This window comes from Diabrotica virgifera, chromosome 8 (assembly GCF_917563875.1).
Source record: "Diabrotica virgifera virgifera chromosome 8, PGI_DIABVI_V3a".
NCBI classification, from domain to species: Eukaryota; Metazoa; Arthropoda; class Insecta; order Coleoptera; family Chrysomelidae; genus Diabrotica; species Diabrotica virgifera.
Window position 1 is genome coordinate 215,356,698 of NC_065450.1, and position 524,610 is coordinate 215,881,307.

At 32.6% G+C, this 524,610-nt stretch overlaps 7 protein-coding genes and 1 non-coding gene across 17 annotated transcripts; 6 read left to right on the forward strand and 2 right to left on the reverse strand.

The window, feature by feature from the left end:
* Window positions 1-76,108: 76,108 nt before the first annotated feature.
* Window positions 76,109-309,551, forward strand: LOC126889501 (bone morphogenetic protein receptor type-1B). 4 transcript variants are annotated; one of them, XM_050657839.1, is made up of 7 exons: window positions 76,109-76,462; window positions 261,973-262,151; window positions 293,736-294,035; window positions 297,479-297,761; window positions 298,020-298,303; window positions 300,034-300,210; window positions 300,320-309,551. In XM_050657839.1, exons 1-7 carry the CDS (start codon window positions 76,411-76,413, stop codon window positions 300,575-300,577), a joined length of 1,533 nt encoding a protein of 510 aa, XP_050513796.1. In that variant the 5' UTR covers window positions 76,109-76,410; the 3' UTR covers window positions 300,578-309,551. The 4 variants fall into 4 exon arrangements, with proteins under 4 accessions (XP_050513796.1, XP_050513795.1, XP_050513797.1 ...); XM_050657838.1 differs by lacking the exon at window positions 76,109-76,462 and adding an exon at window positions 79,787-79,859; XM_050657840.1 differs by lacking the exon at window positions 76,109-76,462 and adding an exon at window positions 217,126-217,165.
* Window positions 179,197-181,410, forward strand: LOC126889502 (uncharacterized). Its single transcript, XM_050657842.1, has 2 exons — window positions 179,197-179,593; window positions 180,558-181,410. Exons 1-2 carry the CDS (start codon window positions 179,461-179,463, stop codon window positions 181,307-181,309), a joined length of 885 nt encoding a protein of 294 aa, XP_050513799.1. The 5' UTR covers window positions 179,197-179,460; the 3' UTR covers window positions 181,310-181,410.
* Window positions 309,552-312,372: 2,821 nt separating the features above from the next.
* LOC126890820 (U2 spliceosomal RNA) lies at window positions 312,373-312,564 on the forward strand. Its single transcript, XR_007700473.1, has one exon. It is a non-coding gene; the product is annotated as a U2 spliceosomal RNA (small nuclear RNA).
* A 6,663-nt stretch (window positions 312,565-319,227) lies between these two features.
* LOC126889503 (RNA-binding protein lark) lies at window positions 319,228-347,619 on the reverse strand. 2 transcript variants are annotated; one of them, XM_050657844.1, is made up of 5 exons: window positions 347,445-347,619; window positions 336,426-336,942; window positions 329,335-329,582; window positions 322,067-322,419; window positions 319,228-319,916 (listed from the first exon to the last, which is right to left on the reverse strand). In XM_050657844.1, exons 2-5 carry the CDS (start codon window positions 336,844-336,846, stop codon window positions 319,868-319,870), a joined length of 1,071 nt encoding a protein of 356 aa, XP_050513801.1. In that variant the 5' UTR covers window positions 336,847-336,942; window positions 347,445-347,619; the 3' UTR covers window positions 319,228-319,867. The 2 variants fall into 2 exon arrangements, with proteins under 2 accessions (XP_050513801.1, XP_050513800.1); XM_050657843.1 differs by having other exon boundaries at window positions 329,335-329,600.
* Window positions 347,620-348,077: 458 nt separating this feature from the next.
* Window positions 348,078-349,098, forward strand: LOC126889504 (uncharacterized). Its single transcript, XM_050657845.1, has 2 exons — window positions 348,078-348,241; window positions 348,298-349,098. Exons 1-2 carry the CDS (start codon window positions 348,176-348,178, stop codon window positions 348,994-348,996), a joined length of 765 nt encoding a protein of 254 aa, XP_050513802.1. The 5' UTR covers window positions 348,078-348,175; the 3' UTR covers window positions 348,997-349,098.
* Window positions 349,099-351,384: 2,286 nt separating this feature from the next.
* LOC126889505 (uncharacterized) lies at window positions 351,385-354,390 on the reverse strand. Its single transcript, XM_050657846.1, has 4 exons — window positions 353,779-354,390; window positions 353,455-353,689; window positions 353,027-353,358; window positions 351,385-351,846 (listed from the first exon to the last, which is right to left on the reverse strand). Exons 1-4 carry the CDS (start codon window positions 354,144-354,146, stop codon window positions 351,465-351,467), a joined length of 1,317 nt encoding a protein of 438 aa, XP_050513803.1. The 5' UTR covers window positions 354,147-354,390; the 3' UTR covers window positions 351,385-351,464.
* Window positions 354,391-357,133: 2,743 nt separating this feature from the next.
* LOC126890761 (mitochondrial cardiolipin hydrolase-like) lies at window positions 357,134-369,642 on the forward strand. Of its 2 annotated transcripts, XM_050659938.1 has the most exons (3): window positions 357,134-357,325; window positions 357,574-357,963; window positions 365,726-369,642. In XM_050659938.1, exons 2-3 carry the CDS (start codon window positions 357,693-357,695, stop codon window positions 365,944-365,946), a joined length of 492 nt encoding a protein of 163 aa, XP_050515895.1. In that variant the 5' UTR covers window positions 357,134-357,325; window positions 357,574-357,692; the 3' UTR covers window positions 365,947-369,642. The 2 variants fall into 2 exon arrangements, with proteins under 2 accessions (XP_050515895.1, XP_050515894.1); XM_050659937.1 differs by lacking the exon at window positions 357,134-357,325 and having other exon boundaries at window positions 357,360-357,963.
* Window positions 369,643-386,727: 17,085 nt separating this feature from the next.
* Window positions 386,728-518,797, forward strand: LOC114329424 (uncharacterized). 5 transcript variants are annotated; one of them, XM_050658823.1, is made up of 10 exons: window positions 411,224-411,304; window positions 460,499-460,805; window positions 465,531-465,806; window positions 470,393-470,537; window positions 471,392-471,529; window positions 474,469-474,686; window positions 487,607-487,827; window positions 493,481-493,719; window positions 501,814-501,961; window positions 513,607-518,797. In XM_050658823.1, the coding sequence occupies exons 2-10, from the start codon at window positions 460,551-460,553 to the stop codon at window positions 513,917-513,919; spliced, it is 1,953 nt and encodes a 650-aa protein (XP_050514780.1). In that variant the 5' UTR covers window positions 411,224-411,304; window positions 460,499-460,550; the 3' UTR covers window positions 513,920-518,797. The 5 variants fall into 5 exon arrangements, with proteins under 5 accessions (XP_028134319.1, XP_050514780.1, XP_050514778.1 ...); XM_050658821.1 differs by lacking the exon at window positions 411,224-411,304 and adding an exon at window positions 423,751-423,930; XM_050658820.1 differs by lacking the exon at window positions 411,224-411,304 and adding an exon at window positions 423,815-424,069.
* The last annotated feature ends 5,813 nt before the right edge of the window (window positions 518,798-524,610 follow it).

Here is a 524,610-nt window from a genome sequence, read left to right on the forward strand (position 1 = left end):
GGGACACATTAATGCAGATAATGCCGGATATACATACCGTGTAAACAAAATAACGAAATATTTAATAACGATATACTGTCTACCGAGGCATTGAACAAAGAAATATTTACAGTGAAATGTATGCAAGACATTTATGCATGCACATATGCATGCACATTTATAGCAGTTTTTTCTGTAGTTAAATTAAATTGGTCATTTGTTTTATCAATCGACTGTTCTTTTGTTACTCTTTGTGTTTGGTGACATACACTACTCCAAGAAATTAACGCACCACCCTAAAAACGGGTCATTTTTGATGTCTTGAATTTCCTAAACCTGTTGTCCGATTGAAGTGATTTTGTTAATACATATGTTATAGCCTTATTCTTTAACAATATCGCTGTAATAAGACTATTACTAGGCAGGTAAATTGTCATTGTATACCGGGTGTACCAATCAAACTGTGTTTTTTTTTCTCAAAGTTCGCATCACCTTATGGAATATTCTAGCTTATAAAATATTAAAATTAAAACCCAACTATAGCCTCATATTTTCTTAACATTTTGTTTTTTGATTTATTCGCTTATGTTGGATAATAAAAAGTTAAGGTACTTTTTTAGCTAGCCATGTTTTTCATCAATACAGGTTGTTATCCAACATAAGCGAATAAATAAATAAACAGAATGTTAAGAAAATATCAGACTGTAGTAGGGTTTTAATTTCAGTATTTTATAAAGGCTAGAATATTCCACAGGATGATGCGAACTTTAAGAAAAAAACACAGTTTGATTGGTACACTCATTGGTACCGGTACAGTATCCGGTACCTATAGTTACAACGATAATTTACCTTCTAGCAACAATATTATTACAGCGATTATGTTAACTAATAAATAATTCAAGCTTACAATTTATCTACTCTGTTACGTTGTTCTAAGATATGTAATAGGCTAATGGGCAACTGCGAGACTTGCAAGACTCTCGCTGCAAGACCAAGACCAAGACCTGGAGCGCAATACCAATACCAAGACCAAGACCAGGTGAGCTATTGCAAGACCAAGACCAAGACTGTATAAGTCTCGTCTTGGTCTATATTTGGACGGCATTTGTACAACACTATACTGAGTCCTCTGTCTAACTCGTTGTCCTTGTATTTCCCGTTTTAACGTGTATTTCCAGAAGGTATTTAGGAAGACTGTAAAAGATTTAAAACGAATTATCTTTAAAGTTTTTTGTTGCTGAGCTCTTCTTTCAACATTATTAGTCAACTTACTCTATGATGGGTTTTCTTATTCTTATAACAGCATATTGTCCACAGTTTTTTCTTCAATTTATAGTTGGATATATTATTATGTAATATTTTTGTTTTCAATTTTGCCAGCGTACCAGAAATAATTGATACTTCAGTCGGCTCCATCTTCCATGACTATTAACCTTTATCCACGTTCTTTTCTTTCTTCATACTCATGTCTATTCTTGAAGTTTCAGATTTATCTTGTTATATACCTATTTTTCTGTTGAAATCACCAACTAGCATGGTATAATGGGTAATTCTCAACTTCTCAACTTTCTGCTATACTGCGCAATACTGCTATCAATACTAATGCACCATTATATGTGTACTTTTAAAAGACAATCAAACGTTAGGTGCTAATGTTAATTAATTGTTAATTTATTTATTTCTTTTTCAGGTAAGTCGCAAAATGAAGTACTTCTGTAACCTTCAATTAAAAACGCCAGTAAGTATTATGGAATTCTGCAATACACGTTCCTTTCTCTAACATTAATCATATATGTACCAACTAATTCCCATCCTTTTTTATAAAAATCCAATTCCATTATACAATAAAAGTCAATAAAATGTTCTATGACAATAAACTACACTCCTTCGTCTCTTCTCTGCTTATAACACCTATGATCTTTCTTTCTTTCAAACGTATAAATTACCACGACATGCACTTTTGCTCATATAATTATGAGACTATGGGGGACCTTCTAAAAATCCTCTAAAACTATTTTAATGGTTCATTTTTTTTTATTATTAATTTTTTATTTAAATCAAAGGTCTCGGCAACTATTAATTGGCCATTGACACTGGTATAAAATGTTTACATGGAATAATTACAATTTGTTTGTAAACAAGTTAGGATACAAGTTACATCTTAAGAGGAAAGGAACATTTTGACGCCTGTCAAAATTTTCAATGTATTTTAAATGTTATCATTTTTTTCGAATCCTGAGAAAACTAATAAGTATTTTGGAAAAATTTAAACGCAGAATGAAAGATTACTTTATTACCGAGGGCCGAAAGTCTCTTAGAATGAATAAAAAGTTTCTTTTGAATGAGATGTTTGAAATTAAAAATCACACTAAATTTTCCTTCAGTTTTTCACCCCTGTAACTTATTAAAATAAACATTATAGAAGTTTTCAGGGACTTTCGACCCTCGGTAATAACGTAATCTTTCATTCTGCGTTTAAATTTTTCAAAAATAGTTAGTTTTGTCAAGATTCGAAAAAAACGAATCCTATTTAAATAGCATTGAAGCCGAAAGTTCGTACCCATCCCCTTAATATAATTACACTAAGTAGTAAAGGTGACAGTCTTTTAAGAAACAAATTAGGGCACTGTAGATATATTAGGTAGAACCGAGTAGGTCACTTAAATTGTTTTGGAAGATGTAGTAGTCTCTTTGAACTCTGTAGTGGACACATTTTAGTAATAAAATATGTGCTGGACTGTTAATGGGGCATCACAATGTTCACAGCGAGAACGGTTTTCAGAGGACATTAGATATCTATGATTAAGATGAGTGTGACCTATTCTGAGCCTTCTGATAATAATACTGTCTTTTCTGCTCATTTGGGGCGTGATGATGGAGGTAACAGTTGGTTGAATTGTGCGTAATTTTGTATTTTGCATGTTCCAGTGTGTTTGTCAAGTGCTTAATATGTTGTTCTTGATACTAGCCTTTAGATCTTGATGAAGTTGTATGTTTTCCAGATTTTCTAGGGAGCAGGCCTGTTTTGCTGCTTGATCAGCGTTCTCATTTCCATGGGACGGTATCCAGATGATGGTTACTGAAATACCATTGTTTGACTATTGTTGGCAGATACTGTGGATGCACTGTACAATGGGATGTATGGAGTATATATTTTTGATTGAACCAATCACAGCGAGAGAATCGGTACATATCGCTAATGATTTCTCGTTAGTAATGGGCAACTCTAATTTCTAATGCCTTAAGTATTCCGTATAGTTCAGCTGTGTGTATACTACATTTGGGAGAAAGATATGATGCTACTGTTGTATTTGAGGTGGTGACGGCACAACCGACAGCCTGTTCTTCTTTGGAGGCATCTGTGTAAATAATTTTGTCATAGTTCTGTCATTGATTAAAAACACCATAGATAGCTCACCTCTTGGTAACCGAAAGACGTATCAAAAACTAGATGGCGCTACTCGAAAACCGTATCGAGATTTCTCATTCTCTCTCTGACTTGCGAGGAGGTAGGAGTAGTGTCAGGGCCGAACTTACCCTATAGGTGTATTATCTGTGACAGGCAGGTGTTGTGACAAATTAGAGCGGAATTTTATAAAAAGAAAGGACTCATATTTTAGACAAAATGGCCTCTGTAACTCATAAGTGTGTTTACGCGGGATGTTTTGAAAGAAACGATGGAACAAATAATAATATATCTTTCTTTAAATTTCCACTGAAAGACGTAGAGCGTACAAAAATTTGGCAAAAAAACTGCGGGAACATTGATATTTTATTGATGGATATCACTGACCTTAAACAGAGGGTAATTTGCCAGCATCATTTTGCAGTGGAATATATTTACCAAAGTGGCCAAAGAAAGTTATTAAGGAAAAATGCTGTTCCTCTAAAATTTACACAGTTAACAACTGATTTAGGTGAGTACTCAATTTTATAAATATTTTTATGTTTGCCTAATGCGCTTTGTCAATGAGAATACTACTATTAAAATATATTTTATATAAAATCAGTGGATATTGAATGATTTAAATATTTTTATACGATTAAATCAAAAGAGATTTTTTTTAAATATGAATGCGTTGTTACTATCACTCCAGAGATAATGATGATGCTTGTTTTGCTTTAATTAAAATTACACATACATTTCAATGATTACACCTATTTTAGGTGATATCCCACCAGTATGCTCTACATACGTTTATTGCAGTACGAAACGTAAAAGATCTACAAGTGACGATTGTATGGTTAGGTCAACTCCATCGCCTAAGAGATCAAGTAGTAGTCTCAGTGATATTTCCAGTTTTGAAATTAATTTGCCCACAAAACTTGAAACTGAATTGACGGAGAAGGTAAAAAAATTGGAGTATCAAGTAAGTGCTTTAAAGAAGAAGTGCCGTCAGAAGAACAGTCGGCGTTGTAGAAGAACAACAAAAAACAAAAAATCGGCAACCAAATTCATGTTACAGGTACTGTTAGAAAATAAAAGCAAATACGTGCACACATTTGTTAATATGCAGTTTTCACACAAAACTCGTTCACAATGGAGTCACAATGAAAAGGATTTAGCTCTGGCCATTTATTATAAGTCTCCTAGTTGTTACAAATTTTTAATTAGATCTCTTAACTTTATATTACCTTCAGTAAAAACAATTCAAACTTGGTTGCGTGTCATAAAATTAAGAACTGGTTTAAACACTTCCTTAATTGACAAGTTGAAGAAAAAAGCAGAGACAATGGATGAGTTGGAAAAAATTTGTGTGTTAATGTTTGATGAAATTTCTTTGAAAAAAAAATTGGAGTACAATAAATTAGATGACATTATAGAAGGGTTTCAAGATTTAGGTGCTTTAGGAAGAACAAACAAACTTGCCAACACAGGTCTGGTTTTCATGATGCGCGGCTTGCTACATAACTGGAAGATTCCGATTTGCTATTTTGTTACAGGTGGTCCAATACATAGCGACAACTTAAAAAACATTGTAGTTGAAGTTGTTTCAAAATTACAAAATATTGGGTATATACCAAAAGTGTTAGTGTGTGATCAAGCATCTAATAATAGAGCTTTATTTAAGCTGTTAGGCGCATGTAAGGATCAGCCTGCAATAGAAATAGGAAATCAGAGGATTTTCACTGTTTTTGATACACCCCACTTATTAAAAAGTCTAATAAATAATTTTCTTAACAAAAAGTTGACGTTTTTTGCCGATTCTAACCAGATATCGTGGCAAGATATTGAATACACATACAACATCGATAGAACCAATGTGAGAGCACGATGCATGGTGAAAATAACAGACGTTCACATAAACCCTAATAATTTCCAAAAAATGCGTGTAAAATTAGCAGCCCAAATTTTTTCCAACTCAGTTGCCTCAGCAATATCAACAGCAAAATCTGTAGGCCAGTTACACACCAAAACGGCTCCTCATACTGCCGAATTTTTAAAAATTATAAATAATATTTTTGATGGTCTTAACAGCAAATATTGTAGTGATAGTAACCCAAACAGAAAGCCAATGTCAACTTTAAGCAAGTCAACTGAAAACTTAAAAGCAGGTTTAGAATATTTTTAAAAAATTAAAGTTTTTGAAAATCAGAAAGAGAGAAATAATATTCACTGTCTACACGGCTTTCAGTGGACAATTTTGTCAGTTTTATGTTTGTGGGAGGAACTTCAAAAATATAATGTGTCATATCTTTTAACATCTTTTCTGAACCAAGATCCTCTAGAAAATTTTTTCTCTATTGTGCGCAATCGGGGTGGTTACAATCCAACACCTAGTGTTAGTCAGTTAAGAATTGCCATTAAGCATAACACAAATATTAAACTAAAAATTGCTTTAGACAATGGAAATTGTGAAATAGCACAAACTAATAATTTAGATTTAACCCACGAAGTAACCAGCGTCGAAATATCTGACGAGTCCATTGAAACCCAAACAGTTCATGTAGAACAATCTTTAGACATGCAAAAGGAAAATAATGACAACCAAATTTTAAGCACGGCACATTCCAGCAAATGTAGCATAACAAATTTAGAAACGTGTGCTGTTACATATGTCGCTGGTTATATTTACTATAAGATTATAAAGAACTTGAATTGTAGTAAATGCCAGGAAGACTTGCTAAAAGACAACAAAATTCTATTACAGAAACACGAATTAATGTTACTTTTCAGAGATTATGGCGCAAATGAAGAAATAAAGTTTCTTCAGAGACCATCAGATTTGTTTGTTACTATTACTACAATATTGTTAGAAAAGTTTCACGAGGCTTTTAATTTATTTAAAGTAGATAATGCAGTTTTCGAAAAAATTGAAACCTATGTGACTAACCATATTTTATTAACTACTAATTGGCTTAAAAGCTGCGAAGACCATAAAAGGAAAATTATAAAATTTTTGGTAAAAATCAAACTTTTTAAAACTTGTCAGTGGTATAACGTTAATGAAAGCAAACAGAAAACTAAAAGGGAAAAGATTCACAGAAAATTACTTATTTTCGATAAAAGTAAAGGTAAACAAACATCAAAATGCAAAAATTCGACAAGTAAACAGCAAAAAATTCAACAGACTGACAGCCACAAAAGTAAACAAACCAGAAACGTCACAAATTGTATTTAAAATATGAAAACGTCTTTTTTTCTACCTAGATCTTTTCAATGTACTGAGTTTAGTGCGTTCATAAAAATAACATGTGTTTTTACTTAATAACAGGCGGTAGCTGGTTTGTCTTTAGTTTCATGCGTGGAAGAGAATGATGCTAGATAAAAAGTATATGTTTTATCTCGCCGGGTATGAATGACGCACGGGTAAATAACCGTGGACTTAACTGTATGTTAAACTACACTATTAGCTTTAGTCTCTGTATACAGTAGATATTAACAAGTATTTTATAATATCAGGAAAACAATATCAGTATGTCTTAAAACCTTGGAATCATATAGAAAACTTTTTTATTAAGTTTAGGGAAAAATGTATTATTGATAAAAACTTGCATGTCTCAAAACTAAAAATAAAAGAATCAGATGTCAGATATTATGAGTCGTATACCAAGTTTGTTAAAAAATATTAATTCTTTTCACGAGTCATATACCTTCATTTTTAAAGCACTTTCATATAAATATTAACGTGGTTTTTAATTGTTCTCGACTTTTAATAATAATAAAATGTTTCAATATTGTCAACAATGAAAGTACTTCTTCAGAAAAAGAAAAAATAAATATATATCTTTTTTTCCCAATATTTTAATTTTACAATCTTATCACAGTATATAGAGGTTCCCTCTTTATACTGTGATCTTAGTTTGAAAAGAATTAACATTCAAATATACTTATTTACTTTGTTTTTAAATATGATCTCATTAGTGATGTTTTAAACTTTCTAATCCTGTCTGTTTAATCCAGCTTTTACCTATTGTTCCTAGGCAAATGGCCTTCAACTATTTATATGTTGGAAATTCCCTGTCACTTTATCAAGATATGTATGTACTTACATTAGGTATTCATTTTGAACGTTGGGAATTTGTGGTATTTTTTCAAAGAAAGATAATAATCTATTGTATTTGGTACTCACCACTACTTTTTTTTAAAACATCGATGTCTTAATTCTAGAAATTCCTTAGATAATTTTTAAATGTAAAAAGTATGCGATCGAACAGTAAATCATATTGATTTTAGTTCACCTCAGTACAATTTCTTATTTTGCACAGACTTCTATATTGCCTTTTCTAGATAAATTGTCAATTTTTTGTAGTACAATGTTACTATCAAAACAACATTTATATCCTCTTCTTCTTGTCGAAGTTCCTTCTCATATCGAAGGTTGGCCATCACAACAGCTATCCGTACCTTATTGGCGCCTGCTTTGAAAATATCTATTGAGCTGCATCTATACCACTCTCTTAAGTCTCTCAGTCAGGAAATTCTTCTTCTACCTATGGATCTTTTACCCTTAATTTTACCTTGCATTATGAGCCTAATATCTCATATTTCGCTCCTCTGGTAATTTGGCCTAAATCCAGCTTTCTTGTATTGATGTTCTTTATCACCTCGCAATCCTTTTGTAACATTGTAACCTTCTTAATACTTTTGCATTTGTAACTCGTTAGATCTAGGTATTTTCAAAATCCCTCTATAGCACTACATCTCAAATGCTTCCAACTTATTTATATTGTCTACTTTTAGTGTCTAGCTTTCCATTCTTAATACTTTTGCATTTGTAACTCGTTAGATCTAGGTATTTTCAAAATCCCTCTATAGCACTACATCTCAAATGCTTCCAACTTATTTATATTGTCTACTTTTAGTGTCTAGCTTTCCATTCCATGTAACAAAGTCGAGAACACGTAGCATCTTAAGGCTCTTATCCTCAGCTACAGAGGAAGATCTCGATTAACAAACATTTTTTTCATTTTTATAAATGCTTGTCTTGCAATTTCAATGCGTGTCCTGATTTCTCTAATAGATACATTGGTCATCGTTTTTATTTACCCAGGTTCCTAGATATTTGCAGTTATTTTGTAAAAATTTATAGCTATATATTAGGTTTTATTTTCGGTAAATTAATAATGTAGATATTTGAATACTTCAACTATTGCGGTTAATTTAGCTGTAGTTATAGTAGTATTATTGTCTAGTTTTATAACATTTTTATTTATTTATTTAATTGGCATTGGTAAATGCCATACAGCCAGTCACAACATGATACAATTTTCTAAATATAATCTTAACTATTATAAAACTATAGCTAAAACTATTTTATAAAACTACAGTAGAAAACTATAATAGAAACCAATAATACCATTGAATCACGGTTTTTACTCCAAATTTTAAATAACCGCTTGGGTTGACACGAAATTTTGGAATACATATAGGAAAGAAGAAAAGTAATTCTAAGCAAGTTAATACTTTTCGAGGTATTTGCGAGTAAATATGTTCATTTTTCAACAAAAAGAAACACTTTTTTGGTGGGTTTTTGCAAATAACTCAAAAAGTAAATATGTATTTTACCGAAAAAAAGGTTTCCAGTAAAAATATAGCTTCTAAAAAGAGAAAAAAATGGTGTATGTATGAACTCTCTAGACCCAGTAGAAGCAAAGTTGTAACTAATGAAAAATAGTTTCATATCTGTCAAATTTCAAAGCAAATATTTCAACGTGAAATAACCAAAAAAGTTTACACTTTTTGGGGAAAACTCAGTACGACTTTTTTAAAGTGTTCAAAAAAATATTCATTTTTGTTTTTTAATAAGTTTCTAGCATAAAAAGTAAGTTACGCTCAAAATAAAGTTGGTCAAAAAAACTCGGGAAAATCAGCCCCCACTTAGCATTTTAAATCAAATTAATCGTTACCGCTTCCCAAGTTACTTTACTTATGTATTATTTATACTGATCTGTAAGTTTCATTTGTTCAAAGGGCTTATTTTTTAACAATTTTTTTTTATTTTGAAAAAAATGTTTTTTTCAAAATAACTTAAAATTTATTAGTGACACCAAAAATCACAAAGAGTAAAAAAAATGTAGGTTTTGCTTTTCTGAATATTTTGGATTTTTTGTTTTTCTGTAAGGCAAAAATTGGTTAAGATGTGGCTGTTCAAAATTTGCATACACTCGTGATTTTTGACTAGTTCAAGCCCTTTCAACTAGAGCTCCTTCAAAAATTTCCACTTTGAACCGATGAAACAATACATACACGAGTAAAGCAAGTTGTGATCTTGTGAAGTTGTAACGATTAATTTCATTTAGGATGCTAATTAGAGGGTGATTTTCACGATTTTTTAACAAAAAAATAGGAACCAAATATATTTTGATCATAACTTGCTTACTTTTGACGCTAGAAACTTAACAAAAATAATATAAATAAACCTTTTTTAAACACTTTAAAAAAAGTTGTAATGAGTTTTCGTCGAAAAGTGCTTCATTTTTTTTATTATTTCACGTTGAAATATTCAACATGGAATTTGACGAAAAAGAACTTATTTTTCAATAACTCGAAATAAGTATTGACGTAGTGAAAAAACTCTATAGAACAAAAGTTGCTTAGAATTAGTGATTTTAGGCACTTCTGAACTTATCTTGAACATATATTTTTTCACTCCCGAGAAGGGGTGATACTGAACCATAGGGCCAAAGCACACATCGGTACATCATTTGTTTTTCTTTGACATCTTAGCTAGGCGTAAGCCAAATTTCATGTCAATCCAAGCGATTCTCTAAAATTAGGAGGTTTTTTGCAATATTTTACCGTGAGTGAATGGACTAAATCTGGAAATAAATTATGTATCTTAGCTTGAAATATTTTAGTTTGCATCAATTCTGGAAATTAATTTGTTTGAAAAGTTACAAAAAAGTAATTTACATGACATGTAATTTATCACTGCTAATTTTATTATGTATTTTATATTTTGTTATTCCTTTGTAGTGTATTGATAAATAAATAATTTTTAAAAATCCTCTACTGTTTTCATTAATCAATTTTTAGCGTTTTTTCTGAAGTAAAATCGGAATTCCATAATATAGATTACAAGCACGTTAAAATTATTTGTGAAAATGCTGAATGCCACCCTTATATTGTCGTCTATTGCACTGGACAATGGCTGGAGCAGGTAACTCAAATTTATTTTTCAATCTTGGCAAAGATTTCAATTAATGTCGCCACCATACAGTCAGGTAGTACTTAGGCTTGAGGGGTAAAGAGGTGTAAGTAGGCGGAGTTTAACACTGAATTCGTTTTTACCTTAGAGTGAGGTATCTATGTGTGTGTTTATAATCAATGGTTCTGTGTATGTATAAGTTCTTGAAATTTCGGTACCAAGAGAGTTCTGGGTGTTTCTTCTTTTTTGTATCGATTTAAGCTGGTAACGACAGTAGGTAGCTTTTGGTCCACGGAGAAATACAACAGGTGTTGTGAGTGTTAGATCTGTATCTTTTAGCTTTTTTAGCTGAGTTTTGAAAATTTGTGAGAAAGAAATGCTCCAAGGCTAATGCGTAAGAAAGTATTGTGAATTGAATTCAGGCTTTTAAACTGAGTGTCGGACGCTGATATGTAGAGAATGCTTCCGTAATCCAACATAGAGCGGATCAAGGTTCTGTAAATTCTTAAGAGGACTTCCTCTTCTGCACTCCAATGATGGTGAGCCAGAGTTTTTAAGATATTGATTCTATTTAGGCAGCTTGTTCTTATGTTCTGTATCTGATCTCTCCATGCAAGTCATTTATCGAATATTACTCCTAATAATTTGTGATTATCAATAATGGTTAACTTAACCCAACGGAAACCATTTTATTTAAAAATACAGACCAATATCTTTGTGGTATTGAGTTTGTTTATTTTTATTATTAATGTTGAGTTTGTAAAAAGCTGTTACATAAAAAATCATCATCATCATCACCGCACCGGCTCATCTTTTTGGGTCTTAACCTGTTCCAGTATTTCTTTCCATTCTGATCTATTTCGTGCTTTTTTCTGACCTGTTTCATACTGATTTGTTTTCGTGCAATTTTTTATTGTTAAGGTTTTTATATCATTTTCTATTTGTTCTAGTATCTCAGCTTTGGCTTCCTCTTGTTCCTTTTCCTACTGGCACATGTTTACTTATTTTGTTTGGTATTTTTTACCGTGTGGTGTAAGCCTTCCATAAATGACGTTGGATATTATTTTATATTATACGTTCAAGAGCGTGATTCCACGGTAGTTTCCACATTCTTTCTAGTCTCCACTCTACTAATAAGCAATTACCAGCGGAGTGAGTGGAGTAATGCGTCTCCTCCTTCCTTCAATGGTTTCGATGTTATTTGATCTCATCCCGCTGATTTATGGTTCTTTAATTTGTCTACTGCTGTTCTAATTTCGACAGGTGTTAGTGGATTATTTTTTCTCTGTTATGTGCTTGATTTAATGGTACATCAGGGTTTGCCTCTTCCGTATCTGTCACAGGCTTTCTGTCCATCTTCTTAGTATTTCTTGCTATTCTGTCAATATATTAACATTAACCTCCTTTCTCTACACAGTCATCTTTGTTCTCGATTTGAATTCTATTCTGCTTTTATTTAATTTATTGTAAAACTATCTTGTTTAGAGAAAATGGTCCAATTTCAATCAGAACAATTTCAGAAAATATTATTGTGAGTATAGGACATAGGATCTATCCATAGAATCGTACACTGACTAAGTTAGAGCAAAGTTTGAGCGCAGTGGGTTTCTTGTCTTTTGTCAGAGGACCAAAAAGCTTGTGAATGGGTTTATCTTTGCAACATCTCAGGGAATATAGGCAAATCCGTAATAACTTTCATTCGACAATAACTGCTGGCGACAAATCTTGCATCTTGCTTGGCATGATTTTGAACCATCCAGTACACTGGATGGTTACACGCAAATGTGGGATGTGGGATGGAAACAAGCAAATTATCCTCCATCAAAGAAGTTTAAAGTTCAACCTTCTGCAGGCAAGGTAATATTAACATTTTTTTACCATGGAGGACCCTTGCTTGTAGAGTTTACAGAACTTTAAACAAGCACCATCAAGCAATTACACGAAAACGTCTAGGAAAACTCTCACCTGGAGCCATTCTTCTGCACGACAATGCTCGATCTCATGTTGCCAAAACAGTGAAAGAAAATCTACAACGAACGAGATGGAGAATATTAGAGAATCCACCTATTAGTCCCGATTTATCTCCTTGTGATATCCACATCTTTGAGCCACTGAAAAATACGTTAAAAGGTAATCGTTTTCAGTCGAACGAAGAAGTACAAAATGGCGTAAGAGAATTCTGCAAGCAACAGCCACAAGAATTCTTGGACATCTTTGATATTAAAGCACCCTAATATGTCTGTGTAGATATTGGCATTGAATCCGACTCGGTCCGACCGTCACATGTAACACCGTTGCCGTATCCTCTATTTTTTCATACTATCACGTTACAATTTTTTTGATATTATATTTGTGTGTGAAATGTATCATTTTTGTGTATTTTAGGTATGTTCTAATATGTTATGTATATATAGGTTTTTACTTGATTATTTTAAATCATTGTGACGTTTAACTTGCTACAAACCTTGTAATATTGTGTACCTAATGTGTTAAAAGTAAGTAGTTTTGAAACACCAATTAAGTAAAGTTTATTATGTTGTTGTTTTCACCAATTTTGAAAAAATGTCCGTCCGTCCGTCTTGTCTGTCTGTTTGCAAACTCAACTCCTCCGTCATTATACCAGGTAGAATGACAAATGAGGTGTCAAATGAAAGCTTATCCAAGGATGGTACTAAAGGTGAGAAATTTAACCTAGGCTGTCTGTCCGTCTGTCTGTCCGACCGCGTATATGATTCCTTCATCACTGTACCAGGTAGAATGACAAATGAGGTGTCAAATGAAAGCTTATAATCCAAGGATGGTACTAAAGATGAGAAGTTTCACATAGGCTGTCTGTCCGCCTGTCCGTCCGACTTGGTATAGTGACGGAGGAGTTATATTCACGGACAGACAGACAGACGGACAGACAACCTAGGTCTAATTTCTCACCTTTACTACTATCGTTGGATTATAAACTTTCAGTTGACACCTCATTTGTCATTCTACCTGGTATAGTGACGGATGAGTTATACTCGCGGTCGGACGGACAGACGGACGGACAGACGGACGGACAGCCTATGTCAAATTTCTCACCTTTAGTACGATCCTTGTATTATAAGCTTTCATTTGACACCTCATTTGTCATTCTACCTGCTATAGTGACGGATGAGTTATATTTGTGGTTGGACGGACAGGCGGACAGACAGCCTATGTCAAATTTCTCACCTTTAGTACCATCCTTGTATTATAAGCTTTCATTTGACACCTCATTTGTTATTCTACCTGGTATAGTGACGAAGGAGTTATATTCGCGGTCGGACGGACAGGCGGACAGACAACCTATGTCAAATTTCTCACCTTCAGTACCATCCTTGGATTATAAGCTTTCATTTGACACCTCATTTGTCATTCTACCTGGTATAGTAACGGAGGAGTTATATTCGCGGTCAGACAGACAGACGGACAGACAACCTAGGTCTAATTTCTTACCTTTAGTACTATCCTTGGATTATAAGCTTTAATTTGACACCTCATTTGTCATTATACCTAGTATAATGACGGAGAAGTAAATGTTATTATTCTATTATTCTTGTAGGTACATTTAACATTGATTGAAATTATGAAAGAAATATATAGAAAACAGCATGGCAACACTGTGATGCACAAACATAAAAATTCAACCACATTCAGCTGTGCCGGCTGTGCGTTACATAGGGTGCTTTAAAATCCAAGATGTCCGAATTCTTTAAGCAGAGTATACCTCGGTTGGTGAAACAATCGAATATTTGTCTTGTAGTAATTATTATTTGTTGATATATTTACCAATAATTTTTCCCGGATAATTCATATGTTTCAATTTCAATAGAATAAGCCTCGTAATTTGTAAACTGTTACAATATAATCATTTTATCAGTTGATTCTGACAAAGAAATGTTACTGATTTTAAAAGAAATTATAATGTAAGTATATCTAGTTTTGTATCTAGTTCACTTCATAATAACATTTTCTTGGAAGCCAGTTTGATAAATTAATGTTCATTGAATATTTGTGGAATGCCAAGTAATATTTTTATATAAAAAACTGGCACTAAACTGGTTTGTGTTCCTAGAATTCCCAAAAATATTCTCGTACACCTCGTAAGATTATCACAAAGAGGCATTGAAAAAAAAACAGAAAGGACGAGAATAATAAGAAAACGAATCTGACAAACGGACCATCTGGACATCCCACATCACACCTCACAATGACGCCTCTGCTGCACGCAACTTTGGATCTAAAATCACGTTTCTATAAGCTCAAAGCTCGCTGTGAATCGAAAAAGATTTGTTCCAGCAAACAGTGCCGATGCAGGGAAGGATTCTGTATTCTGTTATGATTTCGAAGGACAGGTTGGTCAGTGGACGCAGGTAGTTTGGTCCGGGTGCAAATTATGCTCGGATTCACTGAGAGAGTATTTACAATTCAATGAATTTTTGGGATTTAAATTTAAAATGGTGTATTTATTTTGGTGTTTATAAAAAGACAGGATGTCTACCGAGGACGTGCTCAGAATTTAACCGACCAAATGTTGACGACAATACACTTAAAATTCTTTGAAAACGAAACAGATTCGGTTAAAAATTGGTATATTTAACAAAACTTCTAACTGTATTAAAAAGACGTGGGTAAAATAGCAAAAAACGTTTTTAAAGTTTGCTTAATAGTAACAAAAACTTCCACAACTTTTCTAAATAAAATGTTTTGATTAAATCTTTCCAAAAAACTGCTTAACATATTAGATTTTAATGTAGAATTGGTTAAAAAAGCAGATTCAAAAATTTGTAATACAAATTTTTAATTATTATAGAAAAAACTTTCTACAACCTACATCTTTCTTCTTTGTTCTGTCTAATGATCGGAGGTTGGATATCATGATCACTAGAGTTCGGATTTAAAAGCATAAAGAAACGCAAAAAAAAAGCGCTTAAAAAGCATAACGATTTTATGAAAAAAAGCATATTGTTTAAAAAAAAAGCATGAAAATAAGCATATAAATTTTGACAAACCATTTTTTTACGAAGATTACTCTAAAATATGTATAATTATTTCTAAGCTTAGCTTAAGAACTACGAAGCTTTCAAAATTTTCGAAATATTTGACGTAGTGCTGAATCTAACCATGTACCCCACTGAGTTAACACTGGTTAACGGTGGTAATGGAGTGTTAGGGAATCTTTCTCTAAAAAGTTGCACCCTTAAAAGGAGCTTCAATGAAATTTTTTATCGACTCATTAACAAGTGGAAATTGAGCCGGATAGTCTTAGCAACGCGATTCAAGCCATGTGCTAGACACGTACAGTGAATATTAGATTTCGTGGCGCCTTTTGCTTTGCCTCCATTCTATTGCCATAAGCTGAAATTAAGGTAGTATTTTTAAGTTCCTAACCATGTATTCAAAGAAAGAAAAAATACAAATTGTAAAATGGTATTTTAGAGGCCATTCGTATCGTGACATTAAACTTCAATTTACTTGTGCTAATCCAGATAAGCCAGCTCCAACACAATCAACGATTAGTCGTATTGTTAAAAAATTTGAATTGTTTGGTTGTGTACAAAATTGTACACGAGAGAAAAAAGTCAATAAAGTTCGGCAAAATAGGGAAATCGATGTTTGTAGTTTTGCTCAAACTAATAGTGGTCCTTATCCACAATATGACATATCGCGACGTTATCTTGAAATTTACACTGTTTAATTGCAAATCAAGGATTCTCCTTATTAAATTGAAAGTTCTACATTCCGAGAAATTATTTCCATACCTGTATTTAAACAACCTACAGTCTCAACGGTGTTTTACCTACAGACGAAACGACGCGGACGGGGAAGTCCCGGAAGTGCCTAAATGTAGGTGCATAGATATTATTAGCGAAAATATTGACAAATAAATATTAGCAAAAATTTCGATATTATTAATATTTTTTGACAGGCTTTTATAGACTATGTTTTGAAGAATGGAATCATATAAAAATTATGTCAACTGCAAAAATAATAATAATAATAATATATAAAACAGCACCAAATAAGCACAATAAATTCAAAAAAGGCATAAAAATTTAAAAAAAAAGCAAAAAAGCATAAAAGAAGTGGTGTCAAAATGAATTATTTTTGAATATTTCGTTCATATTTAAAAAGAAAATAGTCCTGCTTGTATTATTTATCATAATCATTATGCTTAGAAATCCGGACTCTAATGATCACTATCTTTACTCTATCTACCTCTGATCTGAAGAGTTAGAACTGCATTTAAACCAGTTCCTTAAATTCTTCAACCAAGACACTCTCCTTCTTCCTATACTCCTTCTGCCTCTTATATTTCCCTGTATTGTCAGTCTTAGCAGTTTATATTAGTCCAGGGTAATAAGGATTTTTTCGGGACACTCAAAGATCCAGGTAGCCAGTGGCGGCCCGTGAGGTAGTGCCATAGAGCCATGGCACTACCTTGCTAACTATGCAGAAACATATTTTTTATCTTAAAAACATTTTAATGCCTGTTTATTTTTTTTGTGAATATTTCTCTTTATTTTTATAAATTATATCAAATCTGGCAACTGTGTAGCGCAATGCAAATCTACCGACTCTGGCCACCCACAGCTGACCGGATAAAGGATGAAAATCATAAAAATCCCAGTGCCGAATGGCATAGTGGCTCGTGAGAAAAGAGAAAGATTGTATGAGCATCCTGTGTAAGTGACAGAGAGAGAGCGGTATTGCACTTTTAACATACGTTTAAATTGGAGTCTCCGTGCCAGGCTCGAAATCTCGAAAAGGAAGTTAGTGGATCTTAAGATACAATGTTTTAGATCTACATATTTCTAGTTTCTTTACGCGTTCGCTTGACGCTATTGTGTTTATTGTCTACTACTGTATTGTATATTTGTGTTTATACTCTACTATATTTTTTAATTTGTAATTATTAGTTAGTGCGTTGTGATCGTGGGTGTCGTAGGTATAAAAATAATATTTTGATTATTTTCTACGTTTAATTTATTTATTGACAATGAATCAAATTAGTATATTAAAAAACTCTTTTGGTGGTTTTTCGTTAGAAAAAAAACTACAAATTAAAGAACTAGGTCGGCCTTTACCCGATTTAAAAATTGAAAAACAAAGTGGAAATGGACAAAAACTTCGCTGTCGTAAGTTTAATAAAATTATTTATGATAAAAATAGCTGGTTGTGTGGTTGCGAACAAACTAATAAACTCTTCTGTTTTGTATGCGTTTTGTTTGGAGGTGACGAGACTTGGTCAAACAAAGGCACCGATGATCTTGTACATATATGGGAGAAATTGAAATCCCATGAAAAATCTAAAGTGCACATGAATAACGTTTTTAGCTTTTCAACGCTTGGTAAGTTAAATATAAAAACCCAATTAAATTCAGCTTATCGTGATACTCTAATTAAACATAATGAACAGGTAGATAAGAATCGATATTTTTTTTTATTTATATTTTATATCCTTTTTGACCATATCGTAAAACCGCCACAAAAAATTTAGGCAGCTGCCCGGATTCTGGCACTACCTTCCTAAAGTTATACGAGCCGCCACTGCAGGTAGCTGACTACTTTTTTAGTTATTGCAAACCTATAGGAAGAAAACCTACATGTTTCCTGCCTAGAGTTCGCGTCCGTTTTTTAATTATTAACAATTTAGTGCAAACATCGCGATTCTTTCGATTTTTTGCACTCCATTCAAAAGCTAAATAGTTGACATAAAATTACAAAATTCAGATTTTTAGATCATTAAAAACCTTCAAAATGCCGATTTTTGAAAGTACAAAAGTTAATTTGTTGCTCCGCAAACTGCAAAATAAGTGAAAATCGTTATTTGTTAATAACTTTTACTAAAACTACCTTAGAACTTTAGTGTTTCACCCAAAGTTGGGTATTGGGGTACTTAACAAAACCCTCAAAATTTGAGACCGATCCATTAATTAGTTTAAGAGTTATTCTAATTGTTTATTCCAGAGACCTTTATTTTGCAATAACATAAGACAGAAAATAATGCTAGAACTCACCCTAATTCACCCTGTGCCTAGGGACTAATTCACGCCTTTCTCAAAAACGCACCCATTTAGATGGTAGCACTCCGCCTTTTTTCAAATTTAGAGGTCCATTGACCATATGAGACAATAAAATCCCGTTAACGTTGTAGTTCCTTTTATCACTCTTATTTTGAACATAATCAATAGCCTATAATGAGATTATACATATGTAGTATATTCGTATTTATCAATCAACGCTATTATGTAATGCTTTCCAATTGTTCGTAAAATTCTTCCTTTTTTTATTGCTGGTCTTTTTTTACAGGTTATATAAATTGTTGTACTTAATGATTTTTTAAACGGATTCGAAGTTAAAACGTCCAAAATAACAAAAAAAAACCACATAAAATGTGAATGCTATTCGAGAATAATTTTCCCCATTTTTGGTATTGAAAAGTTGACTTTCTCTCTTTTGAAAGAAGATAAACTCACTTTACAGACAAATTTTGATACTGTCGTAATCCTCATAAAAAACCGGCATATCATTATTAATACCAGTTTCGTTATACTCATCCCCATTTCATCTGGGCTATAAGCTCCTAAGGATAGCCCACACTTTAGTAACTAACCCAATATACGTCAACCACGGCCATAAACCGTCCAACTTTACTTCCATACCTTAACCCGTCTCTGTTTAACCGCGGATACCAAGTCTTACCCACTGAGAAAACTCATAAGTTATCATTTTGTGATCAGACAGTTGGTGCTTTGTGGTATTCTAATCGGATTTGGAGATTTTTATTTATTTCTACGTTTTGTATTGTGGAGCAGTCTCATCTTGTAATTTATAAGGTATTATTCGTGATATTGGATTCCGAGGCTGGGCATATTGCTTATTATTGTCATGAAAAATTCCAAAAAAAAAGGTTAGAGTGTTGGTTTAATCTGTCTGGGTATGTTTGGTGTTGATTCTTCATTTAGATTTGAAAATAAATTTGGTTTTAGCAGATATCTACAGTCCTCATAGTGAGTGGGTTTTTGAGTCTATTGTGAACATAATTATCAATTATTATGATACTGAATAATCGAAAAGATGTGCATTAGAAAAAGTCAATCATTTGAATTTGTATTCCGAAGACAACCTGGTATTGACCATTTTTGTGTATTTTTTATAAAATAATTAAAAAAGAAGAATATCAAAGAGAAGAATTGGGTTGACGAAGAGTGCCATAAAATAACAGAGGAAAAAAAGAGATTAAAACAATTGGCATTAACAAGAAATAATAATAATAATGGTATGAACTATGAACCAGAGTTACAAAGATCAAAGAAAAATAATGAGAATGGTATGCAGAGGAAAGAAAAGAGAATATAACGAAAAAGTAATACAGGAATAAGAGGACAGATTTCGAAAACAAGAAATGAGTGATTCCATTTCAAATCACTCAATTTTGGATCAAACAAATTTTTGGATCTCCGATTTGTCTGAAAATTGGTATATAGCATCTGCGGGATGTTAGACCAGGGCGCATCTGTAAAAATATTAGTACATTTGGACGTTGAGAGGTGACTCAAATTTTTTTGCAGAAATTGCTTGAAAATAACTCAATTAATAATATTTGAGTTATCCTCCCTCTCAAAAAGGTCCGGAACATTGTTTAAATAATCAAAATGTCAAAAAATGAAGAAAAATTCGATTTTTTTCTTGGTTTTTTGATTATAACTTTAAAAGTATTTATTTCCGAGAAAAGTTGTATTGACATAAAAGTTGTGTAATTAAATTTCCTACAAAATAGAGTTGGTTGAAAATTTAAAAAATAGTCACTCTTGTTGCAAAATAGCAATAATTGGGAAAAAACTATACAAAAAGAAGTATTCGCATTTTACGTTTTTCAACCATTTATGCTAAACTTAGGACCTTCAAATTTCACCCAGAAAAACTATATGATACAGTTAAACAATACTGTAAATTTCATTAAGATCGGTTCAATAGATTTTGCAAAATAAATTTTGCAATCCAGCTTTCGCAAAAAAAAATCATTTTTTCAAACTGGTACAGGACTGAAAATAAAGCAGATAGCAAGTTGAAATTTTTTTTGCTTATAGAAGTGCACTGTAGCTTTATTTTCAATTTGCAAAACTAAAATCGATTAACCACCACGGCGTCAGGAATTGTTTTTAAATAAACATTAATTATTGGTGTTGCGCGCAGGACACCGGATAGTTTGCTCTGATTGGGCATTCCAATGACCTTTAATAATTATTGATACATTTTAATTTTTATTACATTTCGATATAAATAAATAAATTTGTTTATTGCAAAATAAAAACACATACTCTATCCTTTGAAATAACACTTTTTTTAGCAAAAACTTTCTTTGTTCATATATTTTAACTTGAGAATAAATGTTTATTATTTTTAAACATATACAATTGTTTAAACAATATTTCACAAACAGTAATAAAATTAGTTTGATTTTTGTGGAATTAAAATATTAAAATACAACAAAATATAGAGTAAGAAAATAATATAGTAGATGAAGATTGGAAGAAATTTTGGTGGAAACCAACTTCATGTGAATCGAACACCGCTGTCCTGCGCGTAGCACCAATAATTAATGTTTATTTAAAAAAATTCCTGACGCCGTGGTAGTTAATCGATGTTAATTTTGCGAATTGAAAATGAAAGGTACAGTGCACTTCTATAAGCAAAAAAAATTTCAACTTGCTGTCTGCTTTATTTTCAGTCCTGTAACATTTTGAAAAAATGAATTGTTTTTGCGAAAGCTGGATTGCAAAATTTATTTTGCAAAATCTATTGAACCGATCTTAATGAAATTTACAGTATTGTTTTACTGTATCATAAAGTTTTTCTGGGTAAAATATGAAGGTCATAAGTGTAGCATAAATGGTTGAAAAACGTAAAATGCGAATACTTGTTTTTGTATGTTTTTTTTTGGAAAATATTGCTATTTTGCAACAAGGGTGACTATTTTTTCAACTTTTAACTAATTCTATATTGTAGGAAATTTAATTACGCAACTTTTATGTCACTACATCTTTTCTGGGAAATGAATACTTTTAAAGTTATAATCAAAAAACGAAGAAAAAAATCGAACTTTTCCTTCATTTTTTGACATTTTAATTATTTAAACAATGTTCCGGACCTTTTTGGGAGGGAGGATAACTCAAATATTATTATTTGAGTTATTTTCAAGCAATTTCTGCAAAAAAATTTGAGTCACCTCTTAACGTCCATCTCAAAACAGATGGGCCCTGGACTATGTAGAAATAAAACAAAGGTCGAATTGTCTTCTTCTTCGACTTCTTCTTTTTTTCTGAAAATGTTATTTTAAGCGATTTTACAGTGATTTGGTATTTATTTAAACAAATTTGCATTTTCTGTCGTAAAGTATCAATCATCATCATTCTCTTTGCCTTATCCCTATGCGGGGTCGGCTTCCCTAATTGCATTTCTCCACACAATTCTATCTTGGGTCATATCAATGTTAATCCCCTTTACCAACATGTCCTGCCTTATTGTCTCCCCCCAGGTCTTCTTTGGTCTTCCTCTCCTACTCCTTCCAGGAATCTGCACTTCAGCTATTCTTCGTATTGGGTGATTAACGTCTCGACGTTGAACATGACCAAACCATCTTAACCTATGCTCTCTCATTTTGGCATCAATTGGTGCCACACCTAGACTTCCCCTAATATACTCATTTCTAATTTTATCCTTCTTTGTCACTCCACTCATCCATCTAAGCATTCTCATTTCCGCCACATGCATTCGTTGTTCCTCTTTCTTTTTCACTGCCCAACATTCAGGTCCGTGCATCATAGCCGGTCTTATGGCTATTTTATAGAATTTTCCCTTCAGCTTCATTGCAATTTTTCTGTCACACAACACATTACTCGCTTCTTTCCACTTCATCCATCCAGCCCTAATTCTACTGCATGCATCTCCCTATATTTCTCCATTACTCTGTAATACCGATCCTAGTTACTTAAAACTATTGCTTTTCACAATCATTTCACCATCCAAAGATACCATTTTATTTGTAGTAAGTCCATCTTTAAATGAACATTTCAAATACTGTTTTTGTCCTACTAAGTTTTAAACCTTTTTCCTCCAGAGCTTGTCTCCACTGTTCCAGTTTTTGTTCTAAGTCTCTTTCACTATTTCCTATTAACACTACATCATCAGCATACATTAGGCACCATGGAATACTACCCTGTAGTTTCGCTTTTATCTGGTCCAAAACTAATGAGAATAAATAAGGACTAAGCACCGAGCCTTGGTGCAATCCTACTTTCACCTGAAATTTATCAGTCTCTCCCACACCTGTTCTAACACTAGTCGTTACTCCCTCATACATATCTCTCACAATCTTTACATATTCGCCAGGGACTCCTTTCTTATTGAGTGCCCACCACAGAATCTCTCGAGGAACTCTATCATATGCTTTCTCAAGATCAATGAATACCATATGAGCGTTGGTCTCTTTATTCCTGTATTTTTCTATCAGTTGCCTTACAATGAAAATTGCATCTGTTGTTGATCTGCCCTGCATAAAGCCAAATTGATTATCGGATATATCGGTTTCTTCACGTATCCGTCTATCAATTACTCTCTCCCATATGTTCATGGTGTGGCTAAGTAGTTTTATAGCCCTGTAGTTTGTGCATTGTTGTATGTCTCCCTTGTTTTTGTAGACAGGTACTAATATACTGCTTCTCCATTCGTCTGGCATTTGTCCAACTTCCATAATTCTATTAAATAGACCTGATAGCCAACTTATTCCTGTCTTTTCCAATGATCTCCATACTTCCCCAGGAATATCATCTGGTCCGACTGCTTTTCCTTTCTTTATTTTTTGAAGCGCTTGAGCCACTTCCTCGTTTGTTATTCTGGTAACCATTGCTGTTACTGTCTCCGTTAACTCCACAGGCTGTCTGTCAAATTCTTCATTTAATAAACTGTCAAAATACTTTCTCCATCTCTTTTTGACGTATCGTAAATACGTATCTTTTTGACGTATCTCATAAAGTATCAATGGAAAACATAATATTTTAATAGAAGGGACTCAAAAATGTCATTATATGGCATTGTAACAAGTTATTTTGATTCAAAACAAGTTTTTGATCAAATTTTATAGTGTAGAAAACGTTAAAATACCCTTTTTACATTTTCCTCCATTCCCAAAATACATCATAATCGATTTTGCTGAAAATTTGCCCAAAGATAGACAAAACATAGGACTTTGGTTAGAAGGATTTGAATTATATTACAATACCAAAAAAGTTACATGCAAATTGAGAGAAAAACAAAGTTAAGAATATATAAAACGGAAATAAGTCCCACGGTGACGTATGGTAGCGAATTATAGGCAATGAAAATACCTATAGTCCAGGGCGCATGTGTTTTGAGATGGACGTTGAGAGGTGACTCAAACTTTTTTGCAGAAATTGCTTGAAAATAACTCAAATAATAATATTTAAGTTATCCTCCCACTCAAAATGGTCCGGAACATTGTTTAAATAATCAAAATGTCAAAATATGAAGGAAAAATTCGATTTTTTATTGGTTTTTTGATTATAACTATAAAACTATTCATTTCTGAGATAAGTTGTACTGACATAAAAGTTGCGTAATTAAATTTTCTACAATATAGAATTTGTTAAAAATTTAAAAAATAGTCACCCTTGTTGCAAAGTAGCAATAATTGCGAAAAAACCATACAAAAACAAGTATTCGCATTTTACGTTTTTTAACCATTTATGCTATACTTAGGACCTTCATATTTTACACAGAAAAACTTTATGATATAGTAAAATAACACCCTAAATTTTATTAAGATCGGTTTAATAGATTTTGCAAAATAAATTTTGCAATCCAGCTTTCGCAAAAAAATCATTTTTTTTAAATATTTCAGGACTGAAAATAAAGCAGATAGCAAGTTGATTTTTTTTTACTTATAGAAGTGTACTGTACTTTTTATTTGCAATTTGCAAAATTAAAATCGATTAATTACCACGGCGTCAGGAAATTTTTTAAATAAACATTAATTTTTGGTGCTACGCGCAGGACAGCGGTGTTCGATTCACACAAGTTGATTTCTACCAAAATTTCTTCCAATCTTTATCTAATATATTATTTTCTTAATCTATATTTTGTTGTATTTTAATATTTTAATTCCACAAAAATCAAACTTATTTTATTATTGTTTGTGAAATATTGTTTAAACAATTGCATATGTTTAAAAATACTAAACTTTTATTCTCTGAGTTCAAATATATGAACAAAGAAAGTTTTTGCTAAAACAAGTGTTATTTCAAAGGATAGAGTATGTGTTTTTATTTTGCAATGAACAAATTTATTTATTTATATCGAAATGTAATAAAAATTATGTATCAATTATTATCAAAGGTCATTGGAATGCCCAATCAGAGCAAACTATCCGCTGTCCTGCGCGTAGCACCAATAATATATGTTTATTTAAAAAATTCCTGACGCCGTGGTAGTTAATCGATTTTAGTTTTGCAAATTGCAAATGAAAGGTACAGTACACTTGTATAAGCAAAAAAAAATCAACTTGCTATATGCTTTATTTTCAGCCCTGTAACATTTTGAAAAAATGAATTTTCTTTGCGAAAGCTGGATTGCAAAATTTATTTTGCAAAATCTATTGAACCGATCTTAATGAAATTTACAGTATTGTTTTAATGTATCGACAAGTTTTTTTTGGTGAAATATGAAGGTCCTAAGTGTAGCCATGTTGAAAAACGTAAAATGCGAATACTTGTTTTTGTATGGTTTTTTCGCAATTATTGCTATTTTTCAACAAGGGTGACTATTTTTTAAATTGTTTACAAATTCTGTATTGTAGGAAATTTAATTACGCAACTTTTATGTCAGCACAACTTTTCTCGGAAATGAATACTTTTAAAGTTATAATCAAAAAACGAAGAGAAAAATCGAATTTTTCCTTCATTTTTTGACATTTTGATTACTTAAACAATGTTCCGGACCTTTTTGAGAGGGAGGATAACTGAAATATTATTATTTGAGTTATTTTCAAGCAATTTCTGTAAAAAAATTTGAGTCACCTCTCAACGTCCAAATGTACTAATATTTTTACAGATGCGCCCTGGTCTACTAAGCATCAGTCGCTTTATAAAGGCACAGAGAATTAGATGGATGGGGCACATGATGAGAATGGAGTGGAAGAGGATGACAAAGATGATCCTAAAACAAGGCCCAAACACGAAAAGAAGGAAAGGACGACCCAGGCAAAGATGGTTTGATAGTGTACAGGAATATCTCATAAAAGAGTGAATTGATGGTTGGGAAGAAAAAGCAATAAACAGGGATGAATGGAGGAGAACAGTAAGTCAATGCATTATTGGACAAGAAGCCACTAATTTGATACAAATTTTGTATATATTAGTATTATATTAACTGTATTTTAGCCCTAGGCCGCCTGATAAGATCAAAGAGATCAAAATTTACATGTATGGTCCTTTTCATGAGCATTTTTCAGTGCGTCACAAATGATAGGAAAAAGGGTAAGTCCGTGATAATACACATTTATGACATTTATTCTAACATGACATTTTAGTTAAATCTGACAGTTGTCAGAAAAAGTTGTCAGTTTATAAAATGGTATTTTCTTTGATTTGTATAGTCTTATAAATTGTACAGATTATATTCGTAGATATATTATACAGGGTGTTTCATTGGGAAACGGAAATACTTTAATGGTGAATAGAGGTCACCGAGGCCGTTCTAGGTATACTAAATTTTTTGCCCTACCGACTTGTATATCCGAGTTACAGGGTGTTTTATCGATTTTGCTCATTTCTTTCCTAAGCCATAACTTTAGATTTATAATATTAGATATTTTAGATATTATAACACTGTAGATTTTTTAATATTTGGTACACATATGTCTCATTCAAAACCCAAACGATAAACATGTTAAATTATGTAAATACAAGTTGTAAACGTAATATAATAGGCATAATTTGTTAATGTGGTTTGAAAAAATTTAAAAAAAAATATATAAAAAAAACACATAATAAAATAATAACAAAAAAATAATAAATAAAAAAAGAAACAAAAATAGAAACAAAAATAAAAAAAGAATAAAAAAAGAAGTAAAAAAAAGTGTTTCGCACAAATTAAAATATATATTAAAAAAACAGTAAAATAATTAAAAAAAATAATGTGTGTGTACTTTGTACGCACGTAAGAAGTTATACTTCTATTATATGATTATATGATTATAAACGAAATTAATATACTTTTTATTTATATTTTATTTAAATATTAAATTAATTTATACTTAATACTTCTCAAACATTTTTATTAAAACAGTGCCAAAAATTAAAATAATAAAAAAATAAAACACACACAAACACATTAAAAATGCCACAAATGATTTCTGAACATTAATTGTCGGAAAATTTTTTAACTAAATACGTATTTTCTGAAAATAAAATTATATAATAAATATACTTACAATCATAAAATGTATAAAAAAAAATAAAAAAATAAAAGTTTCTATTGGGATTCGAACCAACTTACCACGCGGCTGGTATTTGCGTTGTATTGGGATTCACCCGCATTAAAACTGCACCACAGAGGCAGCTTGTCATTATATGCGAAGATCGTCTAACTAAACAGATTAACCTTTTGACATTTTTAACTTATGTAAATCAAATTATTTTGATTTTGAATTGAAATGATTTAGAATTGAAAAAATACAACAAAACATAGGGTAAGAAGACAATATATTAGGTGAATATTGATATAAATTTTGATGGTAATCAAATTATGTAAAAAAAAGTATTACATACTACTTATGTATTTTGGTAGGTTTAAGGTAGGTATCGGAGCCCGTATAACGACTAATACATTTCGCAATCACTTGCGTCGTGCAAAGTGGCTATGTTCAAATATCATAACAAAATTTGATCAACTATTTATAAAACACTTACCAGTGAAAGATTCTTTAGCTTTGAATAAGCGAGATCTGCGGCACTCATACTAGGCACAGTTTGATGAGCTTTCACATTGGCATGCAACAATCATCTCTTCTATGTAAATAAGTCCAAAAATATAATATGAAAACTATTTAAAAAGGTAGTATAACCATTAACTAACTTTTTGTTTGTTGTTTCTCTTCCTACAAATTTTAAAACGCAACAAGCATACATTATAACCAAACACAGTCCCACAGCTGTGCCACAGCTGCCATATTGGATAATTTTTGTCATGTCATTTGAACATCCAATCAGAACAAAGTTATAATGCGCATGCGCCCGGTCGCTAGGTTTTCCCATATAAAATTTCACCGTCATTACGCCCGTAAAGAAGTATAACTTCAAAAAAAACAAAATAAAAAAGCTACACAATGTACCAATGTATCTATAAAAATAATATTGTAGAATGTACTTATGTTTATAAGAAAATTATGACTATGAATCTGCAATCAATCACAAACAAGTCTGGCTAATTGGCTCTGCCAAAGCCATTTTTCAAAAAAAAAACCCCAAACGATCAACATACTAATCACAAGAAAAATCCAGGTCCGGATTGACAAAAAATTATAAAGTAATTGAGACCTTAAAACAACACCCTGTATATTGAAATTTTGAAAATCTGTTTGCATATTTGAAAAGAGAACAAAAAACTAAGTCTAATGGTTCGCTTCGATTTTTCGGCCAGACAATTTTTTGACTTTAATTTTGAAGTTATATTGAATTTTTTAAGAACTCAACATTAAAAAGCAGGTATTATTAACTTTTAATTATAAATTATTAAAGTTATTGAATAAATACTCCTTTTAAAATGAATTATTACTTATTTACTACATTGGAAAGACCCAAGTGTTAATCACAAGAAAAATACAGGTCCGGATTAACAAAAAACATAAAGTAATTGTGACCTTGAAACAACACTCTGTATATTAACATTTTCAAAATTTCTTTGCACATTTGAAAAGCCATAAAAATCCGAGTTTTTCGGTTCACTTTGATGTTTTGTGCAAAAATGTACTTTAATTTTGAAATTAAATGTATTCAAATTTTTAAGAACTCTGAAATTAATAAGCAGGTTTTTAAAGCACTTTTAATAATAAATCATTTAAGTTATTGAATAAATACCTACTAATTTTAAAAATAATCAGTTATTATTAACTGCGTTACAAGGACTCACTTACTAATCACAAGAAAAATCCAGGTCCGTATTAACAACAAAATACAAAGTAAGTGTGACCTTGAAAAAACACCCTGTATATTGAAATTTTTAAAATACGTTTGCAGACCTGAAGAGAGCACGAAAGACTAAGTTTAATGTCCAGCTTTAATATTTTGTGCAGACAATTTAATGACATTACTTTTGAAATAATACCGAAATTTTTATTATGAGTTCCCGCATAGTTCTTAAAAATTTCGACATAATTTCAAAATTAAATTCATTAAATTATCTGGCCAAAAATTGAAGCGAACGATTAAACCTAATTTTTTGTACTCTTTTCATACCTATGTGCAAACGGATTTTGAAAATTTCAATATACAGGGTGTTGTTTCAAGGTTACAATTACTTTACATTGTTTTGTTAATCCGGGCCTGGATTTTTGTTGTGATTTGTAAGTGGGTGGTTCGAATGTCGTAAATAAGTATTGATTATTTTTAAAATGGGTATTTATTTAATAACTTTAATAATTTATTGTTAAAAGTGCTTTAAAAATCTGCTTTTTAATTTCAGTGTTCTTAAAAGTATCAACATATTTAATTTCAAAATTAAAGTCATTAAATTTCCTTCACAACAAATTAAAGCAAACCGATAAACTCAGATTTTTATGGTCTTTTCAAGTGTTCAAACAAATTTTGAAAATTACAATATACAGGGTATTGTTTCAAGACCATAATTACTATATATTTTTTTTAATCCGGACCTGGATTTTTCTTGTGATTAATAATTGGGTCGTTCCAATTTGGTAAATAAGTATTGATTAATTTTTAAATGAATGTTTATTCAATAGCTTTAATAATTTATAATTAAAAGTTAATAATACCTCCTTTTTAATGTCCAGAGTTCTTAAAAAATTCAATGTAATTTCAAGATTAAAGTCATAAAATTGTCTGGTCGAAAAATTGAAGCGAACGATTAGACTTAGTTTTTTGTGCTCTTTTCAAATATGCAAACAGATTTTTAGAATTTCAATATACAGGGTGTTGTTTTAAGGTCACATTTACTTTATAATTTTTTGTTAATCCGGACCTGGATTTTTCTTGTGATAAGTATGTCGGTCGTTTGGCTTTTGGATGATACACATGTGTACCAAATATTAAAAAAATATACAGGGTGGTTCTAAAGTTATGGCTTAGGAAAGAAATTGGCAAAATTGATAAAACACCCTGTAACTCGGTTATAAAAGTCGATAGGGCAAAAAATGTAGTATACCTAGAACCACCTCGGTGACCTCTATTCACAATTAAAGTATTTCCGTTTCCCAATGAAACACTCTGTATAATTCGTAAATTTTTTTTTTCGATTATAGCGCCATCTATCGACAACTAGAATAAATGATATAAATGTCTGTAATCACCGACGTGCCTTTTTTCTGTCACATGCAATTTAATGCGTTAGAAAGAAATCGAAAAACTGTGACGCACTGAAAGATGCTCATGAGAAAAAGAATAACTGTTATAGATCTGAATCTGAAGTAGTCTGAAGAAATCTGATTTCGTACTTTAGAGATAAGAAATGAAGAAATTATAGATAGCCAAATTACTTTGGCCAAAACATTCTTCGTATGATTCTTCAAGTATATCATAAAATGTTTGTTTTACAGTGGCATCTGTCAATGAGTGTAAGGATATATTGTAATTTTTTATAAAAAAAGAATATTTGAAATTCTTTACAGCAAAATTTAGTATCTCTGGAGATCATAAATCTAAATAATAATAAATCTCATCTTTCCTTCTATGTTTGATTATCTACTTCCTGCCCACTGTACAACTTTGTATTTATATTGCAGTCGTATTGTTTTATACATTGCTATTAAATTTTAATATGTTATAATATCCAAACCTTATTTATGTATTACTAAAAAATTAATGTAGCTCTTAGACTTCATCATTATTATGGTTACGAGTTGTTAAAATAAGATTACATGTATTATATTACGCCATAACAAATATTTTGTACAAGACCAACAATAGTTGAAGATATTAAGCAATACCGACATGTAGCAGTCAACTAAGAAGGCCGGAATAAAGGTGAGCGGAGTTCCCATTAATAACATTAGATATGCGGATGACACTGCCGTCTTAGCCGAAAATATTGAAGATCTTCAGTGACTGGTTAACAGAATAGCGATATATAGCCAAGAATACAGTCTAACAATGAACATCTTCTTCTTCTTTCTCGAAACTCCTTATGCCCCTCAGGGGCGTCGGAGACAATGAACATCAAGAAGACAAAATTTATGAGAATATCTAAAACTCAAAGAAATAACGAGAATCTCCTCATAAACGGAACCAATGTCGAACGAGTAGACCAATATGCATATCTTGGAACAATGATCAACTCCACAAATGATTACTTCCAGGAGATTAGAATTAAAATAGAAAAAGCTAGAACGAATTTTAACAAAATGAGAAAAGTGCTCTGCACAAGAGATCTAAGGTTAGAGCTAAGAGTAAGGTTGGCTAGGTGCTACGTTTTCTCGACTGTGTTTTACGGAATTAAAACTTGGACCTTGAATGCGGCGTCAATGAAAAAACTGGAGTCATTCGGGATGTGGGTATATAGAAGAATTCTAAAAATATCATATACAGAACACGTCACAAACAAAGAGGTTCTGAGAAAGATGAATAAAGAAATGGAAGTCTTAAATACAATCAAAACCAGAAAATTGGAATATCTCGGACATATTACACGTGGAAAGAGATACAACTTACCCCAACTCATTATGCAGGGAAAAATTCAAGGAAAAAGAAGCATAGGGAGACACAGAATATCGTGGCTGCGCAACCTGAGAGAATGGTATGGATGTACATCAAACGAACTTTTCAGAGCAGCCGTCTCCAAAGTCCGAATAGCTATGATGATTGCCGACCTCTGTCGCGGATATGGCACTTGAAGAAGAAGAAGAAGAAGAAGGCCGGATAATGTTAAATAAATAAACGTTGCGCGATGTTTACCATTTTTACAAAATATGCCTAAAAAATGCTAAATTTAAACTTTCACATTAGCAATGATCTCAGTTCTCTGGAAATGCTTTCATGAAGACGTCATAGTGGAATTTTGAGTAATTGAACGGTTCAATCTACACAAAAAGTGCTAATAAAAATTTTTGTTAAAAATTATGTCGGCTACATTTCTTGGCACAAAATCTTGGTAAATCGATGTTTTCAGTCCCCCACACCTACGAGGGGGTTTTAGGTCCGGAGGTAGGAGTTGCAAACTTTTTTGCATCTTTTTCAAATCCCAAAATTGACATTGTTAGCAAAATTCAGCTTGTTTTTACGATTTTTAAAGGTTCAGTGTCATTTTCAGTGCCTCTGACGACTGGACTATCATAGTTTATCCTGTTTTTGAGGCAATAGGGAACTTGCACATTTTTTTATTACATAATAATGTTCAGTTTTGTTTAAAAATGAGATTTCCAAAATTTCACGCTTTAAAAACTCATAATAACTTAGAAATACAAATTTAAACTCTTCCGTAAAATAAAATAGTTCAAACGACCCGTGACGTCACATAGTGTTATTATATAGTTATGTTTAAGGTTATATTTAGGTATATTCTTCTTCTTCTTTAATTTATTGGCCTCCTCCTACTTGGGTATTTGGCCAGCTCATCGTCGCCGAATAAGGGAAAAATATTTATATATTCTAATGACATTTATCGTATGTCATTGTAATAATATATACCAGTTTGTTGAGATTGGAGTTTTATACAGTTTTTGAAGGAAAAGAAAGAAGGTTTACAACGGAAAATAAAACCATTTTGTAAAAATACAAGTTTTTTTATGAATAGTTCAAACGATCAAAAACACTTGGACGTCACATAACTGTATTTTCTACTGACGTTTATAATGTCTAATTTAAAATTATATACAATTTTGTTTACTTTGGTAAACGTATTTTGGTGCAAAATGTAAACATATAATCATTTGATGTCACAACGCGTTTTGGGCTGCTGCTTAAATTTGAATTTAGAATCGTCTTTAGGGGCCAAACGGAACACAAAAACAACTTTTTTTATCTTTGGTACATGTTTTAAATTATGTTCTGTTGTGATTTATAACATTTTTTTCGAATTTAAAATTTTAGGCAAGTTCCCTATTATTGTCAGCTCTAATTTGCCAATGGTTGGAATGTATAGGCAAACGTGATCTGTGTTTAATAACGGATAAATTAGTTTTTTAAATGTTACTCAATTAGTTAAATAGATAAATTAGATAAATGGACATTCGCGACCAAATCGAAATTAGACTAATTGCGGAAGTAGCCGTACCTGTCTGTATTATCATCCACGGAACATTTCGCACGGAAAGATGTCGGACGTAGGACATCTACCAGTATATTTCTGACGCTTCCGTCTATTAAAATTAAAATGGTCTATTAGGAGCCGTGGAAAAATGCCGTACTAACCAGCACCGCCTGGACGCGACAGACGCTAAGTCAGTCTCAAATTTTCATCGAACGCCGCGAAGAAAAATTAATCGAAAGAAAACCGTAGACACCAGTTACGCCATAGTCGTTCTGGTACTGTCTTGTCTGATAGAAGACTGTTCGACAGAGGCGGAGGATGAAAAGGAACTGAGTGGGACAAATACATTGGGGAAGCTATACTGTAATAATATATTTTTTAAATTTATTGTTTTATTTGTTATAGAGGCACTACTCTGGTCTGATCTTTTTACTTTATCGGCCTTTCTTACCCTCTATCCTAATCCTTCGTTGTCGTACTAGTTGCTGAAAAATGTATCATTCTCCTCGTAATATGTGCCCTTGCAGTCTTCTTACTTTTTATTTAATCAAAAAGTTTTCTGTCCTCGCTCCTTCTCGATACTTGCTGAGAAGCTCGCTCTTCTCAATACATACATACTTCCATGTTTCTGACTCTGTCCGTCCATGTCTATGATATTCTAGCGACATTTCAAAGACCTCTAGTTTGTTAATGGAGCTGACCTTTAACGTATATGCTTCCATTTCGTACAAGAGAACAGGCCAATCGTAACATTTTAGCATCTTTTATCTCAGGTTGAAATCCAACTTGTGATCAGTCAGAAATTTACAAAGCCTCAAAAAAGCATTTCTGGCTTGTTCTACTCTGGGTCCCAACATTAATTTAAACTGCCTAACTTGTTTTTAACCTTAAAACCTTAAAACCTTACTTCGTTTTTAATTGAGAAAACTGTTGTAGTTATTGTATTATTAGTACGTGTTTTATATTATCGAATGCTTTCCAATAATCGACGAAACAGATTAAAACATCCTTTAAAAAACTCTCAACATGAAGTAAAAACCACTTCTATGTAATAGGTATATTTATTAAAAATTTTAAAAATCCCAATGGGTTGAATAAAATATGTCTAATTCAGAACGTTTTCGGACCTATCAGTCCATCATCAGTGAATTCAAATACTTGCTAAATAGTCCCAGAACCAAGCAATGGTTGAAATTAGAATTCAATCTACATTATGTTGAAGTATTATTGATCAGGCTAAACGGCGATGTTAAAAGATATAACCTCCGGGAACATGGTGAAACTCTATCAAGAAACTTAATCAACCATCCCAGGCCAACGTTGACTACCAAGTCAACGTTGTCTTGGTAGTCAACGTTGGCCTGGGATGGTTGATTAAGTTTCTTGATAGAGCTTCACTATGTTCCCTGAGGTTATTTAGCAAGTATTTGAATTCACTGATGATGGACTGATAGGTCCGAAAACGTTCTGAATTGGACATAAAGTCCATTTTTGAAATCAAACTTACTCCAGTCACTGACCTCTTCACATTTCTTAAATAATTTATGAATAGTGTGTAGTATTCTCAAAAAAAGTTTAAAAAGTGACTCATTAGACTTATTGGTCATTGGTCCTTGCAGAAGTTCGCACGTGGTGTTAAAAGATAGTGTACCGCAGATAAGGTAAGGTTGTAACCAGTCTTCAATGGTCATGCTAATTAATTGTAGGTACTTTTCACTGATTTTATTTAACTCTTGATGTTTTATATTATATTGATAGCTGTGACACCGTGTGCTTTGTTATCTGAATATTTTGTAGTGAACTATGTATTTTAGAATTTTAATGTAATTTTTCTCTTTTAGATGAGCTTCTGGTACAAGCATAACATCAATTTTCTTCTCGTCGAGAAAAATTTTTATTTCTTGGATATGCTGCGTTAGGCCATTTGAGTTTCGGACTTTCGGTTAGTTTAAGTGTGTTGAATTGGTGTGTTTTGGAAATGATAATGGTAAGGAGATTAAGCATAGTGTCTAGATTTGGCTTGAGTTGGTTCTCGTCATGATAGTGCCTTCTTTATCATATCAAGCTGATCAAGCCTTTTTTATATATTTGCACATATGGGTATCTTATCTCCCTTTTACAATTTCGACAAAGCTGTCCCAGTACCTTGGTTCTGCAACAATATTAACGAACTCCTTATCCAGTCAGCTCTGGAATTTCTCCCAAGCTGCTTTTTGGAAGTTGAAGTTGTATCTTTGTCAAAATTGTACTTCCTGTTGCTGTAGGGCGTACCTAATCAAGCATATGAGTGCTGATGAGGCTCTTTTGAGCACTGACGTGTTATAGGTACGTTATCTGAGGAAGTGAAGGTCAGAGTTTATCCTCTGTGCTATCTTCTACTATTAAAAAAGGCAGGTAGATTATTATCATGGATGAACTCTAACTTCGTTATCACCCATGTTCAGCTCACCCAATGACAGCTTTTCCATTTTAGTCGCCTTAGAGATAGTCCCACAGGATATTGCGGCTATTAAAGTCTCCGATATGAAGAATTCTAAAAATTCGATATGATTATATCGTAGAGTTCATCTATATAACATATTAAACCGGGTTTATAGCGTTCTACGCCTTTCCTTTTGTAATCGCCATTCCTTTCTATTGTGGCAGTCTTCCTCTCTTAAGTTTTTTTCCGACATCGCTGTGGAGATACCCTTTATCCATGTAGTTGCTGGTTTTCCTCGTTTTCGTTTTTCTGTGGGGCTCCATTGTAACACTTTTTTGGGATTATTCTTTCCTCAATTCATCTTACGTGTCCGTACCATACTAGCTGTTGTTGTTCGATGCCATCTGATTGTTCTTTATATTTTCATTTGTTGTCTAATGTCGCCCTTTCTTATGTGTCCTAGTCTAGATCTTTTTCTTCTGACTTTTTCCAAAAATCCATCTCAGTGACTAGTAATTTATTTTTGTGTAGAAGTCATCTTATTTTTATAAATTCTTGTTTGTATGTATTTGGCTTTATCTTATTTCATGACTTTTGCAGACCAACAATCACTACGCCTATGTGTATCTAACTGGCAACCGAAAAATCACTTTGGTACTTTATTAGTGTGTACCGTTTCATATTAATTTTCTATTAGATGTATTAATCTTGACTACTCGTAACTCATTTTTCTATTAATGAGATTTGTACATTTAAAAAGGCATTTAATGATACCCTTATGATTAGTTAGCGGTAAAAATTAGCAGCAGGTTAATAAGTTAAAACACGATTTTGTTAAATAATGTAATTAACTAAAGAACTTTTTTAACTATATTATCTTAATTAAGGTTTTATTACTGGCGCTTTAGTTTTTTTATGAGAAATGTTTTACTTATTAAACGGTTTGTACAATAGGGAACTTACATAAAATTTTAAATTCGAAAATAATACTGCAAATTGCAACAGAAAATAATTTAAAATATTAAAAATAAACTTGCTTCTCTCTTTCGTTTACCCCTAACAACGATTAAAATCAATAGGGTGCATATAGATTTTCACTTCGGAAAAAATCAAACAAGATAGAACTTTTTGTAATTTCATTAAGAAATGTTTAATAAACAACATATCAAAAAGTTCTACTCGAGAAGTGGGTGCTTCATTTTTTATTAAACAATAAATGAACTACGAAGTTTGATGTTTTTTTAAATAACTCCGAAAATATAAATTTTAGAACAAAACTGACTTGACCATTGAAAAAATCAGAAAATTTTACAAAAAAAACCTTATATAGAGAATTTTCTAAAATTAAATCTGTATCTTCTATAATTTTTTATTTATAATGCTAAAGTCACCCTTCTCGCAAACATTGGCGCACTGTAAACTAGCGTACGGCGAAGTGCACGGTTGAGTTATTTTAATGTAATTCTTTAACTAATGGATCAAATGAAATTTTACAAATTGAACCTAAAAGAAGAATAATTAAGCTATCTTATGGTTATAATAAAAAGAAATAAAATATATAGGCATAAGTACGGTGGGGGCGGAAAGTGACATGAATTTTGTTTAAAAATGATTTAAAAATGTGTAACTAGTACAATTTTTCCTATAAAACCTTCAATTTTGCACAACACCTTTCAAGCATCGTAATAAATGATGTTTCATTCAAAAAAAATCTCAAAAATTTAATTCAAATGATATGACGTCTTAAAAAATGTAATTTTTGAAATCTTCGTAGTTTAAAGAATTACCACCATTTTAAGACGGTATTACTCAAGTTTGAACAGATCTATTACAGTTTTATAAGTGCTTTTTTAAAGCTTAGGATGTAATCTTTAAAATACACTAAATTATTTTACTTTAGAAATGAAATAGACTATTTCTTTTTGAGAAAATTAAGAAAGATAACAAAAATGTAATACAAAAACCGAAAATTACCAGCTAAAAAAATGTTTATATAAAGTGATAAAAACTTTTTTCTGTAAAACTTACCTAAAATACATTTAACAATAAACTTCAACAATAATAAATGTTCAGCAAAAAATTTTTTTTAGCTCTTATACAGTATGTATGCGTAACTTGGAACCTATTGATAACTTTTTTATTATCAGTTTTACGAAAAAAAGTTATTCTTTATAAAAATTTTTTTCATCGTATATAATCTAAGATGCAATCATCAAATATCAAATTTAATGAATTTTATACGAAGTATGTCAAAAAATGTGAATTTCACTCAAGAGTAAAGTATCGTTAAATTTCACAATATCGAAAATTGTTATTAAGATAAGTTGTTTGGAATTAAAAAATTTGTTTTAGTGTTCAATTACATCCTTCTAATTGAAATATTGTGAATAATAAAGGCACTTAACTTTTAAGAAAAATTCATATTTTTTACATACCTCGTATAAAATTAAAAAGTTTAATATCTGATGGTTGTATCTTAGATTTTTAGACATTTTATGAAGAATAACTTTTTTTCGTAAAAGTGATAATAAAATAGTTATCATAATTGTAATAAAATGATGATTAGTATCCGTAATTTGAGAAAAAATTGAAAAAATTTTTTCGATTAGAATAATGTAATTGTATATTTAAACATAGTTTTTAATTTCAAACAACTTTTCATAATAGCATTTTTGATATTCTCTTTAACGAAATTCATATTTTTGACATAACTCGTATAAAATTGATAAAAGTTGATATCTGATGGTTGAATTTTAGATTTTTGACTATCCAGAGCATTTTATGAAGAATAACTTTTTTTCGTAAAATTGATAATAAAAAAGTTTTCCATGTGGTTCCTAGCTTCGTAGACATACTGTATAAGAATTTTCAAATTGCAATGCCATATTCCGATTCAGTATAATCAAAAACAAAATACAAACATATTTGATCAAAGTAAAATGATGAATTTAACGATATTTTTAAAATTATTAATACAAAACAATTGTTATTGTTTAAACAATTAACAAACAATTAGCGGTAAAATCCGCGAGTAGAACTTTTTACTTTAACATGTATATAAACAAACAAAAAAATTTTTAGAAAAATATAAGCTTGTTTGAATTTTTCCGAAACAATGCATGTTTTCGTTCGAATTGCACTGTCCCACAAGAGAAAATTCAAATTATAGCAGCCAGTCCAAAACGCGCCCTCATTGGACCTGACGTCATAAAGTTAAAAATGTACAAGTTCCGTGCCATTAATTCATTAAGTTTGATTTTTGTTTACTTGTTGTCAATTTATGGTGTATCTCATTTTTTATAAATCTAGATACTTAATTGCTGTGAACTATATTTTCGTATTCCTTACTGATAATCAAATAGGTACAGTGGAACCCCGATAAGTCGGCCCCCGATAACCCGGAAGTCCGGCTAACCCGGACCGATTTTCATCAGATAAACATTTTGATTTTCAGTACATTTGTATTTTGACAACGACACCCGATTTGGGCGTCAAAACGTTAATAAAATTATTTTTCTATTTAATTGTGGCTTGTTTTCCATCAAAATAGTTATTATCAGATAAACATTCCAACAATAAAAACGTATGTAATATAATATTTGAGAGATAATGTGTATTTGTGTAATTTGAACTATACGATAGTAAAAATGACTCATGGCACACGCCGGCACAAAACAACAGGCACCTGTCTATAGTATTCCTTTACATATTTATTTCAAACTGTCTTAGCATTGTTTAAAAAAGACTAAAAGACTATTAAAAAAATTCTTTTTTAAACAGCGGTCTTTAGTTTTCACTGTTCTTAAATAACATAACATCGTTCCGATTGTGGTGACTGTATTGTGTGTAGTACAGTCTTGTATTGTTCGCTTCCGTTTATGTTTGCGTGTTTTTAGTAATTTAGATGTGTAGTGTAGAGGTACTGTGCATATTTATATATATTTCATGTTATTTCAATTCATGGTATTTGCGTATTTTATTAATTTTTACCATATTCTCCGGCTGACTCGGATTTTCGATAACCCGGATCGGCCGCCGTCCCGATTAATCCGAGTTATCGAGGTTCCACTGTATTGTGAAAATTACTTTCTTTTCTTTGCTTTAGGAAGAACTTAAAAAGTTGTGACTGGCTGAATGGCAAAAGCCTGTGCCAAAAAAAAAACTATATTTTCATAATGTGAATAATTTCATAAAGTGAATAGTTGCGATTAAAATCAAAATTGCCGAATTGATATCAAAGCTCTGACGGAAAAATGGAACCTGAAGAAGAAAATAATTTAGCACTTTGAATTTTGAAATTATATTTTGAAGAAAAATTTGTATAATAAAGAAGTTAATGAAAAAACAAAAGATGTAGATCTTTGAAACACACTCAGTGATCAAAAGATCCACAGGTACTGGTTTAACGACCACTCGTACGAAATCAAACAAATGAAATAGAGAATGTGGAAAAGGCGAAGGTTGAAGAGGGCGAAACACATTTCTAAGAACTGGTGTTTGGATCTTTGATTCTATTCGAAAAATTTTTCCCAGCCAGAAATAGGGGATGTGTGAGTTATTCGTAAGGGGATTTTTCCACATTCTCTATTTCAAAGAAGTTAAAACGTTAAACGTAAAACTGCTCTGTAAGTAACTATAGATTCATTGTATCACATTGTATAACTTGATGATAAAACAATTTTCTACAACAACAGTTGAGTATGTACTCGTATTAGCAAGCATTATTTCAGCTGATATATGGTTTCTTCAGTTTCATAACCTGGTAGTTCAAAGAATAAGAATTGAAATCATACGTGCACTTTGACAAAATATATATATAATATGTGCACAAGAAGCATATAATATGTCAATAGCCCTATTGCAAGTGTTTTAGCTTGTATTATACTTATACTGCAATTTAAACACAAAGCTCTAGAAACATAATAGGTAGAAAAATAACCTGATGAGCTGTTTGAAAAACTGAGGTAATACATAAATAGTTTAGGAAAAAAGTAAATAAATAAACTACAATATAATTACAATACTTATACAATATTGCGGTTACGTTTATGGATATGTTACCGGCCGCATATTTACAAATGCTCCTATACTACGGCACCAGAGTGCTGAAATCGGTTAGCCTTTGAAATACACTATTACGCTACAAACCCTCATTAATTTAGGCACCTATTAAATTATAAGACATCTATTAAATTATGGTGTCTTAGTTTTTATTGCAATGAATAGTATTGTAAGTATTGTATATTTATATTTCAATTTATAGTCATATTATTATAGTTTCAATTTCAATTTATAGAAAGAAACAAATATAGTCATTTGAGTCAGATAGGTGGGAATATAACAAAACTAATAAATTGAGGTAAAAATAAAATAAAAATCTGTGGCTAACGGACCCGCATCCAAGCCATTTTTTCACACACACACACACACACACACAACATTCGCTTATAAGCATTTCATCCTTTTGAAATCATCAGAGCGACCTGTAGTAGGCTCTCTAAACTCTAAAGAGTTTGCTATGGAATAAACTTAAAAACAACTTGCTAGTTTTCACAATCATAAACTTGTCAGGATGACACGTTCCATAATTAAAACTTCAGATAAATAAAGACATCTGTCCCAGTGTTCCCACACATCAAAATTTGTCCGACTAGACACCGTTAAGCTATTAACAAATTTTCAGCTTGCTATTCTTCTTCTTTTAGTGCCTATTTCTTTCGAATATTGGCGATCATTCTGGCTTGCTATTACTAAACTTTTTTTGGTACGCGGAATTCAGGATCCAGGCCTAATACCTTTAACTGTATAAAATACGAAAAACTTCATAATAAGTTAATAGGCCAGCAACTGTAGGCCTTGGAGGCGTATGATCTATAATCGAACCATCAGTTGGCAGATGTCAATTTTCGAATCGTTTTAATAACTAACTAGTATATTTATGTAAACAAGCATCATCCAAACTCAAAGTATTTGATTTATTCAGTTCGTAGAAAAAGAACCACAACAGAATCTTGTTTGATTAACTGTCAATCCAAAATGTGCGTAAATATTTGTCGGAGACACACAGTGTTTTTCTTTATTACTCCGAAATAACAAAATCCATAAATTCATTGAATTAATCTTTGAGTCGGGACACTTTGACCTAGACTGTCAATCAAAAACTGTTTTGAATGTGAGTTTCGTAACTTGTGTGCATCAATAAGCGATGATTTTGCAAACTGCGAACTATGGAATGACTTCTAGTTTTTAGTTTTTTGTATAAACACTGAACTAGACACACAGCTACTAAACGATGAAACTCAGAGAAAGGCAATATAGCCGTTGTCCACCAGATCCAATTTACCTGCTTTATTCCTAAAGTACTAAAAGTTAGTCGTCGTCTCTGTGTTTATATACTGTAAAAACCTGAGATACAGGATGCAGCCAGAAAGCAGTTTATTAGCGAAAAGTCTTAGATTTAAAATATTGTTTATTATATTTTTAATTTCAATTATTCTAATTGTTTAAAAAGTAGTAAACTTTGTATCTGGGGCTTTTCGTTGTTTTCCTCGTATTGCGAGAGATGTCGCTGGATTGCGTCTCAAAAGGTGGAATCATTGCATCGCGATGGTTCGCCTTAAATAGGCAGGGTTGTTAATGTTTGTTTCAGAGTTGTGACTGCATAGCTCCACCGAGGACGCATGGGATGCAGAAATAGCTATCTGGAGATGGTGGTCCAACTCTGAATCAAATTAAAACAAAACTGCCGTTATCTCTCGTTATCTCTTTTACTAAAAGTTACTCTTGCTTTACGTCGGTAAAATACACCGTTTTTTTTAACTCTTTTCAAATTTTATTCAAATTCAAAAAACGAAATATTTTCAAATCGATTTTTCTAGAAAACGGTGTATCCTACCGACTTAAAGGAAGAGTAATTTTTAGTTCTAGAATACCTGACAATTTAATAATCCAGTGTCAAAAATGTTTAAAAGTTAAAGACAAACAAGTTATGCGATAAAATAACCGTTGCCCTACCCAAAAGGGACGCCTATGACCGGTACTAGAAATTCGCAATTTATGGAATCGATTTATCTCTGGAAGGTAAAAGGATTTACAAGTTTTCGTTTTTCTAAATAGAAGGGTTCTTGAGGTATTTAAAAAAAAACTAATTAAAAACTTCAAAGAACTCTAGTTCCCTTCGGAAGCATTTTCGGACTAGGTGATTTGGGTTAAACCGTAATACTTTGAGCCCAGGAAATCTAGAGGTAAAATATTTCCAATTATTAATGAAACACCCTATATATAAACCTCTAAAACCTTAACTTTTGCTGCAGTAAATTAATTGGTAATTTTTAATTATTCACAAGTAAAGGTCGAAAACATTTTTGGTCTTATCGGACTATTATTAGTGATACCTACTTGTTGACGCATTTGCAAAAAGCCACTTAAAAAACGGTATAAAGACCTTTAATTTACATTTAAAACATTAAATTAACTTATGATTAAACGACATAATGTTGATGATTATGGATTTTTAACTAAAAGGGAACATAATAAGCTTCTTCTTCTTCTTCCTTTTTGTGTTCGTTCCACTCCTGTTTCCGTTTTGTCACCCATCCATTTATGTCTTCTACATTGCATACTCTTCTTAATTTAATATGTTTTCGCTTCTCTCCCTATCCAACAGACTTTTCCCTGATATTCGTCGAAGTATTTTCAACTCTGTTGTTTCTAGTAGTTGTCTCGTTTTAGATGTGTCAGGCCTTGTCTCCGCCGTGTATGTCAATAATATAGGTCTAATTGTTGCTTTATAGATTCTTGATTTTGTATCTTGTCTTAGGTGTTTGTTCTTCCAGATTGTGTCATTAAGAGATCCCGCCGCTTTACTTGCTTTTAAGCTTTGTTGTAGTACTTCTTCTTCAACATCTCCGTACCTAGTTATATCTATTCTGAGATATCTAAACCTTGCTTCCTGCTTTATTATTTTCCCATCAATTTCGATTTTACATCGTAGTGGGTATTTAGATGTTGTCATACATTTGGTTTTTTCTGCTGATATTATCATATTGTATTTCTTGGCTGTTGTATTGAAGATGTGTGTTAATCTTTGGACATCGTCTTCTGTCTCAGCGATTAATGCGGCGTCGTCTGCATAACATAATATTTTGATTTCTTTGTTCCCTATTCTGTTACCATGATCTTTACGTGTTGCTTCTATTATTTCGTCCATTATTATATTAAATAGCAGTGGGCTTAACGAGTCACCTTGTCTGACTCCGCTTTGTACTGGTATAAACTGCGTTAGTTTTTCATTTATCTTTGCCTGTATTCGATTATGAAAGTAGATGTTTTCGATGGTTTATATAATATTGATTGGTATGTTTCTTCTATATAATAGGTGTAAGACGTCTTCGACGTGGATGCGATCGAATGCCTTTGTCAGGTCTATAAAACATAGATATGTTGGTTTATTGTACTTGATGGCCTTTTCTGTGATTTGTCTTAGTACAAATACGGCGTCTATCTTGTTGCGAATCCTTGTTGTTCATCTGATAAAGTTATTAGTTTATTGATTTTGTAGGTTATGACTTTTGCGGTTAGCTTAAGTGCGGTGTTCAATAGATGTTGATGACCTCTATAATTGTTGGGCTCTTCTATATCTCCTTTCTTGAACATTGGTATCATTATGCTGTTTTTCCATGCGTCTGGTATCTTGCAGTGCAATTTTAGTTTTTGTATAAGTTTTGTCATCTCTAGGGTTATACTTTCTCCTCCGTGTTTTAGAAGCTCGTGGTTTATTCCGTCTGGTCCTGGTGACTTTCTATTTTTGAGTGAATTTATGGCTATCTCTACTTCCTGAAAACTAATTTCTATTTCGTGTCTTATTCAGGTACGTTATTGTGTTGATTATTGTCAAGTATGTATCTTTCCCATTCGTTTGCTGGTATGTTATTGTATTCCTTCAATTCTGCAATTTCTTTCCGTTGGTTTCTTATGAATCTCCATATTTGTTTTTGTGTACCGTAGAAGTCGCTTTCCATCCTTTTTGTAAACAGTTCCCAGTGTTATTTTTTTTTGGTCTTCTTACCAATTGCTTTGTTTCATTTCGAATTCTTGTATAGGTGTCTCTGGATTCTAGAGTACTTTAATGTTTTATACTTCGTGTAAGCCTCTTGTTTGTCTTTACATTTTTCTTTTATTTCTTTTCTGAACCATGGTGTATTGTTGTTGTTTCTTTTGTTCAGTATGACTTTGCGTTTTCCTAGAGCTTCTGTTGCTGCCTCTTCAATGTTGTTTTTAATTTTCTCCCAGCTCGCGTTTATATCCTCGTTGTCGTCTATTTGTTTCAGCTGTATCTTCTGTGCTAGCCTCCTTTGGTACATTTTTCTTATAGAGTCGTTCCACAGTTATTCTACATTGAATTTTTCCTCGGTGATTTCCTGTAGAAATGTTTTGGTGTTATTTTCATTTTTATTTTTGCTAGGACTAGTTTGTGTTCACTCCCTGCGTCTGCTGAGTTTAAAGTTCGGATATCTAGAATCTGCTTTGGGTGGATTTTTCTATTAGGGACTATAAAATCAATCATAGATTTGTCCCTCCTCTGCCTTGGGGACACTTGGGGTTATGAGCGCGAAGACTGGGTGGATTGAGTAGCTCAGAAGCCGCGTTCACGCTCACAGCCGGTCCCAAGCCCGGATGAAAGAGGAAAGTTGATGGGCCAGGTTAGCATCCTAGCCATTGTAATGAAAACAAGGCTCAAAGAATGGATATAAAGCCTCAGAACCGAACATAATAAGCCCTAGTCGAAAAAGGCGACCACGATATTGCAATGGTAACTTTGGCTTAACGCAGAAAAGACTAGTTTTAATGTTTTATTTAGGAAATAATACCTCCAAGAGATAATACGTACTTATACTTAAAAATATACTTTTTAGATATCAAAACTTATCTATGTTTAAAATAAGGTCACTTAAAACCTTTTTATTACATTAATATGATTGATTCCAATAATCAATAAGTGAAATCCTCAAAATATATTTTAGTTGTAGAGAGATATAATATATTACTTAGAATCAATCGTATAGGTTCTAGATAAGATAGGACCTAACAATATCTTTATCTGGCATTTCCATAAATTTTAAAGTAAACGTTTTCGATAACTTTTGTGTGTTTACATTTTTGAGGGTTGCCCGAGTAGACTAAAAGGGGCCTGCATTGGGTTTCTGATAAAATATAGAATGTCCCAACGAAACGTAACCTGCATGTTATTTTAACCTTATTAATGTAATGATAATTACATAATAAGATAGATGCACAATTAGTGTGTATATCAAACGTCTTTATTTACGTAAAGAGTGCAAAATATATGGTGTTTTTTAAGCATAAACTTTACCTAGATGCATTGTCGGAATAAAAGATTATTATTAACATTGATCAGTACTCGATCCGGCAAGGAACGGGTGGCCTTTGCTCAATACCCAAGGGCCAGTGGGGTTTTTATTCAGATCAGTACTCTGGGGGAACTCGGTTCTCTATTGCCGCGAACGTTGTTTTATATAGTTGCCGGTGATATATCTCCAGCACGCATCGAATGGAAGTGGTAGGTAACGGTAACACTTCGTAAACTGGTCTTGGATTACGCCATGAAGATGCTCCCCTCTATAGATCTTGGTGAGTACTTGGTGATCTCTACAACCCCTGGTGAGTCTTGGCCTGTTCTAAAATCAGCTTCCATTCCTTCCTATCCTTCGCCTTGATTTTCCAATTTCGTACACTTAATACTCGTAAGCCGTCTTTTACCTGGTCCTGCCTCTTCTCCCCACTCCGTACTGTCTTTGGTTATAGTCTTATAGTGTCTATAGGTCTTTGGTCCGGTCCAGGTCGCAGTGGCTAGCCCACTTAGAAAGAATTAATGACATAAAGCCGTCGAAACACATCTATAACCAAAGATCTTAGGCATAATCCCACCAAATCAATTGAGATAGTGTGCCAAGGCTTTTCTACAGTGGATGGTTACATTTTTCCTGCTGGTTCAATCTGAGATATTTTACGCTGAAGGCATTTTCTTACAGTTTCTAACATAATGTGCTATTATTTCTTTGAACATAGTCAGACCACTAGTATTTTTCTGCTATTGGGTAAACGGTTGTCGCAATTCTTAAATGGCCTGCTGCTATGCGGTTCCTATTCGGTTTATATTCGGGTTAGATTTCTATTCGGTTCATATTCTGTTTCTATTCGGATTCGGTTCCTTTTCGGTTCTCCGCGATCATAGAAAAAATCGAAGTACGCTAATACTGGAACTGATGTAATTTATCTTTGGATGGGGAATATCTATCCACGACGTACCTGTCGTGGCACCGGTTACTGATTCTGTGCCTGTCGTTGCTGGATGAAGCGGCATTCTATTTGTGCTCTGGTGCCAAATTGTAACGGATAGCTCTGTTAAACACCAGATAAGACATGTCAGATACTAGGGTCTCTTTGTTTTGGTTCTTCCAGCATGATAAGAAAAAAATATATGGACAGATGTCCTGAGGAATATAATGCGGCAGTTTCCTACTTACTTTCCGCATGGCAGTATCGTAGCCCTCTGACTGTTTGAGTGTCATCTACGATATTCTAGTAAAAAGCCGGTTTAGGATCATTTTCCTTGCGTCTAATCCTGGTACTGGTGATCGCTGCTACCAACTGCAATCACTGCCATCTCTGCAATCACCAGGTTATTACTATACTATCCCTGGAAACAGGGTTGCCACTTGTTACGGAACTGAGTCCTTATCTGAATTTAGCCATCTACTAGCTTCGGCCTGAAGTAAGATATGTCCACCCCCGCGACTTGGATCCACCAGACAGGAATTACTCATATGAGCGACAGAGCGGCTGTCCCATGACAAAACACAGTAATTGCATTTTTACAACAATGGAGAAAATTCAATTTTTCTAAAATGTATAAGCCGTAAGAAATTATTAAATAAATTCAAACAAAAACTTGACGGTGTATTAGACAACCCTTATTCGCATTTTTTAAAATATCATTGAAGGGAATAATCCGCCATAGAAGTAGAGATCGCCAGTGAAAACTAAATTTGCGTAGAATTAAAAAAAATTAATATCCATTTTTCCATTACAAAACACAGTAACTGTAATAAAATAAATTAAAACTATATGATATGAAAATTTTTACTATAATAAAATGTAGAATTTAAATATGTACAAACATACCTAATGAAACAACTGTGATAAAAATGAGGAACTAACAAAACAGACAAAATAAACAATCTGTACTTAAAAAAAACAAATAATATTACTCAAATGACAAACGGAAAGAACAATATAGACAAATACATCGGTTTGGAAACAGCAGAAAACTAAACTATAGAAACGAAATAAGCAAACGTACCGATATATTTTATTTAAATATTGGAATCTATGACATCCATTTGTTCATGACCCACCAAGTCTAAAGATTTTTCTGAGTCTGGTAGGCTTTGCCAAAATAACTGTCTGTTTTCCGCCAATAATGGTACTAGGTTTTCCAAAATAAGTGCCTTTTTGTCGCATGAGATTCCAATATTTAAAGTTTTGGGCGTAAACGTGCTTGGACAGTATTTTTTTTTTGTAAAAAATCTAATTCCTTATAATCGTCCTCAAAATTTGTTTTATATTTTATAAAATTACTTCCTCGTGAAAAAAGAACTTCTACCAAATTTTGTAATAGAAGACCATTTAAAGGATCCTTTAGTTTCTTAGTTGTTGTTCTTTTTTTATTTTGCCACAAGTAAAACTCTTTTAGTTCAAGTACTTCTACATTTTTTCTAGAATTCTTTACAAGTTCAGTCAGTTCCTGAAAATCATAGATATTTCTGTTCCTTGGTATTTTTTGTTCGATATTGCTATAAATTCATCAGCAGACATGTGCGTATGGCCCTTTGTAAGATATCTTACAACGATTTCATGGAGTCGATATCTTGTAACGATGTGTTTACAGTTACATGGTTACAGAGTAAAAGGGATTGGAATTTCCGCATAAATTGAAGACGATATCTCAAATCGAAACACAGTAACTACAAAAACCATTACAAAACCCAGCAACTACTTAGCAGTTACTTGGTTTTGATATGGGTTTTGTTAGTTACTGTGTTTTGCACTGGGAGAAGCCTCGATAGACTGTCAGTTACTGTGTTTGGCGTATGCCGTATCTTTCTTATTTATGGTCCGATGTTAGTTTTAAAACTATCAGAAGGTAGAGCAAAACCCAGCAACTTCAAATTTATAAAAAACTCGATTTTGACAAAAATACTATGGTTACTATGTTTTGTAATGGGACAGCCGAGAGAAGGTGAACCTGTGCCCTAAGGCCCAAAGGCTTCCATTCCATAAAATTCGATAGGCGAATATTTTTTAATCATTTTATTAAAAAAAGATGTGAGCAACTACATACTAATGACATATTCCTATATTAACGATATTTAGGGAAAACCGTGTTGAATGTTGAATATACAGGGTGTAACGAAAATACAGGTCATAAATTAAATAACATATTCTGAGACTAAAAATAGTTCGAATGAACCTAATTTACCTTAGTACAAATATGCACATAAAAAAAGTTACAGCCCTTTGAAGTTACAAAATGAAAATCGATTTTTTCGAATATATCGAAAACTATTAGAGATTTTTTATTGAAAGTGGACATGCGGCATTCTTATGGCAGGAACATCTTAAAAAAGAATTATAGTGAAATTTGTGCACTTCATAAAAATTTTATGGGGGTTTTGTTCCCTTAAACTCCCCCAAACTTTTGTGTACGTTACAATTAAATTATTATTGTGGTACCATTAGTTAAATTCAATATTTCTAAAACTTTTTTGCCTCTTAGTATTTTTTCGATAAGGCAGTTTTTATCGAGTTGCGGCTTCTTTTTCAATATGTTTACATAAAAATTTTATGGGGGTTTTGTTCCTTTAAACCCCCCAAATGTTTGTGTATGTTCCAATTAAACTTTTACTGCCATGGTACCATTAGTTAAAGACAGTGTTTTTAAAACTTTTTTGCCTCTTTGTATTTTTTCGAGAAGGCACTTTATATCGAGATATTACTTCTTTTTTAATATGGTTCAAAATATACCAAAAAATGTAAATCATAAATACTTACTTACTTACTTAGTCCTAAGCCTTTCTACCTTTAGGTGTAAGGCTGGTGGAGTTGAGTTTGGCATTGTAGTCTCCATGCTTTCCGATCTTGCGCTAGGTTTCTTGCACTTTCCAATGTCAATCCCTTCTTCTCGACTTCTTTCCTGATTTCATCTACCCACATAACTCTTGGTCTCCCTCTTTTGTTTTTCCCCTGCACTCTCGTTTCGAACACTCGTTTTGTTAGCCTCTCGTTCGACATTCTACACACGTGCCCGAACCATCTAAGTTGTCCTTCTACTATTTTTTCATTGATTGGTTCTAGTTTTAGGTTTTGTCTAATTGTTTCGTTTCGTATTTTGTCTGTCCTTTTTCTGTTTGCTATTTTCCTCAGGAACCTCATTTCCATAGCATTGACTCTGGATTTTTGTCTCCCCGTCAATGTCCATGTCTCGCTGCTATACATGATTGTTGGTCTAACTACTGATTTAACGACTGCCGTTTTTACTTTTTCCGGTATCCCTTTTTTCCCAAAAAATGTTGTTTTCATAGTGTTAAATAAGCTTCCTGTTCGTCCCATTCTCTCGTTTATTTCCATGTCTTGTTTACCATTTGATTCGATTATTACTCCTAGGTATTTAAAATATTCCACTTGCTCTAGTTGTTTCCCGTCTAATTCTATTGCGTGTGTCTTCCTCGTATTTGAAATTATCATTGTTTTTGTTTTCTCTGTATTAATTTTCATATTTATGTTTGATAGTTCTTCTTCTAGGATTTCAAGATTGTTCTGTAAGTCTTCTCTGTTTTCTGCTATCAATACCATGTCGTCTGCAAATAGTAGCTCCGATAGTTGAGTCTATTTCATTTGCCAGTATCCTAATGTTAGTTTTCTCATTCTTCTCTTGGCTTTCTTTATCGCTTCATCCAGTACCACTGAGAATAGCAGTGGACTCAGCACGCATCCCTGTTTGACGCCTTGACTTGTAGAAAATTCTCTGGATTCCTCGTTATTGGTTCTTACTGTATTTGTATTATTTTTGTACATATCCTTTATTACTTCTATTATGTGTCTGTCGACTCCCCTTTCTGTTAGTGTCTTCCAAACGTCCTTTCTTCGGATTCTGTCAAACGCCTTTTCCAGGTCAATGAAGCACATATGTATCTCTCTATTTTTCTTGATTACCTTCTCACTTACTTGTCTTAATGTGAATATTAGGTCTTGCGTGCTTCTGTCCTTCCTGAATCCACACTGTGTGTCTTCCATAGTTGTTTCTATTTGTGTTTTTATTCTTGTCTCTAGTATTCTTGCTAATACCTTCCCAGGGATACTTGATATGGTGATACCTCGGTAATTATTACAGTTTCTCTTGTCTCCCTTTTTGTGTATTGGTAATATAATGTCTTTCTTCCAGTCCTTTGGTAATTCTGCTCTATTTATGATATCATTCATTAGTTCTTTCATGCTATCCATTCCCTCTGTCCCCATGAATTTTATCATTTCCGGGGTGATATGATCCTTGCCTGGTGCTTTGCCCAGTTTTACTCTTTCTATTGCTTTCTCTAATTCCTCTCTTGTTATGGATTCCACTTGTTGTTCTTCATTCCTTTCTTGTATCTCCCCTATGTTGTCCTTGTCTACATGAGTTAGCTCTTTGAAATGTTCTCTCCATCTTTCCATTATTTGTTTTTCTTCTGTTAGTACGTTTCCATTCTTGTCTTTTATATTCGGCATCGTGTGCTCTTTCTTTTGTCTGAGTTGTTTTAATGCGCCGTAGAAGATTTTTTGGTTTTCCCTATAATTTTTTGTCATTTTTTGTCCAAATATCTCCCATGACCTTTCCTTTCCTGCTTTCACCGCTATTTTAACCTCTTTCCTTTTTTCTTTATATGCTTCGTAATCTTCCGGGTGTTTTGTGCTTAGGTATCTTTTCCATTTGTCTTTTTTGTTCTTTATTTTCTCTCGTATTTCTTCCGTCCACCATTCTGTTCTCCTCATGTTAGTGTTTGCTATTTTTGCTTTCCCGCAAGTTTCCTCAGCTGCTTTGATTATGCTGGTTTTTAGATATTCCCATTTTTTTTCTATATTTGTATTTTTTGCCCTACCTTTCAAAGTATTATCTAATTTTTCTTGGAATTTCTTCTTATATATTTCCTCTTTTAATTTGTAACTTTTTATTTTTTCATTTACTACCTTTCTTCTCTTTTCTTCTTTTTCCTCTGTTGTTCTCATTCTCATTATTACTAGATGGTGGTCACTGCCAATCTCCGAGCCTCTTTTCACTTTCGTATCCTGTACTCTTTTCCATTTGTTGCTGCTTACCAAAAAGTAATCTATGATTGATTTTTCGTTTCTGCTGTCTTGTACTCTCGTGTATTTGTGTACTTCTTTATGTTTAAATTTTGTATTTGTTATAACTAGTTTATTCTCCATACATATTTCTATTATTCTTTCACCATTTCTGTTTAGCATTTCTTCTCCTTCTTTTCCCATGCACTCCTCTATTCCGCTGTTGTTGTTTCCGACTCTACCGTTTAGATCTCCCATTACAATTATGTTTTCTTCCCCATTATCAATTTGCATTTGGAGCTCCTCAAAAAATTTATCTTTCTCTTCCTTTCTTGCATCTTCATTTACTCCGTAGGCTGTTATTATTGTCCATATTTCTTCGTCCATCAGTTTAATTTTCACCGATAATATTCTCTGGTTAACATATGTTTCTTCTATAACGTGTTGTAGTCTATTCGGTGCAATTATTATCCCGACTCCTTCTTTTGCTCTCTCTTTTGTATCCGCTCCTACCCAAAGTAACCAATATCCTTTGTGTATTTTCTTAAGACCTTTTCCTTTCATCTTCGTTTCTGTTATTCCTAGTATTTCTATTTTTTGTCTTATCATATCTTCTACCAGTTCTTCCTCTTTTCCATTGATGCTTCTCACATTCCATGTTCCCATTTTTATCTCTCCTTTTTTCTGCAATCTAGCTTTCCCCTTTTTCCTATTTTCATCCTTGTTTACCTTTGCATCATCTTTTTCCCTATCGCTTTTCCCATTCATTGCCTTGGTTGTCATTGTTGTGGGTCCGGTCTCATTATTTTCTTTTAGTTTTTTGAAGTCCCTTCCCCGATATTTCTGTGAGTTAGTATAAGTTTCTCTTTATTATGGTCCCATTTCCACTCCTTTCCATTAATCTCCAGTTTCATATATCCTATCTTCGTAGTATTACCTTTGTCTTTTTCTTCTTTTGCCATTTTCCTAATTTTTGCTTGTATTTCCCTTTCCTTTCTTGTTAAATCTGATTCTATATACACCTTTTGTCCCTGTAGATTTTTCAGTTTTCCTTTGTTTTTTAGTACACTCATCTTATCCGTTAGGTTTTCCATTTCTGCTACAAAGATTTGGTCGCCGATCTTCACCGCTCCTCTCAGTCTGACCTCTAATTTCAGATTTCTTCCTATGAAGTGTTCTACTGACTCCTTTACAGGCTTTCCGTCGGTAGCATCTAGTGTTAGGCCTTTTAATACTATATTATTTCTCCGTCTATCTTTTTCCAATTGTTCTATTCTATTGTTTGCCATTTTTAAACCTTCTTCCAATTTTTCGTTTTTTTCTTTCAGCTCCTTAATATATTCCATCGTTTCTTTTTGGTCTTTCCGTATGGTTCTTATTTCTGCCATCATTTCATCATTTTTCCACATAACTTCCCGCATCATTTTTATCATCTCTTCATTTGTGTCGTTGCTTTTATTCGGTGTTCGTCTCGTCAGGTTACTCTTTTCAAAATATAATTTATCTTCTTTATATTTTTTCTTCTTAGATTCTTCGTCGCCACTATCAGATATTTCTTCATTCTTTCTATAGGTTTCCTTTCGGATTGTTCCTGTTCCGCCACTGGCCATTTTAAATTAAATGTTAACCTCAGCACTAATATAAATATTATTATTATACACTTAGAAGTTTATTTTTATTTCGCACAAGAACGCTTTTTAAGTTTAACGATTATCGATAACGATAGGTCTTTTAAAAAACCGGTGTTTTTATTGTGATAGGTTTCGAATTCGAAATTACCTTATCGCCAATACACCTGCCACACGACCTCTCGCCTCGCTTGCCAAACTCGAACTCCAAATCATAAATAAATTTTCATATTATTACCAAGTCTCCATATTCGTACTTAACCATATACAAATAATATGTGGTGGATTTGTCAAATATTCAAAATATCTCGATAAAAACTGACTTTTCGAAAAAGTACTAAGAGGCAAAAAAGTTTTTAAAATATTGTATTTAACTAATGGTACTACAATAATAATTAAATTGGAACGTACACAAAAGTTGGGGGGGTTTAAAGGAACAAAACCCCCATAAAATCTTTATGGGGTGTCCAAATTTCACTATAATTTTTTCTTAAGATACTACTACCATAAGAATGCCACATGTCTATTTTCAATAAAAGATCTCTAATAGTTTTCGATATATTGGAAAAAATCGATTTTCATTTTGTAACTTCAAAGGGCTGTAACTTTTTTTATGTGCACATTTGTACTAAGGTAAGTTAGGTTCAATCGAATTGGTCCCAGAATATGTGATTAAATTTATGACCTGTATTTTTGTTACACCCTGTATAAAGAGTAAAGACCATGATAGAAATGTATGAATATTTAACTATGTATATTAAATCATCTGCTCCTTCCTGCGATTCATAAAAACGGATCCTTTCCGTTTATTACCACCGTTGATATGCATAATATACGTTTTCGTCAAGCCTCAAAATTCGTGCGATGTTTTTTACACTTGTGGAATAAGCGTGGCTCTGTATGATATGAATACAAATGATATGCAAGGTTAAAAATTTTGGAAGTATTTTTATTACTCAGAATATTTAATTCAAATTTGTTTTCAATCCTGACAGTAAATAATATGTTAATATTGAGGATTTAAAGAATTTCATATTCAGCACAAGACTTTTTGTGATTGATGTTAAAAGCAGTTAGTAGGTAACAAATAACGATCAAATAATATACTGGGAGGGGGGGGGAGCAATGATGCTCAATTGAACACGTATTTTTTTTTAATATTGAACACGTTTAGGTTTTTGATATGCCGTTCATTTCGAGAAATATTCTCTTTTTTTTTGTGAAACTTTGTGAATCGCCCATATTTTCACGTCCCGCTCAAATCGTCAGATTTTTGTAAAATACACTATTTTATATGTAGAGAGACGAAGCAAGTTTTCAATCCTAATAGCAAATAATTAATATTGAAAAATATCAAAAATTACTAAAAGATTTTTAAATTGAAAACTTACTGGTACATCCCCATGTAAACGCCTCCAAGACTTCTACAATTTGCAAGTCATATGGATGCTGCAGTAAAGACGATAGGGAAGGAATTCTAAACTTTGCAATTCAAATCCCCCGTCTGCAGCTGGCTAGGAACTGAAAGATGCACCATAGTTACTCTACTGAGTAATAAGAAAATAAAATAAAAATGTGTGTGTACCATTTTTATTTATTCGGCTGCAATACGAAGGAAAAACAATCTTACTTTTTAATTAGAATAAGGAGTGCAGCCAGTCCCTTTAACTGCAGTTTTCTGCTCTTATTGGAGCGTCATCAGAAGGAACGGAGGAACGGAAGGAATGTACGGCCAGATGGCGCTAGCCACCTATTACCATTATTTTGGCTGCAATATTTGGGAAAACATTTCGATGCATTTTAATTGGATTAAGGAGAACAGTGCCTACGTTCCTTCTGATGACGCTCCAATAAGAGCAGAAAACTGCAGTTAAAGGGACTGGCTGCACTCCTTATTCTAATTAAAAAGTAAGATTGTTTTTCCTTCGTATTGCAGCCGAATAAATAAAAATGGTACACACACATTTTTATTTTATTTTCTTATTACTCAGTAGAGTAACTATGGTGCATCTTTCAGTTCCTAGCCAGCTGCAGACGGGGGATTTGAATTGCAAAGTTTAGAATTCCTTCCCTATCGTCTTTACTGCAGCATCCATATGACTTGCAAATTGTAGAAGTCTTGGAGGCGTTTACATGGGGATGTACCAGTAAGTTTTCAATTTAAAAATCTTTTAGTAATTTTTGATATTTTTCAATATTAATTATTTGCTATTAGGATTGAAAACTTGCTTCGTCTTTGTACGGCCAGATGGCGCTAGCCACCTATTACCATTATTTTGGCTGCAATATTTGGGAAAACATTTCGATGCATTTTAATTGGATTAAGGAGAACAGTGCCTACGTTCCTTCTGATGACGCTCCAATAAGAGCAGAAAACTGCAGTTAAAGGGACTGGCTGCACTCCTTATTCTAATTAAAAAGTAAGATTGTTTTTCCTTCGTATTGCAGCCGAATAAATAAAAATGGTACACACACATTTTTATTTTATTTTCTTATTACTCAGTAGAGTAACTATGGTGCATCTTTCAGTTCCTAGCCAGCTGCAGACGGGGGATTTGAATTGCAAAGTTTAGAATTCCTTCCCTATCGTCTTTACTGCAGCATCCATATGACTTGCAAATTGTAGAAGTCTTGGAGGCGTTTACATGGGGATGTACCAGTAAGTTTTCAATTTAAAAATCTTTTAGTAATTTTTGATATTTTTCAATATTAATTATTTGCTATTAGGATTGAAAACTTGCTTCGTCTTTGTACGGCCAGATGGCGCTAGCCACCTATTACCATTATTTTGGCTGCAATATTTGGGAAAACATTTCGATGCATTTTAATTGGATTAAGGAGAACAGTGCCTACGTTCCTTCTGATGACGCTCCAATAAGAGCAGAAAACTGCAGTTAAAGGGACTGGCTGCACTCCTTATTCTAATTAAAAAGTAAGATTGTTTTTCCTTCGTATTGCAGCCGAATAAATAAAAATGGTACACACACATTTTTATTTTATTTTCTTATTACTCAGTAGAGTAACTATGGTGCATCTTTCAGTTCCTAGCCAGCTGCAGACGGGGGATTTGAATTGCAAAGTTTAGAATTCCTTCCCTATCGTCTTTACTGCAGCATCCATATGACTTGCAAATTGTAGAAGTCTTGGAGGCGTTTACATGGGGATGTACCAGTAAGTTTTCAATTTAAAAATCTTTTAGTAATTTTTGATATTTTTCAATATTAATTATTTGCTATTAGGATTGAAAACTTGCTTCGTCTTTGTACGGCCAGATGGCGCTAGCCACCTATTACCATTATTTTGGCTGCAATATTTGGGAAAACATTTCGATGCATTTTAATTGGATTAAGGAGAACAGTGCCTACGTTCCTTCTGATGACGCTCCAATAAGAGCAGAAAACTGCAGTTAAAGGGACTGGCTGCACTCCTTATTCTAATTAAAAAGTAAGATTGTTTTTCCTTCGTATTGCAGCCGAATAAATAAAAATGGTACACACACATTTTTATTTTATTTTCTTATTACTCAGTAGAGTAACTATGGTGCATCTTTCAGTTCCTAGCCAGCTGCAGACGGGGGATTTGAATTGCAAAGTTTAGAATTCCTTCCCTATCGTCTTTACTGCAGCATCCATATGACTTGCAAATTGTAGAAGTCTTGGAGGCGTTTACATGGGGATGTACCAGTAAGTTTTCAATTTAAAAATCTTTTAGTAATTTTTGATATTTTTCAATATTAATTATTTGCTATTAGGATTGAAAACTTGCTTCGTCTTTGTACGGCCAGATGGCGCTAGCCACCTATTACCATTATTTTGGCTGCAATATTTGGGAAAACATTTCGATGCATTTTAATTGGATTAAGGAGAACAGTGCCTACGTTCCTTCTGATGACGCTCCAATAAGAGCAGAAAACTGCAGTTAAAGGGACTGGCTGCACTCCTTATTCTAATTAAAAAGTAAGATTGTTTTTCCTTCGTATTGCAGCCGAATAAATAAAAATGGTACACACACATTTTTATTTTATTTTCTTATTACTCAGTAGAGTAACTATGGTGCATCTTTCAGTTCCTAGCCAGCTGCAGACGGGGGATTTGAATTGCAAAGTTTAGAATTCCTTCCCTATCGTCTTTACTGCAGCATCCATATGACTTGCAAATTGTAGAAGTCTTGGAGGCGTTTACATGGGGATGTACCAGTAAGTTTTCAATTTAAAAATCTTTTAGTAATTTTTGATATTTTTCAATATTAATTATTTGCTATTAGGATTGAAAACTTGCTTCGTCTTTGTACGGCCAGATGGCGCTAGCCACCTATTACCATTATTTTGGCTGCAATATTTGGGAAAACATTTCGATGCATTTTAATTGGATTAAGGAGAACAGTGCCTACGTTCCTTCTGATGACGCTCCAATAAGAGCAGAAAACTGCAGTTAAAGGGACTGGCTGCACTCCTTATTCTAATTAAAAAGTAAGATTGTTTTTCCTTCGTATTGCAGCCGAATAAATAAAAATGGTACACACACATTTTTATTTTATTTTCTTATTACTCAGTAGAGTAACTATGGTGCATCTTTCAGTTCCTAGCCAGCTGCAGACGGGGGATTTGAATTGCAAAGTTTAGAATTCCTTCCCTATCGTCTTTACTGCAGCATCCATATGACTTGCAAATTGTAGAAGTCTTGGAGGCGTTTACATGGGGATGTACCAGTAAGTTTTCAATTTAAAAATCTTTTAGTAATTTTTGATATTTTTCAATATTAATTATTTGCTATTAGGATTGAAAACTTGCTTCGTCTTTGTACGGCCAGATGGCGCTAGCCACCTATTACCATTATTTTGGCTGCAATATTTGGGAAAACATTTCGATGCATTTTAATTGGATTAAGGAGAACAGTGCCTACGTTCCTTCTGATGACGCTCCAATAAGAGCAGAAAACTGCAGTTAAAGGGACTGGCTGCACTCCTTATTCTAATTAAAAAGTAAGATTGTTTTTCCTTCGTATTGCAGCCGAATAAATAAAAATGGTACACACACATTTTTATTTTATTTTCTTATTACTCAGTAGAGTAACTATGGTGCATCTTTCAGTTCCTAGCCAGCTGCAGACGGGGGATTTGAATTGCAAAGTTTAGAATTCCTTCCCTATCGTCTTTACTGCAGCATCCATATGACTTGCAAATTGTAGAAGTCTTGGAGGCGTTTACATGGGGATGTACCAGTAAGTTTTCAATTTAAAAATCTTTTAGTAATTTTTGATATTTTTCAATATTAATTATTTGCTATTAGGATTGAAAACTTGCTTCGTCTTTGTACGGCCAGATGGCGCTAGCCACCTATTACCATTATTTTGGCTGCAATATTTGGGAAAACATTTCGATGCATTTTAATTGGATTAAGGAGAACAGTGCCTACGTTCCTTCTGATGACGCTCCAATAAGAGCAGAAAACTGCAGTTAAAGGGACTGGCTGCACTCCTTATTCTAATTAAAAAGTAAGATTGTTTTTCCTTCGTATTGCAGCCGAATAAATAAAAATGGTACACACACATTTTTATTTTATTTTCTTATTACTCAGTAGAGTAACTATGGTGCATCTTTCAGTTCCTAGCCAGCTGCAGACGGGGGATTTGAATTGCAAAGTTTAGAATTCCTTCCCTATCGTCTTTACTGCAGCATCCATATGACTTGCAAATTGTAGAAGTCTTGGAGGCGTTTACATGGGGATGTACCAGTAAGTTTTCAATTTAAAAATCTTTTAGTAATTTTTGATATTTTTCAATATTAATTATTTGCTATTAGGATTGAAAACTTGCTTCGTCTTTGTACGGCCAGATGGCGCTAGCCACCTATTACCATTATTTTGGCTGCAATATTTGGGAAAACATTTCGATACATTTTAATTGGATTAAGGAGAACAGTGCCTACGTTCCTTCTGATGACGCTCCAATAAGAGCAGAAAACTGCAGTTAAAGGGACTGGCTGCACTCCTTATTCTAATTAAAAAGTAAGATTGTTTTTCCTTCGTATTGCAGCCGAATAAATAAAAATGGTACACACACATTTTTATTTTATTTTATATGTACTTAACTTTTTCTAACCTGTCGATTTTTTTTTTCGGACCCCCCTTAACGAACTCTCCTGTATTAGAAGTCCATAATATTTGGTAGGGGTACATTTACAGGGTACAATGTTTCTTCCCATGTGATTTTCTGACGCGCTCGAGTAACTGCAAAAATCCCCGCTTGGGCTCCCCTACCAATACACGAGGCAATGGAGCAATAAATGTACCATTTTATTGCAATTGGATAGATCTCAAGCGTCAAGCACTTCAAAAAATAAAGTAAGGAAAAAACAGTCGGACCATATGATATTCCTGGGATCCTGGGGAATGGGGGGAAGTATGGAGAGCATTAGGAAAGACAAGAACAAGTTGGCAAGCAGGTTTATTAATAGAAATATGGAAGTTGGACAAATGCCAAAGGAATGGAGAGGCAGTGTATTAGGTACTACAGGGCTATAAAACTACTTAGTCACACCATCAAAATATGGGAGAGAGTAATTATTGATAGACTGTACAATTGATGGAAAAATGCAGGTATAAAGAAACAAACGCTCATATTATGCCATATTATGGTATTCAGAGCTGCAGACAACAAAGTTAAGATTGCTGTGATGGTACTACTGAGGAGACGGTACTGCAAGAAGAAGATCTTGAGAAAGCATATGATAGAGTTCCTCGAGAGGTTCTGTGATGGGCACTCAATAAGAAAGGAGTCCCTGGTGAATATGTAAAGCTTGTGAGAGATATATACGAAGGAGTAACGACTACGACTAGTGTTATGAGAGGTGTGAGAAGACTGATAAATTTCATGTGAAAATAGGATTGCACCAGGGCTCGGTGCTTAGTCCTTATTTATTCTCATTAGTTTTGGACCAGATAACAGCGAAATGTATGCTGATGATGTAGTGTTAATAGGAAATAGTGAAAGAGACTTAGAACAAAAACTGGAACAGTGGAGACAAGCTCTGGAGGAAAAAGGTTTAAAACTTAATAGGACAAAAACAGAGTATTTGGAATGTTCATTTAAAGATGGAGTTACTACAAATAAAATGGTATCTTTGGATGGTGAAATGATTGTGAAAAGCAATAGTTTTAAGTACCTAGGATCGGTATTACAGAGTAATGGAGAAATAGATGGAGATGCGTTCAGTAGAATTAGGGATGGATAGATGAAGTGAAAGGCAGCGAGTGATGTATTGTTTGACAGAAAAATTCAAATGAAGCTGAAGGGAAATTTCATGGAGATTTTTCAAGTACTTTTTCGGCTACCTTTCCTGGGGTAATATACTTCTTCCACTCTAACTTTTGCCATGCGTCACGATTCATTTTCAAACAAGTTAAATCAAAAAATAAAATGAAACGTCCGATGCATAGATCATTGATACGTACTATCAGAGTGTCAGTGGTAATAATTAGGAAATGGCTATTATCCCGTGAACGTATTTTATAAAGTTATTTTATTGAAGTGTTTAATCTGTTTTCACTATTGAGGAGATTGATGTGTAATAATTGTATTTAAGTGTGGTTATATTATTATGTATAGATTGATGTGATAATATGTGGTAATAATTAAGAAATGGCTATTGTCCCGTGAGCGTATTTTATAAAGTTATTTTATTGAAGTGTTTAATCTTTTTTTGCTATTGAGGAGATTGATGGACTCAACATTAAACATAAACATAAGACCTATAAAGCTAAATATAGAACGGTAAAAAATAAGTTAAAAAACAGTCACAACAAAAAAGTTAATATTATTAAAAATATTTAATATTACCTGAGGTTGAGAAATACAAAACTGCCAAGTGAATTACATAAATAAATTATTAATATTTTTAATATAGCGTACCTTTGGGAAAACAGTGATACAAGTACAAATTTTTCACAAATTGAGTTATCAACATTACGATATTACTAATATGTACTCGTCTTTGGCTGGCTACCCAAAAGTCAGTAGGTATTGCAACTTCCTTTATTTAACTGAAATATTAAATTCTTTTTTTTTTAATTGAACAAAAACTTTATTGATGAAAAATAAAACTTTATTGATTTATAAAACCAAATAAACAACAAATGCAAATAAATCAATGAACTGTCACTGTCATTGAAAATTATAAACGTCAAAATTCATAAGCTATCAAAGACATTCTGTATTGTTTATCCTTGTTTAACTTATTGTGATTGCAATGGAAAAGCGGCTTAAGAGGAAACAGTAGCGATCAACAGGTAGCTAAAACGCGTTCCAAGATTGCGGCTGTAATTTTGAATATTTTTTCGAGATATTTGGCACACGTATTCGTAATATAATAAAGAATGGCGGTACAGAGCCCAATTTTAAAAATATATTAATATGTGGAAATTACTCTGTAATTAAATACAATATTAAAAAAACGAGCCTGTACCGCCATAAGGAAGAACAAAAAAATACACTTTCTTCAACTAAACTTTTTTATCCGATGCCTAGATTTTATGTCATTTTGGAACTACTAAAATTTTTTATTTCATTAGTAGTTTCAAAATGGCACAAAATCTAGGCATCGGATAAAAAAGTTTATTTGAAGAAAGTGTATTTTTTTGTTCATCTTAATGGTGGTACAGGCTCGTTTTTTTAATATTGTATTTAATTACAGAGTAATTTCCACATATTAATATATTTTTCAAATTGGGCTCTGTACCGCCATTCTTTATTATATTACGAATATGTGTGCCAAATATCTCGAAAAAATATTCAAAATTACAGCCGCAATCTTGGAACGCGTTTTGGCTACCTGTTGATCGCTACTGTATCACCTTAATTTTGCGATACTAGTTTCTGTGAGACCTAATATAAAACCTAAAGAGACCTAATATAAAACGTCATTCGTGAATAATTTCATACATGGGAAAAGTTAGAGTGGTAGTACTATACCATACCTAATATCTTATACGCTGAATATATTTTTTTACGACCGGCATCTTACATTTTTTAGTTTTTTTAATTTGACGAGAAAAGTAATTAGACTCATTCGTTAAGCAATTTCAGTAACAATGTATTTACACCTCGTTCATTTCCCTTGCGCCAATTCTCTCTTAATTCCATTAAGTCTTAATGAATTCCCGTTGGTGTCCGTCGGTTCGAGCACTATCTCGCCTGCGGTGTGTCCGAATTAAATGCCCCCATGTCGGACAAGTCGATAAAACCTGCTGGAGATACCACCGCCTTCGCTTCTTCTTCTTTTTCTCTTTTATTTTATTCGTCTTGTTGGTTGTCTCAAAGGAATTCGAGCGACGAACGCTTTGTGCTTGTGGAATACGAAGTGTGACCCGCCGAGTTTTGGTTGGATTCGAATATCGAATATTATTCAACATTTTATTTTTTACCAGTGGCGAAGCGTCCATGTAACCACTGTTACCATTGGTAACAGTTACAAATCTTACAAATAAATATTTTATGACTACTACGAAATAATTCCATTTATATGTTTTACCAACAGAAATACTTGTTAATAGTACCTAATTCAGTAAATAGCCAACTAGACGCACGAAAATATTGGCGAGATATGTGAATCCATGACACGTTATCATAATATATTATTATGCTGTTACCAATACTTGCACTGGTAAACGGTACGCAGGAGAAACCCTCGCTATCGATCGGGACTAGCTCTGAAAATTTTGAAGGAGCGACGGGTCTAGAGACGGCGCGCGGGCACGCTGTGCATATCAGTAGTGTCACCATTTTGAAGATTGGTAACGTTGGTTTAGTACCTATTACAGATTACAGTGTGCGTGCATTTAAACATGGAAGAGTGTTGCTACGTATTGCGTAATTGATCAACTACTTGAAAAGTCATTCTACTTGTATATTTTTTTATATATTATTTTAAAGAAAAAAAATGATATTATTTAAAATGGAAGAATTAAAATATAAACAATAGTTTTCAAAATCTGTTCTTTTTCCTACTTGTTCATTTTTTTATGTTAATTTTATGGTAGAATAATATGTTTAGTTTGTTTATTATTTATTGTTATACCTGTTACATATACATAATTACATACATATAATTTGGGAATAGTGATTTGTTTAATTTTATCCCACAGGATTAAAAACAAAAACTTAAATTTGGGCGGTTCAAAATATTTTTTTAAATAAGATTTTTTTACATCTGGTTTTGGTAACACTTTAGAAAAACTCACGCGTCGCCACTGTTTTTTACCCAATTTTTGGGTATTCGCGATTAAACCTGAAATAGAGGGCAGGTCGAATGCAGGAAAATGGCCGATATAAATGGTATAAACAAACATTGAATTGAGGAACCGATCTGATTTAAAATATTTTAATGTACTCATAATGCTGAAATTTACTAAAAATGTCTTCTTCTTCATGTGCCGTGCTCGATTATCGAACGGTGGCTATCAAATTGACTATAGCAATTTTGTTAACGGCAGCTCGGAAATCAGGATCTGTCATACCATTCTCTCAGGTTTTTAAGCCATGACGTTCTTCTTCGACCTGACCCTCTTCTTCCGTCTACCTTGCCTTGTATTATTAAATGGAGTACATATATTATATCTCTCTGGGTGTCGCATAACATGGCCAAAATATTCAAGTTTTCGATTTTTAACTGTTCTGACGACTTCGGTGACTTTTCCCATCCCGGTGCAAAACAACTTCGTTACGAACTCTATCCACCCAACTTATTCGTAGGATTCTTCGGTATACCCAAATTTCAAAGGTTTCCAATTTCTTGAGAAGAATATCTGTTAAAGTCCAAGCTTCGACACCGTACAAAAGAGTAGAGAACACATATAACATCTCACTAATCTAATTTTAAGATTCAAAGTAATGTTTTTTCCACATAAAATTTTCTTTATCTTAAAGAATGCAGCTCTGGCCTTCTCTATACATATTCTAATTACTTTGCTCATGTCCCAGTTCTCATTTAGATTACAACCAAGGTAGGTGATACTGTTAGTTCTCTCTAATTGTTCACCATAAGCTGTTCACCTTGGTCTTTGCGGTGTTTAGCTTGAGTCCATATTCATCACACGTTGTGGTAATCCTATTAATCAGATGTTGAAGTTTTTCATAATTGCTCGCAATTAACACCGTGTCATCCGCATATCTCAAATTATTAATATTGACGCCATTCATTTTGATACCACATTGAGCATTATCCACTGCTTTATTGAAAACAAACTCATAATAGATGTTAAATATTAGTGGGGACAAAATGCAGCCCTGCCTTACTCCTCTTCGTATTTGAAGTTCTTCAGACGTGTCCCGGCCAATCCTGATGTTTGTACGTTGATGCCAGTAAAGATTTTTGATAATGCGTAGGTCTTTATCATCAATACCCACTTTCTGAAGAATAGCAATCATTTCAGTATGTTTTACCCGATCAAAGGCCTTCTCAAAGTCAATGAAACACATATAAACCGGATGTCCGACATCTCTGCATCTCTGTACCATAACCTGAATACTAAACAGTGCTTCTCTGGTCCGAAGGTTATTGCGGAATCCAAACTGTGTATCACCAAGCTGTTCTTCTATTTTTTGGTACATCCTAGAGTGCAAAATTCGTAGAAATACATATCTTTAAAACATGACTCATCAAGCTAATGGTTCGGTAGTCACTACATCTTTTCGCGTTTGGCTTTTTTGGTATCGTCACAAAAGTCGACAGCAGCCAATCCGTTGGCCAAAAATTTCTTAATAGTGACCAAATTCCAGTGATCAAATCAACAATTTTCTGGTTTGTTTATATCACTTATAGTAGTTTAAAATTCCACCAGAGGTTAGATACTTTATTTTTCATCGCGAATCTACATTCACCGGCACAAAATTCCACCACTAAAAATTTTTGATTAAGTTCGACCATTTATAACTTTATTATTTTTGTAGTCTGATTTCCAAGATTTTGCATCAATTTGTTGGTAAATGTATTGACATCGTTTGTTATTATTCCGATAATAAAAAGAATTGCTTAGATGGCATTATACGGGGGTGAATGTAAGCGTTGTATTTTCTCCTAACTTTAAAACATTCTGTGGAAAAATTGAAGGGCTGATTTTGTTTCATACTCCTTTCGTATTATCTCGGAGGCATCCCTAAGTTTTTGTTTTTTGAATTATCCGAATATCCCTTTTCTTGTAAAAGCTGTAAATAAAAACACTGCTTTGAAGGTTTGCTTAATTAAAAATATCAAACGCACTAAAGTTAACAACACAAAACAAAATTAACAACAAAACAAAAGAATTCAATAGCGGGTATGTCCACCTCTCGCGGCAACGACTGCTCGCAATCTGTTTAGCATCAAATAAAGATGTGTTATCCTTGCCTGGAAAATAGCCCGATATTCCTCTACCAAGGCCATACCTGTAAAAAAATTTCTGGAGGCCTAGGATGATGGCGAATAGCTATTTTCAATTCATCCCATAAATGCTCGATAGGATTGAGATCTGGGCTGCGTGTGGGCCATTCTAATCTTATCAATCCAACCTCTATTTAAGATATTTATGTTTATGAGTCAATCAGTGTTTTTATTTACAAAAAATTGTGCAGCTCTTACAAGAAATAGATATTCGGATAATTCCAAAAACAAAATCTTAGTGATGTCTCCAGGATAATACGAAAGCATACGAAAGGGCTATGAAACAAAATATAATAAAGTTATAAATTATCAAACTTAATCAATTCATTTTTAGTGGCGGAATTTTGTGTCGTTGAGTGTATATGTATATAGCCACAGTAAACGAAAGATTTTTATTAAGTATTTATATTTACTTAATATTGTTCTGAAGCCATTTTCTTGGGGCATCTATGCAATTTGTTTGTTGGGAATAAGCCACAATTTTAATTTGAAATTAAGTTTATTTGAAGTTTATTGAAACCGTCAAATAAATTTTATTTATTAGATCCGGAAGACATAGTAAACAGCGACGCACAAGCCCTTTTAGGAGTCCATGTATGGAGAAGAGCAGCCACAGACAAGCAAGGGTGGATGCAAAAAATAAAGGAGGACAAATATGATAGGAATTTGGAATATCTGGTCTCCTTTATAAATTCTACAAAGATCTGTTAGAGCAGAAAAAGTTCTTATAGCTTTTAAATTGAGAATACTTGTAAATCAAATCGAATATAATGTTTTACAATGTTTACTTAAATTGCTTCAATACACTTGAAGAAAGGCTAATATTGCAAGATGTATTTATTTATAAATTAATACGAGGAAGAAGTGATTCTAATGTGCAATTTTTGCATTTTGACCCGAGTTTCTATAAAACCGTTAACTAAATAAACGTTGCCCGATTTGTGCCATTTTGTACGATCCTCATGAGATCAATAAAATAAAATATGTGTTTCCGTTGCTAGACCCTAATCTTCAAAACTTATAACATGTGGACAATTCAATTATAATATAATTTTCGAATTGATTTGAATGACCTTTCTTCTCGATCGACGTTAATAAATAAATGTTGAAGTCGTGGAGCAAAAGAGATGATTTTATTGACAGCTACTGATAATTATTACACTACAGTTGTTGGTTAAGTAAAATTAAAATATAGACTGTACTAAAAAGAGTCCCAATTTCCTAATTTATAAGTTCACCAATAATGTACACCTCAGCACAAAGGTTAATGTTTCTAGCATAGTATCAAAAACTTTGTATGTGCTTTGTAAGCTGAGAAATATGATTTAAACGAGGACATTATTGCAACAATATTTGGCAATTCATTCAATTTGCAGGAAGTTGAATGTTGAATAAACTGGTAATTAAACTATTAACATATATGTTTCTCAATTATTATTATTAATATTAATAAAAGTCATTAATATTAAATCAGAAGATAGTATCACACAGTGCGTCGCTCGATTTGCTCGTAATATCAGACTCGTTCGATAAAGGGCCACTTTACTGACTTGGTACCTACATAAATATTTAACTAATATTTGCATAAATAAATATTTTCATATTGTACAAAAGTACAGTAGGGTATCAAATGTTATGTATTTTTATTAAAATAACAAACTCTTTTTCCATAAGTACTGTATTAAAATGTAAAATCGCTCATTGATTTACCACAACTCCCTCGATATCTATATTCAGTTAAATCGATCATAACCCCATTTGGACCAATTTCCGATAACAACCACATAATTTCGTGACCATTTGCTACTCCTACTACTGAATTGCATCTCCATCGATCTCAAAGAACTCCGAACCCCCACCCCTCCCGCCTCAACCAAAATGCATGTGCCGCCAACAAGACATTTTCACACTTCCTCGTATACGACGAGTCCCGAGATCCCAGCATCCCGCCGCGCTATAGCATGCCGTTCTGTAACAATAGAAGATCGACGTCCCCACCCTTGCCGAAGAACCAGTGAATCGGACACCGATGGTGCGGTGTTGCCAAGTGGATGATAGGAAATCTGAGCACGGTTTGTGAGTTTCAACGGAATATAAAAACAAAATAAATGATTGTTTTGAGTGGATGTTTAATTTTAATTGTTCGCATAACTATGTACGATTATTAACGTAGAAACAATAATATTGAGCCTTTGAAAATCGTTTTTTAATAGGAGTGCAATCAAAAATAAAAACGTCGACTTCGACACACAATAATGCAAACAAGCACAAATTACATAAATATCCTTGTTTATTACCATTATTTTAGTCCAGGAAATAAGCAAAAATGTACTAGACCAGAGCGCATATGTAAAAATATTAGTACATTTGGATGTTGAGAGGTGACTCATATTTTTTTGCTGAAATTGCTTGAAAATAACTCATAATAGGACGTCAAACTAACGTCAGAACGTGTATGTATCGATCTGTAAATTGGTGCCGAAATTTGAAATTATTACTGTAAATACTAGTTATCAAAATTAGTTTTCGCTCAAATAGTGACTAATAACAATTGTGTTACGTGTTAATCATCAAGAACAAGCTGTAACTTCGGTCAGTAAGAGATGTTTTACTCATAAAGTTATATATTACTATAGAGAGAGTCATTCAGAGCGAAGTGACGACACCATCTTTTTTATTTGGATTAGTGCTTTTTCACTCTTACGCATAGTAAAGCTGCGACAGTTGTCCGCCCCTTCCGTACCTATACTCACACTTAATGTCATCTTAGTTTCTCGATACAATGTGTTAGAAAGAGATGCCGCAAACCAATCCATGAGATCTTGTCGTCAGAAAGCGCGGAAGGTAGGCTCACTCTATGTTAATAATAAACCTCTATGGTTTTACTTAATAATCTTCCAACTTAAACACATACAATGTCAAACTGTCAATAGTTTTTCACTGTTGCTATCCCGTCCCAACGGACGCCAACGGTTAGGCAACCAGTATTGCAGTGATGTATCCAAGGTTATCACTTATTTCCAGACATCCAAAGCGTTAATATAAACAAATTCAAGTTACTTTTGACTACATGAGTAACAATTTAAATTAATGTTCCCCCACTGTTAGCAACACCATGTCTGGATCCAATTCTTCCAGTAATCTTACTAGTTCATATGCAACTGCTACTATGAATAAAGAGTAAATTCAAGTTACTTTTGACTACATGAGTAACAATTTAAATCAATGTTCCCCCACTGTTAGCAACACCATGTCTGGATCCAATTCTTCCAGTAATCTTACTAGTTCATATGCAACTGCTACTATGACTAAACAACGTCCGAAGTATCCCAAGAAGACCGAAGCAATTTTATAATTAGTTGTACGTCTCTACAGTATCCAATGATTGTATATCCAATTTTTTTTCTTCATAATTTTTACCTAATGTTATTTAAGATTTAGAAATTAACTGTTATAATATTTAGTTTTAAGTCCTTATTGTAATTAATTATTGTATAACCAATATTGTTTGTGTCAATGGCCATTGCTGCCGAGATACATAAATTTAAATAAAAAAAACTCATATAATAATAATTGAGTTATCCAAAAAGGTCCGGATCATTGTATAAATAATCAAAATGTCAAAAAATTAAGGAAAAAATCAATTTTTTTCTTCGTTTTTTGATTATAACTTTAAAAGTATTCATTTCCGAGAAATGTTGCACCGTTGTTGCAAAATAGCAATAATTTCGAAAAAAACATAAAAAACAAGTATTCGCATTTTACGTTTTTCAACCATTTATGCTGCATCTAGGACCTTCATAATTTACCCAGAAAAACTTTGTGATATAATAAAACAATACTGTAAATTTCATTATAATCGGTTTAATAAATTTTGCAATCCAGCTTTCTCAAAAAAAATTCATTTTTTCAAAATGTTGCAGGACTGAAAATAAAGCAGACAGCAAGTTGAATTTTTTTCACACATAGAAGAATACTATACCTTTCATTTGCAATTTGCAAAATTAAAATAGGTTAACTACCACGGAGTCAGGAATTTTTTTAAATAAACATTAATTTTTGGTGCTACGCGCAGGACAGCGGATACGTTTGCTCTGATTGGGCATTCCAATCACCTTTGATAATGATTGATACATTTTAATTTTTAGTACTTTTCGATATAAATAAATAAATTTGTTTATTGCAAAATAAAAACACATACTTTGTCCCTTGAAATTACACTTTTTTTAGCAAAAACTTTCTTTGTTAATATATTTTAACTTAGAGAATAACAGTTTATTATTTTTAAACATGAAATTGTTTAAACAATATTTCACAAACAATACCTAATCAAATTAGTTTGATTTTTGTGGAATTAAAATATTAAAATACAACAAAATATAGAGTAAGAAAATAATATATTAGATAAAGATTAGAAGAAATTTTGGTGGAAATCAACTTGTAAGAATCAAACTCCGCTATCCAAAAATTAATGTTTATTTAAAAAAATTCCTGACTCCGGGGTAGTTAACCGATTTTAATTTTGCAAATTGAAAATGAAAGGTACAGTGTTCTTCTATAAATAAAAATAATTTCAATCTGCTATCTGCTTTATTTTCAGTCCTGCAACATTTTGAAAAAATGAATTTTTTTTTTGCGAAAGCTGGATTGCAAAATTTATTTTGCAAAATCTATTGAACCGATCTTAATTAAATTTACAGTGCCTTTTTATTATATCATAGAGTTTTTCTGGGTACAATATGAACGTCCTTCCTAAGTGTAGCATAAATGGTTGAAAAACGTAAAATGCGAATACTTGTTTTTTTTATGTTTTTTTTGCAATTATTGCTATTTTGCAACAAGGGTGACAATTTTTAAAATTATTTAATGAATCCTATAATTCCGCAACTTTTTTGTCAGTGCCAATTTTTTCGAAAGTGAATACTTTGAAAGTTATAATCAAAAAAACAAGAAAAAACTAGAATTTTTCCTTAATTTTTTGACATTTTGATTATTTAAAGAATGTTCCGGACCTTTTTGAGTGGGAGAATAACTCAATTATTATTATATGAGTTAATTCCAAGCAATTTCTCTAAAAAAATATGAGTCACCTCTCAACGTCCATCTTAAAACAGATGCGCCCTGGACTATACCCCATTTGTGACACAGACACGTCCAGGCAAACGACAGTTTGTTGTTTTGAGTAGTATGGACCTCTAAGCACTTATAGTGCCATGGTGGATATAACGTATCCACCATTTTCAAGAAAAAAACAATATCGCCACTGACTATAAATGCATATGAAGAGGTTTATAAAGCATATACAAACAAGTTAGTAAAGTTGGTTTCTGTGTTGCACACAATGACAAGTCCCTACAAATGGCCAAACTTTTTTTCAATAAAACAAATAGATATTCAAATTTTTTATTTAGAATGAAAAAAGTAATGCGGCAATAAGTGCCTAAAACTAGTTTGTAGAAACAAAATTATGTTTTAGAAAAAAACAGTCAAAGTAAAAATATACCTCGTAGGACTGGCACCGATATTTTTTTTGTGTTATATTCTTCGCTGACTTTTCATGACCATAACTGCAACATTTTCTTTGTAGCAATTTGCACAAATTTGCCATTGTCACACACTCAAATAGTCTGAAATCATTGGTGGATACCGCTTGTCCACCATGACCATGGCTCCACAGTAAACATTTATCAGTTTTGGCCATTGTGGATACCCGTTATACCAACAAAAAAAATTAATATGTATTGTCAAGGAGACATACTTTTTTCAACAAAGGTTGAAGTTGAAACCTATACATGTTCATAGACGTTATAAAAAACAACATTTAGGAAAGAAAAAATGTACTCCTGGGGCCTAATTTTCCCCCCTGGGTCGATTTATAAAATAATCATAGTATACTATAGCATCAATGTTTCGAACTTTACGCGATCCCTCTTCAGGTGACAGCCATAACTTTGATTTTTTTAAATGGGAAAGTACATCATGTGACACATCATTTAAAAGCTTTTGAAATACTGATTACAAAAATGTATAATACTTGGGCAAAATGTTTATCAAATGCTTTTTAAATGCATTCATTTTTTTTTCGAATCCTGAGAAAACTAAAAAACTTATTCGAGTGATTTTTTTAGTATGTTACAGCCTTATTATTTAAGAAAATCGATGTAATATTATTATTGCTAGACAGGTAAAGGGACATAGGGTGTTTTCTTTTCTTAAACGTACCTAACTTTTTTATTATCCAACATAAGCAAATGAGTCAAAAAAGAAAATGTTAATAAAGCCTAAGCCTACAATTGAATTTTAATTGAAATATTTTTTATATGCTAGAATACTCCACAGGGTGTTCCGAACTTTAAGAAAAAACACAGTACGATTGTTACACCCGGTATAAAATGACCTTTACCTGTATAGCAACAATAATATTACATCGATTTTCTTAAATAATAAGGCTTTAACATACTAAAAAAATCACTCAAATCGGACAACAGGTTTAGGAAATTCCACGTGTACAATTATTCAGCAAGTGAGTCGATTATTTTGCTCTCAAGTGTAGTTTGTAGAAACAAAATTATGTTTTAGAAAAAAACAGTCAAAGAAAAATATGCCTCGCAGGACTGGCAGCGATATTTTTTTGTGTTATATTCTTCGCTAACTTTTCATGACCATAACTGCAACATTTTCTTTGTAACAATTTGCACAAATTTACCATTGTCACGTATTCAAATAGTCTGAAATCATTGGTGGATACCGCTTGTCCACCATGGCTCCACAGTAAACATTTATCAGTTTTGGCCAATTTTATATCAACAAAGAAAAATTAATATTATAGAGACATACTTTTTTCAACAAAGGTTGAAGTTGATACATGTTCATAGACGTTATAAAAAACAACATTTAGGAAAGAAAAAATGTACCCCTGGGGCCTGATTTTTCCCCCCTGGGTCGATTTATAAAATAATCATAGTATACTATAGCATCAATGTTTCGAACTTTACGGGAGCCCTCTTCAGGCGACAGGCATAACTTTGATGTTTTTAAATGGGAAAGTACATCATGTGACACCTCATTTAAAAGCTTTTGAAATACTGATTACAAAAATGTATAATACTTGGGCAAAATGTCTGTCAAATGCTTTTTAAATGCATTCATTTTTTATTCGAATCCTGAGAAAACTAATGAGTATTTTTGAAAAATTGAAACGCAGAATGAAAGATTACATCGATGGTATAGTGCACAAATGTGGTAAGTACAACTTTTTTAGAAAATTGATAAGTACACATAGTACATTATTTTGACCCAAAGTTTATTGTGCACAAATGTGGTAAGCAAATAATGAAACGTGTAAGAAATACAAGTTGACATAATGTGGTAACTGCTAAATATAAGAAAAATTAAATAAGCCAAATGTTGTATGTGCCCTTACCACAAATGGTTTCTCTTCACTGTTGTAATATTATGATACTTCTGATGATGAATAAATATTTGTATTCATTCTTTTTGCGAACTAAACAATTTTTCCTTGATATTTGTTATTTAATTTCATTTAGAAGCTTGTAGTATATACCTCTCAAATGGGGTATGTAAAATATAAGAAACTCCACATGTGGTAAGTGCATACCTATAACTTTCAAATGGCTGTACTGTAAAATGTTAGTTTTTGCACTTACCACAATTGTGTACTATGCCATCGACATTATTACCTTAGAATAAACAAAAAGGTTTTTTTAATGATACATTTGAAATTAAAAAAAATCATACTGAATTTTCTCTTCGTTTTCACCCTGTAACTTATTAAAATAAACATTATAGAAGTTTTTAGGACTTTCGGCCCTCAGTATAATGTAATCTTTCATCCTGCGTTTAAATTTTTCAAGAATTCTCATTAGTTTTCTCATGATTAAAAAAATTGAATGCATTTAAAAAGGATTGGGCCGAAATTTTGCGCAAGTATTATACATTTTTGTAATCAGTATTTCAATAGCTTTTAAATGAGGTGTCACATGATGTACTTTCCCATTTAAAAAAATCAAAGTTATGACTGTCACCTGAAGAGGGATCGCGTAAAGTTCGGAACATTGATGCTATAATATACTGTGTATTTTTTAAAAGTCGACATGTCTTAGCATTTTGCTTATGTCCTATATGGGGGGGAGGGTAACACTTTTTCCAGCGCACTGTATGTATAACTTTTCAGTAATTGCTTTTCCATATAATATTATTCCCATGTATTTTCTTATACCTTTCTTACTGTTTTTTATCAATCGTATCTGCCTATTATGGTCTTCTTCTAGCCTACTTTCGAAATATGTTTACCATGCCTTTTTTATTCTTTACTTCTTTCATTTCATTATTCCTCCACCTTGTTTTTTTAAATTATTTATTACATCTTTAGACACCATGTACTTTTGTCACTGTATTTTTTAACACTTTCTTGAAGCTATTCCATCTTTGTTCCAGTACCTATACTTTGTTTTTGGTCCTCTATTTGTGTTATTTACCTAAATCTTTTGCTAGTTTTTTTTTGTAAAGTTCTGACACCCTTTGTATTCTGAGCATTTATCTTAATTATTTTTGAGTAATCTTCTGTTTTCAGCTTCCTAGTTTTTTTGTATTGTAGACCAGGGCGCATCTGTAAAAATATTAGTACATTTGGACGTTGAGAGGTGACTCAATTTTTTTTGCAGAAATTGCTTGAAAATAACTCAAATAATAATATTTGAGTTATCCTCCCACTCAAAAAGGTCCGGAACATTGTTTAAATAATTAAAATGTCAAAAAATGAAGGAAAAATTCGATTTTTTTCTTCGTTTTTTGATTATAACTTTAAAAGTATTCATTTCCGAGAAAAGTGGTACTGACATAAAAGTTGCGTAATTAAATTTCCTACAAAATATAATGGGTTAATAATTTAAAAAATAGTCACCCTTGTTGCAAAATAGCAATAATTTCGAAAAAACCATACAAAAACAAGTATTTGCATTTTACGTTTTTCAACCATTTATGCTACAATTAGGACCTTCATATTTCACCCAGAAAAACTTTATGATACAGTAAAATAATACTGTAAATTTAATTAAGATCGGTTCAATAGAGTTTGCAAAATAAATTTTGCAATCCAGCTTTCACAGAAAAAATTCATTTTTTCAAAATGTTACAGGACTGAAAATAAAGTAGATAACAAGTTGAATTTTTTTTTACGTATAGAAGTGTACTGTAACTTCCATTTGCAATTTGCAAAATTAAAATCGATTATCTACCACGACGTCAGGAATTTTTTTAAATAAACATTAATTATTGGTGCTACGCGCAGGACAGCGGATAATTTGCTCTGATTGCAAACCGCTGTCCTGCGCGTAGCACCAAAAATTAATGTTTATTTAAAAAATTTCCTGACGCCGTGGTAATTAATCGATTTTAATTTTGCAAAATGAAAATGAAAGGTACAGTACACTTCTATAAGCAAAAAAAAAATTAAATTTGTGATCTGCTTTATTTTCAGTCCTGCAACATTTTAAAAAAATGATTTTTTTTGCGAAAGCTGGATTGCAAAATTTATTTTGCAAAATCTATTAAACCGATCTTGATGAAATTTACAGTGTTGTTTTACTATATCATAAAGTTTTTCTGAGTAAATATGAAGGTCCTACGTGTAGCGTAAATGGTTGAAAAACGTAAAATGCGAATACTTGTTTTTGTATGTTTTTTCTCAATTATTGCGATTTTGCAACAAGGGTGACTATTTTTTTAAATTTCAACCAATTCTGTATTGTAGGAAATTTAATTACGCAACTTTTGTGTCAGAACAACTTTTCTCAGAAATGAATAGTTTTAAAGTTATAATCAAAAAACCAATAAAAAATCGAATTTTTCCTTAATTTTTTGACATTTTAATTATTTAAACAATGTTCCGGACCTTTTTCAGAGGGAGGATAACTCAAATATTATTATTTGAGTTATTTTAAAGCAATTTCTGCAAAAAAAAATTGAGTCACCTCTCAACGTCCATCTCAAAACAGATGCGTCCTGGACTAATTGATCCTTCTGTGCTTTCTAATAGTGTTTTACCTAAATTCCTTGTCCGAATCTACCATTCTGGCAACACCGCGATCGTGCTTGCCCGTTTTTTCACAGCACGCCTGATATAACAACCTGTAATCTGCTTACGGGCGAGCAGTACTCTACGAGCTGCGTTCAAAGTGAAACTCCACGTTGTTCGTGCGCGACGATTTCGCACCGATCTCGTAAAACAAATGAATGACAACGGACTTGAGCGAACCGTTCGCGAAGCTGGCTTCGGCTGATAGTATTTTGTTTGGAAAGTGCTCGCACATGTTTTTAGAATCCTAGCGAAAAATATCTAAACTGTGAGTTATTATGAAGTTGTGTACGAATCTTTCGACGATCTGTGATAGCTAATAAATAAGTGACAGTTACTTTTTTCTGTATTGTGATATTTGTTGCTGTTAATATGATGCCGCCTGCCAAGAAAAACGGCAAAAAACGGGTCAAGAAAACAAACGGTAAGTAGTGATTTCTGTTTATTTCTTTAGCTTAGTGGTGAAGTATGAAAGAGCTAATTAGTCTGCAAAAAAAAACAATCAGGTAATATTATAACACAGACAAGACAAGAGTTTACAGACACAAAGTAGTTTTGATTATTTTGGTATTATAGAAGTTGTTCAAAACAAGGTATTGATGAGTTCAGTTTTAGTACTTTGTCTTGGTATGATAATTTTCCAACAAGCATTATATTAATCTGTTACCGTGAATCGTGATGCACTTAAAACACAGATATGTAGATCTTTTTTTCTGTTTAAAACAGCAAAATCGTCGGAAAATACAGGCAACACAATTTTTGAGAAAAGTTTGTCTTTCTCATTAGGTATAGCAATTACCTATGTAGGTATTTCCACATCGTTCTGCCGGCTGCTTAAACTGTTTACAGTCACAAAAATCGATATGAGAAGACTAAAAAGTAACGAAGCAAAAGAGACGACATTGGATTCTTTCAGAGAAGCTAAGTAATAACGTGTAGCAAGCAAGCATAGATTAACATCTAATATAAAAGAAAGAGAAGAGAAAAAGTTAGATGAATGACAAAACATACTACAACTTAGGAAGAACGAAGACAATCACAGAAAAGTATACAACAATATAAAGACAAATAAGATCCGTAATACGAAAGGGCAAAAAAATTGGTTAAAATCACAAAGTGAAGAGATAGGAAAAAGAACAAAATGAAGAGATGGGAACAAACAAAAAAAAACAAAAGTAAAATATTATGTTTAATATGTATAAAAAAAGTTTGCTGCGCAAGCTGCTGGTCTTCAAAAATGAAACATAACTAGCAAACTAGGAGGAACTAATATTACGAGATCAACAGGAGATTATCACAGATGAAAATCAAGAAATTTGAATACGGGCCAAATACATACAACTCTTTGATGATAATAGGTCCGAACAATCTCAATCCTACATTATGTAATGACCACTTACCAATCACATCAGATAGAATAGAATAGAATAGAAATATGCTTTATTGTCATGAAAAATTTAACAATTTTATAGACAAAGCTTACAAGAATCATAAATAAGAACAATAACAAATACAATTTACTAAAATGATATAAATCGTCTAAGTATATAAATAAAAATAATGAAGAGAAACAAAAAAAACAGTAACAATCTATTGCAAAATTTAAAAAAAAATTTGCAAATTGCATATTCTACCTTAAGAAATTTAATAAGTTAAGTTAAGCTGCTGCATATGACACTCAAATATAGATTAAGATTATACTTATAAATAAGAATACTGTACTTTCTTAGTTATTGGTTAAGAAACTCTGCTGTTGAATAATATGGTCTTTCAGATAAATAGGCTTTAGTCATTTTACGGAACTTGGGGAAAGATGTTGCAGATTTAAGTTGTAGAGGGAGATGGTTGTAAAGTTTTTTTGCAGAATATAATATATATTTCTTTACTAACTCACTGGACGGGATCGGTAAATAGATGTCAAAGGTAGAATTTCTGGTGGAATAGTCATGTCTAGGTCTTGCTGGAAAGACATGTAGATGTTTACGAATTAAGCAAACAGTTTCTAAAATATATAAAGAAGGTAGTGTTAGAATCCTGTGATCTTTGAAGTAGCTTCTGCAATGTGTTGTTCTTCTGAGGCCAAACAGATATCTTATTGCTCTTTTTTGTAATTTAAAAATAACATCAGTTTGGGCAGCCGTACCAGAACCCCAAAAAGGGAGACCATATCGAAGATGTGACTCGAACAAAGAAAAATATGTTATTTTGGAAGAGGCTAAATTCATTTCCTTCGAAACAGATCTTATTGCAAAGCAAGCTGAGGATAGGATAGTTTCTTGCTTAACACATCAATATGAAGGGACCATTTCAGATTGCTATCTAAAAAAATACCAAGAAACTTTACAGAATCAACGATACTGATCTGGCTGTTATGAAGAGGTAAGGGTTGAAGAGCTCCTTTATAGAACAATGCTACTGTTTTATCTACGTTAAAAGAGAGTAAATTTGAATCGGACCAAGATTTTATTGTATAAGTAGATCAGAAGTTATAGTAGCATGAAGAGTTGCGATATTTGAGTTGCTCCAAGTGATACTGGTATCATCAGCAAAAAGAAAAACTTTTCCATCGATTTTTAAGCTAGTGATGTCATTAATAAAGATAAGGAAAAGTAGAGGACCCAATACTGAACCTTGTGGTACCCCACATACAACATTTTTGAGACTAGAGTCTGTATCATTTGCTCTAACCAGTTGTTTCCTATTATCCAAGTAAGATTGAAACCAATTCGAAGAAATACCTCGAATTCCGTAGAAATCTAGTTTTTTTATCAAAATGTCGTGATTCACACAATCAAAAGCTTTGGCATAATCACAAAAAACAATGGCAGTGTGCAGATTATTGTTTAATGCTTGATAAACCTCATGTAGTACAGAAAACATGGCATCTGTGGTACATTTACTATTTAAAAAGCCGAACTGATTTTGTGATAAAATATTGTTATCAACGAGAAAGGACATAAGTCGGGCTTTTATGAGTCTCTCAATAATTTTGGAGAGTACCGGTAGTAATGCAATAGGTCTATAATTGCAGGCATTTGATTTTTCACCACCCTTTTGAAGAGGAATAATGATGGCCGTCTTTAGGCCATTAGGCAGGCTTTAGATGAAGTGGAAAAAGGAATATTACAACTAAAAGACTGCAGCAAAGCTCCTGGACCTGACAATGCATATTATGCAGAACTCTTAAAACTATTTAACACCGACGGCACTCAAGCCTAACAAAAATATATTTAATAACATATTATAGTTATATGTCATATATGTACATTTAAGCGGAGTAATACCTACCAGAGACGCCCAACTACTTATCAATTATACACCAATGGACCGAGTAAAACAATATATCTGTTGTTCTGAAGGTATTTCCTTGTGGCATTTTTATAATCAACTATTTTCAATGGGAAATAAGCCACAATTTGACCAAAAAAATGATTTTATTAACGTTTCGAAGCCCAAATCGGGTTTCGTTGTCAAAATACAAAAAAAAAACAAAAAGTATAACTGTCTTGGAACAATAGTAAACGAACAATGGGATCACTCACAAGAAATAAAATGTAGAATAGAGAAGGCTAGGAGTGCATTCAATAACATGGCCAAACTCTTTAAAAGCCACAACCTTAATCTGGAGATAAAATAAGGCTCCTACGATGTTATATCTTCTCAATATTGTATTACAGAGTTGAATCCTGGACACTCACTGAAGCAATGGAGAAAAAATTGAAGCCTTCGAGACGTGGCGATACAGGCGAATCCTAAGGATATCATGGACGGACAAGATAACCAACGAGACCGTATTACGAAGAGTGGGCAAAGAAAGAGAGGTAATGTATACCATTAAAAGGAGAAAGTTATAATATCTCGGAATAATTTGCGATACTTATGCATGCTTCACTGATTATGTACCATAAAACGTTCGATAAAGCACAAGCTGATTGAGATATGTATGTATTACAAAAAATATTGGAATAAACACTTGTGATCTAAGAATTATTATAACAGGGATGGCCAAGCTCCTTGATATTCCGAGCCATTTTTCAAAATTTAAAATTTTTCGCGAGCCGCAATTAACCAATCATCTAAAATGTGTAAAACAGGTAGGTAGTAAATTTTTCTCTCACTGTTTAGATTAAAGTGAAATAGAATGGTTCACATCCTTGTTTCAAATATGCAAATAATTCTACAAGCAACTTTTACTAATTCAGGATAATTTGATTCTTCATCATCCTTCAATCTTTTTCTGGAACGGCCTACTGATCTTCTATCATCTCTCAAAAAACTCTCTTTAACACTCTGTCTTCTTCTGTTCTACCACATGACCTGCCCATATTATCTTAGCTTTTATAATATTTCTGACGATGTTTTCAGTAACAACAGTCACCAATTCAGCTTTGCGGCACCTTCTCCACTCTCCTGTCAATTCATCTCTTTGAAAGCCAAATATCATTCTATCAACTTTGCTTTCAAATACCAGCAGCTTATTTATTTCCCGATTTCCCGCTCATTTAGAGTCCATGTTTCACTTCCATATGTAACAATTGGGCGAATAATTAGCTCACAGTCTTAATTTAGATTGTCTTTTTCGCATCTTAATAATGATGATAGAGAGTATAATCCTCTATTCCACGCAGCTATCCTTGCTGAGACCTCTTTTTATTTGTGGTTGTCATCTGCGAGTACTGTACTGCCCCTAGATATTTAAACTCTTTTACTGCTTCGAAGTTGTCATTAATAGTTATATTCTGCCTAACTCTTGGAACAAGAGTCTTGGAGTTTTGGTTACTATCATGTATTTCGTCTTCTCTTCATTTATTCGAAGGCCCAGACTACCTGTTTCTTCCTCGAGTTGTGAAAACACCCCTCTCACGTCTCTTGTAGAATGAGCGACTGTACCTATATCATAAGCAAAGGACAACAATAATTTTGATCCTCGATTCGCAAAAAATACTCCTGTCAGCTCAGATGATATTTTACTTATTCTAAGGCCGAATTGAATAGCAACGGGATAGCAATGATACGGGGTCTTCTTGTCCAAGTCCTGATGTTACACTTGGTCTTTTATATTTTTGTTGTCAGTAATTTAAAACAATTTGAAACACAAAAATTACAAGTAATTCAGATACATTTATTGAGAGCCAGAAATAATCCTTCAAAGAGCCACCCCTGTATTATAACAATCTTTACTGGAATCATATACATCGTCTATAGTTACGGTGACCATATGTACTCATTTAAGTAGGACAGTACTTATTTTTAAATATTGTCCTAATGTACTTTAAAACCTTTCTAAGGACACTCGAATGTGCTTATTTTTTCTAAAAAATGAATATTTTTATCTTTTACTACTTTTAAACAAATTTCTTTGTATACTGTTCCAGGTATTGCAGCTTTTGTGTCTTGATGGTTTCCAATATTTCCATTCTTTTGTTGACTCTTCTCATGACTTCGTTGTTTGTTACAGGCTCGGTCCATTCTATCTTCAGGTACCTTCACCCACAGTTCAAATGCTTCCAACTTTTTAGTAGTCGACACGTTAATTGACCATGCTTCTATCCCGTAAAGCAGAGTCGAAAAAATATAACACCTTGCCAGCCTAACTCTCAAGTCTTAATTATTTCAGTTCTGTTGCACAAACTTCCTTCTCATTTTATTGAAGTTGGTTCTTGCCTTCTCTATTCGAACTTTGATTTCTTTGGAGTAATCGTTTGTGTGATTAATTATTGTGCCAAGAGAGTTGTAGTTTTCAACTTGTTCTAAAGTTTTACCTTTAATTGTCAGGCTTTTATCAATATTTTGGGTTTTTGATATCCTCATAAATTTAGTTTTCTTGATGTTTACTGATAATCCATATTGTTCTCCATACTCAACTATCTTGTTCATTAGCTTTTGGAGGTCTTGGAGGTTGTCCGCTATTATGATAGTTCGTCCGCATGCCTAATGCTGTTAATTGGTGTTCCATTTAGGTACCATTATTCCTGCTGTTTCTCCCTCACGAACTTTTTTCATAATTTCTTCAGAGTATGCATTTAATAGTAGTAGTGACAATACACACCCCTGTCGCACTCCTCTTTTAATTTCGAACCCTTCTGATGTGTGATCGTTAATGCTTATGTGTGCCTGCTGTTTATAATATAGATTTGTTATAATTCAAAGGTCATTGTATTGTAATTGTTTTGCTTTGAGGACGTCCATTAGCTCTTTGTGGCGGACTTTATCGAAAGCCTTGTTGTAATCTATGAAACAGACGTACATATCCTGGTTCACATTCAAGCATCTCTGGATTAGTAGTATAAATCCAAAGTGGGTTTCTTCAATATCAAGTTTTTGGTAAATGCGTTTATGAATGATCCTTAAAAACATTTTAAGTGTGTGAGACATCAGGCTTATGGTGCGGTGGTCGTACACAAAACTTCACTGCACAAGTGAAACATTTTTACACAAAATGGAGACCTTTTTTTTACCTACCTAGAAAACTGGAGTACAAATTTTCATGAATTTAAACTATTCAAAAGCATAGATCTAAAGCGGGCTCCACACTCTCGGCGAAGTTACTTCGCCAAAGTTGTCCGAAGTACCCTCTCTACACACTCGTTCTACTTCGCGAGGAAGTGCGATACCGACAAAGAGCGGTGCGATACCGACAAAGATCCCTTTGACCAGACCGACAGAGAATGGAAGTAGAACGAAGTGAGGCAAAGTTACACAAGGTGGCCGTCTACACTCTCGTACTTGTTGAACCTCGATCGACTTCTGCTCGCATTAGAAGTGAAATAACATGGAACGATGTTTGTTATTCTCTCGAAGCTTTTAAATTGTATATCAAGGCAACCATGTTAAACGAAGATCAACTCTTTGACGAACTGGGAATTTTGAAAGACGTGGCTACAAGTGAAAAAATTGCTGAGTGGAACAGAGAAGAAAAGAATAGTCAGGATCGATGGCTTAAAGTTTTTAAGTGTGTAGATCAATTCAAACTGAAAAACTTACAAATATTATGCGAATTTATTTTTTGTCTTCCGGGTACTAGTGCGGCTATCGAGCAATTAAATTCTGTAATAAATAATTATTATTGGACGTCGGAAAAGTCACAAATGTCCATTTCCTCTCTCAAGGCAGCGATGCTGGTATACGCAAATTTTGATGAGACTTGTATGAAATGTTTCATTTACTTCAGTCAAAGCCGGACCTTCTTAAATTAAGTTGAGAAAAATATGAATGATGCAAAAAACCGGAAGAAGATGAGGCTATTCCAGGTCCCTCATCTAAAAACTCTTAATTACAGGCTTGTGACTTTTTCAAAGTTAATTTAATGTGTTATGTTTCGCTACATAGTTTATTTATTTTTAATACCAAAAAGTTATATTTGTCCAATAACAAGATACATTTTGCGTTTTTAATACATTTTTGTTTTTTGTACTTTTTTTTCTTTAAAAAGATATGGTCACCGTATCTATAGTTCAAAATTTGAGTCATATTTTTGCTAAGAACATGCCAATCAAGTATTTTTTATGAGCACAAAGACCCTGTAGTTGTCCATAAAACATTTGACAATGTGTGGAAGATAAAATATGGGCGTGATCTTAATCCTTCTCTGTCTGAACAAAATCATCAATAATTATTAATAGTCGTAAAATCCAAAATTAATCTCCTTTGTTAAAAAATTTGCAAAGGCAAATGTTTGGGTTTTCCATCGCCTCCAACAATTTGCATCTTTTATTGGTATTTGCAACTCACCAGAACAATAGATATTATATACAGGTAGCTGATAGATAGAAACATCTGTTCACAACCTTTTGGGATTATGAATGTTTCCTAGAAAGACACTAAGTTCTATTATTCCTTTATATTCTGTAAATAATTATGTATAGATATAGTGTAGTCACTGAAGGTTTTCACCTCCGATTTCGTTGAACCTCCATCGATTTTCATGAAAATTGGTGAGTAGTTAGAAGATACTTCAAGGAACAAAGGTGACATGATGCCAACTTGCGCTTTTACCCTGGGGGTGGATGCCACCCCTTCTCGGGGGTGAAATTTTTTTATTAAAAATAATACCAGAAATCGATAGAGGGGCAACTTTTAAGCAAAATTTGTTATATAAAGTTATTAACATAAACCAATACTTTTTGAGTTATTAAATATCAAAGATTTTATTTTTTCGTAAAAAATGCATGTTTTAAAGCTGTTTTTCACGTATTACTTAAAAACTATAAGCTTTTGTAAAAAAGTTATTATTATCAAAATTAAAGATAATAGAAAATTTAATACACTCCCCACTTAAAGAACTAAACTGATGTTATTTCAAAGTGAGTTATGGGTAAATGAATGTATATTTTTTTCGACGAGTACTTAAATCTAAGTATTCAAGCTTACATAACGGGAAAACGATGCATTTGATAGAATATACTTGTTAAACACTTGTCAAAGTACTTCGGATTACCTATCAAATGAGCTCCAGTAGAAGTTAATAGCATCAAAATTAAGCAAATTATGATGAAAATAAGAGAACCCTTTTGTTTTTTTTAGGAAAAAGTGAAAAATAAAACATACGCCATTTCCACAAAAATTAAAATTTGTAGTAATCCTCCCAAGAATTTCTTTAGGTTAATATATTTAATGATGTCAAAAATTTTGACCGGTTTAGAATGCATATTTTTGAAAAAAAAATATAATTTAAAAAATCAGAATTCTTAAAATTATCGTACTTTTCATTTTCTTTTGATAATAACTCCAAAAATGCTCAATATATGTAAAAAATAATATATAACTAAATTTTAGTTTTTTCTGTTCCAAATAATTTACCCATTTTACTATTTCCGTATAGTAAAAAATAACCGAGATAGAAACGTTTAAAATTTCAATTTTGCTGCGGGAACCATGTAACCGGGGCCATTTAACCTTTTATTTTTTAAAAAGTAAGAGGTTTAAAAGACTAAATTCGACGTTTTTTAATAGCTCTTTGAATCAACTTTTCACTAGTTTTTAGGTGAACCTGATATCTTAAAAATTAACGGAGTTATTTACAAAAAAACAATAACATTTTTTGGAAAAATTTTTAAAAGATAAATTTTAAAACATTTTTGTGAATAAATTTTAATGCTATCAACTTGTTCGATGGCTTATTTGATAGATATTTCTATGAACTTTGACAAATGTTTAATAAGTTTATGTTATAAAATGCATCATTTTCCCGGTATTTAAGCTTGAATACTTAGATGTGTGTACTCGACGAAAAAAATATACATTCAATTACCTATAACTCACTTTTAGTTAACATTGAAAGGTTTTTCTAGTAAGGAGTTTGTTTGATTTTTTATTAGCCTTAATTTTGATAATAGTAACTTTTTTGTAAAAACTTATAGTTTTTGAGTTATTTATGAAAAATCGGTTAAAAACATGCATTTTTCTCACGAAAAATTAAAATCTTTGATCTTTAATAATTCAAAAAGTTTTGATTTATTTTAATAACTTTATATAACAAATTTTGCTTATAATTTGTCCCTTTATCGAATTCTGGGGTTATTTTTAATAAAATAATTTTCACCCCCGAGGAGGGGTGGCATCCACCCCCAGGGTAAAAGCGCAAGTTAGCACCATGTCACCTTTGTTCCTTGAGATATCCTCGAACCACTCACCAATTTTCATGCAAATCGATGGAGGTTCAACGAAATCGGAGGTATAGTCTGTTCGCTAAACTCAGACTCAACTGGCTACATAATATTTTAGTCGATAATTTTTTTGTTTTTTGCCAACTTTGCAAAAATTGGCGAAATTACTAACTATTTAGTGATTATTAACTATTTAGTAATTATTTTTTGCCAATTTTACTAAAATTGGCAAAATTACGGACTAAAATATCTAGAAAGTTGCGTCTGAGTTTAGCGAACAGACTATAATAGCTCATATCCACCTTCAGTGACTGCACTAATAATTTTAAACAGACACAGACACCTGATAAATGTTGATTCTCTTGTTTTTTATACAGTAAAGCAAAAAACTAAAAGGCGCTTTTGTAAAATGACTGTAGTTTACTTACTTATGTGTTCTTGAGTTCTTGCTTTAATGTCCAGCTTTCAAGTCGATTATTGTAGTATCGAAAGCACGTATAATAGTCAAAACGAACAAAGTGGCGGTATCAATGTTAAAAGAAATTTGAGAAGCCGCTTTCTTTTAACATCCCATTAATCCTTATAAATTAGTCAATCCTTGTATTCTGCCCAGCGCAATCTTTGTATTTCTGCATAATTTGCTATACTATCGATAGAGGGTTCTTTGTAATATTGGTAAAACACGTGGTTGAACCTTATTCTCCATATACCATCGTCGCTAATGGATCCCAATATCCTCCTTAATATCTTTCTTTCAAAAGTATTAATAAGGTTTATTGTCTTTTCTGTCATGATCCATGTTTCTACTCCATATGTTGCTATTGGTCGTAGGATGGTTTTATATATTTTAAACTTTACTTCCCTATGGAACTTGCAAGTAAACTGTCGCAACTCTTTAAAAAAATCTTAAACGAAACAGAAACACCAGAGGAATGGCATAAGAGCATCACAATCCCCATATTTAAAAAAGGACATGCCAGCGTTATATTTGCTTCATTGATCTGACGAAGGCGTTTGACAGAGTTCGCCTGGGAGACATTCTAAATATATTAATAGAAAATAAAACACCGACCAGCATAACAAAGGTAGTCCATAACCTAAATTACAACAACGTAACCAAAGTTAGAGCAGAAGACCAGTTCACTGAAAATATTCCAACACCGGGAGGAATTAGACAAGGAGACAGTTTAAGCCCCTTCTTGTTTAACCTACTCATGGGCAAAATTATAAACAAAGTAACATATCTTAATCCCCTAATGGGCAACAAAATAATTGGTATGGTGTGTTACGCAAATGATGCAGCAATTATTGCTGAATCAGAAGATGATCTTCAGAGACAGCTCTTTCAATTCTTTCAATTAAGCCGCCAACTAAATATGAACATTTCTACCAACAAAACTAACTAAATGTATGCTTTATGCTTTTTGAGAATCTTGTTTTATTTGAAACAATGTTTTATTTGAAACAATGTTTTTTAGGTTTTGTTTGGTAATTTAGTTTTCTATTAGTTTAGGAAAAAATGTATTTTCAACTTGAAAAATCAGTTCTTTTTCTTTAAAATCCCTGTTGTTTGTGCGAGAAGTCGCAGAAGTCTTTGACAAAACAAAAACAATAAAACGGCCCCATCGTCGGCGTATCTGGACTATAAATAGCGAATGGCGAATCACAGGTGCTTCAGATTATTTTTGTCCAAAGCGTACGACGTGAGACTGTTATGTCATCTTTTTGGTGTCTCTCTTAACCAGCCGCAGGCAAAAGCAGCTAGACAGACAGACGTTCCGTTACAGAAATAATAGTTTGAGACTCAAATCTATTTTCGAAATTATACGTCCAGACGATATAGAGAGTGTCGCAGAAGAGTCTGGACATTTACGAGTTCATTTATGTTTTTGTTATTATCTACAGTTAATTTTATACTTTTATAGCCATTTTTGTAAATACATAGTTTCATACCAGACCGAAAATAATCAGATATGCTGTTGAATCCGGCGTTATCGAAATGCCTCCCACTTTTTCAGGTAAATATTTTCATACATGAAATGCCTCCCAGGTACAATCGAAATGCCTCCGTTTCGTTAATCATTTAGGCTGATATTTTGTCTATTTAATCTCTGTATAATGACAGAATGTTGCCAAATCATAATTTAAATAGGTAGTATCTATTTATTTTGATTTTTCTAATTCTTATTGCAGTGTACCTACATAAAATTTGTTTCACATAAATATTTCACAGTACGACATACACATTTCTTTTTAGAAAAGAAATATCCAGCTTTTCTGGGTAATTCCAATTCCGAATTCTAATCTCTTCCATATTTATAATTCCATTTTATAATTCCATAAATAGGTACTTTTACCTTAATCTTTTTGTTTGTTTATATTCTCTGGGTATCTTCTGGGTAATTCCAATTGCTATTCTAATCTCTTCTTAACGATTCCATGAATAGGTACTTTTACCTTAATCTTTTTAAATGTTTGCCAAAGATACAGTAAAACGGTGGACATGTACTAAAAAAACCTGCAAAGCATTTTTGTGAAAACACAGGGATGTGAAAATACGATAATTGAATCAATATTAGATCATAACCACGAGAAGTTATCTGCCGAAGTTTACAATAGAAAAGCCGTAAGCAATTCAATAAAAGGAGCAGCCGTGGAAGATCTCAGCGAAAAACCAATGAAGCTCATCTGTAAAGAACATAAGAAGACAAATATAGAGACATTTACTATCAATGATATCAATAGGGTGAGACAAAATTTATATTATGCTAGAACCACAAATTCTTAATTAACTTCCCAAAAATATATCTGAATTTCATAAAGCTCTCGATTCATCTTCTATTATTACAGATAGAAATGAAAATTTTATAATTAAAAATGTCCTCGTTTTTTCACTCAATTGTTTAGTATACATGGCTTGAAAAATGGACATTATATTCCTCTTGTCTTTTGTTTACTTCAAGATAAAAAGTCATCTTCATATTATCTCGCCTTTAAATATATCATAGAAGAATGTTTTAAAATTAATTGTCCTGTATCTCCTAAAGTAATAACTTCAGACTTTGAAATTTCCATTCATAATGGTATTCGTATGGCATTTCCTGAAGCCTTCATGGATGTCGTTTTCATTTGGGTCAGGCATGGTATAGAAAGGTTCAAGCACTGGGATTAGCTCCAGAATACCAGAAAGAAGGTGTTGACTCAACCGAAATTACGCATTTTCTTATTTATATTTTTGGTCTTTCATTCTTACATCCTAAAGATGGTAGCGATTTTTTTGATATAGATTTGGCAGAAATTAAACCAGTCGATGAAAGAGTCACCTAGTTTTGTGATTACCTTGTTGATAATTACATAGGTATATGAAAATTCGACATTTCCTCCACATCTTTGGGCCGAGCACTCTTCATCCTTACAAAGAACCACAAACCCATGCGAAAGTTTTCATTCCAAGTATAATAATTCTTCTTTCTACTGCCCTCATCCTAACATTAATAATTTTATTGATGTAATTTTACAATTTCAAATAAATACCTACATTAAAATGAATTCTGTTTCGACACCAAAAAAAAAATTGTTGCGGAAAGTACATCAAAAATAAATTTTCTAAATGAAAAAATTTTAGAATTAAGAGAATGTAAAATAATTAGATTAGAATTTGTCAAAGTAGTATCATATAAATTTAGGAAAAATATTTTGTAATTTTATATTTCTATACACATTTTGTATTATTTTCCAAAGTTTTTTTGTTATATTATTTTTAATAATTCTATAAAATACTTAATGTGTTTTTGTATTTTTTGTTAAATTATTAATTATAAAAAATAATGGTTATAATAAGGGAGCGATCAAGTATTACGTAACGCGATTTTTGAAGATTTTTGACCCCCCTCCCCCCTGCGTAACGCACTCTAATGGCCGTTTAACTATTCCGTAACGCAATTTTTGAAGATTTTTGACCCCCCCACCTGCGTTACCTAATACTTGAACGGTCCCTAAAATATATATTATAATGGTTATAAAACTACACACACCGGCAAAATTAGCCGAACACGTTAAAAATGGGACATTTTTGATGTCTCGTATTTCATAAACCAGTGGTCCGATTTGAGTGATTCTTTTAGTATGTTATAGCCTCATTATTTAAGAATATCGATGTAATAATATTGTTGCTAGACAGGTAAATGTCATTTTATACCGGGTGGAACAAGCATACTGTGTTTTTTTCTTAAAGTTCGGAACACCCTGTGGAATATTCCAGCATATACAAAATATTAAAATTAAAACTCGATTGTAGAATTATGCTTTCTTAACATTTTCTTTTTTGATTCATTTGCTTATGTTGGAAAATAAAAAAGTTATGTGCTTTAACAACTAACCATGTTTTTTATCAATAAATCCTCATAGTAGGGGAGAAAAGTATGCTAAATTTGCAATTACTCGAGCGTTCTTGTGACCTGGAGTGGATTGTGAAGAGTGGGTGCTACAACCAAAAAAAGTTAAGTTAAGTTTTCCATAAAGTGTGGGACTCTCCATTTTTCAATTTAATTTTCCATTTCCACCAATCGTTTTTTCCGATTATAGCGCCATTTATCCATAATAGGAAAAAATGTTGCGAATAAAAGTTGCTCATTTTTACGTCAAGGATCCAAATCTGCAATAAAAATTGGGGCTCCTATTTAATATTTTAATGTAACCCCCCACCCCACCTCCGTGGGGGGTCGTGTTTGGTGCCATTCGGTAGCTTTTTGAAAAATATTGAATAGGTGTATTTTGCAGTTTTACGATCTGATGTTCATTTCGCAAAATATGGCAGGGTTCGTATTTATAATTTTTAATTTACCCCCCACCCCTCTCCGTGGGGTGTCACGAGCCCCCACGGAGGTGGGGTGGGGGATTTAATTTAAAATCTTAAATAGGAGCCCCTAATTTTTATTGCAGATTTGGATTCTTTACGTAAAAATAAGCAAATTTTATTCGACATATTTTTTCGAATTATGGATAGATAGCGCTATAATCGGAGTAAAATGATTGTTTCAAATAAAAAATTAAATTAAAAAATAAAAAGTCCCCCACTTTATGGAAAACTTAACTTAACCCTTTTCTGATTTTAGCACATACTCTTCACAATCCAATAGGTCCCCATAACGCTCGAGTAACTGCAAATTTAGTATACTTTCCTCCCCTACTATGAGGATTTATTGATGAAAAACATGGATAGTTGTTAACGAACATACCTTTTTTATCATCTCACATAAGTAAATGAATCGAAAAGGAAAATGTTAAGCAAGCCTAAGTCTACAATCGAGTATTAATTCTAATATTTTACATATGCTAGAATATTCCACAGGGTGTTCCAAACTTTAAGAAAAAAACACAGTAGGCTTGGTACACCCGGTATAAAATGGTATTTACCTGTCTAGCATCAATATTATTACAACGATATTCTTAAATAATAAGGCTATAACATACTAAAAGAATCACTCAAATCGGACCACTGGTTTATGAAATACGAGACATCAAACATGTCCCATTTTTAACGTGTTCGGCTAATTTTGCCGGTGTGTGTAGTTATATATGTATAAGTTAGTTAAAATGTATAAATACCGCCTAGTGTCAATAATGTTTAATACATAAAGGTTGAAAATAAAATAAATTAAATAACAAATTACCAATTTTGACAAAAATTTACAAAGGGACGAAGATGCGGCAACGTCTCACCTTCACATAAAGATTAGAAGCATGTAATTTATTTAAACCTTGGGAGGCAATTCGTATGTGACCATTTTAGCGACAGGTAAGAAATCCTATTTCGGGAGGCATTTCATCTGCGGCCGTTGAATCAGCGGTATAATTTAGAGAAACGAATATCTCCCCAAAATAAAAATCCTGGATAGACATCAACAATTAGATGAATGAACAACTATTTTCAATGGGAAATAAGCCAGAATTTTACCAAAAACTGATTTTATTAACGTTTCGACGCCCAAGTCGGGTGTTGTTGTCAAAATACAAAATAATAACAGTATTATTTTGTATTTTGACAACGACACCCGATTTGGACGTCGAAACGTTAATAAAATAATTTTTTTGGTAAAATTGTGGTTTATTTCCCATTGAAAATAATTGATTATAAAAATGCCACGAGTCTATAGCTTCAGAACAACTAGCCCAGTCGGGATAGCATTTGACCTTGCATTAGGAGCTGCCCCAAATTTTATTTTTCTAATCTTTGGGAAGGTCAATATTAGTATAAATTTAAAATCTCGACTGAATTCCGCCGTTGCGTTAGCCGCCATCTTGATTTTAAACGAGAACCGTTTTTGCTCAATATCTCCGCCATTTTTAATTTAAAATTAAGTGAACTTAATGCATATAATGTCTTTTTATGTCTTTTATATACTTAGTTTGGTTGATATTTCATTGGAAGTTTCAAAAATTGTATAAAATATAATTCTCTTTATTTTTGTTTATGTACAATTATGTCGTAAAGTTAATAATAAATGAGACAATTCAATAATTATGCTTCCCCTCCGCTTCCATTATTTTCCCCCTTAACTCGGAGAATATTGATCGTATAAAAAAGTTGTGCCAAAGAAATTGTAGGAAATTGCATTTCCAACAATTTTCTTTCCCACCATTTAGGTTGAAAAGTTGAAAATGGCGGAGATATTATTATATATACAGTTCTCATTTAAAATCAATATGGCGGCTAATGCAACCGCGGAATTCAGTCGAGATTTTAAATTTACACTACTATTGATCTCTGCTAAAGGATAGAATTATAAAATTTGGGGCAGCAAGGAAACAAAATTCAATTCAATAATTATGCTTCCCCCACCACCTTTTACTATTCTCCCATGTAACTCGGAAAATATCAACCGCATGAAAAAAATTGTTAAAAAGAAATTGTAGGAAATTTTATTTTGAACAATTTTAGTTGAAAATGGCGTAGATATTGAACAAAAACAATTGCTATAAAATCAATCCGGTCTTACGCTCGCGCCATTACCGCATACGTACTACCTTAAATATTAATTTTAGCAAAAAAATGAAAGAGATCAAAATTGTGTAGAATTTAATTCTCTTCATTTTTGTATAGGTACATATTTGTTGTAAAACTAATAATAAACGAGATAATTCAATAATTATGCTCCAACTCTCACTATTTTCCCCTCATAACTCGGAAAATATCGACCGCACAAAAAAAAATATAATTAATGAAATTATAGAAAATCGCATTTTCAACAATTTCAGTTTCTACACTTTTTGTCAAAAAATTGAAAATGGCGGAGATATTGAGCAAAAACAGTTCTCGTTTAAAATCAAGATGGCGGCTAACGCAACGGTGGAATTCAGTCGAGATTTTAAATTTATACTAATATTGACCCTCCCTAAAGATTAGAAAAATAAAATTTGGGGCAGCTCCTAATGCAAGGTTAGGCCTGTTATTCGTCTAACCCGACTGGACTAAACATACATGAATGAAATGAGAACAACCGAAAATGTTGAGAAAACATGGAAATTGTTTCTTGGACATATATGGCTAAGATACTGGAAAAATATAGTCTAACGTCTTACTAGTCGATTCAAGAAACAACGGATGACAGAAGAAATGCTGGACCTTATGGAACAAAAAAAACAATAACAAGAATAAGGCAGACGAACAACGAATACAGAAGAAAACAAAGTGAAATAAAACAAACAATACGTGCGGCTAAAGAAAAGTGGATGGCGGACGACATTATAAAACCCAAATAGTCAAATGTTTCCTTCCTTTTATGGAGAATTCTCACGACGAGGTCGAGGCGCGTGTTGAAGCGAGATTCAAGTGGGTCCTAATTTAAACGTCGGCAAAGAGAGATATAATATATAATAATGGTGGAAAAGAAAGAGAACGCAGATACCCTACAAGACGGTAAAATTAGTAATATTTACACTTTGTGATAAAATGTCCCGAATATGTCCCGAAGAATACAGGCAACCAAAAAGTTGACCGCTCTCAGTGGTGGAGATAAAAATATTAGTTGTTTTTTTTAATTCTCACAATGATAAAAATTAGAACAAAACGTAGTTTGACCATAAAATTACCACGCCACTGATCATACCCTCGGCTGACGAGACATCCACACTATCCACAGGCTAATAAATTTTAGCATTTGGTGTTATTTTAAGGGTCATAAATACCAAATTTTGACAGAAATTTCTCTATCTCTTCTTACGTTTAATCTTTTTCACGTTGGGTTGAATTCCGTTTTCAGTTTTTATCTTTTTCTGTTACATTTTTTTATTTCACTCATAATGTCGCAACACGCTCTGTCAGTTTTCCTCTTTATATCTCCCTGATCTTGAGTTATCACCACCTTTTCGTCTGTGAAACACAATGTGTAGAGATAATCGTCCCTTATCGGTATTCCCATACCCCTATATTTTGACTTCCAACCTGTTAATAGTACGTGTTCTAAAAATATTTTAAATAGAGTTGGTGACGTTGGGCATCCCTGTAGTAGTCCTTTTGTTGTTTTGAAGTTGTCTACTAATCTTGTTTTCGACTTTTATATATAATTCATGTCCGCTATACAGGGTGTCCAGAAACTCTACCGACAAATGAAGACCTCAGATAATTTTAAGACAATTTAACCCAATTCACCTAGTCGGAACATGCTTCCTAATAGTCACTTTACACGATGCAAGTAATTGCGAAATTTATTGCACAAGTTCTTGCAGCAAGAACTTCTGCAATAAGTTGCAACTTATTAATAAAGTGATTACACAGTGCAAGTAATTGCATAAACTGACATGAAATGGACAGAAACTTTGACATACCATAAATTTTGGGTTATGTTGTTTTTATAAATTAAAAATGTAATTTTTTGAGTAGAGGTATTAGATATATTAGATTAAAATGTTAAATTATAATTTGAGAAAAGTATAATATGTATTATGTATAACAAAATCAATTAATACCTAATGCAAGTATACCTATAATACATTATTCATTTACAAAAGGAAACAAGTTGTTAAATACAAAAGAAATAAAAATAGAATATAGTTTCTTTAATCCCTATGTTGCATAATTAAAGTTATCCACCAGAATAATGTTATCTGTGAAGCGTGAAATTGGTAAAAAGTTCCTCTAGTTTTGTCAAAAATTGTTTAGTTTGAAATTTAGGATAACAGAATGTTAAAACAAACAGTGTAGCCTTAAAAGTTACTAAAAATATACCCAAATTGCAGAAAAAATTGCATGAAAAATAGGACATGTTCTATCTAGCTGCAACTTCTTGCAGCAAGAAATTGCTGCAAGAAGTTGCAGCTTTTATGTGCAATTCGCGTATGACACGATGCAATTTCTATTGCTGCAAGAAATTGTGCAATTAATTGCGCAATTAGTTGCATGGTGTAAAGTGGCTATAAGGGAGCTAGAGTTCTTTGAAGATGGCGTCTTGTAATTAGTTTTTCTTAAATACCTACATAACTGTTCTAGTTAGAAAAACGAAAATTGGTACACATATTTGTCTTTCAGAGGTAAATCGATCTCATTCATTACAAATTTCTAGTACCGGTCATAGGCGTCCGTTTTGGGTAGGGCAACGGATATTTTATCGCATAATTTTTTTGTCTTTAACTTTTAAGCATTTTTGACTCTAGATTATTAAATTCTGAGGTATACTAGTACATACTAAAAGGTACTCTTTTAAGTCGGCAAGACACACCGTTTTCTAGAAAAATCGATTTGAAAATTTTTCGTTTTTTATATTTGAAAAATTTTTTCAAAAAAAAACTGTGTATTTCTCCAACTTCAAGCAAGAATAACTTTTAGTACTACAATACCTCATAATTTAATAATCAAGTGTCAAAAATGTTTATCTGACAATTAAAGACAAAAAATTATGCGATAAAATATCCGTTCACATACCCCAAACGTACGCATATGGCCGGTACTAAAAATTCTTAATTAAATAAATCGATTCATCTCTGGAATATAAATACACGTACCAGTTTTCGTTTTTCGAAATAGTTTTTTTTTTAATTTCTTTTTCAAATTCACAAAACGAAAAATGTTTATCGATTTTTCTAGAAAACGGTATATCCTATCGACTTAAAGCAAGATTACCTTTTAGTACTAGAATACCTTACAGATTAATAATTCAGAGTCAAAAATGCTTAAAAATTATATAAAAAAAGTTATGCTATAAAATAACCGTTGCCCTACCCAAAACGGACGCCTATGACCGGTACTAGAAATTCGCAATGGATGGAATCGATTTATCTCTGGAAGACAAATATGCGTACGCGTACCAGTTTTCGTTTTTAACGAAAACATTTCGTTTATAAATTCGCAAAAGTGTGTGTGTTATTGCGTTGCCGCTCCTGCAATACTCAGATCAGATTTATCGATGGATTCTTATGTAGTTTTTTCTTCTGAATCCAAATCTGAAAACGGCATTTCGATATTTCTAACCGTCTTCGAGATAATCGACCTCAAAGTCTAAAATGTGACGTCACAATCGTTTTATTTTCTGCCGACACACTACACGTCCAGCTGAAATCGTTGCTATTAAGTAGGCTAGTTTTTTAATCTCGATTTGTTAAGCAAAGCATAGGTTATTTACATTTGAGTTTGACACTTCGTGAATGTCAAACTAAATTTTAAATTAAGTTCTGAAGCTATTTCCTTGTGGCATTTTTATGATTAATTATTTATATGGGAAATAAGCCACAATTAAAATGAAAAAAATAATTTTATTAACGTTTCGACGCCCAAATCGGGTGCCGTTGTCAAAATATTTTGTAATATTTTGTATTTTGACAACGGCACCCGATTTGGGCGTCGAAACGTTAATAAAATTATTTTTTTCATTTTAATTGTGGCTTATTTCCCATATAAATAATTAATTTTAAATTAAGTATTAATAAAACATCAATGACATTTTGATAGTGAATTTAATTATTATATAAAATAAATAAGATGTTCAAAAATACAATTTGAGTATATTTTAAAAGCAATAATTTATTAACAGCTTTAAAAAGGTTTATACGAGTATACGGCCTCCCCTTTATGATAAATGGACTGTTCCATTTGCTATGAAATTAAAATATAGTCGGTTCGCTAAACTCGACACAACTGACTAGTGATTTTAGTAGGTAATTTTTTTGTTTTTTTTTTAATTTTGCCAAAATTGGCAAAATTACTAATTATTTAGTAATTATTAACTAATTAGTAATCATTTTTTTTTCAATTGGCAAAATTATTGACTAAAATCACTAGCCAGTTGTGTCTGAGTTTAGCGAACCGACAGTGTATGAAGTAATATTATTTGGTATAAAAAGTTATGGTCTGATATGTGCAATTACATCCTTCTAATGGAAAAAAATATTTGAAGATTTTTCTCAAATTATGGATACCAACAACATTTTCATTTATAACTCTTTTATTTTTAATTTGACCAAGAAAAGTTATTCTTCATAAAAAGCTCTTCATGTTCTAAGATTTATGATGCAACCATCATATATAAAATTTTATTAATTTTATACGAGGTATATAAAAAATATGAATTTCGATCAAGAGTAAACTACCTTTATAGTTCATAACATTTAAATTAGAACGATATAATTGTACATTAGTGTAGGAAACAGAGGTTGAACCTTGCAAAATGGACACAAGTCCGGTTTTATTTTTTTTCTGGCATATCAAGGGGTGCTTATTATAAGACTAACTTTTTCTGAAAAAATTTCGCCCCGGAACCCCCCTTTTCACCCCTTTAAAGGGGGTAATTTATGGTTTTTGCAGAACGTAGCCCTTCCTGTACCTTTTACAAAAAATTTCTTTTATAGAAATATGAAGAGGACTATATTTTCTACGATTTATTTCCAACAGTATCTCTCTATCATCCACCGTTTAGCAAGGGTGGCGCCCCAAATTTGACAAGTTTTTAAAAAAGATGTTTTTAGAAAAAATACATTTTTCGCTAACTGTAACGGAAATTAAAAAGAAATGCTACGGAGATTATTTACAAATATATGATTGATTTTTTCGTATAGGTTTCACTGAAGGGTAATTGCCCTTTTTTTAATTACAGGGTGTTACATTTTAAAAAACCCCTTTTTATACCATCTGAACCGTTTATGCTAGAGTAAAAAGACTTTCAGCGATTACCCATGTACTGGTGTTATTTACAAATTTGTATAATGCACCCCCATTTTTTCCCCGGAACCACCCAAAAAAGAAGAAGAATTAATAAATAAAGTGATTTTCTTGGAATCCTTAACACACAATGCCCTTCATTAATATGCTTCATATATCATTTTGTGCAAGTTATTATTACCCATGCATGGACACTAAACGCGATTTCCTAGTGCAACCCTTGTAGCCAAAAACAATAAATAAAATGGGGGGTTAAAATTTTTTTTTTGTTTTTTGCTTTTTGATCCATATGGGCATATGCTTCATCAATAGTGCTTTTCAAAAATATATATGGTTATTGCAACATCCCTGCGCAAACCACCCCTATCCTTGAAAATATACTGCAGAAACTACCCCTATACCTTATCCAGCATGTTTTTACGATTTTCTCATTACCTATTCATTTTTTTTAAACAGAACTTATACAAGGTTAAAGACCACTATTTACTCTAAAAATTAGGTCCTATTCATTTTTTTCGTTTAAGCAACCGTTACGGCACAGTGGCGCCGTAAACCTCATATATGCTTTGACGGGCTCCAGTTTTTGTTTATTTTTTCGTCATCTGTTTGTTTTATTGATAAAGTACTTATGTAAAATAAAACAACACAGTGTAACCTACAAATCATGACCTATGCACATTTTACATTCTTTGCTCCCCAAAGCTACAGTGGTGGCCCAAAATAAATTTTTTCATATTTTCGCCACCTACACGCATTTTATTGCGTTAATGCTACCTTAATAGCACAATATTCACCCCTAAGTGGTCGCTAAGCAGTGGCGTATCCAGGGAGGTGTGATGGGGGCGATCACCCCCACCCCTCTCAAACCAAGTGATATTATATTTGAAGATTATAAAAATATTCATTTATTTTTATAGAAATACTTATATAATATTAATATTATTTTTATAAGAATGACTTTTTATGCTTTAGCGACAGTGGCGGATCCAGCATCGTTAAGAGGGGGGTGCCAATTGGTTAAATTTCTATAAAAATAAATGAATATTTTTATAATCTTTGAATATAATATGACTTGGTTTGAGAGGGGGGGGGGAGATGTTCACCCCCATCACCCCTCCCTGGATCCGCCACTGCGTAGCGACCACCTAAGGGTAAATATTGTGCTGTTAAGGTAGCATTAATGCAATAAAATGCATGTAGGTGGCGAAAATATGCAAAAATTTATTTTGGGCCACCACTGTGGCTTTGGGGAGCAAAGAATGTAAAATGTCCATAAGTCATAATTTGAAGGTTACACTGTGTTGTTTTATTTTGCATAAGTACTTTATCAATAAAACGAACAGATGACGAAAAAAAAAAAACAAAAACTGGAGCCCGCCAAAGCATATATGAGGTTTACGGCGCCACTGTGCCGTAACCGTTGCTAATACGAAAAAATGAATGGGACATAATTTTTGGAGTAAATAGTGGTCTTTAACCTTGTATAAGTTTTGTTTAAAAATAATACATAGGTAATGAGAAAATCGTAAAAACATGCTCGCCAAGGGATAGGGGTAGTTTCTGCAGTACATTTTCAAGGATAGGGGTGGTTTTCGCAGAGATGTTGCAATAACCATATATATTTTTGAAAAGCACTATTGATGAAGCATATGCCCATATGGATCAAAAAGCAAAAAACAAAAAAAAATTTTCAACCCCCCATTTTATTTATTTTTTTTTGCTTAAGGGGTTGCACTAGGAAATTGCTTTTGGTATCCATGCATGGGTAATAATAACGTACACAAAATGATGTATGAAGCATATTAATAAAGGGCATTGTGTGTGAAGGATTCCAAGAAAATCAATTTATTTATTAATTCTTCTTTTTTTTTGGGGTGGTTCCGGGGAAAAAATGGGGGTGCATTATACAAATTTGTAAATAGCACCAGTACATGAGTAATTGCTGAAAGTATTTTTACTCTAGCATAAACGGTTCAGATGGTATAAAAAGAGGTTTTTTAAAATGTAACACCCTGTAATTAAAAAAAGGGCAATTATTCTTAAGTAAAACCTATACCAAAAAATCAGTCAATTATTTGTGAATAATTGCCGCAGGATTTCTTCTTAATTTCCGTTACAGTTAGGGAAAAATATATATTTTTTAAAAACATCTTTTTTAAAAACTTGTCAACTTTAGGGCGCCACCCCCGCTAAACGGTGGATGATAGAGAGATGATGTTGGAAATAAATCGTAGAAAATATAGTCCTCTTCATATTTCTATAAAGGAAATTTTTTGTAAAAGTTACAGGAAGGGCTACGTTCCGCAAAAACCACAAATTACCCCCTTTAAAGGGGTGAAAAGGGAGGTTCCGGGGCGAAATTTTTTCAGAAAAAGTTAGGCTTATAATAAACACCCCTTGATATACCGGAAAAAAAATAAAACCGGACTTGTGTCCATTTTGCAAGGTTCAACCTTTGTTTCCTACACTACATTAAAACAATTATTAATTCTAAACTACTTTTCATAATAGCAATTTTCCATATTATGAATTAAATACGTAAATAAACAAAGTTTTCGTTATGATAATGCTCGCATTTTCAGCTTGTTCTAAATAGAATCGTTCTGGAGGTATTTAAGAAAAACTAGGCGTCAAATAGCTTTAGCTCCCTTAGGAAGCATTTTCGGACTAAGTGAATTGGGTTAAATTGTCTGAGGAATCTCCTGTCTTCTTCTGGACACCCTGTATATCTTCTTGATTGCTTGTGTTAGGTTAGCTGGTATCCTTACTTTTGTCATTGCTTTGTATAGTTCTTTCCAAGTCCTCCAGAAGAAGGAGGACATAATTGCTATTTATAGATTTTTTTCTATGCCTTGGATTAGATAAAATGTCATTTAATCACTCCTTTGTAAGTGGTTTTTGCATAGCATCATATAATATAAACAGATAATACACTACGAGTATTATACATACAAACCGTGTAAAAAGCACAACTGCATACTCCAATTAATAAAACAAAACGCAACTATCACGTTTGTTCGAGTGAAAGCCTAAATTATAAACTAATCTTATCCTCGCATAGATTGACCGACGTGCATATTTAGAAAATCTTACATCATTTCGTTGGGAAAAAGAAAATAACCTATAATTTCGAGATAAATTCATGTAATGAGGTCAAGCGAGTCGCTGTTTGAACGAGAATTTGCAAAAAATCTAGTGGAACAGGAAAGATTTCGATGATGGTTTTGTAAACAGCTATTAACTGATCGAAAAAATGCAGGAAGACAACTTGTTTACTGATAATGTAGCCCAGTCATTTTGAGCAACAACATATGGGAAAATTTGATTTAATTCGGTTATAATTGCACGATGAGGTTCTATGTAAACATCAAAATAACATTTTAACTTATACGTTCAAAATAACACGTAATCCAATAGTTTTGTTATGTTTTATTTATCATTTTATAGCAAAAATATCAAATATGAGGAACTTTCCACTGATCCGTGGTACATTATGTTCTTAACGGTTTGAGAATGCAAACTAAAAGATTTCTTTACCTACAAAAATAGTACATGTGGTGAGACCGCTCCCGTCTGAAAAAATTTCTGATTCGGTTTCTTTGTGGATTCCTATTCAAAAATGTCCCCTTTAAACAAATCTGAAGGGTGTCGGGCGGAATTTTTAGACAGAAATTGTTTAAACAATTTTTTAAACAAATACAAAATATCGCCTTTTTTGACTCGAAAAATATTTTTTTAGGTTTTCTGGGTCAATTTCAACAACAAAGATATCTTGTGATTTTTCTCAAAAATTGACAGTTTTCGAGTTATAGGCAATTTAAAATTTGAAAAATGCGAAATTCGCATTTGTAAGACTTAAAAAGAAGTTGCCAAGTACTTAAATTGTAGTTTAAACATTCATTTTCAAGATTCTTTAGACTGATCGGGTCTGACTTCAATTTACACCGTTGTTATTTAATTTTTAATTATGCGTGTTCATCCGATTGACACAATGAAAAATTATTTTCTCGTATCAACTGAACCTTGTTTGTAATTACTTCCTCGGTCAATTTCTTTTTTAGTTCTCCTAGACATTTTTGATATACAGACTTCTTCAGGGTATAATAGTTACTTAATGGAGGATGTACAAACCAATTACCTGTGCGTTCCGGTTCCGACCTGAAGCCCGTAGATACGACGCGACGCCTTGTATTTCTTTTGTCCATTCTACATGCCTGATTTGTTCCGGTTGAATATTTTCCCAAAATCATATAGAATTTTCCTAACGAAGAAATCCACATATGTGGATAATGCGGATATAATATATCATACCTAAATAGAAATATTTGCTATATTCCTCGGAATGTAGCTAATCATTGCTCAATGATAAATAAAAAAACTGCTTATCAGCTTGTCTATATGTAAATTTAACAACCGTGATGACTTTACATACCCTGGTTTGACCTCTTTGCGAAATCTGCTGTTGAATGCACTATTTAAAAATTGTTTAGCAGTGTTTACACAATATTATTTCTTGGTAAGCAACAAAACTGATATAATATCGAATCTACCGAAATTTAATCCCTAAACATAATTCGGCCAATAGTGTTTGTTTGGCTTGAATTTTGTTGAACAACTGTTTTGTTTGTTAAAATTATTGGGCAATCAGATACCTATTGTTTCAGAATTCACATTACTGAATAAAACATGATAATGACTATGTCAGTGGGTTTTAGTAAATCGGGTGATATTATTTGTCTTTTGAGTTCTTGTAGCGGTTGCTATATTTAGGACGCTATTTTTTCCTCACAAACTCTTCTTTTTTCTTGTTATTTTCCATAGTTTCTGTCTTGGTACTTTATCGAAGGCTTTTTCTGGTCAAGAAATGCTAACCTATACAATGCCTAATATGTATTTTCTTTTCCTCTTGCCGCGCTTTTTGTGTTATCTGTTTTTAAAGTAAATATCTCGCTCATCAGCAAGAAAAGTGACATAACCCAAAAAATGCTTAAATCGAGTTATCTCGTTAAATTGACTCGAAATATCCTATACTTTTATCAGGAAAAATGTCACATATATGTTTACTTCTAATTTCGAAAGATGGCGGTAGTGTTATTATTCTTTTGATGGTAAAATTAATACCTTTATTCCGGAAAAATGACACTTTTCAGTTATGCTCTGACATTCGACGTGATTAACGTTATTTAATACAAAAACCGTTGTATTTCGAGAAGTGTCCTAGGTATTTTTCGGTAATTTTAAAAAAAGTGGCCAATATTTTAAAAGAAAAGTGACATAACTCAAAAATTCTGATTTTTTTTCTTTGTTAAATCAGATATAGTTTTTTTGTTTTGCCTCTTACACAATTTGAAACATTCACTTATCCACATTCTTTGTGTTTAATTTATAAAGTTTAGCAGTTACCGTTTAAAACTTATAGTTTAATTAAGATCTGAAAAATATATTTTTGTCTCCCCTGAAAAATTTGGTTTTTTGAGTTGGGACATTGTTCTTCCGGATGAGCGACCTATAGGATTCTGTATTCTACCACTTCTAAATCCACTTTTTGCTTCGTCTAGTGTGTGTTCTGTCATTATTTTTAATCGTTTGTTTATTACTTTTTCGAAGAGTTTCATACATGTACAGGGTGTCCCAATAAGAATGGCTCTCGGCCATATCTCAGGAACCGTTTATAGTAGAGCTTTGAAATAAAAATTTTTAAACAAAAGTCGCCTCAGGAAAAGCCTGGAAATTATTTTCATAATTGTGGGTCCACCGCTAGAGGGCGTAATTGAATATCAAAAATAGAAAAATCTAAATTTTACAAAATTTTCCTAATGAAGGGGCACTGGAAATCCGATTATTGTATTCTTCATCAAATTCTGCGCATATTTGATTTAACAAGTTTAACTCTACCTTTGCAAATAAGAGGTGGGGGTGAGTGGGAACCTTGTTATGAAAAAATGGCTGTAAGTCCGGTTCTGCTAAATCAAATTTTGAAAACTGGGTCTTGTTGAAGACAGATCTTTTTCTTCAATGTAAGCGTGATAATTTTGAACCATCCTAATAAGTAATAAGCCAGCTGGGAGGCGTTATTTAATTTTTTTCAGAAATCTAGTTTTCTTTGGAAAATATTATACACAAACATGCATTTTTAATACCATATTACAAAATTAGACAAAATTAGCAACAGAATAGCGAAAACCGCATGTTAATACCTTTTTTCTATCTCGAGATATCTTACAAAACGTGTAAATTTAAAAACATAACTGTTACTGTCACCGGTAAACGAAATTCATTAAAAGTAGTGTGCTATAGAAACAACAAAGAAACATTTTCCAGCTGTCAAAGTATATTAGGTCTTTTCAACGCTTCTCATTTGTTTCGAGCCTCGTTCATATCTCGTATATTAATATTATACACGGATTATACGGCATATGACAGAGGCTCGAAACAAATGAGAAGCGTTGAAAAGCCCTATTGCAAAGAAATTAAAACAACTATTTAGTGATGACATAAACGTTCAAATTTTTGCCCATCATTTTCGTTGCAAACATTTACTCTTTCAAGAGTAGATTGAACAGCAGTCTCAATTTCTGCTCTCGATATGCTTTGAATGGCGTTTAGTATTCTCTGGATAATGTATTCTAGAGTAGTGTATGATGGGCAACAATTTGAATATTTAGGTCGTCACTAAGTAGTTCTTTTTGTTCTGTGTTATATTTAATTTTAATAGTATTGTTTCTCTTTATATTGTTGTTTTAATTAATTATATTTTTATACGTTGACATCTGGAAAATGTTATTTTGTTTTTTTCCACAGCACACTACTTTTCATTAACTTAGTTTACCGGTGATAGTAACAGTTATGTATAAAATTTACACGTTTCTCGAGATATCTTGAGATAGAAAAAAGATATCGACATGCGGTTTTCGCTATTCTATTGCTAATTTAATCTAATTTTATAAAGTATGATTAAAAATGCATACTTATATTTAATATTTTCCAAAGTAAACTAGATTTCTGAAAAAAAATAAATAACGCCTCCCAGCTGGCTTATTACTTATTAGGATGGTTCACAATTATCACGTTTACACTGAAGAAAAAGATCTGTCTTCAATAAGACCCAGTTTTCAAAATTTGATTTAGCAGAACCGGACTTACAGCCATTTTTTCATAACAAGGTTCCCACTCCCCCCACCTCTTATTTGCAAAGGTAGAGTTAAACTTGTTAAATCAAATATGCGCAGAATTTGATGAAGAATACAATAATCGGATTTCCAGTGCCCCTTCATTAGGAAAATTTTGTAAAATTTAGATTTTTTAATTTTTGATATTCAATTACGCCCTCTAGCGGTCGACCCACAATTATGAAAATAATTTCCAGGCTTTTCCTGAGGCAACTTTTGTTATAAAATTTTTTATTTCAAAGCTCTACTATAAACGGTTCCTGAGATATGGCCGACAGCCATTCTTATTGGGACACCCGGTACATAGCAACGTCGTCGTCAATCCTCGGTAGTTATTAAATTCTCTCCTATCTTCTTTTTTAAAACGTTTTTATATACATACTTCACTTGTTTTTTGTCTCTTTGTCACTTTGTCATTGTCACATTGAGTTTTATTATCCCAAAAAATCATAGTTATTTTAATATTGTTCCACTATAACTTACACTTATGTCCACGATTCTTTACCCGTGCGCCATTAATTAATACCTGGCGAGGTAAAACATACTTTTTATCTAGCATCATTCTCTTACACGCATGAAACTAATGACAAACCAGCTACCGCCTGTTATTAAGTAAAAACACATATTTTTATAAACGCTCTAGCTAGACTCAGTAAAACTCTCTAGCTAGACACGGGTAAAGAACTCTGGACTCAACTGTATATGCAAAGTATTTATCACCATTACATCCAATATGGCCTAGTGGCTAGGATACCTTTCTCCCAGGAGGCCCGGATTCGATTCCTGGTATCGGAAATCCTTTTTGTTTTTAAAATTGACATTTTAATTTGAAGAATAATTGTTTTTATAATACTTTTTATATTGCGTCCTCTTCTTCTTTCAGTACCCTGTCCGATTATCGAACATTGGCGATCATATTGGCCAGTAGAATTTTCCTCTGGGAGGCGGGAGGGGTGGCTTGGGCACCGAAATTTTTTTGTATTATTTGTGAAAGACAAGTTACATTTTTCTACTATTCTTTACATATTTTTATATGCCCTAGGAGGGGTTTTAACCCCCAAAACCCACCTGGGTACGCCACTGATATTGGCAATAATAACTTTGTTTACGGCAGCTCTAAACAGATTAGCGGTGGTCTCTAGAGCCAGGATGTTCTTCTTCCAGGATTGTGTCCTATACACAGTGGCGGCGCCTGGTGTAAAATATTGGGGTGCACACATATTGTTAACATATAAAAAGACCTTGAGACCCTATTTCCGTAGGTAAAGGGTTTTGAGTGTCTTCAAATTGTAAAATCAAAGGACCTTATTAAAAATTACAATAAATAATGTATTTTATTGACTTAAAATTATAATTTAGTGTTTAAATGTTACAAGCAAGTTTTGTAACGAAAGTCAGTCGCCTGTTATTTTTTAGATAAATTATTCACAAAGAAATTCAGTAAAATTTGGAATTTCTTGAATCATTTTTTTTTTATTGAAAACATTGCGAGTGCAGTTAATCGATCCTGGCCCATAGCTATTCTAAGGAAAGTTTTGATACTTTCAATGCAGAGAGACATCGTTCTGTTTCTGCAGTTGTCACTGGCATCGTAACAAGTACATAATTGGAGAATTCCAATCTGGAATTCCAACTGGATAGTTAAAATCGTATCTTCTATTTTATTCATTATGCTTCCTCTTCTCCAAATATGTGCTTCACACCTACACAATTTGTAAGTTTTTACACAAATCTCCATTTTAAATAATCATTTATAATCCCGACGTTTGCACTTTGGTATATTCTTAATTAACAAATTTGGTTTCGGCATTTTAATTTTTCTTCTAAATATAATGAAGAAAATTTAATTGATTTTAAATATTCCACGCTAACATTTACGTCCACAAATCCTTCATTCTTAATATAGTTCCGAAATTCGAACTTCATGAAAGCATAATTTAAACATACGTGTGCCGTGCACGTTAAAAACACCAAAGATCATGCCATAAGATCACATCCAACTTGTGATCCTGTGGCCATCTAAACTTGCTGGCTATAGCGGGTAGCGGGGTGGGTGGTGAGTTATATTTTGTCATATGAAAAGTCATTGGTATAGGAACCACTGTGAGAGCGGTGAACGCGGGGTTCTGTCTAAGGCCTCGCATCCGTGAACTTTCTCCTTTGAAATAGAATAAAAATAATTAAATGTTACCTATTAGATACTTATAAACTCCTTGGATCTGTTATTTCGAATTTCAATTACTGTATAGTTAGATTAAAATGTTATTTTTAGAATGATAAATATTACATACCTATATGAATGTTGGTGTGAAAATAATTTTGGGGGTTCACGTGCACATGTGCACTTATGGAGAAACCGCCACTGCCTATACATAATAAAAAAGCTCTTTTTTATAAAAGTTTGATTATGTATATGGGTACTATTAGTGACACTTTACAATCTTCCGGGATATCGTCATTTTTCTATATTTTGTTCATTATTTTTAGTAGGTAATATTTTTTGTTCTCCATTTTCTTTCATGTTTTATATTAATTTGTGCTGTTATTATAATATTATCCATTCCAGGTGCTATATTTATTAAGTTAGTTGATATTTATTTATAAATAATGCAATAAACAGTCTTGAATAATTTGATAAAAAATTGGCAAACGAGTTCTTAAAAGTGTTGAGATCTATTAATAGATCGGTAATGTCACGCAAATAACATCAGTAGGTCGGTATCTATTGCTACGATCTGTTTTGTTTTGTTGACAATGTTTTTAAAGAGAACAGCGGTGCTAACACTAGGGAAATAATCATTAACAATATGATAATTACTGTTTTGACGCAAGGAAATCACTAATTCTGTATGAACTGACAAATAGTGTGTATACAACCGATATTTGCGTGTTAAGAAATTACAACTGAGGTGTTTAAATTCATAGCTTTGGCGATTTGGCTGTCAGCTATACTTCCTTTTTTTTCGATTTTGTCTTTTTTTATTAATTGTTATTCAACATATTCATGTTTTTTACCTTCATAATTTTCTTCTTTTCCGGCTTCCTCCTCTTTCTATTACTTACTTCTTTCTCTTCTGCTCCTTCCTTATCTTCCGCCTGTACATATTTTGATCCATTCGAGCCGGATAACTCCTTAATTTTGTCTCTCTCATTATCTCTTTCTGTTTATGTCTATATATCTCTCTATTGCAATAAGGCACTTCGTCTTAATATATATTTTCCTTTGTTGGTATATCGGGACAGGGACCACTTATGAGCCCTTTAGACACTTATACCTTTAAGGCGGGTCAATTCTATTCTTACCAGTCCAGGGACGTGAATTATAAATTGTAAAATTCCCTCATCTATGCACATCTGCTCAGCAGATGGGACGTGAATTATAAATTGTAAAATTCTCTCATCTTCCTTAGTCTCAGCATCCGTTATGGCTTGCAAATTGTAGAAGCCTCGGAGATGTTACCAGAGAAAGTTCCCATTGTTTTCAATCTGGTAGGATGTAGAGCAACATTTTTTGATGTTGTTTTATGTGCTATTAGATTGAAAACTTAGCCTTTTGCTATCAGTTGCCGCTAGGACATCCCTGCCATTTCGTTCGTTTCAATCCGTGACTGCACACCGGGGTTTGTCCAGGTTGGGTCAGAGAGAGCAGCATATGTGCCTCCTGATGAGAGACTAATAAGTTTCGAAACCGGTAGAGGTGCTTGCTGCACTCTCTGATTAGACTGGAATGATGATGCGCGGCTGTAGTTTCGTGTTGCAACGATATTAAAAATGGTTATTCATTTTTGATTTACATCTTTACTCTGATTGGAGTACGAAGGGAATCATTCTCCTCGTTGGAACTTTACCGCGCTGAGCAGATGGGACGTGAATTATAAATTGTAAAATCCCTTCATCTTCCTTAGTCTCAGCATCCGTTATGGCTAGTGTTGCCAGGTCCGATTTGTTTTTAAGCGGTACATATGCAAAAACAAATCGGGATTTAGAGTTGTAGATCGGGACAAATAAACAACAATAGCCCAGTAAATGACCGTTCTGGAGTGTAATTTTCATAAGTCAACTCCGAATTGCATGAAAATCTAGTTTTAGGTTCTATTTACTGTCTACTTCAAAGTTGAACTTGTACCATTGGTTGCTTTTACTTGGGGGGTGACAGTTACAGTTAACCCGTCTCGGGGATAAAAAACCGCGCGTTTAAAGTAAGTCCCAAAATAGATCAACTGACTAACTATAAACAACAAGTCGATACTTTTGAAGTAATTTTATCGAAAAAAAAAATATTCTTAGCAAAAATGTAGCTTTTAAAAAAGCAAAAAAAAAATTGATTTTCAGAAAGTCTATAAAACCAGTAAAAGCAAAGTTGTAGCTCATCAAAAATACGTTAGTATTCGTCAAATTCCAAATCGAATTTTTCAACTTGAAATAATCAAAAAATTAAGCAATTTTCCGGCAAAACCAATTAAAATTTTTTAAATTTTGTTTTATATAAAAGTCTCTAGCATTAAAACTAGAGTTGCTCTCAAAATAAAGATGGCTTCTTTAAACAAAATCGTGAAAATCTCCCTCTATTTAGCACAATAAATAAAATTAATCGTTACCGCTTTACCATTTACTTTATTTATGTATTGTTTATACGATCTGTAAGATTTACCGGATGGGAGTGCTTAGTTTTGAAAAAAATTAGTTTTATAGTAAAACGAATTTTCCCAAAATATTGGAAACTGCCCTTTTTTTAAAATAACTTAAAAAGTATTAGGGATACTAAAAATCTCAAGGAGTAAAAAGAAGGTAGGTTTTGCTTTTATAAATATGATAGATTAATTTTGTTTTTCTGTAAGACAAAAATTGGTTAAAATATGGCTGTTCATATTTTGCATACACTCGTGATTAGTGACTCGTTCAGGCCCTTTCAATCGTGTAAAAAATACATAAGTAAAGTAAATTGTTTGTAAAGCGGTAAGGATTAATTTCATTTGGGGTGCTAAGTAGGGGGAAATTTTCACGAATATTTTACCACAAAAAAAGAGGTCAACTTGATCTTGAGCATAACTCGCTTAGTTTTGATGCTAGAAACTTTTTTAAAACATAAAATAAAGCTTTACTAAAAAGTTTTAATTGGTTTTTCCCGAAAAGTGCTTAAATTCTTGGTTATTTCACGTTGAAATATTTGATTTGGAATTTGACGAATAAGAACGTATTTTTCATGAGCTACAACTTTGCTTTTGCTGGGTCTATAGACTTGACGAGTTCACATTTTTTTTCATTTTTCTATAATATGCTCCATTTTTGCTAAGAATATTTTTTTCGATCAAATACTTTTTGAGTTATTTGTGAAAATCGCCTGAAAAAGTAATTTTTTTTGTCGAAAAATAAACATTTTCAATCGTAAATAATTCGAATTAAAAGTATTCGAGTATTAACTAAGTTACAATTCTATAGAACTAAAATTGCTTAGAATTAGTCAATTTATCCATCTCCGGACTTATTTTAAACACGCGGTTTTTTACCCCCAACTAGGGGTGGCTGTCACCCCCGAGTAAAAGCAACCGACGGTACAAGCCGACCAAATTTTCATGCAATTCGGAGTTGATCCTGAAAATTACACAGTATCGCCGTATTTCCCGTTCATATACTGGACTACAAGATGTTTCTATAATCTGTATTTAATCCTACATAATAATAATCAGACGAAATTACAAAAAAAAATCGTAGATTAAGTAAACTATTTTGCCGCTTTTAGGAGTGCCTTGTTTTTATAACATAGTTATAAAATTTACTGCAAGTCCACCTGAAATTGGTTTTCGTGGGTGAAAATCGGGACATTTAGTGTCCCGATCAGGTACAAATCGGTACGCGTCCCCAGACCCTTGAAAATCGGGACGTCCCGCGCAAATCGGGACACCTGGTAACGCTAGTTATGGCTTGCAAATTGTAGAAGCCTCGGAAGTGTTACCAGAGAAGGTTCCCATTGTTTTCAATCTGGTAGGATGTAGAGTAACATTTTTGGATGTTGTTTTATGTGCTATCAGATTGAAAACTTAGTCTCTATTTACTAACAGTTTTATTATAACATTGTATATCGATAATTTAGTTTCACATAATCAATCAATTTATAATTTGCACCATGATGTTCTTTCTATTAACACAATTATGCAGATGTTTATTTGCGTAAGAACGCAATACCGGAATCAATTAACCTTGCGTTCGGTTCCGTGGTACCGATAAAAAAATGAATAATTGTATTTAAAATGTGCTGATCTATACTAGCAGTTATCATATATATGCAAATAGTGCCATAGGTTTTGGATTTGTGTGTGCGTAGGCGAAATAATTTTATTATCTACACTGTAGGTTTTGTTCCTAATGTAATATTCACAGACTTGCCGCTGATATCAATAATTTTTGTTTATCCGACATGCCGCTGATATCGACAGTTTCAAGTTTCAGTAATAGCCAAATAAGCGGCGACATTTGTGTTCTCTTCTTGTTGACATTCGACCGAATACCTAAGTAAAAAATTAATTATTTAATTTACCAGAATAAATCCAGACGCAGACGCAGAAACCAGAATTTCCAGAGCCTTAAAGCATAACTGTCGAAACCTACAAATCTGATCATTCTATAATTTCTATGTTTCTTACTTCAGAGACTAAAGGTCGCCTCATATTATAATGCACGTCGCGTTTTCGTCACGTAGCGTTTCGTTTGCGAAAAATATAATTTAATGGTTTTTAAATTGAACCATTCATATTGTGCGTATAAGACACGTAACGTAGCGTATAAGACACGTTACGTCTGCGTTCGGTTCATTCGAAAACAATATTTTTCGGATGTTGACAGATACGGGTCGTTTTCCCCTTGTTGTTTATGTAGGTATTTCTTTGAATTTGATACCGAGTATTTAGACCGGTCAGTATCGTCGCCCTCGCTAGCGAAATTATTCCGATTCGATTTTTTGCACAAATTTACTCAAAGAAAGGTTCTTATAACATAATATCCACAGGGTGCCAGGCGGTGCCGTGGTCGAAAAATTGTTTAAACAATCTTTTTTAAACAAATTCACAAAAATATTTTTTCATTCGAGCAATATTTTTTTTAGATAATTTGGGTAATTCTGAGCAAAAAAGGTTTCTTGTCATTTTTCTCTAAAATTGCGAAAAATCAAGGCTTAATAACTCGATTAAAAATTATTATTATGAATTTCAATAAGTGACCAAATCAAGTTTCAAACAACTTCTTCAAGGTCCTGAAGAGATTTTTGTCATTATTTTATTACAAAGCTGTTATTTTTAACTATTAACAATTACCGCTATAGTCCAACTGTATCGTCGCCCCCGTTAGCGAAATTAGATTTTTTTGCACAAACTTACTCAAAAAGAGGTCCTTATAACACATCAACAGGGTTCCGGGCGGTGCCGTGGTCTAAAAATTGTTTAAACAATTTTTGTTAAACATATTCACAAAAATAATTTTTTATTAATAATTTAGTTAAACCCAAATTAATAATAATTTGAGTTATTCTGGGCAAAAATGGTCTCTTGTGATTTTTCTCTAAAATTGATTGTTGTCGAGTTGTATGGCCATTTCCGCATTTTTGCAAGATATGTTTTTTGCTAAGAATAACCCAAATTATCTAAAAAAAAATCGTTCGTAATGAAAAAATTATTTTTGTGAATTTGTTTAATAAGAATTGTTAAAACAATTTTTTGACAACGGCACCGCCCGGCACCCTGTGGATGTGTTTGTTAAAGGACTCTTTTTGAGTAAGTTTGTGCAAAAACATCTAATCGAAATAGTTTCGCTAACGGGGGCGACGATACAGTTGGACTATAACGCTAATTGTTAATAACTAAAAATAACAGCTTTGTAGTAAAATAATGACAAAAATCTCTTTGGGACCTTGAAGAAGGGGTTTGAAACTTGATTTGGTCACTCATTGAAATTCATAATAATACTTTTAATCGAGTTATTAAGCCTTGAAAATGGCCTTTTCGCATTTTTCAAATTTTTAATCGCATGTAACTCGACAACAATCAATTTTAGAGAAAAATGACAAGAGACCTTTTTTGCCCAGAATGACCCAGTTTATCTAAAAAAAATATTGCTCGAAATGAAAAAAATATTTTTGTGAATTTGTTTAAAAAAAAATGTTTAAACAATTTTTCGACCACGGTACCGCCCGGCACCCTGTGGATATGTTATAAGGACTTCTTTTTGAGTAAGTTTGTTTAAAAATATCGAATCGGAATAATTTCGCTAGCCGGGGCGACGATACTGCCCGGTCTAATTTAAAAAGTAGTTTTCGAGGCAATTTGTCATGTAAACATGTGTTGTGACAATAAACACATCTGCACCGCACCAAGCTGAAACCAACGTAAACGTTCTATGTATGATAATGTAAATGGGCAGTCCGATTGCCGGTCTGCAAACGCTACGTGCCGAAAACGCGACGTGCATTATAATATGACGCGACCTTTACTTCAACTAGTTCAGCTATGATCGCTGTGTCATCTGAATTTCTGATGTTGTTAATAGTTTCTCCCCCAATTCGAACTCCACATTGCTTTTCCAAGGCTTCATTAAATATTATTTCCGAGTACACGTTAAACAAAGTTGAGGATAACAACACACAACCTTGTCTGACAGTCTGTTTCTTTGCCGTCTACCAGAATAGAAGCTTCTTGATTTTAATATAGATGTTATATAAAAGTCTCACATCTTTATTATCTATTCCAATCTTTTCTAGATACTCAAACAGCCCCTCATGTTGGCGCCTATCAAACGCCTCTTTAACATCTAATATAAAGCAGACATAAATTGCTTTCTGTGACAGTTTTCCATATTCCCAATCCTTCTCTGAAACCGAATTGTTTGTTTTTCATTGTTTCGTCTTAATTTCTGATTTCTGCTTAATTCTATTAAGAATTATCTAAAGAAGCAGTTTGAGAGAGTGACTCATTAGACTGATTAGTCTAAAGTTTTTACATGGTAATGTATTAGATGTTTTTGGGATTGGGATAAATGTAGACTTCAACCATGTTTGTGGCATTATTCCAGCTTCGTATGTATGTAGTTATAAATGTTTGTTAGATCTGACTGATCTGAGACATTGTCGTCAAATAGAAGTTTGAGCCAGTCTGACGGTAAAGCCGGAAGATTTCCCATTTTTTCTTTGTTTTAAGGCTTTCCCTACTTCCGTTTTTAAATGCTAGGACTAGAGTATTCGTATACCTTGCGGTGTTAAGTGGTGAACTCGTATCCAGGAAGAGCTCCTGTATGTAATGAGTCCATTTTTCCTTTTTTTTTTCGTTTAAGTCGAAAATTATTGTACCTTTGGAGTTTCTCATGAAGTGAGAAGTTCTTTTTCTCTGGGTGTAGGTAATTTCTTTAAATTTTTTTTGTGTATGTTTTCTTTGTAGTTCTTCCATTTCACGACATCTTTATTCCATCCAGGCCTCTTTCTCTATATCGAGTGTGGTCTTTATTTTTTACACTTGTTTCTTTGTTGAATAATGTCTAATATTTTATTGGTTATCCAATCTTTTTCTTTATTGGGTCTTTTTCTGGTCTCAAAACCTTGTTTGCTATGGTGACCATGGCGGAGTACTAAGTACTAATACAGTTCTAAGATTATCCATTTTCTTTTTATTCAGTGTTAGTTAATTTAAATTGAGAATTTAAAAAAGCTATGCTTCCCCACCTTGGTCACTCCCGGAGTTTTTTATTTGAAAATTGCAGTAAAATTGATCAGCCTAACATTGCTAGACTATTTTTGTTTCAATATTCCATCATAGTATTTATGGAAAAGTACCAGCTGTGACACTGCAATCATATTTCAAATAATCGAGTCCATCGCCGTCGTACCTAAGCACGTAAAAAATAAAAGAAACATTTGAAGCAATCAATTGCACAAATGAATAATGACAGTTGCATACGATTGTTGACAAGCTTTTTCTATTTTTTCCAAATCATAACACGATTCTGATATTAGTGTAATTACCGACAGGTGTCCTTAATGTCGCACAGTGAAGGCGACGAGGGATCAGGGATCATCAGAATTTGCGGCAAGTAGTTTTACACCGCGAAATTGTTGTAATTAATTAAATGAAATAAACTTTTAACATCGCAGTAAAAACTCCTTTTGTTGTTCTTCTTTTTCTTTCTTGTAGGTAGGCCTTAAAGCCTGTTTCTTCTTCAATATTAGCCTCCTAAATTGTTTAAATTGTCGCACCATATTTTTCTTGGTCTGCCAATACTTCTTCGTCCATTTGGTGACTTTATTATCTCGTGCTATTCATACTATCCTATCCTCTGCCATTCAACTAATGTGTTCGTTCCACTCCTGTTTCCGTTTTGTCACCCATCTATTTATGTCTTCTACATTGCACACTCCATCTATGCCCTCCAGTGGGCTTAACGGGTCATCTTGTCTGACTCCTCTTTGTACTGGTATAAACTGTGTTAGTTTTCCATGCATTTTTGCCTGTATTCGATTATGGAAGGAGATGTTTTCAATGGTGTGTATAAAATTGATTGGATGTTTCTTCTATACAGTAGGTGTAAGACGTCTTCGATTTGGATGCGATCGAAAGCCTTTGCCAGGTCTATAGAACATAGATATGTTGATTTATTGTACTCGATGGCCTTTTCTGTGATTTGTCTTTTACAGCGTCTACGAAGGATCTTCCGGATCTGAATCCTTGTTGTATATAAGTTTTGTCAGCTCTAGGGTTATACCTTCTCCTCCGTGTTTTAGAAGCTCTTGGTTATTCCGTCTGATCCTGGTGACTTTCTATTTTTGAGTTTATGGCTATCTCTACTTCCTGAAAACTGATTTCTATTTCGTGTCTTATTCAGGTACGTTATTGTGTTGATTGTTATTTTCCTTTCTTTTAAACAGTTTCGTCAAGTATCTTTCCCATTCGTCTGCTGGTATGTTATTGTATTCCTTCAATTCTGCCATTTCTTCCGTTGGTTTCTTATGAATCTCCATATTTGTTTTTGTGTACCATAGAAGTCGCTTTCCATCCTTTTTGTAAACTGTTCCCAGTGTTCATTTCATTTTTTGTTCTTCTTACCAACTGCTTTGTTTCATGTCGTATTCTTCTATAGGTGTCTCTGGATTGTGGAGTATTTGATGTTTTATACTTCGTGTAGGCCTCTTTACTTTTCTCTTTTATTTCTTTTCTGAACCATAGTGTATTGTTGTTTCTTTTGTTCAGTATGACTTTGCGATTTCCTAGAGCTTCTATTGCTGCCTCTTCAATGTTGTTTTAATTTTCTCCCAGCTCTCGTTTATATCTTCGATGTCGTCTATTTGTTTCAGCTCTATCTTCTGTGCTAGCTTCCTTTGGTACATTTCTCTTGTAGAATCGTTCCACACTGATTCTACATTGAATTTTTCCTCGGTGATTTCCTGTAGAAAATGTTTTGGCTCCTAGTTTTTTTGGAAGTGCAATAAGCTCAGACTTCAGCCATTCTATTGGTATTTCTCCAGAGCTGTGCCTATATATTGTTAAATATATTTGTGACGTATCTTTGGTTTGTTATTAGTAACGTATAATAGCTATAACAGTACTTTTGTCAGGTGAATTATTTTTGAGTCTATTTTCTGCCTACGACAATCTAATGAGGCGCAATTACTGTTGGATGCCTGGAGTGCATACTTCATTGTGCTTTTTAATAAATGCTTATTACGTTGTTGAAATAAATCATCTTCTGTAACATTTTCTTCATTTTTCTCAAATTTTAGAATATTAAACATACAAAGTATGTAGTTCATTTCCTATTTATATTATTTTGTTTGAATTACTTTTGTAGTTCTGCCACTGTTGTTAGGTCAAAAAATCAGCCCAGAGGCTCTCGATTTTATCACAGTTGTTGTTTCTGGTGTTCGCAACAACAACTCTTTATTACCTGTTATTACGATTCAATTTAAATGAGTTTTAGTGATTTCTAATAAACGACTACGAAGACGTTTAATTGTATGGAAAGATGGTCGGGCGTACCCACGCATTTACGCGAGAAGGAGAGAGAAAGAACGCAGATATTTAATTTCCTGGTGAAATTTTCGCAATTCAATTACAAAACTGTTGTAATGCGAGGTTGCGATTCGCTCGCGGAAAGAATTTTAATAATTCGGAGTTGATCGTTTTATGTTGTGTTTCAGTAAATAACTGCGAGATATTGACCTGATTGTTAATTTGCCTTCTCTCTGTAGATTAATTACAAATTGTACCTACGGAAATTTCCTATTTTATTGAAGAAATTGAATATGTAATAAAGAAATGTGTTTCATTAATGTTGGTATTTGATTCGATTACTTGAACTGACGAGTTATGTCTTCAGATGGTGGATATCAAGGATTTCTTTAAGCTTTGCTAGAATTTGGTTAAAACGAAATATTACCGCGACGAAACTACATTCATCAACATTTACTAAGTATGCTGTAGTAGATGGAATAGAAAAAGAACGTGTAATTACGGTGTTACGATTACCACTTACCACCTTGTCATTGCGAACTTAACCCCATTGATTTAAGCTGCGCTCAATTGGAGGAATATATCGCGAGAAACAATAATACATACGTTTAAAAAGATACTTGTCTACTAATTTCTTTTTTTGGCTCTACACTTCAAATGAGTCTTGGCTGCGTTTATTATTTCCCTCCACTCTTGCCGGTCTTGGGCAATAATCTCCCATTGTTGTACCCCCATCTTACGTAGATCGCTCGTTACTGCATCCTTCCATCTTTTTCTTGAGTGATCATCTGACCTTCTGTCATCGAGCCTTTCCCAGAAGGTTAATATTTAGTAGTCTTTCATTATTCGATCTCAGTAAATGTCCTGCCCATCTAGGATTTGTCTTGATGTATCGTACTAGGTTTTTGTCTCTATAGAGTGCTTGGAGGTCTTGGTTATGTCTTCGTCTCCACTTTCCTGTTATCTCGTCTCTACAAAGCCCTAAAGACTCAAGAGAAAATCCACAGTACGGGCTGAAAGTAAATGAGGAGAAGACAAAGTATGTGGAGATGAGGAGAAATAATGGAACTGTTACGACAGTTTGGGAAAGTATCTGCCCCAGAGAAGGAATATAACTTTGAGACAGTTCGATTATATGAAGAGACTCAAGAAATCGAAAGAAGAATGGCTAAAGGTAGTAGGTATCAGTGTTATAGGTATCAGGTCCATATATGTATACAACGGTTATCCGATCAACGCAATGGTGCTTTAAGCTAACGCGACCTGGATCTTAAGCAAAACCATAGAACTGAAGCTGAAGCTACATAGATGGGAGCGGAAGATACTCAGAAGAATATAATTATGAGGGTATAAAAGATGAGCATATCTGGAGAAGAAGAACAAATATAATGAAATAATGCAGATGTACGGACAACAAAAAATTTCAAATATTGCGAAAGTTCAAAGACTAAAATGGCTCGGACACGTAGCTAGAATGCAGGAAGAAAAAGTCCCTAAAGAATTAATAAATGCTGTAGCTGTCACAAAAAGGAAAAGAGAAAATGGGTGGAATCGGTAAAAGAACACTTAGAATTATTAGGAGTACAAAACTGGAAAAATCTAGCACAAGATAGGCAGAAATGGAAGAAAACCTTGAGCTTCTAGAGCCTGTTTGAGCTGATTTATTTATATATGTATAATATATACAAGGTCCAAAGATCGTCCGGAGGATCTTCCGTTCTAATACTAATAATTTTGCTGTTTGAAATGTTAAATTTTCGTCTTTTCTGGATTTTTTATATTGAAATTCTTATCTACTATTTTTACTATTAGATATCTATAGGTTGTAGATGGATCTTTAACAGCTCACTTTTAGAATTTTGGATTGTTTGCTTAAAATAATTTCTGAATTTAGTGAATTACCAAATAAACAAGAAGGGTAACAGGCATTAGAAACCAGTGTCTTATGGCAGAAATGCTGATGATGAGTTTACTAGTCTCCAAAAGATGCCGGTGATCAGTTTGCTATATCTCGGGGGATCTTATAATTTTATGATGTTAGTTGTTAAGTGTGTTAGTTGTTAAATATATATTAATAATTAAAATTTAACCTGGAAGTGTTGATTTTTTTATGGTTTCCAATTATTATTACAGCAACTTTTTGTGATATCGATGCTATTGAATACAAAGAGTGATTTTTCGTTTCGATACAGATATAATGCAGTTACGAGCGAACCATTAATGGTTTAATAGATTGATTAAGCGAATGTAGGACGGTAATGAGGATGCAATTATGCGCAAAAGTGGTAGAATTTATAGCAAACTTACAGAATGTAATAGTATCAATAGGCAGTGAACGGTCGTGAGAATATTCAAGTTATATATTTTTATTAAGAATATATTATTAAGAATAAACAAGCACATAATCGTTTTCATATAAATTAGTTTTTCTACAACCGTGTTAAAAATGCAATTTTTAGCACTCGATACGAGTGTTAAAAATGCAACTTTAAAGCACTAGTGCTTTAAAAAAAATTTAAGGCACTGCAGTTCGTATTGACCGTATAGGCAATTTTAATGTAATGTCAAAAAATATAAAAATGGAATGTCAGTCAAGTTCAAGTAAAAGTTTTTGTAGATATTGTCCTGTAATTACGTTTGTAGAAAAATATTGTATATATGCGTGTTAAAAAGTTCATTTTTACGGCACTCATGTGAATTGCAGAACTCGCTATCGCTCATTCTGCAAACTTTCACATGCGTGCCTTAAACGTGTACTTTTAACACTTACATTACACAGGCCTACAGAAAAAAAAATTTGTTTAGGTGCCGTGAATCTTTAAGCTGATTTTTACTATATTAGGGGCGATAAATCGAAATATGGATTTCGTATTTTTGTATCAGCTCTAGTTTTATGGATATGACAAAATCAGAAATTAGAGTTTTAATATTTGAGATAATGAAGAATATGCTATTCAAAGGAACGTACATTGTTAATTAAACTTATTCCTCAGTATATATCTGTTGTTCTCACTGTATTATGCCTTATTTGTGCAATAAATAATACTTTAATGTCGTTACATTACTATTTATAAGGAAATAAAACAGCTTGGAGAGTATTTTTAAACTTTTAAAATGATACATTTACCACTTGTAAACCCATTCTGCCTCCACCTAATAATGGCCCATAGCCCATGGACCATGCTTTGCCTACATAGGAAGGAAGCTTCCCCAGATAAGTATGAAAAAACTTAAAGCTGGAATCTTTGATGGACCACAGATCGGACTTCTTACAAAGGATCCGGTTTTGTGGGGTTAATGAATGAGGAAGAGAAAAAGCTCGGCTTTCATTTGTGGATATTATGAAAAATTTTCTGGGAAATCACAAAAGTGAAAACTATGCTGAGCTGGTAAACCGTTTGCTGAATAACTTCCAATTACTTGGATAGAATATGAGCATTAAAGTCAACTATCTTCACAGCCACCTGGACCGTTTTCCTGAAAACTTAGGTGACACAAGTGAGGTCTCAAGGTGAGAGACTTCACCAAGAGATAAAGACCATTGACGATCACTACCAAGGAAGATGAGACACCTATATGATGGCAGATTTTTGCTGGGGTTTGAAGAGAGACTATTCAAATGTTCATTCCAGGATATCACGCAAGCGAAGCTTTCGATACGTCAAGTAATTTTTTTTTTCTATTTTGTTAGTTTTTTTCTCAAAACTAATTGTATATCTGTTTCATTGTACAAAGGGGTTTATTGTAGTTAAATGGCTTAATTCGCAGACGACATAGTTTTGTTCTCTGACAACCTCAAGGAGATATTATGTGCAATGCTACATGAACTTCAGTTACTGTGTGCCAGTGTAGGTCTTAAAAGAAACATCTCCAAAACAAAATTCATAACAAACCTATTACCTAGCGGAAATATCAATATTGGAGATAACGAAATAGAGCTAGTGGAAAAATATATAAACCTTGGACACGAAATAAAGAGCACAAGAGACAACCCAACATGCGAACTACGAACAAGAATAAACCTAGCATGGGCAGCCTATGGAAAACTCAAAGACATCTTTAAAAGCGATATACCAATTTCTTTAAAGCGTAAAATATGTGACCAATGTGTGATAGCTACAACTTCTAAAACGCTGCAAATAGCTCAGAGGAAAATGGAAAGGTCAATGCTGAGTACATCTCTTCGTGACCGAGTTGGAAATTAAGAATTAGACTAAGAACATGAGTTACCGATGTAATATCTCGAATTGCCACCCTGAAATGGAACTGGGCCGGACACGTCGCCCGAATCAGTGATGGGAGGTGGACGAAGAGATTACTTGAGTGGAGGCTGAGATTAGACAAACGAAGTAGAGGAAGACACTCGTTGGACTGACGTTCTCAAGAAAATGTCAAGAAATTAGATGCAAAGTGCTCAAAATCAATGGACAAAAATGAGGGAGGCCTATGTCCAGCAGTGGACGCAAAGGGCTGGATGATGATGATCCAATGGCTTAAAATAAACGTATTTTTTAATTGTGTGGTTTTTATTTCAATTTAGTATATCCATATCAGCATATTCATATTTTAATGCATAAAAGCTGGCATGAACTAAGTTGTCTTGAAAACTAGAGCTGATAGCGCAAAACTAAAGCCATATTCGGAATCAGCACCCCAAATATACCTAAAATCAGCTCTAAACACTTTGGCACCAAAAACACTGTAGGCCTGTGTTATAAATAACTATTATTAAAAATACATTAATTTAACAACTGTAATCTTTGTTTACATGCACTGCTTGTCTTATTTGAATTTAGTGTAGAGAAGTATTTTTTGCATTGGATGTTTTGCTATGGAAATCTCAAGATCAACGTAAAAAATCTTTGTGATTATTTCAGTACATCATGACAAGTTAATTAAAATATGACAAGTAAAAATTAATGGAAATCTGATACATCAAATACGCAAATGACATAGTTATATTGAGCGATAAGTCCATTAACACGCTGGGACGACAGATGGTACTAAAAATTAATTGTTCTAATACAAAACATATAGGTAGGTAGTATTTAGCTAGTTACCTTATCAAAATATACAATTACATACACAAATAGATGGACAACAAATACAAACACTAAATATCCATTTGTTAAATTGTTTTATATACATAATATTATGTTTTGTTATATTGTTTCCCTTCTGACATTGTTCTAATTCTTCTTCTCTTTTTTTTTCTTTAAGTGCCTTATCATTCAGGTACATTGGCGACCAGCTATGTACATGATTTATTTTGTCTTCAATGTATAACCTAATCCACGAGGAAACATTTCCTGTAGTTGGCTGTATACCATTACAAAAAGTATATAAAGGATTTTATGTATAACCTAATGTCATGAGTACTTTATGATTGTATTTTATTTTTCTCTATAATTAGATAGATAATGAATTAATTATGTTCTTTTTTATTTCCAGGTAAGTTCTGTGCTTGGTACCTTCCACTGAAGGAACTGTAAGTAAGAATAATTAATTTAAACATATAATAGACAGACACGATACAGCCAAAATATAAGAATATATTACCTCTTATCATCTCTACTTTATTTGATTCAACACTTGTATACGTTTGTAATGTGAAAGTTTAAATTCAGCGTTTTTTAGGCATCTTTCAAATAATGCCTCAATATTTGTTACCAAAACTCAAAATTGAAATTTTGCTATATAGTTTTTGAATCTTAGGCAACAACAATGGTAATTCCACAACGACAGGTCAATCGAAGTGATAAATTTTATTGATCTCATAAAAATCTCAAAAAATGGCAAAAATCGCGCAACGTTTATTTATTTAACAGCTTTCTAGAAACTGACTTCATTTTCGGCAAAATGCGAAGATTGTATACGAAAGCTTCCCTCTTCAGCTTTAAAACATATTTTGATTTTTGTTGATAGAGCACTCTGATCAAAAGATATTGAATTTTTAGGAGTTGATACAAATTTTATTTAAAACATTTATTTCGGTCGTGTAAGTCATTCAAATATTCAAAACCGCCGGTCGCTTCAAGCGTTGTTATATTTTTTTATATTTTTTACGGCTTATAGATTCTTGATCCCTACGAGGTGTTTTAGAGGAAAATCTGGGAGTAGGAGGGGCAAACTTATTGCAGCTTATTTGGGGTTACAAAATTAACATTCTCGGCCAAGTTCAGCTTGTTCATCTCGTTTTTAGAGATCAAATCTCTGACAACCAGACTGCAGTTGAGTCCAGTGTTCGTTACTCGTGCGTCATCATTTAAAGTTTTAAAGCATGCGAAATAAGTCGGAAATTTACTAAACGCAACAGCAAGTGATAGGAAGTTTCTACTGCTCCGATCACGGGTTGTATTATAAAATTTGACGTTATCAAATAAATAGAATCTCAAATGTAAGTTTTGCTTTAAAATTTTGGTGCAGAATTACGGCTACATTTGAAGTAGCTTAATAAATTATTTTAATATCATTAGTGATTAATAGATAAATAAACAATGTATAAAAAAATTCAATAAAATATTTAATTTTCGTCATTTTATTCACTTTGAAAATAAATAAATAAAATAAATGAAGTTTATTAGCTTTTTATGTTGTAAAAATTAATTGCAAAATAAAATACACTTACCATAATATTTCAAACGCCAATATAAAATTAGTTGTGAAAACAACTGTTTGTATAATATAAACAACTTCAAAATGCAAAAATTCGACAAAAAACAACAAAAACTTCAGCAGACTGACAGAAAAAGTAAACAAACCGGAAACGTCACAAATTGTACTTAAAATCTGAACACATCCCCAATCGTCTTTTTTTTGTACCTATCTCTTTTGAATGTACTGATTCTAGAGCTTTCACAAAAATATCATGTGTTTTTACTTAATAACAGGCGGTAGCTGGTTTGTCATTAGTTTCATGCGTCGAAGAGAATGATGATAGATAAAAAGTATGTGTTTTATCTCGTCAGGTATTAATGACGCACGGGTAAAGAATCGTGGACTCAAGTGTATATGGGATTAAACCTTAATGGATTGATTTTCAAAGATGAAAAATTGATTTCGATTTCCAATTTTCAAAGAAGACTTTCAATGCTTTTCACATAATATATTAAAACATGTTGTTTTATCTTGGTATCAAAGAAATATTGACCTACCGTGTGATCATGCCGCCGGGTCCAAATTCAAGTCCATATCTGTTCTCACATCGCTCTTCTTCGTCTCGTTCTTTGGTTACAGTCTCGCTACAAGTCCGCGGCTTCGGTCGTGTAACATGTTTTGTTAAAGGATTCTTCAACCTTCACGAATCTTTTCGAACGATTGTCCAAAAGATTATTATTCACGGTCTGGTGCCATCCCTTGAACTCGTGCCCCGGAGATACACACTCGAATGTGCATTCATCTTGTGTCCGCGAGAAAAATGTTGCTTGGTGTTGCTTTCCGTTGCTTCACCGCAATACCTTGAAAGAAATGTTATTTATAAAATATAAGGGGTAAGCAGGCCAGCCGTCTTTGTGGCTTGATTATGATGTGATTTTCGTATATAAATTTTCAAAAGTTCTGAAAGTTTTAAGCACACGCCGTCTTAACCCTTTCAGCACGGCAACAAAAAATGTTCAACAAATATTTCGAAACTTTGTATTCTATGTTCTTATGTGTAAAGTAATACAGGAAAAATAATAAAATAATTCTTTATACAGGGTGTCTAGAAATAACATACCCACACAATTGTGTAGGCTGGGTTTTATTTTAAGCAAATGGTATAAAAATCTAATACATTACAACACATTATTATTTTGTATGGAATTTCAAAAAACAGTTCTGGTCTTTGGTGAGACATAGATAAACATTGCACTTAAGACATCGAACACGGGTTCTGCTTTTACAACCCGATCTTCTGCAAAATCTGGCTGTAGTTAAGGCTGACTAAGGTCTTCAGTAGTTTGTGGTTGATCTAATACGGGAGCTGCACTTATACCGGAAGGACCAGGAACCTCAGTGTCATTTTGAAAAGGCGGGTTTTTGGTTGGAATTAGGGAATTCTCACGAGTATCTTCTTCTTGGTCAGAATCCGAGTAATCACTGTCTCCGAGGCTTTTGGGAAGGCTATTTAGCTCCTTACACCACGTCAGATCAGAATCTGAGTCATCACTAAGGCCTTCTAGTTCTGAATCATAATTTATAATGTTCATTAATGCCTCGACATAACTGGATATTCTAAGGTTATTAATATTCATTTTTTAAAATATGTATGTATAGCTGTTTTCTACAGACATGTGTTAGTAGTCTACATGCATTTACATTTTATTATTGACATTTTTTAATAACAAAAACCTACTTATATTTCTTACGGAAATGACGACCCGCCATTTTTGCAAGACAAGCTGTGACTGTCGAAACAAAATAAACTTAACAATCGCGTCGGGTAGCGCAAAGCACAATACTGAACCTACACGACCATCGTCGTTCGTAGTGAACGCTAGATTTTACGATTAAGCAGTTTTATATCGTTTCAAAACAAACCCACACAATCGTGTGGCTACGTGCTGAAAGGGTTAAGGAGTTACACATACACAGGTCTTGAAGAGAAAAATCAACTAATTCTCAAATCATCGTCTTTTAAAACTTAATCTATTTTATCGCCAACCGTCCCTAAAGTTATTCATTATTGTACTCATTTGCCCTCATTTGCGGCAGTAAAGTAACACTTTATTGTACTGAAAGAAGAATTTTACTTTACCTGTCGCGATTATCAATCAACTTAACCGAGATTGAATGTAAGTGGTCGATGGCAGTAATCGATTATTTATTTGAGTGAAATTAAAATCTTTTTACTTAAATTATTAAAAATAGTGTACAAAATTTACGTTATTACTAATCAAATTTATCCTTTAACTACACGCGCTGGCGTATTTTGTACGCCAGCTATAAGAATTCTACTGCAAATATATTTAAAAATTTAATTTTTGACCTTGTTTATCTCTCTAACCTATCACTGGAATGTGCTTTACAATTTGATTTTAGATTCGTTATAATCGGCGTTCTGGGAAGATCGTAATTTACAGTTTATTATTTGTTGTTCCCGGTGGTGGACAATATTATACGCCACGATTATATTGATATAAGTCGTAATATGAGTACATATTTCAATTGTTTTTTAGTCATTATGGCACAAAATATATTTTTCTTTATAAACAATACTTTTTCTCCTGTAAATAATCACATTAAAAAAAATTATTAGTAATTTTATTTATCATGGAATCCAGTTATTCCATGATTCCAGTTATAAATCCCAATTGGCTTACTGAGAAGGAACTCGCAAGTATTAACTGATGCCGAATAAGGTTTATAACAAACAACTAAGTGTATTTTTTCAAAAAAAAATAAACAAATCCGCTGTTTTTAAGTGTATTTCCTTGCGGCGTATAAAGTACGCCACGCGTGTAGCTATGTTATAATTTGATGCACGGGTAGTTAAAGGTTATGTCAAAAAGTGAAATTCTGTAGTATTTTGCAATTATATTCATACAAAATAAATCAAAATTTTACAGATTTAGTAATTAGGTATTCAATATTGGTAACAACTATCGATTAAACATCGAAACCGGCCATCATGCAAAAGCATTATGTCATTACTGTCATACGAAATTTCATAAAAAATGACGTAAGTAACTATTAACATTATTTTTAATTTTTGGTGTTATTTTAAGTATTAAAATTAGTGTATTATTTAAACTTATCTATGTATTTAAATAAAAATACAATTAAACTGTTGAAAATATATTTATTTCGTTGAAATCATAATATGTAATAGAAGACTAGCTTATGTGCGTACAAAGTACACACACTATTTTTTCATTAGAAGAATGTAATTAAGTAAGTGTTAATGTTTTTTATGATTGACGATAAAATTTTGTATGCACCACGTCAGTAAATACTCTTTATCGAACTTGTCTGTTACTCACCTCGCTCGCTTCGCTCCCTCTACTCGTAATATCGGACTCGATCGATAAAGAGTCACTTTACTGACTTGGTACATAAATAACTATTTTTTATAATTTACACACAGAACAGTTTATCATTTGAATAAGAAAAGCACATTGGACGTTTTCGTAGTTTTGACGTTCGAAACCTGTAACCTGTTAAACAATTAAAACTTCCCCTATTCCAGTGTTCCTGTACATGAAAGTTTGTCCAACTAGACACCGTTAAGCTATTAACAACTTTTCAGTTTGCTATTAATAACCTTTTTTTGGTACGTGGGATCCAGGCCTAATATTCTAAGTCCAAATTGAGTAGTAATGGTGATAAGGGGCCTCATTGCCCAAGTCCTAATGTTATACTAAATGGCGTCGATGCGATGTTGTGTTTCTTATCGTTACCTGTACATATGAATCTGTCACGCAGATGACTGACTGGAGTCATTGAAACCTATGTGGAGCAGAGCCAGAGTCCACAACCGAGGTTTTCAGGCAGTTCGTTCTCTTTATATTTTTATTGGTAGACTCACAAGAGTCACCTTTGTAGTCTCCATGTCTGTTTTATTTCTGCGAGTTGAGACGAAATGCTGTCAGGCATGCTATAATCCCTCAGAGTTTGCTAGTTCTATTAGCCATCGTGGTACCATGATTTGACACCTCGGAATTTTGGTATTATTATTGTTAGAGTACCATATTTTGAAAGTATGGAGATGTTAATGCAGGTGATAGTCTTTTTTGATAAAGGGTTCTTCCATCGCCCTTACTACAATATTGTACCTACAATAGTACTCCGAAATTTTAATGTCCTTCACACGTGGCTGTTTGAATTATTGGCTAGTACTTACTTTACTCCTCTTGATTCCATTTGGAACATAGGGCCTCTACAGTCCTCCTCCATTCATCTCTGTTTCTGGACAGGGCTTTTACCTCTTTCCATGTTAACCCATTGTCTTCTAGCTCTCTGGTAATATTTCTTTTCCAGGATGTCATTGGTCTGCCTTGTTTTCTTTTTCCAATTGGTTGGTAATCCAGGGCTTGTTTGGTTATATCATCTTCATTTTTCCTTAATGTGTGTTCAATAAACTTCCATTTGCGTCTATTTATCGTTTTGGCTATCGGCTCTTGATTAGTTGTTCTCCAAAGTTCCTTGTTACTTATCCGATTTGGCCAATATATTTGCAATTTTCGTCTAGGCATCTATTTACAAATGTTTGAACCTTTCGGATAATCTTTTCTCTATTTTCCAAATTTCTGCTGCGTATAGCAAAATGCTCTTTACATTTGTATTAAATATCCTGATTTTGGTTTTGCTTGTTAATTTATTGGACTCCCATGTTTTCTTCAGCATATAGAACGCATTTTGGGTTTTAGTTATCCTTCCATTAATTTCCTCTTCTATTCTACCGCTAGCGTCAGTTATGCTTCCCAGATAGCAAAACTTCTGTACATTTTCTACTTCTTCTTCTTCAATGAATATACCCATTTCTCTTTCCGTATTTATCTTCTTAAGTTTGGTTTTTCTTGTGTTAATCTCTAATCCTATTTTTCTTGCTTCTTTTGTCACCTTTTCTGTTTTTTTCTGCATATGTTGTCTTTTTTCGGACATATATCATCCGCAAAGTGTAGATCTTCAAGCTGACCGAAAGCATTCCATCTAATTCCTGTTTTATTTTTCGTTGCCTTCTTCATGACGCAGTCGATTAAGATTAAAAATATGGTGGGAGATAGAATACACCCCTGTCTGACTCCACTGTCTATGTTGATTGGTTCTGTGAGTTTCCCATTGTGCATGATTTGCGCGGTATAGTTTTCATAGAACGATAATTCTTATGTATTTTAATGGAATTCCATATCTCTTTAATATTTCTCACATTTTTCTCTGTTAATCCAGTCGAAGGCTTATCTAAAGTCAATGAAATTTATATAGATTTTGCTCTGCCATTCTATTGTTTGTTCTACAATGTTTCTTAATGTGTTATATAATCTGTGCATGCTTTATTATTTCTGAAGCCCGCTTGATTTGGTCTTAACAACTGGTCTATAGTTTCTTTCATTCTTTCTAGTATCATCCTTGATGACTTTACTCACTGTAGAAAGTAGTGGTATTGCTCGCCAATTGTTGCAATTCGTTTGATCTCCCTTCTTGGGTATCTTTACAATTATACCTTTTTTCCAATCATCAGGTATTCTCTCCTCCTGCCATATTCTGTTTATTAGTACATACAGGATTTCTTCCGATGTTTCTCTATCTGCTTTCAGTAGTTCTGTGGTAATGTTATCTATTCCAGCTGCTTTCCCTCTGTTCAGCTATTATATTGCTTTACTTACTTCTTTTTTTGCGAATTCCGATTCGGTGAAGCTTTATTGGCTGGCAGTACCTATAAATTAATTGTCTACCCCTTATCGAATTCTTCGAGTCCATACCTGTAGTGGTTATCTCGAAAATGTTAAATGGAACCACAGGATACAGAACCTAAATCATTTGTAGCCCTGACACTTAATTAAGCGACTGGTCCATCGGAACATCAGGAGTACAAAACCACAATAAAAAAATACGTAAAGAATAAGTTCCATGGCGTCAATGGTCGGTCTCGCTCTCGAACGCACCCCACGCCTGCGTCTATCTCTTTCTCCATCTTGTTCTTCGTGTGATAATAGTCAATTCTAATGAACTGTCAGAACAAATCAAGAAGATGTATGGCGGGGCATTCGATTCGGTAGTTGCGGGATATGTTGTGTTATGGATGAGATGGGGTTCATTCGTCAGAAAAATGAAATCGAAAAATTAACAAATCTGCCGAGGCGAAATTAATTAATTAGATGCCCCGATGAGAATTAAATTATACTTGGAATGATTTTTTCGTGGTTTATAAACTTCTATTTCTTCTTCTTCTTATATTAGTCCTGTTGACCCGTTCTTAACCGATTTTGAGCTTGTATTGTTCTCTGTTCTTCAGATTTTCAAGCGTTTTTCGAACTTCCTGTGTACTTTATTAACATCTTCATTTGTGATAATTTCTGGTGTTTCCGGTTCTAGCATCATTTGTTCTTCCTGTGCATAGAGATTTTCTAGATATTCAATCCATGTATCCTTTTAGGGAGGGTTTTGGTTCTAATTAGTTCCTTTACCTCCGTTCTTTGACCTCTTATAAAGTTCCATATCGCTCATCCGGAAGAAAAGTGACACAACTCAAAAAATGCATAATTCTAGTTATCTTGTTAAATTGACTCCAAATATCCTATACTTTTACCAGGAAAAATGTCACATAGATATCTACTACCAATTTCGAAAGATGGCGGTAGTGTCATTATTCTTTTGGTGGTAAAATGAATACTTTTATTCCGAAAGTATGACACTTAGTTGGGCCCTGACGTTCGAAGTGAACGTATCGATTTTTATCAAGAAAACTGTTATATTTTGAGAAGTGTCCTAGTATTTTTCGGCGTTTCGACGGAAAAGTGAGATATTTACATTTGTGTCGTTTTTCTTGAAAAGGTGAGTAGGTTTCTTCAGTGGCGGCTCGTGACCTCAGTATGCGGGTAGGCGACATGTATCCACAAATTCTATTTTTTCTAACTTCATCATTATATAACTTATTAGATAAAGAAATATGTCCAGCTAAAGCACTGTCAAGAGTTTGAATATTTTTTTCTAACCGTTTTAAACCTAAGCAATTGTTTAAATGTTCTTTCGAAAATACATATTTTTTGACACCAGCTGATAAATTTTTCAAATCTGAATATCCCTGATTCATCCAAACATTAATTTGCCTCAAATTTGAGAGCAACAGACAAGGCCAACAAAAAAGTGAATTTTTAAAATATAACTTCCGCTTAACCGTTTATGGTTGTCATACCATATTTCTTCCTTCTTATCCTTTCTTCTTATCTGTTGATAAAATTTTTAAATTTTTTGGTAAATAATTGAAATAATTTCTAATCTTTCTTGATTATGGCGCCTTGAAAAAGTCGTGTCAATCAAACTGCATATTATATCGTATAAAATATTCATTTTATTTTAAAATGGGCGGTTTCACCAACGACAAATAGTAGTTAATTCGATGAATAAAAATATTCGGCCAATAAAACTAACACACCTACGTTTCACCAACGTCAAATATGACTTATTTTATTTGTCTCAAATAAAGAGTTACTCTTCGAATAAATTGACCTCGCTGTAAATTTTAAATATCTATATAATCTATATCATCAAATCTAACAAAGAACATTCGTCATTTTAACTTTAAATTATCAAAATTGTATTAAAACACAATAAAAATAAAAAAATATAATCGACTGATAAATTTTATTCCACCAATAACTAAGTATTCACAGATTTATTTGTTGTTGGTAAATTATTAATAACATAATTTAAAATACCTTTCAATAGACCATACACAAATTTAAATTGTCCTACCTATTTTTATTGAATACTTAACCTACTAACAGCCCAAATCAAAAAATAATTTAAAATAGTTTCACAACACACAAGAGAATCAACTGAGAAGTGAGCGATTGTATTATGCTGAAGGCCTGTAGTAGGTTAAAAAATCTGGTGCCTAACTTCCTAAAAAATTCGTGGAAATTATGGCCCAGTACCGCCAGAACTTAAGGGCTTTAGGCCGATGCCGCAGTGCAGCAAGTTTGCTAGGATGGTGGATGGTAGATACCCGCCTGGCGACCATCCAGCTACTTATACCACGAATAATACAACGACGGTAGCCGCAGTGGCCTCCTACTACCATCTACTCATCCGGTGGTCCGCCAGGCGTCTATCCACCCATATCAGTCGTGTTTGATAATCCATCCGGGTAGCCTCGCTATAGACGAAAGCGTAATAAGTGCTGTGTATAAAATAAGGGCAATTTGGGACCCAGCAGACCACTATGTGACGAAACATGCCTTAAAATATCTGTTTTATTTATTCTTTGCAGTTGCATTAAAAAAATCCAATATTCAAGTCAGGTGAATTTAAAAAACAATTGTTGCCTTTAAGGCGATTTTTCTCCACTTTCTGAAAAGTTTAGTGAGTGAGTTTTACCTCTAATATGACGATATGCTAAAAAACAAACCAAATGTAACGTAACAAATGAAACAAACAATTCCTCAGCAGTCAGTTGGATACTGACTTCTGACTTCATTTCACTCTTTCACTGCGTCCAGGATGCAGCGACCCTCCACCATCCACCTTTAAAATCCACCCTCCAAGCCACCATCTAGCATCCTGCAGTGCGGCATCGGCTTTTAGAGCTGGCGTAAAGAGCGAGATGGCACATCAATCCTGTTGCATCGTTGTTCTATTGTAGGCGACGTTTAAAAGTGCCTTACCAATGAATATAGAATTTTAATACTACTACAAGGGGCGTACAATAATTACAATTTCGGAGAGAAATTAAAAAGTAGTTTTTTTATTGTAGGTATTGTGTCAAAATTTGACAATTTTGAAATAAGTAATTTATATTAATAATTTATATTATTGTACATTTGAAGAGGGTAGGCGGCGCCTACCTTGCCTACCCCCACGGGCCGCCACTGGGTTTCTTATTACATTTTTAATAAAATATAGTCATATTTTGAGTTATGTAATTATTCATGAAGTATTTAGTAAAATAAATTTTACGTTTTTGTTTTTTTTTCACATCTGACATTGTCCTTGAAAAAATAGATTTACTATTTATCGTCACTGTTGAAATATTTTTTAGAGAAATGACTTTTTTCTCGTATATTTATCTACTTTTTTGTAAATAAATGAACATATTTTAATAATTAGTGATAGACAGAATCAAATACCTACTTATAATTTGATTTAAAAAATAAAATACTGTTTTAAATTTATCAATTATTCCTGATTTGTTTATTCCTTAATAGTTTAGAAAAAGAGAAAAATAGGAATATTATATTTTTTCTGATAACTGTGCAGGCCAACAGAAAAACATTTTGAATATCGATGAGCTGCAGAGCATAACACATAAGTTTTTGATTACAGGGCACAGTCAGAATGAGGGAGATAGTGTTCATTCAGTTATTGAACGCCAAATTAAAAGATCAAAAAGGTCAGGACCTGTATATATCCCTGATCAGTATGTGACACTTGTACGCAGTGCTAAAAAATCTGGAGAACCATACAAAGTTGATGAAATTTGTCATCAAGACATTTATGATCTGAAGCAATTAGCAGCTGATATGAGTTTAAACTCTTTTTCCAAGAATACTAATGGCAAACCCGTAAAAATTTTTGATATAAAAGTTTTGAAAATCACAAAAGAATTCTCTGGAATATTGTTTTATAAAACCTCTTACCAGCAAGAACATTTTAATAGTGTGTTGCTATTGAATCAAAGAAAAAAAATATCAAACCAAAACTGAAAAAGGTTTACAAAAATAAAGTAGGAATATCAGAAAAAAAGAAGAAAGGGCTGATGTCATTACATATTTAAAAAAATTGTATCCCCAAGTGCTATTTGCCATTTTAGGAGTCTTTGTAGATTACTATTTTTAGGTGCCTGTTATATTTAAGTATTTTCGTTTTATCAAATCAAGTGTTAGACATACAATGTTTATTTTAGATTTTCTTTTTTATATTTAATAATATTTTTTTATACTAGTAAGATAATTTCCATATTATTATAAATAAAATTTCATTTCTCAAGTTAATACTTTCCTTAATTTATAAAAAAGTGACCAACATTTTAAAAGAAAAGTGACATAAGTCAAAATTTTCATCTTTTTTTCTTTGTTAAATCAGATATCATATTTTTTTTTTGTTTTGCTTCTTACACAATTAGAAGCATTCACTTATCCATATTCTTCGTTTTTGATTTGAAAATTTTAGCAATTACCGTTTAAAACTGACAGTTAAATTAAAATCTAAAAAATCTATTTTTGTCTCTCCTGACAAATGATGTTTTTTGACTTGTGACACTGTTCTTCCGGATGAGCGATATGTATTTCCTTTTGGAGACCATAAAAATCATGTCCCATTTCTTTCGAAAAACGTTTCCAGTGATCATTTTTTATTCTTCTTACGACTGAATGTGTTTCGTTTCTTATTGTCTTATATTTATCGTATGCCTCTTGTGTCTTAGTTGACATGTATCTTAGGTAATAAAAAATTAAACGATTTAAAAAAATGTTACTATAGACTTCCTTGTCTATTGTCGTTCGTCCCTGCTCATATTAAGAGTTCGGATTTGTAAACCAGAAATTTTATTGATCCTATTTTCTGTAGGTACATACTTACTTTTATTTTGGTCGATGGTTTTGTTTGCCTCTATATTAATAGCTCCCTTTTTCTGTATCTGTCATAACATAACAAAGCAATACTAACAACGATAAAAGCGTATTTTCGGTGTTGTCGACCACCGTTTTTACGACCACCAATAAATGCAACCTACTTGCAGAAAATTGCCATCCATAATTTTGATTATAAAAATTAAATTACCTCTTTAATGGGCTGTAATTGCAGTATACATTTTATGCGTTGAAGAATTATTGAAAGTTTTATGTGTTTTCGTCCACTCAAAATTGGTCCAATACGGTAATGGTGGGTAATTAATTAAAAAAATACATGTAATAATTATCGACATGATGAATGGGGAGTATAAATATATGTAGGACACTGTGGTAGTGGTTTTTTAGTTGAATAAAGCCCACCCGAACAGCCAATTACAATCAAAGTAAATGTTGATAAGCAGTTTCCTGAAAGGAGAGTTTCAATTTTTAACAGAAGATTCAGTTTTTTGTAATGGTATTGGAAAGAGACTAATTGGTCCTTGAAAATTAGGTTACTGCAAGTGAGCATCAATTCTATTGTCATGACATTGGGAGACTAAGTACCTATATGTAGAGCGCGATATAGTAGGGCTTTTACGTCGTCTTATTCTCCTATGTCTTCTTATTTTCCTGTGTAACTTGTTTGTAAGGAAGTAGTGGCATTATATAATTTATTTGCCTATTACTGTCCAATCCTCTCTCTCCTGTGCGTGTTATTTTGAAGCAAAAAATCGTAGATCTTAAAAATCTGTCAGTATAAGTGACCGTACATTCATCCAAGCATTGTTCCAGGGGTGGTTTCAATTATTTTTAATAATATATTATTATATAATTCTATTATTTACATTATTAATAATTAATCATACAAGTTTAGTATCCGGTTATGAAGCATGCACACATTAGAAAACGATTTCTTCGATAATAACAGCCTTCGAACGCTATTGGATTCAAAATTATAACTTTAGCTGAACATATTGGCGCCATTCTCGTTCGATTATCAATATTATATTTTCTAAACAATCGCTGGTCGATTTGCATAAATATAAATAATTCATTTACTAAATTGGATTTCAATGATGCATTGTAGAGGATTTTTTCTTGAAAGTTGGTTGTGGCTTGCTGGATGATTGTATGAGAGCGGTATTGTTGAGCCTACGCACTCACTCTTACCGGCCGATCTCTTGGAGTGTACCTCGCCTTTCTTTTTTTATATAAAGGAGGTAGGCATATATCGTTAACCACTTTTACCAACAAGTTGTTTTTTCTCAAGTTTCGTGTTGGTTTTGGTGCTAGAACAGCGACGATAAGAATCTTCTGAACATTTGCGTTTTATGAATAGTTTGAATTTTTTTTTGTAATTATTCAGCTCTGTGATGGATGACCGAAGTTATCTTTAACGTAAAGTTATCCTGTAGTTAAGTTATAATCCTCGAATTGGTGTGATGTAACTTAACTACTTGCGTTATTTCTTGATAGTTCTTGTGCTATCTGATATATCAACTGTCACTTTATAATGCGACGTTAAACCTCAAGTTATGAGATAACTCAGTAGTTATGTAAGGTTAGGTTCATCTTTTGACTTGTTTTTAGATAGAAATCAATAGACCAGGGCGCATCTGTAAAAATATTAGTACATTTGGACGTTGAGAGGTGACTCAAATTTTTTTGCAGAAATTGCTTGGAAATAAGTCAAATAATAATATTTGAGTTATCCTCCCTCTCAAAAAGGTCCGGAACATTGTTTAAATAATCAAAATGTAAAAAAATGAAGGAAAAATTCGATTTTTTTCTTCGTTTTTTGATTATAACTTTAAAAGTATTCATTTCCGAGAAAAGTTGTACTGACATAAAAGTTGCGCAATTAAATTTCCTACAATATTGAATTGGTTAAAAATTTAAAAAATAGTCACCCTTGTTGCAAAATAGCAATAATTGCGAAAAAACCATACAAAAACTATCCACAATTTTGAAAACTTTTTGTCTTTTGTTGTTGTGAATTGGTCTTTTGGATATTACATTTACTTTTTCTACATTTGCTTTTTCTTATCACATCCTCTTAACTCATTCGATTCTTTTATTTATTGATGTGATTCCCAGGCTATAGAATCTGGTATAAGTATAATAATTAGACGCAGAAATTACTCCTAATGACAGGCCATAATTAAAAATTTGTCGGAAACGATCAGTGTCTTATCTTTTGCCTAAAACCTTTTTGTGACTAATTAGCTTAACATATTCAAATATCTCATTTAAGACATAACGAGAGCGACATAAATACGTTGAGAAAATTACGGCAATCAATTATTTAAAAGTCTTTTTACAACTTCTTAATCCTCTCTTAAATACCCACTAACAGTCAGTTCATTCTTCAAAAGAAAAGAGATAGAACGGGTTATTAAGTGAGGCCAATACCCGTCTCACTCTTTAAGGTGATTAGTTGTGTAAACAGGAAATAGAACATATTAGACAATCTTATTATAACGCGAAACGAAAGAAGTTTCGTCCAAAAATATAAGCAAATAGAGGTGCGATAATAGAATCTATACTATCGATTTGGATCTTCTGAAAGAAACTGTTATGATTTATGAAGGTGATTATTTTTTGAGGACTCGGTTGACAAATACACGTGGCCGCATTCCTATTATCATCATCATCATCATCATCTAGCCTCTAAAGTCCACTGCTGAACATAGGCCTCTTAGTCAAAGGCGTAATGGGGGGTTTGGGTGTTATAACCGCCCCCCCCCCATTTGGATATACTTTGAGCTTTATACGCTTAACACCATTACTATTCCATACCCCCAGAGACCATCCAGTAGTTGTAATCCCCCCGTCCCCTTAGGATCATCCTGGTTACACCGTTGCTCTTAGTCGTGTTTTTCCCTAGTTCCTTCCATCTTCCGCATCTCTCTCATCCAGATTTTATTTAAGCCTTCTTAAATCGTCAGTCCATCGTGTAGCTCCGACGCTTCTTATGTCTCCATTCTGGTCTCCATTCCAATAACCTCTTGTTCTATCGAATGTCTGTCATTTTAACTATGTGTCCTGCCCATCTCCATTTTAGTCTAGTTTTCTCCTGATCTCTTCATTTTTTATTTTGTCTCGCACATATTTCTAAGGCCGCACCCACATGGGATCCGTTTTTCTCCGATCCGATCAGATCAGATCCGACGTCGGATTAAAAAATAAACCCATAGTATTAAATGGCGGTGTCTACATTGGATCCGTTTTTCACCGATCCGATCAGATCCGACATCGGATTAAAAAATAAACCCATAGTATTAAATGGCGGTGCCTACATTGGATCCGTTTTTCTCCGATCCGATCAGATCAGATCCGATATCGGCCGACGTCGGGAGTAGCTTCTCCTATTTTCATCGAAAAGTGTTTGGTTTCATTCCGGTTTTTGCATATTTATAAGTAATTTAATTTTTTGTTTTAACTATAATATCATGAAATAAATCAACAATAAATAGCTTCCAAATCTTAATATTTAATTTTGTAATATGTGTCTCTACCAGATAGATTTTATAATGTTGTCTTGAATATAAGGTTTAGAAAATCTCTTTATTTATAGGTATAAAATTTAATACCTCTAGCACATAATAGGAAACAATTATTATTGTTTCCTATTCTGTCCCTCTATGAATAGGTAAATAGTAAATATGATAGGTAAATAGTTTTATTGGAATGATCAATTTCACTTTGGTTATAAAATTCTAACGGGTATTAGGTACGTGTCTTTGAAATTGCCAAAATAATCTTGGATAAAACCTTACAAAGAGAACCGAACTTTATTACTGCTCAATTTGTGATAAAACCGGAAGTATAATTATTATACTACCTATTATGTGTTACTATATCTTTTTATATGAGAATATTTTTTAATACGTGCCATAAACACAAGGCTAGTTTGTAATAAATCAATGTATTTTTTCTTTTCTCATGAATTATTTTACATTCTTGTTAGGCTATTGATTATGTACTGTAGAAAGGAACTACAACGTTAACGGGGTTTTATTATTTCATATGGTCAATGGACATCTATATATGAAAAAACCGCGGAGTGCTACCATTTAAAGGGGTGCGTTTTTGAGAAATGGGTGAATTAGTCCCTGGGCACAGGTTACATAAGAGTGAGTTCTATGCACTTTTGGTACAAACACGTCTACATAAAAATTGTTCCTGGTTAAATTTTCTATCTAAATATAACTTTTTAAAATCAAAGATACTTTTTTTTACAAAAATATATTCAAAAGAAAAAGCACAAAGAAACCCAAAAGAAAGAAATTTTGGTTTTTGTCCCATAAGCAATGGTACATGTTAGAGGAATAGAAATCAATTACCTTTAAAATGGTCTACAGTATAATGTTGTACGACTTCTTTTAAAGAGGTTATCTTTTTCAAGACTTTATACTTTTAACGAGTTTTATATTTTTTACGATTATTTTTTAAATTTCCCACTATAACTTTTTTTTCTATATGGTATATATTATATAATAAAAAAAACGCTTATTCTGTTTACTTTAAAATGGTGTATTATAAAAAATTCTAGGGTTTTTTTTGAATAAGATATGCTTTTTCAAATTGTAATAAGTACTTGCAACGATTTTTGATTTTAGGATTATTTTTTACATTCCTCATTATAACTTTTTTATGTGATTGTGTGTTATGATTGAATCTTATTTTTTATAGGTAATACTTTGGATCCACATGACTCGGCAGGGCAAACTTCAAAATATGGATTAATTCCAATATTTACTGTCAAAGCTCCTGCACCACAAGGTTTGCTTGAAAAAAATAGCATGTAAATGTACCAAAGGATGTACAAAAAACTGCGGTTGTAGGAAGATAGGAATAAGTTGTTCAATATTCTGCAAAGGGTGCATGTGCATGGGTACTAATTGTGGGAACTCTAAGATAACTGAAGTGTCACAGGAAGATATTGAAGCTAATGCTAACGAAGAGATGGACTTTGATTTTGAAAAATTTTTAAATGTCAACGTAATAATAATTTTAACTAAAGTGATGTTTTTTAAAACTAATGTTTATGAAATTTTTGGAAAAGAGATAATTTTAAATAATACAGGGAAGAAAATATCAAAGAATCGCTCGGTTTCCATTATGTATTTAAATATAGATGATACACCATTTTAAAGAACAGAAAGTAAGCCCTCTTTGTTGCGCAATATATAGATAGTATATTCATGTACAAAAAAAATTATAATGAGAAATTTCAAAAACAATCGTAAAACAATGTAAAAAATAATATTTTTTTTATATTAGGTATTATATAATATATAATATATTATATAATAATTTTATTTTATTTTTATATTATATTATAAAAAAATCGTTAAAAGTAATAATATAATATAAATAAAATCTTGAAAAACCATAATCTCTTTAAAAAAAGTCGTACAACGTTATACAGTAGACCATTTTAAAGGTAATTGATTTCTATTCCTATTACGTGTACCATTGCATATACCTAAAGTTACGTAGAAAAAAGTTACAGAACAATATTTGCGAAATAACAAGGAAAATTGCCCAAAATTGCTGTGAGTGGCGAACTTTAAAAAATCATATTTCGAAAACTGTAAATCCTAATGACCTCTACAAAACATCATTTTAAAGAAAAAATATGTAAGTTTTTTTTCTGTGAAGCAATGTCTATACCTATATCCCCGTGGACAAAAGTTATGGGACAAGAAACAAAATTTCTTTCTTTTGGGTTTCTTTGTGCTTTTTCTTTTGAATATATTTTTGTAAAAAAAAGTATCTTTGACTTTAAAAAGTTATATTTAGATTGGAAATTTAACGAGGAACAATTTTTATGTAGACGTATTTGTACCAAAAGTGCATAGAACTCACCCTAATGTAACCTGTGCCCAGGGACTAATTCACCCATTTCTCAAAAACGCACCCCTTTAAATGGTAGCACTCCGCGGTTTTTTCATATATAGATGTCCATTGACCATATCAAATAATAAAACCCCGTTAACGTTGTAGTTCCTTTTAGCTATCTTATTTTGAATATAATCAATAGCCTATGTGACGAAAAAATAGGATCTTTAATTTATCAGGATAGTTACGTAGATTTTTGTTTATATTAAGTTCTCCTGAAGATCTGTCTTTATTAAATTTATGCATCCATCTACGTTTTTTCCTACGTCTTTTAAAAACGTTGTTTTCCAATAACAGTCAACACATTAACACATCTTCATTGGAACCCATTGTGGGTGGTCGGTGGTCGGAAGTTAACGGAACCAATGTAGGCACCCTCGCCGGAGAATCGGTCTATATCGGATCTGATCTGATCGAAATACGGATCCAATGTAGGTGCCGCCTATCGGATCGGATCTGATCTGATCTGATCGGAGAAAAACGGATCCAATGCAGGTGCGGCCTAACATCTATCGCTCCACTCTTCTCTGTGTGACTCTCAGTTTGGTAGTCGAGGCTTTTGTTAAGGTAAGTGTTTCTGCTGTGTATGTAAACACTGGTAGGAGGCAATAATCAAACATTTTTCTCTTTAGGCGTGAGGGCAGCTTAATTTTAAAAGTTTCTCTCAGTTTTCAATATGATGCCTACCCAAGACCGATTCTTCTCTTCAGTTAATGGCTCTGATTATTCATGCCAATCATAATTTGCCTATAGAGCGTTCCACCTTAAGAATAGAACATTGCGGATAAAGCCCCATGTATTTCTTATGGACGATAGAAGCGCGCCGATGCCACGCCGTACGGATTAGAATCAATCGTATATCGGCAGTCGACTAGCCACCCGTGTTCGGGAGGTTTGGCATATAACTTTTAACGTGCGTACAAAGTACACACATTTTTTTTTTCTATATTATTAACAAGTCCAATTTATATAAAAACTATTTAAAAAGTCAGTACAACTATAAACTCACTTTTGTCTCTGTTCTCACAACTATTAAAACACAACTTAACAACCATAACCATAATAATAAAAATGACAACACATTCTTTAACCACAGCCGTCATATTTGATAATTTTCGACATGTCATTTGAATACCCAATCCGAGCAAACGTATAACTGATCTGCGCGTAGCACCAACAATTTTGTTGAATTCGCGCACTTTTACATTCACTCGCGCCTAAAGAAGTACATATAACTTAAAAAAAGCTAATAGTGACGTACCTCGCAGACAAGCCAAGCCCCATTACACCAAGTTATCACGAAGAATGAAAAAACCGTGATGAAGTAAAGATTTAATGCCCGGTCATTTATTCATCGCGGCAAATTGGAAATATGTCGTTAATTGAAACATTTCGTTATTTATTGCCCGGCTGTCATTTCGTTAAATGCTCACGGTACACGGTACAGGTGGCTACAAATTGAAACCTTCGGGACTTCAATAACGTAATCGTAAACCGCAAATTGCTCATTTGTCGTTATACGACGTTTCGTAAAAAATCATTTTCAATTTCACTAGCGTCTATACGAATTTATTATGAGTGGTGTGGAATGTCGTCTCTTCGGTTGTCACGTTATTCCAGAGGTATGAATAGGTGTTTGAATTTAAACGAGGTAAATTATTTTGATATCGGTGCATTTGGATGTCAACATTTTTATCGCTTTTAACTTTTCTACGTATAGTTTTTTTAGTTGCAATTTATTATTTTTCTTCTCTCCCTTTTTTTGCATTTTTCCTCATATTTCGGTCTTCTTTTTATTCCTTCCATTCTTCTTTTGCTACCCTTTACACTCTCGATCTCCTGCTTTCGTAATTGTTGTTTATCTGGGTAACCACCATTTGATTTCTTGTGGTCCTGTCTTCAATATTTTAGTTTTGTTTTATACATCTTCCTTTTCTGTCATCTTTTTCTTCGTATTTTTAGTTATTTATTTCCTTGTTATACTTCTCTATTTTTTTGTTGTCTTTCTTCTACTTATTCATCTTCTGCAATCATCTTGTATGTCGTTTTCTTCCTTATCTTAACAGCATTAATAAAAAATTTAAAGTCTTCAAACCAATTTTTGAAACAAAAAAAAAATAAAACAACTCACAAAAAAACTGTTAGATTTTAGTTATAGGCCATTCCAACATGCTCTCAATTTTAAATCAACCTGACAGCGGGGAGGCAAACATAAATGTTATTCTATCAGTTCTTAATGTGTTTTAGATCATTTAAGTAGCGTTTCGTTGTACAAGGAATAATTTAACATTTTTACTGGAAGAATCGATAATATGCTTCATTTTTGTTGTGTTTTGAAGTGTGGAATGCGAAGTAATCGTGAAAAAGTTCAGTTTTATCGGTTACCATCAGTACTATATTTTAAGCATAAAACCAACTGAACTAAATAAGTTATGATCTGAGAGGCAAAAACAATGGTTAAATATAATAACAAAGCTATAAAATGTCCTATAAAAATGCTAAATAACCAACTACTGTACCTAGTAGCCACATCTGTATTGTCTGCCAACAACTTTCGAAAATATTCATTCATCTTTATTTATTCACTGTTTAAAACTAAATAAAGTCGTTCAAGTACTTCTACAACTCGAAACTACACAATTCAATAACAATATTGTTCGCAAAATACGACTAAAAAACTGTCACAAGGGGTAAAAAATTTAAGAAACACGATGAAAAATAAAATATGTTCGTTCGCGGACCCTGTCGCGGACTTTTAGTCATCTCCACTTGTCGTGGACTAGTCCCTGACTCAGACTGTCTCTGCGAATACACTTATTAATTGCCTCCCAGCGGTGACATAAACGTCACGTCAAAGCCTTGAAATGCCCTATTAGCTAAAGAACTGAAGTGGGAGTAACGTGACCAAAACGTTACCTTTTTGGAACTAGATACTTATATCATTTATGCATACATTAACACTAACCATTGTTGTCATTTATTTTTATTATTTTTTATTAATTATAGTAATTTTCCACAATTGACGAATTATAAAAAGTGGAGTTAAATTTTCATTACTGATTTAAATTTGGAGTCTATTTGGCACAAGGAGTAAAAACACAAGTTACTTTATGATTTGTAGAGATTTGAACACTATAACTATAGTAAAATTAGTAAATAGGGATATACAAAGGCATGTTAAATAATTTTTCCACCTACCTCTACCGAAAGTATACTTTTCCGGACCTGATTGTAGGGAGCAAAGTTGTACTTTTCCTCCCTAGGGAGGAAAATATTTTTCATCCCTAGGGAGGAAAAGTAAAAGTGACGTCATTCATAAAATATAACTTATGGACGCCCTGTACAATATCTATTTTCTTAAGTAAGTATCTATACATTTTAACGTTTATTTATAAAACACCCAGTATTTTGCAGAATGGTAAAAAACAGTAAATTGTTATTTTGATTTAACAATGTTTACATTAATAATTTGACTTATATTTGACAGTTGACAGTTACATTGTACCTACTTGCTATTTTTAGTTTTAATAAATTTTGTTGGTTAGTTACATAAATAAATTAAGTAAAAATGAAAAATGGCTTGTTATTAATTTGAGGAAGGTGGAAAAACCATATGTATAACATGGGAGTAAAGTGCCTTTTCCTCCCTTGAATGATTACTGCCCTCCGCTACGCGTCGGGCAGTAAACTTCATTCTCGGGAGGAAAAGTAGCACTTTCCTCCCTTGTTATACAAATAGCTATTTCCACCTACCTCTACCGAAAGTGTACTTTCCCTGACCTGATTGTAGGGGGCAAAGTCGTACTTTTCGTCCCTAGGGAGTAAAAGTACTTTTCCAGGGAGGAGTGACGTCATGGTATGTCATTGATGAAATAACTTATTGACGCCCTATACAATACTCTATTATCTATTACGTAGGTATTTATACATTTTAACGTTTATTTGTAGAACACCCTGTATTTTGGTAAAAAACAGTAAATTATTATTTTGGTTTAACAATGTTTACATTAATAATTTGACGTATATTTGACAGTTGACAGTTCTACTGTGCCTACTTGTTAGTTTTAGTTCTCTAATTACTTTTGTTAGTTAGTTACATAAATAAATTATTTAAAAATGAAAAAATGACTTGTTATTTGAGGAAGGTGGAAAAATCATATGTATAACTTGGCAGTAAAGTGCCTTTTCCTCCCTTGAATGATTACTGCCCTCCGCTACGCGTCGGGCAGTGAACTTCATTCTCGGGAGCAAAAGTAGCACTTTCCTCCCTTGTTAAACAAATAGCTATTACTAATGTTTATTTTTAACCAGGAGGAGTAAACTAAAAAGACAGATTCATACCCAAGAAAGTCACTAGAATAATAACCAAATTAAGGGCGGATCCAGGACCGATTTTCGGGAGGGGCCATGAACTTTTTTTGGAGAGGGGTACCGGAGGGTCTTGGGATAATTTTAAAAAAAAATTGGGTTTCAATGGTGAGTTTTAAGGCACTTTTCACGCACTTTTGAGTACCATAAAGACATTCAAAATTTATGGTTATTAAAGTATTATGAAAGTCAGTAAAGATTCCTACATATTTCTTCGGATCCAAGTGCAGTTCTTTCAATAAGTTTAATACTATTTTTCCCAATGCTTCTGCTGTCAGGCCTTGTTCTTGTGCAGTTCTTTCAATAAGTTTAATACTATTTTTCCCAATGCTTCTGCTGTCAGGCCTTGTTCTTTCCCTCTTTCTGATTTTCAGTAATTACTTTTATGTTCTCATAAGCGTCAATGACCTTAACAAAGTCTTCACGAATGCTGTTATTGCGTATGTATGTATCTTAAATTTAGAGAAAGCAGTTCCACGTGGGATACGTCGGTCATTTCGTCAACTATGACAGAGTAATAATTTGCACTTTGAACCTGATTCATTATTTGTGAAATTATGTTTTTATCACAACATGTTATCAATTGATTTTGATTGGTGCTACTAATATATGTTGCTCGGGAAGATGCTGTGGATAGGTGTTGTTTAAGAGTCTTATCTCCTGATGCGATTTTAAACCTTAACAATTTCCCTCATCTTTAGGTCCAGCATCTTCGTCCAGAAGCAGAAGGCTATCATCACGATGGCCTCTTAGAGGGTATTTTGTCGACTTAAGAACACTATAGGTTCTACTATTAGTCGTAGTCTTTCTCTATTTTCTTGTACCTATTTAGACCTCTGAGAGTCTATCTGGTTAATGACTGACTTTTGCGGGTTGCGATAACTTTGTAGAAAATCCAGCCCAACCTGAGCGCACTCCTTGTGGTAAGATGTTTTTTCTTGGGTTTGTATGGCCTTGTCTTTGACCATGACTTTGGTGAAAGATGTTAAATTTTTCGTGACAAGACTTTGAGCTATCATCCCTTTATTGTGACCATATTTTTCGTTAGAAAAATAAAACGCAATACTTAATAAACAATCCCTTTTGACTGTACGAAAGTACCAACCAACTCCTCTGTTCTAAGTGCTGGTGACCCAAGTAATGCTTCATTTCTTTTCTATTATTTGTGTGTACACAATATGGAAATTGCTACGATTTTGATGGCTGCCAAGGTCGTTCTAAAAATTGGCACTTTGTAAAATTATTAACATTTTGATTTGCAAAACATCCTATGTCATTCTTCAAGAATTTTGTTAATGCTTTTGTTCGATTCTAGTCTAGACAACATATTTACCTCCTGTTTTGTACAAATACATGTGTTTAAAACTAAAAACATTTGAACTGCAAATATTTAAATTTATATTTTTTTAAATTCTCGGAGGGGGCCATGGCCCCCATGGCCCCCTCCCTGGATCCGCCCTTGAACCAAATACATCTTCTTTTTGGTTGATCTAATAACGCAGAAGACACAAAAATGTGGAGTAAACTTGCTACGGTTGGACCAATTACAAACAAGCAATACAGCGCGGTAAATTTGAATCACTCCTCTTGGTTAAAAAACAAACCATAGTCGAAGAGCATGAAGAAAGTCATTCCGAAAAGGGCTAACTTCAGATAAGATTAAATTCTTACATAGGTTTCTTTAGTCACTGATTCACTCCTTACATTCATAATGACTCCGGTTCAAGCTGAAAGATTCATTTTTAAAGAACAGTTCCTTGGGATTCGCATCTCTACGCATTAACGACGTGTCAATTATTCGCTAATAATAAATATCTATCATTTTGTTGGCCCAGTAGATACTTGGCTCAAAAAATCGTTTTGAATGACGTTGACCTTGTCAATTTCGTTCTCAGTCATGAGTTACGTGAAGTATGTAATATGTAATATGTATGTATAAAAATAAAGTAAATTATACCCACTACTGCTAATAAAAAAACAAAAATAAAAATAATGGTGAGTGCGCGAGTGCCCTATTGACGCTCTCACCAAAATTTCTAAAATGTTGGGTGTTCGGTCCAGGTACGGGTTTAATATTGGAATATGAGGTGTGAAGTAATCACAACTTTAAATTGTGAATCTTATTGGTGAGGAACCGCAAAGTGGGCGACGCCTGGTGGCGAATTTGAAAAGCATCAACTCAAGGAAAACATTGACTTTGCCATTAATTTGTGTACATATTTGCTGTCAGTTTATGTTGTAATTAACAATACAGTGCCGGCAAAAAAAATCTTTACATTGCCAAATAAATCACCAAATTTGAAGACAATTTACATGCGTTCTGTCTGCGCTTGGAGGGGAGGGTAGGGGAGGGGGGATAGCGTACTTGCGACGGCAATTATCTGTAGTTTACGGACCGCTTGGCTTATTTAGGGTATTCTGCGCGTTTGCACTGTAAACAGTTGGCTTTGTGTGGGTAGTCAGTGTTAAACTTTTTCTCATTTACCCCGTAAAGTTTGAGATCGTCAAATTCTAAATTGAATTGACAAATATGGGTCGACAGAGACTCACAAAAGAGGAAAAGGTTCGTGCTTTAACATTACTAGAGAAAGGTGACTCTGTAATTACCGTAGCACGTGATATTGGTGCTTCAAGAGGTGCTATTTATCAACTGAAACGTTCGGCTGCAACGTTTCAGTTGATAAATAGCCCCTTTTGAAGCACCAATATCACGTGCTACGGTAATTACAGAGTCACCTTTCTCTAGTAATGTTAAAGCACGAACCTTTTCCTCTTTTGTGAGTCTCTGTCGACCCATATTTGTCAATTCAATTTAGAATTTGACGATCTCAAACTTTACGGGGTAAATGAGAAAAAGTTTAACACTGACTACCCACACAAAGCCAACTGTTTACAGTGCAAACGCGCAGAATACCCTAAATAAGCCAAGTGGTCCGCAAACTACAGATAATTGCCGTCGCAAGTACGCTATCCCCCTCCCCTATCCTCCCCACCAAGCGCAAACAAAACGCATGCAAATTGTCTTCAAATTTGGTGATTTATTTGCCAATGTAAAGATTTTTTTTGCCGGCACTGTAATTTCGACTTAAAAAACTATTGCAGTGTTCCTCAGTATTCATTCCTATTATACTCTACGTAATGACCTAAATTAACCAATGCCAAATCACACATTTTCTTAATTTAACGTTTGTATTAAACGTAGTATTTTTTAATGTTTAAGCGACTGCAAAATTAAATAAATAAATAAAATGTAGTATATATTCTGTACATATAATGTACATTGTTATGCAAAATATCCCGACCACTTAGTTCACATTTAGAAATAAATTCACCTACTTAGTTTCCAAGTTTCCAGTTTTTATTTAATTAAAAATTGTTATCTGTTGGTGTAAAATAAACTGTAGTGCACCTATTAATTAAATTAAAAACAAAATTAGAAATCCTAAGATAGATTAATAATTTTTAGAACGCTGTGTGATTATCGGGGGCCAGATTTTTTTATGAAAAAAAAGGTAAAAACAAATCAGTAGTTAGCATCAAATTTTAATGAATGCATACAGATTAAACATAATTTTGAGTCGTCTTTAACTTATAAGATGTCTTAGTTGCAAAACTTAGTGGTTACTTTGGCAAAACACTCCTGTAAATGATTTTAATTTAACGTTTTAGAAGTGTGAATTCAAATGACAAAATGAATTGTTTTCCTAGAGTTGTCGTCCATCTTTGAAATTTTGAGCGCCCTCTGTTGGAATTTAATTTTGCGAATAATCAGCAAGGTAGTTAAGTATTTTTGTATAAAGAAAGACAAGAGTACAAAGTAAAATTAAGTAAGGAGGGCGTACTAGGCAATTTAAGTTAGAAATGAAGTATTAGATATTAAAACAACCCGACAAACTATAAAAAAAGTCTTTTTTTTTCCTCTTCATCCTCAGTTTTCCCTTTTCAATGGTCGCTGTTCCTACCTCTTCTTCGCCACTCATTGCTGTCCATCGTGTCTTCTTCATATAAAGCTTCTCGCTCAAGTCCTTTGCCTCACATCCCTTCCATTACCTCTTAGGTTTTCTTCTACCACTTCTTTCTTCACTTTTAACCGCTCCATCCTTCCTCCCACTTAGTTTTCATTTCTACATCCTGACGTGACCAAATCATTGCAGCCTTTGTTTTTGAACCATTTTTGAGACTGAGACTGTGGTCACTCCGGCTCTTTCCTAATCACGTCTTTCCTTATCTTGTCCTTTGTAGTCTTACCCAACATCATCCGTAACCTTTTAATTTCAGCTACCTCTATCTTTTTTTCCTGAATTTTCTTTACAGGCCACACTTCACCGCCTTACACACCGAGAGAAAAAAATTCTTGACATAAAGAAACTTTATTAATATTTAAGAAAGATCGACTTGGCATATTGCCTAAGAAATATATCTTTGTATGTAAGATATAATTTTCTAAAATATTTCAAATAAATTCTACTATAGCCAAAGAAATATATCTTACACATGATTGAACTATCACTTTCTGGCAAACTTCAAACCCATTTATCAGAAAGAAATTACACTTAATGTTAATTAATTTAGTCATAAAACTATATTTTCTATACATTACAAAACTATTCTTTCTGAGCAATAATATTTCTTGGTAAGGAATATTATTATCTTACTATTAATTAATGTATTTAATGTTAAGAAATATATTTCGCAGAGATAAACGTATATTTAGAGTTAAGTTAATATTTCTTGAGAATAAAGTGATATTACATACGGCGAAATAAATCATTGTGTTAAGGTAAAATCATTATTTATTAATAAAAACAAGATATAAAACGTTATTATTACATACAAATATTTTCTCCACTCTTAAACCACTGGATTCTACACAACAATAAATGGATGGATAGGCAAATCCAACTTCCTCAAATTTTCCTTCTTTTGTTAATAGCACTTTGTATATCAGCAATTCGCTAAAACAAAATCGTTATGTAGAAAGAGTAAACTTACTTTAATAAAATTTTTTTATAAAGATATAGATATTTATTTTGACAAATGTAGGAAATACAAAAACAACAGATACACGGCCCCACATAAGAACTATTAATACTAATAATTATCAATCATATTTAGTTCAAACCTGGCATTATTTAACCTACAAATCTTTGTTTGTTTTTTTTCTTCTTTTTGTTAATGAAATATTAATTATTTATCTGTATAATATTAAGTCACACAATAAACATTGTTTAGCTAAAACAAGAGGGAAAATACAACCAATGTAAAACATTGAAGCAGACATAATAATATGTAATTTTCTTTATTTTTATAATCTAAAAGAGACAGCATACCTAATCATTAAGGAATTTTATTACGGAAAAGTATTATTAGTTTACATCTTAAGTCATTTAATACATATTAACTAATTCTCGGTTTTCGGCAATAACATTTCTTAACCATAAACATATATTTCTTTTAGACTAACTGATTTCTTTATCTCAAATAAATTAACAGAAAACATCATCAGCGTTGCACCCGCCATGTTTGATATAGCGTTGTATTGATAGTTGATACATAAGTATACACATTTTTAAAAAGGTACTTACATGTATGAAGTTCTACCATTTCTGGAAGGCCCCGTATTTGGTTAATAACTCATTTCTTAATATTGTTCTGAAGCTATAAAATATCATTCTGTCCCAGCTTTAAATTGTGGCTTGTTTCCCAGTTAGAATAATAGGCTCCTTTATTTCCGAGTTGTCCATCATTATACCTAAAAGGCATATAAAGATCCTATTATGTTTCTTTTATAACCATTCGGATAAGCAACAATATTATTATTACATCTTAAATTACTCAATTTACTTTTATTTAATATATGTACGTACCTTCAAAATATCCGTTAATTTTTAAAGAACACTAATAAATCCAAAATCCATCTATATGAACATGAACATATCACGCCATCTTAACTAACACTGACGACTAAATCATAATAGTTAATCTGCGCAATTCTTTTGCGGAAGAAAATCTCTTTGCAAGTAACATTTCGGCATTGATGACAAAGTTTTTATTTTATAACCACAGTTACTACAGAGGGTATTTCTGAAGAATTATTTCTTGCGGTTTAAAATATTTATTTGATTGCAAGAAAATTTCTTATTCACAAATATAAATATGGATTAACTTAACATTATATTTCTTATACTGCAAAATATTTGTAGTTTTCAATTTAAGAAATAAAAACTTTAGGATAAGAAAATTAAATGTAACCATTAATGCATTTCTTAGTATTGAAGAAATTATCTGTAAGAAATTATTGAGTTGTGTTTAAAAAACTCGTTTCTTTATATGTGAACCGGTATGTTTAAGTTAATAGGATATGTTAACTTTTAAGAAAAATTGCTCAAAGAAATCGGTGTTTTAGGAGAAAAGAAATTGTTCTCTCGGTGCATCAACGCAGGCATCACCACGCTCTTGTATATCTTTCCTTTTCCCGATATTTCGATAACAACCAACCATCCTTTATCCTGTGGGCAATTTCTCGATCTAGTGTCCAATTTTCGGTTATCAAACTATAAAAAAGTAATCGTCACCATTAATCAGCCAATCGCGTCCACTGCTGGATATATGCCTTCCTCAGTTCTTTTCGGTGTTCTCTACACTACTGGGCTTGTAATAGTTTCCCACCCTCTACACATTCTACAGTGTCTGAGCCTCTATCCCATGATTCGTCTTGTACACCATATATCTTGTGTTCTATCTAAGTGCTCTGCCCAGTTCACTTAATCGTGTTTCCTTCGATGATATCTGAATTCCTAAACTTTGTCTGATTTGTTGTTTTGTTATGTGGTTCGAAGGCTCACACCCAACATTGCACATTCCATGGCTCGTTGTGTAAGAGTTTTTTTACGGATTTTTGCGTCAGTGTTAAAGTTTCATTTACCTTAACACATTTATTCTAAACCTATTTTTTATTTCATAAAAAAGTACCTAATAGAACTATATTCCAAGGAGTAAAAGATTGTAACAAAAGCATGAAAATGAGATTTGATACAGAATACGCAAATGTGCTTTCCCTCGTGTTTTTCCCATTTTCCCCGATATTTCTGTTATTTCTTGTTTTTTAATTCTCTTAGTTCCTTTATTTCATTTTCTACTTCTTCCTGTTGAGGTTTTTCTATTGCTATATGGTCATCTTCAATTTCATTGATTGTTTCCCTTTCTTCGTTTTTGTTTAGCAGTTGTGAAAAGTAAGTTGGCCAATTTCTCAATATTTCCCCTGGTTCGTTTATTAATATCCCTTCATCATTTTTCATGTATGGATTATTTTTCTGATATCCTCTTTCCATTTTTCTTGTTTCCTGGTAAAAGGATCTTATTTCCTTTCTTTTTGGAATTTTTCTCTATTTGTTTTCTTTCTATTATCTTTTTTTGTTGAATGTTCTTTTCATAATAGTAATTATTAGGAGGTTCTCTTCATAATAATAATTATTAATTTAGGACAATTATTCTCCTTAATTCTCTGAATTCACTACTGTCACGATTACTTGTTAAATTTTTTATTCATATTTTTCTAAGTGCTTTTGCTATCCATCTAATTTAGGTTTAGATAAGGTTTAACTTCAATTCTAATTCTTTTATTCTAATGCTTGTTAAGTTGTTTTCTCCATTTCCTTATTTCTTAATACCACTTGACTTGATTTAACTATAATGACTTCCCATTTATAAGCTGAACCTCTATAATAAGCTTTTACTAATTTACTGGTGTACTATTCCCACAAAACCCAATTTTTTCGTTGTCCCTTCAGGCACTTTCAATCCAGTAAAAAATTAATTAAATCATTAAACCACCAACCAATATATATCATACTGCTATTGCCTAAACCCGAAACGATCCGCTTTGAATCGAGGTATATAGACCATAAAAATCCCACAGATATAAAAGCCATAGTGGTTTTGTCCCTCTATGGGTCTTATCTAAAATTCGAATGTAGCCGAGATAAGACACAAGTAAAATTTTAAATTTTACGATCGAAGAGTCTTTTGCGGTCGAGATCCGAACATTATTTTAATTGAGTCGACATCATTTTCTGACAACTTAATGATTTTTCTCAATTTAGAGTTATATACAGTTACATTCCAGATTATCGCAACATTTTTATGAGTAAGAACAGTTCTAACAAACTGAGTAATTCATTTATTGTTTGAATAAACAATGAGAACATATTTTTGTTTGATTAAGCCTCATTTACATATCTTGGAATTGTAATTCACTAAACAAACTACTAAAGGAATAAAATCATCTGTGACCCAATCAAGGGCAAAACGACATTCTGGACAACACAAAAATAAAATACGGCAGTTCATATGATTTACTTAAAAATAATCTCCAGAAAATCTCCAACAATTCCCCATCATAAAGGCTTTTCCCCATCTATGTAAGTTGTTAGCACATCTACCGGTGATTTTTGTTATTCTGTTCATTCGGTGTATTGCAGGACAGTTTAAAGCCTGGCGGTTTCTGATCGAAACAGGCCATTTGGTGTAGTTCCTCTAGTGAAACACTCTCCCATTGTCTTCTCCATGTGTTGGTGAGGCTGAAATGATCCTGATGTAAGGACGTGGCCTTTAACAATGGAGGCCCAGATGAATGGAGTACAAGCTATCTAATCCTGTTGTTCAAAAAGGGCGACAAGAAACAACTAGAAAAATATAGAGGGATCAACTTTCAAAATATTATGATTGGGGTGATAAAACTTCTGTTATATTGCAAATTAAACGACTCACAGCAATTCGTTGTTTTTTCAGAAGATGCTGAAGCACAGATATGTGGTAGAAAGTGAGTATCGTCGTCTATACAGGGTGTTTCATTGGGAAACGGAAATACTTTAGTGGTGAATAGAGGTCACCGAGCCGGTTCTAGATATAGCACATTTTTGCCCTACCGACTTTTATAACCGAGTTATAGAGTGTTTTATCGATTTTGCCCATTTCTTTCCTAAGCCATAACTTTAGAACCACCCTGTATATTTTTTTGATATTTGATTCACATATGTCTCATTGAAAACCCAAACGACCGACATACTAACCATAAGAAAAATCCAGGTCCGGATTAACAAAAAATTATAAAGTAATTGTGACCTTAAAACAACACCCTGTATATTGAAATTTTGAAAATCTGTTTGCATATTTGAAAAGAGCACAAAAAAGTAAGTTTAATGGTTCGCTTCAATTTTTCGGCCAGACAATTTTATGACTTTAATTTTGAAATTATTTTGAATTTTTTAAGAACTTTGACATTAAAAAGCAGATATTATTAACTTTTAGTTATAAATTATTAAAGTTAATGAATAAATACTCATTTTAAAAATAACCAAAACTTATTTACCACATTGGAACGACCCAATTACTAATGACAAAAAAAATCCAGGTCCGGATTAAGAAAAAAATACAAAGCAATTGTGACCTTGAACCAACACCCTGTATATTGAAATTTTAAAAAATTTTCTGTACATTTTAAAAGCGCATGAAAAACTGTGATTAAAGGCTTATTTTAATTTTTTCGCCGTTGATTTAATTACATCAATTTGAAATTATATTGAAATTTTAAAGAACTCTGAGATTAAAAACCAGGTATTGTTAACTTTTAATAATAATTTAATGTTAATGAATCAATACTTATTTTAAAAATACTTAATATTTATTTACTACGCTGGTTTCATATATTCTCTGGATTTGTAGCTATATGCACATCATTAAAAATTAGAATTGCGAGAATTGGGATATTTTAATGATTTAGTAAAGAAAAAACTGCTATATCTAATAAAACAAAAATTCGTTACAATTCAACGATTTAACATAAATTAAAAATATTTGAACTATAACAGTTGCTCAAAATATCCGCCATATTTGTTCGATGCATTTGCTTGCTCGTTTTAAAATATTTCGAATCGATTTTCTAAGTACATTGGGATTGTTCATCATTTTTCTGGTAGCTTCTTGTGACCTTGACAGAATTAATCAATATGATTTCAAAATTGCCGTAATTAAATTATCTGCGCAAAAATTTGACATGCACCTTATAACGCAGTTTTTATGCTCTTTTAAAATAAACAAATTTTCAAAATTTCAATATACAGGGTGTTGTTTCAAGGTCACAATTACTTTATATTTTTTTCTTAATCCGGACCTGGATTTTTCTTGTCATTAGTAATTGGGTTGTTTCAATGTGGTAAACAAGTATTGATTATTTTTAAAATGAGTATTTATTCATTAACTTTAATAATTTATAACTAAAAATTAATAATATCTGCTTTTTAGTGTCAAAGTTCTTAAAAAATTCAATATAATTTCAAAATTAAAGTCATAAAATTGTCTGGCCGAAAAATTGAAGCGAACCATTAAACTTACTTTGTTGTGCTCTTTTCAAATATGCAAACAGATTTTCAAAATTTCAATATCCAGGGTGTTGTTTTAAGGTCACAATTACTTTATAATTTTTTGTTAATCCGGACCTGGATTTTTCTTATGGTTAGTATGTTGGTCGTTTAGGTTTTGAATGAGACATATGTGTACCAAATATCAAAAAAATATACAGGGTGGTTCTAAAGTTATGGCTTAGGAAAGAAATGGGCAAAATCAATAAAACACCCTGTAACTCGATTATAAAAGTCGGTAGGGCAAAAAATGTACTATATCTATACCCGGCTCGGTGACCTCTATTCACCATTAAAGTATTTCCGTTTCCCAATTAAACACCCTGTATAATTGTCTTTAAGCTGGTTCAAATTGCTGTGAGTTTGAAATGCTACATTGTAGGACAGTAAGAATATTAGACCAAAAAGCCATTTTAAGAAATGCGTTAGATTAGAATTTGGATTCCTATCAATTTCACATTTTCTTATGCAATTTACAAATTTTCCTAGGAGAGCAGAAATTCCAAGCAGAAAGTCCCTAATAAATCGTGTTGTAAGGATTAAATAGCTTGTCTTAAAGCACCTATCTAAACCGGAATATAGCAGGCACCATCTTCTCCTGTCTGGTTTGCAAGAGACACAATAATTTACTTCTCAATTCTCAGCATTTCTCTTACTGATGTAATTGGGAGACCAGACCTACTGCAGCTTAAAATAATTATGCACAAGACGTAGTCGACTTTTATGTGGTCTATGCCACCAATTATATTTACCAAACTAACTTTCTAGGTGCGCAGAACTCTTCTACTTCTCCGAGTATTTTGTTTCATCCAAGTATATAATATTGTTTTTATTTGTTTGTTATGTATCACATAGTGATGTAACGATGTCATTTTTTGAACATTCGCGAATACGAATGCGAATATCTGCTACCGACATTCGCGAATGCGAATATTCTTTTTTTTTATTTGTGCCTATTTTTGACATGTTTTCTAAATTTATAATGAAAAGTTAATTGATATTTAGTGTAAATCAATCTGAATCTTAAGCTTTACTACATAATACCAAATAATAAAATAAAGTGAAGGCTGATAATGTGATTATACAAGGTAAAGTTACCATTTCTTAATATAAAAAATATAAGAAAAAGAAATTAACAGATTTTGATTTTATCAACCTAATATTATTTATCTTTAAATTATTTTTTTTTGTGATATTTATATTCGCAAAACATTCGCACAAAGGACAACGCACACATCTTATGGAAAATATAATGTCACTCAAATTTAATAAAATTTATATGAATATATTCGTTTCAATTTAACGGTCAATTCTTATCATTGCGCCAACTCTTAATTTTCAATAATAAGAGCAGAAATTGATATAAATCAATCTGAAATCAAATGGGTAGGTACATAAGTTAGAGAGAGAAAAAATATTTTAAAATACCCAAATCATGGGTACTTCATAAATCTTCTCGGGCTATTAAGCATCTTATTATAATAGTTTCACTAATCCGCTTAGGCCCAGCGGGGTTTAAGCTGTTTAGAATAGCACCCAGAGCAATAGTGATTATAACTGACACGTTTATAGACTCCAAAAATGTGATTTCGATAAATTTAATTGCAATTTGCGCCGTAATTAATCATAATTAAGAGTTGGCGCAATGATAAGAATTGACCGTTAATTTAAAACGAATCTATTCGTATAAATTTTATTGAATTTGAGTGACATTATATTTTCCATAAGATGTGTGCGTTGTCCGCATGAATGCGAATACGAATGCGAATATGCAAAATTATGCGAATATTCGCGAATGTGAATACGAATATTCGTTACATCACTAGTATCACACAATATTATTTTTATTTGAACGTTAAAAATATTGAAACAGAAGGGAACAGTATAATACATTCTTGGATTTTATTCGCGAATGCGAATACGAATATTCGTACATCACTAGTATCACACAATATTATTTTTATTTGAACGTTAAAAATATTGAAACAGAAGGGAACAGTATAATACATTCTTGGATTTTATTCGCGAATGCGAATACGAATATTCGTACATCACTAGTATCACACAATATTATTTTTATTTGAACGTTAAAAATATTGAAACAGAAGGGAACAGTATAATACATTCTTGGATTTTATTCGCGAATGCGAATACGAATATTCGTACATCACTAGTATCACACAATATTATTTTTATTTGAACGTTAAAAATATTGAAACAGAAGGGAACAGAACAGTATAATACATTCTTGGATTTTCCTAAACGTTTACAGTTTTGTATTTATAATAGCATCCATCTATCTATTTATGCATTCAATGTGTCCGTTTTTTTAATACCATTATTACGTAAATCTATTCTCGATACAACTATTCAAATGATCTTGTCGTAGGTAGTAATACAATAATAATTTAGGCAAGACCGTGGAAATGGTCCCTTCTTTTCATAATTTAAAATTATTGTTAACATTCATTGCTGTTATCTATCTACTAATAACTTTACACCCAAACACCTGAAATTTACTGCTCGAGCCCGCGGGCGGTTTGTGTCCAGCCAGTACTTCGGTTGAGATAGGCAAGACAAGGACGTACCACGGCGGATACAGGATTGGATCGACCAGAGTACTTCTGCAGAATATAAATAGTTTAACAAAATGTCGAAACCCAAAAGACTCCATTTTCAAACAAATAAATGTTTAAAAATAATAAAATCTTTGGATTTGTTAGTTCGGAAACAGATTCTCTCTTATACCTATTCCCATCCTTCTAAAAATTGCAAGGAAAAGGGCGATGAATGTAGAGACATGGGGAGTCTACATAGTTGCACTCCACAACATATCAATTCACCGAGGTAAAGATCAACAAATCTGCTTCCTAGTACTCGATACGTGAGTAAAACCGTGGGTAGATAAAAGGCATTATATTTAATTTCGATTCAGAGATCATTACCATCTTTCTATGGACCATTTCGAACTCTTGTTCTCATCAGGAAAGCAACTGTAATGATGCTCTTTACAGTTGCTTTCCTGATGAGAACAAAAGAGTTCGAAATGGTCCATAGAAAGATGGTAATGATCTCTGAATCGAAATTAAATATAATGCCTTTTATATAAATAGTTTAATTTTTTTATTTTCTTTTTCCTCTTCTTCTTTTTCTTCTTCTTTATAAGCAATTCTGCTTGTTCATTGGCGGATTGATACCTCCATGGAAGATTGTCACTCCATCTTTTGCGCGATTGGTCGATCCTTCTACTGATTGGTGCTTTAGTAAATGGGTGATTTTGTAAATGTTTATTTGTATTTTGAAAACAATTTCTGAGATGAAAATCGACACGTCAAATATATTGGATTTTTATTTAAAATTTTGATTAATTTCCATTAAATGTAGCTGATTTTCAAATTCTAATTCAAGTATTTAATTCATTCAAGTCTCTGTTTTAATTTTTAATGGGGGTACCACTCATCAACTCTATGGTATATACCAGAGGTTCCCAACCTTTTTTAGCTTGAGGCACACTAACTTAAAAACTCGTTCAGCCACGGCAGACTTGGGTAAATAATCTCTATAATGAGTATAAACATAATGTATTGTTATGTGAATTTCGCGGCACACCTACAGGGACTTCAGGGCACGCCAGAGTGCCGCGGCACACTGGTTGGGAACCTCTGGTATATACGCTCAACTTTGCAGACGATCAAGTAATAGTGGTTCAAGATTATGACGATTTAAACTATATGGTCCGAAAATTAATTGCCGAGTATGATATGTCGGGTCTAGAAGTCAATAAAAGGAAAACCGAGTACTTCTGTATTTGGGGACAACAAAAAGATATTTTATAAAGCACCAGTACGACCACAAGTATCTTCTTCTTCGGGTTCCTATCCGTTTTGGATGTTGGAAATAATATTGGCAATCATAACCTTGCTCGCTGCGGCTCGAAACAGTTCCATTGACGTTTTCTTAAACCATGTTCTTAAATTCCGCAGCCATGAGATTCTCCTTCTACCGGGTCCTCGCTTACCTTTGACTTTACCTTGCAATATGGACTTCAGCAGGGAGTAACGGTGCTGATTTCTCATATCGTGCCCCAGATACTGCAATTTTATGCGTTTGATGGTAAACACAATCTCCGGTTCCTTCTTCATTCTTACTAGGACTCAAATATCCTAGGACAAATATCTAGGTATCAATATTTCGCACGATGGAACATTAGACAAAACCATAAGAGAAACAGCATGCAGAAAAGCCATCACAATGTTAAACGAGCATATATGAGAGCATCAGTTAAAAAAAGCATATATGAGACTATAGTGAAAACTATTACTCTATACAGCTGTAAGGTATGGCCACTGAAAGAAAGAATACTGGCAACGCTGAGAGCAACGGAAATGGATTTTTGGAGAAGAGTAGCAGGAAGATCTAGTAGAGAAGAATTACCAACGAAAGCATTAGAGAAATAATGGGAATCAAACGAACAAGCACAGACGACTTATCAACAAAACAATTTATCTGGTTCGGACATATACAAAGAATGGATGAACAACGAATACCAAAAGAAATATTAAAATAACAACCAGAAGGAAAGAGAAAACGAGGTAGACCGAAAAAAGGTTACAGCGAAGGAATAGACATAAGAGCTGAGAAAAAAAAAAAGAATGTGTGTACTTTGTACGCACGTAAGAAGTTTACTTCTATTATATGATTTCAACGAAATCAATATACTTTAAACAGTTTCTCTACTACTTTCCAAAAATGTTTATTAAAACAATACCAAAAATTAAAAAATAAAAGAATAAAACACACACAAACACATTGAAAAATGCCACAAATGATTTCTGAACAATAATTGTTGCCAAAAATTTTAAATAAATACGTATTTTCTGAAAAAAATTATATAATAATATACTTACAATCATAAAATCTATAAAAAAAATGATATAACTTGCATTGGGCTTGAACCTACTTTCCGTGTATCCCGCCGTACGAGAGTCGAAGCGATTTCAAACTGCACCACCTTCGCGTATACGTCATGTGGGAATATACACAAACTGAACAACTTTTTGACATTTTGTTTATATGAATTTTTATTAGTTTGATTTTTGTCGAATTAAAATACAACAATATATAGAGTAAGAAAACGATACATTAGATGAAAATTTGTAGAAAGTTTGTTCGTAATCAGATTATGTAAATTAAAGCATTGCCTACTAGGGGTGTAGCATAGCAAGTATTAGGTAAGTACATTATTTTTTTTACATTTTCCAAATAGGTATGAAGATAATTTTTTTTTGGAATACAACTGAAACATTTAGAATTACGTACCTATGGCTTTTCAAAACTATTTAAAAAGTCACTATAATTATAAATTTGATTTTATTTCTGTCCTCACAACAATAAAAACTAATATATTATACAACATTTTTGTTTACCGATAACCTCCATATTGAACAATTATTGACAGATCATTTCAACACCCAATCAGAGCCCGTATAAAGACTAATACCAAACTGTCGGTGTGCGCATGCGCGCAGATCAATATAAATTCACCCTCAATCTCAATCGCGCCTAAAAAAGTATAACTTCAAAAATCATAGAAGATACCTATCGAACAACCGGAAGACATGGCAATTGGAAGTCGAAAACGGCGGAGAACGTTATAAACAGATATGTAGTACTTAGTCATTATTTTAATTGGGTCAAACCGGGAAACAGGTGTATGTTCTCAAAAAAATTGATAGTGTGTAATAGCTATTTGTATAACAAGGGAGGAAAGTGCTACTTTTCCTCCCGAGAATGAAGTTTACAGTAATCATTCAAGGAAGGAAAAGGCACTTTACTCCCATGTTATACATATGGTTTTTCCACCTTCCTCAAATAACAAGTCATTTTTTCATTTTTACTTTATTTATGTAACTAACCAACAACATTTTTTAGAACTAAAACTAACAAGTAGGCACAATATAACTGTCAAATATAAGTCAAATTATTAATGTAAACATCGTTAAATCAAAATAACAATTTACTGTTTTTTACCATTCTGCAAAATACAGGGTGTTTTATAAATAAACGTTAAAATGTATAGATACTTACGTAATAGAAAATAGATATTGTACAGGGCGTCAATAAGTTATATTTCATGAATGAAATACCATGACGTCACTTTTACTTTTCTTCAGTAGGAAGGAAAAATACTTTAGGGAAAATACTTTTCCTCCCTAGGAAGGAAAAGTAAAACTTTGCTCCCTACAATCAGGTCCGGAAAAGTATACTTTCGGTAGAGGTAGGTGGAAATTTTTTTTATTAGTCAGCTAAGTACTTTCAACACGTTACGTGTCATCATCAGAGCTTAAAAGGACATTTAAGTTGAGAGATTTTTTATAAAAATACAAGATTGAAAAAACTTACGTCCTATTATAAATCCTTCATAGAAGAGCAATTGCCAAACAACACATTAAAAAACATAGATACTGGGCAAAAGCCAGAGATCTCGAGTATAAAAACCCCTTAAAATTAATAAATTCACATCTAAATTCTTTCTATTTTAAAAATAGAAAGAATAGAAAGAATTTCTTTAAAATAGAAAGAATTTCGATGTGAATTTATTAATTTTAAGGGGTTTTTATACACATTTGTGGCTTTGCCCAGTGTAGAAAAATTTTTACACACTATCAATTTTTTTAAGAACATACACCTGTTTGCCGGTTTGACCTACTTAGAAGTGTGTACCAGTCATACAGTCTTTTTCAATTCATTATTTTAATTTTCCTAATCAAAATATTTTTTTTTCTGGGCAAAAAGATTTGATAGCTGGGGACGGTACGTCCCTGTGCGCCCATAATCGTTTGTTATAAAGTGCAGCCCTTGGGTTAAAAAGAGACGGAGGACGGGTTGGAAGAGTGAAAAGGACCATAAAAGGTCCCTCGAAATTACAGTGCACACGCCTCGAAGGCCGTAAATTAAAAGGCACTAATCTTAGATTTAATATCCGATAAACGTGGCCACGGATTTTTTTTCTTATTTTTTTTACACTTTATGTAAAATACTTGAAGAAGACAACTTTGTTTTCTACGTTGCAATGTACAAAAAATAGAAGCCAGGAATGGAAAACTTATTTAACGGATGTCCAAAAGTGGAAAGGAGTAAAATAGAAAATTAAAAATAGATAGTTATTTACTAAGTATGTGCCTACATGTTTTTCCCTGATGGCTATTGTCCTCTCATATCTAATGCGTACTTTTCGATACGTTGTCTTTATAGTAAAACATGGTTTTGAAACTATTTTCTTGTGGAATTTTTATAGTAACTGCTATATTTATTGGAAATAAACCACAATTTTCTATCTTTTCCAAATTTCTATAATGCTTTTAAATTTGGTTATGTTTTTAGTCCGTCGCACAGTTGTTCCAGATGCTGAAAATGTGGTCATGAAGTAAAATAAAAAGTCCCTATTTAGGGATTTTCATGTTTACAGTTGTTTTCTCATACTATCGTAGAGTCGTGATACGTAGGAGGATCAGACCAGGGCCCGGATTACGTACACTCGATACGCATCGTATCCGCCATGTTTTCCCATAAGGCGCTACAGTAAAACATGGCGGATACGATGCGTATCGAGTGTACGTAATCCGGGCCCTGATCTATTTTCATTCATAACCCCGGGACAAGTGTACCCATGTACGACTTTATTTTGGCCGGCAGTGAAAGTTAAAAAGAACGCTTATATTGAATAGGCTGTAAAACGTTTTCTAGTTTATCAATTTTATTGCTGTAAATCAGATTCTTCCTTTTCAAGTATGTATTAATGTAAGATAATTGTTAACTAAAGATTTGATAATAATAAATGCATAAAATTTGTTCATGAATAAACAGTAAAAATATACTTGAAATATTAAAAATTTTGTAAAAATACATTCAAAAAGTACATAATTTTGCACAATTCTGCGATTAATGTTTATTAACTTAAAATTTACGGCCAGAAGATACGAGGATCACATTGATTTAGCTGCCTGTAACTGCCTTTGCATTGTTGGCAGTTGTTTAAATACAAAAGTGTGAAATGACGCATATTACATGATTCTGGCGATTGTTGCGTATGTATGGGCGGTTGTACCTAAGTGATAGGTTCTAAATGTTGTACTGTTGTAAACTACTAAAGGGAGCGTTCAAGTATTACGTAACGCGATTTTTGAAGATTTTTAACCCCCCCCCCCCCCACGTAACGCACTCTTATGGGAGTTTAACTATTGCATAACGCAATTTTTGAAGATTTTTGACCCCCCCCCCCCAACCTGCGTTACGTAATACTTGAACGGGCCCAAAGGACACCGCAACATCTTATGGAAAATATAATGTCACTCAAATTCAGTAAAGTTTATATGATTAGATTCCTTTTAAATTAACGGTCAATTCTTATCATTGCGCCAACTCTTAATTATGATTAATTACGGCGCAAATTGCAATTAAAGTTTATCGAAATCACATTTTTGGAGTCCATAAATGTGTCAGTTACAATCACTATTGCTCTGGGTGCTATTCAAAACAGCTTAAAACCCGCTGGGCCTAAGCGGATTAGTGAAACTAATCCGCTGATTTATGGAGTACCGATAATTTGGGTATTTTAAAATATTTTTTCTCTCTTTAACTTATGTACGTACCCATTTGATTTCAGATTTATTTATATCAATTTCTGCTCTTATTACATATTGAAAATACAGTTGGCGCAATGATAAGAATTGACCGTTAATTTGAAACGAATCTAGTCATATAAATTTTATTGAATTTGAGTGACAAACTGTGGGGTTTCCTAGGGACATTTGCGCGAAAATTGAATTTGCTTTTGTAAGGAAAAGCGCATTTAATATGTGCTGCGACGATTTTCTCCCTTGTGTCATTTTACGAATCTATAGAGAAGTATTGATTCTATTTTTAACAATTTTGGCATAAGTGTTATTGACGCCGTGAGGGCCCCAATTATGACCTAAACATGTAATGTTAATGTTAATAGGTCAGTGTACGTGATTGTGTCCTTGATGCCACTTAAAATTTTGTTAATGTTCACGATAAGGAACCTCCAAAAAGAGGCATAACAGCAGGTCGTGAAAATGAAAAAAATTTACCTTGGGAAAGTTGCGGAAAATAAGGAAAATTCGATTTTTAGTAAATCGATCTTGGTTCTACTCTAAATTTCCTTTTTTTAGGATTTTCTACGAATGTCTACGAAGTTTTCCCGCCAAAATGAGAACTTTTTCCAACTGGGATAAGTATACAAAAACATTTTGTCTCATCCGTAAAATCCAATGAACGTTTTTCAATGAAAATTACTTTATATTTTTAAATTAATTTTAATTTTTATCAAGATTATTTATATAAATTTTTTATTTGCAGGTAAGTTTTTGATTCAGTATCTTCACCGCCCAATTAATTATCAGTAAGTACCACCACTCAGTTTAACTTATGCCGTACAAAAAAATTAAATTTTACAATTTATTTAAAAAAATTGTTTAAACAAGTTTTGACTATAATTTTTTCTTGTCAACATGCACTTTTTTTATAAAGAGAAAGGGGACTTTCCCCTTATTTCAAGACAAGACTTTCCCCAAGACTTTCCCCAAGACTTATTTTTCCTATCCAGAGTGCAACCATACCGCCTCAACTATTGGATAAAAATGGTTTGCTGACTTTCGAAGAACAATAAAGTTCCATAATGAATGAAAATTATGTACAATGTAATCAATTGTCCGTGTTATAAAATTGAACAAAAAAAAATTTAAAATGTCGTGTGGCTGTAAAACTTGGCGAAAATCACCTCAAGGCCGCGGCATAACGAATAATTCACGTGTATTCAACTGACGTCCATTTAATTAGCGATAGCCTACGAATAATGACTAAGCAACAGGTGTTGATCTCAGTGTTCTATGAATGAGGCTTCGTAATGGGAAAATGATGATTATACGTTGAGAAACGGAAAAACCAACCTGCAGATAATAACAACTGTGGAAACAATGATGAGATGAGAGCTTTGTTTTATGGTAAATGTTATACAGGGTGTCCCGAAAAGATTGGTCATAAATTATACCACACATTCTGGGGTCAAAAATAGTTCGATTGAACCTAACTTACCTTAGTACAAATGTGCTCATAAAAAAAGTTACAGCCCTTTGAAGTTACAAAATGAAAATCGATTTTTTCCAATATATCGAAAACTATTAGAGATCTTTTATTGAAAATTTTATTGAAAGTGGACATGTATCATTCTTATGATAGGAACATCTTAAAACAAAATTACAGTGAAATTTGTCCACCCCATAAAAAATTTATGGGAATTTTGTGCCCTTAAACCCCCCAAACTTTTGTGTACGTTCCAATTTATTCATTATTGTGGTACCGTTAGTTAAACACAACGTTTTTAAAACTTTTTTGTCTCCTAGTATTTTTTCGATAAGTCAGTTTTTATCGAGATGCGGCTTCTTTTTCAATATACTTACGTAAAAATTTTATGGGGGTTTTGTTCCTTTAAACTCCCCAAATGTTTGTGTACGTTCCAATTAAACTATTTATTATTGTAGTACCATTAGTTAAACACAGTGTTTTTAAAACTTTTGCCTCTTAATCTTTTTTTTCATAAGTCACCTTTTATCGAGATGTAGCTTCTTTTTCAAAATAAACCTAAAAATGTAAATTATAAATAAATTTTCAGATTATTAACAGGTCTCTATAATCGTACTTAACCATATACAAATATGTGGTGGATTCGACAAATATTCAAAATATCTCGATAAACACTTGCTTATCGATTAAGTACTAAGAGGCAAAAAAGTTTTAAAAACATTGTGTTTAACTAATGGTACCTCAACAATAATTTAATTGGAACGTACACAAAAGTTTGGGGGCTTTAAGGGAACAAAACCCCCATAAAATTTTTAAGGGGTGCACAAATTTCACTTTAATTTTTTTTAAAATCTTGCTGCCATAAAAATGTAACATGTCCATTTTCAATAAGAAATCTCTTGAGAGTTTTCGATATATGAAAAAAAGTCGATTTTCATTTTGTAATTTCAAAGGGCTGTAACTTTTTTTGTGTGCACTATTGTATATAGGTAAGTGAGGTTCAATCAATCTATTTTTGACCCCAGAATTTGTGGTATAATTTATGGCCAATCTTTTCGGGACACCCTGTATAAATATAGGTAGGAATGCGTGTTTCTAGAGAGCGGATGGGGTCAAGAATGTTGGATGTATTTTTTAAGTGTCCAAAGTTTGCGGTATTTTTAATACATACCTGTAATGATGATTTACTTCATCTACAGTAAAAAATAGATAGTTTTAAAAATCTTTAATTTGTTTTGATGATTATAATGTAATGATTGTTGAATACGTCTTTTTGCCTATTTCATCTTTGCTTCTCTTCCCACTTCCCCTTTATTTTAACTATGTTTAGAATTAGAAGCTCTCTATAGGTATTAGCTCTTCTTAAAACCTCTTCATTTGTAACACTGTAGACCAATAGAATTTGAAGCAACCTTCAAAAACCAAAAAATACCCAAAAAACTAAAAAATATTCCCATGAGATTTTTTTGCATAATCACATTCGTGAGACTACCCGGAATAAGGTTCAAGAAGTCGCCCACGCGAAAAATGGTCCAAATTTTTTTAATAATTTTTTTTAATCAAATTGCAAAAATCATTATTTTCAGCCCGGACATTTTTTTTTAGATTTTTCGGACCATTCCGGACAAAAAGGGTCTCTTGTAATTTTTCTCTAAAGTTGATCGTGTTCGAGTTATAAGCAATTTAAAATTTGGAAAACGCGAAAATGGCCATTTTTAAGACTTAATAACTCGGTTAAAAATTATTATTTAGGAAGTCAGAAAGTGACTAAATCAAATTTAAAGCCCCCCCTACATTATCCTGAAGAAATTTGTGTCATTAATTTATTACTAATAAGCTGTTATTTTTAATTATTAATAATCAGCGATAAGATCGTATTGACGCGGCTGTAAATGTGAGTGCGAGTGAGATGCGCCATTGGACTGACTGAATGGCATCTCTTTCGCACTCATCATGGACGGCCGCCTAATACGTGCATGGCGCTCATTATTATAACTTAAAAATAACAACTTAGTAATCAAATAATGACAAAAATTTCTTCAGGATCTTGTAGGGGGGATTTAAACTTTGATTTAGTCGCTTTCTGACTTTCATAGTAATAACTTTTAACCAAGTTATTAGGCCATTTTTCGTTTTTTTCAATTTTAAAATGCTTTTACCTCGAAAACGATCAACTTTAGAGAAAAATTATAACAGACCTTTTTTATCCAGAATGGTCCAAAAAACCTAAAAAAGATTTGGCCGAAAATATTGATTTTTGCAATGTGATTAAAAAAAATTGTTAAAATAATTTTGGACCACTTTTCGCGTGGGCGACTTCTTGAATCTTATTCTGGAATGTCACGCGAATGTGATTATGCAAAAAAATCTCATTGGAATATTTCTCCAAAGAACCCTCCGTTTTCGCCTTGTCTATTTAGCGATCTTACTCTTGGGTGATCAGGTCTCGCTACCCTACATTATTATTGGTCGTATGCAGCATTTTAGACCGTATGTCAGTTTCGCTGATAAATATAATTATAGAATTTGATAAAACTATTTCTAGCTACTGCTAATTGTATCTTTACTTCTTCGTCGCAGTTCCATTTACTGTTTAAGATATTTAAATTTCTCAACTCTATATAAGTTGGTTGTTTATTTTCAGCTGTGCTTGCATGTGGTCTACGATAGCTGTATCATCGGCATATCGCAAATTATTTATAGGAATTACATTTGTTTTGATTAAACAACATAGGAGAGAGGATGCAGCCCTGTCTCACGCCAGTACTTATTTCTATCTGTTCTGTACGTAGATCGCTAGAGACCCTTAATTCTGCCTGTTGATTCCAGTACAGCTGCTAAATGAATCATTCTCATATATTTTCAATCAATACCAATTTATCTTAACGCCTGAATTAATACATCATGTGTCACACTGTCAAAAGCTTTTTGGTAAGAGATAAAGCAAATAAAGATATCATTTCCTCCACTTTTATCGGTCTTGTGAAGCAATCTCCCATTGCTGCATACCCATTTTACGTATATCACTGATAACTGCATCCTTAAATCTTTTTGTTGGGTGACCAACTGATCTTCTGCCATTGAGTATTTCCCAGAAGGTTGTCTCTCAGCATATGTCGTGTCCATCTTATACGATTTGCCGCGATGTATCATGGTATGTTTTTGTCTCCAAAAAGTGTTTAGTGTTCCTGGTTATTATCTCCTATTATCTCCTATATTATCCCTAGTTGTAGATGTGGTAGAATTATAGTTGTATTTGCCGACATCGTCATCAAAAACTAACAGTAAGCCATGGCAGCCATTTGTTAATTCTGTTTTTGCTTTCCTAACTGCGTCTGCTAAAGCAGAAGTTGAAAAATAAAGGGGAAAGTGGATCTCCTTGTCTTAGCACCCTTCTTTTTCTTTCTACATATGAATGCTATTCTGAATATACAAATAAAAACATAGAATCTCGGTCGCGAGCTCTGTCTCTGTCCCAATTAGGTCTCAATATCTCAGTTAGAGTCCTAAAGACGAACCTTCAATACAGATTTAAAAAATCTACGTACCTATTACTAAACTAGATTATACTTTGGACCATCAACTGTATAGTTAACCAAATATTTTACGGCTCAGTTGGTAGAGGCGCAGCCAGGTCATTAAATTAATAAAAGGCCAACATCGGTATTATAAAATTCAGTAGAATCTACGACTTGGTCTGGAATAAACTGGTGTCTGATCGGCCTATGGAGGAGCAGTACGGCAAGGGATAAGGGCTTGCGGGTTGGTGATACTCTTCCATAGATCCCTACCGAAGGACGTTGACGCCTAATAACGGTGTATATATATTATATAACTTTTACCTCTTAACTTTTAAAATACGTCCTTTAAATACATCTTTCCCCTGCTTCAGTTTTGTTCTAATGTATTAAATGCCACATCATCATTAATATCTAGTATAGTTAGTTTTTTATCAAATTTATAACCCATTAGCTGATGACGTCAACATTTCCACAAAACACTTTTTCGACTTTTTATATTTCAGCTGTCAACCCGTTTCAAAAGTTTCGCCAACCTCTTCGTTTAACGGGCGGTACCGCCCATGTGTCGATTGGTACCTGGCGCCTTCCACAACCTGCCTCACGATATTTCTCCTATTTTTTTTATTGTATCTGTCTTTGTTTCGATCTTTTGAATAAAAGAAGAACTCGAGAAGAAAAAAACCGTAAAGTTTTCAATTCTGGTCACTCCCCTTTGGAGCCTCGATAACTACAATTATACAGGGAATATTAGAAAATTATCCGGTTCGAGTGGTATTTAGGGGTTTTAGTTGAATGGGTGGTTAATTAGGTACTTAAGGGTGGTTATTTTGTATTCAATTAATTTCTGTCATAATTAGTACTGTATCACTTAAATTGGGCTCCAAAGACACATTTTCAAAAGCAATTCCAAAGCCATTTTTAAAACTGGAACATAAAAGGAAATAGTTTATCTACGTCCCAATTATTCACACGAATTTAATATTTATTTAATACCTTATTATTCAAAAAGGGCATAAGTAACCAGAAAACTACAGAGGTATCAATTTGCTAAATATATATATATATATATAATCTAAACCTTTCTACCTAACGGTGTAAGGTGTTTAAAAATACATTTCATACATCTACATCATATACAAATCGTCTCCAATCTTGCTTATTCTTGGCCCTTCGTTTCGCTTCAGTCCACGTTGTATTTTTCGTCCTCAGAATTTCTACCACTTCATCGTTCCAGGTTTTCTTTGGTCTCCCTCTTCCTCTCTTGTTTCGTACTTTTGCCTCCCATATGCGTTTTACCTGTCTATCATCGTTCATTCTACACAAATGTCCAAACCATTTAAGTTTATTCCTATCTAATATTTGTGTTATTGGTTCGACTTGTAGTTCTTCTCGCACACTGCTGTTTCTTATTCTATCACGTCTTGTAATTCCTTTTACTTTTCTTAGGTACTTCATGTCCATGGAGTTTATTCTGCTTTTCGATGATGGTGTTAGCACCCAGCTCTCACTACCATAGGTAAGGATTGGCCTGAAGATTGTTTTATATACCATCATCTTTGTCCTGCTGCTTACTTCTCTCTTTCCAATGAATGTTCTGTTTAAGCTGTGGTACATTCTGGACGCCATGGTTATCCTTTCGTTGACTTCTTCTTCTGATCTTCCTCCATTCTCTATTTTCACACCCAAGTATTTATATGTTGTTACTTGTTCTAGTTTCTTGTTATTTATCTCTATATTTACTTGTTTATCTTCATTCCCCATGACCATTATCTTTGTTTTCTCCATGTTTATTTTCATATTTCTCTCTTCCAGCTCCTCTTTCCACATTATTAGGTTCCTTTTGAGGTCATCTTCGCTGTGTGCTAGTAACATCAGGTCGTCTGCAAATGCACATACTGAAATTCCTATAGGTTCTAGTCTGTGGTAACCAATGTGAAATTTGCTAAATACTGCCCTAAAAATTACAACTACATTTTTGCAATAGAATAGTGAATAGACCCACCCTCATTATTATGTTTGATTGACTTGGAGAGGCCTTTGACAGAGTAAAACTTAAATATTTATGTAATACATCTCTTGTGTAATAAAAAGATCCAGGTAGGTAAATAATATATAGTGCTAGTCAAAAGTCCGTACCCCCCCTCGTATCTTTTGAACGGTTATAAATATAATAGTGAAATTTGGAGATAGGAAATAAACGGACGTAAGCTTCTTAACTAGTCATGACAGGTGACGTAATAGTGACAGATGACTTTACAGCGCCACTGTGACAGATAATTTTAAATGGGACCTTATGGCAAGTGACACCTCGTTTGAAAGGTATTGAAAATACCTATTCAGTCATACTAATATTGTTTAAGTTTAAGCTAATTTTGACGAATTAATGAAATAAATATAAAATTGTAGTTTCATTTAATTAATTCAAAATTCCGCCTATGATTACTTGTCAAAAAGGTTGACGTTGACGTAAAAACTACTAGAGAATCGAAAAACGTCAACTTTTTTGACAAAAAAACCATAGGCGTACATTTGAATTTTTATTAATTAAATGCGAAGCTACAATATTACATTTATTTAATTTATTCACCAAAATCAAAATCAACTAAAACACAAAAAAATTAGTATGGCTGAGTAGGTATTTTGAATACCTTTCAAACGAGGTATCACTTGCCATAAGGTCCCATTTAAAATTATCGGTCACAGTGGCTCTGTAACGTCATCTGTCACTATTACGTCACCTGTCATAACTAGTTAAGAAGCTTACGTCAGTTAATTTCCTCCATCCAAATTTCACTATTATAGGTAAAACCGTTCAAAAGATAAGAGGGGGGGTACGGACTTTTGACTAGCACTGTACAATCAGGAAAGACAGCTTTAGATTATTAGATTTAATTCGATTCGGGGGCAAGAAACCAGATCGGACATAGATCTTCAAAACTATATGGTCGCCAAAAAGGAAGCGAAAGTAGCCGTAGCAAAAGCTAAAGCAGAAGCGTATTCAAACCTATACGATCAACTTGATACCAGGGAAGGCGAAACAAAGATATAGCCAAACAGAGAGCAAAGAAAGCAAGAGATTTTAATCAGATTAGATGTATCCGAGATGAAAATAATAAAATACTAATTCACGAAAAGGATGTCAAAAAGAGATGGAGAAAGTATTTTGACAGTCTATTAAATGAAGAATTTGACAGACAGCCTGTGGAGTTAACGGAGACAGTAACAGCAATGGTTACCAGAATAACAAACGAGGAAGTGGCTCAAGCGCTCCAAAAAATAAAGAAAGGAAAAGCAGTCGGACCAGATGATATTCCTGGGGAAGTATGGAGAGCAGTGGGAGAGACAGGAATAAGTTGGCTAGCAGGTCTATTTAATAGAATTATGGAAGTTGGACAAATGCCAGACGAATGGAGAAGCAGTATGTTAGTACCTGTCTACAAAAACAAGGGAGACATACAACAATGCACAAACTACAGGGCTATAAAACTACTTAGCCACACCATGAAAATATGGGAGAGAGTAATCGATAGACGGATACGTGAAGAAACCGAAATATCCGATAATCAATTTGGCTTTATGCAGGGCAGATCAACAACAGATGCAATTTTCATTGTAAGGCAACTGATGGAAAAATACAGGAATAAAGAGACCAACGCTCATATGGTATTCATTGATCTTGAGAAAGCGTATGATAGAGTTCCTCGAGAGATTCTGTGGTGGGCACTCAATAAGAAAGGAGTCCATGGCGAATATGTAAAGATTGTGAGAGATATGTATGAGGGAGTAACGACTAGTGTTAGAACAGGTGTGGGAGAGACTGATAAATTTCAGGTGAAAGTAGGATTGCACCAAGGCTCGGTGCTTAGTCATTATTTATTCTCATTAGTTTTGGACCAGATAACAGCGAAACTACAGGGTAGAATAGGAAATAGTGAAAGAGACTTGGAACAAAAACGGGAACAGTGGAGACAAGCTCTGGAGGAAAAAGGTTTAAAACTTAGTAGGACAAAAACAGAGTATTTGGAATGTTCATTTAAAGATGGAGTTACTACAAATAAAATGGTATCTTTGGACGGTGAAATGATTGTGAAAAGCAATAGTTTTAAGTACCTAGGATCGGTATTACAAAGTAATGGAGAAATAGATGGAGATGCATGCAGTAGAATTAGGGCTGGATGGATGAAGTGGAAAGAAGCGAGTGGTGTGTTGTGTGACAGAAAAATTCCAATGAAACTGAAGGGAAAATTCTATAAAACAGCCATAAGACCGGCGATGATGCACGGAACTGAATGTTGGGCAGTGAAAAAGAAAGAGGAACAACGAATGCATGTGGCGGGAATGAGAATGCTTAGATGGATGAGTGGAGTGACAAAGAAGGATAAAATTAGAAATGAGTATATTAGGGGAAGTCTAGGTGTGGCACCAATTGATGCCAAAATGAGAGAGCATAGGTTAAGATGGTTTGGTCATGTTCAACGTCGAGACGATAATCACCCAATACGAAGAATAGCGGAAGTGCAGATTCCTGGAAGGAGTAGGAGAGGAAGACCAAAGAAGACCTGGGGGGAGACGATAAGGCAGGACATGTTGGTAAAGGGGATTAACATTGATATGACCCAAGATAGAATTGTGTGGAGAAATGCAATTAGGGAAGCCGGCCCCGCATAGGGATAAGGCAAAGAGAATGATGATGAATTCGATTCGGTGGCCATTACCATCGGTTCACCTAGGTTTCTACTTTTCATTGTCTTCAGAGCCGCTGTGGTGTATCCCCACCAAAGTAGAAACCTTACTCAGCCGATGATGGTGGCCCCTGAATCGAATTTAATCTGAAGCTGCCCTTCCTTATTTTATTCGACTCATATTTGAGTATTAAGGATGCAAAATTCTGAAGAGTCGACCAGGGAGCTGATTCTTCTGGTATCATAATCTTTCTGGTTATTATTTCGACCTAAATTTTTTAATTAACATTTTAATTATTGCTAAACTATTGGTTAGATTGTCGCCGGCCTCCTGATATATAATCTACTATAAAAAATCTTTCATGTCACCAATTTATTTAATTATTCATAAATAATTTCCTAAAATTTTAATTGAAAATTGCAGATTTTTTTTGCAGAAAAAAACTTTGTGCAGAACTAAATTGCGGTGAATTTTTATTTGAGTGTTTTTGGTTTAAAGGAAAAATCTTAGGAGTTACAGAGCACTAATTGAAAAAAAAACACACTTTCTGCGGACTTGTCATATCCCATATTACTAATATATGCAATCTTAAGATTCGATTTTAGCAATAAAATAGCTGGTAAATAACTTTTCCCAAAGTGACATTTTTTCGATTATTTTTTAATGATTTTAACTTCCAATCGTATAGTAAGATATTTGATCACGTGTTTAATTCTGTCCAATCAGATTAAAATTATACTGAGAATTATCTACTGTAGTAAATTACCAATAGAATTTTTTAAAGTAGATTGTTTCTGTTTAATGGCAACCAGTTTCCTAGTTTTGACAACTGTCACATTTAAGAAAATATCCATAATATACGTATCAAAAAATAATCTTACGAATATCACACGACAGTAAGAATAAATAAGAAAATAATGCTTCATTTTTACTCAAATTTGTTGTCATTGGGCAATAGCCACTCGAGCCCTGCGGGCTCTCGTGTCTATTGCCAGACAACAAATTTTCGAAAAACTGTCGCATTATTTTCAATTTATTCTCACTCTCTTGTGATATTATACCCGATAATTTTTGATAATTTCGCGTCGTCAACTATATTACGTCAGATGCCTTCGTTGCTACGAAAAATACATTCAGTGGCATTAATGATAATTAATGTTTTAAAAATGATAAAAGTGATGACTTTCAACCGTCAAATTAATATTTATAACAACTGTGTGTTTAATTGTACTAATTTGTACTTACATAAATAAATTACAATAAAATTTTGGTGTTGAACAGTTTTATTCATGAAATAATCGCAACAAATTGCACTCGATCTCTAAAATTAATATAGAATTTTAGAGCTCTTGTGCAATTACTACTGATAATTTGCCCAGACTATCAACAAACGTTGCGGTGGTTGCGTAGCCTATAAATCCAATAAACAGGAGGACCAACCCAAATTCTGAGCAGTGTCAAAATGATAACGTTAATATCCCCAGTTGGAACTAATATCGAAATGATTAAGAATCGCTATAAATTGCGACTGTCATGGCGGAGTCGAAATTAAATTGCGACATCGAAATGAATTAGAATCAGGCCCCAGATGGAGCATTTTGATAAGCGTAGTCGAATTTCGAGTTTTATTCGGGAATCACAAATCAGTCTTTTGATTTTTTCGAAAGATTTTCTGGCCTGTTTTATTCTCGATCTTATTTCTAAATCAGGATTTAAGCTACTATCGATCCAAGACCTCAGGCACCTACTAAAATTTATTGACCTGTTTTAATGTGAAAACACAATTAAAAAATACCATGAGAAATTATTATTGTTTTTTAAGTTTCACGTAGGTACATGAATTGGCAGACTTTTAGGATCTCGATCTAGTATTTTTCGTAGTCTTAAAGTATATAATATTCCAAGTGGATATAAATCAACATTTAAACACATCCTTAAAATGGTAATGACAAGTAAGAAAAAGACAACATCAAAAATCAAAGCTCCCGAAATTTTAATGCCTTATTGAATTCCCTTTTAATAATCTAAACAAAAAGTGATCGTAAAGAAAGCGTTCCTTTGTCCGATTCGAAAGCCATCAAAAGCAAAAGATACTTTTCAAAGGACCGAAATATGATCCGTACTCGCGGAGAATGCATAGAAAGAAGGTCCAAAAAAACAGAATAAAATAAATGTTAAATTTTAAAAGAGGCATGACCGGGGAAAACAGCCAGGACAGGCATTAGTTCATTGTGTGCCGTGCTTGTTTTCAAGCGTTGGCTATCGTCGTATTAACAAGCGGATGAAATGTTTCTCGGTTGGCAGCTATATCAAACAATTCCTCGACTTGTCCATTTTCTAATGTTACGCAGCCAGGACAGTTGTTTTCTTCCAACCCAACGTTTTCCTTCGATCTTGCCATGAATGATCAACTGCAGTAAGCGATATTTAGGTCCTCTCATTATAATATGAGACCGAAGTGCTCTTTGTGCATGGTCTCCAGCACACCCGTGTTGAGCTTCCCCCCCCCCCCACTTGCAAATATTAAAAACAAATAGCCCTGATTTATGAGCTATTTATGAGCTTTCATATTCCGCAAACTAAAAATTTTGAGCTCGTTCCACTGAGCAGGAATTTAATACTTTAGTGGAGGGGGGGCTGAGTCAGCCCCCCCAGTACTTAAAAATAGGAATATTGAATCGGTTTTTGCGGCAGAATTACGAGCTATTTATGAGCTTTTGAAATTATATAGTTTCGATTTTTGAGCTCATCCCCTTCACCCCCAAACAACCCTTTAATTGATTTAACTTAAGAGAAAAATGCTGAGAAAACTTAAAATATATCGTATTGCGGATATAATTCCAATAGCTTATATACTCTAAGAATAAACTATTAAATCACGTGCATTTCGATTATTGAGCTACAACTCCTTCGCAAGAAAACCACCCTATCTTTCCGGCTTAAGAGAAAGTTGTACTTAAAATGCATTGAATTAATTATTTGGCGACTACATATCATTTAATAATTTATAAGCTCCCAAATTACGCGCATTTAAATCAGTAAATTGCAATTTATTTTGTATAGTGCAGTCACTGAAGGTAAAAATCAACGATTACCTTCAATTTCGGTGAACCTTCATCGATTTTCACGAAAATTGGTCAGTGGTTAGAGGATACCTCAAGAAACAAAGGTGACATGGTACCACCTTGCGCCTTTACCCTGAGGGTGGATACCGCCCCTTCTCGAAGGTGAAAATTATTTTATAAAAATTAAGTGCACAAATCAATAAAAGAACAAATTAAAAGCAAAATTTATTATATAAAGTTATTAAAATAAGTCAATACTTTTTAAGTTATTAAAGATCAAAGATTTTAATTATTCGTGAAAAAAATGCATGTTTTGAAGCGGTTTTTCGTAAATCGCTGAAAAACTGTAAGTTTTTACAAAAAAGTTAATAGTAGTTTAATTCGTATAGCTTTCTGTGAAAGGAAATGCATGCATGTTTTGAAGCGATTTTTCATAAATAACTCAAAAACTGTAAGTTTTTACAAAAAAGTTTTCATCACTAAAATTAAAGCTAATAAAAAATATAATAAATTGTTTACTTGAAAAACCCTTTAATGTTAATTTAAAGTAAGTTATTGGTAATTAAATGTATATTTTTTTCTGCGACTGTTCAAATCTAAGGATTCAAGCTTAAATAACGGGAAAGAGATGCATTTTATAACACTTAGGTACTAAATACTTGTCAAAGTACTTAGAAATACCTATCAAAAATGAGCTCCAGAAAAAGTTGATAGCATCAAAATTTATACTTATAAAGTATACAGTGAGCACGTAAAGGTTGGAATAAATTCATTTTCTCAAAAATGGACGATTTTGGAAAAAAATCCCGAAACAGGTCAATTTTTATTTTTAAATTACGACTTTTTGGCCTATACATCATGCTAGTGACGTCACGCATCTAGGCATGATGACGTCATCGGTGATTTTTTTAAATAAAAATAATGGTCGTGTGATAGCTCATTTGAAAGGTAATTCAATTCTCTATTCAGTAATATAAACATAATTATTTATACAGGGTGTCCAAAAACATTTTTTTAAATTAAATATATTGACATAAAAAGAAGAATGTATGTAATTTATTTAATTCAAAATACATTTTACTGCTCTCATAAAACAGAAAAAAATGGTTATTTGAAATATAATCATTACTTTTCTCTTAAATTAAATGTTCAATCTGTGAAGAGGCAGGTGGGTGGCTGCTTTAATATTGAATTTAATCAAAAAGCTATATTTATTTGTCAAATAAACATTTTTCCCGTTTTCTGATAACAGTAAAATGTATTTTGAATTAAATAAATTACACACATTCTTCTTTTTATGTCAATATTTTTAATTAAAAAAAATTGTTTTTGGACACCCTGTATAAATAATTATATTATTGGTTATATTGCTGAATAGAGAATTAAATTACCTCTGAAATGAGCTCTCACACGATCCCTATTCTCATTTAAAAAAGTCATTGATAATGTCATCACGCCCAGATGGGTGACTTCACTAGTATGATATATATGCCAAAAAGTCGTAATTTAAAAACAAAAATTGACCTGTTTCCGGAATTTTTTCCAAAATCGTCCATTCACGAGAAAATGAATTTATTCCAACCTTTACGTGCTCACTGTATAATGAAATCCGGTTCGAAATTAAATCCAATATACACTGGACAAAACGTACGTTTTGTCGTACGTTTTTCATGACACACAAAACGTACAATAAGACGTAGCGTGAAAACGATGCTTTAGACGTGTGGTCAATGATAGACTTCTACTGCACAATACAGAACGCCAGCTAATAAAGCTTTTCGTGCAAGTTTTATTCTTGTCGAAATTTCCTCTTTCACTCATCACTTTCAATCCTGCAGTCAATCCAGCTACCCAGATATCTAAAGTGTTCCACCCTTTTCAGGATTTTGTTATCTAATGTTATTACTGAGTCTTCTAAATTAATTTTTCCGACCACCATCCATTTTGTTTTCTTTACGTTGATTGTTAAGCTCTTTGCAATACATTCGTTGTTTACAGCGTTCAACAGGGTTTGAAGGTCTCCCAGAATCTCTGCTGTTATGGCGGTGTCATCTGCGTATCTGATATTATTAATGATTTTATCTGATTTTAACAGCTTCGCGACGTTTTTTTAACGCTTTTTCCTCAAAAATTGGTTCGGTGTAGGCATTGTACCTACACCTGAGATAACTACCTGGCCACCACTATGGCCCAGATGTAGGCCTAGAAGAAGATAGCTGGATCTGGATGAGATAGAAGAAGATATAAGAACAATGCACGTTAAACACCGGAAAGTTAAACAAGGAAAAGAGTGGCGACAGCAGCAAAACATACAGCAAATTAATGACATAGAGGAGTAATCACCCAACTCACTCAAGAATAGGATTTTGAATATCATGGCGTTATCTATAATCCCTAATAGTCCAGGGCGGATCTGTTTTGAGATGGACGTTGAGAGGTGACTCAAATCTTTTTGCAGAAATTGCTTGAATATAACTCAAATAATAGTTATCCTCCCACTCAAAATGGTCCGGAACATTGTTTAAATAATCAAAATGTCAAAATATGAAGGAAAAATTCGATTTTTTTATTGGTTTTGTGATTATAACTTTAAAACTGTTCATTTCTGAGAAAAGTTGTATTGACATAAAAGTTGCGTAATTAAATTTACTACAATATAGAATTGGATAAAAATTTCAAAAATTGTCACCCTTGTTGCAAAATAGCAATAATTGCGAAAAAAACTATACAAAAACAAGTACATATTTGCATTTTACGTTTTTCAACCATTTATGCTAAACTTAGGACCTTAATATTTTACCCAGAAAAACTTTATGATATAGTAAAATAACACTGTAAATTTCATTAACCCGTTGTCCTAGGTAAGCGACGGAAAACGACGCGACGCGATGCGATGCGTTGCGATGCGATGCGACCAGTAATTCACGCGACGTGTGGCTCACCCGTTGTCCTACGTGAGCGACAAACGCGACAACGCGACACGACGCGACGCGACGCGAAAATATCAAGTAAATGGTTGTATATGTGTGTGGCCTACGTTTTCGGGTTAATCAGTCTACGACAAGACGCGACGAAATGCGAACTTGTTTTGTTCGCGACGAGACACGACAGTATGTCAATATTGACAGTTCGTTGGACACGACACATTGTGAGTGAAGAAGTGAGTTTATAAAGCAAATAGTAGTGTTCTAGTTTTATAAAAACATGGATCTGGAACTCCTTATTAATGCAGTGCGAGAACAAAAACTATTGTGGAATAAAAAACATAAAGATTACAGAAATCGTTTATTGGCAAGAAGAGCTTGGAAGCGTGTTGCTGATGGACTTGGCTGCACTAGTAAGTACATAATTGAAAGTTTAACTAATATTCGTAATGAAGGTGAAATCCACTAACTTATCTAGTTGTGTTTAAAAAAATTTAAAAATAAATCTCTTGTCTGCAAAGCTTCTCGTGTTGAGGCATTATAGCGCCGTGATCTTCGAAGCGATTGTTGTCTCTGAAAAGTAGTTGAGTATGAAGTTTGATTAGAGGGAGCTTCAAGGTCACGTGAAATGTTATGAATTATAGTTATAGCTTTTACAATCTGAATTGCATTATCGACATCAGTAGCTATAGGTCTGCTAAGTATTCCAAATTTTGACGCTATAGATCCAAAGGAACACTCCACAACCATTCTGGCACGTGACAATCTGTAATTAAAACGGTCTTTATCATCTCCCGGAACAGTGTTTGCGTCTGGAAATGGTTTTAAGAGATAAGTTTTTAACGGAAATGCAGAGTCGCCAAGCAATACGAACGGAGCTTTAATATTGGAATTTGGCAAAAAATCTTTTGCTGGTACTTTTATTTTTCCACATTCAATCGCACGACGGAACAAACCTGTATCAAATACTCCGGCATCATTATCTTTACCATAAGCACCAATGTCAACCATAATAAATTTGTAATTGGCGTCTGTAATGGCTAATAAAATAATGGAAAAAAATCCTTTGTAATTGTAATACATGGAACCGCTTTTTTTCGGTTTCTTAATGCGGATATGCTTCCCATCTATGCAACCAATGCAGTTTGGAAATTGCCACTTCTGCCAAAAATCATTAGCTATATGCAGAAATTTGTCCTCTGTTGGTACTGGCATGTGTTTTTGCACTAAAGTCTCCCATATAGTAACGCAAACTTGTTTTACAATATTGGCTACTGCTGTTTTTGATATGCGAAAACTAAATGCTAGTTTTCTAAATGGCGTACCAGTTACCAAGTACCTAAAATAAATCTCTATTAGTATTTTTTTCTATTACAGGTGCAGATGCCCAAAAAAAGTGGAAAAATCTACGTGATTCTTTTGCTAGAGAATTGAAAAAAATCCCTAAAAGACGATCTGGTGCTGACGCTGAAAATGGTGGGGGGGAGTACAGGGGTGATTGGCCATATTTTGAGGCGATGAAATTTTTAGAAGTAGTTATAAAGCCACGTGCAAGTACCACAAGCGTTCCTAGGATATTTTTAGATGAAACAGATATGCTTGACGATGACACAATTATGTCCGTTTTGTCAGATTCCACAGTAGTATCGGGTAATACAGATACTATAACAGAAAATCAAACTGAGACACAACATGAAGATGACAGCAATTCGGTCGCTCATGCTACTGAAGGTCAATTTGCTCTAGAACAAGATGCCATGGAACCAACTGAAAATGATAATTTAACACCTGGAATGTCCCAGATTAACCAGTCAGTTGGTACGTCGCGTCCACAAACCCGTCATAATCAATCTGAAGCTGCTGTTGAAAAAAAGAGGAGAAACCCCACTGATATTTCAGAAGTATTTATGAATCTTGAGAGAGAGAAAATTAAGTTGTTAAAGAAGGACATGGACGTTCAGGATGACGATGATCTGAATTGGTTCAAATCTATATCACCATATTTAAAAAAATTGCCACCACTAAATAAACTTCTGTTTCGGACAAACGTACAAGAAATTCTTTTCAATGAATTAGCAAAATTCGAGCCACAACAACAATCATCATCATCCCAGACTTCGCAACCTTAATCATCATCATCATCCCTGTCTTCGTCAAGCACCATTGCTTTTTTCAATTTAAATTGTGCTACGCAATAGTTTATTAAATAAATAAAAATTAATAATAACTATATAGTACCAGTGTTTTATCATTAACATACCTTAAAGTCAGTAACAGCCTCTCCTCAATAGAAATTGGTTTTTGAAAATTACTTACTGACAGTTGAATACTGGGTTTAACAGCTGCAATAATATAATCAAAGGTGCTTGGTAATAAGCCACAATACTCTTTAAACCAACGTGGATTATTTCTTAATTTCGAATATAAATGATGAAACTCTCCAAATTTATTTCGCTCTAAATATATGATATTTGTTGTCGTTCTTCTTCGTTTGTGGTATTTTTTTAAAGCTAAGTATTTGAAATATGAATTTTCTAGTAACACTGACGTATACTTCCCCATAATTATATATACTTCCAATAATAGGAATGAATTGACATCGTGACGTTTGTCGTAGATTGAGCGATGGAAAGCGACGCGATGCGACACTACATAAGCCACACGTCGCGTGAATTACTGGTCGCATCGCATCGCAACGCATCGCATCGCGTCGCGTCGTTTTCCGTCGCTCACCTAGGACAACGGGTTATGTAGCGTCGCATCGCGTCGCTTTCCATCACTCAAACCAGGACAAACGTGACGATGTCAATTATTCATTCCTATTCTTAAGTGTGGGGAAGTATTATACGGCAGTGTTACTAGAAAATTCATATTTTAAATACTTAGCTAAAAAATTCCATAAATGAAAAAGAAAGACAACAAATGTCATATATTTAGAACGAGTAAATTTGGCGAGTTTAATCATTTATATCCGAAATGAATGAAATAATCCACGTTGGTTTAAAGAGTATTGTGGCTTATTCATTTTCGATTATATCATTGCAGCTGTTAAACTCAGTATTAATAACTGAGCTATCAATAAGTAATTTTCAAAAACCAAATTCTATTGAGGAGAGGCTGTTACTGACTTTAAGGTATGTTAATGAAAAAACACTGGTACTTTATAGTTATTATTAGTTTTTATTTATTTAATAAACTATTGCGTAGCATAATTTGAATTAAAAAAGCAATGGGGCGTCACACTGTGTCGTGTCTCGTCGCGAACAAATCAAGTTCGCACTTCGTCGCGTCTTGTCGTAGACTGATTAACCCGAAAACGTAGGCCATACACAAATACAACCATTACTTGATATTTTCGCGTCGCGTCGCGTCGTGTCGCGTTGTCGCGTTTGTCGTTCACCTAGGACAACGGGTTAAGATCGGTTTAATAGATTTTGCAAAATAAATTTTGCAATCCAGCTTTCGCAAAAAAAATTCATTTTTTCAAAATGTTGCAGGACTGAAAATAAAGCAGATAGTAAGTTGAATTTTTTTTGCTTATAGAAGTGTACTGTACCTTTCATTTGCAATTTGCAAAATTAAAATCGATTAATTACCACGGCGTCAGGAAATTTTTTAAATAAACATTAATTTTTGTTGCTACGCGCAGGACAGCGGTGTTCGAGACACACAAGTTGATTTCTACCAAAATTTCTTCCAGTCTTTATGTAATATATTATTTTCTTACTCTATATTTTGTTGTATTTTAATATTTTAATTCCACAAAAATCAAACTAAATTTATTATTGTTTGTGAAATATTGTTTAAACAATTGCATATGTTTAAAAATAATAAACTTTTATTCTCTAAGTTAAAATACATGAACAAAGAAAGTTTTTGCTAAAAAAGTGTTATTTCAAAGGATAGAGTATGTGTTTTTATTTTGCAATAAACAAATTTATTTATTTATATCGAAATGTAATAAAAATTAAAATGTATCAATCATTATCAAAGGTCATTGGAATGCCCAATCAGAGCAAACTATCTGCTGTCCTGCGCGTAGCACCAATAATTAATGTTTATTTAAAAGAATTTCTGACGTCGTGGTAGTTAATCGATTTTAATTTTGCAAACTGAAAATGAAAGGTACAGTACACTTCTACATGCAAAACAAATTTCAACTTGCTATCTGCTTTATTTTCAGTCCTGTAACATTTTGAAAAAATGAATTTTTTTTGCGAAAGCTGGATTGCAAAATATATTTTGCAAAATCAATTAAACCGATCTTAATGAAATTTACAGTATTCTTTAACTGTATCATAAAGTTTTTCTGGGTGAAATATGAAGGTCCTAAGTGTAGCATAAATGGTTGAAAAACGTAAAATGCGAATACTTGTTTTTGTATGGTTTTTTCGCAATTATTGCTATTTTGCAACAAGGGTGACTATTTTTTAAATTTTTTTCCAACTCTATATTGTAGGAAATTTAATTATGCAACTTTTATGTTAATAAAACTTTTCTCGGAAATGAATACATTTAAAGTTATAATAAAAAAACGAAGAAAAAAATCGAATTTTCCCTTCATTTTTTGACATTTTGATTATTTAAACAATGTTCCGGACCTTTTTGAGAGGGAGGATAACTCAAATATTATTATTTGAGTTATTTTCAAGCAATTTCTGAAAAAAAATTTGAGTCACCTCAACGTCCAAATGTACTAATATTTTTACAGATGCGCCCTGGTCTATAGGATTGTATAATCTAAATGAATGTATCTAAAATAATATAATAAGTAATATTATAGAACTTAATAAGTAACATTAAAATATTTTCTGATTTAGGCTAAATAAAATTAATAAAGGTAAAAGGCAATTTATGTTTTATTTCGATTAAGAGGCAAGGCATAATCCGCAAACAGCGCTGTTTCTGGTAAAACGTTCGTCAGTAGTGCTAGTACAGATGCTTACTTTAAAAAATTTAAATAAATTTTACATAAATAAATTGAAATTTAAAATTTAAATTTCCCTTAAGGTGAAACAGTAGCGATCAACAGGTAGCTAAAACGCGTTTCAAGATTGCGGCTGTAATTTTGAATAATTTTTCGGAATATTTGGCACACGTATTCGTAATATAATAAAGAATGGCGGTACAGAGCCCAATTTGAAAAATATATTAATATGTGGAAATTACTCTGTAATTAAATACAATATTAAAAAAACGAGCCTGTACCGCCATTAAGAAGAACAAAAAAATACACTTTCTTCAAATAAACTTTTTTATCCGATGCCTAGATTTTGTGTCATTTTGGAACTACTAATGAAATAAAAAATTTTAGTAGTTCCAAAATTACACAAAATCTAGGCATCGGATAAAAAAGTTTATTTGAAGAGAGTATATTTTTTTGTTCTTCTTAATGGCGGTACAGGCTCGTTTTTTTAATATTGTATTTAATTACAGAGTAATTTCCACAGATTAATATATTTTTCAAATTGGGCTCTGTACCGCCATTCTTTATTATATTACGAATACGTGTGCCAAATATCTCGAAAAAATATTCAAAATTACAGCCACAATCTTGGAACGCGTTTTTGCTACCTGTTGATCGCTGTTTCCTCTTAAATAGGCAATTTGGTTTTGCGTTGATTCAGAGGCGGGCAAGCATCTGTACTGACGAAGGTTTTACCAGAAACAGTGCTGTCTGCAGATTATGCCTTGCCTCTGAATAGAAATATGTACATGAAAAATAAATTGCCTTTCAGTTCTATCTTTACTCAGATTCCGAGTACAGTGGAACCTCGATAAATCGGCCCCCGATAACCCGGAAGTCCGGTTAACCCGGACCGATTTTCATCAGACAAACATTTCAACAATAAAAATGTATAGTATGTATTATGTTAAAACATTTTATCTGTAGCCTCTTCTGGAATGTCTTAAAAATATCGAGTTTCATTGATAAAACTTTGCTTGGACCATAATATAATATTTGAGAGATAATGGGTATTTGTGTAATTTGAACTATACGATAGTAAAAATGACTCATAGCGGCGGCGGCAGAGCGATGTTAATTATCAGGGGCTATCGCAAACAACAGGCACCTGTTATTCCTTTATATATTTCCAACTGTCTTTTAAAAAAATATTTTTCAAACAATGGTCTTTTAAACAATGAAAGAGCCACTTTTATTAAATAACATAACATTGTTCCGATGGCTGACGAAATTGACACAACCGAAACTGACTGAGTTTTTTTACCTAGAAATGAACAATACTCTATAATCTATAATATCTATACTATAGGTACTCTATACAACTGTAGGTAAGTTAGATGTGTACTGTGCATATATATATTTCATGTTATTTTAATTATAACGGACTTTATCTGTAAATATACCGTATTTTATTAATTTTACCATGCTCTCCGGCTAACTCGGATTTTCGATAACCCGGATCGGCCGCGGTCCCGATTAATCCGAGTTATCGAGGTTCCACTGTACTAATTTCTTGTACGTTTTCCTATATGAAGGAAAACAGATGCATATTGTAGAATCCTTTCCGTTTTCTATTTTTTGTCGTCTCTATGCCTTGTAAATGGTAGAAGGCAGATATGTAGGATGTTAACAGAGAATGGTTCTAATAAGGAAGGTTTCTAGATTTAAATTAGTGTATATGTATTATTTTTGATAATGTATTCTGTATCTGAAAATTAATAAAGGGTTGAAAATTGAGGGGCCGGCTCTGTATCGAAGAGGCGCGGTAGTGGTGCAGGCATTCTCTCTGTCTACGGCCAAACAATATCAAGATTCCATACGCCGGTTTTATCCCCCGTATCACGTCCAAGATCTCTTTTTCAGGCGCTTTCTGAATTTGTTAAAGTACTTCGAACTCACGTCATCCACAAGTCCACATTGGTGGGTCAAAATGAGAACGAACAAGGCGAAGAAGTACCTGAAAGTATTCTAAAATTTTAGAAGATATAATGAAAGTTAGTACAACTCTAAATAGGGACTGAATTTTGGAGTTAACGAAAAAATTTATTTCACTTCAAATATATTTAAGAAAATTCAATATTCATTTATTATATTATAACGGGCAAAGCAGTTGCCATCTAACAGTCTTCATGTAGAGGCATATCCACCTGTTTAGCAACCCACGTGATGGGGGGGTCATGCTGTAGTACAGGGGTCACCAATTAGTTTCCCTGAGGATCCGTTTCGAAAACCTATGACACTTCCGGGGTCCGGATTTATGCTGCCTGTGTCTGACTGTTCTGATTCGGTTTCTTTGTGGATTCTTGTTAAAAATATCCCCTATAAACAAATCAGAAGGGTGCCGGCGAAATTTTTTCAGCAGAAATTGTTTAATATTTTTTTTAACAAATTCAAAACATCACAACTCTAATAAGTCAGGAAATAAAATTCGAAATTACTTATCCTCTGAGATTTTTAAGTTGGAAAAATAAAGCATAACAGATTGGCGAAATACTCGACAAGGGAAATCTAAAATTGCATTTCACGTCCTGTCATTCACCGTGATAATAACTTTAGCGAACTATTTCCTTAAATATCCACCAAAGGTGAATAAAGTCAAATCTGAACCATCTTTTCTTTTCTTTTAGTCAAAACATCACGCCTTTTTTGCCCGCGAAAATATGTTTTTACCATTTTTTGTCATCTTCAATACAAAAGAGTTTTCAAGCATCGCAAATGCATATTTTCACATTTTTCAGATTTTAAATCGCTTATAACTCGAAAACTATCAACTTTTCAGAAATATGACAAGAGACCTTTATTGTTTATAATTACCCAAGAAACCTAAAAATACATTTTTCAAGGCAAAGAAGTAATTTTTAATATGCTTAAAAAATTGTTTCACCCGGCACCATTTTGATTTGTTTAAAGGGGACATTTTTGAACAGGAATCTGCAAAGAAATCGAGTCAGAAACATTTTTCATACGAAAGTGGCCTCACACATGGACTAATATGGAAAGGAAAACTAATAATATCTGATTGTTTTTTGGTTACTGTATACTTTTCTATAAGTTTTCCTGGTACAATAAATAAAATATAAATTCATTGTGTATTGTTTTGATGTTATTATCAGTATATTTTGAAAACAGCAGTATTGTAAATTGTTACTGAGAATATTTTAAAAATTAGGAATTTATATTTTGAATGCTAATGAAGTTTTTAGACATCTTGAATTTTGTAGAAAGGAAACTGAGAAATTTAAAATAAATAATCATAGTACAAAATGCTAATTAACATGTTATCTTTTCTACATTAGTTTCAATGCAAGGTGTTTGTTGCAAACTTATTAAATCTGAAAATTATTTTAATTAAATGCACATCTGAAAAGTACTCCTACTTAACATATATAGTAGAGAGGAATAATAGTAGAGAATAATAGTAGAGAGGAAATGAATATAAAAAATGCACATGACAATTTTATATTACAGCTTACTTAATTTCAAAAGTAATGATAAGTAAGTATAACAATAAGGCGGAAAACTCTTTACAAAATTAAATTATCAGAGAGAAAAATGACATTTTTTTATGTACAACCTGTCTGAAATTTGAAATGAGATTAGTGCAACTGAGTTTCATTAGAGAGTTGAGATATTCATCTGTTAAGTGAGATCTCTACCGATTTTTAATAATGTTCGTTCTTGATAAAGCGGCTTCGCACACATAAGTTGAGCCAAACATAGTACACAATTTCATGGCCAAACATTTTCAAAATTGCTAAACACTAGGTATTTTCTGAATTTATTGACGGTCCGCACAAAACTAGTCCACGGTCCGGATGCGGACCGCGGTCCTCTAATTGGTGACCCCTGCTGTAGTGATTGCTTTCCTGTCCTGAATATTTAGTTCTTTAATGGCTCCATCCAGTGTTCCGTCATGTAGGTAGTGATTTTCATACCTAGATTTATATTCGTTACATTTACTGATTGTTGCTCCTCTGCTCCGTCTAGTATCAAGTCCTGCTGCGTCTCACCAAAATTCATATATTTGGTTTTTCCTATGTTGATCTCTAGTCCCCATTTTCTGTATTCCTCTATTAGTTTTCTTGTCATGTAACAGATATCATCGTAGTCTTGTGCTATTAGTATTTGGTCGTCTGCGAAACAAAGAGTATTTATAGTGTATGGTCATTCAATGGGAGTCATATGTTCTTGCATTTCCGTTTCCAATTTTTCAGAGCTTGTTCCAAATATATTTTAAAAAGTGTTAGAGAGGGGCAGCATCCTTGTTTGGCCCTTTTTTTGTCAAAAACCCTTCGGTGAGTTTGTTTCCTTGTTTTATTCTCGTGGTCGTGTTGTTATAAAAAAACTTTAATAATTTTTATGATTTGCATGTTTATATTTGTATTCTCCATTGTCTCCCATAACTTTACCAAAGGTACACTGTCGTATGTCTTTTTCAAATCAATATACGAAATGAATCTCTTGGTGACCGAATATATGATCAATTATAGATCTTCCGGCTCTAAATCATGCTTGTTCTTCTGCCTCCATTTCCTTGTATTCGTCTTCTATTCGGTTTTTTAAGATCTTTCCGTATATTTTGCTGATTGTTGGTGTAACGGAAATACCCCTGTGTTTCCTTTCTTATTAAGTTAAAACTATAAATTACGTAATAAATCGAATGACAATGACTTGCGAGAACGTCCTTATCTCAACACAGCACAGTAGCTATTACAAAGTACAATGTACGAAAGGTATAATTATTTTAATATTTCAAGTTCGTAACCTCTGGTACGACGAGTAGTACATTTTAATGGCGGTCAGCTCGCGCTCTTCCTTTTAATAGCCCTCCTCGTTGATTATTATTGATTGGATGGTTATTTTCAATTGCGTATCTTTACCGATAATGCGGTACCTGATGGATGCAGTACCACCCAGCAACACACACACACTACTACTACTGGACGGTACACGCTTATTTATTTGAGTGCTTATTACTTATTACGGTAGCTGCTTCGTCGTCTTTAAGTACTAATTACTATACTGTGTAACATTGCGTGAATTATCAGGCTATTATCTGCCTCTAACGATGTGTATCTACCTATAAGGATGTTTTCGCATCTTCATTCATAAAGAAATAGCAAAAAACATCGTATACCCATAACAATTTTTTTTAAATATTTTCAATAAATCGCTGGATAATGATAATAGCAACTACACCATTCAAATACACATTTTGGAATACGCAGATGATACTGTAGTGTTGGAAAAGTATATTGTTGGAGAAGTATGTTGTTGGAGAAGTATGGAGTAGCAAAGAACAATTGGCCACAGAATATAAAAGGCAACAACAATTAAACTGAACATAAAAAAATAAATGCCTGATTCCTCCGGTTTTTCCTTCCAGTCAATTGGATAGACGATTGGAAAAAAGTATTGTCAAAATCACTCGACTGACGTCTCGTGATTTAACTGTCAAAAGTTAATTCGCGAAAATTGGCAGGCAACAAACTTTCATACCAGTCGAAGATATTACCGGCAAAATTTTCTCTCGTATGATATTACAGTAAAACCTCGATAGAACGGACCTCTATTTAACGGACTTCGGATATAACGGACAAAAAATCCAATAAAATGTTAAAAAATTTTGCATGCAAAAAAATATGAAAAATCTGATTCTGCAAGAAAAATCAGCAAGGACAGGATCTCGACATAGTATAATTGTTGTTAAATCTGGTAAACCTAGAGTTGTTAAAGATATGTATAATTAGGGTTACCATACGTCCGGACAGTCCTGATTTGAAATACATGTCCGGATTGGCGTCCGGATATGAGAAGTGTCCGGATTTTTTTTCTTTATTAAAAAAAATGGCAAACACTTGGCCCAACGGTGGGAAATTTCATTCTGCGCTAAATCAAATGGTTATGGCTACAAGGTGATCATACCTGGAAAGAGATGGAAGAGAGCGATTTAAATATAGTCAGCGTTGTACCGAATTCTGTCGATGTGGATGAATTATTTGATGAGCGCTCGTCACTTCTATAAAGTTCTAAGAAAGCTGAAACCTAAATGGACTTTACTACCTAAAGAAGAAGCCCCAAACACTGATAACAAATGGCAAGAAATATTTGAAGCATTTTCTAAAAGCAACGTTTCCTTTAGGAATATTTTTAAAATAGGAGAATTCATCTTTTGTCTGCCTGGTACTTCGGCTCCTACTGAACGTATCTTTCGATGATGAATTGTATGATGGATCGTTGAAAGAGGAAGATTATATCTGCCTCTTGTAAAGGAGCTTCTCAATATTAAAGCAAATTCTGTAATGTCATGTTCCGAATTCCTCGACAAAATAAAAAATGCTTGCAATCATCCAAGTCTTGCAGTCTTTTCCAAAAATAAAAAATGACAAGCCACTTTTGAGAAAAATTATATCTTCTGAAAAGTACGAAAGAAGAACAGATAAAGAACATCCTATCCCTGGGACAGGTACAAATTAAGCATTTCGCATATATTTCACCGTGAGCCGATGAGTAGAGGGGAGTTGACAGTTTTCGCCAGCGCTGTTAGCGGCAGTTTTGTGTATTGAATTTGAACAATTTTATCAGAAAAGTACGAGTTTCAAACCGCGAGAGAGCGTTACCGACGTAACTCACAGCCAATAAAAAGAGAGGTAACCTCTAAATTTCACATAAACTTCTTCTTTTTTTCAATGGCCTCTTGCGTAAGCAGTCATCCATTCGCACGAATTTATATATTAAATATTAAAATTATAATGAATAAAATTTAAAAAAAAACAATTACTTTTACTATTAATTTTGTGTATTCCTTCAGTAGTCAGGTTACAATAATAGTTCAGTTCATAATTTGTGTTTTTCTAGATAAATATCTATTTTTCTCGTTTTGTATTTTTCACATACAAGAATTTTATCAGAAAAGTATAAGTTTCAAACCGGGAGAGAGCGCTACCGTCAAAACTCACCGCCAATAGGTACAATGTAGAGGTAGCTACACCGTAAAATTCACATTTTACATTTTCTACAACCCCTGTCCGGATTTGGCCTTAATAAATTATGGTAACCCTATGTATAATGCATAGTGTGACCAACTCCAATTCAGTCGAATCCGGGACAAGGCTGAAAAAAATACCTGAAATCCGGGACTTTTCAATGAAAATCGGGCCACTTTTTTCAGAAGACGTTAATTAAAATACAGGAACGAAAAAAAGTCCACCGTTTTAGTTTTCGTAAACTATAATACCACGATATAAAATATATGCGTTTTAAATGTGGTATTAGTATTACACTCTAGACTAAAAATTGTCCACTTTTTTCGTCCCACCAATTCAATTTGATGCGAATTCCTAGAAGAATAACGTATTCAAAATTTCAAAATAGAATTTTACCAAGACTTTGAAAATTCGGATGGCCCGGAAGCCTTGTCCGGGACGCCGGGACACGACTTCGTAATTCGGGCCATGTCCCGGATTTTTCGGGCTAGTTGGTCACACTAATAATGCATCATCTTCTCGTTTCATATTATAGCTCTAATAAGGCATGGTTCACCATAGATATTTTCAAAAATTGATTTTTTTAAAGAATTTGTAGGTACCTGCTGTGAGAAAATTTCAATAAAAGAAACAGCAAATACCGCCCAAATAGGTGAAATGTTTATTGATTTTATACAACGCTCCTGCTTATTCCCCTGAAAATATTCGATATTCAGAAGATGGCAACTTTGATTGTATGTTTTTACTAAAACATACATCGCTTATTCAACCCATGGATCAGTGAATAATTTTGGCAACCAAACGAGAATATTGTATAAAGTTTTTAGATGAAGTAGAAAAGTAAAAAAGAACCAAACAAAACTTAATACCTACCTTTTTAATCTACAGATGTGTACACGTACACTGTATCTAATTACAGCAGGTACATATTTTCAAAATAATTTTTTGATTGATTTTGATTGACCTATTTTTTTATAACGGACTTTCGGCTTTAACGGACATCCCGTCCCCCCTATTAGTCCGTTATATCGAGGTTTTACTGTATATACGAAAATTCATCTAGGTCTAATCCAAAAGCGTAAACTAATGATCCGGGGAAAATTTCAGCTGGCCACGTATTCCATTCATCATTTTTTACATGATAAAATTTGAAGACCAGCTCATCTCAGTATCAGCATCTACCAAATATCATCTATTATCCAAAAAAGGAACTGTAAAAGAAAATCCCATTTATTACAATATCATGCACATTTCAATAAAACGATAAACAATTCTCCAATAAACAAACAAAACGCAGCAGGGGCGGTAGACTTCAATGGAAAGAGAAAAGAATCTGCTCTGTCGGCAATCAAGCCAAAAACCACGTGCTATTATATTATACGATAAATAATCCGTAAATACATTTATAAATTAATGTTACTCAATGTAATTGTTTGCAGTTATTCGGAAGTAATGATTTTTGTTAATAATCGTTGGCCTTGAGCGATTTAAACACGACATGCAATGCGAAACGTATAAATATTGCGCACCTGCAGCTCTACACTAGAGATGGCAACTACTTAACGGATAGTTACTAAAGATTCATTAACTCATTCATCAACTCATTATTTTGGTATATACTGATAATTTCGTTTGAAGACTTTATCTAAAAATTACTGTCCTACAACCTTCAAGACAAATCAGTAACTCATAAATGCAATGTCTTTCGCAAATTAAAACACAGAAGATCGTGATGTAGCATGAATTTGTTTTAATAAATCATTGTTGACTTGTCAGTTACTTTATTCCATTTGTGTCATCATTATCATCCAGCCTCAAAAGTCCACTGCTGAACATAGGCCTCCTCCCCTCGTTCCAAAAAATTTAAAAATTCCATTTGTGTATGTACAGGAAATTAGGAAATGTCTCGAAAAATTCATTTGTAGCTTTTGTACAGATGTATGTAAGTACATACATATATGTAGAATTGATATTTTTGGAACTTACATACGACTTTTAAGTTGCCCAAACCATTTCAATCGGGTTCAAATCAGGATAGTATGGTGAAAGTCTTATTACTTCGTGTCCATGCTCTCGAATAGTGCTGTCAAATGGATATTTTACAAAACGAGGTTTGCGTGATTTTATAATATGTATATAAAAATAATAAACTTAAAGATAAAACCCATAACTAAATTAAAATTCATGGTTTTGACGTTTCAATTATTACTTTTATTGAAACGTCAAAACCATGAATTTTAATTTAGTTATGGGTTTTATCTTTAAGTTTATTATTTTTATCAAGTTTAATGGTGTGTCCTTATCTACATATATGTATATAAATCAGGCTTCAACATGGAATGTTGAACGCTGGAACTTTATATACTGTTTGGAGGCAAGTTCCGCAACCATTTTTCTTCCATCCATTTTTTTTAATTTGGGATAGTTCAGTTCGTCATGATAGTCCCCAGATTTTAATGTCGATTTCCACCTTAGATAAGATCCATCAACAAAACCATTTCCGTTTCCTGCCTCAGCAGTGATCAAACGTTGGCCTTTTTGACACAGGTTGTCTTAGTCTATTATTATTAGTACATATCACTCCAATTTTTGTTTGAAAAGTATAGCTGGTTAAAAAGTAAGTCTCATTAATGTTCTTCAGATACTGCAGTCTTAAATGTCTAAAGTTGTGTTTCCCAATCAAAATTTTTCTATTATTCATTTCTTCTTTTCTTTTATATAGGCAGTACTACTTTTTTCTTCAACGGTGCCTTTTATTCTGTCCCTAAATTATCATTCCATCTTTTCCGTGGACGTTCTACACTTCTTCTGCCTAACGGTGACTTGTCACTGGCTATTCTTACTATCCTTAATTCAGACATCCTGCTTATATGTTGATTCCACTCTTCTTTTCTGTTCTTTACCCAGGTATTTATATTGTCTACCCCACATATGCGTCTGATTTACTCACTTCTTACCCTGTCCTGTAGTCTTTTTCCAGCAATCCTTCTTAATATCTTCATTTCGTTGGTCACCAGATGTCTTTGTGTTTTGCTTGTATCTGGTCTTGTTTCGTGTAAGTCCATAACTGGCATAACAACTGACTGATATATTCGTAGTCCAGGACGCATCTGTTTTGAGATGGACGTTGAGAGGTGACTCAAATTTTTTTGCAGAAATTGCTTGAAAATAACTCAAATAATAATATTTGAGTTATCCTCCCACTCAAAATGGTCCGGAACATTGTTTAAATAATCAAAATGTCAAAATATGAAGGAAAATTTCAATTTTTTTATTGGTTTTTTGATTATAACTTTAAAACTATTCATTTCTGAGAAAAGTTGTGCTGGCATAAAAGTTGCGTAATTAAATTTTCTACAATACAGAATTGGTTAAAAATTTAAAAAGTAGTAACCCTAGTTGCAAAATAGCAATAATTGCGAAAAAAACCATACAAAAACAAGTATTCGCATTTTACGTTACTCAACCATTTACGCTACACTTAGGACCTTCATATTTTACCCAGAAAAACTTCATGATATAGTAAAATAACACTGTAAATTTTATTAAGATCGGTTTAACAGATTTTGCAAAATAAATTTTGCAATCCAGCTTTCGCAAAAAAATTTCATTTTTTTAAAATGTTGCAGGACTGAAAATAAAGCAGATAGCAAGTTGAATTATTTTTTGCTTATAGAAGTGTACTGTACTTTCATTTTCAATTATTGGTAATTGATAATTTTCAATTAATATATTGATAATATATTGATATTCAATGATAATATATTGATAATTTTCAATTTGCAAAATTAAAATCGATTAATTACCACGGCGTCAGGAAATTTTTTAAATAAACGTTAATTTTTGGTGCTACGCGCAGGACAGCGGTGTTCGATTCACACAAGTTGATTTCCACCAAAATTTCTTCCAATCTTTATCTAATATATTATTTTCTTACTCTTTATTTTGTTGTATTTTAATATTTTAATTCCACAAAAATCAAACTAATTTTATTATTGTTTGTGAAATATTGTTTAAACAATTGTATATGTTTAAAAATAATAAACATTTATTTTCTATGTTAAAATATATGAACAAAGAAAGTTTTTGCTAAAAAAAGTGGTATTTCAAAAGATAGAGTATGTGTTTTTATTTTGCAATAAACAAATTTATTTATTTATATCCAAACGTAATAAAAATTAAAATGTATCAATCATTATCAAAGGTCATTGGAATGCCCAATCAGGGTAAACTATCCGCTGTCCTGCGCGTAGCACCAATAATTAATGATTATTTAAAAAAATTCCTGACGCCGTGGTAGTTAATCGATTTTATTTTTGAAAATTGCAAATGACAGTTACAGTTCACTTCTATAAGCAAAAAAAATTCAACTTGCTACCTGCTTTATTTTCAGTCCTGTAACATTTTGAAGAAATGAATTTTTTTTGCGAAAGCTGGATTGCAAAATTTATTTTGCAAAATCTATCGAACCGATCTTAATGAAATTTACAGTGTTCTTTTATTATATCATAAAGTTTCTCTGGGTAAAACCTGAAGATCCTAAGTGTAGCGTAAATGGTTGAAAAACGTAAAATTCGAATACTTGTTTTTGCATGTTTTTTTCGCAATTATTGCTATCTTGCAACAAGGGTGACTATTTTTTAAATTTTTAACCAATTCTATATTGTAGGAAATTTAATTACGCAACTCTTATGTTAGTACAACTTTTCTAGAAAATGAATACTTTTAAAGTTATAATCAAAAAACGAAGAAAAAATCGAATTCTTCCTTCTTTTTTTGACATTTTAATTATTTAAACAATGTTCCGGACCTTTTTGAGAGGAAGGATAACTCAAATATTATTATTTGAGTTATTTTCAAGCAATTTCTGCAAAAAAATTTGAGTCACCTCTCAACGTCCAAATGTACCAATATTTTTACAGATGCGCCCTGGTCTATCGGGCCTTTGTCTCCACTATTTGTTTGTTTCTCCAAACTGTGTCGTTAAGGCATCCGGCCATTCTAGTTGCTTTAATTATATGTTATTTTACCCCTTCTTCGATATTGTTGTCAGCTGATAGATTAATTCTCAGGTATTTGAAAGTCATTACTTATATAATTTTATTGTCTAACTCCAATTTGCATCTTATTGGTTCTTTGGCTATTACTAATCTTTTTTTTTGGCTGATATTTTCATATTCATTTCTTTTGTGTTAAGATATAATAATATTATTAATTTGATGTCTTTTTCCAACCAAACCCAAGCTGGTGAAATTCCTCTCATAGTTTCCGTGCTACTTTTATAGCTCCACTCTTTTACAAATTTCAGATTTTTTCAGAATATTTTTAATAGTGGGAACCTGTTGATCAGTAAGATGAAAATTGTATATCTCTGTACACTTGTACCATCTTGTACTTACTATAATAATCACAATCCATACGTTCCTATAATAAATTGCTACCAACATCTCTATAGTACACATCTGTACTACATTCCCTATTGCTATTTTTTCACAAGGATATAAAGAGCGAAAAATCGTAGAATAAAAGTAAAGTAATCTAAATCGTTACATCTATACGCAATGTTCCATCGTGTGTAGTGATGATAAGGTCAGTGGATGAATAAAACTTAGTTAACCATTCCGTCAAAACTGGTTCTTTAAGTACCTTTTCATTTAAATGAATTTATCGGTACTCTCGTATGTTTATAAATATGCGTACTGTCGTTTTATGAGTTTAATATAATTACATACTGTTTATTTATACAATTATATTAATTATCTTCAAGATTCCAGACCTTTTTGTTAAAAAAAGTAAGTATGACAAGGTTGCATATTATACAAATCATGCCTGAGACTGTTAGAGATACGACAGCTCATAGATCTGTGAGATATTCGTTGAAGATGTTATGCTGCTTTTCTTAGGAAAAATAGATTATACCATAAAACAAGAACTAAATTCACTAGATACAGTGAATAGTAACGTAGACATAAAAACCCAGAATACAAGATGCTGCAGTTAATACTCAATGGAAAGATCAACGGAAAAAGTGGAATTGGCAGGAAGATATATTCATGGCTCCGATACCTTCGTCAATGGACTGGCTTATCGGCAGATCAATTTTACATGCCGCACAAGATCGAGAACGATATCGGCAAATTGTCATGGAAGCTACCCACGCCTTAATTTTGCGAACGGTACTTAAAGAAGAAGAAGTAGACATAATACATCCCTGTCTAACTGCTCCCTGACTTCAATTTCTGGACTTTGTTCATTATCTATTACAATTTTTGCTCTTCCCATAAAGGTTTGTTATGAATCTAAGTCCCTTTTTTCTATGTTTTTAGTCTTTGGAATTTGGACTAATTTTTCGTGTCTTGCTTTGTTAAATGCTTTTTCAAAGTCAACGTAACAAATATGTTATCTACATTCATATCTACATGCATCTTTGAGCTATCACATTAAAAGCAAATAAGGCCCTTCTGGTTTCTAGTACGTTTATGAACCCAAAGTAAACCAAAATACGAAGTTGAAATATAAAAAATCAATGGGAAAATCCCAATAGTTGGCTGTATACCATAGTTTAAAAAACCAATACAGAAGTAAAAACTTCGAGATGTATTCTGGTATAAAATCGTTTATTTAAAAACTATAAAATGTCATCGATTGCAGAACGTTTTCGTTCTAAACAGAACATCTTCAGTGCATCCTGCCGAGTATTTTGAAACTAGCACACCGTAAATAGTGTTAACATCATCATATATGGTTTACATAATGTAATATGTTAAAATGTTATGACTACAAGTCGATGTTAATGGATAAAGTGGAACACATGCTAAAAGGGTGCCATGGTTCCCTGCTCGAAGATACTAGGTACTTGCCAATTCAATGGGCACAGACCAACTTTGAGTTGGTCTGTGCCCATTGAATTGGCAAGTACCTAGTATCTTCGAGCAGGGAACCATGGCACCCTTTTAGCATGTGTTCCACTTTATCCATTAACATCGACTTGTAGTCATAACTTTGAGTTGGTCTGTGCCCATTGAATTGGCAAGTACCTAGTATCTTCGAGCAGGGAACCATGGCACCCTTTTAGCATGTGTTCCACTTTATCCATTAACATCGACTTGTAGTCATAACATTTTAACATATTACATTATGTAAACCATATATGATGATGTTAACACTATTTACGGTGTGCTAGTTTCAAAATACTCGGCAGGATGCACTGAAGATGTTCTGTTTAGAACGAAAACGTTCTGCAATCGATGACATTTTATAGTTTTTAAATAAACGATTTTATACCAGAATACATCTCGAAGTTTTTACTTCTGTATTGGTTTTTTAAGTTGAAATATATTTTAAATAAAATTCTTTGTTTAGTCAATACAGGGTGTTTCATTAATAATTGTCCATATAGTAACTGGAGAAACCTTAGCACAAAATACGAAGATTTAACCTAAAACACTTAAATAAAATGTTGTTCCTTACTGAGTTACAGCGTGTTTTATCTAAAAATTTAAAAACTATTTTTGCTCAGCATTTTAAAACTATTCGACGTATCCTTTTCATACTTGGCAGAAAGTGCGACTACTAGATACCCTACTAAATTATGATAAACAAACGTTTCTAGCTACTACCAGAGGTACTGCCAGAGGCGTACAACAGGGGCTGAGGAATGGTTGACCTTTCTCAAATTCTACGCCACTGGAGGAATTACTATTTTAGTACCATTTTTAGATTCTACAATACTTTCTACGTAAATAATATACTTTTCATTGATAACGATAAAGTCATTAGTTTTCGAGATATTTGAAGTTAAATATGAAACGGCACAATTATTTTGATTAATTTATGATATGATTCATATGATTAAAATTTAAAAATTATTTGTACCCAGTACTTTAAAGCTATTTGGTGTATCCTTATCATATTTGGAAGACAGTGTAGGTATTGTACACCCTACTAAATTAAGATAAATAAACGTTTCTAGCTACTACCAGAGGCGTACGACAGGGGATAGTGACTGGTTGACCCTTCCCAAATTCTACGCCACTGACGAAATTGCTATTTTAGTGTAATTTTTTGATTTTGCAATACTGTTTATGTAAATAATATACTCTTTATTCGTAACGATAAAATGATTAGTTTTCGAGATATTTGAAATTAAAAATGAAGCGACACAATACACTGATTAAAATAACCACGTCGTTTCATTTTTAACTTCAAATATCTCGAAAACTAACGACTTTATCGTTACGAATGAAAAGTATATTATTTTCATAGAAAGTATTAGAGAATCCAAAAATTGAACTAAAATAGCAATTTCGCCAGTGACGTAGAATTTGGAAAGGGTCAACCATTCACTTTTCCCCGTCCTACGCCTCTGGTAATAGCCATAAACGTTTGTTTAACATAGTTTAGTATTAGTAGTGTGTATAGTACCTAAACTTCCTGCCAAGTATGAAAAGGATACGTCGAACAGTTTTAAAATGCTAAGCAAAAATAATTTTTAAGTTTTTAGATAAAACACCCTGTAACTCGGTAAGGAAGTACATTTGATTTAAATGTTTTAGGTTAAATCTTCGTATTTTGTGCTAAGGTTTCTCCAGCTACTATATGGACAATTATTAATGAAACCCTGTATAGGGGAAAGGAGGGTAAGATGGAAGGGTAGGGCAAGATGGAAATTACCTATAAAACCCGAACTGCGCAATGAAGCGCCTGGATCCACATTCACACAGATGCAGACGAACCTCTTCCATTTACAAACGACGGCTGAATCAGTTCAGGTCAGCTAATGAGTGTACACGCTTCCTTCTTATTTTCGCAGTTAAATATTACACAATTATTGAATTTTTGTGATACGATTATTTAAACAAGGTGTATAATATTATTATTATGCATTTATTCAAAGTATCTATTAGGTACAGGTTATCTGAATTGATATTTAAATAAGAGAAATATTAAAGCATTTTTAAAATATTGATATTATTATTGGAAAGGGGCATATGGGCAAGATGGAAAATTGCAACTTAGGGCAAGTTGGAAGATAATAGTTAGGCAAAAATAATACCAAGGAAATAGGAACCTGCGAGAATAAAAGAAAAGGTAAAGGAAAAGGGACAAAAATAGAAAAAGTTAAAAATATTGTACAACATTTAAAACAGTCTTCACAAAATGATGTGTTCTGTGTATGTGATGAACGTTATGTGGAACCGCCCACAGAGGACTGGGTACAATGTCCTGTATGTAATGGTTGGGCACATGAATTGTGTACCGACACAGAAGATGGCAGTTTTTTGTGTGTAAACTGTAAAATGTAGTGCTTTCCTCTACATTCCATCTTGCCCGAACAAGCTTTCCATCCTGCCCTCAGGGTAAGGGCAAGATGGAATGTTTGACATTATTTTTTAATTACTCATAAAAAAAATTCTACTTATTATTAATAATATTTAATGGCTGACTTTTGTAACTGTATAAGGTCTCTTTCAAGAATGATTAAAATGAAGGTTTTGTATTACGTTGTTTTATTTTTTTACACATTATAAAGTTAAGCCTTCCATCTTGCCCTCCCTTCCCCTATCCCTTTCGTCTTTGCACATTCTTGCTCAAGGCTTATTTCCATTCTTTTTTGGTAGAATTTTCTAGTTTTTGCTGGCTTCTTCTACTCATTATTTTACTATTTATAGTATCATTTTGTCTGCCGTCTTTTATGTCGTTACATTTTTTCCTATACGTGTTATTTTTTCTGTTATATTTTAGCACTCTTCATCAAAGCATTCAGCTTCCACTAGTCCTTTTTGTTTATCTTTTCTCTCCTACTAGTCCTGTGAACCAGTCTTTAAGTCTTTATTTTTCTGATTTAGAAAATATGTTTCGAATAAACACAATAATGAATAGGAAAAAAACAACAAAAATGCGGTTATACATGAAAAAAAGTCCAAGAAACGAAACAAGTTAATCACACACATTAAAAACTTGACTTACATAATTGAATCTGAATATGTTAAAATGATTGTGTAACCGACACACTACGAATTATGGATTAAAATTAATTTTATCTACAATTTGCATAAATGAAAAACAATTATCTGTAATTATCTCAAAAATAAAGGGTTCGTTATTACACGAAACCACTAGTTTTGTAGCCGAGAGATCATTAAGATCTTTTTTACGATTGCAAATTGTCCTAGCGTGAATTACTACCTAGTGCTTCAGGCTGCTATTAGATGAAATATTTGAGATTCTAAAGCAGAGAGTAACAGAAGGATTGGCTTATAATTGTTACTATGATGATTTTTTATAATTGAATGTACACTGCAGGTATACTTTCTATGCAGAATCGATATAACACATACATTCTCCTATACCAAGCCATGGCATTTGAAGTTTTGTCTTACTTTATTTACAATTTCTACAGTAAATACATTATGTAAACACTAATTACATGCAGAAATATGTCAACTAACATTCTCCGATTCATAACAGGTCAACAAGTGCAACGATCCAAAAAATCTATAGTTCTGATTCATGTATTTTAAATTTCATCCTGTATAAGGTTTTAATTTTATATCAAAACTTCGGCGAAAAACACTTAGTGTCTCTTGGAATTGAATAAACATCCTATTGTTTACATTCACAAACTAATGTCGGAGTTCTCTTGGCGGGCTGAGAGAATTTTTACCGGCGAAAAATCATCCATGCGTGAGAATCGATTTCTTTCCCGCTTGAGAGTTTGACGAAGCCGAGGATCTGGCATTTTTTCGCCAGGTACCGGGGGGATTGTCTCCTATTACTATCAATTTCCAGTTTAATCCACTAAAAGCTCAGTAAACATGTCTGTCTTCGTTCTATCTCCAGAGATGGGATAGAAAGTATGCGTGTTTGTTGTGGTTTTATTGTTGAGAAACATATTATGGTGTCCATTACACCATAAGTAGAGTCCGTATTTCATCAGTTTGTTCGGTAGGAAGCAGTTCTTCTTCTGTTAAAAGAGTCTGCAAAGTCTACAGTTAAAGCAAGTATGGTGAAAAAAAATATTTCATTTCTTTTTTCCCTGCTTTCTAAGCATTTTTTACCATCTTTCTTTGCTCAAACATCATTAGAGCATATACACAGACATTTGATAGCACATAGGAGGAAATAAACAGGTTTTACAACGAATTAGACACACTTGAAGGAACGAAAAAGAAGAAGTTAATGTTATTTTGGGACACTTCATTGCGTAGGTAGGAAAAGGAACATATGGAAAAGTAGTAGAAGAAAAAGAGAAGGAAAAAGAACTAACGGTAGCTGAATATCTTTATGAACAGTGCAAAGTAAAAAGTTTACCGCTTGTTTATAACAATTTTTCAACAAATACAAAATGTCTGTTTTATTTAGTGTTGCCCAAATGGAAGACCAAGAAAAGACTTAGACAGTCTTGGTCTTGGTCTTGCGCCAGTACACCTGGTCTTGGTATTGCGCTCGCGGTCTTGATCTTGCTCTTGTAGCAAGAGTCTTGCAAGTCTCGCAGTTGCCCATTAGCCTATTGCATATATTAGAACAACGTAACAGAGAGGTACATTTTAAGCTTGAATATCATAGCCATAGTAAAGACTAGCAAATCGTCAGTTTGTAAGAAAAATTTCAACCCCCTATTTGGTAAACAAAGCATTTATAAAGTAAACGTTTATGAAGCAAACTGGCAAACTGTCATTACTTTTTCGTGCAGAATTACCCATTAAAGTTAGCCATACTTATTTAAAAACATTCTGTATTCATGAAAAACATGGCTAGTCAAAAAAGTACCTAACTTTTTTATTATCCAATATAAGTGAATGAATAAAAAAACATAATGTTAAGAAAATATGAGGCTATAGTTGGGCTTTAATTTCAGTATGCTATTGCATGCTAGAATAATAAGTTAGCATAATGCTAGAATATTCCACAGAGTGAAAAAAAACATAGTTTGATTGGTACACCCGGTATACAGTGACAGTAATTGATCTGTCTAGCAACAATATATATTATTACTGCGATATTTATAAAGAATAAGACTTAAGACGAAATATTACAAAAAATCACTTAAATTGGACAACAGGTTTAGGAAATTTGAGACATTAAAAATTACCCGTTTTGGTGCGTTAATTTCTTGGAGAAGTGTATATCGTTAAAATAATATTTCGGTATTAGGTCTGTTTACACGATATCCGGCATTATCTCTATACTTTTCTCTGGTTATGATACTTATAAAATAATAGCCGCGCTGTTTCGGCAAATTTTGTTTAGGTCAAAACGGCAAACAGGTGTATGTTCTCAAAAAACTTTTGATAGTGTGTAAAAAATTATTGTTTACACACTATCAAAAGTTTTTTGAGAACATACACCTGTTTGCCGTTTTGACCTATTTAGAAGTGTGTACAAGTCTTGCAGTCTTTTCCAATAAATTTTGTTTAGCCGAGTGACCTCATAACACAGGACACAGTCAGCAGAAACAATACATAATAGTCTTACTATAATAATGTAGACTGATAAGATGTCTGGTGTTTAGTTTCCTAGAAAACTAATAATGAACAAAATTATTTATGTAAATTTATATAAGTGCTAAGGTGACATATTTTTAAAAAGTTTGGATACGATATTCCATATTACTCTAGGTGTCGCAACGCAGTATGAATATGATTAGAAGACGACTATTCTCAAAACCAGGACAATTAATTTCAGAGCAAAGAAGTCGGCTGCTGAGAAAGAATGTACTAAAAAATTTTATTTTTGCGTTATAATAATGACCTATGAGTACATGTCAAATGTGTCGAGTGTTCTTTTAATGGATATTTTGATTCGCTATGTATGTTTATGGTATTGTTCGTAATGCGCATAAGTTCAATTTTCAAAATTTTTGTTACAATTTTTTTTGTTTCTCATAGAGTATCTAAGAATATAGCCAAACTTATATACTCCCTAAAACGACCCTCAGTTCTAACTGCAAGACGCAAGAGTCTCGCAGGCTTAAGGTAGACTTCCGCACCAAGCGACGGAGACAGGAGACCGCGACAGGCGACAGATAGGCGAGGTCTCCCCACGACTGCTCTCAATGCAATTATATCAGGGTAGTTCTGCAGCCCGCGACCGAGACCAGCGACCAACTATCGTCTAATCGCGACCTATCTGTCGCCTGTCGCGGTCTCCTGTCTCGGTCGCTTGGTGCGGAAGTCTACCTTTAGTCTTGTTCTTGCTTAAGTCTTGCACGGTAAGTCTTGGTCTTGTTCTTGCTAAAATTAGGCGGTCTTGGTCTTGGTCTTGCGAAAACGCAAGAACAAGACCAAGACCGATTTTGGGCAACACTAGTTTTATTTGAAACCAATCTATTCATTCGTTTATAACAAGCAGATTCCCATGGTAAACTTTCTAGTGTAATATTATAAAGCTTAAAGTAAGCATTTTAAGAATAATTAATATCCATCATATTTCCCAGATTTGGCCCTATGTGATTTTAATGTGTCGATCAACAAAAAATTTGTATGTTATCCTCGTAATTACCTCACACGATAAATAAAAATGAAGAACCTCTGTTTTCCTAGACTTTTATATCTTTTTCTAGTGGAAATAAACAATATTTAACTTTTAAGATAATTAATCACTTAAATACTGCCATTACGTAATTGAATGTAAATATGGTTAAATAATTGTGTAACTGACACTACAAATTACGAAATTACATTAATTTTATCTTTAATTTGCATAATTAAAAATCAATTAAGGACAATTATTTCGAAAATTAAGAAGGCAGAATGGAAATAGCTGGTTCCGAAATAAAATTGAGTTATGATATAGCGAAGAAGAGGAATGAAAATTTTTGAATATTTTGCAATTGAAGATAGCCAAAAACTGTGATAAGAGATAAGAGATATTAATAAAAACAAAACAATAAGTACACTCTTCAAAACCAGTGGAAAAATGATAAAAATTGTTAAAAAAAAACAATTGCAAAAAGTATTGAGCACGTATTTTTATCTACTGTTTATAGTTTAATAGCTGTTTTCATTTATTTTAATTCTAAAAAGTTGTTTGTGATCAAAAATTCGTTTTAAAATTAATAAACCCATCTGCCCAATATAATATGCCTACCAAATATCAAAATTAAACTATAAAATAAACTGTTTCCAGCTTCTCTTTGGCTTTTATTTGTCACATTTATTTGCATCGTTTTTTTTTTCAAATAAGAATTTAAAACCAAAACCAAGCTTTTAGACGGCGTGCCTACTACATAACTTTTCTGGCTTTGGAAATCAATATCTCTGCCTTATGTCCCTGAATTTCCGAGCAAAATATTTCTTTGTTTGTTTTGAAATTCAATATGACCACTATTAGAAAGACCAACTCTGTAAATCTGTAGGAAAATATCCAAAAAACATTCCGGCAGAATTTGTTTGCGTTATATCATTTTCCCAGCTGCAGATTCGAACTACTCTAGCGGATTTCCTCAGTCTTGTATTGATTGAATTACACATAGTAGTCATTGGCGTCTGTCATGGGGGACCGTAGTATGTATTTGAGTTAGATTAATAAACTTTCATTCTCAACTCTAAATAAAAAAGCTTTCAAGAAACTATAGCTATTTATTAGGATTTTTTCTAGCCTTACTTCTTATCTTAGGAAGATTTTCAAAATCTTCCCAGAATTTTTCAGAATTCTTTTTTTCTTTTTTGAAAACGATTTCCGGAGTGGAAGTTAATTAAAAATAAAATTTTCATTACACCAATAATTGTAGCTCAATCCCATACAAACATAATACTGAATTTCTTGTGTTAATTTTTTTAATAAGCTTTTCCAATATAAAATACAGTAGACTCCCTTTATAACGAGCACTGAAATGGCGGATTCATTATCTCGTTATAAGTGGATCTCGTTATATCAGACAACAATAATATTGAAATGTTTTGATGCCTCCTACGTAGTTTATTAGGTGTCGATGGTCGACCTGAACAATGAGACCGCCATCGTAAATTGTAAATTTCCAACAATATTCAATATCTGTCGATAAACATGAAGAAGTTTATTACAGGCGGCGGAGTTTATTACAGCACTGGCCTCGATAATAACACAGATGTTGGTAATTTCTATATACAGGCACTTGGGGTATTTATTTATAACCATTACTGCGCTAAAAACAGGTAAAGAAACATATTCTTCGATTTCATTTTTCTTCATTATAACCAAATATTCCTCGTTATAGAGTGTTATAATTCAATAGGAATTTCATGGGACAACTAATGTACCTCGTTATAAGCGAAACCTTGTAACATCCATTTTCGTTATAGAGAGAGTCCACTGTATTATTTTTGCCTTGATCTCTTATAGTATTCGCGTTTTTTTTAAATTGCAGTATTTTTCACTTGTTAGTTCCATTATAATCCATTCATGTTTCTTATCTTTCTCTTCTTGCTTAAAGTCGGATAAACTGAATACATCAATACATGTTCTTAAATTCTCCTATGTATCAATACATGTTCTTAAATTCTCCCATGTATCCCCATTGGATTTAGAAGTGGTAGCAGCATACTGCGTCATTATATTTATGCAACACAAAAAGCGTGCCAAGAGAAAGAAAAACTATACTTAGCTTTTTTTGACCTAGAAAAAACCTTTGATAAAGTACCAAGACTATGGAAAATATTAAGAGCGTAGGCGCAAAATTTCGCGCCAATGTGTTTTAAACACATTCATTTTTTTCGAATCCTGAGAAAACTAATAAGGATTTTTAAAAAATTTAAACACGAATGATTACATTATTACCGAGGGCCAAAAGTCTTGAATAAGATATTTGAAACTAAAAATCACACTAAATTTTCTCTTTTTTATCCCTGTAAGTTCTATAATAAACATAGAAGTTTTCAGGGACTTTCGGCCCTCGGTAAAAATGCAATCTTTCATTCTGCGTTTAAATTTTTCAAAAATATATTCGCGCAATAATATTCATTTAATATTCATATACAGTAAAACCTGTCAGTAACGGCTACTAAAAATGAAAGAACTATTGGCCTGTATAGAAAGGTGGCCGGTATTGCCAGTTTTTGTAGTCTACATATAATTGGTTTGGGAAGATAAATATTAATGAAACAAAAGTTATGCAGATAGGAGAAACAAAAGAAGAACTAGTATAGAAATTTAAAGAACAAAAGTAGAACAAGTTCAAACCTTTACATTTACATACTTAGCAGTAGTAATAATAGAAGAAACACGATCTCTAGAAGCAAAAATCTAGAGCAGAGTAGATAAAACTGAATCATACAATGAACAAAAAATTTATATGCAACAAATAAATATCACGGAATACAACAATGAAAGTTTTCAAAGCGGTTTATTTATAAGATATGTTCTGACTTTTGGCAGCGAATCATGGGACGGCAAAATAACAAGATACAAGCTATAGAAATAAAGTTTTTAAGAAGAGGTGCTACCAAAATTGATAGATTAAGTACCTAACACGGCTGTATTGGAACGAACTCAAAATACAATCCACATTGGAGTTTCTAGAACAGGGGTAGCTGAGTTGGTGGGGTTATTTACACCGGATGAAAGATACCATATCATTGAGAAGAGTGTGGTAAGCAAAAGTAATCAGAAAGATATTGGAGAAAAGAGGTTAGACGCGAAGATGTTGACACGAAACTTGCAAAATTGTTACGAAGTAAATTAGAACTTACACCATTAATGGTAGAAAGGTTTTTTGATCTGTTTTCGTAGACCATTTTGCTAGAAGTTGATTTAAGCATCTTTGTAATGATCTTTTACACTTTATTCTTGTAGTAAATATTATATCTATGTAATTTCATTTGTTTTGATAACCTTAACTTCACAACAACGATAACGCATCAAGAAAATATATTCAAAAATACCAATCAAAATATCAGTGATGCGTAAAAATTGATGTTTGTATATTTTGTAGATACAAGCTACAAGCAATTTTTTGTTTATCCTATTTTTCCTTAATAAGATGTAAATAAATCTCCCTCTCCTCCTGATGACGTCAAGTGCGCGCTCCTGGAGGAGATAAAAACCCCTACGCGAATAACTATCTCCATCCACTCTGCAAATGGCGTCCAGAAACGTAAATAACGATCACAAGGACGTTGAATCGTAATCATAGACGAGCAGAAAAGGGTGGCATGTGCCATGCTACCCCGGGCATAACCATGGTTACCATAGGATAGCGGAGACCAAGCTACAAATAGAAAAATAGTCCTGGAATTACTGCGAAAACTGCTCTATCGATTTACTGAGACTTAGTTTATCAAGATTTTGAAATATGAGAATGGAATATAAGCAGAAACATAGGAAAATTAGTAGGTACAATTTCTCCGTTAACAGAATGTTTAAAACAAATGATATATTGTAGACGTGAATAAACAAATATATGCTTGTTCGTTTGTTGTATTCTAGTGATTTCTTTTGCACCCGATGATCTTCCTGATCTTCCCGACCTAAAACATTGTTGTTCTTCTGCTAGTGTTATAATTTTATTCAGTTTGTTATCACTTTGGTTGTTAATTTTAATATTGTGTTTAATAGGTTAATTCCTGTGTAGTTGTCCGGGTCTAATTAGTTTCCCTTTAAAAAATAGGTATTAGGATGCCTTATCTCCATTCTGGTGGTATTTTATTTTTGGATCAGTTTTAATAATTGTTTGGTCATATTTGAGGCCATGAGAGAGAGAGAGAGAGAGTGGCCAAACTGATTTTAACATTACTTTACATAATCAAAGAAAATGATCCAAAAGGTAACAATGTCCGATTGTTTTAGTAGTTTTATGTTGACCAAGAATCATTATTGGTCAACATACAACTACTAAAATAATCGGATGTTGATAGCTTCTGATCATTTTCTTTGATTATGTAAAGTAATGTTAAAATCAGTTTGGCCACTCTGGCTCTCATGGCCTCATTTGGTCTTCCCACTATAGGAGTTCGTTCGGTAGGTGTTGGTAGTGCATTATCGTCACCTTTAGCAAATAGAGATCGAAATTAATCTTCCCTCTGGAGGTGTCTCGTTTTTCTTAGTTTATTAATTTCTTTTCTTTGTCCTCTGATCATTCTCCATATTTCTCTTCGTGTTCCATAGAAGTCGTTTTGCACATGTTTTGACAAGCATATTTTTCTTTGATTGCAATAATTTCGCAAGTCAGATGGCACAATTGTAACTTGGAAGTCACTGAAGGTTTTCACCTCCGATTTCGTTGAACCTTAATCGATTTTCATGAAAATTTGTGAGTAGTTAGAAGATACCTCAAGGAACAAAGGTGACATGATGCCAACTTGCGCTTTTACCCTGGGGGTGGATGCCACCGCTTCTCGGCTGTGAAGTTTTTTTTATTAAAAATAATACCAGAAATCGATAGAGGGGCAACTTCTGAGCAAAATTTGTTATATAAAGTTATTAACATAAATCAATACTTTTGGAGTTCTTATTAAAAAAATGCATGTTTTAAAGCTGTTTTTCACGTATTACTCAAAAACTATAAGCTTTTGTAAAAAAGCTATTATTACCAAAATTAAAGATAATAAAAAATTTAATACACTCCCCACTTAAATAACTAAACTAATATTATTTTAAAGTGAGTTATGGGTAATTGAATGTATATTTTTTTCGACAAGTACTCAAATCTAAGTATTCAAGCTTACATAACGGGAAAACGATGCATTTTATAGAATATACTTGCTAAATACTTGTCAAATTACTTCGGAATACCTATCAAATGAGCTCCAGTAGAAGTTAATAGCATCAAAATTGAGCAACTTATGATGAAAATAAAAGGACCCTTTCGATTTTTTTAGGAAAAAGTGAAAAATAAAACATACGCCATTTCCACAAAAATTAAAATTTGTAGTAATCCTCATAAGAATTTCTTTATGTTAACATAGTTAATGATTTCAACAATTTTTACCGGTTTAGAATGTATATTTTTGAAAAAAAAAAAGATATAATTTAAAAAAATCAGAATTTTTAAAATTATGGTACTTTTCATTTTCTTTTGAAATAACTCCAAAAATACTCAATATACGTAAAAATGTATATATATCTAAATTTTAGTTTTTCCTGTTCCAAATACTTTACCCATTTTACTATTTCCGTAGAGTAAAAAATAACCGAGATAGAAACGTTTAAAATTTCAATTTTGCTGCGAGAACCATGTAACCGGGGTAATTTAACCTTTTACTTTTAAAAAAGTAAGAGGTTTAAAAGACTTATTTCGACCTGTTTTAATAGCTCTTGAAATCAACTTTTAAATAGTTTTTAGGTGAATCTGATATATTAAAAATTAACGGAGTTATTTACAAAAAAAAACAATAACATTTTTTGGAAATTTTTTTAAAAGATACATTTTTAAACATTTTTGGTGCATAAATTTTAATGCTATCAACTTGTTCGAGGGCTTATTTGATAGATATTTCTATGAACTTTAACAAATGTTTAATAAGTTTATGTTATTAAATGCACCATTTTCCCGGTATTTAAGCTTGAATACTTAGATTTGGGTACTCGACGAAAGAAATATACATTCAATTACCTATAACTCACTTTTAGTTAACATTGAAAGGTTTTTCTAGTAAGGAGTTTATTTAATTTTTTATTAGCCTCAATTTTGATAATAATAACTTTTTTGTAAAAACTTATAGTTTTTGAGTTATTTATGAAAAATCGGTTAAAACATGCTTTTCCTCACGAAAAATTAAAATCTTTGATCTTTAATAACTCAAAAAGTGTTGATTTATTTTAATAACTTTATATATCAAATTTTGCTTATAATTTTTTCCTCTATCGAATTGTGGGGTTATTTTTAATAAAATAATTTTCACCCCCGAGGAGGGGTGGCATCCACCCCCAGGGTAAAAGCGCAAGTTGGCACCATGTCACCTTTGTTCCTTGAGATATCCTCTAACCACTCACCAATTTTCATGCAAATCGATGGAGGTTCAACGAAATCGGAGGTAATAGCTCATATCTACCTTCAGTGACTGCACTATATGTGTATGTATTTTTTATACCTAGAGACATCTTTATTTTGTGCAAATATACCAACATCTACCATATAGAATCTAGAGTATCACTGGATCGTACGTTGGGCCCAATATTATATTTATTGTACACGGCAGACATTCCTACTACAGAACAAACAACTCTCAACATTTGCTGATAATACAGCACTACTAGCCTCCCATCACAATCCTGCAGGAGCTACAAGAAATCTACAAACAAACCAGAACAAAATAATGGTATGGCTATTCTTTATTGTCACTCCACTGTTTCATCCTGAAAAATCAAATGTATTTACCTATTATTACCTATATTTACTTATACATAAATATCGAGAAGGTACTTGTACAATTTTATTGTTGTGATGAAGACACATTTCGTCTCTTCAGAGGAGCGTTTCTTTGAAGATTCTTCTTCTTCTTTTGGCATCATAACCCTGGATGAGTCTCTGCCTGTCTAGCTACGTTCTTCCATTAAGATCTCTCTTGTGCCCTTCTCCTCTATTGTCTTATATTCATGGTTTCCAGTTCGTCTTCCACGTCATCCAACTGGACACGCGCCTTCTCGCAACTTTTAATGACAAACATTTTAAAATGAAAATGTACACCGGCCAATTCGTAACTTTTCTACTACCTGACCCTGCCAACTCGAAACCTTCTACAGGTGAATTCGAAACCATTGATTAAATCTAATACCTTTGAGAGAGAATCTCACAATCGCCATAACATCGCATGGCGATTGTGAGATTTTCAAACTCTTTCCTATATTTGACAAGTAATAACAGATTAACACCTACGTTCACTCATTGCTAAATCTGTTACAAGAATTTCAGCCATTTTAACAAAATTTATTTTGATTTTCTCTAGTAACTCTTTCAAGAGACAATACATAAATGATGAATATCTTTTACACCACCTTCAAATAGGGTAATTTATACAGGTACATACCTGGAATACCCGTATTAGATTATCAACATCGTTAAAAACTACTTAGAAAATAAAAGTTACAAATTCACCGGTAGTTGATGGGTTACCGAAAAATTATCAAAGGGCTAGAGTTGCCAGTTGGCCTCTAATTAGGATTAGGGGGATTAAAATAGTTACGAATTCACCGGGACCCATCCAACTATCTCCTTCTGGGCCTTTATTTTTTGTCTTCTTTCTATCCGCTTCCATTGTAATATTTTCTCTGCTGTTTTTGCATCTTTTTGTCTCTTGACATGTCCCATCAATGACAGTTTTTGACATTTCACAAATCTTACAATATCATACCCTTCATTCAATTCATTAATCTGATCCTTTCTCCTGATTCCCCATGTGCCGCCTTCCTCTTGCACTGGGCCATATACTTTTCTCAATATTTTTCTCTCGAATGTCCTTAGTTCTGCTTAATCTTTTTTTGTCATTACCCAGGTTTCACAACCATAGGGTACTATGGATCTAATCAATTATTTGAAGATTGATTCAATAATCTCTTTCCCTTATGTCCTGGACTGTTTAAATTCCACTATTTGTCGAACCCCACTTTCATCTCTTAAATCTGTACACCCTTATTGCATAACACGAACGGAAGGGCAATGCCCCCTTTCCCTCTTCAGGGTCTCTCTAGGATCTCTCACTTTGGACTGAAGATTTAGAAAAGTGCACCATATAAACTATCAGGGTTGACCTGCCTAATGGAACGAATAATTCGACTCCGAGAGGGATTAAACTCTCCCTTAATAGCTTTTCTGTGTCGATAAATCGGTTGTATAGTGGCTATTTATATTTATCTATATCGTTTAATACAATTACGGAAACAGATGATGAAGCATACAATGTATAGACAAATATAAAGTAATGCAGAGTCAGTTTTATTATGGAAACCCTCAATTATCTCGAAAAGGGCTTGCACGATTTTTATAGATTTTGGTGGGTAAGGGTTTTCTAATGCGGCCGATATTATAGTGGTAATTACATTGTTGTCAGATCTTCCATTTTTCTGGAAATCTAATGAACTTTCTTATTTCAAATGGAACACCCTGTATATTTTCTGCGTTTTGAAGTCCTTAAGAAATACTGATTATTTTTTATACTATGTTTCCTGTACCTAAATGCCATAATTTCGGGGTTATTGCTACATTTATTTAAAAAAAATTTAAACAAATGACAGAAATCAATTTTTCGGCCCAGGTAGACATTATTTTAGGTTCTTTGGATCATTGGGAACAAAAAAGGTCTTGTGTAGTTTTTCTCTAAAATTAATCGTTTCCGAGTTATAAACAATTTAAAAATTTTTAAATTTTTTTTTAATTTTTTAAAATCCGAGTTTAAAATAAAAAAATTTATTTTTGAAACTACGAAGTATCTAAATTCAAGTTCAAGCCTTATTTTATCAGTTACCGATAAGTAATTAAAGCTTGTTTCATTTTAAAACATTGTTTTTTAGTTGTTAATGCAGCCCGATCGCCCGTCCTCTCATATGCGCTTCATTAACAATTAAGAAGCAATTAGAATAAAACGTGCCAAAAAATCTTATGGCGAGCTGATATGAATATTAAGGTACTTCGTAATATCAAAAATTATATTTTTTACTTGTGTTTTTGAACATTGAAAATCGTCATTATTCAATTTTTTCAGTTTTAAATTGTTTATAACTCGAAAAAGATTAACTTTAGAGAAAAATTACAAAAGACCTTTTTTGTTCCCAATCATCTTAAGAACGCAAAATAATGTCTACCTGGGCCGAAAAAATTGATTTTTATAATTTATTTAATTTTTTTTTTAATGTAGCAATAACACCGAAAGTATGGCATTTAGGTACAGGTAATATAACATGAAAAATAATCATTATTTATTAAGGACTTCAAAACGCAAAAAATATACAGGGTGTTTCATTTGAAATAAGAAAGTTATTTAGATTTCCAGAAAAATTGAAGATCTGACAACAATGCAATTATCACTATAATATCGGCCGCATTAGAAATTCCTTACCCACCAAAATCTATAAAAATCGTGCAAGCCGTTTCCGAGATAATTGAGGGTTTCCATACATAAAACTCACTCTGTATAATGTACGATTAGATGGAAAATTCTTTCTGTAAAATAATAGTTTGGTAAAACCTTCTAAAATTGCTTTATTTTGGCATATCTAACTTAAATATTGTGTTTATATATGTGACGTTTCGTTTTCCACTCCAGAAGTCGTTCTCAAATTATTTTAAAAAATCTGGGAAAATATAGTGGTATAACCAGAAAGTGGCTAGTAGGTTATGTTTTTCAAAGTTGACATACTTGGCCTCAATCTTGCCTAAGATATTAAACGCTTTCAAAAAGGGTACAAACTTGTTTTGAATCTTTGGTGGATTGTGAAATTGTGTCGACATTGTCAGCAAAAGCTAACAATATTTTCGTTCCCTGGGCAGCAAAGCCATTTGTTAATTCTGGTTGGGCTTTCCTAACTACCTGTTCTAAAGCGAAGTTGGATTGAATAACAAAGGGGAAAGTGAATCGCCTTGTTTCCCCCCGCTTTGCGCCCGTTTCGATTCGGAACTAGTCTAATGTCTTTTTCTTCCTATCAGTGACGAATGTTGGTGCTCATCGTGGCAATCTTCATCTTATCTGCAGCAGGGCGAAAAAGCTGCACAAATGTTGTGTTAAACCATTTTGTGAGGTTCTTTAACCAAGATGTTCTTCTTCCTGGACCTTTCTTTCCAAATATTTTTCCTAGCAGGATGGCTTATAGGAGGGCATATCTGGACTCGATTCGCATCATTTGGGGCCAGCCTCAACAAAATTTAAACTTGGCTAAAACGGTCCCGTTTTCAAACAAACGAAACAAAGTCGGTACATATTACCTTCACAAACCGTAAAGGTCACTGCCCGCATGTATATATCAACAACCACCAAACTAAAACAGCAAGTACCTTGGAATGCACCTAGATCAAAGATTAAACTGGAGAACGCACATTTTTATGAAGCGTAAACAACTTGGTCTCAAATTACAAAATCTATACTGGCTGATTGGTCACAAATCATCACTTTCGGTGAAAAATAAAGTACTTGTCTACAAAGCAATTTTGAAGCCAATATGGAGTTACGGAATCCAACTTTGGGGTACTGCATCAAACTCCAATATCGAAATCTTCGAGAGGTTCCAGTCGAAGGTTCTTCGAATAATCACAAATGCCCTATGGTATGTTGCAAATAATATTATTAGAGGCGATCTAGAAATTGCAACAGTAAAAGAAGAAATTACTAACTTCGTACAGAAATACGAAGACAGACTGACACAACATCCAAATGTATTAGCCAGAAACCTGATGAGACAACCAGTCAGACGAAGACTTAGACGAAATACACCTAGTGATTTACCATCGCAATTTTAGTTATATGTGCCGTAATTCCCAGAGACAAACAATTTTATATATATGTAAAATATTTGTAAAGAAAATGATCAATGAATCATTTTCTCCAAGTCACCTACACTAGTGGTCACAACATTTACTCATTGTAACTTGTTTTTCAGATTGTAAATAAATTGGGAGGTTAAATAAAAAAAAATCGCATAATGTGTCCGAAGTTCCGAAGTAGTTTTAACTTTCGAGATTTGATGGTGGTCAGTACCTTTCAGTTCTTCGTTATTCTTCCAAGGTCCTCATTTGTGACTGTCAGTCCACGGGATTCTCCGATATAGCCACATCTCAAGTACTTCCAATTTTCTGCACATATCCTCGTCTGATGTACTACTGTTAATTCTGATACATACCTATATATGAATCCTGCACACACATCTGGGCTAATGCTAACAGTTTTCTGGGTACTCCCATTTCCACCATTGAGTATTACCTCCTATAGTGTATCCCTGTTTATAGTCATGCACTTGTTTAAAATATACAAAAATTTGATGTACATATTTGTTGTATTCCCAACTCTTTTCTAAAATTTGGCGCAAGATAAAGATCTGGTCAATTCTTCGGACGCGCGCCAACTGGCAACTTTTAATGACAAACATTTTCAAATCAAAATGTACACCGGCCAATTCGTAACTTTTCTACTACCTGACCCTGGCAACTCGAAACTTTCTACAGGTGAATTCGAAACCATTGATTAAATTTTAACAAAATTTAATTGGATTTTCTCTAGTAACTCTTTAAGAGACAATACATTAATGATGGATATCTACCTTCTACACCACCTTCAAAGAGGGTAATTTATATAGGTACATATGTATCTGGAATACCGGTATTGGTATATAAACATCGTTAAGAACGATGTACTTAGAAAATGAAAGTTACAAATTCACCGGTACTTCATGGGTTATCGAAATATTACCTGAGGGCCACAGTTTCCAGTTGGGCTGTAATTAGGATGGGGGATTAAAATAGTTACGAATTCACCAGGACCCAATTCATCAATACATTCTGGTAATCACCTATTTCTTCTGCATACGGAATTAATCTTCTCAGTAGAATAATCGACATAACTTTGTAGATTGTATGAATGAATGGTATTTATGTAATAGTTCTTACATCATGTTTTTCTCCCTGTTTGTGGACGGGTACTACATATATGTGGCTTTTCACGTCATTCAAAGATTTTTAGCGTTGTTAATTACAAAAATATTGTCTCATTTATTAAAATATTTGTGAATGTCTATCTTTTGTTGATTCTTATTTCAAAATCGTATTACGCATGAAGAAAAATAGTCAGTCGTTCAGTGTATTGTTTTCTTACTTATGTATTTACCTTTGGATTACCTGAACCACTGTAGACTACAGAAAATCTACCAGGCGCCAAAATACTTGGATTATAAACATGGACAAGCTGTAAAAACGAAATTTTATTTGTGTTTTAACATTATTATCTACTATTTACTTTTATAGCTACAACACGCTTTTAACTTTTATATCGTTTATTTACGTCTTTTTTTTTTAGAAAATAAATCAATTATTTTTTAATTCTGTTTTCAAGCTACTAATATATATTTATTTTGTTGCAGGTGAGTAACAAGAAGCTTCTAAGAAATCAATATGCCGGAAAGTAGAGTGAATACTGGTGAGATTAGATAAAATTGTTTTTGTTTGATTTATATTATTAATATTAGTTCAAACAATTCTTCGAAACACTTGAAATGGTTGATTGTGAGATGTTAAGGTACATTCTACATTTACGTGATCGATAATCCATTCGTAAATAAAGCTGAGATCAAGAGGAAGACAAAGATGTACAAAATCCATCATCATAATTGGTTCGACAATCTTTTGTTGATTTTGGCCTGCTCACAGAAAAGTCGTTACTCCCGTCGATTCATAGCAATTTCCCTCTTCTGATCTTAAGGTCTTCTTCCACATCATCAATACATCCTCTACTTCTTCTGCTCTCGGGTTTGAGAATGACAATCTCTTCGTGTGTATAGCTGAGATATTTGAAATTACAATTCACACTCATTTTCTCCTTTTTTTACCCCTGTAACTTATTAAAATAAGCATTATAGAGGTTTTCAGGGACTTTTGGCCTTCGGTAATAATGTAATCTTTCATTCTGCGTTTAAACTTGTCAAAAATACTTACTAGGTTTCTCAGGATTCGAAAAAAATGAGTGCATTTAAAAAGCATTTGCCCGAAATTTTGCGCCTACTCTCGTAATACTGTAAAATATATTATAATAGTAATTTACGTAACAAGTTCCGAAAGTGATATTTTACGAGACAAGTAGGAAGGTTCCAGGGCGAGCCGTAGGTGAGTCCTGGAATCCTGCAAGTCTCGTAAAATCACTTTTGGATCGTGTTACGTACAATATTTTTTCTGCAGTCGTTTTGTATGTTAAAAAGAATATATGGATAAACTTTACTTATGAACTTTTATTAAACACTTGTAAAGTTATTCTCGTGAATTCAACATTAGAAAAATATACTTATGAATATTAATAACACAATTATAAAAATTATTTACATTGATATTTAGTTTCCCTAATCTCATCTGGAATCATTTCGGCTTCACTTTCATTGCTGATTTCCATTTCTTGGAATTGAAAAACGAAAAACTGAACGAAAACACACGAATCTTAAATGACATGCGTTGTCATAATAAAATACAAAGTTGATGTTATTGTCAAAGCCGTTACCTAGCTACCCAAAATCGCCCCGAAAGTAAAAAAATCGTCCCGAAAGTAGCTACTTTCGGTACGGGTAGTGTAAAATGGTACTTTCGATTTAATGAATCATACCGAAAGTTTTATTTTCGGGACGGATGCAGAAAAAATGATTTTTTAATTCAATTTAGAAATTACTAAACTTGTTGAAAACTTTCATTACTAGAGCAATTTACTTTCGTACTTCTTGTTTTGTATAGTAGAGTGGACCATTTGCTGAGTATCTAGCGATGTCCAAAACAGTCTAAACATAATATACTTTACATATGTACAGTGAGGACGTTTACGTTGGAATAAATTCATTTTCTCGAGAATACTGTTACTTCATTTTCTCGTTGAATACTGAGAGACAAATAAATATTATTTTTTTGCTTAAATTCAAGTTAAACCTGCCACCCACCTACCTTTTGGCAGTTTGAACGTTTAATTTAACCGAAAAGCAATGTTTATTTTTCAAATAAACATTTTTTTATGTTTTCTGACAGCAGTACAATGTATTTTGAATTAAATAAATTACATACATTCTTCTTTTTGTATCAATTAATTTAATTCAAAAAATTTTTTTGGACACCCTGTATAAATAATTAAGTTACTGTTTATATTACTGAATAGAGAATTGGATAACCTTTCAAATGGGATATCACACGACCCCTATTCTCATTTAAAAAAATCATGGATTACGTCATCATGCTCAGATGGATGATGTCACTAGTATGATATATACGCCAAAAAATCGTAATTAAAAAATAGACCTTTTTCGGGGATTTATCTCCAAAATCACCCATACTCGAGAAAATTAATGTATTCCAACCTAAACGTCCACACTGTATAATGTGAATCACTCATAGCGTTTGTTGGCTTATCAGGAAAAATAAAAAAAATTCTTCAGCTGTTATGAAGGTCAAAAAAAGAAAAATAGCGTTTTCCCACATTCTTTAATAGAAAATTACCAAGTCCATTAAACACACAAGGCTAGATAACAGAAAACAGAAAAGGTAAAGCCTCTTCAAAAAAGCCGCGAGATATCCTAGTTTGCCACTAACTGTACGATCAATTAAAAATTCTTTGTAATCCTCTTCTACTGCAACTACCGGTGTTTAGCTAAGATAGTAAGCATTAACAGAAGCATAGAAAAAGTCGTCAGTTCTTTGAAAAAATAGCGAAATGTGCAACGTATTGAAAAAACCCATTGAATTGAGTTCAGTTGACCGCAACGCAGTGGCGGTACATAAAATTCTTAATTATATTGAAAATAATAAAAATAACTAAAAAAGAGACATTTGAAAATGTTTACTCGAAAGAAATGTATTTGCCTGCTATTGGAAAATAAGAGTACCAGAAGCAGAAAATAAGCTCCCAACTTCAATACATTAGCTTATTTGAAAGGTTTTTTAATGAACTTTAAAAGATGTCTCTCAAGTTTTCCCAAAAAGAAAACATTCGAGTTATTTGAGATTGAAGGTTTTCCATGTCGAGGTTCTTCGAAAATAACCATCCTTTAAAGAGCAATAACTCAGTCGTTATTGGGTTTGCATTTGCATAGGTCTTTCAGACGCGAATCTCTTTGTTTTTTTATTAACTACAATTTTGTTCTTAATGATTTTTTCTACAAAATTAATTTTTTTAAGTTATTCACGAAAAACGGTTATAAAACGTGAGTTTTTTCAATGAAAAATGCATAGTTTCAATCTTTAATAACTTGGAAAGTATCAACTTTGCAAAAAAATTATAGAACAAAATTTACTCAGAATTAGTCAATCTATCGACTTCCATAGTTATTTTGACTGAAAAAAATTTAATTCCATAGATGGGGTCGTTTTCACCCCCAGGGCAAAATTCCGCTTCGGCGTAGGGTAGATTTTAACAAAAGGTTATAAATACTACCTAAATCCAAATTTTCAAGGAAATCGACATTGATTCTCAAAATTCCACGAGAAAATGGCTGTTGATTGAACTAATCTATTAGTGAAACCGATATGTGAAACAATTGTGCATTTAATGATAGAAGTATATAATTTGGACCACATATACTGCTCATATAAAGGTTCAAATCTAGATATGAGGCCATCTCAGATTTTGCCTTTTACAAAAATGGCGGGGATTCAAAATGGCGACTATACATTGTGACCAATAGCACGATAACTTTTGAACGAGACTTCAGATTTCAACCAAATTTGGTATATAGGTTATTTTTTTGATGTATGAGATCGAGGTCTTGAACCGGAATAATAGGTTCACCAGAAGTAGTGTTTTTCCTGGTTTTTATGTAAAAATATGCTGTTTTTTTTTCATTCTTTCACCCTGTATGTATTAAGTTTTCAAAAATTTAATAGCGCCATTGAAAAGAGCGTAAAAATATTTTTTAGGAAATCTTTTTAGCTTTTTAGTTATGTTAATTACCATTTAATAAATGCATAACGTATGTTCACATGTACCTAAGGGCGGCAGATTCATTTTGAATGCCCGCCATTTTTGTAAAAGACTAAATCTGAGATGGCCTCATATCTAACTTTGTATGTGTAGTATGTGTGGTCCAAATTATATGCTTCTACCATTAAATGCACAATAATTCTTATATTATTATTTGCACGAATCTGTCGCACATAGGTACCTACATGTGAAGATACGTTATGAATGTATTAAATGGTAATTAATATAACTAAAGAGTTCAAAATATTTCCTAAAAAATATTTTTACGCTCTTTTCAACGCCGGTATCACCTTTTTAAAAAATTAATATATACAGGGTGAAAGAATTGAAAAAGAATCAACATATTTTTACATAACAAAAAACAGTAAAAACACAAATTTTGGTAAACTGATTCTTCCGGTTCAAGACCTTAATATTATTCATCAAAACAAGAACCTATATAACAAATTTGGTTCAAATCTGACATCTCGTTCAAAAGTTATCATGTTATTAGTCACGTATGTATAGTCGCCATTTTGAGTGCCCGCCATTTTGTAAAAGGAACAAAAGCTGAGATGGCCTCGTATCTAAATTTGAACCTCTATATGTGTAGCATATGTAGTCCAAATTAGATGCTTCTACCATTAAATGCATAATAATTCTTATAATATTTGCACGAATCAGCCGCAAATAGGTACATGTGAAGATACGTTTTGGACTTAATAAATGATAATTAACAAAACTAAAAAGTTAAAAATATTTATTAAAAAATATTTTTACGTTGTTTTTAATGGATGTATTAACTATTTGAAAAATTCATACATACAGGGTGAAATAAGTGAAAAAGAAACAACATATTTTTACAAATAAACCAGGAAAAACACAACTTCTGGTAAACTGATTCTTCCGGTTCAAGACCTGGATCTTATACATCAAGAAAAGAACCTATATACCAAATTTGGTTGAAATCTGAAGTGTCGTTCAAAAGTTATCGTGCTATTAGTCACATATGTATAGTCGCCATTTTGAATCCCAGCCATTTTTGTAAAAGGAAAAATCTGAGATGGCCTCCTATCTAAATTTTATCCTTTGTATGTGTAGTATATGTGGTCCAAATTATATGCTTCTATCATTAAATGCACAATTCTTATAATATTTTCACGAATCTGCCGCACTATATGTGTTACAAGTTAAGTTCACTGTACTTCACTTCAGTAAGTTATCACTTCACTGTGCCTATGTTGCAGTAAGACGCCTATTGATCATTACATAGCAAATAGAAGTTTATAACATAAGGGGCCAAATTTGTGTCCACTAGTTATATATATTTTGCTACGACCATGGTGCGGCATTCGTGTGCTCGCCGTTAATACGAAAAATAATTATCGCTTTTATGTAAAACCCGATAATTGCGCAAGGTCGTTGGGGATTACCTTCAAACAAACTGTACAGGTTTATAGGAGAAATATGTGCATTCCTTTCATAGGGCTTTTCATCGATTGTCATTTGTTTCGAGCTTCTGTCATGTGTCAAATAATATTAATATATCTACGTCATACGTCTTTGGTTTGTATCATTGTAAAATACCAATAACGTATGACGTAGATACATTAATATTATGTGACACATGACAGAAGCTCGAAACAAATGACTGTGAAGGAAAAGCCCTATTGACGCTAAATACTTCCAGATCCGTTTACGAAATTAAACAAAAAAAACAACTATAAGCAGCTAAATAAAAACGACGTTTCTGTATGGTAGTCTCGATCTCATGGATCTCCCTCTCCGTCTCTCTCTGATCTTCTCTCTCTCTCTATTTCTCTCCTATCTCTATCTGAGAGAACGTTGTTTCTAAGAGACGTTATTTCTGAGAGAACGGTTCATTCTACACGAAAAATGCTAATAAATATTTTTGTTCAAAACTGTCATCTACATTTTTTCTTGTTTGAAGCATTTTTTTCTACGGCGGCGTACAGATTCTTAGTAAATCAATGTATTCTGTATCAGTAACTGTTTTACCAATAGGTTTTAACGTATCCAAAAGCGTATCGATCTTGGTGGGACATATTTTGAAAAGCAATAAAGTACAAGTCTATGTATTTTTTGATTTATTGACTATATGTAAAACTAAAAAGACAATCTATCATAGAAGGGGAGTGTAAAGGTGAAGCCCGGGGGTAAACTATTTTGCATCTTTTTTATGGTTCCAAAATTGACATCTTTTCATCTCGTTTTTAGAGAAAAACTCTGACGACCGGACTAATATACGTTTTCATTTTTTTGTTATTTGTTGATTTTAATTTAAAAAACAATTCTCTGTTTCCAAATTACCCTATTAATCCTACCTCAAAAACCCGACATATGCATCATTTTTCTTCGGCTCGAAAGAATCCCAACCGAATACAATAAGAGCAAAGAACGTTCATCAAGCGAGAGAATCCCGTCCGTCCGTCACACATCGTTTTTAATAAGGGCCTATAATAGGCTTTCCGTTTTCGAAAACTGAAACGGCTCCGAACCGTTTAACAACACCCAAAAACCCAATTAAATAACAGACTCCACGAGTGCACCAAGAGAGCGAGAAGAATCGAGATGAAAATGAGGATGAGGAGAGGAACCGTATATGCCCACGAGAGAGACTTGAGTTGATGTCGAGACCACTTTGAAGGCGCCAGGCCAGGGTTCGAATTTTGTTCAGGCTGTACTCAGACTTCCTTACCTGCTAAGCGAAGAAACACCATCTTAAGGGCCATGTTGCCAGTGTCGAATAAAATCACTATCAACCGATTATTTTGTACTTTTATTTACTACATTATAATTTCATGTCTTTGGTGCTCCGAATGTTCTATGTTATATTGCAAATCATGTTTAGATGGTGAATCAAGGAACGAATCATAAAATTGTCACGAGAGTGTCTAAGGGTGTACTCACTACGGAGAGCAAGGGATTGTATCCTCACTCCGACCCTTGCTCTCTGGTATTTATATTCGTAAATTCTCGCATTTAAAATAATGTATTTATTTTACATAGCGATCGAAACTACATTATCGATCGCTATCTATGTAAAATAAATACAGGGTGTAACAAAAATACAGGTCATAAATTAAATCGCATATTCTGGGACCAAAAATAGTTCGATTGAACCTAACTTACCTTAGTACACATATGCATACAAAAAAAGTTATAGCCCTTTGAAGTTACAAAATGAAAATCGATTTTTTCCGATATATCGAAAACAATCACAGATTTTTTAATGAAAATGAACATGTGGTATTCTTATGGCAGGAACATCTTAAAAAGAAATTATAGTGAAATTTGTGAACCCCATAAAGATTTTATGGGGGTTTTGTTCCCTTGAACCCCCCCAAACTTTTGCGTACGTTCTAATTAAATTATTATTGTGGCACCATTAGCTAAACACAGAGTTTTTAAAACTTTTTTTCCTCTTAGTACTTTTTCGAAAAGCTAGTTTTTATCGAGATATTTTGAATATTTGTCAAATCCACCACATATTTGTATACTGACAAGAGACCTAGTAGTAATATGAAAATTTATTTATAAATTACAGTTTGAGATATATTTTGAACTATATTAGAAAAGAAGCCATATCTCGATAAGAGGTGTCTTATAAAAAAAAGACTAAGAGGCAAAAAAGTTTTAAAAACATTGTGTTTAACTAACGGAACCGCAATAATAGTTTAATTGGATCGTACACAAACATTTGGGGGACTTAAGGGCACAAAGCCCCCATAAAATTTTTATGTAAATATATTAAAAAAGGAGCCGCAACTCGATTAAGACTGGTTTATCAAAAAAATACTAAGAGGCAAAAAAGTTTTAAAAACATTGTGTTTAACTAATGGTACAACAATAATTTAATTGGAGCGTACATAAAAGTTTGGGGGGGTTTAAGGGAACAAAGCCCCCATAAATTTTTTATGGGGTGCACAAATTTTACTATAATTTCTCTTTAAGATCTTCCTACCATAATAATGCCACATGGCCATTTTTGATAAAAAATCTATAATAGTTTTCGATATATTGGAAAAAATCAATTTTCATTTTGTAATTTCAAAGGGCTACAACTTTTTTTGTAGGCATATTTGTACTAAGGTAAGTTAGGTTCAATCGAACTATTTTTGGTCCCAGAATATGTGGTTTAATTTTATGACCTGTATTTTTGTTACACCCTGTACATTATTTTAAATGCGAGAATTCACGAATATAACGAATATAAATACCAGCGAGCAAGGGTCGGAGCGAGGATACAATCCATTTCTCTCCGTAGTGAGCACAACTTTAGTCTAAATAAATGTAGATAAACAAGGACATATTTCCTATATTCTTTGCTATTTCTTCGATATGATCTATCCAGCTCCTTCTAACTTTTGAGTCATTCCCTTCTCCTTTTCCTTTTACTTCCCAATTCTACTATTTGCGAAGCAATTCTTTCTGGTTTCATTTTATTAATATTGCCGAAACAGAACATTTGCTTCTGTTTAGTGTACTTTTTCTTGTATTTGTCTGATATATTCATTTCGTATTCTGTCACATTTTGTTTTTCCGCACAGTTTTCTCAAAGGTTTCAGTTCATTTGCGTTGATTTTTGATTAATGTTTTTCCTCAATTGTCCAGTTTTCGCTTGCGTATGTTAGTATTGGCACTGTTATCGTATTGTGAATTTTTCTCTTGACTTATACTTCTTTGTGTCCTAGTATTGTTTTTTTAATTACGTAGTATAATGGTGTAGCCTTAGTTCCTTTATTTGTGATTTTGTCATCAGTCTAAATGCTGCCCTAATATTCTTACGTTATTATTTTTGCTAATATTATTCCATTACATCTCCTTACTAATAATATTTTAAATATATAAAAAATATGTAAAATTCTTAAAAGGCTAGCCTTAACATACGAAACACCGAAACAGAGATAAATATGGACATTGTCAAGAATCAACAAAACAACTCGACAAATGGAATGGCGGTATTTCTATCGCAGGAAAGAAGATCTCAAATCTCGGACATGTAGATGATACAACATTAATAACTGCATCCGAAGAAGAAATGTCCAGCCTGCTGCAGCTAGTGGAAGCCGAAAGCAATAGATATGGTCTCAAGACCAATAAACAAAAAACAAAAATTATGATAGTAGATTATTCAAATTCACTTCAGACAACAGGAGCCTTAGACCAGTTTGAAGTGGTTAACGAGTTTAATTATCTAGGATCCTACATCAGTAATACAGGATCTTGTGAAACAGAAATACGTAGGAGAATAATAGGCGTGGCCAAAAACGCTATGAGTCGATTATCGAAAACCTGGAAAGATCGCTCCTTGTCGAAGAACGCCAAAATAAGATTAGTACGTGCACTAATTTTTCCCATATTTAATTACGGATCCGAAACATGGACAATGAAATCGGACGACAGAAACAGGATTGACGCTTTTGAAATGTGGTGCTGGAGAAGAATGCTTCGGATCTCATGGACGGAACACAGAATAAATCACTCAATCTTCCAAGAGCTTAATATTCAGACTCGACTTCCTCTATTTGCCTCTCCACCGCCTTAAAATTTTTCGGCCATATTGCAATAAGGAAGTGAAGAGCGCAGAAGTAGAGGTCGCTCACCTACTCGATGGACGGATCAAGTACAGAAAGCCAGTGGAAAAACATTCTCTGAATCCATGAGGGAAGCTCAGGACAGAAGCCGATGGAAAGAGATAGTTGCTCGTATTATATGGAATCACGACACTCAGCAATGAGGAAACGACTGAGGAGGAGGAGTCTTCGAACAAAAAATTTTGACAAGGCGTTAAGAAGACCAACGCAGACGAGCTCATGTGAAACGGATGTAAGAAAGTAAAATATCCAAGGAACTAATTTTATTAATCAGACACCAATAGGAAGGAGACCAAAGAAGAATCCCAGACGTCAGATAGGTACATGAAACAAGTGGAAGAAGACCTAAATATTCTGGCTATGATTAACTGGAATAGCAAATCGCCTAAGAGGTAGAAATGTATGAACATCTTTAAGTAGGTCAATGCCCATAAGTTCAAAGAGGCGTTGGCTTGGATGGCAGACACGTTCGCATAATTGCACATTGGAATCAAACAATCAAATAACATCAGTTTGACTAGACGATTTGGAGTCACAGGCTCTTAATATTAAAAGAGAAGTAGGTCAGGAATGTATCTTGTTGCCGCTGCTTTGCATTGTTTACTACGAATACTATCATCATCATCAATCAGTCAGCCAACCGCGTCCATTGCTGGACATAGGCCTTCCTCAGTTATTTTCAGTGTTCTCTACACTGGGCCGCTTGTAGCCAATTACCCGCTAATACAGTTCATCTAGTCGGTGGTCGGCCTCAGCTTCTTTTATAGTTTCTGTACCTCCATTTCGTTATTCGTCTTGTCCACCTTTCATTTTCATCTTGGTGTTCTAGCTAAATGGTCTGCCCAGTTCCTCTTAAGCGTCGTGATTCTTTCGATGGCGTCTTGAACTCCTGATCTTTGCGTGATTTGTTGGTTTGTTGTGTGGTCTCAAAGGCACACGTCCAGCATTGCACGTTCCATGGCTCGTTGTGTAAATCGTGAGTTTATTCGCGGATTTTTGCGTCAGTGTTAAAGACTCTTCTTCTTCTTCTTGTAGTGCCTATCCGTTTCGGATGTTGGCGACCATCATGGCAATCTGTACTTTGCACACTGCTGCTCTGAAAATATTTGTAGTGGTTGTGTTGAATGAACCACGTACGTAGATTTTTCAGCCACGAAATCCTTCGCCTTCCTGGTCCTCGCTTTCCCTCTACTTTTCCCTGTAAGACCAGTTGCAGCAGTCCATATCTTTCACTGTTCCTCATGATGTGACCGAGGTATTCTATTTTGGCATTAGTAATGTGGTCGGTATAAGATATCTTCAGGATTCGACGATAAAGCCACATCTCAAAAGCCTCAATTTTCTTGCAGGTGGCGTCTGTGAGAGTCCACAACTCAACTCCGTACAACAGTATAGGAAAGATATAACATCGTAGTAATCTGACTTTTATGGGTATCGACAAATCATGACATTTGAACAACTTTGCCATTTTTTGAAATGCAGATCTTGCTTTCTTTATCCTACATTTGATTTATATAGAATGGTCCCAATTTTCACTGACGTTCGTACGACGTTAAAGACTCTGCTCCATAAATTTGTATAGGTAAAACACATTGGTTATAAACCTTTCTCTTGGGACACATGGGAATTAAACTTTTAAACTTCTATGACTTAGTTTGCTAAATAAAAGAAACTTTAGTGGGAAAGAAAATGTGTGCAGCAGTATTCCTTGATGTGGAAAAGGCATTTGATAAGGTGTGGCATAAAGGCCTGTTGTATAAAGTGAAAAAGAATATGCCTAATGAAATATACCTGATATTAAAATCATATCTGAGCGAGCGATTTTTCCAAATCAAAGTAAATACCTCACTTTCCAAATATCATCCTATACAATCCGGAGTACCTCAAGGTAGCGTCCTTGGTCCATTCCTTTATCTTCTGTACACTGCTGACATACCTGCTGATGATGACATTACTAGGGCCACATTTGCCGATGATACAGACACATGGGAATTAAACTTTTAAACTTCTATGACTTAGTTTGCTAAATAAAAGAAACTTTAGTGGGAAAGAAAATGTGTGCAGCAGTATTCATTGATGTGGAAAAGGCATTTGATAAGGTGTGGCATAAAGGCCTGTTATATAAAGTGAAAAAGAATATGCCTAATGAAATATACCTGATATTAAAATCATATCTGAGCGAGCGATTTTTCCAAATCAAAGTAAATACCTCACTTTCCAAATATCATCCTATACAATCCGGAGTACCTCAAGGTAGCGTCCTTGGTCCATTCCTTTATCTCCTTTACACTGCGGACATACCTGCTGATGATGACATTACTAGGGCCACATTTGCCGATGATACAGGAATCCTTACATCAGACGAAAATCCAGATAGAGCTTCTAACAAATTGCAAAACTATTTAAATTTACTTCAAACTTGGTTAACAAAATGGAAGATTAAAGTAAATGATGAAAAGTCTTCACAAATTACGTTCACAACAAGAAGGATCGACTGCCCACAGGTTCATGTTAATAACATTCCTATCCCCTTAAAATCAGATGTCAAGTACCTGGGACTCCATTTGGACTGAAAGCTGACATGGAAGAACCATATCAAAACCAAGAAAACATAACTAAACTTAAAAGTCAGACAGTATTGGCTGCTAGGTAAAAGATCCCAGATATCATTAGAAAACAAAGTATTAATATACAAAATTATATTAAAGCCGATATGGAGTTATGGTATAGAGTTATGGGGCTGCAGCAAACCGAGCAACACTAAAATACTGCAAACTTTCCAATTAAAGACGCTGCGCATGATAGCGAATGCACTATGGTAGTTTCCAATATAACTATCCATAATGACCATTCATCGAAGATGTTATTAAACTACACGCAAACAACGCCCAAGAAAGAAATTTCGCCCATGAAAGTCAAATTATTCAACAACTCTACCAGCCGCCACTTGTGGGAAGAAGACTGAAAAGGACATGGCCAGAAGGCCTAACTGATTAGGTGTATTGGAGAACCATCGATGGATGGTGCCCAAAGTATGCCAGGATTCAAGACTGCTACTATTTGCTAAATGCTGCCCATGTCAGGCCTATGCGAAATTGGTATGATATTTAGGGTGGTAGTGAATAAAATTAATATAGCTGTGATGGTAACTAACGTTCTGAAAGGGCATGGTACATGAAGAAGACGAAGATTGGACATAAAGGGTTGTTGGGTCATTGATGATGAAAAATGGCTATCGGAAATATCAGTATCTTCATAATTTTTTAACTGGGTGTTCTTTGAGATATGGAAATGATATTAACACTTACACATTCAATAAATATTATTCAAAATTTAATTCTCCGTGAAATAAGATTATTTGTCCCCATTTAGAGGTCCGACAACATTAAATAGCATATAATTTTCAAAGTTGAATAATAACGACACATTAAAAAGCGTTATTAGCATGTGGTCTCTCACCTACGTAAAATTTCTCCGATATAATCAATATATTCATTCATTTTATATCATTGAGCAACTCGCATTCCACAATGTTATTCCGCCCGTACCCATTAAGCGCAACATATGGCAACGTCGCATTTGAAGTCACCATCTTTTCGTATCTTCTGTCCAGCTCTCAAACTTAAAACAGTATCGACCGAGATTTCGCTGTGCGTGAGTGACTTAAGTCAGTTTCTAAGCCATATTATCAGTTGTTTAGTGTTTGAAAACAGTACAAAACGCCCTATTTGTGTATATTTCTCGTTAGGAGTTATGGTGTGAGTAGCTGGAAAGATGTACTATGAGTTGGGTAAGTTTTTCGATCAGTTTCCTTGAGATTTTTGTCGTTTGTGGGAAGAAGAAAGTGAGATACAGAGTGCTGGTGTCATGGCAGCGCTGGCTGTGAGAATTGTTTGCCTTGGTTTTATAAGAGGTTCTCGGGTGTAGGTTGGGCTTTTAAGACGTATTTTGGTGCCTCAAAGTCGGCTTTTACTTAAATTATTTTGTAAATGCTAATTTCTATTAGCGAGATAAACGTGTCCAGTATTAACACAGTAGTTTGTTGTATATATTTTGTATGTCAATTTATATTTATGTGAAGTGTCTGTTTTTATTTATTTCCGTCTTGGGATCTTGAGTGCCCTAAAAGATACATTGGGGTACATGGGAATACATGTGAATCTTTAAATAACCATATAAATCTTCAAAAGTTTTGTATTTCTTCCTTGTATTTGGCTATTTTTATTTAACGCAATTTAAAATTAAGTAAAATTCTAAGTACGATAAACTATTATAATAATTAATCAAGAATTATGCATTCGTAAATAATTTCAAAACATAAAATAATACAAAAGTTACAGTATTATACAGAAATAATGAAATAAATGACCAGGAATTTGAAGTCAATAAATGATAATTTTTGTCATTTCTATTAATAAGCTACATATGTAATAATTAGAGACTGGAAAATATGCACTAAAAAATGTCTAAAATATGCATGCAATATGCATTTTAAAACAAGCTGAATATGCACAATTAACATGCAAATATGCATTTATATATGCACTTATTTTTATATGAATAATTTTATGGTTTACGTTAAATACATAAATAAATAAAAAATAATAAAAATAAATAAATAGGTTTGAATTTAAACCAAATTGTATTATTATTTCTTAATATATTTTTTTAACTTCAGGTTTTGTGACAAATAAAACGGCAAAATATTTTATTTTGACCACAAGATAAATAAGAGTACAATAAAATAAATGTACATATTTTTATTGTTACAATATTGATTCATATTTTCTAAACTAATATTATAAAAAGAGTACAATAAAACAAATTTACATATTTTTATTGTTACAATAAATAATCATATATTGATTCATATTTTCTAAACTAATATTATGTCTTCTATCTGTTAATATTTGTTTATAGGCAGAAAAAGATCTCTCAACGTCACAAGATGTAATTGGGGCATATTTAAACTTTGCTATTAGAGACGGATCCATATTAATATTTTCATCGAAGTTTCCAAAATTGATTATATTATTTATTGAACGCAATAAAGTGAAACCCTCATTTTTGTTTAAAACGTCATCAAGTTTATCTTTAATTTTTACTCCAATTTCCCCATTCAGATTTGTTATTTTCTGTTTAACCGAATCAACAATAGACATACTATTGTGAAGACATAAATTTTGAGCCTCTAATTTTGTAATTGAACTTTCAATGATATCGAAATTCGATTTTATATACAACAATTGATTTTTAATAGACTTTTCTTTAAAAATATTTTGACAGTTATCAATAGCGGTACAAGTCGGATCAAAACTTGAAATAACGCTTTTGATGTCGTCGTAGTGTTCAGATAAAAATATAGCACTTTTAAGCCAAGTTCCCCATCTGGTTAATACTGGTTCTGGTGGTAAAGGAATATCGGGAAGCATCTCCCTATATACCTGTACACGTAGTGGTGCTTTCAGAAATACTTTTTTTACATTATTTATTAAGGTGTTTACATTGGGAAATTCAATTCTAACTTTCTCTGCAACTCTGTTTAGGCCGTGCGCCAAACATGTACAGTGAATTAAATTAGGGAAAAAGATTTTAAGATTGGATGCAGCTTTCATCATATATGAGGCGGCATCACTAAGCATTAATAATATTTTTTCAAATGGTACTTGATCAGGTAAAAAAAAATTTGTTAGGGATTCGTTAACAAATCTAGCTATTGTAGCATAGTTTGTTTTTTCCAAACATTTTACACTAATTAAGTATGAGTTTTTAAAATCGCCAGAGTCGTTAAGAACTCCAACAATTAGATTCGCAATTTGTCGACCCTTTGTATCCGTTGTTTCGTCGACGGAAATCCAAAGATAATCGGCTTTTAACTGATTTTTAATACTCGTCATCACATCTTTGTAACATGCACTGACATATTTTTTCCGAAGAGTTGAAGAACTTGGTATTTGAGCTGGTTTATCTTTAATCTTGCAATAAGTTTTTAAAAAGTTTTGACACGATTTATGTTCTAACTTGTGCAGAGGGATATTGCAGTTCAAAAAAAAATGGCATAAATCCTTTGCAAAGGTTTCTTGCCCAACTGACGTATTCTGAATCTGCAAACTGTTCTGTAGAATCTGCTGGCGAGGTTTATTATCATTTTTTGATAGCTTAGTTTGGTGAAGTGAAGTTTTTATGTGTTGAACTACTTGGAATTTCTTTTGACATGGAATCTGGAATATAATGATAATGATGTTTTAGATGTTTTCGTAAATAGATACCTACATTAAAATGATCAAACTTTTTAAACCTCCCCCAATTTTTTTTTATTTCTCAAAGTGAAATTGAAATCGTCAAACAATAAAGTACAGTCAGTGTACCGTAGTATACAGGGTGGGCCACTCTCAACACCTCGCTCTGTATAAGCCAAACCGTTGCGAACTTTAAAAAACAGTTTTTGAAGAAATGGGACGGTTTGTCATTTTAGAATAGACAGACACATAGATGTGCAAAGAAGTTTGATAAGTTTAAAAATCTATTGAAGTGGAGAACTTACCTTTTTATCACAAATGGTGCAAAACATACTTTCACTGTCGATAACTTTTAGATGATTGTTACTTCCAATCCAACTTCTGAGAAGACTTGATTTTTCCCTTGCTACTTTAGGCATTTTCACAATAATAATAAAATGATTTTTTTACACAGTATAGTCAATAACTTGCAATCACAAAAGTTGAATAATCGGCGATTGATTTAAGACTAACCATTCATAAAATAAAATAATCTATCCTACCCTTAAAACAGTGTTGCCAACTCGACCAATATAGTATTTGCCAAACCTCACAAGAATGATGGAATGATCAGTTCAACAGTAGGTATTCCATTATCAACTAATAAAAAATCCCTATAGCAAGCATAACCCAGTACAGATAAATTATTTGTTTTAAAAAATGCTGAAACATGATCCTGTAGTTAATAGTAATCTCATGGTCCACAGACATAAGTACTAATATAAACATTATTGAAGGCGAAGGGATTTGCTGATGTAGGTGTGTATGTGTGAATGGTTAAACATTTTTTGTTAGGAATCAGATTTGACTCACTGATATCAGTTTCAAGTTCCTGTGAGAGAGTTCCTAAGTTGTTTTAGTAATTGTAAGGCCAACATAAAAATTTGTTCTGAATTAGAAGATTTTCGATTTTTACTAAATAATTTTTATATTATTTAATATGCTAGAAAATATGCTATATGCTAAACAAGAAATAAATAAGCTAAACAACACAAAAATATGCCAAATCTAGCATAAAATAAGCTAAATTGGCAACGCTGCCTTAAAATTTCGTTTTGGTTGGTTTTCCCAGAATAATTCATAGTTGGCCGACACCAGCAGAAAGTACAGGTAATATTTGTAATGTTATTCAAAATATAATCGGTATTTACTTAGGTAATTTGTAAATTCTGAGAAGTCTATAAATCTTAAATATCCGGATAATGATACCTGCAGCTATAAATAACGCCCATTATGTTTATGGGTACAACAACAAAGGAGCTTAACAGCAAAATATTTACTTTCACATTTTATTTTAATGGATGTTGATGTTACTAATATATACCTTATTTTTAAATGGGGTAGAGTAAATTCCCATCAAAATATGCATTTATATGCTCTTAAATCTCCAAATATGCAAGGCATATGCATTTATGAAAAACATGAGAAATATGCAGCATATATATGCATATGCATTTTGCATATAATCCAGTCTTTAGTAATAATATAGTTGAATGATCCTTTTAGGGTTTATACAGTTTGTAGTTTTGTTATATCTGTAGGTATATCTGGGGGCAGTCAATAGAAAATGCGTATCATTTCGTGAGTATGGATTTTTTTTTATTAATGTTTAAACCAAAAGAGCGACTTTTTCATTCATTAAACTTTCTTGAAACTATGTAAATACTTGCTCTATAAAATGAGATTTTCTAAATTAGAAAATATAAATATAATACATATACAGGGTGTTTCATTAATAATTGTCCATATAGTAACTGGAGAAACCTTAGCACAAAATACGAAGATTTAACCTAAAACACTTAAATAAAATGTGGTTCCTTACTGAGTTACAGGGTGTTTTATCTAAAAATTTAAGAACTATTTTTGCTCAGCATTTTAAAACTATACTACGTATCCTTTTCATACTTCGCAGAAAGTGCGACTACTATACACCCTACTAAATTATGATATGATAAACAAACGTTTCTAGCTACTACCAGAGGCGTACGACAGGGGATAGTGAATGGTTGAACCTTCTCAAATTCTACGCCACTGGAGGAATTACTATTTTAGTGCCATTTTTAGATTCTCCAATACTTTATACGTAAATAATATACTATATACTCTTCATTGGTAACGATAAAGTCATTAGTTTTCGAGATATTTGAAGTTAAATATGAAACGGCACAGTTATTTTGATTAATGTATGATAATATCATATCATGATTCATATGATTAAAAAATACTGTACACTCTACTAAATTAAGATAAATAAACGTTTTTAGCTACTACCAGAGGCGTACGACAGGGGATAGTGGCTGGTTACCCTTCCCAAATTCTACGCCACTGAAGAAATTGCAATTTTAGTGTAATTTTTTGATTTTCCAATACTTTTTATGTAAATAATAGTCTCTTATATAATATTACTCTTCATTCGTAACAATAAAATTATTAGTTTTCGAGATATTTGAAATAAAAAATGAAGCGACACAATACATTAATCAAAATAACCGTGTCGTCTCATTTTTAACTTCAAAGATCTCGAAAACTAATGACTTTATCATCGTTATGAATGAAGAGCATATTATTTTCATAGAAAGTATTGGAGAATCCAAAAATTGAACTAAAATAGCAATTCCGCCAGTGGCGTAGAATTTGGAAAGGGTCAACCATTCACTTTCCCCCGTCTTACGCCTCTGGTAATAGCCAGAAACGTTTGTTTAACATAATTTAGTAGCTTGTACAGTACCTATACTTCCTGTCAAGTATGAAAAGGATACGTCGAATAGTCTTAAAATGCTGAGCAAAAATAATTTTTAAATTTTTAGATAAAACACCCTGTAACTCAGTAACGAACCACATTTTATTAAAGTGTTTTAGGTTAGATCTTCGTATTTTGTGCTAAGGTTTCTCCAGTTACTATACGGACAATTATTAATGAAACACCCTGTATAAACAAAAAAATATTTTGTTCCCCAAAAAACCCCAAATTTTGTTCAATTGTTCATAATTATTAAAATAAACAATAAAATTATTTAAAACTTATGTGGGTACTATATTATGTCAAAAAGATGTACCCGATAAGTCAAGTAGTTTTTAACCCTGGATCGGTCGCGCCAGAAAAAATCTAACATTTTATTGTTTTCCGTGATAACTTGATGAAAAATTTTGCATCATAACTTTCCACTCGTAAGTGCCTCGCGGAAGGGTTTAGGAATGCGTAGGTTAATCACATGACGTTTTCGGAATAACAATTCCATCATCAGTGCTGCTTACAAGTAGGTAAGTATTTATAGGTAGGAATGTACATATTGCATCAATGATTTGTAACTAATCTGTTAAACATGAATATACTTTTTACTATAATTTTTAAAAACATGAAAATGTCAGACCTTACGAAGAGAATGAGACCAAAAAAGTCCTTCTAAATATATTCTAAACCTATAAAACTCGCAATTAATAATAATCTATTCAAATAGTCCGACAACTTAGTTCTATTACACAAAAATATAATAAACTAATTATTATAAACAAACACTACTTCCTATGGATCAACACTAATGAATTACAATATCTTAGAAAATAATAATCTAAAGTCCGGTTTCACCAACAACAAATAAATCAATGAATAGTTATTCGTGGAATAAAATTTGTTGGACATAGTTGTATTTTGTTTCAATATAATTTTGATGATTTAAAGTTAAACTGGCGAATTTACTTTCTTATAAATATTTACAGCGAGATTAACTTGCCAATTTATTCGAAGAGTAAGTATTTTCTTGATAAATAAATGAAGTAATTCTTATTTGACGTTAGTATAATGGAGAAATGTCAGTTTATTGGTCGAATTTAATCATAGAATAATATGCCATAAGTACTGCACTGAACAGATATCGATATAGATAACAAAACAGATAAGAGAATCATGCTATTACACCTCGAAAGCCGACACAGGTTTGTCAAAATGACAGTGACTATTTCTCTATGTTGCCTAATCAGTTATTAGTTATAATATATTCGATTTCTTGTTATAGTATAGAAAATCAATTTTAGTAGTTCCAATGTGACACAAAATCTAGGCATGGGATAAAAAAGTTTATTTGAAGAAAGTGTATTTTTTGTTCTTCTTCATGGAGGTACAGGCTCGTTTTTGTAGTATTTTATTTACTTATAGAGTAATTTCCACATATGTACTAATATACACTCTGGGCTAAAATTAACCGGCCACCTTAAAAATGGGTCATTTTGATGTTTTATATCTCCTAAACCTGTTGTCTGATTTAAGTTATTAATATGTTATAGCCTTATTCCTTGACAATATCGTTATAATAATATTGTTGCTAAACAGGTAAATTTTCATTGTATACCGGGTGTACGAATCAAACTGTGTTTTTTTCTTAAAGTTTGCTCGCTTTGTGAAATACTCTAGCATTTGTAGAATACTGAAATTAAAAAACTATAGCCTCATGCTTTCTCAACATTTTGTTGTTTGATTGATTCGCTTATGTGGATAATAAAAAAGTTAGGTGCTTTAACAACTAGACATATTTTTTATCAATACAGGGTGTTTTTAAAAAATTTTGGCATTTTTAAAAAGTTTAAGGGGTAATTTCATGTGCATGTATTAACCGGCTTTAAAATAATAAATAAATCGTCAGTTTGTCAGACAAATTTTAACACCCCCTATCCCGGAAACGAAGCATTTGCTGACATAAGTTTATAAAGCAAACTGTCATTATTTTTTATTTTTTAAAACATCCTGTGCTGATAAAAAACATGTCTAGTTGTTAAAGCAGCTAACTTTTTTATTATACAACATAAGCGAATCAATCAAACAACAAAATGTTGAGAAAGCATGAGGCTATAGTTAGGTTTTAATTTCAGTATTCTACAAATGCTAGAATATTCCACAGGGCGATGCAAACTTTAAGAAAAAAACACAGTTTAATTCGTACACCCGGTATACAATGAAAATTTACCTGTTCAAGTATTACGTAACGCAGGTTTGGGGGGGTCAAAAATTGCGTTACGAAATAGTTAAACGCCCATTACAGTGCGTTACGTAGGGGGGAGGAGGGTCAAAAATCTTCAAAAATCGCGTTACGTAATACTTGAACGCTCCTTTAGCAGTAATATTACTATAACGATATTATCACGGAATAAGGCTATAATATATTAAAAGAATCACTTAAATCGGACAAGTTTAGGAGATATAGAAGACATCAAAAATGACCCATTTTTAAGGGGGTCGGTTAATTTTAGCCCAGAATGTATCTCTCAAATTGGGCTCTGTACCGCCATTCTTTACTATATTACGAATATGTGTGCCAAATATCTCGAAAAAATATTCAAAATTAAAGCCGCAATCTTGGAACGCGTTTTCTTGCGAACGAATTTTGATGACGCGCTGATGTAGCCTCTTAAACGCAGAATGAAAGATTGCATTATTACCGAGGGCCGACAGTCCCTGAAAACTTCTATTGTTAGTTTAAAAGTTACATGGGTGAAAAAAAGAAAAAAAATCTAGTGTGATTTTTTTAATTTCAAATATTTCATTCAAAAGAAACTTTTTGGTTACTTTCGGCCCTCGGTAATGATGTAATATTTCAATCTGCGTTTAAATTTTAAAAAAATACTTATTAGTTTTCTCAGGATTCGAAAAAATATATGCACTTAAAACACATTGGAGCGAAATTTTGCTCCTACGCCTTTAAAGGATTAATAAATAGAATTGTTTAAAAATCCAAATTGTGAAATGTGACGATTGTAAATCATAATTTTCGCTTTGATTTCTTCCTTTAAAGTTGGTCCCTTAGTAAATGTAGCTTCTAGCTAGGTACTGGAATCTTTCTACTTTTTCGAATTTATTTATTTTCTAAAAAATAAAAATGTATACTATTTTTATTATTCAGTTGCAATGCGAAGGCAAAACAATCTTACTTTTCAATTAGAGTACGGAGTGCAATCCAGCTCTCTGAATCGCGATTTTCGATTCTTATTGGAATCTCATCGGAGAGAGCGCAGGCCTGTTCTTCATATCCTAACTGACCAGCACCGAGAGCTTTTCCCACACATTGCAACTGAAACAAATAGGGTAGGTGACTAGCGTCATCTGGCAATTGAAAGATGAAGTTTTTCAATCCTAATCCTAATCCTAATTTTCAATCCAATATACATTATCTTTTTTCTTGTTGATTCAGGCTTCTTTGACGATGATTTCAAGAAGGATAACAACAGTGATGACAGTGGGTCCTCTTATCGCACCCCTCAATGACTTCAAACTTATGTGTCTCTTTTCAATTTAGAAAAAATTCTATTAAAAAAATTTTTACTGATCATAAAACACTTTTGGTAACGTCATTCCCGAAAAAAATTGGCATTGCTGAAACGTCGACTACCACTTTATTAGATAAATAAAAAAAAGTCGTCGATAGAGTGCCAGAAAATTTTGAGTTATTGAGAGCAAATTCTCGAGTAAAATCTCCTTTTACGTCATCAGCCAGATGGATCTAGAGAAAGTGACATTAGAATCTGTAAATATTTTGAAACAGTTTAATGTCGAGAGTAATGGTTTTGCGTATGAAGTGAGCGAATAACCCGAAAATAAAGTTTTATTTATATGGCAAACGATTCACGTGTTTCAGTTCTATTCCTTAAAATTTAAGGAATTAAGGCTTAAATATTGAAATGTTCAGTTGGATTAAGTAGACACTCGATCTCAAGATTTTCAAACGGTCTATTCTCTGTTTGTCCTATAGGTATCTCCTGATAAGAAATCCTGTAACGTGTGTTACGGGTCATATCGTTTAATTGCTTACATAACTTATTCAATAACATTTTTTTCCGTCGACCGGCCATTTATGATCAATTTTAACACCCTCAAAATCATTTCATTATAGGCAACACAACATACATTGCTTGCATAAATTAATTAAACGCTCTGTGATTGGCAGTGACCTGTGGTGTAGGCAACCAAACATGTACCTATTTATATTCCCACTAAAAAATTTAAAATCAAGTAGCCGCTGTTAGTACTATCTGTCATTGTATGTCATTATTTACTTTATTGTTTAAATTTCTGTGTATTTGAAAAATCAAAAGATGGATATACCTATCTTTATTTCTGAAAAGTACGGTCGACGGAAAAGTTTTGTAATGAACTCGTGAATTAAAATGGCGATTAACAATCTCGAACATTAACGCGCTCGCCCCGCTCACGCGTTAATATATCTCAATTGTTAACAGGGTTGCAAAAAACATGTTTTTTTAATTTTAAACAAAACAAACGTTTTTTTTTTGTTTTAAACGTTTTTTTTGCTTTAAAAATTTTTTTGTTTTTAAATTTTATATTTTAAACAAATAAAACTTAGAAGAAAACATTGTTTAAATCATATTTTCCTAAACATAATATTAATTGAAAGTGTTTGATATATTATTATTATTCTACTAAATAATAGAGAAAACTAATTGCAAAATTAGGAGTTATTGCCTGGGGAACCCCAGACTATTTACTATTTATAAATCCGCATTACAAGTTGGCTATTGCAATAACGTCCATTGTCAGTTATTTTGTGCTGTTTCTGGTGGTGCTTAGTGTTTTTTTTAAACATGCAAATGATTTGGTGACCCCAGCTCATTTTTTGGCAAATTTGCTTGATCATCGCTTTATTGAAAATAAACTTATCATCCATCCATTATAAATTATCATCCAGAAGCATTTTAGATTATTATTATTACCAGGCAAAGTGTGTACCCTTTACTCCATATGTTTTCTAAACACATATACATATTGAGAATGTAAAACCATTGGCATGGTGGCGTTCTAAGAAAAATATAAATAGGTATACTACAGCATTGAAACTTGCTCAACAGCTGTTGCATCGTCAGCCAACATAGAAAGACTCTTCTCATCATAAGGTTTACCATTCCAAACTACGTAATCGGCTAGGCAATGTCAAAGCTGCTAAGTTGGTTTCAATTTTTAAAGAGCTTAATTCCATCAGTGATGACGTGACTGATTTAAATTACAAGATTACTATGAGTCTGAAACAGTTTTGAGAAATTGATTAACTCTTCTTTGCAAAATATTTTCAGTTTTCCAATTTTTTTTGTGTTCATATTATTAATAAATAAATAATATATATGTTAAAAAGTTTATATAATGTATTTGAGAATTTTTTTGATGTTATATTAATAAAGAAAATGAAAAAAAATGCACTTATTTAATTTAAGTGTTTTAAACAAAAACTGTTTTAAACATAAGCAAACGTTTAAAACATGTTTAAAACAGTTGATTAAAACAAAATGTTTAAAACAAAACAACCCTGATTGTTAATCGCCCTTATTAATACACTTGTTGGTTAAATAACTATTAATAGTCCACAATACATCGTCCTTTCTAGAAGATGATTACAAAAGTCTTAAAAATGATCTTAACTGCTTCGTTTGAGCGAGTCTACCACTTTCTGAAAAATTTTAGAGAGCAGGTTGGACGCGTTTCCGCGTCCCGCGTCATTAACATATTTACGTTCTCGGACTAACGAAACGCGGCTGCAAATTTGTCGGACAAGAGATAGACAATCTTTATTAATTAAATATAAGGTACTTTAAATTGAAAATTAAGAGTTTTGTAATAACAAAATCGTAGAGTCCGACTCCCGCAAGATGTCACTCTAGTGCGGTAGTTTTGTTTTTACAAAACTCGTTAATTTTAAATTTAAAGTATGTATGTACAAGGTCTATATTTAATTAATAAAGATTGTCGATCTCTTGTCCGACAAAGGACCAGGCAACACTCCTTATGGAAAAGTGGTCCCGGTCAAATTTGATGAAAGTTTGGTCAATGATACTTCTTGATGTGTAGATTAAAAAAGTCCATGGCACCTGGGTCTGAATAACTACTATTCTCGAGTTACAGCCTTCTGAAGTTATTGGATTCGGGTGCTCGGTTTACGTTAAGTGCACTAATTTACGGTCAAGTGAACGAAAATATTTATTATTAGAAGAAGAGAAACTCATGTTCTTCATACATACTTGCGTGTTGTATATGAATTCGTGGTCAAAAATAGTTGGATCGTATTTTAGTCTTCAGAAAACCTCCGAAAAGTCTTCAGAAAACTAAAGAAGTGCGGTATAAAAGGTGCTGCTAGATCGATATAAGCATTATCATGTTTTCATGAATGCTTCTCAGTTATGGAATACCAGCAAAACTACAGTTCCGCCTTATCTTTAGAAAATTACTGAACAGTGGTGGATCTAGGGGGGATGGGGGTAATTCCACTCGTAACATGTTCCAGAATAATTAAAGAAAAAATTGTTGAAACATAAAAAATGGGGTCCGGACAAATAATCCCCGGACAAATAATCCCGGACAAAAAATCCCCACAAATTATCCCTGGACAAAAAATCCCCGGACAAAAAATCCCCGGACAAATAATCCCCGGACAAATAATCCCCGGACAAAAAATCCCCACAAAAAACCCCGGACAAATAATCCCCACAAATTTTTTTGGACAAAATATCCCCACAAAAAATCCCCAAGAAATATTTGCTGCCGAATAGTTCTCTAAAAGTTTTCCCGAAATTTTACCAAATTTCTAATTCCAATTCCATGCTAAAAACTTCAAAATTTACATGACAACAGAGTGTGAGTTTTTTCAAAAATCGTGGAAGATATGGGGAATGAGCTAAGGACCCGTTCTCTTGACAGGTGCTTCATAACGCCCGATCTACATGCTAACGCGCGTTTTAGATCATTAAAGCGCGCGTTGGCATGTGAACGGTCTCAAGTAAAATGTATGTAGTTGTAATCGCGCGTTATCAAAACGCGCGTTAAGCGCCTGTCATGAGAACGGGGCCTTAGCTCATTCCCCATATCTTCCACGATTTTTGAAAAAACTCACACTTCTTTGTCATGTAAAATTTAAAGTTTTCAGCATGGAATTGGAATTCGAAATTTGGTAAAATTTCGGGAAAACTTTTAGAGAACTATTCAGCAGCAAATATTTCTTGGGGATTTTTTGTCCGGGATTTTTTGTGGGGATATTTTGTCCAAAAAAATTTGTGGGGATTATTTGTCCGGGATTTTTTGTGGGGATTTTTTGTCCGGGGATTATTTGTCCGGGGATTTTTTGTCCGGAGATAATTTGTGGGGATTTTTTGTCCGGGATTATTTGTCCGGGGATTATTTGTCCTAGCTTCTTTTTGAAACTGTTTGGAATAATTCAAAAAACCTAAAAAAATTTGTTCGATGCAAAAAGAATAATTTTAGGAAACACCCCCTAATCTTTCCCCTCGCCTGGCAAGGTCTTATGCTCTTCAGAATCGCCTGTCATTGTATGTACACATTTCTTCTAAATGACTTACTCAAACACATACTTAAATTTAAACCTTACAGGAGAAAGTTTATTTTAGCCCCTAAATTTGCACTTTTCGATTCACCTGGTAGATACACATGCACCGCTGAGGCCTGCCAGGTCATGGTTTTTAGCCTTGGTGTGCTATGAATTATCACTAGAAAAATTTTTAGCCTTACAGGACGACCGTTAGTCGGAGGGTTCACTAGCTCTTAGACTATATATGTTAATGACACGGGACGCGGAAACGCGTCCAACCTGCTCTCTAAAATTTTTCAGAAAGTGGTAGACTCGCTCAAACGAAGCAGTTAAGACCATTTACACCCGCAGCGCCAGTGTATCCTTTTAGATACACACTGTCCTCAACGTCGTGTACCGAAAAAGATACACATGGCTCGTTGTGTTCGGTCGGTTGTGTCTCCTAAAAGACACACTTTCTTAAGTTTTTATATGTAGAGAATAATGTTATGGCCTGAGCCAATTTCCTGGTATAACTGGGTTTGGCTTTAGACACGTAGACATGAAAAGATAGGTTGTATGTAACTAGAAATTAATATAATAAACATACAAAAATAGAAAATACGAAAATAAACTGCAAATAAATAAAAAAAAAATGCTTCAGTCACCCTAAAATAACATAAAAAACTCTATTCGTCCAAAAAAACATTTTGGCCCAGAATGAAAATTTTGTGGCGCTGAACAACCCGTGGCGCTGAAGGTGTTAAGAAATTTGTAATCATCTTCCAAAGAGGAGGATGTACTGTGGACTATAAATGATTTAATTCGAACAAACCGAAAATTATACAGAACTTCTCATCTTTTATTACGACCCAACCCATTATAGAATTTATTTCTAAATTCCAGATGCTATCAAAATTCCTCAAATAAACAATTTAACACACATTTTTACGTCATATCTGAAAACCACGCATTAATTATTAGCCAGGCTTTTAAAAACCAGATACGATATTGCTTTTCATTAGTGGTTATCAATTGAAACAAAACAAAAATGAAAAAGTATCTGGCTATTTTGAAAAAAGTGGGTGTCTAACTATTTGGTGTAAGTATCAATATTTATAAAAAGCAGAAGTTGTAATTATTAAAATATTTCGTTAATGATGATGATAAACGCGTTATCTATGTAGTTTGCAGCATTTTATGAAAATCTTAATTGAATGTTGGGAAATATGATGCTAGGAGGAAGAAATGAAAAAAGAAAAATTTGTATCATAGAAATGGGCAGTCGTGGCCCACTTTGTAACAAAAATAATATTTATTTTTATTAGAAACACGAAGAACATGTCAAATGACAGGAATCATGTTGGTTAGTAATAGTAGTCTGATTTTTGCATGAGAGTTTAATGAAAGGTTAACAAATCAATTGGATGTTCTGTCCGACAAAATATATGGGACGTTTTCGTAATCTGACGTTCCAAAATTTTAAACTGTTCCACAATTAAAACTTCCCCTGTTCCAGTGTTTCCGTACATCAAAGTTTGTCCGACTAGACACCGTTAAGCTATTAACAAATTTTCAGCTTGCTATTAATAAACTTTTTTTGGTTCGCGGGATCCAGGCCTAATATAATACAGGTGGTGGAAAATGATCACTGATGACTGAAAATAATTATTTTTACAATTAGACCAGGGCGCATCTGTAAAAATATTACTTCAGTTGGATGTTGAGAGGTGGCTCATATTTTTTTGCAGAAATTGCTTGAAAATAACTCATATAATAATATTTGAGTTATCCTCCTACTCAAAAAGGTCCGGAACATTGGTTAGATAACTTAGATAAACTTTTTCCTTGTGGATTGGTTAGATAATCAAAATGTCAAAAAATGAAGGAAAAATTCAATTTTTTTCTTCCTTTTTTGATTATACAGTGAGCACGTAAAGGTTGGAATAAATTCATTTTCTTGAGAATGGACGATTTTGGAAAAAAATCCCGAAACAGGTCAATTTTTATTTTTAAATTGCGACTTTTTGGCATATATATCATACTAGTGACGTCACCCATCTGGGCGTGATGACGTCATCGATGATTTTTTTAAATAGGAATAGGGGTCGTGTGATAGCTTACTTGAAAGGTAATTCAATTCTCTATTCAGTAATATAACCATTAACATCATTATTTATACAGGGTGTCCAAAAAAATTTTTTTTTAGATTAAATTTACTGACAAAAAGAAGAATACAAGTAATTTATTTAATTCAAATACATTTTACTGCTCTCAGAAAACAGAAAAAAATGTTTATTTGAAAAATAATCATTGCTTTTTGCTTAAATTAAATGTTCAAACTGTCGAGAGGAAGGTGGGTGGCTGCTTTAATACTGAATTTAAGCAAAAGACAATATTTATTTGTCAAATAAATATTATTTCCTGTTTTCTGATAGGAGTAAAATGTATTTTGAATTAAATAAATTACACACATTCTTCTTTTTATGTCAATAAATTTAATCCAAAAAAAATTTTTTTGTGCACCCTGTATAAACAATCATGTTAATGTTTACATTACTGAATAGAGAATTGAATTACCTTTCAAATGAGCTATCACAAGACCCCTATTCTCATTTAAAAAAATTGTAGATGACGCCATCACGCCCAGATGGGTGACGTCACTAGTATGATATATATGCCAAAAAGTCGCAATTTAAAAATAAAAATTGACCTGTTTCGGGATTTTTTTCCAAAATTGTCCATTCTTGAGAAAATGAATTTATTCCAACCTTTACGTGCTCACTGTATATCTTTAAAAGTATTTATTTCCGAGAAAAGTTGCACTGACATTAAAGTTGCCTGATTAAATTTCCTACAATACAGGATTGGTTAAAAATTTTAAAAATAGTCACCCTTATTGCAGAATAGCAATATATAATTGCGAAAAAGAAAACATAAAAACACAAGTATTCGCATTTTACGTTTTTCAACCATTTTTTTTATGCTACACTTTTTATGCTACACTGACCTTCATATTTTACCCAGAAAAACATTATGATACACTAAAACAATATTGTACATTTCATTAGGATCGGTTTAACAGATTTTGCAAAATAAATTTTGCAATCCAGCTTTCGCAAAAAAAATTCATTTTTCAAAATGTTGCAGGACTGAAAATAAAGCAGACAACAAGTTGAATTTTTTTTTACTTATAGAGGAATACTGTACCTTTCATTTTCAGTTTGCAAAATTAAAATCGATTAACTATTACCATGTCAGGATTTTTTTTTAATAAACATTAGTTTTTGGTGCTACGCGCAGGACAGCAGATACGTTTGCTCTGATTGAGCATTCCAATGACCTTTGATAATGATTGGTAAATTTTAATTTTTAGTACATTTCGATATAAATAAATAAATTTGTTTATTGCAAAATAAAAACACATACTCTGTCCTTTGAAATAACACTTTTTAGCAAAAACTTTCTTTGTTCATATATTTTAACTTAGAGAATAAAAGTTTATTATTTTTAAACATATGCAATTGTTTTAAACAATATTTCACAAACATTTATCAAATTAGTTTGATTTTTGTGGAATTAAAATATTAAAATACAACAAAATATAGAGTAAGAAAATAATATATTAGATGATAAAGATTGGAATAAATTTTGGTGGAAATCAACCTGTGTGAATCGAACACCGCTGTCCTGCGCGTAGCACCAAAAATTAATGTTTATTTAAAAAAATTCCTGACGCGGTTATAGGTAATCGATTTTAATTTTGCAAACTCAAAAATTAAAGGTAGGTACAGTATTCTTCTATATGTAAAACATTTTTAACTTGCTATCTGCTCTATTTTCAGTCCTGCAACATTTTGAAAAAATGAATTTTTTTGCGAAAGCTGGATTGCAAAATTTATTTTGCAAAACCTATTGAACAGATCTTAATGAAATTTTATATCATAAAGTTTTTCTTGGTAAAATATGAAGATCCTAAGTGTAGCAGAAATGGTTGAAAAACGTAAAATGCGAATACTTGTTTTTTTTTATGGTTTTTCGCAATTATTGCCATTTTGCAACAAGGGTGACCATTTTTAAAATTTCTAACCAAACCTATATTGTAGTAAATTTAATTACGAAACTTTTATGTCAGTGCAACTTTTCTTGGAAGTGAGTACTTTTAAAGTTATAATCAATAAACGAAGAAAAATATCGAACTTTTCCTTCATTTTTTGACATTTTGATTATTTAAACAATGTTTCGGACCTTTTTGAGTGGGAGGATAACTGAATTATTATTATATGAGTTAATTTCAAGCAATTTCTGCAAAAAAATATGAGTCACCTCTCAACGTCCATCTCAAAACAGATGCGCCCTGGACTAAATAGGTACTGCTTTTTTGGAACGAAGATCAGGGATATCATGGATATAGTGCTTCTGCTTGCCGTCACACTAATAATATATAGTTTTTTAGTTCAATTAATTTAACATTGACAAAACAAAACAGCAAAAAAATGACATTGGCCCTTTCAGCACCAAGCCATAGAAATGCCGTACAGTTTTATATAATATTATTTCAACAGGTATTGTGGTCTTTTTTACGTTTCTTCACAGTAGCAGGCGTATTGTTTTAACAGCCTACGTCTTCAGTGCCTTGTTCGATTTTACCACTAATAACCAATGTGTCCAATAGAGCGTATCATTGAACGTACCTACATATACCAATATTTCTAATGTCTCTCGTAAGCCATTTATCAATTTTAATAGGTAGCCTAGTTATAGTCTAGTACAGTGATTCCCAACCTTTTATGTCTGGCGACCCACCTTCTGATGTTTTTTCATATTCGCGACCCATCCCTCACCCATGATGATAGAAAAAAATAAGGAATACGGTCACTATACGCTACTCAGCAACTGTAAGAGCCACGCCGCGACCCACCTGAAATGCGCCAGCGACCCACTAGTGGGTCGCGACCCATTGGTTGGGAAACGCTGGTCTAGTATATTATCTACAGAGTGTCCTTGGAAAGAGAAATTGCGGAAAATAAAAACGAGAATACCAATATATACGAAAACACAACTTCATGAACATCAGTCCAAAGCCCTATTATAAGATCTATTCGCGGAGCACATCCTGAACTTACCCAGAGGGAGAACGCCTACGCATTAGCTGTTCAGAGGGAAAAATTAGACCTTATCGAACTGCCACTTTTTTTATTCCCAGGCGTTCTCCCTCTGGTTAAGTTCAGGATGTGCTTCGCGGATAGTTATTAAAAATAAATAAAGTCACCTACACGTTAGTGCCTAAAAGATCATAGGAAAGTCAGTTTTGTAACACTATTCCTGCGAGGAAGCAGTGTTGCCATGTATTGGGTGTACTCCTATATCTAATTTAAAAGTAAACACACGGTATGTTGTAATGTTCTTCACTTTGCAGTTGAATCATTCGATTTGTACAATATGTTTGGCATTATTTAAAAGTTAACTTAAAAATGTGCTATCAATAATTTATATACCTATATATATCGGGTGTTCTACAGCATTCGCCGTTTCCCGCATCCTATTCGCCATGCTTTTCGATCACGAATATCTTCCTCGTTGAGTTGTCTACTGGTCATTGCTTTCTCTACATCTTGTAACCATTTTCTCTTCGGTCTGCCTCGTTTTCTTCTCTCGGGTGGTGCATACTGGATCATTTTCTTGGGCCATCTTGTTGGTCCCATTCTCTGGACGTGCCCGTACCATATCAATCTTTTTTGTTCTATTCTGTCTATAATATCATTTTCTACTTCCATTCTTTCTTTTATTTCTTCGTTTGGGATATGCTACAGTTTAGATATTCTGCAGCTTCTTCTAAGCGCGTCCATTTCTAAAGCTTGTAGTCGTTTATTTTGTCGGTCTTTTACTTCCCACACTTCCGAGTTGTACAGGACAATTCCTTTCACGATAGTTTGGTAGATATTCCATGTTCCGAAAATCATCGTCCGTTTCCGTAGCCTGTTTCGTTTTCCGTAAGTTCCATCCTGGATCCGATGCATAGCGCGTGGATTTGTAACAACTTTAGTATTTTACGGGAATGAGTTGTTAGCCCATCGCCCAACCCCCAACCTGGAGGGCTAGAATTTTCTGTTAGGGTTTTTTCCCTTAGCCGAGATATTCCATTTTTTCAGGCGCTGGAAATTCGCCTTTCACCCTCTTCCGTCTGCTACATAACGCACACCCATTGTACGCTATGCATTGCCCAGCAATCACGGCAAGGACGTGGAAGTAGGATTTGTTGATTTTTCTCCTGATACTGTGAGCATCTCCTAAGGTTTTTTGTGTGGCCAAGGCTTCGCCTTGTGTGGCTTAAATCAATAATTTTCAAATGGAATATACATAATCAAAATCACAGTTTTGTCCGAACGAAAACTGATCTTCCATGTCCTACATAAAATATATCGAAGGTCTTGTGACATTAGCGTCTTTTATTATTGCCATTCTTCTCCTTTAAATGCCATCTCCTCGACGAAGTTTGACAATCATCATGGCTATTTAACCTTCGATGCAGCTGCTATGAATAGTTGGCTTGAGCTGCAACCAAACGATTCTCTCAGGTTCTTCAACCAGGAAACGCATCTCCTTCCTACGCTTCTCCTACCCTCTATTTTTTCTTGAATTAGGTATGAGTAAAGTCCGGATTATAAGCATTTTGCTTTTTTTTGTTTTTTTTTTGCTTATAATTACGATTTTTAGTAAAAGTGCTTATTTTAAAGATATTATGTTGCTTATCTTTGTTTATTTTACTTCTTATGATAAACTATAGTTAAATTTCATGTATACTGTATACTTCCTGTCTTAAGAAAAATTCTGTGAAGCTATGAAGTCTCTAAAACTCCAATAATTCAGTAAACCATAAGAATTTTAATCCCTTAGGTTAGGAGATAAACGGGAAAACCCATCGTTATACCTGTCCATGTAATAAACTAATATTTGTCTGCATACAGCCCAAAATTATATTGTTGTAAAATACTATTCATTTTTAATTTTTGCCTGGCAGTGATCACTTGTAATCGAGAATAATAATTTTAAATTGGTGTTTTGGTGTTTTAATTGGTGAAAATATGTATGAGAACATTTTTATATGGATCGCATCCTATCCTGAACTATGCATTGATGGAGGAAAAATTTACTGCAAACCTTTTAGTAAAATAATTGTAATTAAAATGTTTTAACTTTTTATATAAACTAGATTGAAAAAAGTTTTAGAGTATGTGTACCCTTTTAAGTTTTCAAGTGTGAAGTAAGATACCACACAATTCAATATTTTACATAAAAAAAAATAAAAATGGGTGTATCCGTATGGGTATATTTAACGTTAAAATGTAATCTTTCTTGCAGATTACAGCAAATAAACCAAATATAACCTTGCTTATTTCATAAAAACTTTGCTTATTTTTGCGACATTTTTTTCTTATATGTATAATCGCTTATTTTGACCTTTCTGTCATGCTTATAATCCGGACTTTAAATTATGAGTCTCAAGATGTTATTATATCTTTCGCCTCTCATCCTTGCATTATAAAAACCATATTCCTTCTACTGAATTCGTATATAATTTTTATCTTTAGTGATACCATTATTATTCATTCTTTTTAATATACCTGCTCACTTTTTAGAGAATCTTAATCCCTTATCCCCTGCAGGTGAAATGGTATTTTCTACCTAGGGTGTCGACCCTTGTTAACGATTAGTTCTTTTTTACATTTGAACAGTTGGTTTGGTCAATAGCAAAAGTTTTTTTAATGATGTTTTGGGTGCTGTAGAATTATTTTTCTTTTGTGTTTTCATAATCGGAATAAAGATGATTACTTTGTTTTTAAGCTTACTTTAATCCTTATCTGAAGACGTGTACTGGGACGGACGACAATTCTTCACTTCTTCTTCTTCTTCTTCACGTGCCACTCCTAGCGGAGATTGGAAATAATCATGGCCACTGCGACTTCGTTAACAGCGCGCCTAAAAAGTTCAATCGAACTACACCCGAACCATTCACGTGGATTGCGAATAACTCCTTCACCTTCCTAATATTATTTTTATATTATTATTCCCTTCACCTATTTCTAATGTTATCATTGTATTAATGGCATGAAGGTAAATGGAGTTCCCATGAACAAAATTAGATATGCGGAAGGCACTCATAGCCAAAAATATTGAAGATATCTTCAGAAGCTGCTGACCAGAATAGGGAGCGTTCAAGTATTACGTAACGCGATTTTTGAAGATTTTTAACCCTCCCCCTACGTAACGCACTCTTATGGGAGTTTAACTATTGCGTAACGCAATTTTTGAAGATTTTTGACCCCCCCCCCCAACCTGCGTTACGTAATACTTGAACGGTCCCATAGCGGAGTACAAGAAATTGATTCTCTTATATAAATGATCAACTTCACACAAATGATTAATTCCAGGAAATCAAAATAAAAATAGAAAAAGTTCGAGAAAATTTTAACAAAATAGGAGTGTTCTGCACAAGAGATTTGAAGTTGGCGCTAAGGGCTAGGTTGGTACGGTGCTATGTTTTATGGAATGTCGAGTTTTTCTCGGGTTTCCCTTACCTTTAAAGGGGGTGTATCGGATTTCTTAAGCATTTATACCAAACATTTTAATGTTTTTCTATGATACTTCGAACTCGTCTTGGGAGTTGGGAGATACTGGGACGCGCTGTATATAGATTTTTTTCACATTGAAATTGTAGAATACATTGTAGCCTTTCCTATATCATAAAGGCATCTCGCCATTAGTTGTCGTAGTTGACCATATGTATATATCTAGCTATATCTATTGTACTATGTATGTAAGTATCTGTTCAAGGCCGATTCCAATGTGGGTGTATTTATTATGTTCAAATGGGACGGGGCATGAGACATAGGCGATACATTGTCTATCGCCGTCTAAGCAACTTCTGACTTCTGCTTTAACAACAATCGGTTCTCACCAGTGGCTGCGCTCGCTTAAACAACACAGGTGAACAAAAAAAAATATTTTTCCGCAAATCGCCAGGAAATTTTGACATTCCTGTCAAAATTTCTTGAAGAAAAAGTCAGGACTTCCTTACTGTAAGGAAATGTCATTTCCTTACTGTAAGGAAATTATATTTCCGTACAGTTGTTAGTGTTCTACATAAATGACAATTCAACCTCAATACGTTTCCATAGTAACCCAAGTAATTTTATTAGGAATTTCAAAGCACCATTTATTTGGGAATAAAATTATCGCGTTTTTTTTAAATCAATCAATATCTGTCGAATTTTAAACGATTTGCGGAAAAATAGTATGTTTACCTCGTAGGAAAAGCCACATTCCTGGACTCTGTGTTGCTAAGTCTCGGCTTGCGCCTCGACTTAGCAATCTTCACAGTCGTCCAGGAATGTTAAGCTTTTCCTACCCGGTAAACAATGTACTATTTTTTTGTCTGTTATGTAGAAAATATTTTTTGTTTGTATACGTCGAAATTTAAGCACAAACTCCGTAAATAATAAATAAAGTTTGGTTTTTGTACCTTTAGATAATGAAAATAAATATTCGGTCTTTTGGCAGATATTTTGAGATGCATTTAAGATCCTAGAGGGATGAAGGGAGACTGTGGGTGTAAAGCGAAAAGTGGAAGACTGACATAATAGTGTGCGCGTGAGCATTGCAATGGAATAACGTATTTTATGTGTCGGAGGCCTAAAAATGTCTTTCAAAAAGTGTAAAAATGACACCTGAACTCCAGGATTATTGGCTGATGATATGATCTGAAAATCCCCTTGAAATGCAAGCCAAATCTATTACGTAGCTACCAGAAGTAAATTCTCCCTCACGATCTACTGGAGTCCTACCTTTGAAAACTACCATAATATTATCATTTTCCTCACAAAGTCCCATAATCCTCCTTCCATGAGTATTGGATATTTTGTCCTTAGTTTGGACACTTTGATCAAAAGATATCACACAAGATTGGACACTTTAAAAATCGTCGAGTTAAGAAAAGAGCCTTTGCCTTTCCGAGGCTCCTTTGAGAAAACTCGAGGCATTCGAGATGTGGTGTTACAGGCGCATTTTGAGAATTTCGTTGGTGGATCGTGTGACTAATGTTGAGGTTCTACGTAGAATAGGCAGGAATGCGAGATTATTAACACAACCAAAAAGCGCAAACTAGAATATCTTAGCCATGTTATGAGGAATGAACAGAGATATGGCTTGTTGCAACTCATTCTTCAAGGCAAGGTATTTGGAAAGAGAGGACCTGGGAGAAGAAGAATATCTTGGCTTCAAAACCTGAGAATGTGGTTTAACACATCGACAACCGGACTATTCCGAATAGCAGCAAGCAAAGTTAGGATAGCCATGCTGATCGCCGACATCCGGAACGGATAGGCACCTTAACAAGAAGAAAGAACCGTCGAGTTGATGCAAGTTTTATTTAATAAATTGATTTAGCGCGCGTAATTCACATTAAATATCGCCGGTCGCTTCAAGCGTTGTTTCTGAGAGAAAGGATCATTCTACATAAAAAGTGGTAATAAATATTTTTGTTCAAAATTGCCTCAGCTACATTTCTTGTTTAAAACTTTTTTTTCTACGGCGTGCCGATTCTTGGTAAATTGATGTTTTTCGTTTCCCCCTACGAAGGAGGTTTAGGGGGCTCGGGGTAAGAGTGGCAAATTTTTTTGCATCTTTTTTTGAACCTCCAAAAATTGACATCCTCAGCAAAATTGTGTGGCACACAGTGGAATTTTCGTCTCTAAAGTGGGAAATGCGCCATTCAATTCGGTTGAACAATGTGGATGATTCAACCAAAATGAACCATGTATTTTGCAATTCAATAAAAGCTTTCAACAAAATTGAACGTTGAAGAAGTTGAGACAATTTCTATTTTTGTTCAACTTCGTTGAACAACGGGGATGATTCGTCCACATTGACGTGTCTTGCTGATTGTTTTCGATTCAGCAGTTTATTTTATTGAAGTTATACTTCTTTACGGGCGTAATGACGGTGAAATTTTATATGGGAAAACCTAGCGACCGGGCGCATGCGCATTATAACTTTGTTCTGATTGGATGTTCAAATGACATGACAAAAATTATCCAATATGGCAGCTGTGGCACAGCTGCGGGACTGTGTTTGGTTATAATGTATGCTTGTTGCGTTTTAAAATTTGTAGGAAGAGAAACAACAAACAAAAAGTTAGTTAATGGTTATACTGCCTTTTTAAATAGTTTTCATATTATATTTTTGGACTTATTTACATAGAAGAGATGATTGTTGCATGCCAATGTGAAAGCTCATCAAACTGTGCCTAGTATGAGTGCCGCAGATCTCGCTTATTCAAAGCTAAAGAATCTTTCACTGGTAAGTGTTTTATAAATAGTTGATCAAATTTTGTTATGATATTTGAACATAGCCACTTTGCACGACGCAAGTGATTGCGAAATTTAGTAGTCGTTATACGGGCTCCGATACCTACCTTGAACCTACCAAAATACATAAGTAGTATGTAATACTTTTATTTACATAATTTGATTCTTCTTACTCTATGTTTTGTTGTATTTTTTCAATTCTAAATCATTTCAATTCAAAATCAAAATAATTTGATTTACATAAGTTAAAAATGTCAAAAGGTTAATCTGTTTAGTTAGACGATCTTCGCACGTAATGACAAGCTGTCTCTGTGGCGAAGTTTTAATGCGAGTGAAGACGCAAATACCAGCCGCGTGGTAAGTTGGTTCGAATCCCAATAGAAACTTTTATTTTTTTATTTTTTTTTATACATTTTATGATTGTAAGTATATTTATTATATAATTTTATTTTCAGAAAATACGTATTTAGTTAAAAATTTTTCCGACAATTAATGTTCAGAAATCATTTGTGGCATTTTTAATGTGTTTGTGTTTGTTTTATTTTTTTATTATTTTAATTTTTGGCACTGTTTTAATAAAAATGTTTGAGAAGTAGTAAGTATAAATTAATTTAATATTTAAATAAAATATAAATAAAAAGTATATTAATTTCGTTTATAATCATATAATAGAAGTATAACTTCTTACGTGCGTACAAAGTACACACACATTCTTTTTTTGACTTGTGCTGTGTGATTATCGTAATTGATTACAAGAAATGCGTAATAATTTTATTTAACAATGGTGCATAGATGAAAAGACGAAGAAACTCCGATATTTTTCGATTATATAAAAATCACGAGTGAGAGAGACGGCAATAAGGACCCCTTTATCAGGAATATATTATTGCGGAACTTTTGGAAAATGACATTAAATTAAAAATAAAAAGTATTCGAACAAGATATACAGGGTGTAACAAAAATACAGGTCATAAATTAAACCACATATTTTGGGACCAAAAATAGTTCGATTGAACCTAACTTACCTTTGTACAAATATGCCTACAAAAAAAGTTATAGCCCTTTGAAGTTACAAAATGAAAATTGATTTTTTCCAACATATCGAAAACTATTATAGATTTTTTATCGAAAATGGCCATGTGGCATTCTTATGGCAGGAATATCTTAAAAAGAAATTATAGTAAAATTTGTGGACCCCATAAAAAATTTATGGGGGTTTTGTTCCCTTTAACCCCCCCAAACTTTTATGTACGCTCCAATTAAATTATTGTTGTGGTACCATTAGTTAAACACAATGTTTTTAAAACTTTTTTGCCTCTTAGTATTTTTTTAATAAACCAGTTTTATTCGAGTTGCGGCTTCTTTTTTAATATATTTACATAAAAATTTTATGGGGGTTTTGTGCCTTTAAGTCCCCCAAATCTTTGTGTACGTTCCAATTAAACTATTATTGCGGTACCATTAGTTAAACACAATGTTTTAAAACTTATAGTCTTTTAGTCTCTTAGTCTTTTTTCAATAAGACACCTCTTATCGAGATATGGCTTCTTTTCTAATATAGTTCAAAATATATCTCAAACTGTAATTTATAAATAAATTTTCATATTACTACCAGGTCTCTTGTCAGTATACAAATATGTGATGGATTTGACAAATATTCAAAATATCTCGATAAAAACTAGCTTTTCGAAAAAGTACTAAGAGGAAAAAAAGTTTTAAAAATATTGTGTTTAGCTAATGGTGCCACAATAATAATTTAATTGGAACGTACTCAAAAGTTTGGGGGGTTCAAGGGAACAAAACCCCCATAAAATTTTTATGGGATTCACAAATTTCACTATAATTTCTTTTTAAAATATTCCTGCCATGAGAACACCACATGTCCATTGTCATTAAAAAATCTGTAATAGTTTTCGATATATCGGAAAAAATCGATTTTCATTTTGTACCTTCAAAGGGCTATAACATTTTTTGTATGCATATTTGTACTAAGGTAAGTTAGGTTCAATCGAACTATTTTTGGTCGCAGAATATGTGACTTAATTTATGACCTGTATTTTTGTTACACCCTGTATATGGCAGAACTACTAACAACAATCTAATTTCATCATCCACATTGTTCAACCGAATTGAATGAAAAATAAATTGAAGCGTGCTTATGTTTAGGGTGGGTCGAAAAACAATAATGTTTCATTTTTTAATCGCTATACCGCGGAAAACTTGCCTTTGGAGTATATAAGTAAAATGCAAAGTAAAATAAAGTTATATATTGAACCCCCAGCTAGCGCATCATACTTCAAATTTAGTTTTTTTCAGAAATCAAGACATTTGTCATGTCAATTATTTTTATAATCTTTAGCCAATAATATTTAAACGTGCTATAGTGTTTAGTTAATAGTTTAAAAAATAGGAAATAAATTTGAAACAGACAATATCTTTTAATTTGCGGTAGCGCAAAATACTAAAGAATTTTTAAAATTCACATATTACCACCTTAACTTAAAAGAAGGTGTGGTCTAAGTCTAGTATGTTGTGTTGGGTGTTAATAGCACAATCAATTTTTTGTTCTTTTACTTTACACCCCATTAAATTGGAAAAGAATTATTATAGTGTGTTTAAAGTTTAAAGGATATAAATAAAACAACTTATAATTTTGATAACATGTTTAATTGAAACAAAAAAGAAACCAAATTATAGCCAAACAATGTCAACAAATTAAATGAAATTTTGACTTTAGGAAGAGTCTTTTACTCATTATTTCTGAGTGGGTACGTTGAAGCTGCGCTTGCTGTCAAACTTTGGCATCGAAGCTCTGGATGCCGCGGCAGATCTTATGAAACCATCTCGTTCCTAACCACTAGGAGGACTAGTTAATCGCAATCTTTTGAGTAAAGATGAATAGTATCTTCTAGACATAAGTTGTACGATAAAGTCAGACAACTGCCCTGTGGACTTATCTGTTCGAGAACCGAGTTTTGAGACTGTATGTAAGTGTGAAAACGTCTTCAGTTGAACATAAATTGTTTGTATCCTTCATTTTTAATTAATACATGCCTGTATGGTTCAAAATAAAGTACAGCAAATACATAACACATGGACCTGAACACGTTTTTGAGGCTATCAAATCAACCAGATTTCTACCAGAGTAGATTTTGATTAAAGTAGTTGATCCTGTAATCGAAAGAAATGCATTTTTCCCACCCAGAAAATTTGCTACTGAGGATGATAGTGGATAAAAGGAAACACATAAGAGAATTAGGATTCCGAAGAATAATCAAAGCAAGGATATTAGCTACAGAAACAGAAACAATTAGGGTTTTTCGACCTCCAAAAATCACCTTTCATGCGACTGACTCTACTGAATTATTTGATTGGAACACCACTGAAATTACACCACCATCACTGTTACGGAGAGTCTCTGATGATGAAGTTTGGGCTAAAATCACTGCTGGTGAAACACCCGAGGATTGGAATTTTGGAAAATTTCCATGTCATACTCAAGCCGTGGAACGCTGCGTCAAGTTAGTGACTGAAGCATCTAAAAAAGTCGTCGGTGCTAAGTAATGAGATGGTTTCATAAGATCTGCAGTAGCATCCAGAGCTGCGATGCCAAAGTTTGACAGCAAGCGCAGCTTCAACGTGCCCACTCAGAAATAGTGAGTAAAAGACTCTTTCTAAAGTTAAAATTTCATTTAATTTGTTGACATTGTTTGGCTATAATTTGGTTTCTTTTTTGTTTCAATTAAACATGTTATTAAAATTATAAGTTGTTTTATTTATATCCTTTATAACTTTAAACACACTATAATAATTATATTCCAATTAAATGGAGTGTAAAGTAAAAGAACAAAAAATGGATTGTGCTAACAACACCCAACACAACATACTATACCACATCTTCTTTTAAGGTGCTAATATGTGAATTTTAACAATTTTTGTGTATTTTGCGCTACGGCAAATTAAAAGATATTGTCTGTTTCAAATTTATTTCCTATTTTTTAAACTATTAACTAAACAGTTTTCACTATAGCACGTTCAAATATTATTGGCTAAAGATTGTAAAAATAATTGAAAAATGTCTTGATTTCTGAAAAAAACTAAATTTTAAGTGTGATGTGCTAGCTGGGGGTTCAATATATAACTTTATTTTACTTTGCATTTTACTTATATACCCCAAAGTCAAGTTTTCCGCGGTATAGCGATTAAAAAATGAAACATTGTTTTTCGACCCACCCTATTATGTATGCTTTTCAATTTGGTTGAACAATGTCATTGAATCATCCACATCGTTCAACCGAATTGAATGGTGTATTTCCGCCTTAACTGGACTAAATAAATGAGTCTCCGCCTATGTATTTAATACCCGGACATTAGCATTATTATAAAATAAATAAGATTTCTCAACCTCGCTGAACACGTGTTCATTGTAAAGCGATTATTTCCAATTTTAAAAAAATCGCTAAGCCCGCTCTGCTGCCCACACACCGAAACTGTTCACTGATTGTATTATTGTTCATTCTTTCGTTTCCCCATATTACAGATATTTCGTGACAAACTATTTAGATCGCTATAAAACGACCTTATATATTATAAACCCACTCTTTCTTCTAATTGGCTTTTTCTTGAAAGGGTTATCATTCCGTGTATACTTTTTTGTGTTTGTTTTCAAGAAAAAGTTTGCAAGGTTGGTCTTGTATTTAGTAATATAACTTACATTTTGTTTTTCTTTTTACTAATTTACGGTATTACATATTACATTTTTAGTATAATTTGTATATTTGAGGGTATTTTTCTACTTCCCCAACGAATTTTATATTAAACACCTAGAAACAGAAGTTCAATGTTTTCAGAATTTTATATTACAAACAATATATTTCCAAAAAGCTACTAGTACTACAATCAACGAACATAACAGATGCACACAGATCCTCAATTACGCTTTTTAAAAACCGAATATCGAATAGTAATGCCCATAAATTTGTTCCCAAAAACACCAAAAAAGTCAAAATAATCAAAAAGCTTTGTATAACTTTTCTTGCGATGCGTGGAACGGATTTTTGGCATTACAATCACGATTATCGTTTTCAGAGCCAGTAGTTATCATCACGAATAGACAATGTTTTGAATAGAGTTATTCAAAGCAGAGTGAGCAAAAGATTTAAGCGAATAATTACAACATGATTCCCACAGCCTTAGCTTATTCTCCATATCCACCATTTTTGAAAAAACTCATTGGAATTCGAAATTTGGTAAACGAAATTACAGTAATTCATGCTTAATTTTATTTGTTAATCATTATTTTCGTGCCGAAAAGTGGTTTCATGCCGATTGTTATTACATCTCTCATGCACTGAGGCTGAAAAACATTTGCGTAAATTGCATTCAAGGGAAATTTTTAGAAAACTATGCGGCAGCAAATATTTCTTGGGGATTTTTTGTCCGGAATTTTTTGTGGGGATATTTTGTCAAAAAAAATTTGGGGATTTTTGTCCGGGGATTATTTGTGGGGATTTTTTGCGGGGATTTTTTGTCCAAGGATAATTTGTGGGTATTTTTTGTCCGGGATTATTTGTCCGGACCCCGCTAGTGTTGTGGGCGTATATACTCTTTGTCGAGAGAAATGCAATATTTGTCTTACTATAAGTACCATACAGTTTATTTTAAGGGTTCTGAAGGGAATGATAGGTAAACAGTTTATCAATTTTATGTATTCTTTTATACAGTGTACTGGAATAAGTGTTATCCTTCCTTACTAACTTATTTATTTTTAGCACATAAGCAAAACGCTCGAACAGGTCGATTTTTAAAATAATCGTATAAATAATAGTATATTATAGCATCAATGTTTCGAATTCTACTTTAGGTGACAGTGATAACTTTGATTTTTTTAAATGGGAAAGTACATCATGTGACACCTCATTTAAAAACTTTTGAAAGACTGATACAAAAATGTATAATACTTTAATCCTTTTTGAGACCGTAGGCGCAAAATTTCGGTTGAATTATTTTGAAATGTATTCATTTTTTTCGAATCCTGGGAAAACTAATAAGTATTTTTGAAAAATTTATACGCAGAATAAAATATTACAGTATTATCAAGGGTCACAACTCCCTGAGAACTTCTATAATGATTATTTTAATAAGTCACAGCGGTAAAAAAAAAAAGAATGTGTGTGTACTTTGTACGCACGTAAGAAGTTATACTTCTATTACATATTATGTGATTTTAACGAAATTGATATAATGTACTTTAAACAGTTTATTTATATTTTATTTAAATATTAAACTAATTTTAATACTTACTACTTTCCAAAATTTTTTATTAAGACAATACCAAAAATTTAAAAAAATAAAAGAAACATGCCACAAAGAAAAAATGATTTCTGAACGATAATAATTGTTGGCAAAAATTTTATATACGCATTTTCTGAAAAAAGAAATTATATAATAAATATACTTACAATCATAAAATGCATAAAAAAATAAAAACTTGCATCGGGATTCGAACCCGCGAATTTGGGGACGCTTTGATTCGTAATCGAAGCCTAGACTCACTCATCAAATTACTCATTATTTGTCATGCGGAAAAATAGGTCAACTGAACGTTTTACTGTTTGACAATTATTCTGAATTTAAATCAAATTATGTAGTTTGATTTTTGTGGAAGAAAATATTAAAATATAACAAAACAGTAAGAAAACAATATATTAGATGAAGATTGGTAGAACTTTTGTTGGTAATCAAATTAAGCATGTAAATTAAAGCATTACATACCTACTAGATAAATAAATCTACGCCAAAAAATCATAATTTAAAAATAAAAATCGGACCTAATTTCGGATTTCTCTCTAAAATCCCCATTCTTGAGAAAATAAATTTATTCCAACCTAATCCAAATGTATAATTACAATATGATTAAAATAAAAAACTACTTACCAAATTAGAATGAGTCCTTGTCCAAAATAGTCCAAAAGTCCAAAAATATGTATGAAAACTATCTAAAAAGGCAGTATAACTATTAACTAAATTTTGTTTGTTTCTTTTCACACAAATTTCAAAACGCAACAACCATAAATAATCAAACCACAGCTTTGCCACAGCCGACATATTGAATAATTTTTGACATGTCATTTGAACATCCAATCAGAACAAAGTTATAATGCGCATGCGCCGGGATCGTAGGTTTTAACATCTAAAAATTAACCCTCACATCGAGCGTAAAGAAGTATAACTTCAAAAATTAGTCGGATTTTTAATTTCAAATATATCATGCAAAAGAAATTTTTGTTTATTCTAAGGGACTTTGAGCCCTCGGTAACAATGTAGTATTTTATTCTGCGTTTAAATTGTTCAAAAATACTTATTAGTTTTCCCAGAATTCGAAAAAAATGAATGCGTTTAAAAACAATTCGATCGAAATTTTGCACCTACGCTCTTAAAAAGGATTAAAGTATTATACATTTTTGTAATCAGTATTTCAAACGCTTTTAAATGAGCTATCACATGATGTACTTTCCCATTTAAAAAAATCAAAGTTTTGCCTGCCACCTGAAGAGGGATCGCGTAAAGTTCGAAACATTGATGATATAATATACTTTGATTATTTTAAAAATCGACCTGTCCGAGGGTTTTGCTTATGTGCTAGAAATAAATAAGTTATTAAGGGGTTGGGGGGGATGTAATACTTACTCCAGCGCACTGTATTATATTTCTGTCAATTTTTACTTACGTTTTGAATTTCTTTTTCAGTGAAACGATGTTACTGCCAAGGCCACTGTCCTGACAATCAGTACAATGGGACTTGCGAAATTCGAACTGGGGGCGTATGCTTTACGTCTGTCGAAGCCATCTACGATGACAGTCAGGACAAGGATATTCCTCTATATACTTATGGATGTCTCCCCGATGACGAACGGGGACTTATGCAGGTTAGTCATCTTGTTAATGCCAAAAAGTGTTCATTTGTTTATTCGATTTTTGTCCGCATTTTTGCGAAATTTCATTCTTTCATAAGATTTGCTTGAAAGGACATCGCACACATCTTATGGAAAATATAATGTCACTCAAATTCAATAAAATTTATACCAATAGATTAGTTTTAAATTAACGGTCAAATCTTATCATTGCGCCAACTCTATATTTTCAATAATAAGAGCAGAAATTGATATAAATAAATCTGAAATCAAATGGATACGTACATAAGTTAGAGAGAGAAAAAATATTTTAAAACACCCAAATTGTCGGTACTCCATAAATCAGAGGATTAGTTTCACTAATTCGCTTAGGCCCAGCGGGGGGTTTAAGCTCTTTTGAATAGCACCCAGAGCAATAATGATGGTAACTGACACTTTTACTGACTCAAAAAATGTGATTTCGATAAACTTTAATTGCAATTTGCGCCGTAATTAATCATAATTAAGAGTTGGCGCAATGATAAGATTTGGCCGTTAATTTAAAACGAATCTATTCGTATAAATTTTATTGAATTTTAGTGACATTATATTTTCCATAAGATGTGTGCGATGTCCTTTCATATTGTTAAACCGTTATTAGATTGACACCGGAATCTAAAGGTGCAAGTAAAGGTGACAGGGACAGGACACATCCCTGTCTTACTCCCTTCTCGATATTGATTTTCCAAGATGTTTCGCTTTTTATTCTGATTTTAACCTTTTGTTATTGGTAGAGATTTGAAATGATCCTTACGTCTTTATCGTCGATACAACATGACCTTATTACGCCAGTCAATGGGAGCAAGAATAGGATATTACCTCCGAATTCTATCCTACTGCATGGATTTTAATGAAATTTTGGAAATAGCCTCTACTTATCTCCTAATTCATAAGTCTACCCTATGCCGATGTGTGCATTTATCTTGGGGGTGGAAAATTTTTTGGTTAAAATTACCACGGAATTCGCTAGAGAACGTAATTCTAAGCAAAAACTGTTCTATAACTTTTTTTTGAAAACTCAATACTTTTTGAGATATTCGTGGTTGAAAATTGGCCATTTTCATTGAAACATAATTAATACCTTTTTGAACGGTTTTTTGCGAATACCTTAAAAACTATGCATCTAACTAAAAAAACTATATTAAACATTTTTGTAGGTCATAAAAAACAAACAGACACTTGCCTTCATAAATCTTGTAGTTATAATACAAAAAGAGATATGGTAGGTGAAAATAGTTTGTTTTTTGGTACATTCTCAAATTGGTGTATCTTGAAATAACAGAGAAACGGTCGATTTTACGTGTATAATGCTACTAATACCTTTTGTAGTGCTTTAAAAGACCTTTAAAATGAGCTATATTAAAGGTCCATTACATTAAAACTAAGCGAGATATGCTGCAAACAAAATTGATAACTAATATATTTTAAGAAAAAATGAGAAGTAATTTTAACCCCCATCTACCAAAATGTAAATGCATGGTTTTCCTTCTACAATACCTTTTATTATAGTGTTATTTCTATGTTCAAAAAGTTGTACGGGTTTAAAATGAATGGTTTTTGAAAAAAAGATCAAATTATAGAGCGGATTTTTAAATTTTCTTAAAAATCTTCCTTTTTCTCCATGTAACTTGAAAATGGTAAGAGATACAGTAATGAAAAATAAAAAGAAAATTTTTATTTGAAAAAGCCTTACATTTTTGTGTTGTATCTTTTTTTCGTATCTCTTATCTTTTTCGAGTTACATGGAGGAAAAGGAAGATTTTTAAGAAAATTTAAAAATGCGCTCTATAATTTGATCTTATTTTTTTTAAAACCATTTATTTTAATCCAGCCCAACTTTTTGAACATAGAAATAACACTACAATAAAAAGTATTGTAGAAGGAAAACGATGTATTCAAATTCTTATGGATGAGGGGTTAAATATACTTCTCATTTATTCTTAAAATACATTAGTCATTAACTTTTTTGCAGAATATCTCGCTTAGTTTGCATGTAATCGACAATTAGTATTGCTCATTTTAAAGATTTTTTTAAGCACTACAAAAGTTATTAGTATCATTATACACCTAAAATCGACAGTTTCTCTGTTACTTCAAGTTGAATACACCGATCTGAGCATGCAGCAAAAAAACAAACTCTATATCCCTCTTTGTATTTTAACTAGAAGATTTATAAAGGAACGAATCTCTTTGTTTTTATAACCTACAGACATATTCTATATAGTTTTTTGTTAGATGCATAGTTTTTAAGGTATTCGCAAAAATCCGTCCGAAAAGGTGTCATTTTTCAATGAAAATAGCCAATTTTCAACCACGAATAACTCAAAAAGTATTGAGTTTTCAAAAAATAATCACAGATCAGTTTTTGCTTAAAATTAGGTTCTTTAGCCTTTTCCGTGACTATTTTAACTAAAACATTTTTCACCCCCGAGAAGGGGTGCGAATCACCCCCAAGATAAAAGCGCACATCGGCATAGGGTAGACTTTGTTTCTTGAGCTATTCCCTACTTACTGTGAAAATATCAATTAAATCAATGTAGTAGGATGGAATTCGGAGCCAAATACCCTCATTGACTGCCCTATATAATATCTATTAGTTTATCATGTTTCACCAGGTCAAGAGCCTTCTGAAAGTCTATAAAACACAAAAATACATCAGAATCGACATCTCTATTCTTTCGACTAGCACACACATTGAAAAAAGTGCTTCTCTTGTTCCGAAGCCATTTTTAAAACCAAGTTGAGTGTGACCAGTGTGCTTGTCTAGTTTATTGCAGGGTTGCAAAAAAAACATGTTTTTTAATTTTAAACAAAACAAACGTATTTTTTTGTTTTAAACGTTTCTTTTGTTTTAAACATGTTTTTTTTTGTTTTTAAATTGTATGTTTTAAACAAATAAAACTTGTTTAAAACACATGTTTTTTTGTTTTAAACGTTTTTTTTTTGTTTTTAAATTTTATATTTTAAACAAATAAAACTTAGAAGAAAACATTGTTTAAATCATATTTTCCTAAACATAATATTAATTGAAAGTGTTTGATCTATTATTATTATTCTACTAAATAATAGATAAGAAAACCTGGAAACCAGGAGCTATTGCCTGGGGAACCCTAGACTATTTACTATTTATAAATCCGCATTACAAGTTGGCTATTGCAATAACGTCCATTGTCAGTTATTTTGTGCTGTTTCTGGTGGTGCTTAGTGTTTTTTAAACATGCAAATGATTTGGTGACCCCAGCTCATTTTTTGACAAATTTGCTTGATCATCGCTTTATTGAAAATAAACTTATCATCCATCCATTATAAATTATCATCCAGAAGCATTTTAGATTATTATTATTACCAGGCAAAGTATATACCCTTTACTCCATATGTTTTCTAAACACCTATATTGAGAATGTAAAACCATTGGCATGGTGGCGTTCTAAGAAAAATATAAATAGGTATACTACAGCATTGAAACTTGCTCAACAGCTTCACACAGCTGTTGCATCGTCAGCCAACATAGAAAGACTCTTCTCATCATAAGGTTTACCATTCCAAACTACGTAATCGGCTAGGCAATGTCAAAGCTGCTAAGTTGGTTTCAATTTTTAAAGAGCTTAATTCCATCAATGATGACGTGACTGATTTAAATTACAAGATTACTATGAGTCTGAAACAGTTTTGAGAAATTGATTAACTCTTCTTTGCAAAATATTTTGAGTTTTCCAATTTTTTTTGTGTTCAAGATTATTAATAAATAAATAATATATATGTTAAAAAGTTTATATAATGTATTTGAGAATTTTTTTGATGTTATATTAATAAAGAAAATGAAAAAAAAAGCACTTGTTTAATTTAAGTGTTTTAAACAAACACTGTTTTAAACATAAGCAAACGTTTAAAACATGTTTAAAACAGTTGATTAAAACAAAATGTTTAAAACAAAGCAACCCTGGTTTATTGTATACGAAAGTAAAAGGTATCGTTTTTTACGAAAATAAATAGATATCCACAGACTCTAATTTTCTGGGAGTATGGATGTGTAGTTGATGATTATATCAACCTTTTAGTAATAAAAACATCACTTCTGCTCAGTTTCTTTAGTATACACGTTAGGAATGAACTAAAATAAATGAAAAGACAGTCGTTTGGTGAATGCAGTGCTATTAATATTCAAAAGACATTGACCGTGTTCAGTTCAAACATAACATAGTTGCAGTTATATCGATGGCGCCTGTTTCCGAATTCGGCAAAGCCATTTCGTGCACTTTATTGCATTTCTGATGCACTATGTTTAGATTTCATTACGAGGCAAATGCCATTGGCACTTAGGACGTTGAAATATTCAAAATATATTGCATATTATGCACACGTTGCCTGCCTGGCCGTTTTGAAATAATCGAGTTCTTTTGTTATTAGTTTTGATAAGTCGTCGACATTTTAACTTTTGTATTGTAAGTTTCTGGACGTAGGGGTCCTCAAGACCAATCCGAGAGAATCATTAGAAATCAAATAGATTTAATCCATTGAAATGTTACATTTATGCCCGATTTCACCAACGATACCTAAACAGTTGCCTTATTAAGTAATTCTTATCGATAGGAACTTCTTAAGTCAATACTTAGCAACAATTGCATTTCACAACTGAAAACTGCTTATCTAGGAAATGCTTTTCTAGGTATTACCTAGGTACGTTTGAACTATTTTTGATAAATAAAAAGAAGAATAAGATGACATTTCCTTACCTTTTCGATTATTTGTCATTATTGTTTGTTTGCCAATTTGGTTTTATTCAGTTTTGTACTGTTAGGTGTTAGTTATTTTATTTAGTAGTTATTTGTGCAGTAAGTTTCTATATAATAAATATAGTCTTGTATGTTATTTCTATCATATGTACAGTGAAATGGTGGAAAAGATGAGTTGTAAATTTCACATACGACGAAAAATTGAAGTTAGTTTAATTGTCATTAATGAAATAATTTTAAAATAAATAATATGTTGAAAATTGCTTTTTATTATTAATTTTTTAATGACACACTTTTAGTTATATCATGAATGGGTTTTTGAAACACAACACTAGTTTGTTAGGTAGTAGGTAGACTACATAATTTTGTCAACAGACCTGTAAAAAACTCCAAAGGATTTTGTATATTTTCCAACACATATTATATTAATAATATAAAAGAAAATACAAAATTACAACTAATATACCTAATATTACAGAATAACATAAAAATAAAGGTAAGAAGCAAATTATTGACAAACGTCACAAGTACATTAGTCAAAATTGTAAAAATATAACCTGACTGTCAACGATAAGTAATATCTAAAGTTTAGGGAGATCGAAATCCGTATCCTAACGTAAGGTAATGCTTAAGCGGTTTAGACAATTCTTATCGTATGGTGAAATCCGTTTTAAGGATCGTTTAAACACAGCGATAAATCAAACAACTTATCAAGGTCAATCGAGTTGTTGCAACTTATCATTGTGTGTAAAGGATCGTTTAAACACAGCGATATATCAAACAACTTATCAAGGTCAATCGAGTTGTTGCAACTTATCATTGTGTGTAAACGGTGCATCGCACGACTTATCAAAGTTGGAGTTGGGTTGAGGTTGGTATCAACTTATCACAAGGATCGAGTTGTTTTAATTTATCGTCGTGTCTAAACGGTACAGCGATTTATCATTGGACTTGGGTCGTATCAATTTAGGAGAATCTTACCGTATTAGAATTTATTTACATATATAATTAAATAATGTACAGGGTGATTGATTAGTGGGGTAAAGCTACGTAGATCCGTTATAGTAATAGATAGCAATAAAAGTTAATAACAAAAATTGTAGCCAACTTTTAGATTCACATTTATAAAATTAATTAGAATGTTACATAGGGTGTTCGATAACATAGTGGCAGAAATCATAGAGCAAAACAGCGAAACCAAACAAGTTTGATTTCTCCGCTCGCACTCTTTGTTATTTTTCCGAAAAATGAATCTCGATGTCCTGATATCTGAAGTGTTTCAAAGAAAGCTGTTTTTGAATCAGTAAGATTCCCTATTCAGATGACGACGATGGCTTTTTAAATTTATAACTTTATGCAATTTTATAATTAAATAAATATTATGTAACTTAATAATTATTATTAGTTCTACGTTCTACAGTGTGGCAAAACCAAATGGAATAAATTCATTATTTCGTAAACCGACGACTAAAAAATCCGGACATATTTTTAAATTATGATTTTTTGGCATTTACATACTAGTGACGTCATCCATCTCGAAGCTGAAATAAAAAATATACATGCGGACCAATGTAAAAAAGGTCATTTCATTGTTGTCTTCTTACCGGCGTGAGAAATACAAAATAAGATTTACTATTTTATTTGGACATAAGTCACAATTCGAGTTTGAAATCAAGTTTACTTGACGTTTCGAGTTTCACTTCGGAAATCGTTATCAATATAAAAAAAAACATTCATAAATTAAAAATTTAACTTTTGTTTCTGGTGAAGCAACGCAGTTGGAACAAGCAGAATATTATAATTATTGTCACCGGAAAGCGAAAAAGGTAACGCACAACTTGAAAGAACTTATATATTTCTAACTTCGTTTCTGGTGAAGCAACGCAGTTGGAACAAGCAGATATATTATAGTTGTGTCACCGGAAAGCGAAAAAGGTAACGCACAACTTGGGAGAACCTATAGATTTCCAACTTGGTTTCTGGTGAAGGAACGCAGTTGGAACAAGCAGATATATTATAATTGTGTCACCGGAAAGCGAAAAAGGTAACGAATAACTTGGAAGAGCCTATAGTTTTCTAACTTCGTTTCTGGTGAAGCAACGCAGTTGGAACAATCAGATATATTATAATTGTGTCACCGGAAAGCGAAAAAGGTAGTCCCTGAAAACTATAGGTTTTTCCAAGTTGTGCGTTACCTTTTTCGCTTACCGGTGACACAATTATAATATATCTGCTTGTTCCAACTCGTTGCTTCACCAGAAGCGAAGTTAGAAAACTATAGGGTCTTCCAAGTTGTGAGTTACCTTTTTCACTTTCCGGTGACACAATTATAATATATCTGGTTGTTCCAACCCTGTTGCTTCACCAGAAGTGAAGTTAGAAAACTATAGGTTCTTCCAGGTTGTGCGTTACCTTTTTCGCTTCCCGGTGACACAATTATAATATATCTGCTTGTTCCAACTCCGTTGCTTCACCAGAAGCGAAGTTAGAAAACTATAGGCTCTTCCAAGTTGTGAGTTACCTTTTTCACTTTCCGGTGACACAATTATAATATATCTGGTTGTTCCAACCCTGTTGCTTCACCAGAAGCGAAGTTAGAAAACTATAGGTTCTTCCAAGTTGTGCGTTACCTTTTTTGCTTTCCGGTGACAATTATAATATTATATCAGCTGCTTTTTCCAACTGTGTTGCTTCACCAGAAACAAAGTTAAATTTTTAATGTATGAATGTTTTTTGTTGATATTTTCAACTCAGGCGCTCCAAAACCAACAAACCACTCGCAAACCCGTCCAAATACGTATTGCGAACCATCAAAGCTTTTGTTGAAAAACCGACAGAAGTTGACGTGCCTGATCCCTTGATCACGCATTTTTAATTACTTTTTCTTTTGCGTAGACAGACGAATAGGGAATGTTGTATACAAATTAAAGTACGGTAATGGTACTTTTTAATAGTGATATAAAATACAGGGTATCCCATTTAAATTTTACTGAAAAAATAATGTACCTACCTACTTGAGTTTTAACTCACCCTTTATTAGATATAAAGTAAATTAGCAATATCAATCATTTTTAAAAATTTTGACAATAAATAAAATATGGCATCAATAAACCATTGCCGTTGTGCTTATTTTTATTTATACAGTGAGTTGAACTTGTTACGATTTTCATATAAAATTGGTTATAACTTTGTAAATACCCTGTATAACATACCCAACCTTTATATTTTGAAAGTAACAGGATCTATTTGTTTACGATGAAAACTAGTTATAATTCATTGAAGGGTCTAAAAGGGTCTAATGTACACAATGGTCCCCTCTTCAACTTGTTGTGGTCAACTTATCGCAGCGTCTAAACAGCGTTTCAACCTCAACAAATCACAGCAACTTGTCATCACAACTAGTTGCTGGACTTATCGCTGTGTTTAAACGCCCCTTAAAGCGTCGTTTAAACACAACGACAAGTCACAGCAACTAGTTGTGATGACAAGTTGAAACGCTGTTTAGACGCTGCGATTCAATGCGATACCACCTTCAACCCAACTCCAACTTTGATAAGTTGTGCGATGCACCGTTTACACACAATGATAAGTTGCAACAACTCGATTGACCTTGATAAGTTGTTTGATTTATCGCTGTGTTTAAACGATCCTTACGGTGCATCGCACGACTTATCAAAGTTGGAGTTGGGTTGAGGTTGGTATCGGATTGCATCAACTTATCACAAGGATCGAGTTGTTTTAATTTATCGTCGTGTCTAAACGGTACAGCGATTTATCATTGGACTTGGGTTGCATCAATTTAGGAAAATCTTACAGAATCAGAATTTATTTACATATCCAATTAAATAATGTACAGGGTGATTGATTAGTGGGGTAAAGCTACGTAGATCCGTTATAGTAATAAATAGCAATAAAAGTTAATAACAAAAATTGTAGCCAACTTTGAGATTCACATTTATAAAATTAATTAGAATGTTACATAGGGTGTTCGATAACATAGTGGCAGACCAAACTTAATTTTTTTTTATTGGAACAACCTGTATTTTATTTTATATTCAAAATCTTCTTAACTTCGCCATTACAAATGTATAAAGGATTGTTATGTTATACAGGGTATTTTACAAAGTTATAACCAATTTTATATGAAAATTGTAACAAGTTAACTCATTGTATAAATAAAAATAAGCACAAAAGCAATGGATTATTGATGCCATTTTTTTATTTATTATCAAAATTTTCATAAATTATTATTCTTCTTCTTTTTGTATAGACATGGCTGTCTGTTTTTTCAATGTGCCTCTAGTAAGTTGTCGTTCCATCGTTTTCGTGGTCTTACCACTGATCGTCTGCCTATTGGGAAACCGTCTCTCGCTGTCCTGACTACTCTGTTGTCATTCGGCTTATGTGGTCATTCCATTCTATTGTTCTGTTTCTTACCCTGTCTTCTGTCGTATATCTGCACTTTTAGCTCTGTCCCATAGAGTCTCACCATCGATTTTTCGAAGGGTTTTCATCTCCGCTGTTTCGAGCAATCTTTTTGTCCTCTCTGTGTCGGGTCGTGTTTCTGCCGCGTATGTCATTATTGTTCTGATGACTGTTTTGTAAATTCTGCCTTTCATATCTTTTCCAATATTTTTATTTCTCCATATTGTGTCATCCAGGCAACCTGAATTCAGGCACATCTTTCATTATGCATTTAAATTTCTCAAAAATACTATTAGTTTTCTCAGGATTCCATAGTTCTACATTCTACAGTGTGGCAAAACCAAATGGAATAGATTCATTATTTCGTAAACCGACGACTAAAAAATCCGGAAACAGGTCGATTTTTATATTTAAATTATGATTTTTTTGGCATTTACATACTAGTGACGTTATCCATCTCGAAGCTAAAATAAAAAATATACATGCGGACCAATGTAAAAAAGGTCATTTCATTGTTGTCTTCTTACCCGCGTAAGAAATACAAAATAAGATTTACTATTTTATTTGGACATAAGCCACAATTCGAGTTTGAAATCAAGTTTACTTGACGTTTCAACTTTCACTTCGGAAATCGTTATCAATATAAAAAAAACATTCATAAATTAAAAATTTAACTTTGTTTCTGGTGAAGCAACGAAGTTGGAACAAGCAGAATATTATAATTGTCACCGGAAAGCGAAAAAGGTAACGCACAACTTGAAAGAACTTATATATTTCTAACTTCGTTTCTGGTGAAGCAACGCAGTTGGAACAAGCAGATATATTATAATTGTGTCACCGGAAAGCGAATATGGTAACGCACAACTTGGAAGAACCTATAGTTTTCTAACTTCGTTTCTGGTGAAGCAACGCAGTTGGAACAAGCAGATAATATTATAACTGTGTCAGCGTAAAGCGAAAAAGGTAGTCCCTGAAAACTATAGGTTCTTCCAAGTTGTGAGTTACCTTTTTCGCTTACCGGTGACACAATTATATCTGCTTGTTCCAACCCTGTTGCTTCACCAGAAGCGAAGTTAGAAAACTATAGATTCTTCCAAGTTGTGCGTTACCTTTTTCGCTTTCTGGTGACACAACTATAATACATCTGCTTGTTCCAACTCCGTTGCTTCACCAGAAGCGAAGTTAGAAAACTATAGGCTCTTCCAAGTTGTGAGTTACCTTTTTCACTTCCCGGTGACACAATTATAATATATCTGGTTGTTCCAACCCTGTTGCTTCACCAGAAGCAAAGTTAGAAAACTATAGGTTCTTCCAAGTTGTGCGTTACCTTTTTCGCTTTCTGGTGACACAATTATAATACATCTGCTTGTTCCAACTCCATTGCTTCACCAGAAACGAAGTTAGAAAACTATAGATTCATCCAAGTTGTGCGTTAGGTTTTTTGCTTCCCGGTGACACAATTATAATATATCTGCTTGTTCCCACTCCGTTTCTTCACCAGAAGCGAAGTTAGAAAACTATAGGCTCTTCCAAGTTGTGAGGTACCTTTTTCGCTTTCCGGTGACACAATTATAATATATCTGTTTGTTCCAACTGCGTTGCTTCACCAGAAACGAAGCTAGAAATCTATAGGTTCTTTCAAGTTGTGCGTTACCTTTTTCGCTTTCCGGTGACAATTATAATATTATATCTGCTTTTTCCAACTGTGTTGCTTCACCAGAAACAAAGTTTAATTTTTAATTTATGAATGTTTTTTTTTATATTTTCAACTCAGGCGCGCCAAAACCAACAAACCACTCGGAAACCCGTCCAAATACGTATTGCGAACCATCAAAGCTTTTGTTGAAAAACCGACAGAAGTTAGATTGTGGTGCGCCGTGTGCGTGCCGTTTGTGCGCCACTTGAAAACACGTACTAATCTGACGAATATGCTGCGCGCGAGCGGCTCGCACACCGAGCAGAGCGCATATGTATACCTCCCTTTACGATGAATTCTCGTCTGCGAGTTAGGAAGTACCACGTTTTCAATGAGGAGTTATCTAAAGAAAAAAGAAATTAACTATCTATGCCTGCCGCGTGGGAAAGAACTAAACTCTCGTCTCGCGTAATTACCAGCTTCCACTCTGGTTTAGCACTTCTTTGCTCTTTGCTCGTACTCTTTCTTCGCTCCATTCTGTGCACTTCTTTGCTCTTTGCTCGTGCTCTTTGCTCGCACTCTTTCTTCGCTCCACTCTGAACGTACGCATAGGGAATGTTGTATACAAATGAAAGTATGGTAATGGTACTTTTTAGTAGTGATATAAAATACAAGGTATCCCATTTAAATTTTACTGAAAAAATAATGTACTTGAGTTTTAACTCACCCTTTATTAGATATAAAGTAAATTAGCAATATCAATCATTTTTAAAAATTTTGACAATAAATAAAAAAATATGGCATCAATGTTGTGCTTATTTTTATTTATACAGTGAGTTGAACTTGTTACGATTTTCATATAAAATTGGTTATAACTTTGTAAATACCCTGTATAACATACCCAACCTTTATATTTTGAAAGTAACAGGATCTATTTGTTTACGATGAAAACTAGTTATAATTCATTGAAGGGTCTAAAAGGGTCTAATGTACACAATGGTCCCCTCTTCAACTTGTTGTGGTCAACTTATCGCAGCGTCTAAACAGCGTTTCAATCTCAACAAATCACAGCAACTTGTCATCACAACTAGTTGCTGTGACTTATCGCTGTGTTTAAACGCCCCTTTAGAGTTAGGAAGTACCTAAACCCACTTAGGTAATTCTTAAATGTTTAGGTATCGTTGGTGAAATCGGGCATAAGTGTGCATTTCTTAGAGGAGTCAATTTTATTTTTTTTAATGTGTAGGGGGATTCAGTAGAAGCTTAAGTTCAAGTTTTTGGGGTCGCTACCCTTGTCCCCCGGCCGCCATATTGGAAAAAGGGCTGCAAAGGGCTTTCGCGTTGTATCTCCTAAACTAGCAACCCTACAGAAAATTTAGTTACACCTAAAATGTAGCAAATTAAATTTTCTACAATTTTACATCTATTACTTTTTATCGTCAAGTGACCAACAAAAAAGTTATAAACAAAAATAAGAGAAAATTTTGTAAGAAATTTCCTTTTGGAGGTTATAACTTTTTTTACGTTCATTTCACAATAAAATAACATCATAGCGATTTTGTAGAGGATTTTTCAATGAACATTTTTCACTCTAAAGTTGTTTAATTTTATTTATTATCTAGGTTTTACAGCGCTCCAAACTTGACCAGATTCTCTAATTCTCATAGGAATACAATAAAAACAATACTTTAATTAAAATTACGTTATGCCGACCACGAAAATCAAATTTAAGGTGAATGACGAATGTTGGTTATTTTATATGTTTTCGAGGTCGCTGAATCCGAATATGAAGTTTATTTTTATCTAGAGTTGGCGGAACATGTTCAAAAGTCAAATTTTATACAAAAATGCCAAAAATTAATTTTTATGATTTTTCAAATTTACCTCGCTGTATCATTCGTCACTGTAAATATTTCCTTTTAAAACTTTTACTGTGTCATCTTTGAGGTATTTAGATAACAATGAAATTTGTACAAAATGTTTAAACACATTCTAAAGGGAGTTGTTAATTTTTAAACATTTTGTCACCATATTTCGTTAGTTTAATGTTTAGTTAAAAAAGTTGAGTGACAAACTTTTTAGTTTATAATTTTACCAACACAGCAATAAAATATGATTCATGAAGAAGTTTTTTGTAAAATTTTAAGTCAAAATATAGAATAGGAAAAAAGTTATGTTATTGTTCAAGCAATCTATATAGTGTAATGGGTAAGATTATTGTAGCTTTGGGTTGTTCTTCTTTAATATTAGGCCGGCAGCTGGTGTTTTCTGGTAATTAAATATGTAGTTAAAAATATTTATTTATACTTAGGTAAATACCGTTAAAGCAGGACATAATATTGTGTTAAAATTAATTTTATCAATTTTTTAATAACATTTAACCTCACAGGGACCTCCCTCTTACCGCATGCTTGCATTAATAACTGATGTGAATAGCTTTTATAATTAATCTTGTTATTGTTAGAATTACTGATACTAAAAGAACTTTATAAAAACACAGTTAGATCTAAAATTACTTTAGGTATACAGTTCAAAACTTTTAAAATTCAGCACAAAATGCAAGCATGTCCCCGCTCTTTTTTTATTAAAAATACAAAATCTAAAAATATTTTTTTAACCGAGTCTTTTCATTAGTACACTTATGCTTGGAAAATGAATTGCACAACACAACAATTAAAATACTGATACACTTAACTCATTTTCTCCTTCTTCCGTATTTTCTTCGTCACTATCATCGCCCAATTCAATAATAAATTTATTTCCACCATTAATGTGGAAGTGTCCAATCTTCTTATAATATTCTTCTACTTTGATCACTTTGGCAATTCTTTTCTGCCAGTCTACTTTGGTAATATTGGCTACTTCTTTTTTAATTATCTCAATTACCTCTTTGTCAAATTTAGGAAATGTATTTGAACGCCTTATACTTGGTTTTAATTGTCCCCAAATTAACTCAATAGGATTGAAAACACAAAAGTAGGGGGGAAGTCTCAATATAGTGTGTCCATGCTTTTCGGCAATACTCTCTAGAGCGTATAATTTTCTAAATTGCTTCGTGTGTAGAACTTCAATAAGTTGTTTTTTTGTGTAAAAATCTTCGAAATACAAATAATTTTCCATTAAAAAATTTTGCAGGTCAGCTTTGAAGATGTATTTGGTATTTTAGTGAGCTGTCGGGAATGATAGGAACCGTTGTCAAGCACTATTACGCTGTTTTTCTCCAAGTTTGGGATCAGCGAGTTTTCAAACCAATCTTCAAAAATGTCAGCTTCCATATTCTTGTGGTAGTCAACGTTACAATCTTCCATTTTCTTCCCACATAATTTTAAAGCATTCGGAACCCATCCCTCACTTCCTCCGCAATGTACAATAATTAGCCGCGAGCCTTTATTTGCAGGCATTTCTGGTATGCACATGCTTGAACCATCTGTCCATCCTTTCTTAACTGTATCGTGGGTATCATACCAAGTTTCATCTAAATAATAAATTCTCCTATTTTCTTGCCTATATTTAGTAATTTCTTCTAGGTACATATTACGTCTGTTGACTATGCTTTGGCTTTCCATAATTGCTTGACGTTTATTTATTTTTTTTAACTTAAAGCCCATTTTTTTATCCAATTTTGAAGAGTTTTCTCACAGCAGTTCATATTTCGACCGGTTGTTTCCAATTTCTTTCTTATTATTTCTATTGTAGGTATTTCATTGCTTTTGTAGCAGTCGTATATTGTGGTTTTGAATAGTTTTACGAGTGAAGGATTTAAAGGTCTTGAAAATTTGTAGTCACATCGTTTCTTGCGATGATAGGGTTCATTTTTAACTATTTTATATACATTAGAAAGTGGAATTTCTGTTAAATCAGAGGTGGCTTGTGCCAATAGTGTTTCATCGAAGCCGAATTTCGTACGTAGATTTTTGTATACATTCAAACATACTTGCTCTGTTTCTGCATTTAAATGCATTCGAATCTTCTTTACGAGCTCTTTTTTTTTAGTAATTACATTCACACTAGCACTGGCAATTTTTACAATATCAGCGTTATCATACGCGATATTTACATTATCCCACGGGCGCCACATCACTATTCACATTAATTAAATTACAATAATTAACACTTGACACTCTCCAAACGAAATTCTAAACCAATATTCAAAATAATTACAGCAACAAAACACTCGTATCACTTAACACACGTACACTCCAGTACTAACACACTGCTAGCTACCGAACTAAAACTAAGATTTTGCACGAAACTTGTGAATAGATATGCGGGAGGTCTGACCGTAAAAACACAGATGCTTCAAAGGGCCGCTTCTTAAACGTTTGGCCTAATATCTATATTTGAAGAATATCATATTTCACCGGCTTAAAGCTATTCCACAGTATTTTTTACTTGGACAATACTTCATAGACAAGCGGCACACCCCAAAAAACGCTTATATCTCGAGATCCTGGTCACGGTGTGGTGGATGGCTAATTTTGATCATACTTGTTAATTTTGATATAAAAAATCGTTTTTTTGTTCTTAAGAATTTTGTATGTTGCCGTTGCGTCATTCTTCTTCTGGACCGGCGAATTTGTCCTCAAACAACTTCTTGGGCGTTTTCTATTATATACTTACGGTTATAAGTTTTATAGTGGGGAGAAAGGTCAAAAATACATTAATAATAGCATACGAATGTTAAAGTCATAATAAATTGTATGAATAATAAATTTATATAAATAGAAAAGTAAGCCTAACCTTTTTTTTTATTGTATCCCTGTGAGCATTCGAGCATCTGGTCAAGTTTGGAGCGCTGTAAAACCTATATACATAAATAGAATTAAATAAACTTATAGTGGAAATTGTTCTCTGAAAAACCCTCTACAAAATTGATTTACTGCTATTTTATTTTAAAATGAACTGAAAAAAAGTTATAACCTCCAAAAAAAAACTTGTTAAAAAAGGACATCGCACACATCTTATGGAAAATATAATGTCACTCAAATTCAATAAAATTTATACCAATAGATTCGTTTTAAATTAACGATCAAATCTTATCATTGCGCCAACTCTCTATTTTCAAAAATAAGAGCAGAAATTGATATAAATAAATCTGAAATCAAATGGGTACATAAGTTAGAGAGAGAAAATATATTTTAAAATACCCAGATTTTCGGTACTCCATAAATCAGCGGATTAGTTTCACTAATCCGCTTAGGCCCAGCGGGATTTAAGCTGTTATGAATAGCACTCAGAGCAATCATGATTGTAACTAACATTTTATGGACTCCAAAAATGTGATTTCGATAAACTTTAATTGCAATTTGCGCCGTAATTAATCATAATTAAGAGTTGGCGCAATGATAAGAATTGATCGTTAATTTAAAACTATTTTCTCTATTTTAAAACTCCAATCGTATAAATTTTATTGAATTTGAGTGACATTATATTTTCCATAAGATGTGTGCGATGTCCTTTTTACTTATTTTTGTTTATACATTTTTTGTTGGTCACTTGAGGATAAAAAGTAATAGAAACAAAATTGTAGAAAATTTAATTTGCTACATTTTATGTTCAATTATATTTTTCGTAGGGTTGGTATAGTTTACGAGATATAGTGCGAAACCCTTTTGCACCCCATTTCCAAGATGGTGGCCGGGGGACAAGTGTCCCGGCCCCAAAAACTTGAACTTAAGCTTCTACTGAAAGCACCTACACATTAAAGAAATAAAATTGACTCCTCTAACAAATGCAAGGTATGGCCTAAAAAATGTAACATTTTAATGGCCTAATTACATTTTAGTAAATAGAAGATCGCGAAACAGTTTCACATCTGTCAAGATTTATCCTAGAGCTGATATGGACACCGATCACGTTCCGATGGTGGGAATTTTCCAGGTATATATACTAAGGATTTTCACAGTTTTCACTGTATTCCTTCACTCAACTCTCCAGTTCTTTCTCTTTTGCCAATCCCCTTCCTGCAAATTTCTTCTTTCCATTGCTTCGTCCACTTCATCTCTGAAATATCTTCGGGGTCTGCCTCTCTTCCTTTTCCTATTGGTGTCCACTCTGTTATTCTATTTATTCAACGTTTTTGTCTGCTCTTCTGACATGTCATCATCATCATCATCATCATCTTGGTGCTACAGCCCTTAGAGGGCCTCGACCTTCTCAAGCTTTTTACGCCATTCTGTTCTGTCCCTTGCTTGCATTTTCCAGTTGCCGACTCCGATCTTCTCGGCATCTTGTGTTACCCCGTCCATCCACCTCAACTTTCGTCTACCCCGTCTTCTCATTCCCACGGGTTGAGCTGTTAGAATGTTTTGTATCATGTTTGATTCAGGGGCCCGGGCTGCGTATTTCCGTTTACGTGTCCATTTCAAGACATTGCGGTTTTGAAACGGACACCGAAACGGTGATACATATCTTTTTGTAGTTCCAAAAAGGTGTTGATTTGAAAGCGCCAACAACCGAAATGTGCACGGCTTTGTACCGAAACATGTGGCGTTGGAATTCTACAAATAAGTGCATAGAGCTAATAGGTCTATTATCATTTGCCGTCTAATTTGTCGCAACTAAAAACTCCATCGAATATTATATCATTTATTTGTGAAAATAATATTATAAGATCTCGAAAAATCCGTGTATGTACAGCCTACATCGATCGCTCGACGCAAAGATAGAGGCTTACCTTGTAGTGGAAGAATTCAATCAGGCAGACGTACAAAAGCAGAATCCCAAAAAAGGAAACATAATATTTCATTAAACATTAAAAACAATGAATCTGTTGCAAGAAACATTAATACTATTGTTATAATGTACGTTTGTAAAAAAAATTACTTTCAAATAAATGTACCTATTTGTGTTTCATACTACATACTTCAAACATTTTTACACCATTAGGTATAACAAACCGACTCCTTACTACCAATACCTCCTATATACCAATTTTATGCAAAATGATATATTTACATAAAAAAAATTATGATTTTTCCCTCGATATCTAGCCTTCCTACTGTATGTTGCTTAGAATTAATCATGAACTTGGTTTTCTTAACGTTCATTCGTAGTTCATATTTTATACTGACTTGATGTAATATATTTAGGTACTAATCGTTGCAGTGCTTTTAAACTGTCTGCAAAAATAGCGGTGTCGTCTGCGAATCTTATGTTTTCAAGATTTCTCCGTTTATTGATATACCCTGTTCTTTCTCTGATATTCCTTCATTAAAAATAGCTTTAAAAATAGCTAAATATACGTTTGCTGAACAATAATTGTTTAGCTGAAACTAAAATATGTTTTTAATATAACACTTTTAGTACCTACCTATATTGTTGTGGATTACTACAAAATGTATACGTATCGTAATAATTTATTTTGACAGGATATTTTGGCACTACTTTGTGTTTTTTGAACAATTATAAAGAAAAAAAGAAGGTAACTTTGGTAACAAAAAACAAAATTGTTTTATTTCCACAGATCCAATGAATGATAATTTGTTATTCTGCAGATAGGCACTATTTGTGATAAACAGTTCAAATAAAATACAATAATGTTACAACTTAACACGTATTTGTGATAATTTTACGCGCGAAGTTCTTTTACAAACCAGTGCGCATTTCAAAATTAAACGTCTTGAAATGAACACGTATTTGAAAGCAGATATGCTCCGCCGTTTACGTGCCGAGTTCAAAACTACCCGGTCTTGAAATGAACACGGAAACGTAAATACGCACCCGGGCTACATGTCCTGTCCACTGCAGGCGGTTTCGCTTAATTACAGTGATATCTTTTCCACCAAACGTATGCTTGTAGATATTCTGCAGTTCAAAGTTATATCTACGCCTCCATATTCCGTTATCACAGACTGCTCTGAATATCTTACGTAGAACTTTTCTTTCAAAAATCGATAGAGCGGATTCATCTGTTTTAGTTAGCGTTCATGCCTCTGATCCATATGTGAGAACGGGGACTATAAATGTTCTGTACAGCCTTTTATACGAGTTTTTTTGAGACCGACGTTTGTTAGCTTTGTACTTTGATGGACCATGATAACACCTGTTTGCAATTTTATTCGCCTTTTTATTTCCTCAGATGTGTTATTATTGGGGTTAACCGATGTCCCTAGATATATGAACTCTTTGACCGCTTCGGAGTTTTGGTCATTGATGATTAGATCTGCGTCAACATTTCCAGCTCTTGTGTTTGTGTTAGTCGCCATGAATTTGGTTTTATTTTGATTTATATGTAACCCCATTTTGTTCTGCTGCTGCTACTAGATATTATATAGATACTAGATACTTGTTATAATGTCCACGTCGTCTGCATATGCTAGAATTTAGACTGATCCATTAAATATTGTTCCCCTGCTATCTAATTGACATGTCAGAAAAGCCAAATACGACCCGGACACATAAGAAGGAAAATCAGAGAAGAGAAAGAATAAGAAGCAATGGAAATATGGGAACAAATTGAGACTACAGTTAAAATACGATAGTTACAATGTACACAAGAATGTTAAATAACTCACAGGTGGACTGAGGCGGAGACTGAAAGGAAATCTAGCTGATTCTGGCAGAAACATCATCTTGGATAAACAGAGTAAAATAATAACGTGGAAAGAATTCCTGGAGGAACTATTTGAGGCCCAAAGAGATAACGCCTTGTTGATCGAATATTTGAGTGCAGGGTTGGCAGGTTTAAATCAAGGTTTAAATCAACTGGTTTTTTTAAGAAAAAACCTGTTTGTTTATTGAGCCTGTAAACTGGAGTTTTTATTTAAAGTTTTTAATACAGCAGCCGCAAATGAAAAAAATGAAGATAAATAAATTCTATTTTTTTAAAAGGCAAAGTTTATTTTTTACTTTCGAACTTAGTTATTTTGAATATTATTATTACCTTTGAAGATGTTTTTTTGTTATATTAATTTTTTGTGTGTGTAAATAAAAATGTAAGTTGTCTTAATAATTTTTTCATTGTTTATTACTATTATTTTATAAAGTAATTTATTGATTTGTAAAGTATTTAGACTTATTATACTTTGCATAAAATAAACCTGGTTTAAACCAAAAAAAACCCGTTTTTTTGTGCCAACCCTGTTTAGAGTGGTCGAAACCCAGATCCAACCTCTCTAAAGGCTAGATCTCCACCTATTTTAATAATATCTTTAAGTCAGCAACTTGATTTAACTTCGCATAGTACAGCGAGTATTAAATAAACAAACACATTAATTTTACTGTCGACGACTAGCTCTCAATACAAATAAAAGATTGGTTCTTGTTTATTCTAATCGAAGATACACCAAGTGTTATTCGCCGAAATTTAAGATGGAATTGGAATGTTTATAACAAACAAACAATAGTGGATTTTAAAACTTATAAGATTTTTGAACCTTTACAAAATCACTGAATTTTTTTGTTAGATTATATAATTAAGTATTTTCTATGGGAAATAAGCCACAATTTTGCTAAAAATGAATTTATTAACGTTTCGAAGCCCAAATCGGGTTTAGTTGTCAAAATACAAAATACTATTAAAATAAACAAAAATGTTGTTGCTAAGTAAAAAAATTCTTCTAATAATTTATTTAATCTGACTCATTTATATTGGCAATTCAGACGTATATTATACATTTTAAAGTAGAAGGCTTTAAAATGATGTCGCCAATATTTATGAGTTGCGTTCCTGGGACGACTTTACTAAAAGATAGTTCATTCGATTACATGAAATCAATCCCAACTCAAGAATATCCGTCGCAAAAAAATCATAGCATGTGATCTGTCTTTAAAACGACAACCAAATGCAACGATGACAGTAAAATTCTCGCGTTAGAGATTCCATAGTAAATCACGAGGGAAAACCAGGAAAAAACCTCGTGATACTATCCCGACATCGTAAGTATCTGGTCTTACATTTAATTTACCTTAAAAAAAAACTAATACCAAATTCTGACTTTAATATGTTTATATAATATTTACTTTGTGACGATCCTTGGACCATATTCTTCGCAAATTGTTACTATAATAAATTTACATTCAAGATGCAGTAGAAATGAACAAACCAGGACACGTTAAATGCTAATAGGAGCACTCCCGAATCATAATTTACAATGTATTGTTATGATCTGCTTCTTATTACTTTTATATTACATAATTATTATTTACTTGATCAATTATTTAATTAACGCAAATCATACATAAAAAATTAAGAAAGAATCTCAGGGTGCCTTTTTATAATATAAAAAAATGTCTAAATTATCTTACGTTATACTTATCTTCTCTCGTGGTTTCAGTATCTCTTAGTTGATCCTTATCGGGATAAAATAGGAAAAGGAAATAAATAGACAAATCATAAATAAAAACATACAATTACCTTTATTATCAAAAGCAATGTTCTGTAAATTTATCAATTAAATTCTATGGGCATAACTATAATTGTCCAAAAGAAACTTTTACCATATAAATTAATCTAATTCAAACGAATATTTATCGCTTTGTTCTTGATACCATTAATAAACCCAGCTAAACAAACAAATATAGTATTCGCAAAATTACTTATACTTCCTATTAAATTTTTGAAATGTTGGAATCTTAAATTCATATGCTTTTACGTAAAAAAATTAACTTCTGATTATAAAAAAAATCTATCACATAGGTTATTGACTGACCTTTTTGATTCACACACAATGATGTCTCCTCTTGACCCAAACAGCTCCTCCATGTTGATTATGTTAGGCTACCAATCAAAGCCCTCTCCGTTCTCAGCAAACAATCCAGCAGGATACCAGCAACTATTTCTCCAACACAAGCCAGGCTTCCTTTGACCAGGACTCGTTCAATAAACTCCAAATCTCTCTCCTCTCTTTCTCTCAACAATAATCTCCTGAGACCCAAGTACCTTTTTTACTTGGTGTCACAAATAATTTTAATAACGATAATTCTTGTAACTTACTCTCTTGGACTTTACAGAATCAAAGAGGTATTTCTTCTTGATTTGATTTGTCTCTCGTTCCACTTTTCAGCTACTCTCACTTATCAAACACAACCACTAGTACTTGCTTCTGAACTACTCACGAAAACTTTTGACTGCTCCTCTTGGCTGCCAGTAACACAAAATCTTTTCTTTTCCAAACTGTCTCAACATTCAAAACAAAACTTTCCCCATTCCAAATTTCCAAGCCAATCAGAAACATTTCTCTCGCCCCATTCTTTTTTTTTCATTCGAAAACCCACTCATACTTTTCAAAATTATTCCTACCATCATACTAATTACTTTCGGGAAATTCTACAAAATTTACTCGGGGTTAAACAAAAAGATTAAAAAATTCCAAACTTTCTTTACCTTAATTTTCTAAGAACTAATTACCTATGGCTTCTATCTTTCCCGTAATAAACAGTCGGTTTAAAATACTAATCCTAAATAACTTTCACTTCACTTTTATTTACAAAAATGTTTTTAATATTCTTTATGGAAAAATTCATTAAGGAGAAACCATTTTGCGTTGAAAGCTAACTTCTAATAAATATTTACAAATCAATATACAGGGTGTATCAAATTTATGTGCCCGCGTTATATTAAAAACAATTTAAAATTTTTATTCTATCTTTGATTGATAAATTGAAACACAATAGTATGTATAAACTTTGGAAATCATGATTTTGGGATTTAGGTACAATGTATATACATTGTAAATTATGATTCGGGAGTGCTCCTAATAGCATTTAACGTCTCTTGGTTTGTTTATTTCTACTGCATCTTGATTGTAAATTTAATATAGTTTGATTAGTAACCTTTGTATGTCCTCATGTGATTTTAACAGAAAAACTAATACCGATATTGACATCAGCGAAACTGAGAAGAAAAATAGATGCTCAAAACATCGAGAGCATAAAAGAAAAACGAGAAACTTCAACCAAATGAAGCAATTAAGAGCTAATGAAAGTTAAGATAAATCTTCTTGCAGTAATTGAAAGAATGGCGAATAGAATGCAAATATCACTCGTGAATTTAATCAAACATACTATACCTAAAGATAAAGTTTCCAACATAATATATGATTTAATCTCATACCTCTATTAATTATAACGTAAATCATATCTTGTTCATTTAATGAAGGAATGAGAGTTAGTTTATCATTATGGATTTTATTACAGGTACATTAAATAGTTATTAGAAAGTACTTAAAATACCTTCTTTTATCGTTTTATCACACCAGGATATCCTTATGTAAAAGTGCTTTGTTAAAATTGCGTTTAATAACGGTACAAATTATTGATAGTAATGAAGAACACTTATATGCTACATATAAATGCAAAGCCAAAGGTGTTATTGTTTGTTGCCATATCTCCTAAATCAGTGGTGCTCAGACTTATACTGCGTGGGATCTACCACATAAACTTCAAGCTTCCAACGATCGACTGATAGTAAAAAAAACAATTTTGAAAATGAAACACTTTATTGCACATTTCTATTTGATAAAAAGTTGTAATTACAGAGAGTCGTAATTAAAATCATGTTTTTCACCTTAATTTTATTTGGATGTTGATGCATGGCACTGCGTATCATCCACAAGTTTTTCATATTATGATGGTACGTAATTACCGAGGACCAAAAATGATTACGAAAATGATTACCAAAATCAGTTAGCCGATTACGATACTTTGATTTTACTACCTTAATTTGGGGAAATGCAGACTGACACAAGTATGTTGATCCAATAATGTTGTGAATTGCAGAGCTACTTGGCTGAAAGACGGATATTTGTCTGGCGATGTAAAAGGCAAAAAAATTTCGTATTGGTCGCTCTGGACGGAAATTAGCTGATTGAATCTAATTGAAAGTAATAGAGATTTCAGTGGCAATTTTTTTCATCTCTTCACAAGAAAATTGATTAGACATAAATATTACGTCTCTTAAGCTGGCAGAGCAAGGTCAGCAGAATCGAAAAATTTTTTGTGCAAAATTTAAGGCTAATTAAAGGCTAATTAAATGCCCTAATTAAAAATTTAGGGCTCAATTAGTTTGCCGTAAAATGAATGTTCTGCTAGCTTAAGTTTAAGTCAGCAGAACAATGCGAAAAACAGTGCTAAAACTATTTAATTCGCAATTCTATTGAGCCCTGAATTAAAGACTATTTAAAGGCTCTAAGAAAAACCAAAAATGAAATTGATTGAATAAACGATTTTCCGAAAAATTAACCATATCTGTAATCAGAAGTTCGAACCAGCAGAGCAATGCAGAAAAAGTAATAAAAACTATTTTAATCGAATTTAATCCAACGTCATATTTAAAGGCTATTTAAAGGCTCTAAGAAAAACCGAAAATGAAATTGATTGGAAAAACGATTTTCCGAAAAATTTCCCATTTCTATAATCAGAAGCTCGAACGAGCAGAGCAATACAGAAAAAGTTATAAAAACTATTTAAATCGAAATTTATCCAACGTCATATTTAAAGGCTTTTTAAAGGCTCTAAGAAAAACCGAAAATAAAATTGATTGGAAAAACGATTTTCCGAAAAATTTACCATATCTATAATCAGAAGCTCGAACGAGCAGAGCAATGCAGAAAAGGAAATAAAAACTATTTTAAACGAAATTTATCCAACGTCATATTTAAAGACTATTTAAAGGCTCTAAGATAAACCGAAAATGAAATTGATTGGAAAAACGATTTTCCGAAAACTTAACCATTTCTATAATCAGAAGCTCGAACGAGCAGAGCAATGCAGAAAAAGAAATAAAAACTATTTCAATCGAAATTTATCCAACGTCATATTTAAAGGCTCTTTAAAGGCTCTAAGAAAAACCAAAAATGAAATTGATTGGAAAAACGATTTTCCGAAAAATTTACCATATCTATGATCAGAAGTTCGAACCAGCAGAGCAATGCAGAAAAAGTAATAAAAACTATTTGAATCGAATTCAATCCAACGTCATATTTAAAGGCTATTTAAAGGCTCTAAGAATAACCGAAAATGAAATTGATTGGAAAAACGATTTTCCGAAAAATTTACCATTTCTATAATCAGAAGCTCGAACGAACAGAGCAATACAGAAAAAGTTATAAAAACTATTTAAATCGAAATTTATTCAACGCCATATTTAAAGGCTATTTAAAGGCTCTAAGAAAAACCTATAATGAAATTGATTGGAAAAACGATTTTCCGAAAACTTAACCATTTCTCTAATCAGAAGCTCGAACCAGCAGAGCAATGCAAAAAAAGTAATAAAAACTATTTTAAACGAAATTTATCCAACGTCATATTTGAAGGCTCTTTAAAGGCTCTAAGGAAAACCGAAAATGAAATTGATTGGAAAAACGATTTTCCGAAAACTTAACCATTTCTATAATCAGAAACTCGAACGAGCAGAGCAATGCAGAAAAAGTTATAAAAACTTTTTTTCCTTAGAGCCTTTAAAGAGCCTTTAAATATGACGTTGGATTAATTTCGTTTAAAATAGTTTTTATTACTTTTTCTGCATTGCTCTGCTCGTTCGAGCTTCGGATTATAGAAATGGTTAAGTTTTCGGACAATCGTTTTTCCAATCAATTTCATTTTCGGTTTTTCTTAGAGCCTTTAAAGAGCCTTTAAATATCACGTTGGATAAATTTCGTTTAAAATAGTTTTTATAACTTTTCCTGTATTGCTCTGCTCGTTCGAGCTTCTGATAATAGAAATGTTAAATTTTTCGGATAATCGTTTTTCCAATCAATTTCATTTTCGGTTTTCCTTAGAGCCTTTAAAGAGCCTTTAAATATCACGTTGGATAAATTTCGTTTAAAATAGTTTTTATAACTTTTTCTGTATTGCTCTGCTCGTTCGAGCTTCTGATAATAGAAATGTTAAATTTTTCGGATAATCGTTTTTCCAATCAATTTCATTTTCGGTTTTCCTTAGAGCCTTTAAAGAGCCTTCAAATATGACGTTGGATAAATTTCGTTTAAAATAGTTTTTATTACTTTTTTTGCATTGCTCTGCTGGTTCGAGCTTCTGATTAGAGAAATGGTTAAGTTTTCGGAAAATCGTTTTTCCAATCAATTTCATTATAGGTTTTTCTTAGAGCCTTTAAATAGCCTTTAAATATGACGTTGAATAAATTTCGATTTAAATAGTTTTTATAACTTTTTCTGTATTGCTCTGCTCGTTCGAGCTTCTGATTATAGAAATGGTAAATTTTTCGGAAAATCGTTTTTCCAATCAATTTCATTTTCGTTTATTCTTAGAGCCTTTAAATAGCCTTTAAATATGACGTTGGATTGAATTCGATTCAAATAGTTTTTATTACTTTTTCTGCATTGCTCTGCTGGTTCGAACTTCTGATCATAGATATGGTAAATTTTTCGGAAAATCGTTTTTCCAATCAATTTCATTTTTGGTTTTTCTTAGAGCCTTTAAAGAGCCTTTAAATATGACGTTGGATAAATTTCGATTGAAATAGTTTTTATTTCTTTTTCTGCATTGCTCTGCTCGTTCGAGCTTCTGATTATAGAAATGGTTAAGTTTTCGGAGAATCGTTTTTCCAATCAATTTCATTTTCGGTTTATCTTAGAGCCTTTAAAGAGCCTTTAAATATGACGTTGGATAAATTTCGTTTAAAATAGTTTTTATTTCCTTTTCTGCATTGCTCTGCTCGTTCGAGCTTCTGATTATAGATATGGTAAATTTTTCGGAAAATCGTTTTTCCAATCAATTTTATTTTCGGTTTTTCTTAGAGCCTTTAAAAAGCCTTTAAATATGACGTTGGATAAATTTCGATTTAAATAGTTTTTATAACTTTTTCTGTATTGCTATGCTCGTTCGAGCTTCTGATTATAGAAATGGGAAATTTTTCGGAAAATCGTTTTTCCAATCAATTTCATTTTCGGTTTTTCTTAGAGCCTTTAAATAGCCTTTAAATATGACGTTGGATTAAATTCGATTAAAATAGTTTTTATTACTTTTTCTGCATTGCTCTGCTGGTTCGAACTTCTGATTATAGATATGGTTAATTTTTCGGAAAATCGTTTATTCAATCAATTTCATTTTTGGTTTTTCTTAGAGCCTTTAAATAGCCTTTAATTCAGGGCTCAATAGAATTGCGAATTAAATAGTTTTAGCACTGTTTTTCGCATTGTTCTGCGGACTTAAACTTAAGCTAGCAGAACATTCATTTTACGGCAAACTAATTGAGCCCTAAATTTTTAATTAGGGCATTTAATTAGCCTTTAATTAGCCTTAAATTTTGCACAAAAAATTTTTCGATTCTGCTGACCTTGCTCTGCCAGCTTAAGAGACGTATAAATATTACAATATCTGTTCTTTTTTAAAATCAGCGAAGCATCTATCAAACTCACTACGAACTGCTTGCAGCTCAGTCTCCTAATAATAAACATAATTCAAATGAGAGTTACCCGTTTTTCAACGATGGAAAGTTGTTTAAATCCTTTCTGTTCATTTGATTAATCAATAATTTCAATTTGTCGATAAAAGATTGTAGGTACTGTGCTCATCACATCGATAATAATTGTTTTATTTTTATCCTGTAGTTCCAAATTAAAGAGGTTCAAATAATTTGCTAAATCTGATACGAAAGCCAGATCACTGAGCCATTTTTTGGTTTTGAAGTAGATGAGCGTCGTTCCCTCGTTCTTCTAGAAAACAAATTATTTCGAAAAGTAACTCCTGGAACCTATCTAAAAAATTTCCACGTCTCAACCACCTCACATCTGTATGCAAAAGTAAATCAGTGTGTTCCGCAGAGTCGCTAGCTTTCAATTGCGCTTTAAAAAGACGTAGTTGCAAGCTTCGCGCCCTGATTGAATTCACAATTTTTGTTGTCATCTTCATGACGTCTTTCATATTTAAAATTTTGGAACACAAAAATTGGTGGTGAACGATGGAAAGTCATCGTTAGCTCGACACAGTGCAACACATCCATTGTTAATGCCAGTCATGGATGGTGCACCATCTGTTGTAACACACACTAGTTTGTAAATCGGTAGCTCCTATTATTTTACAAAATTAAAAAAAAAACGTTGTATATCTTCTCCGCAAATTTTTTCTTTCAGGTGCATAGTTAACAATTCTTCTTTAGCCAACATATCAGAAAATACCATCCGAATAAAAATAACAACTGGGCGGTATCATTAATATCAGTTGAGTCATCAAATTGCAAAGAAAAGTATATTATACACTTCATAGTATCACTTTTAACTTTGCTTTCCAAATCTTTCCCATGATTTAGATACGTCTATAGAGCGTTTCACGTTAAGTATTGAACATTGCGGAGATAGCCGCATGATAGTAACCGTTGGACGTTACAACAGGACTTCTTTGATAGCAGACATAATAGGTTTGTTCGTAGAATGATCAGCAACCATTGCCAACCGTCAGACGCAAGCGCGTTCGTAGTCTACGAACTCGAACTGTTAACTGCGCAGCGCTAACTGTTAACTGCGCATGCGTCTGATGGTTGGCAACGGTTGCTGATCGATTGGATCGTACTACGAACAAACCTATTATCTTTTCCATTTGTATTTTTCCGAGAATCGCGATCGACTTCAAAAACTTTGGCGATCGACCGGTCGATCACGATCGACTCTTTGAGCACCACTGTCCTAAATGGTAACTACGACCATGGATTTACCATTTTTGAAGTTTACCGAATCAGTGTTAATTTGATACCGGCAAAAGAAAATAGTCAAGAAATAAATATGACTCGTATGCACGCCAATGGTGAATATAAAAGTAATTGTATGTCAAAAAATGTGCAATAACTACCTCTTAAAACCTACCAAATTTCATTTGCATATTTCAACCGGTTTTAGAGCAATAAATAAATCGTCAGTTTGTATAAGAAAAATTGCAACATCCCGTATCTCGGAAACGAAGCATTTGCGGACATAGGTTTATCAAGCAAACGGTTATTATTTTTTCATACAGAATTACCCCTTAAAGTTTTTCGTACTTATTTAAAAACACCCTGTATTGACGAAAAACAAGGCTAGTTATTAAAGTACCTAACTTTTTTATTGTCCAACATAACCGAATGAATAAAAAACAGAATGTTAAGAAATCCTGGGGCTTAGTTGGGTTTTAATTTCAATATTTTATTAAGGCTAGAACATTCCACAGGGTGTTGTGAAAATTGAGAAAAAAAAAACGAGTTTGATTGATACACCCGGTAATCAATGAAAATTTACCTGTCTAGCAACAATATTATTACAGCGATATTGTTAAAGAATAAGGTTATAACAAATTAAAAAAATTACTTAAATCGGACAACAGGTTTAGGAGATCCGAGACATCAAAAATTACCCATTTTTGAGGTGCCCGTTTTTCGTGCTGTTGAGTGTATTTTGATATGCTGGTGTTATCGATTTGTGATAGCATGAATCATTTCATACAATTATTATCAATGAATAAATATAGAATATCCGGTATTTTCAGTAAATAATCACAGAACGTGAATCTTTATGAAGGCTTCAATAAACACTATTGTTAAGGTACTATGTAATAATAGTCTTGAAAAAATTATTACATATTTTTGAACATTTGAAGCGTTTAATCTTTGTGTTCCAAAAAAGCCAACTGCCTTACATTCTTATACCATGGACCATTGTATTGTAGGTCTGTATGGTAGGTCCATTTCTACCTCTTGGTTCTATTCTCATTCTTTTGTCGTATTCTATTGGCTCTTTTATACACTGTGTCGGTAAAGTATGGAACAAATTCTTTTTTAGCTAAACAGAGCATTTTAAGAAATAATCCTGAAACACGTCGATTTTTGATTTTAATTTACCGTATTTTAAAATAATATTCTAATATACAGGGTGAATTACTTTCGAGTAATGACGTCACCGTCATTTTTTTTTAAATGGAACACCCCTATTTTGTCTCCTAGCTGAGCAGATTCCAAAAATGTATCACATGTTGATTCAAATTGGTACAGGGTGGACAAAATACAATAGCTTTGAGTATACTCATAATATTAAATTTTAATTAATTTTTGATATTAAATTAAAATATTAAATTAAACAATATCAAAAATTAATTAAAATCAAAAACTAATTAAAATATCAAAAATACAATAAGTATTTTTGATAATATTGTTAATTTAATTAACGCATTACTTTATGAACACACACAAAGCTACTGTATTTTTGTCCAACCTGTACCAATTTGAATCAACAGGTGATACATTTTTGGAATCAGCTCAGCTAGAGTAATCCGAAAATTGAAACAAATTGGGGGTGTTCCATTTAAAAAAAAATGACGGTGACGTCATTACTCGAAAGTAATTCACCCTGTATATTAGAATATTATTTTAAAATACGGTAAATTAAAATCAAAAATCGACGTGTTTCAGGATTATTTCTTAAAATGCTCTGTTTAGCTAAAAAAGAATTTGTTCCATACTTTACGGACACAGTGTATATTCCTATTCCTTCCCTCTTTTCTGGTTTCTTCCAGTTTTTATCTAATTCATTGTAAAAGCTGTCTATATCTGCCTCTGTGCTATCAGATGTCGGCGCGTCTGATGTAATGATGTTTAATAAACTATAGTCTGTTTTTAAACCAAGAGGAGTAATTCAAATTTCTCGCGCCGTAAATCTTGTTTGTAATTGGTCCAACCTCAGGCAAGTTTACTCCACTGTTATCAAATTTTTACTTGGCACTTGGGCACTACAGAAGCCCAAGTTTAGCCTTGGCCTCCTTTATTTTTTGCCTCCACCCTTGCTTGTCTGTGGCTGCTCTTCTCCAGACAAGGACTCCTAAAAGGGCTTGTGCGTCGCTGTTTACTGTGTCTTCCAGCGCTTTCCTGGCTTTCCAACCGGTCTCTTTCCCTGCATTCTACCATTCAGTGCTCTTTTTGCTAGCCTATCAAATTTTGACACTGTTGGTATTTCATAGCGACGCGACGGTTAAACTGCAAAACCTCGTAAGTCGATTTTTGGTTCGTTATGACTTTATACTTTGTTGGTTTATAATTTTACAGATCTTTTAAACTACATACTACTTTTTGTAAGTCAATATTAAAATTTAACTAAAATTTAACTAGTACCATTAAATTTTAATATTGACTTACAAGCTTTCGTAGTTTAAAAGATATGTAAAATTATAAACCAACAAAGTATAAAAGTCATAACGAACCAAAAATCGACTTACGAGGTTTTGCAGTTTAACCGTCGATAGGTTAATTAAGTTATATCAGTGATTTTTTGTATTTTATGCGTTATTCCTTTGAATTTTAGATTTTTAGTCTGTTTTTATATAAAATGTTTTTAGAACTCTTTAGCGACGTATTAGTATAATGTATGATATGATATGATATTTATGGATTACCGTCAGAGGCCGATATGATCAACCAAAAAAGAAGATGTATTTGGCGATATTTCTTGTGACTTTCTTGGGTGTGAATCTGTCTTTTTAGTTTACTCCTATTGGTTTAAAAACAAAGCTTAGGTACAGTTAATAAAATAAAAGTTCGAGACCATTATACAGATTGTTTAGTTTTAAATTAGTTATACTGCCTATAAATGGCAAGACTGTGTTGCCGCTACCCACCTAATGCACTTCGTCATACTACAGTGACAATGCAACTCATTCATCAGCAATGTTGCCAATTTTAACGCTTCCTTCAGTCATGTATATCCATTTGAAAACTAAACGTATTGTATATAGTTTGTTACATGGTGTTATGTTTGGCTTATGGTGTTAACATACTTCTTGAAAACGTATTTAAAGTGAATTTGATCAACGCACAGTTTGTTTTATTCATTTTTTTAAATTTATTTTCAGTGCAAAGGCCACCTCGTACCCCACGAACAGAGCAAGTCCATCCAGTGTTGCAACGACAAAGACTTCTGCAACCTGTCGCTGCTTCCTACCTATCCAGAGCGACCGACGCCAGAAACTCCCGGTTTCGGTACCCCTGACAACCTGCCATTCACCGTCCTCCTTACCACTATCACCTTCTGCCTTACTCTAGTTCTTCTGATCGTCGCCATAGTGTTCATGAAGAACAGGAGGAAAGATGTGCAGAGGAAGTTCGGATTGTATGGCAAAGGATATACCGGCGAGAAATACCCCCAAATGGAAGTAAGTACAACTGTTTTTCAGATCGTGTGAATATAGATGTCTTCTTCATCCTAGTCCTAGACCTTGAATTTTCAAACATGATATTACCGGAGAACGGCAGTTCTCGCCAGTGTCGCACACCCACACCCCTTTACATGCGACACTATACTATATAATATATACGAAATTTTCGATTTTCTAAATCTGACTAAATTGAAAATTGGGCCAACTCCCATCTTAAAGTTCGGGAAAATACTCACCCATTCCTATGTCAACTATCCATTTTGGTCCAAGGGTGTGGATTTTACGGCCCTTCCTATTTCGGGTCTGTTTTTCGTTCTCGTCCCCAAAACTCCCAAAAACTTCGAAAATTTAAGTCCGACCTTTGCGGCTTCTAATAGTACTGATCATTACCTTTCCAACCCATGTCTAATTTTGAAAATCGGTTATATCATTCAAAAGTTACCGAGCTCAGAAATACGACTCAATTTCTATTTAAAAAAGGAAAAATGTTTGTGGATATGTATGTACCTATGTATTACGTATGTGACTGGAAAAGTTAAACCGATCTGAATTTTTTTTCTGTGTTTGAAGAGGGGGTCAGGGCCGATTCAGAACCGGTGTAGTTTGTGACTTTTGACCACCCATAAGCCAGCTATAGGACTTATTAGGTACAAAACGGCATATTTTTTGGGGGTATATCTTCGGTTCAAGAAGAGACAGGAGAACCGCAAATACACCAAATCAATAGTGTTGAGTTAAACTTTCAAATGGTGTGTAAGACGTCACGATCAGACATACAGTGGGTGGTCATATTATTAGAGCCACCTCAGAAAATTTTACTTTTGTTTAATAATGGTATGTAAGTTTTTTCTTTATACGGTCCGCGTTGCCTTTGAAACTTTAGAAATGGATGCCATGTTTCTGTTGGAGTGATTAGTATTGAATATTAAAGTTTTAATTTCTGCTATTTTCCTTGGTGAGATGTCTTTGGATTTCCCATGATGTTCTGGTACCACTAGTGTAACGAACGCGCAATTTTTACTAAATTCACAAAAAATAGTATAGGCCTGTCAGAATGTCACTACAAAGAAAGTTTATAATAACTCTAAACACCAAGATTACAAAATAATAAGCACACGAGTTGCAAGCTCGGCTGGGCAGCACTGACAAACAATGGCATCTGAGTAACGCATTGCCACACATGTGTGTTGCCACTATTGTCAGACTATTTATTGCACTTTCATAAAGTGTAACAAGACAGCCAAATGGAAACAAATCGGTTAATATATGATACAGCTCAATTATATACCCTTCCTCTAAAATAGTTTAAAACATTGAATTTTACTAGGTGGCTCTAATAATATGATCACCCACTGTACACACAGCTCAGTATAGCCGAAAAACTGAAAAACTAAACTTTGAAAATTTTGGTTTTTAGACAATTACTCAAAATTTCAACCTACGAATTGCGCCAATAACTGAGCGTTTGCAGAAGGACTCTAGACGAATCTAACGGTGTATATGATACCTCATATCCGGGAAAATTTGAATTTTTAAGTTATAGGCTTCATAAGTAGGTATGATCAAATCTATTATCTATGGAAAAAAAAACGGGTTTTCAAGCTCAATAATTCCTGTAATAGCTTCAGTTATCATACTTGACCTTAGATGCATCAGATACTACTTGTCCATATGTTTCAAACTCATGTTTAGTGATCAAAATCGGTTAAGCCGTTTAGAAGGTATTAAGCTACAAAACAAAAGTATAATCCAATTAACGATTATTCCCGAAATGGTTTATGTAGTTGTAGTGGTTACCGCTAAATTTGATCTGGCAACGGGCAATCCGAGTTTATTAACCGGCCATCCCAATATTTTTTTTCAATCTATTTCTTATAAAAAAAAATCTAGTGTACATTCGATGGACACTAGATCATTTGGGAGGTAATACGACAAAGGCGACCATTTATAAAACTTAACGTGTAATCGAGAAACGTTGCATTCAACTTCATACATTTAATTTATAAATAACTTTGAAAAACTCCTGATACAAGAATAAAAAACCGCTAAACGCTGTAAAGATGAGTGGCGCATACAATATTCCAGCTACAAAAGATCTGATATGAATATTATGTGGTAATATATGTGTATTATATGAAAATGTATTTTCATTTTGATGCAAAACAAAATTCTAGTTTTATTTTAAAATATTTTTCCATAATATTTGCTAAATTTGAAGTAAACGCGCCACAAAAGAGTTTCAAAATTCAAACTGTATCAAAGTTACTCTTTTGTGGCGCGTTTTACTTCAAATTTAGCAAATATTATGGAAAAATCTTAAAATAAAACTAGAATTTTGTTTTGCATCAAAATGAAAATACATTTTCGCGCCAAGTAATATTCATATCAGATCTTTTGTAGCTGGAATATTGTATGCGCCACTCATTTTTACGGCGTTTAGCGGTTTTTTATTCTTGTTATACTGTCTCCATTTTTCTCTGTCCTCTGCAACTCTGAAGCAAAAGTTAGTGAAGCTCCGACCTCTTTTGCTTTTGTAATGTAGTCCAAATACCTTGTTAGTGATCTTCCCAGGTCTCTCGATCCTTGCAATCCCTTACAATGTCTGCTTCTCTGGACAACCTCTAGGCACCACATGACAAAAGTAAACAGTGATTTTTTCAGTCACAATGTTTCGAAATCTACTTGTAACATGCACCTGTCTAAAAATATACCTACTCGTTGGTTCTTCTTGCGGATATTCGCAACATTCTTCACCAGCAAAACATTTCAAACGCGTCTATAGTGCGTTTATCAACTTCCTTCAACTTTCAGATCCATATAGAAAAATGGAGAAAGCCATTGTTTTTATGTACAAGCCTTATCTTTGTATCCATGGTGATGTTGTGGCTTTTCCATACTGTAGTGAGCTTTGTTGTTGCTCCCTTAGCCATGTCTGACTTTTTTTTTATTTCTTTGGTACATCCTCCTGAACTAGTTATGAGGGTGCCCAGATACACACATTGATTTACCACTTCGATGTCATTGATTCTGGCTGGTTGTTATTTCTTCTATCTTTGATAATAATTGAATAATTATTATTTATGTACATACCTACTTCCAAACTCACTGTTTCTATTCGTTAGCTCCATCAATTCTTCCTAGGATTTGACGAAAAGCGTTGTATCATATGTGTATCTTAAGTTGTTGATTATTCTGCCGATAATGGATATGTCCCTTTCCATTCTGAGATTAATGGCTTATCATGAAGCCTTGTTGTACACCCTTGCCAACCCTGAACGTCTCTAACAGTTCTCCATGTGCCTTCACTTTTGCTCATTTGTCTACATAGAGGTTTACTAGCAATGCCACTAAATAGAAGGTAGATGTAGTGACTAAAATTTCCTTTACTGAGTGATCCTCAATATGTTAGTAAAAAAAATTAAGTGAAATCTATTTTACAGGTCCATGGTCCTTTGGTAAGCTTAATGGAACAATCCAGCGGATCTGGTTCTGGTCTTCCGATCCTAGTACAAAGAACAATTTCGAAGCAGATCCAAATGGTTCATTCGGTGGGTAAAGGACGATATGGTGAAGTTTGGTTGGCGAAATGGAGAGGCACCAAGGTGGCAGTCAAAGTATTTTTCACTACAGAGGAACAGAGTTGGTTCAGAGAAACTGAGATATACCAGACTGTTTTGATGAGGCATGAGAATATACTGGGATTTATAGCTGCCGATATAAAAGGTAAGATAAAAAGTAGTGTAGTGAGTCTTAGCAGAGAGTACTTTTCTCCTCTGATTATGTAGCCTAGATATTCCAGTTTTTTCGTTTGTATGGTTTTTATGACTTCGCATTCCTTCCCCATCTTCAGCAAAACATCTTGATCAGTGCGTTATTACTACCACAACAATTGAAGTTTTTGTTGTTATTCCAATGCCACGAAAATTTAACAAACCTAAGTTTCACATATATAAAATAAATAACGCAAAACTCTCTTTATAGGTACCGGAAGTTGGACCCAAATGTTGCTGATAACGGACTACCACGAATGTGGTAGTCTTTATGATTATCTTCAGGACAACTGTTTGGATCCATTGAGGCTCCTGCTTATGGCTCAAAGTATAGCATCTGGACTTTCGCACCTCCACATCGAAATATATGGCACCAAAGGAAAACCGGCTATAGCTCACCGAGACATCAAGAGCAAGAATATTTTAGTGAAGCGGAATGGGGAATGCTGCATAGCAGACTTTGGACTTGCTGTGAAGTATTTGTCCGAAACTAAGGTAATCTATTATTTAGTAATACAATTTAATTTGAAAATGTATCGAATTTATTCATGTACAATTTATTATAGTGGGACATATTATGTCCCAGACTGTTTTCAGCTCCCGGCCTAACAGACCCAAGTTGTTTACCAAGTAACCTTTTGTATGATTTATGATGTTCTATTCCTTCTCGACTTTTGGAGTAAATTCTTTCTTGTTTCTTGTAAATACTATTTGTGATGTTATTTATTCCTAGAACATTGAATGTTGTATAAATAGTAGGTTTTTGTAATTAGCAGGGCAGTTTTGAATTTGAAAACGTCGGTTTACTTTGATATGTAACGGGCGCGGTATATTTTTGAATTTGTAATTTTAGATAAATTATTAGATTCAGTGTAATAAATAAATTAGATATGAGGCACAAGTAGTGTCACGAAGGTTTTATCAAAGGTACCGAAGACGCATAAGTGGCGTCAGTAGTACTGTGTTAATAAATGAACGATTTAATTATGAGGTACCAGCCAAATGGCACTTGTTCGAGATGGACACCGAACGTGTTAATTCATTAATCTCGTAGTTTCTCTGATTCTCCATGTGACATTTTCCTCTTGCAAATTCTCAGTATTTTTCTCTAATATCTTGAGTTGTGCTTAATTTTTTTTGTCATTACCCAGGTCTCACAACCGTAAGTGTCTATGGGTTTCTCAAGTTATTTGGCGTAAAATATATTTCTAGCTCATCCATCACTTTTAAATTGTATTTAAAGTTCTTACAATGTTGTGACTAGTTACCTTCAAATGACATAGGAAGTGCATTCTTACATCTCATATGTATATGTGGATTGTCTGTTTCAAGTCGGTTCACAAATTCTTTTGTGACATTATTTATAGACCGCTTACAACCTGCCTATTTCGTTCCGGAAGCTTCTGTCGTCAAACTGTCTAATCACTCTCTGCTACCAGCATTAATGTTTAGTTTTAGTTGACTTTATTTATTTTTAATAACTTCTAAACAAATGAAAAACACTGAATTTATATCTTTTATATTACAAACTACGATATCTAATTTATTTATTACACCAAATCTACTAATTTATCTATGGTGTATTCCACGAATATACGACTGTTTTGGATTATCGCGACAAAGAATATTTTAGTGTGCAACATAAGAAGTACGAAAGTATTTTGCTCTAATAATTACTCCAATAAGTACAGTGTAATTTGCAATTTACTTTCGTTCTTCATATTTTTTGCACAGTAAAATATTCGTTGTCGCGATAATCCAAGAAGGATATTCGTGGAATGGGGTATAATTACAAATTCAAAAATTATACCGTGTCCGTTACACTGATGGTTTCAAATTCACAACTAAACTTCTAATTCCAAAAATGTCTATTTATATAGTTATGTACAATTAGTCTACTGATTTCCAGAAAAATCGAAAGGTATAATAAAAAAAGGTTTATAGATGGCTTTCTAGAAGCGCCGATTGTAACAAGTTTCTATTTGTCTCGCCTGCAGAGAGGGTCAGACAGTTTGACCACAGAAGTTTCCGGAACGAAATAGGTCAGGTTGTGAGTGGCCTATAAATAATGTCACACTATCCTTAATAATTTATTTTCTACTTTTGTACTTTTTATTAGAATCTAATTTTAGTTATTAAAACCTGTATCAACTGCTTGATTTATACATCATAAGATACCTTTACATTTCATCACACATATAATAAAAGCTTCATATTGTTTTCAGGAGATAGACGTCCCTCCAAACGTAAGATCTGGAACCAGGAGGTATATGGCACCAGAACTTCTGGATAAATCAATGAATGTCCACAACTTTGAAGCACATAAGATGGGCGACATGTACGCATTTGCATTGGTCATGTGGGAGTTGGGCAGGAGGTGTGTCACTGGTGACAAACTCAAGGTATGCTTACTGTTTAAATAGTTTCTTCAGAATGAAAAAACATTTTGTGTGTATTTCGCACCTTAATATTTTTTGACTGCCCATAACCAACATATTTTCTTTTTTTCAGGGAGCAGATGAGTATGCAGTGCCATATTATGACTGTGTTCCATCTGATCCATCTTTCGAAGACATGCTACAAGTGGTATGTGTGAAAAAGATTCGCCCCCAGATACCCTTGAGGTGGGAGGGCGAAGAAGTGTTACAGACTTTAGCCAAAGTGATGCAAGAATGTTGGCACTCTAATCCCGACGTTCGATTAACGGCCCTAAGAGTGAAAAAGACACTCGCGAAGTTAGATACGGACACAAGTATAAAGATTGTGTAGTGGTCTTTAATTTTGTGACTTTATTTTATATATAATTGGGGATGGTGTCAGAATTACAGAGCTTTGAGCTCAACCAAATTAATAACATGTACTAAACATACCTTTTTTTAATTTCTAAATTGTATATTGAATTGTATATTGCGTTTTATAATTATTTTCGAAAATTTTCGTTTTTTATCGTAATACTGGTACCTTCCCCAGCAAAGACTAGAGATCTAAAATCTCTGAGCGAATTTCCGCATCTGTCACAAGCTTTAAACTCAAAACTCACAGATCCAGATGCGGAAATCGCAGTTTTTACTATATGTTGAAAGAAAAATTGTATATAGATGACGACTATGTTGTAAATATTTGTTTATTAGTTAAAATTTCACTATTATATAGTATGTAAAGTCGAAAAAGTACCTATATATACATTCACAAGAGTCCAGTTGACCTAAATGAAAACCAAATTGTAGATATTAGACGAAGGCACAGTAACTCAAGGATATTATTTTGCCATAAATTTTTGGTTAACTGATTATAATGGTTTCACTGATATTAAGGTAAAACAAACTACAGTAGGAAAAATGAAAGAATACCCATGAACGGACATATAAAACACGCTGTATTTTCCTATCACTGCGTCACACAAAAAATTGGCCAGCGCAAGTACATGTAATAATTATTGTTACATGCACTTGCACTGGACAATTTTCTTTGTGACACGGTGACAGGAAAATATAGCGTGTTTTATATGTTCGTTCATGGGTATTCTTTCATTTTTCCGACTGTAAATATATATGTTATTTCCCTGGAAGATAAAAAACAGTTACATATTTAAGAACACATAACAATCCGCTTGTTTTCCATGGCATTTTATGTATTATGCATTATTGTGAGTCTTACCACAGTTTATACAATGTTTTATACAGGGTGTCCTCGAAAATAGTGCGTTCCTTTAAGGTATGGATATAATACACAATTTAGAACAAAAAAAGTCCTATAACATTTTTTTCTAAAGTTAACCGTTTACAAGACATGGCAACATAGCCTAGAAGAACTTGCTGTGACTGTGGAAATGTAATCTAATGTAATAACCCTTTGTTTATTTACTTTGAGGTGTGATTTTTGGTGTTGACATCCTAGGTACATACCAGCAAAATAATAGATATAGGTTTGGTTGATATTTACATTATTTTACCTACCAGATGCAACTGACAACTGACCTACAAACCTACTTTTTTAATCTTTAGATTTTTGAGTTGCTCGTTGTTGCCAGACTTCAGTTTGCATATCAAAATGTATTTTCGTTTTTTGGTCAAACGGATCAATTTAGAAAAAATGGTATAATACTTTTTTGGTCTACATTGTGCCTTCTACCTATACCTTTAACTATTTTCGAGGACACCCTGTATACTCTTTGAGACTTTCAATCTCACTTTCATCTAAGTCTAATGTGATATTTTGATTTATCATCAACTTTGTTTTATTTAATTTTTACCCCAATTTTGCGAAATCTCTCTTGTTCAACCAGCTGGTAACTATCAAACTTAGTGGGTAGGCTGTTGTTAATTATTTTGGTAAACAATTTGTACGGATGTGGTACATAATAGGGAAGGTTAAAAATATTCAATGCAAAACAAGTATAAAACTCGAAACAGAAACAACTGTTTTTTTTTGTTTTATATAAATTTTGTCGCCAAAAAATTGTTATAATAAAATTAGGACAATAGGAAACATTTTTATCAATCTTTAAAACCAATTTTGAGTTTAAGCTATACAACTCATCATACCCAGAGGGTAAAAATACAGCTATACTATGTATACTATCCAGCTGTAATAATTTTCAGTAGAATTTGCACTTAACCATCAACAAGGCTATTATATTGGTTAACCAAATCGTATAATATGTTGGCATTTTGTGATATAGTATTGTGCAAACCCTTTGAAACAAAAAAAGTTAACGGTTTATCAGGAATATTTTGACGTAGCAGATAAAACTAGTTTTAACCACGTTTATGATACATTACTTTGTTAAATAGTACATGTCTCGTGGGTGTTCGGGAACGATTAACTTAAATTAAAATAAGTGTAAAAACAACAACTTGTCAATAATATATTTATTTGTGTCGGTAAAATAGCGTGAATATTTCTCGAAAGAGGGTTTGCTATTCTTTATGAGTGTGTTGGTGTGACCGCATCGGGTGCCCGCTGTGACTATACTGAAAAAAACCACAAACGCTAATATGTTTGTGTTTCTACCATCTGGCCAGAAAGGCGATAAATTATTTAGATTTGGCGTTTAAAAGTTGAAGCATTTCTGCAGTTTTAAGAAACGTCTTCGAATGCATTTCCAAAGTGAGTTATTGACATAAGGTTTGAATAGGTAATTAATTTATGGGGAATTCAGTTTGTTAAACTGAACACACCAAAAACATCTGATTAGGTATACATTTCGTTTCGTAAAACTTAACGGGTCCTTCTTAGCATCTGGTTTGTATATTAAATGTGAATTTTATATGACACACATTATTTCGTTTTGAGAAAAGAAAGTTAATATTTAAAATTAGCAGTTAAAAAAATAATAAATGAAGGGTGTCGCTATATACATCTTGCCAAAAGTTTATCCAACACAATTCATAAATTGTCTTAAGATTTTTTGGATTAACCCGGCAGGTAGATTGTTTGGATTAGCTTACAACTAGTACTTTAGCTTACTTGCAATATTAGTAGTTGTATCTGGACACTTTCTCTAAAACTTTTCCTTTAACAGATTTTTGTTTTTTTTGTGTTCAGCGCGATTCTATACCTCTCGCAGTACTGCGTAGTGCAATCAACCAAAATTTGCTGTCCTCAAGGAATATTATATCGTCTCCATATGTGAGATTACTCATTAGTGTTCCGTTTATTAGTATGCCTTCATTGATGTCTTCTAGGACCTATTTAAACAGCTCTTCTGAGCGCATATTAAAACGTAGAGGGGATAGTACACATCATTGTCATGGTATCTCTTTAGATTTTTGTTGGTCTACTCGTATTATGACTTTCTGATATCAGTAGAAATTTGTAATGATTCTCACATCCTGACCATCTATTTATTTCTATATTCCGTAATATGTTTGCAAGCCTTATTATGTGTTGTATTTTGTCGAAGGCTTTCTCAAAGTCAACTAGACATTTGAACATGTCACAATTGACATCACTACATCGTTCTGTTTGTTTGTATAGTAAATAATGCCTCTCTAGTTCCAAAGCCTTTTCTAAATACCAGTTGGGTTCCTGTTTATACTATCGTCTAGTTGTGTGTAGTCACGTTCCTGATGTACCAATCACAAGAAGACTTTTAAAAGATGGTTCATCAAGCTGACCATCCTATGGGCTCCGTGCGTGGGGATACACGAAACTATGCCAGCGCCCGAAGCGGCGAAATATGACAACTTTGGCGAATAATGATTGAGTAATAAATCATACAGAAATAAAAACTTCGTTTGTACAATGGTATAGAAAAAGTTTATTAAAAACCAAAAAGTCATCCAGAAGGATTCGAAAAACGTTTTCGATCTAGATCAGATCATCTTCAGTGCCTAAAATGAAGTATTTCCACGTTAGAATGAATGCAAAAGGTTAAAATTGTGACTAATTGAAGAAAAAAATGTGGTAATACTTACGTTCTGCTTAGTACATGAAACTAGAAACCTTATTAAATTGGTAACATCTAGAAATATGGTTTACATGATATTTGTAGCGACTCCATATCATATAAGTGTCATGTAAACCATATTTCTAGATGTTACCAATTTCATAAGGTTGCTAGTTTCATGTACTAAGCAGAACTTAAGTATTACCACATTTTTTCTTCAACTAGTCACAATTTTAACCTTTTGCATTCATTCTAACGTGAAAATACTTGTTCTAGACACTGAAGATGATCTGATCTAGATCGAAAACGTTTTGCGAATCCTTTTGGATGACTTTTAATGGTTTTTAATAAACTTTTTTTATACCATTGTACAATCGGAAGTTTTAACTTCTGTATGATTTTTTAATTATGGTATACAGCCAGTTACTGGGATTTTCCCATTGATTTTTGATTGAATAATAATTTTTTTCAATAGATATTTCGCTTACCTTATTATTGCCGTTTTGATTTATATTATTTATTTTTATATTCTCATATTGACTTTCTTTCCTTCCCTGATCTGGTGGTATATTCCTATCGTCATCTATTTCCATTTTGTGTTACAGACAAATAAAATTAATTGTTCAATAGACCCAGCTGATGTTAAAATCTGGTAATAATAATTCACACTGCCTAATTTCTTTCGATGTACACTTGATTAATGTTAACACCGACAACTAAACTTCAACGAAAAAGTGAAGAAAAACCCTTCAAAGCACAAAAAAAGGTTAAATATAAATAATTTGCACAATACTGTATTTGCAACATATATTTGAAGTACCTGTTAGAGAACAGTCGATTTTTTTATTGTATTACTAACGGGTGTTTAAAATATTTCAATTTCTGATTTTTATAAAGTGTGTTTATTAGACAAAAATGAGTGTATACCTTTAAATATGTACAAAGTAAATAAGTATTTATTCCTAGTTGCCATATTTATTGGGTGCGCCGAAATTCCTTGGAATTTGGCGTATTCTGTATAGTTAATCGTTAAGCTATTCCTATACGTGTGCCATTTATCAATTTTTGAGTTACTGTGCAAAATCAGCTGGTGGTATCTGCGACAATCGAACCGTTGTATACTTTTCCGTACACTCGTTATCAAAAAGCACCAATTTTTTGTATTATTTCGGAAAATTTTTCTAAAAGGTGTGTACTGACGAGAGAATTTTCTTCCGAATATACCAAACTAGCCTGGCGAGCACAAATAAGCAAATGGTCAAGTTATTCAAAGTGTTAGTTCTTCTCGCTGCATTCCCATGTTCTGCTCATTCGTATTTTATTTCAGTATTCGTCCGGCCACGGTAGCAGAGAATCTGGTAATAGCTGCCGGAGCTATTTTTCTTATTCAATTTATTACAAATAAAACGAAATTAAGAAAAAAACATTAAAAATACATTGGATAAGGAGGTTGTTTTTAAGTCATAACAAAGCAACTCTATACTTAATTTCGGTTCATCTCTATTTAAAAGAAATGCCATAGGGAAAAAGCAAACCATTTAGATACATACAGTGAGCACGTAAAGGTTGGAATAAATTCCTTTTCTCGAGAATGGACGATTTTCGAAAAATATCCCGAAACTGGTCAATTTTTATTTTTAAATTGCGACTTTTTGGCATATGTATCATACTAGTGACGTCACCGATCTGGGTGTGATGACGTCATCTATATTTTTTAAATGAGAATAGGGGTCGTTTGATAGCTCATTTGAAAGGTTTTTCAATTTTCTATTCAGTAATATAAACATTTACATAACTATTTACACCGGGTGTCCAAAAAAAATTTTTTTGAACTAAATTTATTGACATAAAAATAAGAATGCATGTAATTTATTTAGTTCAAAATACTTGTACTGCTCTTAGAAAATAGAAAAAAAAGTTGATTTGAAAAATAGCCATTGCTTTTCGCTTAAATTAAATGTTCAAACTGCCAAGGGGAAGGTGGGTGGCGGCTTTAATATTGAATTTAATCAAAAAAACAATATTTATTTGTCAAATAAACATTATTTCCTGTTTTCTGATAGCAGTAAAATGTATTTTGAGTTAAATAAATTACACAGAGTCTGCATTATATGTCAATAAATTTAATTAAAAATTTTTTTTTGGACACTTCGTATAAATAATTATGTTAATGTTTATATTACTGAATAGAGAATTGAAAAACCTTTCAAATGAGCTAGCACACGACCCCTATTTTCATTTAAAAAAATATAGATGACGTCATCACACCCAGATCGGTGACGTCACTAGTATGATACATATGCCAAAAAGTCACAATTTAAAAATAAAAATTGACCAGTTTCGGGATATTTTTCAAAAATCGTCCATTCTCGAGAAAATAAATTTATTCCAACCTTTACGTGCTCACTGTATTGTTATGATCTGTTGTCTCTTACTTTTATATTAATTAGTATTTATTTAATTAATTATTGAATTGACGCAAATCATACAAAATAAATTAATAAAAAAATCTCAGGGTACCTTTTTGTCATAAAAAAATAACTAAATTATCTTAGGTTATACTTATCCTTTCTCGTGGCTTCAGTATCTCTTAGTTGATTCTTATCGGGATAAAATAGGAAAAGGAAATAAATAGAAAACCATAAATAAGCACATACAAATACCTTTATTATCAAAAGCAATGCTCTGAAAATCTATCAATTAAATCCTGTGGGCATAATTGTCCAAATGAAACATTTTCCATATAATTAATCTAATTCAAACAAATATTTATCGCTTTGTTCCTGATACCATTATTAAAATAAGCTAAACAACAAATTTAGGTATTTGCAAAACTACTTATACTTCCTATTAAATTTTTGAAATATTGGAATCTTAATTCATATGCTTTTACGCAAAAATTTTAACTTCTGATTATAAAGAACATCTATCACATAAGTTATTGACTGACCTTTTTGATTCACACACAATGATGTCTCCCCTTGACCCAAACAGCTCTTCCTTGTTGATTATGTTAGGCTACCAATCAAAGCCCTCTCCGTTCTCAGCATCAATCCAGCAGCATACCAGCAACTATTTCTCCAAAACACAAGCCAGGCCTCTTTTGACCAGTACTCGTTCAATAAACTCCAAAACTCTCTCCTCTCTTTCTCTCAATAATAATCTCCTGAGACCCAAGTATCTTTTTTTACTTGGTGTCACAAATAATTTTAATAACTATAGTTCTTGTAACTTACTCTCTTGGACTTTACAGAATCAAAGAGGTTTTTCTTCTCAATTTGATTTGTCTCTCGTTCCACTTTTCAGCTACTCTCTACTATCAAACAACCACTAGTACTTGCTTCTGAAACTATCCGCGAAAACTTTCGACTGCCCTTCTCGGATGCCGGCCACACAATAATCTTTCTTTTCCAAACTGTCTCAACATTCAAACTTCTCTTTCCCCCTTCCAAATTGCCAAGCCAATAAGAAACATTTCTCTTTCCACATTCCTCTTTTTCATTCGAAAAACCCAGGCATTCTTTCAAACAATACTTCTACTCAAACTAATCACTTTTCGGAAATTATACAAATATTCTTGTGCTTAAACAGACTTAAAATTCCAAATCTTTCTACCTTTATTTTTCTAAAAACTAATAATTACAGCTACCTGTGGATTTTACCTTTCACGTAACAAACAATCTTTTTAAATTATAATCCTAAATAAATTGTCTTTTCACTTCACTTTATATACAAATGTATTTAAGTCTTCAGGGAAAAACTCATTAAGGATAAACCCATTGCGTAAAACCTACCTTCTGCTAAATAGTTACAAATCAATATACAGGGTGTATCAAATTTATGTGCCCGCGTTATAATTAAAAAATTAAAATTTTTACTCTATCTTTGATAAAGTGATACATAATAGTATATTTCATTCGTTCCTAAAAAACTAAAGAGTAATTATTATTAGTTTTGGTAAGAATTTTGAAAAAACTACCTTTTCTTGTACCTGTCGATTTGCCTGTTTTCTCTTTGGAAATTGGCTAGCACACTATCAATCCTTTTCTTTGCTTCTTCGGAGGTACATCCTACTTCTTCAACTATTAATATCCATGCATCATTTGTTTTTATTTTAAGGGCACCCGAAGTCCCATTTAATGACAATGTTAACATTATGTCATATAGCCATGTAACCAAAGCACTTAAAGACCCATTTTTTATTTCATTTTGAAACTAGCTGTATTGTTTAGTCCTGCGTAGATTTTTGTAAGTTACGAGTGAAAGAAACATTTATTTTAAAAATTTTTAAAATACCCTTACAAAAAAAACCTAAAGAAGTTTAGATTTTATTTTTTATTTTACTTGTTTTTGTACATTTTTCAAAAAACTTTACGTGGGACTTTATATTATCCATCTACAACATCTGTAAAAATTTGGGCCTTATATCATCTAAAGATCCAGAGATATTTGACATCAAATGTTAAAAACCTAGTATTCGGGAAATCGCAAAAACATAAAACACTCTTAACAGGCTATAAAGCTACCAGTACACAGTAAGTTGAGGTCAGACATTCAAAAAACAAATTGTAACCATGGATATTTTATACTATGTATAATGTGTTATATATCGTTGAAAAGAAAAGATTCCAGAGAATAATTTTATAGAAAGAGAAATCATAACCCAAAAAACCTTAAAAATTCAATTTTCGGGCTTTGGCTGCCCTTAATATAATATTGCCCATGTTTTGGATTTCATATCGCAGGAGAGCGTTCATATAAATCAATTAGTTCTAAACATTTTTTTTTTCTGTTCCATTCCATTTTTTTAAGTGCAGAACTAATCAAAATTCTTGTTTGATTAAACATTTGCCACGAACACAACAAATATGTTGAACGCCCGTGCCCACGGAGCATCAACGAACAAATGCTCGCTTTTGATATGTCAATGGTTGCAGTGTGCTCTGCTCATTCAGTTTGTTCGGAGAAAAATCCTCCAAGTCAGTACGCACCTTAAAAAGTGCTCAAGTTAAAATTTTCAAGTGCAATTGAGATAGTCTAAGACTTTTTGCATTAATTTTGTTGTTTCTAAATTTTAAACGAAATGTTAACCCATGTTTAACTATTGAATTTAAGCGTTTCTGGAAAATGTTATTGGAATTTTCATTTTATTTCATTATTTGTCCGTTTTGTACTTTTCAAGTAGGCCGTGTGACTGTTAGAATGTGCATTTATATTATAATTGTATATAAATTTATTGTTATATGACTATATGTGAGCGAATTTGAATGTGCAGTAAATTTATTATTATTGCAAGACTGATATTTTGAATGTTGTGCGTTTTGTGAAGAAAATAAAATAATATGTCAAAAATTATTGCGTTTTATTTTTATTAAGTTATAGATAATAATTTTGTTGTAAAACGATCTCTCCTAGCCTTCTTATGGTTCTCTCTCTCCCAGCATTCGTATGGTTTGCAAATTATAGAAACCACGAATGCTTTGCCAGAAACTTGGTCTCTATAAAAGTTTTATTTTAATTTTATTGAAGTAAAACTTTCGTTTGTTTTATTAAGTTGTTTCAACCAATTTATTCGGAAGATTTGGAAGCAAGGGTACGTAATATCAAAAGATGTTTAGATAATAATATTGAAGAGAATTAAGGAAGCAATTCTCACATCATACCAGGGTGTCTTATTTTCGAGCTCATTTGAGATATATCAACCATGACAAATGTCAAAACAGAAATGTCGCACGCAAGTGCTCTATCGTTCGAGATTTTTTATGTTCTGCAAGTGGAGAAAATGGAAATAGATATTCTCAAAATTCCTTGTTCGACATAATATGTCGAATGAGCATCGAGCAGTGGTGACCCCAGAGACATATTATCAATACAGCTTTTCATTGACAGTCATTATGCTGTATAGGGCTTTTCATCGATTGTCATTTGTTTCGAGCTCCTGTCATATGTTGTATAATCTGTGTATAATATTAATATACACGGATTATACGACATTTGACAGAAGCTCAAAACAAATGACTGTGAATGAAAAGCTCTATTATCATAGGCAGAGTACAGTGTGTCATTTCGGAGCGAAGTGACGCGGACAGCATCTTTTTTATTTGGCTCAGTACTCAGTATACTGTGGCTCAGTGCTGTTTCACTCTTACGCATAGTAAAGCTGCGACAGTAGTCCTCACTTAATACCATCTTAGTTTCTCGATACAATGTGCTAGAAAGAGATACAGCAAACCAGTCCAAGAGATCTTGTCGTCAGGAAGCGCGGAGGATAGGGCTTTTCATTGATTGTCATTTGTTTCGAGCTGCTGTCAGATTTTGTATTATCTGTGTATAATATTAATATACACAGATTATACTAAATATGACGGAAGCTCCAAACAAATTACTGAATGAAAAGCAGTATAGGCTCACTCTATGTAAATATATACCTCTATGATTAAAAACATTGTCACTGTGACAGTCAAGTGTGTCACAAAATGTGTCATTATTAACTGCAGATATAATCATAGAGTTAAATATTAGCATAGAGAGAGTGTCATTCAGAGCGAAGTGACGACACCATCTTTTTTATTTGGATTAGTGCTGTTTCACTCTTACGCATAGTAGAACTGCTACAGTTGTCCTCCTCTTCCGTGCCTATATTCACACTGAATGTCATCATAGTTTCTCGATACAATGTGTTAGAAGGAGATGCAGCAAACCAGTCTCTGAGATCTTGTCGTCAGGAAGCGCGGAAGGTAAGCTCCCTCTATGTTAATATATACCTCTATGGATACAATACATGTATTATTTGAGAATTTTGGTAAGTTTCTACAAAAAATTGATGGCCATTAAAGTTTACACGATTGTTATTTGTTTCGAGCTTCTATCATGTGTCACATAATATTAATATATCTACGACATACGTCTTTGGTTTGTATCATTGGTATATATTATATATAATAACGTATGACGCGGATATATTAATATTATGTGAAACATGACGGAAGTTCGAAACAAATGACTGTGAATGAAAAGCCCTATACGCTGTGAGCTTGTACGTAGAGGAGATATTTATAAATTCGCGAGCGCCAGTAGTGACAAGTCTGTAAACGTTTACCGGAAATTTGACATAAATGTCAAAGTGATTAATTTAAAATTAAAAACATTAATTATAAAAAATATTAGTTGGTCAAAACTGAGGTATATATTATTTTTACCTTAAATATACTTTCGTTTTAAATACTGAATTTACGTTTTTTTAATGTTCCGTAATATGTAATTATAAATTAATCTATTAATCTTAGCGCCATCTACACGATAATTGTGAAAGTATCCGAAGTAAGAAATTAATATTTCATCAATAGAACGTCAAAATGATTAGCAAAATCTTTAAAAAAAAAATCTATTACAATTTAATTACTTTTTAGCGTTGTAAATATTAAGCGATAACAATTAAATAATAAATTTAAAAACTACCGGTGAAAGTTGAATTAGTAATCCGCTAGGAGCGACACCAGCGAAGCTCAGAGCCTATACTCCCCACTTCAACTTGTGGTCAATCACATCGCGATAAATCCATTTACATATTAAAGCGTAGACTCGGCATACTCACCAAAAAAGCGTAACGCGTAAAAGCGTATGTCGACGTTACACCCCTATGCATTGAATGGCATATCCCTAGCGAAGTCTATCCTTTACATGTCTCTGGATAAATCACAGCGTTTCAATCATCAACAAATCACAACAACTTGTCATCACAATAAGTTGCTGTGACTTATCGCTGTGTCTAAACGACGCTTTACACTGACAAACCTGCAACTAAGCATGATGGGTTGCTTAGTAGATGTAGAATTAGTAGAATGCTTAATAGTGAGAAAAGAACAATTGCTTATTTTATTTTAATTTATACCTATTGTTTTAAAATATATCAGCAAGTTTAAAGTAATTATATAAAATTAAAGCTATTTTTATAAATCAAAAATACCTTAGTTTAAAAATTTATTGATTTATTTGGCGACACCTATCGCAAAAAAGCTACAACACTGGATATTCCACATGTTCATATTACAGTATACATTTACTTATTTAGGTTCTGAACTTTACGCTATCTGGAATAGATAGCGACAATGTGTGCGTGTCTATACGTGGTTTAATTTTGGTGAGGAGTAGTTCGATTTAGAAATTTTTGGTTATCGCTTCTCGGCCTCTGGCTAAGATCAAAGTGTAGTATCTGTTCTTATCAGCTTAATATCTGATACGCCCCGCATGCGGGGCCAGTATATTAAACTGATTTTTGGAAATAGATGGAAGGTTAAGGGGCTTGCTCCACTTCTATCACGGGTTGGCCCGGTATTGCAGTACCGCCGGGATCGGCCCACAAAAAATAATCAAAACACAAAATTTTTAACTTCATTTACTGGATTCACTTTCTACTCTACAAAAAAAAACTACATAAATCGTACATTTTAATTATTGCAGTTTTTATTTCTCTATGGACTATGGATTAGAATAGAATATTAAATTGGATTTGGAATTGAGGAGTTTATAAAACAAAATCAAGCGTATTTGGGTAAATCGTATGTGTGTGTATTGTATAATGAGGTACAGTCGGAAAAATGAAAGAATACCCATGAACGAACATATAAAACACGCTGTATTTTCCTGTCACCGCGTCACAAAGAAAATTGTCCAGTGCAAGTACATGTAACAATAATTATTACATGTACTTGCGCTCGCCAATTTTTTGTGTGACACGGTGACAGGAAAATACAGCGTGTTTTATATGTTCGTTCATGGGTATTCTTTCATTTTTCCTACTGTATATCAGCGGCGGCTCGTGGGTCAATCTTCAGGGGGGTCATTTTGGTTTGAAAACTTCAAACTGTTGATTTTTTAAAGTATTTAAAAGATCTTTTAGCATTTATATTTTAGATAAAAAATACAGACTTAGATAAAACTCAATACTATTTACCCTAGTTTTCCGAAAATTAAATTTGTCTTTTTTTAGAGTAAATCTTTTAAAAAATATAGGAAAAATGGTATGAACAGGTTATTGACTGATATATAGATAGGAATATTTATAGTATAATAAATTGTAAATTTATTAAAACGAAACTTACTTTAAATATTTTTATATTTTAAGTCAATTCTTCTATCCTTTAGTTCTGCAAAATAGTCTATGACCTTCTCATTGAAATTTGGAATGCTCTTGACAAGCGTTTTCTCGATGCTCAGCATAGACAAGGCACTAAGTCTAGGTTGTCCCATCGTATTACGCAGGAATGTTTTTACTCTTTTTAAAGTAGAAAAACATCTCTCACTTTCCACGGTTGTCATAGGGAGTGTGCACAAAATATTTAATAACTTCACTGCTTCAGAAAATGTTTCAGACAAATTCATGTTAATAAAAAGCTGAAGTATGGCTACTGCACCAGCACTATTGCGAAAATCCTCACGACAATATAAGACTTCAAGTTCCGATTTTAGTTTGGAAATATTCACTGTGGGATAATTAGCCGTCACCATTTTTAAAATATTTTGCGGAAAGTTGGTAGTGTATGCTTCAAATTTCTCTATGTAGAATAACTGTGAAATCATGAGATGATCATTGAAACTAAACCTGTGATTTATTTCAGATATAATAATATCACAAATTTCAAGTGCAGTTCGTCGCTTTGGATCCTCTGCAGTAGTTTTTCTTTTTTTTGCTGTTGATGTGCTTGGTACTTCTGATTCCAAAATAGTATTTCTAATTATTTGGATATTGTTGTTAAAAGACAGGATACAATTTTTGACAGATATAACATCAATGTCTCGCATTTGCAATTGTTTAAACAATATATCAACATGGGGCATTATTTTATGGAAAAAATTTAACCAAAATAAAAAATGCTCATCTTCCAAATGTCTTTTTAAACCAGTTGCTTGATTTATATTGTTACCATCTTGCTCCTCATCAATAATTTCCTCTAAGCAAGATTTTAAATCATCTTTATAAGTGTATACAATTTCAACACATTTTGTATTGAAAGCCCATCGAGTAGGCGCAGCTTTAGGTAGCCTTACTTTAACCACTCTATCCAGAACCATCGTACGTTTTGGAGATCGGCCGAAAAAGGACGAAAATCCGTGTAAATTTGCAAAAAATATTTTTATCGGTTTGTGTTGACTCGCCGCTTTTTGGAGGATAAGATTAAATTGATGGGCATAGCAGTGAATGAAGTGTGCATTTGGGTATATTTCTTTAATTTTTGTTTGTACTCCTCCCAGTTTACCGCTCATGACTGATGCACCATCGTAACTTTGGGCAATCAATTTTTCAGGTGCTTCATTAATTTTTAATAATTGAAGTTCTTCCAATATTACATTAGTTAAATGTTGTGCTGTAGTACCTAGGGGGTTAACAAATTTCCAAAATCTTTCATGTACAATACCAGTTAATACATATCGCAATATGATAATCATCTGCGTTTTATTGGAGCTGTCTGTGGTCTCATCTACTTGAATGGCCACAAAATTTGTCTGGCCAATCTCCTTCATGATATGAGTATGCACAATGGCTAACATTGATTCTAAAATATCGTTCTGAATTGTTTTCGATGTTCCTTTAAATACTGTACTTTTTTCAATGTGTTCTTTAAACATTAAATCCAGTTCAGAAACAAAATCGATAAGGCCCAGAAAAATTCCACGATTATTGGAGCTGTCACTTTCGTCATGACCGCGCAATGCAATTTCGAAAACTCCACAAAATTTTACACAGTCGATTAGTTTGTTTAAAATATACCTATTTTTAGATACCAATTCATTAAAGTCATGCACAGATTTACGATATACACTATCAAGTTGCTGTCTTATGTTAACACGTCCTAAACTTGCGTAACTCATTGATGAATTTATATGAGTAGTTGAAGAGGCATGTTTTGTAATTTTCACTTTTAAATGCTTAATGTCAGTTACTCCATTTTTCGCCCATACAGCGTCATTCGAAAACAGTAAACACGGATAGCAAAAAAATGCATTTCTCACACTGCAGCCACAAATCCAATCACACAAATTGTACATTGATTCTTTAAAATATCTTTGAATGTCCTTACCCCTATCCTTTGTTGTTTGTTTTAAATTCATGTTTGGTTTTGGTCGACCACTTTCTTTTTTCTCAAGCCGCCGTTCATAATTTAGTGTTCCAGCAGATTTTAAGGCAATTATTTCGTCAACAACACTCATCTTGTTTTTGTTACAATCACAAAAAAATCCAACAAAACAAAATAAATTACGCAAATACGCCGCGATCGATATAGACCTGCCGTGAAGTGCGGTCAGCAGACGGTAACTAACTAAACGTGAGGCCGTCGACTCTACTAGAGGTATACGACGGAAAGGTCACTCCCACGAAATTGCTATCTGCCGTCTCTTTTCTATTTTACATGCATTTGTCCATAAGCCATAAGAACTGTATATAGACAATTTAAAATACGGCCCAGCCACGGGCTTGTGTATAGCGCGAGGCGCGACGTTATTATATCTATTATATTTGTTTTGCCAATGCAGACTGCTGAGAGAGAATTTTATATTTCAGAGTGAAGTTTTAGATAAAAGATATTTTTAATAAAATTGGTATTTTTATGAGATTATTTTAGGGGGGTCATTGACCAATTGACCCTAAGGAGGAGCCGCGCTTGCTGTATATGATTGATAATGCTATTTTTTGCTTTAATCACTTCGAAATACATGATAATTTCACTGTCACTATACTATCACCAAATACTGTCTATAGTATTTGCTATCACCACAGTATAAAGAGGGACAGTAAAACCTCTTCCATATCGGCACTTTGATCTCAAGAAGTAATACCGGCAGTACGCAATTGGTAATTCACCAGTGGTGGATGCGGGTTTTCCCTGTTAAAACCCGTACGTTTCTATGAGACTAGCAATGCGAGAGTGGGGCAAAAGCGACTGGGAACATTGCGCGGTCGCGCGACTAAAGATTTTACTTCCAATTTTTCGGAGAGTGGTTCTACTGTCCCTCTTTATACTGTGCTATCACTATGAGGACACTTCAAAAGGAGGCTAAATTTTTTTTAAACAATTTGTGAAAAAATAAGAAAATTTTGTCAATTGTTTTCTCTTTTTTGTTGCTATATCTGGGCAGCTCATTTAAGAAAAATGTTATGAGTAAAATAGTTTTTCTGTTTGATTTTGGTTTCGTATTCTATATTTTTCCATATTTCCTCCCTGTTATTTGCTTCTCTTAAATTTTCCTTAAAGCCAAGCGTCCACAGACCCGCATCGTACGCAACGGATTTTAATTTGCCTTGTACAGAAACATGTAGCCGCGTCCACTGGTCCGCATCGCATAGGGCTTTTCATCGATTGTCATTTGTTTCGAGCTTCTGTCATGTCACATAACATTTAATATATCTACGTCATACGTCTTTGGTTTGTATCATTATACCAATAACGTATGACGTAGATATATTAATATTTAGTGACACATGACAGAAGCTCGAAACAAATGACTGTGAATGAAAAGCCCTATTATCGGCAATAATAAGGCAAACTATCCGTTGCGTACGATGCGGGTGGGTCTGTGGACGCTTGGCTTAACCCTTAAACGCCCAAGGGTGGGTAAAAAATGTCCACCGAATGCGTATTCCCTTGTAACATATTTATTACGTGTTTAAAAATTATTTATTGTTAAAAAGACAGCCCTTCATCGAATGTTTATTTGGTTCTACCGATATTTTTGAAAATAAAAGTAGCAGCTCGAGTTAAATATGGGTGGGCATAAAAAGTACACCATTGGTAAAACTTATTACTAAAGGTTTCTATATAATTTCTCGTTGGTAGGAAAATAATCCATATAACTATCGACGTATAACTACATACATAATTATCCGCCAATGAGGAGGTTGAAAGGAATAATTGTGGAGAAAATCGACAAATCTGAATTACTGCTATGTTAATTTTGATGTAAGGTTTGTAAATTGTTTATATTAGTATTTTCTAAGATGCTGTGTTTATTAAGCATAAGATTCTTAAGTTTAATCCATTTCCAACAACTCTCAATAAATATATTAGCTATTTTCGAGGTGGACATTTTTTACTCACCCTTGGGCATACATGGAACCTAAAAAAGGTTGGGCGTTTAAGGCACGATTCCGATATCGACGGCAACTGCAGGGCGGCAGTTGCAGTTGTCGCCAGACGACGTCATTATTTGTATATTTTTTAGCAGCAACTGACGTTCTGCTGAATAGCACTTGCTAATAAATATACAAATTAATAGTGCAAAGTAATGGCGTCGTTATGGTGACAACTCCAACTGCCGCTTGCAGTTGCCTCGATGTCGGAATCATGCATTTAGGGTTGTTTTATATCCTCTAGTTCCTGTACTCTTAGCTTCTCCAAGTTCCATCTTGTTCTCTCTATTTTAATTACCTTCATCTTTATTGGCCGCGATAGAAATGGATTGACCAATAGAAAATTGTCAGTGTCCGCTATATGAACTGACGTAACGACCATGGATTTTCATGTTTTAGTTTTGGATTAGTATGTGATCTATCTGGGCCCGGATTACGGACACTCGATACGAATCGTATCCGCCATGTTTTCCCATAAGGCGCTACGGTAAAACATGACGGATACGATGCGTAACGAGTGTACGTAATCCGGGCCCTGGTGTGCCAGGTATCTGCCATGGTACTTTATGTATATTCTCTTCTGTTTTCCGTATTTTGTATTATTCATAATACCATCGATAATTTATTATTATGAAAAAAAATATAGTATTACTAAATCATGTTGGCTAATATTTCCTACAATTCATCATACAGTATAACCTGCCATATCCGGACGGTTCTGTGCCGTCCGGATCTACCGAGAAAGGCAGTCCTGCTGTTGGACAACGCACTAAAAGATGGCGAAATAATGTATTATAGAATCTATAAAACGTGTCTATTGACGGCGTTGATTACTGGAATGTATGAAGGAGAAAACGTTTCAGAGACTGTAAAAGAAGTAGTGGTCTTGATATCCGGATCGGTCTGTCGCCACACTGATCCGGATATGGCAGGTTTGACTGTAATTCAATTTTTCCAACTAAAGCTTTGAATTCTAAACTTTCTTTCGTATCTTGTTGTTGGCCATACATAAATGTACCATTTTTCCAAGTAGTATATTGTGTAGCTTTTCGTTTTAACATTCCCTTATCTGTCAACTGCCAAGTTGTCCACTTACTTTTTACTGTTACACTATTTAGGTATGTTTGCTTATAGTTTTTGAGTTCTTCTCGCTGTACTTTTTGTGTAATTTTTCTGATTTATATCCACTATTTCTAGACTTCTCGCTCGGGCGAAATAATTTTCATGTTATTACCCACGCACTGATATTGCTAAGTCCGAAAAATATTTATTCTTCTCTTTATAAGCAATTCTGCTTGTTCATTGGGGGATTAATACATCTATGGAATCCATGGTAGATCTTTTGGCTGTCGGCCGATACTTCTATAGATTGGCCATGTTATTTTTATACAAACCTCACACTGCTTGTGATAATTCCATGCTTTTTTTCTATTAGTGTCCATTCGTTAATAGACTTCATTAAAGTTTCTTTTAATGTCTTTACTCCTCTTTTGATCTCTCAGCATATTTCCCATTCTCTCATCTCTGCAGTTTTCAGTAGTCTTTGTGTTATAGCTGTGCCATGTCTGGTTTCTGATACATGTCATTATTGGTCTGACACCGGCTTTATAAATTCTTGACTTCATCTCAGTGTATGTCGGTTTCGCCATTTAATGTTATTAAGGATCTTGCCAGTCTATTTGCTTTTTGTACTTAATTTCCCACTTCTTTCTCCAGGTCTCCATAACTTGTCAATGTAATTCCAAGGTATTTTACTTCCATTACTTATTCAATACTGATGCCATCAATTTCTTTTTTTATATTTGATTGGTTCTTTGTTGAATACTTTGGTATACAGTTAATGTAGTTCATAAGGAACGAAATAAATGATTTCCAAAATAGCATCCAAATAAAAAACATGTCAACTTATTGCAGTATTTTATTTACCACCTCTTATACTAATACATAAAAAAGATATTTGCAATATCATAAAAATAGGTATCGTTTCAATTTTTTTACTTTCACCAAATCCAACCATTGAATAGTATATCCGGAAGTGTTTGACTGTCAAAAGATTTGAAAATGATTGGACGAGATTCAAATCAGCATATTTATACCTATTTTTAGAATGACATTAGTCGCTAATAATAAAAAAACAATTCTATAATAAACACAGAACTATTTACCACAGTTTATGAATCAATATAAATATTTTGAAATAAATTAGTTAATAAACTTTGGCATTCTTTTGTATGTCCAAAGTTTATATATATTTTTTGTATGCTAGTTTTTAAATGTCCTTGTTCTGTGCTTACTCTACAACACACACAAGTATCATACTATGTGACTATCTGAACTTTAAATTGCATATCAAGAATTTGATAAAAATTCATAGAATTTTAAAATGAATTTTACGTTGTCACACTGTGTTCTTTGTGTGCCAAATACAAACCTAAATTTATGATAATCATTTTCGTTACATATAAATAGAAATGTTTTCACTAAATTATAAGTCAGGAATTATGTAATCTTGGCAACTTGGCCGTTGCATACATACAAGCCTTTAATATGGCGCATATCTTCTTGGAGGTGATGGTCCTCTTAATCCAGGTCTGAAACAAATAAATTCGTTGTATAGTTGCAATTATAAATTATTGGTTATAAATTACAAATTTGTGCCTTCATAAAAATGTAAACAAAAATGTTATTTATATTGTTAGTTTTGTACTAGCAACAAAAAGTGAAACTAAGTGGACCTTGAGCAATAAAAATGGCACAAACATGCCAGAAGAAGAAATGCTAGGAAAAACATCTGGTAGGGAGTTCCTACAGACGAAGAAACTGTGGTGGAATGATGAAGTCCAAACAAAAGATTAGGGAGAAGAAAGAGGCATTGCAGTGGAAACAGTTGAAGAGCATAGGACTCAATGAGTCCCCTGTCTTATACCGCTGCCTATATCTATAGATTTTCTAAGTTGTCCATCTATTCTGACTTCCATTTTGTTGTTTTGGTAGATGTTTTCAATAGTTTTTATGATATCTAGGGGGGACTTCTCTATCATACAGAAGATGGATTACATCTTTTGAGTCTTACTCTGTCAAATGCTTTCTTTGAGTCAATTAGACATAGAAATGCTGGTCTATTATACTCTAGTTATTTTTCAGTAATTTGCTTTATGACGAATATTGCATCTGTACACGATATTCCAGTACGAAAACCCTGTTGTTCATCTGTTAAACTTATCCTCTGAATCATTAGGTCTTATAAAATTTTAGTTGTAAGTTTAATGCCTGATTTCACCTACGATACCTAAGCAGTTGCCTTATTAAGTAATTCTTATCGTTAGGAACTTCCTAAGTCAATACTTAAGAACAATAGCGTTTCACAACTAAAAGAACTGCTTATCTAGGAAATTCTTTCCTAGGCATTAATTTGGGTACGTTTGAACTATTTTTGATAAATAAAAAGAATACGATGACATTACCTTACTTTTTCGATTATTTGTCATTATTGTTTGTTTGCCAAGTTGGTTTTATTCAGTTTTGTACTGTTATAGTTATTTTATTTAGTAGTTAGTTATTTGTGAATTAAGTTTGTTAAGTTTTGTATGTTATTTGTATATGTACAGTGAAATGGAGGAAAAGAAAAAAGTTGTAAATTTTACACATGACGAAAAATTAAAGTTAGTTGAATTGTCATGAATGAAATAATTTTAAAATAAATAATATGTTAAAAATTGCTTCTTTCATTATTAAGTTTTAATGACATACTTTTAGTGATATCATGAATGGATTTTTGAAACACAACACTAGTTTGTTAGGTAGTAGGTAGACTACATCATTTTGTCAATAGATCTGTAAAACACTCCAAATGACTTTCTATATTTTCCAACACATATTATATTATCAATATAAAAGAAAATACACGATTACAACTATATACCTAATATTACAGAATAACAGAAAAATAAAGGTAAGAAGCAAATTATTGACAAACGTCACAAGTACATTAGTCAAAATTGTAATAATATAACCTGACTGTCAACGATAAGTAATACCTAAAGTTTAGGGAGATCGAAAACGGTATCCTAACGTAAGGTAATGCTTAAGCGGTTTAGGCAATTATTATCGTATGGTGAAATCCGTTTTAGAATTAGGAAGTACCTAAACCCACTTAGGTAATTCTTAAATATTTAGGTATCGTTGGTGAAATCGGGCATTAGGGTAGTATTTAACAAATTGATACCTCTGTAGTTTTCTGGCTGCTTTTTATCTCCTTTTTTGAATAGTAGAATTAGTTCGCTCCTTCTCCATTCTTTCTGTATTTTATTATGTTTTATGATTTTCTTAATAATTAATGTTGTTAACTGTTCTGTCATTGCTGCTCCACAATATTTCAGTAAATCGTTTGGTATTCCATCCTTACCTGCAGCTTTTCTGTTCTTCAGCTGTTGAAGTGTTTTTCAAACTTCCTGTGTACTTATATTAACATCTTCATTTGTGGCAACTTCTGGTGTTTCCGGTTCTAGCATCATTTGTTCTTCCTCCGCATAGAGCTTTTTTAGATAGTCAATCCATGTATCCTTTTCCATGTGTTTCGGTTCTATTAGTTCCTGTACCTCTTATAAAGCGCCATATTTCCTTTTGGAGACCATAAAAATAATGTTCAATTTCTTTCGAAAAACGTTCCCAGTGATCCATTTTTATTCTTCTTACGATTGAACTTCTTACCTTAAAAGTGAACGAACAAAACCCAACTTACCTCCTATCATCGAATGAGTCTCTGCTAAAATCCTCATACATCCTACTACTCCTCAAACTTCCGGAAGGTGGCGGCGACCTCCTGCTAAACATACCATAATCACTTGCGCTTCTCGAAAAACCGCTGTCTCTTAGACTGCCTCCCATACCGCTGGAAGGTCCTCCTCTCAACCCGATGGACGGCATTGGAGGCAGAGGTTCTCTGCGTGGGGGCAGTGGAGGCGGCATGAAGTCACGCGCGCTTGCAGCGCCGCGCATGCCCACGTCGCGGCTAGACGGCATTCCGGAATAACGACGTTCGTACATGTCACGAGAATCTTCGAAGCGACGGTCATAGTAGCCATCGTAACCATCCTAGTTAAAAATAAGTATTAAACACAACTATATTAACAAAATATATTTTTTTATAATTTAGATCGTGGTAGGAAACAAAATACAGTATTGTGAGAATCAAAGCCAACACATTTTTTACAATTTTACATTTTTTTGTAGTTGACAACACGTTATGTCAAATTGTAAGAAATTCTGACAGAAATTGACTAATGACGTTTTTTGCGAATGACGACTGTTGAAGATTGTAAAGAAGTATCGTTTCCAGATGGGAGTCTTGCTCGCTAAGAGCGGTTCCAGACCCGTCGGCTGGAGAAAGGTTTTAGTTTAGCCGGTTTAGTCCGTAGGCGGTCTGTCAAGATGAAATAGGATGGATTGAATACCACACACCTTCCCAGACTGTCTTGCGAAGATTCCCACCTCCCAAAAAAAAGATGTGAGTCTTGAGAAAAACGGTGTACAAAAAACTTGATCGAAAAGATTAACATCCATTGAGGAAGTTCTAGGATTGCAAAGTAAGTTATCAATCGAAGTAGCACAGAAAAAAACGACAATAAATATCATTCCCATACCACCAGATTGACAACAGGGTTACCACCTTTCTTTGGTTACACCTCCTGAGATTTTCAAAATTTATAAATCATACAGGATGCCGAGGAAATTAAGATGAGAGAATTTTTAATAATTCACAACTGATCTGCTCAGCGTGGTAAAAGTTCCAACAAGAAAGATTCCTTAATACTCCTACAAAAGAGTAAATGAATTAAAAATGTATAAACATTTTCAACAACTGGTTAAATCGGAGAGTGCAGGAAGAGTCTAAGACATCCGAAACTGGTATAGACTCTTCCTGCACTCTCCGATTTAACCAGAGTATTATGCAGCTGCTGCATTTTCGTGTTGCAAAGAAATTGAAAATGTTTATACATTTTTAATTCATTTACTCTTTTGTAGGAGTATTAAGGAATCTTTATTGTTGGAACTTTTACCACACTGAGCAGATGAGTTGTGAATTATTTAAAATTCTCTCATCTTAATTTCCTCGGCATCCTGTATGATTTATAAATTTTGAAAATCTCAGGAGGTGTAACCAAAGAAAGGTGGTAACCCTGTTGTCAATCTGGTGGTATGGGAACGATATTTATTGTTGTTTCTGTGCTACTTCGATTGATAACTTACTTTGTTTTTCGGTAGATGGCTCTAGTTCATCTGTGACATTTCTTTCTCTGCAATTCGGAAGGGCCTAAAGTGTGATACTGTAAATTGAAACTGTTTATACATTCCTAGCATTTATTACAGGTATTATTACATTGTATGTCATGTATGTACAGGATTTCTTGTGCCGATAGAGGTATGACGAACTCGCAAAAATAGAGAAAATTGGTAGGCCACGGATTGGAAACAGAACCAAGTTCATCAAATTTCATGGACAAAACCATATCACACAATAATTGGCAGAAAATTTGTTAACTCATATAAGTTATAAGCCAAGAACTCCCAACGATTTCCATAAAACAATTTGTATTTTTTCTTTGTCTAATAAATGTTTTATTACTAAATATCATATTGCATCAATTCGCACAATACTGTATGATCAGTTGGTAATGGATCTAGAGATCTTGGACTTATGAACGAGAAAGTAAAGATAATTTGGTATAATTTAAATATTGTACAATGAGTTAAAAACATCAATACCTATGGGCAAAGAGAACTGACAGATACAGACATATATTTAAAAATTTACTTGGTAGAAATGAGCTTCCAATAATTATTTTGGGATTTGGAGCAAATACAGATTCAGTGAGTCTAGGAAAACTTCCATATTTCAAATAGAAAAAATAATAATAGTGGAGGAAATAGAGAACAAAAGTAGACCTTACATCAGATCAGAATTAAATACTTTACACAAAAATTAACAGTACAGCGCTCGACCATATATTATGTCTATCGGTTGGAGAATGGTGATGAGATGTAGACCACTTTTTCACCTAATGGATAATGTATCATATGGAAAATTATGTGTGTGAATATTTATTTTGGGATTTGGAGCAAATACAGATTTAGTGAGTCTAGAAAAACTTCCATATTTCAAACAGAAAAAATAATAATAGTGGAGGAAATAGAGAACAAAAGTAGACCTTACATCAGATCAGAATTAAATACTTTACACAAAAATTGACAGTACAGCGCTCGACCATATATTATGTCTATCGGTTGGAGAATGGTGATGAGATGTAGACCACTTTTTCACCTAATGGATAATGTATCATATGGAAAATTATGTGTGTGAATATATAATTGGTGCTGAAATAATTTATATCTGAAAACAACAACAAAACAACTTTTGTATAAGATAAAGTACGATTGGATCATAATATCAACAAAGATCATTAAAATACAAAATATTTCTAATGTTTTTCAAGTTTTGTGCCTTACCTTACTAAAATTTCGCATTCTTATACGAGTTATAGTCGATTCGCTAATTCTGAGACACAACTGTCTACACTACAATCACAATAAAAATGCATTATATAGAAATACAGTGTCTACAAACCAAGACACGTTGAATGTTCGAGGAGCACTCCCAAATCATGATTTGGGAGTTCTCCTCGTTCTTGTTTATTTCTAGTGGATCTTTATTGTGATTGTAGTGTACAGTTGTGTCTCAGATTAGCGAGTCGACTATAATTACTTTTTACAATTGATAAATTCGTATGACTAGATAAGCATCTAAAAAGAGTTTGACAAGCATCAAAAATAAAGAGTAACATAATATGTACAGTAAAATCTCTCTTAAATGACATGTGACAGTTTCTATGTTTATTCGCTAGGTCAACCTTTACAGGTTTATTACCAATATTCCATACATTGGTTGTAAATGAAGGTGTTTTGAAGTGTTGGTGGCAATAGGTCTTCCAAAACTGCAATTCAACATTGATGGAGCGTGAGGTCCTTACGAGAAAATTTGTTAAGAATATTGTGCAACTAGAGCTGAATAACGTAGATAGCAAGTTTTTTTATACCAATCGTTACGTCCTTCCGGTCCATCGTACAAAGATAAGGCACAATTTCTGTCTGTTTAAAGAGAGAGTTCACTGTACCAGCTTTCTAAGATACATGTGATCATACTAAAGAATTGATCAGTCTTAAGGTTGTTAAGAATGTTTATACAATAAGTAAGTATTCCTCATGGCACAAAATTGAAAACACGCTAATGTAAAAATTTTTCCAATTATTTTGTTAGTTATATAACAAATGTTTAGAGTGGAAGAAAACGACGCGAATATACGCGCACTCGTTTATATGTATAATTTAGATCGAAACTACAAGTCTCGTTTATCCGCGTGTTCTTGAATGAATATGTGATATTATGACTATGTACTATAAAACCCTGAAACACGAATCGAGAATAAACAGTACAGTATGCCATACTTACTTTCTACATGTATATTTGCAAAATATACCATTTTCTAAAAGATCACTTTCGCCATGGCTTTACTTCATAAACATTTTATGTTAAAAATAGCTAATAGACCAAGAGGCAGCGCTGAAAAATCTATTTGAATTTACTAAAGCTAGATTGTTCGAAGTTGATTACTGTGAGTGTGTAGAGAAACACACTGCGGTCGGTCAAGCGAAACGTAGAACAGGGGTTACTGAGAGGGTATCAAAGTTGCTTTCCTACGAAGGTAATTATTTCCATTTACTAAGGCTGAAAATTAGTACACACATTCTAAATTAAATATAAATAAAAGTTATTATAGTCGGTCAGCTGTATGACGGGACAGAGCCGGTCGGTCGGCCCCAATAGTCGATTGAGGAAATGAAGAATTTTGGCTCGCAATTTTTTCGCCCAGCATGGATTTACTTGAAATTTTCACAGAAGGTAGGGAATAGTCCAAGGATCATTTTATATATCATATGGTTGCCACCCCATCTCGGGGGGTGGAAATTTATTACATTTTCTTCGTAAAACTAATATTTTTTGAGTTATTCGCGCTTGAAAATAACAGTTCTTCGACGAAAAAATCGACTTTTTTTAGACGGTTTTTTGAGAGTACCTCGAAAAATATGCATTTAATCAAAAAAACTATAGATATCGAAATTCTATCTTTTGGTAACACAAAACTAAATGCTCTTCCTATAATATCTTTAAGGCCTATTCGCGGTGTGCAAGGTACTTGGAAGGAAAACGAGAAACGGCCGTGCGCGAGTCGCGGAGAAATATTGCAACTATCTTAAATAATTCATATTGTCAAATTGACGTATATTTCATACCTTCTGTCAATGAAGCAGAAAAATTATATATTGCTCCACAATATCGATATGATATGCAATTATTATATAAAGGTAAATTTAATTAATTGTATTTTGCTTGCAGTACTGCATTTTAATAACTACTTTTATTTACTACATACAATTGTTTACGTTTGCATAACATAACCTGCATCTTATTTTTTCTTCTTATTATTTTTTTGGACTATGGCCTTGACAATTATCCAGTAACCAGGACTAATATAACTGGCCAATATAATTAAAAGTACGAATAAAAGTACAGAGCGTAGAAATAGGGGTCGCTTTGCCGAACTTGCACGGTCCCAATACAAACCGAGACATGGCATGTTAAAGTTAGCTTTTTTCTTCAAATGCATAATTTGAAATATTCAAAGCCAAATAATGGTAAAAATTTGCATTTTTCGAGGAAAACTTAAATAATCTTTTTTCAAGTATACAATTACACCTTTCAAAAAACATAATAAAAGGTTTCAAGCATGAAAGTTAAGCAACTTATAATCAAAAAAATGTCGGTACCTGCCTTTCTCTACGAAAAAATCAGTGAAAACAACCCCCTAACTACCTTCCTAATTCAAAATTGGTCTTCGCCTTTCTGTAGTTTCTTTTATATTTATATTATCAATACACTCAAGGAGTTTGACCTATTTAAAATGTCTAATTTTGGAAAAATTAGATTTTAAACAAAAATTATTTTTTGCAATTTGGTATTTTTCACGTTTTACTTCAAAATACCTCCGAAAATACTGAAGATACGAAAAAAATTATAACATACTAAATTGTAGCTTTTTTAATGACTAAAATTACCCTGTGCATAGATTTTCATTACAGTAAATAGTTAGCCGGATATAACTGTTTAAAACCACTATTTTCCAGCAAACACCCACTTATTCGAGCCCTTTAAACCCGGCACAATTAAAAATTAAGGGATCTTACGGAATTTAAACAGTCTTATAGCTCTTTAAAAATCCTACAAGATCATTTCTGAAGAAACCTTTTACCGCCAAAAATATATCGAATATTTTTCGAGGTATTCTTGTCGAAAAACTGTTATTTTCAAGCGCGAATAACTCGAAAAATAATAGTTTTACGAAGAAAATGTAAAACATTTTTTTCTTAGAATCACTTTTTCCATCGAATTACGTAGTCAAAATGTAATAAAAAATTCCCACCCCCGAGATGGGGTGGCAACCACACCCAAGGTTTTAGCGTATGATAGCGGCATGAAATAGAAAATGACCCTTGGACTATTCCCTACCTTCTGTGAAAATTTCAAGTAAATCCATGCTGGAGGAAAAAATTGTGAGCCAAAATGCTTCATTTCCTCAATCGACTATTGGGGCCGACCGACCGGCTCTGTCCCGTCATACAGCTGACCGACTATAATAACTTTTATTTATATTTAATTTAGAATGTGTGTACTGATTTTCAGCCTTAGTAAATGGAAATAATTACTTTCGTAGGAAAGCGATACCCTCTCAGTAATCCCTGTTTTACGTTTCGCTTGACCGATCGTAGTATGTTTCTGTACACACTCACAGTAATCAACTGTGAAAAATCTAGCTTTAGTAAATTCAAATAGATTTTTCAGCGCTGCCTCTCCGTCTATAAGTACAAGTCGACACAAATATCGGAAACCGCCAAGGTCTGAGCAATTGAAACTTTTGGTTATGCAATGTTGTCAGATCAATCGGGTTTCAAAGGTTTTTCGGTTTTCTATTTGTTTTCTTCTTCTTTAAGATCCGCGACGGAGGCCGGCAGTCATCATAGCTAGTTGGACTTTAAGACGGTTGCCCTGAAAAGTTCATTTGATGTACATCTGTATCATTCTCTCAGGTTGCGCAGCTACTACATTCCAAGTCTCCCTATGCTTCTTTTCCTTGAATCTTTCCCTGCATAATCTATCGGAGCAAGTTGTATCTCTCTCCCTGTGTAATGTCTGAGACATTCCAATTTTCTTGTTTTCATTGTTTTAAGACATCCATCTCTTCATTTATCTTTCTTAGAACCTCTTTGTGATGTGGTCTGTCCATGATATTTTCAGAATTTGTCTATACACCCACAGCTCGAATGATTTTGAATAAGCTGACTCTGTTACCTGTTTCACAATATTACGTATAATTGTGCACTTGGTATCCTATTTTTCCTGTCACTTATAATTTATAACATTCATGTATTCCAAATAAACAAATATTCGACGATTTGATCTGGCAATGTCTCAAAACCACTAATTTCATTCACAATGCATTTTAAATTGATGTTTAGGTACTGTTTTGCACAAACGCATTGAACTAAGTCCCCTATCCTTCATCTGCTACCGGAGTGACCTTTCAGTGATTTCACATTTTTCTGTACAATTGTACTATTCAAGCTATAGATAACATTCTACAATCCGACAAGCCAGAGGTGACCTTGAGCGAAAATACACAGCGACAAATGCAGAATACGAGGTCAGCCGCCAGTTCTCGCTTGTCGCATTGTAACTCTACATATTATGCTGAATTTCACTATAATGTACTTGCTATGAAGGATAGCCATCCGTAGAACAGTTATTTCACATGAGTAACTTGAAGATTCGAACATACTGTACCGTAATAATAAAATATAAACATAAAATAAAATAAAAATGTTCACGTGACATCGTACCCCAAATCGTCCCATCATGCGGTCGCGCAGGAAAGGTGGCGGGGGTGGTGGGGGGTAGGGGTCTCTGGCAAACATGCGTTCGCGGAACCTTTCGGGCCCCATGCCTTTGGGGCATTCCTTGGACCAATGCCCGCCGCGGCCGCAACGGTAGCACTGCTCCGGATCGCCCATGCCGGGACGCTGACGTACGCGCGACGTCGATATTTGAACCTTCATGGGTTGACCGTCCACCATGGTACCATTCAGTTCTTCAATTGCAAGTTTTACTATTAATCAATGATTTTAGTTTTTTTAGTGTTACTCGACTGTCGACGTATCAAAATTAATTTTACAGACAGTGATGAGTTTGCTAAGAACCAGCAAAATAACGGAAAAAAATGGAAAACATATTAAGTTGTGAGATAGTAAATACTAGATAAAGCGTGTTCTTATATGTGGCTGGTTGACTTCAGTCATAATTATATATATGGCGTCGAAAGACATTTTATATTAATTCCCCATGTCATCTTGACAAAAGTGTATGCTATGTCTCAAGTCATAGTAGAAATTATTATTCTTGAGTCAATAATTTAATTTTGGAATAAAAAACTACTACTAATTAAACTATTTTTACTTATATTTGCTTTATTGTCTTCAAGCAGTTTTAACTTTATGCGATATTAAAAAAATGTTAATGTTCGACGTCGTAAGTGTAACGTGTAAAGATGGAAACTATCGATAGTGGTAATGTAATGAAAATTTATAGGTTTCTGTCGATAATTTCCCACCTCTACTAGTTTCATCTCTTTTTAAAGGAAAAGATGGTTTTTGCTTGCAGGCCTCCTCAGCAGAGCTAGCGTGCACACCTCTGAAGCGAAAACGAACCAGCCCATCTATTTAACGTAAATTTCAAAGATTCGCAATTGGGACGCAATTCAGCGACATCTCTTAAATGAACTGAAAAGTCTCAGATACATAATCCACCATTATAATAAAAATTAAAATGGTATTATAAATAATCATTTAAATCTGAAATTTTCTTTTTGGAAATTCTTTCTGGTACACCCTTAATTACCTTAAGAACATCCTTTTTGTTTTCTATATTCGTCGTCTGCTGTCTTATAAATTGTAAAAGTCGCAGATTAAGGATGTACCAGGAAGAATTTCCAAAAAGAAAAGTTTCAGATTTAAATAATTATTTACCATTTTAATTTTAGTCCTGTCGCCAGGGGGGGTACAACGGCCTCCTGTATTCAGATGGACTTACCCAAGTTTTTTTTATGTATTTTGACCTGTAGAACACGAATTTTTTGGGTAACAGTTGATTCGAATGTCGATAAGATTGTTATAAACCAAGAAGTTGAGGAATCACATAACAGCGATTTCTCGCAAAACAAAACATTTTTTTGTATTTTTTGGGCCATTCTAACCAAAAAATGCTCCTACAATTTTTTTCGTATGATGCATAGTTTTCGAGATAAACGCGGTTGAACTTTCAAAAAAACGAAAAATTCTAATTTTTGAACCCGAAAAACTTTTGATTAAAAAATAAAATAGCAATTCTGCTTACCGCATTTGAAAGTTCAAGTCAAATTATATCGGTTTTAATTATTTGTATTGCTAAAAATATATTATTTTATTGTTAAAACAAAGCTACAAACACCTAGTGCTTGAGTGATGTTTCCATGATTTCTCATTTAAAATCGAACGAGTACGTAGAGGAGGTAAAAGTGCAAGCGGGGCTATTTCTAAGTAGCATGCATTAAAACGCATGTATTAGGCACGGGAAACACTATGTGTTTATAGCTTTTTTTAACAATCAAAAAATAAATTTTTAGCAATGCAAATATTCAAAACAGATATAATTTGACTTAAACTTTTAAAGGCGGTAAGCAGAATTGCTATTTTATTTTTGATTCAAACGTTATTCGGGTTCAAAAATTGCAATTTTTCGATTTTTTGAAAGTTCAACCGCGTTTATCTCAAAAACTATGCATCCTACGAAAAAACTTGTAGGAACATTTTTTGGTTGGAATGACCCAAAAAATACAAAAAAATGTTTTGTTTTGCGAGAAATCGCTGTTATGTAATTCCTCAACTTCTTCGTTTATAACAATCTTATCGACATCCGGATCAACTGTTACCCAAAAAATTCGTGTTCTACGGGTCAAAATACATAAAAAAAACTTGGGTAAGTCCATCTGAATTAAGAAGGCCGTTGTACCCCCCCTGGCGACAGGACTATTTTTATTATAATGGTGGATTCTGTATCTGAGAATTTTCAGTTCATTCATCTCTTTTTATTTAAAAACGTATTGTTTTCCATCTTTTGCGTTATTTTGCCGGTTCTTAGTAAATTCATCACTGTATACTCCAGCAAATAAAAAATGTAATGAGTCATAAGCGTGATCACTAACTTTATCGTATCGTTTTGCTATCGCTATGACTTTTACCGAGAAGCGTGTCAGTAGCGGTGAAAGGATGCGTAATTGGTCAGTATATATTTTTTTCAAAGTTATAAGTACATTGTGTGTTGTTTGCGAGTGCCTTTGCGATTAACATTAATTCAATAAAAATGGAAGTTGCTAATACTAACAGGGTGAATAAAAATGTTAAAAATTCTTAGGAAACTGACCAGCAAGAAAATATATTTTCTTTATTTTCTTACGTGCCACCAATTATCAAATTCACAATTTTCGAGAATTCATGATGGACACATGATTTTGATTACTTTATAACAGAGACACGTGACATTTTATGACTAATTTCATTTTTTGTTTGCTAGACTATAGATGTCTTAAATTAAACTTAATTATGATGGGATTAGCAATTGCATAATAATAGGAAACCGTATTATTAAGCATAACATGCTGAGCACCACATCCAAAATAATGTCTATAAAGATATTTATTGATTCTGAAACTATATAGACTACCGATGAAATACATCAACCTGATCAGATTATTCTACATGGGATGCATAGCCAGACCAGATCATCAGGGAAAATGGTAGGAGATATATGTATATAAATCAGAGTTAAACAAGGATACATACTGTCCCCAACACTATTCCTAATAACGAATTGGATAATGGAGAAAATAAGCGATAAAAAACAGGTATTATAATATAAAACTTACACGATCAATTGGAGAATCAATCATGGAAAAAAGGTGGTAGATCAGATGTAGAAAAAAGAATAGTGAAGGCATTACATGCATATAGAAAATCTGAAACACACTCGATACATCAGAATTAATCAAAATCAAAATATTTAACAGCTGTATTAGTGGTACATTATTGAATGGTGCAGAATCTTTGAGACAGCAAGAAGCAACTACCAAAAAATTAAAAACCTTAATAAATAGTTAAGAAAACTCATAAAAATATACTGGCCTGATCAAATAAACTGAAGAAGAACAAAACAAGAGAAAATAGTTACGATTAAAAGAAGGAAATAGAAATGGAATGAACATGTACTAAAGAACGACCAAAATAAGATTACGAGAAAGGCACTCTAATACCAGACAGAATAAGAAGAGTAAGATGCCTGGAGAAGAACTGTAACAAGAGATCATCAAAGAATTGGCCTGATATAGAGAGCGATCAAACAGATGGATGGAAAAGACTTGTAGAGGAAATGAAGGAATGGAAAAGACTTGTAGAGGAAATGAAGGAATAAAATAGAAGAGAATGTATGGATCAAGCCTATTAGCCATATTTCACTTTTAGCTAAGGAACACAACAGTGCCGAATACTCCATAAGGAGGGAAGGCAGTAGAGAGAAAGAGAGAGAGAGAAAGAGAGAGAGAGAGAGAGAGAGAAAGAGAAAGAGAGAGAGAGAGAGAGAGAGAGAGAGAGAGAGAAAAAGGACACAGGTCTGTCAGTCATATAAAATTGGAAAAATGAGGAAGATATTGGTAAAGAACACTCAAAGAGACATATATATGTCACCGTTAAAACCCGATTTCAGTTAAAACCCGAACTTACTAGGAAAAACTAGTTTTAACTAAGCACTTTAGACAATTCTAGTTTTAACTAGTCAAAACTAGATTTGACTGCTAAATTCAGTTAAAACTAGAAATCCCGAACAGAATTCATTTAGAGTAGTTTATGCTAGTTCAAAATTGTTTTTTTTGAGTTACTAGTAAATACCAGTTAAAATTAGGTTTGTTCCAACACGACCAAGAACTGTCAGATTACAGTTTCGTTACTAGATAATTAACGTTCCATGGGTGCCATGGGAACGAATTAATACGTTCCATGGTATTGCGCAGGACGGTGATCGTTTCTGGGTTCATGTTGGAACAAACCTATTGTTGCCAGAAGAGGCAAGTATATGTACTACGGTTTGTTCGGGGTAGCGTTAATGACGAAAGCGGCCGGTCGATAGCAAACTAGTGTGTGCAACTGTTGATTGTTTGGCATCATTTTTATTGGTTATATTACACCACTGTGTATTATTCACCATGAGTGATAATATCGAAGATCAGATTGAGAGCAGAGATATAAGAACAAGAAAAACGTGTTTTGGAAATTATTTTACAAATGGAAGAGACCAAGAAGAAAGAAAGTCACTACAATGTTGTGAACAAAAGCATAATAATAATAATAAATTAATGGTCGAAGTACAAGATGCGGAACTGTCTGCCAAGAAAACACCATTACAAAATCGAAGACTATAACGATTTAGAATTGTTGAAGTTAACGAAATAATAAAGTTAGCTTCTAAAATTGATCCCATCAAATATTATGTGCCTGCCGAAGACATTTTTAGCATAATTGAAGAAGCCCACGTTCCTATTGTTCATGGTGGTCAGGATAGGTTGAAGACTGAAACCAGAAAATAGGCAAATATTATAACAATTGATATGATCAATACTTTTATACCAATGTGTGAAACCTGCCAACAGAAAAATAAAAATTATAAAGCGAAGAGAGTCTTGTGTCGAAACCTATATTGCATTCATAAAAATGAATAGTCGCTGTCAGGTAGATTTGATCGATATGCAATTGCAAGAGGATCATCCCATATAAACTATTCTAAATGAAATCCGTTCGGGATTTCTAGTTTTAACTTAATTTGGCAGTCAAATCTAGTTTTAACTAGTTAAAACTAGAATTGTCTAAAGCGCATAGTTAAAACTAGTTTTTCCTAGTAAATTCGGGTTTTAACTGAAATCGGGTTTTAACGGTAACATATACAAGTAGAGAGTTATCAATACTGCAACTCGAGGATCGAAATGACATAACTGTGTCAAATGTATTCAATGTAGGTACAGTGCCAGCAAAAAAAATCTTTACAAAGTGAAAAAACGCATAAATCAGGATAATTATTTTAATTTTACAAATTAATATTTTGTAAGGATATTTAATTTTGGGTTCTGTGGCAGTTATGGAAGGGTCCAACATTACTACATGGCTGATGATGGTGTCGGGCTTAGATGATGTTTTTTAAGAACTCCAGAACCAGGTTTTCTTTCCGAAACAGTCTCAGAAGGCTACGACACATCCAACCGTTTCAACTGAATCTCTTGGAAACACCAATATCACGTGCTATGGTAATTACAAAATTCCCTTTCTCAAAGTAAAGTTAAAGCACAAACTTTCTGCTGATTTGTGAGTGTAGTCCTTTATTTGAATTTCGCTCCACTGACTCGATGAACTCAGTGACTGATTGTCACTCAAATTACAAATGTGAAAGATAAGAAGAGGATAACCTCACTTTTATGTATAATGGCGACTTAAAAAGTTTTACGTTAAGGGTTCATTTCAATTGTTTATGTGTAAAACCGTTTATGTTCAATAAATACAGTTATGAAAACGAAGCCAATATTATTTCAGTAAGAGACTACATGAGTTTCTTTTGCCCCATAGTTTTTACTTCAGTTTTTCAAAAAGTTTCACATTAACTACTTGTATAAAGCCAACTGTGTGTACAGTACAAACGCACAGAATAAACTAAAGAAAATAAGATGTCAGTAAACTGCAGGCACCTGTCAAAGCAAATATGTCATCACCTCTCTCCTCAAACACTAAACAGGCTCAGTTGGCTTTATACAAGTAATCAATGTGAAACTTCTTCTTGAAAAATTGAAGTAAAAACTATGGGGCAAAAGAAACTCACAAATCAACTGAAAGTTTGTGATTCAACGTCACTTGCGAAAGGGGACTCTGTAATTTCCATAGCTTGTGATATTGGTACCAAGAAATTCAATTGATCAATTGAAATGATTGGATGCATCGTAGCATTCTGAGACTGTTCCGTAAAGAAAACCTGGTTCTGGAGCTCTTAAAAAAACATCATTTAAGTCAGGCATGTAGTAATGTTGAACCTTTCCATAACTGCCACAAAACCCAAAATTAAACACCCTTATAAAGTATTAATTTCTAACATTATTGTATTGACTACATAAAAGCAAAAATTGAATCACCAATTCAATTTGTTTGAGCATTGATATATCTAAGTCAAACGAAATTCGCTGATTGCTGACAGGTGATGAAATGGCAACAGAAGCGGACGAAACAGATTCAAAAGCGACACATACTCGGAATTTGGAATCATTTGAAGGTGGCGATGTCGATGATGCTATTGCAACTGAAAAAGATCTGCGTAAAGAAGCTAGAGAAGCTGCATCGCACATGCAACAATTCATCGAGTGATATTCGCGACATGAAGAAGCCAATAAAGTAGATCGCATGATCTTATGCTGATTAAGAAATTCAGCTGTTGCAAAATGTGAAGCAACAGTAAAACAAACAAATATTACAGAATATTTTAACCCAAATTGATTGATCAAATTGAAAAATTGTACTATGAATTTTTAATTTTCATTAATGTTCTGTTAACCGTTTTTTCGATTATCCGTCATACCCTTGGTCCAGTGCCCTGACGGATAATCAAGGTTCCACTGTACTCTGATTTATGCGTTTTATTCACTTTGTAAAGATTTTTTTGTTGGTACTGTATTTGTATTACACGTAAAGTATACTGATATTTTCAATTATCGTATTACTAAACTTACAATACTAAAAATGATAGTTTATGTAAAACATCGACAGTCTCGTAATTAGTTAATGAGAAGAGATTTTTGTTTAAATGAAAGATGTTTTACCTTTGATAGCCTCGTTCACGTCTCCCGATGACTCTAAATGGACGAACCCGTAGTTCCTAACGATGTCGCACTCCACCACGGTGCCGTACTTTTTGAACAATTCGCGTATTTGAGGAGCCTTCGTGTTGTCCGTCAAATTTCCAACGAAGATCTTGGTGGTAGGTGTTTGGGGGGCCTTCCGGCTCTTGGCCGCTTCGCACTTCATCGGCTGACCGTTCAACATGTGTCCGTTTAAATTATTGATGGCCTCGCGTCCGTCGGTTTCGTTTTCCATGTGGACGAAGCCGTAATTCTTGACGACGTCGCATTCAACGACCTTTCCGTACTTTTCGAACAATGGACGCAGTTCGGCCACTGCGGTCTTCTCGCCCAAATTTCCGATAAAGATTTTGAAGGTACCCGCGCTGCTAAAACCCGGCATTTTTGGGGATTTTCGGTCTTCGGCGGCGATACAAACACTACTACTTCACACGGCGACGACGACGACCAAGTTGCTTTTAGAACCACGCCTGAAACTCTTCAAATCAACACAATGTCTTAGATTCCTTCAAACTTCAAGTACGTTTAGGCGAGATACCGCCTAGTCCAGAGAAATAAGGTTTTTCTCGTGACACATCCCCCTCCAGGCCGAAACCAAATTTTTTGAGTAGTATGGACATCTATATTATTAACCTATATGTTTCCTGCAGCCGATTTTGATGATATACATAGTTATAAACAAATGAAGATCGAAAAACGGTAAAGTATCGCTTTTTTCGTCTATTACCAAAAAGTTAAGCACTTTAAACAAATTTGAGAGTAAGAAACTCATAAATCGTATAAAAAACTTCAATATGGCATTCGCTGAATATGTCCAACCTTATTGGTTGCTTAGAAAATTGCAAAATAAATCATAAATATTGAGTTTTTATAAATATTCTTAACTTAGGTAAAAATTAACTTAGAATCTTCTTATTACGCGGAATGCCGAGACTTCTTGTACTTAAATTATATTTTAAATTTCAAAGCAATTGGTCAAATAGTTTAAAAATTATTTAATTTATTTTTCTCAAATTCATTTTTTTTTGCAACACTATAAGTCAGAAAATTATGAGGTTACAATAATACTTCGGACAGTTTATGAAAGAAGAACATTTATACTATTACCTTAATTAAAAATAAATGACAAAAAATAATTTTAAACAGTGTAAAATTATTTTGCAAAAACATGTCCATTTTTTGCTTACTTATAAACAATTAGAATAACTTTTTAACCGTTACCCGTAGAAAAATTATTTTTTCATATTTAGAAAGACTGAATTTTTATACACATTTAGAAAGAAAAACAAGTGTTCTAGGACATTTAGGGACAAAGTTAGCCCCCCCATTTTTTTAATTCACATGTTTTTGCAAAATTATTTTGCAATATCTATAATTATTTTTTGTCATTTTTTTAAATTAAATTAATACTGTAAATTTTCTTCTTTCATAAACTATCCAAAATATTACTGTAACTTCATCATTTTCTGACTTACAGTGTTGCAAAAAAAATTAATTTTGGATAAACAAATTAAATAACTTTTAAACTATTTGACCAATTGCTTTGGAATTTAGGGTGTAATTTAAGCACCATAAGTCTCAGCATTCCATGTAATAAGAAGGTTCTAAGTTAATTTTTACATAAGTTATGAATATTTATAAAAACTCAAAATTTATGATTTATTTGGCAATTTTCTAAGTAACCAATAAGGATAGACATATTCAACGAACGCCATATTGAAGTTTTTTATACGGTTTATGAGTTTAGTACTCTCAAATTTGTTTAAAATGCCCAATTTTTTAGTAAGAGACGAAAAAAGCGAAAATTTACCGTTTTTTGATCTTCATTTGTTTATAACTATGTATATCATCAAAATCGGCTGCAGGAAACATATAGGTTATTATTATAGATGACCATATTACTCGAAAAATTTGGTTTCAGCCTGGAGGGGGATGTGTCACCAACACGATATTTTTTTTCCTTATTTCTCTGAACTAGCCGGAAATATGATCAGTATCAAATCGAGTTAAAAAACGATTAAATAAACAATAAAAACAAAGATGATTAGATATTTTTAAACCTGTCACTACAAATATAATTTAGTTGACACCTAATTTGCATGTACACATTGAAAAACCTAAACGTTTTTAGTCTCATTTGTACACATTCTAAACACCTATTCAATTAAGAATAGATGACTTAAAATTCCATTAAATACACATTATTGTGGCTGATGAGGATTTTCTAGGTCCACACCATAAAATGAACAAATTTTTCGTACAATTTTTCTTTTGTTTTAACAAAATTCTATTTTTTGTCAAAATGAAGATCCCTTTAGTATACTATACTTATAAATCATTATGCCCTTTCTCATGAGCATCTTTCAGTGCATCACAGTTTTTCGATTTCATTCTAACCCATTAAATTGTATGTGACAGAAAACAACGCACGTTGGTGACTTTACATTTCATCGGTGACATTTATTCTAGTTGTCAATAGATGGCGCTATAATCGAAAAAAAAAAAAAAAAAATTATTTACGAATTATATAATATATCTACGAATTGCAGGTTCATGCTCAAAGGCGTTTGACCTGGTAAATCACAAGATTTTAATCAATAAGTTGAGAGGTCTGGGTATCCAGGGTGAACTTTTAGAATGGTTGTTATCCTACCTATCTGAAAGAATACAAATAGTATGTGTTCAGGGTTTTCAATCGTTTGAAATTAAGGTACCTTCGGGAGTGCCACAAGGGTCACATCTTGGACCCCTTCTATTCAATATCTATGTTAATGATATTGCATCCTGTTTCCACTTTGCCTTTTTTCCTAACGTTTGCTGACGATTTAAAATTATATTTGAAAATCGAGAACGATGGTGACTATAAAAAATTACAATCTGACTTGGATCAGTTGAGCTATTGGTGTGATAGCAACGGAATGGAACTTAATATTAAAAAGTGTCACTTAATGGTTTTTGGTCGAAATAGAACTCCTACAAATCATATCTATACTATTAAGGATTGTCCTGTAGACTCTGTATCTCAGATAAAAGACCTAGGTGTTGTGCTCGATACCAGCTTATCCTATATCCCCCATATATCATCTATTGTCTCAAAATCACTTCAACTTTTAGGGTTTATCAAACGTTGTGCAAAAGACTTTCTAAATATCCCATCCATAAAAGTATTGTATTGTTCACTTGTGAGACCTCACCTAGATTACTGTTCATGTGTTTGGTCTCCACACTATTACACCCATATTCTAGCTATTGAGAGAGTTCAACACAAGTTCTTAAGATTTGTTGCATTTAAACAAAACCAGAAGGTTGATGAAATTAACTATTCTAATACATATAGAAAAGTCTCTCAACATAACCTCTCTCCAAATCCGACGCATGCATAAGGATCTCACAATGTTTTATAATATACTACACTCCAATAATTTTGCTCCTCAACTATTAGCCTCCATGTTCCCAGTAGACAAACGAGGCTAAATCAACCTTTTTACATTAAAGCCCATCGCACTAACTATGGACACAACTCCTTCATGTCCAGAACACCTAGGTTTGCTAATCAATATTCGGAGGGTTTAGATTGTTATAGTTTTCCAAATGAATTTAAACCTCATCTTAAAAACCGTATGTGATAACTTGATATCCTTGTGTTTTGTACATTTTTTGTTGTTTGTTATTTATTTAATGTTCCTAGTTTGTATGATTAAAATTTTTAAATTTACTTTAGATTAGGTTATAAATCTCCTGTGATTAATGTTTACACTGTATTTTAATTGGGTGATTGCCCGTTGATAAATAAATAAATAAATATAATCTGTACAATTTATAAGACTATACTAATCAAAGAAAATACCATTTTATAAATGCAATAAACAATTGATTTGTTTTTGTCAAATTGCAAATAAAATGTGCCAACTGTCAGATTTAACTAAAATGTCATGTCACTAAAATGTATACTATCACGGACTTACCTTTTTTTCTATCATTTGTGACGCACTGAAAAATGCTCAGGAAAAGAAGCATACTACCTATCACTAGTCCAGGAAACGAAGCTTTTCACTTCGCAATTTTTACAGAATGGATCAATTTGCTTGAAAATTTGAGAATAAGTGGTCCAAGGATCAAAATCTATATGCTGCCGAAAGGCGTTTTTACCATAGGGGTGATTCCCACCCCATCTCGGGGGGTGGAAATTATTTATTATATTTTGACTGCAAAAGTTGATAAAAACATTCGTTCTAAGCAAAAAATGTACTATACATTTTTTTGATAAACTTAATAGTTTTCGATTTATTCGCTATCAAAAGTGTTAGTTTTATATCGAAAAAATCAATGTTTTTCAATAACATATTTAATACTCATATTTAATACTCATTTACTATTCACTCAATTTCTGCTGTAGAAAAAATTTTTTCAAACCAAATCCTTGGAATTAAAAACCTACAATTTTATATTTTGTACCTCTGATGCTAATCTTTCTATTCTGAAGAAAATGGCATGTTTTACCGAAGTACAAAATTCGTTATTCGCTCCAGTTTTTTAAAAATTGATCATTTTATTGATTTTTTAACCGTAACTTTTTAATTTTTTATCTCAGAAAGTTTGGTAAAAAAGAATTTTGTAGGTTTTTACAAGTTCTATAAGGCTATTCGTATTAAATCCTTTTAAAATCCTCAGTCGCAAAAAGAGGTGACTTTGAGAGGGTTGGTAAAGGTGGTTTTTGCATGTTATTACAAGTTTTAATTGTCAATAGCTCACTCAATGTTTACCCTAGAAAAAATTTATTCAAACCAAGTTCTTGGGAATTAAATAAGCTACAATTCCGTATTTAAAACATTTTTCGTATCTCTGATGCTAATCTTTCTATTCTGAAGAAACAGGCATTTTTTACCAAACTACAGAAATCTGTTATTCCTTTTTAACTCCATTTTTTTTAACCAATCATTCTAAGCCAGTCAAACTTCTAGAACCTATTAATAACACATAAATAAAAAAGACCAAATAAGGTCAATGGCTAATTTTAATTAGAGTGGTGATTAGGGGTTTTTTTCCGATTACTTTTTCGCTGAAAAAAATAGGGACTGACATTCTTTTCATTATGTCACTTAATTTTTGAGCTAGAGACTTTTTTATTTTTGACGATAGATATTTTTAAATACTTTAAATTAGTTTATATAAGTTATTCTCGAAAAATGCAAAGTTTTCCCGTCTTTTGACTTTGAAACTACAATATTTAGCATTTGACGAAGAAGAGCTAACATAATAAAATATAGCTCGATTACTATTGGTCCTAAAGAAAAAGGTTTTGAGTTATTAGCAGAAAAACTGATTAAAAACATTGATTTTTTCGATATAAAACTAACACTTTCGATAGCAAATAAATCGAAAACTATTAATTTTATCAAAAAAATGTATAGAACTTTTTTTGCTTAGAATGAATGTTTTTACCACTTTTTGCAGTCAAAATATAATAAAGAATTTCCACCACCGAGATGGGGTGGCAATCACCCCCATGGTAAAAGCGCCTTTCCGCATTATATAGATTTTGATCCTTGGACTATCCAATATTTATTGTCAAATTTTCAAGCAAATCAATCCATTCTGTAAAAATTGCGATGTTTTGTCCTATTTTAAGCTTCATTACATGGACTACATGTATTTGGTGCAAAACATTTTTATGAGTAGAACTAGGACAGTCCCTGGTCACCTTTTCAGTTCAACATTTTTGCTCAAATAAATGAAGAATACACAATTAGTGAGGAACAACAAGGTTTTCGGAAAAATAGGTCTACAATAGATGCCATATTCACAGTCAGACAAATTGCTGAGAAAACACTGCACTGGAATATAATAAACCTGCATTTATGTGCTTTATAGATCTGACTAAAGCCTTCGATTGTGTAATATTAGAAGATGTGCTAAAGAAGAAAAATCAGCCCAAAATTATAAGGATAATTAAAGACATTAATACAAAGAACAAAAGTAGACAAATGCCAGACGAATGGAGAAGCAGTATACTGGTACCTGTTTACAAAAACAAGGGAGATATACAACAACGTACATACTACAGGGCTATAAAACTGTTTAGCCACATCATGAAAATATTTAAAAGAGTAATTGATAGACGGATACGTGAAGAGACTGAAATATCCGAGAATCAATTTGGCTTTATGCAGGGCAGATCAACAACAGATGCAATTTTCATTATAAGGCAGTTGATGGAAAAATACAGGAGTAAAGAAACAAACGCTCATATGGTATTCATTGATCTTGAGAAAGCATATGATATGAGTTCCTCGAGAGATTTTGTGGTGGGCACTCAATAAGAAAGGAGTCCCTGGTGAATATGTAAAGATTGTGAGGATATGTATGAGGGAGTAACGACTAATGTTAGGACAGGTGTGGGAGAGACTGATAAGTTTCATGTGAAAGTAGGATCGCACCAAGGCTCTGTGCTTAGTCCGTATTTATTCTTATTAGTTTTGGACCAGATAGCAGAGAAACTACAGGGTAACATTCCATGGTGCTTGATGTATGCTGATGATGTCGTGTTAGTAGGAAATAGTGAAAGAGACTTAGAACAAAAACTGGAACAGTGGAGGCAAGCTCTGAAGGAAAAAGGTTTAAAACTTAGTAGGACAAAAACAGAGTATTTAGAATGTTCATTTAAAGATGGAGTTACTACAAATAAAATGGTATCTTTGGATGGTGAACTGGTTGTAAAAAGCAATAGTTTTAAGTACCTGTGATCAGTATTACAGAGTAATAGAGAAATAGATGGAGATGCATGCAGTAGAATTAGGGCTGGATGAAGTGGAAAGAAGCGAGTGGTGTGCTGTGACACAAAAATTCCTATGAAGCTGAAGGGAAAATTCTATAAAACAGCCATAAGACCGGCTATGATGTACGGAACTGAATGTTGGGCAGTGAAGAAAGAGGAACAACGAATGCATGTGGCAGAAATGATAATGCTTAGATGGAGGAGTGGAGTGACAAAGAAGGATAAAATCAGAAATGAGTATATTAGGGGAAGTCTAGGTGTGGCACCAACTGATGCCAAAATGAGAGAGCATAGGTTAAGATGGTTTGGTCATGTTCAACGTCGAGACGTTAATCACCCAATACGAAGAATAGCTGAAGTGCAGATTCCTGGAAGGAGTAGGAGAGGAAGACCAAAGAAGACCTGGGGGAGACTATAAGGCAGGACATGTTGGTAAAGGGGATTGACATTGATATGACCCAAGAATAAAATAGAATAAAAGTCGAAAATGAACTAACATCAGAAGTAGAAATCAACTCAGGAATCAGACAAGAGGATAGCTTGAGCCCACTGCTTTTTAAGGTAATGTTGGAATGTTGAACTGGTATACACCTTGAAGTATGTATTGCTGGTTCTGACATGGAACTGAAACAGGGGCTTTTAACAACATAGTCCACAAACTTCAAGTCAAGTGACTCGGACAGCTATGGAAAGGGCCTAACATTAAGCTCAGTGATGGCAAATCCAATGAAGAAATAAGAAGATAATCAAAAGTAACAGATGTAAACCAAAAGATTGTCATGTTAAAATGGAACTTCCCAGAACACATAGGAAGGATGGAAGAGAAGGGTAGGATGAAGCCACCTCTTGAACGGTGTCTAAGAGCAAGTAAGAGAAGTAGAGGCAAGGCTCAAACCAGATGGACTATGGACTGATGACATCAAGCCAATGGCTGACCATGAATGAATGCAAAAAAACAAGAACTGAATGGACAATGGACAGACTGGAAGGCTTACATTCGATGATGCATGGAATAGTTGTTGATGATGTGATATATTTTTTATTACAGTGGAACCCCATTAAGTCGGCCCCCGATAATCCGGAAGTCCGGCTAACCCGGACCAATTTTCATCAGACAAAACGGACATTTTTTCACTTTGACCGAGTTTTTTACCAAGAAATAAACAATCCTGTTGACAGCTGTATGTAATTTAGATTTACTGTGCATATGTATTTGATGTTTTTGCAATTATAATGTGTATTTGTTTATTATTTATATGTATTTTCCTAATTTTTACCATATTTTTCGGTTAACCCGGATTTTTGATAACCCGGATCAGCCGCGGTCCCGATTAATCCGACTTATCGAGGTTCCACGGTACTGCCTGGTAATAAATGAATTGAAGCAAATTGCATACAATATTGAGTCTACGTAATCTAAAAGTGTCTAATCATTCTTTACCACAAGCTTGCACCACAATTATTTTATCAATAAAAAATCTTGATGAGTCAAATGTCACTTACGGAATCCTTTGAATTTTATATTGTAAAAATAAAAGCAGATCTTTATTTTTGCTAATAGCAATCGTAGGCCTGGATCCCACGTACCTAAAAAATGTTGATTAATAGCAAGCTGAAAATTTGTTAATGGCTTAACGGTGTCTAGTCAGACAAACTTTGATGTAAGGGAACACTGGAACAGGGAACGTTATAATTGTGGAATAGGTTAAAAATTTGGAACATCATACTATGAAAACGTCCCATATATTTCGTCGGACAGAACTTCCAATTGCTTTGTTACCCTTTCATTAAACTCTCATGCAAAAATCAGACTGGTATTTATCACCAACTGGGCATTTTAACAAGTCCGACAAATAGTACATGTCAAATGATAGGAATTATGTTGGTGATAAATAATAGACCAGGGCGCATCTGTAAAAATATTAGTACATTTGGACGTTGAGAGGTGACTCAAATTTTTTTGCAGAAATTGCTTGAAAATAACTCAAATAATAATATTTGAGTTATCCTCCCTCTCAAAAAGGTCCGGAACATTGTTTAAATAATCAAAATGTCAAAAAATTAAGGAAAGATTCGACCTTTTCTTCGTTTTTTGATTATAACTTTAAAAATATTCATTTCCGAAAACAGTTGTATTGACATAAAAGTTGCGTAATTAAATTTCCTACAATATAGAATTGGTTAAAAATTTAAAAAATAGTCACCCTTGTTGCAAAATAGCAATAATTTCGAAAAAAACCATACAAAAACAAGTATTCGCCTTTTACGTTTTTCAACCATTTATCCTACACTTAGGACCTTCATATTTCACCCAGAAAAACTTTATGATACAGTTAAAGAATACTGTAAATTTCATTAAGATCGGTTCAATAGATTTTGTAAAATACATTTTGCAATCCAGCTTTCACAAAAAAAAATTATTTTTTCAAAATGTTACAGGACTGAAAATAAAGCAGATAGCAAGTTGAAATTTTGTTTGCTGATAGAAGTGTACTGTACCTTTCATTTGCAATTTGCAAAACTAAAATCGATTAACTACCACGGCGTCAGGAATTAAAAAAAAAAACATTAATTATTGGTGCTACGCGCAGGACAGCGGATAGTTTGCTCTGATTGGGCATGTCAATGACCTTTGATAATGATTGATACATTTTAATTTTTATTACATTTCGATATAAATGAATAAATTTGTTTATTGCAAAATAAAAACACATACCTACTCTATCATTTGAAATAACACTTTTTTAGCAAAAACTTTGTTCATATATTTTAACTTAGAGAATAAAAGATTATTATTTTTAAACATATGCAATTGTTTAAACAATATTTCACAAACAATAAAAAAATTTAGTTTGATTTTTGTGGAATTAAAATATTAAAATACAACAAAATATAGAGTAAGAAAATAATATATTAGATAAAGATTGGCAGAAATTTTGGTGGAAATCAACTTGTGTGAATCGAACACCGCTGTCCTGCGCGTAGCACCAAAAATTAATGTTTATTTAAAAAATTTCCCGACACCGTGGTAATTAATCGATTTTAATTTTGCAAATTGCAAATGAAAGGTACAGTACACTTCTATAAGCAAAAAAAATCAACTTGCTGTCTGCTTTATTTTCAGTCCTGCAACATTTAAAAAAAATGAATTTTTTTGCGAAAGCTGGATTGCAAAATTTATTTTGCAAAATCTATTAAACCGATCTTAATAAAATTTACAGTGTTGTTTTACTATATCATAAGTTTTTCTGGGTAAAATATGAAGGTCCTAAGTGTAGTACCTATAAATGTTTGAAAAACGTAAAATACGAATACTTGTTTTTGTATGTCTTTTTCCGCAATTATTGCTATTTTGCAACAAGGGTGACTATTTTTTAAATATACAACCAATTTTATATTGTAGGAAATTTAATTAGGCAACTTTTATGTCAGTACAACTTTTCTCAGAAATGAATAGTTTGAAAGTTATAATCAAAAAACCAATAAAAAAATCGAATTTTTCCTTCATATTTTGACATTTTGATTATTTAAACAATGTTCCGGACCAGTTTGAGTGGGAGGATAACTCAAATATTATTATTTGAATTATTTTCAAGCAATTTCTGCAAACAAATTTGAGTCACCTATCAACGTCCAACTCAAAACAGATGCGCCCTGGACTATAATAGCAGTCTGATTTTTGCATGAGAGTTTAATGAAAGGGTAACAAATCAATTGGAAGTTGTGTCCGACAAAATACATGGGACGTTTTCGTAGTCTGACGTTCCAAATTTTTAACCTGTTCCAGTGTTCCCGTACATCAAAGTTTATCCGACTAGACACCGTTAAGCTATAACAAATTTTCAGCTTGCTATTAATCAACTTTTTTTGGTACGCGGATCCAGGTCTATCATTGCAATTATTAGCTATTATACATAATATTCAGATTCAGGAAAAAACTTCACATAGGTAGTAACAAAATGGTGGATTTATAAAAGTGATGCATTCTTGAAACACCCATTTTACATTAAAATACTTTCAAAACTCGTACATTTTGAAAAACGTAACAAACAAATTTATTTAATTACAAAGAAGAAACACAACAAAGGGATTTGTAGGTAAATTCCATATCCAATTATTATCGATGTAGGTCTCCATGTTGCCGGCAACAATATTTTTGGTAAAAAACCTATAAAAATAATAGTATTGCTTTAAATTTATCTTACCACTGCAATGAGCAAGCTTCCAGTTGAAATCAGCAATATAAGAAATTGTATTGTTCAATACAATAACTGATAACACAACCAACAACTACAACACAGCTAAATTTGCGTAATGGCGGCGTAAAAGTAAAAAATTTATTGATGATGTGAGGAAATTGAACCGAACAACATCTTCGTGTATGTTCGTTTCCACGTGGTTAGAAATTAAAAATTTTATTGGTCGACTTTTGTCTTTCTCGTTCTCGCCTTCTGACGTTTTAAGAATTGGAACGATGATTGGTCAGAATAACTTCGAAACTTCTACTTGAATCGAATGGTTTAATCGAGAATCGAGTATAATCGATCAGCCAAATTCCGATTAAAATTTTTTATACGGACCATGATAGTGTGACGTCAAAACGTCAAAATTTTTCCAAACACGTTGTGTCTAGGGTATACGCTACCGTGTACGCAAATAAAAAAGTTAGGTAGAATTAGGGCGACGTCCCATGTATCCGATCTCCGATATCCGACATACGAAAATCGTCTCTTTTTGTAGTAGCTAGTTTAGCAGGTGTCACATGGTTGCGATTATCGGATACGAAAATCCTTAAAAACCGTCAACTGTCAATGGTCAAATGTCAATTTTTTGTTTATTGTTTGAGTTTGACATTTGTTATTTCTTTTTCTTTGCCTTTGCCGTTTGGTGTGGTGTAAATTATAATATTATTGAATTGAATTATTGAATTGTTATTATGGATAATCTTGAAGAAATGGAGGAGATCCAAGAAAATATGGAAGAGTTATATGAAGTTGAAAATGTAAGATTTGTAGAAATTTTTTTCAAAACATTTTTCACATTTTTATTGTTTTGTAGGTTGAACAGGAATGTACTGTGGAGGAGTTACTTATAGCTTGTGTAATGGATAGACCTCCTTTGTGGGACTCCAGACTCCCAATCAAAGTACGCTCCAAAACAACCCGGGATAAAATGTGGCAGGAGATCTACACAGTGTTTGGAGAAAATCCCCAATACTCCATCGAGTTCCTATCGAAGAAGTGGAGAAATCTTAGAGATACATATGTGAGGATCCGCAATGATTACACCCCCAGTGGATCAGGTGCAGTAAAGAAAAAAAAATGGGAGTATTTTGATTCTCTCCACTTCCTCAAGGATACTGTGAACTATAAAAACACAGTTTCCAATGTCAAACCAAGTTGTGGTGGTAGTTCTTCATTATTAAATACAAAACCAAGCTGTAGTGGTAGTGGTAGTTCATCACCAAAAGTAAATATAATTGGGAGCGATAGTGCTACGTCACCACATGTGCCTCTTTTAGGTGGTGAAGAAAGCGAGCCCCTAGTAGCAACGCCAAAAAGAGATAAAGTCGAGGGGGCAATTCTCGATACCATTAAAAGAATTAATGAAGAACCACCACCACAACCAGTTACTGTGAATCCGATATGCCAACGCATATCGGAACTGTTACAGCATATGCCCCAAGGGCCTAGAACCCTGTTAGAAATTAAACTTTTAGAGGTGGCATATGATGGTGCGAAGTCATTTTTAGAATAGTTTAGTTGTAATTTAGTGTTTAATGTTTAGTGTTTAAATTAGTTATTTAGTTAGTTTTTAGTTCATAATATATTTACATTTTTTATTAAAAATCACAATTCATTTAATATATTTTATTTACTCTTTGCCTTATCTCTATGCGGGGTCAGCTTCCCTAATTGCATTTCTCCACAAAATCTTGAATTATACAGTGTGTCCACGGATGGGGTGCCAAGAGGAAAAATTTTTTATTTTCAATTTTAGCGAAAAAATTCATCCTTAATCAAAAGTTTTGCTTGTTCTAAAACCCCATAAAACGAAATAAAATTCAATTTTTTCAAATCCTGCTTAATTTTGTAGCCAATTTTATGTAAATCCCTATAAATTTTTGCACTAAGTTCGAAATTGTAACAATATTAACTTGGGACAAAAACCCTTTTGCTTCTTTGTATTATGAAGTCAGACATTGTCGTTCCCCTTGAAACATCCAATTAGATAAATTCTTCATACAACGCTTAGCATTGTCAAAAATAATGACAATTCACAAAATATTTATCGGAGTTGACAGTTGCTAAGCTACATTGTGGCTTGACAACTTAGTGCAAAAATTTACAGGAATTTACATAAAATTAGCAGCAAAATTTGAGAAACTTAAATTTTATTTTGTTTTATGGGGTTTAACAACAAGCAACATTTTTATCGAGAATGACATTTTTCGCTAAAATTGAAAATAAAAAAGTTTTTCCTCTTGGGCACCCCATCCGTGGACACACTGTATCAATGTTAATCCCCTTTACCAACATGTCCTGCCTTGTCATCTCCTACTACTTCCAAGAATCTGCACTTCAGCTATTCTTCGTATTGGATGATTAACATCTCGACATTGAACATGACCAAACCATCTTAACCTAGGCTCTCACATTTTGGCATCGATTGGTGCCACACCTAGATTTCCCCTAATATACTCATTTCTAATTTTATCCTTTTTTGTCACTCCATTCATCCATCTAAGCATTCTCATTTCTGCCACATGCATTCGTTGTTCCTCTTTCTTTTTCACTGCTCAACATTCACTTCCATACATCATAGCCGGTCTTAAGGCTGTTTTATAGAATTTTCCCTTCAGCTTCATTGGAATTTTTCTGTCACACAACACACCATTCGCTTTCTTCCACTTTATCCATCCAGCCCTAATTCTACTGCATGCTTCTCCATTACTCTGTAATACTGATCCTAGATACTTAAAACTATTGCTTTTTACCATCCAAAGATGCCGTTTTAGTTGTAGAGTTGGTTCGCTAAACTCAGACACAACTGGCTAGTGATTTTAGTAAGTAATTTTGCCAATTTGGTAAAATTTACCAAAAAAAAAAAATTAAATAGTAAAATCACTAGATAGTTGTGTCTGAGTTTAGCGAACCAACTATAGCAACTCATATCTTTAAATTAACATATTATAAGTCTCTTTCACTATTTCCTACTCACACTACATCATCAGCATACATTAAGGATCATGGAATGTTACCTTGTAGTTTCACTGTTATCTGGTACAATACTAATGAGAATAAATAATGACTAAGCACCGAGCCTTGGTGCTCTGTGTCACTGTCGTTCCATTACTCTCACCTCTTGGTAGATACGCTCACACTCGCGTGACAGACAAAGATAGCTAGACCATCGTACTTGATATCGGCGTTACACCCCGATGCATTGAGTGGCATATGACTAGCCAGATCTATTGTAGACACATCTCTGGTCCCAACACTAGTCGTTACTCCCTCATACATATCTCTCACAATCTTTACATATTCACCAAGGACTCCTTTCTTATTGAGTGCTCACCGCAGAATCTCTCGAGGAACTCTATCATATGCTTTCTCAAGATCAATGCTTTTCCTTTCTTTATTTTTTGAAGCGCTTGAGCCACTTCCTCGTTTGTTTTCTTGGTGACCATTGCTGTTACTGTGTCTGTTAACTCCACAGGCTGTCTGTCAAATTCTTCATTTAATAAACTGTTAAAGTACTTTCTCCATCTCTTTTTGACATCCTTTTTTTCGTGAATTAGTATTTTATTACTTTCATCTCGGATACATCTAATCTGATAAAAATCTTTTGCTTTCTTTCCTCTCTGTTTTCCTTGGTATCAAGTTTGTCGTATAGGTTTGAATATGCTTCTGCTTTAGCTTTGGCTACTTTCGCTTCCTTTTTAGCAACCATATAGTTTTTTTAGCTAAACTATAAAACATTTACACTCAACTATATAAACATATAGAAAAATACACATTATACTATAAATATATATTATTCATACTATACTATATATATATATATATATATATATATATATATATATATATATATATATATATATATATATATATATATATATATATATATATATAATATACATTATACTATATACTATTTACTCTAGGCTACACTATACTATATTTATTTACACTATACTATAAATATATAAAAAATAAAATTTATTTGTTTTCTTGAAACTGGATAGCACCCTCATTTAAAAAATATCTCAAGAGATTTTGCCTCATCGTTTGTGCATTTTTTGCATACATATTACTACCCATTCTACCTATGGGTAGTACATTGTTGCCATGTTCACTTCTCCAGTCACCATGAACCAATTCCCCAGCTTCATTTTCATGATCAACAGTACTGGCAACAATATATTTGTGTTCATGCCCCAATTTCTCTCCATTATTCATCATAAAATTATGTAGACAAACTGTAGCTTTCACTATTGCCACTACTGTTGATTCACTTGCTATTATGGTTCTACGGTATATTCGCCACCGAGAAGCCAATATACCAAAAGCATTTTCAATGACTCTACGTCCTCTGCTTAATCTGAAACAAAATATAATTCAACTAAAATTAGATTTGGAAAAGACCATGAGGTTTACAATCTAAGGGCCGGTACTTTCTGCAACTCCTGAATCGCTCGGTTACTAAATCAGCTGGTTAGGCATTAGTTAAATATTTTTCGGTATTCTGTGGTAAATGTTGTCCCTGTTTAGTTAAGCATGGTTAAATTATAGCTGTTAATTTACCTCTAATGTTATGTCATATTTTAGGTGGTAAAATAATACGTTTTATGCCACAAATGGATATATTGTTTGAAATGGCTGAAGTAAATTTTAATGTGACCTTTCTTGTGTTTGTTTTAAACTTTTTGATAGTTTTTGTTTTGTTAGAAATGAAACTATACAAATTTGAGTGTTAACCATTATTATTGTGAACTATTTTGATTAAGTTTTGATATTATTTGTATATAATTTGTTTGTATTCCTAAAAAAGATGAATTCTGAAAAGGAAAGAATTTTTCTGATTTAGAAATAAACAACAAAATGAAAAAAATTACAATTATTAGATATAAATATCAAGCAAAATAATATCTTATGTGGCTTATTTCCCAATTAAAAATAGGTAGTTGATTATAAAAATGCCACAAGGAAATAGCTTCAGAACAATATTAAAATAATATCTAATATGTATTTTCAGGAAAGGAAGGTTACTTACTGTTGAAGAGTTATATAATGTAAAACAGGAACCTTGTATTATAATTGTTGTAGAAATTATCTCACAGATATCTATAAACCTTAACCTTAAATTTGTTATCCAATTCTTCCATATATTTTTTTCCTTCTCGTATGGAATTGGTTCAAGTGTTAGATATATAAAAAATATATTATTCTTTCATCATCACCAAATTGTTCCTCAAATTTGAAGGATACCTTTTGTTAATATAAAATGTAAATTTGCCAAAATTAAATTAAAATAAAAATAGTTTAAACACTTATACAAAAACAACAACAAAACAATTTTATAAATGTACAGTTAGATTGCTCTGGTTATCCTATGGTTAAAGTTAACCAGCAGTGAACTCTTGATTAAGTCTAACAGGGGATGAAAGTACCATCTAGCACTAGTTACAGTTAAAGCCTAACCGTGGTTTAATAGGGACTGAAAGTACCAGCCCTAAATCTGGACTAATGTCAGTGTTTTGTATTAAAAATGATTTCATTACCTGTAATTGAAAATACGCTTATCTCGAGGAAGAAAGTGACCTGGATATGGACGCATTATTGAAGTAGTTAGAGGAAAAGCTTCATCACCTACAATATAAAAATTGAAAGGAGTATCTCCTTGACCCAGCAATGAAGGTTGAGGAAAATTTATATTATTTGTATTAATTAATTTTCCCATATTGGAATTTTTGAATATACCCCCATCGCTGTGTCTTCCTTCAGCTCCAATATCCACCAATGTGAAGCGATAACTTGCATCACAGAGGGCTAACAAAACTATACTGTGGCTGCCCTTATAATTGAAGAATGTAGAGCCTGATTTTGAAGGTGCCTACAAACAAAAGTAATTAAACACCAGAAACCTTTGAATTTTACTTTCTGTGACAAAAAACCTCATTAAATAAAAATTATTGTATAAAAAAATCACCTGCATTACTACATGCTTCCCATCAATTGCTCCAACACAATGAGGCAGTTGCCATCTTTCTCCAAAACCTTCAGCGATATTTAACCAAGCTTCTTCACTTGGTGTTAGCAGCTGGTCTTGGTTTAAACAATCCCAAATTGCATCGCATGCTTCCTTTATAATTTTGGAAACTGTATTGTGAGCAACCCTAAATGCATATGAAATGGACATCATACTGTCTCCACTAGCAAGGTATCTAAAATATATTAGTTAAGGTTAAGTGATTTTAATCATCATAGCATAAGCGATGGCATAGGCATTATAATCTTCTACTGTTCTACTTACCTTAAAGTAATAGCAAGTCTTTCTTCTGGCGAAATTGGTTCACGAACACAATATGTTTTTGCTAATGCTGGTCCAACTAGACTAAATAATTTTTGAAATGTGCAAGGATGCATTCTAAGATAATTGAAATATTTTTGAATATCATGTTCCTTCATTTCCCGAATTAAATTGTTAAAAGCCCCTTGTGACTTTCTCTGCTTATATATTTCACGCACCCAATATCTTCTTGGCCTCATTGTACGTTTTGGTTTGGTTTGGTTGTTTGGTTCATTTGGTTTTGATTTGTTTTTGCGAATTTGCGAGAGAAGCAGACATAATAATAGGGCTTGATTAGCTTTACGAACATAAATTCTGCGATTCAAATCCATGTTTCAATAAAAGTGAAAATGCACAGAAATAAAAAAATGAGGTTACGTTAAAATGTGACAAAACGTCAAAAAACGTCCGTTTTATCGGAAAAAGTTAAAATAAATTCAACTTTATCCGATGTCGGAAGCCTAGTTAAAACTTTCGGATGAAATTCGGCGCGAAAATATTCTGATTCGATTCTGACCAATAAGAATACATTCGGATCATCGTATCGTCGGAAATCGGATACATGGGACACCGCCCTTAATCGTCATAACAAATATTTTTCTATCAAACAAACACTAAACATATTAGTCCTGTCGCCAGGGGGGGTACAACGGCCTCGTTAATTCAGATGGACTTACTCAAGTTTTTTTTATGTATTTTGACCCGTAGAACACGAATTTTTTGGGTAACAGTTGATCCGGATGTCGATAAGATTGTTATAGACCAAGAACTTGAGGAATCAAATAACAGCGATTTTTGGCAAAACAAAACAATATTTTGTATTTTTTGGGCCATTTTAAGTAAAAAATATTTCTACAAGTTTTTTCGTAGGATGCACAGTTTTCGAGATAAACGCGGTTGAACTTTAAAAAAATCGAAAAATTGCAATTTTTGAACCCGAATAACTTTTGATTAAAAAATAAAATAGCAAGTCTGCTTACCGCATTTGAAAGTTTAAGTCAAATTATATCGGTTTTGATTATTTGCATTGGTAAAAATTTATTTTTTTATTGTTTAACAAAGCTATAAACACGTAGGGTTTCCCGTGCTTTTACATGCGTTTTAACGCATGTAACGTAGAAATAGTCTTGATTGCACTAGTACCTATTCTACCTACTCGTTCGATTTTAAATGAGAAATCATAGAAACATCACTCACGCACTAGTTGTTTGTAGCTTTGTTTAGCAATAACACAATAAATTTTTAGCAATGCAAATAATCAAAACCGACATAATTTGACTTGAACTTTCAAAGGCGCTAAGCAGAATTGCTATTTTATTTTTTAATCAAAAGTTATTCGGGTTTAAAAATTACAGTTTTTCGATTTTTTGAAAGTTCAACCGCGTTTATCTCGAAAACTGTGCATCCTACTAAAAAACTTGTAGAAATATTTTTTGCTTAAAATGACCCAAAAAATACAAAATATTGTTTTGTTTTGCCAAAAATCGCTGTTATTTGATTCCTCAAGTTCTTGGTCTATAACAATCTTATCGACATCCGGATCAACTGTTACCCAAAAAATTCGTGTTCTACGGGTCAAAATACATAAAAAAAATTTGGGTAAGTCCATCTGAATTAACGAGGCCGTTGTACCCCCCCTGGCGACAGGACTATATAGTATTTTTACTACAAAAACGTTATTACGTAGGTCAAAATTTTTGACGTAAGAGAACTGTCAAAACATTAGAATGTGACTTTTCATTATTGCCGTATTTATAATAAACATAGCAATTGGCTCCGTGCGTCTCCCCTCTACGTACAGTCACGTGATACGCTGTCAGATTTTGTAAGGACGTTTTAACATTGAGTCTTATGGGATTATTTTGTTAAACTTGAATATTTTATTTTGTAGTGATAATAACCGAATACAATTGTTAGAATTCATTAGTTATTAATTTATACTGTAATTTATAGTGCAACAAAATATTTTCTTTTTCGTTAATAAATATTTATTGACATAAACTGCGATAGTGAGGTTATGCATACAAAATCAAACTGATAATCAATATTGGAAAGTGAAGAATTTATAGTGCGTTTTTATTTTCTGTTTATATTAATACATAATATCACTAGCGTGACACGGCATTTTTTTAAATGGGTCATTTAAACATACACAAAGCGTCCTTATAAAATTTCAAAAAACCGCCACCATGAGCAGGTCGGTCGATTTTGCTTTGACACTTTGTTAACGCTCGGAGCGAATACTGAAAAGTCACATTCTAATGTTTTGACAGTTCTCTTACGTCAAAAATTTTGACCTACGTAATAACGTTTTTGTAGTAAAAATACTATATCAAAATAGCGTGTATCAAAATATACAGTCACTGCCCTCGCTAAATAGTCACTAGCTTGATGAAGTTTACTTTTTTATTTGCGTACATTTTAGCGTGTACCTAGACACCACAAACCATACATACTCATAGACGTTTCACGACCATGTTAATCTTTCGGATCGAATTAACGCCATCTCTTGATTGGAATGGGAACTAAATTGACAAATTTTAGTTACGTGAAAATTTCCAATTATAAATTTTGCGGGATTTTTGATGAAATTTCGCAGGAAATTAAAACAACACAAAGACAATTCAATGTTTTATTCCATATTTTACTGAAAACTTCAAATATTCCAATTTTTTTTCAAAATGCTAAACACTACTGCCATGTGTCACGTGAAAGCACTGATGTGTAATACTGAGTTGAATGAAAATTTTTGAAAGAATCTTGTAGGATGATTGTTTAGAGTTTAGATAAATATTACCTTATAATATTTTACAAACTTCTAAAAATATATAGGTCCGAAATGTTGATGACACACTTGTCTATTGGAATACACTGTTTCAGGATCTATTATATTGTTTTTTTTTAATGTGGAGAAACACAACAAGGGATGATCAATGTAAACTAAAAATTCTACTCATAAAAACGGAGAGGAGGTTAATACAATTGATTAAAATTGTGATTAAATCTAATTAAAAACGTAACACCACTATAATAAAATCATTAAGCCACAAACTGTAAAATAAAAAGTAAATAACAAAGTAATTTAATTGTCAACTGTCAGTTGTTAAATATGACAAGATAATTAACTGACAGCGAGATCTCTGGATTGGAATGGTAACTAATTTGCTGTCTTGACCTTGACAATTTACGTGAAACGTCTATGAGTATGTATGGTTTGTGCTAGACACAACGTGTTTGGAAAACTTTTTTTGACGTTTTGACGTCACGACTATCACGGTCATAGAGTTATATATTAGCATAGAGAGAGTGTCATTCAGAGCGAAGTGACGACACCATCTTTTTTATTTGGATTAGTGCTGTTTCACTCTTACGCATAGTAAAGCTGCTACAGTTGTCCTCCTCTTCCGTGCCTATATTCACACTGAATGTCATCATAGATTTTCGATACAATGTGTTAGAAAGAGATGCCGCAAACCAGTCAATGAGATCTTGTCGTCAGGAAGCGCGAAAGGTAGGCTCCCTCTATGTTAATATATACCTCTATGATCACGGTCAAATAAAAGTAAAAATAAGGTTATATTTCCAAATTTTCTACAATATTTTGTTTTTTAATTTTCGGGCATAAAATGCATATTACCTTACATTTACATTAATGCCATCCCCTCTTTGTGAACACACACACACACATACTTTTAGTTAGTTAGTTTAATAGATTTATCACAATCAAAATGAATAAATTTTTATGTATATTTATCTCAGTTTCTAGTATAACTTTGCCGATATTATTGACCTATGTTGTTAAAAGAAGATATAGAAGAAAAATACAACTTTTACTTGAAAAAGACAATAATTGTTACTACCAATTGTTGGCCGTAGATATGAGGAATTTTAACTGTAGGCAACACTTATATGACACCAAAGTAGAATGTGGTGAACAGTGTTCCTTAGCATACTATAGAACTATACAGAACTTTATATCCAGTGCAAAATCTAGTATCTGCCTCTGCGTGCTAATGTTAACATTGTCTTCTGTGGTAAGACAATTAGTAGATGCCAAAAAAAGGGGGATGACTGTTAGGATAATTATAGATAAAGTTATGTTAGATACTAAAGTAGTAAAATCCAACTTTACATACATGGCACAGCAAGGTAAATAAATATAGCATAAATATAAACATAGGTTTGGTGGTAGAAATCTAATACATCCTCATCTTGAACCTGCTCTAATTACATGTTTCTATTATTCTTCGTAAAGTGCCGTCTCCCAATCCGAGATTGGATATCATCATTAAGTACAGTCGAACCCACTTATTAGAATACCGCTTATATGAATATCCCACTTTAGAAATTTGAGGTCCCAAAACTTTATTACTATATAGCCACCAATGATCAATTATTAGAATATCCTGGTTATACTAATACTTGTGCTTGGCACGAAGGCTATTCCAATAAGCTGGTTCGACTGTACTACCTTAACTCTATCTACCACTGCTCTGAAGAGTTCTATTGCACTGCATTTAGACCAGTCCCTTAAAATTTTCAGCCATGGCACTTTCATTCTTCCTAAGTATACTCGTTCGTCCTTTTATCTTTCCCTGTATTATCAATCTTAGCATTTCGTATCACTAGCCCCTTATTAAGTAACCCATATATTGTTACTGTCTTATTTGTGTTGTGTTTATTATTTCATATTCTTTGCCCATTTCTTGCAATACTTCTGTGATTGTTTTCTTCTGTATCCATGCTATTAAGCATTCTTCTGTAACACCATATTTCAAATGCCTTTGTATCTTTTTATATGTTCTTGTTTCAGTAGCCTGCTTTCAAGTCTATATTGTAGTATTGAAAGCGTGTAACATCTCAGAGCTCTTACTCTGCTCTAATCTAAGGTCATTGTTGCAGAGAATTGTTTTCGTTTTTACAAACGCATTTCTGGCTATTTCTATCCTGGCTCTTATTTCTGTTGTTTGGTAATTATTATTAGAAATCCAGATTCCCAGTTATTTGAATTTATCAATCCTTTCTATCTGTACATCTACCAAATGTTGTTGTTCAACAGAGCTTGCCATAATTACAGTATCATATGCGATGTTGTTAATAGTTTTTAGTTTTTCAGTTAATTATTATTCCTTCACTTTCAGATGGTATTGCTTCTTGAAAAATTGATGTACATTGAATAGTGATGGAGATGAAATACATCCCTTTCTCACTCCTCTCCTGATTTCAATTTCTGAACTAGGTTCGTTATCTATTACAATTTGTGCTCTTTGATTCCAGTAAACATTTGTGATTATCCTCAAGTCCCTTTTTTCTTTAGAATTTGGACTAATTTTTCATGTCTTACTTTGTCAAATGCTACTTCAAAATCAATGTAACAAACATGCACATCCACATTCATATACAAGCATTTTTGAGCTATTACATTAAACGAAATAGTATCTTCCCGTAGCTCAAATACGTCCGAGTTGGCGCATGATGACGTAACTGGAGACCGGAAGTTGAATCTGAATTCTTGATAAAGTTAAATGGGATTTGTATGCATTCTGTGATGAAATTATTCAATTAGCAAAATAATATTAAACTTCAATGTACAGTAGAACCTCGATTATCCGTCAGGGTACCGGACCAAGGGTATGACGGATAATCGAAAAGACGGTTAACAGAACATTAAAAAAATTTAAAAATTGATAATACAACTTTCAAATTTTATTTGTTTGTTTTGTTTGATAATACAATAAGAAGAATTTGTGTTTGTGTTAATATTGTCGAATTTGGTTTAAAATATTCTGAAATCTTTGTTTTCTTTACTGATGCTTCACATTTTGCAAGGGCTGAATTTCTTAATCGGCATAAGATCATGCAATCTACTTTATTTGATTCTTCTTGTCGAGAATACCACTCGATGAATGGTTGCATGTGCGATGCAGCTTCTCTAGCTTCTTTAGACAAATCTTTGTCAGTTGCAAAAGCATCATCGACATCGTCACCGTCAAGTTCCAAGATTGTGTCAGCTTCTTAAGCTGTTTCGTCAGCCTCTGTTTTGCCATTTCAATGATTCCATCATCTGTCAGAAATCGATAGCCGCTTGCGTCCTCATCACAAATTAACCATTCCTTTATTCTTTATTATTAAGTCATCTTTAGGCAACGAAAACAAAACAGTTGATTCAGCCATAACTTCATTTGTTACCGCATTGTACATTTCAGCAAATTTTGTTTGGCTTATCGCAATGTTAAAAAAAATGAATTGATGACTCAAATCTTTTCTTATTTACTCAATACAACTTATGTACGGACCCTGACGGTTAACAGAGGTGACAGTTAATGGAGAGACGGATAATCGCGGTTCCACTGTATTTGAAAAAAAAATTAGTGTCGAGATTCCTGTCAAAATAACTGTCAAAAATAAAATATAAAATACACTTAGCGTACAACTGCGACCAATTCAAACTAATCGGGCATTACAAATGATTACGAACCATTACGAACGTAAGGTCTCCACTTACGTCACGACTTCAGAATGTGCAATATATTATCTTGTTATTTATAGTATCATAATTAAAAGTAAATAATGCCTCTCTGGTTTCTAGGCTATTTCTGAACCCAGACCCAGACTATCATCTATTCCTTTTTCCATGTACATATATACAACCATGTATTATTTTCAAAAATAATTTGAGAATGTGATTTATTAATTAATGATATTGCGCTGTATTCATTACAATCTTTAGCATTTGTATTTTTCGGGATAGCACAATAGGTGGAGAGTAACCATTGTTTTTGGATATATCGACACCTGATATGAAAAACATTGTAACTCACTTTTGCTTAGTTTACAGGAGAGCGATTTAAAGAAATTTCCAAAACATTTTATTTTTTTACTGGGTCAGCTTTTACATTTTTTGTGATGTTCTTAATCCATATTTTATAACTTTTTCTCAGCTTTTCACTTTTACATATCACATTGTTGTCAACATTACTGGTCCTGATTTAGGTCGAGTTACAATAGCAAATTTTTTCAGAATTTTAGGTGAAAATCATTGTAAGTGGTTCATACAATGATATTTCAACACAGTATGTTTCTTTGGTTAGGTGGATATAAATTGTAACTAATCAGTAAATATCCAAATAAAGAGATTATAATTAATTTATTTTATTGGTTTTACTTGAAACGTGATTTTTTTGCTCAGCCAAGTAATATTTAAGAATTTACGTCATACATACTAACAAGAAGTAGGTAAATAAAATAATATCTTTGAGATTTATTTATTACAAAATGAACATTTACAAATTATAGAACAGTTTATATTCTATTAAAAAATAAACAAAATTAACCCCTTGCAAACTTTTATTTAGATTCATCATCCGAATATTCCATTTGTTGAGAGTGGGGAAGATTTAAATAAAAACTGCAATATTGCTCTGGTATAGCTTTACCAGAGCACAAAGCAACAAGATCTTTTTATTTTGAAGTGGTTATGGGAAGTAACCCATTATATGCTAAAGGAATTTGTACTTCCCATAAATCGTGTATATTTTTATTCCTGGATTTGGTAGCCTTTTGCTCGATTTTGGTTTACATTCTGTTTATAAACGATAATTGATCAGAAATAAGATCGTACTGCAAACTAATAATATTTGGTTGTTCTTTATATATTTTTACGTATTGTATTTTCGACCAGAAAACTTGGCGTTTATCTATATCTAAATCCCAATTCGGCATTTTCTTTAACATTGATTTAAAGTCCAAGATGTCATTTTGACTTAGTTCTTTCAAATCGTATGGTTTTCCTGTGTCTTTAGCACACCTTATCAGTGTATACCACTGTTGTGGTACATAAACAACTTGGTTCTTTTTTCTTCGCTTAATAAGGGTGTGCATTGAATTACCCTCAGATTGAGAGTGGCCCACCTCAAAAAACGTGTGTGTAATATTAATATTTATGATCTTAGCTGAATAAATATACATTAAAATATTATTCGATTTCGATTTTGTCCTCCACAACAATCTGAATAAACTCTAAACTCTAATGCTCCACCAGCAACTTTTCTCTTAGTAAAATCAAATAGCGCACTACTTATTTCATTAGGCCCGTTTTTACCTGTGGTTTCATCCCATGCATAACAATAGCCTTCCGCAGATCCAAGATCAAAGATAGTAAAGTTATACACTTTAAACTTCCTTTTATAATAAAACAATGATACCTCTGATTGGAGCGTAGTTAATATTTTTTGCAAATCAAAGCAGGGAGTTACAACCGTTTCTGTTTTCTTAGAAACCTCTTTATCGCGATTTTTGGCTTCACGTGCAACACATTTATTTGCAATATATAAAGCATATTCTTTTTCTATTTGGTCTTTCTCTGCTTTAGTGTTATGTAGATTGCAAGTAAGACACATATCTTTTTTCGGTGCAAAAAAACCGATATTAAACTCAGTATTGAATATGTTTCTGTACTGACTTTTGGTGGTTGGTTTTACGTGAATACAATTTGGGAAAAGTTAAGACTCATCAAAATACATCTTACTTGTTCTTTGCCTTACGTAATGGGATTCTTTTGCTGGAACAGAGTTAATATGCTCACGAATCGAATTTTTAATACTTTCGTCTACAGCATTTGCCCTATTCTTGTGGCGACCACGCATATCTCCAAGTATACGGCCTCCGCCTTCATGACTATCAATTTTTTTGAATAATGTAGTTAACCACATATCTGTTATGTTAAAAGTGTCCAAAAATGTTTTCTTACAAACTTGAAGTCGGTGTTCTTCCAACTGCAACTTATATTCATATGTCCAGTGTCTTCTGGACTCTTTTAGCTTTGCAACTTTCCTCTCTTATCTGAGAACATATCTACATAAATATTCGCTTTGTTGGTCATGATCAGCCATTGCTCAAAAATTATTAAATAAATTGAGTCTTATCATTTTCAGATAATTTCGATTTACATTTTCTGATACATTTATCGTTACATCCAGGTCCCAGTTCTCTAATTTTCGATAATTTTCCAGTTTTGCCAGTAATTCTTGGCCAGAGTTCCTCAGTTTCTTCAAGACATTCATTTTCCAAACACTAGGATCCCTTTGTCTGTTCCTTCCAAGATTTTTCTTCTTGAGGTATTGTTTTTTCTTAGCAGACGTATCTAATGGTGAACTTGTATCTTCGGTGCATGCAGAATTTTCCACTGTCGATGTATCTTGAGCGTGCAATCCACTGTGACCATTGATTATCTGAGTTTCATCAGTAGAAGTTAGTTCAGCAGTGAATGATATAGGTGTTATTATTTTTGTTTGAAATTCTAAACTAGTATTTTTATGTGAGTTTTTACATTTTGAGGCATGCTTACTATGCTCAGCAGTTAATAATATAGAATTTACCTCCTGACTATATTGACTTACAATGTTGTTCATCGTAATATTCCACTATCTTGCTTTCTTGTATCACAACTTACAATGCAGTTATATAAAACTTACTCAATAAATGTTTCGAGAAAAACATTGTATCCCATGTTACAATGTTTTATTAAAAAATTTTCATCAATAATAAAAAAATTTAATATTGTAACATTGGTTACAATGTTTTTTCCACCCAGTGATCAAAAATTTGCACTTACAATGAGGTTATTTTGTTAAATAACTTTATAATTACATAAGATAGGATAAAATTTCTTAGACCAAATTGAAGGTTATCTTTTATAGATGCTATTTAAGCCATAGTTGAAAAACATTGTAAGTGGAGATACAATGTTTTTCATATCAGGTGTCGATATGTCTTGTTTTGTATATTGTGTTAAACAAGTTTAGGGCAGTCAATGAAAGCAATAACAGGTTATTACCTCCTAATTCTATCCTACTGCATGGATTTTAATGAAATTTTAGGAATAGCCTGAAAATATCTCCCTATTCAAAGTCTACCCTATGCCGATGTGTGGTTTTGTCTTGGGGGCGGTTCCCACCCCTACTCGGGGGTGGAAAATTTTTTGGTTTAACAACTACGGAAGTTGCTAGAGAAACTAATTCTAAGCAAAAATTGTTCTATATTTTTTTTTTCGAAAACTCAATACTTTTTGAGTTAATTGTTGTTGAAAATTGGCCATTTTCATTGAAATATAACACCTTTTCAAACGGTTTTTTGCGAATACCTTAATAACAATGCATCTAACTAAAAAAATTATATAAAACATTTTTGTAGCTCATAAAAAAACAAAGAGAATCGTTCCTTCTTCAATCTTCTAGATATAACACAAAAAGAGATATGGTAGGTAAAAAGAATTTGTTTTTTTAGTACATGCTCACCTCAGTGTATTCAACTTGAAATAACAGAAACTGTCGATTTTAGGTGTATAATGCTACCAATACCTTTTATTGTGCTTGAAAAGTCTTTTCAAATAAGCAATATTAAATGTCGATTACATTCAAACTAAGTTGGTTTTTGGTAAGAATGGTTTTTGAAAAAAAATAAGATCAAAATAATAGAGCGCATATTTAAATTTTCTTAAAAATCTTCCTTTTTCTCCATGTAACTTGAAAATGATAAGAGATACTGTTATAAAAAATAAAATCAAAATGTTTATCTAGAAGAAACCTACATTTTTGTATGCCATTTTTTGATGGCATCTCTTATCATTTTTGAGTTACATGGAGAAATAGGAAGATTTTTAAGAAAATTTAAAAATGTGCTCAATAATTTGATCTTATTTTTTAAGAACACTATAGTAAAATGTATTGTAGAAGGAAAACGATGCATTTAAATTCTTGTGGATGAGGGGTTAAATATACTTCTCATTTTTTTCTTAAAATACGTTAGTCATCAAATTTTTTTGCAGTTTATCTCGCATAGTTTGAATGTAATCGACATTTAATATTGCTTATTTTAAAGGTCTTTCAAGCACAACAAAAGTTATTGGTAGCATTATACACCTAAAATCGACCGTTTCTCTGTTATTTCAAGTTAAACACACTGATCTGAGCATGCACCAAGAAAACAAGTTTTTTTCACTTACCATATCTCTTTTTGTGTTATAACTAGAAGATTCAGAAAGGAAAGAATCTCTTTGTTATTTTATAAGCTACTAAAATGTTTTATATGGTTTTTTTAGTTAGATGCATAGTTTTTAAGGTATTCGCAAAAAACCGTTTTCAAAAGGTGTTATGTTTCAATGAAAGTGGCCAATTTTCAACCAGGAATAACTCAAAAAGTATTGAGTTACCGAAAAAAAATTATAGAACAACTTTTGCTTAGTATTAGGTTCTCTAGCAACTTCCGTAGTTATTTAGCCAAACAATTTTCCACCCCCAAGAAGGGGTGGGCACCGCCCCCGAGACAAAAGCACACACCGGCATAGGGCAGACTTTGTTTCTTGGGCTATTCCCTACTTACTGTGAAAATATCACGTAAATCGATATAGTAGGATGGAATTCGGAGCCACATACCCTCATTGACTGCCCTATATAAGGGCTAATGTTTCATCATTTATGTACTTTAAGCTTTCTACTGGGATTTAGTCTGGACCTACAGCTTTGGCATTTTTTTTGTTTTTTAAAGTCATTGTAATTTCCTCTTTTACTATCTTTAAAACTTAAAACATTTTTTCATTAGTATCCAACACTAGTTTTCCATTTGTATCTTTCGGTATTCCCAATTCTCATGTATTGACATGTTTCTATAGTGGGTTAAAATAAAACAAATCGATGGTTGAAAAGTAAAAGGTTGTAACCCACAAATCAACTTTTTTCAGGAAGTAGAAAAAACGTTCCATTTAAGTAATTTGATGAGGAATTAACCTAATAATTGTTTTCATTAATTTATAAATCAAAGTTGATTTGGGGGTTACAACCTTTTACATTTCAACCATCAAAATTAATATTTTTTGATAAAAAAATCTTGTTTTAATATCCCATTTCACTTTTAGGTATCCCATTCAAATTTCAGCCACTCGAATCTAGTAAGATGCATCATAAGTTTTGTCTAATAGACAAGGATGAAGGAGATGGAGCTAAAATGTTTTTTGGTAGTCTGAACCTGACTTCCCAAGGATTTTGTAAAAATTTTGACAATACGATTTTAACTAATAACAAAGAAATAATCAGCAGGTTTAGTGAAGAGTTTGAAGAGTTATGGGAACTATTTTAAATAAATTTTAATTCGATGCTTAGAAATACAATTATAGCACGATCAGGGAACACAAAATTTTACGAAAACCTCCAAAAAAATAAAGGAAGGATGAAAATTTGGGAATAGGTAGTTGAAATTGTCTATTATTATATAAGAAAAAGTTTACAATTCTACAACCTCTCCATTTTACAAAAATTGGGAAATACGAGGTGAAAAATATTTTCTCGGGAGTGAAAAAATACACGTTCAAAATAGGCCCGGAATTGGATAAAATGACTAATTCTAAGCAACTTTTGTTCTATATAGTTTTTTCACTAAGTCAATACTTTTCGAGTTATTTGCGAGTGAATATGTTCATTTTTAACAAAAAAAAAACAGGTTTTTGGATGGTTTTTCGCAGATAACTCAAAAAGTAAGTATTCTAGCGAAAGAAATATTCTTAGTAAAAATATAGCTTATAAAAAAAATGAAAAAAATGGTATACGCGTGAGGTCTGCAGACCCAGTAGAAGCAGAGTTGTAGCTAATGAAAAGTAGGTTCTTCTTCGTCAAATTCCAAATCGAATATTTCAATGTGAAATAACCAAAAAACAGAGCACTTTTCGGGGAAAATTCATTATAACTTTTTTAAAGTGTTTAAAAAAGGTTTATTTCTGTTTTTTTTTAAACTTCCAACATTAAAAATAAGTGATTTACGCTCAAAATATTGTTGGTCCATTTTATTTTTTGGTACAAAAATCTCGAAAATCACCCCCTAATTAGCTTCCCAAATAAAATTAATCGTTACCGCTTCATAAGTTACTTTACTTATGTATTGTTTATATTATCTATAAATTTCATTGGTTCAAAGTGCTCATTTTTGAAAAAAAATGGGTTTAAAATAAAACATTTTTTTATTTTGAATAAAAATGGAATTGTTCATGGAATTAACTTAAAAATTATTAGTATGTAATACCAAAAATCTTAATTAGTAATAAAATGTACGTTTTACTTTCCTGAATATTTTTTCTTTTTTGTTTTCTTGTTAGACAAAAATTGGTTATGCTGTGGCTGTTCAAAATTTGCCTAAACTCGTGATTAGTTACTCTTTCAAGCCATTTTAACTACAGCTTTTTCAAAAATAAGCACTTTGAACCGATGAAACTTACAGATCATATAAATAATACATAGGCAAAGTAACTTGTGAAATGGTAATGATAAAATTTATTTGTGGTGCTAATTAGGGGGTGATTTTCGCGATTTTTTTACCAAAAAATAAAAGTGGCCAACAATATTTTGAGCGTAACACACTTACTTTTAATGTTACAAGTTTTTTTAAAAACAAAGATAAACCTTTTTTTAAACACTTTAAAAAAGTTGAAATGAATTTTCCCCTAAAAGTGCTCCGTTTTTAGGTTATTTCACATTGAAATATTCGATTTGGAATTTGATGAAGAAGAACCTACTTTACATTATCTTCAACTCTGCTTCTACTGGCTCTACAGACCTCAAGCATACACCATTTTTTTCAGTTTTTTATAAGCTATATTTTTGCTAAGAATATTTTTTCTCTGAAATACTTTTTGAGTTATCTCCGAAAAACCGTCCAAAAACATGTTTTTTTTTTCTGTTAAAAATGAACATTATTCACTTGCAAATAACTCGAAAAGTATTGATTTAGGGAAAAACTCTATAGAACAAAAGTTGCTTAGAATTAGTCATTTTATCCAATTCGGGACTTATTTTGAATGTATATTTTTCACCTTCGAGAAGGGGACATTCGTCTCCATTTTTGAAAAATGGAGGGGATGTAGAATTGTAAACTTTTTCTTATATAATAATAGACAATTTCAACTACCTATTCCCAAATTTTCATCCTTCCTTTATTTTTTTTTGGGGTCAGATTGTTCTTTGATCGGGCTATTAACCAGTGCTACTATAGTATGCGGTTTACCGTCGTGTTTCTACTATCGTATGATATCATAAAGCCGCCAAAAAGCTGTACAAAGTGAATAAAACAAATCATAGGAAATATTGCTTTAATTTTACAAATTAATACTTAATAATTTAATTTGTCACATCAATTTGCTATTTTAGTTGGGAATAAGCAAATTTTGTGGCTTATTCCCAACTAAAATAATAAAATGATAATTCTTCTGACTTGTGTGTTTTATTCACTTTGTAAAGGTTGTTTTTGTCGGTACTGTATACATGTACAGCTAATCACCATAATCTTTTCTCAGAAAGGTTTCCACACAATAATGAAAGGCACCTTTGTAGGCGAAAGGTTTATTGCTAAGTACTAATAAACATTTATACTACTACTATTTAGGAATATACAATAAACTTCAGGTAGATCGCACCTTCAAGGTAGACGGCATACTATAGAAAAACGTCAGTCTACCAAAAAAATTATGTGCATTACTTTCCATTCGAGTCCGTTGTTATTACTTATCTACCATGGGTTGATTAAACCAATAAATAAATTTTTTTTTGCCAAATAAATTTATATAAAGCATTTAATATAAAATAAAATATATTTACTTCTAAAAACAACTACTATGTGGAAAATAATTAACTGTAATTATAGAATATTTATAGTTTATTGGAAATTAAAGAAATTATGGATTTATTTTGAACTGCATATTATTATTTTTCACATTAAGTACAAATAAGAAGAAAGTGTTCCTCACAAATAAAATCCCAATTTACATATTTTTATCTATTTTTATTCTCCTTTTTAGATGTACAAAAAATATTACATCTGTCTTTGATATTTCAGGTGGCTCATATTTCAGGTTGAAGTGTTCATTCAAGCAGTCATTTCATTTTCATCTTTATAACCAACCAATTGCTTTCCAAATTAAATATCAAAATTTTCAAGGCAAATGCATCCAAGGCACGTATTATGTCGATTATGTTGTGTAAAAAACAATTATAGACCACTGTTCTGTCATGCATTTTACGCTCTATATTCTTACCATTTTATTATAGTCCAAAATTATTACCTTTTTTTTTGACAATAACAAACTATAATTTATAAAAGCAGTTCCAACAGTTTTCTATATCCTCTTTTGACATTTTATCTTAGTGTCTTTCTCTAGTAATGTATATTTTAAATGAAAAATATTACATTATTTTATAGTATTTATAGCAATAACTTACTTTAATTAATTTTTTCTTATGAAAAACCATTCTATATATTCCATTGAATAAGCACCAGATTTTTGAAAGAGGAACCAAAGATTTTTCCTTGTTAACTGTAATAGTAAAAATTTGAATAATCTAACTGTATATAATGTCCAAACAACTCATACATTTTTGCTTGATATGTTGAGAGCATAAAAATTATTTAGTTCAAAATATTTTTTATGTTGCTTTTAATACAAATTCTATTAGGAGTTTATTTTTTCAAATGTTTGTTGAATAAAAATGTATACCACGCTGCAGACGGGGGTTGTGAATTGCATAGTGTAGAATTCCTTCCCTTTAGTCTTCACTGCACCATCCATTTGGCTTGCATATTGTAGAAGCCTTGGAGGTTGTCACCAGGAAATGGGCCAATAAAGTTTTTCAATTAAAAATCTTTTAAGAATATTTAATTTACAAATATTTTTATTAGGTTGAAAAACTTAGTCTTTTAAACTTAGTCTTTCGTTTGTTGAATACTTTAGGTAGTGATATTAAAAAGACTTTTAAATCTTCCTGATATTTTAATAAATCTACTTGTTCTTTTGTTTGTTGTTTATAAATACTTACCCAATGATTAGTAGATCAGAATTATAAAAAAAGAATGTGTGTGTAGTTTTTACGCACGTAAGAAGTTATTCTTCTATTATATAATTTCAACGAAGTAAATATACTTAACAGGTTATTTGTATTTCATTTAAATATTAAACTAACTTTCTTATCTACCACTTTCAAAATTTTTTTATTAAAACAACCAAAGATTAAAAAAAAAATATATCGTCCAGGATTGGAACCCGCGATCTTCCGTGTGCTTCCGTTCTCTGACCCTCCGCGTTACCAACTACGCCGGCGATCCACTTGAAATGACACGTAAGTTTCGAATATACACACACCGGCAAAATTAGCCGAACACCTTAAAAATGGGACATGTTTTATGTCACGAATTTCCTAAACCAGTAACCCGATTTGAGTGATTCTTTTAGTATGTTATAGCATTATTATTTAAGAATATCGTTGTAATAATATTGTTGCTAGACAGCTAAATATCATTTTATACCGGGTGTGACAATAATACTGTGTTTTTTTCTTAAAGTTTGGAACACCCTGTGGACTATTCTAGCATATATAAAATATTGAAATTATTAGCCTTAGGCTTTATTAACATTTTATTTTTTGATTCATTTGTTTATGTTGGAAAATAAAAAAGTTATGGGCTTTAACAACTAGTCATGTTTTTCATCGATAAATCCTCATAGTAGGGGAGGAAAGTATGCTAAATTTGCAGGTAGTCGAGCGTTATGGGGACCTATTGGATTGTGAATAGTATGTGCTAAAACCAGAAAAAGGCTAAGTTAAGTTTTCCATATATTGGGGGACATTTCATTTTTTAATTTATTTTCCATTTGAAACAATCGTCTTTTTCCGATTATAATAATTTAAAATAATGTTGCGAATAAAAGTTGCTTATTTTTACGTAAAGAATCCAAATCTGCAATAAAAATTGGCGGCTCCTATTTAAGATTTTAAATTAAATCCCCCATCCCACCTCCGTGGGGGGTGTTTGGTGCCATTCGATAGATTTTTCAAAAATATTGAAAACGTGTATTTTGCAGTTTTTTGATCTGATGTTCAACTAGTTCAGGTGAAATCCACGGGAGGTCGTCATTGTGACATCGCATACATTGCTTATTAATTTATTTATTTAATACATCTATTGAATTACTTTAGGCTTGTTTATTAAACTAAGCAGATAATGATGGTAGGGGAGCCCAAGCGGGGATTTTTTCAGTTACTCGAGCGCGTCAGATTATCATATGTGGAGAAATCTTGTACCCTGTAAATGTACCTATACCATATATTGGTTCTTAACACCGGGGAATTCATTAAGGGGACCGAGAAAAAAATCTATTCTTAGAAATCTAAAAAATTTATTCGCTTGGAGGGTAAATTAAAAATTTTAAATACGATATTTCGCGAAATGAACATCAGGTCGTAAAACTGCAAAATACACGTATTCAATATTTTTCAAAAATCTATCGAATGGCACCAACCACGTCCCCCACAGAGGTGGGGTGGGAGGTTACTTTAAAATATTAAATAGGAGCCCCCAATTTTTATTGAAGATTTGGATTATTTACGTAAAAATAAGCAATTTTTATTCGCAACATTATTTTAAATTATTATAATCGGAAAAAGACGATTGTTTCAAATGGAAAATAAATTAAAAAATGAAATGTCCCCCAATATATGGAAAACTTAACTCAACTTTTTTCTGGTTTTAGCACATACTATTCACAATCCAATAGGTCCCCATAACGCTCGAGTAACTGCAAATTTAGCATACTTTCCTCCCCTACTATGAGGATTTATCGATGAAAAACATGGCTAGTTGTTAAAGCCCATAACTTTTTTATTTTCCAACAAAAGCAAATGAATCAAAAAAGAAAATGTTAAGAAAGCCTAAGGCTATAATTGAGTTTTAATTTCAATATTTTATATATGCTAGAATATTCCACAGGGTGTTAAAAACTTTAAGAAAAAAACAAAGTATTATTGTTACACCCGGTATAAAATGATATTTAGCTGTCTAGCAACAATATTATTACAAAGATATTCTTAAATAATAAGGCTATAACATACTAAAAGAATCACTCAAATCGGAATACTGGTTTAGGAAATTCGTGACATCAAACATGTCCAATTTTTAAGGTGTTCGGCTAATTTTGCCAGTGTGTGTAATTACACAACACGGTGACAAATAGACATATAAAAATAAAATCAATGGAAAAATTCCAGTAGTTGGCTGTATACCATAGTTTAATAAAAAAATGTTATACCTACATAATATTTTATTATCTTACTACAGAGAAAGACAAATCCAAAAATTATAATAAATAATACATTTACTAAAAACACTAATATATTCTTTTAATGACTTATTTGCGCTGATACATAATATACATACATACCTATCTTGAAAGATTAGCAACTAAACGCCATACTGTCTGTGTGCGCATGCGCGCAGATTTATGAAATTTTACTCTCAACCGCGCCAAAAGAAGAATAACTTCAAAAATAAACAGCTGGTGTAAAAAGGGAATCCATACTTTGCAACCAAAAATAATAAAAAAAGTATGATTTGGAACTACAATTACTTCAGTGACTCGATACGTCAAAAACAAATTTTGAGTCACAATAAGGTGGAAGTTGGAGTTTCATTTTGACCCTTACATTGCCACACATGTTATATTTTTTACTACAGTGCCATGTAATATTGACAGTATTATATTGTAACACTTCCAGGCAACAGTTGTCTGTAGGATTAGGACTGTAAATACAACAGTTTTCTTGGTATACGGATGCTTTTTGCCGTTCTTCTTTCCATTTTATATTTATCCTCTTCTTTTCCTGTCTGTAGTATTTTTTCTTTATCATTCCTCCGCTTATTGACAGCTTCCTTGCGTTTGGTAATTAGTATCAAACCACTAGGTTTTATATCTTTTTATTTTTCTTGGGATTACATTTTTTGCCGCCATTTCAATAACTTTCCCTATCTTTTATCTATACTCCTTTGGGTTACATGCAGATTGTATTTTGCAATTTCCTCTGCAACTTCCCAGGCAACCAAACGACGTTTTTATAACGTAGATAACACCTCATAAAAATGACCAATTGACGTTTTTCTATGACGTAGTACTGACGTTGAAAATCACGTGTATTTGTCTCATCGATTTGACGTTATAATTGTGACGATTTTAAAATGTCAAAAAGATGACGACTTTTACACGTCGCCGTCGGTAAAGTCACGTCTGTAATACTTTCAAAAAGTGACCTCTTTCTCTTTCAGAGGTTTCAAAATAGTAGAAAAAATAGGTAACATGAAAATGTAGCCTAAAAATGTATTTAATTAAACTCGATAACACATAATTAGTTCATTAACAGAAAATAAACATAACCTCAAAAGTTGACAAGAAGAATTACTGCATTAAACTAACTCACTGAGAAAAAGCGAATAAAAATCTCTTAATTAACACGTTTCTTCAACTAAATATCTCAATGAAACGTCTTATTTTATCACACAAGACACAAAAAACGTAAACAATAAATGAGAAATTTCTTATGAATAACGTTATAGGTAAACTAAATTGTTTGAAGTCAAAACCTTCAAAACTTTAAGCTCCTCCCAATTTTGTGACGTCAGACTTAGGCTGTCTGAAATGAAAACATCTTTATAACGTATTTTAACGTCATTTAATCTTACATATTTAAAATACCTACAAAAGACGTCTATATGACGTAATGTTCAAACACGTGTATATATTCAACCAAAACTGACGTTTCGTCGACGTTATATGACGTCACTTGGTTGCCTGGGTTTCTGTCCACATTGTTCTTCATTTAGTTGTTGTATATGTTTATAGTTGCTTCTAGGGTCAAGTTGCTTTTATGGAAGTTATACTTCTTTAGGCATGAGGGTGAATTTTTACATTCCCTGGCGCATGCGCACACCGACAGTATGGTATTAGTCGCTACATATTTTAAGTTATGTAGCGCAAATAAGGTGTGCGTGAAAAGAATATATTATTAGTGTTTTGATTAAATATACTTATTATAATTTTTATGTCTGTGGATTTGTCTTCCTCCTAATTAGTATTATTGAACATTTTTATTTTCAATTAATGTATCTGTCACCGTGATTGTAATTATGTCCGAGAAATGATCGACTGAATACAAAAACGGTGGTATTTTAGCTGAGAGGTGGAGCATTCGCCTAGGGATCGAGAGGTCCCCTGTTCAAATCCGGACAAAGTCATATCCTTTTTTTTTTTTTTAATTTTTGGTATTCTTTTTGTTCTTTCTAAAATTAGTTTATTTACAGTATATAGCGATACGCTTTAATTACTATTTTTGCTAATTTTTTTGCAAGTGGTCTGACGACTCTTACTTTTTTTACCAAAATAATTAAGTATATTGACAGTTGTTTGCGTTTTAATTAATATTTATTTTATATAATTAATTCCGTCAACAAACACCAAACGGAACATTATAAGTACAATACAATACAATTCAAAAAAACTCTTTAAAGTAGATAGGTATATTGATTTCGTTGAAATCATAATATGAAGTTAAATTATATTATAATAGAAGTATAACTTCTTACGTGCGTACAAAGTACACACACATTCTTTTTTTTCTTTCAAATGTTTGATTAAGTACTTGGAAAGGGAAACGAGAAACGACCGTGCGCGAGTCGCGTAGAAATATTGCAACTATATTAAATAATTCATATTGTCAATTGAAATTGTCAAATTGACGTATATTTCATACCTTCTGTCATTGACGTAGAAAAATTATATATTGCTCCACAATATTGATATGATATGCAATTATTATATAAAGGTAAATTTAATTAATTGTATTTTGCTTGCAGTACTGCATTTTAATAACTGATTTTATTTACTACATACAATTGTTTACGTTTGCTAAACATAACCTGCATCTTATTTTTTCTTCTTATTATTTTTTTTGGACTATGGTCTTGACAATTATCCAGCAACCAGGACTAATATAATTGGCCAATATAATTAAAAGTGCGAATAAAAGTACAGAGCGTAGAAATAGAGGTCGCTTTGCCGAACTTGCACGGTCCCAATACAACGGTTATACGATTACCAGGAAATGATCGTTATCTGCATCTACTCCTCCGTAAGATCTTGTATCTGTTACCAACTCATATTCTCTTTGAATAAGTACATGGTCTATTATTTGATTGGTATATTTACCCGTGACCCGTCAAAATAGCCCGGACACAAAATAGCCTCGACAAAATAGCCCTCAAACAAAATAGCCCCGACAAAATAGATCGCACACAAAATAGCCCCGGTCAAAACAGCCCCGGCTAAAAAAACCTCTTAGAGAATACTTCCAATAAAAAGTTTTACCTTTTAACGGAGTACCGTTTATTTTAAATCACTATTTTAATTGGGAAATAAGCCACAATTTAACTTAAAAAAATTATTTTATTAACGTTTCGACTACCACTCCGGACGTCGTTATCAAAATACAAAATATTAATAAATTAAACAAAAATGTTGTTGCCCAGTAAAAAAATTCTTCTAATAATTTAATTTAATCTGACTCATTCATATCGGCAATTCAGACGTACAGTATGGTGCAAATGGAAGGAATAAAGTCGTTATTTCGTAAACCCGCGACGTTAAGGAAAATCCTGAAATAGATCGATTTTTATTTTTAAATTACGATATTCTGTTATATATGTCATACTAGTGACGTCATCCATGTGGGCGTGATGACGTAATCAATGATTTTTTTAAATGAGAATAGGGGTCGTGTCCTAGCTCATTTGAAAGGTTATTTAATTCTCTATTTAGTAATATAAACAATTACATAATTATTTATACAAGGTGTCCAAAAACTTTTTTTAATTTAAATTATTTGATAAGAAAAAGAAGAATGTATGTAATTTATTTAATTTAAAATGCATTTTACTGTTGCCCGAAAACAGAAAAAAAAATGTTTATATCACAAATAAACATTGATTTTCGCTTAAATTAAATGTTCAGACTTCCAAGAGGCAGAGAAGACAGGACTCGAGTTCTCTGAAAAGACCATTTTTATTTAATGTGGTTAAGATAAACATGCGAATAGAGGATAATTAACATTTCGCAAAAAATGTATTTTTAAGGAATTATTTCATGATGAATTCTGAAGGTAGCTTTTTTGTCGGGGCTATTTTGTCGGCGGGCTATTATTCCGCGACTATTTTGTCTGCAGGCTATTTTGTCGGAGCTATTTTGTGTGCGGGATATTATGTCGGAGCTTTTTCGACTGGGCTATTTTGACGGGGTACCATATTTACCATTTGGAGCTAACCAGAAACACTTATAGATGCCTTTAAAAAAGTAAGTAGGTACGTAATAATTAAATGGGTATCTTAGTATAAAAAAGGTAAAATATCAAAGAAAAAATGTGTCTTGCAATATGTAAACGAATAAAAAGCAGGGCCGTGCGGTGCTATGATGCGGTGAGGCAGCCGCATCAGGCGGCATCACAAGGGGGGCGGCATAATCAATAAAATCAAAATACAAATTGAGCCATTCAATAATTAAAAATATATATAGGACCAAGAGTCAGCCGAAAATATTTAACTGGTGAAGGTTAAACAGAACTTATTTTTTAAAATTTGGAAAAATTAGTTCTTGATTTAAAACGGCTCAGAGGACAAGGCTATGATAACGGGGTTAATATGAAAGGAATAAGAAAGGGTGTGCAAAACAGAATATTTGAAAACTATCCGAGGGCGTTTACGTGCCCTGCGCATGCCACCTTAGTCATAAATGACGCAGCGTCTTCTTCTACAGAAACAACAACCTTGTTTTTTTTATTTATACAAGAACTGTACACTTTTTTTCTGGTTTTACAAAGCGTTGGGAAGTTCTGAAAAAAACATGTTTCACAACTAACACTAAAACCGTGGAGTACTACTAGATGGTTAAGTCGAATAGATGCATTGAAACCTCTAAAATTTTAATTTTGTGAAATATATCATGCCTTATTCGAAATAATAGAAGACGTCAACAATGATTCAGAAAGTAAAGTTAAAGCACGAGGATTAGTAAAAAATATTAACAATTATAAATTTATATGCGGTGTAGTTCATGGCATGATATTTTATTTCATATAAATTCACTCTCGAAGATGTTGCAACATGTAACTATAAATTTGTCAGATTGTGTAAAAATGTTGTCAAAAACTATGGAAAATATGAAAATTTACTGACAATTTGGCTATGACCAAATGAAAATTACTGATAATAAAATTGCAGAAAATCTTATAAATAAGTTCCGAATTTCCTGCTGAAAATGAATATTGAGGCAAGAAAAAAATTCGTCAATTTGATCTGTGGATCAGCTCTCAATAGAGAAAGATAAATTTAAAATAAATTTTTTTATCGAAATTTTAGACATTGTCTTTAATTCTTTGATTGATCGATTTTCGCTTTTAGAAAGTCATAATAAAAATTTTAAATTTTTATATATTTTTAAATTGGGGGAAATATAAAATATAGAAAAATACTAAAAAAATATTCATTCAATACTTTACATAGAAAAAGAATCGGATATAGAGGCAAATGATTTTCTAGAAGAATTGTTGCATGATTTATCCCAAATGATACCATACTCCATGAAAGCTTTAGAGGTTTTGAACTATTTGTGCCAAAATAACCTAATTTCTTTATACATAAATATAGTTGTATCATTAAGGGCCGATATTATCTGTCCCGATTAAATCCCGGTTAGAGAAATTTTGTCATGCGATGTGCAGAAAGTTCCGGCCCTAAGAATTTTATTCTCTCTGTCTCGGTAGCTTGAGGAAAGAAGTTTTTCAAAATTAAAAATGATTCAAAACTATTTACAAAGCTCCATAAGACAAACAAAACTAAAAAATTAGCACTTATTTCAATGCTACTAGCACTAGCTGCTACTTTAGACTACACCAATCCGATTGACGAGTTTGCCAAAATTAAAATCAGAAGGATAAAATTGTAATTTTCATAAATGTTATTTAATGTTAATACATATTTAATTTAATTTAAAGTATGTTTTGCTTTTAAAATAAAAATTTTCGTTCATTTTGTGTAATTTCATCTAGCTAGGGGCGGCATTTCGAAGACTTGCATCATATTGAAAAGATGTACCGCACGGCTCTGATAAAAAGTAACATATTATACGCATAAAGTATATTTATTATTTGCAACGTAGAAAGGTGTAATTGCATAATTTGTTATTTATCATTATCAGTAATTGATTTTGCAATATTAATAGAATTATTAATAAGTTTAGACACCAGACGGTAAACATTCAATTTATTAGAAGGATTTTTAAGATTATGTGGGTACTATCTAATCAAACTACTTAAACACAATTTTTTTGTAATATTAATACAACTAATCAATCAATAATATATTATAACGGTTTACATAAATCTTAATACGTCTCTCCGTTCCTAATCGCCATTCCTTTCTATTTTGACAGTTTGCTTCCGTAATGCCTAGTTGCACCAACAAATCTTAAGCTCCAGCTTAGCCCAGCTCAGCTTATAGATAGGGCCTCTTTAAGTCTTACATACGTTGCACCATAATTTTCGATTCTTATTTAAGCAATCCACGTGGCAAGCTGAAAATTGATGTAATACTCAATGACGCAACACCTATGTTTCGTAAGCTGAGCTTAAGCACGTCTTAAGCTTAAGATCTGTTGGTACAACCAGGCATAAGATTTTTTCTTTCACACATCTCCTTGGAGATGCCCTTGATCCATGTTGTTGCTGGTATTCCTCGTTTCCATGTCTCCGTTGGGAGCTAGTTTAATATTTTTGGAGATTCTGCTTTCTTCCATTCGTCTGACTTGTCAGTACCATACAAAGTTGCTGTTTTTCTGTATCTTATTATATTCCTTTATACTTCCATTTGTCTCCTAATATCATTATTTTTTATGGCGTCTAACGGAGATCTTCTAGTTGCTCTCCTCCATAATTCACATATATGAGGTCTTTGATGAACACTCTTCCATATACCGGGTGGCATATTTACAAATGCTCCTATACTACGGCACCAGAGTGCCGAAATCGGTTAGCCTTTGAAATTCACTATGACGCTACAAACCCTCATTGATTTAGGCACCTATTATATTACAAGACATCTATTAAATTATGATGCCTAAGTTTTTATTGCAATTAATATTACTGTAAGTATTGTATATTTCAATTTAGCAGTTCAAATAGAAATGTCGAAACTGCAATAAACCTAGCATACTTAAGAATTTGTTAAAGATGGAGCTACTACAAATAAAATGGTATCTTTGGATGGTGAAATGATTGTGAAAAGCAATAGTTTTAAGTACCTAGGATCGGTATTACAGAGTAATGGAGAAATAGATGGAGATGCATGCAGTAGAATTAGGGCTGGATGGATGAAGTGGAAAGAAGCGAGTGGTGTGTTGTGTGACAGAACAATTCCGATGAAGCTGAAGGGAAAATTCTATAAAACAGCAATAAGACCGGCTATGATGTACGGAACTGAATGTTGGGCAGTGAAAAAGAAAGAGTAACAACGAATGCATGTGGCGGAAATGAGAATGCTTAGATGGATGAGTGGAGTGACAAAGAAGGATAAAATTAGAAATGAGTATATTAGGGGAAGTCTGGGTGTGGCACCAATTGATGCCAAAATGAGAGAGCATAGGTTAAGATGGTTTGGTCATGTTCAACGTCGAGACGTTAATCACCCAACACTAAGAATAGCTGAAGTGCAGATTGCTGGAAGGAGTAGGAGAGGAAGACCAAAGAAGACCTGGGGGGAGACGATAAGGCAGGACATGTTGGTAAAGGGGATTAACATTGATATGACCCAAGATAGAATTGTGTGGAGAAATGCAATTAGAGAAGCCGACCCCGCATAGGGATAAGGCAAAGAGAATGATGATGATGACTTAAGAATTTGTTTTTGACCCTAACCCGAGAAACAAATAAAGCAAAAATTAAAAAAACGCCAATGGATATAAAACAAATAAATATTTTTTATTTTTATTTATTTATAAGTACAGATATAATTATTCGTATACAGTGCGTCCATAAAGTAACGCATAAATTCATTATTAACTAAATAAACAACATCCTTAGAAATTACCAAAACAGGTCGATTTTTGATTTTTTGGCATATATATCAAACTAGTGACGTCATCCGTCTGGACGTGATGACATAATCGATGATTTTTTCAATAAGGATAGGGATCGTGTGATAGTTCATTTGAAAGACAATTCAATACTCTATTCAGTAATATATAAACATTAACATAATTTTTTATACAGTGTATTAAAAACAATTTTTTAATTAAATTGATTGACACAAAAAGAAGACTTTGCGTAGTTTATTTAATTCAAAATACATTTTACTGCTGTCAGAAAACAGAAATAAAATGTTTATTTCAAATATAAACATTACTTTTTGCTTAATTTCAATGTTTAAGCTGCCACCCACCTGCCTCTTGACAATTTGAACATTTAATTTAAGCGAAAGGCAATGTTTATTTGCCAAATAAAAAAATTTATTTCTTTTTTATAACAGCAGTAAAATGTATTTTTATTAAATAAATTACGCACAGTCGTCTTTTTGTGTCAATTAATTTAATATAAAAAAAAAATAGAGCACACTGTATAAAAAATTATGTTAATGTTTATATTATTGAATAGAGAATTGAATTGCCTTTCAAATGAGCTAGCACACGACCACTATTCTCCTTTAAAAATCATCGATTACGTCATCACGTCCAGACGGATGACGTCACTAGTATGATATATATGCCAAATATCATAAATTAAAATCAAAAGTCGACCTGTTTCGGTAATTTCTAATAATGTTGTTTATTTAGTTAATAATGAATTTTTGCGATACTTTATGGACGCACTGTGTACGAGTAATTATATCTGTACCTATAAATAAATAAAAATAAAAAAAAATTATTTCTTTTTTATTCAATGGATTTAAAAAATTTTTTTATTTGTTTCTTGGGTTAGGGTCAAAAAACACATTCTTAAATATGCTAGGTTTATTGCAGTTTAGACATTTCTATTAAAAAAAAATAAAAGTAAAGCAACAAAATGTACCTATGTAAGTATCTATAAAAATAATATTGTAGCAGTTATGTTATGAAATAAGAAATTTATGACTATGAATCTGCAATCAATCACAAACAAGTCTGGCTAATTGGCTCTGCCAAAGATATTTTTCAGAAAAGAAAAGACATTTCAATTCCTATTTTTCAAGCAATAAATTGAAATATAAATATACAATATACAATACTTACACTGCAATTAATATAAACAATAATATTAATTACAATAAAAGACACCAAAATTTAATAGAAGTATTATAATTTAATAGGTGCCGAAATCAATGAGGGTTTGTAGCCTAATAGTTTATTTCAAAGGCTAACCGATTTCGGCACTCTGGTGCCGTAGTATAAGAGCATTTGTAAATATGCTACCGGGTGGTGAATCGTAAAACAAGCCATAGGAAACTCAATGTAAAATTCAAAACTATTGAATTCCTGCTTCCATAATTATTTTACATCAAAAGTCATGAGAGAATATTTGTAGAGGATTGAAATCTGTACTAAAATCAAAAGTTAAAATTGTTCTACGATTTAAACGCATTCAAAAATTCCAACAGTAAGTATGTGTGTAAAAGTTAGGCCACACGTTACTATTTAACTGATAGTGCTCACACCATTGACTGAATAAAACATCTTTATTATTTATTTTCTCCGCAACTGAGGGTATCTTATCAACTGTATTGTCTTTAAACAATAAATGATAAAATAAAAATATTGAAAGTTCAAAAATGTGAAAATAATAACTTCATTGTGACGCATTATTGCACTGTGTGTGGCCTAATTTTGGGCTGAAAAACTGAAAAATGTATTACATTTTTACAAAATTTTGGAATACGTTTAATTCGTAGAACAATTTTAACATTTGTTTTCAATACAGATTTTAATCCTCTACAAATAGTTTCTAACGTTTTTTGATGTAAAATAATTAGGGAAGCAGAATTTAAATGTATTAATTATTTAATAGAAATATAGGGCACCAGAAATTTAAATTTTTATTAACAATAAATACAATTTATATTTATTAAATAATTACAGCATAATTAAAAAATACAGCATATTATTATAAAGTCCTCACGTAAGTATATTATAAACCAGCGGCAGCGGCTCCAACCACTAGTAGAAAATATTAATTGGAGAGTATCAGACGGGCTTGCAGACCGGGAAGATCGACAATGGATCAAATATTTACAGTCAAGCAGGTCTTGAGCAAATCATGGGAACACAATATTGATGTTCACAACATGTTTTTAGACTTCAAACAGGCATACGACTCAATCAAAAGGAACAGACTATATATACTATATAAACAGCTTATTTTAGAAATGGACTCGAGTCATGTTAACTAACTTTCGGGATATGTATATGCAAAAAAATTTCTGGATATAAACTGCTTTTCTGTAGTAAACGAGAAAAGTACGCCATACGATTTTTCTATTATTATAATATAGTCCATGGTAATAAGGTTTTTTCCATGACACTCGAGCAGCCAGGGTACTGAAGCGTTTTTTTCGACAGGTAATACCTATAAGAGCAAATTGTAACTATTTCCTGCGTAGGATCTGGCGGCCATTTTTATTTATAAACAATTAAGTGTCAAAAAATGGCATTTTTCCCTTTTTTTTCAAATCAATGGAAAACAGTGAAACTTATAGTTTTTTTAGTACAAATATCTTTGAGATTATGGAAAAAGCTTTAAAATGACGTATTACAAAGTTTGATAATATATACTCATTTATTGTTAATATAATTGCGAAAAAAGGTCGGAATTGCAAAAAAAAATAATTTCGCAATATCTATTGTAAAAATTAGTATATAGCTTTGAAATTTTTGTCATATAAGGCTTCTTTGGTGCTTAATATGTGATAAAAATTTCAATGCGATTCATTCAATTGTTTAAATTTTATTCAAATTGTTTATCCCAGAGAGCATTTTTTTTACAATAACATAAGTCAGAAAAAAATGACGTTAGAACCATTCCACAGGTGTCAAATGAAAGAGCGTGAGCTATATTTTCAATTTGGTTTAAAAAAAGCGAATAAAAAATGCATTTATTAGTAATAAATAATTATGCAAAAGTATCGTAAATCTTTCCTTATAAACTTTTTATTTTGTTATATAAGAAATTATATATATTTATTACAATTTTTTATCAATTATGATATAAATAACATTACTTGGTAGTTGTGCACTTAAAACAGGGTCAAAAAGTTAATTTTTTTGGAAAAAGTTATTCAAAAAGTTTATAAGGAAAGATTTACGATACTTTTGCATAATTATTTATTACTAATAAATGTATTTTTTATTCGCTTTTTCAAACCAAGTTGAAAATATAGTTCATGCTCTTCCATTTGACACCTGTGGAATGGTTCTAACGTCATTTTTTTCTGACTTATGTTAGTGCAAAAAAAATGCTCACTGAGATAAACAATTCGAATAAAATTTAAACAACTGAATGAATCCTCATTTGACAAAACTTTCAAACCTGTACACTAATTTTTACAGCAGTTATTGCGAAAATAATTTTTTTTGCAATTCCGACCTTTTTTCGCAATTATATTAACAATAAATGAGTATATCAAACTTTGTAATATGTCATTTTAAAGCTTTTTCCATAATCTCAAAGATATTTGTACTAAAAAAATCATAAGTTTCGCTGTTTTCCATTGATTTGAAAAGAAAGGGAAAATGCCATTTTTTGACAGTTAATTGTTTATAAATAAAAATGGCCGCCAGATCCTACGCAGGAAATAGTTACAATTTGTTTCTATAGGTATTACTTGTCGAAAAAACGCTTCAGTACCCTGGCTGCTCAAGTGTCACGAACAGGGTATATTTTTGTCTTATTACTCTGGCCTAATATATTTAACCTGGTTCCTTTCTACAATAAACTATATGTCTACCATCATAGTGAATGAATCCACTCTTAACAAAAAACAACAAAAGACTGACTTAGGTCCCTTTCTGAAATAAGCTGTTCATATATTGGCTGAATTGGCAATACCACACAAGATAATTAGACTCATTAAAGCCACAATGTATGAAACTCGGGCATGTGTACGAGTACAAAACCACCGGACAGACTTTTCAAAGTCTCGCAGGGATTGAAGCAAGGAGATGGGCTGGCCCCAACATTGTTTAACCTGGCACTGGAGTATGTGGTTAGGCAAATGCAAACTGGACGAGGAAACCTTCTGACCAACAAAACCGTTTAACTCATTAACTGGCCTCTTATGCCGATGATATTAATATTATGAGTAGAACACAAACAGGAGCACAGGAAACATACGCAGAGTTAAAAAAGCAAACGAAAAGGCTGGGTGTGGAAATTAACATAGAAAAAAACAAAAATAATGATACAGACGACAAGAAAAAATATAGTCCCACAAAACATTATATCTGAAGATGACATTGAAACGGTTGGAAAGTTTACATACCTGGGAGTAGAAATATATGCCGACAGATGAGAAAATGGAGAAATACGGAAAAGAATACCGCAGGCAAACAGAGCTTATTTAGTCCCCTCCAAGATATTTCGGTCTAAAAGTGTCTACCGAAATACAAAGATGAGAATCTATAAAAGCTTAATTCGACTAATAGCATATACTATGGCAGTGAAGTATGGGTCCTGAAAGAAACATCCAAAAACAAACTCGACACATTCGAAAGGAAAGTACTGAGGAGAATACTAGGACCTGTGAGGGAAAACGGAATCTTCACAATTTGATACAACAACGAGCTTTATCAACTTTATAAGAAAACACCCCTGTCAGACTTCATTAGAATACAAAGATTGCAATGGGCTGGACATGTGATAAGAACGGGAGAGGATAGGTTACCAAAAAAAGGAATGAACGCTAGGATGCAGGGAAAAAGACCGATTGCAAACCCCAGAAAGTGCTGGGAACACACAGTAACTAGCGATGCACAAGCATTTTTAGAAGTCCGTGTATGGATAAGAGCAGCCACAGATAAAAAAGTGTGGATGCAAAAAATAAAGGAGGCCAAGGCTCAATTTGGGTTGTAGTGCCATAGAACAACAAGAAGAAGAACATAATGGGAGGACGAACTTCCTTTTTGCGCACTGTTTTGAGGTGTAAAATAAGATAATATTGCATCTTTTTGTGCCTGCCGTTTCTGTTCTCTTAATTTTTGCTTTTTTTCGTTTTTCACTGTCACTTAAATGATTGTAACTAATGATAATAACGAAACGATTACTTAGACTTAGGGCCGGTTGTTCGAACGCTAATCAAGAAGTTGATTATAATCAATCATTTATTGTAATCAATTTTCTTGATGGGAATCAAATCGCATCATGAAAAAGACATGTAAAACACTAATCAGTTATTGATTGTAGGTAAAACAGTAATTAAAATATAGGCGCAGCTCTTAAATTATTAAAAATTGCTTATTATTATTATTGATTTGTAAGTAAAAACAAGAAATTAACATCAGAGAGAGTTTAATTATGTTTTATTTTAAATTAAAACCAAAATAATAAAATAAATCAGTCAACATAACCTTAAAATGCGACATCTGTCAGAAGTAGGCTTAATCAAATATAATTGTAATTAAATATTTGATAATGATCAGTTTTGATTAGCGTTCGAACAACCGGCCCTTAGACTATTTCACTAGACTGTTTTTAACTGATGAAACGTCATAGCAACGCATCGTTTCCAACTGACAAAACTCCTTAGCGACGTGATTTCTCAGCGACAAAATTATGACAGATCCGTCACGAAAGTGTCTGGTAATAACAAATAAATAAAGATTATATTTCGTTGATATGGTGAATTAATTGTCTCGTGAAATAGTCTTGTCGAATATCATTCGAGAGAAAATTATTTACCGGCAAAATTTTCTCCTGGTTTCATTCAAGTTCGTTGCCTTTTGGTAATTTTCGCTTATGAAATTTTGACAAAATCACTCGACTGACGTCTCGTGATTTAAGTCAAAATTTAATTTGCGAAAATTGCCAGGCAACAAACTTATACCAGTCGAAAATATTGCCGGCAAAAATTTCTCTCTTGTGATATTATATACGATAAGAAAAATAAGTGTTTAAAGAAATTTAATAAAACGACTAATGATTAATGAATATAGAATATGAATAATAAACATCAAACTAAATATTTAGGGCCGGTTGTTCAAACGCTAATCAACAATGATCACTATCAAATATTTAATTACTGTCACCAAAACTGTCAATGTCAACTTTTATTGGGTTGCTGAAAACATAATTGATTATAATTATGAGATTAGGTAATCAATTAACATAACAATTATTAACATAATTAATTAAGTAGTTTCATAATTTTAATTCAGCAATCCAAACAAAGTAGACATTGACAGTTGGTGACAGTAATTAAATATTTGATAATGATCATTGTTGATTAGTGTTCGAACAACCGGCCCTAAATTTAAAAGTGCATTTTAAATAAATATGACAATACGTGACGATACCTATTTCTCTTTTTAATCCTACCTCTTGTATCTGTAATCCTTCGGAGTGGTGTATAAATTTTGCTTATTGTTATTGGTGCCGACCAGGCAATCTATTATACCTACTCTTATTGCAGTTTTATTATGGTTTATGGTTTAAGAATGGTTTATGAACTTATAGATCGTTTATGAATATCACTCTAACCTAATTTGTTATCATTTATCATTTCCTGTTCGTAAAATGAAATAATTTTGAAAATTTATTTTGTTTTTTTCAATAAAAATTTTCTTTTAGTGATGTTTTCGGGCCCCATTAAAATGCGGGCCCAAGGCAGGGGCCTCATGGGCCTAGTGGTAAAATAGGCCCTGCCCTGACTACCTATCGTCTTGTTGATAATGCAACTTGTTTTGATCGGGCTATTCCGGTACTGCATGCACTTAAACAAAATAGTAGAGGGAGACTGCCAGCCACAATCAACGAATCAACTGTACCAAACGATAAACAGAAACAGATGACGGATTGACAACAACTGAGTTGGATCCGCGCGTCGTTTTTACTGAAACAATAAACTAAAATTAATCAATCGCGAGACAATCAAATCGAGAAACAATGTCGTAAACCTCAACAATCTTTAACAGTAGTATTAGTTTTAAGTACATACTTGGTGCTACTTCCGTTGCAACAATGTCGCACCTCCGGTATTTTTTCATCCTCGTAGTGATCTCAGGTTTCTTTGTGCCAAAGAGTGATCCTTTCGAAATAACTCTCGTAGGTGCTGTTAGTATTATTAAAATCGCGGGTGAAGTTGTGGGAGGAATTGCGAAAGCCTGGAATATAGTCGATCAGAATGTTGATTTTTCCCACTTGCCTCTACCGCTCTTGGATAAGACTGAAGAAAAACTTTTCGGAAAAATTAATGTGATTTCGCAGAAGCTAGATGAACTTGCTGTGAACTTGGAGGGAGTAGGTAAGTTCATTGACAGTTCATTTTTTATTACCTTTCGTTATTTTAATGCTCAATGTTTGCGAAGGTTTTATATATTGCGCTCAATGTTGTGAATATTTATCAGATATTCGTGATTATGATTAATCTTTTCTATTTGCAGTTTTCAGCAGCTTGTTTTCTTTCTGTATTTTTCTTACATGTTTTTCTCTTTATGTTTTTCTTTTTTTTTTTATTTTTAATGGCATAGACATTAGTCATTCAGCCAGTTGCAATAAAGAATATATATGTATATATACAATCCTATCTCTAATACAAAATTAAACAGAATCACTATACTAATACAATAAATAACATAATACAATGTTTTTCTTTTTATATTATGTACCTGTATCATTACGTCTTGTAGGATGTAGTGTAGGATCCTTTGTTCACGGGCGCCCATATAAAAATTTCGCGGGGGGGGGGGGCGATAAAGGTGAAGATTTGCACATTATATTTTGTATACTTTGGATAACCATTATATTATAGTTTACAGCACCCGAAAAGCTAGGGGGTGGCCACGGCCCCCCCTGCCCATGGGTATGGGCGCCTCTGCCCTTGTTCCTAAAATTCTGTATGTTCCTCACTTTTTTTGTAGTGTATGAAGGATACCTAGTTGTTTACAGGATCCTTGAAGCTTTGTTTTTTAGATCACCATATAAGTAAAAAAAAATATTTTCTAAATTGGATATTCAATTCATTTGTTTATGAAAACAACATTTTTTGTGAAAAAGAGATACCGGAGAAAGTAAAAACGGCAGTCGTTAGATCAGTACTTAGACCAACGATCATGTATAGCAGCGAGGCATGGACATTGACAGTGAGACAAAGATCCAGAGTCAATGCTATGGAAATGACGTTCCTGAGGAAAATAGTAAACAGAAAGAGGACAGACAAAATACGAACCCAATCAGACAAAATCTAAAACTATAACCACAGCTTCATACAGTTACTGTAGGAGGCTGTGCTATAACCAATCAAAGAAAAAATAGTAGAGGGACAGGGACACCTTCAAAGGGTTCGGGCAGGTGTTTAGAATGTCGAACGAGAGACTAACAAAACGAGTGTTAGAAACGAGAGTGCCGGGGAAAAACAAAAGAGGAAAACCAAGAGTTATGTGAGTAGATGAAACCAGGAAAGAAGACGAGAAGAAAGGATTGACATTGGAAAGTGCAAGAAATCTACCACACGATCGGAAAGCATTGAGACTCAATGCCAAACTCAACAATGCCACACTCAGAGTCACCAAAAATTTTTTTGAATTAAATTATTAAAAAAAAAAAGAAGAATGTACATACTTTATTGAATTCAAAATACATTTTACTGCTGTCAGAAATCAGAAATCATAAAAAAATATTTACTTTATAAATAAACATTGCTTTTCGTCTAAAGTAAATGTTCAAACTTCCAAGAGGCAGGTGGCTGGCTGAAGTTGGCTTGAACATTGATTTTAAGCAAAAAGTAATGTTTATTTGTGAAATTACCGTTTTTTATGTTTTCTGGGAACAGTAAAATATATTTTGAATTAAATAAATAGCATACATACATCCTTATTTTGTCAATTAATTTAATTCAAAAATTGGTTTCGGACACCCTGTATAAATAATTATGTAATTGTTTATATTAGTGAATAGAGAATTGAATTGAATTGAAATTGAATAAAAACCACCTATATATAGAGAATTGAATAACCTTTCAAATGAGCTAGCACATGACCCCTAATCTCATTTTAAAAAATATCGATTACGTCATCACGCCTAGATGGATGACATCAGTCATATGATACCTACATACAGTTTGTCTAATTTACTTACCGTTGCACGTCATTATCTATGTCAGAGATCTAAGTTGACATTGTTGCCAAAGTATAAAAAATCCTGAATCCATTTTAAATCAAATGAATCACATAATTATTGCAAACTTGGATTATACAACAAAACAAATTAATATTCAATGTAAATACATAAATAAAAACATTACAAATATAAAACTAGAATTAAGTTATAATCTTACCTTAAAATAAATAATAAAAACAATAAATATAATAAAACAAATACTTAGAGTAAAGAATAAAAACAAATCTAAAGTGTCAATACCTCAACTGTCAAATAAATGTTACCAATTTATGCTAAAATATCACCTTCGTTCGATTACAGTTACAGTGTGTTCCGAACAAATGTGCTTCATAAAAACGCTTTATAATCCAATTATACAAATTAAACGAAACGTATTATTGTGTATTTCTTCTTTGAGTTAACATTAATAGAAATCTTCAAATACTATTTCTACGCGTATATAATAAAATATGTCTAGTGGCTGTAATTCCAGTGTACTCGGCAAAAGGATTAAAAAAAGAGAACACACCTACCGCCTAAATATTTCATGTTGGTATCATGTGACGTCACTGGCTATGACGCGGATGACGTGCAACGGTAAGTAATATGCCAAAATATCAGAATTTAAAAATAAACATCGACCTGTTTTTGGATTTTTTCTTATATTTACTGGTTTACGAAATAACGAATTTATTCCTTTTATTTGCACCATACTGAGTTTGCACAAAAGAGTTATAATTTATTTTTAGATTTTAATTATGCCGTATGTAGATATAGGAGTTTATTGGGAGTTTATATTTATTTCAGAAATGCAAAATTTGATTTTCGACACTGGCGTCAGCCGGTAAAAGAAATAAAGATTATGTATGTATGATGGGTACATTTTTGAACAGGAATCTGCAAAGAAACCGAATCAGAAATTTTTTCAGACGGGAGAGCGGCTTCTAAACATGGACTATGTGCTATTAGTCTAAGAGCTAGTGAACCCTCCGAGTAACGGTTGTCCTGTAAGGCTAAAAATTTTTCTAGTGATAATTCATAGCACACCAAGGCTAAAAACCATGACCTGGCACTGCCTGGCAGGCCTCAGCGGTGCACGTGTATCTACCAGGTGAATCGAAAAGTGCAAATTTAGGGGGTAAAATAAACTTTCTCCTGTAAGGTTTAAATTTAAGTATGTGTTTGAGTAAGTCATTTAGAAGAAATGTGTACAATGACAGGCGATTCTGAAGAGCATAAGACCTTGCCAGGCGAGGGGAAAGATAGGTTTTTCCTAAAATTATTCTTTTTGCATCGAACAATTTTTTTTAGGTTTTTTGAATCATTTCAAACAGAAAACGTCTTTAGTGATTTTTCTCTTAAATTAATAGTTTTTGTTATATGAGCGATTGAAAATTTTGAAAATTGAGAAATCGGCCATTTTTAACCCTAAATCGGACATTTATCTAAAAATTTCAATGTTGCCAAGGTACGTAGATATTCTTTAAACATTGATTGATGAAATCCCGAAGAGCTTTTTGCAATAAAATATCGAAAACCCCTTTGTTTTTTTAATTGTTAATCAAGCGTGTGCGACACTGTAGTATAAGTGAGGACGTTTGAGTTTGCATAAACTCATTATCTCGAGAATGGGCAAATTTCAAGAGAAATCCTCAGACAGGTCGATTTTTATTTTTGAATTAGGACTTTTTGGCATATATATATATATATATATATATATATATATAATACTAGTGACGTCATCCATCTGGGCGTGATGACGTAATCGATGATTTTTTTAAATAAGAGTACTGGTTGTGTGATAGCTAGCTCATTTGAAAGGTTATTTAATTCTCTATTCAGTAATATAAACATTAACATAATTATTTATACAGGGTGTACAAAAAAAACTTTTATTCTATTTGTCAAATTTAATCAAAGTTAATTTAATAAAAAATATTTTTGTACACCCTGTATAAATAATTATGTTAATGTTTATATTAGTGAATAGAAAATTCAATAACCTTTCAAATGAGCTATCACGCAACCCCTACTCTCATTTAAAAAAATCATCGATTACGTCATCACGCTCAGATGGATGACGTCACTAGTATTATATATATGCCAAAAAGTCCTAGTTTAAAAATAAAAATCGACCTGTCTGAGGATTTCTCTTGAAATTTGCCCATTTTTGAGATAATGAATTTATGCAAACTCAAACGTCCTCACTTATACTACAGTGTCGCACCTGCTTGATTAGCAATTCAAAAAACAAAGGGGTTTCCGATATTTTATTGCAAAAACTCTTCGGGATTTCATCAATCAATGTTTAAAGAATATCTACGTATCTTGGCAACATTGAAATTTTTAGATAAATGTCCGATTTAGGGTTAAAAATGGCCGATTTCGAAATTTTCAAAATTTTAAATCGCTTATATAACAAAAACTATTAACTTAAGAGAAACATTACTAAAGACGTTTTCTGTTTGGAATGATTCAAAAAACCTTAAAAAAATTTGTTCGATGCAAAAAGAATAATTTTAGAAAAAACTACTAATCTTTCCCCTCGCCTGGCAAGGTCTTATGCTCTTCAGAATCGCCTGTCATTATACACATTTCTTCTGAATGACTTACTCAAACACATACTTAAATTTAAACCTTACAGGAGAAAGTTTATTTTACCCCCTAAATTTGCACTTTTCGATTCACCTGGTAGATACACGTGCACCACTGAGGCCTGCCAGGTCATGGTTTTTAGCCTTGGTGTGCTATGAATTATCACTAGAAAAATTTCTAGCCTTACAGGACGACCGTTAGTCGGAGGGTTCACTAGCTCTTAGACTATATGTGTGATATGTGGAACACCCAATACACAATAATCAAAACTTGGCCAAAAACAGTTACACCTTCCTTGAAATGATTTGCCCAGCTAATAGCTTTCAGAGAACTAATTTTAAACCAGTTAAACCACTTTTTTCGAAACTATGTATTCGTTTATTGACCACATCTCGGTTTCAACGTTATTTGTAAAATGTGTGCAAGTTCCGGAAACAATTTGCTCTTTGTTTCTTATCGGCCATGTTGAATAAAAGCCACTAAGCCACTGACCCTGAACTCGTAATTGTAATTTTATAGTTATTACTTCTTAGAATTATTTATAATCAATATAAAAACCACCTATGTAGCGCTAATTATTAACAGTTATTTTTTTACTTCGATAGACAGAGCCGGATTTTAGTCTTAAGGTTATTGTAATGCTTATTTTAATTCATTTACAGTCTTTTAACCCTAACACTTAAACATAATTAATTTATAACATTTTTTTATTTCACCGTAAAATTTTTATATTTTCGATTAAACGTGGTGGCTCTTGCAGAAGACGGTCGGACGGGGAGTTCTCAACCCCTACACGGCGCGTCCCTCTGGCTGATAGGGAAATGTTCGGTACAGATATATTGGAAAAATGCAATCAGAGAGGCAGAATCAATTATTTTACGAGCAGAAGTAAAGAAGGTTCTCAACCAACTACCAAGAACCAAAAAAAAACCCACCAGCGGAGACTCAAAAGTAATGGCGTAGATGTAATACCTACTCGATTTGTGCAACATGATATGGGTCACAGGTGAATGGCCTGATGAGTGGATCGAATCAACCATTATCCCTATCCACAAAAATGGATCACTAACCGTATGCAGCAATTACAGAACCGTTGCTCTTATTCCTCACGCAAGCATAATCCTGCTACGTATAACCAATGATGACCAAAGAACTTTTTACTTCTTTAGATAGTCGAGGAAGGTACGCCGGAGCAGATATTGAACACCAGACAGTTAATAGAAAAAGCAAGAGATTCAGTAAAATCGAAGGTCATGGGAGTTCCTAACCACCCAGTGGACCTAATGATAAATCTGTATGGTAAGACCGCAGGCAGCTAAAATTAAAGTACACTGAATATCTCAAATGCGTTCAAAACAAAGAAAGAAACTAGATAGACCTGCTTACTATCACCATTATTATACAACATGTATTCTGTATAATACTGAGGAAAGTACTAGACGAATGGGAGGGAGGAATCACTATAGGAGGCAGAGAAATCAGTAACCTGTGATATGCAGATGACACACTTATACTAGCAGCGAATGAATTCCAAAGGATTACGATTACCACCACGGAACATCGGAAAAACAAAAGTAATGATTGTAGACAGGGCAAATAATAATCAACCGCTCATACACCAAGTGGCGAATTTTGAAGTGTAGACAGATTTGTATACTTGGACTCCCTTATTAACAACAATGGCGATTGCTTCTCAGAAATAAAGTGTAGAGTAGCAAGAGTCAGAATCGCAACAGCTAAATTAATTAAAATATGGAAAGACTGAATAACAAGGAATATTAAGCTCAGGTTGGTCAATGCCCTTATTTTTTCCATAGGCAGCTGAAACATATACTCCCAAAAGAATCGATAGAAGTTAGATCGAAGTTTTCGACATGTGGGTCTACAAAAGAATTGTAAGCGTGTCCTGGGCAGAACCAACCTGTAAGTTCTGGATGAGCTTCATATAAAAGACAGGCTATTAAAAAAAAGTAAACCGAGGGCAGCCAGACCTAAAAGTAAACCGAGTATAAATTATCGATAGCTCGTAGTCGGAAGACCCAGGACAATTGAACTATTGGTTGTAGAAGGAAAGTTAAAAGGCTGAAGACTAAGAGGAAGATCTCCAAAACGATGGACAGACCAATTGAAGACTCTGATGGGAAAATCTCTTCATGAAGCCGTCTATCTGACACAGGATCGTAGTAAATGGAGACAGCAATCTAACAATATTTAGAGTGTCATCAAGTCTTAACAATAAGGGCTTAAGTAATGAGGAGGAAGAAGAAACAGTTCATTAAAAAAATATAAGGGACAAATTACAACAGGGATCGAGAATTGTACTGTACATTTGAGAAATAGTATTGTACTGAGAAATGTACTGTCAACTGTACATTTAATAGATATTGTGTGTAAACCCAAAATCACAAACCGAAGTAAAAAATCTGATTTCTTCTTCTTCTGCTTTTTCGCGTTATGAGTTCGCCATTTTCGTCCTCCACAGCCCTCTGTTCTCCGTCCTCCACAGCCCTCTGTTCTCCCACTCACTTTCTATGAGGTCTCTATCTATCATAGCATTTCCGATGTAAGTTTTCTATTTCATTTTTTCATAGCAGATCTTCCTTTGCGTCTTCTTCCCGACACGCGGCGGGTCCCAGTCCAATATTCTTTTCGACCACCCGTGCTCTGGCCTGGCATTATTTGTACATACAAAGTTTTCCAACTTTTTTGTAATTGAGCATTCGACTTCCATTCTGTTTCATATTTCCTGTGTTCTTATTCTATCCTTTCTGGGAATTTGTAGACATTTTCTCATAAAGTTCAATTCGTCTTTTATTTCGTGTGTTTCTCTGTTTCTAAAAATTTTTTCGTTTTCCAGGTACCAGTACGATAACTGTAGTTCTCAACAATCTTCCAGACCGAGTTCGATTGGAACTCAGGCTAAACGATCTCTTAAAGTACATGACCAGTACAGATGTCAATTTCAAAAGCTTCTTGCGATATGCAGACCGTACGAAAGACTTCGAAAGGTTAACTTTAGAAGATTTTGCACGAATGGTCGTATCGCACGACAGCAACTCCGTCGTCAGTATTTTGGAAAGGATACATGCGTTTATAGTGCCGTCTGGTATAGGAATATCGGATACTGGGATTCTGGAATTGTTGCGCAAGGATATTATGGTGAGTTTTTAGATATATAAATTCAAAATTATTAAAATCTATATAGTTTTCGCATAATTTGTTATTTGAAATATTATTTTAGTATTATCATCTTATATAACAAGTGGTAAGATTTATATTTTAGGACCATGGTACTGTCAAACGGTGCCAAAGATACGACCATTTCACCCCTTATTTTCCCTAATTATACTCGAATTTAAGACTTGTTTAATGACCACCTCACCCAGAGACCAGAAAGACTTTCATCTCACCCTGTAGGTACCCGTTGCTTTCAATTGTGCGATTCGTCTAAATAAATTTGTTTGTCTAAACTCAACCAGGTACTAATATTGTGAATTTTTTTGTAATAATTGGACACACTCTTAATTATTGTCAAATCAGAAAGAGGTCCAATCAATTTCATTTCAGAGGGCCATCAATAAAACTAGATATATTTTAGTAATTTGCTAGTCTTTGCCTTTTAAAACCTATAAGACTGGAAAACATATGTTTTGTTCCATGCCGTTTGTAGCTCCAATGGCGTGGAGGGAACCGACGGATCATACTTCAGACTGTTACTTTTGCTTAACAAACACAACCGGGATAACAAGTCAGTATGTTAAAATATATTTTAAAATATCCTAACTTGCCATCATCAATCTGACCTGTCACGCATGGTCAAGAACTACCAATACCGTCTGTTCCAACATTCACAGAAATTAGTGACAGTACAAATCCTGAACCAGATCAAGAAGAAAATGATGATATACAAGGTCCTAATTTTGTGGTAGCCAATGAGCTTCATTTATCAACTCAAGGTGATCTTAATAATTTGGTTCGTGAATTGAATTTATCTAAAAAACAAGCGGAACTCTTGGGGTAGTGCCTTAAGGGTTGAAAGTTGCTTCACAAAAGTACTAAAGTGTGTTTACTTTAGAAACAGGGGCAAGGCTTTTGAGGATTTGTCTCCCAATAAGGAGATAGTGTATTGTAATGCTATATGTAGATGCTGTTTAGGTCATGAGCATACACCAGAAGAGTGGCGTTTATTTATAGACTCAGACTCATCCAAAGTTAGTCTTAAGGCTATTCTAATTCCCTTCAGTCCCTTTGGCCCATCCTGAAAACATAAAAGGACATATGACAATATGAAACTGATTTTAGAAACTCCTCAATATATATGATAGGTACAAATGGAACTTATGTGAGGATCTTATGCCTGGTTGCACCAACAGATCTTAAGCTCCAGCTTAGCTAAGCTCTACTTATAGACAGGGCCTCCTTGAGTATCACGTACGTTGCACCATAATTTTAGATTCTTACCTTAATATCAATTATATCTATTATTATATTATGGTATTCTTATTGTAATATATTATAATTATTATATTAATTCTTATGATATTCTCGACTTAAGCTTAAGATCTGTTGGTGCAACCGGGCATTAAAGTAATTGCTATGTTACTTGGCTTGAAGGATACGTATACAAAGTTTTGCTACTTTCTTTGTGGATGGGATGATTGAGGTCGCAAAAGCTTTTAAGAAAAGAAATCATGGCCTAAGCAGAAACCCCTTTAACCTGGTAAGAAAAATATTGAAAATACGACTTTGGTTGATCCTAAAAAAGTATACCTGCCACTTTTTGTACTTAAAAAGAAAATATTCCTAGGCTAAGTGATGCGAAAATCAAAGAGGGCATCTTTTTAGATCCACAAATACGAGGTTTGATAAAAGGTAACAGTTTCTAAAACAGACTTAAAGACTTGGAAAGAAGATCATGGATCTGATTCAAAAATGTGGTTAAAAATTTCTTGGAAAACTATAAAGACGACAACTATAAGGAATATATCAACAATCTACTGAAAGCCTACATTGATTTGGGCTGCAACATATCTCTTAAAATCCATTTCCTTAATTTCCACTTGGACTTTTTCTCCAAAATCCCACACAATGTACCCAATAAAATCTCTCACAACCACCTTTCAATGTAGTAAGTAAACCCATACCCTTATCTGTAAATATATATGTATAATGTCTTATTTGTATTTGACTGTCGCAAGAAAATCATACGTGATAAAAAAACTACTATTATTTTTGGATTAAGTGTAAAAAGTACTAAAAGAATCAGTAAATAAAACTTTTGAGACAAAACATATTTTTTTGTTGCCCAGTGAATCGACGATAAAAACACTAGTTTTTTTTCTGATGTGTTTGCTGTAAGGGCCTAGGCTTGTACGACGCGACGTTTATGTTAACTTTTTCAAGCAGTTAATTAAGTATGACTCTTTGATTGTGATTGTGAAGTTTTTCACAGAGGCTCGAAAACTTTCATTGATTGGAATTCCAATGCTATGTCTGTGGTTAGTATCTGCTACGACCAAATACTCTAGATTCTAGATACTGGATAGATAGCAAATTCACCTATGTCGAGAATATCAGTCTTCATACTATTTATCTCCTGATTTTTTTATTTAGCTTAATGCCTCGACAACTAATGGCCATTGGCATGGTACAGTTGATTTTGCAATCAGTTAGTGTAATGTGCAGTGGCGGCTCGTGATTTTTATAATAGGGGAGGCTATACCTAACTCTAAAATATCTAGACAAATTTGCACTAGCAAAAAAATGCACCAAAAAATGTAAGGCCCCATTTTTTGACTATTTTTTATTTAAATTTCATAATATCATCATAATTCATAATATCATATCGTTTTAAAAATAATTAGTTTAATTGTAAAAGTTTAATACCAAAGTTTGTGTCGTTTATTTGTTAACAATTTCATCTTTGTAAGTAGATATGTATATCAAAATAAATAAAGATTTGAAGTTTTGCAGTCCATACAGGTTGAAGGTTCACATTTTTTATTTAAGATACTCAACTGAATTTTTTTAATTCTAAACGCGGCCTACTGCGAATCCAAAAACATGATAAATTGCCGATATTTTACTTTGCGTTACAAATATCGGAAAAAGTTATTTGAACAAGTTGTTCCAAATATTATTCTAACCCCAAATACCAAATTTCATAACAAAATTCGCACTTTTAGTTTTTTCATTATTTTTAGTCAGGACCCTAAAATTCGTTGTCCCGAGATGCACGCAACGGCAACGGAGCCGAGAAGCTAGTTAGCCTCCGTTGGTAAATCTCCGGGCAGCGTGTGATGGCATCGTAGATGCCACTGTTAGGAGACCGGGTCTCCTTAAACGCATGCTGGGCTGCGCGGAGCATTAGCAACGGAGGCTGGCCGGCTTCTCGGCTCCGTTCATGCATCTCGGGATAACCCAGGGTCCTGCCTACAATAATAATAAAAAAACTGAGACGCAATCATGCGTTCTAATGCTAATGTTTCGTGCGTATGGATATTTAGTGATAATATGGAATTTACACGTTGTATAATAGTGAGAGTGCTTGTTGTTTTTCGTGATTCAAGATAAACAAAACAGTGTAGCGTGTGTAAAAAATTTATGGGCAGGCTAAGCCTCCCTTGCCTCCTCTGACGAGCCGGCACTGGCAATGTGTAGTGTGTGTGTTGAAGAAATGTCTTGTTACTTAGTAAAGTCGACTTCATTGTCTTTACAAAGAGACGGTTATTGTATCCGAACGTCTGAGGTCCCTCCGGTGAGTACCGATCTCACCTGAATTACATTTTGTAGTTTGTCTACAAAAATATGTTATTATTTTTGTGTACTGTACATTAACAAGCAAATTATGATCTTATAATATATGCCGAACGCAGGTGTATGAGTAAATAACATTTTTTATAACAAAATTAGCAATTTAAATGAAACATTTGCAAATATTTACATATGTACCGATAGTCACGGAATTCACCGATTATAAAAATAAAACTAGATTTATCAGGCTATTATTTTCTTAGAAAGGTATTAGACGTGCAAGATGGAAATCTATTACTTGGACATAAGTAATATTCCAATCGAATTTTACCAAAAATACTATTGAATTATACCTTCTAAATGAGGTATTACTATTACACATTAAATGAGGTATTGATTATTTGCCAATGGCTACATAAATAGACAAACGTCAATAAGCACTACATTTATTAGATACTAATAGATACTTAAATAAATGTGCCCTCTCCTTGGAATAGATTGTTATCATCATCATCATCATTATAAATTATATTTATCACTACATTCGTTATTTCCCTCTTTATTTTTCCAGATAGGCACTGTTAGGAAATGGTTCCTTTAATCTTGAATAGTAACTGGCATCCCGTCTTTCTTCATTTCTTGAACAATCCTTTCAGCTTCCTCTCTCTTCGCCTGTGGTAGTCGTCGAGCTGTTTGACGAATTGGCCTAGCGTTAGCAGTGTCAATTTTATGTTTGACCACGGTAGTTCTTCCTGTCTTTCCTCCTTTAGGTATGAATATGTCACGATACCGCCGAAGAAATTCCCTTAATTTCTTTTTCTCCACTTGATTTAAAGACTGGCCTGCAACCATTTGGTCGAACTTGTCGTTGGAATTATCTGATGTCGTCTGACGGATTATGGACGTCACGGGTACACAAGTTTCTACTTTTGTCTCGTTATTGATGGTCACCGGGTCACCGGGTAGTCATTGACATTAATCAATCTCACGGGAATTTCTTTAGCAGAAGTAACCAATTCCTTTCCAATTATGATTCCTCGGCCAACCTCCTCGTCGTGGTTCCATAGCTCCATCATAACAGGTGTTCCTTCTTCTACAATTCCATAACTACGACAGAATTGAATAGGAAATATATTACATATTATTTGATTAAGATAACCACTAAAAGAAATGATAGAGAATTTTACGAAAAGACATCTTAACATTAATTATGAAATATGAAGATAGAAGAATAGTGAAATTAGGAAATGTGTGTGTGATTTGTGTTTTATTGGCACTGGTGTTCACAACCAACTGGCCAGTCAATTTCATAATGATTTTTTAGACTATAGCTTATCACTAACTCAGGGGAGTAATGTGTAGTGGTAGTGTGTGTGTTGAGTAAGTGTATCCGAATTGTATCCGAACGTCTGCGGTCCCTCCGGTGAGTACCGATCCCACAAGGAGAGAAACTATTTTTATTTATTAATTTATAATAAACGAAAAATTTCTGGCCCTGGTGAGATTCGAACTCACGACCATTCGGACCTTTCGATCCAAAGGTAGGCGCTCTTACCACTGAGCCACAGAGGGGGGTGAAATTAGGAAATAAAACATGTTTTTTCTACGAGCGTGCAAAAATGTCTACTTTTCCGCAGGCGTTTTAGTTTAGAAAGTTTTACTTTTCCGCACTGAATTTAGATATTTTAATATGGCCTTAAAATAATTATAATACATGCAATAAACTAATATTTAGATATTATTTACTAATTTATTTCAAATGCATCTTATTGTGTTCATGTTTTAATGAAATTAACGCGACAATTCGATATTTTGACGAACGGGGTCGAGTTCGCTCCCAATGGTAAGAATTTTACCTGAACTAAAAAAGGTAGAGTCCGAATTGGCTCCCATAGACAAAATTTATTTTACCTAAACATGTCGAAAATATGACCCAGCGTTGTCACTTCTTTCAAATTTTCTCTTTTTGTTAGAAACAGGTACCTTCCTAGAAATATCTATGGGAAAGGAGGAAGACCCAACCCTTCGGTCCTAACTTAACTTTCGGGTATTAGAGTGTAGAGCGCAAACCTTCCTAGAAATATCTATGGGAAAGGAGGAAGACCCAACCCTTCGGTCCTAACTTAACTTTCGGGTATTAGACTGTAGAGCGCAAACCTTCCTAGAAATATCTATGGGAAAGGAGGAAGACCCAACCCTTCGGTCCTAACTTAACTTTCGGGTATTAGAGTGTAGAGCGCAAACCGGCCGATTTCAGGTAAGAGCGCAAAACGGTCGAGCGCATACCGACCGACACCGATAATTTGTGTTAAAATTGCCACATATGCCAATGTTGAACTAAAACAAACTCTAAAAGTATTTGTCTAAAAGTATAATTTTCCTATAAAAAGTCTATATCACTATGTAAATTTCCTAAGCAGTATAAATATTACACGATTTGGCAACAATGTCTAATGTTTCCGCGATTATATGAGGGCCTACCCGCATTCATGCGGGAGCCAATTCGTACCCTTCTAAAATATACCTGAACGAAGCGGAGCGAACTCGACTTCACCCATTTTGACATAGGTAATATTCGAAAGTCAAATCAGTAGACAATAACAGTGGGTTTGAATCGTCGTCATGGAAACACCAAGATCGTCGTCATGCTAACCAATTATATTGAAAGTTTGGTTTTAACAACCTTGTCAAAGAATTAATTTGTGTATGTATTTTCATATTAATTCAATTAATTGATTAAGATTTGGTCATTTTTTAAACGTTCGTAAAAAAAATATTGTTCCTAACTCTTGCGGAAAGTCTCTTTTCCGCACTCGACTGCTTGCCGAACTCCGCTTCGCGTCGTTCGGCAAACTGCAATCGCGTGAGGAAAAGTATGACTTCCCGCACTTGTTAGAAAATAGTTATTTTCCTAACTAGTGCGGAAAGTGATACTTTCACGCACGAGACTGCCGTTGACCCGAACGACGCGATAGCGGAGTTCGCGCAAGCAGTCGAGTGCGGGGAAGACACTTTCAGTTGTTATAAATATTTGACGGTTGAAAGTCATCACTTTTATAATTTTTAAAACAGTAATTGTCATTAATGTCACTGAATGTATTTTTTCGTAGCAACCAAGGGCATCTGACGTACCTAATATGCTTGACGACGGGACATTATCAAAAATTATCAGTTTAATTTTTATTTCTGTAGCTTTCTATTGGTCAGAATCTCCTATGAATGAAATAATCAAAAATTATCGGGTATAATATCACAAGAGAGTGAGAATAAATTGAAAATAATGCAACAGTTTTTCGAAAATTTGTTGTCTGACAATAGACACGAGAGCCCGCAGGGCTCGAGTGGCTATTGCCCAATGACAACAAATTTGACTAAAAATGAAGCATTATTTTTTAATACGTATATTATGGATATTTTCTTAAATGTGACAGTTGTCAAAACTAGGAAACTGGTTGCCATTAAACAGAAACAATCTACTTAAAAAAATTCTATCGGTAATTTTCTACAGTAGATAATAATTCTCAGTATAATTTTAATCTGATTGGACAGAATTAAACACATGATAAAATATCTTACTATACGATTGGAAGTTAAAATCATTAAAAAATGATCAGTTTAATTTTTATTTCTGTAGCTTTCTATTAGTCAGAATCTCCTATGAATGAAATAATCGGGCTAATTTCACTAAAACATGAATAAAATAAGATAAATTTGAAATAAATTGGTAAATAATATCTAAATATTAGTTTATTGCATGCATTATAATATATTATAATGCCATATTACAAGGTATTTTACTTTTCCGCATGCCGTGCGGGAAAGTACAACTTTCGGAAACGAAATGCGTGCGTGAAACTGGCTCTTTTAGCACGGCCGTAGATAAATAACTATACTCAAATTGCCAAACACAGAGGAAACAATAAGTCATGGAAAACAAAAGAAAACTTAAATAAACGAAAGGAGAAAGAATTTAATATAAACATTTATCTAACGAAAGAGGGACTACAAATACAGAAAGAAATACTAAAAATAACAAATGATGAAATAAAAAAAGGAAAACGTGTCCAAATTAAACGCAGCAAACTGATAATAGATGGCTGGTAGAAAAAATGGAATAAGAACACGAATTAGCTGGAGGATTCTGGAATGGTCTCAAAAAACTAGCAACTGACGACAGAATACAAGACAATACTTATTTGGCGACGGACGAGCCAAAGAAAAATGAAATAATTGCAGGTAAACTCATATATCCCAAAAGAGAAGTAAACAAACAATAACTTGGTTAGGAAATTGTTACACATATATGTGACCAACTCCTATTTAGTCAAATTCGGGACACGGCCGAAAAAAATACCTGAAATCCGGGACTTTTCAATGAAAATCGGGCAAATCATTTTTTTTAATATAGAACTTTCATAATATCATCATTTTATTTATTAAACATTTTTATGTTGACAATGATATTTTTAATGGGGTTAATCCACAATAATTGGTTGTAATGATAATGACGCTAATTAAAATACAGAAACCGAAAAAAAGTTCACAGTTTGAGTTTTTGTAGAACTATAATACCAAATACTACGATATGCAGCGTTTTGGATGTGGTATTAATATTCTTTTTCACCCGTGTTGAGCTGCCCCCCCCACTTGCAAAAATCAAAAAACAAATAGCCCTGATTTATGAGCTATTTATGAGCTCTCATATTCCGCTAACTAAAATTTTTGAGCTCGTTCCACTGAGCAGGAATTTGATACTTTAGTGGTACTACTACTTAAAACTACCCCCCCACTACTTAAAAATAGGAATATTGAGTCGGTTTTTGCGGCAGAATTACGAGCTATTTATGAGCTCTTGAAATTATGTAGTTTCGATTTTTGAGCTCATCCCCTTCACCCCCAAACAACCCTTTAATTGATTTAACTTAAGAGAAAAATGCTGAGAAAACTTAAAATATATCGTATTGCGGATATAATTCCTATAGCTTATATACTCTAAGAATAAACTATTAAATCACGTGCATTTCGATTATTGAGCTACAACCCCTTCGCAAGAAAACCACTCTATCTTCCCGGCTTAAGAGAAAGTTGTACTTAAAATGCATTAAACTAATTATTTGGCGGCTACATATCATTGAATAATTTATAAGCTTCCAAATTACGCGCATTTAGATCAGTAAATTGCAATTTATTTTGTATAGTGCAGTCACTGAAGGTAAAAATCAACGATTACCTTCAATTTCGGTGAACCTTCATCGATTTTCACAAAAATTGATCAGTGGTTAGAGGATACGTCAAGAAACAAAGGTGACATGGTACCACCTTGCGCCTTTACCCTGAGGGTGGATACCGCCCCTTCTCGGGGGTGAAAATTATTTTATTAAAAATAACTGCACAAATCAATAAAAGAACAAATTAAAAGCAAAATTTATTATATAAAGTTAATAAAATAAGTCAATACTTTTTAAGTTATTAAAGATCAAAGATTTTAATTATTCGTGAAAAAAATGCATGTTATGAAGCGGTTTTTCGTAAATCACTGAAAAACTGTAAGTTTTTACAAAAAAGTTAATAGTAGTTTAATTCGTATAGCTTATATTCTAAGAATAAACTCTTAAATCACGCGCCTTTCGATTATAGAGCTACAACCCCTTCGCAATAAAACCATCCCATATTCCCGACTTAAGAGAGTTGTACTTAAAATAATTTAAATAAATTATTTGGCGACTAGATATCGTTTAATAATTTATGAGCTCGCAAAATATACGCATCTCAATAATTGAATTGCCATTTTCTTTCTATAGTGCAGAAGGTAAAAATCAACTATGACCTTCGATTTCGGTAAATCTCCATTCATTTTCACGAAAATTGGTGAGCGGATTTTGATGCTATCAACTTTTTCTGGAGCTCATTTTTGATAGGTATTTCTAAGTACTTTGACAAGTATTTAGTACCTAATTGTTATAAAAATGCATCTCTTTCCCGTTATTTAAGCTTGAATCCTTAGATTTGAATAGTCGCAGAAACAATATACATTTAATTACCAATAACTTACTTTAAATTAACATTAAAGGGTTTTTCAAGTAAGCAATTTATTATATTTTTTATTAGCTTGAATTTTAGTGACGAACACTTTTTTGTAAAAACTTACAGTTTTTGAGTTATTTATGAACGCTTTAAAGGCCTGGCTGAAAGACTTCGGTCGATGGCCTTTTGGTACATTGTATCAATAAAGTATGTCTCTCTCTCTCTCTCTCTCTCTCTCTCTCGCTTTAAAGCATGCATTTTCTTTCACAAAAATTAAAATATTTGATCTTTAATAACTCAAAAAGTATTGATTTATTTTAATCACATTATATAACAAATTTTGCTTACAATTTGTCCCTCTCTCGATTTGTGGGGTTATTTTTAATAAAGTAATTTTTACCCCCGAGAAGGGGTGACATATACCCCAGGTTAAAACCCCAAGTTGTTATTGTTAATTCGTGAAAATGAATGGAGATTTACCGAAATCGAAGGTCATAGTTGATTTTTACCTTCAGTGACTGCACTATAGAAAGAAAATGGCAATTCAATAATTGAGATGCGTATATTTTGCAAGCTCATAAATTATTAAACGATATGTAGTCGCCAAATAATTAATTTAAATTATTTTAAGTACAACTCTCTTAAGCCGGGAATATGGGATGGTTTTCTTACGAAGGGGTTGTAGCTCTATAATCGAAAGGCGCGTGATTTAAGAGTTTATTCTTAGAATATAAGCTATACGAATCATAGGCGTAACCAGGCGCGGTTTTGGGGGGTTGTAACCCCCCATTGGGATGTGATTTGAGCTCTATACGCTTAACACCATAGCTCTCAAAGACCTTCCAGTAGTTTTAACCCCCCCTTTCAGGTAGTTGTAACCCCCCCTTAGGATCATCCTGGTTACGCCTATGATACGAATTAAACTACTATTAACTTTTTTGTAAAAACTTACAGTTTTTCAGTGATTTACGAAAAACCGCTTCATAACATGCATTTTTTTCACGAATAATTAAAATCTTTGATCTTTAATAATTTAAAAAGTATTGACTTATTTTATTAACTTTATATAATAAATTTTGCTTTTAATTTGTTCTTTTATTGATTTGTGCAGTTATTTTTAATAAAATAATTTTCACCCCCGAGAAGGGGCGGTATCCACCCTCAGGGTAAAGGCGCAAGGTGGTACCATGTCACCTTTGTTTCTTGACGTATCCTCTAACCACTGATCAATTTTCGTGAAAATCGATGAAGGTTCACCGAAATTGAAGGCAATCGTTGATTTTTACCTTCAGTGACTGCACTATAAAAAATAAATTGCAATTTACTGATCTAAATGCGCGTAATTCGGAAGCTTATAAATTATTCAATGATATGTAGTCGCCAAATAATTAGTTTAATGCATTTTAACTACAACTTTCTCTTAAGCCGGGAAGATAGGGTGGTTTTCTTGCGAAGGGGTTGTAGCTCAATAATCGAAATGCACGTGATTTAATAGTTTATTCTTAGAGTATATAAGCTATAGGAATTATATCCGCAATACGATATATTTTAAGTTTTCTCAGCATTTTTCTCTTAAATTAAATAAATTAAAGGGTTGTTTGGGGGTGAAGGGGATGAGCTCAAAAATCGAAACTATATAATTTCAAGAGCTCATAAATAGCTCGTAATTCTGCCGCAAAAACCGATTCAATATTCCTATTTTTAAGTAGTGGGGGGGGGGGCTGACTCAGCCCCCCACTAAAGTATCAAATTCCTGCTCAGTGGAACGAGCTCAAAAATTTTAGTTTGCGGAATATGAGAGCTCATAAATAGCTCATAAATCAGGGCTATTTGTTTTTTGATTTTTGCAAGTGGGGGGGGGGCAGCTCAACACGGGTTTCTTTTTCTTCTTCAGCCTTCAGAAATCCAAGTTTGGACATAGGCCTCCCCCAATTCAATCTAGTGTTATCTATTTTGCGCCACGTGTTCCCAGTTGTGTCCTCCAAAGTTCTTTATGTCATCAGCCCATCTCATTTGTGGCCATCCTTTGCTTCTTCTTCCTAACCACGGTTTCCATTGTTGTATTTCATGATTCCATATTTTATCCTTTTATCCTTTATTGGGCATTGTGTCCTGCGAAGCTCTATTTTAATTTGGCAGCATGTTCTCCTGCGTCTTTTACTTTGGTTTTGTTTCTAATCCAATCTCAATCCGTCTTTTACCAATTTAGTTTGATATGAATTCTTAGAAGAATATTCAAAAATTCAAAATAGAATTTTACCAAAACATTGAAAATTCGGATGACCCGGAAGCCTGGTCCGGGACGCCGGGACACGACTTCGTAATTCGGGCCATGTCCCGGATTTTTCGGGCTAGTTGGTCACACTACATATGTGGGGAATTTATAGCTGTACACAGTGGCGTGCTGGCCATATAAATGAATCGGTGCAATCACCGAGAGGCCGCGGCCTCTTGAGGCCGGTCAAATAGGTTTTCACAAAAATATTGAGATGTAACAAAAAAATATTTTTTTAATTTCTAATCGGATGTTAATTTTGCTAATAATATTAATAAAACAAAAAAAAAACAAATTTTTTTGATTGTGAAATACAGTTTAAGTAAATGAGTAAGACGCTATAGTTTATATCCTACATAAATAGATTGCTACAGACAATATTATTTATTTTTATACATACAAGTATATTTATGGTTTTCCAATTTCCTTCAAACATGTATGTACTCTGCAGAATTGAAAAATGGAAAAACATCTTGCTCATTTTTGACCGCATTATTGAAAGTATCTAAAAACGATTTGATCAAGACAAATCAAATCGTTTTATGATGATATAAGCACTCTACATCCTAGAAATTTTGATACAATAAAAAAATGGTATACCTTTGATGGCATTTAAATTTAAATCATTTACTGAACAATTAAGAAAGTTTTATCCTACCATATCTGCGACTGCAATTAGAGAAGAACTCATGGATTTTGCTGATAAATGGATTGTATTAAAATAGGATTTTGCAAAATACTGAGATTATACAAGATGGAGTTAATAATGAATATGTTCAGCTTACAGAAAATATGAAGGATGATATTATTAATCCAAGTGATAATGAACATGAAGTAACAAATGACAATGTTGATATCGTGAAAACCTCACCTCCGTGTGGTACTAAAAAGTGTAAAGATTGTATAGTTTGCTGTTACGCTGTTTTGCATAAGTACAGTGACACCTCGATAAGTCTGATTAATCGGGACCGCGGCCGACCCGTGTTATCGAAAATCCGGGTTAGCCGGAGAATATGGTAAAAATTAATAAAATACAGTATACTTACAGATAAACTCCATTATAATTGCAAAAACCTGATACACATATGCATAGTACATCTAAATTACGTACAGTTGTATACAGTATTGTTAATTTCTTGGTAAAAACTCAGTCAAGCTGAAAAAATGTTTGTTTTGTCTGATGAAAATCGGTCCGGGTTAACCGGACTTCTGGGTTATCGGAGGCCGACTTATCGGGGTTCCACTGTACAACTTATATCAGTGCGTGCTTATCCAAATAATATAGTATAATATAAAGTATTATATTAAATAGTATAATATAAAGCATTTATTAACTCTTTCAGTGACACAAGTATCTTGCGAAAAAAGCTTTTCAACATTGAAATACATAAAAAATCGGTTAAGAAGTACTTTAACACAAGATCACTTTTGTGCTAATGGCTATAGAAAAAGAAGCTTTGTAGGAGCTTAAAAATGATGAAATAATCGACGGATTTGCTCAAAAATCTATTTTAATGCGCAAATTATTGATCGAGAGTTAAGTAATTATTTTATAAAATAATTGCAAAATAATATTTAGATTATTGCGTTGTATTAACATTTTAAATATCTATTGTTAAATTAAAGTATTTGCACTGTACTTGTATTTGTACTCTCTTGTATAATTGATTTACTAAAATGCAACTTAATACACAATTGAAAAATTCTCAATTTTATTTTACTTGTACCTTAATTATATTACATCAAATTCATATTATATTGATTTAGGAAATTATGGTTTCTGCCTTACTGCATACAATATTGTCATACATCTCAATTATTATTTGTAAGATTTATTTAAATGAAAAAATATAGCAAATTAAGAAAAAAATCATTGAATTCAAAGTTTTATGTTTGATTCAAAAATAATTTATATTTTTGTTTTTTTTTAAATACCGAATACAACATCCTGATAATAGAAGGTAAAATGAGGATGGGAGGCCGCTTTTCTATAAAATCACCGGGCCGCTTGAAAAGTTCCAGCACGCCACTGGCTGTACAAAGAAGGAAACAAAAAGAAGAATATTTTATAAGAAGTTCTGTAGAGTTGTTTTGTGCACATTGGAAAATATTGGATGACCATTTAAACTTGATATCCTTGACTTTCTACTTTTGAGTTTATAAAAAAAATTCATGTTAGACTATACTATTTACTCACCGTTATTTGTATTCATAAAGAAACTATGTGATTGTTTATTTTTTTGAGGATTGACCTACATACCTACTACGTTTTGATCGATTGTGATAGTTGTATGTTACATCTACGCGAATTTCTTTGTGTAAAAAACAAAAATTAATCATCAAATTGATCAAAATGATTCATAAGCATACCGTTACAAGATATGTCATTACTGCTAAAATATTTTGCAAGTAATAATATTAAAATATCACGTTTATGCGTTGATAATACAAAAATTTTAAAATCAATTTGATTAACATAAAGTCTATGTCCCTGGCAAGTTCTTTAATTCTTCTAGTCTCTCTAGTATCATGGCTTCCCAAACCTTTTTGAACCGATATTTTTGGTTTTTTGGTTTCCACAGTCCCCTATGCCCTAAGCTATGCCTCCTAATGTCGACATCCACCCTCTGTTTTTAATGTATGATTCAAGCTCATTATCCTACTACCATTAAATGTCAGGATAAATGAGCACAACAGGAAAATCAAAGAATCAACCCTCATCCTGGCCCCTGGCCCACCATTATATGTATATCCAATCCTGTTATTCCGTGAAGGAGCATAGGGCATCCACGAAGCTTCTCCATTCCCCTCTATTTCTGGCCATGGTTGCTATTTCTCCCCAGGTTTTCTTCATACTTTTGTAGTCTTCTTCAATGGTACTCCTCCATGTTTTGGTCGGGCGTCCTCTGCTTCTTCGTCCTACTGCACTCCATTTGAGTGCTTGTTTTGTTATGTCTGCATTTTCTTTCCTCAGGGTGCATCCCAGCCAGTTCCATCGTTTTCTCTTTATTGTTGTTCTGATGGGTTCTTTTTGGGTTTCCTCCATAGTGCTACATTTGTTATGGTATTGGGCCATGCCCACCATTGGCATCAATTATTATTGCTTGACTTCTACGTGGCATACTACTAATTATTACTTAAATTATTAAGAGATTCTTGGGGAATTTGTCCCCATAACCGTGGTAACAGTTCTTGAAGTTACTGAAGGATCTACGGAGAGCAACGTGATCTGTAAGCCTTCTTTGTAGCCTGTCCCAAGCATGTTCAGTAGAATTGTGGTCTGGAGAGTACCGGGGAAATGCTCTCGAATGAGGAATTCCATGCAACTCTCTACTTTCTTCGATAACTGCAGATGTAAGTGGTCGAGATCTACATTTCACCATTCATAGTATCCTGACAGACCAGTTCTTTCACCGAAACAGATTCCAGTCCATACCATAACACCGCTACCACCAAATGAACGAAACATCTGGCACGGTCTTTAATATCTTGGTATCCTTGGTCAATGGTACACGTCTCAAGGGACGTTTAGATACCAAACCAAGTGTTTTTAAACGTCTTCGAATAGTTCGAGTGGAAACAAGGGTATCAGTCACCAGTGGCATCTTGAAGGCGCTGTGAGAGCGTTCCTGCAGTAAAAAAAAAGAATGTGTGTGTACTTTGTACGCACGTAAAAAGTTATACTTCTATTATATAATTTCAACGAAATAAATATACTTAACAGTTTATTTGTATTTTATTCAAATATTAAACTAACTTTCTTACCTACCACTTTCAAAAAAAATTTATTAAAACAATACCAAAAATTAAAAAAAAAAGAATATGAATCGTCCGGGATTTGAACCCAGAACCTCTCGATCTCTGGTCCAATGCTCTACCAACCAAGCTATCAAGCCCCGTCTACGTGACGTCTCGGATATAATTACACATCACGGTGACAAATAGATCAAGTGAAGTATAAAAATGTTCTAATAGAGATTTTATTATCTTACTCCCGAGGAGGACAAATCCAAAGACACAAAAATTATAATAAATAATACATTTACTAAAAACACTAATATATTCTTTTAATGATTTATTTGCGCTGATACATGCATAACTTGAAAGATTATCAACGAACTACATACAGTCTGTGTGCGCATGCGCCCAGAATTATAAAATTTCACTCTCGATCGTAAAGAAGTATAACTTCAAAAAGGCTCCCTTTGCGCAGTAATAATTATTTATTTCTTTGAATAAAAAAAACTTGCTCATTTTTGATTTAAATAAGTGACATGTTTTATACAGTGGGGTACTATTTTATATTATTTGTTCAATTTTTAGCTATATCCCTAACTTAATTATTATTTAGTTTTATATTAAAAAAAGATATATGATATAGATAGATTAAAATCATGAGTGGTTTTCATAGAAACTATGATAACCTTGAGTTTTATTTATTTCAAAAATTATAACATTTACGTGTTATTAAAATAAGTGATATATTTATAAACAAATAGTGTTTATACCAAATATGACAACTGGCATCTTTCGAAACAAAGACTCTCAGTGTTTAGAAAATTGCAGTGAAGTGAAATGTACCTAATATTGGTAATTCATAGATGAGGTAACTGTATTTAATAGTAATATTTACACTTTGGTTTTGTATCCTTTGAGATCAATATTTGTTTTATATTATCATTATCGATTTGCTGTTTCAACATTATACAGGGTGCGCCAAACCTCTGGTTTTCTTTGATTACGGCTAAATTATGGGATATACAAAAAAATGTTTTTAACAAAATTAATGTATATCGAAGCCTTCTATAATTTAAAATTATTTTCGATTATACAGGGTGAGTCAGAACGACGGTACGAACCAAAGTTGTGTTTTTTTAAATGGAACACCCTATAATATATTAAATCATTTTTGAATATATTTTTTAAAAATATTAAGAATTTATATAAGGTATTATAGGCCTAAAGTTAACAGTTTTCAAAATATTTACACTTTTATTGAGAAAAATGGTAATATTCAAAGGGCTGTGGAGTAGGCATTCAAGGTAATAAAAATTTAAATGACATGTCAAAGTTTTTTTAGTATACTGATATTTTTAATAAAATTAACATATTTGACATATAGCCATAAAATATACAGTGTGATCACTATTTGCAAATATAAAATTTTCTCATTTTTTTTAAATGGGACACCCTGTATATTAGTACTGCCTTTTGTAGTAAATATTACAACCTTTCTTTTGGTATAAGGTTGTATGTAGGTACCTAGCATGTTTCGTTTTGTATATATTTAAAAAAACTATAGATATTACGTTTTTGCGAATTTTTTATTAAAAAATATTTTGCAAAAAAAAATAATTATAATCTGGTTTAGAAACATACATCAAAATGTCAAATATGAAAATAAAAACGTAATTAAAGATTAAAATAAATCATATACTAGTACAATTCAATTGAATTTAATAACTTAAAATTATTTTACAAAAAATATTTTTTCCACCTACCTCTACCGAAAGTATACTTTTCCGGACCTGATTGTAGGGAGCAAAGTTGTACTTTTCCTCCCTAGGGAGGAAAATATTTTTCCTCCCTAGGGAGGAAAAGTAAAAGTGACGTCATGGTATTTCATTCATGAAATATAACTTATTGACGCCCTGTACAATATATATTTTCTATTACGTAAGTATCTATACATTTTAACGTTTATTTAAAAACACTCTCTATTTTGCAGAATGTTAAAAAACAGTAAATTGTTATTCTGATTTAACAATGTTTACATTAATAATTTGACTTATATTTGACAGTTGACAGTTATATTGTACCTACTTGTTACTTTTAGTTCTAATAAATTTTGTTGGTTAGTTACATAAATAAATAAAGTAAAAATGAAAAAATTACTTGTTATTTGAGGAAGGTGGAAAAACCATATGTATAACATGGGAGTAAAGTGCCTTTTCCTCCCTTGAATGATTACTGCCCTCCGCTACGCGTCGGGCAGTAAACTTCATTCTCGGGAGGAAAAGTTGCACTTTCCTCCCTTGTTATACAAATAGCTATACCATACTAATGAATGCATAAATTAGTTACTAAATTAAATAAACAACCAAATTTGATATCTACCCTAGTAATTTTTCTACCACAGCAACTTTCCTGTACCAAATTAATTGTTAGTTATATTGTATTTACAAGTAATATCTGTTAAACTTTTAATTTACCTTTTAAATTTACTTACATCGTGAGAACATAAAGTACCTATGCTTTGAAACAAATGAATGTTAAATGTATTAGCCAAATTATTTATTAATATAAATAGTATTAACTGGTGTCACAAAGACTGGTAATAGTTTTGTAGTTAAAATTTTTGTAACAATTTTTTATATTTTAAAAATTTTAATTTTTCAACCGAATAATTATTGATGGATATGACATTTGTTTTGAGTGAAACCATAGCCACCTTTACTTTATAAGCCATGAAGAGAAAAAGGCAACGTCGCAATTGATGACGTCGGTAGTCTGACTTTCGGACTACCGCCTTCGAAACTACGATTTTAAAGTACAAATTCTGGTAAAATTTATAGTATTTTTTGAGTCGAACAAGAAAATATTATTAATTAGAAGTTTGTACAAAATAATATTAAAAGTAATTCTTTGTAAGTAACGTTTATTATACAAAAAAAAAACCAATAACAAGAATATAAACGTGATTCATTTTTTTCGAATCCTAAGAAAACTAATAGGTATTTTTCAAAAATTTAAACGCAGAATGAAATATTACGTTAGGACCGAGGGCCGAAAGTCCCTGAAAATTTCTATGTTTATTTTAATAAGTTACAAGGGTGAAAAACTAAGAAAATTTAGTGTGATTTTTAGTTTAAAATGTGTCATTAAAAAAAAACTTAATAATTTTGGTCGTGTGAGCCAAAAATTTTAATTTTTTAAAAATGAAATGCATAAACGAATCTTTGTGTTAAGAAGCCACACATTGGTAGGTAATAATTATAATTAATCGAATCCATTTACAAAACAATTAAGATGTATTAAGAGTTGACCTACCTATTTTTGGCTTCTTAATATAAAGTATCGTTTATACATTTTATTTTTAAAAAAGGCAAAATTTTTGGACTCACACGACCAAAATTATTAAATAATATAAAAATAAGAAAGCAAAAAGATAGACCTATACATAAAGGTAAAATGACTTAAAGATTAAAAAAAAGAAGAAGAAAGCAAAAAAAAAAATAACAAATAACTGCGGTGCTTGTGTAAAAAAAAACTGTAAATTTACTGGATCAGCTGCTTCATATTTTGTTCTTACTTTATTAACTGACCATAACATTAAAGTCTCTTAGGGCAGGTTGTTCGAACCCTAATCAACAATGATCACTATCAAATATTTAATTATAATTCTACATCAGTACTACGACATCTACGACAGTAATTATAATTACTGTCACCAACTGTCAATGTCAACTTTTATTGGGTTGCTGAAAACATAATTGATTATAATTATGAGATTAGTTAATCAATTAACATAACAATTATAATTGATTAAGTAATTTCATAATTGTAATCAATAATTATGATTTCAGCAACCTAATCAAAGTTGACATTGACAGTTGGTGACAGTAATTAAATATTTGATAATGATCATTGTTGATTAGCGTTCGAACAACCGGCCCTTAATGTAGAAATTCTCCAGCATGTTACAGTTTTTTAAAATGAGGAATTCCGCTAAGTTTGTAACTTGTTGCAGATGATTTCTTGAGGAATATTTATATACATATTGAATTATTTATTAAGCAAAAAATCTTTGCTGACCAAAGCTGACTTTTTTACTTTTCCCATTTTAAAACTTTGTAAACAGAAAACGATTGAAGATTCTTACCATCATTTTGTAAATATGTTGTCAATAAAGTTTATGTTAGGAAAAAGAATCTAAAAAGTATATTGAAATACTCCACTTACCTCAAGAAATAGAATCCACTATAAAATAACAAAATGATACACGTCTATAGTTTTAAACGAAAACCTAACAATGCCTCAATTGTATAACACACTTTAATTTTATTCGATCCGCTTTCGTTCAATCCCAACTTTACACTAATATAAATATGTGATATGCTTGTATTATTCTACCCTCAACGGCCGTTTATGATCCTCCGAAACCTACAGAGCAAGATTCATATAAAATTTCTCGAAATATATAAATTTAAATTTTTGCATTTTGGCCAGGTTTTCGGCAAAATTCACCACTGTGCGTCGCTCCTTCAAAATTTTCAGACACTAGCCGGTCCCGAGCGACAGCGAGTATATTAACCATTGTAACCACAAATGAGACTGGAAACAGAGCATAATAAAGTGCAACTGAGTCACATAAACTGCCAATATTTTCGCGTGTCTACGAGTAGTTGGCTATTTACTGAATTAGGTACTATTAACACATAATATAATAATATATTTCTATTGGTAAAAATATTGGTAAATGGAATTATTCATCGTCATAAAATATTTATTTGCAAGATTTTTTACTGTTACCAATGGTAACAGTGGTTACATGGACGCTTCGCCAGTGCAACCTAGCAGATTTAATGTGCACAATTTTCTTGCTCCTATTAGTTCAAAGTCTCAGACATTATACTAATGTATTGATATCATAATTCCAATTTTTAATAGAGGTACCTAATAGATTATTAGGAAAGACCTTGAGGTTCCTTTTGCCGATAAAAACTATTATTATTTTTAATCTGAATGGAAGTAGATATATTGACAAATATATTGTCATTATCTCTGAATATGTTAATATGCAGGTATGTATCGACCTCGTCCTTTTGTTGATGGCCAGATCAATACCAAAAATTTATTTCTTTCTCATTTATTTCCAATCTTATGTAAATATTGTATTGCACAATAAAGAAGACATTTCAGAAATTAATAAGTACTGATTGCATGCAATGTTCAAACTAAGCAATGAAAACTGGAACACAGAAAAATGGTCAGATAAGTGGTGTAATCTCACTTTCATATCTATGTACAAGAAAAGTTCAGGTAAAGTAGATTACTTAAAATGATATTGTTAATATTTATGATTTGCGTTCCTGGGACGACTTTATTGGAAGATAGTTTATTCGATTACATGCAATCAACTTTAACATTTTTACGCCTGTCAAAATTTTCAGTGTATTTTAAATGTAATTATTTTTTTCGAATCCTGAGAAAACTAATAAGTACACTCTGAGCCAAAATTAACCGGCCACATTAAAAATGGGTCATTTTTGATGTCTTATATCTCCTAAATCTCTTAACCGATTTTAGTGATTTTTTTAATATTTTATAGCCTTATTCCTTGACAATATTGTTATAATAATATTTTTGCTAAACAGTTAAATTTTCATTGTATATCGGGTGTACAAATCAAACTGTGTTATTTTCTTAATGTTTGCATCACCCTGTGGAATATTCTAGCAATTGTAGAATACTGCAATTAAAACTTAACTATAGCCTCGTGCTTTCTCAACATTTTGTTTTTGATTGATTCGCTTATGTTGGATAATAAAAAAGTTAGGTACTTTAACAACTAGACATGTTTTTTATCAATACAGATACAGGGTGTTTTTAAAAAATTTGGCAAAGTTTAAGGTGTAATTCTGCATTAAAAAATAATGACTTAAAAAGTTTGCTTTATAAACTTATGTCCGCAAATCCTTCGTTTCCGAGATAGGGGGTGTTGAAATTTTTCTGACAAACTGACGATTTATTTATTGCTTTAAAACCGGTTGAGATATGCAAATGAAATTTGATAAGTTTTAAGATGTAGTTATTGCACATTTTTTGGCATACAATTAAGTATTTCATATTAACCATTGGCGCGCATACGGGTAACATGATGGCTCATATTACCCGTATGCGCGCCAATGGTGAATATTAAATTCTTAATTGTATGTCAAAAAATATACAATAACTACGTCATAAAACCCACCAAATTGCATTTTCATATCTCAACCGGTTTTAAAGCAATAAATAAATCGTCGGTTTGTCAGAAAAATTTCAACACACCCTATCTCGGAAACGAAGCATTTGCGGACATAAGTTTATAAAGCAAATTGTCATTATTTTTTTCATGCAGAATTACACCTTAAACTTTGCCAAAATTTTTTAAAAACACCCTGTATTGATAAAAAACATGTTTAGTTGTTAAAGCACCTAACTTTTTTATTATCCAACATAAGCGAATCAATAAAAAATCAAAATATTGAGAAAGCATGAGCCTATATCTAGGTTTTAATTTCAGTATCCTAAAAATGCTAGAATATTCCACAGGGTGATGCAAACTTTTAGAGAAAAACCCAGTTTGATTTGTACACCCGGTATACAATGAAAATTTACCTGTTTAGCAACAATATTATTATAGCGATATTGTCAATGAATTAGGTTATAACATATTAAAAAAATCACTTAAATCGGACAACAGGTTTAGGAGATATAAGACATCAAAAATTACCCATTTTTAAAGTGGCCCGTTAATTTTGGCCCAGAGTGTATTTTTGAAAAATTTAAAAACAGAATGAAAGATTACTTTATTACCGAGGGCCTAAAGTCCCTTATAATGAATAAACAGTTTCTTTTGAATGAGATATTTGAAATTAAAAATCACACTAAATCTCTTATTTTTTCACCCCTGTAACTTATTAAAATAAACATTATAGAAGTTTTCAGAGACTTTCGGCCATCGGTAATAACGTTATTTTTTCATTCTGCGTTTAAATTTTTCAAACATACTTATTAGTTTTCTCAGGATTCGAAAAAAATGAATCCCATTTAAATAGCATTGAAGCCGAAAGTTCGTACCCATCCCCTTAAGAATCATCATCATCATCATCATCAGTAGCTCGACAACCCTTTTTGGGTCCTGGCTCGTTCTAGGATTTCCTCCATTGTGTTCTGTTCCTTGCTTTGTTCTTCCAGTGGGTAATCTCAAGTGTTTCTTGAGATCTTGTTCCACTTGTTCCATGTATCTAAGTTTGGGTCTTCCCTTCGACCTTCTCCCTACTGGTGCTTGCCTCATTATATGTTTTGGTGTTTCGGTCTCCAACATCTGTTCGACATGGACCATCCAGCGCAGACGTCCGATCTTTATGGATGTTATGACGTCGGATTCGTTGTATGCTGCGTATAGTTCAAAATTATATTTTCTGCGCCATACGTCATTTTCTTTCACCCCCTTATATATGTGTCTTAAGGATTTTCGCTCAAACGTACCTAATAGGTTCTCATCGCTTTTCGACAGTGTCCATGTCTCTGATCCATATATAAGGACTAAGGACCGGTTTTATCAGGGTTTTGTATAGAGGAAAGACACCAAATTTGAGACACTTTTTTTGAAAAACAAATATAAAACAGAATATTTAAAAAATTTTAAAACATTTATTTCGAAAACTTAAATTTAATGTTTCTACAACACAACAAAAAATAAATAAAGCGTATAAGACATATATTTTTGCAAAAAAATACATTTAATTTTTTTGTGATATTTAATATTAAAAATAAAAGGTCGCCTAATTTGGTATAGCCAGGTATCCAAATTTGAGACAGATACCCCAATTTGAGATACTATTCAAAAAAGCCCTTTCCTTCGCAGAAAAGGCAAATAAATAATAAATGTGCTGGACTTTATTTCTCCACAGTCTTCATGTGCCCACCTGCCACATTGGTAACACTTTGCCCATCGTTCTCCATATTTATCGTCGGAAAATTTTCCGGCGCAAAATAGACATTCCGCGTCGTTTTCTCCACTTTCATCGGACGATGAATCAGCTAATGGAAAGTCTTCGCTGCTATCTGAACTTGAACTCGAAGAAACTTTCCGTTTCCTTCTTGATGTTTTGCCTTTTGATGTAGAAGGTTGACCTACGTCTTCGTGTACTGCTATTTCTTCTTCGGACGTTGCTGTTTTTTCTGATCTAACACTTTTTATTGAATTGTTTTTTTCTGGAGCTAATACACAATCCAAGTTTAGCTGGGGTACTAGTTTTTTGCTTTTTTCTTCTGAAAACTTTGCTCTAATTCTTCTTTGTAGGGTGTTAAAGTAATTACTGAAGCCTTTCCTGATCTGTCATGTCGCTTTTTAGTGGTGTCTCTCTTGTATGTAGGGAACGGATAGATGTCTTTCGGAGACACAAGTTGTTGATGAGGTAGTGGTGGACTAGTTCTATGTTCTCGCATTGGGTGATTTGGTTGTTCATGGTTTGGTTCTATTATTTGTTCGTCCCTGTCGTTTTGTGTTTCCAAGTGCTCTTGAATTCCAAATTCAAAGTCCCTAAAAATATGGCGACAAATAGGGACCAGTGTAGTTTTTCGGAAACCATTGCAAGATATTTCCATCGTCGCAGCTTTGTTATACGCTTTACAAAAAATACTGGCAATGGCATAAGGCGACACAACACCCAACTGATTTTCTCTAAGCCAGTTTTCTATTTCTTGTGCATAGTAAGTTTTCAGCGGTGCCATAAAAGCAACATCCAACGGTTGCATTTTATGTGTAGAATGTGGTGGGAGGCAAATAATCGTCACATGATTCTGTTTGGCCAAATATATTAGAACAACGTTTCTCGTATGAGAATAGTGGCCATCAAGGACGAGAAGAACAGGGTCTGCAGCTGAAGGTTTAGTGAATTTTATGAAGTGTTGTAGCCATCTAGTGAAAATATCGGCCTGTACCCAACCTGACACATGGCATTCTGCGACTGCTCCAGTGGGAGCTCCTAGCATCAACTCCGTTTTCATATTTTTCTAGGGAAGATTAATAATGGTGGTACGAAAACTCCTGCAGCATTCATACATATAATAACAGTAATCAGCTTTCCCCTTTCTGCTGAAGTAAGTGACGAAACCTGCTTATACTCATTTTCATGAGTAAACGTTTTTACTCGAGCAGATGACATTCCCTGAGGAGTACGCATTGAAAGCGTCGGATGCCTTTTCAGAAAGAGTTTCAACCATTTCTTTCCGGCTGATTTTTTGACTCCGCTAAATGGATGTGGTATTGAGTTTCGTATTGCAAGTTGACATGCCAGTCGTTTTATATCACGCGCTCTTAGCCCGAAATAACGTTGCTCCATAGTTAGGGCATACTCAACCAACTCATTTTCTAATTCCAAAGGAAGAATAGGTCGGCGGCTAATTGATATCCCGACGAGTTCTTCTGGAGTCTTGTCTGATTTCACGTATCGTTCTAAATTCTAAGGTACCTTTTGGTACTCCAAAAACTTTTGAGGCCTTCAAATAGCCCATCTCTCTATTTCTTACTGTATTTACCTATCATATCATTTGAACCATCATACCTATGTTACCTATCATATCATATACCTGTACCTATCATATCATTTGCATTCCATTTTTTATTTTTTGGCGGCATCTACTAATTTGAGACACTCTCAAATTTGGAACCTACAGGTGTCTCAAATTAGGATTTTTCCGTTAAAAATAAAACGAATTTTTGTTGGTTATGTATTCCACATTATTTAACGTTTAATTTGCATAAAATGTATTAACTAATATTAAACTACCAAAAAAAAAACTGGAGTAAATGTAATCATCTTACCTTGATGTATTGTAAGTTTTTATAAATTCTGAAAAAACTTTGTGTATCGTGTAAATCAAATAAACGTCGACAAAACAACAACGGTCATTTCTAAGCGCCAACTAAAAGCAGATCTATAGTCGGTTCGCTAAACTCAGACACAACTGGCTAGTAATTTTAGTAAGTAATTTTGCCAATTTGGTAAAATTGGCAAAAAAATAATTACTAAATAGTTAATAATTACTAAATAGTTAGTAATTTTGCCCATTTTGGCAAAATTGCCAGTAAACAAAAAGATTACCTACTAAAATTAGGTACTAGCCAGTTGTGTCTGAGTTTAACGAACCGACTATACCACTAACGTCATAGAATGAAAAAATAATTACTAAATACCTAGTTAATAATTACTAAATAGTTAGTAATTTTGCCCATTTTGGCAAAATTGCCAGTAAACAAAAATATTACCTACTAAAATTAGGTACTAGCCAGTTGTGTCTGAGTTTAACGAACCGACTATACCACTAACGTCATAGAATGATCAGTTTTCAATATTTTCATTAGATGTCAACCCATCGTACACAAATATATGACGGTGTCTCAAATTTGGTGCCTTTCCTCTATTGCCAACTAAGTAGGCTGATAAATATTGGAATGGGTATCTGCTCAAGTTGACATAGAATAGGTCTTATTGCTGAATAAGACAAGTGAGAATATGTTGATTTATGTCGATTGTTATGATTAATGCCCTTTATATCCACAAGACCGAAATAACAAAATATAAGAATATTTAAGTATTTGATAAGTATGTACCTATGTTAAATCTCGAAAAGTAGAGCTGATACAAAGAAAAGCTTGTACTCTGGGCTAATTAGCAAAATACAAGGTAAAGTTATTTACCAGCAATTTTATTGCTGGAATCGAATCTTATTATTGTATGTATTAATAATATAGGTATGCAAAGTCCGCATATAGTGTGCTACTTTTTTTATAAACAAAATGGCGCCCGAAAATCGTGTTTTTTTCAATTTTTGCTCTATAACTCCAAAAATTTTAACTTTACACCAAAAATACCCAAATAAAAATTCACCGCAATTAAATTCTACATAGAGATGTGTTTTTCCCGATTCACTTCGACGAAATCTTTCCCCGGAAAAAGCGGGTTTTTCCAACTAAATCTTTATTTTTCAACTAAAGTTTTAGATAAGTAATTGTTAACAATAATTAAATAACTTGGTAATGTAAAAGCCCTTTTTGTATAGATTATAATTCCAGACGCCGATGGAAATTGAATGAACAGTTTAGCAACAATTGAATTGTTAATTAAAAATTTACGGTCGCTATAACAACGACAATGATTATGATGCATAAGAATATTTATGATTTTTTCATAAAAAGACACTATACCTATCTAATGTACTTTACAGAATTGAAATTGGACTATTGAGGCGGCCTCAGGAATATTTTAAAATTATAAACAATTTTTTGGCTTATAAACAAATACAATATCTCGGGAAATAATAAACTAAATTAAATTGTGAAAACGGTATTCGAAAAACAGCGGCAGGACGCTTCTTTTAAAAGAAAAAATGTTTAATTATGACGAGTGGTTCCTGAGATACAACCGGTCAAAGTTGACCGGAATTTACGACAATAGGATCATAATTTTCAAACCATCACTTTTTTATTTTTGTCCTCTTTTTCCGCACCAATTTTCATATCTTTAAAATACTCATAACATATATTATTATAATAAAAACTATCGATAATACGTGTGAAAATTGCCAAAAATAGCAAAATTCCAATCAAAAATTAGGTTGGAGAAAATGTAACCCTCAAAGTTCAAAATCGGTATACGTTAAAAAAATGCACTTTCTCGGCTTTCCATGGAGCAATTTCTTTCATTCTTTTTTTGTTCCCTAATAACTCGAGTAGAGCCATCGAACTAACTCATTATTAAATGTCAAACTTGCTTTTGTTTTGTTATAATAGATTAATTTATTTATAAGAACAGAAAACTACATATTTTTTCCAGCTGTATGTTTTTTTTAGATAAACTTACTACAAGCGTACCTTTTAAAGTTAAAAACATAAATATTCTCATTTGAAAGCTGTATAATTATTTAAACAATTTTAATTTAAACAAATTAAAATTTTGTGTTGTAATAAATAAATAAATTTATTATAACAAAACAAAAGCAAGTTTGACATTCAATAATGCGTTAGTTCGATGGCTCTACGCCAGTTACTTGGGAACAAAAAAAGATTGAAGGAAATTGCTCCATGGGAAGCCGAGAAAATGCATTTTTGTAACGTATACCGATTTTGAACTTTGAGGGTTACATTCTCTCCAACCTAATTTTTGATTGGAATTTTGCTATTTTTGGCAATTTTCACACGTATTATCGATAGTTTTTATTAAAATAATATATGTTATGAGTATTTTAAGGATATGAAAATTGGTGGGGAGAAAGAGGACAAAAACAAAAAGGTGATGGTTTGAAAATTATGATGCTATTGTTTATATCTTTGCCGTAAATTCCGGTCAACTTTGACCGGTTGTATCTCAGGAACTACTCATCATAATTAAACGTTTTTTCTTTTAGAAGAAGCGTCCTGCCGCTGTTTTTCGAATACCGTTTTTACAATTTAATTTAGTTTAATATTTCCCGAGATATTTTATTTGTTTATAAGACAAAAAATTCTTTATAATTTTAAAATATTCCTGAGGCCGCTTAAATAGTCCAATTTCAATTCTGTAAAGTGCATTAGATAGGTGTAGTGTCTTTTTATGAAAAAATCATAGTTACTCTTATGCATCATAATTATTGTCGTTATTATAGTTACCGTAAATTTTTAATTAACAATTCAATTGTTGCTAAACTGTTTATTCAATTTTCATGGGCTTCTGGAATTATAATCTATACGAAAAGGGCTTTTATATTACCAAGTTATTTAATTATCGATTAACAATTACTTATCTAAAATTTTAGTTGAAAATTAAAGATTTTGTTGGAAAAACCCGCTTTTTCCGGGGAAAGTTTTCGTCGAAGTAAATCGGAGAAACCACGTCTCTATGCAGAATTTAATTGCGGTGAATTTTTATTTGAGTGTTTTTGGTGTAAAGTTAAAATCTTTGGAGTTATAGAGCAAAAATTGAAAAAACACGATTTTCGGGCGCCATTTTGTTTATAAAAAAAGTAGCACACTATCTGCGGACTTTGCATACCTATATTATTAATATATACAATCATAACATTCTATTCCAGCAATAAAATTGCTGGTAAATAACTTTTCCCAAAAATTGCCTATTTTCCGATAATCAGCCCAGACTATTGGTATTTTTGGAATCAACTTGCTACATGCAAGACAAAACTTTTTTTTGTTGGGCTCTGTATAATAAGTCCGATACTGTTCTCGATCAGCTGATATTTCCACCAACTTTCACGAGCAACAAACAGATGGCGCCACCCCGTCTACGGCGGCAATTCAAACCACAACAATTTATTACCCTATCACTGCAAGGTTTCGAAATTATTCTCCTACCACTCTACCACCTTTTATTACGGAATTTCCTCTGTTATTTTGACCCGACAACGAGTGAGTGACAAGTCTAGCAACAACAGTAGCAACGTGATTTAGTGAGTGGTGACCAATGTGAGGTGAGTGTGACATTGCTCTTTGTTACACTTTAATTACACTGAAGAAGTTTTTTGTTGTGGCTGTATTGTTTAGTGTGTCAGTTAAGTTCATTGTTATCGTGTATATTATCTTTCTTTGATGGATGCACCACAATCGATTGTAAATATGATTAAATTCTTTTATTTAGCTTAACCAAATGTGACATTAGATAAACGTCAAAATTTGAATATTTGCTTTATGTATTTGAAAAAAGAAATACATACAATATTATAATATATTATAATATACATACAATATTATAATACATAAAATATTTGTATCTACAGGTTTTGCTAAGTACCTAATTCTAATTAGTATTTTTATTAACGTTAATTAATGTTTTTTTTTGTATTATGTCAATATAAGTGGTTAATGTCATTGAAAAATTTGCTTTTACAAAATTTAAAATATTTAGAAGATTAGCAGAATCTCTATATAATTATTACTTTATAAATTACTTTACATAATTGGCTTTTAAATAGGTACTTTGGGAAAATTTTTTCCTTTTTATCGTTTTATAGGTACAGCATTTTCTGGTAGATACTATTATTGTCCCTCTATTTTATGAAATGAGAGTGTTATGGATTACTTCCTGTCCGGATAACAATACAATATACAATCTAGGCCCACACATTATTTGTTTCTTTATTGCATCTAAAATATCGGTTCCGACTATCAGTGGCGCATCCAGAATTTTTTTGGAGGGGGGTCATGTATCTTGAGGATGATTTAATATTACTTTTCTCTGATGCAAGGTCACTTAGTCTAACCACCCCTAGGATAAGTGGCTTTTCAATTATTTTCTGGATAGGCCTAATTTTTTTTTGTTCGACAGCTCTCGGGTTTTCTTTTTTTTAGGATTATTGAATTAATACATATTTATTTTCGTTTGGGGGCTCATGACCCCGTGACGCCCCTTCTGGATCCGCCACTGCCGACTATCTCATACCAGAAGTAAAAATACTTTTTGTTTTTTGCAAGAAAGTACCAGCTCTGACTAGACAAGGCGAAAACGGCTGGTTCTTTGGAGAAAATATTCCCATGAGATTTTTTTTGCATTATCACATTCGTGAGACATTCTAGAATAAGATTCAAGAAGTCGCCCACGCGAAAAGTGGTCCAAATTTTTTTTAACAAGTTGCAAAAATCAATATTTTTGGCCGGAACAATTTTTTTTTAGGTTTTTTGGACCATTCTGGATAAAAAAGGTCTCTTATAATTTTTCTCTAAAGTTGATCGTTTTCGAGGTAAACGCATTTTAAAATTGAAAAAAGAAAAATGAAAAATGGCGATTTTCAAGGCTTAATAACTCGGTTAAAAGTTATTACTATGAAAGTCATAAAGTAACTAAATCAAAGTTTAAAGCCCCCTACAAGATCCTGAAGAAATTTTTGTCATTATTTGATTACTAAGCTGTTATTTTAAGTAAAAATAATGAGCGTCATGCACGTATTAGGCGGCCGTCCATGATGAGTGCGATAGTGCGAAAGAGATGCCATTCAGACAGTCCAATATCGAATCTCACTCGCACTCACATTTACAGCCGCGTCAATGCGATCTTACCACTCATTATTAATGATTAAAAATAACAGCTTAGTAACAAATTAATGACACAAATTTCTTCAGGATCATGAAGGGGGCTTTAAATTTGATATAGGTAGTCACTTTCTGACTTTCATAATAATAATCTTTAACCGAGTTATTAAGTCTTAAAAATGGTCATTTTCGCGTTTTTTAAATTTTAAATTGCTTATAACTCGAACACGATCAACTTTAGAGAAAAATTATAAGAGACGTTTTCTGTCCGGAATGGTCCAAAAAACCTAAAAAAAATTGTCCGGGCCGAAAATCTTGATTTTTGCAATTTAATTAAAAATAATTGTTAAAAAAAAATGGACCACTTTTCGCGTGGGCGACTTCTTGAATCTTATTCTGGAATGTCACGCGAATGTGATTATGCAAAAAAATCTCATGGCAAAATTTTTTCCAACGAACCCGCCGTTTTCGCCTTGTCTAGTCGAGGTTCTCTGTAAGGACCAGGGCATTTAGCACAAAATAAATCGATTTTTAAATAAGTACAGCACCCAGAGACTTTCAACTTTTTGCATTGTGTTCAGGATGATGCCAGGAAAAAGTCTACTATAGAAAAATGGGTGGAAATGTATAATTACATTTTAAAGTGCATAAAATGCATCCATAAGTGCATAAATATGTCAAAATAAGGATATTATGGGCCAGATTTTGTTACTCGGGGGTTTTTGGGATCGCTGAACAGGACTACTACAACAAAACCGACGTCATCTGGAGGTTCAAATTGATGCAAACATATTACTTGGAGGTTTTTGGAGTCGCTGAACACGAATACGCCATCAGAACCGAGCCCGGAGCACCTGGTGCCCAGTGTCACTACCAAGGCACGTCATCTTCTGGAGTTTCGAGGGTTTTCGGCATTAAATTGATGCAAATAGGTTACTCGGACAGTTGCTAAAACGAATACGTTATCAGAACCTGGAGCACTTGGTGTCTAGGATCAAGTCATCTTCTGCAGTAAGGAACGAGATCGGCACTAAATTGATGCAAACGGATTACAAGGGGGATTTTATGGGTTACTGAATACGAATACGCCATCAGAATTGATCCACGGAGCACTTGGTGCCCTCTGTCACTGCTAAGGCACGCCATCTTCAGGAGTTTCGAAGGTTTTCGGCCTTGAATGCATGTAAATAGATTACTAAGCGGTTTTTGGGTCGCTGAACACGAATACGCGATCAGAACCGACCCCCGGACCAACTGGTGTCCAAGGTCACTGCTAAGGCATGCTATCTTCTGGTGTTTGAAGTGTTTTTTAGCACCAAGTGCACCGAGGGGTCGGTTGTGATAACATATTTTTGTTCAGCGACCCCAAAAACTCCCGAATGATCTGTTTGCACCAAAATAGTACTGAAAACAGTTGAAACTTCAGATGACGTGCCTTAGCAGCGAACCTGGGCACCAGGTGCTTCGGTGATCAGTTCTGATGGCGTATTCGTCTTAAGCAACCCCAAAAGCTCCCGAGCAAGAAAATCTGGCCCTTAAGGGGATGGGTATGAACTTCCGGCTTCGATGCTATTTAAATTGGATTCATTTTTTTCGAATCCTTAGAAAACTAATAAGTATTTTTGAAAAATTATTTTCAAATTATTTTTAAACAAATCACACTAAATTTTGAAAAATTTAGTGTGATTTTTAATTTCAAATATCTCATTCAAAAGAAACTTTTTATTCATTCTAAGGGACTTTCGGCCCTCGGTAATAAAGTAATCTTTCATTCTGCATTTAAATTTTTCAAAATGACTTTAGTTTTTTCAGGATTCGAAAAAAATGATTACATTTAAAGTACATTGAAAATTTTGACAGGAGTCAAAATTTTGCATTTTGTTCCTTTTTCCTTAATACTTTTATTTTGACATATTCATGCACTTCTAGATGCATTTCATGCACGTTAAAATTTCCACCTATTTTTTGAAGTTATACTTCTTTACGCGCGATATGAGGGTGAATTTTTATATGTTAAAACCTACGATCCGGGCGCATGCGCATTATAACTTTGTTCTGATTGGATGTTCAAATGACATGTCAAAAATTATCCAATATGGCAGCTGTAGCGCAGCTGTGGTTTGGACGGTTGACGGTTTGGTTATGTATGGTTGTTGCGTTTTAAAATTTGTGGGAAGAGAAACAATAAAGGTTAGTTAATAGTAATACTGCCTTTTTAAATAGTTTTCATATTATATTTTTGAAGTTATACTTCAAAATGTTTTAATTTATGTATGTATCAGTCCAGAAAAGGTGTGGAAAGAATAGATTAGTATTTTTAAATATATTTTTCTACAAACGTGTTAAAAATGCAATTTTTAGGACTCCATAGGAGCGTTAAAAATGCTACTTTAAGGCACTAGTGCTTTAAAATTTTTAAGGCACTGCAGTTAAAAGTGAATTGTCAAATTGTGAAACGTCAAAATATTTATATTTCATTTATTAACATTAATATTAATAATACAACTTGCGCAATTTGAAAAAGGTGGTTTAAAAGGTTTTTTTATTATAATTTTGTGTCTTTGGATTTGTCTTCCTTGGGCGTAAAATAATAAAACATCTATTTTTATATTTCACTTGTCACCGTGATGTATAATTATGTATATCTGAAAGGTAAGTAGCATGCGGCTTGATGGCCTTGTTGGTAGAGCATTGGACCAGAGATCAAAAAATCGCGAGATTGCGGGTTCAAATCCCGGACGATTCATACTTTTTTCTTTTTTTTAATATTTGGCATTGTTAACTTTTGGTTCATTTTTGGTAATTATTGTTAATTTTTTGTATTGTAACTGTTAAGTAGGTATATTTATTTCATTGAAATTATATTATAATAGAAGTATAACTTCTTACGTGCGTACAAAGTACACACACATTCTTTTTTATAGTAGATTTTTTTCTTGACATCCTGAACACAATGCAAAAGGTTGCAAGTCTCTAGGTGTTGTATTTAAAGATCGATTTGGACATAAACAGTCTGTGAAAATAATATGATATGTTTTGATATGTTCCCAGTGGTCGGCAAATTTTTTAGCCAAAGAGCCAAACATGAACATTACAACAATTTTTAAAAAATTGGGAGCCAAATCTGCTTTTTCAGCAAACTTTTATTACACGAAATAAAACTAAAGTCCTACTACCTAGCCCCATAGCCCCATCAATAACCCCCAAAAAATTAAAACGTGTTTTTTTCGTTTTTTGGCGATATTTTCGTTTCTAATCATCGTAGAACCTTCTGTTTTTTTTTCGTTTATTTCCTACAACACTGTATTTTTTACAAAAATTTTGGCGCAAAATCCATTTTTTTAATGTTGATATGTAGTACCGAAAAAGGAAAGAACAGCAAACGTGAGCTTTTTTAGCTGATCATTAAAATCAGGAATATTACTCCAAGCGTTGAAAATGATCATGTCTTCCTTCTCCAGGTCATTCAAAGCAGACCACTTGTGTTGTGAACATTTTTTTCTTCTCCAATATTTCCCATTCAACACGAAGACGTTCGAATTTAGAGCGACATACCTCTTTGTTCTTAAATATGTACATATTTCAAAGCTATTAATGGAAATGTTAAAATGAGAAAATTTCAACTCGGTTATCATAGCATTAAGAGGAATTTTGACAAATGCTAAAGTTTGTAAGTTTGATAAAAGCTAATTTATCAGAATAAGGTGTAGTTTATTTATTTTTTATTTATTTATTTATTTATTTAGTACCCAAATAACAGTACTGGACCAATTACAATCTGGGTTAGTGTATTAAGCGTATTAGTAAATTTACCGTTTACAGATCATAAACATAACAACAAAACAGTATAAAATACATAGACTACATAAACGCCGTTTATATGTAAGTGTGTGAAAAAACTCAAAATGAGAAAAAAAAACACTCACATACGAACAACGACGAACAAAAACTTATAAAGTAATTAAAGAAAAACAGAAAATACATAGTATGTAAAACAATTAAATACAAAAATACAGAATAAATATATAATATAACAGCAAGATGTTAAAAAGTGACTGGTTGCAACCTAATATCGTTAGCAGTATTCTTATAATGATGCGTAAATTAGAATTGAAGATGTCAAAGAGATCAGGGGCCTGATTCTAATTCATTTCGACAGTCGCAATTTCATTTCGACACCGCCATGACAGCCGGAGAGTATTCGCTCCGAGCGTTAACAAAGTGTCAAAGCAAAATCGACCGACCTGCTCATGGTGGCGGTTTTTTGAAATTTTATAAGGACGCTTTGTGTATGTTTAAATGAGACATTTAAAAAAATGTCGTGTCACGCTAGTGATATTATGTATTAATATAAACAGAAAATAAAAACGCACTATAAATTCTGCACTTTCCAATATTGATTATCAGTTTGATTTTGTATGCATAACCTCACTATCGCAGTTTATGTCAATAAATATTTATTAACGAAAAAGAAAATATTTTGTTGCACTATAAATTACAGTATAAATTAATAACTAATGAATTCTAACAAGTGTATTCGGTTATTATCACTACAAAATAAAATATTCAAGTTTAACAAAATAATCCCATAAGACTCAATGTTAAAACGTCCTTACAAAATCTGACAGCGTATCACGTGACTGTACGTAGAGGGGAGACGCACGGAGCCAATAGCGATTCTTGGGGATATTAACCTTATGTTGAGACTGCTCAGAATTTGGGTTGGCGCTGGCGCTTCGGTTTCTTGGATTTTGTTGATAGTCTGGGAAAATTATCGAAAAAATACCATTTTTGGGAAAAATTATTTACCAGCTATTTTATTGCTAAAATCGAATCTTAAGATTGCATATTTTATATTAGTAATATGGGGTATGACAAGTCCGCAAAAAGTGTGTTATTTTATTTATAAACAAATTAGCACTCCTAAATCTTCTTTTTTTTTCAATTAGTGGTCTGTAACTCCTATAATTTTTCCTTTGAGCCAAAAACACTCAAATAAAAATTCACCGTAATTTAGTTCTGCACAAAGTTATTTTTTTTCCGATTTCCTTCAACAAAAATTTTACTCAGAAAATCCGAGTTTTCCCAAAAAATCTGCCATTTTCAATTAAAATTTTAGGGAAGTATACCTAATTATTTATCAATAATTAAATAATTGAAGACATGAAAGATTTATTATAGTAGATTATACAGAGGGGCTAAATTATGGAATAAATTCATTTCTTTAAAACGGACGATTTTGGAGCAAAATCCCGAAAGAGGTCGATTTTTATTTTTAAATTACAATTTTTTGGCATATATTTCATACTAGTGACGTCATCCATCTGAGCGTGATGACGTAATCGATAATTTTGTTAATGGGAATAGGGGTCGTGTGGTAGGTCATTTGAAAGGGCGTTTAATTCTCTATTCAGTAATATAAACATTAATATCATTAGGTATTTATACAGGGTTGCCAAAAAAAATTTTGAATTAAATTAATTGGCGCAAAAAGAAGAATGTATGTAATTTATTTAACTCAAAATACATTGTACTGCTGTCAGAAAATAGAAAAAAAGGTTTATTTCACAAATAAACATTTCTTTTCGCTTAAATTAAATCACAAACAGCCTCCCTCCTACCTATTGGCAGTTTGAACTTTTAATTTAAGCTAAAAGCAATGTTTATTTGCAAAATAAACATTTTTTTCTATTTTCTGACAGCAATAGAATGTATTTTGAGTTAAATAAATTACATGCATTCTTCTTCTTGAGTCAATTAATTTAATTCAAATTTTTTTTTGGCCTCCCTGTATAAATAATGATATTAATGTTTATAATACTGAATAGAGCATTGAACGCCTTTGTAAATGAGCTACAACACGAACCCATATTCCTATTTAAAAAAATAATTACGTCATCACGCTCGGATGGATGACGTCACTAGTTTGAAATATATGCCAAGAAATTTAATTTAAAAATAAAAATCGACCTGTTTCGGGATTTTTCTCTAAAATCGTCCATTTTAGAGAAAATGAATTTATTCCATAATTTAGCCCCTCTCTGTATATCAGGAGACCGGCGACAATCTAACCAATAGTTTAGCAATAATTAAAATGTTAATTAAAAAATTTCGGTCGAAATAATAACCAGAAAGATTATGATACACCAGAATAACTATGATTTTCATATAAAAAAGCACTATACCTATTCAACGTACCTTACAGGATTGAAATTGGACCATTTGAGCGGTCTCAGGAATGTTATAAAGAAACAATTTTTTGGCTTATAAACAAATAGAACCCCTCAGAAAATATTAGATTAAATTAAATTAAGTTAACGCTGTTGAAAAGAGCACGGCTTCTGTGTCCTTTTCGAAGAAAAACAAATTGAATTGCGAGGAGTGATTCCAGGTATAACCGGTCAAATTTGACCGGCATTTGCGACAGAGTTATAAACAACAGGATTTTAATCTTTGAACCATTAGATACCTTTTAATTCCGGTCCTCTTTGTACATACACATTTTCATATCTTCAAGACACTCATAACAAAAAAGATTTATGTCACTGTCACCAAATTATTTAATTATTGATAAATAATTACTTCCCTCAAATTTTAGTTGAAAATTAAAGATTTTGTTTGGAAAACCCGAATTTTCCGAAGAAAATTTCCGTCGAAGGAAATTGGAATAAATTATCAATGTGCAGAATTAAATTACTGTCAATTTTTATGTGAGTTTTTTGGTTTAAAGTTAAAATTTTCGGAGTTATAGAGCAATTATAAAAAAAAAAGATTTCGGAGTGCTAATTTGTTTATAAACAAAATAGCACACTTTCTGTGGACTTTGCACAGCTATATTACTAATATATGAAATCTTAAGATTTGATTTCAGCATGTCCAGCAATAAAATAGCTGGTAATTAATTTTCCTTGTTTTTTACTAATTTTCCCAGATTATTACCTCACATCTTTCATTGAGTTGATGATTCATGTTGTGGACATTCTCAATTATTATATTTCTAATTTAATACTATTCTATCTAATTCCTCAAAACAAGCAAATTTCAATTAAACCCAGCTATATTATAATACCTTTTGATTTATTTTTCCTTGCAAGAAATAAACAAAACACATCTAAACTAAACCTAACCTCGCTTTTGGCCATTCATTCATCTCCGTGTCAAATAATTTCGACAGTCGCCATATTGAAAGCGACTTGTTTTTGGTCGAAATTTGATTTAGAATCAGGGCCCAGAGTTCGCATTGTAGTGACCTTGCATTTGTATTAGAGGTGACTGCACCAAAATATTTGATCTGGCTCTGTTAACATAAAACGTTTGTGCAGTACGAGAAGCAACACGTGGTACGTGGAGATTAAGAAGTTGCAATAACTCAGGAGTATTTACTTGATTGTTAATAATTTTAAATAAAAAGCATAAAGATTGAGTTATTCTACGACGCTGAAGACTTTGCATCTTAAATTTATCGAGAAGTAGCTCTTCAGAAAATCCCCTAGCAGGATAAATGCCAGTGGATTTAAAGTGCATACTTTTTAAAAACCGCCTCTGTACTGATTCCAAAACAGTTGTGTGATTTTGATAAATTGGAGACCAAACTATCGATGCATAATCGAGTTTGGGGAGAACAAGAGATGAATATAAAAATTTGCCAAGTGTCAATATCGGTAAGTTCTTTCGCATTTCGTAAAATGAAACCTAGAGTACTAAACGCACCCGCAACGATATTAGTGATGTGTGGAACAAATGATAGTCTGCAGTCAAATATGACCCCCAGGTCCTTAACAGAGCAGGGGCGACAAATGGAAGTATTATGTATATGATAATCATAGTGTGTTGGAGAAGGGCTTCTAGAAAAAGACATAACATTACATTTAGACACATTTAGCTGCAAACAATTAGTGTCACACCATATACTGATTTTATTTAAATTTTCTTGAAGTCTAATGCAATCGGAGGGTGACTTAATTTCAAAAAATAATTTTAAATCGTCCGCATAAATTAGTGAATGAACGTCTAGGTCATCAACAATATCATTAACGAATATCACAAACAATAGCGGCCCTACAATTGAACCTTGAGGTACTCCGGATAACTGAGGAAAAGGGGTTGATTTAAAACCTCTAATTTGTGTATATTGCCATCGATCTGTAAAATAAGAGTTAAATAATTGTAACAGCGTAGGTGTGATTGAAATAGAACTGAGCTTATTCAGTAGAATTTTATGACTTAAGCGGTCAAAAGCTTTGGAAAAGTCAGTGTATATGACGTCGACTTGAGCATTTCTGTCTAATGCTTCACACAGGAATTGAGTGATATTAACAAGATTTGTTAAAGTAGATTTACCACTGATAAATCCGTGCTGTTGGGGAACTATGAATGGTGAAATGTGGGTGTAAAGGTGTTTATTTATGCATATCTCGAAAATTTTACTAAAGTTGGATATGATAGCAATAGGCCTATAGTTTTGGATAGAAGTTCGATTTTCTTTCTTAAACACAGGGACAATTTTAGAAACTTTCCATTGTGTGGGAAAGACCGAACTGGATAATATGCAGTTAAATAAAGTACACAGAGGAGTTGAAAATACGTGGGCACAATCTTTTATGAGAAATGCAGGAATATTATCTGGTCCCATCGTCATGTTCGGCTTAATCTTCCTTATGGCCTGTTCAATTTCAGATTTTGTAAAAGCGGGAATGTGCAATTGTTCGGCAATATATGTATTTAATTTGGGAGTGATATGGTCGGGAGGAGAAATATCGGTGTATGACTTTGAGAAGAAATCGGCAAATGATGAGGCAATATCCTGTGAAGTCTCTAGCTTTATATTATTATACGACATAGTTTCAGGAATAGAACAATTTGTTTTCTTGGAGTTTATGAACGACCAAAAGCTACGAGGATCTTGTTTAAGATTGAGTTCTAGTTGAGACACATAACGCTTGTATATTATTTGATTAAAGTATTTGAATTCTGAACGAATTCTCTTGAATTCAGTGTAATTTTGAATATTACGAGATTTTTTGTACGCGTTCCAAGCTCTATTTTTAGTATTCAGAAGATTAATCAGATCACCATTGAACCAAATCGGATAACGTTTAGTTTGCTTCCTTTTAAGAGGAATATGTTTAGAGAAGATGCTGTGAATATACTGATAAAAGGCATTTAGGTTGCTGTTGATATCAAGATCAGTGGAAAGAAAAGACCAGTCAGATAAATAGAGTTCATTATAAAGTTCTATAAAGTTGGCTCTCTTAAAGTTAAAATTCTGCTTACTGTCGATTTTGATTTCATTAAATTCTTTTTTAATACTAAAATCAATGATGAGCGCTGGATGATGGCTATCCATGGGAACAACATAGTCAATTGCCTGATATACGTTACAAAATATATTAGAAAATACCAAATCTAGGATTCGTTCATTATGATTAACTACATGATTATATTGCGATAGATTAAAGAAATTTGCAACATTCTGCACGGCCACTGATTTACCGGTAGTAATGCCTTGAGTATATTCCGGTATATTAAAATCACCCAAGACTAATACTGTTTCGTTAAAAAGACATTCAACTGTTTCTAAACACTCTAGGAATAATTCTAGTTCAGCTAGAGGTGTTTGCGGAGGTATATATACTAACACGAGATAAAAAACTATTTTCTTTGATACAACTTTGCTTATGACTACATCAATTAATTTGACTTCAGCAATAGCAGCACATATAGAGTAGACATCAATAGGAATAACATTTAATGCTTTATTAACTGCTAATAGTACACCTCCACCTCTAGTTTTCCCAGTGGCTAAGAAATCCCGATCTGAACGAATCACAGTAAACAATTCAGGATCAAAAAGTTCCGAATCATACACACTAGAATTTAACCAAGTTTCAGTGAACGCAAAAATTTTATGGGTATGGGTAGTTAATGTTTTTCCTACCCAGTTTTTTTAAATGAAAATATTATTGCGCTTTCCGTGGTTATTTGTGTCAGAGCCGCACCTAAGGAGCCAAAGAGCCACATGCGGCTCCGGTGCCGCACTTTGCCGACCACTGTGTTAACCCATGCATCGGTTCTTTCACATCAATGATAACCTTAGTTGAGTTTGAATTTTAAAATACATTTTTGTTTAAGTCAAGTTATCAATATTTTTACCGGATACTGGTTTTGTTTGTTTATTTTATCTTAATAGAGGACAATGAAATTATTTCCTATATCTACTAATTATAAAATAAGACGCAAATATTGCTTTAGAGAGCAATCATTGTTCAATGTTCAATTGTAAGTTTTATATTTGGTCATCGAGGTTGTGTTCTTCCGGTCCGAAAATATATTTGTTGGAACGACTTCCTCACACATGCTTCCTCACACAAACTTATTTATGATAATGAACAATTTATCTTTTCATCTTTCGTTGATTTACATTTAATATCAGACCATCATGTCCCCAAGAACATCAAGGTAAATACATCGTCAGTGTTGGCGTTAAAAACATTAGTTGGTTGGTTAATTCACAATTCACACCATGATAAAAATTAAAACACAACATCGTTAGACCAGAAAATTATCACGGAACTGATCGTACCCTCTTTGCCGAGTTGGAAGGATCATTTTTGAGCTTCTGTTTTTCTTTGAAGTATGTCATTTTACGTAATTTGGTCATTTATGTTATTTTTATGGTCCTCCGAAATGGGGTTTTGCTACGGACCAGCTATCCAAACATGTAAAACAATAATGCTACGAAAAGAATATTGTTGCCTCGGAATAGGACAGACTATAAAAACAAAGAGAAGTAAATCAATTGCTGGTGTATTAAATAGTGTGTTGTTACTGCCTTCTGGTTCTAATTAATTAAAAAGACTAAACACGTCATACTATACATTATATTTTATTCACTGGTATCCAATATCTAAACAATGACATTAATGATTCATAGCGCCTCGCCTTACTACATACTAACTTCTAATAATTATTTGTATATCTATATCCATACTGATTGCTCAGCGTGTTTTTATACCTATCTGAACCATAACAAATATAGTTCAAGTTCACTCGTAATAAACATGTGATACAAACTATAAGCTATTGTTTTTATGTATGTTCAATACCCTAAAGGTTAATAACATCATATTTAAATTATGATTTATACAGAGGGTTCATAATATACCACACTGGTGTTGGAACGTAAAATCATTCGAATGATATATGGCCCTTGCAGAGACAGCGTGACAGCCAAGTGTAACCCTTACAAAGGTTATTGGCTAGCTCAGCCTGGCGTAGGTCCTGTGCTGTGCAACAATGAATCACTTTTCCAAGCATCTAAGGGAGGTTAATCAATAAAATTCAAAAGTAACTTCACATATTCATTTATTGATCCTGGTAAATCAATCAGATACACATTATTGCTATTTAATATACTGAAAAAAGGAAATTGAAGATTATTAACAAAAGAAATTTCTTGTCAAGGAAACTAATTTGTTCAGTAACACTTTGCTAACGCTTGACTGAAAGAGGACTACTTATCTGGCGTCCGCCGAGGGATCTCCGTTGCCGTCCTCAGATCTTGGAGGGATTTCGCCTCCACGTAGTCTCTGTTTATGCATACAGCATGGGAATAGGCTCTCCCCAGCGACCCAAATAAGTTGGGAAAAACTTCTTGTAGATATTATTTCATATGTTTTACTTATTTCATAAGTTTTATTCGGAAGAGAACAAATTATATGAAGGCACTCATTTTTAAGTGGTTAACATATTGGAGAAAAACTAGTACTAACGAATTTATTAGATGGTCTCTAATTACAATAAATAGTTCGGGTTTTAGAAAATTATTATTTGAAGTACTTTAGAGGAATAGGATAGGAGCTAGAACAATTGAAGTGCTGAATGGAGGCGCAGATACAATAACGAGCTAGAGTCTCTATTCGGAAAGGAAAATCTAGTCATATGTATAAAGGCCAATAGACTCAGATGGGCAGGGCATGTGAAACGCAGTAACGACAATCGCCTGATAAACAATGTGTTCTGGGAAAGGCCAGATGGAAGAAGGTCTGTAGGACGTCCTAGAAAAGGTGGAAAGATTCAGTCAAAGAAGATCTAGAGAAATGGGAGTGCGACAATGGGAATTAGTGGCACAGGACCGACAAACATGGAAGACAATAGTAAACGCGGCAAAGACTCACGAAGAGTTGTAACGCCATTGATGATGATGATGTCATTTTACCTACAAACGATGAGACAAGGCAAGCCAGGCCGCTCTAACCATGAATGGCCATAAATTTGTTCTTTGTAAAGGATCGTAAATCACAAAATTCTGAGGGAAATAACGCTATTTCACATTCTTTTGATTCCCGTCCTCACTTTTTATCTGTTTCTGTTATAGCTCTCTAGTTCGCGAAGCGAGCCTCAACACGCTCTGTCGGAATTCTTTTTAACAGTGTAACGTACCATGAACTACGAACCAGTCTCAATAAAAACTTCGGTATGCATCTGATTAACGCACATAGGTTGTTTTGATTCGTCTGGGTTAAAAGTAACATCTTTATATTAATATATATCATCTCCCTAAATTGGTACAATCTTTGTTCATTAACATTAATTAAGCTAATGCTTAATCTTCATTAACTCGCCTATATTTTCCTCACTATAAAGACATTTATTCTGGTAACGTATAGGGATTATATACAAAGTGGACCAGTCTGGAATCATCTAATTATCTCTTAAATCTTCTTCTTCTTGAGCTTAACAACTTGAGGTGTTTCCCTCCCATCGTTGTACCCCAATCTTGGACAAATAGGCTTCAACATCATGCTTCTATCTTTTTCTGAGACGGCCTACTGATCTTCTTCCGTCTGGTATCTCAAAAATACTGTAAATCTATTAAACGGAAGGTCCGAATTATAATATAATACATTGTGCTGTTACTGAGTGTGGATATGAACAAACTGTTACCTCCGATTTCGTTGAACCTCCATCGATTTGCATGAAAATTGGTGAGTGGTTAGAGGATATCTCAAGGAACAAAGGTGACATGGTGCTTACTTGCGCTTTTACCCTGGGGGTATTAGGCTTAAGGAAGAATAACCCCATAATTCGATAGAGAGACAAATTCTAAGCAAAATTTATTATATAAAGTTATTTAAATAAATCAAAACTTTTTGAGTTATTAAAGATCAAACATTTTTATTTTTCATGAGAAAAATGCATGTTTTAACCGATTTTTCACAAATAAGTCAAAAACTATAAATTTTTCCAAAAAAGTTGTTATTATCAAAATTGAAGCTAATAAAAAATGAAATAAACTCCTTACTAGAAAAAAAAAATGAGCACCCGAACGAGTTGATAGCATTATAATTTATGCTTAAAAACTTTTTGAAATTTATCTTTTAAAAATTTATCCAAAAAATGTTATTGTTTTTTTTAATAACTCCGTTAACTTTTACGATATCAGGTTCAACAAAAATCCATTTGAAAGCTTATTCCAAGGGCTATTAAACCACGCTAAATTTAATCTTTTAAACCCCTTACTTTTTTAAAAATAAATGGTTCCCGGTTACATGGTTCTCGCAGCAAAATTTAAGCTTTACACGTTTCTATCTCGGTTATTTTTATCCTACAGAAATAGTAAAAACGGTAAAAGATTTGATACAGAAAAAACTAAAATTGGGTTATATACCATTTTTTACGTATATTGCGTATTTACGTATCTTTTTTTTAAATATGCATTCTAAACCGGTCAAAATTATTGAAATAATTTCTTCTGCTAATATAAAGAAATTTTTGTAAGGATTACTATACATTTTAATTTTTGTGGAAATGGCATGTTTTATTTTTCACTTTTTCCTAAAAAATTCGAAAGGGTTCTCTTATTTATGTTCATCATAACTTGCTTAATTTTGATGCTATTAACTTCTTCTTGAGCTTATTTGATAGGTATTCCGAAGTGTTTTGACAAGAAGATATATTTTATAAATTGCATCGTTTTCCCGTTATTTAAGCTGGAATACTTAGATTTGAGGACCCATCGAAAAAAATATACATTCATTACCCATAAGTCACTTTCAATTAATATTAGTTTAGCTCTAAAAAATTAAATTTTTTATTTTCTTCAATTTTGTCAATAACAACTTATAGTTTTTGAGTTATACGTGAAAAACAGTTTTAAAACACGCATTTTTAGGAAAAAAATAAAAATTTTGATCTTTAATAACTCAAAAAGTATTGATTTATATTAATAACTTTATATAACAAATTTTGCTTAAAATTTGTCCCTCTATCGACTTATGGTATTATTTTTATTACAATAATTTTCACCCCCGAGAAAGGGTGGCATCCACCCCCAGGGTAAAAGCGCACGTTGGCATCATGTCACCTTTGTTCCTTGTAGTATCCTCTAACTACTCACCAATTTTCATCAAAATCAATGAAGGTTCAACGAAATCGGAAGTGAAAACCTTGAGTGACTGCACTAAGAGGGATATATCTATTTTGCAATATGAAGATTTCAAATTATATGGCCAAAAATTCATGAACTAAAGTTTGAATTGCTACCTCATGCACTATTTTCAAGCATTATTTTCTATTCACAAACTTGAAAAAATGGCTTAATGGTCAAATGGTCAAAAAATTTCCAACCGTAAATCAGTGATGTCGGTAGTTAACAGCGATTTTGATGAGCAAGACGGTTCTTTATCGGGTCGAGTACTTCTGGAACCACCTTTAGAAAATTAGATTAGTGAAATAATTTTATTTTAAAAGATAACACTGAATGCCACATAAAAAATACAACTGAACCTCTAAAAATGATACGAACTTTACCTTTAACGGACGTTATCCATTACATTGCTCCGTGTAGATACAGCATGCAATGCGCCCCTCTACATATAAAGGCCGGGACACACATATCCGCACCCCGTCCGCACCGCGCCCGCACCGAACAGAGACAGCATGGCTCTGTTCGGTGCGGGCGCGGTGCTGGCTCGGTGCGCATATGTGTGTCCCGGCCTTAAACCGTCACCGATTCAACCGACTGGATCGCCGAGGGTGAGCGCCTTCTTCTTCATGTACCATGTCTTTCAGAACGTTGGTTACCATCATAGCTATCTTAATTTTGTTCACTGCCACCCTAAAGATCATGCTTGTATCAACACCATACCAATCTCGCAAGTTCTTCAACCATGAGGTTCTTCTTCGTCCTGGACTGCCTCTGCCTGCTATTTTTCCTTGCATAATATTATGCCTCAACCTATATTTGGGACTTCTCATTCTTCTTCTTTTACGGCACTATAGCCCAAATTGAGCATGGGCCTCATTTATTTTTTGCCTCCACTCTTGCTTGTCTGCGGCTGCTCTTCTCCATACACGGATTCCTAAAAGGGCTTGTGCGTCGCTGTTTCCTGTGTCTTCCCAGCGTTTTCTTGGCTTTCCAACCTGTCTCTTTCCTTGCATTCTAGCATTCAGTGCTCTTTTTGGTAGCCTATCCTCTCCCATTCTTATCACATGTCCGGCCCATTGCAATCTTTGTATTCTAATGAAGTCTGAGAGAGGTGCTTTCTTATAAAGTTGATAAAGTTCGTTGTTGTATCGACTTCTGAAGATACCGTTTTCGCTTACAGGTCCTAGTATTATCCTCAGTACTTTCCTTTCGAATGTGTCGAGTTTGTTTTTGGATATTTCTTTCAGGACCCAGGCTTCACTGCCATAGCATGTTATTGGTCGAACTAAAGTTTTATAGATTCTCATCTTTGTATTTCGGTGGACACTTTTAGATCGAAATATATGGGAGAGGGCAAAATAAGCTATGTTTGCCTGCGTTATTCTATTCCGTATTTCTCCATCTTCTGATCCGTCGGCATATATTTCTACTCCCAGGTATGTAAACTTGCCAACCGTTTCAATGTCATCTTCATGTATAATGTTTTGTGGGACTATATTTCTTCTCGTCTGAGTCATTATTTTTGTTTTTTCTGTGTTAATTTACAGATATAGACATTTTTGTTTGTTTGTGTTTTTAACTCTGAGTATGTTTCCTGTGCTCCTGTTGATTTTCTACTCATAATATTAATATCATCGGCATAGCGGCCAGTTGAACCGTTCGGTTGGTCAGTAGATCGTCCAGTTTGCATTTGCCTAACCGCATATTTCAGTCAGTGCCAGGTTAAACAATGTTGGGGCCAGCCCATCTCCCTGCTTTAGTCTCTGCGAAATTTTGAGAAATCGTCTGTCCGGTGGTTTTGTATTCGTATAGTGTATACATGCCTGAGTTTCATCCATTATTGCTTTAATGAGTCTTATTAGCTTGTGTGGTATTATTGCCAATTCCCTATGTATTTTTTGGCGTTAAAAAAGAATCTGAAATTAGATTTTACGTATCACCCATAGTTTTCCCGCAATATGACACTGCTTTATTATACATTAGAATAAAACCTTTTATCTAATTCTTATGTTGTAATATTATAGGTCTGTGCAATCATTTCAGGTGTCAATGCTTTTGTATTTTCTTTCTCTTTTTATGTAAAACTTCTGAAGTAGCTTTTTCTCCAATGCAAGGCACTCTGTTGTTCCTGATGAAGTGACCAACAGTAATCACCCATCACGTTGGTGTTCCAACGTCCCTGGTATCGTTTCTCCATCACCTTGATATCCTGGTGGAATCGTTTGCCTTGTTCTTCACTGACATCACCCAGATTTTCAGGGAAAAGTCAAGATGGTTATGCAAAAGATGGATTTTGAGGCTCATTTGACATCCCAAATCTTAAATATTATCTAATACATATCTTAAAAAACTTATCTAATAAATTAGCTAATATAAGGTCGTAGTTAGTGTCTTTCACATTACCTAAAAACTTGGTTACAACTTTTTTGAATGCAATACAAGCTTCTTTTTCCTTAGTAGTCATCTTGGTTTCAAAGGTAATTAATTATGCAATTTTAAATGTTAAATTGTGAAAGAATGGTGGGTGATCGAATGGGACGGACTCAGCACACTAAAATACATAAGATAGAGGTAATCTTATCAAAAAAGTTTTTTCATCGTTGGCATGTGTGATTGATGACATCAGGGTGAGCGTCGCTCCGGGCGATCTCGACCCTTGGCGAGGTGCAATCGGTGGCGGTTTATATGACGTAGAGGAGCGCATGCCGTATCCACACGGAATACCAACGTAATGGACACGTACCTTTATAATTTAAGCAATTTAATGTGTAATTAAAAACTGTATAACCTAGTTCAAATTATACCAGCAGGCAAAATGTATGGACGATGAGGTCCAAGAAAAAGAACCATACAATACTTTTTTGGGAATAGTCAATATATACAACCTTCGCAGAGGATAGGCACTAAAAGAAGAAGAAAACAATAATGACTACAGTTTGAATATAATATTCCACATTAAGATCTATATTCTCCAGCGAAAGTAAAACTTGTCTTGGTAATTCATAGTATTAAAATTAGTTACTGAAGGCCATTTTAAGTAGACGTTGTTTATCGATCTCTCCAGCCAGGTTGGTATTAAAGAAAGTTGACCAATGGGTATTTACAGTTATTTTTTACGTATTCGGTTTAAACCAAACATATCTTAATATTCACAGCACAGAAAATTTGGGAGACTTCATTATTCATTCGTAATTTTTTTTTTAAATTACATACTTACAAATACACCCACCCAAACTTATATGGAATCATCTGATATTTCTTATTATTTCGTGCGAATTTAAAAAAACGAACACACGAAGTTAAACAATATTTATTTATTTTAAAGCAATTAAATAACAAATACATAACAATTAAATAAAACAATAGAGTATTTAACAAACAAATTGAAAGTAGTTGTCTTAAAGTCAATAGCATATAAAATTTCAATGTAAAACGAATAATGTTTAAATTGTTTTTTTTTGTATTTTGTGGTAGTCAGTGTGATCACCTCTAGTCCTTATGCAAGCTTAAGTTTGCGTGGGCACGATCCTAATCAAATTATCAACATTTTGTTGAGGTAGGTTGCTCCATCCTTTAAGAGCAGCTTGTACTAGCCGTGCGGTGTTTTGTGGATTATCCCGGCGAGCTCTAATTTTTCTTTTAAGCATATCCCACAAATACTCTATACGATTAAGTTCAGGTGAGCAAGCAGGCCACTCCAAACAAGGGATACCTTCTGCGTCAATGATGTCTGTAGTCACTCTAATGGTATGTAGAGGTCCATTATCATGCACTACAATTAAATTTTCTCCTGTTGCACCTCTCCAGAGCCTGAGTGCAGGTTATCAACATACCTGTGAGCAGTTAAAGTTGATTGCATGAAAATTAAAGGAGTTTTTTTACGAATCACAATTCCTCTACAGAACATTACACTTCCCCTTATATATTTGTGAACAGATCTAACAGTTTTCGTTCTTGCTTGTCTTCCTCGACCTGTAAGTACACGATTTCGTGGGTCATCTGATTTTACACAAATCCTGACTTTTTTGAAAATAGCACATTTTGTCAATTGTTCCCAATGTTCCAGTTTTGGTGGTGAAGACACCAATTTAGGCGATTAATCTTGTGCTTCCTGGATAACTCGGGAACCCGTAACTGTCTCCTGCTGTATACTTCTTGGTACGAACTCTTCTTCTTATCGTTTCAACTGAAACAGTTACACCTGTAGCTTCCAAAAGCTGCCTTTGGAGCTGCAGGTGAGAAATGGTTGGGTGTCTTCCAGCTGATTGGATAATTAAACGATCGTGGAGAGCCGTTATCGTGGAGAGCCGTTTTGGACAGAACGCCCTGTATTACGCCTAGCGCTACAGCTATGTCCCTCTGAGAACATTACTTTCTCAACAAGACCAATAATCTTTACTCGTTGTAAGTTCTATAACCCCACATGAGGCATATTTTCGGTTTTGGAGGCAAAAGTTAGTTTATTTATTTTCGTTCAATTTGCAACTGAAGCAAATAACCTGTACCGTACCGAGCTGTACTATCCGATTGTCTTATACTTATATTTGTTTATTTTCAATAAAAACCTTTATTTTTCGCAACAATAACAAGTTTTTTCAAAAGAAATAAATATTACTTTGAAATACATGGTGATTCCATATAGCATAATAAAATAAAAAAAAGTCAAAATGTAAATTCGTACAGGTTAAAACAAATTTTATATCAAAGTTTAGGTGGGTACAAAAGATATTTTCAAGAAAGTATCCAAATCATACAAGGGGATCATTGTTTAAATAATTAAAAAGGGGTCATTTTTGCAAAAAAAAATACTTTTTTAACTGCTGAGGTAATTCACTTATCAATGACGGTCTATGGGATTTTTTTCTACAAAGCTGAAGGGTAAATCTTTCACATAAGACTTACTAAATTAAATTTGACCCCCTATTTATTTAAATAATTGTATATAAAACTTAAAAAACAAATTCGCAAATAATTATTTTTAGCGTTTTAAATAAGCACTATAAAATATCTTATTTTACAGACTAAGTTGCGCTATGTTACCAGTATTAAGCAAAAAAAAATTGATCAAAAAATATTTAATATTTTTTGAGATATTGAAGTTGTTTATTAAATGTTACTATATTTTCAATTGCAAAAACGCGGTTGTTGCCAAAGAAATATTCACCTGCTTAAGATCTCGTTATTTTTATTTTTATGTATATTGTCGATAATTGTATGGATACATTCAAATTTCAATTAAACTCCCCCCTAAAATGGCATTTGAAAATCATACAAATTTGTTTATAATTTTTTTTTTAATAACGTCGCGGGGATTAAGTATTTTAAAATGCCGTTTCGATAATTGGGTTCCTGGGAATTTTTTACTAATTAACACAATTTTTTTGTCGTTTTTTCTTCTTCTTTTTTTCCTTGGAGTTATATTACTACGGGCCCTTTTAGGGTTAAATTTTATTAAGAATGTCGAGTCTATGAGATCTAGATTGTAGAACTAAAAATATTAAGATTTAACTAAAATCTCTTAAATAAAATGTGGCTACTTACTGAGTTACAGGGTGTTTTATTTAAAAATTTAAAAATATTGTTACCAAGTACTTTAAAACTATTTAACGTATCCTTATCATACTTGGCAGAAAGTGTGGCTATTATACACCCTACTAAATTGTGATTACGTTTCTAGCTAGTGCCAGAGGCGTACGACAGGGGATAGTGAATGATTGACCCTTCCCAAATTCTACGCCACTGAGTGAATTACTATTTTAACGAAATTTTTCGATTCTCCAATACTTTTTATGTAAATAACTTTATTGGTATCGATAAAGTCATCAGTTTGAGAGATATTGGAAGTTTAAAATGAATGAATGAATGAATCAAAATAACTATGCCGTTTCATTTTTAACGTCCAATATCTCGAAAACTAATGACTTAATCGTTACCAGTAAAGAGTATATTATTTACATATAAAGTATTGGAGAATCGAAAAATTTCGCTAAAATAGTAATTCCCTCAGTGGCGTAGAATTTGGAAAGGGTCAACCATTAACTATCCCCTGTCGTACGCCTCTGGTAGTAGCTAGAAACTTCTATTTGTCACAATTTAGTAGACTGTATGGTACCCACACTTTCTGACAAGTATGATAAGGATGCGTCAAATAGTTTGAAAGTACTTGGTAAAAATAATTTTTAATTTTTAAATTAAACACCCTGTAACTCAGTAACCAGCCACATTTTATTTAAGTGATTTTAGATTAATCTTAATATTTTTAGGTCTAGAATCTATAACTTAGAGATTCGACATTCTTAATGAAACTTAAACCTAAAAGGGCCCGTAGTAATATAAGTCCATGAAAAAAAAAGAAGAGGAAAAAAAGACAAAAAAATTTGTTAATTAGTGAAAAATTCCCAGAATCCCAATTATCGAAACGGCATTTCAAAATATTTAATCCCCGCGACGTTATTAAAAAAGCAAATTATAAACAAATTTGAATAATTTTCAAAAGTCATTTTAGGGGGAAGTTTAATTGCAATTTGAATTTATCAATACATTTATCGAAAACATATATAAAAATAAAACTAATAAGATTTAATACAGGTGAATATTTCTTTGGCAACAACCGCGTTTTTGCAATTGAAAATAGAGTAACATTTAATAAACAAATTCAATATCTCAAAAAATATTAAATATTTTTGGCCTAATTTTTTTTTAATTAATACTGATAACATAGTGCAACTTCTCCTGTAAAGTAAGATATTTTATAGTGCTTATTTAAAACGCTAAAAATATTTTTTTGCAAATTTGTTTTTAAAGTTTCATGTATAATTATTTAAATAAATAGGGGGTCAAATTTAATTTAGTAAGTTATATGTGAAAGATTAACCCTTCAACTTTGCAGAAAATAATCCTATAGACCTTCATTAGTAATTGAATGACCTCAGCAGTTAAAAAAGTAATTTTTTTGCAAAAATGACCCCTTTTTAATTATTTAAAGAATGATCCCCTTGTGTGATTTGGATACTTTCTTGAAAATATCTTTTGTACCCACCTAAACTTTGATATAAAATTTGTTTCAACCTGTACGAATTTACATTTTGTTTTACATGTAGTGAAATTTTATTTTACTAGACTAATATAATTTTGGGTGTGTAACATAATATAATAGTACAATTTTTAGAAGAAAATAAAATACATATAGGTATTTCCTATAAGTTAATATACATGGTGTATAAGATGTTACAGAAGTATTCTCTGTATAAGATGTTTAGTTTGTTTTTTATTTTAAGATATCAAAGAAAGATATATTATAATGTCCGGTATAAATGAAAACAAGTGGATGAAATTAATAAGGATATGAAACAATTTGCACTACAATTTTGTCACTGCACGCGATTACATCTCGAGAAAAATACTTCTTGGAACAGTTTAAAAAAGATCACCGTGACGAATGTTATTGTCTTTGAGATAAATATTGTTTTATTACTAAACAATTTTAAAAGATTGCAACATTTATAATTGAATGTCATAAAAAGCCGTATCAAAGATTACAGACGTAAGGATGTATTTCCTCTTCTTACATTTATATTTTTCTCTACGTTAGACTTATTTTCACTAAAACTTCCATTAACTATTCTAATTGGGAAGTAAGCCACAATTTAACTTGGAAAAATGATTTTATTAACGTTTCGACATCCACCTCGGACACCGTTATCGAAATACAAAATATTACTAAATTAACAAAAATGTTGTTGCTAAAATTTCTTCTATAATTTAATTTAATCTGACTCATTAATATCGGCAATTCAGACATATATTATGCATTTTGAAATAGAATACTTTAGAAGAATTTAGATCAAAAGTAAAGTACTTTTATAGTTCAGAATTCAAAAATAAGGTACCTATATAATTCATCAATTAGAAGGATGTAATTACATACTGAAACATAGTTTTTAATTCTAAATAACTTTTCATAATAACAGTTTTCGATATTGTGAAAAATGTATTTTACTCTTGAGCGAAATTTATATTTTTGACATACCTCGTATAAAATTGATAAAATTTGACATGAGATGGTTGTATTTTAGGGTTCAGACCATGCAGAATTTTTTATTAAGAATCACTTTTTTTCGTAAAATTAATAATAAAAGAGTTATCTGAATTGAAATAACTGAAAATACATAATGTTAGTTGTCCATAATTTTTCAAAATTTTTTTTCAATTAGAAGGATGTAATTGCATACTAGAATATAGCTTTTAATTCCAAACAACTTTTCATAATAGCAATTTTCAATATTTTGAAAAATAAAGCTACTTTACTCTTGAGTGAAATTCAAACTTTTTAACATACCTCGTATAATTTTCAAAAAATTTGATATTTGATGGTTAAATCTTAGGTTTTGGACCATGCAGAGGTTTTTATGAAGAATAACTTTTTAAAAAAGTTTTCCATATGAATACAACTTAAAGGGACATACTGTATATTCTGACATCCTTAAAATGTATTTTGAGTTAAATAAATTACATACATTGTTCTTTTTGCGTTAATTAATTTATTTAAAAATTATTTTTTTGGCCACCCTGTATAAACAATGATGTTAATGTTTATGTTACTGAATAGAGAATTAAATAACCTTTCAAATGAGCTACCATACGACCCCTATTCCCATTTAATACAATCATCAATTACGTCATTACGTTCAAATGGATGACGTCACTGTTATGGCATATACGTCAAAATATACTAATTTAAAAATAAAAATCGACCTGTTTCAGGATTTTTCTAAAAAGTTTGCCTATTTTCGAAAAAATGAATGTATGTATTCCATAATTTAGAACCACTCTATAATAGGTATGTGACATGTATTTAAAGCTTGTTATAAAGTATAGCATAAAGTGAATAATGCTATCCTTATATTGTTTAAGGTAGGTCTTTTGTTTGTTTACAATTTAAAAATTATCTTTGCAAAAGTAGGATAGAAAAGTTGTCGCAATTCTTAGTCAATTAAAAATAACATATCAATAAATGTATAATAATGAGCATAATTTTGATAAATAACATGTGGGTTCCTACTGTTTAATCAAAATACGATGACACAAACTCCACATTATAATAATATGCGGTATAGCTATTGCCTAACATGCATCTACAATATATTTATATCTTCAGTGTGACGCAATTTGAGAAACGCTGTTATTATTACCCATAGTAAACAATAAACGTAATGACTTTATAACATTTAAAGATTTCTGGCCTACACAGTAACTGATTAAAAGACTTTAATTAAAGATATGATTTATCAATCCCCATAAAATCCCCATAAAAATAAGGTTACTACGATGTTATATCTTTCCTATCGATGCGATGGTTAAACTGCAAAACCTCGTAAGTCAGTTTTATGTAACTTTACAGGAGAGACAAAAAACATTTTAGCTTCTTTATTTAACATTCATTTTTTTTTTCATTTTTTGTGTGCAGGGTTCTTTTTAGGTAAGGATTACATTACCATTGGGTAAAATTCGGTAATATTGTTTTTTTTTTAAAGAGTGAGTTACGAGGTTTTGTTACTTAAAATCTGAAACTATCATTAAACTTACGAGGTTTTGTCTCATAAAAATGTAACTTATGAGGTTGGTTTTGTAACTTAAAATCTTACTTTCAGGTTTTTGTAGATGTCGCCAGTACCATTAAATTTAAATATTGACTTATAAGCTTCCGTAGTTTAAAAGATATATAAAAGAATAAATCAAAAACGTATAAAAGTCATAATTGACCACAATTCGACTTACGAGATTTTGCAGTTTAACCATCGCTATACTGTTGTACGGAGTTGAGTTGTGGACTCTCACAGACGTCACCTGTAAGAAAATTGAGGCTTTCGAAATGTGGCTTTATCATCGATCGATGATTTATAACCATCGCGTTATTAACCAGGGTGTTTTTTTGAGAATGCAAAAAGACAAATATGGGAGTGCATATAGATTTTCACTTCGGAAAAAATCAAACAAGACAGAACTTTTGTAATTTCATTAAGAAATGTTTAATAAACAACATATCAAAAAGTTCTACTCGAGAAGTGGGTGCTTCATTTTTTATTAAACAAATGAACTATGAAATTAGATGTTTTTTACAATAACTCCGAAAATATAAATTTTAGAAAAAAACTGACTTGACCATTGAAAAATTCAAAAAATTTCTATAATAATAATCTTCTATAATTTTTTATTTATAACGCTAAAGTCACCCTTCTCACAAACATTGGCGCACTGTAAACTAGAGTACGGCGAAGTGCACGGTTGAGTTATTTTAATGTAATTCTTTAACCAATGGATCAAATGAAATTTTATAAATTGAACATAAAAGAAGAATAATTAGCTATTTTATGGTTATAATAAAAATAAATAAAATGTATGGGCATAAGTACGGTGTGGGCGGAAAGTGAGCCTTACATGAATTTTGTTTAAAAATGATTTAAAAATGTGTAACTAATTCAATTTTTCTTATAAAACCCTTAATTTTGCACAACTTACCTTTCAAGCACCTTACTAATCGATGTTTCTTAAAAAAAAAATCTCAAAAATTTAATTCAAATGATATGACGTCTCAAAAAATGTAATTTTTGAAATCTTCGTAGTTTTATAGAATTACCACCACTTTAAGACGGTATTACTCAAGTTTGAACAGATCTATTACAGTTTTATAAGTGCTTTTTTAAAGCTTAGGATGTAATCTTTAAAATGCACTAAATTATTTTACTTTAGAAATGAAATAAACTATTTCTTTTTGAGAAAATTAAGAAAGATAACAAAAATGTACAGTAAAACCTCGATATAACGGACTAATTGGGGGGACGGGATGTCCATTATAACCCGAAAGTCCGTTGTATAAAAATAGGTTTAAAATCAAATTTTTTTTTGAAAATATGTACTGTATTTAGATAGTGTGTACAAATCTGTATTAAAAAAGGAATCAAGTTTTTTTTACTACTTACTTACTTTTCTACTTCTACTTCATCTAAAAACTTTCTGCAATATACTCGTTTGGTTGTCAAAATTATTCACTGATCCATAAACAATAAACATTTTACTTCTTTCGGTGGTATTTCTAATTTCTTCTCTTGAAATTTCTCACTGCAGGTACAAATTCTTTAAAAAAATTTTTTTGAAAATATCTGTGGTGAGCCATGCTTATTAGAGTTATATTATGAAACGGACAGATTATGCATTATTTCTTTGACAACTCTAGGTCTACGAGATTTGACAATAATTATAACAGTCAATCCATGTGATCCATCGGCGTTAGCACAAAGCAGTGCCGAGATCCTGTCCTTGCTGTTTGTCCGTTATATCCTATATATATATATATATATATATATATATATATATATATATATATATATATATATATATATAGGATATATATATATATATATATATATATATATATATATATATATATATATATATAATCGGTTCATAACGTTCTACGACGTCTTCCGATTCCCAATCGCCATTGCTCTCGATCGTAGCACATGTCTTCGTTCAAGCCTCTTTCTCCGATTTCCCTATGGATTCCTTCTATCCAGCTTTTCCTAGGTCTTCCTCTCTTCCGCCGTCCTTTTGGAGCCCATCGTAGCACTTGCTTGGGTAATCTGTCTTCTTCCATACGTTGTACGTGGCCAAACCATCTTAGTTGCTTTGTTTTTATATCGTCCATTATTGTATGCTTTACATCCATTATCTCCAATATTCTTGTATTTCTGATTTTTTGTATTCTTGATATACCAGCAGATCTTCTCCAGAAGTCCATTTCAGTTGTTCTGAGCATATTTTCGGATTTTTCTTTAAGTGGCCAAACTTCGCTGCTGTATGTTATAATGCTCTTAACAATGCTGTTATAGATGTTACGTTTATTTTCTTTGGAGATACTTTGGTCCCATAGGATTTTGTTCAATAATGCGATAGCTTTCCTTCCTTGTGTGCACCTTTCTTGGATATTCTTGTCCAACGTTCCATCTTGTGTAATTGTAAGACCCAAGTATTTATATTCCTGACAGTGATTAATAGTTATTTCATTTTCCAACGCTAGATCCTGCTGTATACCTCCAACGCACATATATTCCGTTTTCTTGGTATTCACTTCTAAACCCCAGTTCCGGTACTCTTCTATGATTTTTCGGGTCATATATTCAATATCGTGATAATCCTGGGCCATAAGAATCTGATCATCCGCAAAACATAGAGTGTATAGCATGTTATCATCATTTAGCGGTATACCCATATTCTTACATTTCCTTTTCCAGGATTTCAAAACTTGCTCTAAATATATTTTAAATAGTGTCGGCGATAGACAGCAGCCCTGTTTAAGACCCTTATTCACTTCAAATCCTGACGAGATTTCCTTGCCTAGCTTAACTTTTGCTATATTATGTTGGTATAGATTTTTTACAGCTTTAATGAGGTTCAGACTGATGTTAGTTTTTTTCGAAGGCTTCCCAAAGTTTACTTTGTGGTACAGTATCGTATGCTTTTTTTAAGTCTATGTACACTAAATGCAGTTCTTGATTGTAGGCTATTTGTTTGTCTATTAACTGTGTTACACAATATAGGTGGTCAGTGGTGGAACTGCCAGCGCGGAAACCGGCTTGCTCTTCGGCCTCTAAGTCCTTGTATTCTTCTTCTATTTTATTTTTGATAATTTTTCCGTAAACTCTGCTGATGGTGCTTGTGACAGATATTCCCCGGTAATTATCGCATATATTTTTACTGCCTTTCTTGTGTATTGTAGAAATTACAGACAATTGCCATTCTTTTGGTATGACTTCGCCATTCATACATCTATTAAATAGATCTCTTAGGTATTCATACAGGGTGTTGCTACCGTATTTGAGCAGTTCTGGTGCTATGTCGCCAGGCCCTGACGCTTTTCTATTTTTTAGGGATTTGCATGCATTTCGTACTTCTTCCAGTCTTAACCGAATCGGTGAGCCACTGACAATTACATTGAAACTTTCGTGATCTTCGTTTTTAATAAAATCTTCTCTATTTTCTACTAGTAACTGCTTGAAATAGCCATCCCACTTTTCCAGAGTAATCGGTGTTATTATATCCCTTTTGGTATCTGTTCTCAACGTTTTAAGGAATTTCCAGCTCTCTGTGTTTCTTGTCCCCCCTATATAGGCGTTAAGTTGATTGCATTTGTTTGTCCACGTTTCGTTTTTCTTCTGTGTGATTTTTTTCCGCACTCTTGCTTGTGCTTCTTTGTATAAAACCTTATCGGAATCTTTCTGTGTACTCATATATTTCCGGTACTTTTCTCTCTTATCGTCTATTTCGGTGGCTATTTCTAAGTCCCACCAGTATGGTTTATTTCTTATGTTGTCTTTGTACTCCCCCAATGCCTCATATGCAGCTTCGTGTATACATTGTGTTATATGTGTATGAAGATGTTCCGTATTTATAAATGTATATTGTCCTTTCAGTTTCTCGTCCAGTCGCTTTTCGTATAACGTTCTTATGCTTGTTTGTTGTAAGCTTTCTAGGTTGAATTTCTTTTTTGGTGCCAATTTGTTTCCTCCTTGTTCTCGTGGATTTAGATTTTTTTGAGATTTCATTCCGGGGAACAGTACTTCCGCTTTTAGAAGATGATGGTCACTGCCGCATGTTGCTCCTCTATAAACCCTTACATCGTTAATTTTCATTCGACTCCGTTGTTTTATCAAAAGATAATCAATTATACTTTTCTGGTTCATAGTAGGTTGGGTCCGAGTATATTTATGAATGCATCTATGCTGGAAGAAGCCGTTCATAATTCTTAAATTGTTCTGTTTACAGATGTTAATTATTCTTGTTCCATTATTGTTGAGTACTTCCTCGCCGTATCTGCCTACTACGTTATCCTGTTTTTTATTGCCTGTTCTGCCATTTAGGTCTCCTAATAATATAATTTCTCTGGCATTTCCTATTTTGACGATTTCATCGTTGAGCTGTTCATAGAATTCATCTTTGTTAGCTACCAGTGCGTCCTCGTTTACACCATATACTCCCAAAATAGTTATTCTATAGCCATATATGTTCATGTTGACCTTTATCATTCTTTCATTTATTCCTTCCCACGATGTTATGTGCTTTCTTAATGTTCTGCGTATGAAGATCGATATTCCTTGTTGAGCTCTTATGTGTTTTGTGTTTTGGAACTCCACTATAAAAATGATCATAGTAGCCCAATTTCTGTGATCCTTGACCTTTCCTCTTAGTTTCTGTCACCACTGCGATGTCCATTTTCATGTATTTTAGCTCTAATATAACTTCATCCATTTTATTTGAGAGGCTTTGAACGTTCCATGTTCCAAAATTCATAGTCCTTTTTCGTCGCTTTTTTCGTTGCCGAGTGATCCGTCCATTCATCCGAGTCTGATTATTGGGTCGTTTAACATTTGCTTGTTTTTACAAGTATAGAGGAGTTAGCCCGATGCCTTAACCCCCAACTTGGAGGACCAGGGTTTGATTTCAGAGTTCCTTCTCTTAGAGAGGTTGCTTTCTCCACAGCTAAGGAGTCCTCTCTACCCCACTTCAGTCATTTTTTTTACAAGTACCGAGGAGTTAGCCCGATGCCTTAACCCCCACCTTGGAGGACCAGGGTTTGATTTCAGAGTTCCTTCTCTTAGAGAGGTTGCTTTCACCACAGCTAAGGAGCCCCCCCCCTCTACCCCTCTACCGTTATATCCGAAGTCCGTTAAATAGAGGTCCGTTCTATCGAGGTTTTACTGTAATACAAACACCGAAAATTACCAGCTAAAAAAATGTTTATACAAAGTGATCAAAACTTTTTTCTGCAAAACTTGCTTAAAATACATTTAATAATAAGCTTCAACAATAATCAATTTTCAGCAAAAAAAATTTTTTGTTGGCTCTTATACAGTACCTATGTCTGCGTAACTTGGAACCTATTGATAACTTTTTTATTATCAGTTTTACGAAAAAAAGTTATTCTTTATAAAATACCCTGCATCGTATATAATCTAAGATGCAATCATCAAATATCAAATTTAATTAATTTTGTACGAGGTATGTCAAAAAATATGACTTTCACTCGAGAGTAAAGTACCGTTACATTTCACAATATCGAAAATTGTTATTAAGAAAAGTTGTTTGAAATTAAAAAAATTGTTTTAGTGTTCAATTACATCCTTCTAATTAAAATATTGTGAAGAAAAGTTCATATTTTTTACATACCTCGTATAAAATTAAAAAAAGTTTGATATCTGATGGTTGTATCTTAGATTTTAGACCAGGGAGAGCATTTTATGAAGCATAACTTTTTTCGTAAAAGTGATAATAAAATAGTTATCATAATTGTAATAAAATGATGATGAGTATCCGTAATTTGAGAAAAAATTGAAAATTTTTTTTTGATTAGAATGATGTAATTTTATATTATGTTTGTTCGTAGAACGATCAGCAACCGTTGCCAACCATCAGACGCATGCGCGTTCGTAGTCTACGAACGCTAACTGTTAACTGCGCAACGCTAACTGTTCACTGCGCATGCGTCTGATGGTTGGCAACGGTTGCTGATCGATTGGATCGTACTACGAACAAACCTATTGAAACATAGTTTTTAATTTCAAACAACTTTTCACAGTGCCGGTTTAACCTAACTTCGGGCCCTGGGCGCTGGAGGTTTAGGGGCCCCCTTCATTGCTATTCGTTGGCAGTTTTTTTTACAAGAAAACACATGCATTAACTATGCTTTATTGTAAAATCCATAAAATAATTTTTTTTAAACAAGCAAGGAGAATAGCAAACGTAAAAAATAATCCAAAAAATACATTTAAAAACATAAATAAAAAACAGAAAGTTCAACAAAACAACACATGACAAACAAAAAAACATATTCTAAAAAATACATAAAGACAAAAATTAGATCACTTTTTTTGTTGACTTGGCGTTCGCAAACTGCCATATATTATCACAATTCAGTTTCTCCAGTTCTTCATTCTCTATATCATCATCATCATCATCATCAGTAGCTCGACAACCCTTGTTGGGTCCTGGCTTGTTCTAGGATTTTCCGCCATTCTGTTCTGTTCCTTGCTTTGTTCTTCCAGTGAGTAATCTCAAATGTTTTCAGATCTTGTTCCACTTGTTCCATGTATCTAAGTTTGGGTCTTCCCTTTGACCTTCTCCCTACTGGTGCTTGTCTCATTATATGTTTTGGTGTTTCGGTCTCCAACATTCGTTCAACATGGCCCATCCAGCGCAGACGTCCGATCTTTATGGATGTTATGACGTCGGGTTCGTTGTATGCTGCGTATAGTTCAAAATTATATCTTCTGCGCCATACGTCATTTTCTTCATTTTAAAACCGAGAAACACCGCTCGCCTGACGCATTAGAAATTGGTATCGTCAAATAAATTTGCAGTAAAGTTAAAATATTGGGAAAAGTTGCCTTTACACCTTGGATCACATCAAATTTTTCATAAATTGTATGTTTATTCAAATTTTAGCATAACGCAACGTTACAAAATGGGTAATTTCATTATGCAAGTTCTCTTTTGTTTCATCAACATCTTTTTTTATATTTCTCGCATAAGTTATTAATTGACGTCTTCATTTCTTATTTCTTCTTTATCTAGCGTAAAAACATCTAAAAGCTGATGTTACATCCTTGTAGCATTCAATTCTCTTTAGAAGATCTTGATTAATATTGTCGCATATAACATAACATTAAAGACTTCAATTCTAAATCTCTCTTGCCCATTTAAAATCGTTTCACTTTCACCTGCTTCATCTAAAAATGTTTTTCTTTTCTTTGTTCTTTAAAGGTCAGCTGTATAGTAGTTATTTGAAATATCCTCGCCTTGGCAAAAGGAAGTTTTCGCTTCTTGTTCAATTTCGCTAAACTTATTTCTTACTTCTCCAACAAAGCTCAAAAGAGATCTCATTAATTCTACTCCAATTGACACGTTGAAGTCCACAGTTTCTAACGTTTTGCTTGTTTCATTCACTCATTCCAAAATTCTTGCCCAAATCAGTGTCAATAGAGCTGTCTTAAAGGTATCCATTTTATTGTGCAGTGCCTTGGCTTCATTTCTAACTACTGATTTTTCATCTCTATTATTACTTAACTGAAAAAAAATATGTTTGATGATTCCATAGTTTTCAATCAGGCGGATCATCTAGTTTCAATTAATCTTTTTACACAACATTTGCCGCTTTCTTTTCATAAATTCCACCTTTGGGGAGAAGCCGAAAAAACGTGTAGATACTTTAAATAGTGCTGAAATAACCAGTTGCTTCCAAGCTGGATTCATTTGCAAAATTCACTGCTAGATTTAGAGAATGATTCGCACATGGGACATACATAGCGGTTGATGATAATGCTTGTATTCTTGCTTAAAACCCTATGTAACTATTTTCGGAAAATATGTAGATTATTTAGAGACTTTTTTATAACTAATAGAAATATGTAGATTATTTAGCGACTTTTTTATAACTAAAAGGAACGGGCCCCTCCGGGGCCCGGGCCCCTGGGCGCCCGCCCCAAGCGCCCAGTGGATAAACCGGCACTGACTTTTCATTATAGCATTTTTTGATATTCTGGAATATGTCTTTAACGAAATTCATATTTTTGACATAACTCGTATAAAATTGATAAAATTTGATATCTGATGGTTGAGTTTTAGATTTTTGACTATCCAGAGCATTTTATGAAGAATACCTTTTTTTCGTAAAATTGATAATAAAAAAAAGTTTTCCATGTGGTTCCTAGCTACGCAGACACACTGTAGGTATAAGAGCTTCTGTATAAGAATTTTCAAATTGCAATGCCATATTCGGATTCAGCATAATGAAAAACAAAATAGAAACATATTTGATCAAAGTAAAATGATGAATTTAACGATATTTTTAAAATTATTTATACAATTGTTACTGTTTAAACAATGAATAAACAATTAGCGGCCAAATCTGCGAGTAGAAATTTTTACTTTCACATGTATATAAACTAACAAGAAAAGTTTTAGAAAAATATAAGCTTGTTTGAATTTTTCCGAAACAATGCATATTTTCGTTCTAATTGCACTCCCCTAAAAAGCTCTTAACCGCAATAAAAACAGCCAAATCGAATACACATGAAGAACAGCGAGAGATATGGACTGCTGCAACTAACTTTACAGGAAAAAGTAGAAGGAAAACGTGGACTAGGGAGGCGAAGGATTTTCTGGATCAACACAACAACTTATAAGAAATTTATGACTATGAATCTGCAATCAATCAGAAACAAGTCTGGTTAATAAAAAAAAAACACAACAACCACAAATATTTTCAGAGCAGCAGTGGGCAAAGTACAGATTGCCATGATCGTCGCCGACATCCGAAACGGATACGAACTTTAAGAAGAAGAATTAATGATTTTAAAGATTATCTGGAAACATTTCAACATTCAAGGCATAGTATAACGAGAAAATAAAGAAAAACAAAAATTAAAAAAAATGGAACAAATACTTTATTACTTAATTTCTTTAGCATAGGTACTAAAAATGTTTGTGCGACGCCGTTGGTATACTTAAAGAACGAAATAGTTGACAGGAAATTGCAAGAAATCTTACTTATTTATAAGATTATTATTTATAAAATTATAGAATTATACAGAGAGAGTCTGTAAAGTGGAATAAATTCAATATCTCAAATACTAATTGTTTTTTTTGGAAAATGCTCAGACCCGTCGATTAGTATTTCAAATTGTCCTTTTTGACATTCAATAAAAATGTATACAGGGTGTCCCAATTTAGAGATATGACGTCATCGTCGATTTTCTTAAATGGCAACACTGTCATTTTGATAGCTAATTTGATAGGGTTTGTAAAGTTATACATAACTGCAAAATATCAAATTTTTATTCTCTACCATTTACAAGATAATAGAAAATAACAAAGTTATATCTGTAATTTGGAATATATTCAATAATTAAAATATTAACTGTTTTTTTGAAAAATGCTCAGACCCGTCGATTAGTATATCAAATTGTCATTTTTGACATATAATAATAATGTATACAGGGTGTCCCAATTTAGAGATATGACGTCATCGTTAATTTTCTTAAATGGCAACACTATCATTTTGATAGCTATTTTGATAGCGTGTGTAAAGTTATACACATCTGAAAAATTTCAAAATTTTATTCCCTACCATTTACAAGATAATAAAAAATAACAAAGTTATGAAGAACAAGAAGTAATCAAATAATAATTGAATTTATTTATTTCAATTAAGCAAATGCTCATAACGTTGCCCATTGACAATTTGACAATAATTGAGGGCAACATTACGAGTTTTTGCTTAATTTATTGAAATAATTAAATTCAATTATTAGTTGATTACTTCTTTTTCATAACTTTGTTATTTTTTATTATCATCTAAATGGTAGAGAATACAAATTTAAAATTTTGCAGTTGTGTATAACTTTACACACCCTATCAAAATAGCTATCAAAATGACAGTGTTGCCATTTAAGAAAATCAACGATGACGTCATATCTCTAAATTGGGACACCCTGTATACATTATTATTATATGTCAAAAAGGACAATTTGATATACTAATCGACGGGTCTGAGCATTTTTCAAAAAAACAGTTAGTATTTTAATTATTGAATATATTCCAAATTACAGATATAACTTTGTTATTTTCTATTATCTTGTAAATGGTAGAGAATAAAAATTTGATATTTTGCAGTTATGTATAACTTTACAAACCCTATCAAATTAGCTATCAAAATGACAGTGTTGCCATTTAAGAAAATCGACGATGACGTCATATCTCTAAATTGGGACACCCTGTATACATTATTATTGAATGTCAAAAAGGACAATTTGAAATACTAATCGACGGGTCTGAGCATTTTCCAAAAAAACAATTAGTATTTGAGATATTGAATTTATTCCACTTTACAGACTCTCTCTGTATACGTAAAACGATAGTATGTATAATTTTATACGCCACTGAAATTACTCCTCTTTCTCAAATAGGTACCGTAATAATCCACGAACTTCAAAATTAATCACTGACAACTAAATATTTCGTTAATAATTGATGGATTCGACCGTTACTTGATGGAAGTTCATTTTATCTAACAATAAAACACTGAAAACGTTTGTTTTCTATACTTCCACAAAATTTATTATAACTAAGTGACTATAGCTGTTTCGGCGGAGTGCCTTTCTCAAGTCTCAAGTGCCTTTCTCACTTGAGAAAGGCACTCCGCCGAAACAGCTGTAGTCACTTAGTTATAATAAATTTTGTGGAAGTATAGAAAACAAACGTTTTCAGTGTTTTATTGTTTAATATTTCGTTCTCTGACTATAGATCAGCGAGTCTTAGGGCCCCCGCGCACTAGCAACCTGGCCGTCGCAGCCAGACTGTGGTAGCCACTCAAAAATCCCGTGACTCCAAGATTGGCATTATCAGCAAAATTCAGCTTGTTTGTATAATTTTTAGAGGTACATGTTATTTTCGTCTCTGACGACTGGGGCATTTGGGTTTGGAGTTATTTTTTGAGGAAAGATTTCTATTTTATTATCATATCAAATTTTTAGCTCTACAAATGAGGACTTTAAGTCATACGAACTGATAAAAGAACTATAAAAAATGAACTCTAAAAAGACAATACTGTGTTTGTTGTGCTCGTTGGTGGTGGTCGGTGTCGTGGCCGGCAAAGACAATGAGACGAGTAGAATTGTGCTTGTGGACCGATATCGGTACGACTTTTTAGCGCTAGAGGACATTTTGTGGGATGAAATTTTAGGCTATTTAGACGAGAATCTGGAAACCGATGTCACCGAAGGTGGAGCAGCAGTTACTTTGATCAGGAAGTACGAAAAATTTGCAGATAAGCTTCAGGAGGTGAGTCAGAAATTAATATTTTTGTTGCGTTGGGTGTATTTTTGTGTATAGATGAGTAAAAACAAGTTGTTTCCAAATATTTTTCCATAAACGGTTGTTATTTAAAGGTATTATGGACTTAAATTGACGACGGAGCAGTTGCATATGTACGATTCCATTTGTTCCTTGGCAACTTCAACCGCCGCGGTTGGGATTTTCAGGTAAACCGCGACGTCGACAAGGAACAAATGAAAAAAGGAACACATGCAACCGCTCCGTCGTCAAACCGCGGCGGTTGTAAGTTTACTAAGGGAGGAATGAGACCGCCAGTCAATCGCTCTCATGTGTACGATACAAACGTCGGCTAACCGCGGCGTCAACCGCTGGCAAACCGCCCTCATATGGACAAGCGCTAAGAAATAGAAGGCACGTATACAGGGTGATTCATTAGTAGGGTACAGCTCAATAGCTCCGCTATAGTAATAGATAACAATAAAAGTTAATAACAAAAATTTTAGCCACCTTTGAGCTTCACATTACAAAATTAGTTAGAATGTTACAGGGTGTTCGATAACACACTGGCAGACCAAACTTATGTTTTTTTTTTAAATAGAACACCCTATATTTTATATTAAATTCGAAATCCTGTTAACTTCTCCATCACAAAAATATAAAGGTTTGTTATGTTATACAGGGTATTTACAAAGTTAATAACCAATTTTATATGAAAATCGTAACAAGTTCAACTCCCTGTATAAATAAAAATAAGCAAAACAACAATGGTTTATTAATGCCATATTTTTAACGTATTGTCAAAATTTTCAAGAATGGTCGATATTGCTAATAAGTTAGGTCTGCCACTGTGTTATCGAACACCCTGTAACATTCTAACTAATTTTGTAATGTGAAGCTCAGAGGTGGCTAAAATTTTTGTTATTAACTTTTATTGCTATCTATTACTATAGCGGAGCTATTGAGCTTTACCCTACTAATCAATCACCCTGTAGAGGATGAGGGACGAATGATGGTCAAAAAAATATTAGAAACTAAAATAATAAAGAAACGAAAGAGGAGACGAACAAGAAAAAATTGGATAAATGGAATTATAAAAGGAGGTAAAACCAGAGGGATGAACTACACAGAAATTAAAATTATATCGAGAAATTAAAAAAAAAATGGAGATATAGAATAGACACCAACACAATAAAACATCGAACACATTAACGGTATAAGGAGTTCAGAGAAGAAAATTGTTGATGTATCTACTTTACATTGTTAGAAGAGACATTTTAGAAATACGTCACTAGTTATATACACTAGTTGCAAATAACCATTGCTTAAAAAACCAGTTTACCAGCTCTCAGCATCTGATAATTTGTTTACATAATGATTTCTTTCTTTCATTTATGATATGTGGTGAAACCCAAAAATAGTTTTGTTCGCGAGTGAAAGACGAATTATGTTGAAATATTGTTTTGAATTAAAAGACGAGCAGATTCTTAATAGACCAGGGCGCATCTGTAAAAATATTAGTACATTTGGACGTTGAGCGGTGACTCAAATTTTGTTGTAGAAATTGCTTGAAAATAACTCAAATAATAATATTTGAGTTATCCTCCCTCTCAAAAAGGTCCGGAACATTGTTTAAATAATCAAAATGTCAAAAAATGAAGGAAAAATTCGATTTTTTTCTTCGTTTTTTGATTATAACTTTAAAAGTATGTATTCATTTTCGAGGAAAGTTGTACTGACATAAAAGTTGTAAAATTAAATTTCCTACAATACAAAATTGGCTAAAAATTTATAAAATAGTCACCCTTGTTGCAAAATAGCAATAATTGCGAAAAAAAAACCATACAAAAATAAGTATTCGCATTTTACGTTTTTCAACCATTTATGCTACACTTAGGACCTTCATATTTCACCCAGAACTGGTTTCAATCTTACTTGGAAAATAGGAAACAACTGGTTAGAGCAAATGATACAGACTCTAGTCTCAGAAATGTTGTATGTGGGGTACCGCAAGGTTCAGTATTGGGTCCTCTACTTTTCCTTATCTTTATTAATGACATCACTAGTTTAAAAATCGATGGAAAAGTTTTTCTTTTTGCTGACGATACCAGTATCACTTGGAGCAACTCAAATATCGCAACTCTTCATGCTACTATAACTTCTGATCTACTCACAATAAAATCCTGGTCAGATTCTAATTTACTCTCTTTTAACGTAGATAAAACAGTAGCATTACCCTATAAAGGAACTCTTCAACCCTTACCTCTTCATAACAGCCAGATCAGTATCGTTGATTCTGTAAAGTTTCTTGGTATTTTTTTAGATAGCAACCTTAAATGGTCCCTTCATATCGATGTGTTAAGCAAGAAACTATCTTCAGCTTGCTTTGCAATAAGATCTGTCTCTAAGGAAATGGATTTAGCCTCTTCCAAAATAACATACTTTTCATTGTTCGAGTCCCATCTTCGATATGGTCTGCCTTTTTGGGGTTTTTGTACAGCTGCCCAATCCGATGTTATTTTTAAATTGCAAAAAAGAGCAATCAGATATCTGTTTGGCCTCAGAAGAACAACACATTGCAGAAGCTACTTCAAAGATCACAGAATTCTAACATTACCTTCTTTATATATTTTAGAAACTGTTTGCTTAATTCGTAAACATCTACATGTTTTTCCAGAAAGACCTAGACATGACTATTCCACCAGAAATTCTACTTTTGACATTTATTTACCGATCCCGTCCAGTGAGTTAGTAAAGAAATCTATATTATATTCTGCAAAAAAACTATACAACCATCTCCCTCTACAACTTAAATCTGCAACATCTTTCCCCAAGTTCCGTAAAATGACTAAAGCCTATTTATCTGAAAGACCATATTATTCAATAGCAGAGTTTCTTAACCAATAACTAAGAAATTACAGTATTGTTATGTATAAGTAGAATCTTAATCTATATTTGAGTGTCATATGCAGCAGCATAACTTATTAAATTACTTATTAAATTTCTTAAGGTAGATTACGCAATTTGCAATTTTTTTTAATTTTGCAATAGATTGTTACTGATTTTTATTTGACTTTATTATGTTTTATTTATATTGAAGATTTGTATAATTTTAGTAAATTGTATTTGTTATTGTTTTTATTTATGATTCTTGTAAGCTTTGTCTATAAAATTGTTAAATTTTTCATGACAATAAAGCATATTTCTATTCTATTCTAGAAAAACTTTATGATACACTAAAACAATACTGTAAATTTTATTAAGATCGGTTCAATAGATATTGCAAAATAAATTTTGCAATCCACGTTTCGCAAAAAAAATTCATTTTTTTTTAATGTTACAGGACTGAAAATAATGCAGATATCAAGTTGAATTTTTTTTTGCTTATAGAAGTGTACTGTACCTTTCATTTGCAATTTGCAAAATTAAAATCGATTAACTACCACGGCGTAAGGAATTTTTTTAAATAAACATTAATTATTGGTGCTACGCGCAGGACAGCGGATAGTTTGCTCTGATTGGCCATTCCAATGACCTTTGATAATGATTGATACATTTTAATTTTTATTACATTTCAATATAAATAAATAAATTTGTTTATTTCAAAATAAAAACACATACTCTATCCTTTGAAATAGCACTTTTTTAGCAAACATTTTCTTTGTTCATATATTTTAACTTAGAGAACAAAAGTTTATTATTTTTAAACATATGCAATTGTTTAAACAATATTTCACAAACAATAATAACATTAGTTTGATTTTTGTGGAATTGAAATATTAAAATACAACAAAATATTGAGTAAGAAAATAATATATTAGATAAAGTTTGGAAGAAATTTTGGTTGAAATCAACTTGTGTGAATCGAACACCACTGCCCTGCGCGTAGCACCAAAAATTAATGTTTATTTAAAAAATTTCCTGACGCCGTGGTAATTAATCGATTTTAATTTTGCAAATTTCAAATGAAAGGTACAGTACACCTCTATAAACAAAAAAAAAATCAACTTGCTATTTGCTTTATTTTCAGTCCTGCAACATTTTAAAAAAATGATTTTTGTTTGCGAAAGGTGGACTGCAAAATTTATTTTGCAAAATCTATTAGACCGATCTTAATGAAATTTACAGTGTTGTTTTACTATATCATAGAGTTTTTCTGGGTAAAATATAAAGGTCCTAACTGTAGCATAAATGGTTGAAAAAGATAAAATGCGAATACTGGTTCTTGTATGGTTTTTTTCGCAATTCTTGCTATTTTGCAACAAGGGTGACTATTTTTTAAATTTTTAAACAATTCTATGTTGTAGGAAATTTAATTACGCAACTTTTATGTTAGTACAATTTTTCTCAGAAATAAATAGTTTTAAAGTTATAATCAAAAAACCAATAAAAAAATCGAATTTTTCCTTCATATTTTGACATTTTAATTATTTAAACAATGTTCCAGACCATTTTAAGTGGGAGGATAACTCAAATATTATTAGTTGAGTTATTTTCAAGCAAAATAAACCAACATTTTTTATTGTCGGATAAATAATCAAATTAAAATGACAACTCCATAAATACCATTCTTCTGTATAAAAACTTTATTATCTACCCGTTACTTAAACAGTTTTTTAACATTCTGCAATAAGTTTGTCGATATTCTATTATTACAAAATACACCAAACGCAACACCAATATTTTGCTATATTACCTTTCAAGAATTTAATTTCAACTCTTCGTCATCTAAAGGCATTTCCACACGACCTGACGTACGGCTTGGACAGTCTTGACAGTGTGTGGGCCATGCAATTAGGCCTGTCCGATCTCAGAGGTATCTACGGCCTGTACGAGACCTTCCTAAGGTTCCAGAAGCAGCAAACGGCACCAGGCAGAATTCCATCACCCAAACAAGCATGGGTAGATCTAGCGCAGGCTGTTCTATATGACAAAAACAACGTCGATGAACTGATGGGCAAGCTTCAAGACACCATTGTTAAAAAAGATCTGTTTGCAAATGCTAAAAAGGTAAAAAGGTCTTTTAAGAAATTAGTGTACAGTTGTACCTACTAAGTTGTGGTACTAAAGTTTTTTTAAATATGGCACAATTTATAATTTTTAAGAAGTTAGAGTTAGACTGTTGGCACACTAATTGTTTTAATCGGAATACAAGTAGCACAAGAAATTGTTAGAAATATAGACTATTAGAAAGGTAGAAGAAGAAAATTAGGTACGACTATCAGCCATAACCTTCTCTTTTTCTTCTTAAATCAAGCTAGACTCGTTAGTCCCTGTCACTTGGTTGTAAAGAGTTTGTACTATACCACAGTATAAAGAGGGACAGTAAAACCTCTTCTATGTCGGCACTTTGATCTCAAGAAGTAATACCGGCAGTACGCAATAGGGATGTTCACTAATTTTTAAATATAGTTAAATTCAATAGATTACAAGGTATATAAAAACATAAAACTGTTTAAAAATGTATATTTTTTAAAATAAATGAGTTCATAATGTTGATTTTCTTGGAGGCTATAAAACGGTACCCTGCAGCGAGGCTACGGTCTGTGACGTCAGCAGTCGTAACGTCTTTGATCGACGACTAGTTTTGTATACTTATTTACTCAGTGTATTTGAATGTGCGCAGTTTTTTACGTATTTAATTATTAAAAATAAAGCCAAATAAGTGGTGTTTTGTTCCTTGGTGTGTAAATACATCAAAAAACAGTTCTGACAAGATTTTTATTACCGTTCCAGCCAATTTAAAACAGAAAAAGAAATGGTTTGTTGCAGCTAGAACTTAAAATAACTAACTTAAAGAACTATATGAGCCTTAACCCATAAAAAGTTCACTCTTCTTTTATTTTTATGAATTTCAAAAAGGATTTTCTTAATTAGTAGGATATAAATATTTGAATTGTTGTTGGGAAAATCTATAGTTTGAATAGCAAGAAGAACAGAGAGTGAATCGGAAATAATTGTTGCAGATATATCTTCTGATTCTTTAAAATATTGCAGGGCCTCATAAATTGCTATGGCTTCAGCACTTATAATGAATATGTTGATAATGACTAACGCATAATGAATATGTTGATAGTTTGGCTAAAAAAGCTATTGAATATGGTACTTCACATAATCGTAAGTTTTGCATATCTGACTTAGTTAACACTATTAAGCATCGAGTTAAAAATCAGTGGAGTCAATCATGGCGAGATCTTTGTAAACAATCCAAATCTCAGTATTCACTGATTCAACCTTCTGTTCCAAATATATATTGGTTTAAAAATTATGTAGTACCTCGAAGATATATAACAACATTAATTAGAATGAAGTTTGGACATGAATGTTTCCCTCTACATCTAGCAAGAATTAAAGTTTTTGATTCAAATCTTTGTACAGAATGTCAGAAGGTTGGTGACTTAAATCATACTTTCTTTGAGTGCGCAAAATATATTCCATGCACATATAATTTAATCCAAGATTTAATAAAATGTAATGTTTTTCCACCTTTCAATGTATCCTATCTATTGTCTCTGAACAGCAAGAACATATATGATTGCGTAATGAAATTTATCTGTGAAACTAAAATTAACCTCTAAACGTATTAATCCTGATAATTTGGTATATTATGTACATATGAAAAAAGAAGAAGAAGAAGATACATAATGGAAAATGTGGTGAGCAACCTGGACAGTCCATAGCGGCCAGCTTTTGAACTGAGTAGAGAGCTGTAGAAGAGTTTGCTATGGAACTCTAAGGACCTCATTGCCTTCCTTATGTATGAACAGAAAACAAAAAAAGTTGTGACTGGCTAAATGACACCCAAGTCTATGCCGTAAAAAAAAACTTAAAGAACTAACTTAATAAAATAAACATTATAGAAGTTTTCCAGAGACTTTCGGCCCTTGGTAATAATGTAATTGTTCTTTCTGCATTTACATTTTTCAAAAATACTTATTATTAGTTTTCTCAGGATTCGAAAAAAATAAATGAATTTAAATAGCATTGGACCAAGATTTTGCACCTACCCCCTTAAAGAGTAAATGAAAAAGTTTCGGGACCTCAAATTTGTATTCCTTAAACTGGGATATTCCTAAAAACAGGATTCTAATAATACATACAGTAAAAGTAAACCTTGAAAGAACTACATGTGGATGTAGGTATGACTTTATATTATATTAAAATCATTAATAATTTAGTGAAAAGATTGGTTGAAATGAAAATGTATAATACCCAAGTTCAAAAATATTTTTTACCTTGGAACAGTTGTCAACTCGAAATACGAAACAACCGAAATAAGATCTAGAGTTGAAAAGGACATAGCAACATTTAACAACATGCATGAGAAATATTTTCACCCATTGCGACATAATATCTCTCCCACTAAAAATGCGGCTGCTAAAATGTTATTACTTCCGGTCTTGCTATATGGCGCAGAGGCCTGGACAATAATGGAAACATTAATGAAAAAGCTAGAGGCATTCGAGATGTGGGTGTACCCACGTATCCTCAAAATATCCTGGGCGACCCACACCAACGTACAGGTATTGCGTCGAATGGGAAAACAAAAAGAAATCTCTTTTACAAGTAAGAAACGAAATCTTAAATATTTCGGTCATATCATGAGGCATGATAAATATCGTATACTCCAACTGATAACGCAAGGTAAAATAGGGAGCAAACGCGGACCCGGAAAAAAAGACACTCATGACGTAAAAACTTACGCCAATGATTTGGACAAAAATCGATCGAGTTATTCAGAATCGCCTCAAATGAAATTAAAATTGCCATGATGATAGCCAACGTCCACAACGGACAAGGCACATGAAGAAGAATAAAAATATTTTTAATACACCTAACCAAGGTAAAGTAATAACCAGCCGATGTATGTATACAATATGCATGCGTACAATGCATGCATACAACTTTCTCTATTTTTTTTTGTGGAGTATTAAGCATTTATTTGTTTAGCTTAAAGAAGACATGGAAAATTATATGGAATATACACTCAGTAAAGCTGTGGTAGATTTATTTTTTTACAAGATGCCAATAAATCATACACCATTGTTACATCTACACTACAGTCGGTAGTTTAGTTTATACGAATCGGCTTTCTGAAAACCTTCTTCCATTTTATTTGTTTATTTTTGTAAAACCCAAAATATGTTCTTACAAACAGTCTATCCACTTTAAACTAAACAGATTCACTATAAAACTCCACTTTAACCCTGATAAAACAAGAAGAGAACAAAATAAAATGACCTGAAACGTCAAACAGGTAAACAGTAACACTATGAGAATGGCGCGCGCTTGGGGTATGCAACTAGTGACGTCAGGCCAATAGAGAAGCGTTCTTGAAATTTAAAATAATGCTAGATTTCTAATAAAGATTTTTTATAGAAAGGCTTTTTCAATTTTGTTGAAATTTTGGACAATTATTCCTAGGGTGTTTCTTAATCGTTTTACATGTTTGAAATGACTTTTTAATTTTTTGTGAACATCCCTATTGGTAATTCACCAGTGGTGGATGCGGGTTTTCCCTGTTAAAACCCGTACGTTTCTACGCGACTAGCAATGCAAGAGTGGTGGTCTAGCGACTGGGAACCTTGCGCGGTCTCCATGCACGTTGAAAGATTTTACTTCCAATTTTTCGGAGAGTAGTTCTACTGTCCCTCTTTATACTGTGACCATACCTTGTTTTTTCCTGAAACTCTAATGAGTTCTGTGACCTCAACGAAGGTCAACAGTTTTCTTACTGGTAGTTTTAGTATCTCTTCTGTTTCAAACCTCAGTTGACAGTTGACCAGTGCATTCCTGCCTGATCACTTGCATATTGCAATGGCATAGTACGTGTATGGCAGTCTCTTCTTCCATTTCGCACTTTCTGCACCATGGTTCATTCACTTTACCTAGTTTGTAAATCAAACTCTCTCGTTTATTGAGGTTCATCAAATTGTTCGAGAGTATGTTATCAATATTCTTGATTCTTTTTTAGTCTGGATTTGCCCTCCATTTCCTTTGATGATTCCTTATCAGCCATTTCTGAACCTCGTGTTTCGTAGCATCTTTAGTGATTCGACAGAAAGGTTCTGAGCCTTCAAAGGTTTTTCTCGAGCCTTGTTTTGCCAACATATCTGCTAGTTAATTCCCATGCACCTCATCATGACCCTTCACCCATATTGAAGACACTTTATTGTCTTTTGCCAGGTTGCTGAGATCATTGCAGTTTCTAACCAGTTTTGATTTCGTGACTGGGTTCTATACTGCCTAATTTTACGGAAGGGTTGCGTTTTGTAAAAGCACGTGGAACACACGAGACAAAGAGTAAAAAAAAAATCTAAATACATACTTACTTTTTGCCATATTTACCCAATACTCCATGACAAAAATTGTTTACGTTACTCAGTATTTTTATTTTCGTTTAGTAATTTTCCAATATTATTTAAATATTTAAACATTATTTAAATAAATCCACTAATATTTCGTTTAGTAGAATACTAACTTTATTGATGTAATATTTTTAACAAAAATAATGTAATATTAAAAATATGCGAAAACTATATAGAAAAATCCTCAACTAACTTGAATATACTTGTTCTAACCAGATTTTTTATTAGGAAGTGGAAGGAGACATGTTATGCAATTCTAGACAGTCACCTCAGCAGGTTATTTACAACCTGTATAACGCTATAGCTCTTACAGAGCTTAAAGGATACTCCATGATCCAGTTCTCGTATATGCTTTTGAGGCTGTATAATAAAGGTAAGCATTAATCTAATTTATTTATTCCATGGTGAAATCAATCTGTTAATATTGTGGATCTGAAAAGAATAGGCGAAACAAGCTGAAGATAAATATGTGTTACAGTGTCATATAGGTATGCAAATTTGTGGAGAATACGGTATGAGAACCGGTAGTCAGGCATTGTCTACAGATTTTTACCTCCTCTCTTGGGGAATCTGGTTATGAATGCCTTGATAACTAGATTTAGCAAAGATAGACATTATGTGCTGGTCTATATGGATCACCTGATCATTTTATCACATAACAAACTGACTAGCACAGTCAGAGATAGAATACAAAATACTCTGACTGTGTATACATCCAAATTTGATGAGTGACTTAACTCACCAAATTTGGTGAGTAATTATTATACTTTGGGGTAATACTATAAAGACTTCCTTGGACTCCAGTTTAAGACCAAACATGCATGATACAAATAATGAAAATGGAAGCCTACTAATAGACTTCGCTGCTAGCAAGGTAATGATCATAAGCTCAACCTTTTTCTCTAAACGAAACATCCATATGGCTCTCATGGAATGGTCAAACAATCAACCAGGTAGATCACATGTTAATAGGCAGAAGAGTGGCAACAAACGTAATCGATGTGACAGCTAAGATAGGAGCAGTATGTGGCTCGGATGACTTTCTATTACAAATAAAATTTAGATGCGGTATAATACAAATAATGAGCATGAAGCTACATGTGATAAATGCAACTTTCTTGTCTAATTCCTCAGCACACAATATTTTTGTAACCTTTATTTTGGCGGATGCATTTTCTTTTTATTTATATCGTTTCAATAATATTCTAATTATGAATCTATTTATAGGTAATTTCACGACAGAGGCTCAAGTAATGCGTGATAGATTTGAAGAAAGGACCAATAACGCTATCGAAATCGTGAAGAAGGTCATGGCTCAATCATCTCGCGAGTTCTGGAATTGTGATCCTAAGAATCATGTTAAAGGTAAGATGTACATATTGTTATAATCTGCTTTCTATTACTTTTATATTAATCAGTATTTATTTGATTAATTATTTAATTGTCGCAAATCATACATAAAAAATATTAAGAAAAAAATCTCAGGGTGCCTTTTGTCATAAAAAATTTAATTAAATTCTCTTAGGTTATACTTATCCTCGCTCGTGGCTTCAGTATCTCTTAGTTGATCCTTATCGGGATAAAATAGGAAAAGGAAATAAATAGAGATAGCATAAATAAACACATACAAATACCTTTATTATCAAAAGCAATGCTCTGTAAATTTATCAATTAAATCCTGTGGACGTAACTGTCCAAAAGAAACTTTTACCATATAAATTAAACTAATTCAAACAAATATTTATCGCTTTGTTCTTGATACCATTAATAAAAAAAGCTAAACAAACAAATTTGGTATTCGCAAAATTACTTATACTTCCTATTAAGTTTTTGAAATGTTGGAATCTTAAATTCATATGCTTTTACGTAAAAAAATTAACTTCTGATTATAAAGAAAATCTATCACATAGGTTATTGACTGACCTTTTATATTCACACACAATGATGTCTCCTCTTGACCCAAACAGCTCCTCCTTGTTGATTATGTTAGGCTACCAATCAAAGCCCTCTCCGTTCTCAGCAAACAATCCAGCAGGATACCAGCAACTATTTCTCCAAAACACAAGCCAGGCCTCTTTTTGTCAGTACTCGTTCAATAAACTCCAAAACTCTCTCCTCTCTTTCTCTCAACAATAATCTCCTGAGACCCAAGTATCTTGTTTACTTGGTGTCACAAATAATTTTAATAACGATAATTCTTGTAACTTACTCTCTTGGACTTTACAGAATCAAAGAGGTATTTCTTCTCGATTTGATTTGTCTCTCGTTCCACTTTTCAGCTACTATCACTATCAAAACAACCACTAGTACTTGCTTCTGAACTACTCACGAAAACTTTTGACTGCTCTTCTCGGATGCCGGTAACACAATAATCATTTTCTTTTTCCAAACTGTCTGAACATTCAAAATTCTCTCTCCCTATTACAAATTGCCAAGCCAATCAGAAACATTTCTCTCTCCACCTTCCTCCTATTTCATTCGAAAAAAAACCACGCATCTTTCCAAACAATTACTTCTATTTATCCTAATCACTTTTCGGAAATTCAACAGATATTCTTGTGCGTAAAACAAAAACTTAAAATTCCAAATCTCTCTACCATCATTTTTCTAAAAACTAATAATTGCAGTTACCTGTGGTTTTACCTTTCTCGTAACAAACAATCTTTTCAAATTATACTCCTAAATAAATTGTTAAAAAGGGTTCAAGGCAGGTTTTGTTTATATTCGATTCAGAGTTGGACTACCATCTCCATATAGCAACTATTTCAGCATCCTTATGCATCATCAGTGAAGTTTATGCAGTCACAACTCTGAAGGGAATACAAACATTCTGCCTCTTTTAAGGCAAACCATCGCGATGCAATGAACCCACCTTTTGAGACGCAATACAGCGACATCTCTCGTATTACGAGGAAAACAACGAAAAGCCCCAGATACAAAGTTTACTACTTTTTAAACAATTAGAATAATTGAAATAAAAATACAATAAACAATATTTTAAATCTAAGACTTTTCACTTTTATTTACAAATGTCTTTAAGTCTTCAGGGAAAAACTCATTAAGGAGAAACCCAATGCGTAACAGCTACCTTCTCCTAAATAATTACAAATCAATATACAGGGTGTATCAAATTTATGTGCCCGCGTTATAATTAACAAAATTAAAATTTTTACTCTATCTTTGATTGATAAAGTGATACATAATAATATATGTAAAATATGTAAATACGTAAAACACTTACAATTTTATAAATATGGTAACTCATTATGATATCTCTTTTTTTTTCTACACATAGCTTTAAGTTTCCCTAGAATTATTCTATATTCTTGTTTTTTACAATCTCTATTATCTGTTAGTAATTGTTGTCTGGTTTTCTTCTTTTCCTTTGCTATCGCCCAACGGCGTAACCAGGATGGCCCTAAGGGGGTTTACAACACCTGGAAGGTTTCTAGCGGGTATGGTGTTAAGCGTATAGAGCTCAAAGTACATCCCAATAGGGGGTTATAACCCCCAAACCCCCCCTGGTTACGCCTAGCTATCGCCTGACACTCTTATTATTTGTTAATAATTGTTGTTTAGTCTTCTTCTTTTCCTTTGTTATCTCCTGGAATTTTTCCTCCAACCAATTTTTGTTTATACTTCTCTTGAAGTCTCCCTAAAATAATTCTGCCCTAGAAGTCTCCGCTAGCTTCTTCTAGGGCAGATTTTAGTTGATCCCAGGCTTGCTCTGTTTTTAAATTTTGGTCACATTGTTGAATAATTTTATTTATTCCTTCTTCTTTACTGCTTCCACTACCTTGTGGATAAACTTTAAGGAATTTTTTAATAAATTCATATACATACCTACAATAAACAACAGAAGTGTACTTCATTCTACGTTATAGGTATTCGTTCCTTACTGGTATACCCATTCCTTCGCACTTTCTTTCACATGGTTTCAGGATTCTTTCCAGCAATATTTTGAACAAGGTAGGAGATGTGAAGCAACCCTCTAGTAGTCCCTTTGTAGTTAAATGAACTGCATATTCTATTGCCCGTTTTGATAGCTACTTGGTTATTCTTGTAGAGTACTTTTACTACTTTTATTAATATTCGTGAAACTTGGATGTCTTCCATTGCTTCCCATAGCTTAGTTCTAGGTATCGAGTCCTAGGCCTAGGCCTTCTTACATTTACAAAAGCTAGATTGATGGATCCATTTTTGGCCATTCTTTTTTTCATTAGTTGGTCGACCGTGTAGATGTGATCGAAGCCTGGTTTTCTCCAGGCAGGGAAAAAAGCAATAAAAAAAATTCATCCTTTTAGGAGTAACATATGAAGAAACTACCCAACTGCTACAAGGTTATGTACAAAATGAAGTAGACCTAAATCCAGATGGAACCTGCAGAGAAAACTGCGCCGAATATACTTACACAAAAAGCCATGGATGCTTCCAAAACTTATACTGCAGACAACAGAGGCGTTGTAATGGAAAAATAATCGATTGTAGATACTACGATTCTGATATGTGGATTTGTCCTGCGGTAAGTAATCTCAGTTCATACATATACTATAACTTTGTTTACTACAAGAATACTTGTTTTGCTGTCTCGATCCAGGGCCCGAATATTCGTCCACTAAATCATTCGACCGTTAAGGTTATGGTCTTCAATTAATGACGTAGGTTACGTACAACGTCAAGCCAGATGTTGCGTACAGCCTTTGTCAGTCACCGGCAACTTCACGTAGTCAATACAAAGCATAGGCCATGATTATCAATAAACACCCTAGGTCAGAGAAAGAATAGTAGAATTATTCAGGGAAAGAATAGTAGAATTATTCAAGGAAAGAATAGTAGAAAAAATATGTTGGAACATGAAAGGAAGCCGAAGCCCTAACACAATTTGGAGAAAAATGGCCAACATTATTAGAGAGACGGCTATTGAAATACTTAAGAAAACGTCAGGAGAGCAGTTTGAGGATAAAGAGACTTGGTGGTGGTCAAATGAAGTACAAGGAAAAATAAAAGAGAAGGGAAAATTATATAAAAAGTGGCAAGAAACCAGATCGGACATAGATCTTCAAAACTATATGGTCGCCAAAAAGGAAGCGAAAGTAGCAGTAGCAAAAGCTAAAGCAGAAGCGTATTCAAACCTATACGATCAACTTGAAACCAGGGAAGGCGAAGCAAAGATATAACAGCCAAACAGAGAGCAAAGAAGACAAGAGATTTTAATCAGATTAGATGTATCCGAGATGAAAATAAATTCACGAAAAGGATGTCAAAAAGTGATGGAGAAACTGTTTTGACAGTTTATTAAATGAAGAATTTGACAGACAGCCTGTGGAGTTAACGGAGACAGTAACAGCAATGATTACCAGAATAACAAACGAGGAAGTGGCTCAAGCGCTTCAAAAAATAAAGAAAGGAAAAGCAGTCGGACCAGATGATATTCCTGGGGAAGTATGGAGAGCATCGGGAGAGACAGGAATAAGTTGGCTAGCAGGTCTATTTAATAGAATTGTGGAAGTTGGACAAATGCCAGACGAATGGAGAAGCAGTATATTAGTACCTGTCTACAAAAACAACGGAGACATACAACAATGTACAAACTACAGGGCTATAAAACTACTTAGCCACACCATGAAAATATGGGAGAGAGTAGTTGATAGACGAATACGTGAAGAAACCGAAATATCCGATAATCAATTTGGCTTTATGCAGGGCAGATCAATAACAGATGCAATTTTCATTGTAAGGCAACTGACGGAAAAATACAGGAATAAAGAGACCGACGCTCATATGGTATTCATTGATCTTGAGAAAACGTATGATAGAGTTCCTCGAGAGATTCTGTGGTGGGCACTCAATAAGAAAGGAGTCCCTGGCGAATATGTAAAGATTGTGAGAGATATGTATGAGGGAGTAACGACTAGTGTTAGGACAGGTGTGGGAGAGACTGATAAATTTCAGGTGAAAGTAGGATTGCACCAAGGCTCGGTGCTTAGTCCTTATTTATTCTCATTAGTTTTGGACCAGGTAACAGCGAAACTACAGGGTAACATTCCATGGTGCCTAATGTATGCTGATGTTGTGTTAATAGGAAATAGTGAAAGAGACTTAGAACAAAAACTGGAACAGTGGAGACAAGCTCTGGAGGAAAAAGGTTTAAAACTTAGTAGTACAAAAACAGAGTATTTGGAATGTTCATTTAAAGATGGAGTTACTACAAATAAAATGGTATCTTTGGATGGTGAAATGATTGTGAAAAGCAATAGTTTTAAGTACCTAGGATCGGTATTACAGAGTAATGGAGAAATAGATGGAGATGCATGCAGTAGAATTAGGGCTGGATGGATGAAGTGGAAAGAAGCGAGTGGTGTGTTGTGTGACAGAAAAATTCCAATGAAGCTGAATGGAAAATTCTATAAAACAGCAATAAGACCGGCTATGATGTACGGAACTGAATGTTATGCAGTGAAAAAGAAAGAGGAACAACGAATGCATGGGGCGGAAATTAGAATGCTTAGATGGATGAGTGGAGTGACAAAGAAAGATAAAATTAGAAATGAGTATATTAGGGGAAGTCTAGGTGTGGCACCAATTGATGCCAAAATGAGAGAGCATAGGTTAAGATGGTTTGGTCATGTTCAACGTCGAGACGTTAACCACCCAATACGAAGAATAGCTGAAGTGCAGATTCCTGGAAGGAGTAGGAGAGGAAGACCAAAGAAGACGTGGGGGGAGACGATAAGGCAGGACATGTTGGTAAAGGGGATTAACATTGATATGACCCAAGATAGAATTGTGCGGAGAAATGCAATTAGGGAAGCCGACCCCGCATAGGCATAAGGCATAGAGAATGATGATGATGACCCTAGGTCCCGTCCAGAGTCAGATGTGGTCACCAATAAATACCGTAGGTTGGGTACAGCGTTTGTCGATCGCCGGCAACAACATTCCGATCGTTTTCGTTATCAGTCAAGTGCGATATTTCAACTTCTTGATGAACAACTCGTTTTGTTCTTTTTTACTACTTGTTTTACTCATTTCGCTAGGTTAAAATCTGTACCAGCTGTACGTTGCAATGTTCGAAAATAACTAAAGACGCTGCTTCCAACATTTGAAGTCGCTCATAGCAGATAGACACTGCGTTCGACATCCAGTAGAAACCGTATCAATTATTTATTGTATACAGCATACATACGCAACCTACTGCGTGACAGTGAAGGCAGCGTACGGCGTTTATTGGTGACCATCGCCTGTGAGGCCGTGTACAGCAATTTGATGCTACGTTCGGAATACGATGGCAGACCGCAACTATTATTTATTGTATTAAGCATTCAGACGCGACATACGGCGAGTCTCTACGCAACCTACGGCATTTATTGGAGACCACAGCCTAAGCGAATGCGAGTCAGTCGTCTGGCCCGCTTGGCTATCTGACCGATACGATGATGGATATGCCACGGTTTAATGCACTTGATGACTGGCACTGGCACCTTACCAGTTGGCTTAAGGCATAACCAAACGGATCATGTTCTTATAGTAGACCAGGGCGCATCTGTAAAAATATTAGTACATTTGGACGTTGAGAAGTGACTCAAATTTTTTTGCAGAAATTGCTTGAAAATAACTCAAATAATAATATTTGAGTTATCCTCCCTCTCAAAAAGGTCCGGAACATTGTTTAAATAATCAAAATGTCAAAAAATGAAGGAAAAATTCGATTTTTTTCTTCGTTTTTTGATTATAACTTTAAAAGCATTCATTTCCGAGAAAAGTTGTACTGACATAAAAGTTGTGTAATTAAATTTACTACAATATAGAATTGGTTAAAAATTTAAAAAATAGTCACCCTTGTTGCAAAATAGCCATAATTGCGAAAAAACCATACAAAAACAAGTATTCGCATTTTACGTTTTTCAACCATTTATGCTACACTTAGGACCTTCATACAGAAAAACTTTATGCTACAGTAAAACAATACTGTAAATTTCATTAAGATCGGTTCAATAGATTTTGCAAAATAAATTTTGCAATCCAGCTTTCGCAAAAAAATTCATTTTTTCAAAATGTTATAGGACTGAAAATAAAGTAGATAGCAAGTTGAAATTTTTTTGATTATAGAAGAGTACTGTACCTTTCATTTGCAATTTGCAAAACTAAAATCGATTAACTACCACGGCGTCAGGAATTTTTTTAAATAAACATTAATTTTTGGTGCTACGTGCAGAACAGCGGATAGTTTGCTCTGATTGGGCATTCCAATGACCTTTGATAATGATTGATACATTTTAATTTTTATTACATTTCGATATAAATAAATAAATTTGTTTATTGCAAAATAAAAACACATACTCTATCCTTTGAAATAATACTTTTTTAGCAAAAACTTTTTTTGTTCATATATTTTAACTTAGAGAATAAAAGTTTATTATTTTTAAACATATGCAATGGTTTAAACAATATTTCACAAACAATAATCAAATTAGTTTGATTTTTTTAGAATTAAAATATTAAAATACAACAAAATATAGAGTAAGAAAATAATATATTAGGGGAGTGCAATTAGAACGAAAAGATACAATGTTTCGGAAAAAATCAAACAAGGTTATATTTTTCTAAAACTTTTTTTGTTAGTTTATAAATATGTTAAAGTAAAAAGTTCTACTCACAAATTTCGCCGCTAATTGTTTATTAATTGTTTAAACAATAACAATTGCTTTGTATAAGTAATGTTAAGAATATGGGTGAATTCAACATTTTATTTTGCTAAAAAATGTTTTTATTTTAGTTTTGATTATGCTGAACTCGAATCTGACATTACAATTTGCAAATTCAAAATGGCGGATTCAAAATAGCGGATTTTTTCCTAAAAATCCTTAAAAAGTAGTTGTAAAATCCGAATTTTTTTTATAAAACGTGTTTGTTTACATATATGTGGATATTTTTGAGAGGTTGCTGAACCTGAATCAAATTTTGATAATTTAAATTATAAAATGGCAGATCCAAAATGGCGGATAACTTAAAAAATAGTTGTAAAATCATAATTTCTTCACAAAATGTATTTATTTCTACATATATTTAATTTTGAGAGCTTTGATAAACCTAACTTAGATGTTAACATTATAAACTATAAAATGGCGGATCCAAAATGCGGATTTTCTAAGAACATAAAAAAGAACATTTTTCTAAAACATTTATTGTATTTATTTTTAACAGGTTGTTGAATCTGAATTAAAGATTAAAAATTTAAATTTCAAAATGGCGGATCCAAAATGGCGGATATTTAAATGAAAAACTAAGTAGAATCCAATCAAACAAATATGGAATTTAATTCTTAAAAAAAAGATAAACAAATAATTTTCACAATAATATTAAAAATTAAAATGTATTAGAAAGAATATTTAAAAAAAACAAATTTTCGATTAGGAGGATATAATTACATATTGGAACATAGTTTTTAATTCCAAACAACTTTTCTTTATAAAAATTTTCGATATTGTGAAATATAAAGGTACTTTACTCTTGAGTGAAATTCATATTTTTTTATATACCTCGTACAAAATTAACAAAATTTGATATTTGATGGTTGAATCTTGTTATATACGATGCAGAGTACTTTATAAAGAATAACTTTTTTTCGTAAAACTGATATTAAAAAAGTTATCAATAGGTTCCAAGTTACGCAGACATACTGTATAAGAGCTAAAAAAATTTTTTTTTGTTGAACATTTATTATTGTTGAAGCTTATTATTAAATGTATTTTAGGTAAGTTTTACAGAAAAAAGTTTTGATCACTCTGTATATACATTTTTTCAGCTGATAATTTTCAGTTTTTGTATTACATTTTTGTTATCTTTCTTAGTTTTCTCAAAAAGAAATTGTTTATTTTATTTTTAAACTGAAATAATTCAGTGATTTTTAAAGATTACATCCCAAGCTTTAAAAAAATAGCAAAAAAATGTTATTAGATTTATTCAAACTTGAGTAATACCGTCTTAAAGTGGTGGGAATTCTGTAAAACTACGAAGTTTTCAAAAATTACATTTTATGAGACATCGTATTATTTGAATTAAATTTTTGAGATTTTTTTTGAATAAAACATCGTTTAGTAAGATGATTGAGAGGTAAGTTGTGCAAATTTGAGAGTTTTATAAGTAAAATTGTATTAGTTACACATTTTTAAATCATTTTTAAACAAAATTCATGTAAGGCTCACTTTCCGCCCACACCGTACTTATGTCCATAGATTTTATTTCTTTATATTACAACCATAAGATAGCTTATTTCATCTTCTTTCATGTCCAATTTGTAAAATTTGTTTTGATCCATTAGTTAAAGAATTACATTAAAAAAACTCAACCGTGCAATTCTTCCAACGCTAGTTTACAGTGCGCCAATGTATGTGAGAAGGGTGACTTTAGCGTTATAAATAAAAAATTACAGAAGCTAGATATTTAATTTTAGAAAAATCTTTATATAAGGTTTTTTTTGTAAAATTTTCTGAATTTTTCAATGGTCAAGTCAGTTTTTTTCTAAAAATTATATTTTTATAGTTATTTAAAAAAACATCTAACTTCGCTGTTCATTTGTTTAATAAAAAATGAAGCACCCACTTCTCGAGTAGAACTTTTTGATATGTTGTTTATTAAACATTTCTTAATGAAATTACAAAAAGTTTTATCTTGTTTGATTTTTTCCGAAGTGAAAATCTAAATGCACTCCCCTATATTAGATAAAAATTGAAAGAAATTTTGGTGGAAATCAACTTGGCTGAATCGAACAACGCTGTCCTGCGCGTAGCACCAAAAATTAATATTTATTTAAAAAAATTCCTGACGCCGCGGTAGTTAACCGATTTTAATTTTCCAAATTGCACATGAAAGGTAGAGTAGTCTTCTATATGTAAAAAAAAATTCAACTTGCTATCTGCTTTGTGTTCAGTCCTGCAACATTTTGAAAAAATGATTTTTTTTTGCGAAAGCTGCATCGCAAAATTTATTTTGCAAAATCTATAGAACCGATGTTAATGAAATTTACAGTATGGTTTTACTATATCATAGCGTTTTCTGGGTAAAATATGAACGTTTTAAGTGTAGTATAAATGGTTGAAATACGTAAAATGCAAATACTTGTTTTTTATGTTTTTTTTCGCAATTATTGTTAATTTGGAATAAGGGTGACAATTTTCAAAATTTTTAACCAATCCTATATTATAGGAAATTTAATTGTGCAACTGTTATGTCAGTGCAAATTATCTCGGAAGTGAATACTTTTAAAGTTTCTATCAAAAAACGAAGAGAAAATCGATTTTTCCTTCATTTTTTGACATTTTGAATATTTAAACAATGTTCCGGACCTTTTTGAGTGGGAGGATAACTCAATTATTATTATATGAGTTAATTCCAAGCAATTTCTGCAAAAAAATATGAGTCACCTCTCAACGTCCATCTCAAAACAGATGCGCCCTGGACTATAGATGTTTAATACTTCTCTATTCTCTAAGCCCCAAGCTAATGGATACTCAAACCATCAGAACAATCATTGAAAAAACCAAATGTATCATTACATACATGGCATTTAATGACTTCCACAAGGCTTTCGCTTGTTTGAAACCTGGTCCTTTTTGTCAGTCCTGAGGATGTTCGAATAGACTCAGAATATCCTACACTCATTAAAACATTTTATGCTACTATACTTTTTTTCAGATATAATTTGAAATTAACAATCCAAATACATTCATGTGATAGTTTCTTGGAATAAAATTATTAGTCTTTTATTCACCAAGATAATTAAAATGTAAAACTACATAAATATCTGTCATTATTAAACTATTTCTCACAAGGTGAATCATACATACAATTATTTCATGGGATTCGTATTTATTTGTTAATACATATCTATGTGTGTATTCACAGCTCACGCAAATATTTTAAATGTCCCAAGGCAATCGTAGATATTTTCTTTGTATTGTTTTAAATAATAACGACATTACAAAATAAAACTGCATGACGGTTATTGAAACCATCTGCATGAAACAGACATGTCAAACACTCAGTTATGAATAGAGACTGGAAAATATGTAACAGAAAACAGAGGCTATGTGTTTGCAGTTATAGCCTTTATGATTCCAAAACAAGCAAATCTTTGCACCTTAATTAGTTTGAGGATTTTTGCTCTATCTTTGACCACCAAGTCACGATATAATTGTTGGTTTTACCACCATGTTATAAATCCGATATATAGTTGTTCCATTTTAACTTCGCCCATGCGTCATGATTCATTTTCAAACAAATTAAATCAAAACATAAAGTGAAACGTACGTCGATGTGTATAGTATACCGGGTGTCCACTTATATTTTCCCCTATTTTAACTGCCCATAACTTCTAAACGGCTCAAGATAGAAATATGCGGTTTTCTCTGAAATGTTTTATTTTAGTAAAAGTTTTGTTTCAATGGATTGAATTTTTATATATCGCTTTAAAAAAATGGCGGATTTTTGAAAGAAAAACGTGTTTTTAATGAAACACCCAGTATATTTTTTTTTGTAAATTGAAAGAACGGTCATTCACCTATCCAGCGATATAAAGTTTTTTAAAATCGGGTGTCAAATGACTGAGTAGTTAATTTTTAAAATGAGAGATGCAATGTGGAAATCACATATAGTATGATAAAATTGATCTAAATAATGGCATAACCCAGACATCCAAAGTGAAAGTTATCCTCCAACACCAAATTGTTCTATATAGTCCACATAATGTTCAGAAAAAAGTCACATCATTTTGAGCGTCGGGTTTGGGGGAGAGAGGAGGGAGAAATCGGTAAATTCGTAGTTTTTTAGGTTTTTCGTCAATATTTCTAAAACTATGCGGTTTAGCGTGAACAAACTTCCATACAAAAATGTTCTACATTAAATTTTAAATTAAAAAAGACCTATGCATAATTCTTCTAAAATGAAAGGTTCCAAAGTTACGGAGGTAGTATAGTACAATTGGTCCAAAAAAAGGCCTAACCCAGACATCCAAAAAAAGTTTTCCTCCAACACCAAATTGTTCTATATGCTCCACATATTATTCAGTAAAAAGTTACACCATTTTGAGCGTTCGGTTTGGGGGGGAAATGGGGGAGAAGTCGGTAAATTAGTAGTTTTTTTACGTTTAATGTACAATATTTCTAAAACTATGCTTTAGCGTAAACAATGTTCTATAAAAAAATGTTCTACATAAAATTTAAAACAAAAAAGATCCTGTACATAATTGTTATAAAATCAACGGTTCCAGAGTTACGGAGGGTGAAAAGTGGAGGTTTTCGATACTTTTTATATTTTTTGGACAATTGATGATGATTTTGGATGGTGACATTGACGTTTCTTCAAGGGCTTATCATTAACATACCATTGGGCATTTACAAAACATAATCCTACTAAAGAAAATTTCTTTCATCACTAATAATATTATAAATTGCCCAAAACATATAAAAAGTATCGAAAATCTCCACTTTTCACCCTCGGTAACTCTGAAACCGTTGATTTTATAACAATTATGTATAGAACCTTTTTTGTTTTAAATTATATGTAGTACATTTTTGTATAGAACATTGTTTACGCTAAAGCATACTTTTAGAAATATTGACGAAAAACTTAAAAAAAACTGCTAATTTACCGACTTCTACCCATGTCTCCCCCAAACCCGACGCTCAAAATAGTGTGACTTTTTTCTGAACATTATGCGGACCATATAGAACAATTTGGCGTTAGAGGATAACTTTCACTTTGGATGTCTGGGCTAGGCCTTTTTTTGGTCAAGTTATATTATACTACCTCCTTAACTTTGGAACCGTTCATTTTAGAAGGATTATGAATAGGACCTTTTTTATTACAAATTTAATGTAGAATATTTTTGTATAGAAGTTTGTTCATGCTAAACCGCATAGTTTTAGAAATATTGACGAAAAACGTAAAAACTTACGAATTTACCGATTTCTCCCCCCTCTCCTTCCCAAACCCGACGCTCAAAATAGTGTGACTTTTTTCTGAACATTATGTGGACCATATAGAACAATTTGGTGTTGGAGGATAACTTTCACTTTGGATGTCTGGGTTTGGGTCTAGTTATACCATACTAATAACAGAATATTAATAAATTGCTTAGTTATTTTATGTTATTTAGTTATGCAATTTCCACGTTGCATCTCTCATTTTAAAAATTAATTACGCAGTCATTTTACAACCGATTCTAAAAAACTTTATATCGCTGGATAGGAGAATGATCATTCTTTTAATTTACAAAAAAATATACTGCGTGTTCCATTAAAAAAAAGTCAACAACGTTTTTTTCAAAAATCAGCCATTTTTTTCGTAATTGAAAGCAATATAAAAAATTCAATCCATTCAAACAAAACTTTTAGGTACTAAAATAAAACATTTCAGCGAAAACCGCATATTTCTATCTTGAGCCGTTTAGAAGTTATAGGCAGTTAAAATGGGTCAAAATATAAGTGGACACCCGGTATAGTATACAGTATACACAATGTAAATAGGGTGAGGCAGATAAAGGGCCTATTAGAAATATCTCGAGAACTAAAGGCAACTGAATTATGAAAATTGGAATAAGGGGGTTTTGAAGCCTGATATATTTAATGAAAATATTTTCATCGATTTGGTACTTCCGGTTATACCGGAAGTTGCTTATAACTTCGTTTTTTTAAATGGGACACCCTGTATATTTTTACATTTTTGGATTCTCCTCGATTTCTTCTTTCTTAAAATAAAAGGTTTTACAACATTATACAGGGTAGGTTAAAAGATAATTACGTTTTCTTATTAATTTCGTAGCAATATTCCCACTCTGTAGGATTGTAGTAGTTTGACATTATAAACTCTATTTATGTTCAAAGGATTTTTAATATAGTCTACTTTTGTTAACAATTATTAGTGTAGCTAAATTTTTAATTTTAGTATACAGGGTGGGTCGAAACTCGGAATGAGTATTTTCTGAGTTTTCTTAAATGGAACACCCTATATTTTAGTATTGTAATGAAATGATATTCCATGGTACTTTTTTACTTCTAAAGCATTCCCTATACCTAACTGCTTTAATTTGTGCTTAATTGTTAATCGCACCAACAATCTTAACTTCGATGGTATTTTGATAGTTCAACCATTATTGACAATTTTAAGTATAAGTCTAGATTAATATGTATTTATTTCCAAAAAATTATTTGTTATTGAATATTTTCACGGCCAACCTAATACAATGTCACCTATTTTGTGTTGCAATTAATGTTTGACTTGAGTCACCAATAACTCACGAATTAAAGCAGATAGGTATAGGGAATGCTTAATAAATTAAAAAGTACCATAAAATAACATTTCATTACAATACTAAAATACAGGGTGTTCCATTTAAGAAAACTCAGAAAATACCCATTCCGAGTTTCGGCCAACCCTGTATACTAAAATGAAAAATTTAACTACACTAGTAATTGTTAACAAAAGTAGACTATATTAAAAATCCTTTGAACATAAATAGAGTTTATTATGTCAAACTACTACAATCCTACAGGGTGGGAATATTGCTACGAAATTAATAAGAAAACGTAATTATCTTTTAACCTACCCTGTATAATGTTGTAAAACCTTATATTTTTAGAAAAAAGAAATCGAGGAGAATCCAAAAATGTAAAAATATATAGGGTGTCCTATTTAAAAATACGAAGTTACAATCAACTTCCGGTATAACCGGAAGTAGCAAAGAGACCAAAATATTTTTATTAAATGGTTTATACCTCAAAACCCTTGTATACCAATTTTCATTATTCTGTTAGCTTTAGTTCTCGAGATATTTCTAATAGGCCCTTTATCTGCCTCACCCTGTATACACATCGACGTACGTTTCACTTTATGTTTTGACTTAATTTGTTTGAAAATGAATCGTGACGCATGGGCAAAGATAAAATGGAACAACTATAACACGTCTCGTTTTAAATAGATGAACAAATACTATTAGAACTCTTGTTTAGAAATTGAAATCAGGAGAGGAGTTCAACAGGGATGTATTATGTCTCCATTACTATTCAATGTTTACAGTGAATCAATTTTTGAAGAACCATTACTATCTAAAAGTGAAGAAAAAATTATTAACGGAAAAACTATTAACAACATAAGATATGCAGATGACACCGTGATTGTTTGATCCTTATCTTGTGCTAATATGTCGCATAGTTTCAGGATGTTTCCAGGTTATACGAAAGTTCCAAGTAAATATTTTATGATTATTGTTCTTCTGAGCCTTCTGTTAGGGTTGCCACACATCAATGCGTTATGAATTTAATGGTAATACGTATCTATATTGCAGGGGCGTGCGGTGAAATTTGAAACAGTGGAAGCAATTTATAAAAAAATTGTAAAAACACCTATTTATAATGTAATTCAATTCTTCTACCTGAACGAAAGTCTCGGTCATCAAAATTCTTAAACCTATTTTCCATTCGTTGGCATATTTGATCTAAAATCTGATAGTATAGTTTTCGGTAGCACTCTCATCTCTCTCTTTTTGTTAATAACATCTTTAAATTCGCTAATTTTTTTACACAGAAATCAATCTCGTTTATCTTGCATTGCAATACATTAAATAAATTATCTGAGAATGTAAATATTTCTGAAAAAAGCAAAGTTAAAAAAACTCCAAAAATCCTCTCGAGCTATTTATGGTTTCTGTATCCCACTTTTCAAATTTTCTCCATTCTCCAAAACCCTAATACATATATATTTATAAGATATTTAAATAAATATTTATTATTCATAATATAAATAATTCTATATATTATATTTATTTATATAAATAATTAAATAAAATCAATCTTCATAATTCCACAAAATCAGTCAACGAAGCCCGTCATTGTCAAATGCTGGTAAATTCCATTTAAATTCAGGAAAACAGATCCTTGTATGCAGTTGACAAAATTGCTTATCTTATAAGCGATAGATATGCCCGAAATTTGAACTCGCCACTCTGCGTGTAACCCCGGTGATTTTTACATAGGCTGAGGAGAAGCAAATTTGAAATCAGATTATCTGCCGACATGACTCCGAATACCAACGTAGAAATACGATCATGGCATATGGATCCGCTGGGGTATTCTTTGCGCGTACGGACCGAAAGCAAGAATATGCAGCATGCAGCGCTGCTTACGAATATTTCATTGCTTTGTTATTTACTGTATGACAAAAATAGAGTAAAATACGTTTGTCTTTTCTTATTACTTACTGCTTGTATTACATAATTAAATATTCTTGTATGCAACTTAAAATCCTGCTTATGTGTTTGTTCAATTTTTTTTTAAATAATCTCAGTTACTCAGTTGGTACGATTACCTACGGAAACCAAGGAAAGCAATGCTTCCCTTGCTTCCATGGACCGCACGCCCCTGCTATATTGTTTTATTTTTAATTTAGGATCCTTTGAGCGGTAGACGCTACGAATACATCGAATACGAGAATGGAAAAGTCTTGGGAAGAAAGCAAGGATGCAGTAGAGGCACTACGAAAGTTGACAGCTGGTGGAGATGGCTGTTCTGGCATTGCTCGTACTGCTTCTGCCTCTGTGACGAACAAGGAAGCGCCTCTGACAGATACGTTAACATGAGACCAACAATTGCAAACATTTCTGACAATATGTAAGTTAATATGAATTTTTTTCCGTATATTGTTGAAAATTATAACATTTTTTTCCTCCGAAACCCCGGCTTTTCCCATATTAGTTCTTCGCTTTCATCCTCCACAGCACTTTATGCTCCCAGTCACCTTCTCTGAGATCTACATCTATCATAATCATAACATTTCCTATGTTCGTTTTTCATCCCAAAGCTGGTCTTCCTCTCCTTTCTTCTTTCCGGCGAGTCCCAGTCCAATATTCTTTTCGGCTACCTTTGCTCTGACAATCTTTGTACCTACATAGTCCAGAGAAATAAGATTTTTCTCGTGACACATCCCCCTCCAGGCCAAAACCAAATTTCTTGAGTAATCTTTTTCTCATGAGCATATTTCAGTGTGTCACAGTTTTTCGATTTCTTTCTAACGCATTAAATTGTATGTGACAGAAAAAAGGCACGTCTGTGACTAGAGACATTTATAATATTTATTCTAGTTGTCGATAAATGGCGCTATAATCGAAAAATAAAATTATTTACGAATTATATAATATATCTACGAATATAATCTGTACAATTTATAAGACTATACAAATCAAAGAAAATACCATTTTATAAATGCAATAAACACAATTGATTTGTTTTTATGCCAAATTGCAAATAAAATTTGACAACTGTCAGATTTAACTAAAATGTCATGTTAGAATAAATGTTATAAATGTGTATTATCACGGACTTACCTTTTTTTCTATCATTTGTGACGCACTGAAAAATGCTCATGAAAAGGACTTTAGTATGGACATCTATATTAATAATCTATATGTTTCCTACAGCCAATTTTGATGATATACATAGTTATAAACAAATGAAGATCAAAAAACGGTAAATTTTCGCTTTTTTCGTCTATTACCAAAAAGTTAAGCATTTTAAACAAATTTGAGAGCAAGAAACTCATAAATCGTATAGGAAACTTCAATATGGCGTTCGCTAAATATGTCTATGATTATTGGTTGCTTAGAAAATTGAAAAATAAATAATAAATTTTGAGTTTTTATAATAATATTCATCACTTATGTAAAAATCAACTTAGAACCTTCTTATTACACAGAATGCTGAGAATTTTGTTGCTTAAATCATACCCTAAATTTCATATTTTTTGCAACACTATAAGTCAGAAAATTATGAGGTTACAGTAATACTTCGGACAGTTTATAAAAGAAGAACATTTATACTATTAATTTAATTAAAAAAAAAATGACAAAAAGTAATTTTAAATTATTTTGCAAAAACATGTCGATTTTTTGCTTACGTATAAACAATTAGAAATTATTTTTTCATATTTAGAAAGACTGAATTTTTATACATATTTAAAAAGAAAAACAATTGTCCTAGGACAATTAGGGACGAAGTTAGCCCCCCCTTTTTTTTAATTCACATGTTCTTGCAAAATAATTTTGTAATATTTAGAATCATTTTTTGTCATTTTTTTAACTAAATTATTAGTGTAAATCTTCTTCTTTCATAAACTATTCAAAGTATTACTGTATTAACTTCATTACTTTCTGACTATAGTGTTGCAAAAAAAATTAATTTGGGATAAACAAATTAAATAACTTTTAAACTATTTGACCAATTGCTTTGAGGTACATTCCATGTCAAATCACTCAGGTAAAAAATTTTGGATCTCCAATTTGTCTGAAAATTGGTATATAGCTTCTGCGGGACGTAAAAGTAAGATATTTAAAGTCAAAAAATCTTCTTCTTCTTTTTTTCTTAAAATGTTATTTTATGCGATTTTACAGTGATTTGGTGTTTATTTAAACAAATTTGCATTTTCTGTCGTAAAGTATCAATGAAAAACATAATATTTTAATGTGTGTGTTTATGTTTTATTGGCACTGGTTTAAGCAACCAACTGGCCAGTCAATGTGTTTTGAATTCTCTCTTTTACAAAATATATGCTTAGTATCTAAATTTAAAACTATTAGTACTACTGTTTTTTTTTACTGTTTTTTTTTATTATTTTTTTTATTATATTTTTTAACATTTTTTTTATTACATTTTTTATTTTTTTTTAGTTTTTTTTTTTTTTTTTTTTTTTTTTTTTTTTTTGTATATTTTTTTATCGCGCTAAGACCTAAACCCGATTCAACCTCGCGGAGGTTTAGATCTTAGTAACTTTTTATTTTATTTAATTTTTTTTTTTTTTTTAATTTTTTTTTATTTTTTTAATATTTATTTTTTATAATATTTTAATAGAAAGAACTCAAAAATGTCATTATATGGCATTATAACAAGTTATTTTGAATCAAAACAAGTTTTTGATCAAATTTTATAGTGTAAAAAACGTTAAAATACCGTTTTTTACATTTTCCTCCATTCCCAAAATACATTATCATCGATTTGGCTGAAAATTTGCCCACAGATAGCCAAAAGATAGGACTTTAAGTGGTTAGAAAAATTTAAATTATATTTCAATACCAAAAAAGTTACATGCAGTAATATCAGACTCAAAAGTATATATTAGTCCAGTCGGGATAGCATTTGACCTTGAATGCCGAGCTGCCCAAAATTTTATTTTTCTGATCTTTAGGGGAGTCAATAGTAGCATAAATTTAAAATCACGAATGAATTCCTCCGTTACGTTAGCCGCCATCTTGATTTTAAAGGAGAACCTTTTTTGCTCAATATCTCCGCCATTTTTAACTTTTCGACAAAAATGGTAGGAACTGAAATTGTTCCAAATAAATCGTATTTACAATTATTACAATTTTTTTTTAACAATTTTTGTCGTGAGGTCGATATTTTCAAGTTAATTGTACTTACAGTAGACGCCTATATTTTTGACTATAATATTGCATGTAACTTTTTTGGTATTGTAATATAATTCAAATCCTTCTCACCACTTAAAGTCCTATATTTTGTCTATCTGTGGGCAAATTTTCAGCCAAATCGATTATGATGTATTTTGCGAATGGAGAAAAATGTAAAAAACGGTATTTTAACGTTTTCTACACTATAAAATTTAATCAAAAGCTTGTTTTGAATCAAAGTAACTTGTTATAATGCCATATAATGACATTTTTGAGCCGCTTCTATTAAAATATTATGTTTTCCATTGATACTTTACGATAGAAAATGCAAATTTGTATAAATAAACACCAAATCACTGTAAAATCGCATAAAATAACATTTTGAGAAAAAAAGAAGAAGATTTTTTTACCTTAAATATCTTATTTTTACGTCCCGCAGAAGCTATATACCAATTTTCAGACAAATCGTAGGTCCAAAATTTTTTTTGCTCCAAAACTGAGTGATTTGAAATGGAATGACCCTTGAAATTTAGGGTATGATTTAAGCACTAGAAGTCTCAGCATTCCGTGTAATAAAAAGGTTCTAAGTTGATCTTTTACATAAGTTATGAATATTTATAAAAACTCAAAATTGATGAATATTTTGCAATTTTCTAAGCAACCAATCAGGATAGACATATTCAGCGAACGCCATATTGAAGTTTTTTATACGATTTATGAGTTTCTTACTCTCAAATTTGTTTAAAATGCTTAACTTTTTGATAATAGAAGAAAAAAGCGAAAACTTACCGTTTTTTTGATCTTCATTTGTTTATAAATATGTATATCATCAAAATCGGCTGCAGGAAACATATAGGTTATTATTATAGATATCCATACTACGCAAAAAATTTCGATTCGGCCTGGAGGGGGTTATGTCACCAACAGCACATTTTTTTCCTTATTTCTCTGAACTATACATGCCTGTACCACAGCAGAGCTATATATTCTAACTTCTTTGTAATTGAGCATTCTACTTCCATTCTGTTCCATATTTAGGTACTCTATTCTTATTCTATCCTCTCTGGTGATTTGTGGACATCTCATAAAATCCAATTCAATTGTTCTTATTTTATTTCGTATTGTAGTTGTCATTGGCCATACTTCCGCTCCATATAGGGTAATATTCAGCACTATGTATGCTCTGAAATATCTTTTTTTTTCTTTAGTTAGAGGGTTGTTCCATATCACTCCATGGATCCACCACTCGTGGCTTGTTTTCCCCGTGCTATTTTCATTTCTATTTTTCCTACGACTTCCATTTCGTTGTATCATTGACCCTAAATACTTGAATCTTACAGCTCTTAATAGTCTCTTCTAAACACAAGTTCAAATCTGCAACCTCGGATCCAATATACAGGATGTAACAAAAATACAGGTCATAAATTAAATCATATATTCTGGGACCAAAAATAGTTCGATTGAACCTAACTTACCTTAGTACAAATATGCACACAAAAAAGTTACATCCCTTTGAAATTACAAAATGAAAATCAATTGTTTCCGATATATCGAAAACTATTTGAGATTTTTTAAGGAAAATGGACATGTGCCATTCTTATGGCAGGAACATCCTAAAAAGAAATTATAGTGAAATTTGTGCAGCCCATAAAAATGTTATGGGGGTTTTGTTCCCTTAAACCCCCCCAAACTTTTATGTACGTTCTAATTAAATTATTATTGTGGTACCATTTCTTAAACACAATGTTTTTAAAACTTTTTTACCTCTTGGTATTTTTTCGATAAGCCAGTTTTTATCAAGATGCGGCTTCTTTTTCAATATATTTACGTAAAAATTTTATGGGGGTTTTGTTCCTTTAAACCCCCCAAATGTTTGTGTACGTTCCAATTAAACTATTATTGTGGTACCATTAGTTAAACACAGTGTTTTTAAAACTTTTTTGCCTCTTAGTATTTTTCAGATAAGGCACCTTTTATCGAGATGTGGCTTCTTTTTTAATATGGTTCAAAATATACCTCAAACTGTAATTTATAAATAAATTTTCATATTACATATCTCTATAATCGTACTACCAGTACACAAATATGTGGTGGCAAAGTACTAAGAGGCAAAAAAGTTTTAAAAACATTGTGTTTAACTAATTGTGCCACAGTGATAATTTAATTGGAACGTACACAAAAGTTTGGGGGGGGGGGGGTTTAAGGGAACAAAACCCCCATTAAATTTTTATGGGCTGCACAAATTTCACTATAATTTCTTTTTAGGATGTTCCTATCATAAGAATGTCACATATCCGTTTTCAATAAGAGACCTCAAACAGTTTTCGATATATTAAAAAAATCGATTTTTATTTTGTAACTTCAAAGGGCTGTAACTTTTTTTAGGTGCATATTTGTACTAAGGTAAGTTAGGTTCAATCGAACTATTTTTGGTCCCAGAATATGTGATTTAATTTATGACCTGTATTTTTGTTACACCCTGTATAAGTATTCGGTCTTACACATATTTTTCTTGAGTCCCTATATGACAAAAATGACTTGGTCATCAGCAAAAAGTACAACTATACCATCATTTTCTACATACAGTTCTATACCATCTTCTCAAAGCCTGATCTGTGTATATGTTAAAAAGTGTAGATGGTAGACCACATCCCTTTTTGAGACCTTCTGCTGCGATGATTATTGTTTTTGTTATTTCATTGCCTTACTTTATTTGGACCTGTGTTTCTTTATACAGTCTTTGTGTTATATTCACCCAATTCTCTCTACCGTGCATCCTTCTCATTACGCTTTCCACAGTTGTTTCCTGGATCGCTATCGTATGCTTTCTCCCAACCGATTCTTTTCAACAAGAATAATATTTTTAGGGTTGTGGTCGGCTTAAGATTTATAAAGAAAAACCGTATCCTCCATGTACAAATACAGGAGGGTAAACTACTTCCACGAGGTAATATAGATGCCGCTACCGTGCGATGGGTACCAGTTGAAGACTATAAAATAACCGATAGAAAAATCTATAGTGGACAAGACTATCATACTTTCAGTTGGGAGAAGAGAGCTGTTGATCTGGATGATTTAGAAGCTGACGATGGATATGTATTCACAGGTAAGTCACAGCAAATACATTAGACTATAATACATCCAACTCCCACAGAAAACTGGAAGCATGTTCAGGGCCGCGTTTAGGTCAATTCACGCCCTAGGCAATTCTCTAGTAGCCGCCCTTCAAGCATGTACCATTTTTGCGAAAAAAAAATTACAAGCAGATTTTTTATTTAAATAAGAATACATAAAAATTGTCATTCCAGTTCGATCACATCAGATTTATTTCTTGATTTTTCTTTGAAAAAATCATCTATAATGTTGTTCTGAAGCTATTTCCTTGTGGCATTTTTATAATCAACTATTTATAATGGGAAGGAAATAAGCCACAATTTTACCAAAAAAAAATTATTAACGTTTCGAAGCCCAAATCGGGTTTCGTTGTCAAAATACAAAAGGTAGTACCTATTTTGTATTTTGACAACGAAACCCGATTTGGGATCCGAAACGTTAATACAATCTTTTTTTGGTAAAATAAAATAGAATCAACTATTTATAATGGGAAATAAGCCACAATTTTACCAAAAAATAGATTTTATTAACGTTTCGAAGCCCAAATCGGGTTTCGTTGTCAAAATACAAAAAGTAGTATTTTGTATTTTGACAACGAAACCCGATTTGGGCTTCGAAACGTTAATAAAATCTTTTTTTGGTAAAATTGTGGCTTATTTCCCATTATAAATAGTTGATCATCTATAATCTATAATGTTGTCATAATTTATCGCCTTTGTTACGACACTTTCTATGGACAAAACCGACAAATTGTTAAGACGTTCTTGCGTCATACTTGAGCGGAAATTATTTTCATGACTATTTTAAATTCTTGACATTTTCGAAAATGACCTTTCAGCGGACACGTTGGTTGGCAACTGGGAAGCACAAATAAATGTGTAAAGCAATATCAAAATTAGGGAAAATATATTTCAATCCACTCTTCTTTAAATATTTAGATATGTCAATTATTGGTGATTGGTGATTTTATTGTGGTATCCACATGAACCTTAAGTGAATGCATTCATGTATGAATGATATAGGTATCTATTAGTGCAGTCAGTGAGGGTATTTGGCTCCGAATACTGCATCAATTTACTAGATATTTTCACTGTAAGTAGGGAATAGCTCAAGAAACAAAGTCTACGCTATATCCTATGACGCTTTTAACTTAGGGATGGTTCCCACCCGTTCTCGGGGGTGGACATTTTTTTATCAAACTAATACCGGAAGTGGTCAGAGAACCTAATTCTAAGCAATAACTGTTTTATAATTTTTTTTGAAAACTCAATATTTTTGAGTTATTCGTGGTTAAAAATTTGCCATTTTCATTAAAAATTGACACTTTTCGGTGTTTTTTTTGAGAAATCCATAAAAATTGTGCATCTAACGAAAAAAACTATATAAAACATTTTTGTAGTTTATGAAAAATCAGAGAGATTAATTTTTTCATAAATCTTCTAGTTTTAATAAAAAAAGATTTTTTTGGTGCATATGCTCAAATCGGTGTATTCAAATTAAAATAACAGAGAAATTGTCGATTTTAGGAGTATAATGCTACGAATACCTTTTGTAGTGCTTGAAAAGACCTATAAAACGAGAACTGTTAAATGTCGGTTACGTTCAAACTAAGCGAGATACGGTGCAAAAAAACTTATGACTAATGTATTTTAAGGAAAAATGAGAAGTATATTTAACCCCTCATCCACCAGAATTTAAATGCATCGTTTTTCTTCTAGAATACCTTCTACTATAGTGTTATTTCTATATTTAAAAAGTTGGACGGGTTTAAAATGAATAGTTTTTGAAAAAAAAATAAGATCAAATTATAGAGCGCATTTTTAAATTTTCTTAAAAATCTTCTTTTTCTCCATGTAATTCGAAAGTGATAAGAGATACGTAAAAAATACCTTACAAAAATGTATTTTATTTTTCTTTTATTACTTATCTCATTATCATTTTCGAGTTACATAGAGAAATTTAGAAGAAAAAGGAAGATTTAAAAAAAATTAAAAATGCTCTTTATAATTTGATCTTATTTTTTTCAAAAACCATATATTTTAAACCCGTCCAACTTGTTGAACATAGAAATAACACTACAGTAAAAAGTATTGTAGAAGCAAAACGATGCATTTAAATCTGGTGGATGAGGGGTTAAAATATACATAGGTACTTTGCATTTTATCTTAAAATAAATTAATCATCCTTTTTTGTTGCTTAGTTTGAATGTAATCGAAATTTAATAGTGCCGTCGTTTTAAAGGTCTTTTCAGGCAGTACTTACAAAAGATATTGATAGCATTATACCCTTAAAATCGACCATTTCTCTGTTATTAAGTTGAACACACCCATTTGAGCATGCACAAAAAAATTCTTTTCACCTACTATATCTCTTTTTATTTTATCACTAGAAGACTTATGAAGGAACGAATCTCTTTGATTTTTCATAAGCTACAAAAATGTTTTATATAGTTTTTTTCGCTAGATGCATAATTTTTAAGGTATTCGCAAAAAACCGTCCGAAAAGGCGACATTTTTCAATGAAAATGGCAAATCTTCAACCACGAATAACCCAAAAGGAGTTTAAAAAAATTATAGAACAGTGCGCCCGCCGCCTTTGCGGTGCTGCCGACGGCCCAATAATCCCTAAATTTACGACTTCTGTCCTTTTTGGAATGAATAGTGTTAAGAAAATGCAATTTGTTTTCTAGAAATGAATGCCCACTTATATTCCATTGATGGATGTACGATGTACTTAAATGTTATTCGATTTTAATTTTTATATACAAATATTTTTTGTACAGAATTTTTGCCGCCCTCTCATAATTTGCCGCCCTAGGCAACTGCCTATGTTGCCTAATGGATAAAGCAGCCCTGAGCATGTTGCCACTAGCGCCTCTGCCGGCTTGAGTTAAACTACGTTTTCTCAACGTAAATATACAAATTTAATTTTGTTAATTTTTGGATAAATAATTAGCTGATCTTGGTAAATTGTGTTTATATTTTTACACAAAATGTCTTATAAAAAAGGTTCGGTAAAATGGATTCTCAGCAAATACCTAGGATGGCAACAAAATTAAGTCAAAAGTTTATTACTTTGCCTCCATTCACCCCGATGAGAGGATGTTTAGCTGCAATTTCTTTTTACAAGAAGGCTAACCCCAGACTGTATAGAAAATTTATTTTCTATTATTATGACTAAGGATACACCCATAGCGTAAAATTTAGGTGTAACTTATAAAGGGAGCTTCAGATAAAATTCATATATATTAAAAGGTATTTTCAAAATTATATACAAGAGAATGTTGAAAATGTTAAATATAATTTAAAATTAAAATGTTACTTACAAGAAACTCTCCAAAATGTATGTACTTACAAATTGTCACAAAACTTTTATAGATAAATATTTTGATCTTTTAATAAAAGCGTATGTAAATAAAATTAACGATAGTAAAAAGGAAAAATTATGTAAATTAAAAAGTAAAAATATGAAAGTAAAGAAAATAGCTCACAACTAAATTTGTATTTTGATTTAATCCTATAAAAGTACCTTTCTTTTAAATGCATAGTTTGTGGTTATAACTCATACCACTAGATGGCGCTATTTTGTTTGCTTCCTCAAAATCAATGGGAAATGTCAAGAGTTGTATGTATTAAAGTCTAATGTATTTGATTATACTCATTATATCTGTTAGTTTACAAAAAATATCTTTCACGATCTATCACGATTTCTTTACTTTTTGAAATATATTATTATTGTTTCATAAACTCTAACATCGAAAAAATCGTTTTCGGACCTATCAGTCCATCATCAGTGAACTCGTATACTTGCTAACTAGCCACAGAACCAAACAATGGTTATAATTTTGATTCTATCTACATTCTAAAGTAGTAAAATTGAAATGGCTTAACGCCGATGTTAGTGGATAACCTCCGGGTACATGATGAAACAATAAAACCCTATAAAAAAACTTTACACAACCATCTTGGGCCACGAATATCTGCCAAGTGTGTCTGTTTCATCATGTTCCCGGAGGTTATCCACTAACATCGGCGTTAAGCCATTTCAATTTTACTACTTTAGAATGTAGATTGAATCAAAATTATAACCATTGTTTGGTTCTGGGACTAGTTAGCAAGTATACGAGTTCACTGATGATGGACTGATAGGTCCGAAAATGTTTGTTCTGAACATTTTTTTTGCAATCCATTGGGAGTTTTTAGCATTTTATTATTCTTCTTCTTGTGCCACCCCTATCGGAGATTGGAAATCATCAAGGCTATCCGGACCTTGTTTACAGCTGACCTAAAAAGTTCATTAGTGGTGCAGCCAAACCACTCTCTCAAATTCCACAACCATGACATTCTTCTACGGCCTGGATTCCGTTATCCTTCTATTTTTTCTTTCATTATATTTTGAAGTAATACCCCAGGCTGTGGGTGAAAAATAGGTCGATTTCAGGATATAATTCAGGAATTTTTGAAACCTATCAGGTGTTGTAAAGGACGATGCCAGGAATAACTTCTACTAAAATGTAACCAAAAATATTGTGCGCTTTTTTTTATTGCGATTTTCATTTGTTAAATTTGCAATTTTTAATGATTTTTAATTTTGCAGCTTAGGATATTGATTTTAAGAAGAAGAATTTATTCAAAATTAGGTAACCCTAATATACAGTTACAATTGAGATATTTTATAATATGTATATACAATTTAAATTATTTGACAATAGAAAAGTGTTATTAAGATACAATATCCAAGTCACAATAATAAAAATAAAACAAAAAACAAAAAACACTTAAAATATTCCATTACAATACAAGCATTAAAAATACTACATTACTCAAAATATTACATTAAACTACACGTAGTTAAAAACACATTTAGAAGCCACATGAGACATTAAATACGATTTGCAACATAATTCTTTAAATTTTTCCTATACATGTTAATTGAGGTCTTCAACTTGAGTTCTGTTGGCAACTTATTGAAATTATCAAAACCATTATAGAGAAGTGAGTTCATAGCACCTGTAGTATTGGTTCTGCTGATGTAAATATTATTAGAATTTCTCGTAAAATAAGGGTGAATATCTGAATTGCAACTAACAAGATCGAGAAAATATTTAGGTGCCAATCCATGTACAATTCTAAAAATCAATATCATGGTCAAATAAAAAAGACGTTGCGATACAGAAAACCACTGCAAAGTATTCAACATCAATGTAACAGGTGTTAATCTACTTGTACGTAAAATGATCCTCATTCCACGATTCTGTAATTTTTGTAATTTGGCTAGTTGGTTAAGATTTAAAAGATATAAGATGGATGCACAAAAATCAAAACTTTTTAGAGAAAAACTTTTTACTAGAAAGTTGTAGTAAATTAAAAAACCTACAATTTGAGGTACGGTAAGTTTAATTTGGTTAATTGGTTATTGCAAAACAGCCTGCGAAAGGTCCAAAATGGCCGTTTTTTACTTTTTTTTTATTTTTTAAAGCTTTAAAATGAAGATCTTTCAATTCCAAACATAAAAAAAATTGTAAAGCCAGATTACCGAATTTGTTGCTTAGATGTTATAAATTGTTTATCCCAAGAGGTCAAATGTCGAAGGCTATAACTTTTTGAAAAAAAAATCGTAGAGAGTTGGTGAAACATCTAATCTCCTTCTAAAGAGTTATATTTTCATATTCTGATGTAAATAAATGCGTAAAACATTTTTAAATCTCTAATTTTTGGTTTTGAAAACAAGGGGGCAAATTTCGTTATAAACATTTAGAGCTGAAGCGGCCCTGTACATCCTATGAGTTTTTAACTTACAGATTATTGTTGCTGAAGATGAAACGAAGATTTATAAAAAAATAAAAAATTTCTACGACCAACTGAAGTCGAGATAATTTTTGGGTTTGAAAATAAGGGAGCAAATTTCGTTATAAACATTTACAGCTGAAGCGGCCCTGTACATCCTATGAGTTTCTAACTTACAGATTATTGTTGCTGAAGACAAAACAAAGATTTATAAAAAAATAAAAATTTTCTACAACCAACTGAAGCCGAGATAATTGTTTTTTTTTCTTAAGTCGTAGTGCCTTTATTTATAACAATTAAGAAATTATTTTACAGTCATTGACTAAAGAAAGACTTATATTATCTTAAAATAAAAATTATTATAAAATATAATTACATTTAATTATTAATTTTTTTTAAATCGGTGCTTTTGCGAGCGGCCGAATTTTGCAAATCGCCCGGCTCGCTTCAAATCCGCGCGGTCGGAAAATTTTTACGTAACTTGTATTAAATTTTGACCGAAAGCAATTTAATAATATTACCATTATAATATACAGTCTATTTACCACTGTATTTGTTTTTCTTGATAAACTTTTATATGTGAACTTTCATTTCTGAAGAAATAATATTACAAAAATGATACATATATATGAAATATATAACTATATTTTTAATTTTTTCATTGTTATATAAATATAATAATAATAATGTTACTTCTTACTATAATATACAATATAACAGTTTTTCTTCTTGTAGTGACTATTCTTTTTGGATTTCACATATAAAAGTTTATCAAGAAAAACAAATACAGTGGTAAATAGACTGTATATTATAATGGTAATATTATTAAATTGTTTTCTGTCAAAATTTAATACAAGTTACGTAAAAATTTTCCAAGCGCGCGGATTTGAAGCGAGCCGGGCGATTTGCAAAATTCGGCCGCTTGCAAAAGCACCGATTTAAAACATAATTTTTAATAATTAAATGTAATTATATTTTATAATAATTTTTATTTTAAGATAATATAAGTCTTTCTTTAGTCAATGACTGTAAAATAATTTCTTAATTGTTATAAATAAAGGCACTACGATTTAAGAAAAAAAAAAACAATTATCTCGGCTTTAGTTGGTTGTAGAAAATTTAAATTTTTTTATAAATCTTCGTTTCGTCTTCAGCAACAATAATCTGTAAGTTAGAAACTTATAGGATATACAGGGCCGCTTCAGCTCTAAATGTTTATAACGAAATTTGCCCCCTTATTTTCAAACCCAAAAATTATCTCGGCTTCAGTTGGTCGTAGAAATTTTTTATTTTTTTATAAATCTTCGATTCATCTTCAGCAACAATAATCTGTAAGTTAAAAACTCATAGGATGTACAGGGCCGCTTCAGCTCTAAATGTTTATAACGAAATTTGCCCCCTTATTTTCAAAACCAAAAATTAGAGGTTTAAAAATGTTTTACGCATTTATTTACATCAGAATATGACAATATAACTCTTTAGAAAGAGATTGGAGAAAGTTATGGCCTTCGACATTTGACCTCTTGGGATAAACAATTTATAATATCTAAGCAACAAATTCGTTAATCTGGCTTTACAATTTTTTTTTTATGATTGGAATTGAAAGATCTTCATTTTAAAGCTTTAAAAAATAAAAAAATTATTTGTACAATAAATAGTGCAATTGTAAAAAAACGGCCATTTTGGACCTTTCGCAGGCTGTTTTGCAATAACCAATTAACGAAATTAAACTTACCATAGCTCAAATTGTAGGTTTTTAATTTACTACAACTTTATATTAAAAAGTTTTTCTCTAAAATCAATATCCTAAGCTACAAAATGAAAAATCATTAAAAATTGCAAATTTAACAAATGAAAATCGCAATAAAAAAAAGCGCACAATATTTTTGGTTACATTTTAGTAGAAGTTATTAATGGCATCGTCCTTTACAACACCTGATAGGTTTCAAAAATTCCTGAATTATATCACGTTTTTTCACCCACAGCCTGGGGTATAATGCGTATTTATGTCCTCTCATCAGGCCACCCAAATAGAGTTTTCTTCGTTTTATCGTTAACAAAATGTCTTTTCCTATCCTTCGTATTACTTCAAGTTACTTCTTCGCATTACGTTACATACTTTGTGACTCTTTCAACCCTTGTGACTTTCTTTCAGTCAATATTAAGGATATTAGGTCAAGAACCTTCTTCTTCTTCTTCTTCTTCTTCCTATTTATAAGCAATTCTGCTTATAAAACTCCGTGGAGCACTGATCTCTGGACTATATCAAGTTTCATACTAATGTAATATTTCTTTTGCAGGTGTACGATTTAAAGAAATTGGTTCTCATCTTAATTTCGAAATATACTGTACAAAATTCGATTTCGACACTGGAAAACTTATCAACCCTACTAGTACAAGTATCTGGAAAGACAACGCCAACACTGATTCAGCCACCAAGAACCCAAGGTGAGTCTCTTTCACATAATCTGCACTAACATGCAATGTTTTCTATAATTTTGTTCTTTTGTTAGGAAAAAGGGATATCAAAAGCCGAAGTGAGTAAATGCTTCTAGAGTAGGTACTTCATTCGCACAAGATTCATCTTTCGATTCTAACTGTGTCATTTTCTATCTCTGTGATCTTTATACACATATTAGTAACGTTAGGGCGCCATGTTTTGTTCTGTGTTGAGGTCTTGATTCTAAACAAACCAAGTTAGTTGATCTTTTTATAGACGTTCGGAAATCAAACAAGAAAATTAGAAAATTCAGAAAATTACCAATTCGTATACACTTTCTGGCCAAACTACACGCCTACACTGGTCAAAGCACATATTACCCGTATGCGCGCCAATGGTGAATATTAAATTCTTAATTGTATGTCAAAAAATGTGGAATAACTACGTCTTAAAACCCACCAAATTGCATTTGCATATCTCAGCCGGTTTTAAAGCAATAAATAAATATAGTCAGTTTGTAAGAAAAATTTCAACACCTTCTATATCGGAAACGAAGCATTTACGGACATACGTTTATAAAGCAAACTGTCATTATTCTTTCATGGAGATAGTTACCCCCTTAAAGTTTGCCATACTTTTTTAAAAACACCCTGTATTGATGAAAAACATGGCTAGTTGTTAAAGTACCTAACTTTTTTATGGTCCAACATAAGCGAATGAATCAAAAAACAGAATGTAGAGAAAATATGAAGCTATAGTTGGGTTTTAATTTCAATATTTTACAAATACTAGAATATTCCATAGGGTGGAATATTCAACTTTGAGGAAAAAACACAGTTTGATTCGTACACTCGGTGTACAATGAAAATTTGCCTGTTTAGCAACAATATGGTTACAGCGACATTGTTAAAGAATAATGCTATGACATATTAAAAAAATCACTTAATCGGACAACAGGTTTAGGAAATTCGAGACATCAAAAATGACCCATTTTTAAGGTGGTTGGTTAATTTTGGCCCAGAGTGTATTTATAGTTATAATTTTTTATAAATTGTTAAAGTCTCGAGGTATACAAAAAAATTTTTTTGGCACTTTTAATTGTTTTTCTGATTACTGATTACCTTTAAATTGTCTTCACTACCAGATTCAGGCATTTTTCCAATTTTCAAAACAATAATTTTCGATAAATGTCGATAATATGAAACACATATAGTCCAGGAACCGAAGCATTTCACCTCGCAATTTTTACAGAATGGATCGATTTGCTTGAAAATTTGAAAATAAGTAGTGGATAGTTCAAGGATCAAAATCTATATGATGCCGAAAGGCGCTTTTACCATGGGGGAGGTTGCCACCCCATCGTAGGGGTGGAAATTTTTTATTATATTTTGACTGCAAAAGTTGATCAAAATATTCATTCTAAGCAAAAAATGTTCTATACATTTTTTTGATAAAATTAATACTTTTCGATTTATTCGCTATCGAAATTGTTAGTTTTATACAGAAAAAATCAATGTTTTTTGATATATACTCATTTACCATTCACTCAATTTTTGCCGTAGAAAAAATTTTTTCAAACCAAGTTCTTAGGAATTAAATAACCTACAATTTCATATAAAAACATTTTTTCGTATATCTGATGCTAATCTTTCTATTCTGAAGAAAATGGCATTTTTGCCAAACTACAAAAAGTCGTTATTCGCTTTTAACTCCAGTTTTTTTTTTAAAACTAATCATTCTAAGCCAGTCAAACTTCTAGAATCTATTAATAATACATAAATAAAGAAGAATGAATAAGGCCAATGACTAAAAGCAAAGCTAACTTACATTATTATGCTTCCAATTGGATTTCTTTTTTTTTTATCAAAAAAATATATTGATTTTTTAACCGCAACCTTTTTAATTTTTATCTTAGAAAGTTTGTTAAAAAATAATTTGGTAGGTTTTTACAAGATCTATAAGACTATTAATATTAAATTTTTTTAAAATCCTCAGTCGCAAAAAGTGGTGACTTTGAAAGGGTTGGTAAAGGTGATTTTTGCATGTTATTACAAGATTTAATTGTCAATAGCTCACTCAATTTTTACCGTAGAAAAAATTTTTGCAAACCAAGTTCTTGGGAATTAAATAAGCTACAATTTCATATTTAAATATTTTTTCGTATCTATGATGATAATCTTTCTATTCTGAAGAAAAGGAAATTTTTTACCACACTTCAAAAATTCGATATTTGCTTTTGACTCCATTTTTTTAAAAACTAAGCATTCTAAACCAGTTAAACTTCTAAAACCTATTAATAATACATAAGTAAAGAAGACGAAATAAGGTCAATGACTAATTTTATTCAGGGTGGTGATTAGGGGTTTGCTTTCAATCACTTTTTCGCTGAAAAATATAGGGTCTGACATTCTTTTCATTATAAGCCACTTAATTTTTGAGCTAAAGACTTTGTTTGATTTCTGGAGATAGATATTTTTCTTCAAATTAGTTTAAACAAGTTATCCTCGAAAAATGCATAGTTTTCCCGTCTTTTGACTTTGAAACTACAATATTTAGCATTTGACGAAGAAGAGCTAACATATAATAAAGTATAGCTTGATTACTATTGGTCTTAAAGAAAATTAAAAAAAACGGTTTTGTTTATTTTTTCAAAAGGTACATTTTTGTTAAGCAAAGTTGTTTTGATAAAACGAAAACTTTTTGAGTTATTTGCAGAAAACTGATTAAAAACATTAATTTTTTTAATATAAAACTAACACTTTCGATAGCGAATAAATCGAAAACTATTAATTTTATCAAAAAAATGTATAGAACATTTTTTGCTTAGAATGAATGTTTTTACCAACTTTTGCGGTCAAAATATAATAAAACATTTCCACACTCGTGATGGGGTGGCAACCACCCCATGGTCAAAGCGCCTTTCCGCATCATATAGATTTTGATCCTTGGACCATTCACTACTTATTCTCAAATTTTCAAGCAAATCGATCCATTCTGTAAAAATTGCGAGGTTTTGTCCTATTTTAAGCTTCATTACTTGGACTAATACTCGCTTTATAAGTTTTAGAACCAAATTGCCGAGTTGAAGCTACACACGTCAGGCGTCACGCGCGTTGTTATTTCCTTCGTTCCTATTTCGAATTTCATAATACAATTTTAGGACAGTATTTCTATGATACTAATGAATCTTTTATGACGTAAAAACACAAAAATTTAGAAAGTATAAATTCTCTTAAGGGGGGGGGGGTATAGTTAATTCTGCGTTTTTTTGCATAATTTTAAAAAGTTTTCCGTTGAAATTGGTGGCGTTAAGTTAAATGGGTAAAAAGCTATCTTAGAGAACAACACTTGAAGATTATTCAGTTAAATTTTTATTCAAAAATATTTTAAAATGAAGTGGTGGCGTCATTTTTTAGTAGACGATCCAAAAAAAAAAGATGATTTGCGGTGTACACTATATCTTCGGACAGAATCATCCGAAACACACAAACCAAAAAGATTATTTTAGTTTAAGAGTTTCTTGAGGTAGTGACGTCGAGTTTTTATGATTATATTGATTTTTAAATTCATGGTATAACTTTAAAGTAAAAAAATCGAAAAAAGAAAAAAAAAGTGAAGTGTGTTCGGTAAAGAGAAATATGGTAATATAAAAAAATTGTTAAAATAAGCAAAAACTCGACGTCACTACCTAGTAAAATATCTAAAAAAGAAGTGTGCAAAATTTCAGAAAGATCGGTGCATTACTTTTTGAGTTATGATGTACACCGCCTCAAAAAAACATGTTTGCAAGTGTGCAAAATTTCAGAAAGATCGGTGCATTACTTTTTGAGTTATGATGTACACCGCCTCAAAAAAACATGTTTTTCAGAAAACGCGTTTAAAAAAATGTAGTTTTGTCAATAATACTAAGAAAATTTTTGTATATATCCATATCTCCGTCAATTTTGTTCGGATTAACTTGAAATTTTAATGGTATACTCTTGAAAATATTTACAATCGAATAAGCCAATAAGAAAAATCGAAAAAAAAAAAAAAATCAAAAATACCATACCCCCCTCCTTAAGGGATTCAATTTATATTACAAATTCAATTTCTTAACCTGCGATGGAAATCGTGTTGTGCTTTTGAAAGGTTGGTGATAAAAAGCAGCAAAAAAAGATTTCAAAGCGCACAAACTGTCAGTAGGGCATTAGTAGTACGCTGAAGACAAATAAAAAATGTTACAATATAAGAACCAAAGAATAAGTAATATGCACGGTTACGGAAGAGTTTAAACTGATAAAAGATGTACTAAACTGTTTGTTTGATGGTTTGTTTAGAATCACCATAACCTAAATAAATTACCATGTCACATCACTCTAATATGGGGTCATATATGGTATTATATTCACATCGAACTAAGCCGCATTACAGTGATATTTCATTTGCACTGCTTTTATAGTAGAATAGTGGACTCAACATAATATATAACACTGTGATATTTCCCTAAAATTAGTTTAATAGGCAACATATTTAAGATTTTCCTGCTAATACTTCACAGAAAAATTGGACAAAATATGTAGAAAACCTCGAAAGAACCATAGTCCATTCATTAACGGTAAAATATTGCAAAACCTTTAAATTTTAAAGAACCGCTTGGATTGACATGAAATTTGGCATACACACAGCTAACAAGTCAAAGAAAAAAAGTGATATTTGTGCCGATATGTGGTTTTCACCCCCTCTTGGGGGTTAAAAAATATTCGTCCAAACAAAGTCAGGAAATGGGTAAACTGGCTGATTTAAAGTAACTTTTGTTCTATAGAGTTTTTTCACTAAGTCAATACTTTTCGAGTTATTTGGCAGTGAATATGTTCATTTTTTCAACAAAATAACCACGCTTTTAGACGGTTTTTCGCAAATAACTCAAATTGTAAGTATTTTGTCGAAAAAGCATTCTTAGCAAAAATATAGCCTATAAACAATTTAAAAAAATAGTGAATATATCACGTTTTTTTATTTAGTAGAAGCAGAGTTATAGCTAATGAAGTATAGGTTCATATTCGTCAAATTCCAAGTGGAATACTTTAACGTGAAATAACCAAAAATGAAGCACATTTCGGGGAAAACTCATTTAAACTAATTTTAAAGTGTTTAAAAAAAGCTTTATTTTTGTTTTATAAAAAAAATTTCTAGCATCAAAATTAAACAAGTTACGCTCAAAATAAAGTTAGTCCCTTTTGGTTTTGGTAAAAAAATCGAGAAAATCACCCCCTAATTAGTATCTTAAATGAACTTAATCGTAACGACTTCACAAGTTTCTTGACTCGTGTATATATTGTTTATATGATCTGTAAGTTTCATCGGTTCAAAGTCCTTATTATTGAAACGGCTGTAGTTAAAAGGGGTTGAACGAGTCACTGATCACGAATGTATGCAAATTTAGAAACACCAAATCTTGATCAATTTTTGTCTAACAGAACAACAAAAAAATACATGATATTCAGAAAAGCAAATCTGACTTTTTTTGTATCTCGAGACTTTTGGTATCTCTAACAATTTTTAAGTTATTTTGAAAAAAAGCATATTTTTCAAAATTTAAATTTTTAAAAATTTTACTTTGAAACCAAATTTTTTCAAAAATAAACACTTTGAATCGATGAAACTTACAGATCATATAAACACAATATAAGTAAAATAATTTATGGAACGGCAACGATTAATTTCATTTAAGTTGCTAATTAGGGGGTGGTCTTCCCGATTTTTTTTTTGCAAAAACAAAAGGGACCAACTTTATTTTGAGCGTAACTTGCTTAAATTTAATGCTAGAAACTTTTCGTAAAAACAGAAATAAAGCTTTTTTTAAACACTTTAAAAAAGTTAAAATGGGTTTTTCCCCAAAAAGTGCTTAATTTTTTGGATATTTCACGTCGAAATATTCTATTTGAAATTTGGTGAATATGAATCTATATTTCATTGGCTATAACTCTGGTTCTACGAGATCCAGAGACCTAACGCGTACACCATTTTTTTTACTTTTTTATAGGCTATATTTTTGCTAAGAACGGTTTTTTCGACAAAATACTTACTTTTTGAGTTATTTGCGAAAAACCGTCTAAAAATGTGGTTATTTTGTTGAAAAATGAACATATTCACTCGCAAATAACTCGAAAAGTGTTGACTTGGCGAAAAAGCTCTATAGAACAAAAGTTACTTAAAATTAGTCAGTTTACCCATTTCCGGAGTTGTTTTGGACATATATTTTTTCACCCCCAAGAGGGGATGAAAGTCACCCCCAGGGCAAAAGCACACGTCGGCACAATATCACTTTTTTTCTTTGACATGTGAGTTATGCGTATGCCAAATTTCATGTCAATCCAAGCGGTTCTTTAAAATTTAGAGCAAAAACCGTGAAAGAATAGACTACCAAAGAGTACCCTCCTTTAAGATGAGCAAAATTACCTCATGGGAATTCAATTTTTTTAAATTTTTTTTAATTTTTTTTTACGTTCTATATTATGATTAAATAATAAGATTCATCGCAATTTTAGCCCGACACCACCTTCCAATGTTTTATTTTTTGCTTAGTTTCAATCAATTTAAAAATTTCAAAAATTCACACGCATAGGTAAATTTTTTTGGAGATGGTTGTAGGTCTAATTTATTTTAATTAGTACATTTTTCAAAAAGAATTTCTGATTTTTTCAGATTTTTTCGCAAGATGCGCCACCTTCAAAATTCCCCTTTATGGAATTTTCTTCATTTCGTGGACTTAAAATACATACATATATAAAATCAAGGTTTTTGTGTAGGTTATACAGGGTGTTTCATTGGGAAACGGAAATACTTTAATGGTGAATAGAGGTCACCGAGTCGGTTCTAGATATACTACATTTTTTGCCCTACCGCCTTTTATAACCGAGTTACAGGGTGTTTTATCGATTTTGCCCATTTCTTTCCTAAGCCATAACTTTAGAACCACCCTGTATATTTTTTTGATATTTAGTACACATGTCTCATTCAAAACCCAAACGACCGACATACTAACCATAAGAAAAATCCAGGTCCGGATTAACAAAAAATTATAAAGTAATTGTGACCTTAAAACAATACCCTGTATATTCAAAGTTTGAAAATCTGTTTGCATATTTGAAAAGAGCACAAAAAGTAAGTTTAATGGTTCGCTTCAATTTTTCGGCCAGACAATTTTATGACTTTAATTTTGAAATTATATTGAATTTTTTAATCATTCTGACATTAAAATGCAGGTATTATTATCTTTTAGTTATAAATTATTAAAGTTAATAAATACTCATTTTAAAAATAATCAATACTTATTTACCACATTGGAACGACCCAATTACTAATGACAAGAAAAATCTAGGTCCGGATTAACAAAAAAATATAAAGTAATTGTGACCTTGAAACAACACTCTGTATATTGAAATTTTGAAAATCTGTCTGCGCATTTTAAAAGATCATAAAAATTTTTCGCCGTTGATTTAATTACATCAATTTTGAAATTATATTGAAATTTTATAGAACTCTTGAGATTAAAAACCAGGTATTATTAACTTTTAATAATTTAATGTTGATGAATCAATACTTATTTCAAAATACTTAATACTTTTTTAAATATTTATAATGGGAAATAAGCCACAATATTATTAAAAAATGATTTTTATTAACGTTTCGACGCCCAAATCGGGTGCCGTTGACATCGGCATCCGATTTGGGCGTCGAAACGTTAATAAAAATCATTTTTTAATAATATTGTGGCTTATTTCCCATTATAAATATTTAAAATTGTAAAAATGCCACAAGAAAATAGCTTCAGAACAACAATACTTAATACTTATTTACATCATTAAAAATTAGAATTGCGAGAATTGGGATATTTTAATGATTTAGGGCCGGTTGTTCGAACGCTAATCAAAAATGATCATTATCAAATATTTAATTACTGTTACCAACTGTCAATGTCAACTTTGTTTGGGTTGCTGAAAACATAATTATGGATTACAATTATGAAATTAGTTAATCAATTATGTTAATAATTGTTATGTTAATTGATTAACTTATCTCATAATTATAATCAATTATGTTTTCAGCAACCCAATCAAAGTTGACATTGACAGTTGGTGACAGTAATTAAATATTTGATAGTGATCATTGTTGATTAGCGTTCGAACAACCGGCCCTTAGTAAAGAATTAAAAAAACAGCTATATCGAATAAAAAAAAAATTCGTTTAAACAATTCAACAATTTAACATAAATTAAAAATATTTGAACTATGATTGTGTTGTGAATCTAAGTTGCTCAAAATGTCCGCCATATTGTTCGATGAATTTCCTTGCTCGTTTTAAAAGATTTCGAATCGATTTTCTAATTACATTGGGATTGTTCTTCATTTTTCTGGCAGCTTTTTGTGACCTTGACAGAATTAATCAGTATGATTTCAAAATTGCCGTAATTAAATTATCTGTGCAAAAATTTGACATGCACCTTTTAACGCAGTTTTTTATGCTCTTTTCAAAAACGCCAACCAATTTTCAAAATTTCAATCTACAGGGTGTTGTTTCAAGGTCACAATTACTTTATATTTTTTTATTAATCCGGACCTGGATTTTTCTTGTCATTGGTAATTGGGTCGTTCCAATGTGGTAAATAAGTATTGATTATTTTTAAAATGAGTATTTATTCATTAACTGTAATAATTTATAACTAAAAGTTAATAATATCTGCTTTTTAATGTCAGAGTTCTTAAAAAATTCAATATAATTTCAAAATTAAAGTCATAAAATTGTCTGGCCGAAAAATTGAAGCGAATCATTAAACTTACTTTTTTGTGATCTTTTCAAATATGCAAACAGATTTTCAAACTTTAAATATACAGGGTGTTGTTTTAAGGTCACAATTACTTTATAATTTTTTGTTAATCCGGACCTGGATTTTTCTTATGGTTAGGATGTCGGTAGTTTGGGTTTTGAATGTGACATATGTGTACCAAATATCAAAAAAATATACAGGGTGGTTCTAAAGTTATGGCTTAGGAAAGAAATGGGCAAAATCGATAAAACACCCTTTAACTCGGTTATAAAAGTCGGTAGGGAAAAAATGCAGTATATCTAGAACCGGCTCGGTGACCTCTATTCACCATTAAAGTATTTCCGTTTCCCAATGAAACACCCTGTATATAATTTGAAGTAATTCAGTCGTTTATAAATATAGGACAATAGGACATAAATTGGGCGAAATACCTTTAAACTCACAAAAACTATGTTTTTTAAAGGTTTTTTCGATTTTTTGAGGGATTAATAATATTTTTTGAGATCAAAATAGCTTGAATCAACCTAAAAATGCATTGTTTTCGAAAAAGGAGCTTTTTTCGGAGCTGCTAAGAGTTTTTGTGAGTTTTGAAAAATCATGTTTTTCCGGGGGTTTAAAGATGATTCGTCCAATTTTTGAATGTCCTAAAGGACTTAGTTACTTCAAATTACATAAAACCTATAAAATGGACAAAAACCCCCTAAAACCACAAAAACAGGTTTCGGATTTTTAAAGGACCTTACGGAAAAATATGAAAAAAATTAGAAATGTATTTTTTTGTGAAGTAATTTAGTATAAGAGACTTTTTTGAAATTTTTAAATTTATTGCACTCGCCGAAAAAAAAACAAAAACAAAAAAATGACGTTTTTGGTGGTAGGGGGAGTTAGTACATTCTTTAACGGTTTTTGCTGTAAATTTTAAACAACCGCTTGGATTGACATGAAATTTGGCATACGCATAGCTAACATGTCAAAGAAAAAAAGTGATATGGTGCCGATGTGTACTTTTGCCCTAGGGGTGACTTTCACCCCACCTCGGGGGTGAAAAAATATATGTCCAAGATAAGTCCCCGAGTTGGATAAACTGACTAATTTTAAGCAACTTTTGTTCTATAGAGTTTTTTCACCAAATCAATACTTTTCGAGTTATTTGCAAGTGAATATGTTCATTTTTCAACAAAATAACCACGTTTTTAGACGGTTTTTCGCAAATAACTCAAAACGTAGCCATTTTGTCGAAAAAAATATTCTTACCAAAACTATAGCCTATAAAAAAGTGAAAAAAACGGTGTATATATTAGGTCTCTATACATAGCAAAAGCAGTTATAGCTAATGAAAAATAGGTTTATATTCGAAAAATTCCAAATAGAATAATTCAATGTGAAATATCCAAATAATGAAGCATTCTTGGGGAAAACACATTACAACTTTTTTAAAGTGTTTAAAAAAGCTTTATTTCTGTTTTTATAAAAAAAATTTTTAGCATCAAATGTAACCAAGTTACGATCAAAATAAAGTTGGTCCCTTTTGTTTTGGCAAAAAAAATCAAGAAGATCATCCCCCAATTAGCAATTTAAATGAAATTAATCGTTACCGCTTCACAAGTTACTTTACTTATATTGTGTTTATATGATCTGTAAGTATCATTGATTCAAAGTGCTTATTTTTGAAAAAATTTAGTTTTAAAGTAAAATTTTTAAAAATTTAATTTTGAAAAAAATGATTTTTTTCAAAATAACTTAAAAATTGTTAGAGATACTAAAAATTTTAAACAATAAAAAAAGTCGGCTTTACTTTTCTGAATATTTTGTGTTTTTTTGTTTTTCTGTAAGACAAAAATTGGTTAAGATTCGGTGTTTCTAAATTTGCATACACTCGTGATAAGTGACTCGTTCAAGCCCTTTTAACAACAGCTCTTTCAAAAATAAGGACTTTGAACCGATGAAACTTACAGATCATATGATCAATACATACGCGAGTAAAAAACTTGTGAAGTGGTAAAAATTAAGTTCATTTGAAATGCTAATTAGGGGGTGATTTTCCCGATGTCTTACCAAAAAAAAGGGACCAACTTTATTTTGAGCGTAACTTGTTTACTTTTGATGCTAAAAAAATTTAAAAAAAAAACAAAAATAAGCATTTTTTAAACACTTTAAAAAAGTTACAATGAGTTTTGCCCAAAAAAGTGCTTCGTTTTTTGGTTATGGCACGTTAAAATATTCGATTTGGAATTTGACGAATATGAACCTATTTTTCATTAGCTATAACTCTGCTACTACTAGGTATAGTGACCTAATATATACGTCATGTTTTTAACTTTTTTACGTGCTATATTTTTGATAAGAATTTTTTTTCGACCAACTACTTACTTTTTGAGTTATTTGCGAAAAACCTTCTGAAAACGTGGTTATTGTGTAAAAAAGTTAACATATTAACTAGCAAATAACTCGAAAAGTATTAACTTGGTGAAAAAACTTTATAGAACAAAAGTTGCTTAGAATTAGTCATTTTATCCATTTCCGGACTTATTTGGAACATATATTTTTCACCCCCAAAAGGAGGTGAAACTCACCCCTAGGGCAACTCACTTAGCTATGTGCAGGCCAAATTTCATGTCAATCCAAGCGGTTCTTTAAAATTTAGAGGTTTTACAATATTTTACCTTTAAAGAACGTACTAAGTGTCATCATTTAATCACATAGAACTAAGAAAATGAAAAAAAATTAATTCTGGCAGTGAGGGCATTTCGCCTGTGTTAACGGGGGGTACCCTTTATTTTTTAAATAGACATTCACTTTTTTTCATAAATTAAATAATCATCAACGATTTACTTTTTGTTTCAGGAAAAAAGTATGGCTAGTTTCCCCCGACATCCCAACCAGAACAACATCCCCATCGATCCCTACATCATCTCCAGACAGTTACATCGAGCTTACCCACACGGACATAGACAGGGACGCAGCGCAGACCACGGTACCGTTCTGGGATGCCCAGAGAGTCGAGTCCCTCCAACCAGTACCTCTCAGTGGCGCCGGTATCTTCCACAAGGGAAGGAGATTCTTCGGAGGATTTATTACTCTCAAGACCATATCATATAACTTTAGTAAACATCTGAAGGCTGCATTTCCCGAAGATGACAAAGAGAACAATTTTTAAGAACAAATTATTTCTCAGTACTAGGGCGGACCGATAAGCACTTGGCCTACAAAAGAAAAACGGACATTTTGGGAAAGGTGGTGATTTATTTCTGACCATAGTCTCTTTTAGCTCAATACACTTGATGCAGCGATGCTTCAACTTCTTTAACCTTCGGATGACCAAGGGGGTAAATTTGAACCCCGGCGTATGTTTTTCTTTAATAAATTCAAATTTCAATTTTTTACTCATTATTTTTTTATTTGACTTTTATATCATTCTAGATATCCTCATATTTTGAAATAAAAAAAAACCCTATATTTTACGAATAAAAAATATATTCTAAAGTTGATGTTTGGTAAAATACCGTCTATTATGTGGAATTCCAAGTAGTTTTACACTGCGCGTTATCAAAATCTATTTTTAGACTGTGGTGCCTGTTATGTAGGTACGAATCATGACATTCCTGTCTGCTACAGTTAGTCATTATTAATATTTCCTGGCGTATATTATTATAGTTTCTTAGTATTTTGTGTACATATAAGATATGGCTCGCAAATATCTTACTGAGGCTGAATTACAGGAAATTATTACTGCTAACGATTTTGATAATGATATAGAAGATGAAATAGTATCAGAAAACGAGGATGTATTGTTAGATGAAGATTTAAATGCTGAAAACATTCATTCCAGGTCATTTTGGGGTCATTTTTTACCCCCGTTGGTCATCCGTGTAACAAAAAAAAGTTGGTCATCGGAAGGTTAACCCGTCTGAAAAATACGTTTTCTCGAGGTCTGCAAAGTAGGCTTCTGTGGCGGCGATGAACTTCTCATTCGACTTAAATTTCTGCCCGGCGAGTAACTTTTTCAAGTTTGGAAACAAAAAGTAGTCCCACATGGCCAAATCTGGAGAAAACGGTGGATGGAACAGTAGTTCGTAGCGTAATTCGACCAATTTGACCATGGTGACGGAGGAGGTGTGAGCCGGCGCGTTGTAATGGTGGAAGAGCACTTTTTCCCCCAAATGGGGCTGTTTTTTTCTTCAAGTCGACGTCGAATCGACTCAATAATGCGGCATAATAAATCCCTGTTACCGTTTTGTCCCTTTTCAGGAAGCTAATGTAAATCACACTTTGTGAATCCCAGAAAACGGTGACCATTTTCTTTTCTGGCTGATAGGATTGTTTTCGCCTTTTTCGGAGGACATTTGCAGGGTGTCGTCCACTGTTTCGACTGTTCTTTGGTCTCTGGTATGCACCAGTGGATCCATGTTTCGTCGACAATGATGAAGCAACGTAGAAACTCGTTCGGATTACCCTTAAACAGCTTCAAACACTGCTTGGAAGTGGTTTCATGATTGCGCTTGCTGCCCTGAGTGTTCAAACGTGGCAACCATCGCTCTGACAGCTTTCTCATGCACAAAATTTCATGCAGGATATGGCACACGCGATCTTTTGAGATGCAGATTGTTTCAACTATCTCGCGCACCTTCAGTCGGCGTTCAGACAATACGAGATCGTGGATTTTTTTACGTTATTCTCCATGATAATCCTTTTATGAGCACCTTGGTGTGACTTTTCAAAAGCCTACGTGCAACTACGTTGAAAATTGTTAAACCAATTTTCGCCATCAAAGGAGAAGAGTTGCCGTACCAAGCTCTCATTGATTCCAATGCGCAATTTCCCTTCCAAAAACAAGAATAGAATAACCGACCGATATTGCTCTTTTTTTATTTGTCTTAAATTCCCCTGACACACGCTGTCAAAACAAAACTACGAGTCCCATTTGGCTGAGATTTTGATATAGGCCGTCTACAAGAATGTATAGACTAAGAGCCGCTACAGACCTATAAGATAAGACCCTATAACTTAAATAGTAGAACCTAAAAGAAAACGTATGAATAGGGCTTTTCATTCACAGTCATTTGTTTCGAGCTTCTGTCATGTGTCACATAATATTAATATATCTACGTCATACGTTATTGGTATATAACAATGATACAAACTAGAGACGTATGGCGTAGATATATTAATATTATGTGACACATGACAGAAGCTCGAAACAAATGACAGTCGATGAAAAGCCCTATACTGTGCCGTCACTTTTCAATGGCACATGCGTCGACAGTGGCGCAGTAAACTTTCCACTTATGGACGGGATAAATAAATTAAAAGGTCCCCTTCCTCTCTCCCAGAATTAATTTTTTTTCATTTTTTTAAGTTCTATGTGACTAAAAAATAAGACAGCTTAATTTCAACCCACCACCCCCTTTCCCTTTCCCCACCACCAAAAACTTCAATTTTCGTTTTTATTTTTTTTTAGGTGGGATGCAATCAATTTTAAAATTTCAAAAAATCCACACGGATAGTTGAGCCTCTTACAAAACATGTCTATTTTTATAGACCCTTAGGTTAAGTGTACATAACCTCAAAAAATTTTTATTTTGGAAAAAAGCACATAACTTTTTTGTGGGAATGGCTGCAGGTCTAATTTTTTTTAATCTTGTGTATTTTATCAAACACTATATTTCTGATTTTTTTCAGATTTTTCCGTAAGGTTCGTCACCTTCAAAAATCCGAAAAACTGTTTTTTGAGTGGTTTTTTGGGGATTTTCCCAATTTTATAGACCTCAAAATAGATGAAATCAATGTTTTTTATAGGTTATACAGAGAGGTCCTAAATTATGGAATAAATTCATTTTCTCTAAAATGGACGACTATAGAGAAAAATCCTGAAACAGGTTGATTTTAGTTTTTAAATTACAACTTTTTGGCATATATTTCATACTAGTGACGTCATCCATCTGAGCGTGATGACGTAATCGATGATTTTTTTAAATGGGAATAGGGGTCGTGTGGCACCTCATTTGAAAGAGCGTTCAATTTTCTATTCAGTAATACAAACATTAATATCATTATTTATACAGGGTGACCAAAAAAATAATTTTTGAAATAAATTAATTGACGAAAAAAGAAAAATGTATGCAATTTATTTAACTCAAAATACATTCTATCGCTGTCACAAAATAGAAAAAAATGTTTATTTGGCAAATAAACCTTGCTTTTCGCTTAAATTAAATGTTCAAACTGCCAAGTGGTAGGTGGGAGGCTGTTTGTGATTTAATTTAAGCGAAAAGTAATGTTTATTTGTCAAATTTTTTCATTTTATTCAATGTCATTTTTTTTTGTATTTGCTGACAGCACTATAATGTATTTTGAGTTAAATAAATTGCATACATTCTTCTTTTTGCGTCAATTAATTTAATTCAAAAAATATTTTTTGGTCACCCTGTATAAATAATAATATTATTGTTTGTATTACTGAATAGAGAATTGAAAACCCTTTCAAATGAGGTGCCACACAACCCCTATTCCCATTTAAAAAAATCATCGATTACGTCATCACGCTCAGATGGATGACATCACTAGTATGAAATATATGTCAAAAAGTTGTAATTTAAAAACAAAAATCGACCTGTTTCCGGACTTTTCTCTATAGTCGTCCATTTTAGAGAAAATGAATTTATTCCATAATTTAGGACCTCTCTGTATGTAAATTAAAATAACTGAATCCTTTAGAACATTTAAAAGTTCAAACCCCCTAAAAAACAGTTTTTTGCATTTTTGAAGGTGACGAACCTTATGGAAAAATCTGAAAAAAATTAGAAATATAGTGTTTGATAAAATACTCAAGATTAAAAAAAATTAGACCTGCAGCCATGCCCCAAAAAAAGTTATACGCTTTTTTCCAAAAAACAATTTTTTTGAGGTTATGTACACTCAACCTAGGGGTCTATAAAAAATAGACATGTTTTGTAAGAGCCTCAACTATTCGTGTGGATTTTTTGAAATTTTAAAATTGATTGAATCTCACATAAAAAAAATAAAAACGAAAAATGAAGTTTTTGATAGTGGGGGAAGGGAAAAGGGGGTGGTGGGTTAAAATTACGCTGAGCCTTATTTTTTAATCACATTTAACTTAAAAAAATGAAAATGAAATCACATATATAACTTAATTCTAGGAGTGAGGAAGGGTACCTTTTAATTTATTTATCCCGTCCGTAAGTGGAAAGTTTGCTGCGCCACTGTCGACGCATGTGCCACTGAAAAGTGATGGCACCTTTATACGTCCATGGATAGCACAGTCTTCATACGTTTTCTTTTAGGTCCTACTATTTAAGTTATAGGGTCTTATCGTGCCTAAAATGATTAGCAAATTTCACCTATAGCGGCTCTTAGTCTAGTATTATACGATAGTAGATTTCTTTCGCGATAGTGGCGCTATCGGGCGGAGAGGCTGAGTACTTATCGGACCGCCTACGTACAATGAGAAATTGTTTAGCAATTTAGACAGTATGGCTAAATTTTTAGCCATAATTTTTGTGCGATTAAAACAGTGGGTTTAGATATACACGTCGGAAAACACGTAATACGGTACCTAGTTTTTAAAACACTTTGGAAACGTATTGCTACAATTCTGGTCAGGAATATTAGCAAATAATCTATTCTATTAAAACTTTTAGATTTACATTTTTCTTTCGCAAACGAAATTATTCATTCCCTAGAATGACCTTGAAGGTTTCAGCTACTTGTGTCGACCTATACTGTAGTTTACTAGACTCCACCTGTTGCCAAGTTGAACCTTTATTGAACCAATATCTTGCGAATTTATAATCCTAGACTAGATACAAAAATTGACGTACTGAATAATTTTATTCGCGGATGTTTTCGGGTGTATTCTAAACCCATCTGGACGGTAAAATACCCACTGTACTATATTCTTAAGTTAGTGGCATATTATCGCTGTGATGAAATGAAAAATAGTTAAAGCCATTTACCATATTCTAGTTTAATGTTTAGTGTTATAATTTTTGTGATAGAAATAAAAGATAAAATTTTATTATTAGTTTCTTTAAACCTTTATTTACACAAATTTACTACGACTCATACTGCAATCTAACTTACTGCAATCAAAAAACTGAATGGTTAGGATGCCGAAGTCCAAAAATAATAAATTAAAGACAGAAACACATCAGATGATTAAATACAGAAGCTGCATGGATCGAAATTCATTAGAATATAAGGAACTTAATAAGGCAATAAGACAAGACATGAGGGACAACAATACCGAAAAAATCGAAATTATAGAGAAAAACAAGAGTATGAAAGTGTTAAAAACTCTAAATAGCAAAAGCCGACAACAAATACACCAAATAAAAAATAAAAATGGAATCATTATAAACGAGAAAAATCAGATTAATAAACTATAGGTTTGTTCTAGCATCAGTTTCAAACGGCTTGAAACTATCAGCGAATAGTCGACCAGTGCGAGTAGAGGGGATAGCACTGGTGACTGTATTATGTTCTCTCACTGACCAACTGTTTGCTGACGGTTTCTGACTAGTTTGACTGTTTGCTAGAACAAACCTATTGTTGAAGATTATTATTGGGACCGTGCAAGTTCGGAAAAGGGATACCTGGTTTCATAGCTCGGCAACTTTTTTCGCACTTTTAATTATATTGGCCCTGGTTGCTGGATAATTGTCAAGGCCGTAGCCCAAAAAAAATTATAAGAAAAGTAAGATTTAGGTTATGTTATTAAAAGGTAAACAATTGTATGTAGTAAATAAAATTAGCTATTAAAATGCAGTACTGCAAGCAAAATGCAATTAATTAAATATGTATACTTTTATATAATAATTGCATATCATATCAATATTGTGAGCCACATATAATTTTTCTTCTTCAATGACATGTACAGTAAGGGAAAAAATTCCTTACTGTATAATATAATATTGAAACACGCTCAAAGTCCCCCCGTCTAAATATTTGAAATTCCGACCCAGTAATACTTTCGCTACGCCCTGTATATCGATCTTCCGCATAGTGCAGAGTATGGCGTTATTCAATTCTCACGGGATTTGGATGTTTATTTCGGTTCATGCGATTCTTTGAAATTTGGTGTACTAAGGTGCCCCAAATTGTTGATATCCTACAAAATTGTAAACGGAATATTTTTCAAAGAGGTTCCACGTTAAGTAGGGACTCAGAGTATTAAAAGGTTTTTATGATATTTACAGTTTTGGTTTATGTTCGTCGGTATATCCAAATAGCTAGAGGAAGAACCCCTGCTATGCTGTAGACTGTTGCAGTCTAGAAGATGAAAGGTTTTTATGATATTCACAGACAAGAATCCTATTGTATGTGTATTGCAACAGGAAAGGCTTAACCTAAGCCGATGCTTTTAGAAAAACTCTGAAATATTGTTTCTGACGACTAACTGTAATATTCTGAGTCATCGCATTTCGTGTAAACTCGAGGGATTTTGTTATTGCGAAGTTTAAGTATTTGTAATTGGTTGAAAGTAAAACCATCATGGCGTTCGAGGGATGTCTTGAGAGTTTTTCTGACCATTTGATTGGTAGAGAAATATCTGGTATGATTCCTATTGGTCTAAGTAGGAAGTCACTTTTTTTGGGAGAAGGAACCCAAGATTTAGAAGGATCGAGTGAGCGGTACCAAAAGTCAGTTCCGTAGAAGTCACCATCAAGTGAAGTTGAGTGATGAGTTCCACCAGGGCCATCATCGAGTTAAGTTGAGTTTTGGTTCCTTTAGGGCCATCGTCATGTGAGTTGAGTTCCATTGAGTGTTTCGGAATGTAGTTTTCCAGTTTCCCAGCCGGCTAGGTTGATTCCAGCCCGGCGAAGGTGATGGTGTATCGTGAACTCCGGCGATTTTCTCGCTGTTTCTAAGCAAATCGTCGTTATCATTTCATACCAATTTTGGTATCCACTAATTTCTTTTAAGCAGTCAGAACCAGAAGTAGGAGAGAAGAGTTTCAATTTTCGCATTACTATGTTTAACAGTGCAGTTAAAACATGTAGTATGCTCACATACTTTATTTTGGTCAAAGTTAATGAACTTTCAATAATCATGTTCGAGTCTAACTAAATGATTTATGTTCGAGTCTTAACTAAATAATTTTATTCGAGTAAAAGTAAAATTTCATCCAGTTTAACGAACTTTTAAACTATTTATGTTCGAGTTGAAAGCTGAATTTTTCTATAATAACGTTTGTTTATAAACAATGTACTGTTTGCTGTAGCTATTAACAGTGAAGTGTTTTCTCGCGTAGTGAAATGGCGTTTTGGACTTACCAACCAACAACAGAAGAAAACAGGAGATTCATTGTAAGGTATAATTTGTATGTTTGTAAAACTTTTTCGTTTCATCTTTGGTTATTTGGTAATCTGGTCTCTAATTGTAACAGAGAGATCAGAGATTAATTTTTTTGTTTTTAATAAATAATGTTTGATTTTCAACATATAATTTATTTTCTTCCCTTCTCTCTTGAATCGTAAGAACATTAAAAAATTGACTGAGTATAGAATTCTGAATAAATAAGGTAAGTTACGTTACAATATTCTGTATATTATGTATATTTTTTTATTTGACTATTTTCTGTTTTATTTTGATTTAATACCATTTTTCTTTTAATATTTGTTTTTTTGTATAAATTCTGGTTCCTTAGGTAACCAGTGGCGCCCAATATTTTATTTTTTTCTTTATTTTTTATTTCACATCCATATTCCGATTTTTCTATCTTTCTAATTTTTCTAAGCTACTAAGAGTATGTCATAACACCTTATAAGAATCCACTCTCTTAAATCTCTTGATGACTTGAGCTTCCGAGGTACTTAATAAATTTTGTAGCACAAATTTTGTCAAATCTTAGTATATCTTCATGTTTATCCAATTGTCGTGCTACAATATGTATCAAAAGATGTATATAATTTAAAATAATTTCAGTTGTTACAAAAGATATTGTTTCTAAATAGGCAAACAAAACGAAGGTTGATTAAGGCAGTTTTGTTTCTGTAACCTCGTAGAGACGCACGTATAGTTTTACTTTTCAAAGTCCAAATTATAAGGAGATATAAGTAGCCCACAGAGGGATTGATAGATTATTATTATAGTATTGTTATTATTCAGATCGTTACTATGCTAGTGAGCCGTCCTGCGAGAAGGGTGTCCTAAAGGACCACCCCGCGAAACAACATCTTAGTAACCTTATGTTGATTGATGTTGTAAATCGTAAATAAAGTTATAAAGTTAGAGTCAGTGTTTCAACTCGACATTCAACCCCCGCAAGATTATCATGGCAATGTAACAACGTAACAATACCAACATAACAGACAGTAGGTATGAAATATACGTCAATTTGACAATTTTAATTGACAATATGAATTATTTAAGAAAGTTTCAAGATTTCTCCGCTATTCGCGCACGACCGTTTCTTGTATCCCCTCCAAGTACTTGCACACCGCGAATACAGAATTGTACTCGTCCAGCGTAGCAAAACCCGAAACCCATGATATGGAGCGAAGAATAATACTAAATGTAGGATCTGAAACACTACCAGAAATTACTAACGAGGAAATTGTAAATGCCGTAAAACAAATGAAAAATGGAAAATCTCCTGGAGACGACGGCATAACAAAAGAGATGTTTGCAGCTGGAGGTCAAATTATTTTGGAGGCAGTTAAAATCCTAATGAACAAGTGCCTCTTTGGGGGTGCTATTCCAACCTCTTGGCAAAATGCGCAGGTTCTTTTACTACACAAGAAAGGAGACAAACAAAAACTAGAAAATTACAGACCTATAAGCCTGTTACCACATGCATACAAACTGCTTACCAAAATAATTACCAACAGGCTATCAAAGAAATTCGATAGTTACCAACCTGTTGAACAAGAGGGATACCGCAAAGGATATAGTACCAAAGAACACCTACAGATAGTAAGGACACTTATCGAAAAGTGTAACGAATACAATAAACCTCTTCATTTGGCATTTGTGGATTACAATAAGGCATTCGGTTCCATAGAACTCTGGGCCGTATTAGACGGAATGAATAACGCAAGGATTGATTCCAGATATAGAACACTCCTAAAATATATATACGACAACGCAACTATACAAATAAATATAGCAGAAGGCCTAACATCTAACAACAAGAAAGAGGTGTTAGAGAGGGATACACCATATCTCCAAAATTATTTACTTTTGCATAAGAAGATGTGATAAAGAAGTTAAACTGGAACCAACGGGGAATTGCCGCGTTGCCACCTAAGATTTGCCGAAAATTTTGGGCAGCTCGTCATGCAAGGTTAGGCCTGTTATTCGTCTAACTCGACTGGACTATTAATTAAATTTAATATAATAATAATTATTGCTTTTACAGATTAAGGGAATAGTGCATCTCTTATAAACAAAATAAGGTAAAATCAAGGTTATCAATAAACACCAAAATATGCTATTATATTTTTATTATTTAAATGTTTTACTAATTGGATTTCGATTGCTTTCTCCAAAATGTTAGATAACGTTGGTAATATACTTACAGGCCTTAGATCGTTTAAAGATTCGGAAACTTTTGTTTTGGGCAAAGGGATAATATGTGCCCTTTTCTAATTATCGGGAAAAATTCAGTTCTCCAAGCAAAAGTCACAACTGGCTAGAGATTTTAGTCGGTAATTTTTTTGTTTTTTGCCAATTTTGCAAAAATTGGCAAAATTACTAACAATTTAGTAATCATTAACTATTTAGTAATTATTTTTTTTACTAAAATCACTAGCCAGTTGTGTTTGAGTTTAGCGAACGGACAACATGTGTGATGTATGGTAGAAGAAAGGGAATACATAACTGAAGCGTTAAAATATTAATACCATCGTGTCCAGTAGCTTTACTCTTAATGTTGTTAATTATATGTAAAATATCAATTTCTGTGACTGACCTAAATTTAAGTTCCGACGTGAGAGAATCTATTACATTATTTTGATAAAATATTTTTGTATCAAAGTCTGCATTCATTTTAGGTATAACATCGATGAAATGTTTATTAATCTCAAAATGTATAAACATTTTCAATTTCTTTGCAACACGAAAATGCAGCAGCTGCATAATACTCTGGTTAAATTGGAGAGTGCAGGAAGAGTCTCTGATGAGGAGGAAAAAACCTCCGAAACCGGTATAGACTCTTCCTGCACTCTCCGATTTGACCAGAGTATTATGCAGCTGCTGCATTTTCGTGTTGCAAAGAAATTGAAAATGTTTATACATACATTTTAATTCATTTACTCTTTTGTTGAGTACTAAGGAATCTTTCTTGTTGGAACTTTTACCACACTGAGCAGATGGGTTGTGAATTATTTAAAATTCTCTCATCTTAATTTCCTCGGCATCCTGTATGATTTATAATTTTTGAAAATCTCGGGAAGTTGTAACCAAAGAAAGTATTCCGCCTGTTGTTAATCTGGTGGTATGGGAACGATATTTATTGTTTTCTGTGCTACTTCGATTGATAACTTATTTTGTTTATTAATCTCGTTTGCAGTCCACGTGCCACTTATTTTTTGTGCATTTTCACTGTATTTGTCCTCATTTGTCAAATGTTTTAAATTATTCCACATATCTTTGATAGATTTGGCCTGTAGGTTTTTAAAATATGATTTTTTTTCTCTTACAATTGTGGTTGATACTAAGTTACGTAACTGTTTATAATTTATCCATTGCTCGATATTCTTAGTTATTTTATACCCTGCAAATGCTCTATCCGCTATCCCTATCCAACATCATAGCTCTAATAGTGTCAGTCAACCATGGAGCATATTTCTTTGTGATTCTGAAAGTCCGAAAAGGGGCATGGATATC

Bases quoted from the DNA above. Each gene is read 5' to 3' on its own strand.
- LOC126889501 (XM_050657838.1), top strand. From the start codon at position 79,802: ATGGACGGACAAGATAACCAACGAGACCGTATTACGAAGAGTGGGCAA. The intron at 262,152-293,735 runs GTTAGTCATCTT...ATTTATTTTCAG, and splicing joins ACGAACGGGGACTTATGCAG to TGCAAAGGCCACCTCGTACC. The intron at 294,036-297,478 runs GTAAGTACAACT...TCTATTTTACAG, and splicing joins AGAAATACCCCCAAATGGAA to GTCCATGGTCCTTTGGTAAG.
- LOC126889502 (XM_050657842.1), top strand. From the start codon at position 179,461: ATGGATCTGGAACTCCTTATTAATGCAGTGCGAGAACAAAAACTATTG. The intron at 179,594-180,557 runs GTAAGTACATAA...TTTCTATTACAG, and splicing joins TGATGGACTTGGCTGCACTA to GTGCAGATGCCCAAAAAAAG.
- LOC126889503 (XM_050657843.1), bottom strand. From the start codon at position 336,846: ATGCCGGGTTTTAGCAGCGCGGGTACCTTCAAAATCTTTATCGGAAAT. The intron at 329,601-336,425 runs GTAAAACATCTT...ATTGATTAATAG, and splicing joins CGTGAACGAGGCTATCAAAG to TAAAACTTGCAATTGAAGAA. The intron at 319,917-322,066 runs GTAAGTTGGGTT...TATTTGTTTCAG, and splicing joins GACTCATTCGATGATAGGAG to ACCTGGATTAAGAGGACCAT.
- LOC126889504 (XM_050657845.1), top strand. From the start codon at position 348,176: ATGGATAATCTTGAAGAAATGGAGGAGATCCAAGAAAATATGGAAGAG. The intron at 348,242-348,297 runs GTAAGATTTGTA...ATTGTTTTGTAG, and splicing joins AGTTATATGAAGTTGAAAAT to GTTGAACAGGAATGTACTGT.
- LOC126889505 (XM_050657846.1), bottom strand. From the start codon at position 354,146: ATGGATTTGAATCGCAGAATTTATGTTCGTAAAGCTAATCAAGCCCTA. The intron at 353,359-353,454 runs GTGATTTTTTTA...TTTTGTTTGTAG, and splicing joins GGAAGCATGTAGTAATGCAG to GCACCTTCAAAATCAGGCTC. The intron at 351,847-353,026 runs GTAATGAAATCA...ATTTTGTTTCAG, and splicing joins AAGCGTATTTTCAATTACAG to ATTAAGCAGAGGACGTAGAG.
- LOC126890761 (XM_050659937.1), top strand. From the start codon at position 357,543: ATGAATAAATTTTTATGTATATTTATCTCAGTTTCTAGTATAACTTTG. The intron at 357,964-365,725 runs GTAAATAAATAT...TTTCACTTTTAG, and splicing joins TACATACATGGCACAGCAAG to GTATCCCATTCAAATTTCAG.
- LOC114329424 (XM_028278518.2), top strand. From the start codon at position 386,916: ATGTCGCACCTCCGGTATTTTTTCATCCTCGTAGTGATCTCAGGTTTC. The intron at 394,806-470,392 runs GTGAGTTTTTAG...ATTTTTTATTAG, and splicing joins TGTTGCGCAAGGATATTATG to GAAGTGGAAGGAGACATGTT. The intron at 470,538-471,391 runs GTAAGCATTAAT...ATCTATTTATAG, and splicing joins TTTGAGGCTGTATAATAAAG to GTAATTTCACGACAGAGGCT.